We start from the raw sequence: 576,716 nt of genomic DNA on the forward strand, positions 1-576,716 counted from the left end.
CCCACCTCCTTACCTCCCTCCCTAGCAAAGCTCATAGAATCAGATTTTTTTAAGTGTACACAGATGCAGATTCTTATGCCAATCTTCGATAGTATAAAATGTACACAGATATGAGGAATAGCAGGTTTATAGATGACTCAGGTGTATAAAGCTGTTTCTAGTTACACGTTCTTATGAGACAATTCCTCTTCTGGCCCTTCAGAAGTTACATTTCCATCTGCCTTCGCTCTCCATCTCTGTTCCAGTGCTGAGTCAAGCCACTGGTTCAAAGGCTGGTGAGTAATTCTCCCAATAGTGATTAGCATTTCCTTGCAATGAACTCCACCTTTTCTGCGCTTCCCAGAATTCCTCGAGTTTGACAACTTTCCCACCTGCCGGCTTTATGCAGCTTCAGTGTCTATTGGGCACTGCATGCTTTCTGGATCTGTGATGTTTCTAAAAGCATTAGTAGTCTCTAACATTCTCCCCCCATCCTGGAGCACATTTCTTTCAAGTTCTCAATATTCTTCTCCTAACCTAGTCTCATCCTAGGCAAACATTAGCACCGAACACAGATGTAGCAACATTTCAGTTTTGTGTTTCCAAGCTCAGACGAAAATTATTCTTCACAGATAATTTTAGGTGGGGGCAGTATAAGTGCTTTGAGTGACAGGGTGGTGACACAGATGACCACTGGCTTGGGAAGCGAAGATCCTGGGTATAGTTGCCCTTCTCTCATGATACCTAGATAAGTTATTTAATGTTTTGTGCCTCCTCTTCTGTGAAATGAGGCTGTTAGAGTAAACCACTGGATTCCTTTCCAGTGACAGAATTCTGTGACTTGGGATTTAGATGGAAATTTTTACAGTGGACGGGGCATAGGACTAATTTTTGTTTTAATGTTGAAGGATTAATCATTCCCTTGAAATGTCTTCTGTAGCTTATTTCTATTTTCATGAGATGCTATTTGTAGTTGTTTTGCTGCAGTTGGGGAAAGTCCATGGTCAGACAAGTTCAAATAAGCTTTCTTCCCTGAAGGACTTTTCAGAGACTTTAACATGCCCATATGCTTATGAATCTCCAGGAATGAGATCAAATGTTGCCAAAATATGCAAATATATTTGAACAAGTACATCTTTTTTATTCAAACACCAATTACCATCTTATAGATGTAGGGCTCCACAAAAGGCATCTTGGAGAATGGTGCCCAGGGATGGTTTCATGAAGAGAAATGCAATTGTCAAAATTGCAGGAGTTCATAACAGAGGAGAATCCTGTCGATTTCCACTGAATATTTTGTAACAGATTATACTGAGGTTTATTTTGGACTTGTTTCCTTCCAATGTCAACTGGTAACATTTTTTAAATGATATGCTTATTTAGTCCCCAACATGTGGGGGGAGAAGGAGACTTGGTGTCTGTAGTGATCTTAACCCTCTTTGTACTCTAATCCCAGCCCAACTCACACTTGTCCATCCCTCCTTATTCTCCTCACAACATGCAAACTGAGGGACTTCCCTGGTGGTGAAGTGGTTAAGAATCTGCCTGCCAATGCAGGGGACACGGGTTTGAGCCCTGGTCTGGGAAGATCCCACATGCCGCGGAGCAGCTAAGCCCGTGCGCCACAACTACTGAGCCCGTGTGCCACAAATACTGAAGCCCACACGCCTAGACCCCATGCTCCGCAACGAGAAGCCACCACGATGAGAAGCCTGCGCACCGCAACAAAGAGTAGCCCCTGCTCACCACAACTAGAAAAAGCCCACATGCAGCAACAAAGACCCAACGCAGCCAAAAATAAATAAATGTATAAAATAAAAAAATAATAAAATGCAAACTAAGCCTGCATCCTGGAAGAGCTAAAATCTGAGGAATCCAAGCCTCTATGTTTCACTGCCAAGCACTGTTCCAAAAAGTTCACTGATCTTTGAAATCCGCCAGCCCCTAAATCGCTGAAGGGGGTCAAAAGAGTTAAAAGATTCCAGATGAGGCCAGAGCAGCCTCTCTGATTTCTTCCGCCTCTGTTGCTCATTCAGGGTGTGACCTGTACAGGTCACTAAATCTCTGTGTGCTTTCAACTCCCCATTTATAAAAGTTGGCCGATACATATCGATTTCTAGCATGTTTAGAGATATTGAATTAAAGTCACGACAAAGAGCAAATTCCCTACCTGATTTTTGTGTAATTACCCATAGAGGCCATGGGTACAACTCAACAGTCAGAAAGTAGCAATGGGTGAGAAGTTGCAGAAATTGACCAAATCAGGTATTCTTAGCTCTGGAAACCCTGCTACCCAATTAAGTGTGCACATTCACATCGGACAGCACCTAGTTTATAAAGGCAAATATTTAATTAGTGAGACCTAGGACTGGCAATGGACTTCTAGCACATGTAACAAGATACCTTACACTTGAGAAGCAAACCCTGTAAACTTAAACTACTGCAAAATTGTAAAGTTTAACATAAAATTGGAAAATCTGTAAATGGCCGTTTTGTGCAATGTTCTTCACAGACAAGACTGCCATACAATGGAACTGTGTAACTGCTAGCAGCAGGCACTCCAGGAAGATAAAATAAACTAGCTTTATGGACCTGAGGAATTGATTTTTAATGAGATTCTGCTTGGCTGTAATGACATCCTGAGAGAGTGATCCAGTTTCCACGGCCTCTGGTATACAGTTATAAGGTGCAGAGCAGGACTTGCTTAAACAAGATCTGTGCATTTGCCCCTTTAGAATATGAAATGAAATAAAATAAGGATGCTGTTCTAGGACACACCCCAGAAAGTGCATGTGCACGTGTGTGCACGCGTACATGCTACCACACCTTCAGACACTTTTCCTAAAGCATTACCTGCTTGTATATTCTGAATTTTAAAGGACTAAAATTCTTGAGATGACATGCATATATAACTTTTATATTTTATGTTCTCTACCAGAGTATAAGGACCCATAAATTATTAGACAGACTTGACTGATTCTTTCATGCTCCATAACCTGGGCTCCTTGCTGACATTTATGTCTCTCTCTCTCTATGTATGTATAGACGGGGGTATGGGTAAGGTATAGGTAGAGATATGGTTATAAATAGCTGACAATATAGAATGGAGAAGGCAGTGTAACATATTTGTTAAGAGCCTCAGCTTTGAATCCTCCTTCTTCCACTTCCTGGCTGTGTGCCCTTGGGCATGTTAATTTACTTCTCTGAGCCCCAACTTTATCACACCTATTTCACAGGGCTATACTAAAGATTAAATGACACAGAGACACATAATTTACATGAATTTTAGCAATACAATATCAAGTGAAAAAGTAAATGCCAAAAGATTATGTAGAACATATTTTTTTCATAAAATTAAAGCTAAGTAACATTTAAATCTAGATGTGTAAGAATTCACAAGCATTAATAAAATTGTATGCAAAAAGGAAAGAAAGGGAATGGTAAACACAGGGTTCAGGATGATGATTACCTTGAGTGGGGGGAAGGTGGGAGAACGGGAGATAGGATTATATAGCTAGATAATAGGTTACAGTCAAGGTTCTAGTTAGTTCTTGGGTGGAGGGCTTACAAGTACATATTATGAATAAGATTAACCAGCTAACTAAATGAAACTAGCCATGCATGGACTAATGATGAGAATGTGTAATGAACCAAGGAATAGGACTAATCCAATTCTGTGCCCTAGAGGGTCAAAGAAAAAGGGAAGGACAAATAGATAATATACAAGAAAGTGATTAAGCACAGTGCTTGGTACATAGTAAGTACTCAAGAAACTTTCAGGTAGCTGGCTAGGTATTTCTACACGTATCCACATACATTCTCATCCTTAATGAGTTTCACTTCCCCCAGCATCATCAATTTCCCCCAATTTCCTCTATTTTCTGATTTCCTCATTCATTTCTTTTTTCCCTGTTATAGCATCTGTATTTCCAAAATCCTTAACTTTTTAATTTTAAAAAACTTGAGGTATAATTCACACGCAATACCAGGTATAGGTCTTAGGTGTTCAGTTCAATGTGTTGTGTCAATTGTATTCACAAACATAACCATCATTTAAAACAAGATATAGATCTATAGATCTATATATGATAGATCTATAGATCTATAGATCTATCACCTCCAAAAAGTTCCCGTGTGACCCTTTCCAATCAATTACCTGCCTGCCAGCAGCAACCTCTTTTTGATTTCTGACTTCTATCCCTGTAGATTAATTTTGCCTATTCATGGACCTCATATAAATGAATTATACAGCATATACTCTTTCATATCCCCCTTCTTTTGATTAACCTAATGTTTTGAAATTCCCCGTATTGTCGTGTATTCCTTTGTATTGCTGAACAGTATTTTGTTGTATGAATATACTACAATTTGATTATCCTTTCTGGATAATGGACATCTGGGTTGTGTCCAATTTGGAAGTATTATGAGCAGTGCTGCTATGAACATTGCCATATGATTATTTTTGTAGATATTTCTTTTGATTTTTCTTGGGTAATCCTTAGGAGTGGAATTGCTGAGTTGTAGGGTAGATACCTGCTTACTCTTTTGAGAAACTGCCACTTTTTTCCAAACTGATTGAATCATTCCAAATCCTTAAGTTTGTAACATCTAACTTCATTGAAAGCTGATTGAGTGACCATACCGGCAATGACCCATTTGTGTCAGGTCCCTGTCTTTTATCAACTCCAAAAGGGCACCCAGGCAGGGAAAACAAATTTTAAAAAGAGAGAGATGAATGTAAAGAGCAATAGGTGAATTGCGATTTGTCTGATGGTAGAACGTACAAAACAGAACAACAAGAAAGCATTTCCCTGCTGATTCAGACCATGAAACGAATCATTTTTAAGACTACGTGGTACTTGAGCGAAGTGTGAGCCTAAATCATAGTTTCCCCAGCTGGGTGGATGCCCCTTTCTGCTCTTCGCTTCAACAGACAGACTGAATAATCTTTGGTGGGGAGGGCTGGGTGATGGATGGTAGGGACATTCATTGCTTTCCATTGGCTGGTTGAGAAAGAGAAAGGCCTGCCCTAGCCCCAAAGAGCTTACATCTGTTTCTCATACAGTTCAGCCACCCATGCTGCTCCAACCATCCCCTACTGCTGGCCAGGCTACCACTTTATTGAATTTTCCCCCTGCCCTTTTAAAAAGATGAAAGTTCCTAAAAGCTTTTCGTATGCAAGTATGTGTGTATGTATGCATGCATGTGTGTGTTAGTGACAGCAATGGTTTAAGTTAACAAACTAAGTAGCAGCTAGGTTAACCATCAGGGGCGTGTGTGTGTGTGTGTGTGTGTGTGTGTGTGTGTGTGTGTGTGTTTAACCAATTACTCTAAGATTGGGTACCCCCAGTGGTGGAGCTGGCAGAAGCATAACGATTAGAATGTGATGACAACAACTTAAAGATAATTAGTTGACAATGACTTGAGACCTCATTAACCCCTTTAACACCTCATGGTTTATGATTAAAATGAAATACTCGGAGACCGTTTTAAAGACATCTTGTCTTACTACCAGCAGTTGTTTAACTAGAGCTAGAATATTTGATATTTCTTTGATATGGCTTCCATTCTTTTGGAACCACCAACAATGATTATACAATATGGTTATCATTATTCTGTGGCCATCAGTGGATTAAGGATTTATGCTTTTATTCAGAAACCTGTTCTTTTGCTTCTTTCCCCAACACCCTCCTATTCTCATCCAGCCTTTTAAACTAAGTGATGGTGAAACTTTCTTTTTTAAGTCAGCCCCTTTGTTCTTATAAATTACATGGATTGATAAAGTCAACTGTGATTTTTACTGAAATCACTCCAACTGGTAGTTTAATGGCTGGGGAATTCCACCATGAGAATCACAGGTGTGGGTGTGTTTAGACGAACCCGGGATATTTCACAAATCTGCTAGCCTCAGGCTCCAATAAACATAGGACAGTTTTCATTTTTCTTGATGGGTCTTCAATAAATATTTAATAGATGGATTGATGCTGAGATTCCACCATCTTCCAAAAACTTGTTCAGTTTCCTGCTGCCTCTAAAATAGACACCATTTAAACCACTGGAAGCAAAACCTAGTGGTTCTATCATTTGTTACTAAATATTTCTTAGGAAAGAAGTTTCAGTGCTTCTGGGACAATCTGATTATACTACATATTAAACTGCAAATATCACACGACAACTTGAATACGTAAGAAGATTTGAAATAAACTTTATTTGGTTATAAAATGTTAATCGCCTATAAAGCTATATAATCTTAATATCAGTCGTACTATTTAGACACGTAATAAGTTGTACTGTTGAGACATTACAACCATTTATTTGATGTGGAAGTTTCCTATTAATGAGGCCAATACTACTAAATTTGTCCATTTTCAGGACAGTGGTCCTTACCCTCTTTTGGGGTCACAGACCCATTTGGGAATATGGTGAAATCTATGAAACCTCCAATTCGTAAAAAGCCTCTATTCACTTATGCAACAAGTTGATTAATTTCCTGGGATTTATGGATTCCAGATTAATATTCTCTTATCATCAGTAACACAGGGGTGATTTTAATATTCTAGACATGTTGGTGACAATCTATAAAACAAATGAAGGGAAAATGGACCATGTGTGAACAGATCACATTCAAGTTGGAAATCTGATCTGAGAGAACGACCTTACTTAGAAATCCAATCAGAAAAAAAACATGGAACCTTATTATAAAATAAGGGTCAAGTGTACAGTGGATATTTATTGAAAAGATTGATTGACCAGAAGTTCTGGGCCAAGGCTTCTCACAATATAATCTATATGACTCCACCAAAATTAGGAAAGGTGCTTGTTTAAAATGTATATTCCTCGGCCCCATATTTGGCCAACTAAATTGGCATCTCCTGTGATGGGAGGCGGCACCCTAGATCACAGCTGAACAAAATTCCAGGTGATTCTAACACACAGTTAAGATTGTCTCTTACATGCTCATTCTTAATGCTTATCTTATGTCTTTTGCAAAGCACTTTATATTAGTACTGTTAGGCAGTCAATGTGGATGCAGATCTTACATAAACATCCAGAAAACGCCTTTGATAACTCCAATTTGGATAGTGGATGTCATCGGGGAGAGAGCCCTTGGAAGGCAGCTGCAAACAATTGTCACTCCGCTGCACTTACCATCAGAGTCAGGCCACTTTAGATTGGCCCATCACATTGTTTCATTTTTTGGTACTTAGTCATTTGTTACAATAAAAATTAAGTTACAGGGAAGGAACACTCTGACAGGATAATGGACTCCTGCTCAGAAGAAACCAGCCTGCCTCCAATTCATCACGGCATTTATAGTGCATTAGAAGACATTACAGTGACAACATCATTCCTTTGGGGCAGGAAGAAAAACCAGATTGAGTGGAAAAGAGGGAATTTACTTCATGAACTTGGCAAACGTGGAATAAAAATGGAATCCGGGGTGGTTTAAATTGCCATGTTCAGCAAAGGACAAGGGAAAAGCTAACCATCTCTGAAACTAACATTCCAATATGTTAAAAAAAAAAAATTAGCTTAGTTCACCTTGCATCACATGAGCAGTGTATGGGTTAAAATGAAACGGTTGCCTAAGGAATAACAGAGAGGCATGGAGAAAATGGGCAAAGTTAAGGCAATTTAAAATGATTAAAGCCCACAAAATATTTTGCAAATATAAAATCCTGGAGGGAAGCTTAATAATAATATTTGTCCAATGGAGTGAGCCAAAGATATCTATATTGTCTAGGTATTTTAATTGGAGGCCTGAAGTATCATTATAAAATCATAAGAAATCTATGTCTATGTTCTCATAAAAGTAAAAATGGTTGTTTGATGTTAGAAAGCAGTGTTTTGAAAAGTAGGAGCTAAAGGAATAGCACTGGGTAGGCAAGTCTGGCAACTTAGATCTGGGAACTTAATAACTTTATAGTATTTTTACTATTATACCCACACTATGTCAAGCCTGGGAAAAAATGAGAGGGCACCAGGCAACTTGGTATAATGGAAACAGTGTCTTCATTCTGTGATTTTTTTTTTTAAGGTAACATTTTTCTAAACCATGCTTTTTCTTAAAGCAATGTTTTTTCCGTAGATCTTAGATCTTTTTGGGGGGGGGTTGTGAGGGGGGGGGATTCTGGTTTTCTCTTAGTAAAATCTTTAATTCACTTAAGAATCAATTTGAACAAAAGTCTGTGTGGTCTCATTTTCTTTCCCTGTCAATCTGTGTTATTTCCAGGGTGAAAGGTAATTTTGACCATAAACATGGTTCCCATCACACATTTCTAATTTTAACCTATTTGTCTCCGTTTGATTTACATTGGGTCTAGAGCAAATTAACTATTGTGAGCTTTTATTGAAAATTAATTAGGTGGCTAAAGTGCCCATGGCAGACTCTGCCAGTGCATGTTTCTCTCTGGGTCGCCAGCCTTCTCCAGTCAAAACACCTAGCAACTTAAAAAATCCATAAAACGAATGATATAATTAGTTCCAGAGTGGAACTCAATCTCTTTGAAATCAGATGCTTTCTTCTAGTGCTGAAGGGCCATGCTATAGCCAGCATTTTATGGTATCAGGGGATTTTCCTGGGGGTAAAAAGTAGCTCACTGGAGCTGAATCACCTCACATGACTTAACAATAGTAATCCTTGTGGTACCAAATATAGCTGCATCTCTGATCTGACTCCTCAGTCAAAGCAAGGAGAAAGAGGGAAGCTGGGTTTACAATACTGTAAAGATAAAGAATATGCTACCCAGGTTGGAAAAGAGACCCCATGAGTGTGTGCGTGTGTGCATGCGTGTGTGTCTGTGTGTGAAAGAGAGAGATCTTATACTTAAGAAAAGCCAGGATGTAAATGTGATTTATTGTAAATAGTTCCACAACATTAAAATGAGTTTTTATTTTCGATGTATTCTGCTTCAAAGAAGAGCTCTGTGGGCTCATAAAAATGCAGAGAACAAATAAGGGCCTCTAAGTCCAATTTATATGCCGTGCCCACTGCGCACTGAGACACATATAATCTGTAAAGTGTCAGCTTCAAAGTTCCACCGAGATCGGTGTTAACCCTGACCTCTGGCCTCACTGCCTCTGGCTGGGCCTGTGTGCTTTCTTTACCAGCTGTTTTAGATAAATGTGTTCCATTTTTAAGAGATTGTCTCAGTGTTTTTTACATGAATAGTGGTAATATTATTAACTCTCACTGGAGAAACCACCTTTTCTAAGAGGGCTTTACAGAGGAACCAATCATTTCATGCCCCATGCAGAGAGGAGTGGATTAATAAATATGTCATTGTACTGGAAATATTTAAACAACACTGAGAGAAAAGAGCAAGGCACACAACAAAAGGAAAGCATATTAGTAGTGTTTCCTGTCAAAATACACAGAGGAAGCACTTTATTTGGACCATTTTCTCCATAAAGAGACATGGTGGGCCAAAATAAACACAGTGAAGGAATCTGGTTTATCCCACTTTGGAGATTGGAGACCGTCAGCTCAAACAAAGTTATGAGACCAAAACCAGGTTTTCTCTCTTGAGGCTGCTAAGTAAAGCCATTGACAGAGGCAAGCAGATAGACCTAGTGGATCAATACGGCACAGTTAAGCGGTACATACAGTTTCTTACAGGGTTGAGCGGAACAATTCACTAATTAGGATCAATAAGTAGAAAGTTTGGAGCAACGTATGTAAAATTTTCCTGTAGAGGATTTACCTAACTAACCAAGACGATAAACAAAGGTTTCAGTCGGAGTCCGGGGATGTTTTTCCATTTCAACGGAACAAAGTAGATCCCGACAATGTTGACCGAGTGCTTCCTGGACGCAACGTAGTTCTTGATGGAGAGAGTGTTTAAAGACACAGAAAAAGTAGAGTTTCTACTAGACTAAAGAATTGACTTTCCAGGATCAGAACGCCAGTCAGACTTCACAGAGATAACTGTTGTCATCAGGAGGGTTGAGCATAAATGGAGATGATGCTCGTGATGGAACGTGGTGACGTAGGGTGAGCTTCACTGAGGGTGATGATGCGCCCTAAAATCAACTCTGATGAACAACTGGTCAGACCCAGGTTAGCAAACGGGAAAGGGTGCTATGCTGTAGCTGTTGCTGAGGGAGACGGAAGACAGAAGGGATACAAGAGAAAAATGGACCACCTTTTGGTGTGAAGCATTCAGTGTGACCCACCTGAAGAGAGGAAAGTGGAGGCTGGGGGGGGGGGGGGCCCATTTCATTCATTTAATTCATTCTTGGTGAGCTTTTACCAGCTGTCAGTGTCTCTCATCTAGAAAACCTGGCTGCTATCCATTTTGATGAGTCTTGGAACTATGGTTTGCAATGTGCTCAAAATTTAAGACGATGACAGAAAACATTACAAAATCCTGAAATTATCACACCCCCTTTAAAGCCACATGCACTTGAAATAGGATCTCAATTTCTCACCATTAAACTTTATGTACTAGGACAGTTTGGGATTCTTTCATGTGTAGAGACTGACATAATTTAGACTGAATAAGCCACAATTAGTATTTTTTTTAACGTGAAAAAACTCCTTAGAATAGATAAGACTGTTGAAATCCACTAAAGAAATCACTTTGAAAGGGTGGATATGCTCCCTCTAGGATATCGTATCATTAGTAAATTTGGCACTCCCAAATGTGTTACCCAAAAGTATTAAGTCTACACCAGGTAAGAAGGTTGTTTTTGAAATTGATACTGCAGAATTGTCCCTTTAAAGTGGCTGCTTTCATGAACCAGCCAGTATTTATATATTATTATAAAGATAATACCCTTACTTACCTCGCAAGGGTGTTTTGAGAATTAATTAATGTTTGCCAAGTACTTTGAGCTCGTAGATGAAAGGTGGGGTGGAAATGCTAAGAAGTAGTATTATTTTCATCTGTATTTGAACTTGCCTCTTATAAGACAATCTTTTTTTTTTTTAAGATAATGATCTCTCCTTTGGGGAGAAAAGGCAAAAATTGCCTGATTCACAATCAAACCCTCATAAGGAGGACAGGTGTGATTATGAGGATTTGGCCTACAGAAGAGATTGAAGTGGATGGCAAACTTCAAAAGTCTATATTCCCAAATCCCAAGACATCTCCTGGCAATCCAGCAAGTGTCAAGTTCATCCTGTCATCCCTGCCGAGATATGGCCAACTGCGAAGGCCAGGACCAGTTGGGTACTTACGCGGTATATAAATAACAACCCAAAACCTTTCAATTAACCTCTTTCCTGCTGGGTGTTTGTGAGGTCCACAATCCAATTACTGAAGGGAAAGATGCTCCCTTAATCCTACCAAGAGGTTGAAGGACAATGCTGAGAAATTGGTTTTGTTAAACCAGTTGGATAATTGGCTTGAAAGGAATTGATTTTACTCTGTTCTGTGTCTTCAAATCTAACTCTAATCCTGGTCAGTGCGGGAGAGTGGTTGCCAAAGATCTCGACAAGCCCTGTTGAGAGTGTGTTGGACTGGAATGAGGAAGGAACAGTAGAAATCTCAGGATCCTGAAACGTTCTCCCCTTTCCCCTACAGAACATGCCCTTCTCACAGGCAGAGAACGCACCTTTGTTATCAGCATCTCTTCCAACACCTGGCAGGTACAGAACTAGTGAAGGAGGAACAGATGTTGCATGGATGATGGGTCGGGGGAGCCTGTCTACACCAAGAAGACCAGAGTCCATCCTGAAAAGTTTAAAATTCCCTGAAGGCTTCTAACCTTGTCCTTCGGTGGAGATGTTCATAGAGCCATAGAAACTAAAATCAACTCATTTTTATTCTTGCCCCAAATTAAAGGCTTACCGACCATCAATGACTTCCCTCTCAAAAGCTGACATATACAATTGCCAATCTTTCAGTGTGTTGTTTTTTTTAAATCATGATTTTTCTGTATCTTCATCTCTAAGATTAAACATTTTCATCTAAAGCTAATTGGGATTATCCTGGGGTGTTAGCAGACCGTTTTTAGCATCACTCACTGAATCCTCCCAATAACCTCTTGAAGTGGGCACTATAAACAACCCCATTTTACAGAGAAGGAAACTGAGGCTTAGGAAGTTTAGAAAACTTGCCCAAAGTTGCCTAACTGAGTAGTGGCAGAGTCAAAAAAGTGGCAGAGTCACACAATGCCGATGTGATTAGGCATTTTTTTCTTTTTGGCCAAGTCAAGTCATGCAGCTTGAGGGATCTTAGTTCTCCCACCAGGGACTGAACTCGTACCCTCAGCAGTGAAAGCACAGAGTCCTAACCACTGGACCACCAGGGAATTCCCATGATTAGGCATTTTGACATGAGAGGCAGTGAACTGAAACACCAAACTCTGTCTTCTCCATGCCCCTAAAACAGAGTGTGTACAGAGGATATTGCAAAGAAGAGCATAATTAGTGCATCAGGATATACGTCATGTATAAGGAAACCTACTCTCTTTTTATAAAAGCACTCACCCTCCAAATTAAGGATCTAAGGATTCTGAAAACATCCAAATTACATTGTGGCCAAAGGAAAAAGTTTGGCAAAATGCGTCAAGTTTTATTTGAATGTTTCTGACCCTGTTGACCTATCTCAAACATCCCTTTCCCCAGGCAGTTCTGAAAACTCAGTCTTGAAGTCCACCGTATGCTTTCAGGTTTATCAGAATTACTCCTGATCACGAAGTAGATACATTCCTGCCTGTGCACACATTACTTGGAGTCCTGGCAGGCAATTAGATAGAAAAGGAGCAGTTCAGTTATTAAGCTGCTTTTAGAACCAGTGCCGAATAGTCGGAGCACTTAAAAAATCACTTAAAGTAACAACGTGCTGCAGAAGTGGCAAACACTCAACCAAGTCTGTTTCTAGAAACCTAAAAAAGAATAACTCTTTCAGGTTTGTTTTTCAATCCAATAAAGTTTAAAAAGATTATTAAGCAAAACATTTTCTTCTCCTCCTCCAAAAGCACCACTTCAAAATATTTTTCTTCTGTTTTCCCGTGTTAGCCCTGTGCTGTGCTAGTTTGTCCTCATTCATCCAGCAGGGGTCGCTCTTGTCCACCGTACTCTTAAAAGACATCCTTGCTTGTCTGCACTGTTTGTTACCAGGACCTTTATTCCAGGCAGCAGAATGAAGAAATATCAAAGACACCAGGCCTGAGAGATTGAGGAGAAAAGAATCTGTGGTTTTGGAGGTGGGATTGCAATATTGGGGAAATGGATGCTTTAATAATGACTCTGTGTATGAACAGTAGGCTTCAAGTCTGTACTTCGAACTTCTCAAAGAAATAGTTCTTATCACAAAATGATTAGCCTTAGCTCACTCTTGCTGTTAAACCTGAGTATATGCTGTGTCTCTTTTCTGTGTGTCATTATCAGGCTGGTAAAGTAGGGAAAGGGGAGTGGAGCTGTGTGTACTTCCATTCGTCCAGGCCATTCTCAGCCAGATACTTCCTCGGGGTTTAGACTGGCCTCAGTGATCACTCACACCTAATAGAGCAATGACTGTCTAATCCGTAGTGATTATCCAGTCTTGGGTGGAAGTTCGTCTTCAGCTGCAGCAGCTTCCTCCTGCAGGAATTCAGGGCAAGTTCACACAGGCCATTCAGACCAGATCCTGAGTCTGTGGGTGCATGTGAAACGGACGCTGGGGAAGGCGTGGTCTTCCTACCTCCCCACTTCAGGGCCTCCTCCTGAGGCCACATGGGCAGACCAAGCAGGAAACGGCTGGACATGGCTAGGTTCTGATACTGGGGAAGGCACGAGTGGGGTTCTAATACTGAGGAAAGTTGAGGATGGGGCTGCATCAATAAAGACATATCGAAAATAAAGCAGCCCTTGTGATTACACCTCTCAGTAACCAAACCCAGATATTTAAATCAAATGTTTAAAAGACTCCCTTTTACTCTGCTTCCTCTGTATCTTTTTCTTTTTAGTGTGCTAGATGTAAAAGAAATACACCTTAATTTTTAGAGCAGTGTTAGGATCATAGCAAAATTGAGTGGAAAGTGTGGAGAGTTTCCAGATACCCCCTGTCCACACTTGCATGCCTTTCCCCACCATCAACATCCCACAGAAGAGGGTACGTTTATTACAACTGATGAGCCTACACTGATATGTCATCCAGAGTCCGTAGTTCACATTAGGGCTCACTCTTTGTGTTGTACATTCTATGGGTTCTGACAAATGTATAATGTCAGATATCCAACATTGTAGTATCTTACAAAATAGTTTCACTGTCCTAGAAATCTTCTGTGCTCCACTTATTCACCCCTCCTGCCTTAGTATCCCCTGACAATCACTGATCTATTTACTGCCTCCATAGTTTTGCCTTTTCCAGAATGTCATATAGTTGGAATCCTATCGTATATAATCTTTTCAGGCTGGCTTCTTTCACTTAGAAATATGCATTTAAGTTCCCTCTGTGTCTTTTCATGGCTTGAGAGCTCATTCCCTTTTAGCACTCAATAATATTCCACGGTCTGGATGTGCTACAGTTTACTTAACCGTTCACTTACTGAAGGGCTTCTTGATTGCTTCCAAGTTCTGGCAATTATGAATAAACCTGCTATAAACATCTATGTACAGGGTTTTGTGTGGACATAAGTTTTCAACTCATTTGGGTAAATACCAAGTATAGCAATTACTGGATGAAATGATAACCTCAATACCTTTTCCTCATGGTCCTCACAATTGTTGTGTCAACATCCTACCTTCAAAATTACACAACAGGGAAGTAAATGTGATTACCTAGGGAGACATTGGAACTAGCATAAGGTAAGGGACCAGAACTGACCCTGGAAGCACCCCAAAACTTAGAGGTTCAAGAGGATTCCAAGTCGAAAAATAATGCTGGGAAACAGACGAGTAACGTAGGAGGGTCGTCATTTACATGATCTCGATTGCAAAGAGAAGAAACCATTCCAAGAGGAGGGTCCTGGCCAACTATGTTGACTGCTGAGAGCTCAACACGTGGCTGCCGAAGATTTGCTGGATTTGAGGAGTCCAGGATGCGCTGACCTGCTGATGCTTGACTGCGGACTGAGGTTAACAAGTGTGTCTGCACCAGAACACTGCCACTCTTTTCCTTTTCAGAGTACGGGGAGGTGTATTCCACAACAGAAACAGCCCAATCTTCAACTAGGGCCACCTGCCGGCATGTCCAAAAGGCTCTGCTCCCAGTTAGAGCAAGAAATCCCAGATGTCTGCTGTGAGATACATCTGGATCCACCACAGCTGTTCTGCCATGATGACCAAATCACGCTTTGTGACAAGTACTTCAAGTCCCAGGAGCACAAGAATCAGGTTGTATGGAGTACAAAAAGCTGCTGAGAATTCCAGGAAGTTATTCCAGGAGATATTGAACACATTGAAGGAGGAACTTGAAGTAACTAAAAGCATATTGGCTGATGAGCAAGGAAGAATGGTGATGATGCAGGAGGAAGAGCAGAATTTTAAAGTGATGATTGAGTCTGAATATAGGATAAGGTTCCGACTGATGATTGAAGAAAACAAAGTGAACTTCCAGAGCCTGCAAGGTTGCAGATTCAACCTGAACCTGAGAGAAGCCAATCAGAACCAACTGATGGAGTTTGCCACAAAGTCGAAGGAGAAGTTCCAGGAAATACTACAGAGACGGAACTGTTTGGGGAGAGAGAACATGAGTAAACTGAGGGAGAGTGAAGTCAGCTCTCTGAACAGATATGCAGCCTCCAAAAATCACTGCAGAGCTAGAGAAGAAATGTGGGCAATCTGCCTCAGCGTCACTCCAGAATGCAAGGTATTCTTTGGAAAGGAGAGAGTCACTACTGCTTCAGTGTCTAGAGCCCGCCCGAATCACAGACCTGAGTTTATGCCAAATAACAGGAATGAGCAAAATGCTAAACGTGCTGCAAAGCCCTATAACTTTGGACCCTAAAACAGCTCATCCCTGTCTGGTCTTATCTGAGGATCTGAGAAGCGTGAGACTCAGAAATGTGCAGCAGGAGGTAGCCGGTCACCCAGAGAGATGTGACTTGAGTGCCACCATATTGGGTGTGGAGAGCTTCCCCTCAGGGCGGCACCTACTGGGGGGCGGGCGTGGAAAAGGCAACACAGTGGCGGCTGGGCGTACATGGAAGCTCGGCCAGCAGAAGTGCTTCCGGAGATAAGGTCTTATTCAAGGATCCATCATGGGAACTGATTATACTTTCTGGGCCTTTCCCCTTTTAAAAAGGGTTTCCTTGAGAGAGCAAATGCAGAGTTGGAGTTTTCCTGGACTATGAATATGGGCAGATATCCTTCTATGATGTGACAGAGATCCCTCATCTATAGTTTCTCTTATCTCGCCTTCCAAGGAGCTCTCAGGCCTATATTTTCTCTTTGTATCTCAAATGGAGGCATGAATTCCGACTCTCTGAGCATCTGCCTCCCTCATGTTTCTTCTTGTAATGGTACTCTTAGCCCTCAATCTTCTTTGGTGTGAAATCTAAGACCACAAGAGGCAAGAACGTTACAAGCATGACTTTATATAAGTTATTTTACAAAGTAATCCAATAAAAGATTTTTAGCACTCGAAAAAAAAATTGCACAACAGACGCTTTCTCATATTTGGAGTTTGTGTTTGGGTGGACGACTGTTCCCTCTGCTCCCCGATTCTACCATCAACTTCTGGAGAAGGGCCCTGTGTCTGAGCAGCAATTGTCGGTGGAGAAGCAGCTGTGCAGAAGAGGCTGCAGGCGCCACTGATGCCTCTTCAGCTGGAGACAAAAGTGGGGAGACGTGGTTTATCCAGAATTAGACTAAACCGTATATGATGAAATACACCGCTTTGTAATGCTGGGGTTTCCAATTGCCACTGAATTCACTTAGTTTCAACTTCACATTCAAGGGGGCGGGGAAGAAAATATTGTGCTGCAAGGGTGGTGGTGGTGGTGTGTGTAGGGGACCTTTAATGAATAATTTGGTGTCAATTTTGAGTCCCAGCATCGGATACTTGTCAAAAGGAGCTGGAATTTCTGAGGTATGTCCTTGCTCTTTTTGACCCCATGGACTTTCCTTGTTTAGACCCCCAGACGGTGCCAATGGTTTCGGTGTTGGTGAGCCGCTCTGTAGCTTGAGAGCCATGAGCCAACAAACTCCGGGCCTCCACTGCGCCCTCTACAGGTTGCATGACGCCAGCCAATATCTTTGCTTTGTTTACACTGCTGAGGTCTCTCTATCGTTAACATCCTTCTTATGACTGACAGTTTTTTGGTTTGCAGCAAATAGTTTTCCAAAAAATAAACCAACTCCAGATTATTTTGATGGTTGAGATAACATGCTGAATGTAAAAATGGACATTTTCCAGTAACTCCAGTGGGTGATCTCCCGTTGAATGGATGAAGCTGCCGTCTAGATAGGGTCCAACCCACCATTCCAGGAGCCCTAGAGAACACCAGGAAGATAAAGATACCTACAGTATATTGACTTTAGAGGATAAATAATGTTGCCAGAGGCTATAGCTTGTGAGAAGTGAGGTATGTTTGACCCACTTCATTTAGCACTCCCATTTCTTAGAAACAGATCCCAATCTACACGATCTAATCCTGTAGCTACACAATTGTGAAGCGATAGACACTGAGTGATTACATCTCCTCTGAGCAGTTGATTACCTGTATTTTAAAGCCACTTTAGAATTATAGAAAGAATATGACCCATGGGAACATGGAGGTCAGTCTATCAAGCCTGGCGCTTCCAAATGATCTCTACTATTGTCTTCAGGTAACTGTGTCACTTTACTTCTTCTACTAGAGGGTGTTTTAAAGCCTCCCTGAGTCAGATGTTCTATGGTTTATTCTTCTATTCTTTCCAATTATTCCACCAAAACATTCTTTAATCAATCAGCTTTCAAAATTGTTTTTTTCATTTAAATCAATTCTTAAGGGTCTGAGGTATTCATGGAATATAGAGAGAGATCTAGCAACAGTAATTAAATACCTATACAGGTTGTACTCTTATAATGCTTTTTTTTTTTTTTTTTTGCGGTACACGGGCCTCTCACTGTTGTGGCCTCTCCCGTTGCGGAGCACAGGCTCCGGATGCGCAGACTCAGCGGCCATGGCTCGCGGGCCCAGCCATTCCGCGGCATGTGGGATCTTCCCGGACCAGGGCACGAACCCGTGTCCCCTGCATCGGCAGGCGGACTCTCAACCACTGCGCCACCAGGGAAGCCCCTCCTATAATGCTTTTTAAAAAAATCTAATGCCCAGGGAACTTTGCTTTGGAGGAGTGCTTTCTTTCTGGCAAGTCGTCATTTAGTTTAGTTCATCAAATAGTTTCTAATGGCAGCTCTTGCTGGGTGCTGCATTAGGAGGATGAATTCGTGAATAAGACACAGTCTCTGCCCTCATGGTGCTCCCAGTGCCAGTGGCAAGCTGGGACATTTCAGTGTGATGTGGGAGTGCTGTGATGGAGGGTGGTCAGGGTGATAGCATCTTTGCATCTCAGCCTGGAGGTCTTAATCCTGAGACACTTCTCAAAACAACCAGTAGGAGTCAGGCAGGTAGACGATAGGGGCAGAAGACCCAGAAAAGGAGCTCACGCATCTTGGATGACACGAGCAAAAGTACTGACGTGGCTGGTACCTGAAGGGCAAGGAGGAGACTTGAAAAGAGGTGAGGCTGCGGAAGCACCTGGGAGTCCACCATGGGGTTTGCAGTCTACACTGTAGGTAACGTGGAGTCGTGGCAGGATTTTAAGCAGGGTTTTTTTTTGGCCACAACACGTGGCACGCAGGATCTCAGTTCCCTAATCAGGGATCAAACACGCGGCCCCTGCAGTGGAAGGACTGGAAGCGCGGAGTCTTCACCACTGGACCACCAGGGAAGTCCAGGGGATTTTTTTTTTTTAAGATAGAATATTTTGATGATTATGTGGAGGACTGTGGCTTGGAGGGAGCAAGACAGCAGCAGGAAAGTTTTTGAGGAGTCTTGGTAAAATGTGCAGGATGGAGATGAGGGGCATGGCTTCATGACTCCTAAATAAGCTTAATGGGGGAATCCTTTTCAAGGCAGATACGTTGTAGTGCATCCCACACTTGTCCAGCAGATGACAGCGCTTTGGGAGGGTGGAAGACCTAGTGCACCAGGTGTATCCGGTCTCCTCTGGAAGCTCCCTCTCATCCCTGAGCATCCTGAAGATCAGAGGCCACTACTGGGTGTGATTTTGGAAACAGAGACAGCTCCCTCTTTCCCCCCTTCCATATCTGCTCGCTGATGCTGGAAAACCCTTTAGGACAAGGATTAAAAATAAGGTACCCACACGACCGCTAACTTTTCTTTCATACTTATTAGGTTTGGGGTGCTAAAGAATCTGAGCAAGGTAATGGATTGCATAATCTGATGTCAGATCCTGTGCCGGATCTGGATTTCTTTTGCCCCTCCAGATGGGTTACCTGCCCTTGTGTGGCCTATTCTGTGCCCCCAGGAGGCCGGCTGCTGTAGGCAGCCCCACCAGATTCTCTTGCTGAAGCTCCTGCCAGATTCTCATAAGGGCTCCACCACCCCGGCCCCTTGGTTTTGGGGTGGGAGTAGCTCACTGCTGGTAAGAGTCCCTGAGTGCCCCCCCCCAACCTCTCACCGATGCCCTTTACCAGCCTATGCTTGACTAAATAGCAACTTCATTTCATTCTCCTCAGTTAATAACTATTTTGAGAGTTTCCTGCTATTCCCCTGCTGATACAGTTCCTTTCCCATGTTTGCACTTTGGTAGGGATAGGACACTGAGTTCCTGAGCATGAGGGTAACCACGGAAAAAGGAAGAGATCAAGAAAGGATTCTGGGGCCATAGAAGACCTCCTTCATACCTATCATAGGGCCGCCTGGCTGCCCATCTTCTTATGCTGTCTGAGGAAAAGCTGGCTTCACAGATCTAGTTTGAATTTATATTTAAAAAATCCTGAATTGATTTGTAACCTCCAATCTGTAATTCATAACCACTCCATCAACAGGTATTTCTTGTCTAAGCGTGTAACTTAGCAGACTCATCATAGGGAGGGAAACCAGAAACGTACAGATGTCGTCTTAAGTTAGGCGTGTAACAGAGTCTTCAAGGGTTAAGAAACAGCCACACACTGCGAGGCAGGTACGGTAGGTTTACCAGAGATTTTCTTTTGTGCTTCAACGATAAAGTGGTTGGTGGTCTGCTGGCTACAGCCTGTTACACATTCCTTGCTTTTATTAGAATAACCATAAGCCTCGAAGACCCACCCTGATGTCAGTGGCAGGTTTTATAGAACACTCACAAGTTTCTTCTTGTCGTATTCGGGGGTATATAAAGTGTGCAGCATAATAGGTAACAGGTTGGAAGACCAGTTCAGGGCCTGCAAAAGTCCCAATTCCTGATGTGAATATTTAATACCTCCTCATTACAGGAAAAGGTTGACTACCAGATGCCGGTTACCGGGCTCCAAAGCCCACTAAAGCTTTGAGTTCCTCCAGGAGCGAGGGTGGGTTTTGGCAGCTTCCCCTGCCCTTCAAATAACCTGGAGGTCAGGACATGCCCAGCTGATTTAGGAACCCTGGAGAGGAGGATTGGCTGGAAGTATCTCATCTGTTATTCAGCGGCCAAGTGGTGAATTACTTCCAATACCGTGATTTCCTGAGATGATAGAGCACTGTGGTTTAAACCATTATTTTGAATAAACTCAAAAGCATCGCAACACATGTAGACTCCGAGTTGGTGTGTTCACATCACTAAGACAGCGTTTCCGGATGTACATTTTTGGAGGTCCCTGCGATCATCCCCTGAACTCTAACGGCAGTTCATTGGCACGACAGTGACCCAGCCCTGCACTCCTGAGCAGAAAAACACTCTCACAATTTGTCAGGTTCTAGATGCTGTCATTTATCCAGCTGTGTTTTGACCGCAGCGGGTCTGGGAATTGCATCGTTTTGCGTTTCCATGGCACATGGTGGTTTCTTGACAGAATGCTCACGGGCTGCCTCCTGCCTCAACTCCCCAGGGTGGTGGGAAGAAGGGTGCTTTGCTGCCCGGCTTTCACCATCTGCCACTATTGTGCCAAGCCATGCCCCATGGCCTTGGACTGACAGGGGACCCGGGCTGCAGTGTTGAGCTCCTGTCACTGTCCCAGGCTCCCTGTAAAAAGGAAGCTAACGTTTCAATACTGGGTAAAAACACTTTTACCCAATATTTTCATATATAGGGTGAGTCTGTTGAATTGGCCTTAAAAAATCTAAATCCAAGAACTCCTAAACTATACATAACAAATGATTTGAAATACCTTTGTTGTTATTTTTCTTTAAAAAAAAGAAATTCCAGAATGGAAATAACTATTTGTTACTATTCTGCTTAAAACCCTGGCTTTCTATCTCCTCTTAAAATCAGATGCAAAGACCATTAACATGATCTCTGAGGCCATGCTTGTTGCTGCCCTTGCCTTAGCTGAATTTCTTCCTTCCCCCAAGCTGTAACCACTCTGGCCTCCTTTTAGCTTCTTGAACTCACTAAGCCTCAGGGCCTTTGCACACGCTAATCTCTACACCTGGAATATTCTCCTCTTTCTTTCCTACTCCCCTCCCCCCTTCAGATTTCAGTTTTAATATTATTTATTCAGGGAAGCCTTCCCAGACCCTAGCTTAGGTCAAGTCCCTCTTGATTTCAGAGTCCCCTAGACTTCACTATTGGGCCTACTGCCATTGGACGCAATGAATTATTCGTGTAATTACTTATTTAATGTCTTATTCCCTTCTAGACTGTAGACATCAAGAGATAATGGATGCTGTATTCTCAACACCTAGCGGAGTACCTTTCATATAGACAAATGTCTAATTGTTGAATTAATTATTTAAGTGATGCATACTTATTACAAAACAAATTATCGAAAGTGAAGAAAATGTAGAGAAGAAAATTAAAATAACCTATATCTCTACTATTAACATTTCAGTGTATTTCCTTATGTCCTTTTTCTAAAAAAACAAACATATGTGGTACGTGGATAAACATTACCAGCTGAAAGCTGGATCCTATGGACATTTAGAAAAGTCTTAAAATGCACCAGGCTCCTGGTGTTCAAAACTGATGTCAGGGGCGGGGGGAGAGTTTGAGCAGGGATATCACCATTCATGGTCTCTAAGGCTGGGGAGGGATTAAAAAGCAGCTCCTGGGAGCAAGTTCTGGGATCTTCCTACCAGATTTCACTGTCACTTTAGGAATATTTATTTAGGCTCTTTTAGTAAAGTAACAATTTCTTAAATATTTGGAAACATGTCACTTCACTATTTAATTTTTGTTGTTGTTACTCTTCCCATAATTCATATTATAGGGCACATTTTCCAGAATTGTGGTACCAGATTGCCCATTCCCAGCTCTTTTGTAAAAGGGGAAGTGTCTGGAAATAGACTGGGAGCAAAGGGACAATCTCCATTCTCAGAAAACGGCAGGATTTCTTTGTTCCCCCTCTCCTGCCCCCGCCAGCGTTACCGCAGTTTATCGTGTAGAATTCCTTTCTATCGATGGGCTAAGTCCACAGAGCAGGTACTGTTGTTACGCCCAATTTTATAAGTGAGGAGATGTGATGTAAAGAGGTCACAGAACTTGCCCATGGCCACACTGCTAGTCAGCGGCTGGCAGGCTTAAAACCCAAGTCGGCCTGACTCCAAAGCCCAGGCTTGTGCTGCCCCAGGTGGATCCCTCTAGATTCCACCAAGTGGATGAGGAATATGAATGGACTTCACAGAGTCTTGAAAACCCCCGAGCTTGTATATAAATTTTGTGTGTCTGCACAGGTTTTGTATTTTTTTCTGGGGAGAAGTTCTCTATATTGCATCAGATTTGTTTGGAAGAAGAAAAATAAAGATTCATCTGGATTAACAATTACCCTAATATTTGTTGATTGGTTACCAAGTACTGTTCTAAGCACTTTGCATGTATTAAATACTTCAATCCTTGCAATAACTCTGTGTGACTGGCACTAGTATCCCCATTTTATGATCAAAGAAACTGAGACACAGAGAGGTTGTCACTTGCCCAAGGTCACACAGCCGACTGTGGTGCAGGGATCTTATCCAGGCAATTCCCTCGAGTCTACATGCCTATTTAACCACAGTAAACAAATGCCCTCTTTGCAGATCTCTCAATGTCTTGTGCATTTTCCTCCCCTGAACTTGAGATGTATCTCCCTGTTACTGTATACAATTCATGTAGTAGTTTTTCCTTCCTCCCCTTAAAGCTATTAATAAATTGGTGGTAGATCTTACAATAGAGGACATCCTAGAATAAAAATTAGCAACTCTCCTCGGCAGGATTAATCATATTAGTGATTCACACTGCTGTAAGAACTATGCTAAAAGACTGTCATCCCTCTGGTATGAAATTCGGACAAGTTCTTCATGGAGGTGGGGTTCTGAATAAAAAGGGTGTCCCTTTGGTGGAGGCAGGGACAGAGAAGTAACTAGGAGGTAAGAGGGGATCCCACTGGCAATCACTGAGTGTACGGGGGTGGTCAGAGATTACATATATCTACTCTGCGCCTGTGAGTATACACTTCTGTTCTAAATATGGATCGATACACATTTGACTTACATGTATTGATTAAGATGAATGCCATTTAGATGATCTGATACTCTCTCTACACCTTTTGAGATAATGAGGCACAACCTAAATTGAGCCTAAATGGCTTTCAGGGATTGCTGGTATGAGGACTTAAACACACTTCACAGTTCTTCCCTTTACAGACGGAGAAATAGAGGTAAGAGGGTTGGGCTACTTGTTTGGGGGATTCTGGGGGATTTAATATAAAGCTAAGAAGAGAGTTATGACTTTCCTCTCCCTGCTGAGGAATTAGCATTTTCCTGATTGAGTGACATTGAGACCAAAGACTGAAATAACAGAGCCTCAGAGATGAGAATTGAGTCTACCCCAGGGTCCAGATGAGGTGAAAGACAAAACAGGAAGCATATGCGCTTACAGTGGAGTCCTTGGCCAGCGCCACGCAGCCTCCGTGGTTTAAGCTGAGTGGGTGTGGGAGAAAGGCCTGAAAAATGCACGCTAGGCTGGCTTTCGAGAGAGGAAGATCTTGTACCTTTCTTTTCTGAATGTTCAAATTCTGGCAGACTCCAACTTTCAGGCCCATTAAAATTCAGGAAGGGAAAAAGGAAAAAAATTGAACTAGTTTTCAAAGAAGGAAAAAAGGCAACAAACACACCCACTCTTGCAAAAATAAAATCCCACCCCCCCAAAACTGTTAAGAAAATGTTTTTGAGCTTTAAAAAACAGAAGGGGGTTGGAATGTCAATGGGACACAGGCCGTGGAATGACTATTAAACGTGGCATTTCCACCGGCGTCCATGCATGCACGTCTTAACCTTGTTTGATCCTTGGAGAGAAACAGCCCTTTTCCCTCCGCAGAAGAAGGAATAGAACCCATTTCTATCGATGGGCTAGATCCCACTGTGTTAATGTGGTTAGGTGGAGTGTGGGGAACAATTTGCTCTAATTCACTGCCTCAAAATAAGAGCCTCTTGCTCTGGAAGAGCCTCTCCAACCCACCCTCCCATGCAATCAACAGTCCGGGCCAAATCCTTCCTTCAGTCTCAGATTTCGGTTATATAAGCTGCTCTATCAAACAGACTCCGTCCAATTCAGACCAGGGTAAAAGAGCCATTTACACAAACAGCTAGTGGCTTATGTAACCAGAACCCAATACACAAATTATGAGAAACCTGCTTACCCATTCAGGTGCCTCAGGCGAACAATGACAGGCCAACTCCACAGCTCTGGTCTCTGACTACAGCGGAACTTTGTTCCAATGACTGGACGCCTCCTGAGAGGTCAAGTCTTTCCTGCGGTCTCTCTCCAGGTTAAAGAGCTTCGTTGTAGGGTGCGCTTTACTCCCCACACCCCGCCCCTTGCAGATTCTTGTTCTTCATAGAGAACGAATTTAGCATTTTTAATATCAGAGTTAAATGGTGGATTTTACTCCTGGTGGTATGAAATTTCCTGATGACAGGATTTAAAACTTTGAAGAATACAGAAAAATAAAAAAATTAAATCCACCTGTAATTCCACTACCCAGAGCTAGTTACTTTTAACATTTTGTGTATATCCTTCCAGTCTTTTTTCTAGGCATATCATATACATACACACATACATATATGCACATATAATGTACTATATATGTATATACATATTAAAGACATGCATGTAGTAAAGCCATGCATATATATATAAAATATTTAAATGAATGATACATTGTTACTTCACTGGCCATTCTGTTTTGAAATCTGCTTTTTGAAGAAGTCAAGCTGTCACTGTTTGCAGGTGACATGATACTATACACAGAGAATCCTAAAGATGCTACCAGAAAACTACCAGAGCTAATCAAGGAAATCTGCTTTTTTACCCAACAATGACATCATCATCATACATTGATCTCATTTTTATCTTCTTTACCTCCGTTGTCCTTCTAATACCCCTGTGAGGTTGGTATCACTACCCTCATATAGCAGCTCAAGTTCAAGGCCTCTGAAGCCTGTGATGCGAAGCACTGCCTTACGTCTCACTGCTATTAAATACTTCTCTAAGGAAGGTTTTGAGTGGCTCTTTGGCATTCACATTATATTCTATCTAACCCATCCCCTATTTCAGAGTGTTTAGATAATTTCCATTTTGGGGGGCTATTCTAAATAATTCTGTGAGGAACATTCTGTCATATAAATATTTATACTACTATTCCCATAGTATAAAATCCTAGCAATGGAATTTCTGTGTCAAGGATGTACCTTTTTGATAACTTTTTATTATATACTGCCAAAATACTTTCCAGAAAGTTGAAATGAATTTATATTCCCATCAGCTACTGCCCAATACTCTAACTGAAGTCATTTTATAATTTAAAAAAAAATGATTAAAAATGAAAGAAAGTATCTTTCCCAAATTGCCTTCCTTAGGAAAATAAAAATGCATATAGAAAATGTTTGATGACCTGCCTATTCTCTCGTTTACTATTATAACATTTCTAGAAAAAAATCATGAGAAGACTAAAATATAGCTGTGAGCTGCTAGTAGACTGATGTGATGAATTCACCTTCAGCCCCCAAAATATCAACCCTCCGGTTGTTTTTCCCCTTCCTGTTTCCCCCTGCCCTGCAGACCCCAGCTATAGCTTCTGATTGCCAGTCCTCCATGGGCTCACGGGAAGAGGTGGCTATAACGACACAGCAGAAGGGAACTTGCAGAATGGGGAGAAAAAAGGGCTCATGTTCACTGCTGTCAGCAAAAAGCTCCTATAAACAGAGCAACATATTAAGCCCTTCTGTTAATATGCTGTCTAGACTTGAAAAGATTGCTTTTCTCTCTGTCTTCTAAGCTTCAACTTTTGACCTTGTGTCTGTCCTTGTGCCTATGCTGGACTCAAGCAATTCTTGTCTCCTGAAGGTTCAACAGTCAAATTACCGAATTATTGTACTTGTCACCTAAGCTACTGCAGCAACCGGGTGCGGGCATGATCCCTATCAAATGAATGGAAAACTTGACGACACTTGACCCCTGAGGCAGAAAATGCAGGGAGTCCCCCTTCTTCTGGTTTAAGGGTAAAACGATACTCTCCCCAGAAATTGGAGCTGATAATCCCTTTGTTGATTGTGGATGGAATCTTGGAAGGTATTGGAGGGAGGGTTGAGAAGAAGAGTTTATGAGATCCGCACTTGGGGATAGAAACCAGTTCCTAGCAAAATGAATGTGAGTCTTATTTTTGGAACATGTTTGACTCTGGGATGTTTCTTCTTCCCCTCCATGTTCCCAGGGTTCCCAGGGCCCTCATGCTAACAGCTGGTTGCTCAAGTCCCTCTCCAAGATGTAATATTTATTAAGCATTTGCTGTTTGCCAGGCATTCCCATGCACTCCTCTAAAACTGTCCTCACTTAATCCTCACAACCCTAATCTTACAAGGCAGACAATACCTGCTCATGCGCAGGCAGAGCTGTCTCCCGCAGAACCTCGGAGAGCCCATGAGTGGTATCACACCCCCAGGCACCTCGCCCTGTGAACCCTTCCCAGGGGACAGAGGAGGACTTCTGTGCCCCATCACATCTGAATAAGAATCTCTTATTGTTATCATTCCTCTTGTACAAATGGAGAAACTGAAGCAGTAAGAAGTTATGAAACTGGAAGATCATAACAGAAGGGCTGAAGTCAGACTCTTAGAGCCACATGATCAACCAGTGTTCCATGCTGCCAATCAATCTAGACTTTTGTTGTTGTTGTTCTAGATTTTTCTTCTCTGTCATCAAAAAAAAATCTTTTGTCCCCTTAATCTATCTGGGCCTTGCAGAGGGGGCTAAATTAATCCAATAAACACATTTAGTCTGCTAATGGCTAATGATGGACCAAAGCACCACCCACCTCAGTGAATGTATAGTTCACTGTTAAAAGACTAGTGGAGGCAGCCAAGGGTATCTGAGAAAGATTTGTTGGTGGGAGGGGATGATGGTAGGAGGAGGTGCTGGGGTGGAGGCTGATAGAATATTCTTGGGTAGGGGACTTCTCTCATTATCAGTCAACGGCTCACTCAGCATACAGGACAAGACAAGCCCTGGGTATAATATTTAGGCCTTTATCAGGAATGACCAAAAGCTCAGCTGTTTGCCTCACAAGAGAGAACTTCAGAGAACTCAGAAGCATCAGTGACAACCATCGTCTGCCAATCACTGCCAGACGCCATGCTTTGTGGGAACGACGTAATTCCACAGTCTATCCACAACATCCAGTTTTCTGGCACATTTTTGTGATTAAGGAAAGCAAGAGGAGGGTGATGCAATTGCCCCATACAAATCTGTCACCCCAGCCGGGCATAAACCAATTGAAACATCACAAACTCACATCAAGTTGTCACATTCTTTCTATTTAATTGACCCACAACATCCCGCAGATACTTTCCTCTCCTAACTCCCTTTGGGGCCAGGGCAGAGTGTGGAAGAGAAAAGATGACTTGATGAAGGGTGTGGCCAAGAAATAATATAATCTTTGGCTTGAAGATGTATATTTTGGTCCTGGAAAAATGTATTTAAAAGATTTTTAATGAGTCACGAAGGTAGTGCTGACACTTAGAACAATATTTTTCATTCTTTTTAGGATGAATAACTAATACAGTACCTGGCTTAGAGTGGAGGCCAATAAATGCTTGTTAGTTGAAAGAGCTAGTGAGTACTGAGAATCTGACACGGTGTAATTCACCTACAGTCAAGACTGCGCTGGAACAGAGGTGAGCCTTTAGCAGGGTCTTAAAGGGCCTTCCAGGATTTGGTAGATGATTTTCGTTTTGTCAGTCAGTTCTATAAGGCACATTGGTTGATGTAGGTAATTTGCTTCTCATTAAAACACTCCCATTCCTGGGAGCTCCCTAGCAGTCTGGTAGTTAGGACTCAGCGCTTTCACTGCCATGGCCCCGGGTTCAGTCCCTGGTCGGGGAAGTAAGATCCCTCAAGCCTTGCAGCACAACCAAAAAACAATAAGTATAAAAAATAAAAACACCCCATTCCTGTGATTATATTTAGATTTTTCGAGAATATACATTTCCACCAGAGTATGTTGTTTTGCTTTTGCCTTGTTCATTTTTATAAGCTCGCTGAAAAAAGAGGAGTTTCCATGTTACTGCTGCAGTAACAGGGCAGACAATACTTGCTCATGCGCAAGCAGAGCTGTCTCCCCCAGAACCTCGGAGAGCTCATGAGTGCTATCACACCCCCAGGCACCTCGCCCTTTGAACCCTTCCCAAGGGACAGAGGAGGACTTCTGTGCCCCAATGTCTTCGTAGCCCATCACCTCTGACACCAAGAGCTGCCCATCTTTAGTCCGTGCAATCCCGGTTACGAAGTGCTTAGCACGATGCTCTGCTGGGGCCTCATGTTGCCCTCTCCACTTGGCAGGTGGCAATGCTGAGGTCCCGGGAGAATGAACTTCCCAAGCCCACAGTGTGGGAGGCAGTGGTAAAACAGAAATAAGTTCAAAGAGTTTTATTTCCCAACAGGAAGTTCCAGAGCTAGGACGACAAAACACACATGCCATTACAAGCCCGTGTGCATCAAGCCGCCCAAACACTGACTGTCCTGTGAGCCACACATTCTTTTTCAGGACTCAGATCAAACCAAAGTCCAGTGCAAATCCACTGAAATTTAACGCAGAGAGCATTTCCCTAGCGCCAGAGTGCCGTGGGATTCACCTTCGTAAAAGCGGATTTTGATGCCGAGGGGTCGCTATAAAAGCACGATTCGAACGATAGAGTGAAAGCCCGGCAACCTGGTAAGTGTATGAGTTGCCTCTGAGAATGCGTGAGCCTGTCAGGAGGTGAGATCCTGCTGAGAAAGTCTGACTTTGGAGCCTCCACTGGAGGAACAGCCTTAGCACGAGGTTTGGCGTTCCCAGGGGCCCTGCCAATTTACACCAAACACGGACTAAGGAACACTGTATTCCCCACCCCACATTGCAGGCTGCACTTAGGGACTTGCTTCCAAAGAGCTGAGTATGAAAAGGAGGGAGGGGGTGGAAGGTAAATTCCCAATGGAGAAACCTGGCAAACATCACCCCAGCCAGGTGATCAAGGTCAACCTCAACAGTAATGTCATGTTGACAGCATGTACCCGCTGATATGATGTGATGAGAATAGCAGTACAGCTCTGTGGTCTTCCACTCAGCCTAATCATGAGAAAAAAATCAGACAAACTCCAACTGAGGGATATTCTACAAAATACACAACCCAGCACACTCCTCAAAACCGTCAAAGTCATCAAATACAAGAAAAATCTAGGGAAATGCAACTGAAAACCACAATGAGATGTTACCTCACCACTGTTAAAATGGCTATCATCAAGAAGACAAGACACAACAAGGCTGGCGAGGCTATAGTGAAAGGGGACTTGCACACTGTTGGTAGGAATATAAATTAGTCCAACCACCGTGGAAAACGATAGGGAGGTTCCTCAAAAAATTAAAAATAGAGCTACCATATGATCCAGCAATTCCACTTCTGGGTATATACCCAAAAGAGATGAAAACAGGAGATACATACACTCCCATGTTTATCGCAGCATTATTCACAATAGCCAAGATATGGAACCAACTCAAATGCCCATCAATGGATGAATGGATAAGAAAGAGGTAGTACATACACACCATGGAATATTACTCAGCCGTGAGAAAGAAGGAAATCTTGTCATTTGTAACTAAATGGATGAACCTTGAGCACATTACGCTAAGCAAGGTAAGTCAGACAGAAACACAAGTACTGTATGATATCACTTGTATGTGGAACCTAAAAAAGTCAAACCTGTAAACTAACAAACAGTGTAAAATGGTTGTTACCAGGGGAGGTGGGGCACAGGGATAAGATTGATGGTGTTTAATGGTACAAACTCGTAACAAGTACTAAATAAGCCATAGAGATCTAACATGCGGTATATGGAATATAGACAATAATACTGTACTACAAGTATGTAATGTGATAAATATCATTACAATGGCAACCATATTACAATATATAAATACATCACAGCAACACCATGCTCTACACCCTAAGCTTACACAATGTTACATGTCAACTTTACCCAGTAAAAAAATTTAATTAAAAATAGACAAGTAGGGCTTCCCTGGTGGCACAGTGGTTGAGAATCCACCTGCCGATGCAGGGGACACGGGTTCGTGCCCCGGTCCGGGAAGATCCCACATGCCGCGGAGCGGCTGGGCCCATGAGCCATGGCCGCGGAGCCTGCGCGTCCGGAGCCTGTGCTCCGCAACGGGAGAGGCCATAACAGTGAGAGGCCCGCGTACCGCAATAAATAAATAAATAACTAAATAAAATAAACAAGTAAAATCTGTGAACGTGTCATAGCCAAAAGGAGCCAACAAAGACATGATGACGAATGCAGCATCCTGGATGGGATTCTGGACCAGGAAAAGGACATTAGTGAAAAAACTAGTGAAAGATGAATAGTGTGGAGTTTAGTTCATAGTTACATACAATGCTCATTTCTTAGCTGTGACAAATATACCATGGTACTGTAAAATAATACCAATAGAGGAAATTGGGTGAGGAGAATACAAAGCCTTTTTGTATTATCTTTGCAATGTTTCTGTAAATCTAAAGCTATTCTAAAATAAAAGGCTTATTTAAAAAACAGGTGGAGGGCTTCCCTGGTGGCGCAGTGGTTGAGAGTCCGCCTGCCGATGCAGGGGACACGGGTTCATGCCCCGGCCCGGGAAGATCCCACATGCCACCGAGTGGCTGGGCCCGTGAGCCATGGCCGACAAGCCTGTGCGTCCGGAGCCTGTGCTCTGCAACTGGAGAGGCCACAGCAGTGAGAGGCCCGTGTACCGCAAAATAAATAAATAAATAAATAAATAAAATAAAAAACAGGTGGAAAAGTGAAAATAAAGGATATGTAAAAGACTAATACAAGTGGTTACACACAGGGGGTGGGGATGGGTACCAGGGTCAGAGGTGGGAGTGAGACTTCTCAACGCATATATTTTTAATATCATTTTGAGTTATGCACAATGTAAATGTATTACCTGTATTATCTGTTGTTGTTTTTTTTAAAAAAATACACAATCTAAGTCTGTACCACGCTTAAATGTATTGAATGGGAACATCAATGACAAAGGTTAAGCTTATTAGGCAAAATGCTAATTTTTAAAAATAGAGCTAGTGTCCCAAGCGAAGGCCAGACATGTGGGTATAAGGTTGCCACTTGCAAATGCACTCCCCCACAAGGTTTGTGGCTGCCCGTCTGGACTGTGGGATTGTGAGTGTGAAGTATTGAAAAACCAGTTTGGCTCCGAGGGGCCTCCAGAGGGTTGGCTGTTTTGCAAGCCTCTGGCCCTTCCTCTTGGGTGCTGACTTTCTACGACTGAAGCGTGGGGTTGTATATCGTAGACCTGAGTCCTAATAAATAAATTCAGAGGCTGATGCCACTCTGTATAATGGAGTGTGGGAAAAGAGCAATAAAGATCAGGCAACAGAGTCTTCCCAGGAGGCAGGGGAGGAGGGCAGGAATTGGAGAAAAGCTGAAATTGGGCCAAATGGTAGGAGCCAGAGATGAAGTTGTAGGCTGCAGGCAGTGGAAATCGCGCTCAGCTCATCTCAGATGCGGCCTCAAAGGCAAGACACTCTAGACTGTCTGAAAGCTAAAGAAATGGGTTGTAGGAAACACTGTGGCTTCATTTTCAACCCAAACTGAAAGTGAAATCTTTAGCCCTCACCACCCCACTCTTTCTTGTCCCTGTGATGGAGGCCATTTTATGGAGCTCCACGGTGGAAGGTATGTGGAATCTGAAGGTTGAAACAATCTTTTGTTTCTGTGTGGTTTCCCCTCTCTTGTGGGATTCCTTCTCCCTCTCCCTGGATCCTTTCCTGTGTTGAAACTGTTGAAATGGGTGAGACGAACAATTCTCGGATCCTTTCCACTTCTAAAAGCCTATGAAATATCTTTGCTTGAGGGGAATTGGGTTTCAGAGCTTAAGTCCCCTGGGGTGATTCAACAAGATGAAGAGTTGGACTGGTTGGTGCAAAGTTTAAAAAAAAAAAAAAAAGAGAGAGTCAATGGCTCTTTTTTAAAAGTTAAAGAAAAAAAAAAGTGTGTCCTGACAGGCCGAAAATATCTCCTGAGTTTTCCAGGTCTCCTAAATGGGATGGGTGTGAAAATGGCCACTGGGAATAAAATGTAGAAACAGGAATAGATCAATTAGTTGAATCTTTGAGGTTCAAATTTCAGGAACTCATGAGAGCTCTTTGGTCTTGTGAGAAGACAGAATGTATGCAAGAAGCTGAAAGCTTTTTGTTCATGCAGAGTTTATTTTCTCAAACACTGCTTATCCATTGTAAAACTAACAGTCTTTGCTGAAAGATCATCTCCTGAAACATTTTAGGTAGAAGTAGAATATTTTATGCAATCATATCTCCCCATGAGGAAACCCGTCCAAAGCTCAAATGATTCACACACAAAAAGGTTCACAGAGTTTTTCATGTCTGAACTCAAAATTCTCGGGAGACACATTAGCTTGTTTGATAAACTAGAAAGAACAGTGTTTTTGTGCAAGTATTTTAATACAGGAAATATGAGTCTAGTCTGTATCTCTCCAAGTCCGTGCGTATGAGGGAATTTTGAAGTAAAAGGCCGCCTGAGTCCCAAGAACATAGTTAAAAGGGATATACACAAGGATGCTACCGAGGAAAATGCTTCTCTGGTCTGTACCACGCTGAAGAAATAGCAAAAAATGCACATAAGCTAAAAAGGAGAACAGAACTGAAGCAAGACACTGAGCAACTGAGAATCATTGCAAAGACACTTCCTTGTGAAAATCTTTTTCAGTGGTCCTGAATACACTAGTTTCATGATTAAACCCAGCACCACACATCACATTTTGTAGCAAAGAACAGTGCCTATGGGGAGGCTCAGAACCAGTCTGACAACTTTTCTGAGATTAGAAGAGGGGAAAATATCACTTTACAGAATCTGCTTTTCAGAGGCGGCAAGGCAGTCTGTGGAGACAGGGGCCAGGCTAGGCGGTGCTGGGGAGGGAGCCCTGTGTGGGCTGCCTCTACCTCCCCGACCCGGCCCCAGAGAGCTCTTAGCTAAAGAGGATACCACATGGTGAGGCAAATTCTGTAGACCATTTAGATTGTAAATATTCTCCCAGGCGGCCTTTTAACAAAAGTCACTTGGGGAAATAGGCACCTGTAAGGAAACATTCCTTCTCCCCTCTGGTGAATGTTTTTAGAAAATGGCCCTACAAAGTTGCAGCAAGAAGGAAAAGGAAGGCAAGTCTGGAGTGCCTGGCTCGGAGGAAGGACGCCGTCCTCCTGAGGAGCAAGAAGCTGAGGAGCTGCTGCAGAGGCAGCTGTGGTCCCGGCCGTGAGGTTCTCAGTGGGATGTCAGATCCCATCCCAGGAGACAGAACCAATGTAGGAGCAATGCCGGAGGTCAGATCCCAGACCTCAGACAGGTGTCGCCCTAATATGCCTCTGGTCCTCTCACAAAGAAGGTGAAGAGCAAAGCACAGAAGAGGATGGGGGGGGGGGGACCCACATGGGGGAAGTGAGATGTGCTAAACTTTTCCTGAGCAGATGAGAGCAAACAAAGAGAGAGATTAAAAATAGTCATAAAAGCGTGAAAAGCAGAGCTAATCGTGACGGTATCTAACCTCCAAACCCAATTCCAATGATTCTGTCTAAGCTTCTGGCTACTAGTGTCAATTCAAGGGAAAATCCCCACGGAAGTAAACAGCCAAAAAGACAAGTTCCAGGAAGTAAATGTCTCTCGTCCGTCAGGGATCTGGCAGCTGGGTTCCTCTCTTCCTGGTCACTGGCAGGTTTTCCAGCTCCCTCCAAGCCAACTGCCGCCCCCCCAGCATCCCACCTTCCCTTTGCCTTCATCTTATTTCCCTTTATTTCTTTTAAACCCTCACCTTTGTCCTAAATTTGAAGCTCAGGATTCATTTTTTTTAAAAAATGACCTGCCACTACAGCATGTAATTTTTATAAATGTCTGCCCAACACTAACAGCACCAAGTAATAAGATTCAAATCCCCAAAGCAACATTTTTCTGCCAACCCCTCCCTTTCCCCCAGACTTACCAGAGTGTGGGATGTCTGCCAGGGAAATACAATAAAATGTGGGAACAGGAATAAATAAAAATACAAATTTAAAGTCTGTATCTTTGCCTGCTTAATTTTCCTTTTTAATTATTAATCCCTTTCTTTCCCTCTTTGACTCATGCCATCACATTCCTTATTGCTACCTAACTTTGTTTTTGCCTCCTGTGTTGATGATGTTAATATATCTACCATTTCCTTATGAACTTTCTGGGCAAGCAGGTTGCCTGCACCATTGGAATCATTTCCTCTCTTGTGTTTTCTTATTGTATCTTCTGTGTGGAGTTGGTCCTTCTAACCAAGCTCTTCTTTGTCTTTTTTGTTCTGTGCCATGATTCTATCTCTTGGTTTCCTCAGTGTTGGCTCTTGCAAATCTTACCTAATTTTTCACTGTCACAGTGTTTCCTTCTGTTTACTGTTTGTAACCCCACCCTCATTTCCTATTGTATTTCTTGAGAAATCTCTTTAATCCTCAGATGCCCTGGTCTTCCTAACTGGCAGGAGGGATGCTTTGGGGCTTCCTATTCCTTTACCCAATCTAATAAACTTTGAATACTGAGTTTTTTCCCTCCTGTTTTGTCCACTAGCTATATCTCTGTCTGGGGTGATCAAAAGTTTCCCTTTTGGGTGTACACCTCCTAGCAGGACTCTGCCACCTGACAGAGGAAGTGTCCTTAGGCAGGATAATCAGGAGTATTACCACTGCAATAACCATTTTGGGGTGGCATACATGCAAGAAGAAGTTGGGCTTTGCTGTTGGAGTGATTTGGTTTGGGAGAAACGGGGATGTTGGGGTCCCAGGACTATGCCTTTCCAAGGGTTCTCTAGGACCATGGGAGAATGTACCACCATTTACCACAAGCTCAAAAACACGGATGCCCACCCCCCAATGCGATCCTTCTACACTTAGTGAGAAGAGTATACTCCGAGTCCTCCCAGGGAATATAGTCGAGTGGCAGACTCTCGAGTCTCATAATAAATCTATTCTAACGTTGTCTCCTCCCTGAGCCTTCTGACATCTTTCTCAATATTATGATAAAGCAGCTCTGACATCTCTACCTCCTTTCTCATAAGGCATTTTTCTGTGAGCTTCAAACTACAATGACAAATGTAATTTATAATGCAGCTTTGCTACAAAGTTGAAAAATATGACAAAAATGTCTAAATTATTACCATTAGAGGAAATGATAGCAACTCAAATGTTCCTTTCGTATGTTTCTATTTTTTATTTGATGACGGGCAATGGTAATGACTCATCTGAGTAACATCAAATAATACAACTAGTAGGGTAATAAAGCTGTACGATATATAACTGATGCATATAATGACAACATTGTTAAAAATTTATTTTACTGAAGTATAGTTGACTTACAACGTTGTGTTAATTTCTGCTGTATAGCAAAGTGATTCAGTTATACATATATATGCATTCTTTTCCATATTCTTTTCCATTATGGTTAATCACAGGATATTGAATATACTTCTTTGTGCTATAGAGTAGGACCTTGTTGTTTATCCATTCTATATATAATACTTTGCATTGCTAATCCCAAACTTCCAGTCCATCCCTCCCTCACCCCCCCCATCCCCTTGGCAACCACAAGTCTGTTCTCTATGTCTGTGAATCTGTTTCATAGATATGTTCATTTGTGTTGTATTTTAAATTCCACATATAAGTGATATTATATGGTATTTGTCTTTCTCTTTCTGACTTACTTCACTTAGTATGATAATCTCTAGGTCCATTCATGTTGCTGCAAATGGCATTATTTCATGCTTTTTTATGGCTGAGTAATATTCTGTTTTTTATATATATATATATATATATATATTATATATACACCACATCTTCTTTATCCATTCGTCTGTCGATGGACATTTAGGTTGTTTCCATGTCTTGGCTATTGTAAATAGTGCTGCAGTGAACATTGGGGTGCATGTATCTTTTCAAATTATAGTTTTGTCTGGGTATATGCCCAGGACTGGGATTGCTGGATCATATGGCAACTCTATGTTTAGTTTTTTGTGGAACCTCCATGCTGTTTTCCATAATGGCTGCATCAATTTACATTCCCACCAACAGCGTAAGAGGGCTCCCTTTTCTCCACACCCTCTCCAGAATTTGTCATTTGTAGACATTTTAATGATGGCCATTCTGACTGGTGTGAGGTGGTACCTTATTGTAATTTTGGTTTGCATTTTTCTAATAATCAGCGATGTTGAGCATCTTTTCATGTGCCTATTGGCCATCTGTACGTATATAGTGACAACATTTTAAGCATTCAGCTTCTGGTTTATGGGGAGGGGGGGTGCCTATAGGCGGCAATTTCCTTCTTACTCATGAGGCTAACTTTAGCTCCTCACCTGAGTAAGAGTGACGGGAACTAGACTTAAGGAGAAACCATGGACCAATAGAAAAAAAAATGACCTAACGTTTTCAGATGGAGCCTTACAGAAGTTTGAGCCTCACCTTAGTAGGAAGGAGGTAATATCAAGAATACCATGGCTCCTTCACTCCTGGAAATTATTGCAATAACACTATAAGACTATAGCACAATAACACTATGGTTGCCATGCAATGTTTGGGACATTGATACTAAAAAACTATTATTTACCTGAATCAAACTTAACTAGGCATCATGTATTTTTTCTAATAATACACAACCACCACACAGCATACTTCATTCTTATGGGCGTCCAAGGACAGCTATCCATCTACTAATGATAACGTATAACACACCTATGAGAGACTCCAATTCCTTCCCAGCTCCAAAGCCAAAGGAGGTTTATGAAATCCAATTTCGGGTCATTTCCAGACTCAGTTTGGACTGTTTCCTTCAGAGACCCCTGATTAAGTCATATATTACAAGGAAGCCTCCCATTGCCCCTAATTTGAAACAGCTGAGCCAGCTTCTCCTGCCAGCCCAGCCTCATGGTGGAGGGGGGGGGACTGTGCTTGGGAGGAAGAGGGCATTCGGGGGACAGGTTTAATATTATGTGGGGACATGTCTTAATGCTTTTGTGGAAATGCTCTTTATGGAGCATCAGGTTACAAAGCCCCAGTAAGGTGGGGGGTGAGGAGGGATGGGGTGTAGGAGGGCACTGGAGAAATCACTATAACATTGGAGGATCAAAGAATCCAGCCTGTCAAGGGCTATGATATTTTTTCAATGAGGCAACAAGCTCACATTTTCCCCTGAGGGCTGAGAGACAAAAGCCAAGGTTCACCTAAAACTTTTTAAGCCCTTTTTTAAGCTGCCAAACTATGCCTGTGTATGCTTTGCTTCCACTCTTGCTTTTTTCTTCCTCTTGAAATTTGGGGAGGCGGACAGGAGAACATGTTATTTTGCAGCTATATTGATTAACAACCAGTTAGGTGCATTTGGCCATGTTGGAATGTACAAAAATATTCATTTGGTACCCATAAATCTGATGAATGTGTTCATTTACTTACCAAAGCTTATCATTCAAACGCTGAGGGAGGATGTTTTACCTAAATCTACAAGGTGATGGAGGGCTGGCAATGGGTGCGCATGTAGCTCAAGAAGAGAGTATGGGGTTGGAGGATGAGGAGAGAGGGAGGAAGAGGCCAGGAGGATGGGAAGATGACTGTGATGAGTGAGGTAGATGTACTTACTCCCCTCCGTCCACCCTTTAACAAATATTTTAAGTCTTGCTTTTTTTTTGGAGAGAACCTAGATTGTTTTAACTTCCTTTTCCAGTAGATAATGCTTCTATGAACTTGACTGAACCAGAGAAGAGAAATGAAGGAGAATCAAGGTAAGCATGCTATGGACTGAAACATCCCCCCTCAGGGTAGTTCCGCATTCATGTCTATTGGCCATCAACATAGCACCAGCTATGCCAGAGAAATAAACAGAAGATAAAATCAAAACTTCGTATGCCTCCAAGGGAGGCCCTATATTTGCCTTAGCATGAAGCACATTTGCACATTTTGTGTGCAAGTTTCCTACTTAATTCTAGAATAACCTTTCCTGGCCTGGCACCAATTTTTCCCCATGGAGAAACAACCATATTAAATTAATTATGATTTTTTTTAATTACCTTAATTTTTGTAACACAAAGCTACACAAAACAACTGAAAGCTTTCACTTTTGCCATTGAGCCTAGTCAAAACCATCCATGTGACAGCAACCCAAGAACAAGCTCTTCAGCATCCCAACTTCTTTTAAGCCTAGAAAGCAGTGAAGGGCTTTCTATGTAAGGATACAAGCATGAATTATGAGCTTGGAGAAGTTAAGAAGTGGAATTTGCTAGGCTCTCCATCTTTCAGAAGGTCTGTAAATGTCTCCCTCTAACTGTTTATCACTGCTTCTTATTTCTTTGGTAACCCTTGACTTTTCTGATTTTCTTTTTTTATGCCCAGGTTTTTTGCCAGCCTGAAAACAAAAGGTGCCTGCGATCTGGATCACAGAATGTGGAAAGAAATAGCCCAGAAATGCTTTATTGGCCAGAAGAGTATGTGAAATCTGCCAAGAACTTTGCACCACGACCTTGTACGAGGGAGAGTATGTAGTCCCAGAGGCCCGGTGGTTCTCCTGGATGTCCTTAAAATGTGTACCAATACTGAACAGCAGTCTTGACTCTGAGACTGGCACAAAGGTCTCCTATGTCACACAAAATTGAACACAGGTTGAGGAACAGGATACGAATTTAGAAATCTCTCCCAAAGCTTTATTGCTAAATGGAAAGTAGAACATAGCTGAGGCAGAATGGTACATACTGTTTTATTAAAAAATGGCAAGTCCTAAGAGGGAGGCAAACCTCAGGATATGTTCATTTGTGTTGTATTTTAGATTCCACATATAAGTGATATCATATGGTATTTATCTTTCTCTTTCTGACTTACTTCACTTAGTGTAATAATCTCTAGGTCCATCCATGTTGCTACAAAAGGCATTATTTCATTCTTTTTATGGATGAGTAATACTCCATTGTGTGTATATATCTATATATCTATATATCTATATATATCTATATATATCACATCTTCTTTATCCATTCTTCTGTTGATGGACATTTAGGTTGTTTCCATATCTTGGCTATTGGAAATAGTGCTGCTATGAACATAGGGGTGCATGTATCTTTTCGAGTTATAGTTTTGTCTGGGTATATGTCCAGGAGTGGGATTGCTGGATCATATGGCAACTCTATGTTTAGTTTTTTGTGGAACCTCCATACTATTTTCCAGAGTGGCTGCACCAATGTACATTCCCACCAATAGCATAAGAGGGTTGCCTTTTCTCCACACCCTCTCCAACACTGATTATTTGTAGACTTCTTTTTACAATGGCCATTCTGGCCGGTGTGATGTGGTACCTCATCATAGTTTCGATTTGCATTTCTCTAATAATTAGCAATGATGAACATCTTTTCATGTGCCTATTGGCCACCTGAATGTCAGGAAGCACAAATCTTTTCTGGAGTTCTCAGCTGCAACTCAGGTTTCTAAGAATTCTCACAGATAAAGTACCAAGACCATGAACTCATAGCCACATATCACAAAACATAAACAAACTAGGTACTATAAATGACAGTCAGCAAAATTAGAGCTACAAAGACTTCAGGTACTGAAATTATCAAATACAGAATATAAGTATAGGTTTATTATGTTTTAAGAAGTAATAAAAAGACCTAAAACTATAAGCAAGGAACAGGTCACTATAAAAATAGAGTCTCTAGAAGTTAAAAATTCAGTGGATACGTAAACTAGCAGATTAAACAGATAAAAAGAGAACTTGTAATCTGGAAAAGAGATATAAAGTAACTATCTGGAAGTTAGTTCAAGGACACAAAAAGATAGAAAATATGAAAAAGTGGCTAAGACTCATGAATAAATTGAGAAAGTCTACCGTAAGTCTAGTAGGTGTTCCAATTATTTCCAGAATTACTGAAAAATCTCAAACCTAATATTCAGGAAGCCAGTGAATCTCAAGTAAGATAAATAACTAGAAAAACATATCTAGACACATCATAATGAAACAAGGAACAGCAAAGACATAAAGAAAGTTGTAAAAACATCTGGAGAGAAAAGACAGAACAAATATAAAGGAGCAAATAGTGCTCAGTAGTAAAACAAAAGGCAAAAGATAGTGGAGTAATAGTTACAATGTGCAGAAAAAATAAGTCAAATGAAAATTTTATACCCAGAGAAACCATCAAAAACAAGTATAAAAAAAGACACTTTCAGACAAAAAGGAAAGTTTAATACAAAAGAATTCTCCTTCAGAGAGAAGTCTAAAAGATATAAATTTCACTCCAAAAATAAGCCAAGAGGAAAAATAAAGTTAACAGAGGAGACAGGGCAGATAGAAGATACAAAATAAGATGATAGAAATAAATGCAAATACACTGGCAACCAAAATAAATGTAAGAAGAAAATCTAGATATATGCTGTTACAGACATTCGTAAGGACACAAAAATGTTTAAAGTACTTGGATAGGTAACCATCTTTCAGGCATAGAAACCAAAAAAAGTCGGTATGTCTGTTTTACTATCACACCAAATGGATTTTTAAGGAAAAAAAAAAAGACGAAGAAGAACTGCTATGCTAGTGGTAAATAGGGTCATTGCAAAATGATAAAAGATTTGATACATTAAAAATATATTGTAGGGTTTCCCTGGTGGCTCAGTGGTTAAGAATCCGCCTGCCAATGCAGAGGACACGTGTTCGAGCCCTGGCCCGGGAAGATCCCACATGCCGCGGAGCAACTAAGCCCGCGAGCCACAAGTACTGAGCCCCCACGTCACAACTACTGAAGCCCGCACGCCTAGAGCCCGTGCTCCACAACAAGAGAAGCCACTACAATGAGAAGCCCACACACTGCAACGAAGAGTAACCCCCACTCGCCACAACTAGAGAAAGCCCAAGCGCAGCAACGAAGACCCAACACAGCCAAAAATAAATAAATAAAATAAATTAAAAAAAAATATATATATATATATATTGTAATTCTAGGGCTTCCCTGGTGGCGCAGTGGTTGAGAGTCCGCCTGCCGATGCAGGGGACACGGGTTCATGCCCCAGTCCGGGAGGATCCCACATGCTGTGGAGCAGCTGGGCCCGTGGGCCATGGCCGCTGGGCCTGTGTGTTCGGAAGCTGTGCTCCGCAACGGGAGAGGCCACAACGGTGAGAGGCCCGTGTACCGCAAAAAAAAAAAAAAAAAAAAAAAAAAATATATATATATATATATATATATAGTAATTCTAAACTGATATACATTTAATATATAAAACAAATATACTGAGAAGACATAAGTGTAGAAGAGTATAGTATATAAGTTTTCAAGTGACAAGTGTTATAGAAGAATGAGCAAGATACTATGTTAATTCAGAGGAGGAAAGGGCTAATGGTTAATAAAGTTGGGAATTTATGGTAGAACCAGATTATGGAGGGTGCTGAAAGTCAGAGAAATCTGGACTCAGCATGATAGGAAGTTGGTAACCGATCATATTCTTAAGCAGGAAAGTGACATGATGGAAATGGTTTCTTAGGAAGGAGAACAGCAAATCTGGCTTTTGTGTTCAAGATGAACTAGATAGGTCTACACCAGAGTGTAAGCAAAGAGAGGGGTCACAATATTCTGTATTGGGAGGAACAAAGGATGGAAAGGAGGGAAAATCCGAGAGATATTTCATAGACAAAATCAACAGGAAATGTTAGCACTGTGGCGTTTGGTGGGTTATTTGTCTTAGAAAGTGACTGACAGAAATATGCTCCCCAAAGACAACCACGTGAAAAGAAACCAGGATCCTAGCTGATTCCCGGAAGACTCATCTCTGTTAGCCTCAGAAAGTAAAGCCAATGACCCCAATTTTTGTGGGTCAATGTCACTCTCTACCTGGTCCCTGTATAGACGGTTTTAAAACATTGATTGAATGAAGCACCATGGGAAGACTTTGTGGCTCTAGAACTGTTTAAAGACCATTCTAAGTGTATTCACCTTTAATCACATGCAGGTAAGGCATAATCAAGCCAGATCCAGAACTGCAGGTTGCTTATGAGATCGATTTCTGCATATACCTCCTTGAAATGGTTTTTCCAGGCTGAAACTATTAGAACTGGGATATAGGGAGTAGAACAGTTGGCCTTGATAGCTTATGAGCTTACGCATTAGCATAGATTCAAAACAATTTCTGAGGAGACGGTGCCCTGCCCACAGGTGCTCCCTGGGCTCACCTGTAAGCACAGGTAGTACGGCTGCTGACTCACACCTGCATCTTTTTCTTGATTTTTCAGTTTTTACAGAATGACATTAAATCTAATCTCAGAACGAATGTCTACTAAGTCATGTAGGTCTATAGTCAACTAGAAATAGAGAGTTGATTGTAGATCTACAATTGAGATAGAATAGAGAAAAAAAATTCAAGTGCATTGTGAGTTAATGTTTAGCAAGCATTTGATTGCAAGAAACAAGGGCGGTTGCTTGAAGGAGGACATCTATTATTTCTCAAGCAATATTCTATGAGATATTCTAAAATCTACCCCTGATCAAGCAGGGGCAGCTGAGAACTGGTAACCTGGCCCACACATATCCATCCCCCATGGGGGATTTTGCTGAATTCTGTTTTTGATGAGCTGCCATCAGCCTCTATTGAGGATCATTATTTTAAAAACTGTCATGAGATTCATTGTTTTTTTTTTGTTTTTTGTTTTTCTGGGATGTGTAAGGAGGTTACTTATAAAACCACACAGTGGCACCATATCAAAATTCCTGAAGAAATTCCCATCCCATTCTAGTGTCAAAATAGTTGCACTTCTGAAGTTGGTATTTATTTTCTGAACACCAAATAGCATAAATGACCAAGTTTCCCTTCTACATTACAGCCAACCACGTGGCCCACATAGGCGGAATATGTTGATTAAAGTACACATTTTATCCTCAATCCTGGCTTCTTTCTTAGGCTCCTCCCCCATTTTCCTTCTTCTTTTCTTAGATCTTTATGCAATCTTGTTGTATTTTATATATCCTTAGAGCTGGCCTTATAGCCTATGTGGAACAAGTTTGGTATAAATAAGTAAATGAACTAAAATGGTTTGAGATATGTTAGGATTCCCCGAAAGGGTGAAGGCAATGCACCATCTGTGGAATTCTGCCTGAAAGTCACAGCCTTGCTTAGCCTCCTTCCCTTCCTGTTCTGCTGCTCCCACTCAGGAGCACTTCCGTAAGGAGTCACTGGCTGGTGCATCTTTGTCTCAGGATGAGCCCCCCTCATGGAATCTCCCTCACCCTTTACCTTCAAATGATCACTGAGTCCCACTGAGTCTACCTGCTAAATGTCTTTGGAACCTGTCTAGTTCTTCCCATCTCCACCTTCTCCAGTCTAGGCCTGACCATCTCATTTCCGTTGGAGTACTACAGAAGCTTCCTGGATTCCAGCCATATTATATACAAATCCATCCTCCACATGGTAGCCAAGAGAGACCTTCTCAAAATAAAACTCTGATCATGTCATTTCTCTGCTTACAACTCTTCAAGGATGTCCCACTGCCCTTAAGAGAGTCTAAATCTTTAACTGGGCTTATAAGACGCTGCAGTATCAGGACCCCTCTTTCCTCCAGCCTCTTTTCTTCCTCGTCATCCCCACCCGGCCCCCCTCTCTCCAGCCTACTAAACCTCTTTCTATCCCCAGCGTTGGGCATGCGCTGTTCACTGCTTCCAAACACACCTCCTCTCCTCCTCACCCAGCTCTCCTCTCAGCATTTGTTTGCAGAACCACTCACGTAATGGATATTTCTTGAGGCCCTGCCAGGTACCAGGCCTGGAGATTGGCCCTGAGGAGTGCAGCAGTGAACCAGACACTCTGAAGCTCTCAGCACAGAGGCCGCTTTCCCACAGACACACTCTCAGTCCACCCGCTCTCAGCTGGTGACTCACTGGGCTGCTTTGAGCGCCCACAGCACCCGAAAGAACCACCATGTTCTATGCTAACTGTCTGTCTAATGTGTGTGCCTCTAAGTTGTCTCTAAACTGCAAACTCTCAGAGAGCAGGGTCTGTCTTGTTTCCTGCAGTTTCCCCTGAGCATAGCATAATAGCTGGCTTTTAGTAGGTGTTCAGTAAATAACTGAGAAATGAATCAATTACTCCCATTTTTGCATTACAAAGATGATGGCTCACGTGGTCAGTCCTTTTTGCTCCAGTCCTATTTGCCGTAGACTCAGGTGCCAGGAGAAGTAACAGAGCAGCCTCACCTGGGCCCCCTCCTTAAACTGTCACTGCAGACAGTTTGGGTTCAGGAATAACCCAAAATGCCTTTGGCCAGAAGACATTTTTCACTCACCAATTTTCATAACACTGTTTGTTTGAGAGGAAATTTGATCCAGATGTTTTAGGTTCATTTACATTAAACTCATCACCACATGACACTGTAACAGCTTTTGATGGCCATGAAGTCCTTTTTCACAAACGAGGCAGTTGCCTTTTGCCAGCTATAAGTGAGTGCAGGACCCCAGTTCTTTGCACTTGGCTCCAAATTTAGCAAGGATCGGGGGAGTGTGAAGTTTGGCAACTGTATGTTCTCTCCTCCCTGCTGAGGCATGGAAGGGATTTTACAGACTTTGGAATGTAGATTTCCTAATAATTTAGATGAATGTCACAACGTGATGGTTTAATCCACCGAAAGGACAATAAAACAAGATTCCTCCTTGTCTTTGTGATTTCTTCTGACCATTTGAAAAAGAAGGGGGAGAAACAAGAGAGGGGAAGGAAGGAGTTTTAGAAGAGTAAACAATTAAACACACACATGAGCACACACAACATTCTTAACAGACTAATGATTCATTAACAGCACCAGGGAATTCAAATGTGCTAGTCCCTTGGTAGGCCAAAAGCCAAGGCCCCCTCCCTGTGCTTTTCTCCATCCAACCCTCTCCCCCTGACATAAGGGTAAACTTTGGCACAGAAGGACGATTCTTCATTCCATTGTATTAACTCAACACTGCAAAACTAACTCCAAGCGATCTGTACGCATATTATATGCCTCAGAAAATGTTCATACCAGGGTGGTTCTCTGAAACAACTGGGAAAGGTTATCTCAGCACAGTATGTTGCTCCCATCTCTGCTCACAGAGCACGTCTGTCTTTGTTCTTAACATTTTGTAATTTATCCATTTAAAAGGCTATTACCACCAATAGACTGGTGAGATCCAAGGCAGGAGTTGTTTATTCTTTTATACTCAGAACTTAGACAGTGTCTGGCACAGAGCAGTTGCTCATGAAATGTCTGATGAATGAATGAATGAATGTGTATGTCTACATTAACCAGAGCTTTCAGATTATTGTGCCACTACATAGTTACAGAGAGACACTTTGATAGATATAAGGAGATAGACATAGAGAAAGAAGAGGGAATATGGAGAAGAAAGGAAAATCCCCTATTTCTTGAAAATCCTGTGAATGGAATGAGAGAACTTTAAATAACTCAAGCAAGTAGCAGCAAGATATAGCTTTGAGCATGCCTGTACATTACTCTTTCATTTTACTTTTTTGTTTCCATTTTTATAGGCATTTGGGGAGGCAAATCCCTGAAAACGGACACTTCTCAGCCTTCCAGTGATGCTATATTTACAGCTTTTCTGCAGCAGGAAAATCCATGCCTTCAACAATATTGAAAAACACTCCACAAATCCTTCAGTGAGCCAGGACAGTTATGCCCCTGCTTAGATCCAAAGTTAATGACATCTGTTTATAAAGGGGAAAAAGAGATCATAATTTTTTAAATTGTGTTTTTCCATGTGCGATTGGATTTTCTAAGTCAGCCTGAAAGCCACATGCCTGCTAGACCACAACAGTGCTCTAGAGTAGAAGCGGTGAGCCTCTGTCTGAAATCGGGGTGGGGGTGGGGGGGTAGGATGATGTCATTCCCAGTGGTTAAGGACTGAAGGGATTACGAGATTTGGAGTGGGATTTGGAAATATCTCTGGTGCTGTGAATACTGGGGGCTGCTGGCTGTCCCTTCACCTGGGAAGAAACGCCTCGCTCTTGCCCCTCTGTTTACAGAGGCTGTGTTACAATCACTGGCCTCTTGGCTAGCACCGTGGCAGGTTATTTTTTGTCACTTTTTCCACTCCAAGTTTCAAGGGCTTTTTCTGTGGATCTTAATATTTTTCCACTTTTCTTCAAATCTTTTTGACAAGGTTTCAGATCATGAGCAATCATAAGTATAGAGGGATATTAAATGAATGGTACACTTGGCAACTTAGAAGCTACAATGGAGAAGCAATTAAGGAGGAGAGAGTGGGCTGCCGTCATCTGGGGATCACGTCAAGGCTCTAAAGGCTGCACAGCTGTTTTTGGCTGACTTGTGCGAGACTGCAAACTAACAAGACTAATATTTAGATTATTTCATCAAAATGGAACATAGTTATAGAGTATCTACGATGTGTGAAGCATCCTTCTAGATGTTGTGTCGAATTGTAACACTTAACAGAGCTTTCTTGCCACCAAGGCACTTTCAATTGCATAAGATCTATGCAAAAATGTGGTGGTTTTGTGCTGTGTCCACTTAGCCAAGCTGAAATTACCTGTCCCAGAATTTCCTTCCCTGTTTGGTTCTGGGATACGGATGGCCATGTGAGAAATTCATGGATGTAAACGTGCCTCCGGGTTTATGCTCTGCAGGTTACCGTGTGCGTTAGGCCCCGTGGCACTGCACACACTGCCGCTGATCTGCTGGCTCGCCGGGCCCAGTCAGGGGCACCGGCCGGACCCACGGCTCCTCCTAGCTCCTCCTTCAGCTGCTCCAAGTCCTGGGCCATGTGCCAGTGTCACTCCATGGCAAAGGGCACCAGCTTCTCTGGCAGGGCAACCCGGTATCCAGACTGGAATTGTTGAGGGCAAAAGCAGGTCGTCCTTGTGAAGCCCAGTTGTCCAAATGGGTTCCAGTTCACCCTTGCTCTTGACCATGTTCATCCTTCCTTCCCTACTATTGTTGCCCGCTGATATAGATTGACTTCAGTCTCAACACAAGATGCAGAGACAGCAGGCTGGCGCTCATTCCTCCTGTGGCTCCCCAGGCAGCACAGGGTCTAACCTCTTTACTAAACACCTCACTCCACACCACTCCCAGAGTCCTGCTCTGCTGATCCACCCCTGACTGATACAGAATGTAGACATATGAAAGCCTCTTGGTCTGTTTAACGCAATCACTTGGGACTCCTATCCATTTGTTCCAATTATGCTGACTGACTCAGGTGTTAAGGGACTTGGAAAGTCACTTTACTCCCCCTTGACCTCACCTGTAAAACGAGGGCCGTGTCCCATCCTTGCCATATTAGCTCTGTCCTGTGCAAGGCTGAGCTGGAGCCCTAGACGTAGGGAAAGCCCTCATGCAGGGAAGCAGGAGACATGGCACTGGGGTTAGCTACCAGCATCAAGGGAACTGTTCATCTCACAGAGGTGAACTCAGAAGTGGGCTGAGGGAGTTCAGGGCAAAGCAACAATAGTGTCCATGGCAATGGCTCCAGCTCGCACAGGGCTTCTTCTTTCCCTCGCCCTGGACACCCAGAAGTGGTGATGGGGCTTCCCACGGTTGCTCAGCACTCCCCATTGGTTGTCTTTACCCTGCCCACACCTCTGTACAGTGGGAAGCAGCCGCATAGCACAGGGAGATCAGCTCGGTGCTTTGTGACTGCCTGGAGGGGTGGGATAGGGAGGGTGGGAGGGAGGGAGATGCAAGAGGGAAGAGATATGGGAACATATGTGTATGTATAACTGATTCACTTTGTTATAAAGCAGAAACTAACACACCATTGTAAAGCAATTATACCCCAATAAAGATGTTAAAAAAAAAACAAAACAAAACAACAAAAAAAACCTGCGACTGCTTCCGTTTCCTGCCAGAACCCTGACTGACCATAATGGGGCAGAGCCAGGGGGCTCTCAGAAGGCCTTTGGCTCCCTATAAGGAAACCCAGAGGCCCCCCTAACATAATCAAGCCCATCTGTCACTGTTGGCCATGGAAATAGTTTCTCCAAGTGCAGTAGGACCTCAGTGCCTATTGTCTACAATTCACTTTCTTTCTGAGGATCATTTGCTTAAACCTCACTGTTGCCTCAATGTTGGTGATGTTGGTCTTGGGGGTGCTGCTTATCTCAGAAAATTCTGGTCTCAAGGAGAGCTCAGGACTCTTTTTTATACCTATATTAAGCTTAAACCTGAATTAAAATTTCATCAAAATAATACCAAGCACATAACAACAAATAAAATAGTACAGAAGACCATACCCAGTTTCACTCTCTAGAGAAAATTTATTTTAACTTCTGGCTTTTGTTCTTTTGGTGGTAAGCTCCATAATTCTAGATAATATGCTTATACTCCTACTTCTTAATTTATCAATTTTAAACAATACCTATTGACTCTCCAATGTAAAAGATGAAGAATGATCTCATCCCTCCCTTTCCCACCTCCTCGTCCTCTCAATATTTAATATTTATACTCTTATTCCTTTATTTGTTACCTTTGAAATTTTAAACTTTATATAAAGTGCTACATCACCATTTCTTATTTCAGCAACTTAGTTTTGTATCTTAAACATTTTTTATGAAATATGAGTATACAGAATAACATAACACCTATGTTACTTCTTAACTATCTTTTATATAAACATCTGTATATATCCATAAACAATACATAGCATTGCCTCCTATGTTTTAAAATGTACACACATGGTATTATTACTCTGAACATCTTATTTATCATTTGCTTTTTCCACTCAACTTGATGTTTTCAAAATGTATCCATGTTAATACATATAAGTTCTAGTCCTTTCATTTCAGGGGCTACCTCATATTCCTTCTATGAATGTGCCACAGTATTCAGGCTTTGTTGATGGGAAATTATAATAATAGTAATAGTAACAACGCTGAGTGCCTACTATATGCCACATTGTTCTAAGTACTTTCCATTGTTTGACTAATGTGATCCTGTAGCAATCCTCTTCATCTATGAGGAAACTGAGGCACAGAGAAGTCATGCGCCTAAAATTTCACCAGGTAATAAGTGACTATCCAGAGTCCTCGCTCTTAACCACTATGTAGTACTGCTTCTCCATCTATGTTGATTCCTTTGAACCATTACACACTATGCTGCTGTGAGCTTCTTGGTACTCAAAGTGTGAGTGATTCTCTAGAATTATTGGGGTATAGAGTAGGCGCATCTTCAGTTTGCCTAGCTATATTGCCAATGATCATGTTGTTATGTCTTCCTTTTCTCTTTTCTCCTACATTCTACCCTCTGTTGGTTGCAGTTTACCTTTTATATGGCTGATATTGTTGGCATTTATATTCTGTATAACATCTGTTAACTTTTCTCTGCTTTGTCAAAAGGTTGACTCTAAAAGTTAGACACCAGTGAAAAGTATTTACATGTTTATAACCATTTAAGTATTACTCCATGCCTGGGCAAGCAGTGTGCTCGAACTGCAGTTCCTTCCCTGTCGGTCCTATTTGACCAAGGACCACATCACGTAGAATGTTCATAGCATTAAGGACTAATGGAGTCTCTTTTCCTACATTTAGCATTTGCTTTAAATCATGTCATGTTTAGTTGACTGAGGTTCTTATATAGCTTCCTCTGGCCTTTGAGGTTTCTTACTATTTTTTTTTCTTTTCATATGGTTTTCCATTATCATATTCCAAAAATGTCCCAAACTCTCTATCATAACATCTTTTCTACTGAGTGAGTTAGCTTTCCCCTCTTAAGTCCCTCCATTTTGAAGTCTTCTGTCCTCCTATAACAATCTGGACTTGCCTGAGTCTGGGCCTGCTATACTGCTCTCATCCTGGAAACTCATGTCTGTCCCTGTTCTCCTGGGTCAGAGTGGTTAATCTATGGGTGGCATATTTTCTTCCTTCTTAGTTTACTTCCTTATTTTGCCGGAGTACATCCTTAAGTAACTTCCCACAGAAGAGGGCATGAAAGATAGACTTTCTAAGTCCTCACAGTTCTGAAATGTTTTTACCCTCACACTTAATAGCTGGGCTCCATATAAAATTCTGACCAACTGTTAAGCTGTGGGAACCCCCTCGTGTCCAGCTGATATACATTATCTATATTGGAGGTCTTAGCTTTCCCACAGATTGCCAATACAAAATTTTTGGAGCAGAGCTGACAGACTTTCTGCCCTGGATGAGCCTCAGCTCCCTGTGCTTCATGCACTAAGGTGGGGGGCAGGGGGGAATACAGGGACACATCAACAGGGCAGTTGTCTAGTTTCCCGCTCCTGGTCATGACCTTGACCCTTAGCCATACTTGCTGATGCTAAGCACAGAGCCTCTCGGTGATTTTGTCAGGTAGACTGGCCCCAGTCACCTTCGTAACCCTCCAGGGAGGTCTCAACTTTCTCCACCTGTGTCATTCAGCAGTCTTCTCCCAACCACTTTCCATCTTGTGGAAATCTGTTGATTGTTTTCTATCACTGGTGTGCTTCCTGTCTTTTTCCTTTTTTTGGTTTTATACTTTTGTTTCCCCATTTATTAGCATGTGACTTGAGAAGTTATTTAAGCTTTCTGTATCTCAGTTTTCTCATACATAAAATGTGAAAAAGTGGAACCTATCTTACTAAGTTTGTTATGAGGATTAAAAGAGTTACTACGTCTAAGGTACTAGAACAGCATTCAGTACATGCTTAGCTCTGTACTACAAGTCAATTATTATGATTATTACCATTATTATTATTATTTGGTGGGGTCTTGAGACAGGTGGGAGATAGGATCCCAAGATTACTGTTGGCTGAAGTGTTTAGACAACTTACTAAGGACTCTGGTCTGAAATGGAGAAAACCCATGGAACGAGACCCCCTGAGGTTCATAGGTATGGTTTATTCATCTTTAGCTTGGGGTCCCTGGGGGAGTGCTTCTTAAATTTTAATGTGCATCATAATTACCTGGGAACCTTATTAAAATGCAGATTCTGATTTAGTAGGTCAAAAGTGAGCTCCACATCCTGCATTTCCAACAAGCTCCCAAGTGATGCTGAGACTTCGCAGTGTGTGTGTGTTTATGTGTGCACTAGATATCAATATGAAATATATTTTTACTCTAGGTCACAGTAAAAATATTTGAAAAACATTGCCTAGAGAAATATCTTTCAGCCTCGCTTTCAGCTGTCTCCACAAGATACTCTCCCCCCAGTGCCAATGTTGGTCGTCAGGGTTTGATTTTATTCAGGAAGCAGAAGGGGTCCATACTTCTCCTAATCACTCAGCAATAAGAGCTGGTCTCAGATCCAAAGTCCTGTTATTCGAGGTCCATTCCCCGCAGTGCCTGAGATGTTACCTGGCATAATCTACATCTCCCTGCTGGTTTGCCCAGCACTTTTGGGCTTCTGGCTTGACGCCTCTTTCAGACCACCAAAGACCTGACATCCCCCAGTCCTTCCCTGGGATATCTGGTTTCATTCTTTAGCTACTGGTTTAGGGTTTCTCTTCCTTGGAAGACAGGGACAGCTGGGAATGTGGATCTCATCCTGTCTGGGTTTTCCCCTGACAAGTGGCGGTAGTGGCAGGATGTGAGGTGCTTGAAGACCACTCATGATGCTATTATCACAGAGAGCAGAGTCAGTAACGAAAAGAACAGGTGCAGTGGACTGGGTTTCACTTCTTGGGCAAGCGGGAACAGCCAGCAGGGCAAGCATGGGAATCAGGACTATCACAGATTTTAAAAAAATCAATTACAGGGAGGGATGAATAGGTGGAGTATATGGGATTTTTAAGAAAGTGAAACTATTCTGTATGATGTCCTAATGGTGGGTATATGTTATGATACATTTGTCAAAACCCACAGAATGTGCAACATAAGAGTGAACACTAATGTAAACTATGCATTTTAGTTAATAATAATGTATTAATATTGGCTTATCAATTGTAGCAAAAGTACCACACTAATGCAAGATGTTAGTAATAGGGGAAATTGGGGAGGGAGGTGAGGGTAGGTATATGGGAACTCCCTGTACTTTCCACTCAATTTTTCTGTAAACCTAAAACTGCTGTAAAATATAAGGTCTATTAATTTTTTTAAAAGTAAGTAGAGACTAAAACTAAACTCGCTATTGTGATGATTAAAATGGAAAAAACATATGAAAGCACTGAAATATCCACAGTACCAAAAAAACCAGAACAGTCAACAAGCCATGACATACACGAATACATTCTCCCCTCCCCCACTCCTCTCCCCAGCGGTGCCCACTGCCATTGCAGTGGTCTGTATCCTTACAGACCTTTTCATATGCATTTTTATATATAGGTAAGGGAGATAATACTTTTGAAATACCTCCCAATATTGTGCATTCTTTTCAGTAGGTTGCTTTCCCTTCCTGCACCCCATGTACTAATAAGGCCAAGCCATGTGGCTTATTGTCTCCCGGAATCAGGCTAAGACACAGATCAGATCAGAAGAGGAAGTGGAACCTACTATGCCTTCTCACCTGGAAGTAAATGTAAAACAAAAAAGAGGGTAAGAAATTCAGGCAGAAGGGTTCTTGTTTTCTCCCATCTCTGGGCTGTATGTTGGGATAGGTGATGGTTTAAAGGCATTCAGATCTATATAAAGGAACCCCAGACCACTGGGGCAACAGTGCTCAGCACGCCCTACAGGGACTGCATTTCCAGACTTTGGAATTTCACTGCGAGCCACTTATGTATCTACACGATGAGCATTTTCCTGGGATGGAAACCTAGATGGTGACTTACTGAAATGCATTGTATGGGCATGGTTCTTATTATAAAACATAATATGTGCACATGGAAATAATCATTTAAATGGAAAGGTATAAAATAAAAAGTAAAAATCTCATTCCAAGATCCCCACTTTTCACAGGTAACAGTTTTTCATCTGTTTATAGTTTTTTGTTTTCTGTAGTCAGCCACATAACTGGAATAACATGTTTATGCTGTTTCCTGATTTATCAACTTCAAGAAGAATTTATTGAGTACCACTTTTAAAAATAAAAAATTTGGCTCAGTTATATTCAACCTGCTTCCAACTTTTAACTTATTTTTATTTTTACTCCTATTAGCTATTTTTTATAACTTTAAAAATACTGCTTTTTTAATGCGAGGAAATACATGCTCTTTTCCCTTCTCTTTCTCCCTCTTTCCCCTAACTTCCTTCTGTACTATTATGTTCCAAGGTCAATAATGTTTGCATTCTCTTTTATAATCATAATCAAGTCTTACATGCTTTATCTATAGAATAATTCTTTTAAAAATCAAAAGAGCATTTATAATGATTGTGTAAATATCACTTATTCCTGATTGGGATAATATAGCCTAGCCAGAAAAATATGTCATAGAGGTAAAGCATGTGGCTTAGAATAGCTCTGCCACGTAAGAGCTGTGTGACTTAGTATAGTTACTAAACTCCTCTGTGCCTCAATTATTCATCTGAAAAACTTGGAATAATAATACCTACCCCATAGGGTTTGAAAATTAAATGGAATTATCAAAAGCACTTAGCACAGTGCCTGTCACCTAGTAAGAATTTAAATAAAAATTAATTATTATTATTATTTTGGTAGTGTGAATGGACCCATTAGAAAGGTGTGTAGCTCTTATGTTATTAAACCTGTGTCATGCTAAGGAGACTATTCCTAATACCAAGGTTGAATGGATTCTCTCTCTCTTGATACTCCATCCGTTCAAAATCATGCCAGAGTTTAATTTGCTTCATTTTTAGACCATGACTTTTTTTTTAAATCTCCTGACATGTCTAAGTGCCTATTTTCTTATTAAGGAAAGAAACTTATAATAGCCTATATCATACTGTGTGTTGAATGCCCAATTTTGAGAAGAGATTGTACAATTCCCTACAGATGCAGAGAGAGAGAGAGCGAGCCCCTGGTTTCTGGCTTTGCAGTTCTGGTCCCCATGTGACCTGGCTTTTTTCCATTCCTCAGATACCTAAAAGAGTCCCTGTCCTAGCCTAATAATAGCCCCCCTACACACACACACACAAACACACACACACACACACACACACACACAAACGCACACACACACATTCATTAAATAGTAGCACGTAATGGTTCCTTTCCTTGAAGCCCCTCCCACTGTGGAGGGAATTGCAATGAATATATCTAGGCGCTCTTCCAACCCTGACTTTTTTAATATGGTTTTAAGCTCTTCTGGTAGTCTGCTTATCCAGGCTTTCCACTCAGGGTAAAGTTATCCTGTATTCTCTCTCCCTCTCTCCCCTCTGCACCCCTTTTCCCCCTTAATACATTTAAAGGGATACTATATAAAATGCAAATTTTAATACATCAGATCCACAATACAGGAAACAGGAAGGAGCATTTTTGTTTCTTAATAAGAAAAACTAACTGATTATTCTGAATATCTTAGCAAGTATAACATCAAAATTAGGAGGGTGAGGACTTCCCTGGTGGCTCAGTGGTTAAGAATCTGCCTGCCAATGCAGGGGACATGGGTTCAATCCCTGGTCCTGGAAGATCCCACGTGCCGCGGAGCAACTAAACCTGTGTGTCACAACGACTGAGCCTGTGCTCTAGAGCCCACGAGCCACAACAACTGAGCCCACATGCCACAACTACTGAAGCCCGTGTGCCTAGAGTCCATGATCCACAAGAGAAGCCACCGCAATGAGAAGCCCGCACACCACAATGAAGAGTAGCCTCCATTCGCCACAACTAGAGAAGCCCATGCACAGCAAGGAAGGCGCAATGCAGCCAAAAAAATTTTTTTAAATAAATAAATTTATTTAAAAAAAATTAGGAGGGTGGGAGCCAATCCAAAAATCTTGAAATGTCCTAGGAATGAATATCCTTGGGGTGTAGCTTGAAATTTTGCTTAATGCCAGACTTCCCTGAAGACCAAAGAGGAGGGGTACATCATAACAGACCTAAGCTCTCTGTAGGGAACTAGCGCCTGATGTTTCACGACGTTTTCCAACAATGCAAACGGTGTCAGTTCCCCTACACTGACTGTGGTGTTTTAATAAATCAAATTATCAAAGCTTCATAGATGTTAAAAGAAATGAAATGAAAACAAGTGAAGCAAGCATAGTTTGCTACTCTAACATCAAAGAACACAAACCCATAAATCCATAGCATTCACTTTCAAAAGCAGATGATGAAAAATATGGAATGAGTTTCTTAGATTTAATTTTAAAACAGCAAAAGTATGTGAAAGCAGAAGGGAAATGCTGAAAAGCAGAGACCAGAGCAGAGGGCACTTCAGTTTAGAAGTTTTAGCTTCTCCAGGGAGCAAAAGAGCTTAATTCCTTGACGGCTGGACAGCCACAGGCAAAGTTTGCAAGCTCTTTTTTTGTATTGAGTCCAATCATTAAGCTCAAGTGAGTAAATCAGATATCCAGGGGATACATAACACATTATGAAATTTATGCAAGAACTCTGAGTTCCTCAAGGAAAAGAAAGAAAGGTGCTAAATGTCATGAGTGATTTTGCTGGTAAGCAAACCATCCAATATTAAATTGATTTTTAAATCACATAGTCTCCTTTTCCACAAAGTCTCATTATAGTAATAGACACTTGTCACTCTTTTTTTTTTTTTTTTTTTTGGTTAGACACACTTCATTCCCCTTCTGATAACATCCCAGTTTCCTTTCAAAGTTGCTTTTCCCCAACATGTGTAATTTTGATGGGAATAGTGCCTACCCAACCCCCAGCCTTGCAAGCTGACATCGATAGGTGACCACATCCCAGTCTGTCCACGGAGTGAGCAGACAAAGTGTGATGTGGCACATAGCCAATGGAATACTCTCCCCGGCCTGAGAATCCAATGGGAGGGATACAAGGATATTAGTGGCAATTAGAATTTTTTTGTCCCTGCTGATCTGCCCTCTTGGGTTCCCCTTGTGTCCTGCCCATTTTCTAAACCTGGTCTTCCAGCCCTTCATTGATCTGTCCCCAGGAGCCATCCAAAAAATTATTTTTTTTCTTGAGATCATTAGAGGCTATTTCAGTTGCTTGTGACCAAGAAGTTTAATGTATTCATTCATTCAAAGACAAAATTTCTTGAACATCTGCTATGTTTGGCACTAGGAATACAGAGACATGGTTCCTGCCCTTGGACTGATTGAGATTGTTGTGTAAATAGATAATTACAGTGCAATATAGGAAGTGCTATCATAGAGATAAACAAAGATCACAAAGGAAGACGCCAGTAATTCTGCTTAGGGAACACAGCGAATGCTCTACAGTGGAGGAAATCTTGAGTCTGGCTTTGAAGGGCAAGTAGGAGTTTACCTTCGCAAAAAAGATAGGGCAAGCTTTCCAGCAGAGGGAATGGCACACACAAAGGCATAGAGGTATGGAGGAACAAGTCGTCTTTGAGATGATTCCAGAATTAGGCTGGGGCAGAAGCTACATGAGTGAATGAGTTTGGATGAGGTTGAGGCTACATTACGAAGGATCGTGTGCTCAGTGCAATAGGATTGTTGAATAAACAGCCAGTGGACTGGCTGATGCAAAGAAAATCGAAAGCGCTGCCATCAAATACACGAGATCTCAGAAACAGAAGCTGCACAAAAGTAAAACTTAAAATGGAAAAATAGATGCTTCAAATCAGTCATGAATAACTTTGTTTTTCAAGGATTGATTCAGGAAAAATAAAAATATCTGCAGACCATATTTTAAAAACAAAACAATCACTTTAAATTTCCGGGGATCCCAGTTTTGATGATGTACTTTATTGATCAGAAGAAGGTCAAGGAGATAACTGGCAACTCTCACTAGCTGCTAAAATGTCAATACTTGGGAATAGTTGAGAATGACCTATCACTGGGAGACAGTTCTCCACTGGTGCCTCACATTTCTGCAACCTCGCAAGCAGAGACAATGACTGTTCTTTGTTTCAGACTACCTTTCCAAGGATGTGTGTAAGTGGACAGCCTCAGAAGATGGCAGCACTATCCCCTATGGAGCAAAGGCGTTATACTGAGCACCTGTTCAGAGCTCAGCGCTGGGCTGGGCTCTATGAGAGGTAAGAACAAAGAATAAAACATAACCCCGAGAGAGGTGACAAACATGTATGAAACCAGAGTGAATAACATGAAACAATATATAATCAAGTACTATAGACTCTAGCAACAGGTGTCGATGTATATTGTTTAGATGCTTAGTAAGATGTTTTGAATACTGTCAAATTTCAAAGGAGGCAGTTATCAGTGAAGGCTCAATGATGCCAAGAAAGCTTCTCTGGAGGGAAACTTCAGCTGGGCTCTGAAGAACGGGAGGATTTTTATGGGAGGAGACAGAGAAAAACATTTGTTATGAAAGTCAAGAGTGAGATGGTTTAAGGAGCAAGTTGGTGGATGCTGGGTACCTAGGCTGTCTCCTGTCTTTCTCCTCTAGGTGCCTCAATGTCCCCATCTGTGAAATCTGGCTAATAATGTCCCTATTCACTGGGGAAGTCAGAGGGAAGCAATGAACCAGCAGGTGAGAAACCTCTTGAAGTGAGAGCACATAAAAGACAAGATAGGGCTTCCCTGGTGGCACAGTGGTTGAGAGTCCGATGCAGGGGACACGGGTTTGTGTCCCGGTCCGGGAGGATCCCACATGCCGCGGAGCGGCTGGGCCTGTGAGCCGTGGCCGCTGAGTCGGTGCGTCTGGAGCCTATGCTCCGCAACAGGAGAGGTCACAACAGTGAGAGGCCCGCGTACCACAAAAAAAAAAAAAAAAAAAAAAAAAAGGACAAGATAAATAGACTGATTAAATCAACAATTACCTTATTACTGCTGAATCTTCTCTTCAGGCTAAGAGTCCCCTAGTAGCTGTACCCACGTGTCACGTGGCAAGGCATGAGTCCTGTCCGATGTTCTGGGTGACTACAGCACAATTTATGTTCTTCTCACATGTGGTGCTCAAAATTCTCCAGAATAACCTGACAGGCACAGATTGGAGATAGACTTTCACCTTCTTTGGTGTAGATATTGTATTTGTACCAATGCAGCCAAAAATGCCACCAGCTCCATTAACTCTCATAGCCTCGTCACCTAACGTTCCCTTTTAGTTGACAGTGATCTGCTACTGTATTTTTCCATCCTGTACTTCTGGACTCAAAAGCAGGAATTTCAACTCAAGCTTCAATCTGCTGTCTCTAGATGACAGCTGATACAAAATGGCAGTAATAGTTGAGCAGATCAGCAACCTCAAGTGTGGGTCAGATGGTTACCTAAACTAGACATCATCACCCAACTGGGAAGACTCGGCCTTTATCAATCCATGGTCTCCAAGCACAGCTGGGCCTTCAGCAATCACCTTCCTTCTCCAGGCCCTTACTCCTGACTCTCCCATGTTCTCGGATGACTCTGCCTCCTACATCAGGCTGGAATTTCCTCCCAGGACCCCTGCAAGTGTTCATCTCCACTGGCACCAACACTTTTCCCTTCCCTCTGTGATCCAAGGCTTTGCTTTGGCTTTTCATGGTCATCGTTCCAATAGCCCAGGTCCCCTCTTCTGTATCCTTAATAATGCTCTCCTGACTGGTTCTTCAACCTCAGCTCAAAAAAATATCCTTTCTATCTTTTTCGTAAAACCCATCTGCTAAGAACTGAATATGTGTGTCCCCTCAAAATTCATATGTTGAAGTCCTAACCCCTAGCATGGCTGTATTTAGAGATGGGGCCTCGAAGGAAGTCATTAAGGTTAAATGAGGTCCTAAGGGTAGGGCCCTGATCCTAATCTCCCTCTCTCCATAGGACACACTGAGCAAAGGCCATGTGAGGACAGCAAGAAGGCAGCCAACCACAAGCCAGGAAGAGAGCTCTCACCAGAAACAGACCTTGTTGGCAACTTGATCACAGACTTCTAGCCTCCAGAGAAAATAGATTTTTTTGTGGTTTCAGCCACCCAGTCGGCTGTAGTCTGTTATGGCAGCCCGAGCAGACTGAAATGCCATTCCTTGACGTTCCCTCACTCCAGCTATTGTCCAACTGCTCCATTTTGGTCAGAGACAAGTTTCTGGAAATAGCTCCCTAGTTGCCCTGTTTCTACTTTCTCACTTCCCGTTCACTCTCCAACCCATGTCGTGTGGCTTCAGTCTCTACTGCTCTGCTAACTACGCTCTCACAGAGGCTTCCTAGGACCTGTGATGATGAAAGCCAGGATGGGGAATTTTTGTACCATTCAATGCATTTGGTTGTTCCTTCCCTTGTCCATTGTGATGCTCCTGGTCTTTCTTCCACTTTCCAGCCACACCTTTCAGTCGTCTTCCCAGCTACTCTCCCTGCCTCACATTCTTCACTGATGACCTCTGCTTTTCTTCTTCTATATTCGGATACTTGAGTGACCTCAATCCAACTCCAACTATAACCTACAATGTGATGACACTCAAATATTTATTCATGGTCAAATTCTCTCTGCTAAAGCGTCACGTGCCCAATGGCCTAGGCCATTTGAATGTTCCTAAATTACCTTAAACTCAAATGTTTCGAATACTGAACTCACACTTCTTTCCTTCAAACACATTCCTCCTCTAATATTCCTCATCTCAGTGACCATCATCCTCCTAGTCACTGGAGCCTGAAACCTGGGGTCATCCTAGATCTATTCTTCTCATTCAATATTTGCATCTATATGAATGTATGAGTATATTCACATATAAGTATAGAGAAATAACTGAATGTTAGCCTGAATTAACAAGTCACTATATTATACCATTTAACCCTATAAAGTGGACACTGTCCTCCTTGTGCCTCTATTTTACAATTGAAGAAAGAGATTTCTAGAGGTTCAGTAATAAGTCCAGAGTTGAACATCTAGGAAATGGCAGAGCAGATTTGAACCCAGTTATGTCTTACTCCAAAACCCAAACTCTTAACTATACATACTACCTTGTAATAACTATTGTTTCAAATATAGCTATAATTCATTGTCAAATCTTTATCTCCACAGTTACTTCTTGTCCCTTCTTACCTAGATTACTGAAATAGCTTCCTAATTATCCCCCTTCACTCCACTCTGGACCAATCCCAGGCCAACTTCAACATGCCACCATAGGAATCTTTAAAAAAAACTCTGATCATTTCCCTTCTGTACTTGAGACACTCTGTTGCTCTTCATGGCCTGACTCTTTAGCCCACAAGACACCTTGTGTTGTGGCCACTGTCTCTCCTTCTAGCCTCCCCAATGGTTCCAGAGCTATTTGCTGTTCTTCAAATGTGCATAAATTTTTACAACTCCAAATTTTATATATTTGTTCTCCACCTTAGATTTGTGGCAGACACTGCAGTTGACTAATCCAGCAGCCCTTCCCAGCACTCTTCTCCAGGTAACCTCCCTCCCCAGAGGCTTGAAAGCCAGATCCTCCTTTGCCAGCTTCCTTGCACTTCGAAGTAGCCACATGACCCACTTCTGGCCAATGAGATGCAAATGAATGTCTGCCATGGAACTTCTAGGAAAGTGACAGATATGGCTGGTGCTGTCCTTCCTTCTTTTTCCCACCTTCAACAGGGATGCTATTTTTGGATCTGTGGCAGCCATGTTGAAATCAAGAGACCATAAAACATGAGGACGAAAAGCCATCACACCAAGGATGGCAGAGCAGAAGAATAAAGAGCTCAAATGAACAGCTGAAGTCAATGTCAAAGGCCTCTAGACTTCTCATCTAAGCCACTGTTAGTCAGATATTCTGTTACTTGCTGCCAAATAACTCTTAGCTGATACATGGATCTAAAAACTTCTACTCTTTTAAAATTCAATCCAAGGTCAGGTGTCTGTCCTGGGGAATATTCCCTGATTCTGATTGGGGTGTTCATCCTTTGGCTCCTAAAATAACCTATGCATAATTCTATCACAGGACTTATCACACATGATGTAACATTTGTTTGCCTGTCTTTCCTACAAGACTGAGGGGTTAGAAAACAAGTTCACATCTTATTTGACCTTAAATTCCCAGTGACTAGCACATCGCCTGACACGTGGTAGACCTTCAAGACCTGACACATCATAGGTTTTGAGTTATAAAATGCACTTTGAATCCTCCCTTTTGAATAAAAGACATAGCTTCAAATCATAAACTATAAAGACGTCTCATAACTTTTGTAGTGTATCTTTGAAGCTGGGAAACCCAATTTTTTGTGTAAATTTGGGCAGAAAAATGTGCCATAAGTAGAAGAAAAACTCACAGGCAGATCACAGAGCAAGGTTTGAAATAAAAACTCTCAAACAAAAACCAAGAGAATGTGTTGGCAGCAGGTATTTACTTAGAAGAAATACTAAAGGAAGTTATTTAGGCAGAAGGAATATAATCACAGATGGAAACATAGTAATACAGGAAGGAATGTAGAGAAATGGAAAAGGTAAACATGTGGGTGAAACATAATGAAAACTGACTGTTTAAAACAACAAGAATAATGCTTTGTGGGATTAAAAGTATGTAGAATTAAAACACATGACAACAATAACAATAGCCCAAACAGGAAAATTGGCTTAAATGTTGTACGGTTGTTTCATTGTCCAAGAAGTATTAACGGTATTATTAACAGTATTAATTTATAGTACAGTCTAATAAGTCAGGGATGCATGTTTGTCATCTCTGTGGTAACCACAAAAAGAATAATTTTAAAATGTATAATCAAGAAGCTAATAGCAGAAATGGAATAATTTTTAAAATACTACATTAACGTAAGAGAGGGCAGCAGATAAGAATGAAGAAAAAGAGGAAAATAAAAACAGATGGGACAGATAGTAAACAAAGAAAAAGATGGTAGATTTAAACTCAGATTGGCATCCATGGTGGACCTGCTATTCACCAAGCAGGAAAAGCCAGCCTGGGGAACAAATGTGGTTACCTTGGAGCAGGTGTGCAGAGGGAAGCAACGAGAAGATGCCTTGTGCCTTAAGATAAAGATGGAGAGATAGATTATCAGATGAACTTTCTTAACCGATTATATCTCCTGAACGTGAGTTTTTCTGGGAGTGAAAGTCTGCTGTATCCTCACAATAAACTCTCCTTTCTGAGCTAATTTCAGGCAGTTCTGTTCCAACCTTCTGTTGCAAACAAATGACCCCTGACTGAGACAGCAGTCACGGTTAATAGGAGCCGAGAAATATGGTCTCATTAGACTGGCCTCTGGGGAAAGAGAACCAGTGTCTTGATCATGAAGCTTCTATCACAAGAATGCTTTCATATTCCAGGTTTCTATAATGATGATTCTTGTTTTTCTTTTTTTAATATTTTGGAACACCGGACAATCACTCTTTATATTAATCTTAATAGAAAGGCGGTCTTGCTTATATATAAAATCGAATTCTGAAATTTGTAAAGTAAAAATGTTTCCTGCTACGAAAACAAAAGAAAAATAAAGGCCTCTTGGTTGATTTTTCTACCATGACCATCTGGTTTTATAATTAATGTCTTGCCAATGTACTAAAATATTTTGCATGTAAATCTTTTACATTCTTGCTGCATTTTCAATTAAAGTCTCTGAATTAAAACTTTGTACCATGAGTCAGCAGTTAAAGCAAACATGTTTTTTCCATTTATCTTCCTTTGGGAAAACCCAGTCCCAAATGCAGAATGCCTGCCATCCTTCAGTTCTTTTCATCAATCCAGATGTCCATAATTACTTCTGGAGGTTACTACAGTGGTTTGCCCTGCCATCTGACACCATCTTTCCCATGATTGCTGAGTGTGGCTTCCCTTGCCTTTCACTGTTTCCTGTAAATACTCCCATTCTTGGTGAAGAACATAACTGTGGTCTGCAGATCATAAGACCTGGAGACACCTCATGCTCATGGGTGGCTTCATGTGTGAACTGCCCTTTTAGATCTGTGCTGGGGCAAAGAGAGTCTGTTAGATCCCATTTTAGAAGCAGTTGTCCTCCTCACTGAGCTATATTGCAAAAAGCTAACATTCTAAGGAGGAGGGAAGGTAAAGTTCCAAAGGTCATGTACACAAAAGTCATGAGGTCCACACGGGCATTACTTATGATAATACCCTCCAATGTGTGGCCCCAAAGCCATCATGACTCTCATCAACACTTGGTTGGTTTTGGACAAATGACCCACTGACCATCTGCTGTAGATGTGGGTTAGGAAGGATGCTGAGCTTAGTGGTGTCTTGTTGTCTAACTATCTGGGCCAGCTTCTGTAGAAGAAGCCCTTCTGAAAGCCACTTGCCTTGGCCATCTGGTCACTCTGGACATTCCTTTCTGCCCACTCTGGTCCACACACACCCTCTAACCATCTTAGTGATGATAGTGTCATATAGAACTTAGTCAAAAATGTTACTAAAGGCTAGATAGATAGGACCATTTGCCCCTTGTTAAAACTCTATTACAAGTCATACATTATTCTAGGAGCTTTACCGACATTATGTCTAATCCTCACAACAGCTCTGCAGACTGGACGTGTCTAACCCTGTTGAACAGATGAGGAAACCTAGGCTCAGCGCAGTTAGGTTAACTTGCCTCAAACCACATGGCTAGCTATTTTCTCTTACTGACATGGCTTTTCACATAGGAAAATTAATTTGGTCTGGAAATATTCACTTGGGATTTGAATAGAGAAGGGAAAATCCTGAAATGCCAATAGGTAATTAGAAATCACTTCTTTTAAAATAAATTCAAATAATTTGGACTTGTATCATCCACTGCTTAAGATCTTCCTATTTCACACATCAGAATAATATCGAACTATTGGATTTGCCTATTTAGGACTCTGAGCTAATGTGCTATCATTTCAGGCACACACACACGAAATGTTTTAGGAAAAGTTTCTTATTCTCCAAATACTCTGAACATGGATCCCCCTGCCAGTGATCTTGGGATGAGCTGAGCATAAATAAATCTAACCATGTGGATTAAATTTTTCTGGAATACATATGAGCATGTAAACTAAGGGGGAAAGAACTAGGGAAAAAGTTTATTTGATCAAAATTACTCAGGAAAAATATAATTTATATAATCTGCAGTAGTTCAATAAACTCCCAAAGCCATCCAAACCAATAGCCTGTAAACAACCCAGGCCAGGCACATCAGAAAGAGATAGGGCTTCAAAAAATTCAGACTCAATTGCTTGGTATATTTTGTTTCCAGAATTTTCTCTATGGAAACCAAAGAGTTCTTTTAAGTTAAGAAAATAATGCCCATTGGTAAGGCCTGAGGAAAAAAATGAGTAAGCCAGAAAAAGCTAATTCTCTTAACAGACCTAGGCAAGTAAGTATTGAATACAGAAGAAATTATCATAATTACAATAATTAACTCATTCTCTCTTCCTACTTTCATCGAAGCTGCTTGGGGACATTTTTTCATGCTGAAGAGAAGTCAGATTTCCTCACTCTTTTGTGAGTCCTTCGGTAGTTTTTCTGCGGCAGAATTATATCCACCCAAGCTCTGACCACAGGGCACAGACTCAGGCTTCCTATTAAGAATGATCTTTTCTGTTGTTTTGATTTTAGAGATTGGTTAATCGGTGACTCTCTCTCCTTGCTTTGAAAGCTATTGCATTTGTTTCCCTGGTCCTTTGGCTTGAGCTGATTGTTTATAAGTTGTTTTCTCCCTCTAAATTACAGGGTCATTGATTCAATCAATGGACGAATAAATAATTAATAACAGTGCTATGGAAATAAACAAGGTGATGTAAGTAGAGGATAACTGAGGGTGGGGTACGAGTGCTACTTTAGATCAGGTAGTGGTATGGCATCTCTGAGGAGGTGACATTTGAGCTGAAAGAGTCAATCGTCCAGGGAACAGTGAGTGCAGAGCCTTAAGGCAGTAGAGAGTTTAAAACCATCAGAGAATGCAAAGGTCAGAAAGGTGGTCACATAGCTGAAATACAGAGGGAGAGAGAGTGGTGGGGGACAGTCTGCAGAGGGCCAGCACAGGTCTTTGTCTAGAGAATGCAGTTTAGATTTTGTTTTAAGTATAACGGGTAACCATTGAAGCATTTCCAGAAAGGGAGTGATATGATCTGGGATTTCAGAGATGTTTCTTTGTTTTGTATTGCTTTGAATTTCTGTTTTTGAAAGGCCACTTTGGCTGCTGCAGAATGGACTGAAGTGGGGCAAGAGTGAAGGTAGACACGATTATGTAGAAGCTGAAGCAGATGTTCAGGTGGGAGAGAAACCACTGGTCTCTCTTTTCAGGAAATGATATGAGTATTTAAGTTGACCTTGAAGATCTGCTTGATCTAAGATCCCAGAGGCTGGAACCTGTTAACTAAAGTTTTCTTAAAGGATAGAGAGTTGGGGTGGGGGGATTATCAAAGTAGATTTTTTCAGGAAAGCAGCACTTATTATTAAACCTGTCCCTACTGAGTGTATTCTCTGTGGTGAGCACATGATTACGGTTAATATATTTTATCAGCCCAGCAATCTCATACCTTGGACACTATTAACTCCATTTTTCTCGTAAAGAAGTGGAGGCTTAGAAAGGCTAAATGGTATCCAAGGTCACAAAGCCAGTAACCGATGAAGATGAGATTTGAACAAATCCCTGCTCTCTCCATGGAAAGAAAGACAAAGACACAGACAGAGAGAGACAGAGAGAGAAAATGAATAACAAACTCTCAACCGAAAAGGAAGGGAGGAAAGGAGGAGGGAAGAAGCAAGGAGAGGAGAGAAGGGAGGGAGGGAGGAAAATGCGGCCCCCACAGCAGGAAATAAAACCCTCTTTCCAGAGAGGCAACATTTCCAGTGCAGAGCCACCTCTATCAAGGAAGCATCTGGGGGCAGGCTGAGCCGGAAGGGAAAGGCCTCTCCCCTCTCAGGGTTCCTCTCAGGGACCACAATATCTTTTAGGGGACCAGAGCACATTCCCCCCTTTGACTGCCTTTTCCATAAACTGAAGGAATTTTGCAAAAAAAAAAAAACCCCACAAACAACAACAACAAAAAACCCAAAAACAAACAAAAGAACAAAAACGAATTAAGGGCTTCACTGTTACTGTTTTTTAAAGAAACATTGACCTAGTGAGAAATCTCTGCAAGGTCAGAGCCAGAGACAGGCTAGTTGGGGACACCTGCTGGGCTTCCCAAACACAGGCACGCGGCCTCCCCTTCCGAAGGGCCCTCGAGTATTTCTTGGGCCTTTCAGGGGTGCGGGGAAGGCTGGGAGTCGCCGCCCCTCATTTGGGTTGGCTCAGAATAAGCAGATCGTCTTTGAATCACATTCTCCTCGGCTGCTGCTGGTTTTGTTTTGTGTACTGCTGGGGTTTTTTCTGTTCAAAATGCACTAATGCCTGGGAGTGGAGGTGCCCCTGCAGCCCCGTGGCCCCGGAGGATTCCAGACGCGCAGCGGAGACCGGGACTTGGACGCCCCCGCGCCGAGGGTGGCGAGCAGGCCAGGGCTTCCCCGCCAAAGCCAAGGCCGGCGGCCCTGCCTTCTTCCCCTCCCCGCCCTGGACCCGCAGAGAAAGCTGAGCCCTGTACTCCTCTCCTCAGCTGGCAAAGGCAGAGGCTCTTGTTCCTCGGACATGTCCGCTCTGGGTGCCCTTGGGACAAATGCAATGGGGAGTAGAATATATATGATAGATGCCATTCATTTTAATATAGATCGCATACACAGCTGACCCTTGGAAACACGGGTTTGAACTGAGTGGGTGCGGGTCTGCCTCTTTGTGGACTTCTTTTCAGTTAATACCCTCTGCAGTACTACGGGATCCATGGTGGGTTGAACCCGTGGATGCAGAACCGTGGATGTGGAACCGTGGATACGGAGGGTAAAGGTATAGGCCTATTTTCCACTGCACAGAGATGGTTGGGGCCCCTAACCCTGGCTGTTCAAGGATCAACTGTATAATATATTGCATGCTTTATCTCACTTAAACCTCCCAACAACTTAAACTGAAGCTCAAAAGGGTTAAGTAACCTGCTCAGGCTCGCACTGCTAGTAAGTGCGGTGTTGAGATTCAGACTCAGATCTTGACTCCAAAGCCCTGCTCTTAACTTGGATTCATGCACTGATTCAACAACTTTATTAAGCACCTACCGTGTGCCAGGGAAGGACTAAGACCATGGGAGGGCCCAGACTCTGAAACAGTAATGTCCCCCCAGCACACACACACCCCATGTGTAATTTGATTTTTTTTTTTTTAGATTTCAACATTTTTATAAGTCTGCTGAAATTGATGGCATATTTGATTTTTTTTTTTTTTTTTTGCGGTACGCGGGCCTCTCACTGCTGTGGCCTCTCCCATTGTGGAGCACAGGCTCTGGACGATCAGGCTCAGCGGCCATGGCTCACGGGCCCAGCCGCTCCACGGAATGTGGGATCCTCCCAGACCGGGGCACGAACCCGCGTCCCCTGCATCGGCAGGCGGACCCCCAACCACTGCACCACCAGGGAAGCCCGGCATATTTGATTTTTAATTTCAATTTTTCTGATTAAAACGTTCTGAATAAGTTCACTGAAGCTAAACTTCCCTCTCTTGTGTGCGCATGCATTCCGGCACATGCTTGGGTAAGGCAGGCCCGGGTGTGACTGTGAACAAGACAGCCGCAGCAGCCTTCTCTCCCAGGGGCTTGGAACCCGAGCAGAGGCAGGCAGTCCACCTATTACATACAGCATTCGGACAGGGAAGCCGGAGGCCTCACTCCGGGCTGCCTGCCCACCCCCCCGCCCTCAGATCTGGCCTCCTGATACCCCCTGCATTGTCAGACCCCAGAGAAAATGGGGAGGCCAGAGGGCAGGGCTGGCAGAGCAGGGCTCCCTAGGTCATTAGGCTCCCTGGGGTCATTAGGCCCGAGTTGCCCACAGGTGCTATACAGGTGGTCTCAACCCCCAGCCATGACCTAGGAAAAGCCACGGGATCGCTCAGCTGCAGCCAATCCTCCAAACTGCCTGCCTTCTTGAAATAGTCCAGATCTCACTTATTAAACATATTAATCTGAAGTTAACAATTTGTGGTAGTTTCACTAAATGGCTTGAAGAATGTAAGAAAAAAGAATTTGCTCTGATGGGAAGGCTTAACCCTGATGGACTCAGTGGCCTTCGCATCCTGACTTTGAAATAACTGGAAATGGAGGGACTATTCGCAGAAGTGGAGAGTCAGAGGGTAAACCTAACTGGAGTTAAAGAAACACAAACAAAACCCATCCCCTTTTCAGCCCCAACCTACCATGTGACTCTGAGGACATTGCTTACTGCAGTGACAGCATTTTAAACAGCCGCCCAGAGGGGTTTTAAATAGACTTGATGTAATTCAATGATTTATAGAGCAGGGGTTACCAAAATATTCAAGTTCTGAAATGCCCCCAAACCGAGACCATGGCCTCAGCGTTCCCCACTCTGAACCAAATAATTCTCTACTTTGGAGTGTGGTCTGTGTGGCTCTTTCAGAAAACTGTGGCTGCTTTGAATGAGGGGCCAGAAAAAGATAAACAGCCTCTGATGAATAGATACTTGCATTCATTTACACTCAGCTCATCCCAGGATCACTGGCAGGGAGATCCATGCTCAAAGCATGCGAAGAATAAGAAACTTTTCCAAAACATTTGTGTGTGTGTGTGCCTGAAGTGCTGGCCCGCTAGCTCAGAGCCCTAATCGGCAACTCCAATAGTTGGGTATTATTCTTCTATATAAAAACATACTCTGCCTGTCTGCAGCAGCTCGGTCCACAGAAGGCACCGATCTCCAGGAAACAAGCCAGGCAATTTATTCTTTAACTGCATATCAAACCTAAATATTCAAGGAAATTGCAGGGGAATCGTCAAAGAAGGAAATCTGGTTAATGAAATGCCCCCAGACCTCTGTTTTATAAAATATGCCACAATTATGTAAACATTTTACAGCCTTAATCAATATCCCCCTTAAAGGCAATGGTCTAAAAACGCACAAAAGTTTGGAAATGGAGATCTTTTCCAATCTTCCATTACATTCTTTTTATTACCTTGGAGCAACCCTCCTTTTACTAATCCTTATGGCGCTCTCGGCCTCAGAGAGAATAACCTGAACCGAAGGCAGGTTTCAGAGAATTCTGACAGTTTTGTTTATGTCAAAAATAATGAAAGATGACAGGCTATCGCATTTAGACTTGTAACATGATCATTTGCTTTAGGACTCCCTGCTAAGATTAATTTGGAGACAGGGAAGAAGAGGGGGAAAGAGAAGGAGGAGGAAGTGGCGGGGGAGGAGAAGAGCTCTTAAACGCTCTCCCTAAAAGCAGGGAAGAGGGATGGGCCACTGGTAGGTGCTTTTTTTTTTTTTTTTTTTGCGGTATGTGGGCCTCTCACTGTTGTGGCCTCTCCCGTTGCAGAGCACAGGCTCCGGACGCGCAGGCTCAGCGACCATGGCTCATGGGCCCAGCCGCTCCGCAGCATGTGGGATCTTCCCGGACCGGGGCACAAACCCGTGTCCCCTGAATCGGCAGGCGGACTTTCAACCACCGTGCCACCAGGGAAGCCCGGTAGGTGCTTTTTACTTAGCTCAAGGGGCAGGAGAAAACTGAGTGAATCTCTGTATGTGGGCTTTTACCTAATGTCCCTTATGTTCTCAATGTTTATTTTGCAGAAGAGCATTACACTGAGAAACAAGAGAAACCATCAATGATAATGCCTGGGGTATGGAAGAAACTGGTGAGAAAGGCCACCATCCACCTCACCACCACCATCACTACTGTCACCATCACTACTGTCACCATCACCACTATCTCCATCATCACCACCACCACTTCCACCACCAACACCACCCCCCCAGTAAGGAAGCATAATTTCTTTGGGGTAAACTTGTATACCCCAAAATAGTGACTTGCTCTCTTCCTCTCAATCCAAACCAATTAAACTATAGACTTCAACTTTTCTATTTTGCAAGAATTCCTTCTTATCCTCAAACTAAAGCCCTGACATACCAAAGGGAGAATGAAAAAGAGAGCTTCTTTTGTGACATGTGCCCTGGCACTGGGATTGATAGCTGGAAGAAGCCAAGATAATACGGCCAGCAAGGACCTTCTCTGACAGATGGACTTGGGGAAAGTCATACAAGATTTTCTACTAACATACCTGCATGCAGAGACAAGACACTTAAAACCTTTAGCCTCACATAGAAATCAACATGCAAAGACCTCTTTTGAAAGAGATACAAAGGCAGTGGGTCCAAGGATCCAATGAAGCTTTCTTATCAAAGGCTGATTCCCACCAATTGGCTTCCTGAGACACTGGATTGAAAGGTTGTTTTGTTTTTGTTTTTGATTTTTAGGCTCAACAAGAGAAAGGAATACAAACACATCGCATACAGGTAGTACTTAGTTGTTACTGCATGCCCATGGGGGAGTGAGAGGAAAACGGAGACCTTTCTACTACCTATTTACCATCTCCTTCCCTCCCCCCACCCCCTCCCAGACAGCCCATGTGTCTGATAATTCCACATTTATATGTGATCACATCCTGATGTACTACCCTCACGTGCTTAATACCAGGAAATCCATTACTAACACACTGGTAATTGGTTCACATTACCAAACCGTACAAAACCAGAAGTGACTGGAACAGAGGTCTTAAACACCATCAGGATGCACCCTGTCTCTCACCTCTGCTTCTCTCAGCTGGTGTCTGTTTTGCTCTTCCAAACCCACTTTCCCCACGCCACTGGCTGTGAGTACTGAAAGCATTAGAATCACACTCATGGCCTCAGGAGCAGGGGAAAGGCTCTCCCTTTCTCCCCATACCAGCTTTAGTTTGGAAAAAAAAATCCTAGGGGAACGACTCGAACTGCCTTAGCTTGAATCATGGGCATATTTCTGCATCAATCCCTGGGGGCAGAGGTGGGCCACAATAATTGGCCCAGCTCATGGCAGATGCCCATCCCTCAATCCGTGATTGTGGCCAGAGAGGTGAAGTCCTATAAGCAAAAAGATGCTCAAATTTGAGCCCCATGGCTGTGTCAGGAGGAGGTGGAGGGGAGGATAGTTTGGTCCCCCCAAAGAAGAGTAAGTAGAATAGCTGTAGTTACTAGGGCAATCACATATGAGTTACACAGCCACTTCAATTGGAGCCTACTATGGAAGTGATCTGAAAAATCCAGAGTGATATAACTCAGCTGTGCAAATATTATTATTATGAAAAATACTTATTTTGGGCCCTGAAGACCTTGCCAATTCCAGAGACAGTTGTGGCAGAGATGTTGATAAGCTCTACTATAAAAGTACAAAAGGGCTTCCCTGGTGGCGCAGTGGTTGAGAGTCCGCCTGCCGATGCAGGGGACGCGGGTTCATGCCCCGGGGAAGATCCCACATGCCGCGGAGCGGCTGGGCCCGTGAGCCATGGCCGCTGAGCCTGCGTGTCCGGAGCCTGTGCTCCGCAACGGGAGAGACCACAGCAATGAGAGGCACGCGTACCGCAAAAAAAAAAAGTATAAAAGAATCAAATTGTGGGGGAAGGAAGATGTTTATAATACAGATTCCTGGTCCCATCCCCAGAGATTCTGTTATATTTGGTGCCCAGGAATTTATATGTTTAAAGCCCCTTCCCCAGAGTAATTTGGACATATCGGGTTCACAGAGCATACTTTGAGAAACACTGGTCCAGAATCTTATTTGACTCCAAAACCCAAGATGAGCTGCATGGCCAGGTTCTAAGGAGAGTGAAAGTAGGCACAGCAGGAAGGTTCCATCCTTTACCAGCTATCTGAGTCTTCTTCTGCTGTTTCAGTTGCAGGTTGAAAAAACTACCTTCTCTTTCCCAATACTTTAATTCTAAAGTCTCTTCATCAGTCTCAAAACCCCAGGCATCTAGCTCCCAGCTGACCTACTGCCCCTTGTCTTCCTCCTGAGAGTGGATAGGATGGCATTCTATCCAGTATTCCTTCAGGGCTGAAGTCTCATTCACCTTCCCCCTGCCCAGATGCTGAGGTACATCCGGAGAAGGCTCTCAGCTGGGTCCCTTTCCAGGAACTACCCTTAGATTATACCTTGACTAAAGTCACATCCTCTGGCAGCAGCCTGCACCCATTGCCAGGTCAATACAGGGTATAAACAGGGCAACTCTGAAGGGCTATCCTAGCTCCAGAGCTGTCTATGGGATTAGCTGAGACTCAGTGATCACTACAGCCATCATTACAGTTTAATCCTCCATCTGCTTGGGCCTGCTTCTTCCACCCGCCCTCCACCCCACCCACACGTGTTGATCCTGAGCGCCCTCTGCAATAAACTTCCTCCAAGCAATTTCCATCTCAGAGTCTGTTTCCCTGGGACCCTGAACTAGAACCCACTCCAGCCCAAGTACCCCATCCTCCAAAATGCCGCTCACCTTCCTCTTATCAATAGTTACCTGTTCCTGTTTTCAAGTAACAAACTAGTTTAGCCACAAAGATGATGGGTTAATCTAGGAACCTACAGGTAATAAATTTGCAGTTCAGAAAAGCTTTCTGGAGAGACAGAGAGATTGCAGGGATGGACTTGCTGGGAAGAAAATGTGATACAAGGCAGTCAAATCACCTCAAAGTTTAGGTCCTATCCATGTGTGAGCAACCACTCTCCTAGGAGACCACAGGAGGCAGCACAGGCCCAGGAGGGAGTGAGGGAGGGAGGGAGGGAGGGAGGGAGGGAGGGAGGGAGGGAGGGAGTGAGTGAGTGTGTGCGTGAGAGTGTGTGCTTGGCAGGGGGTGGGCGGGTAAAGGCAGGGAGCTTGTCGTTTCCTGGAAAGGACAGGGAGGGAGAGGGCCTCAGGGAACTGAGGACAAGCCAAGAACAAACTAACTCAGCTCTGAGAGGAAATGTGATGTACAGATGAGACATTAGCAAGGATTCTGGAGCCCTGGGGTCTAGTAGTGACTCTGCCAATTCTAGCAGTGTGCAAGGACCTCCATTTCTCTACCTGTGAAATGGGAACAATAATGACTGCCCAATTTCTCTCTCCCAGAATTCTCACGACAGTTAAGTGAGATAATGCACCCAGTCCTCATGGAGCAGCTCCTCTGCCCCTGGCCCTACATGCTCCACACCCCTGAACCCCACAGTCTCTTCCTGTCACTCCCCAAAACCATTGGGAGCAGGGACTCAGTACTTTCCAAAGTGCTTTCTTAATAATAGTCATGCTGTTTATTGAGCACTTACGGGGTACACTTTCTGCCAAAGGCTTCCATGACAGAGCAGGGAGCAAAGGGCCCCAACCCTGGAGAGCGTTTTCTCCATTTTCTAGAGAAGAAATGTGAGAATCAGAAAGTTTATCAACTTTCGCAGAGTCACACATCTAATAGGAGAGGGGGCTAGGGTCTGAGCCAGCTCCATCCGCTACCAAAGCTCTTTACCACCAGGCAAAACTGTCTGAAAAAAAAAGGGATGATCCAGGTGACTGCTCACATTTCCCCTTAACCGTGGCACTTTAGGAGAAAAGTTCTGAGTAGCTAATGGAACTGGGTTTTCTCTAGGTTTGGACAAAGGGTTAAAAATGCGGAATCCTGTCCAAAACACACTAGTAACTTTTCCCTTTTGTTGCATTCCAAACACACATGTACTTCCCGCCTGCTGCAGAGGTTGTAACATCCTTGCAGAGGCTGCGGCTTATGACCTATCATCACCTTCAAGATCAGCCTGGAAAACAAGAAAAATATTATGTGAGAGGTTTTTCTCTCTTAAAGCCAGTCTTAGGGAACCAGCCATTTTCAAAGAAAAAGTAAGATTGTTGAAGGCCAATACACAGTGGGTTTATTTCAGCCCTATGTGATGCAATCATCATCATCATAATAATAATATATTTTTTTAAGTGTTGCTTAAGAAAAGCCTGAGAATTGGGAGTCGGTTGGCTTGGGTTTGAGAGCTGGTATGCAGCAAAACAGCCAGATATAGTTCTTTGGGGGAAAAGAAATCTTAAAAGAAAAGCAAAGATAAAAAAAAAAACAAACCTCCCTAGGTTTGGGAAAGGGCAATAAAGCAAATGAAGGTGTGTGGTACCATGCCAGGAGCAAAAGAATATTTCACTGAAACCACAGCCCCAGTCATATGTTATTACTTATGCTATGGTTGACAATGACTGGCACAGGGCATGAAATAATAATGTCTGGTGGATTTGGCATCGCTCTATGTTAACAGGAAACCGTGTTCTTTTGATTCCGTTGATTGGTTTCCTGCTGAAGGCCATCCATGACAGAGCAGGGAGTATATACAAGACTATTGTCCAATTTCCATTTTTCCCAGTGCCTCTTGCTTCTGGCAGGGGAAACTGGCAGCCTTCATTTGACATGATCAGGCCCCAGCCTTGCAATAATGCATGCGAGACTGGTTGTAAATGTTGCATTTAGCAGATTGGTTAGGAAGGAAGAAATCATTGAAATGCAGAAGCATACACATGTTCAAACAAGTACAGATGAAGCACCATTTGTTCCATGGCAAATGCATAGACTCCATTCATTCCCTGCCGTCAACATCAAGGGGCCATGTCACAATGTAACAGAAGATCTGCCTCCCACAGAGACATGGAAACGTTTCAAAGGGATAGACCACCATGAGGGAGGAGAATGAGAATAGGTGGGGTTTGGCTAAGCCTGGGTCTCCTTCCTCCATGATTTCTAAGCCAGATCATCTGAAAAGTCACTGAAACCTTGGTCGAGCGTAGCATGGTTGGGCCTAAGCCTGAGAAAACCTTTGTTGATTAGTCAGTATCCTACGCCAGGCCACATCCATGTGCATTCTCTGTGTTCTAGTAACATCACGGATAGAATTTTATATTTGTTGGATATCGTGCATATTTTTCATTGATTTGATTTCAGGATGGGATTGGGAGCAATTTTTGTTTTGGCTTTCTGTTATTTTAATAGCATGTCTGTAATAAAATAATTCTCTTTAAAATGATGAAGGAAGAGAATTCATGTTAATAATGGGCTTCAGCTGGACCCTGGTAAGGCAACATGCCAGCTACCAGGACATCTCCATCCCAAGCATCCCTCTCTGCCCCTCATCAACCACCTGGCCACCAGCCGGGATGGGGATGCTCTCCTCTTTAACCAGAGACGTGATGAGCTCTGGAGGCTCATCATGAATGTCTCTTGTAACTCTGTTCACTGACCTGGGCTGTTAGCACATCAAACGCTCCGTCTTCTGTTTCAAGGCACAGTAATAGTAACAGCAACAATAAGAATTTATTTCATTTCCAGGTAAGAACGCGTAGGTCACACAACATATACAGGAGTAAATTACAGGAATTTAGTCAGTCACAGATTCTCCTGGGTGTAGCTTAATTCATACCTTTGGACTGCCCCCCAGCTAAGAGATCCTACTGAGTCCCTGATCTATGAAACCCAAATCCTTTTGGCCAAAGCTGTAAGTACATCTCCACTCCCCCTGAGTACACATGTGCACATCACGCACACATGCGTGTGCACGCACATCCACCCATGCAGAGTTCTAGGTCAAAACCAAACCCGCGGCAGCCATCAGAGCTCTGATCTGGCCACTCCCTTGACTGACCCTGATGGGTGGCCTGGGGACACTAAGGGTGGATAGGGCCAGATGAACAGAAAGAGATGAGACCACGCCAACAGGATGAAGCTTCTTGGGAACGTACAGGAGCAGAAGGGAGACCCGAGCCTGCGCTCTCTTGTCTACTGTGGGGGGTGTGGGGAGTGAGGGCAGAACTTTGAGGGAGTCACCTGGAGGACAGAGATGAAGAAGAGAGTTGCTGGGGAGAGCTAGGTGGGGCTGCACCTCCATTGCCTCTGGACACTAAGAGCCAGTGCTGGAGCGGGTCCCAGTTCTCTTTTTCTTAGTATTACTCACTCCTCCCGCTTAAGCCTCAGTCAGCCTTTAGCTGAAGCCTTCATGCTGCTGCCTCTCTCCTTCCATCTTTCTTTTACGCTCCCCTCCGCGCCCCCTTCGCTCTCTGCTTGTTGTCATATTCTGCTCTCTGCCTTTCATAAAGACTTGGCTGCAAGCTGTGTGTCCGGGATGGAGGGGTGTGAGGCAGTCCCTGGAGGTCAGTTGGGAGGACAGATGCAGAAGGGTGAGTCAGAAGGCAGGGTCCAGGGAGCAGTCAGACGGCCAGGGGTGTGGGGAGGGGGTGGGGGGCGTCAGTGAGCTCTGACCTGGGTTTAGCGAATGCAAGGCACCAGTGAGGCAAAAGTGGCAGCCAGACAGCCGTCCAGTCCTTCCTTCAGATCCTCCCAGCCTCCCTCAGCCGGGGTCACTCAGGTTGCAGGAAGTATCTTAATCCTTCGCTGTCTGGCTTCTTCAAGGTTCTGTGAGTTGCTGGGCTCCTGGCCGCTCACTGCAGCCCCTGCCTTTGGTTTCTTCCCAGTCTTCTCTGGTACCCACCCTCTGCCTAAGCCTGTCTGTTCCATCCATGACTGAGAACCCTTCCCTGGGTCTCCCGATGTTCCATTCTCCGTCCACCCAGCCAGGGGGACTGCCTGCCTCTCCAGAGCCAGTTAGTGGCAAGTCTGGATGGGACCCCGGCTCTCTGGATCCTGGCCCTTCGCTCTCTCCGCTTCTTAGTATCGCCTCCTTTTACCTCCCAAACTGCTGCTTGGTGGCTACGAATGGTCATTTTGTAGGAAATAGCCTCAGAACCATTCATCTCAGTCAGGCAGAAGTGAAGCTAATTTACTGCAAAGTGTCTTCTGTTTGTTTGGTTTGGTTTGGTTTTTCTGCTGGTGGTTTGGAATCCTACTGGACTTGGGACATTGCTTTTCCTACCGGACTTGGGACATTGCTTTTCCTACCGGACTTGGGACATTGTTTTTCCTACCGGACTTGGGACATTGCTTTTCCTACTGGACTTGGGACATTGCTTTTCCTACCGTCTCCAGATATACAATGATTTAACTGAGATTTACATTAAGAAAGCTCGGAACCTCGGATGAGGCTTCGAACACACATACTAAGGAGGACTGAAGATTTCAAGGGGCCCCTTTGAAATCCCAGTCAGCTCCAAACCCCTGCTGGTTCTTCCAGGGATGGGATCCCAGGTATGGGGCTGGGCATCTACAGGAGCCCAGACCCCAGACACACCTTTGAACAGCTGAAGCACAGCGCCCTTGACAGGGCCTTTCATACCCCTTCCCCTCACGCAAAGTGCACACGCTTGCAGCATCCTGGAGGGACATTCTGAATGCATTTCTGTTAATTAGTCAAAAGGGCAGGATTGAAAGATGCTGTTTTATTCGCTTTGTTGTCTTTCTCTTCCACTGAGGTCAACACCGCCAGGCAGACTTTGTGTTGTCTCAGCGCCTAGAACTGAATCTGGAACATCAAAGGCACTCGGCAAGTATTTGTGAAATAAAGGAGCGAATGATGACTCCATCTCCTACATTCTGAATTTCTGTAATCACAATAAGAGACAAAGGCCAGAGTCCATCTGTGCTGCCCCCATCCTTTCATCACCAGAGAGAGACCCCCAATTCTACCGATTCCACTGGGAGATGATTCCTACCTCCTCAACGTCCTTCCTTTCCTGGCTTGTTTTTCTTTCCATTCTTGCATGTCCCCAGCTCTCCTGCTAGTAACACATGTGACCCTGTTTCCTCTGATGTTTCCAAACTACCATCCATGCCATTTTCCCTTCAGTTTGTATCTGGTGAAAAAAAAAAATTTCCTCCCAGAAATGTGACTCAGAGATAATCAACATAAATGTCATGCAAGGCCATGGGGAATTTCTCAGCCATGAGTCACATCCCTTCTGCTGAGAACCTGGGTTTTAGTCAAGGCAGAAAGTTTGAAAACCAAGCCCTGGAGACACCCCCTTCCTCCTCAGCCCCATGCCCATTGGCTGCAGGAATCTCTCCTTGTCACTCCCATTGCTGCCCTTGGACACATCAGGTGAAGCCTCAGGCTCCCTTCCTTTCCCAGCCAGCGTTCATGCCTTCCCAGCAGGAAGGCCAGCTGCTCCGCCTCTCCAGCAGCTGCGGTTGCCACTGCCCACAGAGGACAGGGAGGCATAACCCAGTGCAGGCTCAAGGCCAGGGCACCTCAAATTCCCACTCCAGCTGGAAACAGGACATGAAAGACACAGGTTGGGAAGGAGCCGTGGCCACCAAATTCAAAAGCTGCGTTCATAAATTTAAAAAAAATTTTTTTCCAGCGTTTAGATTGCTCCGCTTTCCTTATTCTTTTTCTTTTTCTCTCAAATTTGTAGAATAGGTCCCAACACATGAATCTGAAACAAGAAGGAAAGGAAGGGAGGAAGGGAGGAAGGAAAGAAGGAAGGGAGGGAGGGAGGAAGGGAAGGGGGAGGAAGGAAGGAAGGAAGGAAAGAAGGAAGGAAGGGAAGGGGGAGGAAGAGGGGAGGGAGGGAGGAAGGGAAGAGGGAGGGAGGAAGGGAAGAGGGAGGGAGGAAGGGAATGGGGAGGGAGGGAGGGAAGAGAGATGGAGGGAGGGAGGAAGGGAGGAAGGAAGGAAGGAAATATAAAAGTCATCAAAACACACAGGAAGGTGACATCCAGGCATATGCTATCTAAATAGAAGGGAACTAAGACTGCACTCACACGTGAAAGGCAGTGACAAGTTGAGAAATTGTTTTCCAGGTCATGGGAAGGTCACTGACAAGCTTCCTGGTCTCCAGTAAGTAGAAAAATGATTGAGGCTTGACTAATATTGCGTAGACAACCTTGAACAGGAGAAGCAGGACAGCATGGGGTGAACTGCACAGGCTGGGAGCCAGGTAGTTCCTGGGTTCAAATTGTAAGAAGCAAATGAAAGAAACCACATGAAAAGAATGATCCTGCCACATTAATAGGTCTTCCACAAGTAACTGGTGGAATGAATGAATGAATGAACAGGTGACTACTCCTCAGGCTTCTGGGGCACCAGGAGGTGCTCATGTAATAGCAGCAGAGGCGGCGGCAGCAGCAGCAGTGATCTCCCCTGAGCTCATTGTTGAAAACCATGGGGATCCCTTTCTGTCACTGAGCTGGGGTTTAACTGAAAGCAGTCAGGACACCAGAGGGCAAGAGGAAAATGAAGCTCAGCTACACCCAGAGCATCTCTTCCCCCGGAGAGCAAGGCTGGTGTGGTGATGTGGTGATGGCCACATCACAATGGTACTGACAGGGACAGCGAAGGGGCACTGTCTTCAGAAAAGGCAATGTCTGAGTGGGTGCAAACCGAGTCAGAACCCCTCCAAAGATCCCAAAGGGGTCTTTGTTCTGCCTAGGGACTTTCTTGTCTAGCACTCATGGGTCGAAAGAGCTATCTCCTTTATCCTGTTTCTGCATCACTGCTCAATACCGGCAGAACCTCCAATTTCAAGAGCAAACCTTAAAATTTAGGGTGCCTTCTATCTGAAGTTGGTTAATTTATAAGTCAAATGTGGCAGAAAGTTTCCCAGAGCTGGGAGAGAATCTGAACATTATCCAGGCTACCCTGCATTAGCCAAGACCCTGCATTACTCGAAAAACCCATCTCAAACTACTTTACGCCAAGAAGAACATTTCCTGGCTCACAAAACCAAACTTCCAGAAGCTTTAGGAACTGGTAGGACCAGGAACTGAAAAAATCGTCAGAACTCATATCTTAACTTCTGGCAGTTCCAGGCTCATATCCAAGCTCTGAGATGTTCCAGCTTCAGTTTCTTCATCTGTATAATTGGAATATTAACTTTCCTGTCTACCTCACATCATTATTATAGTGATCAAGTGAGAAAATACATGAGCAGAGGTACCATATATAGTCTGGGATAACACTTGTTTTGAAAATGCAAATTTATTCCAGTGAGGTTAATATATTATGGGATAATTTGAGCATAATGCAGATTTCTCACAGGCAATTTTTGTCTGTGAGAAAAACTAGGTTAACATAGAAAACGGCACCCAGCTGAACTGAGTCTTGTAGGAATTCACAGGACGCACCCAGGCACACACTTCACACATCTACCCCCTAACTTGAAGCTGTGTTGTCCTACCCACCCTACTCATCCTAACCAAGTGTGTTGTCCTCCAAGGTTGTGTTTTGCTATTCTTTCACAGTTGTGAGCTTTTCTATATTTGAAAAGAAAAAAAAAAAAAAAACTCATTCAACACTTGAAATATATCTGAGAATCCTGGTTCAAAAACACCAAACAGGTCATGAGAAAGGAAAGCACAGTGTATTGAGGAGAAGCTTGAAGTGAGAAAGCATTTTTAAAGAATCAAGAGAACACATGACATTTCCCAAACAACGGCATGAAAGAATCCGCAATGCCGCGACGAGAAAAGAAACATCTATGGATGGAACTCTAAGTGCTGAGAAATCGGTAAGCATAAGGACTGAAGAAATGGAAGAGGTGGAAAGATGAGCACTGTTGAGACTGAAAACCAAAGGGTGAAAAATGGGGCACGACCTTTCTCACAAAGAGAACACACTATTTGTATACAAAGATCTTCATGGAAAATGCCCTATTCTGCAGAGGTGGTACCTTCTAGTACTACGAGGGGCTAGTTGGGTGGTTTCAAACATGGCTACAATTTCCCAACCTTCAGCTGTTGGACTAAGCGCCAAGTGCAGATGAGAAAGCTGTGAAAGACTTTCCAGCAGAGACACAGAAGTTAACTGAAAAAGACCATACATGGATTTAAATTTTCAATTTTGATGAAGACGGTATCTATTATACCATAGTATAAATGCATACTTCAAAGGGCCTATATTTCAAAGATAGACAAACAAGCTCCAGGATTTTAGGCCTGCAAATTTTGATGACCATCCTTCTATCATTTTATGATAACTCGCAAGCTGCAAAGCCCACTTCCACAGACAACTTCAGGTCCTTTTCAATATAAAGTACCATATTTATTGTAGTATTTATATATTTCTCAATCATTTAACATGTATGAGACAGTGCCACCGTTTTTATTAGATTCCTATCTCTTTTCTTTAATGTCACTGACAAAGCTTTCAGGCATTGTACCCTTGGCTCCATTTTCGCTAAGCCCTGCAGTTTTTATTGTGCGATTCTGCATAGTGAGGTGAGTTTTAGGAATGCGTGTGTTGTGGTATAGCAAAACTGACTGTACTGTAATGAAATATATAAATGTTCTGGGATGTTACTATCTGGATCTTTTAATTCCCACTCAACCATTGTTTGGTTACTACAGGCTACAGGTGTGAACCCCTGAGTTAAACTTGTCTCTCCCATCTTGGACCCCAGGACCAGAACCTCCCAAGATCCACTTCATTCCTTGAGGTTCTCGGGGCTGAATCAAAAGTCTGGACAACCTTACACCGTGCAGCTTCTTTTCGAAGGACTCTCCAGAAATACCATTTGTCCTCCGGCAGCATGTTCTTTCATCTCTGACTCCATCAATCTTATTCTTTCTTTCTGAGGCTACCTGCTAGAAGTGTTGTATGTCCGTGTGGTTCCTATTATTTGCTTTCCATTGAACAAGCACCTCTTCACCTTCTCCATTATCAAGCAGTGCTGGCTGAGCCGTCAGGACTGAATAAAAGCTGGCGCCCTTCCTGGGTGATCAAGGGAGCAGCCCTTGAAAGCTAGCATAGTGCTTATGTGACACAGACACGCATTTTCAGAAGGAGCCTGGGTTATGGGCTGGGCATCCTCCAGACTGTCCTTGGCCTGTTCAGAAAGGCTTGGCTCTTCCGCGGGGCTCTGCAAACCTGTCTCTGCAAAAACAACCGAGACCAGCCCTGCAGGAGGTGAGGAGAACGGGATGGAAATCAGACCCATGGCCACCTAGAAAACCACATTTCAACCGCTGCCATTTGTGAAACGCTTTTCCTGGGGAATTTTATTATTCTTTCCTGACTACCTAACACATGTCAGAGTTTGGAGAGTTAAGGAAATCCCCCACTGTGTAAGCTTTATTTTACTTTAAAAAGTGAGTTTCTAGCCCTTCCTGTTTCTAAACTCCAGTAGCTTTGTCTACATAAGAATGCCACTGTGCAGCTCAGCTAAGACAACCCCAGAATGAAAGGTGTAAATTATGTCACTCCAATGAGGCAGAAACTTCAAAACTGTTTTAGTACGAAAGGTGGAGATCAATAGAATCCTTCTGAAATCTGACTTGCTTTAATCCCTTAGTTCAGCTGAGTTGCGTGTGGTTTAGGAGTGGTTTTCAAGGGGATAACATTGAACTTGACTAGCAATTAGGAGACTTGCTTTTGATTCAGAATTCATCTCCTGACCTCTTGACATGTGGATACTTCAGTTCTAACTCGCAGACCACAATAACATAATACCAAACTGTATCTACCGCCAAAGTGAACAAGGTAGCGTTTACAGCCTGAAGGAAGGCTGCGTGGTAGGAAGGGTGTTTGTGCAGAAACATTTGAATTAGAAGTTCATTGCTTTTAAAGCGAGGTCAGACATCTACACTGAAGGTCAGGGATTTGCCTGGGAACATCCCTGCTTGGAAAGAAGGTAGAGTCTGTAGTGCCAGGTTGCGTGGGTTTGATTCTCGGCTCTGCCATCGATGAGTTGCCTGACCTTCAGGAAGTCACTTTCTGTTCTTTATTTCCTTAAGTGTAATACAAGCATCATAGGAACACCTGACTGATAGGTTATTTTTAAAATTCATTGCAGAATTCATGGAAAACCCAGGTACATAGTAAGCACTCAATAAATGTTTGTTATTTTTAACCATCTCCAACTACCCGGTGAACAGTTTAGAATAACATGTAGTTTTGTTCAACCGTAGACACGGGGTTATTTGTTTAAACGGTGTAATTCTCCTAATAATAATACCTTTCTCATAAAGTTATAGTAAAGATGAAAGGAGTTAATACATGTAAGGTACCTGGTACCTAGTGAGCACTCAATAAATATTACGTGTTTAGACCATCTCAAACTGTATGTGACTAGCTCTAGGATAATATTTGAAGAACACTCAAAAATATTTGTTCTGATTTTATAAAAGGTGTAGCCCTCGGTCCTTTCTGCCTATTTGGGTCCAAATCCAGGTTTCAGTTCTGATAACTGGCTTATTTTCAACCCTGAGTTCACGAGGTTGTACTTGCAGCAATCACAGACGAATGTTGGTTGTTTATGTTGAAAGAGGAGAGGGGACACACAGAGCAGAAATCTATAGAAAATACACCAATTCCCCTAAGAATCTGCTGGAGCCCGCTCCTCCCAGCTTTTCAGAGCTAGTTTTGCACATTTCTTCCCAGCTCCTCTGCCAGGGACTCCTTGTTCAGGTTGGGAGCCTAAAATTGGTGAGTTTACACCATGCAAATTGGCCCATGCCACAAAATAGAGATTTATCTTCTGGACAGCCACTCGCGAAACATTTACTAGTCCATGCTGCAGGATGGGGCCAGAGACTTTGTTCCCTCTTGTCTGAATGCTGTTTCCAGGGATCCTGCACAGGCTGGGGGCCATCTGCCTCCTCTGCTGCTGGCTTCCCTGTGGGGGGCCTGTAACCATCTGGCCCTCTGCAGAGCTGTGGTCCGCCTGACGGGCTGCCTGCCTTTTCCCCAGGAGAGGAAGAGGCAGGATGACTCTTCCCCTCTTGCCATTCTGTCCCCTCAGTCACCACGAGACTAACACACAAGCTGCAAGGACACAGGCAAATATCTACCCATGCGTTAATACACTTTTAGAAAGAAATTATAGTACAAGAGGGACAAAGGCTGAAGTTGAAGCCAATTTGGACTTTACGGATTCAGAGCCCATCCCCAGAGAGAAAACTTCATCCCCTCCCCTGGGAAAGCTCTACACCTACTCCTACCCATGGAGAGAGGTCTCACTCTCAGAATACTTGCAGTTTGAAGGAATCTCTCCCCAGTCACCTTCAGCAGAGCGGACACGAATGCTTATTGCCACCTCTAAGCGTGGGGGGCAATGGAGACGTGAAATCATATCTGTAATGTCATGGATGAGGGTGGGTGCGAATCCTTGAACTCAGGTTTACTTTGCAACATTCCCACCGGTGAAAGAGATACAGGACTGCCAATTTGAGACTCATTGACCTCTTAAAGTAAGTACCTCTCCAAAAGACAAATATTAACTTTTCTCAGAAACACTACAATCTAAACCAGTGGTTCTCAACTCTGGTTGTACATTAGAATCACAAAACAAACACTGATGCCTGGGCTTCCCCCAGAGTTGGGTTTGGGTCCAGCCATTGTTATTTTTTAAGACTTACCAGGTGAATCTAATGTGCAGACAGATTTGGAAACAACTGGTCTAAAACCACAGAAAAGAATAACAATTTCTTCACCAGCAGGCTTGGCCTAGGTGCAGTGGGCCTCTATCCTTATGTCAAGGTGCTCTCTTGATAACCAGGGCAAAGATGTGGTCTTGATTAAATTCTTTTAATTCAGCAGTCCCCCTCTGATTGCAGTGGGAGGGAGGGGAAGAGAAAGATTACCAGTCCTACCAACATGCAGTTTACTTAGTCATTAATCTTTCTATTTCTCCTAGTGATTCAGACATGAACTCAAACTTTTTAACTGCAAAAAGGTAGCACAGCTGATCAACTTGAGTTTTGCCTCCTTTTTCCAGTCTTTTCTCCCTTTGAGGCCCTACTCATCACAGTTACAAAGAGAACCAGGAGAAAAGAGTGGAAACCCCCCTGAAGATCTGGTTCATTGACAACTTGAATCATTGCCATGGTTACAGTAACTGTCCTTCTCCAGTATGCACCTGCCCTTGGCTGGACAGATGGAAAGTTTACATAACTACTAACACCCATCTCAGAAAATGAAATATCATTGGCCCAAGGCACCCCAAACAGCATTTCCCCATCCTCATTCCATTGACAAGTGCCTCTGGAAATTTCTGTAGCTGTTCATCCCAGACCAGCAGGAATTTCTCCTCCCAAGACCTGGGCCCAGAATTCATTGAGTTCCTCATTGAGTTCAGTGGGGTCTCCAGAAGCCTCCATTCCCTTCCATGACCAGCACAGCCCAGACGCCCCACAGTGAGGCTCCCCGGAAACAGAGAGTTGAGTAAGGTGGGAGAATGGGGTTTGTCCCCAAAAGCCAGAATTAGAGTGGAGATATTCTAGCGAAATTGCTCGAAGTGGGAAGAGTCAGATAGCCAAACTGGAACAGTCTGGAGAAAGAACAGAATTTGAAGATGGGAACCCTGAGGTCTAGGAGGATCAGTGGAGCTGAAAATGAGAGCTATTTGCTACATTCACGAATGAGGTCCAGCCACAGTGGGTGCCCTAGCAGAGGGCAGTGGGTTCCTTTCAAAAGGAGGCTTGGGAGCCTGCCCAACATAGACTTGGGCTACTCTCAACAGTCAACAGAATCTCTCATTTCTCTGAAAATTGATTTCATTTCCAGCAAAAAAAATATAAAAACTTCCCTATCAGTGAGACAGTTGAGGTACAAATACTGAAAGCAGATTCATATTTGTGGAGACAAACCCAAGTGTTTTGCTTCCCATGTAAAATTTAAACAAAACACCAAAACAAAAACATTTCTGTTTGGAATGCAGTCTGAGTTCCCTGAGTGTTTTGAATCCAGCCCTAAACCTAAAGTATGTTTGGCTAGTTCTTAATTATTAAAATTTAGGGTAAATTTGAGGGAAATTTTATCCGTACATCTCTGATCCATTTGCATTCAACTCACCAAAACAATATTTAAATCCTACTTCAAGAAATCTTTACAGAATCAAAAAACAGGAAGTTCTATTTTACAAGGAGTAAACAAATTTAAACACCAAGCTGTTCTCATTTGGTGGGATTTGCCTAGACCAAAGAGATTAAGTGCATTCTAAACATGGCAAAATACAGCCCTCCTTCCCTACCAGACAGGAGGAAAATTTTAAATATAGGCTTGATTTGCGTACAAAGCTTTGTTCATATCAAACTGGAGCAGAGGCTTGAAAAGCATGAAAAATTTCTGCTCTTTGTGTTGTGGTTTCAATCTCAGTTTCTCATGGGATTCCACGGCGCTGGGCCAGTTTTATCATTTTGCTGGACTCAGGTCTCTTGAGGAAGAGAGAGTCCCAGCATATGTCACTCCCATAAAAATATGCTGAAGTATTTTATTCATTGACTACAGTGCCTAAAACTGCAAAAATTTATTTTGTCGTGAATTGTAATGATCATGCAAACTTCCCTGATGCATTTAAAGAGAGAGTATATAAAATCCCTAAATGGTTTTCGATGATAGCTAACTCATTAACTTTTTTTTTTTCTTTAGTTGTTCAGCTTTTCCACTGGGAAAGGATAAATAAATGCTGGCATTGCAAATACCAGTGAGTTTAAGTTCACTTTTTGATTGACCAGATGACCATAAATTTTTGAATCCTTAGTCTCTTAGAAACTACACGAAATCCAAGCACAAAAACACTAGACTTAAGTTCAAGAGGTAATGAGTAATGACAATATCAGAGGACCAGCCAAAAGGCTGGAAGGAAAGGAAACACAAAGATGAGTATGAAGCAACAGATTCTTTATCGAGGGCAACTTTTTAAAGCTCCAACAATGGGTAGGTTCTATTATAATCAAACCCAATACAGTAGATTGATTTCATTAATTGCTCCAATTCTTTACCTTTGCCTGCATCTACACAATTTGCCATGCAACTTTCCACTTGTCACTCTGATGTGAAGCCCTATCTACACCTAGACCCTTTATTAAAATACCAGCTTTATAGAGTTATAATTTATATATGGTAAAATTCACCCATTTAAAAACGTATAGTCTTATCAGTGTGATTAATATATACAGTTGTATAATCACCACCACAATCAAGATACAGAACATTTCCATCACTCAAAAAGTACTCAGCCCCTGTGCAGTCAATCTCATTTCACCATCTCCAGCCCCAGGCAATGACTAATCTGGTTTCTGTTACTATAGCTTTGCTTCTTCTGGAATTTCATATCTGTCGAATCAGACAGCATGTAGTCTTCCACATCTGGCTTCTTTCACTTAGCATAATGCTTTTGAGATTCACCATGTTGTTGCATGTATCAGTAGTTCATTTCTTTTTGTTCCTAAGGAGTATTCCACTGTAAGGAAATACTGCACCCTGTTTATCCATTCAACAGTTAATCGATATTTGGATTGATTTCGGCTTTCAGCTACCGAAAATGAAGTTTCTATGTACATTCATATACATATCTTTGTGTGGACACGTTTTTATTTTTCTTATGTAAATATCTAAGAGGTGAATTGTGGGGTCATACGATAAGTGCACATTACATTTTATTAAAAACTGACCAATTGTTTTCCAAAGGATTGTACCATTTCACATCTCCCATCGGTAATGGGAGAGAGTTTTTTTGTTTGTTTTTTGTTTTAGAAGATGTTGGGGGTAGGAGTTTAGTAATTTATTTATTTATTTTGCTGTGTTGGGTCTTCATTTCTGTGCGAGGGCTTTCTCTAGTTGTGGCAAGCGGGGGCCACTCTTCATCGCGGTGTGCGGGCCTCTCACTATCGCAGCCTCTCCCGTTGCGAAGCACAGGCTCCAGACGCGCAGGCTCAGTAGTTGTGGCTCACGGGCCTAGTCGCTCCGCGGCATGTGGGATCCTCCCCGACCAGGGCTTGAACCCGTGTCCCCTGCATTAGCAGGCAGACGCCCAACCACTGCGCCACCAGGGAAGCCCTGAGAGAGAGTTTTTCATTTGCTCCACATCCTCACCAACACGTGGTATTATAAGTATTTTTAATTCCAGTCATTCTAGTGCACATGTAGTGACACCTTATTGTTTTTAGTACGCATTTCCCTAAAGATGAATAATGTTGAGCCTTCTTTCATGTTCTTATTTACCATTTGTAAATCTTCTTTGGTGAACTGTCTGTTCAAATCTTTTGTCCATTTGTTTCTCATTTATTACAGAGTTGTAAGAGTTCTTTAAATATCCTCACTACAAATCTCTTAAGATACATTTTACAAATATTTTCTCCCAGTCAGTAACTTGCCTTGTCATTTTCTTGACAGTGTCTTTTGAAGAGCAAAAGTTGATAATTTTGCAGAAGTTCAGTTTACCAATTTTTCTCTTTCAAGATTTTGATTTTTGTATTTTATGTAAGAAATCTTTGCCTAACCCAGTTCAATTTCTTTGTCTGTTTTTTTCTAGAATTTTATACTTTAGCTCTTACGTTTAGGTTTATTATCTACTTAAAATAAATTTTGTATATGATGTGAGATAAGGGTCAACTTTCATTTTATCTCCTTATGGACATCCAGCTGTTTTTTGAAAGGTCTCTCCTTTCTCCATTGAATTACATTGCCACCTTTTTTGAAAAATGATTGACCATGTATGTGTGGGTCTATCTCTAGATTCCTTATTTTGCTCTATAATTCTGTCTATCCTTAGGCCAATACCATACTAAATTATGTAGCTTTATAGTAAATCTTGAAATCAGGTAATATAATTCCTCCACACTTGTTCTTTTTCAAAATAGTTTTGACAATTCTAGGTCCTTCACATTTTGATTAAAAATTTTTAAATAACTGTCAAGTTCTAAAAAAAAATCTGCTGGAATTTTGATTGGGATTATATTGATTCTATATATTAATTTGGGAAGAACTGAAGTTTTAATATTACTGAGTTTTCTGACCAAATACGGTATCTCTCTCCACTAATTTAAATCTTCTTTCATTTCTCTCAACAGTTTTATGTTTCAATGTATGTGTTGCACATATTTTTTAAAATGTATCCCAAAGTATTTCATGTTGTTAGATGCCACTGTAAAAGTCATATTTAAAAATTTCAATTTCCAATTATCTGTGACTAATAAATAAAGACACAATTGATTTTTCTTTAATGAATTTGCAGTGCTTCAACCTTGCTAAACTCGCTTATTATTCTTGTAAATCTTTTGGTAGATTCTTTAGGATTTTTCCATGTAGACAATCATGTTGGCTATAAATAAAGACAGTTTTACTTCCTTTTGTCCAATCTCTATGATTCCCATTCCCCTAGAATCTGCATTACAATGTTGAATACAAGTAGTAAGAATGGTAAGAGAGGACATAAGCTTAGGGAAAAATCATTGTGTTTTACCACTAAGTATAATGTTAACTATAGTTTTTTCACACGTGGCTTTTTATCAGGATAAAGAAATTCCCATCTATTCCTAGTTTGCTGAGATTTTATCGTGAATGAGTGTGAATTTTGTCAAATGCTTTATCTGCATGTATGGAGATGATTATTTAATTTCACTTTTTCATTCTGTTAATATAATGAATTGAGGGGTTTTTTTTAGTATTAAACCAACATTGCATTCTTGAGATAACCACCACTTGATCATGATGTATTATATACTGATGGATTTTATTTGCCCAAATTCTGCTAAATATTTTGGGGGCTACGTTATGAGGGAAGTTGGTCTTTGTTTTCTTTTCTTGTGATGTCTTTGGTTTTGGTATCAGGGTAGAGTTAGCTTCATAAAGCGAGTTAGGAAGTATTCCCAACTGAATTGTAATAGTTACCCCTTAACCCTTAACATCAGGCTCATCAGTGAAGCCCTTGATGCCTGCAGTTTTCTTTGTGAGAAAGATTTTAAGTATAAATTCAAGTTCTTTAACAGGTATAGGACTATTCACATTATATTTTTAAAGAGTTCTGGTGGTTTGTGTCTTTCAAAGAATTTATCTTATCTAAATTGTTGCATTTATTGGCACAAAATTATTTACAATATTCCTCTATGATTTTTTTTGGTTTACTGGGGAATAAATGGCATAGAGGAAAACTTGCGCTTTTTAGGTATACTGTTCTATGAATTTTAACAAACTCATGCAGTGATATAACCACCACTACAATCAAGACATAAAACATTTCCGTCACCCCCAAAAGTTCCCTCACCCTCCTTTAGAGTCAGTTCCATCCCTCCAGGTCCCTTGCAACCAGTGACCTGATATCCATCTACCCATCTATAGATGTGCTTTCTCTATACTGTCATATATCTGAAATCATATAATAAATAGCCTTCTGAATCTGCCTTCTTTCAGCTTAGCATGCTCTGTGTGTATCGGTCGTCCATTCCTTCTCATTGCTGAGTAGTATTCCATTGTATGGATGTACCACATTTGATTATATATTCACCAGTCAAAAGAGATTTGGCTTGTTTCCAGCTTTGGCAATTGTGAATAAAGGTACCATAAACATTTTTGCACAGGTTTTTGTGAAGACATATGCTTTCATTTATCTTGGATGAATATCCAGTTTTTCATGCTTTTTGAAGCTTTCTTATTAAGTGCAAACACATTTAGGATTATTATGCCTTTGAATAATTTACTCCTGACTCACTAAGAAATGTCATTCTTTGTCTCTGGTATTATTTCTTCTGTTGTGGACCAATATACTGAGTTCACAGAATAGTCTGTTAAAAAAAAAAAAAATCCCCAGAGAGTTCTGGACGATCTTTCACTCCAAGGAGTGAATTGAGATCAAGGTTACCCTGTTTATCTCAGACTGACGCTACAAAGCAATGCTTGAATCACCTTCAGGTCAGAGCCTAGCCAAGGAGAAATCCAGTTGGCAAGAAAGCACTGAATTGCCTTGAAATATTTTCAAATATCACAGTCGTGAATCAACTCAAACCAACAGGAAATTAAAATTCATTGAAAACTCCTATGTCAAGACTCACAAACCAGAATGAGTCAAAAATGAGATGATGAAATGTTAGGACTGATTTGTGAGGTTTTGGTTCATGAACTTTTTGGTTACTTCCTGTCTTCCTCTCTCTTCTGTTTTCCTCAGTTGCTTCTAAACTTTTTGCAAATTCAGGTAAATCATGCCTGGCTGTGCCCATGATTTCCACAAACACTGAGGACAGAAAACGGTCCTAATGTCCTTCTGTCATTCCTCCCTCCCTCCTTTATTCTTCTCTTCTCTTGCACCCGCTTTCTTTCCTCCTTGACGTTAAACAATTATTTATCAAGTGCTCACTATACATAAAGTACAGTATGCAGTTGCTCTCAAAATTTTTGATCATGAAGAGGAAACACATTTTTACGTCAAAACCCAGCACCCTCCCCCTCTGTGTGTGTGTGTCTCCCCTTCTCCTTCTCTGTCCCTCACCTGATTTGAGGGTGGTACTGTATCTGCTAACAGAATAGTGGACGTCAATGCCAGGACTTGAGCCTCCCTGACTCCAATCCAGCTGGTGTGGAGCAGAACACACATACCGTTTTAAAAAGCTGCCCAGGTGATTTTAACATGGAGTCAGGGTTGAGAGGCACTCAACTTAAGAGTGCTCAAGGACTTTGTATCTCCTTTCTTGGGAAACTGAGGTTAAACTATTGAAGGAATTGGTCCCAAGTCACCCAGTGAGCCAAGACTAGAGCCCCGATATTCTGTGTGTATCCACACCCCACTTCTACCTGCCTAAAGAGGCTGAATACACGGGCAGCTCAGTGCCCTCTCCCTCGCGTGGCCGGAGAACGCCTGTCTTCTCTTTCGCTATAGTCTTTAGGCACCGTATCTACCATTCATATCTCTGCTCTTACTCGTTCTTCATGTTTATACTAACAGGAGCTCACTAATAGCTGGGAAACAACTTTAAAAAGACCCTGGCTTTTTCAACTAATCGGCATTAATCACTACCTCTGGTTAAACTGGCTGAGACAAAACCCAGAGCCGGGCTTGTTCTTTTTGTAATTGGTGAGACTCCATGAGGAAATGCAGGCAATGTGACGTCCAGGCCTGTTCCCCGTGGGGTAGAACCTGGCCGAGAGCAGAGAGGAGATGAGAACACACACATCTCCCTCTGCTGATGTCCAATGACAGGGCCAGCCTGCTGACAGCTGACGTGTCTGGTTCAGACATTGGAGCTCAGGCTGGGGTTTAGATTCCCTGGAACAATCCACGCATAAGGAAAGGAAAACACAAACGTGATTTTCTTTGACACTTTCCCCCAAGTTCCTTTTCCATTATTATTGTTAGAAATTCCAGAAAGAAACACACCGAATTAAGCATTACATACATTCTTCTCTGGAAGAGAACAGGGTGTGTGGGTTTGGGATTTATGAATAAAGTTCTTGTGTACCAAGTTACTTGGTAACCCAGGGAAAGCCAAAGGAACTCCATGCCTCGCTTCTCTAGCTATAAAATGCGGTCAACACGTTGACTTCAAAGGCCAGGCTACTCACTCTAGCCTTGCTTGAATTGTCCGGATTGGATGTTGGGATGGTCGAAAAAGGAAGAAGAAGCTGAAGTGAGCTGGAATGCCAGGCAGGGTCCCGGCAGGAGGCAGATGGTACACTCACAAGGGGTGATGGAAGAGAGTTTATGAGAGGACAATTGGCAGGTGTGTGGGTCAACAACCTTCAAGGGATGATGAAGCACTCGGGGGCTAGGAGGACAGTGCCTTCCCATCCTCAGGCCTGAAAGGACAAGGAGAGGAAGTGGTGCCCGGGAGTCTGGGGAGGCCTGTCACCGTAGGAGCTGAGGTCTTCAGTGGAGGGATGTAGCCACCTCCAACCCACAGCCCAGCAGGGAGGGATGGGGGAGTACACACCCCAGCCTCACTCTCCCTCACGCCGTGATCTCCCACTGTGCTTCCCTTTGGCTGAACCCAGCAGGAAATGAGGGCAAAGGAGCCCAGCTGATGCAATCCATACAGGCCAGCTTCCCAGGACACAGAGCAGGGTGGACAGGGGGAGAGTGGATCCAAGGGGCAAACGGAGAACATTTAGCAGAGCTGGACAAACAGCCTCCGAGTCCGCCCAAAAAAGAACAAACTCCAAAATACACGTCTACTCTATACATACCTCCTTCAATATTGTATCATGACGCGTGACTGTTAAACAGGACTACGTACGCAGAAGCACATGATCAACCATAAAGACCTACACGTATTATTATCATTATCATGATGGTTCAAAGGGGGCTTAGAAACCCCTTAGTCATTGGATGTCAGGGGCTGAGCAAATACAACAATTTAGCAACTGTTAGATACAGAGGTTGTTATCAGGCTTCATCCAGCCCTGCTCTGCTACATCTGGCCCCCCTCTGTAACACCAAGTGGCCCCGCTGGAAATTCCAACAGCGTAAGCTACAGTCACTCTGCCTGCCCGCTGTTGATTTTCCTCTCTCCTCAACTCCCGCAGGGTGGAATGTCAGCTGAGTGGCAGGGAGCCTGCTCACCAAGGGGTTGGATGATTGCTTTGGAAACCCATCCCTCTACTGGAATTTAATAAAAACCACCCATCAAACGCAGGGTGGGGGTGTTGGCTCTTTAAACGATGCTTTGCTTTAAGGAAAAAAATATTAATCTGTGCCAGTAAAAGAAAGAGGAGAAAGAATCTAGTTATTCAAAGAAGGAAGAAAAAATGTTTTTAATTTAGAACTTTACTAATTTCATTCCCCTGCTCAAAACTCTTTGATGGCTATCATTGCTGAGGGAATAAATTTCAAATGCTTTAGCCTGAGCTCTGCCCTCAGCTTTTTCTACCCAAACACTCATTACTCTCCTTCAATTATGTTTCTTCCATCAAGGTGATTGACTCAGAGAACATTTTCTGGGCCATTCCAGGTGTGTTCCCACACACAGCTTTTCCACGCTTCAGACCAGCGGTTCTCAACCTAGGACAATTTGCCTCTTAGGGGACATTCGGTAATATCTGGAGACCTTTTTGGTTGTCACAAGTGGGGAGGGGAGGGTTCTACTAGTATCAAGTTGGTAGAGTCCAAGGAAATTGCTAAACATCCTACAATGCACAGGACAGCTTCCCACAACAAAGAGTGGTACAGCCCCAGATGTCAGTAGTGCTGAGGTTGGGAAACCATGCTCAGGACCATGTCTGATGTCCTCCCATGCCCCACATCAAAATACTGCCCATTCATCAATGTCTGGACCTGCACTGTCCAACAGCGTAGCCACTTGTCACATGTGGCTACTGAACCCTGGGAATGTGACTAGTCCAAACTCAGATGTATTGTGTCAAATACTCATCAGCTTTCGAAGAACGAAAAAAGGAACGTTAAATGTTTCGTTAATAATTTTCATATTGATTACACGTTGAAATGATAATATTTTTGGATCTTCTGGGTTAAAAAAATATACATTATTAATTTTACCTGTTTAATTTTGCTTTATTGATGTGGCTACTAGAAAATGTTAAATTTATGTGACTGAATATTATTTCTACTAGACCAGGGATTGGCAAACACTTTGTGTAAAGGGCTGGATAGAAATACTTTAGTCTTTGGAGACCACATATGGTCTGCCATGTACTTTCTCCTTCTGCTTGTCCTCCTACAGCTCCTCTTCCTCCTTCTCCAACCTTTCAAAACTATAAAAACCATTCTTAGCTTCGGGGCTGTATAAACAGGGCTTGGCCCTAGATTAGCCTGTGGGCCACAGCTGGTAGACCCGTGGGGATCAATGAGCTACAGAAGCAGTCTTTCCCTCCTTCTCTTTCACAATGAACTTGGACTTCTCCACCTCATTCCTCCTATAATTCTGGTGTCTGCATCTCAGTCTTTTCTAAATCCACGGGTTCCTACAGAGCTGACACCGTCTTTCCCGAACACAGATCCTCCAGAGAGACTGGCAGGATGCCTCACCCCAAACATGGTCGGAAGAGGGAGGCAGCTGAGCTGTGGCCAGTTCCAAAGATCTCCGTGACCTTCCATTTTCCTCTGCTCTACCTGGAGCTAGTGGTAGAACCTAACTCAGAGTGAGTGTGAGGACTGACGGAATGACAGACAAACAGAACCCTCAGAACTTGGCGTGAACACAGCTGTGCTTCTCATTGTTGCTCTTATTTTCATATGAGTAATTACTGTAATTATTAAAAATTAACCATTTATTGAGTTCTAGAGATGAGACAAATGTGAAAATGATTCCCGTTATTCTTCTTGTTGCTACAATTATGTTTTTAAAACCCAATTGTTTGTGAATTGAATTATAAACTCTAGATTTATGGTCTAGTGCTTCTAAAAACCTGATTGTTTTTCCAGGGAGTTACACACACGCATGAAAGTGTGTATGTTGGCAGCTCAGAATTAACAGAGTATTTTTTTAGGTTCTGAATTCCTCTCAAATGGGAACGAAGTGTTCTCCTGACCCTTCCTACACTCCATATTACTGTCGACATCTGCAACTAATTGATGATCTATAAGTCAAAACTGTGACCAATGCAAAAAACCTTTAGCCAAGCCTGCCTGGGTTTGGCTGACCCCTCCTAATGTATTTCAGATTAAGACTAAAACCAGCCACCTTTTAACTGTTCAACTGAGGACTGAACAGTAGCGGTGAATATTTATCAAACATCAAATAAGCACCTGATCAGATAACATGCTTACCAGTGAAAATCTAATTTAGAGCATTTTTAAAATTTCATCTGAATTTTTAAAACCCAGACCTTTTTGAAAGGTACATAGAAATATATTGTCAGCATGCAATTTGATGGATTAAAGTCACCCTTTAAGCCAAAAAATCAAATTATGACCATCTGAATGTCTTTGTAGTAAAGGAATGACACTTTAAGAAGCAACAGGAAGGGGCAACATGGTATTTTTGGTAAAGAATTTGGGCCCTGAAATCAACAGACCCGAGTTTGTGTCCCGGTTCTGGCATTTTCTAGCTGGGTGATGCTGGGCAGGTTACTCAACCTCCCTGAGCCTCTGTCCTCATCTGTGAAAGAGGCACAATAGAAGCTTCCTTAGGGGAATCCTTTTGAGGATTAAACGTGATATATTTAAAGGGAAGTATCTATTTAAATGGCAAACTATGCGTTTCAAACATTAGGAACGAAAAGGCTACAAAATGTACTGTCTGAATAAGTAAGAATATCTTTTTAAAATTTAATTATATAAAGGTAATGGACTTGATAGACTATTTGTGTGTTTACTAACTGGCCTACCCTGTGCTCTTTAGGAGAAGGGTTCAACAAATCTCTCTTCTACTCACATTGGCACCAACTACATAGAGTTGCCCATTTGAGAAGCAGCTTGGTGCAGTCAACAACCACATTCCGACTGAGGGCTCCTACAGGGCTCCTGGCTTCCTTGGCCCAGCATCTTAGTTCTGGGGCCAGTCATCCCAGCTGCCACTCATGGCTACCTGTTGCCAAATTTCAGTTTCATTCTCTCTGGAAAATGATGGCTTATCTCTTTGAGATTTCCCCAGGGCAGAGCCAGCCTTTTCCGTCATACCAGCCTAACACACTCTCCAAATTTGGTAAAAAACTACTCAGCTATTTCCACGAGATGTGGTAAAGTCAAACAAAGAAACAGAAACTTCATTCTAAAATAAAATTTTGTTCATTTTTGATCGATATATTGCAAAAGTGGACTTGAAATGATGGATATTTATGTATTTCTAAAGTATTCATAGCTTGAGAATGATGAGGAAACTTCAGGTTTTTTTCACGGTCGTCTCCTGCATGTCTCAGGCTCCGGGGCAGGCATCTGTCTAACTGTAGACATTGCCTTCCACCTGAGCTGCTACTTCTTAGCATTGGACTTCTAGTCTATGCAACGAGGTGGCCTGACAGCCTGACATCTCTGCAGATGCAGGATCCCCAGAGGCAAGGATGCAGGCACCGTGGCCATATTCTCTTCAAAGCGACGAGCTCCAGGGCCGGAAGGTTGGTGTGCATCAGCCGTCCTCCATCTGTGGGGTTCTGAACTAATTCAGAGTATAGGTAAGTGCACCAACCACAGGTCCACACCCAGGCCTCCAGGCCCCTCTGGCAGCTGCACCACCTCCAACTGAGGCCACCGAGGAGCCCTGAACATGATCCTCTGAGGCCACACTTTGGAGGAAAGTTGTCCTCCTACACCTGAAGTCACTGACGGGCTGGGCCAGCCTCTCTTCCGTGATCAGGGTAGGTTGCGTCCCTGGGGCAGTCGAGTATCACTGGTGACCAGCACCCTCACCCCTCCGCCAGCCCCAGCGCGCCCTGCAGCAGGGGCGGGAAACACAGCTACTGACCAAGTGCCTCCAAGGTGCTTAGGCGAGGGGCTCGCGATTTGCGTATATCATCTCATTTAATCCACAACAACAGAAGCCTTGGAACTAGGCATTTTTCTCCCTATTTAACAGCTGGGGAAGTCGAAGTTCAAGAAGGTTAAACCATTTGCCTTCACTGGTCCTGCAGATCATAAGTGGCTGAGTCCACCCCAAGGTTGACCAGCACATTCATACTCGGACGGCTGCAACAGGCCAGGGCAAGGGGGGAGGGCTCTCAAAATTGTCCCCTGATGGCTGCCAGTGGCAGGGTCCCCGTGACTGGGTCTTTGTTCCAATGTGGAATGCACACACGCACGCACGCACACACACACACACACACACTGTAGGGTGCCAGAGTAAGATGGCTGTGAGGTTCTGCTCTGAGCTTCCTAACTCAGAGCACTGGAGTCCTCGGCTTGGCTTGAACTCCTTCTGAGCTGAGAGCTGGCCAGGCCTCAGAAACACAGGGCCGTCCATCACTCAAGTCTCAGGTTTGCTCCTTGGAGAGCCGGAGTTGACCACAACTGCCTTGGCACCGTTCCACTGCGAGCGAGTCACAAAACTGGCATTTAAGTCCGGAGCGGAAAAAACACCCCAAGCTTGTTCGTTTTTTTCTGACAGGTGCTGGAGCCCATGAAAGGTCAGATTCCAGCTCGCAGTCACATCCTGGCTTAGCCGGCTCCAGGCACACAAAGGCCTGTCTGTCTCACCCAAGCGCGGGGAGTGGGGACCCAGGCCAAGGGCTTAACATGGCTGCCTGATGGCCCTTGCCTGTTGATCCGGCCCTTCACGGGCATGGGCCTAAATGAAGCATTGGGAAGCCCAGCTGCCGAGGACGTGTGAAGCAGGAGAAATGAAGAAGAATGCAGGCTTTTTTCTGATTTGTAATTGCAAGAGATATGAACCCCCCGGCAGCCCATGAATCCATAGCTCGCATCCAGCCCGCTGCGGATCATTTGTAAAAGCCCTGGGACGCTGCTATTTTAAGTTCAAAGCCTTGTGGGGCCACAAAATGGAGTGAGAGCTATCCCTCCAAGCCCAGCAAGGACGTTGGGAAATGAAGGAGTTTGTTCTCTTCCTTGCGGACGCACCAGGGATCGCTTGGCACTGCGCTGTTATTGGAACAGAGGGTGTGTGTTTAAATGCACGTAGCCTCGTGCTTTCAACCAGGAACATTTGTTTTTGCAGCCTTTATGAAAACATCTCCCAACGGACAATGGCTCCAAGGACCCACAGTCCTGGATTTTAAGTTCCTCGTCAGCAGCTGTAGGCCAAGGTTCTTTCACACGTCTAACTTCTTCAAAAGATGGTCACTTTACCAACTCTCCAGGCTTCTCTAGTCACGCGATTCCTTCCCCTCTCCCCCCACAACCTTCCCCATAACTTTACACCAAACTGTGATGCTGACAGGAAGCCAGAAGTCAGAGTGGCTACTGCACACCACCCCTGTAAAGGAACCTGGAAAATCTTGATCTTATAAGAACTTCGTTTGAAAGCTCCTGTCAAATAGCACGTTCGTGGTACCAATAAAATTCTTTTAACCAAGAAAAAAGAGAATAAACCTGCGTATGGAATAAAAACCAGTTGTTTCGGGATAATTTTTCCCTCCTGGTTGAGAGAATCTCATCCTAACAAGAAACCTTCTCAGTAAAATAAGATGAAGGCTAGAAACTGGGGCCTTGCCTCTTGTCCTAACTGTGTCACAGAGTTATTCTGGGGCAAAATGTGTTCATACTCAGAAAGGGGGAGCCCCAGCTTTCCAATGGGGTGAACAGCAAGACACTAACTCCAGATCTCTTCCTTTGTCCAACCCTCCTCCCCACGTGTCCTTAATATCCCCCAAAGCCCTGTCCCTGCCACACTCGGTTAGTAAGCTTCCATCCCATACACTCAACCAACAGTTTGACTCAAAGAACGTCTGCTAGTAGCCTCTGTGAAAAGCTGAGGTGTCCTTGGGGCCTGCCCCACAGCCACTCTGTAACTGAGTCTCCCCATCTCTCATTGGGGAACAGAAATACTTACAACCCTAATAAGCTTATTGATGGTCACACCTACTATGTGCACACACTGTGCTAAGCTCTTTTCTCGCATGGTCATATGATTTCCCCACCACTCTATGAAGTAGGTATGATTCATCCCATTTTGTAGAAAAAGAGCCTGAGGCTCAGAGAGGCCCCCTGATATGGTGGAACCAGCGTACAAACCCACATAAAGCTGACACAAAAGATTGTGCTCTTAGCTACCACGCTGCAATGCCTCTCGTCCTAACTATAGCTCTTAAGAATAAATGATCCCCAGTAATCTTTTCAGAGAATAGTAGAAAATACTTTGGTCAAAATAATTATCAATTACTGGGCTCTCCGTGCATGCTGGGCACGGCTAGGAGCTTTGTGTAAATGTCTTATAACATTCCTGCAGGGTAGCTGACATGTCCCCTGTTTGATATGTCAATGGCTTGATGGACATGAGAGACAGGGCAAAACCCTGAGCTTGATCCTAGAGTAAGAGGGCCTTAGCAATGTAGCTGGACTGCGTACAGTATAAATCTGGCAGCATTCAAACGACTTACGGCTCCGTCGCTGTTATTTATTATTATCAGAAATAATAACTGGCATTTATTGAGACGGAATGCCACATGCTTTAGGGTTCCCTTCCTGGTGGGTTTGTGTTCCCACTTTGGGGATGTCAGCATTCCAAAACTGTGATTCCCCAGACCGCCTGGGGCTCCACACTTACATGTGTGCGTGTGTGGGTGCCTGAATGTTTGCGCACACACCTGCTATGTGTGTCTGTCACACTGCAGGGAGCTTTTCCTCATTTAAACAGCCAATTAAAACCCACTTTGGCACTTAACGCACGTCACTGCTTCTCGGCACTCAGCTGCCTTCCCAGCAGGCCTTTAATTTGATAAAGAGCTTCTAATAATGACTAACAGAGGCCCAGTAAGTTAATTAAACCTTGTCCTTTATTTTGCTTTCAAGGTGTGCCCTCCTTGTAGAAGGCCCAGGGTCTGTGCTTGCAAATGACTTTAGACAATGTTCCATGCTTCAATGAGAAAAGTATGTCTGTCATGTCCTGGCAAGTTACACTTAAAGTCTCAATTTCAGCATCATGTCAGGCTTTCACAGAGGCCAGAAGCAGATGGAAAAAACCTCTGCACCCAGTTGTATGGAAGCCAGAGTTAGCAATGGAAGATGCATTTCCTCTGAGAGTATAATGCTGAAAGATGACCTGGCTGTCATATCAAACTCCATTTATCCCATTTCTTTAAAGTAATCTGAGAGTCCAGATGGGTTGTATAAACAGAAGAGGAGGTTCCTGGGAGTTCGCTAGCTTAATGAAGCCCGTATGTTTGACTCATGTAATAAGTATTTAATCATGCTGATGAAATTCATTTAAACCTCAGCCACACACGCTGTTGCCGAAGCCCTGATAATGACCTACATCACTCGTGCTAGCGGTGCTGGAGCAAGATAGGTGAGACAGAAAGTTGGTGACATTTCACAAGTAAATGGGCTTTGGAGGGTAGTGCAGGGGAGAGATAACGAGCCATGCGAGGCTGACTTGGAGCTCCAGTGCCTCTGAGTCCTTGAAGTTCTGCTCTGCATTCACCCCTGGTGAGGTGCTAAAGGCTGAGTAATAATTCACATGTCCTCTCTGGTAAATTTCTGAGGGGTCAGTGCAGAGAAGATACATCAGTTTGGAAGCTGTCTGCTGCTAGTAACAGAAACCCCAGACCAAAGAGAATCAACAACCTGGAATTTTCTGGAATGTGTAGAACTAGAAGGCCTGCTACACAGTGCTGTCAGACCTAGTTAATTCAGCAGTTTGATCACATCACCAAGGACCTGAGTCCTTTCCCTGTCTCTGGTCTGCAATCCATGATGTCAGCTGTCCTCAGGTCAGCTGCCTTCACAACCACAAGATGCCTGTCAGTACTGCACTGCAGTGGAATATGAATTACTACAGTGGAATAAGAGAAGCCATCTCTTCCTTTATTGGTAAAGAAAACTTTCCTTAAAGTGCCCAGTCCCATCCCAGAATATTTTTTGGCCACAAGCCAATGACTACAGAGGGACAGAATCACCATGATGGACTTTGACCACTGGTCCCTGAGTGGCAATAGGGTAGCTCATACTAGCTTGCGAGAGCTGACAGCACACCCCTCCATTTGGTGACCTCCTGTTGGTGGCCTGAGACTGGCCGTGGTGGGCATATTTACACCACAGGAATTGGCAAACACTACACACAGGGCTTTTTTTCCCCTAAAGAGCCGTCCTGAAGATAAACATCCAGCAAAAAAGATAAACTGCAAAAGGGCGCCCATCCTGAAGGCTGAATGCCAGAACAAAACTGGGGTTCTTTTAGCTACAAAGAGAAATAAGGAGGTGGACTCAGAATAAGGATCAACAATATCTGTGTGAGAAGGGCTCAGCTGCTCACTCATTCTCTTTGGAAAACACAGCACTGGGGGTCTGAGTAAGATTAAAACAACTCATGAATAGGAGACCCTATTTAAAAGAAAGTGACTTTTAAAATATCCTAAAAGAACCTGCCCAGGTAGGAAGCACTTGTTTTGTCAGTTGGCCTCATTTTCCTGCAGAAATTGAAAAGCTTCTCTAGGAAAGCTCTTGGTTTCCTTTTAGCTAAAATGGTTCCCTACACTTTATGTATCTCACAATCACGTAGGAGAATCTGCTACAACTGCAGGTTCCTGGGCGTTCTCCCTGGTAATCTGGTTCAGTGGGTCTGGTGTGGGGGCCAGGAAGCTGCACCTTGAACAGCATTCTCCTCCGCCCCTCAGTGATTCTAATGCAAGTTGTCTGAAAAGCATTTTCACGGAAAAAAAAAAAATCTTCCCCTTGATGATCTAACTCAGAGTTTGGCAAACTGCAGCCCAAAAGCTGAGAAGGGTTTTTATAGTCTTAAATGGTTTATAAAAATCAAAAGAAGGATAATACTGTTTTGTGATGTTAAAATAATGTGAAATTCACATTTCAGTGTCCACAATAAAATTTATTGGAACACAGCACCCATTAGTTTATGTGGTGTCTGTGGCTGCCCTCATGCTATAAAGGCAGCGCTGAGCAGTAATGACAGAGGTGATATGGACAACAAAGCCTAAAATATCTACTATCTGGCCCTTTACAGGTAAAAGTTTGCCAACCCCTGGTCTAATACGTTCCACTCAATGAAGAACCAATGGAATGGGAAAGACTTTATCAATTCCCTAGCAGAAGGGGTCCCAGCTGGTTAAGTATGAGCCACTGGACATGTCAGAGCCTTGCGGCCTCCGAGTCAGCCTGCAGCCCCATTTCCTCTGGCTCAACCACAGCTAACAACGCCAGGTGTCTTTCCCTTTGACTGTTAATAAGCCCTAGATGGTGTGGAAAGCAAGTAACGGTGTCTTTGTTGGTAATATGCTCCACCTCATGCGAAACCAGTAACCATCACGGCATTACCCACGGGGCTTCTCCTCTACACACCATTCATTGTGCTTTCTCCTCTACCCGACCATTGTGGTCGGGTCAGTAGGGAATGGATTCAAACACATACTATGATTGGTCTCTGTTCTCCTGGAGCTTACACTTTAGCTGGGAAGAAAATACAGAGAACCTCCAGGCAGGGCAAAAACAGCAGTGGTTCCATTTCAAGCTATAGGGCTTTTCTCAAGCAAAATCAGACATGTGTTCACCCATTAGCCATCCTAGCTCAGGGCCCTATGAAGTCAGTGCTGTCCATGAGAGAGGGGCTCACAGAGGACAGCTTCCAGGACTGCAGCCCTTGACTAGGGATTTTAGAAAGTTCCATTCCAAGAGTATTTGTTGACAGAGTGTCTCTGATGAGTAGGACACAGAAAGTGAACTCAAGGGAGAAGGGAATTCAGAAGAGGGGGCGGAACAGGGATCAAGGAAGGAGGCACAGCGAAGGCAATATCTGAGAAGATCTTAAAGGGCACGACATAACAGCCTCAGGCAAAGGATGAAGAAGCAAGAAAGCATAGGATGGGTGAAAAGAATGGTGCATCTCCTGGTGGGGTCACACTACGGTGGTGAGGCTGAGAAGGTAGGTCCAGTCGTAGTAGGCCCTGAATGCCAGAGTCAGAAATTGGCACTTAATTCCACAGAAAGGAGGAACAAATATATGAACAAATATATGTATATAACATATACAGAAAGGGGCACAAATCACAGGTGAATTTTTCCAAAAGTGAACACGTCCAGGTAACTGGCACTTCTGTTCCCCAGAACACCCCAACCCGTGGGGAGTCCCCTCACCCTGGTACATAATTAACAATAACAATGATCATTATGACTTACATCATATAGAAAGTTATGATTTGCAAATCATATTTCCATGCATTAAGTCTCCAACATCATGTGATAGGTATTATTATTGTCCTTGTTTTACAAAGACGTAAAGCAATAAGATCGCATGAGTATCATGTAGAAGAATTTGGACTCTACCTACCCTTTGTATCCTCACCCCATTCGTGGTGCAGTCATTAAAATGATGTTGTAGATATTGATTTACTCATAGAGAAATATGGTCAAAATATATTATGGAGTTTAATAGCCTTCCCCAAAGGGGAAGGGGAGGAGGAATAAATTAAGAGTATGGGATTAACAGATACACACTACTATATATAAAATAGATAAACAACAAGGACTTACTGTATGGCACAGGGAACCATATTCAATATCTTGTAATAACCTATAATGGAAAAGAATCAAAAAAAGGAAAAAATATATTTAATACATATATGTATAACCAAATCACTTTGCTGTATGCCTGAAATACTGTAAATCAACTATACTTCAATTGTTTAAAACATAGGCTAAGAAGAACCATATATCACTTATGGGAAAATATCATGGGGCCGTAGAATATTCTAGAGTCAGATCATCTGTGCTCAAACCCCACCTCTGACACTTCCTGGCTATGTGACTGCTACGAACTGAATATTTGTGTCCCAAATATTGTGCCTCAGGTTCAGATGTTGAGGCCCTAATCCTCAGTGCAATACTATTTGGAGGTGAGGACTTTGGCAAGTAATTAGGGTTAGAGGAGGTCATGAGGGTGGGGGCCTCACGAGGAGATTAATGCCCTTACAAAGCAAGAAAGAGACATGAGCTCTCTCCCCGCCTCCCCCTCTCCGTCTCCGTCTCCCTCTCCCTCTCCCTGCCATGTGAGGATATAGTAAGAAGGGAGTCATCTGCAAACTAGGAAGTAGGCTCTCACCAGACACCACATCTACCAGCACCTTAATCTCGGACTTCCCAACCTCCAGAACTGTAAGAAATAAATGTTTATTGCTTAAGCCGTTCAGTGTATGGTGTTTTGTTATAGCAGCTCAAGCAGACTAAGACAATGACCTTGGGCGAGTCATGTAATTTCTGGAAGCCTCACTTTTCCCATCTGCAAAATGAGTATAATAAGAATATGTGCTTCACGTGGCTACCATGAGGACTCAATGAGAAAACCTGTGTGTGGTAGACAGCCCAAAGCTGTCCGTGTCCTTGGGAGTCTACCGTCAAGGCTTCGTCCCAGCCAAGTAAGTCCAGGAGGGGCTGAGAGATGTGTTCTGAGCCCCCCAGGAGCAGAAGAAACCATAGCAGCTGGCGGCTGCCTTAGAATCATCCTGGGTATTGGAGGGGTAGGTGGTATTTCTGCTTTGTCCCAGCCTATAGCCTAGGACATTTCTTTATCTGAACATCCTGGATTTAACTACTGTTTGGAATTTTGACTAACTTACCTAATGCTCCTTAAATATGTGAATTCCCCATAACCCTCGTGGAAGAATGTAGCATAATTTATTCATTAAGCCCATGAGCATTGGAGTCATCTATAGAATTCTTGGCTCTCCCAATAACTGGTTGTGTGATCTTGGATAATTAACTAATTTCTCAGGAAGCTCAGTTTCCTCATCTGCAGAAGTTGGAAGATAAGGCATTCCTGACAGGTCGTTGAGAGGCTTCAATGAGATGACGTACAGTACTTAGCACATTACCTGAGAGAGGGTAAGCACTCCACAGTGGTAGCGTACATTACTAATCACCCACAATATGCCATCATCCTGAGAGCAGGGACTCCTGAATCAAGCACCGTGGGCGCCTTTCCCACACCCCACGAGGCCCCACAGCATCCCAGGGTCTCCAGCCCACACTTTTGCTTTGCTCCGCTGATAAAAGAGGTACAGGCAGGCCACTGGAGGCTACCAGAGACCAGAGGGACGGCAGCCACATGCAGCATCCCGGTGAACTTGGAGAAGCAGCCCTAGCCTCCCTGAGACCTGACACGTCCTGCTGCTGGCTGCCGCATTTGGAGCTGAAACCCAGCTGGCCTGGCTGATGTTAGTTCTCCTGAGCAGAAGTCAGAGGGGCCGCTCTGGGGTGAGAGTGGGAGTCTTGGTGCTGGATTGCCTATCCTTTCTTCCACTAGCCAGTGCATAGCAGAGAGAAAAGGGCCTGACCTCACTGGGTGGTCGCTCTTGCTTTTTGCCTGTGATTTCCTATAGATGCCAGCCTCTACCTGGCAAGTGCCCAAATGCCCCCTGCAGGTTTAAGAGAGTGACGATTCTCTGCTAAGGAACTACGGCTTGCAAAGCTGGTGACACTGCAAGGTACCACCCAACCTCCCTCCCACTCTGTTTTGACTATGCCTCTGCCGCGTTCCAGACCCCAAGAATGCTACTGCCTTGATGTAGCACAAGGGCAATGCAGGGGCACCTGGGAACAACAGAGAGGTGGGTGTCATTTTCCTGTTCCCCCGTTGGCCTCTAGGAGCAAAGGGATGATGTGGGAAAAGCTCAAGACCCATTCACTGCGCAGCACAAACAGAGCGGGTTCAGGGCACCGGCTGCTCGGTGGCAGCGTTGAGAGGGCAGCTTCTATAACTATTGTACTCATGGAAGGAAACCTCGACTCCCTCAGTTTTCACGCCAAGATCTCAAGCTAAGATTTATGGATTCTTATAGATGGAGGGAGAGAAAGAGGGAAAGAAGGAGGAAGAGAAAAACCCGACTTCATAGTCCTGAGCCAGGCCTGCTACAGGTGGGAAGTGGATCCTGGCAACTGACAAAGCCATAGCGAGAGCACGACGGCGGGTGCTGTGGCCCAAGCACCACACAGAGCTGAAAGCACCAGCGAAAGGGATGTGGCCGCCGACCAACAGCCACCAACCCGACAGCAGGTGCAGAGAGGAGATGGGCAAATGCGGCCTCTCTGTCTTTGTCATCACACGCATAGGGCCCACGGTGTGTGAAACCTGTTTGTCCCGGGAGGAGGGGGCAGAAAGAGAAGAAGGAAAAAATGACTGGCCTACTCAGGATCCACACATCACTGGAAGGGAGAGCCTGTGCCTGGGGAAGTTGGAGATTCTGCTTGGCACCGCGCCGACGGTGAGCCTGGAGGTCGTAAATCACCAGGGCTCTGCCGGCAACAGCCCCTCCCCCTGGCCTGGTGCAAAGGTGGTGGTTGTTTGGCTGGCGCTGGGGCAGGTGTCTGCCAGCCTGTGGGATGCAGCCCTTGGGTGTGATGGGGGGAGAGAGCAGAGCGGATTGTTGTCCCTGAGCACTTGGCCCGGTGGCCTGGCAGAGCTGGAATGTCCTTGGCCAGCTCTTTGTAAGCATTCAGAGGTGATCAGGAGATGAGTCTCATGATCGGATGACTTGGGCTTGCTGGAGTATTTTTCCCAGGTTTCGGAATCATCTGAGGTCACTTGAGTGTCCCTGCTGTCCTTGTTGGGTCCGTCAGGTAGCTCCCTGGATTCTAATTGTTCCGCTTGTGCTGAATTTGGTTAACTTTCATGCTGCATTTATTTAGCTTGGATGGGCTTGCCCATGAGGTAGATGTGTCAAAGTAGACTTTTAATAGTTTGCCTCACCCCATGCATCGAGGAGGGGCTGTAGGCAAAAAGGGACAGATTGCCAATAGCAGCTGTGCCCCTCCCTACCCTCCCAGGTGGGCTACATGTGTCCCTGCTCATATACCTGCCATCTGGCAAACACTTAATAATGCTACAAGGCCCAACTCAAATGTCCTGTCTCTGCGAGGCCTTCCATGACATCTCCCCCACCTCACACCACCACGTACTGGAGAACCAGTCCTTTTTTCCTTCAGTTGCTCAATAAAAGATTATTGAGCCCCTACTATGTCCCAGATGCTGTCAATGTAAAAGAAAACAAGATGGATGCAGCCTCGTTATAGCTTACTCTGTTGTGGATTCGAGAGATCATAAAATATACATAAATAAAATGGTCACACCTGGTACGTGCTTTAAAGGAAATAAACAAGAAGCTGAGAGCAAATAACAAGGATTAAAGTGGAGAAGTTACCATAGGCGGGGCAATGGAAGAAGGCCTCTGAGGAAATGATATTCAGTGGAAGCTGGAAAACAAAAAGGGGCCAGCAGGGGGTGCTATGTGCAGAGAAGACCTGCAAGCAAGAGGGACAGAGGTCCCTGCGATTGGAGAACAGGCAGGCTGAGATCACACAGGGCCAGGAGTCATGGGAAGGGGGCAGGCAGTCCATGCTCAGGGTCCTTCGATCATGTTGTATTTCACCCTATTTGGGCAGGTGTTCTCCTTCATTGTTACCACTGGTTTATTTCCCTATCTTCCAAGCTGAGTGTGGGCCCTTCAAGGGCAGTGTTGTGTTTTGCTCATGATTGTGTCTTTGGCACTAGTGCATTCAGCGTGTCACGGATGGATGAGATGGGCAGCTGGGCCCTGACCGCCTGAGTAGATTGCATACCTGTCTGCCCTTTGCCTCCTCTCTCCGCTTCCAAGGGTGAGGAAGAAGCCCCTGTTGGAGGAAATGGATGCACAGCCACGTGGCCAGAGTGAATGACCGGGCCTTCGTCCTGAGATGACCTTGGCACCTGAGACACAAAGTCCACACGCCTGGAACTCCTGCAGGCTCTGAGAGCCTTTCCAGCTGCTGGCAGTGCCAAGGGTTCTCAGCAAGACTGAGCACCTTTTATGGACCCATCCATGCCTTGAATGCATGCTGAACCTCGTGATCAGTTCCTGCCCATTGTTTGGGAATTGTTCTATACGATGTCTGGTAAAAAAAAAAAAAAATTCAAGTAATGTATGCTCATCAGCACACAATTCCATCTGTGGCAGCAAACGGTGATCATAGGGACACTGTTCTATTTCAGTTCAACACACACTTCTACGCCAGGCACAGGGATGCCAAGAGGACAATATAGCCCCCGCCTTCAGAGAGCTTACAGGCTACTTAGAAAAGAAAAAAAAAGACTTGTAAATAAGTAAATGCTAGAAAATATGTTTAATTGCTATGAAGTGGGCATCAGCTCAGTTTACAGATAATGGGATCCATTTTACCTGGGGAGGAAAGGGAGAGTAGGAGGCGTTGGAAACGTTTCCATTTGGGAGAAAGTGAGTACATGTTGACAAGAAAGGGCACTTCAGGTAGAGAGAGCAGTATAAGCAAGGAGGCAGAGGTCAGAAAGGGTATATTGCATTCGCTGCAAAAGAATTTGGCAAGGCTCGAGAGCTGGAGGCTGGGGGAGAGTGGAGGTGGGCAATGCACGGTTGCATGGAGATTTGCGTGCTGGTCTGAAGATTTGCACTTGACCCTGTTGGCACAGGGATCCCCTGAAGGGCTTTAAGTGGGACCGAAGGTGGAGAGGTCATGTTTACCCTGGGGAAAAACTGCTGGGGTGGCAGTGTGGAGACAGGAGGGGAGAAGATAAAGCCAGGAGGCTAGGAAATCAGTCCAGGCACAAGTGAGAGCTGTCACTGGGTTGTAGCCAAGGGCTGAGAGAGAAGGAAGATTCTGGAGGAGTTGGAATCGCTAGAACCGAATGCTGCTTCAGAGCTGGGGAAGGGGTTCCGCTCTCAGGAACCCTGGGGGTGGAGGATGGCGCAGAGGCAGAATGTAGGAGGAGGAGTAGATCTGGTGGTAAATTCATCCTGTTTTGGACAGCCTGAGTTTGACATACTCAGTACCAGACTTAGACTTGAGCAACTGGGGTTGCTCCCACCCTCTGCCCTGCACTTTGGGGACCCCATTCTCACCCTTCCTGGGTCACACCACTTTCCACGAGAAGTCTATGGGACCAAGGGGACGTGCCCACCTAGATCCAGTGACACCGCACCCCTCTAGCTTTGCTCCAGGTAACTGGAAATTCCATGCCCAAATGGCCCCAGCCTGTGGCCTCTTCCCAGGTCTGTCCTCCCAAGGGTGGTCGATGTGCACACTCCTGGCCCTAGGCAGCGGCCAAGAGGCAGTTTTTTGGTGGGGTGTAGAGATGGAGCCTGGACGTGCAGCCTGGGTTGTCTACACACTTGCGTGTGCACAAGGCCTCTCACTGTGTGGGACAGAGGAGGGTTTGGAAGAGAAGGACTCTCCATTTGTCACCCACAGATATCAGACAGACCTGGAGCTAACCTGCGGGGTCATTTTCGTACCGTTCTGAAATCTTCTTTTTTCTGCACCAATTACATTATCTACAGCCCCACCTCTGAGCAAAGAACAGTGAGGAAGGGAAGCTGAGTGCATGCATCTCCTGTGCCTCCAGAAAGGCAAAGACACACCTAGATGCCCCACAAGTAGCATAAAAGACAAAGGGAGGGTCCACTTCTCTTTCCAGCCTGTGGTCCTAACCCAGGCTCCTCTGCAGAGTTTTCCTTTTGTCTCTTTCATGAAAACCAGTAGGTCTCTCCAGTCCCTCTGCTCCAATTACAATGCAGTGCTTTCTCCTCGGGAGCAGCCATCCGGATCATCTTCTGCGTCTGGTCACCTCATCAACTCATCATCTTTTTAATAACTTCATAGGAAAACATAGCCTTTTATATTTGCCTCTTAATTTCTCCCTCCTCCAGCAATTTCTTCTCTCTCTCTTTCTCTCTCTGAAACCTTATTATTGTTACTTTACAGAACACTGGCCTATAGATTGCCCAGAAAACATGCACTGTAAAGTAAACACACATGGCTCTATCTCTGAATCATTCAGAGCTGATCCAGCTGTGCAACTTCACCCTTCCAGCTGTTTACTTGTGCACAGCCCAGCAGCTTCGTGATGTGGGTCCCGGCTTCAAAGCTACTCTATTACTGGTCAGGAGCTCCACGGGCACGGTTCACCTGAGATCACGGGGAAGAACGAGAGCAGCCCGGGCCAATGGCCCAAGCCCAGGCCCCTGGCAAGGCAAGCAGAGCACTGCCGCGGCCTGAGGGAGGGGCAGAGGGTGACTCCAGGCCATAGGGAGCTACCTGACATCCACGTCCCTGGGGTGTTTCATAAGCCCCGACAGCTCCTTACCATTGTTTCAGGGGAAGCGGGGCCCCCTATCACTCTACCACCCCATCCCCTTCCCTGGCAGGAAACTCCCTCCTCCCTTGGAATCTTGTCCCAGATGAACGTGGGGAGATGACTGCACCTATCAAAAAAGGTCAAGACTGGCCTAAAAGAAAACGGGGCATGGTCTGCATTTCACAAGAGCCCTTTGCAGTTCTTTTTAATTAGCTTACATCATGTTCCCCTCAGGTGGGGAGAGCCCAGATCACTCTGTCAACAGCTCTATCTATAGCGGGCCCAGGGCGGGCCCAGCCTTCACCCCAGCCCCTCTGCCGGCACGGAGCTCCTGACCCCGGGGCTCAGCTGTGAGAATCAATCATCTCCTTCCAGAACTCATCATTCAGCAGCTGCAGGGCCTCAGCTATTTTTATCGCCCCAGGAAGCCGGTGGCCAAGGACAGGCTGGGCTACCTTTGCGGGAGATGTTGCTGCAGAAATGAGCTGTGGGTTGTCAGGGCAGCTGAGCCTCTGCCTCAAGGTCAAATCCAAAGTGCCTGACCTGGAACAGAAGAGCACTTGACCTTCCTCCACTCTGCAATAGCGAAGGCTTATGCCGGGGAAGCAGATATCCCAAGGAGGGGACGAGTCCAGGGACACTGTGGAAGGACTTGGGGTGGGAGGGGGAGGAAAACACAGTGGACGCATGTGTGCCTGGGCTTTGCCTACCCAAACAGGGGTGTCAGAAATCATAACATCTCAGGCAGCTGGCCTCCATCACCTGTCCAGTCCTAGCCAACAACCAATACTTACAGGGAGCCTTCTATATGCTGGACTGGGCCTGGCAATTCAGGGTCAGCCCTGGGCTTGTCCAGATCAAACGGAGCATCATGAAACCCAGTCCGCCCATCACCCCGTTCCTTTGCCAGCCTGGGTTTATAACTATCTTCCTGCTTGGTTACCAGAGTAGGAAGGAACCTATACGGTGTAACAGCAGGTGACACGAAGTATTTTATATTTGTAAAGGTTCATCCGATACCCTAAACAAGCTCCTTCAGCACAGTCCTCTGAGGTAAGTTGGTATTTTTAGTCTGTTTAAAAATAGTCTGGAAGGCCAGCGTCTCTGCTGCCTGTGCACATGTGTGCTTTGCTAAGTGGGAAAAGCACAACTTACCAATGTCCTAACAGCAAAGGGTGGGAGAAGTCTCAGATGCCCTGCATCTCTCTCATCTCCAGAAAGGAAAGAAAGGGGTCTGAAAAGGAAAGATGAGCTCTGAGGCTCTGCCTGTTGGCACCCCTGTGACCTTTGGGGAAGGGAAAGCAGAACCCATGAAACCCTCTGCTGGAAGGATGGGTGACGGGGTAGCTGATGCCCTTGATCCCATTCAAGCTCCAATGAGGGAGAAAGAAATGAGTGTTGTGGCTCCAGGCCCAGCTCCCCTCTGAGCTGGGGAGAAGGCTGGTGTGCGCAATGCCTTCCCAGTCTGTTGAGGAATCGCTGAAAGGCGTGGCTGAGGGCAGCATATCCAAGGTGGAACGGGAGATGCCCAGGGAATTTTACCTCTCAGAGCAGGAGGCAGGGCTGAGGACTTGCTTGGATTATATGAGACAGTGGGTGTCCTCGCCTGACTGGGGCAGCAGGTTGAGAGGTTGACGGACTGCCCCAGGGCCCTGGAGTCCAGCCAGGCCAAGAACCCCCTCTGTGCCCCAGGCTTACTGTGGCTGTGAGTGACCAGACTCTTTACTGCCCTGAAATATTCTCTCCCACGGCCAATGCCAAATTAGCAGATCATTTAAAGAATAAGTCACTTGACACTCTCCTTTACAGCTGGGGAGTGTGCAAATGGATCTAACCTTTCTGGAGAACAATTTGCCAACTAGTATAGGACCTTAAAAATATTCACACCCCTTTGAGCTCTTCATTTCTGCTTTCCAAATTTCCGCAAAGCAAAGAATGCCCAACAATAGCGGACTAGTGAAATGAATGCATTTAATGAAGTACTATGTCAGTACATATTTAATGACATGGGAAAGTGCTAAAAATGTAACGGTCAATTTAGAAAGGCAGAATAAAGACTGTATATAGAGTATGAGCTCAAGATTTTTATTATTCTAACATTTGCTGGAAGAAGAAATGTCCCTGTTTAAGAGAATTCATTCACAAACCACTTGTATTAGAAGGGAGACCTTGTGGGTCTGGTGTTGAAAGGTGCAAAACAAGAGGAGGGTTTGGGGGGCTATGGTGGTGAGGGTGGGGAGAAGGGGGCATGGAACCAAAGGAGGAGCACGGAGCCAAAGGTGTGAGTCCCAGACCCCCCAGAGCCAAGTCAGGCATTCCCCACTGCGGGGCTGCCTGCAGGGCACAAAGATGCCTGGTGCTCCATTTGTAGGTGCTACAGTGGCTGCAAGTTAAACCCTAACTCTGCCCCACGTGACATTTTCAGTAAAGTCCATTTCATCAATAAATGCTTTGTGTGAGTGGACATACGGGGTGGAAATCCAGAGAAGGACTTAATAATCATCTAGGTTCATGCAACGCAGAACAACACAATTAAAATGGTTGTAGAAAAAGATGCTTGGAGATGGAGGTGATCCTGAGGATGTGAGACCCCTGGAATTTCCAGAAACAATGGGGAAGATTTTGGACTTCTAGAGAGTATGCAGCAGGGTTGAGCCGCTCCCTGAGGGGCTGGGAAATCCTTGCTGACATCTGACTTGCATGTAAACGTACGTACACATACACGCACGTAGGACTGAAAGAAGCAGGACTAGGATTTCAACAGCGGTTACTCTTGGGTATAGGAAATATGATGGTATTTATTTTCCTTTTTATTTGGCTTAGAATTTTCCAACTCTGGTATAATAAACATACATTTTGTAACCTAAAAAGTAAATACAAAGCACTACCATTCTGTGTGGTGTGTGGAGTGTTTGTGTTTCTCTGTGGGTGCTCTGCTTCTGGGTTGATGAGAAGCCTGGTCGATCCAGACCCAGACCCTGTCACGGATGCCGACTCTTCATGGAACTCGGCACAGCACTTGGGGTTGGGGCCCTGCCCACTACGATCATACCAAAGACCACTGAAGCCCCCAGACTGGAGCTCTGGGACATGCCAGACGTGTTCCAATCTCAGCTGCAGCTCACATCATCAGGTCTGTGAAAGGGAACCTATTTCCCTGCAAATTGAGGCACAATTACCACTGTTGGAAGGATATAATCAACCATGTCTCCTGGTTTCTCTGCCTTCCTTTGATCTCTGTTTATATGCATCGTCTAAAAGCTTGCAAGTAAAATATTCCGCACTGATTTTTGTCTTTGAATCTTTCTTCTCCTTATAATAGAGCAGAAGCCTAAACTGCTGGATTAGTTCTCTCTTCTCTGTTCTTTTACTGAAGGGAAATTCTGCAGATAGTAAATGGAGATGAAAAGACAACCAACCCATATGCTCATTGTACCTCTGGTGGACAAGGCAACTATTTCTGTCTTAGATGGTAATATGTTTATACCATCACACTGAGAACTTTTCTACCATTGTCTATGTGGGGATGTGGAAATGCTTCACTGCCCAACCATTAACTCTCAAACCATTTTGAGGAAAAAGAGAGGAAGCTGGGAAAATTATTTGCAGCGCCCTTTCTCTGGGTGGCGCCCTCAATCTTTTTTGACTCTGGCCAACTTAGGCTTGGCAGAAGCCCTCGCAGCCCATGTCCCTCTGCCTGTTTCCTCTTTTTAGAAGAAAAAAAGCAAAACTCGGTAATGATAAAAAAAATTAGAGGAATAAAAAAGAATTTTTCATTCACTTTATAAAAACATTACAAACTTGAACACATGACTTTATACTAAATTATTTTTATTATATATAATACCTATTTCTCATGCATCCATATTTTATAATAATTTAGTACATAAATATTACACATTGCATTATATTTTATACTGTGAAGCAATGCTTTAGTTCAGAAGCTCAGTAGTGCTTAATGGTTCTTAGTAGGCTTCAAGTCAATAACTTTTGGTAGTCTATAGTAATGAAAGTTTGTAGAAATAGGCACCATTTGTGTGGAAGAAATCAGCATTTTGGATTTCATAATTGCCTCCTGGCCTTTCCACTGGCCTTGGACCATAACGCAAGAGTCATTTTTCCCTGAGAGACAGCAACGTAGGCTTTTTGTGCATAAAAGGGAAATGATGCCTAAGCACAGTGGTGCTCACGTTGGTAGAAAATAAACACTTATTCTAACCACACGTTTTCTCTTCACATCCTCTAAGGCAATGATCTCTTTACAGACCCTCAAGTGCTTTTTCCCAACCAAGGATCTTGGGGTAGTGGAGAGACCTGAGCACTGAAAAGAGAGAGTTATTTTGCCAGCTTCTTCCTCCAAAGCCCAGGGCCCCTCCCCTGCCCACGGGGGGCAGGGGTGTCTTCCAGTTAGGATCTAGAGCACTGAGTCAGAAGAAAGGCACAGAGGAAGGGAGTTTAAAGAAAGACCAAGCCATGTTCACTAAAAGGCCTGAGTAGACAGAAAAAGACGAGATGAATGAAGGCAACAGGTGCAGGCTCAGAGGCTACCTCCCATTGTAACAAAAGCCAACGTCGGGGAACAATCACCCATCGTAATCTTTCAATGATTAAAGCTGACCCCCACAGTCCAGGGACACGTGGAGCACAGCAAATGGACCTGCACGAGTGCTTCCATCTCCGAGGGCCAACTTTTACCTCCTTTCTGTTCTTTTCCTTCTAGAATTCAGTTTGGATGCAGGTTTCTCTAAGACAAAATGAAATCTCTAAGAAAAAGTTTGGGAGGGCTTCCTCAGGCTTGTTAACTGTAAAAGAAACCCCAGTGGAGAGGAACTTCTTTCTTTCATACTTCCGTAAAATTTGGAGGCTAACTGAGAACACCAGATTCTATCATGTGTAGTTTAAGATTCATGGGAGCACTAACCCTCTATTTTTACTGAGGAGGACACTGAGGCTAGAGAGGCTGAGAAACGAGTTTAGGGGTGCACACGTATAAGCGACAGATGCAGGCCTGGCATTCAGCTCTGATTCAAGAGACTGGACTCACTCTTCTGCAGGGTGGATGCCCTGAGCTGGGTCCTCAAGCACAGCTCTTGGATATCCTTGGGGACATGAAAAGGAGGGCAGAAAAGGCAGATGTAGAGGGGCTGGAGGACGCAGCGGGGTTGGGAGGGCCACCATAAGGGAGTGTGTTCAAGCAGCAAGTGAATAGCAGGCACCCTCCGTGGCCCTATCCCCATGCCAAGCGCTGGGGTGGGCACCAAGGAACCAGAAGAGGTGGGCCCTGAGCCTCATTAGCGAGGCCAGAGGTCCTAGGGCAGATAAAGGGCTGACTGAGTAGGGGAATCTGAAGACTCAGCCCTGGTGGAAGATGTGTATCCTGGTGAGGAAACGCATGAGGATGGGGTTAACTCCGGCCACCCTGTGGTCAGTACATTTCACAGAGAACACACTGCCATTCACTTTAACAAACAATTTAGATATCCAGTGACCCTCGCATCAAGGCTGGGCACAGATTTCTTTCCTCGAGTGAAAGAAATGACCCGCATGTTGACTTCAGGGGCTAGTTTTCTTTGTACTACAGAAGTACAAATATCGGAAAATTTTTAAGATAGAAAATTAAGATAAAGAAACAAAACGAACCTCCGGTGCAACTCAACACACAAAGATACAAAGCTTCTCAAGGCAAGGTGTCCTGTGTCTCTATCCCAGGCATCTGATCAGTCCCTGAAACAGCTCAGCTAGGCTACACATACCCCTACCCCACTCCACCTCAGCACACCCATCCCTTGCATATCCCCAGGGTTCTCTTTGCTGCAAACAATGCTGCCTGTTCTCCCTCACGGGGTCCCGACATACATCCTCCAGAGGCCTGTCCTGACTCCTCAGGAAGCGCTCTGGCAGAGAACATGGTATTTCCTAAGTTTGGTATCATTCTGGCTTTTGCTGTCTTCCACTGTAGCTAAATATCTCTCTCTGTGAAATTAAAAGATCTGGTGGATTCTCCCCCCACTTTTTATATTCTACAAGGAATGGGCATCGTCTCTGTGCTCTGGAAAACGCTGGGAACTTGGTCTAGTCTTGCCCACACACAAATGGAAATGCCTAGATGGAACCAAGGCCTACGGAAAGGGTTTGGCCAAGCCCCAAAGAAAATAAGACGACTCGACCCCAAAGAAGCAGACAGTCCTGATTCCGGGCACACGAGGTAAACGTCGAATGGAAATCCAACTGCTGCAGAGAGTGATTGCTCAGATGGAGCAAATGTGCTGTGAAATCAGCCCCTGGAAAATCATCTGGAGTTCATCTCAGTGAAATCCCCAGCCACCCCAGAGGGAGCCTCAGGAGCTCCCCTCATCAGAAGCCCGGAAAGCCTCGGCAGGAGCACGGCCCTGGGGCTCTGACTGTGCCCTTGTTTATTTACAAACCTGCTTTTCTTTCCCACCTCTGTTCAGCCCTCAGCTTTGCCCCCCGGGGAGCCCAGGGCATCCATCATGCCTTTCACAGGGCAGGCGCAGAGACACACATGAAAAAGAGAGACTGTTAACTCCATGGCTGCCTCACCAGCCCAGGCAAAGAGATCCTGGCACGTGCCCCCAAAGGGTTTCTGCCCGTGGTGGGAGGTGGGTAGACCTAAGACCTTCCTCTGGGCCATTGCAACAAAAGTCAGAGGGGAGGAGGCTCAGAAGGGAGTCACTGAGACTGCCCGGAAAAGAGAAGGACCCTTTGGGTTGGGTTTAACCTGTCAAGTGCATACTCTAAAATGTCAGAGAAGTGGCTCTAGTCCCTGGTCCCCGGGGGCCTATTTCATGCTTGCAAAGTAGCCTGATCTCATCTACATTCCCAGAGGCACCAGGAGTCAGCCCCGGGGAGTCTGCATCCCCACCAGCCAGGACGGCTCTCAGTATCCTGCGCAGCACAATTACTGCAAATGCTCCTGCAGGTCAGGTAGAGCTCTGAGGAATTTAGGGATCAGTCGCCTTGTGACGGGCAGGTTTTCGACATCACAAAAAGTAGAGTGAAATAGGGGACTTTCCCGAGGACGGATAGCTCCTGTCTCCAAACCTCACATCTGCCCTGACACCCTCCCAGAGCCTGGAGCCAGCCCCCTCTGGGTCTGTGATCTCACTTGGAAAATTCAGATAGTTGGGCTGAAGCAAAGAAGTTGGAGGGAGGCACAGGAAGGAACGGGAGAATGTTTGTAAGCTGCTTAGCAGATGAAAGTGACAACGTGTCAAATTTTCCAAGCTGGTTTCCAAACATGCTGTTAATGGGTCTTCCAGAAGCCCATCTCCTAACAACCTGAAAGACGTTTGGTTCCCAACTTTCTCTGCCACAACATACAAGACGATGATATTCATACGGATGGATGTCATCCATGACACACCCCCGGACCAACCCACACCTGTGCCCAATTCCCAGCATCTGGCTGTCCTCCACCTCTTCCACCCGCAAAAGCGAATCAGGATAAAAGTGAGTGTGAGGGACATTATTATGGGGTAATCAAGGAGCCACCCCAGTTTAAAAAAAGTTAGTGAACAAATCGTTCACACACTTGGATACTTTACTAGAAGGGACAGATGACAGTTGTCCACGTGTAGCCTCATCTGGACCATGATTGCAGAAGGAGAGCTGGGGCCAGCACTAAGCTTCCTGAGGGCTTGTGTTGCATCCCTGAGCAGGATGGAAGGACTCTCTCAGCATCTAGAATCTGCTTTCTTTGTTCCACATCTTGCGCTTCCAGCATGCTGGTAACTTCCATCCCTTTTCTTTCTGCCTCCAATAGAGAATGCAGCTCAAAGTATGTATTTCAGGGCTGTGAACGGAATCAGCAGCTTGTCACCACCACACCCCACCAGACCCTGTCCTCACACAAGGGCTAGAGGTCCTGGGTGAACTATCACTTGAGAGGCAGCCGCCCACACCCATTGGAGGCCGCGGCTGGCCTATGGGCAGGCCCAGAGTTCTCTCAATGAGTACTTAGATGCAATTGAACCTGAATAGATGTTCCACAGAAAGTCTAAATATGGGTCCCTCCCTCTCCTTGAAACATCCCTCACATCCTGTGAGCAGAAGTCATGGTATCTGTACACCAAGTAAATAGTTACATGCCTCGAGCTTTAACAAGCACTTCTGAAGAGGCTTCCTCCTTTTCGCGGTGTACGTCCCTCATGCCTTCAGTTTGAAAGGAGATACTAAGTGAACAACAGTGACCCAAAGGCTCAGCCTGTCTGATTTGCAGCACCTGTCACTCGCCAACCTTGGGCAAGGGCATCATCACTTTAACCTTGGTTTTATTCTCATTCATCCCACAGACATTCAGTGTCGTGAACACAATGGACACAGCCCTGCCCTCATGCAGCTATTCTTCTTCGGGCAGAGAAAGACAAGAAACAAATACAGAAAGATGGAATGTCAGCTCCAGGACCGTAAGGAGCTTTGTGCGTTTTTATCTCCTCAAGGCCGGGAAGAGTGCTTGGTACGCAACAGGGGCTCAATAAATAGATATGTTGATACCCGTGGAAAAGTGTCAGGGCTGTAAGTGTTATGGCCAGAGTTAAAGCGTCAGGGCTGTGAGTGTTATGGCCAGAGTTAAAGTATGCTGAAACAAAGAGGGCTGGAGGAATCACCTGCAAAGCGGGGCTGCTGTGGAAGGAACCTGATAACTCGCTGTCCTCGCACACAGGACAGCTCATAACAGATCGACACACAACCGTTATGCGGTGTTACTAGTTTGCTAGAGTTGCTGTAGTAAAGTACTACAGACTGGGTGGCTTAAATAGCAGAAGATTTTTATCTCACAGTCTGGAGGCTAGAAGTCCAAGATCACAGTGTCGGCAGGGTTGCTTCTGTCTGAGGCCTATGAGGGAGGATCTGTCCCAGGCCTCTCTGCTTGGCTTGCAGACGGCCGTCTGCTCCCTGAGTCTCTGCCCATCGTCCTCCCTCTACGCATGTCTCTGTGTCCAAATTGCTCCTTCTTATAAGGACACCAGTCATATTGGTCTAGGCCCCACTCAAAAGACTTCGCTTTAACGTGATTACCTTTGTAAAGATCCTATCTCCAAATAAGGTCACACTCTGAAGTGCTGGGGGTTAAGACTCGAACATATGAATTTCGGGGTAGACACAATTCAACCCATAAGTATGTGTTTAATAAATATTAGCTGTTATTAATGATGATAGTAAAATTAATAACAGGAAAAAGTAGAAACAAAATCCAACACGAAACCATTAATAATAAAGTCAAAACTGTTGCCTCATTAGTTCATAATCTTCCAATAACTCCGTGGAGCCCAGAAATGAAGGCCACGTCCCTTGCTCTAGCAGGTAAGGACTTCCATGCTAAGCCTTCATCTTGTTTTCCAGCCTTCGCTCCCGTCTAGGCAAAGTCTCCCAGCCTTCACCCAGTCTCTCCCTGGCACCTCTGCTGGGGCTGTGCTCCCCCTAGAAAGCCCTTTGCTCTCTTCTTTGCTTACCCAACTTCAACTCATCCTCAGAAGTCCAGCTCCAGCCTCTGTTCCTTTGGAGGGTATTTCCTAAGCTGGTTTACCAGTCAGTGTTCTAGCACACTCAAGGGAGCTCTGAAGAATAAAGGAACTATTTTCAGAGGCATGGGGAAGCTGACAGAAACCAAACAGGGACCCAGGGACAAGTGACAGCAGGAAGCCACACCATTCTGCGCCCCACAGGAGCTGCGGCTTTAGAGGAACCAGCCAAACCAGAATCACACTTGACAAGGCAGGGAGGAAGCAGGGGGAATAAATCTCATGCCTCGCTCTCCTTCTGCCCCCCACCCCATCGCCTGTCTGTGGCTCCAGTGGCCCAAGCGGAAGCTGAGGGCCAGGGACAGGCAATGCAGGCTCTAGCGGTCAGCCCCAAAGCACCCAGTAGGAAGAGAATGGCTCTGGGGGTAAGTAGGGGCCAGAAGGAATAATCAGCACACACGCTGGCCCTGTCTATCTTGCCTTCCTCTGAACCCACATGGCATTTTTTATCTGGACCACATATGGGACCTGTAGCCAAGCAGAACCATCCTGGCTGGTGATCTCACTTTCCAAGTGTGTGGTTATCACTATGGCCAGAGGACAAGCCCCAAAGCAGTGAGCCTGTCGGATGCTTCCTCCGTCCCCTCCCTGCTGCCCCTTCCTTGTCCACGCCCCACCCAGAGTGCTGACTACAGAGCTGGGCTTGTAGTACGTGCTTAGTAAATCAGAGCTGAATACAAGCCGGGGTTTTGGAGATGAAGCGTGGGTGGGATCCATACAGATACATATTGAAAAATCACCAGCTCTGGAAGAACAATTGTCAGGCCCATTTCCTGCTGCAGATGGAGCCAGGAGACGCTCGGGGCTTGGCAACCTGACAGCTGAGGAGCAGCCAGGGAATTTAGCAGGAGACAGAGAAAATGAGCCCTGCGGGTCTGGCCCAGCCCCATCCAAAGCACACTCAGGGCAGACTCTCTCTTCCCAGACTCGGGGGCCAAGGTGGGGTGGGAGCCGGCTCTGCTTGCTCAGGTCTGCCGTGAGCCAGAGGAGGGAGTCAGGGAGGAGGCGGCACAGGCTTGGAAGCTGATGGCTCAGCCTGAGGCCGGGCAGGGCTTGAGGGCACAGCGATTGCCACCTGAAGGGAGAGCCTGGATGTGAGAGCTGTGGCCCCTGCCATGCCCCAGCCCCTCACCTAGGCTGGTTTGGGGCCAGGGCTAGAGACTGAATGAGCCAGCAGTGGGCACCTGCCTCAATGGCATAGGCTGTCCATGGTCCAGTCACTGATGTGTGTGACGGACATTGTAGTTGTCACTTCCACACCCTTTCCAGCCCAGAGGACCTTCGTGGTCATTTCATTTCCAAGGACTAAGCATGGACTCAATTCTAGCCAATGAATTTCACAGGGAAGTCTGACGGGAGTCTTGTGGGAAACGGGAGAATGACGAGGGCAGCCTCCCTTATTTTTCTGAACGCTGTGTCTCAATGGGATGCTGTGACTGCTGCTGCCATCTTGCTCCTGTTACGAGGTTAAACCGACACTGAGGCCACAGGACAGAGAGGTGCAAAAAACGTCAGTCTATGATGAGACAGCTGAGTCACTAAAACAAGCAGTCTTCACACCTCACTATTCCAATATCTCCATTATGTGAGGTAATAAAGGTCCTTATTATTTAAGTCAGCTTCAGTGGGGTTTCTGTTACTTGCAGCCAAGAGTGCCCTATTTGTCATAATCTGAGAGATGGTCAGCTGAGCCACGCAGACTATCTCCCTCCAGGCCCTGAGCAGGGCAGGTAGCCCACCGGTGGTTCAAGGGATGTCTTTCATTGCTACACAAACATTTATTTTAATAGTTTTTTTGTTCGTTTCAATATCTACTCATTTAAACATATAAGTAGAATATCAAACCCGTGACACAATTTTAAAAATAAACTTCTTGGGACTTCCTTGGTGGCGCAGTGGTTAAGAATCTGCCTGCCAATGCAGGGGACACGGGCGTGAGCCCTGGTCCGGGAAGATCCCACATGCTGCAGAGCAACTAAGCCCGTGCACCACAACTACTGAGCCTGCACTCTAGAACCCACGAACCACAACTACTGAACCCGCACACCACAACTACGGAAGCCCACGCACCTAGAGCCCGTGCTCCCCAACAAGACAAGCCACCGCAATGAGAAGCCCGCGCACCGCAACGAAGAGTAGCCCCCGCTCGCCGCAACTAGAGAAAGCCTGCGTGCAGCAACGAAGACCCTGCGCAGCCAAAAATAAATAAATAAAATTAATCAATTAATTTAAAAATGTTTTAAATAAATTTCTTTCTGTAAAAATGTGACTTATTTCAAAGGAGAACATTAGGTAAGTAACGGTATGCATATCACAAAGTAAAATACAGGATATGGAATGTGACTCTGCAATGTGGGCAAATCGGATCAGAGGCTACGGAGGAATTGGCCAGTAAGGAGTGAGAGGAGAAGGGGGCAGAATCACCAAAAGTGAGAGGCCTTCAACTCAACAACTATAAGTCCTTTAAATTGCCAAGCCTGGGCCAAGCACTGGGGATGCAGCAAAGAACAAGGCAGTCATTCGCCCTGCTGCCCTGGTGCTTCCAGTGTAGTGAGGAGATGGACGTTGACTAGGAAACTTTACAACACATTATTAATTACAATGCTGGTCAATTCTATAAGGGAGACAAAGGGGTGTTAGGAGCGTGTATGACAGAAAGACCCAACTTCATCTGGAGGGATTGGAAAGTCCAGAGAAAGAAAGTGAGAAAGGGAAAACTCTCTGGAGCTGCCTCCCCACATTGGCCCAGCTCAGCTCAGCATCCTTAAAATGAACTTTTACTCTAGGAAGCTGTTATGGGCTAAACTGTGTCACTTCAAAAATTCATATATTGAAGTCCTAACCTCCAGTACCTCACAATGTGACTGTATATGGAGATAGGGTCTTTAAGAGATAATTAAATTAAAATGAGATCATTAGGGTGGGCTCTAATCCAATATGACTGATGTCCTTATAAGGAGGAGAAATTTGGCACAGAGACATGCACAGAGGGAAGGCAATGTAAAGGAGGACACAGGAGAAGACGGCCATCTACAAGCCAAGAAGAGAGGCCTGGAACAGATCCTTCCCTCATGGCCCTCAGAAGGAAGGAACCCTGCCAAAACCTTGACTGTGGACTTGCGAACTCCGAAGCTGTGAGACAATGCATTTTTGTTGTTTAAGCCACCCAGTCTTTGTTATGGTAGCCCTTGTAAACTAACGCAGAGGCCTAAGTGAGTTTCTGTCCTTTACACGTAAGAGAGCCCAGCTGACCCTGGGAGCAAATAGACTCGAGTCTGGGAAGGGAAGAGGCTGGCCGGGCCTCGGGACGTCACAGGACAGCTGCCTTTGTGCCTGGTGGGCCTCATGGCCCACCTCTGTCACCCCCCACTGCCACATTTGAATCTGCCGCAGACACCCGTCTTCCCTCCTGGACGGGGAGTGAGCTGGTGAGGAGAACACCCACCCCTGCCAGGTTACGGGCTCCCTGATGTTCTAACCTTGGATCAGTCATAACGGTCCTGCAGGGACAATGGGGTTTACTGCCAGGAAGAGAAACCCCAGGAAGCCAGCTTTTCTGTCCTTGGGACAGCGGGGGCAGTGGGGTGGAGTGAGATTCTCCAACCATGACTCATGCAAGGTTTCATGGGGAAGGGAAGTAGAGAGAGTCATAACGATCATACTGAAAAGCAGTTAAGCCCCTTTTCACGGCAGCGTTACACAGAATTAAGAGCTGCACGATTTGATCCTATTTGCGACCACAGCTGCCGTGAACTAACACGCAAGCAAACTGGGCAGCGTGAGCTCGGTGCCCTGACTCAGGCTGGGCACATGTGGTCACAAGGGCCAGTATCCAGGACAGGGAGCCTCTGCCCTTGAGCAGAAAAGGCCCTTGCTCTTCTGTTCCATTGCTATTCCTCGGACCCCTTGAAATCACCTGGGTGTCTGCCCCTTGGGTGGGGACGTTGTTAGAGCTGGACCGTGCCAGTGGGAGAAGGGCAGGGACCTTGGCTGGCCAGGCTTGAGGGTCTCTGCCAATGAGACTCACTGTTGTCCTGGTAAGAAGAGAACCCCCAGGCTGCTGGGAAGGTGGAGAATGTGTAGTCGTGCCTACAGCTGACTGGTTTTTCCTTTCCCAGAGTTTCTGGGCCGGAGGAACACCTCCAGCAGCCGAAAGACTTGGACAGACAGCACTGAGGAAATCCCAGAGAAGTGGGGGGCCCAGCAGGGAGAAAAACAGGCTCTTTCAGAGAGGACAGGAGACTGACAGGTGCTAAGAGGGGGGTTGAGGCTCAGCCAGGGTCTGCGCCACACGTCAAGACTCAGAAGCTGGGCAAGGCTCTCCTCACCAGCAGCCAGGGCCCCGGGGGCTGGGCAGCCCGTACTTTCAGGCCAGCTGGTCGGCAGCAGTGCTTCTGTCTGTCTGCTAGCATTTATTGAGCGCCGAGTGTTTACAAAGTGCAATACTAACGGCAGAGGAGAACTTTGAAAACAGGAGCCGACTATTGTTCGGTGTCCCTGTCTTTGCACCTGCTCCGGATGAGCAGCGGCATCTCATCCTCTCCTCCCCCTCTACCAATGGAGCCAGCAAAAGGCCACGGTGCTCACAAAAAAGGGATTTATGCATCCAACTGCTTTAGCCGTCCCTGAGCTCATTCAAGTCCTATTTGCTTTGTGCTAACCTGGCTTCCAGAGCCATCAAACCAACACTTGCTACGTGCACTGGGTGGGGGACATACAGAGCAGCCCAGGTTGGAGCACATGCCTGCAAGGATCCTTTCAATCTACCCGAAAGACTCATATGCGTGTAAATCACCACTAAGAGCACAGGCGTTGCGGGTGAAGGCCAGGTGAAGGCCGGGTGAGGGCCCTGGACTTTGGAGGGCAAGAAGCAGCTGCTTGTTTGCTCACTTCCTCAAACCACCCTCAAGTGACCCCTGTCCTTGCCCATCTGTGATGCAGAGGAGAAAACATTCCGAAGCCAGCACAATGAAACAGATCATACTCTCCCAGCACTCCCCGACCCCCAACCCCTGTCCCAGGGGTCCAGGAAATGCCAAAGGAGCTTTCTTTCCCACCCTAAAAAATTCTTGATAATAACGACCAGAACTATTTATTGAGGACTTGTTATGTGTCTCGTACTGTACAGTGATTCTTTTCAATCTTCACAGTGATTCTGCTACACAAATGGTACCTCCCCATTTTATAGATGCAAAAATAACAGACGATGAGACGTTGAAGTCTCTGCCAAAGGCCCACAGCTGAAGGCAGGATTTAATACAGGAGAGTCCAACGACAAAGGTTTCCTCCCGTCCTGCCTTGAAATTGCTCAGTGTTTCCGTAATCAGTGATTACAACTAATTCAATTTCAAGAATACTAAATTTGGAGTGCGTCTGAAAGGGAGTTGAGCAGCTATAAATAAATACTCATGCCTATTTCTCTTGAGCAATCTCCAGTAAATTATAAGGAGCACAGTTCTACCTGGAATGCATTTTTCATTCAGGACACAAGGCAGCAGTGGGCGGATCTTTCTCCGGGCTTCACAATGCAAGAGGAGTCAGGCTGTCAGCACTGCTTCCTTGAATCCTGCTGTGCAGTGGTAATTTATTCTAGGAACAACACTGCAGTGTGACCAAAAATAGAAAGGCAGGTTTTGCATATTTCCCTTCTCTAATGCTAGCATTTTGACCCTATCCACAGTGGGCTGGGATGGCTGCTGGATGAATCGAACTTTATTGACACCTGATGTGTCCTACGTTGGCTAGAAATGCCAGGTGCCTCAAAGGTGACAGGTACCTTCAGAGAAGCGCTTACGTCAAAGTCATATTTTAAGCACGTTAACCTCACTTGATGCAGTCAAAGTTTCTAACCTCAATAGACATTTAGGACTAATGTGTTCTTCAAGGCTTGGGCCATGGTCAAGCACGGGTTTTGACTCAAGGTTTTTAAACAGTAAGGATGAATGACTAAGGAGATTTGACATGGCCTTAACCACCAACAGGTCCATTTAGGTCAATTCCTGACCCTGATGGTCTGGGCAGTCGATCCCAAAGACCAAGGCTCAGTTCCTACCATAGTCAGAAGCCGGAGGCAGATAAAGCTGAGCTCTCGAGCGTGGTGAAAGGCAGAGCAAACCATGAGGTACAGTCTGTTCCCACTCAGCCCCTGCAGGCAGCTGACCTCCCATCATTAGGTATTCATCCCTTCTAGTCAACGCAGCACTTCCCAAGTGACCGTCACAGGCCAGCAGCGAAATAAAGCTAGTGCACTTTCCTAAACCAGTTCTATTCCTCGAAAAAGACTGTCCTATAATCTGAACTTCTACCCTTTCCACTATTTGTTGCTGTTAAAATATGCTTTCTTTTAAGAAATATTGGTGATATTCTTGGGTGGGAATTTGTTTTCTTTTTAATGTTCCCACTTAGCAAAATAAAAAGTTAGCACTTTGTTGGGGATTGCCAAAAGTTTTGAAAATGTTAGTGGTCTAGGAACCTCTGCATTAAGACATTATTCTCAGAAAGCTTGTCTTTAGGATGCAGACAGTGCATAGTAAGCCCAGAAGAGGCCTTGAGAATGAGCTTGTGGGTTCCTTTTTCTTGTTCAGTGAACATCAGGCAGAGCTGAGTGGGGAAAAGACTTCAAACTGGGAATGGGGGTCAGGCAAAGGCACATAATGTTTCCTTTATAATTCTGCCAAGGCTCTTCCTAGCTGCCTCTCTACCAAACAAAGAGGGAGAAAGATGAAAATGAATCCCCCAAGGAAAAAGGAGGAGAAGCGAGCAGATTACAGTCTGGAAGGGAAGTTATATTATGGATGACTTACCATCCTTCAAAAAAGACGGGCTATTATCGGGGCATCTCTTATCAGTGTTCTCTATCCAAAGTCCTCAACAAGAGGAAATTGCCTCCAAATGAAGCAAGAATGGGTCTAGTTAGTACTTGTTCCCCCAGCCTGGAAAGCTCTTCCCCCACCTTCTCTCTTTTCAGGCCCCAATTCAACTTCTTCCTGATACCCGTTCCCGCTCCCCCAGGCAGGCCCTATCCTTCCTTTCTCCAGGCTCCCATGGTACTCTGTTCCTACTTCTAGTACCGCATTTCTCATTAGGTAGTTTTAAACAGACCATTACCTTCCGATTACAAAATCATAAAAGTTATAATGCTCAAACTCACAAGTAACAAGAATAATAGCGAATTTAGGCAAAGCTCACTGTGTGCCTGGCCCTCTTCTAAGGAGTTCAGAGATATCAACGCCCTTTATCCTCTCAACAGCCCAATGGCTCAGGAGCCCAAGTGCGGCCCTACTTTCACAGCCAGAACAAAGTCCCATCCATCTTCCTGCCTCTGGCGCCTAACAGTGCTGTTGGTCACAGTCAATGCCTAATAAAAGAACTTTGAGTTTACAAGAAAGACAACAGTTGGATTTGCCTATTTTAACTGTCGCCTAATCTATGGATACGGGGCCGGTCTAGATGATGTTTGGGAGCTTTTCCCAGCTGTTTAATTATGGGAACCTATAATTTTTTTAATTTATTAATTTAATTTTATTTATTTTTGGCTGTGTTGGGTCTTTGTTGCTGCGCACAGGCTTTCTCTAGTTGTGACAAGCGGGGGCTACTCTGTTGCGGTGCGCAGACTTCTCACTGCAGTGGCTTCTCTTGTTGTGGAGCACGGGCTTCAGTAGTTGTGGCTCATGGGCTCAGTAGCTGTGGCTCGTGGGCGCTAGAGCACAGGCTCAGTAGTTGTGGGGCACAGGCTTACTTGCTCCACGGCATGTGGGATCCTCCCGGACCAGGGCGAACCTGTGTCCCCTGCATTGGCAGGTGGATTCCCAACCACTGTGCCACCAGGGAAGCCCCGGAACCTATAATTAATTTGCACACTCTACAGTCATACTGAGTGTAAAAATGTATCAATATACTCATAATTTACCATTTTATTGATCACTCCCTGGCAGCTCTGGGTAAGTATGTAATTCTATCACTACCTTGGATGTTCTAAAGTTAGATGGGTGTATACAAAATTAGTTATACGTGTGTGTGTCCCAAAAGGATTAGCAAATTAGTACAGTGTGCCTGTGTCAACACTTCTATTTTTAAACTAAACTATTTACTTACTTAACTAACTTTTGGCTTTACTGACAGTTGTTAGTACAGCAGACTGGTATTTAATGAAGCAGGAAAAATAATAAACCATGTCGATGTTATTCCTCCAAATAACTGCTTTTAAAAAACATCTCTTTGCTGGGAAGGCAAAGTGAAGCTGGAGAAGGTCCAGAGAAATGCAATAATATGGTCAAGAAAATGGAATGGTTCCTATACAGGCCAAAAAAAAAAAAAAAAAGTACAGGTCTCTTTTTCCTGGAAAGATGAGGGATGAAAGAAAATGTGATTAAAAAGCTATAAAAATTGTGAAAGGAACAAAGAAGATAAACATAGAGAGTTAGCTCCATATCCCAAAATAACAGAATTACGTTTTCTTTTTACCTTGGAGATCAAGGTAAATTTAGGCATGTAAAAGGAAATATTGTCTATGCATTGGGTAGGAGCATAAAAAGAGTCCTACTTTTTACACAGGGACAACTTGGAGCTGATAAGTGGTTTAGAGGTGTATGAATTAAGGAATCTTAACAAATTATTAATAAAGATGTAGGGGGAGAGAGGGATTTCCTAAGCTGATGAAGCTGACACTACAGCCGATAACCATGCCCTCTACCAATCATGCCTCAAACCAGATAATATGCTGAGTGGATCATGAATCAATGCCTAAACATTTGTTTGAACTTATATTTCTATATTTCCTATTGTGTTTGTGTATCAGTTAGATGATGAATTTGATTTTTCACTAGCATGGGTAACTGACCAGTTTCATAGCATCACTATTATATAAAAACCATTATCTTCTAATAAAAGGCCTTATTTTCCCGACAAATGATAGTCCTTCCTAACAGAACTACCAGCAGGACACTAATTAACACATAGGCTGGCTGGCTGGTCTCATGAACATTAGCCCAAGTTCTGCCCTCAGCCATAACACATCTGTCTCTCCTTCCAGCGATTCCAAATCGTGGAATTGCCATGTGTTCCAGATACAACAGCCATGTAAATGATCCTTCTGTTTGCAAACTCGCCTTGGCCTTGGGAAGCTGAGTCCTGGCACCCACACCATGGGGGTGCCCACAGGGACATGTTCTAACACACAAGAGGGGATGATGGAAAAGGGTTGGGACCCCTTCCAGGGTTTTGGTTCGGCATGCCATTGCCACTCCTCTGGCTTCTCCTGACAGAGCCTTCACTTAGCAGATAATCACATTTCACCCTTTAGAACATGTGATTTCTATTAACATTGCAGCGTTGCCTTGCAGGGCGGCCAGCTTTCCTGTGGCTGCTGGATGCGTGTGGTGTGTCCACAGAACAGGGGCAGTGCCAGCCTGTTCAGTTCCAAGTAAAATCTTGGAGATCTTTGCCTTAAATAGTAATTATTTTGGCAAGGTCCTTTATACCTTGCCCTAAATGTTATCCCTCCAAAAGCAGAAAATGACTTTTGTGGGAAGTCTTTCCCATTTTAAAAAGTTTTAGTAAAGGCACAGCAGCGTCAGAAATGGAATATGTATGTTTTTATAGGCCATTATGAAATGAACTTGCAGTAACTAACAATTATTTCACACACCCATTCGCCTTTTCCAGAGACTTTCCAGGATTCAAGATCCCAAACCAAATACAGCCTTGGGTATTCCCAAACTATTTTTTCCAAGTGCTAAAGAGAAATTCCCATGAAGCCTCATTCTTCCAGGATGCAGCACCCTATCCATTCCAAAGAGAAAATACTCTTAAAACTGTTTCTCAATATCAGGGTACCTTATGGATATTAGTCCAAATCCCCTTGGTCATATAAAACATGTCACACAATCGTAGTTTTGGTCAGAGAGGAGTGTTACAAAATAAATATTTCCCCATTAGAGCACACTGGGAAATGTTTGCTGACACCTACACTCAAACCCAGCAGGTTCCCCTGGAAGAGTTTGGCAAAGAACAGGCCACTCCTTAATGAGGTGCTAGAGTTGGTTGAAAATTAAATATTAATTTACAAAAAATTTTTGCATCTTAAAAATCAAAACTGAGGCCTGCCTGGGGGTGTCTGCGCCTTCTGCATTCCTCTGGCTTTTGTTCTGTGAAATGTCCTGGCTCAGCCAAGGATCATCAGCCTCTATTTATTTATTTATTTTAATAGATCTTTATTGGAGTATAATTGCTTCACAATACTGTAGTAGTTTCTGTTGTACAACAAAGTGAATCAGCTATACATATATCCCCATATCCCCTCCCTGTTGAGCCTCCCTCCCACCCTCCCTATCCCACCCCTCTAGGTCATCGCAAACCACCCAGCTGATCTCCCTGAAAGTAGAACTACCATATGACCTAGCAATCCCACTACTGGGCATATACCCTGAGAAAACCACAATTCAACAAAAGACATGTACCACAATGTTTATCGCAGCTCTATTTACAATAGCCAGGACATGGAACCAACCTAAATGTCCATCAACAGACGAATGGATAAAGAAGACGTGGCACATATATACAATGGAATATTACTCAGCCATAAAAAGAAATGAAACTGAGTTATTTGTAGTGAGGGGGATGGACCTAGAGTCTGTCATACAGAGTGAAGTAAGTCAGAAAGAGAAAAACAAAAACCGTATGCTAACATATATATATGGAATCTAAAAAAAAAAAAAAAAAGGACCGATGAACCTAGTTGCAGGGCAGGAATAAAGAGACAGACATAGAGAATGGACTTGAGGACATGGGGGTGGGAGGGAGAAGCTGGGGCAAAGTGAGAGTAGCATTGATATATATACCCTACCGAATGTAAAATAGTTGGCTGGTGGGAAGCAGCAGCATAGCATAAACTTTTATTGAACTGCATCATTCTTTCTCTTTCTAAAGCAGTCTGTGGAAAACATCAAGAAGGTGTGGGGGGTTTTTTCCCCAGAATTTTTTTTTCTCTATTTCCCATACTAGAAAATTCTTTCTGAAACTCTTGATGGTTTGTTTCATTTGATTCCAACAGAGTCATGGTTGTGAGGGCCATGGGAGTACAAAGCAATAGGTGTGACAATTACTGGTTCCTCTTGGAGAACTTTTTCCTCTACCACACATTCTAGAGAGTCCTTGCCACCCAGTCATGCCCAGTTGCTCTAAGGAGTCTTGTCTGCCCTTGCTCTGTCTTCCTCTGGCTGCCAGATTGAAGGGTGACGACCACAGAGGTGGCCATGGGTCTTTCACTGCCCCCAGCCACCAGGGGTTTAGTGTCCTCATTTTCAACTACTCTGGAGCTTTCAATTCCAGATCCAGGAATTTCCCCTCTGACTCCCATGTTCTTAACAGAATCCCTCTCCTTCTTTACACATATTCACACACTCACTCACTCAATTCACACAAAACTTTGTGTAATTATGTGGCCTTAATTTGTAAGTGGAGTGATGGTGACAAATTAGTTATTATACTGGTCCTTCCAAGGCAAAGTACATACAGTTTAATCCCCTAAGGTTCTGGAAATATTTCTCTTACCTCCAACACTGGAATTTCAAGGCACCAGAGCAGATGCGTGGGATTTAGAGGCAGGCTGGCCTTTGAGGATTCTTCTAATCACAATACCTGCTCTGGCTGCTACATTCAGATCTTAGGGATGAGAGTTTCAACATTATCAGGGACCCAAATCAGTCTACGTATTTTAACACCATTTCCATCTGTAAAGAATTGTTTTTTGGGGGAGAGGATGGGAGATGAAGAGCTTGACAAAATGATTCTAAAGTGTATTTAAGATAATAAATACATGAGAATAGCCACGAAAGTTTTTGAAATGAAGAATAAGGAGAGGGTACATGTTTGATTAGATATGAAAACATATGAGTTTAATTCCTACCTAGTAGGTAGAAAGGTGAAAGAAGTGTCTCTCCCATCCTCACAACAACAGAACCATCAATTTTCTTGAATCCTTCAGAAAACTAAGGCTATACAGAATCAAACAGCTTGAAATCTGTGGACAGACAGCCCCTCCAAAAAGAGATGAGGCTAAGCAAGTGTTTACTTGTGTCTGAGTATAGGAAGAAGGGACGTCGGGTGCCATACAAAATTAAAATAAAATAAAAAGAATTCAGCTAAAAATTGTAACAATTCGTGAAAGGAAAAAAGAGGACTACCATGAGAGTACAGCACCCCTGGGAGTTGCAAATACAAGAGGAATTCACACCCACTTGCAGGCTCTTCTCTGGAGACCTCCACCTATTGCTCAAAAAAGGATTGAAATCAGGCAGGAGACCGAAGAAGCCTTCCTCGTGGTGAAGCCTGGGGAAGGGGAGCAACATTGCTGAGGGAAAGGCACAAAGTTACAACAAGACTCTTCTTCCCCCTAAGCCACTGGGCAGTAAACTCTGTTCACTCAGGGCACAAGTGCAGACCCACTGTAGCTGGGGGAAGGGTAAAAGACAGAAAGAAAAAAAACCTCTCTATCCCTGGGGAATGAGCAGGAAACAGTCCTGGGCCCAGGATCCCATAAGAGGTCTCCTATCAGAGGGAGACAGGCAGGACATCCTCTTTTGCACAAGACAGAAGACAGAGTTCAACTTCTAGAGAGACGAGGGACAGCATTTCTGAGAAGCGTCACTTCTGAAACCCAAATGCACAGTGCCTGCCTAAACCTGAGACTGTACTAGTAGAAAAGACACTTTGCACTACCCAGAACCAAGTAACAAGCAACAGCAGTATACCCCACAGGTTGGAAGCAAGAACCTTCTGAGACACAGATACAAAGTACAGGTTGAAATCTACAAGTAAAGAAAGAACACTGAGAAAAACCCTCTGACATGCCAGGCATAACCATAAGTATAAGGTAATGCTAAAGGAATTTGAATCTGGTAGTATAATGAATATAACCATAGCAACAACAAAACCCAAACCCAGCTCAAATTCTGTTATATTCACTCAGCTTAGAAGAAGATGAATGCCCATTTCCAGCACAAATACTATGTACCCCAGTCTTCTCTGTTCTGTACATAATGTCTGACATTCAATCAAAAACTAGGAGAAACACAAAAAAGCAAAGAAAAAAAACAACCACTGTTAAGAGACAAAGCAGGGCTTCCCTGGTGGCACAGTGGTTTAGCGTCCACCTGCCGATGCAGGGGACACGGGCTCGTGCCCCGGTCCGGGAAGATCCCACATGCTGCGGAGCGGCTGGGCCCGTGAGCCATGGCCGCTGAGCCTGCGCGTCCGGAGCCTGTGCTCCACAATGGGAGAGGCCACAGCAGTGAGAGGCCCGCGTACTACAAAAAAAAAAAAAAAAAGAGACAAAGCAATCAAAAGACCCAGACTCAGAGATGATACAGATAGCAGAACTATCAAATAGGGAATTTAAAATAACTATGATTAGTGGATTAAAGGCCTAGTGGAAAAGATGGACAATATGTATGAACAGATCAAGAATTTTATCAGAGAAATGAAAACCATAAGAAAGAATCAAATGGACGGGTTAGAAATAAAAACAATAGTAGCAAAGATGAAGAATGCCTTTGATGAGTTTATCAATAGATTTGACACAGCTGAGGAAAGAATCAGTAAACTTGAAGATAGGTCAATAGAAATAAACTGAAACACAAAGAGAAACAAACAAACAAAACACAGAGAATTCAAGAGCTGTGGGACAGTATCACACACTCTAATTGGAATGCTAGAAGGAGAAAAGAGGATGAGACAGAAGAAATATTTGAAGAGATCGCTGTCAAATTTTTCCAAAAATAATGAAATACATCATGCCACAGACCCAAGAATCTCAGAGAAACCCAGGCAGGATAAATACAAAATAGATGAATAAAAAAGCAGCATACCAAAATACGTTCAGACTGCTGAAATTGAACTATACTTACAAACATCTGAAAAATTCAACAATAAAGAAACAATGTAAAAACAAGACCCACATGATTTCATTGGAAAATTCTATCAAACATTTAAAGAAACATTGCCAATTATACACTATATATTCTAGAAAATAGAAGAGAGGGTAACACATCTTGATTGATTTTATGAGGCCAAGGTTACCCTAATATCAAAATCAGACAAAGATAGTTTAAAAAAACTATCTTTTTTAGATATGCAGAAATCCCTTAAATATTAGAAATATATAAAAAAATAATATGGGTATACACACCAAGTAAATGATAAATGGATAATTAATGTTGCTTATGTTGATATTAAAAAATTGTCAGTTTGGGGGGAAAAGAATATACATCATGAACAATGGGGTTTATCCTGGGAAAGCAAGTTTGGTTCAATTTTTTAAATCAATCAGTGTCTTCCACCATATTAACAGCCTAAAGAAGGAAAAACCACATGATCATAGCAATTGATGCAGAAAAAGCATTTGTCACATGTTAACGTCCATTCACGACAAAAACTCTCAGTGGAATAGGAGAAGGAAATTCCTCAAATTGATTAAGGACATCTACAAAATACCTACAGTTAACATCACTCCTAACGGTGAAAGAAGAATGTTTCCTCCTGATATGCTCTCACCACTCCTATTCAACATCTTACTGGAAGTCCTGGCCAGTGCAATAAGGCAATAAAAAGAAATAAAGAGCATAGAGTTTGCAAATAAAATGAAGCCAAAACTGCAAAATTTGTGGGCATGGGTTGAGCACTTAAAAGCTGTTAGAGTGTCTCACCACCTAACTCTAAGACTCCTGTGCTGGGATAAGTTGGTCATGGAACAGGTTAGGTCAACCTTAGGTCACCCACCTACCCCAAGAAAATTTTCATGCAACAAGGTACACTGTAAGACACCACAAAATCTCCGACCCAGTGGCACATCCCTCTTAGGTATTAATTTGTTTCCATGAGACCCAAGGCTTAGCTAAAGCAATGGGATTCTCGAGTTTCATAGAACTGGGCATGCCCTCTTCCAGCACACCTATTTATTTTATAAAAGTCTAAGAACTGTGGTCCTGGAAGCTGTAGATCTCTACAAAAAATGGCAAAATCTTACAAAGACAACCTAGAATTACAATGACTATCTTGGTATGGTGAATGTTCCAGCCAGGCAAGATCATTCATTTAAGAAGTGCACTTGAGTGAAGGGCCCCCAAATCAAACAAATAGAATGGGATATCTATTTTAACTGGAAATACGCAGAAGTCTCCAAGTCCTCAAGATTCCAAAATAGCTTCATTGAAAGATCATTGCAAAATGTTAATGAAAAATTAAAGGCACAAGAGGTACCTAAAACAAAAGACTATAATACTAATGTGACTCCCCCTAATCCCCTCTATCCTCCTTTACCTGAGGACTCAGTCTACGAATCCTCTATCTGAATTGCCTTTCCACTCTGAAGGGACTACAAGGCCATAAACAGAAGTCTGCCACGTTAGTGACCTAACAGCTGCAACAGCTCCAAGGCCAGAAAACTTAAATACCACCTAGGCCTCCCCCATTGCACCCAACATCAAAACACTGGCCCAGAAATCAGTGTCTCATTTGCAATCAACCAGGGCACTGGAAAAAATTATCCTTGAAGGTTTTGTCAAATCCTTTCATCCAACTTGAATGCCCTCATATCTACCCTGGAAGGAGGGCCCTGCCCTTCCAGGGTTGATGACACTGTGAGGGATTCTCCAATAAACTGCTATCAGTTATTCCCTTAAGCAGCCAATAAGTGTTCTAGAAATTGTATGAAATTCCTAAAAATCTGATATGTCCTGGTGTAATGTTGTTATTGCCTTAACGTGTTGTATGTCACAGAAATAACCAAATTTCCTTGTCAATTCCATTATAATGCACTCTCATCAAATCTTTAACCATGAGAATTAGAGGGTTTTTTTATCATTTACAGACACTTATTGTTTTACTCTGATGCTTTTGCAAAACGGAGATTCAAGAAAAAGATCCTACCAGGTACCCTTAATCCCTGACACCCCTGCCAAATTACAAGGTGTTGAACCTTGGGTGCATATTTCACAACTGAAGAAGGCTCCACCTGACATCTGGTTGTGTGCAAATGCTGGAGACCTCCAGACCCCAAATTGATTCAGAAGAGAAATAGCTGACCTCAAGGTAGACTGCTTCCTCCCAAGACGTCAGATCTACAATGCTTCTTTCTAGTCCACCTTCCTTCTCTATCTTTTTCCCAATTCTTACTCCATGAAGGTCTTTATGATGCTTTTGTCTACCTTTTCTCTTGCTCTGGCCTGGAAAGGTAACGCATAGGTCAGAACATGTCAAAGGAGGGAGTAATCCAACCTCCAAACGACAGCTGGATTTGCCACGATGTCAGTGATGCTGTTGTTCTGCCTGTAACAAACTTCTCCCTAATTTCCAATGCCTGTTTTTCTGGAACAAACACAGCCCTCTTTCTATCATGCCAGGCTCTGTAACCATGGGGACCCATTAACCTGCCTCCGGCTTACAACCTAAACCCAGGAACCCTGCATCCGGGCTCTGTAAGAAGAAAGGGACACAAGGCAAGGCTAACCAGAATAAAACCTCCTGGGCGTCTGCAGACATTTCAATTTTACTGGTCTCCATGGCTGTCACCTTTCCAGCCCCGAGCCACAGCTTCAAATGGGAATTACCAGGAGCAATTTATGAGTCAAAAGTCTCTTCCTTTGGCAGATCCCTACTCCCCTGGCTAGGAGTAATTCCAAATGAAGTTATGATCAGAAACCTCTCCTTAACTCTCAAAGATATCTCAGAATCTGCTGCTAAAGCAAGAGCTGCCCAACAAAAATCTCTACACTCTCTGGCCAAAGTTGTTCTTAATAATAGGACAGCCCTTGATTATCTCTTAGCTGACCAAGGAAGTGTTTGTGCTGCACTTGAACTGACGCTTCTAGGGAAGTTGATGCTCAACTACATAAGATCACTGAACAAGACATTGGCTTAAGAAAGTGACTCCTTCAGCAGGGTCTTTCTTTGACTTATTTGATTCCAATTGGTTTGGGTCTTGGGGACCATAGCTCCAAAGTGTCCTCCAGACACTGGGAATTATCCTACTTGTAATAATCACAGCAGTCTCCGTGGTGCACTGTAGTCTCTCAGAAGCTTTAAATGCATGTTCACAGCTGCTAACCACCAACCAAATGATCTCCTTAGGTACAGAACATCAGAAAAGGAACAAAGAGAATGACCAACTTAAAGACTGTGAACATGACATCATGACCTGTAAATACCACACAGAGATTCATCAAAACTATAAGAATTCCAGAGTAGTTGCTGGGAGGAGCACTAATGCCTTAAAATTGTCATCATAGCTCTCAGACTAAAAGTCTAATCAACAGAATTGTTAAAAACCAGACAACAGGCCCCAAATGGAGTCACACTAAGCCCCATGTCACCAAGCCAACACTTGATTACATTTTGGCCTCTCCCAGAAATGGAATCTTAAACCAGTCAATCAGGAATCACCTGATCAGCGGGCTTCCCTGGCGACGCAGTGGTTGAGAGTCCGCCTGCCGATGCAGGGGACGCGGGTTCATGCCCTGGTCCGGGAAGATCCCACATGCCACGGAGCGGCTGGGCGCGTGAGCCATGGCCGCTGAGCCTGCGCGGCTGGAGCCTGTGCTCCGCGGCGGGAGACGCCACGGCAGTGAGAGGCCCGCGTTACCCCCCCAAAGAAAAGGAATCACCTGATCATCACTAGTCAGGACATCTGCCTGATAGACCCGTGCCATCCTCTAAAGGAAAGTCACCTTCCAGTAGTCAACCAGCTTTCTTGCCTGATACAACTTCCTTGTTCCTGCTCCCTTCTGCCTACAGCTCCTGGGAGCGCCTTTTTATCTACTGGACTGGTTGTTGCCCAATTCATGAATCACTGGATAAAGTCAATAGGACCTTTAAAGTTCACTCGGTTGAATTTTGGATTTTTAACATGTGTACCGTAAGGACCTTACAGCAGGATATTGCCAGCCTCCTCCCACCCAACATGTGTACTCTTATTATACATTTTACATTTTGTACACTCATAATACATTGCTGCTATTTTTTTCTCTTGACAATCATGTATCTTTTAGAGCAATTTAAAATTTTACGTGTATTTTACCTGCTTCGATTCAAATTCCAGCGCGTTTCCATCTTGCATCGCATTCCTCCCACCTGAAGAATTTCAACGTTTCTTGTAGAGCCCATCTGCCAGCAATAAAGTCCGAGTTTTCCTTTTCTGAATTCTTACCCCTTCGTTAGGGTGGAGGGGTTTTGTTTTTGTTTTCTTGTTTCCTTCCCCCAGGCTTGCCAGCGCTCTAAGGGAAACAGTGTTTTGCCCTTTCTCCAGCAGATTAGGCTTTTTTGCTCCAGAAGGGAGACAGCGGAGGGGTTCGGTGGGGCTTCGCGCCCCTCTGCAGGGGCTGTTTTTCCCTCCTCCAGACCTGCACTACTGAGGCAGTCTTTCTCAGGACTTTGGCCAGTCTTTTGGGTGAGTGCCCAATGGGCTCCACGGAGAAAAGTCTTGGAGAAGACGCAAACCCCCGCTATACCTGTAGTCCCCGGCGGCTTCATGCTCCCTCTCTAGCCCACGCTGATTCTCCACCAATTCTTTATAGGCTCCAGGTGAATTCTGTTGGCTGCATCTGCTCCCCGGGTTAGCACGGGCTTGTGTTCCGTGCTTCCCCACAGACCCACATCGATCCTTAGATTTCAGGCGAAGTGATCACCCTGGGACCTCAGCTTTCTGATGGATCCCGAAAAAGTAGTAAACTTGCATTTTGTCTGAAGTTTATAAATAACAGTGGGGGTGACACTCCTAGATCTCTGCGTCTTGAGTTTTTTATTCTCTTTTCACCTGGCTAACCCACAGGACCATGTCATACCTCAGTATGTTTTTCTTACCCACAAGAATGCCTTAGTGAAGCCACAGCTGATGAGAATTGAACGGCCATAATAATACACTAACAAGAAGGTGCTGCTCTCACCCTGGAGTCGGCTCTACTTCGTGGTGAGCCAGAGGTCCAACTGAGGAGGAAGCCTGAGTCCCGTCCCACGCTGGGAAAGGCCAGTAGAGGGTCCAGCTTGCAGAGGAGGCAACAAGGATGAGAGAAGCTACCTGGACCCCTTTGCTTTCCAGGCCCCGACTCAGTATCCAGAGCCTGTCCGTCCCCTCACGGTTGCAATCTGGGAGGCTGGGACCAGACCCATTCTAGCAGCATCCCCGTGTGTGATGTCAGGATCTCCCTCTTGGCAGCTGCGGGGGGCAGCTAAGACCGTTTCAGCTTTTGCAGGTGAAGATAACATGGTCGAGAGCCTCATTCACTAGAAATAGCAAGCAGGGCCCTGGAGGCGCTCTGTTCCTGCGCTACACTGTGTACCTTTCTAGGTGTCTGAGCTGCTCTGGCCTCCAGCTGGTTCATTTGACTTCACTCCCCAACCAAAAGCAGGGGCACGGGGCTTCCGTGGTGGCACAGTGGTTGAGAGTCCGCCTGCCGATGCAGGGGACGTGGGTTCGTGTCCCGGTCCGGGAAGATCCCACGTGCCGCGGAACGGCTGGGCCCGTGAGCCATGGCCGCTGAGCCTGCGCGTCCGGAGCCTGTGCTCCGCCACGGGAGAGGCCACAACAGTGAGAGGCCCGTGTACCGGAAAAAAAAAAAAAAAAAGCAGGGGCAAGGTGAAGAGATGCACACATCCACCTGTTGTACATATGAGGTTTGTATCCATGTGGAATAAAAGTTGATTTCTTTCTTTGTAATGAAGGGCCAGTAGGGAGCTGCTGAGCAAATAGCAGTGCCGCCCCGTAGACTATGCTCAGGGCCGTCTTAGCAGAAATCATCATTCTCTTGCCTTCAAAGATGGCAATGTTTTGCGCACATTCATCAGTGAAAGTGCTTACAGATATATTACAGAAGGGCACTTTGGTTCTTTGTAGGGTTCTCGCAGTTAGTTCACATTTTCACCCAATACTCATCTTTAAATACCCCCAGAGTGGTAGCTTTTGTCATCTCTTGCTTTACACATAGTATAAATGAAGCTCATAGGGAAGGACTAACCCCAAATCATTTTGCCCCGAAGCAGAGGAAATATCTTGGAGTAGCACTAGAGTACCCAGTGGGCTCACATGATGGGGGGAGTGGGGGACACCTTTAAGTGGGAGCTGCCTTCAATGGGGTATCTCCTTGCTTTTGACACTAAGTCTTCCTGTTGGAGTCAAGCTTGTATGTCACTCAGAGTCCCAGAAAGAAACAGATGACATGCTCAAAAGGAAAGTTTAGTAAAGGGACTTGTACAATATAATAAGCAAAGTTTAAGGAAATCACCAAGGGATAGTGAAGTACCCTCAGGGCTAGTGTATTAGTTTGCTAGGGCTGCGGTAACAAAACACCACAGACTGCGTGGCTTAAACAACAGAAGTTTATTTGCTCATGGTTCTGGAGGCTAGAAGGCCAAGATCAAGGTGTTGTAGGTTTGATTTCTTCTGAGGCCTCTCTCCTTGGCTTGCAGGCTATCTTCTCACTATGGCCTCACATGGTCTTTCCTCTGTACGTGTGCATGCCTGGTGTCTCTTTGTGTGTCCAAATTTTCTCTTCTTATAAGGACACCAGTCAGATTGTATTAGGGCCCAGTCCAATGGCCCCATTTTAACTTAATCACCCTTTAAAGAGCCTACCTCCAAATACAGTTACATTCTGAGGTACTGGGGGTTAGGGCTCCAACACATGAATCTGAGGGGACACAAGTTAGCCCATAACAGCTAGTAACAATGGAGGGGGCAGCTATTACCACACTACGACTGAAGAGGCAAGAGGAGGGGGAGGTTACCAGAACCCAGACGTTGGCAAAAATGGCTATGTGGAGAGGGCCCCCTGACAGGAGTTGTGCGTTTGGTAGAGAGGTGCAGCCAATAGTAGCCTAGTAGGGAGGGAGTGGGGGGGAATATAGACCCTGACATCACTGTTCTCTCCTCTCTGAGCTCCCACTGGTGCCTTTCTCTGGCTGAATCCAACGGGAAGCCAGAGGCAAAGGAACCTATTGACACAGTCCCGTGGGGTCAGCCTCCAAAGCTTAGAGCTGCGTGGGAAGGGGTAGAGGAGCAAGTACAAGATACTCAGTATGGCTTGCAAACTGAACACTAAATCCTGTTCTGAAGCCATGATGGCTTATGACAGGGGCATTCAATTGCCTAATTTTTAAATTAATCTGGGTATGTTCAAGAACCCTGAAGAAAACCACTGTCTGTAGGGTCATTCTGAGGAGACATTTCCTAAGAAAACACTCTTCAGAGACATAGTCCCTAGGGTTGAGGTCAGGAGTGTCATCCACATTGCTCAAGTGTCAGCAGAGAAGGGTCAGGTGGGACCTGGGTTTCCACCCTCTCCTCAGAGCCCTTTCCAGTCAGAGTCTAGCTGTGCTCGTGGGTACATGCCATCATGCCTCTAGGCCTTTGTCCACGCTGCCCCCTCTGCCTGGAGTGCCCTTCACTCTCCTTTTCACTGTCTGACCCTTACTCACCCTTCAAGAGCAGGTCTAAAGGACATTCTCTGAACTTCCTATAAGGTAAGGAGACTCTTACTGGAGATGTAATAAGCAGACCAGTTTTCTGTTGGAGGACAGTAACAAGTGATAGGGGTGATTATACAAAGATCTCAACATTTTAATGTTTTACGTAGGAAAGTATCTTAGGTGAGGGTGGAGGAGGGCTGGTATCCCTCCACCCATCTGAGTATATCCCGGGAAGCACTGTGCTAGGAGGTTAGGGGATATGGAAAAGCAGAAGTGATGGTCCCTGCTCGGCAGGCAACAGAGACAACACACACACATGTGAGGCATTAGACCACACTACTGTGCACTCCTCTAGCATTTCCCTGAGGCACAGACTGTCTCTCCCGTGTTAGTGCACTAAGTACTACAGGCAGTGTAACACCACTACATAGAATGTAACCTACTCCAGTGGTTCAGAACCTGGGCTCTGGAATCAGTCTTCCATCCGGACTCTTACCAGCGCTGACACGGGACACATTATTTAATTTTGCTGAAGCTATTTCATCATCTGAACAATGGAAATAGTAGTGCCTTCTGCATAAGATTGATGTGAGGGTGAAATGAGCTAGTAGCACAAATTAAGTACTGAGTAATTGTTAGTTGTCTCATTTTATTGACGAAAGTACTTGGGCATTCGGGTGAGAAATCACTGTGGGCTGGGGGGCCAGGAAAGCCTTCATGGGACATGAATTAAGCCTGGGAAGGTGGGCCTGGAATTTATATGGATGGTGAGCAAAAGGATGGGTAATATAACAACCCCAAGTACTGGCCAAACAAGAGTAATTCCTACTGCCTCTGGGCTCAGGCCTTGTCTAACTTAGTTTAGCTTCTATTCTTCAATCAAGCCTAGCACCTCAGGCAAACACCCCCTCCCCAGCCCCTGCTCAAAACCTCCATGATTTGCTACATGCCCTGTGGCCCTTTTATTCCATCCCAAGGCTCCAGAGTTGCAGCTCTGCAGACCAGCATGATTAGCCACCACTGTTAGCTTCCCATTCAGCATATAAATCTAGTGCCTGGGATTACCTCATGCCAGAAAACCGAAATCCAAGTCAGATGGTTAAGGCATTAATAGCAGTGAGTGTTGTAAAGACTCAACAGTGTGAACCTTCCCAAAATGAACCATCCTGACCTCCCTTGCGCTGACAATGCGTGTGTGACATCATGTGTAAATGAGCCTTAAATTTGAACCAGGTGCCGAGAGCTGTCTGGCGTCTCCTGGCTGCTGTATTAACCACTAACATGCACTGGGGGATTCTGAGGCAGTAAAATGGAGCGAAACCGATGGCAGTGACCAGCGCCGGGCGCAGCAGCTGCGGCAGTGAACATTCAAATCACGCCCACCCTGTTGAGCCCTGGCCCCCGGGCCCTGTAAGGCTGATTTCCGGAGGGCTGGGAAGCCTGGGGAATTTGGCTGGCTTCACTCAGCGACAAGAGCTCCTCCGTGCAAATCAAACTACTCTGACTTGCTTCCCAGACTTGATTCTGAGCTCTTTTTTGATTTGCATCCATGAGGTGGGACTCTGAAGCTCGGTCTGAAGCGGCAGTTGGTGACAGTCAAAGCCGAGGCATGCAGGGACAGGCAGTCGAAGACATATTTTTGGAGGGCGCAACTGCCAAGGAAGAGAGCCAGCCCCAAATCCCTAAGCGCTATGGTTTCTACCAGGCTGGCATCTGGAGATAAAAATATACCTCTGTCCATCGGGCATCACAAATTCCCTCATCTGGGCCTCTCCCCACAGCGGGTCAGATGACAAACAGGCTCTAGAGAACACTAAATAAAATGTGGGGGGATGGAATTAGGTGTGTATGTGGGGCGGGGTGTCCCTACCATTGTTAGTCATAGGTATGAGAGAACAGGTGGAGGGTAACATGAGTCAGGAAGAAATTAAGCCTAGATAAAAAGGAGGTGTTTTTTTTTTTTTGATACGCGGGGCTCTCACTGCTGCAGCCTCTCCCGTTGCGGAGCACAGGCTCCGGACACACAGGCTCAGCGGCCACGGCTCATGGGCCCAGCCGCTCCGCGGCACGCGGGACCCTCCCGGACCGGGGCACGAACCCGCGTCCCCTGCATCGGCAGGCGGACTCTCAACCACTGCGCCACCAGGGAAGCCCAAAAAGGAGGTTTTTTTTTTTAATGCTTACTGTTCATGATGCCCAGTCCCAGGTTATCAACAGCATGGCCGTGTTAATAGCCTATATTCTGATCATCACTAGCAGGCCCACAAGACCGGAGACAGTGAGGATAGGAAGGCGGCACGGGAAGGGATTCTTGGTGGGAACTGTCCTAGAAGCTTTACACATGCTGGTGAAAGGAAGCTGGAGCCAAAGAGAGGTGAAAACCCACAGTCCATGGATTCCATGGGACTTCAGCTCCAAAGAAATCCTTTGTTGTTCAGGGCAAGCTCTTACACCACCAGCGCTCACCAAGGGCATTGCACCTCCTGTGAAGCTGGGTGCGGTGGGGTAGGCAGGGGCGGCAGGTCCTGGGTGGAGGGTGGAAAGGGGCTGGTAGGTGTCGTATCTTTCATAAAGTCTGTTACTGTGTGCTTAGACATAAATATACAAGAATTTGTGTATTTTGTAATTTAAAGAAATTAAATGTAGCACGAAGATGTTGGGGATGGATTTCCTGAATAATGGAGCAAACGGGGTTACAGTCTCAGAAGTCCTTCCAGAGGAGGTGAAGGTTCAGTAAGTTTTTATGTTTCCTTTTTTTAAATAAACCTTTACTGGAGTATAATTGCTTTACAATACCGTGTTAGCTTCTGTTGTACACCAAGGTGAATCAGCCGTATGCATACACATGTCCCCATATCCCCTCCCTCTTGAGCCTCCCTCCCGCCCTCCCTAACCCACCCCTCTAGGTCATCGCAAAGCACCGAGCTGATCCCCCTGTGCTATGCTGCTGCTGCCCACTAGCTATCTATTTCATAGTGTATACATGTTGATGCTACTCTCACTTCACCCCAGCTTCCCGCCTCCCACCTCATGTCCTCAAGTCCATTCTCTATGTCTACATCTTTATTCCTGCCCTGCAACTAGGTACAATTCCCCGCCCCCTCTCCTTTGAGGAAGAGGAGGAGCTTTGGAGAAGAAAAAGAATACAGCATGAATGTCTTGTGCAAAAATGTGGAGGCAGGAACTCATGGGGAGTCCCTTAAGACGCCAGAGGTCTTAACAGGATCTGAGGGCAGGAAGGATTTCCCCAAACTCCATTCCTCAAGCACCCTGGAGCCAAGACTTTGGAACAAATTAAGCACAGGTTTTTTTTGTTTTTGTTTTTTTTGCGGGCCTCTCACTGTTGCGGCCTCTCCCGTTGCGGAGCACAGGCTCCGGACGCGCAGGCTCAGCGGCCATGGCTCACGTGCCCAGCCGCTCCGCGGCATGTGGGATCTCCCCGGACCGGGGCACGAACCCGTGTCCCCTGCATCGGCACGCGGACTCTCAACCACTGTGCCGCCGGGGAAGCCCAAGCACAGGTTTTTAGATGACTAGCCCTTAAAGGCTGAAAGTACTTCTTTTCATAAAGCTTTTGGAAGATGATGTTGACAGTCAATGCAGAGGCAATTAATGTTTTTCTATCACCATTTTGGATCATGCCTTGCTCAAAAACGCCTTCATCCAAGACCCTACCTTTTCTTTGATGGAAAGTCCAAAATCGGCCTAGGTTTTGGCATTCTCTACAACCAGGATCCTACCCTTCAGCTTTATTTCTCAAACTGCCATTACATCTTTGCTCCTGGCAAAATTTTAACCTGTCATTTTCAAAGTATTTTTACCTTTCATTTTCTTGTATGTTTGTTAGTATTTTCTAGTAGGAATGCCTTCTTCCCATTCTCCATTGGTGATCCTGTGATTTTACTCAGCTGTTACTTCCTCCACACAATCTTCCCCACTCACCCAGAGGGCAGTGAGCACCCATTCCTATGAAGTTGTCCAGCAGAGCTTTTCTCGTTCATATTACTCACCAAGCTATGTCACTCTTTCAACAAGCACCCGCTGATGCTCTAGTGTGCACATGGCAGGCACTTTGGCCAAATCCTGTCCTTCAGGATATTACAATCCTGCTAAACTCCAGCAGTGGTTTATCAATTAAAGAACAAATATTATACATACTGAACAATGTCATATAGCTATGCAATAGGCAAAATCTTCCACTCACAAATCAGGTTGCAAATGGAATTCAAGAAATTTCTCTCACCAGAATAAAGTTCTAAATAGCTGGAGTATGGCTCTCTGAGTTACTGAAAGCAAGTTTCTTTTTTGTTTTACTATATACAAGTGACAACATTGTGAAATGTTTAAGTAACTGAACCTGGGAGTGATTAGACATCTTTTGGAGGATTTGACTGAATAGAAAAAAATCTGGGAAAACCCTTTTTACATTGACATTAAAATGCATGAATGCAACTCTATTTAGTCTGCTTAGCTAATAAGTTGAGAACTATTCTGGGTGAGTGAAAACAAAGAATCTATTTGAATGCAAATGAATGACAAATCTTTAGACAGAGACATGAGGCGTCCCCAAGTATTTTGCTTCCCTGTGAAATGTAAATATTATCATGGTATAATCATTACTGATTGACTTTCGACATGACATACAAACCTATGAAGTCTTACAGTAGAAATGCTGTTTTTCCCCTAAATCCTGAAATCTTGGCAAAATTTGTAAGCCAGGAATCAGTTATCCAGATATTTTTCCCCTTCCAAAGTTTAGGATCAGCAATTTTGGAAGAGAAAGCCAAGTAAGTCATTAATTTATTTTTGTAACCAAGATCGCTTTTTATATATATTTCCTTCCGAATATGAGATAACTGAAGTTGGTGAGCATTAGAGGTGCAGAAATCTCTACTGAATTTTTGAATATAGACTTCGGTTATTTAGACCAGTAGTTTTCAAATGTTGATCCATGAGAAAGTTTTCATGGTCCTTGATGAGAAAAATAAGGAATATATGGCAATCTTTTAACAAATCTAGATCTACTGAATTTAAAGGATTGTATTTTATTATAACATGACCTTCTTTTTTATGTTAAAGATGGTGATGAATGGCGGCAAGGTTTTTTTAATGTTCTTGACCGATTTGCAAAATAAAAAGTTGGCAAGCTGATGAATGTCCCCAAGTTTATTTTGAAGTTCTAAGGATTCAGAAGAAATCCAGTTTTAGCAACAATGAATTAGAGTGCTGATGGTCCGAGCTATATTTGGATTTTTAAAAATTGTATTTGTAGAGTCATAGAACACAGAAATGGATTTCTGACTGTTTTTCAAGGGATCCAAGATTTCTCAAAGTCTGACTGACGAATATTAGAACACGGAACTTTCCTTTGCCTAGAATTTCCTCCGAAATACTTCACAACAATGCTTCGGCAACAGACCATGACTCAGAGGACACACAGTGGGCCCAAATGCTGTCTGGCTGGTGTGCAAAACAGACTTAGACTTACATGCAACATTTTAAATGAATCAAAGCAGGCTTCAACACAGTCAGTATTGACTATATATCTACTATGAGCAGAACCTTTTTGTGGGAAAAACTCCAGCAGTTGTTTATACTTAACTATTAGCATGATAGTTAAGCACACAGGTTTTATAGGAAAATTTAAGTGTCACTTAACTTCATAACCTTGCTAAACTTTAATGTCTAACATATTAAATGGGGGAATATAACTGTACCTACCTCAGATCACATGAGGTAACATGCTTGGCATGGTGCCTGGTCCATACATATAAGGGCTTGCTCATCGTTACCATTTTACTTTATGGGACTGACAACCTTCCATTCATTTAACACACCAAACTCTCTCTCAGATTTGAACAGAGAACTGAGTAGAACTAGGGAACTCTAAAAAAATGGTCTTCACTCTTTCCCCACAGGAATGCCCTTCCCTAGGGGCCCTACTTCCTTTGATTCCTACTATCACCATCCAGTTAGAAGTGAAGTTAAGGGGTTCTAATTCCAAACACAGAACACCTTAGGTTTATATAAGGCAAGTGCTGGGAGCCCAGTCTCTGAACCACCAAGCTTGGTTCTAGAGAACCTTGGAGGATGACTCCAGGGGCAAGTGTTAGGAAGTGTAGAGCTGTCACAACCCCTGAGATCCACATCTTTAAAGGTCTGGTCGTTTGTCTTTTAAAAAGAGGCATTTCACTACAAGTACGATGGATGACTAATCGAGAATGAACCTGTAAGTCAATGAAATGACACTTTATTGCCACTGAGATGTCAACTAAAGTTGCCTGCGCTTTGAGAGGCAGGCTAAGTTGGTTCAACCACATTCTCATGAGGACAGTCTCACAGACCTTCTGATGTCCCCAAGGACTCTGGAAGGAAGCAGTGACTTGTATGTTTTCTGCTCATCTCTGGCTCTGAAGTGTACTTTTTTGGAGGTTTCTGGATCACGTGGCTGGCACATGTGCTACTCCTGTTCTGCCCCGTGTGGCTCCAGAGAAGGGTTAACACACACACTAGCCTGCTCACACAAGGCATGTTTGTGTATCACTGACTTTTATTGGTTTCAGGAGATGGAGGCAGGCAAATTAAAACTGAATATTAGATGTTTATGCTCGGAAAATTCTTCTTAGCCGCTTTTCCTCACAGTCTCTAGACTCCCACCACGGGCTCAACACCCACTGCCCTTTTCCCTCTGCTTCTCAACTCCTAAGTCCACATTCTTTTTATGCAGAGTACGTTAGCTATTACTTTCACTTCTCCTCCTGCCAATCCATTCTCCTAGGGGCTCACTTTTTTTCTTTTTTTTTAAATTAAAGTGAAATTCACGTAATATAAAACTAACCATTTTAAAGTATGAAATTCACAGGGCTTTAGTACCCTCACATTGTTGTGAAACTGCACAGGGTCTCACCTTTCATCCTCAAATGACCTAACAAGATATTTTCCTAAACAAAGACATTAAAGATATTTCCCCTACTAAGAGAAATTCTGGTGTCAGCTCCCCACTTCCCTTAAACTTTCTTCTTCCATGGATACAAGTCTTTTGGCATTTGAGGAAAAGATGCCAGATGCCATCAAACAGCCTCTTATCCTTTTGGAGAAAGGGATATAATTGTAAAAAAAAAAAAAAAAGTTGTGAAACATTTAAAATAGACCTGTTCAGAAATTGTGCCATTTGCAGAGACATGGATGGGCTTAGAGACTGTCATATAGAGTGAAGTAAGTCAGAAAGAGAAAAACAAATACTGCATATTAATGCATATATGTGGAATCTAGAAAAATGATACAGATGAACTTATTTGCAAAGCAGAAATAGAGACACAGACGTAGAGAACAAATGTATGGATACCAAGGGGGGGAGGGGAAGGTGGGAGGAATTGGGAGATTGGGTTTGACATATATACACTACTATGTATAAAATAGGTAACTAATGAGAACCTGCTGTATAGCACAGGGAACTCTACTCAGTGCTCTGTGGTGACCTAAATGGGAAGGAAATCCAAAAAAGAGGGGATATATGTATGTGTATAGCTGATTCACTTTGCTGTACAACAAAAACTGACATAACATTGTAAAGCAACTATACTCCAATAAAAATTATTAAAAAATAAAATAAAATAGATTTGTTCATAAAAGGTGATACTTATAAAACTAATTTTCAGCTTTATTTACTACTCAATGGAATACCAGCAACTTACTTGCAAACCATTCAGCAAATATATATATATAATACAAACAAAATGAACAAATGAACAAATGTTAAATCTTAGTGGTTGGTACATGGACATATTATTCCAACTTATACATATGTTTGACATTTTTCATAATAAAAAGTTGGTTGGGTAAAACTCATGGAGTAGAGCTTTTTTGTTTAGATATTTTATAGTATATGGAATAAAACTTTGTTATCTACTAAGTTTTAGGACATGTTTGGTGTCAGCTACAGTCCTTATGCTGAACTATTCAAATTAACCAAACCTGTTAGCAGATCTAAGGACTGGTTGATCTTTCTGAGACAATGATAACAGAGAATCCTGGAAGAGCAACAGCAATGGACAGCACCTCTCCTAAGAATGTCACCTCTCCTAAGAATGTCCTCTCCTAGGAATAGTGCACACGTAAAGTGGACAACTCTCACATGGCATTGATCAGAGCCATAAGAAAACTTCCTCAACACACAATGAAGTAAGATTTAACAAATATTTGCTGAGCAGCAATTAAGTGAACCTATGGTGTTAAATGTTGTATACGTGCTAAAATTTACAGGACGTGGTTCCTGCCATTGGGTTAATTATGACTGGACCAGAGAAAGAAGGTGTTTAAATGTGAAAAGCTAAATAACACCCCAAATTTAAAGAGCAATTACTACATTGTTGGTGGGAATATAAATTAGTAAAACCTTCGATGGAGGGCAATTTAGTAATATCCATCAAAATTAGAAATGGACACACATACCCTTAGACTCAGAATTCCAGTTAAATGCGTAGAAATTTATCCCACAGACATACTCATATATGTGTTAAATTATGTATGTATAAAGATAATAATTGAAGCATTATATAAAACAGCAAAATTAAAAAAAAATTTTAAACCCTAAATATGCATTGATAGGAAACTGGTTAATTAACTTATGGTACATGCATTAACTTATGGTACTCACTTCTGCGTATTTATCCAAAAGAAATGAAAGAGATATTTGCATTACCATATTCACTACAGCATTAACCACAAGAGCCAAGAGGTGGAAACAATTTAAATATCCACTGACAGATGAATGGATAAAAAATCGTGGTACTTACACATGATGGAGTATTATTCAGCCTTTAAAAAGGAAATCTTGCCATATGTTACAACATGGATGAAACTTGAAGATATTATGCTAATTTTAACAAGCCAATCACAAAAGGACAAATATGTTTCCATTGTATGAGGCAGCTAAAGTGGTCAAGCTCACTGAAGCAGAAAGTAAAATGGTGGTTGTTAGGCTGGGAGGGGGGAAAATGGGAGTTTTTGTTCCATGGGCATAGAGTTTTAGTCATGCAAGATACAAAGTTCTAGAGATCTGCAATGTACATACAATTAACCATAGTACTGTATAATTAAAAGTTTGTTAAGAGGGGAGGTTTCCCATTAGGTCTTTTTTAAAACTACAATTTAAATAAATAAATGCATATATATATATATGTTTATATATCTCTACGTGAAAAGAAGTCAAGGTGCAGAGAACTGCAGGTAGTATGCCAACATTTGTGTGTGTGCTTGTATGCATGTGTGTATTCTATATAAACGAATGGTTAAATAGGTTTGGAATATATTTGAAAGGATACAAAAACTTGTAAGAGTGGTTGCTTTCAGGAAGGAAAACTGGAAGCTGGGCAGAAGTAGGAGGGAAGCAATTTTGTAAGTTTTGAATTTGTACCATGTGCATATTACCTATGAAAACAGAAAATATATTACAAGATACTAATGATCTATACCAAAAGAATCATATAAATAATAAGGGGTGGGTTGGGTTGGGTGGAGAATGAAGTATTTAAAAGGTGGGATTTGAGCTGGGTCTTGAAGAACGGAAAGGATCTGGACTGACAGAGGAGAGCAATAAGGACATTCTGGGTATATACGTGGAAGTCAGAGTGGGGAGGACAGTGGAGGTAAAAGTGTGGAAGTAGGGTAATGAAAGGCAAATCAAGTGCCAGACAGCGAAACATTCGGTGTATAGTAGAAGGTAAGTAAGAAAAAGATGAAATACAGTTGAGTAGATGCGGGAGGGGAATGTGGAATTAACGTGTTGGGTAGCAGGGAACAACTATAGGCTCTCGAGCAGGGAAATCATATTGCAAAACCAGAATTCCAAGGAGATAAGTAGACAGCAACAGATGAAATGGACTGGAAGACACACATCTGTTAGCAGGCTGATGTGGCATTTCAGTGGTTGCCCATTACAATCATCTGAGAAGCTTTTTTTTTATTTTTTAAATAGATATTAATGCCCAGGTCCATTTAATTGGTTTGGGGTGGAGCCTGGACATTGTCATTTTTTAACGCTCCCCAAGTGATTCTAAAGAGCTACCTGGGTTGAGAATCACTGCAACAATCCATGCACAAAGAGATGAAGGCTCAGATTCAGGTGCTGGCAGGACGCTGGGGATAGGATGAAAGCAAATCTAGGAGACATTTCAAAGGAAGAACTGATATGGTGACAGACTGGAGATGAGTGAAAAGATATATAGTCTGTTAGATTCCTTTATGTATTCATTCAACACATATTTATTAAGCCAATCCCAAGTGCTAGATACCATTCTAGGGTCTAAGGGTTTGGTGATGAACAAGACAGATGACTCCCAGTTCTTAAGAAACTTGCAGTCTAGTGGACACAGACGACAAACAAATATGCAGGTCTAACAGGGTAAAGGTAAAGCATGACTGTATGTTGGGGGCAGCTTGTTTATATTAGACTGTCAGGGGAAGACCTGTCTGAGCGGGTGATATTTGAGCTGAGGCTTGATGAAGAGGAGCCAGGCTTGCAAAGGTCTTTGAAGAGAATGGTCTAACTAGGGAAAACGCTTAGCACATGGGAACAAGCTTGGTGTGTTCAAGGGACAGACAGGCCTGTGTGCTGGAGAAGAGTGAAAGACAGATACGAGGTGAGGCCAGAGAAATGTGTAGGTACAGATGAAAGAGAACCTCGTAGGCCATGGCACAGAGAGATGGGAAGCCATGGGGGGAAATTAAGCAGGGCAGTGACATGATCTGATTTACATTTTTAAACAACTACTTTGGCTGCACTGTGGAAAGAGATTGCAGGTGGCAGGGATGAAAGCAAAAAAACCAGCTGGGAGGTTCGATTGAAACAGTGGGGCCACTGACAGACATGGGAAAACTGTGGAGGGGGACAGATTTGAACATGTTGAGTTTGAGGTTACTGTGTGGCATCCAAGCAGAAATGTCCAAGAGCAACTAGAAATATGAAGAATAGGTGAGAGTTTAGGTTACACCTACTAACTTGGGAGATTCTTCCAGGGGCTCTGAAGAAAAGCAGGTTGGATTACACTACAGGAATAGAACAACTTCACCGAGACAGATTAATAATGACTTGGAAGAAAGGTTTCTAGTGGTGGGTCGGAGGGCTCTGTAGTTAGTCTTGTGTCACTGAACTTTTTCGTCTGTGAATGAGATGAAGAAATGGTAGGACAATGAAGAATGCCAAAAAGCAGGGAACAATACCTGATGTACTAGAATCAAGATTCAAAAAAGATCTCACCTGCTAGAAGGACGAGCTGAAGCTAACAAGATGATATTTTACAGATATATAGATGGATAACAGGTGTGTGTGTGTGTGTGTGTGTGTGTGTGTACATGAATATTTGTATGTACATGTGTCTGTGTGACCTGGAGCTTTTGTTGACCACATACTTTATAAGCCTAAAGTGTAATGACGTGAAAAAGCTGATGTAAAATCAGAGTATGTTGATAATATTTATTACAAAACTTCAAAGATTATTTTCTGGGACAGAATACATCAGTAGTGAAAACAAACCACATTAATCAGCATTATTTCTAGAACACTATTTTCTGATCAGGCTGCTGACTAGGTGGCGAAAGCAGAGAAGGGAGAAGGGATACGTGGTTTGGACAGTATGTGATCTGAGGAACAATCATGTAATGAAAACTGTAGGTATATTCAATTCAGGGTTTAACAGAGAATTTGAGCTTTTCCCAAACATCATATAATCTAACTTAAAGACACAAAGTATATTTCCCCTGGTTAAGAGAAAACTCAGTCTTCAAACATTGAAGGTCTTCAGAGAATTAAAGTAGCTTGTCCAAAATTAGACAGAAAGCGGTAGAGTTGGGATTTGAACACAAGTAAGTTTGACTCCAATATCTTTAATATACATATGTGTATATGTGTATATATATCTGTGTATATAGAGATACATATAAATGAAATATGTATAATTTTTCCTTTGAGTTAATCAGTTTCACTTATCAAGTCTATCTGAAAAGGTTCAGTCAGAAAAATCCAAGTTGTAGCTAAGCTTTTTTTCAGGCAAGAAGTGTACCTTATTTACCTTCACACCTTTAGGACCAGCAAGAGTGTTTAGCTGTTTGCTCGGTGAATTAGCCAGCCCCCTTGCTGGTGCTGTGTATCAGTGCACTGATCAACACAAGATAAAACACATACACATTCAAACAAGTGGGAAGCATTTCTCTGCATGTCTTTTTTCTTTATAGCATTTCAAATTACAACGCCTTTTAATCCACCTGTCTTTTTTTCCCCTGGCAACTCAATTTCCCTCGCCACCATTTACTTTGTCCCATAGGCAAATAAACCTCTCACTCCTACCTGTCCACCTGGCCATCAGCCAAGATGAGCCTTCCTGCTCCTCGTGCTCATCCTGATTGACAGCCTGGCAAACTAGGACAGTGGATCATGATAGCAAACATGTACATCAGATTGTTTAGAAGGGGTGAGAAACAAAGAATTCTGATTGCAATGAGGAAACCACATCCACAATAACTTATCCTTCATCAAAATTCTCTTTTCCCATTTTTCCTACTTCATTATGGAAAGACTATATATAGGAGGGTTATGGTAAAAAGATGAATAAAGTATGTGTTTAAATTAGAAAAGCTAATTTCTCATTCTCTAGAAGGTTCTGAGAAGTTCTTAGACCAAAAATTACGATACCTAAAATTCAGGCAGAGTAATTTGCAGGAAACAAAGTATGTTTCAAATAGGGTTAATTCTAATACAGCCACCGAGTACTGTCAATATGCCAAGAAGGAAAACAGGTTAAAATTAATGGTTTGAGTCCCTCTGTTTCCAGCATCTATTTCCCATCTCTATATACCATACTGGCAGTGTCACCAGTGGAGACAGCCCCAATGGAAACACTCTCCACACCCAGCTCCCCACAGATTCTCTAGTAACCTGATCCTGCAAATACACAGGGCAGAGGATGCACAAAAGAAAAATCTGTTTACCTTAAAAAGAGATCCTCCACTTTCATTAACATCTCATACAGTGCTCACCATTTTATTTGTGCTCACATAACCTTATTCCTAGGCTCTAAAATGAATCATTTCAGGGTCAAATGGTTATGGCCCTTCCACCAATGGCAGGGAAATTCATATTTCATATACAAATGGTACTGATGCAAAGGATACCCTAAGAAAGAAGTGAATCTTTCCCAACTGATCTCTGCTCACTTCACCCACCACCGCTTACCCCCAAGAAATGGGGAAGAAAAAAATTCTTAAAGGTGGATGCTTTATATGTAGGCGAATATAGAACATGAGATTCTGCAAAGATGAAAATGTTTTTAGCAGCACACGAAGGCCAATGATTAGCTCATAACCCATCTAAAGGCATGTGTAAGGTTTACCTGAAAATGGATGGTTTATTTCTGCTTTTCCATTGGTGAATATACCAGGGTACTAAGCTTAAATTTAAAAGGTGCCGGATAAGCTGGGACAAAGTGAGAGAGTGGCATGGACATATATACACTACCAAATGTAAAATAGATAGCTAGTGGGAAGCAGCCACAAGGCACAGGGAGATCAGCTCGGTGCTTTGTGACCACCTAGAGGGGTGGGATAGGGAGGGTGGGAGGGAGATGCAAGACGGAGGGTATATGGGGATATATGTATACATATAGCTGATTCACTTTGTTATATAGCAGAAACTAACACAATATTGTAAAGCAATTATACTCCAATAAAGATGTTAAAAAAAAAAAGGATAGGTAGATTGAAAAAGCCTAGGTGGTAAAGCAGTTTTAAGAGGCTTAAAAATATCTAATTTATCTTAAAATTTTTTGTAATATCGATTCTAACAGATTCTCTCTTTAAGAAATTATTCCTCATAGAATATAAGTTTTGCACTATAGTCAATAATTTCTGTTCTTACTATAAAACATTCACATATGAGTAGTACAGCTGTACACTTAGTAGGCTTCTCATACATTTTAATATAGCAGCCAATTCAAACTCATTTATTAACATTATTAAAATGATTTTAAATTAAGCATAGGTAACTTTGGTTTAAATAAAGGGCATACATGTTGGTTACATTTTATTTTCAATTATGTAGTAATTCTGGAACTTAGGCACTGTGTCTGTACAATTTGTATTGTCTTATTATAATAGATTTCATCCCACTTGGCATAAAGAGAAAACAGAATTTTCTATAGACTGGAGTAACTCCCTAGAAGCCTGTTTTGGATGCATAGAATATTTGGTTTAGGCAGAAAGAAAATACACACAACATGTTCATTTGAAAATGACTAGTCACACTTGGTATTACTCTAAAGGTAAATATAATCAAGATATAAAGACATTTCTGGACCCGATTATTTTATTAAAATGTATAATCTTTTGTGATGTGTTTCTTCTGGTTCATACTATTATATAATGATTTTAATTAAAAATAAAAATGTTTTTCTTTTATTAAAAAAAAAAAGTGCCATGGTAGGAAGAAACACTAGAGTACAGAAGCAAACAAAGCCAGAGAGGTTGGGCTGACCTGGTAACTTGCTACCCATCAAACGCCAGTTAGGAATTTCCAGAGAGTAGAGAATCTATGCTACTTTCAAGGCTTCAATTCTAAACCTAAATTGTGCTGAATTTCAGAATCTCCTTCTAGATGGAAAAGAAAAAACAACAACAAAGGTTTCCAGACCTCGGGTGTTTAAAGGGCCTTCACACAGTAAATCAACCTACTGCTGTCTTGTTTTCTCCACAGCCAGACTGAAATAATACAGTGTCAGCAGAGGTGTGAATTACCTCCATTCACCTTAATGGAGTGTTAACTTCAAAGGCTTGTTTTAACCATTTAAATGCTAAGCTCATGAGTAACATTCTGTTAAAAAAAAAAGGTACAATTTAAACATTCACCCTCAACATATGAAAGTAATTTATATTCTCAGCACTTCATCTTCTAATTTAGCAAACAAGTCTCCAAGTGTTAGAAAAATATAGATTTTGTGCTTTACTTAGTTTTATTTTAAATAGTTATTACCTAATAAATTATGAACATTAAGCCCACAATAAGAAGGCCTGTATTTCCCAGGAAAAATGCTGAGGAGTACTTGAACAAGGTTTTATTTGAAATCCTGATGAAGGGGGCACTGCTTTTACCAGTCATCTTACTAGCTTCCTCCAAACTCATAGGGAAAGTTATGACTCCAAACAGGCAACTAGATAAGGCAGAATATTAAAGTAAAATAAAAATAAACACCTCTCCAAATAATTTCTTTTGATATTAACTAAGTTTCATGCAGCGTTCAATAGGTTTGCCAAACCTCCCATGATCCCATCCCACGAGCAGGTGACAAATGTATTAATTGATGCCCACCTGTCATCACACTTAACATCTGCCCCAGGAGGCATCCTTGCATCTGTTGCAGATTTAGGGCTATTTTGGTATTAGGAGTTAGATTTATTTTAGCAGCTGAACACCTATTTGTATTTGGATCTGTAATTTCCCATAGAAATGTGGGAAAGCATTAAAAAGAATGCACATGGGGCCAGTTCTCCTGTGAGCGAAGGCTAGAAAACGATTCTAAACATATTAGTTGTGCAAGATGGAAGATGAAGAAATTCCATGTCCTCGTCTGAAAGCAACTTCATTTTACAGGTCTAGATGAAAGGATGGGGAAAAAAAGGGGATAAACATCTAATTTATTAAGAGCGCCTATTTTGGTCTGCACCTAATTTATGCAAGGTCATTTAATCCTCTCAACACAACCCTGTATAATTGGTATTAACTCCATTTAATACCTATGTGAAAGTAGAGGTTTAGAGAGGTTAAGTGGTTTGCCTAAATTCACTGAGATTTTCATCTAAGTCTTTCTAACCCCCAAACCTGGACCTTTTCCATTACACTATGCTGATCTCAAGTTGCCAAAGAGGAAACTTAACTCAGTTGTCAATTTTTCAGCCCATTTCCTAAGGGGGAAGCAAGGGGGCACCAGCAAAAGTGTGCATTTCCATACATGCAAATTGGCACTTTGCATGTAATTCTCTACTTTACATGTGTGCAGGGGTAGGATTACATTTTTACTGATACACCCTGGCTTTGGTAGGCTGCTAACAAGGTGCCCTTTACAAGAATACTCCCTGGGGCAGTAGGGGAGGGAGGCACCTAGCTCCTGGTTTCCAACCAGGAATAAGCCACATCAATGTGAAGACTGGAACGATCTATAACCTCCAAACAAAGTATGACATAAATCATCAATATTTGTCTCTGTTCGCCAAGTAGAAAGTCACATGTTTTAGTGACAAATGAGAAAGCTCAGAGAACTTTCAAATCCACAGCCAGTCATCACAGCTCTATCTCATACTGCACGACAGAGGAAAATCACAGAAGTTTCTTAGGATTTGGAGTCAGGGCAAAATACCAAGTGAAATAATCCAACAGTTTTGTTATTGGTGACTGATGTTGACATTAACCTACGAACTAAAATTCAATTTTGTATATAAACAATATACTGATTTCTTTAAAAATAAAAAATTGTCTCAATATATTTAATAACATTAAAAACTTCTCTGTGAAAGATGTTGTTAAGAGAATGAAAAGGCAACTCACAGACTGGGAGAAAATCTTTGTGAAACACATATCTGATAAAGGACTGGTGTCTAAAATATACAAAGAATGCTTAAAACTCAACAATGTAAAAACAGCCCAATTTTAAAAATCTGAACCTCACCAAAGGAAATATACAGATGGCAAATAAACATGTGAAAAGATGCTCAACATCATATGTCAATAGGGAAATACAAATTAAAACAACAATGAGATACAACTGCACACCCATTAGAATGGTGAAAATCCCAAACACTGACCACACCCGATGTCGGCAAGGATGTGGAACAACAGGAACTCTCACACATTGCTGGCAGGACTGCAAAATGTTACAGCCACTTTGGAAGGCAGTTGGGCAGTTTATTATAAGACTAAATGTTCTACCATACCATGCATCAATTGCTAAAAAATAGTCTTTGGTATTAACCCAAATAAGCTGAAAATTTCTGTCCACACAAAAGTCTGCATACAAATGTTTGTAGCAGCTTTATTCACAAATGCCAAAATTTGGAAGCAAACAAGAGGTCATTCAACAGGTGAATGGAAAAACAAACTGTGGTACATCCATACAATGGAATATTGTCAGTGATTAAAAAAAAAGAGCTATCAAGCTATGAAAAGACACGGAGGAAACTTAAACACACATTGCTAAGTGAAAGAAGCCAGCCCGAAAGGTTAGATACTATATGATTCCACCAAATGACATTTTAGAAAAGGCTCATGGGGAATGCTCATGGTGTTTATGGAGACAGTAAAAAGATCAGTGGTTGCATCAAAAGTGAACCCTACTGTAAACTATGTACTTCAGTTAATAGTAATGTATCAAAGTTGGCTCATCAAGTATAACAACTGTACTTCACTAATGCAAGATGTTAGTAATGTGGGACACTATGGGTGTGCTGGAGTGAGGGAATATATGAGAACTCTCTGTACATTCTGTTCAATTATTTCTGTAAACGTTAAAACTACCCTAAAAAATAAAGTCCGTTAATTAAAAAAAAACCACAAACAAAAGATGCTCAACATATTTAAGAGCATTCTGAGTTTCTTATTTTGATTAAAACTGCTATGTCTACTTTCCCCTACCGACTCCTGTTTTGTTCTGCTTTTCTGTCAATGTTTGCAAAAATGTTAGGCCATATAAAGAGGATCATCCAAGGTGCCTTCCAGAATAATTCCTTTTTGCATTTGGAGGTAAATCATTCAGCAAAAGACGTGGGAAAAGATTTCTTTCACTTATTAATCCAATTAAAAATAATGAGTGCTAAACTAAAATTACCAACCAAAATACCAAAGATGAGCAAAACAAACGCCTGTGGAAATAAGGAAAAAAGATAAAGAACAATTAGCGCATTATTTTAAACCTTCACGTGCTCCAATAATGTACATTATAGTTCAAAATACATTAACTTTCGTGAGGTAGGTAAAATACTTAATTATAAAGTGACAAGTTATTTCTTAAAATAAGATTCTTAAAAGAAACAAACAAAAATCAACCTACCCCCAACTTTTTCCATGAGAGAAAATCCTCTCTGCTCAGTTTAAGATAAAACAGTCCCGGGAACACAAAAATCAAACATGTTGATGTACTGGAACCTTAAAGTGGGGAGGAAAAGAAAATAATATTGCCAGATTCAGATGTGAGACTGGATGACAATTTAATCTATTTTAGAAAATGGAATTTTTGAAATAGAAAACTTACCAACTACACCAAGTACATTCCTAATGTCAGGAACATATATCGCAAGTAAAACAATCATAATATTGAGAGCTATAGTGATCAAAGAATGGCGAATCCATGAGAATGGAAAATTGGAGAAAAACATCATCATTAAAGCTTTCCTTGCCTGTATAACAGAAAAAGATTTAAGCAAAGAGGAGGTAACAAAGCCAAACTACTTGCTTAGGGAAACACATGTATGGTACAGTTACCATGATATTCTTGCCCTCTAAACCATTTAGATTCCAAAAATATGGCATAAACTATTACTGTAAGGTATTTATTGCACAAAAACTGAGAAATATACCTATCTGTGTGAGCTTCATAAAAACTGTTTTGATTTTATTCTTGAAAAAATTTTCACATGCAATTTCTTTCAGTTGTATAATGTTCAAAATTACCAACAATAACACTTTGTGAAGAAATCACAGAGTATCATTTTCATGAAATTCAACAGATAAAAGAAGAAATGGTTTAAAACAGAAAAAGAAGTCATGGCATGATAAAGAAATACCATTTGCTGTTTTATGTTATATTATCTGTTTCACAGCATGTAAATGTGAAAACTAGTTCATGATGCTCTCTACTGCTAAGGCAGGCAACAGGCAGTCCTGTCCCACAAGCATTTACCCAGCCCCCGCTGCACTCCTGGTGCTGCGGTCCCCGCAGGGAGGAGGCCCCAGTCTCAAGGAGCTCCCCGTTCAGGGGCTCAAGTCGTCCACTAGAAGCATCTGTACCCAAAGCCTATGATTCCATTCTCCCAGAAATTCTCAAGAGTCTTACATATGGCAACTAAATGCCGAGTGATGATCTGCTGTGCCCCTTAAACTATAACTCTAGAGCAAATAAAATCCGTGACTAAGATTAGACTAGAACGTCTATGTGAAAATAAATTTCCAATAAACTAGAAGGAGCTTATTTTTGCTGACTTGACTTTTTCCTCTTCACGCACATTCTTTTGAAAACAGAATACAGAATTAAAGGGGGAAAAAAACCCCAAAAAACTTTAGAAGAACTATAGTCTCTAAATTGGAAACAATGCTGTGGGAGAGCGTAAATCTAAACTAAATCTGAAAAAGCACAAATTAGTTTAGCGGTTCACTGTTATTTTTGTGCTTTCATGGGGCCATAGGCAAGTATGAGGTCTTTGATCAATTACTGGACAAATGAATAAGATATACAAGACTAGATGTGATTCAAACATTCTAGTCTGTAAAGAATTAGTGTTGCCATATTAGGGAGCTGCTACACCAGGCAACAAAACCTTTAAGAGTACTTACAGGGAAGTGGATTAGAGGGACTGTCAAAAGCACAGCAAATAGTATGCATAACTTCACAGTCATGACGACAACATCATGTGGCAAGTATTTACTATAACCTTGTAGTAATTCTGACGCCACACTGTCTGCAGATTTAAAAAACAATAATAAGGATCACATTATAAACTACTAAGATGTTAATAACAGTAACATTATTTTCCTTTGCACAAACGGATCTTAACAGATTTTGGATTCCCGGTACCAAATCCATCTCTGGCCTTTTTCCTATCCTATGAAACACAGAGACATTAAGTAAGTATCTTCTGGAAACCTACAGTGTTTTCTTTTAATGAAACTAGAAATTGGCCCAGGCAGAATCTCTAAAATTATGACAATGAATATACATTTAAGAAAATCTCTTTAGAACTTTTCCATAATCTGAAGGTTTTGAACAACACTTTTATAAAGTGCTTTCATGTATACTACTGAATTTGGTCCTTATGATAACAATATAAGATAGGTAGCTAGGCTAAAAATTATTAACTGACTTGCCCAAGATCATACAGTACAAAGGGGCAGAGCTGGCAGAGCTGTACTCCCAAATTGTTTTGATGTTAAAGCCTTTCCTTAATATTGCAATGTTTTCTAGGATCTTATAGTTTCGTGCATGCTACCTGCTTCATCAACATTTCATCTATAGATTCATCTTTCATAAAAGAGAATGCTTCCTTAGCAAGGATAATGGCTTCCTTAGCAAGGGTAATGGCTTCCTTAGCAAGCCAGTGTGGTAGTCAGTGACAGAATCTGAACAAGCTGACCATGCTTTGCTCCCTGGTGTTCGTCTATCCTCACGTCTTCCTCACTCCAAGCCAGAGGAGGGCTATTAAGAGTGAGAGTTCTCAAGAACACTCCATATCACTGCCTTGTAGGGAAAGATGAGTTTGTACTTAAAATAGAATTGTGGGGTTTTTTTTGTTGTTGTTTGTCTTTTTAATTTGAGACCATACAGTTTGGAAAAGTCACTTTGGAGAAAATAAAAAAACAAATCAAATACACCTCTGTTTTCAAATACTTTAAAATTTAAAGGGGAGATAAGATGAAGACACACACATATAATAGAAAGTGTGTAAACACAGACACACTTAAGCGGAAGAAGAAGGTCTAAACAAAGAGCTATGGTGATTCTGAACAGGGAAAGATAACTATGGCTTTGGGATGAACATGAACGAAATCCAAGAAGACTTGAGAAGAGTCATCATGATATAGTGAGCAGCAGGGTAGTAGAGGGGCTTGAATTCTGTGATCAAACAGTCTAAGATTCAAATCCTACTCTTACTAGCAACTTAACTTCTCTGAGTTTTTACATTTGTAAAATGTGGACAATAATATATTGACCTACAGAGTTACTGTGAACATGACATGACTTAATGTATGTGTGCTGACATTCAAAAGATGTGGGGAAGAAATTCTCTCTGGTAGCAATACGCAACCGAGAAAATGAGCAGCCCAATAGCACTTCAGAGGCTGAAAGACTGTGTGGTAGAGAAAAGAGAGTAGTGGGTGATAAGGCTGGAAATGCATTTAAGACCAGTAACAGAGCTCTTCTTAGGGTCTGGACTCAATCTGGTAGGCCACAGAGATGCAATGGCTTCTGAAGAACAGTGCATTATGACCTGAACTAAGCAGGAAGACAAGTTGGAAGAAAAAGAGGCCCAAAACAGGAATAACAGTTAGAAGGCTACTGTCATAACCACTGAGAGGTAATGAGAATTTGAACTAGATTAGTAATAATGGAAATGGGATAGAAACTAATTGTTGAAAGTATCAAAGACATACTTGATATAACGTGGGACTAATGGACCAAATAAGAGATTAAGAAGAGCCAGGAAAGCTGGATTCTAGTCCCAAATATGTGAGATACTTGTGACTCTTTGGAAAAATATAGCAAACTATTTTATTTCCACTTTATGAATCATAAAAATGAGCTATTAACACTGCTTAAGAACTTTGTAGACTTTTAAAATGGTCTGGTTATTATGCAACATTTGGTTATTGGCCTGGTTTATCAGAGGAACACTTTTTATTCCTTACCTTATAAGGCTTTAACATCTGTAATCAGAGCCAATATTATTAATCTAGGTACATACTTATTGGTCCCTTTAATCTGATAAAATTTAGATATTAACTAAGCCTTGAGAGCACTGAATGAAAGGATCCCAAGCAGCTCCAGAAGCCTGAAGAACTAGATTATAAATTCAAATTACCTGTTACATGTCTACTTTCTACTTTCCCAAGACAAAAACCTTTTTTCCTGAGCCAGTCAATTCTGTGTTCCTAGCTGAGCCTTATGCAAGGGATAGAGTACAACACACTTCTCTGCATTCAGACAAATCTCTGCAAATCTCAGGAAGAACCTGATGGTGATCTCTGCAAGTTATATCTTCTATTGAAGTCAGGAGGCTGCCCTGTTTAATACACACTGTCAAACAGGGGATGAAGTTTATAAAGATTATCACAGAGTAACAGAAAGATCACTGGATTAATATTCAGGAGACATGCCACTAATTGTGAGACAGGTCACTTCACCTCTTGGACTTAAGCTACTCACCTATAAAATGAGTTGAAGGCGTTAATTTGTGACAAGCCCTTCTGATAAGGTCTCAAGCTCAATCAGCAATTTCTTTCTGTAAGACTGAGAGCTACTGCTATTCCAATAGAAATATAGTGTAAAAGACTTTCAACCCAAAAAAGAAACACTGTGAATAGCAAATCAATATCTGAATCTTCTTCTGTCTTTGGAGAAGGAACTTTTATATCATTCTTTCTTTCTTTCTTTCCTTCCTTCTATCTATCTATCTATCTATCACCTACTTACCAGCCTACCATGTGATTTTCTTAGATCTGTATTTCTCCATTACATAAAGCGTGGCTATTCTAAAGAATCTGCATCAGTGGAAAAGGGCTAAGTCAGAGACAACAGCTTTACTTGATAACCAGGAAAATGCCTGTGTAGGAAACATTTCACGTACATGATGAAAATATTTAGCCTCTGTGTTAAGGCAAAAATAGATAGATAGATAGATAGATAGATAGATAGATAGATAGATAGATATGCCTGGAGCTTAAGTGAGCAAGGTTTTTCCAAAAGTTCACTTTGCGAAAAACTTGGAATGAAGGGAATCTGGATTCTGTGGCATAATTCCTGAGGAGGCAGCACAGTAATAAAGGCATTGACTCTGGAAAGAGTCAGAATTGGATACAAATCCCAACTCATTATTCATTAGTTGCAGGTACTGGCCAAAGTGCCCAACCTATCTGAGCCTATATCTTGCAGAGTCATCATAAGGACTGAGTTAGGCAATATATATAATAAAACACCTGGCACATACAGAATAAATGTTAGCTCAATAAATGCATTAGCATCCATCCTTCCTCCACATCCCTTTCCATCTAAGTTTTCTTATAATTTAACATAGCTTCTAATATCTCGTGGTAATATTTTTGCAACTACTTTTCAGCTGTCCTGGAAATTGGTAGGCCATTTGAGGTTTCTTCCAGATAGCTCTATTGATCCATAGGGAAGAAAAGGAGGTCCATTTTTTGGACTTTTTCTCAATTTTGGAAGATCCCTAAATATAATAGTATTTGTGCCAGGTGATGATTTCAATTTATAAAAATATACAGCTATTCTACTAAGTTTTTGCTGAATCCCAACAAAGACCCTGCTGTAGTATCTCATTGTTATAGAAAAGCATCACTGTGCTCAACTCTGTACGAAGACAAACGCAACAAGCAAAAATAGAGTTTATGCATTTCAAGAATTTTATTTCCTTAACAATGATTAAAAAAGTTTAACCATCTGCTTTAACTTTCCCTGTAGTGTATCCATGCTCATGTTGGAAGTAGGAAGTAACGCTCTTCCGGATGGTGTGTACAGAGCTCTACCACTCTTATTCAACATAGTACAAAAATGCAAGAGCAGATTTAGATTCATCAGTCACCTTTATTAGTGTTGAAATGACACAGAGTTAGCAAGAAAAGGACTATATAGAGCAATTATAATTTTCTCACACACTGAAAAGTCTAAGATAATACACTGATAATAATATACTGAAAAGTTACCATATTTAAATTAAGTTTCATTAATGACAGTAAGAAGAGAAGTACAGTGCTGAAAAAAGAGCACCTGAAATTATGAAAATTGCAATAATAATGGTAACAGTGATGATAATACACCACTAGCAGTAGCTCTCCTTTGTGGAAGATGGCTGTGTACCAGATACTGTAACAGGCATTTTCCATATAACTTATTTCCTCTTCAATATAACTCTATACAATTATCCCTGTGTTACAGATTAGGAGATGAAGATAGTACAAGGTGAAGTACCCTGGTTCAAGGCCACACAGCTGGTTAGAGCACAGTGGTTTTTTGAATCATATTTGTTGGGTTTCAAAATTCATACTCTTTCCACTGGGCTTAGGAAAGGTAGTTATACAAGTAAATGTCCAAAAACTTGTCAGACCTGAAAAAACTCTGGAGGGTAAGCAAAGCACCATTACAAGCCATCGTGAATGTCTAAAACCTGAAACACATGCACAAGGCCACTGACGGTGAAATTAGAGTCATAACAGCTAAATATCACAAAAGTAACAATAGCCATCTACCTGGAGCGTTGTTATAGGGGCATTCATAAACTGAAAAGTGTATTCAAGGATTTGACAAACTGAGTGCAGTTTGTTATAATGTGTTTGTTTGCAAATTAAACAAGTGCGTTTGCAAATTTAACAAGAGAGCTTACAATTTTTTTTCTTGTTCTAGACTTTTAAGTTTTACTTTTTCTTGAGGTTCTTACCAGAAGAGAAAAACACTCACCAAGCACATAACTTTTCAAAAGTAAATAAAAGAAAATTTTACTTTTATTTTATGAATTTAAAAGAATCCTTTAAAAATTTAGAGAGAAAGTTCATGGCAAAGCACAGAATACACACTGCAGAACTGTGTGAATTAAATCTAAAGGCAGAGGTCTCTGACATAAGGGTACAACTATAGTCCAGGTAAAACCCTTTCCTTTCTCAACTTGTTCGTTTGCAATTAAGATGACTGATTCTCTCAACCTCCCAAACTGCTGAACTAGAGTCTAACATATTGAATTCTCAATTAAAAAAAAATAAAATCATTATTGCACTTTTTTTTTTTCTCGTAGAAAGACTTCAATGTTTCTAAGCCCGAGATTTTACTTGGGTGTTTAAGAAAATTTCCATATAAAGTTATCAATCTTGAATTCGATCCACCTTTTTAAGAGAAGGAAAATCAGTTCGTTAAGGCCCGTAGAGCCACCACAGTGGTGCACTGAATTCTGGCAGCCTGAACAAATTAACTTGCTAATGAAAGGCAGAAACAAAGTCCATATTCAGGTGTGAGATCAACTACAGAACAATTTATTTTGTCATCTATAACGAAATAATATACTTACCATAAAAAGTGAGGTACCCAAAGAGTGCAGATATAAAATAAATGAGAAAACTTAAAGCAATTGCTGTATTGGTTACATTCTGCATCCTTTTCTTAGAAGGTCTAAAAGAAAAAAAATGGTAAAATTAGAATCTGTGATCTGAATTATATCTAAATAGATAAATATCTCCCAAGCTATTCAAAAGGATTCCTTAATCATTCAAGACCTGGTTCTCTAATAACTACACACTACAATTCTTGATTTGAAATTACTGCACAAAGGACTATGCTTCAAAGAAACATTCTCAACTTAGAACTAAGTCTTGGTTGTTTTGTTTTGTTTTAAACTAACACCTACAATCCAGTGGTGGGATGGAAGGATTCATAGAGGAGAATGTTATTCAATCTGAAAGTCCTAGAAGTAAAAAGACATACTAATACATTTTAAATATTCCAGGATTCTGTAGTACCTTTGAAGTTCACAGTATATGGGCAATATTGAGGTGTGGCAGAGAAATGAAAAAGCCATGGTTGGTATGGCATAAGCACTCTGAAAAAAAAATTTTTTAAAGATGAAATTATTAAATGCTACTCTGTTGAAACCACTACTTCATTTGACAATAAAATCAGTTCTCCAAAAAAAAAATCAATTTAGTTAAATTTCTTTCATGTTTCATGAATCACCTGTTTATAAAATAAGAGGTTTTTTTTTGGTTTTTTGTTTTTAACGAGACACACAGTCATGGTCCCCAGTAAATATTTTACTTGATAGCTGTATTGCCCACACTAGTGAAAATATTTCTTGGCTGCTTCCACACCAGGTTGGTTTTACTACAATCATTGCTGCTTCTATATTGTATCAGTAAGATAAAAATAATTAAGGTAAGATAAATAACATTTAGGTAAGATGAAAAATAATAACATTTTAGAAATGATCTTATTGTAATTCTCAGTCTTTCCTAATGCATGTATTAGGAAACTCAAAAACATCTTATTACCCTAAGCAGCAATAATAGTTAATGCTTTTGAACCTGCTTTCACCAACTCAATTCAAGTACCAACTTAAGAGAATACTGAATATATTAATCACATCTTAGCATCTATAACTAGGGTCTCTTTTGATGGGAATGAACATGATTTATTCTAGACCAACAAATTCATAGAAATCCACTGGAATATATGAACAAAAGTTGTTGTTTTTTTAAAATTAGAATAGTTAAGAACCAGAGAAAGTTACAAAGCAAACAACAGTTACCATCTAAATGAAAACACTGTCTTTACAAAATAGATGGTAATGATTTACTTTCTCTTTTCTACTCTAAAAAAATTTCTCCTTAACTAACTTAAGGCTCTTCAGCAAAAGAAGTTCCAGATGACTGTAGATCTATCTTCAGACACAAGGCCTCTTAAAATATCAGAAGAGAGCTGGCAGGAAGGAAAGCTGTAGCATTTCCCAAGGCTAGATTAAGAGAATGAAATTCAATTCACAAATTCTCTTTCATATACTGCTCAGTTTCCTGGCTTGTCAATTACCCTACCTAAATCTTTAAGGCACGTGGAGGCCTTTACCATGTAAAAGACGTGGTAACCTCTCTTGTGGGGCCAGAGAGACATTTCTCATTTAAAAACTGGGGAATAAGGGAGTTCCCTGGTGGCCTAGTGGTTAGGATTCCAGGCTTTCATTGCTGTGGCCCGGGGTTCAATCCCTGATTGGGGAACTGAGATCCCATAAGCTGCAAGGCACGGCCAAAAACAAAACAAAACAACAATGGAAAAGAACTCTGGGGAATAAAAAGGAAATTTTTGCATGGAGGAGTTATCACACTAAAATGCTACACTCATAGAGTTATACATGAGTAGTGGGGATTCTAGTATCTGGGACCTGCATTTTAGCAGAATCACAAAGTGTACATGAAGAAACCTGCAGCAACAAGGAACATATGGCTCTTTCAGAATGGTAAAGTAGAGATCATTCAGATCAGTTTCCTGTCTCCTCTGCTGATGCTCAGGGGCTTTTGCAGGCATTTCAAATATCCTACCTCTCTCAGAGAAGGCAAGGGGGGACTTGGTCCTTCTGCCTCTGCTACAGGCATCATAAGTTTCAACTTTGGAATGTCAGCCAGAAGACATATTGGCAGTGCTCAATTGCTGGTCCAATGATGAGGCTGTTTAGCCACAGACCAAGGTTCTACTCACAGGGGAGGAGTTTTTGACATAATTGGCTACTTAGCTTTACAAGTCCAGAGGGCAACAGGAAGTCTGTATGCACAGAGGACCTTATTGGCCAGACCAGACATTCAGTAAATCTGTTCTTTTAGGCAGTGGCCCATTTAAAAAAGGCTCCATTTAAAGGCGTGCCAAAAAAAAGGTGGCCGTTTCATAATGGGCCACCTTCTGGTAAGCAGCCCTATACTTAGCACTTTCATGAAAATTAGTTAGTTATAGGTAAAAGACCTAAGAGACCCTGTTACACAAACCTCTTAAACTTGAAATGTGAAAAAACTAAAAGTATCTGTTGATAACTTACACACCTCTTTGGAGAAATGAAAGAGCTTTGGTTTACAAGCATCTGTAGCATTTGAAATCTGTTTAAGAGGATTGAGGGGAAAGAGAGAAACCAACAGTCATTAAAAGTTAGAATACATCAAAAAAAACCAAGATGAATTTATTACTACTGGGCTTTCAAATAAAAATATTTCAAAACAAAGTTCCAAAATGCAATATAGCCATTACTTTTTTATTAATTAGGAAAAAAATCATTATTAGTCATATTTTATTTTTCTTTTTAGCTTAAAATAAAAAGGAAGAAACTGAAAAAGAAACCAAACAAAACAATTACCTGGAAGTATTGCTCTACAGAATTTAATGTCAGAGGACAAGGGATGGACCATTTTTTGATTATTATCTGTAAGAATAAGTAGGATCAGATGATTTCTTACCAAATTCATGACAAGAAATTGATTTTAAATAGGTCAGTATCATTTCAATTAATCTAACACCATACCAAATAATATGCTAACTAATAAAAGATTCTTTGTTCATGTCATTTTCCCTAGATAGAATGGGGCCATCATCTGACACGGGCACCTACGGTGTGGAACAGCATGAGGGGCTGCATAGTTGTTTGGTGGAGATCTCCCCCACTGAAGACTGAGAGCTTTCAAAACTCCAATAGTATCAAGGCATTAAAAGAAAATCCAACTCAGAATGGGAACATGATGTTTTTAGTGACAATAGTACAAGAATATGGCCATCTGTGGACCTGGCATCAGTAGCAGACAGAGAAATATTAATAGCAGTTTTGGAAATGGTCACAGGTAGATGCAAAGGGGGAGGCTCAGGGATTTCTGATGCATGAGCACTGGCCCTCCTTGCTTTTTTCAGACTTACATCACTTTTGGTGAATGTGGATGAAGCTGGCAAAGGATAAGAGCACAAAGCTAAGGAACTAGAGCTGGTAAAAATGAATTTTTTAAAAAATTAAAAGAGGGCTTCCCTGGTGGCGCAGTGGTTGAGAGTCCGCCTGCCGATGCAGGGGACACGGGTTCGTGCCCCAGTCCTGGAGGATCCCACATGCCGCGGAGCGGCTGGGCCCGTGAGCCATGGCCGCTGAGCCTGCGCGTTCAGAGCCTGTGCTCCGCAACGGGAGAAGCCACAACAGTGAGAGGCCCGCGTACCGAAAAAAAAAAAAAAAAAAAAAAAAAAAAAATTAAAAGAAATCCAGAGGGCTGCTATTTCCCAGAAACAATCAATGAAAATGTTTCAGGATTTTACTCTTAATCGTGGCCATCCTGTTCCTAGACCTACAGTTGAGTTGGTCAACACTACCACTGTTGTAGTTGTTTCAGGGCACATAATAACTCTGTAAATACTTGCTCTAGGCTGAAACCCAGCATTCAAAAGGGCAAGGGAGAATAAAGGAAGCATCTGTCCTTTGCAGAAGACCTGTAAGTAAATATTATACTATGCCTATTTGGTATTTATCTAGTTTTAGATTTTTAACTAATTCAATCAAAATTTTACATAGTGATAAAACAAACCCAAAGAAAACATATACTTTTAGGATTAAATTAATGAGTCAACTAAAAAATTACTCTTATTTAAAACCCTCACCAAGAGAAAAAAAAAAACTGTAAGGGTAAACTGGGCAAGTTGCTTTGATATTTCTAGGTAAGTTTTCAATACAGAATAAACTAAATGGTCAACTTACCAAAAGGAAAGAAAAAAAAAATCAAAAGCAATAATCTCACCATTTTTTTTTTCTGATATGTTTGCCCAAAAAGGATGAGGATGGGGTGGGGTAGAAGCAAAGTTGTTACTGGTCTCTCTGTTCAGCCCTGCTCCAAATTCAGCATCTCACATTTCCCCCTGACTAACAGTGGAGGTGGCAGCAGCAACAACCATTTACATTGTGTACCAGGTAGTTTGATAAGGTCGGTATGTGAGCTACCTCATTTTATCAGCTGTTATTACAAGACTTGCAAACCCAAATATTTCAAAACAGTGCTCCAAAATGCAAGAAAATGATTATTTTTTCATTAATCAGAAAATATCATTAGAGGCCTGATTTTATATTAACATAAAATTCAGTTACTACAGCTAATTTCTCTGCAGAGACCCATCTCAAGCCCAAGTGACGTCCTATAAAGCAGAAGTATAGAACAGGAATGGAAGATACCTGACAACAAAGGGTAACAGGGAGTCCTTGCTCAAGTTGAAGGCAGAACACAGTAAGAAGATAAACTCAGGGGTCAGAAAGAAAGACAAAGGGAAATAGAAGATTAAGCATTAAAAATACTTGTTCACTTGCACAGGAGGCCCTTCCCTCTTCTCTCTGCTCCAAGTAATTCCCATCTTTCAAGGCTCAGCTCAAGTTTCATTTCCTTCCACATCTTTCTTTAGTCTACCTGTTGGTGATCCTTCTCTCCTCTCAGCTCTTATGTAATCCCTATTATGAAGCAAATAAATCAATACTTAACTGTGTATTGACTACATTGTTCTCTATTTTTTTTCTGATAAATTTATCTTGTTTCCCTGACTAGAATGGCAGATCCTTAAGAGTAGTGTCCTGATTAATCTCCCACAACTCTAATGCCTACCATAGTGCTCAGCAGAAGGAAATCCAAATCTAACCAAAATCGATTCAAATAGTTCTCTATTTTCATTACTGACTTATTAAAATATTACTTCAAATATTAGTATTAGAATACTAACCTGTACTCAAGACAGAACTTTTAGAAAGAACAGAAATTCATTTTTGTTCAAAAATGGACCAAAAAAGGTACCGTCATGCTGAGCCACTGCTAAAATAAAATTTATTTTTAAAATTTTAGGTATTTCAGCAGGGCCAAAAATTTATGTCAAAAACTTTTAAGCAAAATAAGGATCTGGGACAATAGATAAGAGTATAGGTTTTGATTTGCACTGTTTGGAGAGTATAATTTAAGAAAATAATAGTTTTCTGGACAGATTTTTAAAAATGTAATATAAATGCTATACAGATTTATTGATACAAACATACTGAAAAAAATAATCAGTGAAAAAAGGTGCAATGGAAAAAAAATTGGAATCCATCAAAAAAAATTGGGGTTAATATATACATGTTTTCCTTAACCACTGTGTATTTTTAAACCTAATACTTAGAAAGTCTAAAATAAATTCAGGCATACCTCATTTTATTGTGCTTTACTTTATTGCACTTCACAGATACTGTGTTTTTTAATGGATTGAAGGTTTGTGGCAGCCCTGCATTGAGCAAGGTTATGGGCACCATTTTTCCAAGAGCATTTGCTCACTTCGTGTCTCTGTGTCACATTTTGGTAATTCTCAAAATATTTCAAACTTTTTCATTACTACCATATTTGTTATAGTGACTGATGATCTGTGATCCGTGGTCTTTGAGGTAACTATTGTAATTATTTTGGGGTGCCATGAACTATGCCCATATAAGAGGGCGAACTTAATTCATAGATGCTGTGTGTGCTCTGACTGCTCCACTAACAGGCAGTTCTCGTCTCTCTCCCTCTCCTCAGGCCTCCCTATTCCCTGAGACACAACAATATTGAAATTAGGACAATTTATAACCCTACAATGGCCTCTAATGGTTCAAAAGAAAGGAAGAGTTGCAAATCTCTCACTTTAGATCAAAAGCTAGAAATGATTAAGCTCAGTGAGGAAGGCATGTTGAAAATTGAGATAAGCTAAGAGCTAGCCCTCTTATACCAGACTGTTAGCCAAGTTGTGGATGCAAAGGAAAAGTTCCTGAAGGAAATGAAAAGTGCTACTCCAGTGAACACACAAATGATAAAAAAAGGTGAAACAGCCTTACTGCTGATATGGAGAAAGTTTTAATGATCTGGATAGAAAATCAAACCAGCCACAACATTCCCTTAAGCCAAATCCAGAGCAAGGCCCTAACTCTCTTCAATTCTATGAAGACTGAGAGAGGTGAGGAAGCTGCAGAAGAAAAGTCTGAAGCTAGCAGATGTTGGTTCATGAGGTTCAAGGAAAGAAGCCGTCTCCATAACACAGAAGTGCAAGGTGAAGCAGCAAGTGCTCATGTAGAAGCTGCAGCAAGTTATCCAGAAGTTCTAGCAATGATCATTAACGAAGGTGACTACACTAAAGAACAGATTTTCAATACAGACCAAACAGCCTTCTACTGGAAGAAGATGCCATTTAGGACTTTCACAGCGAGAGGAGAAGCCAATGCCTGGTTTCAAAGCTTCAAAGGATAGCCTGACTCTCTTGTTAGGGGCTAATGCAGCTGATGACTTTCAGCTGAATACAATGCTAATTTACCATTCCCCAAATCCTAGGACCCTTAAGAATTATGCTAAATCTACTCTGCCTGTGCTCTATAAATGGAACAACAAAGCCTTGATGACAACACATCTGTTTATTATTTTAAGCCCACTGTTGAGAACTACTGCTCAGAAAAAAAGATTCCCTTCAAAATACTATTGCTTGGGGACTTCCCTGGTGGTCCAGTGGTAAAGAATCCACCTTCCAACGCAGGGGATGCAGGTTTGATCCCTGGTCGGGGAACTAGGTTCCCACATGCCACATGGAGCACCTAAGCCCACGCGCCACAACCACTGAGCTTGCGTGCCTCAACTAGAAAGCCCATGTGCCGCAAACTTCAGAGCCCACGTGCCCTGGAACCTGCTCATTGACAATGCACCTGGTTACCCTAGAGCTCTGATGGAGATGTACAACAAGATTCATGTTGTTTTCATGCCTCCTAACACAACATCCATTCTGCAGCCCATGGACTGAGGGGTAATATTGACTTTCAAGTCTTATTCTTTAAGAAACAATTGCATAAGGCTATAGCTGCTGGAGACGGTGATTCCTCTGACGGAGCTGAACAAAGTAAACTGAAAACCATCTGGAAAGGATTCATCATTCTAGATGCCATTAAATGCATATTTGATTCATGGGAAGAGATCAAAATATCAACATTAACAGAAGTTTGGAAGAAGTTGATTCCAACTCTCATGGATGACTTTGAGGGTTTCAAGACTTCAGTGGAGGAAGTCACTACAGATGTGGTGGAAAGAGCAAGAGAACTAGAATTAGAAGTGGAGCCTGAAGATGTGACTGAATTGCTGCAATCTCATGACAAAACTTGAATGGGTCCAGAGTTGCTTTTTATGGATGAGCAAAGAAAGTGGTTTCTTGAGATGGAATCTACTCCTGGTGAAGATGCTGTGAAGATTGTTGAGATGAATACAAAGGATTTACAATATTACATAAACTTAATTGATGAAGCAGTGGCAGGGTTTGAAAACCTGTTTTGAAAACACAAAAAATTGTTGTGTCTCAGGGAATAGGGAGACCTGAGGAGAGGGAGAGAGACAAGAACTGCCTGTTAGTGGAGCAGTCAGAGCACACACAGCATCTATGAATTAAGTTCGCCCTCTTATATGGGCATAGTTCATGGCACCCCAAAATAATTACAATAGTTACCTCAAAGATCACGGATCACAGATCATCAGTCACTATAACAAATATGGTAGTAATGAAAAAGTTTGAAATATTTTGAGAATTACCAAAATGTGACACAGAGACACGAAGTGAGCAAAATTGAAAACCAATTTTGAAAGAAGTTCTACTGTGGGTAAAGTGCTATCAGGCAGCATTGCATGTTGCAGGAAATCATTCATGAAAGGAAGGGCCAATCGATGCAGCAATCTTCACTGTTGTCTTATTTTAAGAAATTGTCACAGCCTCCCCAACCTTTAGCAACCACGACCCTGATCAGTCAGCAGCCGTCAATATCAAGGTAAGACCTTCCACCAGCAAAAAAGATTACAACTCACTGAAGGCTCAGATGATGATTAGCATTTTTTAGCAATTTTTTTCTTTTACATTATAGGTTATTGCAAGGTATTGAATATAGTTCCCTGTGCCATACAGTAGGTCCTTGTCATTTACCTATTTTATATATAGTATGTATATCTGTTAATCTCAAACTCCTAATTTATCCCTCCCCCTCTTTCCCTTTGGTAATCATAAGTTTGTTTTCTATGTCTGTGAGTCTGTTTCTGTTTTGTAAATAAGTTTATTTGTGTCATTTTTTTTAGATTTCACATGTAACTGATATCATATGATCTTTGTCTTTCTCTGTCTGACTTACTTCACTTAGTATGTTAATCTCTAGGTCTATCCATGTTGCTGCAAATGGCATTATTTCATTCTTTCTATGTCTGAGTAAGCAATAAAGTATTTTTAAATTAAGGTATGTACATTGTTTTCTTAGACATAATGCTATTGTACACTTAATAGTTTACAGTACAGGGTAAACATAACTTTTATATGCACTGGGAAACCAAAAACTTTGTGTCACTCGCTTTTTTACAATACTAGGTTTATTGCAGTGGTCTGGGACCAAACCCGCAATATCTCTGAGGTATGCCTATACGCCAATTAAAAAGAGACTTAAGAAGAAAGTATACAGTGTCTTCACTGTCCCACTGTAGACCAAATTTAAATTGTGCTCCTAGGTAAAATCTGAGCAGACGGTTTGTAAAGCCTAATAAATGCAGAATAAGGGTATTATTTCCATATGACAGCTACAGTAGGAATCTGCATCAAATTAAAGAGTATCTGCCATGACAGAAATGAAAGCTGTGAAAACTACAATAGACATGTTGTATCAATACATTTTACCTGCTTCAAATTATTGGCTATAAAAACCAAATTACTCCTAACTATACAATGCTTGTGTGGTCAATTATCTGTGAGGAAAATATTCAATGTGTGTACACTGATTCTCTTTAATATCCATATGTTAATTTGCAAATATAGGCCACTCTAAACCATGTAGATGCTTCTCAACAATCAAACTGTGATGAAATTATTTGTTGTTTCCCTCTTAATGTGGCACCTAAAAAATGTGTTTATGGATGTTAAGTAAACTTATTGTGGTAATCATCTCGCAATATATGTAAGTCGTCATTATGCTGCACACCTTAAACTTATGCAGCACTGTAAGTTTATATCTTTATAATGTCAATTATATCTCAATAAAATAGAAAAAAATCTTAAAAAAAAAAGTGTACGTTCCGGCTTCCCTGGTGGCGCAGTGGTTAAGAATCTGCCTGCCAACTCAGGGGACATGGGCTTGAGCCCTGGTCCGGGAAGATCCCACATGCCGTGGAGCAACTAAGCCCATGTGCCACAACTACTGAGCCTGTGCTCTAGAGCCTGCAAGACACAACTACTGAGCTCATGCGCTACAACTACTGAAGCCCGTGCTCCTAGAGCCCGTCCCGTGCTTGGCAACAAGAGAAGCCACCACAACGAAGAGTAGCCCCTGCTTGCCGCAACTAGAGAAAGCCTGCACGCAGCAATGAAGACCCAATGCAGCCAAAAAAATAAAATAAATAAATAAGACCAGTAGGATATTAGAAATGAAAAAAAGAATTATTAGCAATAGATTATTTATTTTAAAAAGTGTATGTTCAATTCACTTACTTGCAAGATACAAGTTGGGCAATTTTTGCGGGGGAGGGCAATGATTTTAATGTTGATAAATTCAACAAATGATTACATGTAAGCACTGTTAAGTATTTTTAGTTTTAAGAGCATTCATTAAAGTATATTTCTGTACACTGAAACCAGGGTCACTTTCACTTCATTTAAATAATCTAAAGTTGTTTTATCCTTGTATCTCAGCAGATAGTTTAGCCTAAGTTAAATGCATCCTAAATGTTTTGACAGCTTGGAAATCTGGTTCTGTTATATGGTTTAACTAATGATGTGTTGTCTTGCTCTTTTGGATGGCATTTTTCTTTCATTCATTTCTCAATAACAAAGGAAAATTTAAACAAGCTTATGATTTTAAGAGCTTAATCAAGCCATTTAGGTATGTATCTTGGCAAGTTTAAAATGTTTAATCCTACTTAAGGTTTGACAGACTGACTATGGAATAAACTGCTAAGCAAAAAGAAAAAGAATTTTTTTTCCAAAATTTCACACAAAAATACAGTCTTCGGAATGTTAAAATCTGTTTTAGAAGAATTTAAAAGAAATAAGAAATTCAAATTCTCTTTTATCTTTTTTAAAAGAATTCTCTTATCTTTATATTAAATTATTTAATAAATATTAGAATAAAGTTTACCATCTGAGAGATATTTTTCCTACGTTATAACAAAAATGGGCTAATTTAAAAAAACATTCCACATGTGAAAAAAAAAAATTTCTTTGCAGCAGGCTTTTCATGAGAGCTTAACCACGCTGAATAAACTAGACCAGATAGAATTCAGGCACTCCAATTCTTACTAGATCTCATCAACAGTTAAGCCCCTGAAGCTATGGTTTCATTAATGGAACAAAGTTTCAAAAATTAAGATGACTAGGACCAAATTGATTTTACGGATTAGAACCAGCCTGATTCTCATGCTTGAGTATCCCCCAAAACATACACACACAATATTGTACAGAAATAAATGGATACATACACCTAGCCAAAGAATTATACTCCATCTAAGGTTTTAACAGAATTGGTATGCTCTCCTCTTAGTTAACCAGAAGAGAAGCTGAATTTGAAATGCTATTCTAGCTAAGCCTCTTCAAAATAGATACAATGGAGGAAACAGTTTTGCAGAATAAAAGTGCTTTTAATAACACATTGAAATAAAATGGGATACCTTCCCAACAAAAAACAGAGTTAAGAGAAAAAAGACATTAACACAATGAGTTCAATTTTAGTGAGGAGATAAGCAATACACTATATTTTAAACTTACCACAAGAGCAAAGAACACCATAAAGAAAAATGATAAACTACTTGTGTAGCCAAGAAAGCCTGTAAAATAACAGTAAAATAAAAAGCAATTTATAAGGAAAGTGATCCTAACGTGCAGCTAAAGCTATACATCTTGGGCATGTTTTTTATTACAGTGCTTGGTATCTGGGGCTTAGGGTTGAGAATAACAACATTCCAACTATCTGTCACAGATCATTTATGTAGCTCTGTACAGCAGAATTGGAACTGGCTTACCACTAATGGTACACTGTAAGGAAAGGCTGCTCTTTAATGTTCCGTTGTAAAGGTTTTATTTTAGTGGGGCAGACAAAATACTACTGCAAACCAAGTAATAGGTTAACTAGGCAGGGCTGAAAGCTGAACAACCTAAAAGTCCAAGTTCAAAATTATTCACAACCACCTTCTGCTAAAAATGTGGTACTATAAAATTTAAAAGCCCCTTAATAGTATTTTCTTTCTTTCTTTTTCTTTTCTTCTAAACAAATAATGTCCTCTTCTATAAAGACTTACCTATTTTAGGAAGAAGTGCAAGAGGGAACACAATGGCAACACAGATAATTATTAGCAGTGTTTCTCCATCAAGATACCAAGACCTATTAGGAAAAAAAGTTCTATTTTAGGCACAGGACTTCAGTGTTTGTGTTTACACACACACACACACACACACACACACACACACACACACAAACACACTCATACAGTATAACCATTACAACCACCCATTAGGAAAAGCCTACTTCTTTTTGTTAAAATATGTTCTTGTGGGATCCTATTATTCTTGTTAATGAATTCACATTTAAAAATGTATCAAAACAATGAGATGCCATTTTTCAACTACCAAATTAGCAAATATTTTAAAGTAAGACAATAGACAATGTGAGTGAAGAGTGATGAGATGTACACAAAACTAGTAAAAGTATAAACTGTGTAAATTACCTTTCTGGAAAGCAGTTTGGCAATAGATACTGAGAGACTTAAGATATTTGACACTTAACAAATGACTATTAAAAATAGAAAACAATCATCAATAAGAACATTTTTGTAAAAAGATGTTTACTGAAAACATTTAAAATAATGAAAATTGGAAACAAACATCTAAGACCATGACAATTTTAAAATAAATTATGAGACTATGGGACAATCATAAAAAAATGTTTTATAAGTATAATAATATACTGAATATATCATAAATATATTTAGTATGATAACAAGTTTGAGGGAAAATATAGATTCATTAAAAATGGAAAGGAACTGCAATATATTGATAGCCATTATCCCTGGGTGGTAGAATGATGGGTACTTTTTCTTCTTTATAGTTTTCCATATTTTTCAAATTTTCAGGAAAGGGCATGAACTACCAGGAGAAAACATATGACATTTTTCATATAAAGGCAATAGAATAATGAATGAGAAAAGGTAGATTAAAAGTGTGATAGTGTATTTGATTATTTAAAAAAAATGGATGCACATTTTAAAAAAGTAAGAAAGATATACTTAAAATACCAAAAGTGAATATTTCTATGTAGCAGCATCGAGAAATTTTTATTTTATTTACTGGTTGCATATACATGGTTTTAATTTTTCAATATAAAAATACATGTGTTGAAGTTTTTAAAAATTAGACAATTCCCCCAAGACTTTAATAGTAAAGACTTTGCTTTAGTACATAAAAATTAAACAATTCATGAAAGAAGTACAACTAGTAAATACATATGAAGAAAAACCCAATCTCTGGTGCTAATTAAAGAAATAAATAATAAGGCTATAGAAATTAAATGAGTAAAAATATTAAAAAAATAATATTCAAGGATGTGGAATAATTGGTCCTTCACACATTGCTAGTGATCTTGTCAATTAGCATTATCTTTTGGAAAAACCTTGATAATATGTACAAAGGACAATAAAAATGTGGAAATCTACTCTAAGAGAATAATCTAAAATATAAAGAATTCTATGTGCATGAAGCTGTGACTACAACATTATTATAATATTAGAAAGTTGAGGGACAATCCTATATATCTAACAATAGAAAATGCTTATGTCAAAAACAGCACACTCTTTTTAAAAAAAATTTTATTGGATATATGTACATGTATAACTGATTCATTTTGTGTACACCTGAAACTAACACATTGTAAATCAACTATAATCCAATAAAATTTTTTTAAAAAAAGCACACCCAATGGAATGTTAAGCAGCTTTTGAAAAAAACATTTAGTAAAATAGAAAATACTAATGATAGAAATACAAAATAAATATTATTAACTATGTTTGAAAAAATGCTTTTTGGGAAAAATTCAAAGGAAATAAAATGATAACAGTGATTAGGTAATTGCATAATTTTAATTTGCTTTCTCTTCTAAATTTTCTGCAATGTAGCTGTCATATTTTTACACTGAAACATATGCATATATACTTATGCATATGGTAACATATATGTACAATGGTAACAAAGTAAAATTCATGCTAATATGAGAGCTGGGAGCATCAAAGACAATAGGTATTACTTTTTCAAGTCATTTGGTAGATGCTCTCAGAATTTCCAATTGGGTATAATGTATCCTTTCACTACCAGAGAGCCAAAGTCTCCCAGTGCCTGTTAAATTAAGAAAATGGACAGGACAAATTCCTAGAAATGTACAATATATCAAGACTGAATCAGGAAGAACTAAAAAATACGAACAGACCAATAATGAGTAAGAACACTGAATCAGTAATCAAAAACCCACCAACAAAGAAAAGCCCAGGACCCATGGTTTTATTGGTGAATTCCAGCAAACATTTCAAGAAAAATTAATGCCACTACTTCTCAAACTCTTCCCCAAAACTGGAGTGGAGCAAAAACTCCCAAACTCATTTTATGAGGCCAGCATACCCTACTATCAAAGCCACATAAGGACATTGCAAAAAAAACAAAACTACAGACCAATAATCCTGGTGAATATATTATAAAAATTCTCAACAAAATATTAGCAAACTGAATTCAACAGCACATTAAAAGGATCATACACTATGGTCAAATGAGATTTATCCATGGGATGCAAGGGTGGATCAACATATGAAAATCAATCAACATGATATAGCACATTAATAGAATGAAAGATAAAAATCATATGATCATCTCAATAGCTGCAAAAAAAAGCATGTGACAAAATACAATATCCCTTCATGATAAAAACCTTCAACAAATTTGATATAGAGGGAACAAATCTCAATATAATAAAGGCTATAGGTTGAAGGCTTCTTCTCTAAGATCAGGAACAAGACCGGGGTGCCTACTCTTACCACTCTTATTCAACATAGTTGAATAGTTATTCCACTCTTATTCAACATGGAAGTCCTAGCTAGAGCAATCAGGCAAGAGAAAGAAATAAATGGCATACAAATTGGAAAAGAAGTAAATCTGTCTTTATTTGTGGATATGGTCTTATATATAGAAAATCCTGAAGATTGCAACCAAAAAACTGTTAGAGCTAATCAACAAATTATGTAAAGTTGAAGGATACAAAATCAACATACAGAAATCAGTTGTGTTTTTATAAACTAACAAAGAAATATCTGAAAAAGAAATAAAGAAAACAATCCCATTCACAATAGCATGAAAGCAATAAAACTTATGACTATTTAACAAAGGAAGTGAAAGATTAGTACACTGAAAACTATAAGGCTTAAATGAAAGAAACTGAAGACACAGACAAATGGAAAGATATCCAGTCTGTGTTCATGGATCAGAAGAATCAATAGTGTTAAAATGTCCATACTATCCAAAGCTATCTATAGAGTCAATGCAATCGCTATCAAATTCCAATGACATTATTTCCCAAAATAGAACAATCCTAAAATTTGTATGGAACCACAGAAGACTCCAAATAGCCAAAGCAATCCTGAGAAAGAAAACACAGCTGACTTCAAACTATACTACAAAGCTTTAGTAATCAAAACAATATAGTACTGGCATACAAATAGACACACAGACCAACAGAACAGACTAGAGAGCCTAGGAATACCCCCTCCCCACCCCATATACTGTCAACTAATATTCAACAAAGGATCCAAGAATATTCAGTGGGAAAATTGGATAGCCATATACAGAAAAATGAAACCTATCTTACAGCATTCACAAAAATTAACTTGAAATAGATTAAAGACTTAAATGTAAGACCTGAAACCATAAAACTTATAGAAGAAAACACAAGGAAAAAGCTTCTTGACATTGGTCGTGGCAACAGTTTTTTTTTTAATACGACACCAAAAGCACAAGCAACAAAAGCAAAAATGAAAGGAACTATATCAAAATAAAAAGCTTCTGTACAGCAAAAGAAACAATCAACAAAATGAAAAGGCAATCTACGGAATGGAAGAAAATATTTCCAAATCATATATCTGATAAGAGACTAATATTCAAAATACATAAAGAACTCACACAGTTCAATAGCAAAAAATCAAACAATCCAATTTCAAAATGGGCAGAGGAAATAGACATTTTTTTTCTCCAAAGAAGATATATGAATGGCCAATAGGTATGTGAAAAGATGATCAACATCTCTAATCATCAGGGAAATACAAATCAAAAGCACAATGAAATACCACCTCACACCTGTTAGTATAGGTATCATCAAAAAGACAAGAGAGGGACTTCCCTGGCAGTCCAGTGGTTAAGTCTTCGCCTTCTAACGCAGGGGGTGCAGGTTCGATCCCTGGTCAGGGAGCTAAGATCCCAAATGCCTCGCGGCCAAAAAACCAAAATATAAAACAGAAGCAATATTGTAACAAATTCAATAAAGACTTTAAAAATGATCCACATCAAAAAAAAATCTTAAAAAAAAAGACAAGAGATAACAAGTATTGACAAGGATATGGAGAAAAGGGAAGACTTGTGCACTGTTGGTGGGAATGTGAATTGGTTCAGTCACTATGGAAGACAGTATGTTGGTTCCTCAAAAAATTAAAAACAGAACTACCATATGATTGGTCCAACAATCCCACTTCTGGGCATACATCTAAAGGAAATTAAAACAGGATATCAAGAAGATATCTGTACTCCCATGTTTATTGCAGCATTATTCACAATAGTCAAGATATGGAAACAACCTAAGTGTCTGTCAATGGATGAATCGATAAAGAAGATGTGGTGCACACACGCACACACGATGGAATATTATTCAGTCATGAGAAAGAAAGAAATTTTGCCATTTGTGATAACATCAATAGACCAACGTGAGCATTATGCTAAGTGAGATAAGTCAGACAGAAAAAGACAAATACTGTGTATCACATATTTGTGGAATCTAAAAAAGCTGAACTTGTAGAAACAGAGTAGAATGGTGGTTAGCAGGGGCTGGTGGGTAGGGGGACTGAGGAGATGTTGATCAAATGGTACAGACTTGCAGGTAGAGGATGAATAAGTTCTGGGAATCTAATGCAAAGCAGCAACGTGATTATAGTTAACATAACTATTTTATATACTTGGAAGTTGCTAAGAGACTGGATGTTAAATATTCTCACTACAGAAAAGAAATGATAAGTACATAAGGTAATGGAGGTATTAGCTAACACTACAGTGGCAATCATACCACAGTATATAAGTGTATCAAATCTACATGTTGGACACCTTAAACTTACACAATGTTGTTATATGTAAACATCTCACTTAAAAAAAAGAAAAAAAGTAAAGAAAGAAAAGGTTTTCCTCTACATGGGCTTCAGCCCATGGCTTCTAACACAAACTTTATGATTCACTGTGTCTCTTTTACACCTTGGTGTACGAAGAAGTCCTCTTTAATGTATCTTTAAAAGGTACTATTGGACTTCCCTGGGTGTGCGATTTCGATCCCTGGTCAGGGAACTAAGATTCCGCATGCCATGCAGTGCAGCCAAAAAATAAAAAAAGATACACAATAAAAGGTACTGTTGGGTGCTGACAACTTCCTCTTTAACAGAACAAGAGATGGAGCAACAGCAGAAGCAACACCATGAGCACAGCTCACCCTTCTCCACCCTAACTCATGTCTTTAGGAAATGCATGTGCCAGAAACTAAAACCTACACATAAGTATTTCTAGCTAATGGGCCTGCATTTGCACATGCCCCTCAAGTCCTGGTATGCAGGAGGTTCTAAGAGCGTTCAGAGATTACAAATACAACATGACACTCCTCGGCATATTCATCTTCTAATCACTCTTGAATACATATGAAAATGAGAACTTCAAAATAACCCTCACTGAAGAACACCTGGCAACTAAATTTCTGAAGCTGGCAAAAAGCCCAGGGCTCTATGCCTGAAATCTCCTTCCTTCTGGGACCCAAAAGAGACTCAGACAGTTGCAGTGCAAGGGGAAAAAAAGGCCCAGAGGCACACCAAAGTAGATTCCATCTGTTAATTCTGCTGTCCCTGCTGTCACGAAGGGAGAGCTGGGCAAAGGGAGCACGTTAATCCTCAGGACCAAAGACTCTTTTCTCCTGTATAAGAATCTTAGGAACACTTTGAAATTCTGAACTTTATAACATACACTATTATATACTTTATAACTTTATAATTTGAGATCACAATTCACTCATGTCTGTAGAAGCCACATGATTGCCCAGAGCACTGAACTGGGGGCCAGAAGATAACTTCACCTCCTCCCAGCAGTTAACTCAGAATCACAGAATTATTGAATGTTAGAGCTAGAAGGGACCTCAGAGATCATCTGGTTCAACAACTTCATTCTATGTCTGCAAAATCAGCAAAAGGATGATGATGATCTTAGTAATAGAAGCAATGGAAATACTCTCTATTCTTCAAGAGTCACTCTGAATTTATGGTATTTTTTCAGATACTGCCTCATTTTTCTCAAGATTGTGATTTCTTTACACTCTCTTCATAGGATTAAACTTTTAATTCCTAATATTAAAAATAACTATTGCAAAAAATAATTTCTCTATCCCTGGTTTGGCTACTGGTTAATATTAATCATTTCTTATTTTTATTATATTATCTTTATACAGGCAATTATAAATACAATGCTTTTCTTTACCATTCATCAAAAATAAAGGCATTGGGTTTCCCTGGTGGCGCAGTGCTTAAGAATCCGCCTGCCAATGCAGGGGACACGGGTTCGATCCCTGGTCCAGGAAGATCCCACATGCCGCGGAGCAACTAAGCCCATGCGCCACAACTACTGAGCCTGCGCTCTACAGCCCATGAGCCACAACTACTGAGTCCACGTGCCACAACTACTGAAGCCCATGCACCTAGAGCCTGTGCTCCACAACGAGAAGCCACCACAACGAGAAGCCCGCACACCGCAACGAAGAGTAGTCCCCGCTCGCCACAACTAGAGAAAAGCCGCATGCAGCAATGAAGAACCAACACAGCCAAAAATAAAATAAAATTAAATTAAATAAATAAATTTATTAAAAAAAACAGAAAAACTTTCTCCCCCACTTCCCTCTACCCTATAAAAAAATAAAATAAAAAAATAAAATAAAGGCATTGAGCTGCATGAGCTGCTTGTAAATCTTGGAGATTAATCCTTTGTCAGTTGCTTCATTTGCAAATATTTTCTCCCATTCTGAGGGTTGTCTTTTGGTCTTGCTTATGGTTTCCTTTGCTGTGCAAAAGCTTTTAAGATTCATTAGGTCCCATTTGTTTATTTTTGTTTTTATTTCCATTTCTCTAGGAGGTGGGTCAAAAGGATCTTGCTGTGATTTATGTCACAGAGTGTTCTGCCTATGTTTTCTTCTAAGAGTTTGATAGTGTCTGGCCTTACATTTAGGTCTTTAATCCATTTTGAGTTTATTTTTGTGTATGGTGTTAGAGAGTGTTCTAATTTCATACTTTTACACGTACCTGTCCAGTTTTCCCAGCACCACTTATTGAAGAGGCTGTCTTTTCTCCACTGTATATTCTTGCCTCCTTTATCAAAAATAAGGTGACCATATGTGCATGGGTTTATCTCTGGGATTTCTATCCTGTTCCATTGATCTATATTTCTGTTTTTGTGCCAGTACCATACTGTCTTGATTACTGTAGCTTTGTAGTATAGTCTGAAGTCAGGGAGCCTGATTCCTCCAGCTCCGTTTTTTGTTCTCAAGATTGCTTTGGCTATTTGGGGTCTTTTGTGTTTCCATACAAATTGTGAAATTTTTTGTTCTAGTTCTGTGAAAAATGCCAGTGGTAGTTTGATAGGGATTGCATTGAATCTGTAGATTGCTTTGGGTAGTAGAGTCATTTTCACAATGTTGATTCTTCCAATCCAAGAACATGGTATATCTCTCCATCTATTTGTATCATCTTTAATTTCTTTCATCAGTGTCTTATAATTTTCTGCATACAGGTCTTTTGTCTCCTTAGGTAGGTATATTCCTAGATATTTTATTCTTTTTGTTGCAAAAAAACAAACAATCCAATCCAAAAATGGGCAGAAGACTGAAATAGACATTTCTCCAAAGAAGATATGCAGATTGCCAACAAACACATGAAAGAATGCTCAACATCATTAATAATTAGAGAAAGGCACATCAAAACTACAATGAGATATCATCTCACACCAGTCAGAATGGACATCATCAAAAAATCTAGAAAGAGTAAATGCTGGAGAGGGTGTGGAGAAAAGGGAACACTCTTGCACTGTTGGTGGGAATGTAAATTGATACAGCCACTATGGAGAACAGGATGGAGGTTCCTTAAAAAACTACAAATAGAACTACCATATGACCCAGCAATCCCACTACTGGGCATATACCCTGAGAAAACCATAATTCAAAAAGAGTCATGTACCAAAATCTTCATTGCAGCTCTATTTACAATAGCCCGGAGATGGAAACAACCTAAGTGTCCATCATCGGATGAATGGATAAAGAAGATGTGGCACATATATACAATGGAATATTACTCAGCCATAAAAAGAAACGAAATTGAGATATTTGTAGTGAGGTGGATGGACCTGCAGTCTGTCATACAGAGTGAAGTAAGTCAGAAAGAGAAAAACAAATACTGTATGCTAACACATATATATGGAATCTAAGGAAAAAAAAAAGGTCATGAAGAGCCTAGGGGTAAAACGGGAATAAAGACACAGACCTACTAGAGAATGGACTTGAGGATATGGGGAGGGGGATGGGTAAGCTATGACAAAGTGAGAGAGTGGCATGGACATATATACACTACCAAATGTAAAACAGATAGCCAGTGGGAAGCAGCCACATAGCACAGGGAGATCAGCTCAGTGGTTTGTGATGACATAGAGGGGTGGGATAGGGAGGGTGGGAGGGAGGGAGACGCAAGAGGGAAGAGATATGGGAACATATGTATACGTATAACTGATTCACTGTGTTATAAAGCAGTAACTAACACACCATTGTAAAGCAATTATACTCCAATAAGATGTTAAAAAATAAATAAATAAATAAATAAAGGCAATACAGTAATGCACAGTAAAGTTAGTTTAAATTTCATGTGCATGTCACAGTCAACTGAATTGTGCTTGGCAATGGATATTTTCCAAGGAACAGAAATGATTAAACTTACAAAATAAAACTCCAGCTTGAGAAATACAAGCCAGTACAAAGAAGTTGCAAAAGCACATTTTATAACTCAAGATTTTAGAAGAATATGCTAACCTGAAATTTTTTCCTAAGTGGGGGAAAAAAGAGTTATCTAACAAAACCTCTATTTTCCTACTGTGATCTATTGTAAATATACACTCTCTTCAAGCCAAAAGAATTAGAGTAAAAAGTTTTATACTTCCTGGAAAACTTGTTTGATCTGTGGATTTAATCCTATATGATAAAAATGTTCCAAGTATGAAATATAGAGTATAGATCCTTAGCTGTATTGCAAATGCTTTGGCATGCAGATTTTTTCCCGTATTTTAATGAAAACCAGATTTATTTATAAGTTGCTTTAATTTCATTCTCGAATGGAACAAGAGTATCATATGTTCTGAATTAGGATCTTACTCACATCCCATATCAATTATGTAACTCAAATGCAAGACAACTTAATTGTGTCAATCATATTCCGCTGACAAGATCATTAAATGTTAACAGAGAGCTTCCAACTTTTAACAGCCATAGATTTTTTTGAATATAAGTTATTCTATGAAAATATAGATGCCTCATAAAAAATTGGTATAAGTATTATAGCTTCTGACTTCTAATAATAAGTTTTGAAATTAGGATATTATGAAAATAAAGTTTCTTTTTGATAACATCTTTATAAAGGTTTAGTTTTCACAAAGGCACATCAAATCTCACGGATAACACAGAAAATAAGCACAACAGAAAATTCTTAACTGCAATGCATTGTAATTCAAACCCTAAAAGTATATCAATATCAGATTAATCTCACAGAGGAAATATTGCTCTGTAACTCTACCTAGAAATAAACTGCCCAGATAGTTAAATCAATTACCATAACATTTGTGTCTTAATTATTTTACAGCATTAAGGTTTAAAGACTAATGATTTAACTGCATTCTAACCAATTAATATAATTAGTCACTTACTAATGCTTTTCAAAACTTTGAAATCCAAAATAAGTGAATATACATTACATTTAAAACAAGATGAGGCTGTTAAAAAGATGTGCAATTTTAAAACATCATAACGGAGATGATGCAAACTGGCCACAGTATTTTGAAGTATACAGTTTTAAAAATTCATTTCTGACATGTAAAAATAACATTTTTATCAATTTTCTACTAATATGAATAAAATGGAGTTAATTTTTATTTGTTTCTTTAAACAAATCAGAGAAAAAAACCAATAAAGTAAATGACAACTGATTTAAAATGAAGCTATGGTAAAAGCATCACTTTTAGAAAAAGACGACCTAAGTTTTAACAGTTCTGTCACATACTACCTTAATTATTTCTAAAATTTTATATGTATTTTTGTCCTTGTGATATATGACAATAAAAAAGAAAATAACGAGAAGTCACCAAATTCAGGACCAAGAAAAAGGAGAACACATGTGACAACTAGTAGGATTAACATAGTTTATGCAATACATTCAAATATGACTCTGACCTTCCTGGCAGTCAGAGCAAATAGGGAAAAACTACCTTTATATAGTTATTATTACTGGAATTCCTTCTTTTTTTTTTTTTTTTTTTGAGGTATAACTGACATACGACATTACGGAGTTGCTTAATTCTCCACATTTACACTATGCTATCAGCTTACAAAAGCATGTATATTTATAATATCTTATTTGGTCATCTCAACAACTTTGTTAAGAAGGCAGTACTGGCACCACCATTATGCCAGATGAAGAAACCTCAGGCCCAAAATTAAATTATATGGCCAAAAGAAGTTAAATTAATTTCCTGAGGTTACTGAATATGAAATGGAGAGAATTTACTCTTAGTCTAACATTCTTTATTTCACCTCTTATTGCCTTGAGTTCTTAGCCCTAAATTATAAAAGAAATTTACTGCGTAGAATTAAAAAATTTTTTTTTACACAGCAGGTTCTTGTTATCTATTTTATACATATTAGCGTATATATGTCAATCCCAATCTCCCAATTTATCCCACCACGACCCTGCTCCCTGCCGCTTTCCCCCTTTGGTGTCCATACGTTTGTTCTTTGCACAGAACTTTTTGAGTAACAGAAGTTGCCTTCAATATTTTTACAGCAAATACAAAGGCAAATTTCACATAAGTATGTCATTTAGCAACTGTTGATCAAAATAAGAGCAAAAAACTTAAAAGTAACTAGATAAAACTATAGATAAAATAAAAAACAAGGTAGCTGTATCTGATGTGATAATGAATGTGGAAACCTATACAAAGGCACAATATATTCCAATGATGAAAAATCATTAAGGGCTTCTACTTACCTTTTTTCAATCACATATTCTTGATGGTTCCTATTCAGATTTAAACTATACCATATTTTCCTTATAAATATGTATTTGCAGTTGTCTAAGTAGAATTCTTTCATGGAAGCCAACTTGTAAAATCTAAAACTCAATTTTGAAAACTTGCCCTGCAGTCCAGAACAAGTTCAAATATTGGAGCAAAACAACCAAACATTTAAATCTAAAAGTCTGACGGGTTTTAGTGTTGTGGTTTAGAAACTATATATAATAATTTGATGACAATTCAAAGGATTCATTTAGTCTTTTCAAGTTTATTTTTCTAAAAATTTCATGTTATACGTAGTAAAAGGAAAAGTATAATTAATTTGGGTTTTTTCTGCTATAAAAAAGAGATGAGTCAATAGTCTTTAGAACCCAGTATTGTTTTTTAACATCTTTATTGGAGTATAATTGCTTTACAATGTTGTGTTAGTTTCTGCTGTATAACAAAGTGAATCAGGTATACGTATACCTATATCCCCATATCCCCTCCCTCTTGTGTCTCCCTCCCACCCTCCCTATCCCACCCCTCTAGGTGGTCACAAAGTACTGAGCTGATCTCCCTGTGCTATGCGGCTGCTTCCCACTAGCTATCTATTTTATGTTTCGTAGTGTATATATTTCCATGCCACTCTCTCACTGCATCCCAGCTTACCCTTCCCCCATGTCCTCAAGTCCATTCTCTACATGTGTCTTTATTCCTGTCCTGCCCCTCGGTTCATTAGAACCATTTTTTTTTAGACTCAATATATATGTGTTAGCATATGGCATTTGTTTTTCTCTTTCTGACTTACTTCACTCTGTATGACAGACTCCAGGTCCATCCACCTCACTACAAATAACTCAATTTCGTTTCTTTTTATGGCTGAGTAATATTCCATTGTATATATGTGCCACATCTTCTTTATCCATTCATCTGTCGATGGACACTTAGGTTGCTTCCATGTCCTGGCTATTGTAAATAGAGCTGCAATGAACACTGTGGTACATGTCTCTTTTTGAATTATGGTTTCTCAGGGTATATGCCCAGTAGTGGGATTGCTGGGTCATATGGTAGTTCTATTTTTAGTTTTTTAAGGAACTGTTCCATGCTGTTCTCCATAGTGGCTGTAACAAGTTACATTCCCACCAACAGCGCAAGAGGGTTCCCTTTTCTCCACACCCTCTCCAGCATTTACTGTTTGTAGATTTTTTGACGATGGCCATTCTGACTGATGTGAGATGATACCTCATTGTAGTTTTGATTTGCATTTCTCTAATGATTAGCGATGTTGAGCATCCTTTCATGTGTTTGTTGGCAATCTGTATATCTTCTTTAGAAAAATGTCTCTTTAGGTCTTCTGCCCATTTTGGATTGGGTTGTTTGTTTTTTTGATATTGAGCTGCCCAGTATTTTTAAAATAAGAAAGGAGAAGGGCAGTGTAACATGGTTTAGTATTGTTTATAATATTGTTAAAAAACAGGAAATGAAACAAATTTTTTCTAATAATGCTGTATAACAGGATCTTACACAAGTATGTTGTAACGTTATCACTCTGATTTATCTTTATCACTATGGTTCGCTGAAAAGTGGCAGCAGAATTATCCACTCCCCTCCACTAAGACCTTTACTGTCAGTGCTTTCTGCCTTCCCCCATCCCCCACCCAATCTTTCATGTCCAGAAATTTCTCCTTTACTCTTTTCCAAGAGCTAGCTCATACCTGTCCTGTCCTTTCATGCCCCCATGGAATACAAGAATTACACTGGCACATCAGAGGGTTCACAGTGCAGTGCTCTGCACATAACAGAGCATCACTAGACATCTGCAGTGTTTTCTTCTCTATTATTACTCTGCCTCTGCCTAATTTGTAAGTGTCTTGAGGGCAGGGGCTACATTTATTTTACTTCCCACAAGGGCTTAATATGTATTTATTGAATTAATAAATGAATGGATACAATGTGAAATATTTTTTCTTACCCACTATGGTCTCCAGACAAAAATTCTGAAATAGCAGCAGGAAGCTCTGTTTTAATAATTAAAAGATAAGATGACATAGCTGCAAACAGAATAAAAAGAGTTCCTATTAGAATTCTATAATTTTTAACCATTTAAAGAACAATCTATCCAGAAATATGGATGTCCATTTGGGCTACAACAGCATGTGGAAGATTAATTCATACTGCACTATCCTCAAAGATAGATATATACCAGGAATGGAGATAAAAATGGAGATAAATAACTTTGTAGAGAAGAATAATTGGTAAGCTCATTAGGTATCTTTTGTTTACATTTCAAGTCCAAGGCAAATGATTTAGGTAAAAGAAAGCATCTTGATTATAGGCTACTTATAAATGAAATTTTGCTTGAAGTTTGGCCAAAACTCTTAATGTTATTCCTCTGTCCAAGGCATTAGCAGTTAGTTTAGCAACATTTGATATAGACACAGGAGATAAATAAGTACAGCTAATAATTTTGATTATTTGTTCTTTCTTACTAGAGAGAGACCTCCCCCCAGAAGTCTCACTTCCTCTCTCTCCTTTTCTCTGCCACTGTCCTTCCACACACATTTTGGACACGTTATTATAAAACAATAACAAAGTGCACAGTGAGTTACATTTTAAGTTGTCCTCTAAAACAGATGAGAAAAGATTCAATTGCAACTATTAAGCATATTAAATAGACAAAGCTTATAACTTTTATTCCATTTTATTAACAGGGCTCATCTGTATTATGCAATCAAAACCTGAAGCTAGCATTATTTCTCACATTCTATCAGACAGGATCCAAGAACTTTTATAGCATTTTAATAATGATCTTATTTCTGGTATAGCTATAAAAAAAACCCACATCTTATTAACCTTCCATCATACACTAGGAAATGTTTAATATGGTTACAGAATACAGAACTCATTTATATGTAAATACTTGAGTTTAAACTTAAATGCTTAAGTATATAGAAACCCAGATGATTTAGAGTCAGTTTAACAGAGTAATAATCTCTGTTTCCCCCAGAGATTAAGTATATATTAAAAAAGAGCCAACAAGAATATGTCCATGAAGAATAGAGTGTACTCTGTGTGCATGTTAATTTTATTACTTATTTATATTTCAGGGAACATTTCACTTTCTCCTTGGACCTCCAAAAACTAAGAACACAAATGAATGCCAAGGCTGAATGGCAAAAATGTGGGGGAAAACTGATTAAAAGGCTCAAAGAGTTTAAGAAGAAGAATGTATGCTTCTCAATAAACATATTTAAAAGTAGCTGAACTTCACAATTATTACAGTGCTGTGTGACCACTCGATCCTGGGGGGAAAAAAAGCATATATACTAGTTTGTGTATAAATTTACATGAAGATAGGCAACGCTTACATATACAAACACATACACTCTCTTTTTTTTTTTTGGTAAAACAACATGTACTTATGGCAAAGTAAAATTTAGAACAGTTAAGTAAATAGTCACTTCTCTGCAATGAAAATATACATATTCACATTTTCCAGTTTATGACTATTCCTTTTTTCCCAGCAGAAGTACAGCTGTTGAAATAAAGCCTTTTCCTCAGCAGAAGTACAGTACATTTCTCCAAACTCTCTGTTAGTTATGGGACATTACAATTAATCGTATGTGAAAAGGTATTCTAAGTTGTTCATATTCTCATAAGGAAAAATGCTACCAATTTGGTACAGAACAGAAGGAAGGTTTAGATTAACCTTCACCACTAAAGGATTTGGGGGTCTTTGTTTATAATACTTTATCTATTCCAAAGAATCATACACATATGGTGTGATGATGAAAATCATGAATTGAATATTCTGAAACTGGCCTAGAGCTACTTAAATATATCTTGCAAGGAAAAAAAAAAAGTACTTGAAAACAAGGAATGCAGACTTCCTACACAATGTAATTTATTATCTGCCCATCAGTCTTTCTTGCTTGGATTAATCCAATACCACATGCTTTTCTAAAGTTTCAGACATTCATCTCTTTCAGTAATTTTCTATTATTTCTTTTAGATCTTTAGTTGTAAAAAGCTTCAATGAATATGAGATCATATTTCTTCCTAATATACAATCTGTCATTCTTCCCAGAATTTCTATTAGCCCCTGGCTAATCATTTGATCACTTTTATCCTCTGTTGTAGCCTTAACTCTTTGGTTTTCAAATGGGAGTCCTATTTCATTAGATTCCAGTCTGAAGAATCATGTATATTTCAAGAAATATGAACTCACCAAACATATGTTTCTCTCTCAGAAGAAAAGATCTCAGCATACAAGATATAAATATAATAAAACATGTAAAATACTGCTTCTTAGAGAATGCTGGTGTTTGTTTTAAGAGCTACAAAACCACAGAGCTCATGATGGGGAAAAACTCCACTGATTAAGCAAGTAAAACAAAGAAAGACACTATCCTTTTCACTGTCTAGATTATTTTTTCCTAACCACAAGAAAACTTTCATGCAAGGACTAGCACCTTAACATATTATATGTAGTACAGAGACAAACAAAAATTACTGAATATACATTAAGTTAGGAATACATCTTAGATTTACATAAAAAGAACAGTCAGCTCAATAAAATAAAGGGGAAAAGTTTTAAAGATATAAATTCAATAGGAATGCTCATATATCCATTGTTTTTAACCCAAAGGTTCACTAGCTCCAAAAGCTGCTTGCCAACACCTTTCATCTCATGTCTTCTATTAATAGCATAAGGAAGTGTTTAAGGACTTATCTTAGAGACAGGTCATAAGCAAGAACTTGTAAATGATTTTTGCTGACATCGATACATAGTGTAGACTCCTAATACAAGACACACCATGTTGTCCTTTAAATTAATAGCTGTAACAGGGTCATCCACAAGAGCCATGGTTATAGCTAAGTGGTTCTGGCCTTCATACCACCAAAGCCAGAATTAGGGCTAGAAGACATACCTTGGTGACAGGTATTCAACCATTACAAATCATTTAGTTTCACCATATTAACTAAATAGGTATTCTTTTCTCCTTCATTTTAAACATAACAAATAGAACTCATTTAATAGAAATTTATTTCCCTGGGAGGGAAATAAAAAATCTGTCAACTTAATCGAAACACAGAAGTTGAAAGTATTCTTTAAAAGCCATGTGGAGAAGCAACTGTTCTATTAAGAAATGACTAAAATAGGGTAAAATTTGATTAGGCAATAGCAAGTAGTAAGGTATTAATATTGGTTGATCTAATCATAAAGAGAAACACATGAGTTGGGAGCATGCAGGCTGAGGGGAGAGATGTCAAAAACACAAAAGGGAAAAGTGCTCTGGAGGAGAAGAATTATAAGAACAGCGAACATTTGGGGGCTTAGTATGCCTATTCTAAGTGATTTGCAAGTTATTTCCTCATTTAAAGTTAAGTTTAAATTTATTTCCTCACCACGAACCTGTGAGGTACATATTATTTACTTCACAGGTGAGGAAATGGAAGCACAAAGAGGTAACTTGCCCAAGCTAGTGATGGTGGAAGCAGCCCACCTGGCTTGAGAAATCTGCACTATTAACTGTTATGTTATGAGAAAGTGCAGAGAAGCAAAGTGGCGAAGAAATCCACCACAGGAAAAAGAAATAAGAAAAGTCTATCAAAAGGACCACTCCCCAGCATTGTTCTTTTTTCTTTTCATCACCATTTAAACAACAAATTGCTACCGAATGCTCAGTTTAGCAGTTGGGTTCAAAGAAAATAAAGAATTTCTACAACACAGAACATTAGTTAGAAGCGTTAAAAACACTTATAATGTTCATTTCACTTTGAGATGTGTTTTCATTTCAGTTTGTAGCTGGTTTGGTAAAGTGTTTAGTCAAGATTCCTCAGACAGGCTAAGGAGTTTCATGATAGGACTACTGCATTTACCACTACGATTCTATTGCATCTACAGCTATTACTGTAGTTCGGAAGAGAAAGTGTCCTGTTCTCACATATTTGAGATATTAACACTATACTGAAATTGAAAAAAATTAATACAAAAACCAATTCTTCTTCCCACAAACCCTGTACTCTCATAGGCTACTTTTTAGGACTCCCTTAAAAAAAAAACGACAAAGCTTCAATTGGAGTGTGGACCTAAGAAACCATTAATTTACAAAAATAATTATCCTTTTTGTTAAACACTTAAAAACACGTATGAAGATAAGATTATGTAGATCTATTTTTAAAATAGAATTAGGTTTTCAGCACTTGGAAGAAGTTCAGCAACTTCTTGAAGGATTAGTCAGCCAGCTCTAAACAGATGTACTATGGGAGGAAATAATGTTTGCCTTTCCTTCTAAGAGAGATTCAGTTTTACTTCAAACATGTTTTTAGTCATGGACAGCAACTGGTTTATTCTATTTAATGTGTCTTATTAACCTGGTGTTCCTAATAAATGTCCAAATGCCACTGAAATTATATCTCCATTCAAAATAATACACAACACAATCTCTCTCATTTTTAAAAAAGACTTTAAAAAACTCTGAAAACAAGGTCATTTCCCTAATTTGTGCACAAATGGAAATCAAAAATATATGGAGGAACTTCCCCCCCCATAACCCTTGGAAAATATATATCTTTGTTTTACTATTTATCAAGATCTTAAACTTGAATAAAAACTGACCAGAATATTTACTATTCTGAGAACCTTATAATTAAACTTCAATTAATAATTGTTACTAAGAAATACAATATTTTCAAAACCTCTTTAAAGTGACATGTAACCAGTAAATTTTGTCAAAGGAAGGACTTGTAAGAAATACTCCCCTTCCAAATTTCCTTTATTTCTCCTATTCTAAGACAGTGCTTTCTAGAATTTCTGGACAATACTATTCAGGCCTCAAAAAAGCCGCAGTTTGACTACAGATGAGACGACCAGCAGATGGCGTTGTAACAGCACTCCCAATCCCTGTATCCCAGGAGATGGTACAAACCAGTAATTCTGAAAGACTTCAGTTACCTTACCCCCACCCCCCGCAAAAAATACACGCGTGCACACACACACACACATATTTCAGTAAGAAAGTAAAGCCAAAGGGTTTCTAACTTAATATTAAATCACGATTTTGAAAAATACTGAGAATTTGAAATTTTTACAGCTCTCAACTGAGAATGATCTTATTTATACCTTTCTGCTTATGAGATTTAGAAACTGTGCTACTTGACCACATAAAAGGGCTGCTGAGTTTCTCTTAAAACTTAGATACCCAAACTGAGGCGTTAATCAAGGCTGCTGTAGTAGGTCTGTGGGATCTCTGCCAGGCTGGAAAATCTGGGTCATTCTAGCAATTTCAGGAGGTTTCAGTAAGTCTACTAATGTTTAGGGTTTCCCTTCCAAAATATGTAACAGTGACTCAATCTTTATTCTCCTTTAAAGAACTAAGGAAAGAATATGCTATCCATAGTGGTCCTTCATATTTTAAAAGAGCAAAATAAGAATTTAACGTACTCCCAGGAGCCACTCACCTTGCGTTTTGAGTTGGGCAAGATATGAAACCAGAAATAACATCAATTAACTTCACTTTTATCACATACTCATCAGAGTTAACATGACTTTCAACATGACTAAAGATGATTTGAGGTTTACTGCTTGATTTCTAGGGATACTTTAGCCAACTGAGTGGTCTATCTCAGGAGTTCAAACACTTGTGAAACTACTTACTTTGGTTTTTAGGAAAAGAATTTCATAATGCAACACAATTAGAGGAACTATGTGGAAACTACCTGTACTTATTTGCTATTACAGTTCTTAATCCTTTAACTTGTAGTCCGCTAAATTCAAACTCTCAGCCAGAGTTCTCTTCCCTCTAACAGCATTAAATATTAAAACTCCCAGATGCTTCTTTTCTGACTTTATGTCCAAGCAACAATGACTCTCAGCAAATGCCCCTCCAGTGCCTGAGGCATCGGGCAGCTGGGGCCTCTCTGGCTCTGGCTCTGGCCTATTTTGGGCCCCTAATTCATCAGTGTTGGGAGGCAATCAGGAATTGCTTCTAAGTAGTATTTTACTACGTGGCTCTCCATTTTCTAAAGGTAATGGTTTCCATAACCCTAGAAAAAAAGAGTGCTAAATTTAGTGAGTCACATTTTTTTCTATTATAAAGTTTAGAGATTTTTCAAAGACAGTAGATCTTTCCAATCTATTTGTCAGACCACACTAGTGCCCTGTGACTAATACTTGGTGTGTGATTGTACTGGGGAAAAAAGGTTTTCTGTGAAGTTCTGACAGTCGATTTTTCCCTAAAGAAACCATATGCTCACTTATGCATTTTGTGTGGTCTTCTCTTGCCAGTTGATCTTCCTTTTTTAAAGGAATACCAAACCAGGTCACTGGCTTTTCCTTCTCTCCCTCCTTCTCTTATTCCTTACTTTCTTCCTATAATAAATAAGATTTATTAAACACCTACTAAGTGCTACGTACTTAAGAGCATAAATGAATGAGCAAAATTACTTAGATATATGGAATACAAAGATGCAGGGAATAAACTGAGTCTTACTAAAAGATCCATGTAACAAATATTGATCAAGGACAATTCATGATCATCTTGCTTCTAAAGGCCCCTGTTTCATTTTTCTCATAGATTCATTAGGGGCATAGAATCCCAAGAAAACTGAGAAATGTTTAAATGTTACAAAGAATAAGAGTCAGGAAGCATTAATCTAAGACATGATTATCCAACCTGAAAGCAGATGATATTAAAATACTTTATCTATTTTACATAAATAAGATCTAACTCTCCTCAATATTTTCAACCTTTTAATTTTTATATAATTCTAAACTATAAACCACTCTATGGACTTTCAAGTTTCTTTCTATCATTTATATAGTATATAAAATTGTCTCCTTGAAGCAAAATCTTAGGCTTTTAAACAGAATTTTTTTAATTGTCTCATTCATTCAACAAATATTATTTATTGAGTTCCTCTACCAGAAACTAGGTCAAGTTATGAAAACACATAGTTCCTGTCCCCAATGAGTTTTAAAAATCCTCAACATTTAATCTTTTCATAGCTTTACAAGTATTTACTATATCAGAGCAGAAAGAACAAAGCCTTTAGAAGTAGACAAAGTGAGATTTGAGTCCTGGCTGTATTAAGGGGTAAAGGTAAGCAAGTCATTTATCCCTTCTGAGCACTGATTTCGACCTCTGTAAAACGAGGATAATATCATCTACCCTGAAGGGCTGTTGTAAGTATAATTAAAGTGTCTAGGAGGAGGCTTGACCTAAAGACAATCTATTATATTATTTTTCATTTCTAAACAACCACTGAAAAACTCCAAGCATTTATACTAATAGTGAATATACTATTTTTCAAAAATGCTATCTGAACTATATTATATATGCAGATAGGCATGTAAGAAGTGCAAAAATTTAATCTGATGCTATACACTTCATACCATCTTACAAATATCCAATGTATTTCCAATTAACAAAGGGAAAAGTCAAAATCCATTTTGAAAGAATAACATTAAATAAATCATATGCACAACATATTAAAGATCCTCCCAAATAAGTATGCTGTTTCTTCTCAAGCATACATGGCTTAGCGCTGTTAAGGGCTTCCACGGACCTAGCTTAGATTAATCAAGAAATTACTTCGTAAGCCTGGAGTTCTTAGATTTTAACCTCAGAGGCTCAGTGGCTGCCCTAAAGGGTAGTTCTAAGAACTGAGACTCCCCTTTCTGAAAAAGAACAGCATCCATGAAAGCTTTTAGAGCAATAGTTTCTGACTTGTTAAAGATACCTAAGAAAAGACCAAATCATCTTTTGAACCAAGAATAACCCTCCCACAAAACTTTCCTGTAATAAAAATATTTTAATGCTCTGAAGGAATTAACATGCCTATCAAAGTGCTAAATTAGAAGGTGACTTTTGTGGTAAGAAGGGACCTTAAGCTTCGTGCTTTTCCCATCCTACCCCCAGCAATTTAACAAAGAGGAAACTGAAGCTGAGAGGAATTTTCCCAACACACATGGCTACCTAATGGCAGAGACTGGAGCAGAAAGAATTCAACGTATCTGACTTCCAACCCCGTGTTCTGCTCACAAGAGCAAGCTTCCAATTCTATTATAATAAAGGAATGATTATATGCACATCTTGCTAAGACAAAAGAAAAAAAAGTTCTGAAAATGTTTCAGTTATTATTTAGTGGGCTCTCAATAGATAAACTTTTAACCAATGTGAAGAAAATCATGAGGACATTATTCTAAAAACTGAATAAGCATTACCAGCTTTTCTGAATTTGAGGGACATTAAAAATTTCTGTGCTTGCTTCTAAGTCACTTTTTAAAAAAAGTTTCTGAAACAAAGCAAGCAAGCAAATCAACAAACAGTTGGAAGAACTGATGATTTATCTGCCACCAAATTCAGAATTCTTTCTAGAACATTCTGACAACTGACCAACCAGCTCTGTTTGAATGTCTTCAGGGATACAGAGCTTTATCAAAGGAGTGTAGGCCATCTCCATTATCACACAGCTTAGCATTCCAAATGAAACCAGACCAGCTTCACTGTAGAGTTCTACCCATTAGAACCAGTTCTGCCCTCCAGAACAATACTAAATTAGTCTAGTATCTTTCTATATTTCATGTTCAGCTTTTCAAATATTTAAAGCTAGTGATCAGTCTAGAAGTCCCCTTTTCTTCTTGATAAATATAGCTAGAATATTAAAAAGTACTTGGAAATAGCACATATAAATCATATTCAGCTCCATTAAGCTTAAAAAAAAGGTTTATCCAGTTCCAAGTATTGTGCTAGGTTCTGGGACTACAAAGAGAAATAAGACATAATCCTTGCCTTGGAGGAGCTGACAATATAGTGGGGAAGTAAAAGCATATACAGAGATAACTTCAACCTAATAACAGCAAGTGCTAAAATAGAGTCATGTCCAATAACAGTTGCACACCAGATTAGGGAACAAGGAAGAGATCAGGGTGAAGGATACAGAGAATACAACAGCAGGCATTTTGCCAGTCACAAATTTAGATCCAAAGTCCTGGGTTGAAAACTCTACATAAAATAAACAATAGTTAACCCTAATCCAAACAAAATGTGCTTGATGGTTCTTACTAATCATATAGAGAGGAAAATAAGGGATTGAAAATACCAAAACATACTTTCACATTAGCGACATTACAAGTGCACATTTAAGCAATACATATTTGCTAAAATAAAGTATTCCAAAGTAGATCTTAAACTCAATGATATTATATAGATTCATTAGGTAAGAGACTGGTTACTAACTGCTAATGTGAAGAGCGAAGTGTGTGTTAACAAGGAAATTATTTGGTACGACATCCAAGAAAGTATTCTTCTCCTTCAATAATATATTTTTTTGCCCTGAAAATTCAAAGAATTAAAACATGAATGTTCAGGATTTCCAAAACAATGGCAAATACAATTTATTGTTGGAATGTTAATTTTTTCCTTGACCAAGAAACTCATTAAAGATGGAATTTTGCTGAACAATACTTAAAGTGAAATAGCTCATATCTCGAGTATCAGTTAAACTTTATTAAAGCTGTCATGTTTAAATTATTTTGAACTATCACAGATAAGAAATAAGATTAAAATTTCCTCTGACCATACCTTCTTGAATAAGATCCAAAGTGCATATCAACTTTCTCTGTATTTAACCTTAAAGTAAAAGTATTTATTTAGCACTCCAGTCAATGGTAAAAGAAAATTAAGATATCGTTCAGCATTTGTGACTTCTTTACAACATATACAAACATGATTCCCATAGTATTTTGGATTTAAATGTTTAATACATTTAGTCAATAACTATCAATAATTAAAAGTAATTTTTGTTTCTACATAGTTCTTGATATCAGGATCATATTTTTTTAATTTAATTTAATTTTTTTTGTTACGCGGGCCTCTCACTGTTGTGGCCTCTCCCGTTGCAGAGCACGGGCTCCGGACACGCAAGCTCAGTGGCCATGGCTCACGGGCCCAGCCGCTCCGCGGTATGTGGGATCTTCCCGGACCGGGGCACGAACCCATGTCCCCTGCATCGGCAGGCGGACTCTCAACCACTGCGCCACCAGGGAAGCCCCTCAGGATCATTTTTTAATGGGAACAAGATGCAAGATAAATGTGAGAATACTTTTCATTTGTCTCAAGTTTGTTTATTCTTTTTTTATAAATTTATTTATTTTCTTTATTTTTGGCTGCGTTGGGTCTTCGTTGCTGTGCACGGGCTTTCTCTAGTTGTGGCGAGCGGGGGATACTCTTTGCTGTAGGATGCAGGCTTCTCATTGCGGTGGCTTCTCTTGTTGCGGAGCACAGGCTCTAGGCGCTCGGGCTTCAGTAGTTGTGGCTCGCGGGCTCTAGGCGCTCGGGCTCAGTAGTTGTGGCGCATGGGCTTAGTTGCTCCGCGGCATGTGGGATCTTCCCAGACCAGGGCTTGAACCCGTGTTCTCTGCATTGGCAGGCGGATTCTTAACCACTGCGCCACCAGGGAAGCCCAAGTTTGTTTATTTTTTAAACCACGTGGTCATTTTCAATTTCTTGGTTACAAAAGAAGGTTGCCTTTCCACACCTGACACAGCCATGAAACACCACTCCCTCTAAAGCAGTACATGCCACTGGGGGTGATCAGGACAAAAGTAGAGGAGAAATACTTCAGAATCACCTGGAGAGTTTTTCCAAGCGGTACTTCACCACTATTACAACTACAGAAAGCCCATGCTTTAGAGGTGTGTGGCAGACCTAATAACAAGATTGAAATCAAGGGTTTAGCTGCAACTGAATTTAGAAACTATTGTCCTACAAGTGCTAAAAAGGATTTAAAAAAAAAAAAAAGAGTAATGAGGACAACACACAGGGCTTCTGAGACACCTATGTCTACAGAGGTTCAGGTTCCCAGCTAGACCTGTAGTAAGGCAAGAAGCCAAAGGAGGAAATCATTTCCATCACATTTATGCATAAGCAGTGCACTTTCAATTGCTTACCTCCAATATTCTGAATTATTATGGTGCCTGCTACCACCATCTAAAAAACAACAAATGTATTCAGAAGATGAAAGGAGAAATAATACAAAAGGATCAGTATTTTATTAAAATCTAATAACTATGACTTAAAAACAGATGCAGAAATTGAGTGAAGAGAAACTGAAAAGAATACACTTTGCCAGCCATTTGTAATATATAAAACTAACAATCATCACATAACCTTTCTTTAATAGTTCCATGGTTACTATAAAGAACACTTTCGTAAGTTTTCTTGGCAGTCATTTTTAAATAGTTAAAAGTGTTAAAAAGCTAGTAATCAATGGTTATCAAAGTACCAAAAAACTGAAATTGAATCTATCTGCTCTCATTCTCCCTTTTTTACTGGTTTCATCACTTTGCTTTGTTAGGTAGACTGAGATAGTCTCAGGTGTGTTGTGTCAATGCCGTACTGCACAGAAGGGAATAATATAGTCTGCGGAGTGTATCAGCTTGGCATACACCAAGCCTTGAACATCCCTGTCGCAGGGATTAATAAAGTCTAGAGCAGAAAACTCTATAGAGCCCACATATTCTCACATCTGAAAATTGAAGCAAAATGTTTTAAACTCAATAATATGAAGTAGACTGAGTGCAAGACAACAGGAGGTGGTAAAGAGTGTAATATATTGGAGAAGTCCTCCCGTTTCAAAATGGGGCAGCTGCTGCACAGCTCTGGCCAGTTGCTGACATGTGAGAATGTGAATCCAGTGTAGCTCAATCTTCTGCTTTTTCAAGAAAAGTCAGAAATTGAATTCTTTTAAAATGTCATAACTCTTTGTTGGCAATCAGCTAAAAATAAAAAAGATTTGAGCCAAACAAAATATGCCTGAGGACTATGTTCAGCCTGCAGGCTTGCTAACTTGTGATCTTTGATGACATTCCTGGGAAACTCAGGATAACAATTTATCCATTCTTGGTCATCAGATGTACTCAGGAGAAATGATTAAACATTCTGCTTCCACTTGGGCCTTTCAGTCACTTATATCTTGGTGGATCTGTACCTCCAATGTATGTTTCGAGCTGACTAGCTATCTAAGATCATTACTACATGGACTGGGAAGAGATGACCCTTCCTCTCCTAGAAATTCCATCAGTGACACAGCATTTGCCTATCCTGGGAATAAACTAAGTTACTGAGACCTAAAAGCCTTGGGGTCTGGAAAGCAGGGATAATGATAGAAACACTTGGCAAGGTGTCTTTGAATGTGGTAACTCCACTCTAACATTTTCCAGAAAAATCTCTACATATCAACCCATTTAAAAATTAGTTCCAAAGTGTCACTCACAGTTATTTGTGAAAAGACTTTTTTGAAATTTTTGTATACTATTTTTCATATGCAATTGATACCTATTGTCAATCACACATGAAATTTGGATTTTTCTAAGAATATACTGCAAAAAGCAATAATATCAGCTTAGTGATGACTATCTTCCCATTTTTTGTCTGAATTTAAGCATTTTTGATCTAGAAAGTCAGTATATCTTTCTATCAATCTATCGATCTATCGATATTTCCAGTGCCTAGCACAGTGCATGGCACATGGTATTTGCTCAATAAATATTTGTTTGACAAGTACATAAATCCATTTATAAACAATTAAAAATTTTCCTTAAAAAGTTCAAAGCATTTCAAAAATATTTAATTTTCAGAACAATGTTACCCTATCATGTGTCATATCCATATTCATATAATATCTGGAAAGAAGGAAATAGGAAAGTTTCAACCCAACTGTGGAAGTTGAGAGAAAATATTAAACAAACAAACAACTCCTCATTTAGAGTATTCTCTGTCTGTGTATCTGCCTACTAAGAACTGTGTGCATACATTAAAATGATAATGCAACTATTGTAGAGTTTTAGGAAAAGGGGACTCTCAATAATCCATGTTCTTCTTGTAGAGTCTGCTGCTATCCAAGGAATGCAGGAAACACCAATGTGAAATAACAGTGATGATGCTTAGGCATGTTTACAGATTATATTAAATTAATTGGAGAGTTTTCTTATATAAATAACATCTTCTTCTTCCTTGATTAAACTGGATACAGTTAATTGATCATGATTATACCAAACACCCAGATCTTCGAGAAAGAGAAATTGTTTAGATGATTAACAAAAACCTTTACCCTCAAAAGTAACATAGTCTCCATTTAGTTCAAGTTTCAGGCTATTAAAATAAGCTCCAGGGTTTCCCTGGTGGCGCAGTGGTTGAGAGTTCGCCTGCCGATGCAGGGGACACAGGTTCGTGCCCCGGTCCGGGAAGATCCCACGTGCCAGGCCCGTGAGCCATGGCCGCTGAGCCTGTGCGTCCGGAGCCTGTGCTCCGCAACGGGAGAGGCCACAGCAGTGAGAGGCCCGCGTACCGCCAAAAAAAAAAAAAAGATAAGCTCCAAACCATGAGGTTGCATAGTATGATTTAAATATTCTCTTTGTGCTTTAAAACCAAAGTTAATTTGAATGTAAATACACATTCCCCCCCACCATTACATAGCTATACCTTTTTCCTCCCAGACTCACTTCTAAGAAGCTAGTTCGGCAATCTACAAATACAGCATCGTTTTATATTAAAAACAAAACAAACAAAAAATACAAACAACAGATTTACAAAGAAAAAGTCCTGTTTGGAGCCAACATGTAAATGGATTTTAGAAGTATGACAGCTCTTCAGAAATAAAAAAATATTAAAGCACTAACATAATATTTAACTACTGATTACCTGTGGAAGAAGACAGTATTTCCTCTACCCATTAAATTAGTTTAGTATGCCTATCACAGATGAATGCCCAATAAATACTGTTGTTATTTCTCTTATTCTAAGGAGGAAAAGTAGATTTTGAGTCTGGAGTCCTATGTAATACTGGCCTAAGTAATTGTAGACAAATAGGCCCCTTCCCTTCTCTGGGCCTTAATTTCCTAACCTATAAATGAGGGGACATCTAGATCATCTTTTAGCACTGTTCAGCTCTTAAATGATATGATCTTCTAATTATCAGTTTTTTTAAACATGCTATAAGTTTAATTCTATGCTTCTGTCTTGTCCTGTCTTCACGAGAATTTACTCAGATAATATAATCAAAACTAATAAGAAAAACTTAAAGCAGGCCATCGTTACTGATTTAAAATTATACAAGTCATTGTTCTCCTTCATTAGGGTAAAAAACACTAAAAAAATTTAAGTGTTGAATTAAATTTATCAATGCATTTTTAGGAAGGGCACAGAGATTTCTTCTCTCTCTTCCTGCTCCCATCATTCTCTTTCTTCATTTTAGTTTCCTTTTATTCCCTTAATTTCTTTCTCTTATATATACTTGTCTTTTCTAACTGGAAATGGAAGGAAAAATTCCCTTCAGGATTTTGAACACAGCAAGGAGAAAAAAATAATTACCTTTCCAGGTAATCCAAATGCAAAGAGTCCAAGATCTTCATAAGATGTCACAGCTGTTAAGAGAAATTATAACTGTTATTTTTCCACAAAACTATTTGTGTGCCAAGTCTTACACAGAAGAAAGCTACTCCACTACTACCTGATAGCTATTGGATTGTCACACTAAATTTAAAGCAGAAGTAATGACTTTGGGGGAAACCCGAAAACTTATGATCCATGAAGACAGCGTCCTCTTAGAATAAGTAGAGCTTAGCAATTACCAAGGTTGTCTAACAACTACCCAGGCTGCATAAATTCAAATAGAATAATTACTCAAGAACAACACACTTCTCACTAAACAGTACTTGCAGACTACACTGTCCAAATGTAAGTTTCCATTGGCAACAGTTTCTGAAAACTGCTGTGTAAATAAAACTTGATAAAGTACAAAAGTTGTATCATACTTTCAGAGACATTCACTTTTCCAGGCTACCTAGGATATGATAATGTATTCATGATAGAAACAATACCCTCATCCTGCAATAAGGGTATATATTTTCTTTTTCATCATAAAGAGTATGAAATTACATTTTCATTCCACATGTTCAAGAAGTGTGATCACAGAAAAGATGAAAATTAAATGGCTCATAAAAGAACCAAATGTGTCCTTAGATGATAAAGCTTCATGTTATAACTAGTGATGTCACAGGTAAAAATAAGAGAAGTAAAAACATTTATATAATCCTAAATTTGAAAAGTCCTTAAACTTACAGTGCTTACACTGAAAAAAAAAAAAAGCAGGTTAGCAGACACTAAGGCTTGCTTATAGCAACACACATTTCCTATTGAGTCAAAGATATGTCTCATCATTTCTTAAAGAAAGTTTTTAATATATACTCTCAAGATATACATAGGTTTCTTTACCACTACATTAACAAAAAAACTCCCTTATACTTTCATAAACAAAGTCTACCACGTATGAAAAAATAAGCATTTTGAAAACCACACATGGTCTGTACATGTTATAACTATTACAAATTCAGAACGAAAACAGTGAAATGCTAAAAAAATAAGTTTTACTTAAAACAAAAATTTTTAACATTTTAAACTTTTTTAAACTTTAATTTATTATCAGAGTAGATAGAAGAATTTCAAAACTTTTTGGATGACACAGCTATTTTTTATTTTACTTTTTTATTTTTTTGGCCGCATTGTGTGGCACGCGGGATCTTAGCTCTGCGACCAGGGATCGAACCTGTGCCCCTTGCAGTGGGCACGTGGAGTCTTAACCACTGGACCACCAGGGAAGTCCCAACACGGCTATTTTTTAAAATTATTTACATACTGCTCAACAGTGGGCAAGGACAATTTAATTTTGAATTTGGAACATATAATTTGATTATAAGTAGGAACCTTTATGCTTTAACAATGAAAGACTTCAATAATAATCTTAGAGAGGTAGACTGTAGATATATTTTAGAACATAAAATTAAAAAGCAGAGTTAAAAAACTAAGAACTGGATTTTTTTTCCTCCTATGTGAAATGCTGAAATTCTTTTTTTCAAATACACATGTTCTAAAGTGAATGTCAACACAAAAATTAATAATTATTTCAACCAATAAATCTTTACTAGTTTGTTTTCATATTCCTAAATATAGTTAAGAGATAATGTTATATAGGGGCACAATTTCTTATATTTAACTTCCAAAGCCTTGGTATATATATTAAACCAGAAAATTCTCTAAATGTTAGCTTCTATCTAATTTGACATTAAGAAGGTAATTTTGTTACATACTAGGTGTTTGTGAACCAAGTCTCCAGAAGGTCTCTGATCTGTCACTATGAGGCACGAGATTAAAGGAACAACATTGTTCATTTTCAGCATCCCTCTTTCATATTACAGTTGAAAGTGTTAGTTCTTTTAAAAAAACTTTCCTTCCAAGGACTTAAAGCAAGGAGGCTTTTCAGTGTTACATATGGAAATACACCACATAACTTGCTTTTAAAATGATCTATTTTGGGGACTTCCCTGGTGGTCCAGTGGGTAAGACTACACGCTCCCAATGCAGGGGGCCTGGTTTCGATCCCTGGTCAGGGAACTAGATCCCACATGCATGCCGCAACTAAGATCCCACATGCTGCAACTAAAAGATCCCACATGCCGCAACGAAGATCCCCTGTGCTGCAACTAAAACCCAGCACAGCCAAAATAAATAAATAAATTTTAAAAAACTTTAAAAAAAATTAAATGATCTAGTTTGCATTAGATTCTTAGGGAGCAAGTTATCAAGATAATACTCTTTAAAAAGTTTGACTAGGATTTGTTTTATTTTTAAATAGCAGAAAACAAGTATAGATCGTATACTAGTAAACATAAAAAGCAAATAACTTTCCGATAAGCAAAAATAATATTGAAATATTCCAAAAAGAATTGGTATTTCAATTATCTAAATTTAAATAAATTAAACATTTATTCTTAATTTTTAAATTAGAATATAACATTTATTACTCCAGAAAATATAATCAAACTAACAGCTTAATGAAGATAGTTGTAATTGCAACTTCTGACAATAGTGGCATACATTTTAGCAATCTCACATTTGTTCTCTATTATTTTCTGGTGTTATAAAAATATCTTTAAGTACAGCAAAGTCCCAAATTCAGAGTGAACAAAGTTTAGACTTTTAAATGGAGACTTACACTATGTTCAAATCCTAACTCTACCTTTAAGTCAGCAGGTCTGGCTAGTCATTCAGTTCTGTCACTGTCATCTTACTTCTTTTATGTTGCAAAAATTAGAAGTACTTTTCCAGGTCTGAGACATCATTAGTACGAACAATGGCTTCTGGCTTAACTTTGAGGCTTTGCTTAGATAAAATATGTACACAGTCAGTCAAATGCTTTATCTCCACATATTTACTATTTAATGGTTTTCTGGATCATCTCGACATACGAACCAAAACAACACTAGTGAAATACTTTGAAAATTCTGTTCTACCATTTGGACAATTAAGATGCTGGTAACAGTGTAAATTGGAACTGACTTTGGAATGTAATTTGACCAACGAACCTTGAAAATATTTATAATATTTGACCCCTGGGAGCTTGCATCTTAGGAAATAAGACTAACATCAGAGAAATCATTATATGCAAAGATACTCATTGTGTATTATTTAGATTGAAAAAAAAGACTACCTAAATGCTCAATAATGGTAAAGTGGTTAAGTAAATTATGGTAGGTATATCTAGTAGAATAATATGTAGCCATAAAAAACTATGTTTATAATAACATGAAAAATGTCAATATTAAGTGAAAAACATAGGATTTGATTGAATATGATCTATAAAGCAAAACACTTTCCTATGATCAATGTTTTAATATCTTATTTATAATGTAACAGATGTTTTGAGAGATATCAAAATGAGACGTGAGGATGACCAGTCACATTAATAGCAAATTCTTACAGAAGAGGAATAACATTAATTATGAAAATTATGGATTTAATTCGGCCTTTTACAGGAATTCATACAAGCAGTACTTGGCACAATCCTTAAATAAATAACTGAAAGCAGTCATTAGCAATCTATTTTAGGAAATTATTTTTTGATATTGAAGAAATCAATGCTATGGTTTTGAGGGGATGGAAAGGCTGTAAATCTTAATCAAGTAAATTGGGGAAAAATTTCTTCTTTAATGTACCATCAAGGCACACTTTAGTGCTATTTTGGCTAGACCAGGAGTTTGGCCTCCACAGGAATCGTTTGGAAAGCTGCTTCCCATGAAGTAGTGGAATATTTCCAGCTAGTTACTCCAGTGTTCCGTCTGCTTTGCATTTTTTCCTCAATGAAATAGGACAATTAATAAACTCTGGTTACAGTACAAAGCCCAAGTTTCAGCAGCAGCAATATTATCTTTGGAACTGGATTGAGGGACATGAGTTACTCAAATACAGTTCAACTCTCAGAAAGCAGGCCATTTGGAATGCACCCTTATTTTGAAATTCTTTTCTTTCTCATGTTTTCCTTCATTTTCCTCTTGTCTTTTTTTCTCCGTAAGAGTGTCATGCAAGCCATTCATTTATGGAACGTCTACTATGCAATTGTAACACCACTTCTGGTCTTTCTTAATATGTATGTAAATGTCAGTTTACCAACTAAATGTGGAATGATTTTAGAGCACCTGATGTAGCAAAAGAAAACAGAATGCTAGAGTAGAAGGAACATTCTCCTTTCAATTTCACAGAGGTGAGATACTGCAGGCAGAAAAAAAGTTCTAGGATCCCAACATATTGCTTGGCTCTGCAGTGAACAAGATTTAGTCATTCATATCCTATAAATGCTATTCACTGGTTTTCAACTTTAGACTCAACTTATACATAAAAAATGAATGACTTACATATGATTACAAAACAAAGTAAATATTGTCAACCTTGACAATATGAGGGTACAGCAGAAGGACTATGGGAAATAGAAAGAGAACAGGGGAAAGCAAGGATAGGAGCACTAATACATACAACATAGCAGAGTCAAGACACACCATCTAAAGTCCATGAAACAAAAATAAAACTTTAAATATATTGTTTATACTGAGCCTGCGCTCTAGAGCCCATGAGCCACAACTACTGAGGCCCGTGTGCCTAGAGCCCGTGCTCCGCAACAAGAGAAGCCACAGCAATGAGAAGTCCACGCACCGCAACGAAGTGTAGCCCCCACTCGCCGCAACTAGAGAAAGCCCGCACGCAGCAACGAAGACCCAACACAGCCAAAAATAAATAAATAGATAGATAAATTTTAATAAATAAATGTATTGTTTACAGTTACAAATAATCAGTGAAAGAATTACTGTATACAAACTAATGAAAATTAGAAGGGGAAGGATTAGTACACCTGAGCTAAATCTTCACCTTTCATAATGAGGTGTCAACAGATAAAATTTAAATCAATAAATAACGGTAGAAGAATATTATTTAGACTTAGGAAGGTAACTCCCCAAAAGAATGCAAAACGAAAACTCTAAATGTTGCTAACCCTGTGAAATGGAAATGGAACTAGATGTGGGGAAGAATGAGCGGGGAAGTGCTTCAAGTCCTCCTGCGCCAGTGCACACACACATACGCATGTACATACACGTGTGTGTGACTGTTATTACCTTGATAAAATTAAAAGAGATTAATTTAAAAATATGTTTAACCCTGCAGAGACTCACACCCATCCTTCCCTGCAGCCCAATAACAAAAAGTTCAGTTCTGCTACAGGAAACATTCTGCCATCAAGGCAAACGATACGAAGGGATAATCACTACAAGAGCAGGGTACGCATACAATCTAGCCTAGGGTTTCTCATCCTGCCACTACTGACATTTTTGGCCTGGATAACTGTTTGCAGTGGGGGGCTGGCCCCCCATGCACTGTAGGATGTTTAGCAGCATCCCTGGCCTCTACTCACTAGATGCTAGTAGCACCTCACCCTGCCCTACAATTCTCAGCCATGACAACTAGAAATGTCTTTAGACACTGCCAAATGCCCCTGGGGGAGAAGAATCAAGGCAAGATGAGAACTACTTACTAGCAGAAAGGATGAGACAAGAACACCATTCAATGAAGATGGAGTCACATAAACAGCCCACTTAATTGTGAGAATATTGAACTATGCTCACTAATCACAAGAAAAAGATACAAAATTACAAATAGTTTGGACAGCTATCACTCCAAACAATAAACAAATTGAGATGGGAAATAGGAATAGGAAATAGGAATCTACTGTCTTTCAATCAGTTTCAATCTCGTTCGCTCTCACAGTGACAGCATCTCACAGTGCTGAAGGGGATTCCTTGTGACCTTAGCAATCCATATCCTTCACACAGAGCCCAGACCAAAGCTGGGGAAAAATAAAAGGCTCTCAACTTTATTGAGAAATGGTGTATTGGTGTCCAACATGTCATGTAAATGTTGTACACTCTATTTTATAGACCATACAAGAAAGTTTCAAAGGTACGTTTGACTATATGTAATTTTTGCCTTGTGTGTTAATTTTGGAACTTTTAAAATAGTCCCTCTGTAGCTCTAAGCCATTCATCACCCACATATCCAGCTTTTATTAAGTATCCTCTGTATGTCAAGCACAGTTTGGTAGATGCTGAGAAAACAATGGTTAATGCTTTCAATATACACTAAATTTTCCAGGAATACAATTACCATGTAAATGGATGTTTGGTTTTGTTTGGAAATTTGCCAAAAACTGTTTGCCATTTAGGAAAATCACATCACTAACAGCATTTATTTTGTTTTTGTTTCTCCTTTACTTTGCTACATGGCATTACATTATGTATAAATACTGTATTAGTTTCCTATGGCTGCTGTAACAAAGTATGACAAATTTGGTGACTTAAAACAACAGAAATTCAGGGACCTCCCTGGTGGCACAGTGGTTAAGAATCTGCCTGCTAATGCAGGGGACACGGGTTTGAGCCCTGGTCCAGGAAGATCCCACATGCCGTGGAGCAACTAAGCCCATGCGCCACAAATACTGAGCCTGTGCTCTAGAGCCCGTGAGCCACAACTACTGAGCCCTCGTGCTACAACTACTGAAGCCCACATGCCTAGAGCCCATGCTCTGCAACAAGAGAAGCCACCGCAATGAGAAGCTCACACACTGCAATGAAGAGTAGCCCCCACTTGCTGCAACTAGAGAAATCCCTTGCGCAGCAACGAAGACCCGACGCAGCAAAAATAAATAAATAAGTAAATTTATTTAAAAAAAACAAAAAACAGAAGTTTAGTTTCTCACAGTTCTGGAGGTCAGAAGGCCAAAATCAGTCTCACTGGGTCAGTATCAAGGTATTAGCAAGGCCACAATCCCTCTAGAGGCGCTAGAGAAAATCTGTTCCTTGCCTCTTCCAACTTCCGGTGACAGCTGGCATGACTTGATTTGTGGCCAAATCACTCCTATCTCTGCCTTTGTGGTCATATTACCTTCTCTGCTGTCTGTGCTCTCCCTCTGTGATACATGTGACTGCACTGAGTCCACCAGAATAATCTCCCTTGCGAAGTCCTTTTTTGCCATAAATGATAACGTTCACAGGGATTAGAATTTGGATATGTTTTAGGGGGCCGTTATTTAGCCCACCACAGGTGGGTTATAATACCTATAGGAATTTCATTTTAGATAGTAAAATGAGCATTTAGATTTTTTTTTTTTTAATAAGAGGAGGGTGCTGTGATGGATAGTATTTCAAATCACTGCTCTGAAGGGTTTCAGTAAAAAAAAAACAAACATTGGGGAGAACAAGGGGCCATTTTACTCCTTATTTATTTCCTCATCATTGCTAACAATTAAAATCCTCATAAAAGAATTGCCACCTTACTTTAGGAAGAGGAAGATAAGGGACTATGTTCTCTCTCTCAGTGAGTTCTAGGAAGGACCAGAATTCCCTTTGGAAGCAACAATTGGTGAATCCCAGTATCCACCTTGACCCTTTTTGAACCACTTCAGTGGCGTCTCACTGCCTCAGCAAAAACTCCAAGTTCCTTAGGATCTGACACTTGTCTATCTCCTCAGTTTCACTTTCTTCTTTGTACCTTATGCATAAATAATAGTAAACTATTTTTGGTACCTGAGTAAAATGTTCAGTATGTACCTTTGTATATGCTGGAATATATTCTCTCTTGCCTTGTCTGCTACTCAAATTGCTTTTTAGCTCATTCCTCCAGGAATATTTACTGAACCTCACACTCCCCACCTCCACCCAGACAAGGCAAAACATTCCCTCCTCTGAGCTATCACTATACCTTGCACATATTGAAATTACCACACTGGACTTCCCTGGTGGCGCAGTGGTTGGGAGTCCGCCTGCCAATGCAGGGGACACGGGTTTGAGCCCTGGTCCGGGAGGATCCCACATGCCGCAGAGCAACTGAGCCTGTGCACCACGGCTGCTGATCCTGCGCTCTAGAGCCCATAAGCCACACTACTGAAGCCTGTGTGCCACACTACTGAAGCCTGCACGCCTGGGGCCCGTGCTCCGCAGCAGGAGAGGCCACGGCAGTGAGAGGCCTGCACACTGTAGCGAAGAGTGGCCCCCACTCGCCGCAACTGGAGAGAGCCCGCGTGCAGCAGGTTAGACCCAACGTAGCCAAAAATTTAAAAAAAAAGAAAAAAAAAAAGACTTAAATTACCACACTACATTATGAATTATTTACTTATGTGTTTGTCTCCCCTTCTACATTATGACCTTTTTTAAGGGAAGGAAGTATTATTTACCTCTGTAATCCTAATAGATAATGAGTATAGAATGAATGAATGAACCTCTATCCTGGGCTTCAGTTCTAAGACCTGTCCATCTAGTTTTACTTCAAAGTCCACATATCCAAAACGGAACTTATTTTTATTTTGAACTAACATCTGCTGTGCTCTTATGTCCATTAATGACACTATCATTAATCCAGTGGCCTACACCAGAAATCTGGGAGATATCCTCAGACACCTCCTTCTCCACATTCAGTCTAACTTCCTTACGTTCCTTAACCTGTTTTTTTTCTTTTATTCTCCTGTTAATACCTTGTTTCAATCTCCCACTATTGGATTCTTAGACTTTTTTAATAGCCAGGCTTGACTACTAACCTACCCAGGTACTGTTAGTGCAAATTAGAGCTAGACAGACAAATGAGAAAGGCACTCCCTTCAAGAAGAAGAGAAAGAAAAGAGTTTCCATCCTGAACACAAGCATGAACACATCCTGAAGGCAAGCATGGCCTGGAGAGCTGACTGTGCCTTTGTGAAAAGAACTACTCTAATCTGGAGGTGGCTCTTAGATCTGCTACTTGGTTGTTGTCCTGGGAATTCCCTCTACTTCTCCCCTATGCTAGATTCCCTATTTTTTTGGTACTCTTTAACTTTGGTAAATGGCATCCTGAATTGCTCATTAAGTAAGAGTGCACAGGAGATAATTTTTTGAGTCCTTACATGTATGAAAATGTCATTATTCTTCCTGCATACTTAAATGATAGCTTGGCTGGGTATAGAATTCTATACTGAAATCATTTCCCCCCAAAATTCTGAAGGTATTGCATTATAGTCTTATTTGAAGTACTTCCTGGGAAGTCTTTTGCCATTATAGTTTTTGATTCTTTGTATAAGAATTTTGGTTTGTTTCTCCTCTCTGAAGCTTTTAGTATAGCTTCTTTATAACTGTATTTCTGATTTTTCACAATTATGCACTTTTTTAAAAATTAATTTTTATTGGAGTATAGTTGCTTTACAATGTTGTGCTGGTTTCTACTGTACAGCAAAATGAATCAGCTATACATATACATATATCCCCTCTTTTTTGGATTTCCTTCCCATTTAAGTCACCACAGTACATTAAGTAGAGTTCCCTGTGCTATACAGTGTGTTCTCATTAGTTGTCTACTTTATACATAGTATCAATAGTGTATCTGTGTCAATCCCAATCTTCCAATTCCTCCCACCCGCCCCCTTGGTATCCATACATTTGTTATCTACGTTTGTGCCTCTATTTCTGCTTTGCAAATAAGATCATCTATACCATTTTACAAGGATGCACTTGATACGACTTCTTTTACAATCATTATATTGCTTATCAGGAAAAATTCTTTCAATCTGGAAACTAATTTCTTTCAGTTACAAAAACTTTGCATGTATTTTTTTGTTGATAATTTTCTACCATCTAATTTTTTCTGTCCTCTTTTTGTGGAATTCCTATTATTTGCATGTTGAACCTCCTGGACTGATCCTCTCATTTTCTTATATTTTCTCTTCCATTTTCAAGCTCCTTGTCTTTTCCCCCCACAGGAAATGTCCTTAACTCTTTCAGCCCAGCTACTAAATTAATTTTAAATTTCCTTTTTTACATCTAAGACTCTTGTATTCTCTGACTATTCCCTTGTAATAATTTCTTGTTCTTGGTTCAACAATGAAATATCTTCTTGTAGTTCTCTGAAGCTATTAAATATATTATTTTTTTTAATGTTTTCATCTGGTCTCTGCATTATCTCTGTTTCCTCTTTTCCTCTGAGTTTGTTTCTTTCCTTTTTTTTTTTAAAGACTTCATTTTTAGAGCAGTTTTAGGTTCACAGCAAAATTGAGCAGAAAGTACAGACAGTTCCCACATTCCCTCTAAGCCCACACACGCATAGCCTCGCCCCCATCAACATCCCCCACCAGAGTGGTACAACTGTCACATCAATGAATCTACGCTGACGCATCGTTATCACCATAAGTCCACGTTTAGAGTTCACCCTTGGTGTTGTACACTCTATGGGTTTTGACCAGTATAGTATCATACAGAATAGTTTCACTGCCCTAAAAATCGTCTGTGCTCCACCTCTTCATTCCTCCTTCCACCCTAAACCCTGGCAACTACTGATTTCTCACTGTCTCCATAGTTTTGTCTTTCCAAGAATGTCACATCGTTGGAATCATACAGAATGTAGCGTTTTTAGATTGGCTTCTTTCTCTTAGCAATATGCATTTATAAGGTTCCTCCATGTCTTTTCATGGCTTGATAGCTCATTTCTCTTTAGTGCTGAATTATATTCTATTATCTGGATGGACCACAGTTTATCCATTCATCTACTGAAGGGCACCTTAGTTGCTTCTAAGTTCTGGCAATTACGAATAAAGCTGCTATAAATATCCATGTGCAGGTTTTTGTGTCGACATAAATTTTCAATTCATTTAGGTAAACACCAAGTAGTACAGATGTTGGATCGAGGGGTAGACTCTATACCTTTTCACCATGGTCTTCACAATTGTTTTGTTAACATGTTACTTTCAAAACTACAGAACAGATACTTTCTCACATTTGGAACTTGCGTTTGGAGTAAGAGAAAAAGAGTCCAAAATAACTCTAAGATCTTTGGCCTGAGCAACTAGAAGGAAGATTTATTATTTAATTAGATGAGAAAAGACTGGAAGATGTAGATTGGCAGTGCAAAAATGGAGAGTTTGGTAAATTTGAGATTAATATATTAGATATCCAAGTGGAAGTATCATGGAGGAAGTTGGATATGAGACTGAAATTCAGGGGAAGAGATGCAGGCTAGGGGTATAAATTTTAGGGCCGTAAGGAGCCCAGAAGTGTAAAAGAAAAGAGATCAGAGGAATACTGCTGGGGTATTCCAATGTTTAGAAGATGGGGCGATGAAAAGGATTCAGCAGAAGAAAAGAGAAGGAGTATTCTGTGAAACAGGAAGAAAAGCAGGAGAGTCTGAACAGTGTTTTACAGAGGAAGGTGTGATCAACTGTGTCAAGTGCTGCTGACTAGTCAACTAAGATGAAGACAGAACTGACCACTGGATTTAGCAATGTGTTAGTTGCTGGTATCATAATTTCTGTGGAATAATGGGGAAAGCCTGAATGAAGAGTGTTCAAGAGAGAATAGGAGGAAGGGGAAATTTCTGGTATAGACAACTATTTTGAGGAGTTTCACCATGAAGGCATAGGGCATACTGAACGAATGTGGAGTCATTTTTAAAATGGAAGAAATTATAGAATATTTGTAAACTGATAAGAAGAAAACAGAAAGGAACAAAGATGATGAAAAAGAAGAGAGGGAAGAAAGTGGCTGGAGTAACGTAGGTGACAGCAGATGGGGTCATAGCATAAGTGGAGGGATTGGCCTCAGATAGGAACACAAAGAGTTCATCCAAAGTAACAGAATATATAGCACAGATGAAGATGGGTAGGTAGAAGTGGTAGCAAGAGCTTATAAAGTTCTTTTATGATTGCTTCTAATTTCTCAGTGAAATAGAAAGTGAGAATATCAGCTAAGAATGAAATCAAGGAGAATGTGTTGAAGGTTTGAGAGAAAGAAGAAAAAGTCATCTCCTAGATAGCAGAGTAAGCAAGTGAATGAACTAAAGAAGTTAATATAGGTTAGGTGACAGCATCACAGATCCACTAGACATTGAATTATAGCGATATTAATCTGCATGGTTGTGGCTTCTTCAGGAATATTCAACTGCACAGGTGCCTGTGTGAAGTAGGCAGAGTTACATTTAATCATGGTTGGAGTTTTGCCAGGGGAGTAGCATGATGAAAGGGAGGAGCAAGGGAGTGATTCTAATAATATACCAGGAAACTTCAACTGGATAAAGAGGGGAAATATGGACAAGAGAGTGAAGGAGAGTGCGAAGGTGGTAGATCAATGAACTCAAGTCCTGGCGGAGGTGAAGAACTGCCAGAGTTGGAGTACTTGAGGAAATTAGTTAAAAAAAATTAAAAAGATGGTGGTTTTGGGAGGGTGAGATTCTTGAAAATGAGATTTTGGAGTGGATGCAATTTTGGTAATGACAAGATCAATGGTATGACCATGGAAATAAGTAGCTGAGGCAGGCCAGGAGTATGATCATTAGACGAGAAGAGGTTAAGGAAATGAAAGATTTAGAAGAATTATCTACATGGATATTGAAATCATCCAGAATTATGACAGGGCTAAAACTGAAGAAACTGAAAGGAAAGCAGAAGCTAATATATGCATAAAATGACAAAGTGGCTGAGGAGTCTATAGATGTTAACCATAAAGGGGGAAGTAGGTAGCATAGAGTTATGAGATTCAAAGCTGGGGGTTTAGGGAGAGGTAGGTGGTTGACAAGTGGAAATGAGGTGTGACTAGGACACCTATCCCATCTTTAGACAAGTATGAGGGACATGGAAGAGAAAAGAGTGGCCACTTGAGAGGACTAAAGGGAAAGCAGTGTCCTCAGAGAAGTCTTAGGTTCTCTTAGAGTAAGAAAGTTAAGGAAATGTTCAGAAAAGAGTTGAGGACACAGGGTTTTACTGATGACTGACCATACATTCTAGAGGGCACACTGGAAGGGTTTCAGGAGTTGGGGAGAAGGGGGAGACGAAGTCAGAAAACAGATGACAAACAACAAGGTCCTACTGCATAGCATAGGGAGCTAGATTCAATACCCTGTGATAAACCATAATGGAAAAGAATATATAGATGTATAACTGAATCACTTAGCTGTACAGCAGAAGTTAACACAACACTGTAAATCAACTATACTTCAATAAAATTTAAAAGAAAAGAAAAGAAAAGAAAATGGATGACAGAACCATATGGAGTGAGTCTGGGAAATGAAGGATAACATAGGATTCTTGAAGTGACTGACATACATTGAGATAAGTGGTATAATGTCATTAATCCAAGTGATCTCAAGGCAAATAATGACGACAATGCAATGAGTGGTGGGGATCAAGGACTAGGAAGTAGGGACCTGACCAGATGCAGGCTGAGTTCTAAGACTCTGATTCCCTTCTGCTGACACTGATGTGGAGGCCAGAGGAGGGGAGCTCCTCATTTATTCTCAGAGCACAAAAATTTCCTCAAAGAATCACAACAAGCCAACTGTTTCTGAGACAGCAATATGTACAAGACTTTGCAATCCTTATGGGTTCTGGCCCAATGAGAACTCATAACAATAAAAGCTAGCATTTACCAAGGACCCTACATTTTATATACATTATTATATTTCATTCTCACAACAATCCCAAGAGAAAAGTATTATCACTACCATTTTAGAGTTGTCAAACTAAGGCTAGAGAGATTAAGGTACCTTACATGCTGCCTCAGCTCCCAAGAAAAGTCCAGATAGATCCCAAATCCTACATAAAATCGAAAACAGCAGAATTTTGTGTGAAGAAATCCTTTACTTTCATAAAGATAAAAAATTCTCTTGCACTCCAGGCAAATAAATGAAGAAGTTAATCTGTAAAGACTTATGATAGCCCTTTCTCCAACCAATGAATTCAATCTGAGCATAATACTCCTTTATGACAGTCCGATAAACTGGGGAGAAAATTTAGCTACACATTATTCTCTAGAATGAATATATATATATATATTTTTTTTTTAATATAAAAAATTTGTTAAAGTCTACCTCCACAGAGAATTTTACAATCACTGAAGGAAATTCAATCAACAGAAGGCAGGTGCATCAGTGTATATGAAGAACCATGAAGAAGTTAGCTCATGGACCAAATAAGCTACAAAAATCAAAGAAAAAGAAAAAAGAAAGAGAAACAGAGCTTCTCACTTATATGTCCAAAGTTACAGAAAAGAACAGAGAGTATCAGAATTTCAAAGTTACATATAGATAAACTGAAGGAAAGCAAAAAAATTAGAATTATTTGGAAATCTTCATAAATTGAATATTACTTCCAAATAATTTAAATTAATAAAACAAAACACTTTAGTTAATGAAGACATAATTGCCATGTAGTTGACTAATGTATTAATCTTTTAGTAGAATCCATGATTTGTAGAATCATGGATTAATGTATTCTTTTAGTAGAATCTTTTAGTAGAATCCATGAAAAAGTCTGGAGCTGCCAAAGAGGCAAGAGACTTTTTCTTCCCTCTGTTGTTTCCTGGTGCGCGAGGAGAGGGGATTAAGAGCACTGCTTAAAGGAGCTCCAGAGATGGGGGCGAGCCGCTAAGGCTGCTGCTGCCGCCACCACGAAGCCTGTGTGCAAGCACAGGTCACTATCCACACATCCCCTCCCGGGAGACTGTGCAGCCCGCCACTGCTAGGATCCCGGGATCCAGGGACAACTTCCCCAGGAGAACGCACGGCATGCATAAGGCTTGTGCAACGTCACACCGGCCTCTGCCACTGCAGGCTCGCCTCGCACTCCGTGCCCCTCCCTCCCCCTGGCCTGAGTGAGCCAGAGCCCCAGAAGCAGCTGCTCCTTTAACCCTGTCCTGTCTGAGCAAAGAACAGACGCCCTCAGGCGACCTACAAGAAGAGGCGGGTCCAAATCCAAAGCTGAACTCAGAGAGCTGTGCCAACAAAGAAGAATAAGGGAAATCTCTCCCAGCAGCCTCAGGAGCGGCGGATTAAATCTCCACAATCAACTTGATGTACCCTGCAGCTGTGGAATACCTGCATAGACAACGAATCATCCCAAATTCAGGAGGTGGACTTTGAGAGCAAGATATATTATTTTTTCCCCTTTTCCTCTCTTTGTGAGTGTGTATGTGTATGCTTCTGTGTGAGATTTTGTCTGTATAGCTTTGCTTTCACCATTTGTCCTAGGGTTCTGTCCGTCCGTTTTTGTTTTGTTTTTTCTTTAACTTAAAAAAATTTTATTTCTTAATATTTTTTATTTTAATAACTTTATTTTATTTTATCTTTATTTTATTTTATTTTATCCTCTTTCTTTCTTTCTACTTTTTCTCCCTTTTATTCTGAGCTGTGTGGATGAAAGGCTCTTGGTGCTGCAGCCAGGAGTCAGTGCTGTGCCTCTCACGTGGGAGAGCCAACTTCAGGACACTGGTCCACAAGACACCTCCCAGCTCCATGTAATATCAAACGGTGAAAATCTCCCAGAGATCTCCATCTCAACACAAAGACCCAGCTCCACTCAACGACCAGGAAGCTACAGTACTGGACACCCTATGCCAAACGACTAGCAAGACAGGAACACAATCCCACCCATTAGCAGAGAGGCTGCCTAAAATCATAATAAGGCCACAGACACCCCAAAACACACGACCCAACATGGACCTGCCCACCAGAAAGACAAGATCCAGCCTCATCCACCAGAACACAGGCAATAGTCCCCTCCACCAGGAAGCCTACACAACCCACTGAACAAACTTTAGCCACTGGGGACAGACACCAAAAACAACGGGAACTACAAACCTGCAGCCTGCAAAAAGCAGACTGCAAACACAGTAAGATAACCAAAATGAGAAGACAGAAAAACACACAGCAGATGAAGGAGCAAGATAAAAACCCACCAGACCTAACAAATGAAGAGGAAATAGGCAGTCTACCTGAAAAAGAATTCAGAATAATGATAGTAAAGATGATCCAAAATTTTGGAAATAGAATACAGAAAATGCAAAAAACATTTAACAACGACCTAGAAGAACTAAAGAGGAAACAAGCAACGATGAACAACACAATAAATGAAATTAAAAATACTCTAGAAGGGATCAATAGCAGAATAACTGTGGCAGAAGAATGGATAAGTGACCTGGAAGATAAAATAGTGGAAATAACTACTGCAGAGCAGAATAAAGACAAAAGAATGAAAAGAACTGAGGACAGTCTCAGAGACCTCTGGGACAACATTAAATGCACCAACATTGGACTTATAGGGGTCCCAGAAGAAGAAGAGAAAAGGAAAGGGACTGAGAAAATATTTGAAGAGATTATAGTTGAAAACTTCCCTAATATGGGAAAAGAAATAGTTAATCAAGTCCAGGAAGCCAGAGAGTCCCATACAGGATAAATCCAAGGAGAATCACGAAAGATACATATTAATCAAACTATCAAAAATTAAATACAAAGAAAACATATTAAAAGCAGCAAGAGAAAAACAACAAATAACACACAAGGAAATCCCCATAAGGTTAACAGCTGATCTTTCAGCAGAAACTCTGCAAGCCAGAAGGGAGTGGAAGGACATATTTAAAGTGATGAAGGAGAAAAACCTACAACCAAGATTACTCTACCCAGCAAGGATCTCATTCAGATTTGATGGAGAAATGAAAACCTTTACAGACAAGCAAAAGCTGAGAGAGTTCAGCACCACCAAACCAGCTTTACAACAAATGCTAAAGGAACTTCTCTAGGCAAGAAACACAAGAGAAGGAAAAGACCTACAATAACAAACCCAAAACAATTAAGAAAATGGGAATAGGAACGTACATATCGATAATAACCTTAAATGTAAATGCATTAAATGCTCCCACCAAAAGACACAGACTGGCTGAATGGACACAAAAACAAGACCCATATATATGCTGTCTACAAGTGACCCACTTCAGACCTAGGGACACATACAGACTTTCTTTTGACTTCCATTTTCCATCCTGGAAAAAGATACTCCATGCAAATGGAGTATCCATGCAAATGGAAAAAGATACTCCATGCAAATGGAAATCAAAAGAAAGCTGGAGTAACAATTCTCATCTCAGACAAAATAGACTTTAAAATAAAGACTATTACAAGAGACAAAGAAGGACAGTACATAATGATCAAGGGATCGATCCAAGAAGAAGATATAACAATTGTAAATATTTATGCACCCAACATAGGAGCACCTCAATACATAAGGCAAATACTAACAGCCATAAAAGGGGAAATCGACAGTAACACATTCATAGTAGGGGACTTTAACACCCCACTTTCGCCAATGGACAGATCATCCAAACTGAAAATAAATAAGGAAACACAAGCTTTAAATGATACATTAAACAAGATGGACTTAATTGATATTTATAGGACATCCCATGCAAAAACAACAGAATACACATTTTTCTCAAGTGCTCATGGAACATTCTCCAGGATAGATCATATCTTGGGTCACAAATCAAGCCTTGGTAAATTTAAGAAAATTGAAATTGTATCAAGTATCTTTTCCGACCACAACGCTATGAGACTAGATATCAATTACAGGAAAACATCTGTAAAAAATACAAACACATGGAGGCTAAACAATACACTACTTAATAACGAAGTGATCACTGAAGAAATCAAAGAGGAAATCAAAAAATACCTAGAAACAAATGACAATGGAGACACGACGACCCAAAACCTATGGGATGCAGCAAAAGCAGTTCTAAGAGGGAAGTTTATAGCAATACGATCCTACCTTAAGAAACAGGAAACATCTCAAATAAACAACCTAACCTTGCACCTAAAGCAATTAGAGAAAAAAGAACAAAAAAAACCCAAAGTTAGCAGAAGGAAAGAAATCATAAAGATCAGATCAGAAATAAATGAAAAAGAAATGAAGGAAACGATAGCGAAGATCAATAAAACTAAAAGCTGGTTCTTTGAGAAGATAAAAAAAAAATGATAAACCATTAGCCAGACTCATCAAGAAAAAAAGGGAGAAGACTCAAATCAATAGAATTAGAAATGAAAAAGGAGAAGTAACAACTGACACTGCAGAAATACAAAAGATCATGAGAGATTACTACAAGCAACTCTATGCCAATAAAATGGAAAACTTGGAACAAATGGACAAATTCTTAGAAATGCACAACCTGCCAAGACTTATTCAGGAAGAAATAGAAAATATGAACAGACCAATCACAAGCACTGAAATAGAAACTGTGATTATAAATCTTCCAACAAACAAAAGCCCAGGACCAGATGGCTTCACAGGTGAATTCTATCAAACATTTAGAGAAGAGCTAACACCTATCCTTCTCAAACTCTTTCAAAATATAGCAGAGAGAGGAACACTCCCAAACTCATTCTATGAGGCCACCATCACCCTGATACCAAAACCAGACAAAGATGTTACCAAGAAAGGAAACTACAGGCCAATATCACTGATGAACATAGATGCAAAAATCCTCAACACAACACTAGAAAACAGAATCCAAAAGCACATTAAAAGGATCATACACCATGATCAAGTGGGGTTTATTCCAGGAATGCAAGGATTGTTCAATATATGCAAATCAATCAATGTGATGCACCATATTAACAAACTGAAGGAGAAAAACCACATGATCATCTCAATAGATGCAGAGAAAGCTTTCGACAAAATTCAACACCCATTTATGATAAAAACCCTGCAGAAAGTAGGTATAGAGAGATCTTTTCTCAACATAATAAAGGCCATATATGACAAACCCACAGCCAACATAGTCCTCAATGGTGAAAAACTGAAACCAATTCCACTAAGATCAGGAACAAGACAAGGTTGCCCACTCTCACCACTCTTATTCAACATAGTTTTGGAAGTTGTAGCCACAGCAATCAGAGAAGAAAAGGAAATAAAAGGAATCCAAATCGGAAAAGAAGAAGTAAAGCTGTCACTGTTTGCAGATGACATGATACTATACATAGAGAATCCTAAAGATGCTACCAGAAAACTACTAGAGCTCATCAATGATTTTGGTAAAGTAGCAGGATACAAAATTAATGCACAGAACTCTCTGGCATTCCTATACACAAATGATGAAAAATCTGAAAGTGAAATTAAGAAAACACTCCCATTTACCATTACAACAAAAAGAATAAAATATCTAGGAATAAACCTACCTAAGGAGACAAAAGACCGGTGCACAGAAAATTATAAGACAGTGATGAAAGAAATTAAAGATGATACAAATAGATGGAGAGATATACCATGTTCTTGGATTGGAAGAAGCAACATTGTGAAAATGACTCTACTACCCAAAGCAATCTATGGATTCAATGCAATCCCTATCAAACTACCACTGGCATTTTTCACAGAACTAGAACAAAAAATTTCACAATTTGTATGGAAACACAAAAGACCCCAAATAGCCAAAGCAATTCTAAGAAAGAAAAACGGAGCTGGAGGAATCAGGCTCCCTGACTTCAGACTACACTACAAAGCTCCAGTAATCAAGACAGTATAGTACTGGCACAAAAACAGAAATATAGATCAATGGAACAGTATAGAAAGCCCAGAGATAAACCTGTGCACATATGGTCACCTTATCTTTGATAAAGGAGGCAGGAATATACAGTGGAGAAAGGACAGCCTCTTCAATAAGTGGTGCTGGGAAAACTGGACAGGTACATGTAAAAGTTTGAGATTAGAACACTCCGTAACACCATACACCAAAATAAGCTCAAAATGGATTAAAGACCTAAATGTAATGCTAGAAACTATCAACCTCTTAGAGGAAAACATAGGCAGAACACTCTATGACATAAATCACAGCAAGATCCTTTTTGACCCACCTCCTAGAGAAATGGAAATAAAAACAAAAATAAACAAATGCGACCTAAAGAAACTTAAACTTAAAAGCTTTTGCACAGCAAAGGAAATCATAAACAAGACCAAAAGACAACCCTCAGAATGGGAGAAAATATTTGCAAATGAAGCAACTTACAAAGGATTAATCTCCAAAATTTACAAGCAGCTCATGCAGCTCAGTAACAAAAAAATAAACAATCCAATCCAAAAATGGGCAGAAGACCTAAACAGACATTTCTCCAAAGAAGATATACAGATTGCCAACAAACACATGAAAGAATGGTCAACATCATTAATCATTAGAGAAATGCAAATCAAAACTACAATGAGATATCATCTCACACCTGTCAGAATGGCCATCATCAAAAAATCTAGAAACAATAAACGCTGGAGAGGGTGTGGAGAAAAGGGAACACTCTTGCACTGCTGCTGGGAATGTGAATTGGTACAGCCACTATGGAGAACAGTATGGAGGTTCCTTAAAAAACTACAAATAGAACTACCATATGACCCAGCAATCCCACTACTGGGCATATACCCTGAGAAAACTATAATTCAAAAAGTGTCATGTACCAAAATGTTCATTGCAGCTCTATTTACAATAGCCAGGAGATGGAAGCAACCTAAGTGTCCATCATGGGATGAATGGATAAAGAAGATGTGGCACATACATACAATGGAATATTACTCAGCCATAAAAAGAAACGAAATTGAGTTATTTGTAGTGAGGTGGATGGACCTATAGTCTGTCATACAGAGTGAAGTAAGTCAGAAAGAGAAAGACAAATACCATATGCTAACACATATATATGGAATCTAAGAAAGAAAAAAATGTCATGAAGAACCTAGGGGTAAGATGGGAATAAAGATACAGACCTACTAGAGAATGGACTTGAGGATATGGGGAGGGGGAAGGATAAGCTGTTACAAAGTGAGAGAGTGGCATGGACATATATACACTACCAAACGTAAAAGAGATAACTAGTGGGAAGCAGCTGCATAGCACAGGGAGATCAGCTTGGTGCTTTGTGACCACCTAGAGGGGTGGGATAGGGAGGGTCGGAAGGAGGGAGATGCAAGAGGGAAGAGATATGGGAACATATTTATATGTATAACTGATTCACTTTGTTATAAAGCAGAAACTAACACACCATTGTAAAGCAATTATACTCCAATACAGATGTTAAAAAAAGAAAAAAAAAAAACACCATGACTGATGGACATAGAGTATTTGTTAATGCCAAAAGAAAAGCCTTATGAAAGCAGTTCCGCAATTCATACACTTTTATTTATTGCAACTTAAAAGAACTTATTCAATAAATGACTGAACTGCATAATAAAGTTTCAAATTGAAAATACTCATACACATATAAGGGGGGCAGAGATGGCAGTAGTAGATCTGAGAAGGTGTTCTCGAGGAGATGATCACCCTACGAGAAAGATGACCAGCATGAACACCTGTCTACTGCCCCATAACACAAGGTCTGGATCCTTTAAACACCTTTCAGGTGCTTCCCCTAATCGAACCCAGAAAATTATGTCACATGTTGTAGAGAAAGGCAGGGAAGAATGCTGGTTTCCTCCTCCCATTCTGTCCTTGGATATTCCCCTGTAGGATTGGGTCTACATATCCTGACCTTTTGAAATTTTCCATTTCAACCATCCTACCTAATAATAATGTATGTCCGCTGGAAATTTGAGATTTGAGACAGCCAATCCAATGTACATAGATATAATCACAATGGGCTACTTCATCAAATGAACCAGCATAGCGCTTCCCTGGTGGCACAGTGGTTGAGAGTCCGCCTGCCGATGCAGGGGACACGGGTTCATGCCCCGGTCCGCAAAGATCCCAAATGCCATGGAGCGGTTAGGCCCGTGAGCCATGGCCGCTGAGCCTGCGCGTCCGGAGCCTGTGCTCCGCAACGGGAGAGGCCACAACAGTGAGAGGCCCGCGTACCGCAAAAAAAAAAAAAAAAAAAGAATCAGCATAACATTTTACTCACCTGTCTGAATACACAAACTAAGCAGGAGATGAACTGAGTAAGAAGCCAGGAGAGCGACTATCAGCAGCAAGAAACTAAAATATAAAACAGCACATGGTCAAATCCCCCCAAATTTCTTTTTTATGGTATCTCATTAAAAAATCAATTTTTTTTTCACATTGAAATGCTCACAGGGACTGTCTTTAAGTAGTTGGATTATGGCCATTAAAGAAAGTAAGAAGATACTTTCTATATTTACCAAATTTTATTTAAACGAATATGTACTGCTTTTAAAACAAAACTCAGAAAAAAACCAAAGTTTATTTAAAACGACAGAAGAATTTCCTTCTTTAGCGCTCTTGTCTGCTGACTGCTGGTTTAGCCATTCAGTTATCTTGTAATACATCCCTTTTATAACTATTTTTCCTATTGTTAAGTCTAGAGAGAAGTTTCAGTTGTGAAATCTCATTGTCTTCTGTTTTCTTTCCTCTATCCCTCCCCTTCCAAAGATGTGTACCTCCCTATAATTTTGAATTAACACTGCATTTCCTACTATCTATTAAACACACACTCACCAAACCAAACCAAAAAAATACAGTTAACACACTTCTAATGACACAATTTGAAAAATGTGCAATGTAATAATTGGAGTCCTCTAGCCAGAAGTATGAAAAGAAACAGCATGAATAATCCCCTACTTATTCTCAGGACCGTACTGGCAGGACAAACTTCTAGAGAGCTGTCCCCAGTGGAGTGCTCCCGAAGTTGAAGAAATTCTGTCTTTGTAGTCCACTTAATACTTGTTAATCAGTAGCAAAACTGAGAGATGAAAGTACACTTGTCAACTGATGTCAGAGACCTCACAAAGTAACAGTTTGGCATCACCAAATGGAAACTGTGATATGATTCAGCAAGCACCCATTCAGTGGTATATATCTGCGTTTAAGACGCTGGAGTATAAAATGTGATTTTTCAAAGGGAACTAAGAAATAAGTCCCATGATTATGTCTTGCCTAAGATGTCACACATAGCTTTGAAGTTTTAAAACTATGGAAGTCCATGAATACATGCCATAATAAAAGCAAGTTGGTTTGCTAATCAAGAATTTCAAAATAAAGGCAAAAATGAACCTAAATGAGACTGTGTATTTTATTTTTATTATTTTTTTGAGACTATGTATTTTAAATTTCCTAGAAAAATAGGTCTGCTTCTACTGACAAAACAAACATTCATTCATTCTATTAAGCATGGTGCTAGATGCTAAGGATAAGGTCTAGTCCTAAAGGATTTCGGGGTTTAGTGGGGAAACTCACTTGCAAACAAATCATTATATTATAACAAAAGAATAAATATACAAAGTACTATGGAAGCACAGAAAAGACAGGAATGTCTTCTATCTTGGGCAAACTGGCATACGAGCTGAGTCTCAAAAGATGAGAAGGAATGAGCACAGAATACATGTCTAGCCTCAGAAAGTGAAACAAGACTACTTAAGTAGGAAGAGAGAAGGAGATGGAGAGAAATGAAAGAATCATGTGCTTTATTTACACTCACAAAATCGCTCTTTATAAGTAATCTGCATGGCTGATAAACTGATTTACTTTGGCCAACTTGACACAACAAACAAGCCACTTCTTAAGGTTATAAACAAGTGTGGATCAAGTTTCCATTTTTTAAAATTAGCCACACTTTGGATGAAAAATACAAATTATGTAGCATCCCTCCAAGCTACAGGCTAGCAACAATACAAGACTAAGAGGAAAATGCTAAAACCCCAGAAATAACTAGAAATTGTATAATACCACCTTCTGCTGTCTACCTCTTTGCTTCTCAGTGTACTATAAAAATGAAAAAAAAAATAAGTAAAATAAGAAAAAAACTCACCTAAATCCAAGGATACCAGTATGAGCCATAACATAAGCTAAGCCAAGGATACCACTTCCTATGATGGCATTCATCAAATTAAACACTGAGAAACCAAATGAAACACCTGGGGATCCCTGTCTGTGAAGTTCCTGTAAGCACACAAATTTAATAAAGTGTTTGAATGGTGAAGTTCAAATTTCCTTCAGAAATGACTGACACGTTATGGAGAAAGTCTCTTACAAACCACAGGCATCATGTAACATACTAGCTGCTCAACCAGCACTGGTTTCCTTTCCTTCCCTTCTCACCGCTCACTAGTGCAGCTCCAGGAACCTAGTTTCCTGGGAAAATCATTGCCACCTGCACAGAGACCCGGTAGGCTTCAGGAAGAGCCATGACTAACCAACCTTGTGACTGCAAAAGATGAAGATAGGGTAAGACGGGGTGGGGACAGAGAGCAGGCAGATGGCCTCAAGCTCACGTGATTACTGAATCCCTGAGTCAGCTTGGAGCTGCTGCAGACAACTGTTGCTCCCCAATTAGTAGGACTGCAAAACTAATCTCTATTTATACACTCAATGCATTAAGTCTACCCAACTGGAAGGATGGTCAGGAATGCCATGCAATGACGATATAATAAATAGAAGCAATTCACATTGCTCTGGCGAGGATACACCCCAGAAAACACTCTCCCCTAAAATAGCATTCGGGAACAAAGTCCTAGAAACTGTTATTGCCCTGGGACTTGAGTTAAAGAGCCGAAGTGCCCACTGCACAGGCTTTAGGGCCAGGGAAGTGCTACATACTTATTACCAGGCCACCTCCGCTCCTTCACGGTTCTTTGTATTAAGATGTTTACAGGTCCCCAATGACTAAGCCGAGAAAAGAAAAATCTTGTGACTCTTGCAAAAAGCTCACAAGACTAGTGGAGGAAACGAGAAGCCGACAAAGATACTAACAAACAGCAGTGAGTTACATAACCGCGGGGCTGCTCCTCTGTGGGGTCCCCAGCCTCCACCCGCTGCTGCACCTCTTCCACCTGAGCCTGCACCTTTACTTCAGCTTCTCTTTCCAGGACACCTTAGGCTCCTATCACATTCATGAACTCCGCCAGATCTCCTCGGAATCTCGGCTGCTGCCTTTGGGCCCCAAGCCCTCCCCTCCACTTCTCCCCTCTCCCCTTGCCATCCCCTTTCTTTTCCGGGTTTTATTTGGCAGGCACTTCAGAGAAGTGCCGGGAAGCGTGTGGAGCGAACTTACGTTGCTAAGCAACGGGCTCAACTCTTCCGCCTCCGCCTCTTCGGGCTGCCTGGCAGAGACAAACCAGCCGGGCTCAGCGTCCACGATCCCCCAGGGCGCCTCCATGCTGCTCACTGGCCGACTACCCAGTCCATCTACAAGCTACTACCCCAGCCCTCCCGTCGGGTAGTCGCGCCAAAGGCGGAGCTATGTTCCCAGCCCTTCCGGGTTCCCGTACCTCACCAGGGCCGGGAAGAAAGGAGGAATCGACGTGATCTGATGACGCTCGCCCCTCGGCGGCGAACATTGATGGTGTCATCGAGGGCCCGCCCACCCGCCGGCGACCCATTTCCGAGCTGCAGCAGAGCATGAGGTGAGGGTCTGGTCTTGGAGCCAGCTGCTGGGCGACGCAGAGAAATGAGATGGTGACGTTGGTGAGATGGCGGCCGCCGTGCCCTTGATAGTTCGAAGAGGCTGAGGGTATGGTGGCGGTACGGGTCCGCTCGGGGCTGCTCTCCGCCTCGCGCTCTCTGGGCGCGGAAACGTCACGAGGTCACCCACCATCTGGTGTGGAGCCTAGGTCTGAGTACGGCGGAGTGAGGAGTGTTTCATCTTTTCAAAAGCTTTCCGATAGAGCCTTTAGCCACATTTTACATGCGGAAAGACGAGACTCACAATAAGTAATTTACCCAAGATCACACATCTGGTTAACTTCTAGACCCAGTTTGAACCCTGTGAACTTTGACAGTTGCTTTACAGGGTTCCCGGGCAGGGCCCTTTCTTCTGACAGTTACTTCTTCGGTATTCCAGAAGGCAAAATTAATAACTGATACTGCTACTGGGATGTGCATATAACACTTAGCAAAGTTCTCGTCCTCAAAATACTGAAACCTCTAGTTACAGGCAGGACTTGTGGCAGTAAAACATCGAAGACATTGAGATAGATTAAGAGCGCAGGCGCTGGATTTTAATCCTCGCTCAGCCACTTACCAGCAACGAGACTTCGGGTCAATTTACCTACTTCTGAGCTTTAGTTTACTCGTATACAAGATGAGAATGTGATACCACACACCTCCCAAGATTGACAATGTGCATAAAGCATTTAGTACAACATCTGACCCATTAAGCATCCATAAGAATATCCTTTTAAAAATTGACATTGGTAAAATCGTAAATATAGTGACCATTTCGTTTAGAGGTGATCCTTTAACTTAAACTTCAGCCTTCTAATTCCAAACATATTCTGTAGAAAATTGTGGGTGGGGAGGTTTATTGACTATAGGGAGGGTGATGGATCACTAAGCCCTAGTCCTGGCAGCAGGTGGAGTGAAGGTTCAAATCTTGCAGTCATCCTGTCCTAGAAAAGATAGTATACTTCTCACATACCACTAAAAGTTTTAATTATCAGCATTTAGCAGGCTATTTAAAACAGTAGTGAATTTAAATTTTTATCCTCAAGACCTATTGTGAACATGTTAAGTTAGTTTGTAACTTTATGGTATTTCTTTTAATTAATACTTTTTTTAGGATCTTATGGAGGCCATTTGGATTCTCAAGAAGACTTCTCAAAGTGGAAAGCTGTAGAATAACTGAAGCAGAATCCTTGAGTCCACTAGCTTGGGCATCACTGATACAGAAGCTTAGCAGAACACCTGGTATTTTCTTGTTGGATCAAAGAAAAATATTCTCAACCATGCCTGAAATAGAAACAAATCAGAGAGACTCTGAATTGTTTTCACCCCCCTCTGATGTTCGAGGAATGACAGAACTTGATAGAACAGCTTTTAAAAAGACAATCACCATCCCGGTGCTTAAAGTGAGGAAAGAAATAGTCAATAAATTGATGCGATCTCTTAAAAGGGCAGCACTGCAGCGCCCAGGCATAAAACGTGTGATTGAAGATCCAGAAGATGAAGAAAGTAGACTAATTATGTTGGATCCCTATAAAATGTTTACTGATGATTCCTTTGAGAAGGGAGAACTCAGTATTTTAAAGCAGCTGAATGTCAGTCCACAGATATCTAAACATAACTTGGAACTAACTTATGAAAACTTTAAGTCAGAAGAAATCTTGAAAGCTGTGCTTCCTGAAGGTCAAGATGTGACTTCAGGGTTTAGCAGAGTTGGACATATTGCCCACCTGAACCTTCGAGATCATCAACTGCCTTACAAGCATTTAATTGGTAGGTGTGTCTTAGTAATATTCACATATTAGAAAGCAATTAGCAAGTTCTAATTTTTGTTAAAAAAATTTTTTTTTAATGCCGAATTACAGAATCAGGACATTTTATCATTTTAATTTTAAGCTGGATCTTAAGCTACATATTCTTTCTTTTGAGGGCCATATTGGAATACTCTTCCCAGAGTCATAGCAATCTCTAAATATCAATTCAAGCTTTTGTGTACACAACACGTAAGCGTAAACTTGAATCACTTGCTTTTGTAGAACTCTTTGGCAGTTATTATTTTGGTACACAGGACTTGTTAGTCCTTCAGGACTATGTTGAATGCTAGGTTTCATGAGTGTTTCATAGTCAGAAGGGCAAGACACTGTTTAGTCATGCTTTCATTGATTCAGTTAACTGAGCCTCTTCTGTATGTCAGGCACCATACTTTTTTAGTGTTCCTAGCCTTTTAGAAACACTGCTGTGTATCTCTTACCTCTGTAGCCCAAAGTTGAAGCGTGGGTCTTTTATGCTTTGGGATAAGAAAGAACTAGAAGACTAATCAAAATCGCACTTGTTCTTATATAAATATTTAATGTCCATGCATTCTCCAGATTAATTTTTTTTAATGTAGAGTAATTGTCAGAACTTCTGAGAATGATTTTCAGCTTTAAAATGTAGTGCTCAGTGTTTTGCATGGGTAGGATTTCAGAGCTATGCTATTATGCATTTCCTTTGTTTTTATTGATGAAAGGAGCTGATAATGCATAGTGATAACATAATAAATACTTAAGCAGATCCTTATAATTATGACTAGGTGCAAATGTCAAGTATAGGCTTTCCTATGAGTCATTGCCTATCCTAACTCAACATTCCTTTTAGCACTCTTATTTTATAAACTCTCTTTCATAAAGGGGCACTCATAGATTAAAAATGAAATATTTTCATACAGTGGTAATTCTAAAGCTATTACTATAGACCTTCAGAATATTTTTTTTATTTCATTCATTTCAAACTAACTTCTGTACCTTAAAAATTGAGTTTTGATACCTGAAGCAGAACAAGATAAGAACAACTATTGACAAGAGTTTATTGACATTATCATATTCAAAATCAGGTATTTAACTATCAGAGAGAAATTGGACAAATTCTGGTTGTATTTAAGCATATTTGTATTATGGAGTACTTTATACTAACTTACAGATCAAGTTATCTTTCCTTATACAATGAGATAGTGTACAGATTCTTTTTTTTTTTAATTTAATTTTATTTTTTTATATAGCAGGTTCTTATTAGTCATCCATTTTATACACATCAGTGTATACATGTCAATCCCAATCTCCCAAATGATACCACCACCACCACCACCACCCCCTGCCACTTTCCCCCCTTGGTGTCCATACGTTTGTTCTCTACATCTGTGTCTCACTTTCTGCCCTGCAAAACGGTTCATCTGTACCATTTTTCTAGGTTCCACATATATGCATTAATATACGATATTTGTTTTTCTCTTTCTGACTTACTTCACTATGTATGACAGTCTCTAGGTCCATCGACGTCTCTACAAATGACCCAATTTCGTTCCTTTTCATGACTGAGTAATATTCCATTGTATATATGTACCACACCTTCTTTATCCATTTGTCTGTCGATGGGCATATAGGTTGCTTCCATGACCTGGCTACTGTAAATAGTGCTGCAATGAACATTGGGGTGCATGTGTCTTTTTGAATTGTGGTTTCCTCTGGGTATATGCCCAGTAGTGGGATTGCTGGGTTATGGTAACTCTATTTTCAGTTTTATAAGGAACCTCCATACTGTTCTCCATAGTGGCTGTATCAATTTACATTCCCACCAACAGTGCAAGAGGCTTCCCATTTCTCCACACCCTCTCCAGCATTTGTTGTTTGTAGATTTTATGATGATGCCCATTCTAACTGGTGTGAGGTGATACCTCATTGTACTTTTGATTTGCATTTCTCTAATGGTTAGTGATGTTGAGCAGCTATTCATGTGCTTCTTGGCCATCTGTATGTCTTCTTTGGAGAAATGTCTATTTAGGTCTTCTGCCCATTTTTTGATTGGGTTGTTTGTTTTTTTAATATTGAGCTGCATGAGCTGTTTATATATTTTGGAGATTAATCCTTTGTCCGTTGATTCATTTGCAAATATTTTTTCCCATTCTGAGGGTTGTCTTTTCGTCTCGTTTATGGTTTCCTTTGCTGTGCAAAAGCTTTTAAATTTCATTAGGTCCCATTTGTTTATTTCTGTTTTTATTTCCATTACTCTAGGAGATGGATCAAAAAAGATCTTGCTGTGATTTATGTCAAAGAGTGTTCTTCCTATGTTTTCCTCTAAGAGTTTTATAGTGTCCGGTCTTACATTTAGGTCTCTAATCCATTTTGAGTTTATTTTTGTGTATGGTGTTAGGGAGTGTTCTAATTTCAATCTTCTACATGTAGCTGTCCAGTTTTCCCAGCACCACTTATTGAAGAGACTGTATTTTCTCCATTGTATATCCTTGCCTCCCTTGTCATAGATTAGTCGACCATCGGTGCACAGGTTTATCTCTGGGCTTTCTATCTTGTTCCATTGATCTATATTTCTGTTTTTGTGCCATTACCATATTGTCTTGATTACTGTAGCTTTGTAGTATAGTCTGAAGTCAGGGAGTCTGATTCCTCCAGCTCCTCTTTTTTCCCTCAAGACTGCTTTGGCTATTTGGGGTCTTTTCTGTCTCCATACAAATTTTAAGATTTTTTGTTCTAGTTCTGTAAAAAATGCCATTGGTAATTTGATAGGGATTGCATTGAATCTGTAGATTGCTTTGGGTAGTAGAGTCATTTTCACAATATTGATTCTTCCAACCCAAGAACATGGTATATCTCTCCATCTGTTGATATTATCTTTAATTTCTTTCATCAGTGTCTTATAGTTTTCTACATACAGGTCTTTTGTCTCCCTAGGTAGGTTTATTCCCAAGTATTTTATTATTTTTGTTGCAATGGTAAATGGGAGTGTTTCCTTAATTTCTCTTTCAGATTTTTCATCATTAGTATATAGGAATGTAAGAGATTTCTGTGCATTAATTTTGTATCCTGCAACTTTACCAAATTCATTGATTAGCTCTAGTAATTTTCTGGTGGCATCTTTAGGATTCTCTGTGTATAGTATCATGTCATCTGCCAACAGTGACAGTTTTACTTCTTCTTTTCCAATTTGTATTCCTTTTATTTCTTTTTCTTCTCTGATTGCTGTGGCTAGGACTTCCAAAACTATGTTGAATAATAGTGGTGAGAGTGGACATCCTTGTCTTGTTCCTGATCTCAGAGGAAATGCTTTCAGTTTTTCACCATTGAGAATGATGTTTGCTGTGGGTTTGTCATATATGGCCTTTATTATGTTGAGGTAAGTTCCCTATATGCCCACTTTCTGAAGAGTTTATCATAAATGGGTGTTGAATTTTGTCAAAAGCTTTTCCTGCATCTATTGAGATGATCATATGGTTTTTATTCTTCAATTTGTTAATGTAGTGTATCACACTGATTGATTTGCGTATATTGAAGAATCCTTGCATCCCTGGGATAAATCCCACTTGATTGTGGTGTATGATCCTTTTAATGTGTTGTTGGATTCTGTTTGCTCGTATTTTGTTGAGGATTTTTGCATCTATATTCATCAGTGATGTTGGTCTGTAATTTTCTTTTTTTGTAGTATCTTTGTCTGGTTTTATTATCAGGGTGACGGTGACCTCATAGAATGAGTTTGGGAGTGTTCCTTCCTCTGTCATTTTTTGGAAGAGTTTGAGAAGGATGGGTGTTAGCTGTTCTCTAAATGTTTGATAGAATTCACCTGTGAAGCCATCTGGTCCTGGGCTTTTGTTTGTTGGAAGATTTTTAATCACAGTTTCAATTTCATTACTTGTGATTGGTCTGTTCATATTTTCTATTTCTTCCTGGTTCAGTCTTGGAAAGTTATACCTTTCTAAGAATTTGTCCATTTCTTTGAGGTTGTCCATTTTATTGGCTAGAGTTGCTTGTAGTAGTCTCTTAGGATGCTTTGTATTTCTGCAGTGTCTGTTGTAACTTCTCCTTTTTCATTTCTAATTTTACTGATTTGAGTCCTCTCCCTCTTTTTCTTGATGAGTCTGGCTAATGGTTTATCAATTTTGTTTATCTTCTCAAAGGATCAGCTTTTAGTTTTATTCATCTTTGCTATTGTTTTCTTTGTTTCTATTTCATTTATTTCTGCTCTGATCGTTATGATTTCTTTCCTTCTGCTAACTTTGGGTTTTGTTTGTTCTTTCTCTAGTTCCTTTAGGTGTAAGGTTAGATTGTTTATTTGAGATTTTTCTAATTTCTTGAAGTAGGCTTGTATAGCTATAAAGTTCCCTCTTAGAACTGCTTTTGCTGCATCCCATAGGTTTTGGATCATCGTGTTTTCATTGTCATTTGTCTCTAGTTATTTTTTGATTTCCTCTTTGATTTCTTCAGTGATCTCTTGGTTATTTAGTAACGTATTGTTTAGCCTCCATGTGTTTGTGTTTTTTACGTTTTTTCCCTGTAATTCATTTCTAATCTCATAGCGTTGTGGTCAGCAAAGATACTTGATATGATTTCAATTTTCTTAAATTTACTAAGTCTTCATTTGTGAACCAAGATATGATCTATCCTGGAGAATGTTCCGTGCGCACTTGAGAAGAAAGTGTAATGTGCTGTTTTTGGATGGAATGTCCTATAAATATCAATTAAATCTATGTGGTCTATTGTGTCATTAAAGCTTATGTTTCCTGATTAATTTTCTGTTTGGAAGATCTGTCCATTGGTGTAAGTGAGGTGTTAAAGTCTCCCACTATTATTGTGTTACTGTCGATTTCCTCTTTTATAACTGTTAGCAGTTGCCTTATGTATTGAGGTGCTCCTATGTTGGGTGCATATATATTTATAATTATTATATCTTCTTCTTGGATTGATCCCTTGATCATTATATAGTGTCCTTCCTTGTCTCTTGTAACATTCTTTATTTTAAAGTCTATTATATCTGATATGAGTATTGCTACTACAGCTTTCTTTTGATTTCCATTTGCATGGAATATCTTTTTCCATCCTCTCACTTTCAGTCTGTATGTTTCCCTAGGTCTGACGTGGGTCTCTTTTAGATAGCATATATATGAGCCTTGTTTTTGTATCCATTTAGCAAGCCTGTGTCTTTTGTTTGGAGCATTTAATCCATTCAGCTTTAAGGTAATTATCGATATGTATGTTCCTATGACCATTTTCTTAATTGTTTTGGGTTTTTGTAGGTCCTTTTCTTCTCTTGTGTTTCCCACTTAGAGAAGTTCCTTTAGCATTTGTTGTAGAGCTGGTCTGGTGGTGCTGAATTCTCTTAGCTTTTACTTGTCTGTAAAGCTTTTGATTTCTCCATTGAATCTGAATGAGATTCTTGCCAGGTTGAGTAATCTTGGTTGTAGGTTCTTCCCTTTTGTCACTTTAAGTATATCATGCCACTCCCTTCTGGCTTGTAGAGTTTCTGTTGAGAAATCAGCTGTTAACCTTATGGGAGTTCCCTTGTATGTTATTTGTCATTTTTCCCTTGCTGCTCTCAATAATTTTTGTCTTTAATTTTTGCCAATTTGATTACTGTGTGTCTCGGTGTGTTTCTCCTTGAATTTATCCTGTATGGGACTCTCTGCACTTCCTGGACTTGGGTGGCTATTTCCTTTCCCATGTTAGGGAAGTTTTCAACTGTAATCTCTTCAGATATTTTCTCGGGTCCTTTCTCTCTCTCTTCTCCTTCTGGGACCCCTATAATGCAAATGTTGTTGCGTTTAATGTTGTCCCAGAGGTCTCTTAGGCTGTCTTCATTTCTTTTCATTCTTTTTTCTTTATTCTATTCCGCAGCAGTGAATTCCACCATTCTGTCTTCCAGGTGACTTATCCATTCTTCTGCCTCATTTATTCTGCTATTGATTCCTTCTAGTGTAGTTTTTGTTTCAGTTATTGTATTGTTTATTTCTGTTTGTTCTTTAATTCATCTAGGTCTTTGTTAAACATGTCTTGCTTCTTCTCGATCTTTGCCTCCATTCTTTTTCTGAGGTCCTGGATCATCTTCACTATCATTATTCTGAATTCTTTTTCTGGAAGGTTGTCTATCTCCACTTCATTTAGTTGTTTTTCTGGGATTTTATCTTGTTCCTTCATCTTATACATTGCTCTCTGCCTTTTCATCTTGTCTTTCTTTCTGTGAATGTGGTTTTTGTTCCACAGGCTGCAGGATTGTAGTTCTTGCTTCTGCTGTTTGCTCTCTGGTGGATGAGGCTATCTAAGAGGCTTGTGCAAGTTTCCTGATGGGAGGGACTGGTGGTGGGTAGAGCTGGCTGTTGCTCTGGTGGGCAGAGCTCAGTAAAACTTTAATCCACTTGACTGCTGATGGGTGAGGCTGGTTTCCCTCCCTGTTGGTTGTTTGGCCTGAGGTGACCCAACACTGGAGCCTACCCGGGCTCTTTGGTGGGGCTAATGGCATACTTTGGGAGGGCTCATGCCAAGGAGTACTTCCGAGAACTTCTGCTGCCAGTGTCCTTGTCCCCACTGTGAGCCACAGCCCTCCCCGCTGCCTCTGCAGGAGACCCTCCAACACTAGCTGGTAGGTCTGGTTCAGTCTCCTATGGGGTCACTGCTCCTTCCCCTGGGTCCCGATGCACACACTACTTTGTGTGTGCCCTCCAAGAGTGGAGTCTCTCTTTCCCCCAGTCCTGTCGAAGTCCTGCAATGAAATCCCACTAGCCTTCAAAGTCTGATTCTCTAGGAATTCCTCCTCCTGTTGCCAGACCCCCAGGTGCGGAAGCCTGCCGTGGGGCTCAGAACCTTCACTCCAGTGGTTGGACTTCTGTGGTATAAGTGTTCTCTAGTTTGTGAGTCACCCACCCAGGAGTTATGGGATTTGATTTTATTGTGATTGCACCCCTGCTACCATCTCGTTGTGGCTTCTCCTTTGTCTTTGGATGTGGGGTATCATTTTTGGTGAGGTCTAGTGTCTTTCTGTCAATGATTGTTCAGCAGTTATTTGTGATTCCGGTGTTCTCACAAGAGGGAGTGAGAGCACGTCCTTCTATTCCGCCATCTTGAACCAATCAGTGTATAGATTCTTATAAATTTTTAAAGTGCTGACAAAAATGTAGACTTTGATTATAGGGCTTCAGTATACCATTGCTGGTGTACTTTACCCTTGTAGCTTTTTCTGCTCTGGCAAATGTTTGACATAAAGAACAATTTAAGTAAATGGACATTTTGTTTAGATAAAACTCTAAAGAATCTATGTTTCTTTTATTTGAAAACATTATTTTGCTGGTATGTGTTTCCAAAGTGGAAGTATCTGTTTCAAATACACAATCAAGCAAACATTTGGTTTGAGGCCAATGAGGACAGGCTGGTGTTTTCTGGGACCATTTGTTCCCAAAGTCCTTACATCTTTTCCTTCTGTTTTTTAACCAGTTCCCTATGGTCTACCTGTTTGCTTACTGCTGTATTGATACATTTGAGAAGACTAAGTAAAAGACACGAAAAAATATTAGGTAGAACAAAACTCCTCAAAAAATTTTTTTTATAAATGTACCCACACATTTTTTGTGTGTGTTTGCATTGGGAGCTGTCAGACATTAACTTTAGTAATCTGCTGAATTTTTAGAATTGCATGCCTCTTTACACATACTAGATGCAGGTTTTGTCTATAAACCAAAAGAAAATATAGTTCACATCAATTTCATACTTGCAGTTTTAGCTTTTATTTTGCAACCAAACGGCAATATTTATTATGAATTCTCTGATTTTAGGCCAAGTTATGATTGACAAAAATCCAGGAATCACCTCAGTGGTAAATAAAATTAATAACATTGATAATACCTACCGAAATTTCCAAATGGAAGTGCTATCTGGAGAGGAGAATATGATGACCAAGGTATGGAGTATTTTATTGTCTCCTAATATAGTGTATATCAAGATTAATGTTTGAAATCAGAATAGATAACAAAGATTAAGAATATATAATAAATACCCAGTATTGATGAATATGTGAGAATGTGAGCATTTACATATACTATTGATGGGAGTGCAAATTTGATACAGTCAGGAAGAGTATATGGTAATATATTGCAGTTTTGAATAGATACATCCTTTGACCTAGCATTCCATTTATAGGAAGTTATCTCAAGGATATAATTGGACAAAACTGTAATGATGTACGTACTAGGTTCTGCATCATTTTTTTTTTTCCTTTTTTGGTTGCGCCGCGTGGCATGTGGGATCTTAGTTCCCCGACCAGGGATCAAACCCCCACCCCCTGTAGTGGAAGCACGGAGTGTTAACCACTGGACCGCCAGGGAAGTCCCTGCATCATTTTTATAATAATAAATAAAACAAACAAAGAAATGGAAACAACCTAAATGTCATCAGTAGATAATTGATTACATTTTGGTATAACAATACAATGGAATACTCCATCATTAAAGATTATTTATATTTAGCTCCATACTTAAATTGTCCACTGACACGTTAAGTGACAAAAAATAAGTTGTAGAATAGTATATACAACATAGTTACATTTTAACTATGATAATTTTAAGTATGTAAATATGCATATACACCAGAACATTAACAGTGAGCATATTTTTATTTGGTATAGCTACTGGTGACCTTTGTTATCGTCTGTATACTTTTCTACTGAGCACATATTTCTTTTATAAGAAAAACAAAACAAATCTATTTCAAAGAAAAAATAATTTAAAATATGTAGGAACAGATTCCTGGTATAAACCACTTTCTTATTTTCCACCCCCCAAATCCTCTGGAGTGTTGGATATAATAAACCTTTTTTAGCCCCTTAGATAATTACATGTTAACATTATGTGAAATTTTGTACCCAAGCTAAGAAATAGGTTAAACTCTCTCCATAATTTTAATAACAAAAGCCATTCTTAAAGTGTTAGTCATATCTTTCAAACAGGACTTTATAAAACTCAGGAGAGAACTTATGCAAAATAATTTTAAGATTCTGGGCCAATATTTCTCCAGAATTTAATAGTGTCAGGATATTAAAATACCATTTAGTACACACTTATTTTAGGTCCTGAGCTAAATGCTTTAAATATAACAAATCCTAAGAGACCCACAAGATAATGGTTGTTGTTATTCATATTCTCTTTATGCAGATGAAATAACTAGGAATGACTGAGTGTTTGGAGCAAGCCTTCTGACTCGAGTCCATGCATGGTCTTTCCTTGTATACCAAACCTCCACTGCCTACTACTTGTGTATAATGTGTGAGGTCTGTTATGGCAAGCAAGATTTGAATATGAATCCTTTGGTAATAACAGTGCTTACCTCAGCCGACCTGAAGACCTACTAAACTTTAGGCATACCCTGATTGAACACTGTGCATGTTCTTTTCTTGGTACTGACCCTTAGGGTAACAGATAGTATCATTCTTCTCAGAAAGAACATCTAAAAGTTCTGAGAAACTTCTGTAATTTTATAAATGCCTTGTGATTGATTTCCTAAGTCAACTAAAGCTTGTTCTTAAGGACATGCTTTATACCTAATATTTATACTGTCAAATAAATGTAAAAACTCAGTATAATTTCTTTGCTCCAAACAGAATCACATTTAAGTTTAACTTTAGGAGCTCATGCAACATTTAAGTAGTATGTGTGTATATTGTGAGGTAAAAAGATTCCTAAAGTGAATCTGCTGAAAGTCATGCTTAACTAAGGGAGCGAGATATCAAAGACAGCATGATAAAACCAGAGGGATACTTAGAATCTAATTTTTTAAGCTAGAACTGTGATTCACACTAAAGAGCTTAAAAGGGGAGTAGAAAGGAGATTTCGGAAAAAGCATCCCAAGACATATATAAGCATTCCAAGTTATATACCTAGAAAGACTTTTAGTTGGCAGAATCATAAAGAAACGTTTCCAATACTGGAACCTTAATAATATGGCCAGAGCATCTGATGTGGTCAGGAAGAAAAAAATATGTACAAATTTGGAATTAAGGTCCATGAAGAGAGAATACAGAAGATATCTCTATCATATTTATAGAACTTAAGAACTTTCTGGCCTTGTGATTCTTCATCTATTAAAATAAGGGGCTTAAGATGATGGGTGAGGTCACATTCTACAACTGTAATTTTAGTTTTGTTTTCTATTTTCTATCATGTTTATGATAATCCCCAAAGAAATGCTGCAAAGTCTTAATTTTGTTCAAGACTTTGCTTCACTGTATGTATTTAGTTTATCCATGAAAACTCAGATTTGGGAAAGGAGAAAGTAGGGGAATAATTTGTTCTATACACTGGCTCTATTTATAGACATGAAACCTGCAAAGTCCAAGTAACTGTCTGAAAACACAGCAAAATACCTCCAAATTCAATGACACATGACACATCTATCATGACTCCCCCTGACAAACTGAAAACTAAGGAGGGAAGCTTGCTTGCTGTGTGGAAGTGCTGTCTGCAACTTAGCTACCCACCATGAAGATATGTGTAGTGTGTTGTTTCAAAGTATAGGTTTTTTTTTCTATCAGGTGACAGGAGAGAGTATAATTAAGCCAGTCAATTGGCCTATCTGAAAAATTCCTAGTGTGATTGGAGAACCACTTTATAGCCCTTTAGGATGAGATGGAGAACCACTTGGCTTTGAAGAGAGAACTTTTCTCATGAAAACTTCTAATGCAAGATATTAAGTGGCCTCAAGTATAGCGTAAACACCAGAATTCTAATTAAAATGCCTTTAAATGCACTGCTTTTTTTGCTCTTAATAATACTAAATTTAAATGTGTGTATGTCTGTGAGTGCATCCATCCAATATCAGTGACTACAACTTAAGACTAAGCAGTTTAACCAAAAGCATAATACCTTTTTCAGGTTCGAGAGAACAACTACACTTATGAATTTGATTTTTCAAAAGTCTATTGGAATCCTCGTCTCTCCACAGAACACAGCCGTATCACAGAACTTCTCAAACCTGGGGATGTCCTATTTGATGTTTTTGCTGGGGTTGGGCCCTTTGCCATTCCAGCAGCAAAGAAAAACTGCACTGTATTTGCTAATGATCTCAATCCTGAATCCCATAAATGGTTACTACACAATTGTAAATTAAATAAAGTGGACCAAAAGGTGAAAGTCTTTAACTTGGATGGGAAAGACTTCCTCCAAGGACCAGTCAGAGAAGAATTAATGCAGCAGCTGGGACCACCGTCAAAAGAAAGAAAACACTCTGTGCACATTGTCATGAACTTGCCAGCAAAGGCTATTGAGTTTCTCAGTGCTTTCAAATCACTCTTAGATGGACAGCCATGCGGCAGTGAGCTTTTTCCCATTGTGCACTGTTACAGCTTTTCCAAAGATGCTAATCCTGCTAAGGATGTTCAGCAACGAGCTGGAACTGTGTTAGGCATCTCCTTGGAGGCATGCAGTTCAGTTCACCTAGTAAGAAATGTGGCCCCTAACAAGGAAATGTTATGCATCACTTTTCGGATTCCTGCTGCTATACTTTACAAGAACCAGACCCTAAATGGAGGTGAGCAATTTCTGGGAAATTAAATGTAAGCTGTAATACTTTTCATATAACTTTCTGGGGCTACATATATATTTTATATTATTTTTTAAACTTGGAAATAGGTTAAACTCATTCTAGTTAGGTATTTCAGTTCAAGACCCCTTGCCATTCAATTGTGACTACTTTCTCACAATTTTACAAATTTTAGTATGATTTACTGTTCAGTCTAGTAGAAGTCTACTTCACTAAAATAATAAATCCACAGGAATGTTACTATTTCATGTGTAAGTTAATTAGATTAAAAATCTTTAAAATGCCTGTATTATTTGCTTTTTAAAAGTATTTTCAAATGTTAAGTATCTTACCTAATATAGGTTTTCTGGATTTGTTACAGACAATCATGAAGATCCACCTATTAAACGCCAGAGGACGGATAAAGACTCTTAGGAAGAAAAAACACAAACTGCTTCAATCACTTAATTGGAAATATTTTCTCCAGCTCCCCACTAGACCTTTATGTAGTGAAATATCATTTGTATGATTTCTATATTTTAGCATTCAGTTACTTTAGTATTGAACCCTTATATTTTGCCCTAGCTGTCTTATAAATTGGGGATTATCAAATTTAAGTCTACTAAATACATTTTTATGTTACAATTATAATTTTATCATCAAATGTATCTAATATTTTATTAGATAAATATATTTAAATATTGTCTTTCTCTTGGGAAAATAGTTTTTGAAGGTAGGATAATTGCGTGCTAACTAGGAAAGAACTAATCATTTTACAGTTATCCTTAGTTGAAGAGTGTAGCTAAGTCTTATATAAGTACTCCTACACTATTACTATGAAAGTACTAACAAATGAGATTATTTAGATCAGAGATAGGCAGACTCTGTCCAGCAGGCCAAATCTGGTCCACCACCTGTTGTTGTATGGCAAGTGACCCGAGAATGGTTCTTACATTTTTAAATGGTTGAAAAAGAATCAAAAGAATAATATTTTGTGACATGAGAATTATATGAAATTTGAATTTCAGTGTCCATAAATAAAGTTTTATTAGAACACACCATACTCATTTGTTTACATACTGGCTATGGCTGCCCTCATGGTATAACAGCAGAGTTGAGTAGTTGCAACACGGATGGGATATGATTCTCATCACTTCATACTGCTGCTCAGCACACTACAAATCACAGTGACACAGTTACAACTCAACAACATTTTGAGTGCCATGTGTATTGCCAAGCTATTACATTTTATTTTACTATTATCAGTATGTATCCCTCATTCCAAAATAAGAAAAGTGGCCATTCATGCTGTGCTTTTAAGGCACAGTAGAGTGTGAATTTTTTTGACATTGAATTAGATGACAAAGCATCCATACCTGAGCTAAAGTACAATATACTTTGACATTTCTCAAAGAAGTACTCATCACAGTATTTCCAACTCACAGGCAAGCAACTGTCAGAAAAATTAGGTATTTAAACTGGAAATTCATGGCAGAATTTCTTCACAAAATGAAAGTGAGGCTACAACCAAAGTAAGTCTCCAAGTGACTCTTTTGTTAAGCCAAGCAAGGAAAACCATTTACTGTCAGTGAGTTAATTGTGTTTGAAAGCAGCAGTCTAAGAAATGTGTCTGGAGAAAGCAAACTTGTCTAGGACTGTTGACCTTTTGGCAAGGACAGTTGCTCAGGGTTGAGAACATTGGGAGCACCGTCAGCAGTCAAAAAGGTAGTGAGTCCAAGTAGTTCTTTACTCTTGATGAGCTGATAGACATTACTAATACTGCTCAGTTCTTGTTTATTTGAGGCGTGAATTCTGACTTTGAAGTTACTGAAGAATTAGCCTCTATGAATACTCTGCACGCAACAACTACTGGTGAATACTTTCAAAGAAACTGAGAAAATTAATTCTGTAAAAACCTGAAGTAGAATCTGATGTGTTATAACTGATGATGGCTAAAAAGAAAAGTGTGAGGTAGAAAAAGCTCTAGTTGGAAAAATTTACAAAGCTTATGAAAATGCACCGTGTTTAAAACCTATAGTTATTCACTATATTATTCACCAGCAAGTACATTGCAACAAATATTTGAATCTGTCATGTGTTAGTGAACCAGTAATGTCAATGATAAACTTCATTTGCTTTCATGGACTTTAACCATCCTCGGAGTCCTTGAATTTTGTCAGAAATTGAAGCTGAATTTCTTCAGCTTAACCTAAGTTTTATTTGCTTAGCAATTGTAAGGTATGACTGCAATTTCTGGGGGTCATGGACAAGACTGAAATTTTTCTTAAGAAGAATCAACCTTAAACACTTCTAAAATACTGAGTGTCTTTGGAAATTAGTTTTTGCTAAAGACTTGATAATATTTCTCAAAGATATCAACCTACAGTTACAAGGCAAACATAACTTTAATGTGAAACATACTGCAGTAGTCTGAAATGACTACAACTGTACATTTCTCATGCTATCAAAAATTAAAACAAGAAACAAGATTTTCATTCTCATAAATTAGCAATGGATATATTTTCTGAGTTCAGCATTCTTGGAACCTTGGTGCAAATGCAAAGGAAATTTCCATATTTCAAAATCCATTTAACTACAATTGAACTTCCATCTGATCTTCAATTGGAAGTGATTAATGTGTTATTGTAATGACATGCTAAAAGGCAAATACCAAGGGATTAAGAATCTCATAGTTTTACAAATGCCTTCCAAGTGATGTATATGTTCAGTTAAAATCACATGTTCTAGAATTTGGCAGTATCTGTCTGAAAAGACTTTTTTAAAGATGAAATGTGTAAAATCTCATTACATATAACCATCAACATGTGATCAATTAAAATTCATTTTGATGATAGGAACACTTAGAACCCCAATCAAAGGAAATGTAATTCTCCAAAAAGCCCTACAAAAAATGTACTCAATTGTATTTTGAAGTCTGTTAATTTAAAAAATTGTGCCAATTTATTGTATCTCTTGTATCTACATAATGGCCTCAGTTTTGTCTCTTGGCCCACAAAGCCTAAAATATTTACTCTCTGGTCCTACAGAAAAAGTTTGAGGACCCCTAATCTAAGTCATTAATTACAAACTCAAATGCCTTCAGAAGCTAGGTAATATAAATAGATGATGGCAATAAATGGTAAGAAGTATAGGGAAGTAATGACTTGGAGCTTTTATTCCTTATCGAAAGACACTTAAAATGGTTTTGGAGTTCAACCCAACCTATCCTATGCAAAACCTTGAGGGCTAATTCAGCCAGGGATTGCTAGTTTGGGACTTCTAATTTTCTTCCTCTCCCTCCCCTCCAAGTGTATGTAGGGCAAGGGTCAGCAAACTTTCTGTAAAGGGCCATTTAATATTTTAGGCTTTCTAAGCTATAAGGTCTCTGCTGCCTCTCAACTGCCATAGTAGTCCAAAAGCAGCCATAGACAATACATAAACACATATTCCAAAAAAAAAAAAAAACTATGAACACTGAAATTTTAATTTCATATGCTTTTCACATGTTAAAAAGTATATTATTCTTTTGGCTTTATCCAACCTTAAAAGTATACAGACACCAACCTTAACTCATGGAGCATACAAAAAAAGGAAGCCCCTGGATTTCGCCAGAGGTCTACAGTTTGCCTTCTCCCGATCTAGGTGAAGATAATTAATTTGCAAGTAGGCATAAGAACTTTTTTCCTAGTACTACATTGATACATCCAGGTGCTAGGCTATAAATATTAAGTGTGGGTGCAAATGATGTTCTTATCCATATGTAAAGTGGTAAGATCCATTTAGTCACCCCTTAATTAGAAAAAATATGCAGTATATAATTGTAAAGAAAACAGAATTCCTGGGGCTTCCCTGGTGGCGCAGTGGTTGAGAGTCCGCCTGCCGATGCTGGGGACACGGGTTCGTGCCCCGGTCCGGGAAGATCCCACATGCCGCGGAGTGGCTGGGCCCGTGAGCCATGGCCGCTGAGCCTGTGTGTCTGGAGCCTGTGCTCCGCAACGGGAGAGGCCACAACAGTGAGAGGCCTGCATACCGCCAAAAGAAAACAGAATTCTTTAAATGCTTCTATTAACACACTTTAACCTCTCCTCCTTTTTCCCTCAGAGTGGATAAGTGAACATGTGATTATTTCATTATTTAAATTTGGCTCATCCTGAACTTTTTGATGTGATACCTAGTAACTGAACTCTTGGTTAATCCACTAGAAAATGACAGCTAGAGCACTCATTAGGTAGAATTTTTTAATTTTGTTAACTTTTTGACAAGTTTTCTGCCACGTTAATTAGATTTTGAAATGATTATTCCAAACCACCTGCTGACAGCCTAAAGGTAACTTCTGAGAAGCTTAACTCAAATATTTATTGAAAGAAATTAAGGAATACTAAATAATAATGCATCCTAATTACCAAGTAAATGTATTCAATCCATTAATGTCTGCATAAAAGGGAGTGCAGTTAGCAGTCAAATCATGTTCTACATAATGAATTCCTCAGGACTTCTCTCAAGGATATCAACACCATTATTTAGTTGATGTCACTTCTATCCCATATAAGAACTAGATACTTGATCTGTAAAATTTCCTGGAAGTCTTAAGAAGTTTGACTACTCAGATTTGGTTTTGCACAGCTGTTGTTTATAAGTTTGACAGCTATCTCTAGAACATGGACTCTGCAGTTTAACCACTTGGGTTCAAATCCAAACTCTTCTCCTTTTAAGATGTATTGACCTTTGGTAGGTTGCTGAACCTCTCCATGCCTTAGCATCTCCACCTGTTAAAATGGGGAAATAATATTAGCACTGTTAGAAGGATTAGACAATTCATAAAGCATGAAGCACAGTGCTTGGCATATAGGTTAATGCTCAGTAGTTGTTTCTGTGCTAGTGTTATAAAATATTAAAAGACTTATTAAATTCATGTAGATGAAAAGACTTGTACAGCCTTTTGTCTCAGAGAGGAAATCACTGGGAGGATTGGGGATAATTTCATCAATGTAGAATATTTGTTATTTAGTGAATTGTTGCCATTAGGTTATCTTTCACCATTCCCTTTGATCTAATAGGGTCAGTTAACTTCTAAACCCAGCCTATTGAACAAAGTATGGCCATAGTAAGGGCAAAATAATTACAAACATATCTAGGTGGTGGAATTTAACTGATTTGCCAAATCAGGTGCAGGCAATTTCCACAATAATTAAGGTAGGCTCAAAAAAAAGTTTTGAAAGCCTTTGAAATGTTTTGTTAATAATTAGTTCCTTCCATTTAAATACATCATACAAGGTACTGAGAATAAATAATAGTGTTTCTTTTTTAAAGACTGGATACCTTACTTTGGCAGCTGAGTACAGAAAATCTCTAACCACAAGTCCAACGTTCTCACTATTCTTTGAACAGATTTATGTATTGTACTTAAAATGCTAGTCCTCTATTGGGGAAAACTAATAGATATAAGAAATAGGATGCAGACTAGTAGAGTTATAGAATTAAGACTTGGATAAAAAACTTTTGTTCTAATTTTGGCTTTTACTAACTTGTGTATATGATCTTGGCCTACTCAATTATTCAATGCCTTGGTTTTCTCAATTATCAAAGATAGTTAGAAGTGTTATAAAGATGAAGATGTACTCCTGAAATTAATACCTACTTAGTCAAATAAGATGGAGCTGTTGCATATAGATATTCTACCCTAATATAACCCACAAATCTTGTTTCACATAACTTTCCACTCTAACAACCGTTGTAATGGAGATTTAATAAAAAATCCCTTAATTCCCTTGAGAAACGATGTCCCATACCCAGTTGTCTAGGTAACAGACTCATACAAGGTTGAGATGCTACAAATATATATCCTATCCACATCCAAACTCTTTAAGCAACATTCTGGGTATACTAAAAGCCTTTGAAGTTTCAACAGAAACTGTACCAGAGTGTGCAATTTACTCATAGGGAAATTTCATTTAAAATATATTCATTCCAGTCTCGAAGGTTTCATCATAAAATGAGCTCACATTGAGGTGAAAGGTGCCTTTTAAGTATTAAATTTTGTTAACTTACTTCTTTGAATTTGTCATGAAAGCAGGTTAGTACTCTGGTTTAGCCTAAGCGAGGCTCACAGCTGGGAACTATAACACATTGATCAAGGTTCGTCTCACTTTCCACTGCTCAAAACAGACACTGAGTCCTTAATGTTGAGAGACTGACATTATCACAGGTCAAGTTTTACTTGCCACAACCTGTTGGTAGAAGGAAATATATCCACTTGTCTGGACTAGTATTAAGAAGACATTGGGGAAAAAATGGAACATTTTATGAGAAGAAATAACAGACTTGGATATTAACACTAAGTGTCGTATTCAAAATGGCATTTTTAATGTGTGTTCAAGTAAAACACTGTAATAAGAGAAAAACCACAAAACAGTATAAAGTCTAGCTTTATTTTTTAAAAGATTTTACAAGTCTATCAACCTCAAACATACACAGGTGAATTATTCATAGCTTCCATTGGATGAGTCTTAACAGCTTCAATCCCTCTCAGAAAAATATAAGTAAAAAATAAATTTCTTCACAAATATTTATCCACTGTATTACTCAGCTTAGTTCTGAAATTTGCTCTCTATAAATACTTTAACACAGCTGCTAGTGGTAATACTGTTGCTGTACAGCTGCACATGGCTATAATTTTACAAGTATGCTTTACTTTTGCTAGCTCCCTGGTTCGGCTCCAGGGTCCAAATCTTATAGAGGAGAAATAAAGGTTAACTGGGCTGCCAGAAAAGCCCACTGAATGCATCCTGTAGTGCTCTGTGACAAGCCAGAGAAGAAGTATAGCCTCCAGCAAGGTCCTGTGGAGAGGCAGCTCTGACATGGTTTAAATACCTAAAACAAAACAAAAAGTGTACCATTGATATAGAAAGCACATATAAATTGGTAACACTTTAAAAAGCAATAGTAAAACTGATTCAAATGTTAAAGAAGAATTCTAAGGCTGAAATGTTCAGACTTTATAAATGCATTATTTCCTTTTAAAAGGAAACATACCAACTCTAAATTATAAAGCGAATTACATTAAGATCTAAAAACAGCTCTGAAGGAGGTTTCAGAAATAATACTTGTTTTTAAAATGTTCCCTATTCCCAATTTTCAGAACTAATCTATTTTGCTGGCTCTTGTTCGGGTACCTAACTGCTGCTCTCCTTCCTGGCATACTCTTAATAAATAAATGCACATCATAATACTATTGTATTACTAAAATTTTACATAAATATGTTCTGAAGAAAATACATAAACAAGTGATAAAGGGGAGAGAACAGACTAGTTACTTCAAAATTACTTCAATATTACAAAAATATATTGTCTCCCTCCTTACAGGAAAGGAAACCTTAGAAAATTACATCCAAAACTGAGCCTGGGTTCAAAAGAATGTCCCAATTAGTAAATACAGAAGAGTCTTTTGAGTCAATCTCAAAAGGCTGTAACAGACACTATTATTCTTCAATTACACACATGTTACTTAGCAATTAAAACTTTCTACCTTGATAAAGGTACACAAACAGCCCTAAAAAATGGGATAATCCTGGCCAAAGAGGGACAACTTCTTAGCATGACTACCAGCACTGTCAGAAAACAAGTATGTCCAGCTTTGCTTTAATGCCTAGTTTAAGAAACCACATTGTTTCTTCAGGCCTCAGGAAGTAAAGGAGCTTCATCCACCTCAGAATTACAGGTATAGCAAATGAATAAATCAGGTACCAGAACATTTTAATAACTTGGAAACTTTTCTATTCATTCATTCAGACTTCCTGTGTGTCAAAGTCTTGATGCATGAGCAACTTATTATTTCTAACATAATAACAAGTCTGTTTTTCATTTGTATCCATGTTTAATAAGCTTGTGTGATTAAAAAATATATGGCAATACAAGAGGCCAAATAGAAAAAGTGGTCAAAGTAAGACACAGCATAAGCTCCTGCAATTGGCTATAATTTATTCACGCTGCCACAAATCAAGGTGTTAATTCTTTGCTTCTCTGCCAAGGGTGAAAGGGGAAAGTGAAAGGAGAAAGGAAATGAATATTTATTGAGCAACAATCTCCAAACTTTTTTGATAGTATATTTATAGCAGTAAAAATATTTGAGCGTGCAGCTCTAAAACTTGTATACTTGTTCATAAATTATATATTTATATATTATATACTATTATATAGTATATACACATAATATATTAATATAGTAAGTATATTATAAAATATATATAATATATAATTTGAAACATTTAAGGGATGAAACTAAAATGTTTAAATAAAAGTTCTAATATTTTCTCCCTACACCCCATCTTACATATCCTGGTGGGATGCATCTCACTTTGGAGACTACTGTTATTAAACAGTTGTTGTCAAACTCTTAATAAAACCTTGGGTATCACAGGATTTAAATAGAGATTCACCAAACCTAATACATGGCCATAAAGGTGTCTGCTTATTACCTCCCAGGATAAAATAAAATGTCCACTGTTAAGACTATGATGCATGAGAAATGAGGTAAGTGTTAAATCACCTCAGAAAGTAAAAATTAACCTGGAACAGCATAAAATCAATTTCTCTTCATTGAGAATTCAGTAACTATCACACAAATAAGTGAGTAATATTTTTACAGGTATCTTGAAAATGAAAATGTTCCATTCCTGACACAAGTTTCCAGCTAAGTTTTATCCACACCCCAGATAGCGTTGTATCACCCTTTTCTCTTTCCTCAGACCCTCAAAAGCACAGTCTTAGCTCCAATGGCTCTTTACTCATGGCAAAATTCAAGTACCACAGTAGAATGCATCAACCTTACAAAGCCAACTATCATAAATGAGAACTGGTTTTCATAACTGAATACAAACCACTGTGCAACTAGCTGTTTTAATTCATCACATTTTGGTATAACTTGCTTCTGGGAAAGTTGAGTCATACCATCTCTGGCTTGGCAATTCAAGCATAAACTTGTAGTGTACATACAACTTTTTATATGTTATCCTGAGAAACCTGAAACAGCTGCACTGCTGGCAGGAAAACACAGGACCACCAGTAAAATATCCAAAACAGTTGCATCTTTTAATTTATGACTGTGCACTGTTTCCATAAAGAGTATATAAAACAGTTCAACTTTTTATAGGTAAAATGTAATAAACAGTCATACTTATTGATGTCATAAATGTGTTTTTAAAAGTTTATTTAAAATGATTCATTAGTGTTTGAAAACAGTATTTCTTGAATACAGTCATAATCTAGAGCAATGAGCAAATATTTTAAAATTTGAGTTATTAATGCTAATTTGTAGATTCTCACTGCCAACATCAAGTCCATTAAAATTTCTTTGCATAGCATTGAAAAAAATGCATTTCCCTTCTAGCAATCACTTACATTAAACATATTTGTAAGTATGATTCTTTAAAGACCTGCTTATTTACATTACTGTTTTTGATCTCTAGGGCTGCACAAAACGTTATTATTAAATATTTCAACCTATTTTCACCATGGCAATCTACATTAATTTCAATTTTAAAAAATAAAACAGGTCATTCTTGTTATTCAACTGTGGGCTTTTATTTTCTAAGTATCTTAACGTTCTTAAACCCTTTAATTATTGTGGTATACCAAAGTATTTTGAAGGATCTGCAACACTGAAACCACACAATGAGAATTTAGTGTTTTGCCTACTTTTTCACATTAATCCACATCTGTGTTGATTTAATTCTTTCATGACCATTACAAGTACATCACTGAATAGGATTCCTGGGGTTTCTGGCAGAGGTCAGTATCATTTCATGTACACCTTTATACAACAGAATAAGGAAGAAGTCTTAGCCAAATTTATTTCCAAAAGTCAAGCTCAGTTGGATTTTGGAGCCTGGAGGTAATTGCTCTGACTATTTAGCCAATCCCAGGACAGTATTTCTGTTTTTCATGGGTTTATTTTAAATACCTGTAAATCTTACAAGCAGAAACCAGGAAAGAAAAAAAAGAGGTTTGCTTATTTTGGTACCTATACCTTATTTTTACTGAAAGCAGACTAAACTCAAAGATTTAAAAATCATACCTTTGATTATTTTCTTAAATAAGGCTAAAAAAAAAAGTATGTTTTCAAAAGCATGTCTAAGATAATTCCTGTACAAAGAGCATCTTATGCCCTAATTTATACTACGTCTAAAGGTGCCTTCCTTTGCCATTACCCATCAAAATCTCTTTCAAGCAGACTTTGGAGAAGGAGGAGGAAAAGGAGGGAATGGATCCTGAGAGGGGAGTAAAGGATTAAGCATAAGAAAACCACACTTGAAAGCCTGTTCCTGAACTTTGATTTCCTACACTGTCATTTTCTTCTGTTACATTTAGCAGCTTTTGCTCCCAAAGAAGGTGGTATAATTTACACTTAGCTTCAGAAAGACTTCATTTTCTCAGTTCTTTAACACAAGAGAGTTCCTCTGAAATTACTCTTTTACTATTTCCCTTCCTTTAAAAGCCCTATATTGACCATATGGCTGAAGTTTTGGACTCAGCTCATTTTAGTGCTATGTAACAATTCTTTGAGTTCTCAGCTAGGGGCAGAGGGCAGGGGTTGTCACTCAGAACCAAGAGGCAGCACTCTTCCCCTCCAGTCATAACCTCCTCATGAAAACCCTTGAAATGCTTTTGGCTCCAGAGAATCAAAGAATCTCAGAATTTAAACTGAAATGAAAATGTGAAGTTCATATTAGTTTCCTCCACCTCAAATTACCAGGCCCTATGGAGAGTTTAAAAATTAAAAAAAGTCCAACTTTTTAACTCCACTGAGTTGTAAAGTTGGACTGGTTCAAACTAAGAAAGGGAATGAACTCTAGAGACTAAGACTTTCTTTTTACAAGGTGGCCCATTTTTTAAAGTCTGCATTTAAAGCCATCATGCGTTGAAAAGACCAGTTCCAAGTAGTTCTGCCTCCCAGCCTGCAAAATTCAAATCTAAGTACCATTAAGAGAGATCAGCTAACACATCTCAGCTGTCAAGACCAAGAGCTCTTGTAAGAAATTCAGCCAAAGCTATAAAAGATTTCCCTTAACAACCTGAAGTCTATCTCAAGATTTAAAAACAGTCAGAGCAATGATGTGCTCAGACAATTATCACTAAAATGCAGAAGCATTCTAAAAAACTGAGGTTAGTGCTCAGGTGTCCTAATCCAATCACAATGTCAGAAAAACAGATAAGCTGTCTACATAGAGAAATTGATAACCATATATTCTAACATAAATGAGGAAAGCGCTACAAGTCAGAATTACTGTCCATAATTCTGAGGGCAGTTTGGTCATAAAAATACATGGCTTCATGAACTCCAACCAAAAATATAACGAATTCCACAAACAGTCATGATGCTACTCTTCACTTTATTATCTAGCCAGCAACTTGAATAAACTACTTATTAAAGCTGATTTCAGACTTACACTAACATAATTGGTAATCAAATGACCAATTATTCCAGACATTTAGACCACCTGAACAACAAAGCTCAGATTTGCAAATTAAAAGCCACATTGCTCCAAAGTAAGAGATAATTACAGATTGCTCAGATAAGTCTTTCTGAATTATAACTGAAGCAAACTGTACAATTTATTACTATCAAAGAACACACCAGGAATTTTAGGTCAAGACAGCTATTACTGAAAGTTAATGTAACTACATAGTGAAAGGAATACTTTCTTGATTTGAGTGTGAATTACTGAACACATAGACGACATAGCCCATTCTGGTTTGTCTAATGTAATGTTTTACTATGAATTCCATGCTAGTAACAGATGTATGCCGGAAGTTTCATCACATCTTTATAAAGGAAGAATGAGTAATTTTTCCCCAAGTGTGGGACAGGTAAAATGCAAACATTCATATGTATGCAGCTCATTCATTTCAAAAAATAAAAAAAAAAATTACTCAGTGTCTACTATTTGCCAGGTATTGAAGCAACTCTCAGAATAAAACAGACAGAAAAGACTCCATGCTCTCATGGAACTTGTAATTCAGTAGGGAAAAAAAAAAAAAGATGTTAATAAATATCATGAAAGAGAAAGTCAGGGTTCTATGGCTGTGGATAAAAAGGGAAACCAATGTGAACAAGTTTAGAAAAGGCCTTCCTAAGGAAATGACAGTTAAGCTTAGATCCAAAGGATGAGGAAACAGCGCATACTGAGAATACAGGGAAAAGGTCACTCCAGCTCAGGATGAGGCTAGTGATACAGGCAGAAAGTATCCAAAAGAAGGCCTTATAGGAATGTTAAGAACTGCAAATTTTATTCAAAGGGCAATGGGAAGCAACTAAAAATTTGTCAGGAACCTGGTAATTCAAATAGGCTAGTTTGGCTGCACAGTGGATTAGAGAAGCAGAAGTTGATTATAGAGACTCCATATGAGAATGTTTCTCTATTCCAGGCTTGAGACAATGGTTCCTGGATTAGGGTGGTGGCAGTGGAAATAAAGTACTAGTTCAAGAGATATTTAAGGACCAACGGAATATGGGGGAAGGGGAAGGGAAGGAGGAAGTATTGTCAAGCTCAACTTCCAGCTACCTAGTCAGGTATAACAGAAAAGATGCCCTCACAGAGACAATGGAAAACTGGAGGAGGAGAAGCAAATTGGGGTGGGACAAGAGAAAAGGGAAAGATCATGAATTTAATTTTGGACTTGAGTCTGAAGCGCTTATATAAGAATACATGAGTTGAGATGCAGAATGGTAGCTGGATATATGCACCAAGTGCTAAGAATAAAATTATGGAATGAACGTAATTTGGGAGTTATCAGTATTTAGATGGTATCTGAAACCATAAGAGTAGATGCTTAATATTTAGGGAGAGGAGACAGAATGAGAAGAGAGAAAGGACTAAGGCAGAGACCTAGAGAACTACAACGTATAATCGTATGACAAAAGAAGCTGTGGTGGTTAATTTTATGCATCAACATAAAATTATATTGAATAAGCCACAGGACACCCAGATATCTGGTTTATCATTACTCTGTGTGTGTATCTGAGTGTCTGTGAGGGTGTTTCTGGAAGAGATTAGCATTTGAATTGATGAACTAAGTAAAGCAGATGGCCTTCCCCAGTGTGGGTGGCTATTATCTAATCTGTTGAGAACCTGAGATTAACAAAAAGGTGGAAGAAAGTTTAATTCACTTTGCCTGACTCTTTAAGCTGGAACACTGATCTTCTCTTGTCCTTGGTGCTCCAGACTGGCATCTGGACTTGGACTAGCATCTACACCGTTGGTTCTGTCTCAGGCCTTTGAAATGCACCACTGGTTTTCCCAGCTCTCCAGCTTATAGATAGCAGATCATGGGACTTTTCAGCCTCCATAACTGTGTGAGCCAATACCTTTTAATTTCCTTCCTTCCTTCCTTCCTTGCCTTCCTCCCTCCCTCCCTCCCTCCCTTCCTCCCTTCCCTCCCTTCCTCCCATCCCTCCTTTCCTCCATCTCTCCCCTTCCTTCCCTCCCTTCCTCTATTTCTCCTAATGGTTCTGTTTCTCGGGACAATCCTAACACATAAGTTAAGCTATTTTAGAGTGAAGGGTGTATTCAGGTATGGTAAATGCTGCCGTCCCCTGCCAATATCTCATACACTCTCTTCCCCTGGACTTGCACAGGAGGTAGATGCAAGGGAGGCATGAGCCACTTGGAAAAGAGTTAGAACCTGCTACTTGTGCCTCTCCTGTTCTTGTAATTTTAGGGTGGTAATAATAGCAGACAGGGACAGAAAACCTATTAGATTTCTCCATCGAGGGGCTCCAAGGGGCCTATTCCTAGTATTGGGTGGCCAAAAAGTTCGTTCGGGTTTTCCATAACATGTTATGGAAAAACCTGAATGAACTTTTTGGCCAACCCAATACTTATAGCAGTAGTGTTTCTTACAGCAAAAGAACAAAAGAAACAACCCAAGTGTCCATTGACAGGAGAATGGACAAATTATTATTACTTATACAGTAGAATATTATACAGCAGTAAAAACAAAGGAGCTACAGCTACATGCATGCATGTATTAACATTAGGGAATCTCACAAACAATGCTGAGAAAACCAAAACTACAAACAAGTTACAGAAAATATGCAGAGCATGGTCCATTTATATAAAGTTCTAAACATGCAAGATATATGATCAAACTGTAAAGAAAAGCAAGGAAATGATAATCACCATATTCAGGGTGAGTGAATCTCTGATGTTAGGTGGAACCACAGTAGGGGTAAGAGAAATGCACACAGGTAGTTTCAACAGCATTGGTTATGCTCCACCTCATACGTTAATAAGTAGAATTCAAAATACAGGACTTGAAGGAGTAGAGGAGGGAGAAGCAATGAGAATGGAAACAATTTAGTAACTGTTTTATTATTACTCTTTATAAAGTACATACTATATATTTTCTATGTATGAAATATTTCATTAAAAAAAGAGTAGTGCACAAAATATAGTCACAACCACAGCTGCCATTAATCCAGTCAACAATCTGCTTGGAAACACTGAACCATTCCTAGCTGACCTTGATTTCACCAAATATTACTACTTATAGCTACTTTGATTCCATTTGTAATAATTCATGTTAATTATAATAATTCATCTTAAAGTATAGATAATACTAAAACATGTTACATTCATATTGTTCTTTCTACTGTTTTAGTAGACTCCCTCCTGGTTTCCACGCAAAGTCAATAACTAATTTAAGATGAGAAAAGTTAGTAAAATCAGATTTATCAGCAAAGAACCCTTTGAAGATTACACATCTAAACAGCAGGCCTAAGTACTGATCAGTGGTCAAAAAGCTGATCTACTAAAGCAGCAAAAACAAAGTGATGGATGAAATCAGTTAAGTGGTCAATGAAGCCTCAGCCAAAGCCCTGATAATCTGGAATTTTTTCCTATGATAATGCTGCAAATTTCTATTTCTTTATTAGCATGAAACATACTGAGCTCTCTGGGGCTAGTAATAAGGCTAAGAGCCTAGATGGAGAAACCAAATTCAATTCCTCTCTCCATCCAATGGTAGTTGGGTAAGCACCCTGTTAAGGTTGAAGAAGGAAAATTCTCCCCCTTGGCATGGTCTCCTAGTGACTACAGACTCTAAATTAAATATACACCACCCCAGTCTTCTCCCCTGTACCATTTCCCCCTTTGTCCCTGTACCACATAAATATATAAAGACATATTGGTTTAGTAGAAAGGACAAAGATTTTAGAAACAGATACATTTGGGTTTGAATCCCTCCTTGGACAATTACTAACATTATGATTTAGAAAGTTCTTTTATTTTTCAAACTTCAGTTTTTTTTTCTGTAAAAGGGAGATAATGATACCTCATACTATTTTTTAGAAGATTAAATAAAAAATAAGTAAAAATAAGCATAGTGTCCCTGTCCAAACTACATGTTCTCTCTCTCTCTTTTTTAAACATCTTTATCAGAGTATAATTGCTTTACAATGGTGTGTTAGTTTCTGCTTTAAAACAAAGTGAATCAGGTATACATATACATATATCCCCATATCTCCTCCCTCTTGTGTCTCCCTCCCAATCCCACCCCTCTAGGTGGTCACAAAGCACCAAGCTGATCTCCCTGTACATATTCTCTTTGACACTATTAACACAAGGTATGCTTTCATAAGGAATAGGCTTTTCATAGCCCAAATTTCCAAAGTCATTTACCTTTTACTAATTAGTATGTACTTCTCCTTTCCAACTCTGTGACCTTCATCTACTCCCACATCTATTCCAACAATAATGTTGCCCTCTCTCTTCCCCCTTTCATTATACCCCAATTATGAAGATCCAAGTGAAGGTTTCATTTTTGTTTTTTTTAATTAGACAAATTAGAGTACTGCTTGTTAATCTTTTATCACAGGGTAACAGAGTATCCCAATACCTACATGTTAAAAGTGGGAAAACTTTACACACATACATATACAACATATATAATACATTTATATATTCACAAATATATATGTGCAGATCTATACTTCATAAATCCTATGCACACCTTAGTATATTTTATTTCAAAAGTTAAATTGCGGGCTTCCCTGGTGGTGCAGTGGTTGAGAGTCCGCCTGCCGATGCAGGGGACATGGGTTCATGCCCCGGTCCGGGAAGATCCCACATGCCGCGGAGCAGCTAGGCCCGTGAGCCATGGCCGCTGAGCCTGTGCGTCCGGAGCCTGTGCTCCGTAACGGGAGAGGCCACAACAGTGAGAGGCCCGCGTACGGCAAAAAAAAAGTTAAATTTCTACATTATTTCCACTCTCACTACCTTATCTTCCTCTTATTCTTCATATTCTGTGTTTTAACTCCCACTCCTATGAACTGACCCTTTCTCTGTCCTTGTCCTCCTCAACATCTTCCACTCTCTCTACATCTGGAGACAGCCTCCAGCTGTGAAATGCTCTTAGCCTATGGCTTCCATAAAAATGCCTATAATTTGGACCATACTCCTAACTGCTTTGACACATGATTCCCCAAATTTCTCTTCTTCCACCTGCTTCCTAATTTACTAGTTTTCTTTTCGGCTTACTTCCTCTTCTCCAATTCTTGACTCCATCTCTGAAATGGATTCATTCACCACCACCTTCATTCACTACCTCTGTTCTACTAAACCCTATAACGCTATCCTTTGCCCTTTTACCCTTCTTTCTGTTTGGGTGGCCCTTTGTGCTTGACTGTCTCACTTGCACTATAAATTTAATATTTTCATAACTGAACTCATCTTCCTTTACAAACCTACCCCTCTGTGTCTCTTATTTCTCTTAATAGTTTCAATGTACTCTTAAGGTCATTTTGGAATCCTCTTTCCCCTGCATACCAATGAGAAATCTACATCACAGTATCTCTCTACAAACATCTATTTACCTCTCACATCATCTTCATTGCCAATATTATTACCTTATTTCAGCTCCTTATTACCTCCTTCTGGACTACTGCTAATAGTCTCTTAACTGAGCTCCCTATTTCCAGTATGGTCTCTCCATTCCAACCTATTCATGGTTACCAAATTACTCTTCCTAGGGCAAAGCTCTGCATCGCTCTCACACAAACAGACGTTCATAGGCTCCCTGCTGTGTGTAGAATGAAGTCAAAATTCCTTAGCCTACCACTCAAGGACTACTGCACTTGATTCCAACCTACCTTTCCAAACACATTTCCCATTAATCATCTCCACATACCCTGAACTTAAGTCAAAGTCAACCGTGAGGTTTCCAGTTATTCCCTATGAAAGCCTCATCACTACTCACTCCATACCTTTGTTTAGGCTGTTTCATTATCTTGGAATGACCTCATCATTGCCTGTCTTCCAAAGCCATGGTTCAAATGTCAACCCCTCAATTCTGAACAGAAACATGAGAAGCTTCCCTATGCAACACAGAATTGTTATATATACTGTAACAATAAAATAAAATAAAATAAAATAACTAAGTTTAAAAGCAAGAAAACTCTCAAGTGCCAGAAATTATAGAGGAACGCAAAGTCAGAGCATGAGCGGAGGCCGAAGTTCAGGGAAGTGATTGGTACCAGTGATTCGACACCCATATAGGGACAGAAGACAGGCTGCAGCCCTGTCAGAGGTGGGAAGCTGGAATTAGGCTTGGCTCCCTGCATATAACCTGGAGCTACAAAATGCTGTCCATCCCATTTGTAAAACAACTTGTAGGAAAATTTTGTTCACTGGCGTGGGACAGTCACAAGAAAGTCTAGGGGCATTGGTAGAAAAGAAAACATAAGAAATCATAATACCCAAGCCTACTCCCCCACCAGGAAATTAAGAATAGCAATTGTTCCAGATTCAGTGAAGCCAATAGGACCTTGGCAGAAGCAAACATGAATCTGTACATCAGCATGCCTTCACAATCCAAGGCTCATGGGAAAGCAACTCCCACTAAAAAGGGTTCATAGTTAAAAAAAGAAGAAGAAGAAGAAATGAACCTCACTTATAAAACGAGTCAGAAGACACAAACAACCAATGGCGGGACTAACACTCAGACCCATAGATAAGAGACTCTGAAAGAAACATTAAAAGAAGTATATTTCATGTCAAAAGAGATGAAGAAAGAAATAGATGCCACAAGGCAAGAAAAATACAAAAAGACCAGACATTTTCTTTAAAAAAAATCCAACAGCAATATTTGGAACAAAAACATCAATGGACAGGTTAAGCAGTTGATTATCCACAGACAGCGAGAAAATGAGTCAATTGGAAGACACGTGTGGAAAACACAAAGAATTTAGCAGGGCTTAAACAGATGGAAAATGTGAAAGAAGCACTAAAGGAGATACTGCAGCAAGGTGGAAATTAAATCCCAATGGGAAGAACAGGATACAAGGAGCAAAGATGAGCCAAAAACACTATCACCACCACCACAAAATGGTATCGAAAGAAGGGGAAGTCTAAGGTTAAAACATTCTAAAGCCTTTGTTTTGTTCAAAAGGAAGAAAGATGTTACCTTTAGACCTCTGAAAAATAACATTTGTTAATTCCAGGTGGCAGAATTATATCTCTTTATTAGATTATTCTCTGTACTTCTCTATGTTTAAAATAGTTAACGACATTTTTAGATGCCACTTCCTCTGGATTGCCCAGGTAGAATTATTTCTTCCTCCTCTGACTTTGCATGTACTTTACCTCTCTGGTAAGTATCATGGCTGCTTATAACTGCTATATATTCCCTGTTAGATAAGTTTCTTGATAGCAAGATAAATATCTACTCACTAAACAGCCATTGCTTAAAAAAAAATCCTAATTTTTAAGTAGAGGGTATAGAATTTTTTAAACTAAATCAACTCTTGTTAAGTTAAGGATCTAAAGAATGGCCATGAAAATAGATGTCAAGTAAAAAATACAGGGGTTTCCCTGGTGGCGCAGTGGTTGAGAGTCTGCCTGCCGATGCAGGGGACACAGGTTTGTGCCCCGGTCTGGGAAGATCTCACATGCCGCGGAGCGGCTGGGTCCGTGAGCCATGGCCGCTGAGCCTGCGCGTCCAGAGCCTGTGCTCCGCTACGGGAGAGGCCGCAACAGTGAGAGGCCCGTGTACCACAAAAAAAAAAAAAATATATATATATATATATATATATATATATATATATATACAGGACATGAAACGAGTTATCACCACAAATTATGAACTATGGAGGAAGATGGCAGGGGACTGAATGGAAGACAGGCTGTGTACATCAGTCACTGAGGAAGACAGGAAGATTTCCTGGAAATTAGAAGATGTCTACAATAATGAAAGATGGGCAGAATGTATAAATATGTAGAGTGTAAAATGACATTATTTAAAATAAAAATATTCATATTTTCATAAATAGGTATATTTGAAAATTGTTTTGAGATTTTATCATGCTCTGTCTCATAAGCTGAACTCTCAATGTGTTAACCAATTTTATACTCAAAGATATATGCTATAATGGAGTATAGCTATAAATGCAAAGAAAAACCAGAAATTCAAACAGAAGTAGACACACCCAGAGCTAGATATTTTGTAAGATATTTATTTTTCCATTCAAAGCACCTTCTCAAAAGCTCTATTTCATACACTGGAATCTGAATCATGTCGATAACTTAGATAAATCTCTAAAGCAAACAATAACAAGCAGAGACAAAGTCAAGTGGATAAAATAACTGATGTTTTTCCTTAATTATGGAAAATTCTATTTTCCAGCAAGTAAAAACAGGTTCATAAAATATCTACTCAAGGGACCAGTGACTATAAGCAGTAAAATCCGAAAAAGCTCCAAGAGTTCTGGTTTAATGCATAACAATTTCAAGTTTTTAAGAAGCATTTTTAATACTTAAGCCCACAGAAAACTTGTACTCCCTTCCAAAAGCAAAACCACAGCATCACTTTGGGAAAAAAAAAATCTATGCCCATTATCATAAGTAATGTGTTAATGCAATCAATTTTTACCAAAAATGAAGTTTTTCTGGAATAGAATGCCTTAATAGACTAATCAGTCAGTGGGTTAAATACCATTTGGACCAAAAACTTCATGTGTAAAGAAAATATTTTCCTCTTATTTAAAAAATTATAGCCTTATTTTCAGTATTCTGATTTGTTTCCAGACTACATTTTTTAGCAATGCGTTATGCCTTTGCACATGCTGGTATATTTTAAATAAAAACACATTTTAATCAGTTACATATGACATTTTGAAAATAAGTTTTTAGAGTTTAATTTTACAGAACCTGCTTTAATACACTGTAAAACTTCTTCATAGTTAAACACCTAGATTTCTTATTTCATTACTTTAAAAGATTAAAGAAAGAAAAAAGCCCTATTGTTATCTTGAATTCTACCTTTTGGGAGAAAAATTATTTTTATCTGTCATTCCAAAGTTCATAAAACAAGCCAGATAATATGCTTATCTCTAGGATCATGCTTTGAGGTAGACCTGCCTCAATGAGTCAGCAAAAGTAAAAAAGAAGCAAAATATAGGGATTTCCCTGAAGGTCCAGTGGTTAGGACTCCACGCTTCCACTGCAGGGAGCATGGGTTCTATCCCTGGTCAGGGAACTAAGATCCCACATGTCATGCAGCACTGCTAAAAAAAAAAAAAAAAAAAAAAAGCAAAATACAAACTAAGATTATTCATGATTTTTTGTTCCTAATTGGGCCTCCATTTGTAAAAACTAATGTTTTATGGAACTAAAGATAGGATAATTTTATTTGAAATGATATAAAATAAATACCAAGGGGATCCAACCCCATCCTTTAAAGATACACTTAAAATAAATCCTACATGTGGTTACTGAAAATAAATTCTAAATGTTTTGTAAAATACATGAGAGGAATAGTGGGTAAAGAAAGCATAGACAGTACAGTAAGGGAAGCAACACAGAATCCTAAAACTGGAAGGGAACATTAGAAATCATCTTATCTCACCGCTCATTAATAAATAAAGCTCACCAACCATGCCAAGACACAGCCCTGCCCACCAGCAGGTGGGCACTAGCTGCAGGACTTCCCAGGGCCCTGCAGACATGCACCTGAGGACCTGGCTAGCAAAGCCCTAGTACCCCCAAGGCACCACAGCCAGCTGTGCGAGGACATGGCCACACCCACCAGCAACTGGCAGCCTTCACACAAAGAAGGGCCTGGCAGCCAACCAGGCAGGAGGCAGAAGTGCACCCACAGTGTCTACCAGTGCACCCACAGTAGTCAAGCCCTCCTTAACAGAAGAACCTGCACACCCTGCACATGGGGGAAGCCCTAAAGCATATAGCTCCGGTAACCAGAGAGTAGTGTACTGCTGAGCCTCCCAGGACATCACCTGCAAAAGACCACTCCTCCAAGATCAGGAAACATAACCAACCTACCTAATACATAGAAACAAAAACAGAGAATTAGACAAAATGAGACAACAGAAGAATATGTTCCAAAAGAAGGAACAAGATAAAACCTCAGAAGGGCTTCCCTGGTGGTGCAGTGGTTGAGAGTCTGCCTGCCGATGCAGGGGACACGGGTTTGTGCCCCGGTCCGGGAAGATCCCACGTGCTGCAGAGTGGCTGGGCCTGTGAGCCATGGCTGCTGAGCCTGCGCATCCGGAGCCTGTGCTCCGCAACGGGAGAGGCCACAACAGTGAGAGGCCCGTGTACCGCAAAAAAAACCAAAAAAAAAAAAAAAAAAACACCTCACAAGAACTATGTATGCAGAGTGGAGGAAAGTGATCTACCCAATAAAGAGTTCCAGGTAACGATCATAAAGGTGCTCAATAAACTGAGGAAAAAAATGGATGAAAACAGTGAGAAGTCTAACAAAGAACTAGAAAATATAAAGAAGGATCAAACAGAGCTGAAGAATATAGTAACTAAAATAAAAAAACACACTAGAAGGAATCAACAGCAGATTATATAATAAAAAGGAATGGATCAGTGAACTGGAAGAATGAGTAGTAGAAATCACACATGCAGAACAGAAAAAAGAATAAATAACGGGGACACTTTAAGAGAAAACTAGGACTACATCAAGCATACTAATACTGGCACTATACATAGGAGTCCAAGAAGGAGAAAAGAAAGGAGCAGAGAATTTATTGTAGAAATAATAGCTGAAACTTTCCAACCCTGGGAAAGGAAACAGACATCCAAGTCCAGGAAGCACAGAGAGTCCCAAACAAGTTTAAACCAAAGGGGTCCAAGACACACTGTAATTAAAATGGCAAAAGATAAAGATCAAGAGAGAATATTAAAGCAGCAGCAGAAAAGGAACTATTTACATACAAGGGACCTACCATAAGACTACCAGCTGACGTTTCAGCAAAAACTTATATATATATAAAATATACTTTGCCACTCCCACTCAGAGGGAGTGGCAAAATATATTCTAAGTGATAAAAGGGGAAAAGTCTACAATCAGCAATACTCTAATTGGCAAGGCTATATTCAGATTTTAAGGAAAAATAGAGTTTTACAGACACCAAAAAAGCAAAAGAGCTCAGCGTGTAAACTAGCTTTATAAGAAATGTTAAAGGGATTCTTCTAAGAAGAAAAAACCACAATTAGAAATATAAAAATTACAAAAGGAGCACACTGAGATCAAGATGTTGGAGTAGGAGGACATGGAACTCACCACCCCTCATGAAGAGATCTCCATGTGAAGCAATTCACACTGAAAACTAACTGAAGACTAGCAGAAAGACCCTTGTACAACCAAAGCTGTAAGAAAGATGTACACAGAATCAGGAAGGAAGGGAAGAGAAGCAATCAGGTTGGGACCTGTGCCCCTGCAGGGAGACACAGAGGGCTGAGCCATATATTGAGTGCTTCAGCCCTAGGGTCCAACACTGGAAAGACGAGTCCACTTAGCTGGGTAGAAATATAGTGGGACTAACAGGAGGGCTGTAAGAAACATAGACTCTATGCAGGAAAAGCGTGAATACGTGCTTACTCTTGAAACAAGGCAGAGAAAACAAATTGAAACTGCACTGGACTCTGGTCCATTTCCCACAACCAGCCTGGCATGAGTCCCAACCTGAACCAAGTGCCCGCTCAGGCTCTGCTTGCTTCACAACTCCACATCAGGGCGAGGGCTGCCTCAGCCTGGGGCCAGGGAGGCATCTGAACAGGGTGGGGGTTAGGCCATTACTGGGCTTATAAAAAGGAAGTGAATCAAAAGTGGTTTTGGGCTCTGCCTCCAGCAGGGACTGCCACAGCTGCACCCAGACGCATGCTAAGTGCTGATACCCATACTGAGTGTCCACACTGCCCTACCTACTCTGCAATGTAGCTCCACACTAGGGCAAGGGCTGTAGCAACCAAGGGGAGCGCTCAGTTGTGCGGGACACAAAGGCAGCTTGACCCAGGACAGCAACTGAATGGGGCAAGGGCAGTCATAACTGATGCTTATTGAGGCAGCACATCACAAGCGGTCACAGGCTCTGACTGTGGCCAGGACCACCACAGCCCGCATCCAGACCCACACTGAGCTCCTGTACTGGCCCCTCTTGTTCCAGTACCGCTCACCCTGTGGGGCAAGGGTGCCAGTGCTGGGATGGAGAGAGCACACACTTAGAGGAAATGGAGCCAGCTCAGACCCAATCCTTAGAGCTTCTGCTCCAGCAATTTGGGAACTGACCCTGCCCCCCAACAGGGTGGTGTGAGCAGAGGGGAAGCCCCAACTCACGCTTGGCTCTACTCTAGCCCCTCCATTTCCAGCCCCACCTCCTACCCTAGGGAAAGACATGATTTGTGCTCACGTCAGATCCAGCTCTCCTACCAGAGTCACTGGGTACATACAGACTATATAGGGATGCTTCCATACAAGGACACCCCTTCAACAATACAACAGGTAACTGTTTCACCTAATTTCAGAGACAGAGAAAGTTAAGCAAAATGAGAAAGCAGAGGAATTGTTTTCAATTGAAAGAATAAGAGAAAACCTCTGAAAATTACTAAAAAAAAATCTCATCAGTAAAAGCAAATAAACAGTAAAGGTAGTAGATCAACCATGTATAAAACTAGTAGGAAGGTTAAATGATAAGGTAGTAAAATCACCTATATCCACAATAAGTAGCTAAGGGATATACAAAACAAACAGATGTAAAATATGATGTCAAAAATATTAAAGGCAGGGGAGTAAAAATACTGGGTTGTTAGGATGTGTTGGAACTTAAAAGATCATCAACTTAAAATAATCATTCATATGTATGTGTGTGTGTATGTGTGTGTGTGTGTGTGTGTAACAATACTTATATGAGACAAAATAGACTTTAGTACAAAGACTATAACAAGAGACAAAGAATGACATTACATAGTGATAAAGGTATAGATCCAAGCAGAATATATAACAGTTGTAAATATTAGGTGTTCCAAATATTAGGTGTTCCAAAATAAGAACACCTAAATACATAAAGCAAATATTAACAAACATAAAGGGAGAAATTGATAGTAACACAATAATAGTAGAGGACTTCAACACCCCACTAACATCAATGGACAGGTCATCCAGACAGAAAATTGACAAGGAAACACTGGCATTAAATGACACATTATACAAGAAGGACTTTATATTTATGTAACATTCCATTCAAAAGCAGAATACACATTCTTTTCAAGTGCACATGAAATATTCTCCAGGATAGATCACATGATGGCCATAAAACAAGTCTCACTACACTTAAGAAGACTTAAATTATATAATGCATCTTTCCCAACCACAACAGTATGATACTAGAAATCAACTACAAGAAAAAGACTGCAAAAAGAAAGATGTAGAGGCTAAACAATATGCTAAACAACCAGTGTGTCACTGAAGAAATCAAAGAGAAAAATTTTAAATACCAGACGACAAAAGAAAATGGAAACACAACAATCCAAAATCTACGGAATGCAGCAAAGGCAGTTCTAAGAAGGAAATTTATAGCAATATAAGCCTACCTCAGGAAACAAGAAAAATCTCAAACAATCTAACCTTACAACTAAAGAAACTAGAAAAAGAACAAACAAAATCCAAAGATAGTAGAAGGAAAGAAATAATGAAGATCAGACTGGAGATAAATAAAATAGAGACTAAGAAAGCAATAGAAAAGATCAATGAAACTACGAGCTGGTTCTCTGAAAAGATAAACAAAACTGAAAACACAAAACACCCCAAATAGCCAAAACAATCTTGAGAAAGAAGAACAAAGCTGGACATATCACATTCCCTGATTTTGAACTATACTACAAAGCTACTGTCATCAAAAAAAAAAAAGTATGGTACTGGTACAAAAACAGACACATAAGTAAATGGAACAGAATAGAAAGTCCACAAATGAACCCACACTTATATGGACAATTAATCTATGACAAAGGAGGCAAGAATATACAATGGGGAAAAGACAGCCTCTTCAATAAATAGCATTGGGGAAACTAGACAGCTACATGCAAAATAATCAAACTGGACTACATTCTCACACCATATTCAAAAATAAACTCAAAATAGATTAAAGTCTCAAATGTAAGACCTGAAACCATAAAACTCCTAGAAGAAAACATTTTTTTGGGGGTATGTCTCCTCAGGAAAGGGAAATAAAAGCAAAAATAAACAAATGGGACTACACCAAACTAAAAAGTTTTTGCACAGAGAAGGAAACTACCAACAAAACGAAAAGGCTGTCTACTGAATGGGAGAAGATATTTGTAAGCAATAAATCCAATAAGGGGTTAATATCTAAAATATACAAATAAGTCATATAACTCAACATCAAAAAAACAAACATCCCCATTAAAAAATGGGCAGAGGACTTGAATAGACATTTTTCCAAGGAAGACATACAGATGGGTAACAGCCACACAAAAAGTACTTCAGCATCACTAATTATCAAGGAAATGCAAATCAAAACCACAATGAGATATCACCTCACATCACTCAGAAAGGTTATTATCAAAAAGACAACAAATATCAAGTGTTGGCGAGAACGTGGCAAAAAAGGAACCCTCTTGCAGTGTTGGTGGGAATGTAAATTGGTACAGCCACTATGGAAAACAGTATGGAGGTTCCTCAAAAAATTAAAACTAGAACTATCATATAATCCAGCAATTCCACTCCTGGGTATTTATCCAAGGAAAATAAAAACACTGATTTGAAAAGATATCTGCACCCCTATGTTCACTGCATAGGAACAATATGCAATTGCATATTTACAGGAACCAAGATAATGGAAGCAACCTAAGTGCCTATCAATAGATTAATGGATTAAAAAGATGTGGGGGGTGTGTGTGTGTGGAATCATAAAAAAAAAGAAAGAAATCTTGCCATTTGCGACAATATGAATGGGCCTAGAGGGTAATATGCTAAGTGAAATAAGTCAGGCAGAGAAAGACAAGTACCATATGATTTCACATATACGTAGAATCTAAAAAAACAAAACAAATGAACTAACAAAACAGAACAGAAACAGACAACAGAGTCCTATATACAGAGAACAAACAGGTGGCTGCCAGAGGGGAGAGGGGTGAGGGGATGAGGAAATAGGTGAGGGAGATTAAAAAGTACACATTTCCAGTTAAAAAATAAACAAGTCACGGGTAAGAAATGTTCAATGTAGAGAATATAGTCAATAATAATGTAATATCTTTGCATGGTCATAGATGACAACAAGACTTATTGTGGTGATCATTTTGTAATGTATAGAAATATCAAATCACTATGTTGTACACCAGGAACTAACATAATGTTGTAGGTCAATTACACTTCAATTAAAAAAAAAAGAATCACAGGGCTTCCCTGGTGGCGTAATGGTTAAGAATCCGCCTGCCAATGCAGGGGACACGGGTTCAAGCCCTGGTCCGGGAAGATCCCACATGCCACGGAGCAACTAAGCCCACGTGCCACAACTACTGAGCCTGCGCTCTACAGCCCGCAAGCCACAACTACTGAGCCCCCGCGCCTAGAGCCCATGCTCTGCAACAAAGAGAAGCCACCGCAATGAGAAGCACGTGCACCGCAACAAAGAGGAGCCCCCGCTCACCGCAACTAGAGAAAGCCCACGCACAGCAACAAAGACCAAATACAGCCAAAAATAAATAAATAAATTTATATTAAAAAAAATCACAAAGTTAAGGTAAAAGAAATTAAGGGGCTTCCCTGATGGTGCAGTGGTTGAGAGTTCACCTGCCAATGCAGGGGACACGGGTTCGTGCCCCAGTCCGGGAAGATCCCACATGCCGTGGAGCGGCTAGCCCCGTGAGCCATGGCCGCTGAGCCTGCGCGTCCGGAGCCTGTTTTCCGCAACGGGAGAGGCCACAACAGTAAAAGGCCCGCGTACCGCAAAAAAATTTTAAAAATTTAAAAAAAGAAATTAAAATGACAATGATGCTTTTTATATGTTTGTAGCATTCATTCCACTAAAGTTATTAAAGCTTAAAATTTTGGGATATCCTACATTTGATAACTGTATTAAGAAAATGGACTCCTTATAAAAAAAAAAAAAAACAAGATTGCTGGGTCCCACCCCACCTCCAAATTCCCAGATGATGCTAATCTGGGGAACACACTTAGGAACAACTGAACTAGGGTGATGCCCAGGTTTCTGGTTAGAAACCTAGGTGGACTTAACACTAATGACATTCTTGCTTATCTCTGTATCCTAGTGCCTAAAGGTTGGGTACATAATATCAATTCAATAAATACTTTGTGAACAGATGAATTGGCGGGGGGGAGGGGGACAGGGACAGATACAGCAGGGGACACCCAGATAGCTTAAGAAGTTTTATTTTCTTGGAAAGAATCTATTTATTCAATGAACATATCTTGAACACTTAACTATGTACCAGTATTGTGCTAGTTGATAGAAGACAGTCTCTGTTCCCAAGGAGATCAAAGTCTAGTGTAAAGAAAGATGATTTTTTAAATATAAGAGAACTGGAAGCCTTGAGAAGTCAGGAGAGTGTTTGCAGAAAACATAATGCGTAACTTGATACATAAGGGACAACAATCACTTGCCAGGTAGATAGAGAGGCAGGAGGAATATAAAAGAAAAGAATATACAATGGCTAGATGCCTGAGAGAACATAGTGTATTCTAAGTGTCAAATTTGAAGGGCCTTGTATACTTTGAACTTTTTTTTAATTAGATAATCAGGACACATAAAAAATGTTAGTAGGTGAGTATTGCATTCTGACCTGAATTTTAGAAACCTTTATATGAAAAAGATTGAAGAAAGAAAGAGTGAAAAAGGAAGCAAAGTAAATTATTATGAGCGCCTCTAGGGGCTATGACCCCCAGGACCTTAACTGGCTTAATTATATGTGAGACAGAAGCAAGAAGAACTCTTTACCCAAGTCTCTGGCACAGAAGATTGGCTGGGCTAAGTTTCACCACAACAGAATGCACAATAGTTAGAACAGGTTTCACGAAGATAAGCTCCATTTTGGGACATAAGGAACTGAAGTACATGTCAGACATGCAGGTAGAAAGATAGAAATGTTCAGAATCCAGTTGGAAATCTAAGTTTAAAACAAAATAAATAAGGGCTTAAGAATTAGTACCAATCACTGTACCTTTTTAACTGGTTTTCCCAGAGACCTTGGGTTCTGAGTAAGTTCATTTAAGGGCACAGTGAGGGCAGAATGGGGAGGATGCCCACACTGGACCTGTCACCCCCAATCTAACAGAGCAGTTCTGTTCTCATCTGTATTATATTTTGGGGTCCTAGTAAGAATTTTTTTAACTATTCAGTTTCTTTTAAAGGTTTGAAAACTATTATCATATATAGCTTTAGAGTCAAACATTTGGTGTTATATCTTCTTTACCCGCTTAGTAGTGGACTCAGGAAAGTTAATGTGGCTGTTCAGAGTTGTTATAAATTATCAGGAACAATACACAAAAAAGTACCTAGGATAGAGTCTAGTACATAGTAGGTACTTAACAGTGAATGAGACTAAAGGTCAAGGAAAGACCTTATACAGCAACAACTTTAGCAGAGGAAGAAGAGATGGACAAAAAGGATTTAGAAGAAGTCAGAGAGAAAGAAAACTAAAAGGAAGTAGGTGATAAAGCAAAGGAAAGACACAGTTTGAGGAATATGAGAGTAGTTTAGCAGAGAGGTAAAACAAGATAAGGACTACAAGATAACCCACCAAATTTTATAATTGGGAAGTCATGATGAATTACCAAAATCAGATTCTCTTTGTATGTAAATGTCATATACTGAAACAATATAATTAAAACACTAAAAATACTTACGTGTTCTTGATTCATAAAGAATAAAGTATGTGCTTATAAAGAAATTTTAGAAAGTGCCCCAATGACCTCTCCCCTTCTTGTCCTGTGGTTATGACCAAAGATTTATTCAGGCCCATGTTGTAAAGTGTTTCTTATAAAAAATCCATTTTGTGTCCAAATTTATTCTAAATAAAAATGAGAAATATACATATTATTAGAATTCTGAATGAAGATCCTCTAATTGGTACAGCCACTGTGGAAAACAGTATGGAGGTTCCTCAAAAAATTAAAAATAGAACCACCATATGATTCAGCAATTTTGATCCTGGGTATATATCTGAAGAAACGAAAACACTAATTTGAAAAGATATACGCAGCCCAATATTCATAGCAACATTATTTACAGTAACTAAGATACAGAAGCAACTTAATGTCCATCAACAGATGAATGGATAAAGAAAATGTGGTGTGTGTATATACACACACACAATGGAATATTAGCCATAAAAAAGAATGAAATTTTGACATTTACAACATGGATGGACCTGGAGGGTATTATGCTTAGTGAGATAAGTCAGAAAGAGAAAGACAAATACTATGTTTTCACCCATATGTGGAATCTAAAAAATAAAAAAAAGAATGAATATAACAAAACAGAAGGAGACTCACAGATACAGAGAACAAGTCAGTGGTTACCAAAGGGGAGATGGGGAGGGGGAGGGGCAAGATAGGTGAAGGAAATTAAGAGGTACAAAGTACTAGGTATAAAATAAATAAGTTACAAGGATGTAATGTACAGCACAGGGAATATAGTCAATATTTTATAATAACTTTATATGCAGTATAATCTATAAATATATCAAATCGCTATGTTGTACAGTTGAAACAAATATAATATTACAAGTCAATTATATGTCAAGTAAAAAAAAAAAAAAAAAGATCCTCTATCTTTTTCCTGGGAAACATCTCTAAACATTGTCAAAGTATCTGACTCTTCTCTTACATAATAATAAGTTTTTCAGGATACATTATAGACTCAGAAAATGGATTTTTTTTTTAAAAAATGGAAATGCTGCCTATATCTCAGAAAACATTTCTAAACATAGTAGGAGGCTATAGTTTAGGAAATATCCTTACTCCTAAAGAATGTTACCTTGAAAAAGAAAGTACACTGCTGAGACTTGATGAGTGAAAAGCACTTGAGCCTACAGGATGCTATTAAGTGGTACTTAGTAGCTTTGAAACTCTGATTCTTATCTTCACATTAGCTGCTTAATTGAAATGACTTGAGTTTTCCATTAGGTGACCAAATATTTATTTTATTGGCTTTGGGAAACTGTTATAATCATATTTACAGTAAGAATTTTCTAAACATTTATTTCCTCACAGTGAACAAAGACTTAACACTCCTTAATAGCTATGTTTGCATGAAAATTCCTTGAGTTCTCATTACTTATTTTTCTATGAATAGTTAGGACAATAAAATGGTTCTCAGTACAAGCCAGAAAACCAGAGGTAATTTCTCATAGAAAATTATTAGTTCTAGAAACCAAAACTGAAGTTCCTGGCTTACCAGAATTTAGACAATTTGTAGTTTTGTAATTCTTAGAGGATTTTGCAATTCTTAAGGAATCAGGAGGAAATCAGCTTTTATTCTGGTATAAATTAATATATCCTGCAAACTTAAAAAAATGGTCACATGTTGGCTAATTTGGGCAAACATTTTAGATATTACCTAAACAGGAAACTAAAGCTCTCACATTTAATATTTTTAAAATAGCATAGCATGCTCAAATCAATGTTTCCCATGTAATGGAGTACACTGAAATGTCTGTCAATGTGTTACAAGTGAATATATATGAAACTCAAATATTTAATTAACTATATAGCATAGCTGAGGGAAGTCCTGCAAAAGGATGACAAATCACCTAACATACATTATAAATATTCAGAGGCTGACTATGGTAAAGAATATCTATGAAATAATTCTGTATTTCTACATAAAATAACATTTTATAAAATTATCAAGACCATAAAGTATCAAACATTAAAGTACTGCAGTAATTATATGATAAGGATGTTTTAACATTGCCTAATGATAACAGACAGTACATTAAGTAGAACTTAAAATAAACATAAGGATATATTTTTTCCATAAAGTACATCATACCTTTCACCTGTATACAAGGAATCTTTTAAATAACAAAAAGTAATATACTATAATCAGAGAGCAAAGTTGATTTTATACAAATATGTCTATAGCCCATCTCCTCATTCCTACTGTGTTTTCCTTTAAGAAGATAATATTTTCAAATGGTTGACAGTGTCTTTGAGTCTTGTGTCAGAAAAATGGAAATTTATATAAATATAAAGAAAACAGAAGATTAAGAATGCTAAGACACAGAGTACAGATTTTTAATCAGTCTATGTTTTAATATTCTAGGTAACTGGAAATGTTCATTAAACTCAAATTTGATTACAAAAGATTGAAAAAAGTTTAGTAATGTCCCTAGTTTGCTTCCTTTTCTTTCTTTGCTCAAGGGCATTTTAGTCTGCAGTGATCCAAAAAATATGCATGTTCTGCTGTAACTATAATCTGCTGACAAAATATATGGAACAGAGAACAGATTCACAGAACTCCCAGTTTAACTTACTTCTACTTAATGGTTCTTGATGACTCATATTTCAATTACAAAAAGAAAATAAGCATTGATAAGGTTCCACATCAACAGATTATATAATTAGATTAATTTTACAAAAATACTTTCATGTTCATTTTCTTCTTTGCTCTTCATAATAACCAAGGGGGGAGAAAAGAGGGGAGGAAAGCAGAGTATCTTCAGTTTATAAAGAGCAACTCAAGAATCAGGGAAGTCAAATTTGCCTCAGGTAACAGACACTGTCACCTCTGCCTACCAGGTGAGGATAAGAGAAACATGAACAAAACTATTATTACATAATGGTGGTCAAGGAGACATAAACAAATTATAAAAGTAAATGAGGGGCCAGGATATTGGAAAATGATGGAGGCAGCTCCAAGCTCCCATCCCTCCACAGAAACACTGAAAACAAGTAAAACTGTCAGAACCAACTTTGTCAGAACTCTGGAAAGTAGCTAAAGGTTTACAGCAACCAAGAGACGGCTGAATCAGGAAAACGGTAACTTTCAAATGGTAGGAAAGCTTTGTGGAATTTTTACTTGCCCTTGCCCCACACCTTCCCCAGCTCAGCAGCCCACCTTCCCTGTGTGGGGCCGTGGTCCCGGTTTTCAGAGGAAGAAGGGTAGATATTATAAACAAGTTATTGTGTTTGTCTGTTCTATTCTGTCTAGGGGCCTGACTGGACTGACTGAAGGACTGACACGGGGCACTCATCTTTATCTGGAGGAAAAGATTACAGTTGAGAAATACAATAGACCAACTAAAACCTGGAAGGAAAAGCTAGGGAAAGAAAATACATTTTTTAAAATGATAGGATAGAGCATATGTTAGGTCACAAAACAAGTCTCCATAAATCTTAAAAGACTGAAATCATGCAAAGAAACCTCTCTAACCACAATGTAATGAAGCTAGAAATCAACTGAATTCATGAATATGTGGAAATTAAACAACATACACTAAGAAGCAATGGGTCAAAGAAGATATGAAAAGGGAAATTAGGAAATACTTAGTGATGAGTGAAACAGAACACACAAAATTCATGAGATACAAAGAAGGCAGTGCTTAGAGGGAGATTTATAGCAGTTAATGCTTATATTAAAAAAACCTCAAATCAATAACCTAATGTTACACCTTAAGAAATTAGAAAAAGAAGAATAAACTAAATCCAAAGCTAGTAAAAGGAAAGAAATAATAATGATTAGCATGAACATAAATGAACCAAAGAACAAAAACACAACAGAGTCAACGAAAGCCAAAGTTAGTACTTTGAAAAGATTAGCAAAATTGACAAACCTTTAGCTAGACTGACCAAGAAAAAAGACAAAAGATGCAAATAACTAAAAAATAACTATGAACAACTGTATGCCAACAAATTAGATAACCTAGATATATGGACAATTCCTGGAAACACAAATTATCTAAACTGATTCAATAAAAAATAGAAAATCTCAACAGACCTATAACAAGTAAGAATTGTACCAGTAATCAAAAACTCCCAACAAGTAAAAGTCCAGAACCAGATAGCATCATTGGTGAATTCCACCAAATATTTAAAGGAGAATTAAAACCAATCCTTTCCAAAATCTTCCAAAAATAGAAGAGGGAGAAACACTTTCTAACTCATTCTATAAGGCCAATGTTACCAATATCAAAGCCAAACAATGATATCACAAGGAAATTACTGAGCAGTATCTCTTATCAATATAGATGTAAAAACCTCCAACAAAATATTAGCAAAACAAGTTCAACAGCATATTAAAAGAATTATATACCATGACCAAGTGGGAATTATCCCATGAATACAAGGGTGGTTCATCATAGGAAAATCAATATGATGTAATACAAAGGAAAAAAAAAAGTGACTGTCTCAAATGACACAGAAAAAGCATTTGAGAAACTCCAACACCTTTTCATAATAAAAACACTCAGAGATGGGACTTTCTGGTGGTCCAGTGGGTAAGACTCTGCACTCCCAATGCAGGGAACCCAGGTTCGATACCTGGTCGGGTAACTAGATCCCACATGCATGCCACAACTAAGAGGTCGCATGCCGCAACTAAGAAGCCTGCATGCCACAACTAAAAAAAAAAGATACTGCGTGCTGCAAATAAGATCCAGTGCAGCCTAAATAAATAAATAAATATTAAAACTGTTAAAAAAAAAAACACTCAGAGAACTAGAAATAGAAGGGAATCTTCCTTAACATGATTAAGGGCATTTATGAAAAAACAACAGCTGACATCATACTCAATGGTGAAAGACTGAAAGCTTTTCTGCTAATATCAAGAACAAAGACACGGATGCCTGCCTTCGCCATTGCTGTTGAACACTGTACTGGAAGTTCTAACAAAAGCAATTGGGCAAGGAAACGAAATAAAAGGCATCAAAATTGGAAAAGAGGTAAAACTAACTCTATTCACAGAATACATGATCCTATATTTAGAAAATTCCAAAGAAGTCACAAAAAGGTCACTGGAGGTAACAAATAAATTCAGCAAAGCTGCAGGATACAAGATCAACACACAAAAATCAACTGTATTTCTATACACTAGCAAAAAATGTTCCAAGAAAGAAATTAAGAAAATAATTCCATTTACAATAGCATCAAAAAGCATAAAATACCTGAAAATAAATTTGACCAAGGAGGTGAAAGACTTGTACTTTGAAAACTACAAACATTGCTGAGATAAATTAAAGGCCTAAATACTGTAAATAGAAAAATATTCCATGTTAATGGATTAAAAGATTTAATATTGTTAACACAACAATACTACCCAAAGCAATCTACAAATTCAACTCATTTTTAAAATTACAACAGCATTTTTTGTAGAAATGGAAAAAGTGATCCTCGAATTCATATGGAATTATAAAGAGGCCTCAATCAGCCAAGACAACCTTGAAAAAGAACAAAGTTGGAAGACTGACAGTTCCCAATTTGAAAACTTACTATAAAAGCCAAAGTAATCAAAATAGTGTGGTACTAGCATAAGGATGGAGATATAACTCAATGCAACAGAATTAAGAGTTCAGAAATAAAGCCATACATCTATGACTGACTAATTCACAACAACAGTGACACCACCATTCAATAGGGAAAGAATAATCTCTTCAACAAATGGTGCTGAGACAACTGGATATCCACAAGGAAAAGAATGAAGTTTGACTCACACCATATATAAAAATTAACTCAAAATGGATCAATAAACTAAAAAATATGCACTAAATATATGCACTAAAACCATAAAACTTTTAGAAGAAAAGATAAGGGTAAATCTTCACAATCTTGGACTTGGCAATGGATTCTTATATCAATACCTGACACCAAAAGCATGAGCAACAAAAGAAAAAATAGTAAATTGGACTTCGTCAAAATTTTAAAACTTTGTGCATCAAAGGACATTATCAAAAAAGTGGAAAGATAACATAGAGAATGGGAGAAATATCTGCAAATCATCTATCTGATAAAAGCCTAGTATCCAGAATATAAAGAACTCTTAGAACTCAATAACAAAAAGGCAAAAAACCCAACTAAAAAATAGGCCAAGGATTTGAATAGACATTTCTCCCCCAAAAATATACAAATGGCTGCCAACACAAAAGATGTTCAGATAATTAGTGATTAGAACCCTTGTACACCACTGATGAGAATGAAAAATGGTTCAGCTGCTGTGGAAAACAGTTTGGTAGTTCCTCAAAAAGTTAAATATAGAATTATAAGACCCCACAATTCCAATTCTCAGTATGTACCCAAAAGAACTGAAAAGTACCAAAATAAGTACATGTACAGGCATGCTTAACACAATTCACAATATCCAAAAGGCAGGAACAACCCAATGTCCCTCAATAAATGAATATATATACAAATTGTGGAAGATCCATACAATGGAATATTACTGGCCATAAAAGAAACGATATATACTACAATGTGATGAACCTTGAAAATATTATGCTAAGTGAAAGAAACCAAACACAAAAGGCCACATGCCACATATTGTTTGATTTTATTTATATGAAATAGACTGGAAATTACACATTTTTTAAAAAGTATCACTTCCACTGACATGAAAGAAAAGCTTTAGGTAAAGCTTAAGAGATTCATCATCTCCGAGAGAGACAATGAATGGCAGGACCAAGAAAAGGGGGATGTTACAATTAGTTAAGTCCCATGTGAAAAGCATGAGTTCAGAAAGCCCTACTAATGTAGCAAGAAAGATATGACTACACTGGCTTAGGTTTTGGATCATATAACAGGATTCCAACTAAAAAGAGATGGCATACTCTTCTTAGGATAACCTGAGGAAGGTTTATTTACAAAAGGACTATTTCCAGAAGTGACGAAGTAGAGAAATATAGGGGATAGCTCAATAACCCAGAGTACCAGCAGAGGCATTGCCACTCTAGGCAAGAGAAACAAGTGTGGCTCTAAGAACCCAAAAAAGAGAGAATGGTTTAAGAAAGGACTGTCTTGAAGAGCGGTGACTTTTTGTTGAAGGGCAGAGCCAGCATATGCCAACCCAGTATGGAAATAAATACCTTTGTCTCATTCCCCTCCCACTCTCTAATTTCCTGCTGAGGCTGGCCACTGCCCACCCCCACTACAACCCAGAAACCAAAAGATGCAGGAGCCACTGATATAGTCCACACAAGTCAGTTTCCCAGGGTATAGAGCAGAGTAGAGAAGGGAAAAGAATGGAATTGAAAGAGCTAACAAACATATCCAACAGGAAAAGTATTCCCAAGTCTCATGTCCCCTTCCCAGATATCCAGTCAAGAACCCCAAGCTATTAACTCAGTTCCAGATAGACTAAGACTGTAATTCTGTCTACCTTGGAAAGCGAGTGAGTTTAACCTTACAAGAAGTACACCTGACCTTTGAACAACATGGGTTTGAATGCACAGGTCCGTTTATACATGGATTTTTTTTTCCATGAGTGTATGTTACAGTACTACACCATCTGCAGTTTCTTGAATCCACAGATTAAAAAACTTTGATACAATGGGTTGACTGTAAAGTTACACAAGGATTTTCAACTCCTGGAGGGTCGGCACCCCTAACCCCTGCGTTGTTCAAGAGTCAACTGTAAACTGAAACTACAGTAGTGATACTTTTGTATAAACTGTGATTATATGGATATATACATAGGTTCTGTAACTAATGAGCTGTGTTGTATATAATAATTTCCTTTTTTAAATGTTCAAACCACTTAAGAACACTTGATTTACTTAATTTTTGTCAGATTTATGCCATTTACAATTGTTGGACTTCTAGGTAGATTTTGTTAGATGTGTAAATCAGCTTTCTAGGAGTCTGATGCGCTTTAAAGAATCAGAGTTTTAAATTTGTAGTTAGAATTTTAATTAAACTTCTGAGTTAACTGAACGTTAAGAGAAAATGATTCTTATTTTACATAAAAATTACTGTATTCATAAGTAAAATCTGTAAGTAAAGAGTAACAGCTTAAGAATAGTTAGGTTTACATGTATAGTAATAAATTGTATAGTAATTTACACATAAGTAATTGTGTAAATTTCTTCCAAACCTCAACAAAGGTAATAAATATTCTATTTACAAATGATATAAATTAAAACCACACAGGAAACATGAAAATAAAGGAATTTTTAAAAATCTCACATAAAATGCAACTACTGACAAGAAAGAAAGCTGGTTTAATGCACTGCTAATAATGTATTTATAAATTTAAAACACACCCATTGGGGCTTCCCTGGTGACGCAGTGGTTAAGAATCTGCCTGCCAATGCAGGGAACATGGGTTCAAGCCCTGGGCCAGGAAGATCCCACATGCCGCGTAGCAACTAAACCCGTGCACAACTGCTGAGTCCTCATACCACAACTACTGAGCCTGTGCTCTAGAGCCTGCGAGTCACAACTACTGAAGCCCACGTGCCACAACTACTTAAGCCCACATGCCTAGAGCCCGTGCTCCACAACAAGAGAAGCCACCACAATAAGAATCCTGCGCACCACAACAAAGAGTAGCCCCTGCTCACCGCAACTAGAGAAAGCCCACACGTACCAACAAAGACCCAGTGCAGCCAAAACCAAATAAATGTATTAAAAATAATAAATTAATAAATAAATAAAACATACCCACTATTTATATACTTCCCTGGTGGTCCAGCAGTTAAGACTCCGTGCTCCTAATACAGGGGGCCTGGGTTCAATCCCTGGTCGGGGAACTAGATCCCATGTGCCGCAAGTAAGACCCAGCACAGCCAAATAAATAAATAAATAAATAAACAAGCCATTATGAATAGGAATAGAGAGGGAATCTACACACTAATAAGAGGGGCAATCCTCTAAGAAGATTTAATAAACTTGCATACATCTGAAAAGTAGCCCCAAAGTATATAAAGAAAAAAACCTGTAATATGTGTTTATACAAATTCTCTTACAGTAAGTTAGACTACTTGTAGATAACCAGTCAATGTATAAATTGTGGCTTTTTATGAAAACTCTAAAATAGTGAGGTTTAAAATTTTTTAATTTACTTTTAAAGTAGAAAAAAAGATAGACAACCTCATTTTCTTATACCTCATGATATTACCTAAATATGTTTGAAGTTAAACTTCCCATAAATATTCATGATCAATAAACTACTCCCTTGCCTTCAGCTGCTCTACCTACACCACCCAGATCCCCGACATCTACACAGTACTGTAACAGTAATCTTTCTGTAGGAGTATTTCATCATGTCACTTCTCTGCTTAACATCCTTTAATTAGTTTCCCATCAGCTATATAATAAAATTCCAACTCTTCAGCAGGACACAGCAGCAGGACACAGAAGACCCTTAATCTGGCTTGATTATTTCTCCAATCTCATTTCCTAATGTCTCTCCTCCCTGCCCTACCCCACCCCCGATATTTTCTATTATAACATTAACTAAGAACTTGTAATTCCTGAAACACAATCTTCTGGGTCAGGCTTCTGAGCCTTCACGTATGCTTTTCTTTCTACTAGAATGTCTTTCTCCTCCTAACAGTTTGGCAAATATCTAGTCATTCTTTACACCCTACTTAGGTATCAGTTCTTGCAAAAGTCTTCCCAGATCTACTTTCACTCTCCTTCCAAAACAAACATAATGACTACCTCTTACATGCTGTTTCTGAATTTTATTCCACTTTAACATAATTCTATTTCTGCATTTGTCATATCTTAAAGAGGTTGTAAAATAAGTTTTTGATCTGAAAACCCTTCTATCAGCTCATATTTTCCATTTCTACTCTAATATAATAGTTAAGACTTGCTTTAGCTATGAAACAAATGGACAAGAAAAAAAGGAAAAAAATAAAGGACTCACCAAAACAAATAGTTTTAAGATGAACACAATGAAAACAATCCCAACATGGCATACTTATTAAATAATGTCATAAATAAGAAATAGAAAGGAAAGCGTTATATACTAAGTGACAAAAAAAATGAAGCTGAATACTTCTTACATGAACGATTTATGACACCTTAGTGACTAAACATGTTTTCTAATACATTCTACTTTTTATATTTCTATCTGTTTTACAAATAAACATTTTAAAACATACCCTTTCTGATAAACAGGAACCCTTTTACTAATTAATTTCAAGTGGAATCAAGCTTGATTAGAAGATAACTCTTCATTAAATTCATTATCTTTTTCTAAGCAACTTATTTTTTTATTGAAGTATAGTTGACTTACAATATTCTGTTAATTTCAGGTGTTCACTAAAGTGAGTCAGTTATATATTTTTTTCAGATTATTTTCCATTATAAGTTATTATAAGATATTGAATACTGTTTCCTATGTTATACAGTAAATCCTTGTTGCTTATCTATTTTATGTAGTTTGTATCTGTTAATCCCATACTACTAATTTATCCCTTCCCCCCCTCCTTTTCCCCTTTGGTAACCATAAGTATGGTTTTCTATGTCTGTGACTCTGTTTCTGTTTTGTCTATAGATTCGTTTGTATTTTTTTAATTCCATGTATAAGTGATATCATATAATACCTGCCTTTCCCTGTCTGGCTTACTTCACTTAGTATGACATTCTCTAGGTCCATCCATGTTGCTGAAAATGGCATTTTCATTCTTTTTTTATGGCTGAGTAATATTGTTGTATGTGTGTGTGTGTGTGTGTGTGTGTGTGTGTGTCTGTATCTGTGTGTGTGTGTGTATACACACATCTTAAACCAATCGTCTGTTGATGGGCATTTGGGTTGTTTCCATGTCTTGGCTAATGAAAATAATGCTGCTATGAACACTAGGGTATATGTATCTTTTTCAAATTACTGTTTTCATGTTTTCTGGATATATGCCTAGGAGTGGGACTGCTGGATCGTATGGTAGCTCTATTTTTAGTTTTTTAAGGAACCCCCATATTATTTTCCACAGTGGCTGCAACTTACATTCCCAACGGTGTAGGAGGGTTCCCTTTTCTCCACAACCTCTCCAGCATTTACTATTTGTAGACTTTTTGCTGATAGCCATTCTGACCTGTGTGAGATGACACTTCATTGTATTTTTGACTTGCTCTTCTCTAATGATTAGCCACATTGAGCATCATTTCATGTGCCTATTGGCCATCTGTATGTCTTCTTTGGAGAAATGTCTATTTAGGTCTTCTGCCCATTTTTTGATTGTGTTTTTTTTTTTCTGATATTGAGTTATATGAGCTGTTTGTATATTTTGGAAATCAACCCCTTGTCGGTTGCACCATTTGCAAATTTTTTCTACCATTCCATAAGTTGTCTTTTCGTTTTGTTGACAGTTTTCTTTCCTGTGCAAAATCTTTTAAGTTTGATTAGGTCCCATTTGTTTATTTTTGCTTTTTTAAAAAATAAATTATTTATTTATTATTTTATTTTTGGTTGCATTGTGTCTTTGTTGCTGTACGCGGGCTTTCTCTAGTTGCAGCGAGCAGGGGCTACTCTTCTTTGCAGTGAGCGGGCTTCTCATTGCGGTGGCTTCCCTTTTTGCAGAGCACGGGCTCTAGGCACGTGGGCTTCAGTAGTTTTGGCACGCTGGCTCAGTAGCTGTGGCTCGCGGGCTCTGGAGTGCAGGCTCAGTAGTTGTGGAATGCAGGCTCAGCAGTTGTGGTGCACGGGTTTAGGTGCTCCGTGGCATGTGGGATCTTCCCAGACCAGGGCTCAAACCCGTGTCCCCTGCATTGGCAGGCAGATTCTTAAACACCACACCACCAGGGTAGTCCCTGTTTATTTTTGCTTTTATTTCTTTGCTTTGGGAGACTGATCTAAGAAAATATTGCTACAATTTATATCCAAAAATGTTTTGCCTATGTTCTCTTCTAGGAGTTTTATGGTATCAAGTCTTATATTCAGATCTCTAAACCATTTTAAGCAACTTATTTTTAAAGTATGTCAAAGCTTAAACATAAAAATAAAATCTTTTTGTAATATGCTCTAAGAAAATAGCCTTCAATGTTACTTTTATACATCAGAAGCATAAGGAGCTTTTCATAATCTATATGGCAATAAGATTTTTCATACAGTATAATTAGTAACATAAAATAAATTCTTAAAAATTTCTAAAATTCTTATTTCTGAGAAATCTTTGTCACAGTAAATCCTTCTTTTATATACAAATCACTTCTACACTATAGGACTATATAAACTAAAAGTCTTTGATGAGCAAGGACACCCACCTGGCTGACCATTTGTCATTTTCTTCAGGATAAGAAGCAGCTAACTATCTACCTTCTCAGTACTACAATACAGAAAATATTCTGCCTCCTTCCATAATAAATTTTGCTTCACTCAAATTTCTAGGTCCAAACCACCAGATGTACTGAATCATGAGCTAATCACAGAAATGCCAGAAACAACCTAAGTAAGCATTTTAACACCTTTGCAGGACACTGCAGTCCTAGCTAGAGATCAGCAAGAGCTTATTCTATGTGCATAACCTGTATGGATAACATTTTTCAATTCTATGATACTGCAGCTGCAGTAGTACACGATTAAATCATGCTTAGTTTATAACTAACCCTGGAAAATTCACTGTTTGAAAAGACACAGCTCCACTTGGATTTACCTTTGTTCTACAAGATGTAACAGTTAGGGACTTCCCTGGTGGTCCAGTGGTTAAGACTCTGTGCTTCCAATGCAGGGGGTGCAGGTTCGATCCCTGGTTGGGGCACTAAGATCTCACGTGCTGCATGAGGCCGCCAAGAAAATAAATAAATAAAGGATGTAACAGTCTTTCTTCCCTTTCCCACCCAGCATATATTTGGAAATTTTAAAAGCTACTAAATTAGGCATAGGTGCCCTAGCAACCAGCAACTTGGAAAGTAGAAAGTAACACATTTATCTGTTTTGGATAAATTTTTATCTTGGTAGAAATGCTTTGGAATAAAAAGATAAAATAAATGAAAAACAACTCCTTCCTCCCATCCCCACCCCCTACTGCCCAATGGCTGGACATGTAATTGATCCTTAAGAGAAAATAGGAAAAACAAACAGTTGAGAGATCAGCCAGAAGGTGACATCCTAATTCTGCTGCCTATGAGACATACAGCCTGAAGCAAGTGACTTTGCTGCAGTTTCCCCACCTGTAAAATGGATGTGATAATAACATAAAACAAAATAATATAGTAAACAATAAAACTTGCCCTGCTTATCTCCCAGGACTGTGGTCAAGAATCAAATGAGATGATGTGCTTTGAAATTGCAAAGCACTCTGAAATTATATAATCGTATTAGTGAAGGCATATTTACTCAGTTAATTCACAGTTATTTTTTCCAGTAGCAATTCATACAGTGGCTCACAGATCTATAGGAGCTAAACTTCAAAGGTGAATAACATATTCAACATGCATTAGAAGAATCACATGTGATGATTTACATAGTTCTAATTTAATTTACATAAATTCATGGAAAGTCAAATGACAAAATAAGAATCAGAAGTCAAATGAGAAAATATTTGAAAAGATTATACTTGAAAACTTCACTAACATGGGAAAGGAAATAGTCATGCAAGCCCAGGAAACACGGAGAGTCCCATACAAGATAAACCCTAGGAGAAACACACCAAGACACATATTAATCAAACTAACGACCATTAAATTCGAAGAAAAAATATTAAAAGCAGCAACAGGAAAGCAAAAAATAACATACAAGGGAATCCTCATAAGGTTATCAACTGATTTCTCAGCAGAAACTCTACAGGTCAGAAGGGAGTGGCAGGATATATTTGAAGTGATGAAAGGGAAACACCTACAACCAAGATTACTCTACCCTGCAAGGATCTCATTCAGATTCAGTGGAGAAATCAAAAGCTTTACAGACAAACAAAAGCTAAGAGAATTCAGCACCACCAAACCAGCTCTACAACAAATGCTAAAGGAACTTCTCTAAGTGGGAAACACAAGAGAAGAAAAAGACCCACAAAAACAAACTCAAATCAATTAAGAAAATGGTAACAGGAACATACATATTGATAATCACCTTGAATGTAAATGGATTAAATGCTCCAACCAAAAGACACAGACTGGTTGAATGGATACTAAAACAAGACACTTATATACATTGTATACAAGAAACCCACTTCAGACCTAGGGACACATACAGACTGAAAGGGAGGGGATGGAAAAAGATATTCCATGCAAATGGAAATCACAAGAAAGCTGGAGTAGCAATACTCACATCAGATAAAATGGACTATAAAGACTGTTACAAGAGATAAGGAAGGACACTACATAATGATCAATGGATCAATCCAAGAAAAAAACCTAACAATTATAAATATTTCTGCACACAACATAGGAGCACCTCAATACATAAGGCAAATGCTAACAGCCATAAAAGGAGAAATCGACAGTAACACAAAAATAGTGGGGACTTTTAACACCCCACTTACACCAATAGACAGATCATCCAGACAGAAGATAAATAAACAAACACATGACACAATAGACCAGATAGACTTAATTGATATTTTTAGGACATTCCACCCGAAAGCAGAAGAATACTCCTTCTTCTCAAGTGCACATGGAACGTTCTCCAGAGAAGATCACATCTTGGGTCACAAATGAAGCCTTGGAAAATTTCAGAAAATTGAAATCATATCAAGCATCTTTTCCAGCCACAACGCTATGAGATTAGAAATCAATTACAGGAAAAAAACTGTGAAAAACACAAATACATGGAGGATAAAAGTGCACTGCTAAATAACCAAGAGATCACTGAAGAAATCACAGGAGAAATTAACAAATACCTAGAAACAAATGACAATGAAAACACGACGATACAAAACCTGTAGGACACAGGAAAAGCAGTTCTAAGAGTGAAGTTTATAACAATTCAAGCTCACCTCACAAAATAAGAAAAATCTCAAATAAACAATCTAACCTTACAACTAATGCAACTAGAAAAAGAAGAACAAAGAAAGCCCAAAGGAAATAAATCATAAAGATCAAAGCAGATATAAATAAAATAGAAACGAAGGAAACAATTGCAAAGATCAGTAAAACTAAATTGGTTCTTTGAGAAGATAAACAAAACTGATAAACCTTTAGGCAGCCTCATCAAGAAAAAAAGGGAGAGGATTCAAATCAATAAAATTAGAAATAAAAATGGAGATTACAACTGAAACCACAGAAACATAAAGGATCATAAGAGACTATTACAAGCAACTATATACCAATAAAATGGACAACCTGGAAGAAATGGACAAATTCTTAGAAAGGTACAACTTTCCAATATTGAACCAGGAAGACTTAGAAAATATAAACAGACCAATCACAGGAAACGAAATTGAAACTGTAATTAAAAATCTTCCAATAAACAAAAGTCCAGAACCAGATGGCTTCACAGGCGAACTCTATCAAACATTTAGAGAAGAGTTAACACCTGTTCTTCTTAAACTCTTCCAAAAAATTGCAGAGGGAGGAACACTCCCAAACTCATTCTACGAGGCCATGATCACCCTGATAACAAAACCAAACAAAGATATCACAAAAAATAAAAATTACCTACCAATGTCACTGATGAACATAGATGCAAAAATCCTCAACAAAATACTAGCAAACAGAATCCAACAACACGTTAAAAAGATCATACACCAGGATCAAGTGGGATTTATCCCAGGGATGCAAGGATTCTTCAATATATGTGAAACAATCAATGTGATACACTGTATTAACAAATTAAAGAATAAAAATCATATGATCATCTCAATAGATACAGAAAAACCTTCTGATAAAATTCAACACCCATTTACGAAAAACCTCTCCAGAAAGTGTGCACAGAGGGAACATACCTCAACATAAAAAAAGCCATCTACAACAAACCCACAGCTAACATCATTCTCAATGATGAAACACTGAAAGCATTTCCTCTAAGATCAGGAAAAGACAAGGATGTCCACTCTCGCCACTATTATTCAACATAGTATTGGAAGTTCTAACTACGGCAATCAGAGAAGAAAAAGAAAAAAGAGGAATACAAATTGGAAAAGAAGAAGTAAAACTGTCACTGTTTGCTGATGATATGTCACTATACATAGAAAATCCTAAAGATGCCACCAGAACACTACTAGAACTAATCAATGAATTTGGTAAGGTTGCAGGATACAAAATTAATGTACAAAAATCTGCTGCATTCCTGTACACTAACAACAAAAGTTCAGAAAGAGAAATTAAGGAAGCAATCCCATTTACCATAGCAATGAAAAGAATAAAATACCGAGGAATAAACCTACCTAAGGAGGCAAAAGACCTGTACTCAGAAAATTATGAAACACTGATGAAAGAAATCAAAGATGACATAAACAGATGGAGAGCTATACCATGCTCCTGGATTAGAAGAATCAATATTGTGAAAATGACTATACTACCCAAAGCAATATACAGGTTCAATGCAATCCCTATCAAATTACCAATGGCATTTTTCACAGAACTAGAACAAGAAATTTTACAATTTGTATGGAAACACAAAAGACCCCAAATAGCCAAAGCAATCTTGAGAAAGAAAAACAGGGATGGAGAACTCAAGCTCCCTTGATTAAGACTATACTACAAAGCTACAGTAATCAAGACAATATGGTACTGGCACAAAAAGAGAAACAGAGATCAATGGAACAGAATAGAAAGCCCAGAGGTAAACCCATGCACCTATGGTCAACTAATCTATACCAAAGGAGGTAAGAATATACAATGGAGAAAAGACAATCTCTTCAATAAGTGGTGCTGGGAAAACTGGACAGCTACATGTAAAAGAATGAAATTAGAACACTCCCTAACACCATACACAAAAATAAACTCAAAATGGATTAAAGACCTAAATGGAAGACCGGACACTATAAAACTCTTACAGGAAAACACAGGAAGAACACTCTTCGACATAAATCACAGCAAGACCTTTTTTGACCCACCTCCTAGAGTAATGGAAATAAAAACAAAAATAAATGGGACCTAATGAAACTTAAAAGCTTTTGCACAGCAAAGGAAACCATAAACAAGTCAAAAAGACGACCCTCAGAATGGGAGAAAATAATTGCAAACGAATCAACGGACAAAGGATTAATCTCCAAAATATACAAGCAGCTCATGCAGCTCAATATTAAAAAAAACACACAACCCAATAAAAAAAATGGGTGGAAAACCTAAATAGACATTTCTGCAAAGAAGACATACAGATGGCCAAGAGCACATGAAAAGCTGCTCAACATCACTAATCATTAGAGAAATGCAAATCAGAACTACAATGAGGTATCACCTCACACCAGTTAGAATGGGCATCATAAGAAAATCTACAAACAACAATTTCTGGAGAGGGAGTGGAGAAAGGGAACCCTCTTGCACTGTTGGTGGGAATGTAAACTGATACAGCACTATGGAGAACAGTATGGAGGATCCTTAAAAAACAAAAAATAGAATTACCATATGACTCTGCAATCCCACTACTGGGCATATACTGGGCATATACCCAGAGAAAACCATAATTCAAAAAAACACGTGCAATCCCAATGTTCATTGAAGCACTATTTACAACAGTCAGATCATGGAAGCAACCTAAATGTCCATCAACAGATGAATGGATAAAGAAGATGTGGTACATATATACAGTGGAATACAATTCAGCCACTAAAAGGAACAAAATTGGGTCATTTGTAGAGACGTGGATGGACCTAGAGACTGTCACACAGAGTGAAGTAAGTCAGAAACAGAAAAACAAATATCATCTATTAAGGCATGTATCTGGAATCTAGAAAAATGGTACAGATGAACCGGTTTGCAAGGCAGAAAGAAAGACACAGATGTAGAGAACAGTGTATGGACACCAACGGGGGAAAGCTGGGGGTGGGAGGTGGGATGAATTGGGAGATTGGAATTGACATATATACACTAATATGTATAAAATAGATAACTAATAAGAACCTGCTGTATAAAAAATAAATTTAATTTTAAAAAAAGAACCTGCTGTATAGCACAGGGAACTCTACTTCACTTTGCTGTACAGTAGAAACTAACACAACATTGTAAAACAACTATACCCCAATTAAAAAACAAAAACAAAAACAAAAACTGGAAAACAAAGATTAAAAGCCAAAAAAAAAAAAACCTCCCTAACACCATACACAAAAATAAACTCAAAATGGATTAAAGACCTAAATGGAAGGCCAGACACTGTAAAACTCTTAGAGGAAAACTTAGGCAGAACACTCTATGACATAAATCACAGCAAGATCCTTTTTGACCCACCCCTTAGAGTAATGGAAACAATAATAAACAAATGAGACCTAATGAAACTTAAAAGCTTTTGCACAGCAAAGGAAACCATAAACAAGACAGAAAGACAACCCTCAGAATGGGAGAAAATATTTGCAAATGAAGCAATTGACAAAGATTAATCTCCAAAATATATAAGCAACTCATTCAGCTCAATAACAAAAAAACCAAACAACCCAGTCCAAAAATGGGCAGAAGGGACTTCCCTGCTGGTGCAGTGGTTAAGAAGCTGCCTGCCAATGCAGGGGACATGGGTTCGAGCCCTGGTCCAGGAGGATGCCACATGCCACAGAGCAACTAAGCCCGTGCACCACAACTACTGAGCCTGTGCTCTAGAGCCTGCAAGCCACAGCTATGGAGCCCGAGTGCCACAACTACTGAAGCCTGCGCATCTAAAGCCCATGCTCCAAAACAAAGAGAAGCCACCACAATGAGAAGCTGCACACCGCAACAAAGAGTAGATCCCACTTGCCACAACTAGAGAAAGCCCACACACAGCAACGAAGACCCAATGCAGCCAAAAATATAAATAAATAAATAAATAAATAAATAAATAAATAAATTTTATTTTAAAAAAAATGGGCAGAAGACCTAGATAGACATTTCTCCAAAGAAGAAATACAGATAGCCAACAAATACATGAAAAGATCCTCAACATCACTAATCATTAGAGAAATACAAATCAAAACCACAATGAGGTATCACCTCACATTGGTCAGAATGGCCATCAGCAAAAAATGTACAAACAACAAATTCTGGAGAGGGTGTGGAGAAAAGGGAACCCTCTTGAACTGTTGGTGGGAATGTAAATTGATACAGCCACTATGGAGAACAGTATGGAGGTTCTTTAAAAAATGAAAAATAGAAGTATCACATGACCCAACAATGCCACTACTGGGCATATACCCTGAGAAAACCATAATTCAAAAAGACACATGCACCACAATGTTCACTGCAGGACTACTTAAAATAGTCAGGACATGGAAGCAACCTAAATGTCTATCAACGTTTGAATGGATAAAGAAGATGTGGCACATATATACAATGGAATATTACTCAGCCATAAAAAGGAATGAAATTGAGTTATTTATAGTGAGATGGATGGACCTAGAGTCTGTCATACAGAGTGAAGTAAGTCAGAAAAAGAAAAACAAATACCAAAAGAAAAACAAATACCGTATGCTAACACATATATATGGAATCTTAAAAAGCAGTACTGATGAACCTAGTGACAGGGCATGAATAAAGATGAAGACGTAGAGAACGGACTTGAGGACACAGTGGGGGAAGGGAAGCCAGGATGAAGTTAGAGAGTGGCATTATATATACACTACCAAATGTAAAGTGGATGGCTAGTGGGAAGCTGTTGCATAGCACAGGGAGATCAGTTGGATGTTTTGTGAAGACCTAGAGGGATGTGATAGGGAGGGTGGGAGGGAAGCTCAAGAGGGAGGGGCTATGGGGATATATGTCTACATATAGCTGATTCACTTTGTTGTACAGGAGAAACTAACACAACATTGTAAAGCAATTATACTCTAATAAAGATGTGAAAAAGAAAGAAAAAAAAAGACGACTTAATGATAATCATTTCAATTACAGAAACCACTCCATTTATGAGTCTGTTCCCCTAAAAGTGTTTTTATCAGCTTAAAAACTTTTTAGGGGCATCTGGAAAGAGGATTTGAACAACCACTCCCTACCTAGTCAGTTGTATCACCTTGTCCATTCATCAATACAATTTCCTAAATTTCCTAAATTATAGGGGAAAGGGAACTTAAGAGAAATATTTTCAGATGAGACATAAAGCAGCTGTACAACTGAAGAAATTTCTAATTTGTTAAATTCACTATTATTATCTAAACATCACATAAAATAATCACAACAAGAACTACATATTATAAAAAACTAGAGATAAAACAAAGTTTCTATATAAATGAAGCTAACTAGAATGCTATAAAATTATCAGTACTTAACAAAGGCACTTCCTGGAAACTTTTAAAGAAGTAATTCAAATATTAACACTAGGTGGCAGAAGGTTATATTATGTTCTTAATACACAGTTTAAATTTTTCAATAGAAACAATAAATTACAAGCCTGAAGCTTACAGTCAAAAATTTTTGAAAAATTGAGCTTCTCAGACAATCTATTTTAATTTTAACCTTTTTAAGATTTTATAACGTTGAAAAGCCTCATAAGAAAGAATAGAGAAGAACTGAATTTAATGGGCATCCTTTTAGATATCTCATGGTAAGTCTACCTAGTCAATGAATTCAGATAAATAACTAAGAAGGCTTGATGGTAGACTTCCTCCTTTAAAGTGACTTTGAAATCTAATACTGCATCCTACACAGTTTGAAAAAAGCAGCAGCTGTAAGGGCCAAAAATCTATGAATATAGAATATATTGCTTTCTCATTTCTCCTCCTATGCTGCTTTGTACTCTTATCCCTGGCATTTCTTCATCATTTGACATTTTCTCTTTTCATCCTTTGCTATTTTGATATCTATTTCTGACCACCTACTTCATCTGTTGGATTTTAAAAAAAACAACAAACATAAATTTAAATAGTAATCAAAATAAACAGAGTTGCAAACAACATAAAAATAGCATCTTTTTTTGGTTGTTTGTTTTGTTTATGTTCTGCTGCTTCTCCTCCATGCTACAGCACATGTACAGAGAAGGAAGTTGTGAATTATCAAAGAGGTGGTGATGGGGACTTACTTCCCTGGTGGTCTAGCAGTTAAGACTCTGTGCTCCCAAGGGGGCCCGGGTTCAATCCCTGGTCAGGGAACTAGATTCCACATGCTGCAACTAAAGACCCCACATGCCACAACGAAAAGATCCCGCGTGCAGCAACTAAGACTGGGCACAGCCAAATAAATAAATATTTTTTTTAAAAAAAAGAGGTGGTGATAATATGACTGAATTAAACAAATTTACATATTCTTCCTAGATTCCTTCCTGAAACTAATCAAAAAATGAAAATGGCTATCAAACTGTATGTAAATTAACTTTCCAGATTAGCAAGTAAAGCAGATTACAGCATGCCCATTTTAATTTAATTAACTTTTTTTGTGGAAATAATACCATTTTCTTGACCTTTCAAACTTGTTTTTAAAATTCTTTTTTATCCTTATCAAAGAATTTTAAATTATTCTTCATATCTTTTTGTTCCTACCTTTAGATACAAGTCTAATTCATTACATTATATGACTTCAATATATCATAATCCTTTGGGGCCTCCATTTCTTTGTCTCTAAAAATAAGGATGTTGCTGGAGATGATATCTAATGTCATTTTTTCTTACAATTCTATGATTCATTCCTGCACTGTACTTGCTAAATGTTCTACTAAGCAGTATGAAATAAATACAAAGATGTCTTACCTCCAAATTATAAAACAGTGCTAATCAAAAATGAAAGGAATTCATAAGAGTGTGAATATTCCAATGACAACTGAAGAAAGTTCAAATTCTTCAACCTGATACAATCTAATTCCAACCTTTTTCCACCTTACCTTCCACTATTCCTTCTTTTTAAATTGAAGTAGAGTTGATTTACAATGTTGTGTTAGTTTCAGATGTACAGCAAAGTGAATCAGTTATACATATATATATATATATATCTCCACTCTTTTTTTTCTTTAGATTCTTTTTCCCATATAGGCCATTACAGAGTACTGAGTAGAGTTCCCTGTGCTACACAGTAGGTTCTTATTAGTTATCTATTTTATATATAGTAGTATGTATATGTCATTCCCAATTTATGCCTCCCTCCCTTATCCCCTGATAACCATAAGTTTGTTTTCTACATCTGTGCCTCTACTTCTGTTTTGTAAATAAGTTCATTTGTACCTTTTAGATTCCACATATAAGCAATATCATATGATAATATTTTTCTTTCAGTGTCTGACTTACTTCACTCAGTATGTTCACTGCAGCACTACTTAAAATAGCCAAGACATGGAAGCAACCTAAATGTCCATCAACAGAGGAATGGATAAAGAAGATGTGGTACATACCATATATACAATAGAATATTACTCAGCCATTAAAAAGAACAAAATAATGCCATTTCCACTATTCCCTTTTCTACAACTGATTCTGCATCCAAGCTTCAATACTATTAGCCATATATGCTCTACTGCTTTGCCCTAATTCCTCATCTGCTCATGTTCCATAATAGGAAAGTTGTTCTTCACTTTTACAAGACAAAATCCTACCTATCCCCAGCTGCAGTTCCTGAAAAACTTCTAAGCTTACCTGGATCTCTTTTAGAGAGTAGAAAGAATATACAGTTTGGATTCAGACAGTTCTAGGTTTAAGTACTATTTTCAAATATCATTTGGAAAGTTATTTAGCCTCTTTAAGCCCTGTCTCATCTATAAAATGGTGATAATTTACCTATACATCATAGGGTTGTTGTGAAATTGAAACCGAGTGGGGCCCTGTGGGGTGCCTGAGCAAGGAGGCCCTTTTGTCCCCTGTTTCTTGTAGGCAAGACTGCAGCTTCCATGACCTTCCCTGATTTCCAAAGGATGGATTCGAACAGTTGCTCACCAAGGGAGAAGCAGCCAAGAAACCACCTGAGGTAAGATTAAAGGGACCAAAGAAGCTCATCAAGATTAGGAGACTAACCACCTGAGACAAGATTAAGGGAGTCCAAGCCCTGTTCACATCCTAATCTTGTCAGAGACCCCACCCTTGAACCAATTATAAAACCCTTCATCAAATCCTCTGGGGCTGAGAGACAGTTTTTCAAGGCAGAAGCCCAGTGTGGCTCCCTTTGCCTGGCAATGCGGTAAAGCTATTCTTTTCTACTTCACCCAAAACTCTGTCTCCACAATTTGATTCGGCACCAGTGCACAGAGAGGTCAAGCTTTCAGTAACAAAATGAATTAATACAATAAAAATACTTAATCTAGTGTCTGGCAAACAGCAGACATTTTCCGTACATAGTCCATGTTGGGAATTAGGACTGTATATGCTCAAAATTAATTCCCCTTCTTCATTACCTCCTCTGAACCCCAACATTGCTCTGTATCTACTCTCTTACAGTTCTCCTCATTTCCTACTTTGTCTAATAGTTACTTATTTATACGAGTAGTCTATAAACTCTGAGAGCAGAAGCCATGTCTAACATATCTTAGAATTTTTCACGTCAAACACATCATGTACCCATAATGCACTCACAATATTTGTTAAATGAATTAAAAATACTGGAAAATAAAAGATACTACTTCATGATTAAAAGGGATAACAGCAATGCATCTGAAAGTTAATATAGAATACTTCCATCTCCTTCAACTAATGGAAAGTGAATATCAATAAGAACTGGAATGCCAACTTTTCATCAATGCAAAATTTATATGTACATTCTTGTACTTTACATAAATTATTGCCATATCAATTACAATATTTTTTAAAAGTAACTGCCTAGAAAGTGGCCACTATCTACATAACACAAATAATCCTTCCTTTTCAGGAAAATAATTGTTACTAGATTAAAAAGGAAGAAGAAGAAGAAAGAAGGAAGGAAAAAGAAAACCAACATTTTACCTGCATGATTTCTGAGGTTCCTTTAATACTCAATTCAATTTTCTGCAATATACAAGATGAACTGTAAGACTTTAATAAACATCCAAGTGACAAGCCAGAAAGAGTACACAACTTGGTTTTTCCAAATGAGTACTATACATTCTCATTATATCATAATCTAAGATTGGCACATATATTTTTTGCTGGTATCAATGAGTAGATGATTAAAGCATTTACCAGACACTTTTCCCTTTATACAAGATGACTGTCTAATTGCATTGGGTGTGGCAGCAGCACTTGGAGGTGGTGATAGAGTAAGAGAAATCACCATTTACTAAGGCCTTATTATGTGCCCAGTATTGTTTTAAGCCCCTTAACACTTTATCTCATTTGTTCCACACAACAGCCTTACAAAATAGGTATTGTATTTTTCATTTTAAATGTGAGGAAACTAAGACTTAGAGAGGTTAAGCCATTTGTGAAATGTTATACAACTAATATGTGATAAAGTAAGGTTTAGAACCTACTAAGTACGGCAACTTTACTGCCTCCCTTAAATCTGTGTCTTAATTTTCTTACCATCTAACATACAAAAAAGAAAAAAAAAACAACTAATAAACAAATACAAATATACTAAAGTAGAGAAAATTCTACTTTAACCAGAATTCCTTTTGGGGAAAGCACCATCTGTATTTATTGGTACTCTTTAATTGTTTGGAAGAAAACTCTTGATAAACTAGGGAAGGTGAAATCCCTGACCCCTGCTAAGAGCTTGTAAATGTGGGAGAAATTGCCCTCCATGAGGTAATGGAAGAAATTTCTTTCTGTTACATAAAAAGGAAAGAAAAGGGAAGAAAGAAGAAGTTGAACACAACAGAGTGACACAAGATTACAGTTACAGGTAGATGGAATATAATCCCTCCTTTTGTAGCCCTTAAATCTTCAAGAAAATGTAAGTTCCATATCCAAGGTGCCACTGGGTGGGATAGAGCCTCTTAAATGAATACCACAGCACAGAACTAGAGGGAGGAGATAAGCAAGGGAAAGCAACAAACTGATGGAGAGGGCTTCAGGCTGTTAATAGCTATTGAGTAGTTGAGATCCATGTTTTAGATGCGATTATGCTCTTTATTTAAATAGCAAAGGAAGAGCATATCATTTTCTCCTTTGAGAACCAAAACTGTCATTAAATAAGTAAGTGGGGAATTAGTCAATCATGCCCCCCTCCCCTTTTCTTCTTCCTTAAATTCTTACCTGTGATTTTCCCAAGGTTTTAAGAGAAAAAAGATGAAATCATTGGGACAAAACTTCTTACCTGCTACTTTGTTTCAAAACATTAGAAAACCATAGTAGTTTTCCTCAAAGATAAACTAAATCTTCATTTCAACAATTAGAAGACAAACGCTTACATTAACTAAATGCCAAAACTATAAAGAAGAATGGCAGTACAACCATTTATCATTGAGTTGATACCCATAATTGCTCAAATTGGGGGGAGGATAAAAAGGAAAGAAAGAAAAGCTAGGAAAACTCAATAGACCTAAAAACAGTATACTACAAATAGATTCTAAGGAACTAGACTTTCCATATTGTACATTCATCTTCTACCAGTCAGTATTCTAGGGCCTAACATATATTATCTCATTTTGTACTCAAGCATAAGATAGGAGCTACCTATCTTATTATCTCTATTTTATAAGGGAGGAAACAAAGACACTCAATGATTAAGTAGCTTGCCTAGGGTTATAAACCAAGCAAGGACACAGATATAAACCCAGGCAATATAACTCCAAAAACCCTTCTCACAACTTCTATACTATGCTGCATTTTATTAGCATTTACAAAGTGATTTATATGTCTTCAAAGATTTAAGATCACTATTATATTTATCATTTTCTGAAAATATATTATAACAGTTATGAAATTATGGTACAAAGTCACTAATATTTAGCTATTCAGACATATGGCTTTAAAAATGATAAATGCTAGAGCACAGGATAGGAAATAGTTAAACAACAGCTGTATAGTATGCTTAACTGCCTTGGGAATTAATGTCAATAGTGCAGACTAAGATTTTTAAGTAAGTGACATTAAATATGGGTGTTATATATACATATAATAGTTAAACTCTTAAAAGTAATGATCTAAAGGGTAAACTAAAGTTTATCTGACATTTAACGAATGAAAGTAAATAGCTGAAATACTTGCACACTCCACCTGTGATATTTCCTTGAACCATAGTAATAATTACTTAACCATATCTCTAAGGGGAGGGGAAAAAATCTCCCATTTTTCTAAACTTGGTAGCTTCTTAAAAATGAAATGGAATTACATTTCATTTTTAAGTGGAATTACAGTTAAATGGAATTACAGTTCTGGGATGCAAGCCAATTTATGATGAACACCTATGGCATAATTTAAGGTTGATGTAGTTTTACAAGGAAAAAGATGAACTAAATATTATACTCTTAAAAGGTGTTTTTAACCAAAAAAAACCCCACCTATCTTAAGAAATATTAATGAATAGGAAACTAATTTGCCAGTTTAATTTTAGACTGCACTTAACCTAAAAAGAAAAATAGTAAGATTTTAATAAAACTTGTTTGAGAGGAATCATTTCCTCAAAGTTAAGTAATAATAAATTCCTGATGTCATTGGGTGGCAAAGTATTCATAATAAAAGAAAGTACCTGCACACTTTTGGTAAGAAAACCTCATATTTCCCATGTGCAACTGGAACCAATATCATGCCAATTTGAAAGTATCTGTCTTTTATAAAGCTACAAAGCAGGATGCAGAAATGAAATATGTAGTTGAGTCCATAAAAAAAAAAAAAACTCCCTATCATTATTCTCTATTTCGTATTCTCTAACAAATAAGCTATGGAAAATAAAATAAAAAGTGAATGGAAATTAATCTACTGATCATCAGGAAAGTAATATTAACATAATGATACTACTGAGAGGTTCCACTTGTTTTTAAAAAGTGAAGCTGTGATTTTTAAACACTAAAGCAAGCTTATACAGGTAGAAATACATCAAATGATTGAAAGATATTATTCCACATATAAACATGATGGGGACTGGGCCTAGTCACTCAGTGAAGATAATACTGTTCTCCACAAATTACAAAACAGAAGCAGAAAGGTAGAGGGCTAGTGGGGAATGTCAACCTTATTAAAATATTTTGTGCCACTGACTGTATATGTTATAAAAATGACACATTTGGATCCCAGATTACCAATAAGCATAACCAAATAGAATGATAAACCCAAAGGCAGTCTTTGAAAGAGCCCTTGCCCTCCTCAGATTGATCACTGGCTGCAGAATAATGGACAAGATACAGAAAAAAAGCCAAAAATAAGATTAAAAAAATAAAAAAGACTTTACCTTTCCAGACAGGAAGGCCAAGGGACTTATACAAAGCAAAACTAAAGACATATACTACAAGGGGGAAAAAAGCTTGATAATTAAATATAAAATGGATGAAAACTAATAACCTTATAATATGAAGTTTGGACTAAAGAAAAATTAGTAAAACTAAGAAGTTTGAACATGCTAGAAAAGGCAAATATTTAAGTACACACTATGCTGTGGACAAATAGCATGCTTAATTCCCAAAATCACTGAATGAAAAACTTAAATAGCTGACTGTGTATCTCAGGGAGTAGTACATTAATTACTTCACCACTACTTTAAAAAACTGACTTTGGGAGTGTTTAAAATCTTTTACCATGACAACTAAGCAATTCTTCTCAGACTCTAACAGCAACTCCACAGCTCTAATATATTTTTAATTATATATATGTAATAGCTGTATATTTGTATATAAATATATTTTATATATATTGGGACTTTAAAGTAGGCAATAGTATTCACCACACTAAATCATGAATATTAAGGGTTTCAGCGTAGTAAATGAACAATTTAAGTCCAAGATAGATAGATACATAGATATATATCTCTACAGACAGACTTTTTATATTATTTTTATTTATTTATTTTTCACATCAAAGAAGACATACAAATGGCCAATAAACACATGAAAAGATGCTCAACATCACTAATCATCAGAGAAATGCAAATAAAACCACAATGAGGTATCACCTCACACAGGTCAGAATGGCCATCATCAAAAAATCTACAAACAATACATGCTGGAGAGGGTGTGGAGAAAAGGGAACCCTCCTGCACTGTTGGTGGGAATGTAAATTGATACAGCCACTATGGAGAACAGTATGGAGGTTCCTTAAAAAGCTAAAAACAGATTTTTTAAATAAAGAACACTAAGGCAAAAGTTGGAGAAATATCATGAATACAAAATTTTAAGGTACACTCAGTGCTGCAATAGGCTTTGTTATGACAGAAGTTTTTACAATCTACCTACTTTGGTCCAGCCCAGCAGCTGTGGCAAGTGGTGGTGGTGAATCAGAAGGAAGTGGCAGCTGCACATACTCTCCGGCAGCACAATAAATGCAGTCTCTGTCCCCCATTGACTTCTCTCTCAGGGCCTCCCTCGACACAGAAAGCAAAAAGAGTGAGCAATGAGAAAGAAAGCCTGAAGCAGCTGCCTTGATCATTCAGATGCTGGTTGTAGCTCTCACACACAGACTTGTGTCTGAGTATCACATTCCATAGGCCATGCAAAGCTCTGAAGGAGGCCCTCTCTCTATGGAAGTAACCAAAGAGTCATCTAGACACTTGAGCCAAAAACCTTGTCATTTTCCTAGACTATTCCTTATTCTCCACATGAAATCAGTTGCGAAGTCCTACCAGTTCTATCCCTTAAATCTCTTGAATTCCTTCTCTTAACTCCATCCTCGCTGTTCAGACCTCTATTTTGGGCTCTCTATTTTTTTATTTTAATCTACTCAAAATCGATACATCCTCTACACTGCTGCCTTCAGAAGTGTTTTTTTAAAATATAAATCTTAATATGTCGCCTATTAGATGTTCTTCAACAACTCCCTATTACTGAAATTATATGGTCTAGAGCCCAGCTACAGAGAAAACAGTGGTTTTTCAACCTTGCTGTAAGACACATAGAAATAAAAAGGGGAAACCGTGTATCATTCAAAATACTTAATATGGCAAATAAGACTCTTCGTGATCTGGATCCCAACTAGTCTCTTGTCAATCTCTGTTACAAACTGTGCTCTAGTCAGACTGAACTACTTGTATTTCTATCAAAGATACAATGCTCTTTCAACTCTCCTTCTCTAACAGAATGGTCTTGCATGCTACTTAGCAGACTTCAATTTATCCTTTAAATTCTACCATCTCTCTGAAGACTTTTTTGCCCTTCTCCCATATAATGGTATGCTTGCTTATCTGACAATCTCCCTCTCTGGAGGTCAGCTCCTGAGAGAGGAACCATAGATGACTGGTGTTCATAATTTTAGCAACCAGCACAATTACACTTAATACACCTCAGAAGGAAGAAGAATCTTGGCACTTGGCACTGTCATGACTCTCCTGACTATACCTTTTAAATTCCCTTCAGTTTAAAAACTCATTCAGAAACATCTGTGCCCTCAAGGCACTGTGAGATAAGGTAGGGTCGAATGCAGTGAGGTAGAGAAACAAAAGCGAGTAACAGGTATTCTCAGACTTAGAAGAACTTACAATTTAGAGTGGAAAACAGACTCAAAAAGATAAAGAGGGAAAATAAATCTTTAGTAATAAGAATTTTGAAGGAGGACGTCTTCTTTAGCAAATAACCTGGGATTAACTGATGACAGTATTTGTAACACAGCCAAAACTAAACACTGCCTCAATTATCTCTAATTTTTGACCTGGAAAAGTAATTAAGGGAGCCAGTTTTGCTTTACCAAGGCATGCTATATTTTTCTGACCTCTGAATGAAAACATTTTGGGTTTGAAGACTGAAACAAAATTTAGACCTTTTGCTGTTAGAAGGTTAGGTGTTTGTTTGGGGTTGAAAGAGTTTCCTGTCAAAATGTTTCCTAGCTTAGGAATCAGGGACCCTCTTGGATCCTAAACATAATAAATATTTATTTCAAGATTTAATTATAAATTGACAGGAAAGATGTGAAAGGTTTCCTTATAGTGTTCACATTTAAAATTAAACATACCTCTAACTTAACACACACCTCTACACTCACTATTACTACTCCAGATAGGCTCAAAAGCTAAAAATGTACTTCAGGAAAAGATATATTCTCAGGTCAAGGAAAAGTTCAGGACTCAATAATCACACAGCTTTGCTTATAGTAAGAATTACTGAGGATGACAGGCAAAACATGTGGCTTTAATGGAATTCAACAGGGAAAGGATATTCTTTTCAACAAATGATACTGGGACAATTGGGTATCTATGTCCAAAAAGATGAACCTGGACGCATATCAAACACCATACACAAAAATTAACCCAACATAGATCCGAGGTCTAAATGTAAAAGGTAAAACTATAAAACTTTCAGAGAAACATAGGAGGAAATCTTCATGGCTTTCAGTTAGGCAAAGGTGTCTTAGATATGATACCAAAAGAATAATCCACAAAAGAAAAAAACCGGTAAACTCAACTTTATCAAAATTCAATATGTTTATGCTACAAAAGAAAATGAAAATATAAACCATACTATGGTCGAAAATATTGACTAGTTAAATATCTACAAAAGAACTGGTTGGGAATTCCCTGGCAGTCTAGTGGTTAGGACTCATCGCTTTCACTGCAAAGGGTGCAGGTTTGATCCCTGGTTGGGGAACTAAGATCCAGCAAGCCGTGCAGCACGGCCAAAAATTTTAAAAAAATAAAAATAAAAAAGAACTGGTATCCAGAATATATAAGGAACTCATAACTTAATAAGATAAATGACCAATTTTTTTAAATAGGCAAAATATGTGAATATTTCAACAAAGAAGGTACTTGAATGGTTAATAAGGATATAAAAAGATGCTCAACATCATTATTTATTAGGGAAATGCAAATTAAATCCACAATGGGATACCGTTTTCACCCACTAGAAAGGTTACAATCAAAATGACAGGTAATACTATCTCTGGACCATGCACACACCTGGGTAAAAGGGCAATAGTTTCTCCAAAATTTATTCTATTTTGGGGATTGGAAATGCTCTGCATCTTTTTAAAAGCTAAACAGAAGCCCACCCACTTCCTCCTAACTCCTACCCCTACCCTCCACACACATTAAAAAAAACTTTTTTGAGACAGATACTACTACTGTATAGCTCAGGAAACTCTACTCAGTATTCTGACCTATAGGTAATGACCTATATGGGGATAGAATCTAAAAAAGAGTGGATATATGTTTATGTATAACTGATTCACTTTGCTGGACACAACATTATAAATCAACTATACTCCAATAAAAATAAATAAAGACAGATATTAATAAATGATGCCAAGGATAAAAAAAAATGGGAACCCTCATGTCACTGAAAATGCTAAATGGTATAGCCTCTTTGTAAATCAGTTCCTATACCTATTCCTAGACATACAGCCCAAAGAAATGAAAACATATATCCACACAAGGACTTACATGTGAATGTTTGTTTCAGAGCAGCATTATTCACAATGCCCAAAATGCGAAAACAATCTAAAAATCATCAACTAATGTATGGATAAGATAGATAATAGTTAGATAAAATATAGTATATCCATACAATGGAATATTATTTAGAAACAAAAAGAAATGAAAATATGCTACAATACTGATATATGCTACAATACGAACCTCAAAAACACGGAAGAAGCCAGACACAAAAGACCACATATTGTATGATTACACTTATATGAAACGTCTAGATAGGCAAATCTACAGAGACAAAAAGGAGATAAAAACTGTTGCCCAGGTCTGGGGAAGGAAAATGGGAATTAAATGTAAACTGGAATGACAGATCTTTTGGAGGTGACGGAAATGTTCTAAAGCTGGATTGTGGTCAGGCTCAGTACAAAATAAAAATGTTCAAAAAGCAAGATTTTTTCCCCCTTTCTTCTAGATCTGTCATGATACTTTTTATTTGCTATTTAACACTGTGCTTCCTTAGTCATGAGGATACTCGCTGGGTGAGTATAGACCTTCACGGGCATGCAAGGGCACATATATCCAATCCTGACCTTCCCTGGGTCCACAACCCTGCTGGAGTTGGTGGTGACAGCAGTAACTGAGCAGGGGCAGGGAATACATGACTGAAAACTTGTTGCAGAGAGACAGGTCTATGTGGCTCCAAGCCCCTAAAGTATGCCCTGCTGTCCCATCAGACTTTACTTACCAAACACAAATTCAAATATAAAATAATTAAGAATATCAAGATGCAGGGCACAGGGCCCTGTGAGACTGCACTGGTCATAGACACATGAAGCAGGAATCAATATGGTGATGACTGCACAACTTGGTGAATTTAGCAAAATTCACTGAATCATACACTGAAAATGGGTCAACTCGATGGTATATGAAATTATACCTTGATAAAGTGTTGTGGGTTTTTTAATGGCTTTAAGTCTTTGGTGGCAGCATGTTAAAATTTACCAAATGAGTAAAGCATCACAGACAGTGCATGTGTCTGTACTTTATGTCTAGGCCTAAGTGAGTGTCCCAGCCTGAGGGTCTTTCCCAGGGCCAGATAAACAAAGGATAAAGGAACTGTATCTCAAAAAGCCCCACATCAGGTCAGAAGATATGGTTCTCCTTTTGAATGTGTAAGTGGACAACTCTTTGTAGATAAAATAAGGGTGATTCCTGAAGTAATGAGTTCAACTCACAACTGGATAAGACCTTTTAAATGCTAGGAGTTTCTAACCAGAGAGTATGGCCAAATGCACAGTACTGTGACCACAGTCAAGACTGAATTTCCATCAAAAGATCTCCTCTTACACTGAGCAATTCCTAGTGCTAAACTGTTTCCAACTGAGCCTACTGTGACTCAATGAACCAGAGGCCTATATCTCTATGCTGGCTTGTTTGTGATAAGCATTCTTGAAAGACCTCACATTCTGCCAAAATGCATACTTAAAAATTATAGTTAAATACAGAAAGAAAGAGGGGAAAAAAGACTTTCAAATTTGTTGTTTTCAAAAAAAATGTTTTTTCTATTCTAGCTTCTTGGCATTACATAATTTTAGAATCAATTTGTCAATTTCTACAAAAAGAGACTGTTAGGATTTTTAATGGTTTAGTGTGTTCATATAGAAAAATAGGGGAGAATTGACATTTTAAAATATTGACCATTCAGATTGAAGTACATGATTACCTTTATGAAGATCCTTATTTTCTATACTTCCAGGAACAAGATATTTGTAAAAGCTATTTTAGCATCCTTGCCCACCAAGTCTTGTATGTTTCTATTGATTTGGGGGTTACTTCCCCCTGCTAATGTGTGTTATATTTCTGATTGTTCGCCAGGATAATAATTATCTTTGGTTACCAGAAAAAAAATTATGCATAAAATAGCATTGAGGCAATCCTCACAAAACCTATACAAACTTCATAATCAGAGCACTAACAAAAACATTAACAATCCTCCCAAAAGTATTAGCATAGTTTATTTTAAAAGGTTATTACATTGCAAATAAATAGATTATACAGTAAATATAAATTTTATGATAAAGGAAGAAAAAAGTAAATGTAATTTGATGGGAAGGAGTTGTAAAGAAGGAGTAAGGTTGCCAAGTTATGAAAACAAGGGCAGAATGCACAAAAATTAGGAAGAATTCCAAAAACAGCACTTCCGAGAGAGAGTGCAAGGCAAAACTAAGCCAAAAGGAAGAACATGGCGAGAATGGACATCCTGTATGGTACTCTATTCATTCTCCTGTGGCTTACTGCATTAAGCTGTGTTGATGTATCTGTATATCTGAGTTCAGCTGCTATTACCCAGTTATGTAACACATTTACCTGCTGGGAAAAATCATGTGCCAACCAAATGACTTTCACATTATAGAGATATCATTCCCCTATTTACCAGTCAAATGTGAACTAATTCATGTTACAGATACATGTTCTAGAAACAGACAATGTAACAGGACAGAACATATTTGATTTACTTCCTGCTTCAATTTGTGTCCAAGTTGTCAACTCTTTCCCTCACCCTTTCTCTGGCTTGCTTTACCCAAGATTCCCAATGCTGGACACCTATAAGTATTCATATTTGTGGAACTCTCCTTCAGATTATTTTTCTCTGTATGGGTTTATTATTTTATCTTGAGAATCAGGAAGGCACAGGGGTGGGTGTTTATCAGGATGGTTTTAAAATACAACACAGAAACTAAATACATATTCCTATTTCTTAAATTTAAAAGGCAATACTTCATTATTTTCTCAAATCAAAAACAATGTCTCAATTTAATTTTTCTTACTATAGCTCTAGATAAAAATACTTCCCCACATTAATCTATACCACAGTTTTGCTATATTCAAGGCAAGCAGTACAATTTTTTTTTAAAGGCACTGAATTTGAATAGCTCTTTAATACTGGCACAAACTTAGTAATATAAATTTTTGTGCAAATTGTAACTATGTGTATGTGACATACCAATAAAATAACATGGCAAATATCGCCCCTAATTTTTTTAAAGCTATTATTACTCTCTAGAAATGTTACAAAGATTGAAATATGTGTTTTAATTTAGAAAAATCTATTGGTCAAACAAGTTTTCATCATTAAAAAGATGCAAACTATTGAATCAATGAAAAGTAAACACAGTTTCCTTAAGTAAGCTTTCTGTTTTACTTTTTAAATTTCTTCTGTTTCTTTTAAAGTGGTGATTGTTATATTTACAGTGTTCAAGTCCCAGATATCAAAAGTCATTTAGCCTCAAATGAGCCTTAGAATCACGTCTATCCTTCAATCCAGGGATTTTGCTAATGAAATAATTGGAAGATAGCACCAAAATTTAGCAACAATCTATTTATAAAAACAACAAATGAAAAATGACCTAAATGCTTATTAGAGAATTGGTTAAATAAATTATGATATGGAAAACATTAAATGATACTATAGATAAATATGAAAAGACAGTCAAAATAAAGTTAAAAGAGGTAACAAAATAATACGGCATAAGTGTTTTTATAAAATATGTATTATACATGAAAATAGGAAGAGCTCTAGAAGGTTATTTACCAAGGCTAAACCAGAGTTCTCAAAGTGTGATCCCCAATCAACAGCATCAGCATCACTTAGGAATTTATTAGAAATGAAAATTCTAGGGTTGTACTCCATTCCTACTGAACCGGAAACCTTGGAGGTAGGGCCCAACAATCTGTGTTTTAATAAACCCTCCAAGTGATTCTGATGTGTGCCAAAATTTAAGAACCATTACTCTAGATTCTTTATTGGGATCAAGATCCCTTTGAGACTCTGATGAAAATTATGAACTTTCTCCCAGGAAACTACCCATTTGGACAAATGCTCAATTTTACATATATTTCAAAGACAAACATAGGGCAGAGGGTACCTGCAGCAGTAATATACTATTCCCAAATGGGATATATCTATTGAGCCCTAGGACTCTTTACCTACAATAAATAATGCATACTTATTGCACGTAAGTTGCCAAAATTAAATTGAGAAAAATGAAAGAACCAGAAAACTGTAAACCAATCCCTCAAGTCTGGCACACCAGTATTTCTTCTGGTTTGTCTTCACTTACTCAGATTCCAATGCTGACACAAAATCTCCTGGGTTTAACTTTCCAAACTTCTGAACTTTATTGAGTTCATAGGCTGAACTTGTGGCCTTTGCAATGGAGAATTCTCACATGATCGCTATTCCATTTAACTATCAATCTGTACTTCATGGCCTTAAGAAAAAAAACTTTTTGGATAAGTTTATTTTTAATTTTTAAAAATTTTTGAACAATGTGAATGTTTTAGAAACATGGAGCATAGAACTCATATGTCCTATAATTTAAGCAGATCCCTTAGCTTATAGTAAGAACAAATATCAAACTACAAAGACTTCAAGTTATAGTTTCATAAGAAAACAAAGGCTAAAAATTAAAAGATTTAATTAGCCAATCGGTAATCATCCCCTAATTTTATTTTTCCAAATCAACTGCAGGTTTCTGTGGTAACATATGCATCTCATATGATAATGAATTTTAGCCATATATAAACATAAATGTCATTCTAAGAAAAATATTTCAACTCTTTTAAAAATGCTATGTGTACACCTGCTATTCTCCTATCAATTCTAGCAGGAAACAATTTTTCCTCTACATCATGAGCAATAGAAAAGTACTTATTAAAACATTAATCACAGTCCATTATATTCTGACTCACTGCCAAAAGTTCCCATTACATCACTGAAAATATCTATTAACCAAAACCTGCTTCTGACAAGTTACAGGAGTGTAGCATTCAGAATTTAGTAATGTAATAGTCAGTTTAAAAAGAACAGTTACACAATTGATTTTGCAATGGCAGCAAAAATAATTTTTTCTGACATTTATTATGAAAAGGTTGATTTAATTGGTGTTTCTACTGTAAAATTATTTTAAAATTATTTCGAATTTCACCTAGCATTATTAAACACATTTACTATGAAATTCTTAAATACAGACGACTGTTTAAAGAATTTCAAAGTGTGCTGAATACACCACTGTATGTAAAACTATACTGTCTTGTGTAAATATAGGCCTTGTTTAGAGCCATGTCTCACAGGAAATTGTAGCAAATGAAAACCATCCCCGTTTTTCCACTCCCACTCTTTAGGATTTATGTCTTTACATTTAAAACCAGTTATACAGAGAAACAAAAAAACATGGCAACAATACTTTCAAACCAGAATAATGACTACTATGGGCATTCTTATAATGTTAAAATAATTGAATATTATTAGAAGCAAAGCTTAGATATATTTTGATTCTGTACCGGCAGAACCAACTATCTAGTCTTCACTTGCTGGACATTTTTTCGAAGAGTGGTGACACTAGATTCTTCCAAAGCAGGAGAAAGGTGGTTGACATTTAGGAATAAAGTACTAAGAAAAAAGCATAGCGAATATCGGTAATTATTTCCTGAGAATAGAGACCATTTACAGCTTATTGTGATTTTGAATATTGACAAAAAATAACTACATAGTAGAAACAGGCAATTTTTTCTTCTATTTACTGTGTTTTCAAAGTTTTCCTATAATGAACATATCATCTTTATAATGGGGAAAACTCAAAGAATTTATTTTAATAGAAGGCCTCAAGACAGCCACATGTGACAACTGGGGGAGAAAAATCTTACTTGTCTTAATGCATTATACTGTATGTATTTTTTTTTTCAAATTTAGATGTTTATAATCTCTATTTCTAAAAATAGGAGTGAATGACAATTTCTAGTAGCTTGTATAAAATCTAATGTTTCTTAAGCATGATGCTTAATTTAGTTGGAAAATTCATGGTAGAGGGATTTAGAGAAATTAAAAACATGAATTATATCTTAGCTAATAAGGGGACAGAAAAAGAAAACAGACCTAGGTTACAATCATAGAACATTATAACTTTAAATTAGCAGGGTTCTTTAACCTAAGAGCCAACTTGTTTTACATTTGAAAGGTTAAGAGAGTCACCAAGCTACACATGTCTAATAATTTCCTAACAACTCAATCTCCAGATTACTTTTCCTTCTTTTTTTTTTTAACTTTAGTCTCTTCAAATGGAAATACAATTTCTACATAACCAAAGAAAATAAAGTTACCTCTACTTGAAAGTGGTTTTTAAGAGAATATGACTCTTTCAGGACACACCTCAAAATAGTTACCTGAATTCTAGCATGTGATCCTGAGTTCTTGCCAAGGAAATGAAGAATTAATGAGTGATTGTACACTCTACAGTACCGTCAATTAAAGGGCCAGTCAACATACAATTACAAGAGAGGGCTTCCCTGGTGGCACAGTGGTTCAGAATCCACCTACCAATGCAGGGGACACGGATTCAAGCCCTGGACCAGGAAGATTTCACATGCCACAGAGCAACTAGGCCCGTGCGTCACAACTACTGAAGCCCGTGTACCACAGCTACTGAAGCCCGCCCGCCTAGAGCCCACGCTTGGCAACAAGAGAAGCCACTGCAACGAGAAGCCCGTGCACTGCAACAAAGAGTAGCCCCCACTCGCCACAACTAAAGAAAGACCTCGCGCAGAAACGAAGACCCAACGCAGCCAAAAATAAATAAATTTATAAAAAATAAATAAATAAAAGAGAGGCTTTTGCTGGTGTTTTTACAGACTCTCAGTTCATACATATTATCCCCAATGTGAATATAAATCTTGAGGTGATTAATTTTTGTTCTATGTCTTATTACTAAAATTATTATTTACAAAACTCAAAACTGCTTCTAAAAACACTTAACAATACCCATTAAGTCTTCTTTAGAACAACTACAAGCAAAAGATAAATGACAAGGGAATTAATTCCCTGGCGGTCCAGTGGTTAGAACTCTGTGCTCTCACTGCCAAGGGCCCGGCTTCAATCCCTGGTCGAGGAACTAAGATCCCGCAAGCCACGCAGCACAACCCCCCCCAAAAAAACAGATACATGACAAATCACTACTAGTATACTCATCTTACTTCTTCCTCATCTATTTAAGCCTTTAACAAGCACTCCTTGATTACTACTTCTGTTAGTAGTAATCAATACACTAGTCAATACAACATTGACTAGTGAGTGATTCTCAATGGTATGATGTATATGTTACATATTTTTATATTTGTCTATAAATTTGGACAGAAAACAAACTACAAGGGTATGACTATTCTTAATAGGCCTTTAAAAATCATTACACTTAATAAAAAATAGAGATTATAGAAAGATAAACAGTACTTAAAAACTTAATTTTGAAAAAAATTAAATTCATATAGAACATGCAAGACAATTAAATGACCCAGACTACATAATTTGACATTGTTTTTATATTAAAGTACTTTGGACAAAAATGCAATTTGATCATCATAATGAAAAAACAAACAAAATCAATCAACAAAGTTAAGGCTGAACTTAAACTTCAAAATGAGTTTAAGTTCAATATTTACAGAGTTCACTACATATCAGCAATATTCCCAGTAACAAATGTTAACTCCAATGGTAGCATTTGTCACTCAGATAGCTAATGTTTATATAGCACTTATCATGTGTCAGATATTATTCCAAGGGTTTATCATTAACTCACTTAATCCTCACAACTCTATGAAATAGGCACATCTTGAAAATGAGGAAATCAAGACACACAGAGATTAGTAAAGTGTCCAGGGAATTAAAATTAGTCAATGAAAAGCCCAGTATTCAAACCCAGGCAGTCTAGTTCCAGAGTATGTTCTCTTCTTACACTAAAAGGTTAATTTGATAATAAAGCTTAAATACTTTGGTTTTATTGCATCTTATGTTTGATAAATTAAGAGAGGAATAGGTGACATTATTCCTACTGGTAATTTATCATCTTGATTCTATTCATTAATCACACTGATTTTTCATCAGGTGGGGGCAGTATGTAATTTCAACTACTACATGGCATTCCTTTTGTCTATGTTAACTAGCCCCCAGTGCTGACCAATCAAAATGAGACTCATTCAACAAGTGTCCACCTCCATTAATTCTTCCTTTGCCCCTAAATCTAGATGTGACCTCTCCCTCTCCCTTGGTACATAAAACCTTCTTCACTACTAAACAACAATAACAGTTAATATTTATTGAATGTTTCCTAAGTATTAAAAGCTTAAATATCAATACTATAAACTAAGTTATATAATCAAAACAATCCTGAGAGATAGATTCTATTACCATCAGCCTTTTACAAATAAGAAAAGTAAGGTTGAGAGAGGTCAAGTTCTCATAGCTAAGGAACAGAGCTTGGGTTTGAAGCCAGGTATGTTTAACACTAAAATCTATGTTGCTTAAGCCAGGCACAGTGACACTACGGCAGTATATATCTTTTTTTTTTTTTTTTTTTTTTGCGGTATGCGGGCCTCTCACTGTTGTGGCCTCTCCCGTTGCGGAGCACAGGCTCCGGACGCGCAGGCTCAGCAGCCATGGCTCATGGGCCCAGCCGCTCTGCGGCATGTGGGATCTTTCCGGAATGGGGCACGAACCCGTGTCCCCTGCAACGGCAGGCAGACTCTCAACCACTGCGCCACCAGGGAAGCCCGGCCATATATATCTTACATTGCTTTGTATCCTATTTATTTACATATGATGCCCAAAATGATGGCTTATATACTTTTAATTCCTAAAAATAAATTTGGCTTAATGAGCATCTGATGAATAAACGGATGATAAACAGATGATTACTACTGTACAAAAGCTACATATCTAATGAAAAAAATATGTAACAGATTAGCAATTCTCAAACTTTTTGGCCTTAAGACCTCTTTACACTCTTAAAAATTACTGAGGACACCCAAAGAGATTTCGTTTAGATGGGTTATATTTACCTGTATTTTCCATATTAAAAATTAAAACTAAGAAATTGGAAAATATTTATTCATTTAAAAATAATAATTAAAGCCCATTACATGTTAACGTAACATACCATGTTGACACTAGTCAAAAGGAAGATAGAATGACTATTTTAGTATCAAACTAATTAGATTTCATAGCAAAGAATATTATCAGGAATAAAGAGGAACACTTCATAATGATAAAGAGGTCAATAAATTAACAGGTTATAACAACAACTCTAAATGTTTAGTTCCTAATAAAACATCATTTGCAGAAGACATGATTATTTACATTTTAAAAAATCCAATGGACTACAAAAAAACTACTAGAACTAATAAATGAGTTTTGCAAGGTTGCAGGCTACAGAATCAATATACAAATATGTCCTCATTCCAGAAATAAGCAATCATAAATTGAAAAAAATTTTAAATACCATTTACAATAACAAAGTATAAAATACTTAGGAATAAATCTGACAAAATATATCCAAGATCTGTACACCAAAACTGTACATTATTGAGAGAAATTAAAGACCAAAATAAATGGAAAAATAAACCTTGCTCGTGAATCAAAAGACTCTATTTTTAAGACAGAGACAATTCACTCCAAAGTCATCTATTGATTTAGTACAATCCCAATCAAAATTTTGGCAGATCTTATGAGTAATGATACCCATGTAGCACAAGGACACTTACAGCACAGATATTGGTTTCTAATACTATTCTCCAATAAAAGAAACCAGGGCTTCTTAGAAAAATGGCTGCTTCTAGAACTGGGTCAAGAAATACATATACCATGAGCCTGGAGCATCTTGCAATGCTGAAAGTAAAGACGTACTTTAAAAAAGATGCAATGGGGCTTCCCTGGTGGCGCAGTGGTTGAGAGTCCGCCTGCCGATGCAAGGGGACACGGGTTCGTGCCGTGGTCCGGGAAGATCCCACATGCTGCGGAGCGGCCGGAGCCTGTGCTCCGCAACGGGAGAGGCCACAACAGTGAGAGGCCCGCGTACCGCAAAAAAAAAAAAAAAAAAAAAAAAGATGCAATGATGGGAAAAAGGCAAATAGGCACCAGAGCCAACTAAAAACATCTCAAATGGCCAAAACTGGATTATAACCCAAAGTGTAAAATAAATATTCATGAGTCCTTAGTGATAGGAAAAAAAATGATTGAATAAGTAAATAGATGGGGCAGAAGAGAAAAATCTCCAGTGCAGAAGAATTCCAAATAATTTATGTAGACACTACATCCTCAAGGAAAGTGAGCATAAATCCCCACTCCTTAAGTGTAGTCTGTGCATAGGGACTTTCTTCCGAAGAGTGTAATAAAGATAGGGGGAATAAGAGTACTTTACAGTGGAGAAATCTGACAAACAATACCTTAGCCAGGTGATCAAGGTTAACATCAACAGTGATAAGACATGTTGATAGCATATACCCTTGAAATGAAGTGATGAAAATGGTACCTTATCTCTGTGGTCTTCCTCAAAAGAATATAAAACCCCAGTCTGATCATGAGAAAAACACTGGACAAATTTCAATAGAAGGATATTCTACAAAATATATGGCCACCACTCAAAACTGTCAAGGTCATCAAAATCAAGGAAAGTCTGGGAAATTGTCACAGCCAAGAGGAGCCTAAGGAGACATGCCTACTTAATGTAATGTGGTACCCTGGATGAGATCCCAGAATATAGACGGGACATTAGATAAAAACTAAGGAAACTGGAATGAAGATGGACTTTAGTTAATTAAAACATATCAGTATCAGTTCATTAATTATAACAAATATATTATACTAATGTTAGGTGGTAGGTAACAGTAGGAGAAATCACGTGGGGGTATATATAAACTCTCTATACTATCTTTGCAATTTTTCTATAAATCCAAAGATGTTCTAAAATTAATTTTTTTTTAATTCCAGCAGGAGTTTTTACAGAAATGGACAAATTGATCCTAAAACTTACATGGAAATGCAAAGAACCTAGAACAGCCAAACAGCTTTCTAAAAAAAAAGAATAAATCAGAGGGCTGATATTCAGACTTTTTTATAAAGCTATGGTAATCAAGACAATATAGTTTTGGTATCAAGATCAACAAACAAATTATTGAAAGAGAAAAGAGGTGAGAAAGAGATCCACACATATATGGACAACTAATTTTTGACAAAGGTGAAAAGGCAACTTACTGGAGAAATAATAGCCTTTCAACATATAGTGTGGAAACAACTCAATATGCATATGCTAAAAAAAAAACCACTACTTCAAATCATACCTCTTACAATATACAGAAATGAACTATAAATCACAGGCCTAAGTGATGCTAACCCCCAAAATATAAAATTTCTAGAAGAAAACACAGAAGAAATTATTTTGACCTTGAATTAGGCAAAAATTTCCTAGATATAACACCAAAAGCATGATCCATAAAAAGACAAAAACTCTAATTCGAAAAGATACATGCACCCCAATGTTCACAGCAGCACTATTCACAATAGCCAAGACATGGAAGCAACCTAAATGGCCATCAACAGAGGGATGGATAAAGAAGATGTGGTATATATGCAATGGAATATTACCCATCTACTAAAATAAAAATGAAATATTGCCATTTGCAGCAACATGGATGGACCTAGAGATTATCACACTAAGTGAAGTAAGTCAGACAGAGAAAGACAAATACTCTATGATATCACTTATACAAAGAATCTAAAAACTAATACAAATGAACTTATTTACAAAACAGAAACAGACTCACAGACATAGAGAGCAAACCTATGGTTACCAAAGGAAAAAGGGGAAAGGGAGGGACAAATTAGAGATATGGGATTAACATATACACACCACTATATACAAAATAGATAAACAACAAGGATTTACTGTACAGCACAAGGAACTATATTCAATATCTTGTAATAACCTATAATGAAAAAGAATCTGAAAATATTTATATATATAAAGTGAATCACCTTGCTGTACACCTGAAACTAACACAATAATGTAAATCAACTATAGTTCAATTTTTTTAATTAATTTTTAAAAAGCATGATCCATAAAAGAAAAAATATATAAATTGGACTTATCAAAATTAAAACATCTACCCTCCTAAAGACACTGTAAAGAGATGGAAAGACAAACCACAGACTGAGAGAATATATTTGCAAACTACATATCTGATAAACAGAATATATAAAAACTGGATATCAAAATATACAAAAAGCTCTCAAAACCCAACAAGAAAACAGACCTAATAAAGAAATGGGCAAAAGATTTCGACAGACACTTCACAAAGAAGATATATGGATGGCAAGTAAACACATGAAAAGATTCTCGGGATTTCCCTGGTGGTGCAGTGGTTAAGAATCCGCCTGCCCATGCAGGGGACACGAGTTCAATCCCTGGTCCGGGAAGATCCCACATGCCACAGAGCAACTAAGCCCAAGTGCCACAACTACCGAGCCTGCGCTCTAGAGCCCGCGAGCAACAACTACTGAGCCTGCGTACCACAACTACTGAAGCCCGCATGCCTAGAGCCCATGCTCCACAACGAGAGAAGCCACCGCAATGAGAAACCCGTGCACTGCAATGAAGAGTAGCCCCCGCTCGCCGCCAACTAGAGAAAGCCCGTGCGCAGCAACAAAGACCTGCCACAGACAAAAATAAATAAATAAATTTATTTTAAAAAAAAAAAAGATTCTCAGCATCACTAATCATTAGGGGGAAATGAAAATTAAAACAATGATATCCTACTACACATCTACTAGAATGACTAAAATTTTAAAGACTGATGATACCAGTTACTGGTGAGGATGAAAGGCAACTCGAACTCTTACACACTGGTGGTAGAAATGTAAAATGGTATAAGCTTTTCGGAAGACAATTTGTCCGTTTCCTCAAAACTTATGCATACATCTACATATGATACAACCATTCCACTCCTAGGTATTTACCCAAGAATAAAAGGTTGTGCATGAATCTTCATATCAGCTTTGTTTTATTAGCCCAAAACCAGAAAAAAAAAAACTGGAAACAACTCAAATATCCAACAAGAAAATAAATGGAAAGGAAATTGTGGGATATACATACAATGGAAAAGTACTCAGCAATAAAAAGGAATGAACCATTGATACACACTACAACAAAGATGAATCTCAAAACAATTATTCTGTGTGAAAGAAGCCAGACAAAAAAAGAACACATCTTGTTCGATTCAATTTATATAAAACTCTGAAAAATGCAAAATGATCTACAGTTACATAAAGCACATGAGTGGTTCCTTGGTTGGGAGATGACAAGTGTGAAGGTGAAACTACAAAGAGACACTAGCAAACTTTTGGATATGAAGGATATGTTCATTATCTTGATTATGGAAAGGATTTCATAACTACATACATATGTCAAAGCTCATCAAACCATGCATTTTAAATACATACTGTTTACTGCATGTCAATTATACCTCAGTAATGCTGCTTAAAAATAGAATAAATAAATTCTAAATTGCCATAATAAAATGCCATACAGATCCATTAGACAATCTTAGTGACCTTATTTTTACTAAAGCTTGAAACATACTACTGTTTTAGCATCCTAGAAATTATTTCAATTATTCCCCATAATGATAAAAAAAAAGCTAAAGTAATAAGAAACAAAAGGATGATGGAATCACCTGAAGAATGATGCAATAGTTAAATAAATAACAACTACTATATCAACCTTCAGTTTTCTTACTGCAGTGCCCAAATTACTCATCTTTTTTTGTATCATCTCTTAAGAGGATATGACAATATCCTAGATGAATTTTCTCAAACTCAAAAAATCAGTGAGTTACTGGTATATTCTTAAATATACAATTTAATGATTTTTAGTAAATTTACAAAGCAACCATCAAAACAATCCAATTTTAGGACATTTTCATCAACCCAAAACAGATCCCTGATTCCCAATTACAGTCACTCAAGTGTATATTTTTAAGGACTAAAAGGAAATATTACCTTCTCATCCAGTCAGTCATCAGAGAATGGATTTCATTCCACAATAATATGGGACAAGAACTTTGACTATCCATTTTGCTAAAAGAATGTGTGTTAATTTTTTCTTACTTTTTATGATGTTTGTGTACCATCACTTTTACACAACTTGCTACAGTTAAGTAAATAAATACTATAGGCGGGTACATATACAAAGGTATTGTGAAGAAAGGAGATGATGTAGAAATGATTAATTAACTGGATTGGTCATTCTAATTGGTGTTTATAAATCTAAAAATGAGAACCTTTTATAATTATAGGGTAAAAGAGATAGTGGTCCTCTCTTCAATCAAATTACAAGGCATCAAAGTTTTCAAAAGTATTTAATTTTGACAAAGCAAATGCAAAAAAATAAGATAATAAGCTTGGACTTATTACTGATGCATTTGCTTTTTGTTTTTTTTGTTTTTTTTTTTTTGCAGTACACAGGCCTCTCACTGTTGTGGCCTCTCCCGTTGCGGAGCACAGGCTCCGGACGTGCAGGCTCAGTGGCTATGGCTCACGGGCCTAGCCGCTCCGCGGCATGTGGGATCTTCCCAGACCGGGGCACGAACCTGTGTCCCCTGCATCGGCAGGCGGACTCTCAATCACTGCACCACCAGGGAAGCCCCTGCATTTGCATTTTGATGATACAAATGCAAGCAGAACCAGTGATAAGGTAGAACCCTACTAAAGATGTATTTGAAATCTGAACTCAGTATTTACAAGATAGATACGTTCCATGTTCATGCACGACCATTGATCAGTGGTTAGCTGCACTCAAAGGATGTCATCAATTTTGGGTATATATATCTTCTAAACCAAGAACATATGGAATAAAAATTTGATTGTGCTATGTCTAAATCTCTACTAAATTTTCTAATAAAATTTTTTTCCACTATTCATTTATTCTTATATCTGCAAAATTATTCATAAAATAACTTAAAATTACAAAAAAACTTAAAAGGCTCCATTAGACCTGGATGATAAAAGGGGATGACTATTTTTCCTGATTAAAAAAAGGGTTAGAAACAAATGAAATTCCACAAAGCATTATGCTAGAAGAAAATCAGAGGCCATGCCCACCTATGCCCATACATAATTTCCCTTAGCCTCAAAAGTACTGTTTCCTAGATTTTAGAAATTATTTGAGTAGTGACTTCTACTACTATGTACTTTGTGTTTAAAGCAACATTTCTCAAACTTTTCTTACCATAATTAGTAAATATTCTTTACATGAAAAACCACTACAAATGTGTATACATATGCACATATAACTGAACAATACTTACATTTCTTTTTGTTTCACAAAACAATACTTACATTTACTGTGTACAGTGCCCTTGTCTAGTTTATTTTGTTTTACTCCATTTTGTAAGATATTGGACAAAATCCACAATCTGAAAACACTAATAATATAGCCTTTCAATATATCATTTTTAAACTTTAAGTTGAGAGTTAAGATGGTACTGGATAAATTATCTGTAACAAGTAAATAAAACCCACCAAGACCAGTAGGCAAGCTCAACAAACAGATGAAGTAGTAGAGCCACCATGAGGTTACACACATTAACTTCAAGCAAATGAAAGGATAAAGGAAACAACTAACTCAGAAAGAACGGCAGCTTCATGGGAAAGTTACCACAGAGTTCCAAGAAATACCCTCCTGCTGCTGACTTTTTCTGGGAAACCAGAGCTGTCCAAATGTCTTACAACTGGAACGACTACTGTCTCACTAGCAAGTTCAAGCTATTGAATCTTTCTTCCTCTTCTTCTCTGGGATGACGAGGTGAAAACAGTAGAATGAAGTAAACATTACTGTTTCTGCTTCCCTTACTTTCAATTCTTTCTAAATTAAGTTTGAGGTAAAACTCAAAGCAAGAGACCTAAAGGTTGAATGAATTTTCTCTAAATCTAAAAACAGTTAATCACTCCTTGGAAGAATATTTTTACAAGATTTAGAAAGTGGCAATCCCTCAAATCCTGATGTTACTCATCATAAACTATCAAAGCAGATACACTGCATGCTTATAACACAAGGCAAACGAGAGGACAGGAGAGACTAAGCTAGTAACAAAAATATGAAGTGCCATCTACACTGGGTAAGGAGGTTAAAAGAAAGCAGAAGGTGACGAATGGTGGGATTCTATTTTGTTTTCATATTCATTAGGCCCAGAAAGGGTAAGATAATTTGGGGGCTTGATGGGATAGATAAGATGCTGACTTAAATGAAAATATAAAATTTTTGAAGACCCCCACCCAAAAAGGGCAAAGCAATCATAATCAGAAATCTAAAGAAACATAATCATTGTACAATCATGACCCAACTGAAAATAATATTTACGTATTTACCATGGAAATAGTGAATACTGATTTAATTTTAAAACTGTGATATAACTGTATTGGGAAATAATAGGAGAAGTGAAATAAGAATAGAGAAGGAGTTTTAGAGGGCTAAATCTTCATCTCTCAATTAGGATGTCAAGAGGCAGGTCTAAAACTGGAAATCAAGAAACTACAGTATAACTGTATGATTTAGAAATATACAGATAAATAGGACAACAAAAATTAAGATGTAGAAGCTGGGCAGAGTCAAAACTGGTCATCTGATCCACATTTTACCATCTTATTGAGAATTTTCCTTTCAGAAACATTGATCCCTTCAAATATTTTTCATAAACTAAAAAATGATTAACTATCCCTTCTGAACATAAGTAGGACATATTTAGTCAAAAAAGTTACTGGTACTATCTTGGAACCAGAGGGGAGTGACTATTAGAAATTGGAGTAAGCACCAAAGAAGAAGAGTGAGAAATGGTGAAAGAAACTGAATCCTGGTCAGATCACTGGAGCCCTGCATCAAGTCTCACTTGAAGCTATTCCTTCCCTTTCCCTATTGGCCAATAAAGTTCACTTATTATTTAAGGCAAAAAAAAAAAGATTAACCAACCATGTTCATTCTGCTTTCCCAAAGCATAGCCAGTTGTTTTCCAGACCCAACAATCACAATTCTTTTAACCAAAGGAGGATCTAATTCCTGACCCATGCTTATTTCTATTGCTCTTATTTTTTTCAAATCTAAGTCTGTACATTCTTCTGAAATCAGTATGACCAAATATGATGGAGAATTTATTTTTATGACTAAATTGACAAGACTTGGTATTACAGAAACATGACACAGGATCCCATCCTCAGGGCCAACTCTTATCAGGCAACTGTACACCTAGCATATTGGACAGCCAGAGCAGATCATTTCTCATCATACCTGCTCCTTTATACAACAAAATTATTTTCTGTAATAATCATGAAATGAAAAATAATAATGCAGAAAAGATAAAAATTTTTTCTTCTATTGGATTTTGTACACATTATGCCACTAAAAATTTTTAAATAAAAATAAAATTCACACAACAAAAGAGGAAAAAGTAACAGACAAAAATACCCATTCATTGGGCTTCCCTGGTGGCGCAGTGGTTGAGAGTCCGCCTGCCGATGCAGGGGACCCGGGTTACTGCCCCAGTCTGGGAAGATCCCACATGCCGCGGAGCGGCTAGGCCCGTGAGCCATGGCCGCTGAGCCTGCACGTCCGGAGCCTGTGCTCCGCAACGGGAGAGGCCGCAACAGTGAGAGGCCTGCGTACCGCAAAAAAAAAAAAAAAAAAAAAAAACCCATTAATTATACTAATTTAATTTTTGAAAACAGGAAAATATTTGTAAGTACATAAAAGATTGTCACATCATAGTTTCTGTTTTGAGTTTTACTTATGCAAATTTGTCAGTGAATTCATTAAAGTTGATCTTCCTCGTATATTCATGTTCAATAGGGAATAAAGCCAGATATTTCCATTTATCTTTGCTCATAATAAATTGAAGAATACTTTTTGTTAATTTTGAGTTTTTTTCTTTAAGCAACAGGTATCCAAATAGCTAGAAAATATCTTAATGATAATAAGTTTGATAGTCTTTTAAAATAGCCATTTCACAATAAATTCCAGAAATTGCAATAATGTTCATGTCTTTGCTTCTTTAGGACTTTTTTCTAGCAACTTTCAGGTGTCCCATAGTCGAAAAGCTTTAAACAAAAATAAATACCCCAAGAACTTAAGTTCTATTTCTTCATCTCTACAATCACTAGACTATCAGTTAACTCCAAATCTACCACTTAAACTCAGAAATATTTAATACCATGGGGGAACTGGAAAGAGAAATTTTGCCAGAAAGGAGTCAGAAGGATTCTAAAATCTGACAAACTTACTCTTGAGTGAGGCTAAATGTAGGTGGGTTCGTTAGCAGTGGCGGGGGGTGGTGATGTTCTGGGGCTGACTATAAAACTGGGAGTTCTCTGATTACACCTCTGTATACAACACAATATTATTCAGGAACAAAGAATAAAGATGTGCTCATTGGAAGCTTACTTATATACTATGAAATCAAAAGTAATAACAGCAATTGTTTAGAACTTGGACGAAAAGAAGATGTTTTCAGGAAGGAGTATTTGAAAACCAACATTGTTTAGAACTGCTAGTACGTGCTGATTAAAAAAAAAACAAACAAACCAGACTGACTTTTTATTGGTTTTATTATTTTTTTTAAATTCTCTACAGATAATGCAACCCTTATTGCCTGCATCTGGCTGGGATGGACCACTCCTACCACCCCACCCTTGCTACACCTCTGCTATCAGGGCACCAACTCAAAACTTACATAAGCTCCAACCCAAAAGCTTGTGAGTCACAATGCCCAACTCAGTCCTATTTTCCTCATGGGGGAAAAAAATGGAGGCTGAAAACTTGGCTCATACTTAGAGCAGAATAATTTTTTTAAGTTACAGGATTTTAAAAATATACAAATTTTAAAATGCACACATGAACTCAAAATTAGGTAAACAAAAGCTTTTCAACCAACTGCCCCTTGAAACAGTGAAATGGGCTTATTTCTATAGGATTTACCAATGACCTTTTTTTAAAATTAATTTTTATTGGAGTATAGTTGTTTTACAATGTTGTGTTAGTTTCTGCTGTACAGCAAAGTGAATCAGCTATATGTATACATATATCCCCACTTTTTTGGATTTCCTTCCCATTTAGGTCACCAAAGAGAACTGAGTAGAGTTCCCTGTGCTATACAACAGGTTCTCATTAGTTGTCTATTTTATATATAGTAGTGTATATATGTCAATCCCAATCTCCCAATTCATCTCACCCCCTCTTCCCCCTCCCACGGTATCCATATGTCCATTCTCTACGTCTGTGTCTCTATTTCTTAGAGTAGAATAACTTTGTTTTCATTTTTTTGAGAATAAAATAAGCAAAGTTGATATATAAACTCATTGCCTTTAAACATACTATCTGAAATTAAAACAATCTAAAAGTGTAATAAAAATAAAGCTCATTCAGGGGCTTCCCTGGTGGCGCAGTGGTTGAGAGTCCGCCTGCCGATGCAGGGGACGTGGGTTCGTGCCCCGGTCCGGGAAGATCCCACATGCCGCGGAGCAGCTGGGCCCGTGAGCCATGGCAGCTGAGCCTGCGCGTCCGGAGCCTGTGCTCCGCAACGGGAGAGGCCACAACAGTGAGAGGCCCGCGTACAGCAAAAAAAATAAAATAAAATAAAATAAAGAAAAAATAAAGCTCATTCAGATTTTGAAAGCTCTGTAAATGGAATGGCCTTGGCCATAAGGTACCGCAGAGAAAAAGTATCCTAAGAGACTAAAAATCTAGTCTTAGCTTTGCACTACCCAGAGATGTGACTCTGAGTACAGAAGCATTTCCTTCTTTGGCCTCTACAGTAGTGAACTCATGACAGCTCACTCTCCCATAAAAGAGAAGAGCTGCTAAGGATTTTTCCCAGTTCTTGCAGCCTCTTTAGAAACATATATTTTTTTTAATATTTGATAAATAACTGAACTTAAAGCAACTCACACAACTGTCTTGCCCCAGAGAACGCTTCCCCCTAGTCTCCCTTATCACATTTAAATGGCAATTTTGTACCTCAGATATAACCCTGGGAGCAACTTTTTAGTAACCCTGCACACGACATCCAATCCATCAAATATTCTCTATTTTATGCTATAAAAATTATATTCATATTTTGACCACTTTCTCAGCAACTACACTGTTACCATCTTAGTATAAGCCACTACCATCTTAACTAAGACAGTTGCAAGTTTTCTTGTTTTCTCTCCACCATCCATTCTCCTATAACAGACCTTTCTAAATGTAAGTCACATGACACACCTTTGTTCAAAATTCTATGACATCTTCTTCACAGTAAAATCCCAAGTCTTGACCATCATCTAAAAAAAAAACCTTACATGGTCTAACTGGGCCCAGCCTGCCTTCTTATATAAAAACCTGCTACCACTCTGATCTCATCTCCTGCTATTCCCCAATTCACGCTACTCCAGGCACTGGACTCCTTTCTCATCCTCATACACATGCCCATCTCAGGGCCACTGTACTTAAGAGTTCCTCTGCCTATCCCCATTATATCACATGATTAGCTTCTCTGCTTAATTCATGTCTGTTCAAATATCATCCTACAAAAGATTCCACCCCAACCTATGTAAAAATAGCGCTCTACACCAATCACTACATATCCCTTTATCCTGTGGTATTTGTCTTTTGAAGACAAATAACCGCAGGATAAAGTATTTTGATACTGCCATCTAACAAATTCATCAGTGTATTTATATTGTTCATTTCACCCCAATATAATGTAAGCTTCATGACAGTGGGTGCTTTCTCTGTTTTGCTCACTGTTGTTTTTTTAGTACCTAGAAGAGTAACTGACACACAGGAGGTGCTTCATAATCGAATGAGTGCTAATCAAATGAATAACAAAAGTAAAAAAAAACCTGCTGAATAATCAATTATTTTCTCAATTAACATGAGCTAAATACTATGAGGTTTCGTTTCCCAACAGAAACAATTACATATAGATATACAGAGTCAATTGAATTTTATAGCGATTTGGGAGGAACTGAGCAAATTCCAATAATAAACGGAACTTCCTTTTTTAGGGTCCTGCAGAAATCTGAATTAAAACTATATTTCATTGTCATAATTTATAGTTATAATTTTATTACTAAACTAAATAATTTAGTTTATTTAGTGCTGATTTTCTGAGATTAATTTTGGAGTATACATATTTTTTAATTAATACTATGATTGAATACTTTTAAAGTCCTTACTACAAACGACTATTCTGGAATCAACTGCATAATTACATTTCCTCAGTGACCCTGTAATCTCGTGAGCATTTACTCTAGACTAAACAGCCTCATTCAGCTGCCCTGTGTCTGACGGTCGATGAAAGAAGCTTGTTTGACAACTGCTTCAAGCAGAAACATATTTTTTTCCATGACTGTAAAAAAAGATTTAAAACTTACCAGACTAGTGCCAGACTAGAAGATTAAGCAAAAGATTCATGATAGATGTGAGTTGATTTCTTTCTAATTCAAATGCCAGCAAAAACAGATACTAAAGACATTTTGCTGTCATAGCTATAAAAAAAGTTAATTTAGTAATACTTTCATAATTACAACAAAGTATATATCATATATTATATACACATACATATTGCAATTTTTGTGAGTTTTGTACTTCTCCGTATTCTTTGATTTTCTGGTGTCCAAGAATTTTTCCAAAACTAATGTATAAACTTAAGTGTACAGGATTCAAAACAAACATAAAACAAAACAAACACCTTTTCTCCATTCTTAGACAATCCATGTATAATAAGTCAATAGGTAAAGACTTTGACCAAAAAATAGAAATTCTACAACATGATTTTAAAAAAATACTTCAACATAAAAGAAAAATCACTTAATCAACCAACATGATACTTAATGATGAAACACTTGAAGGATTCAACAACAACAAAAAACTGAGACACAAGAAACTGCAATTATCAAAACTGTATAACACCAAGTTAAGAAGTTCTAGCCAAATGCAATAAAATATGAAACTGAAATCAGAGACAGAGCATTTAAAAGTAAAAAATTGTTTTTTCAGGTGACTGGCTTCCAGATAAAACCCCAGATAGTCACCTTAAAAAACAAAATTATCAGTAAAACAGCTATATACAAAATGAAAATATATTTAACCAAGAACCAGTAAGAAAGCATAATGAAAACAATTTTATAACAGCATCATAAGTAAGATGTAACAAAAATTAATTTCCAAGAAATGTGTCAGATATATGAAAACTTAATAAATTTTAAAAGTCCACTCTTTCCGTATCAGTTTATAAGTTTAAAGCAATTCCAAATAAAATACCCAAAAAAGGGGTGTTTGGTTGTATCTAGTGGGTAATAGGGATGGCCGTGCCTTAGTTGTTAAGGTGTTTTGGTTCGCTTTGTTTGATTACTTGTTTCATAATATTCTATAATGAAAATTTTCAAACGTACAGAAAACTTGAAAGAACTGTAGGGTGCTTTGTTGCTTTGGCCAACAAAGTTTACTTGGAAGAACATATGTATAAAAATGCTAAGAACACTTTGAAAAAGATAAGTAGCAAAGGAAGACTTGCCCCACTCTGGTAGGCAGAATTCTGGGATGGCCCCCAAGATTCCCACCCCCTTGTGTGCAGCCCTGCATGATTTTGTCCCCATGGATATGATGGATTTCAATCCTTACATTATATCACAAGACGGATTTTGCAAACGTAATTTAGATCTCGAATTGGTTGATTATAAGTTAATAAAAAGGGAAATTATCTAAGTGGGCCAAACTTAAACAAGTAGGACCCCTTAAAAAAGGAAGAGATTTTCTCCTGTTAGCACTGAAGAAGATGGAAGCCACTGTGAGTTCTACACTGGCAAGAAACCTAATTCTACCAATAATATGAATGAGCTTGAAAGACAGCCCCCCAGACCTCGCTTACATGGACCCACAGCACCTGCTGACACTTTGATCACAGCCACATGCAATCTGCATATACGATCCAAGTAACCCATGCCCAGACTCATAATCCACAGACACTGATAATAAATGAGATAAAATGGATGTTGTTTTAAGCCACTTAAATCTGTGGTAATTTGATACACAGCAATAGAAAATAAATATACAACTTAATACTAAAACATATCATGAATTTAAATGAATAATAATGTGATATGGTTAAAAAATGGAAACAAAGATTATTGGAAAAGAAAGGTCAGTGGACCAAAGCCCTAGTATGTTAATCTAAAACATGAATGGAAAAAAGAAGGACTACTGAATAAATTATTCTGGGCCAACTGATTTACTAGTTGAAAAAAACAGAGTAAAGATTCTTTTATAGCTCCTTACAAATAAATAAATTCCAGATGGATTAAGTGATTACATGTAAATATCAAAGCTACCTAAAAATTAGAATATAAATAAATATATATAAAGTTTTGTGTTGGTTTAGGACTTCTTAAGTAGAAGAGCAATGGAAAATTCGCTGGACGTCATTAATAAATTTTACTGCTCAAAGATTAAACCTACTTCACATAAAGCACACACACACACACTGGAATGTTACTCAACCATAAAAAAGAATGAAATCCTGCCATTTGCAACAACGTGGATGAACCTAGAGAGTATTATGCTTAGTGAAATAAGTCAGACAGAGAAAGACAAAAGCTGTTATTAACAGAGCTTTGGAATCTAAAAAATAAAACAAATGAATGTACATAACAAAACAGAAACAGACTCACAGATATAGAAAACAAACTAGTGGTTACGAATAGGGAGAGGGAAGAGGGAGGGGCAAGATAGGGGTATGGGATTAAGAGATGCAAGCTACTGTGTATAAAATAGAAAAGGAACAAGGATATACTGTACAGCAAAGGGAAACATAGCCATTATTTTGTAATAACCTTAAAGGGAATATAGTCTATAAAAATACTGAATCACTATGCTGTAACCTGAAACTAATATAATATTGTAAATCAACTACATTTCAATTAAAACAAAAATAGGCACAAAGTCAATCATGGCCATAAAAAGTCAAAAAAGAAAAACATAAGATATCAAACGTTAATAGTCTTACTATATGGCTGACATATAAATAAGGAAAAATGCTACTCCAATAGAAAGGGAATAAGGGGCATAAACAGACAATTCATGCATAGGGAGGAAAAGAGGGAAAGAAATTACTGAGGGGACTGTGCCACTATTATAAAGGTGCCTCCTAAGGAAATGGAACAGCACATGCAATGGCACAAAAATTTGTGAGACACCATGAGGTTCTTAAGAAACACCAAGTATGAGAGGACCAGGACATATGGCTACAAAGGTAGATAGGGGACAGATTATGCAGATAATGATGAGCCACTGAAGAATATTAATAATAGAGAGACATGCCCAGATTGATATATTAGAAAGTTTTCTCTGGCAAAAATGAGGAAGACTTAAGGAGGGAGACTAAGAGAGTGTTATAACAAAAAATTTTTTAGAATATGTTTCATACCTCATCTCAAATTCTTGACATATAAAGTTCCAATTTATCAATTTTTAAGAGCAAAAGAATGATCACAAAAAGTATCTCCAGGGTTGGTATAAACCTTCCAGACTTCAGAAAATACTACAAAGCTACAGTAATCAAAACAGCATGGTATTGGCACAAAACCAGACATATAGATCAATGGAACAGAATAGAGGGCCCAGAAATAAGCCCACACACCTATGGCCAATTAATCTGCAACAAAAATGTCAAGAATATACAATGGAGAAAAGACAGTCTCTTAAGTGAGTGGTGTTGGGAAACCTAGACAGCTAAATGTAAATCAATGAGATTATAACACTCCCTCAAACTATATACAAAAATAAACTCAAAATGGTTTAAAGACCTAAATGTAAGACATGACACCATAAAAATCCTAGAAGAGAACATAGACAAAACATTATTGACACAAATCATAGCACTATTTTCTTAGATCAGTCTCCCAAAGCAAAAGAAATAAGCAAAAATAAACAAATGGGATGTAATCAAACTTAAAAGCTTTTGCACAGTAAAGGAAACCATAAACAAAACAAAAGACAACCTACAGAATGGGAGAAAATATTTGCAAATGATGCAACTAACAAGGGGTTAATATCCAAAATATACAAACAGCTCACACAACTCATTATCAAAAAAACAAACAACCTAATCAAAAAATAGACAGAAGACCTAAAGAGACATTTCTCCAAAGACATATGGATGGCCAACAGTCACATGAAAAGATGCTCAACATTGCTAATTATTAGAGAAATGCAAATCAAAACCACAATGAGGTATCACCTCACACAGGCCAGAATGACTATCATCAGAAAAGTCTACAAATAATAAATGCTGGAGAGGGTGTGAAGAAAAGGGAACCCTCCTACACTGTTGGTTAGAATGTAAGTTGGTGCAGCCACCATGGAAAATAATATGGACGTTCCTTAAAAACCTAAAAATAGAGCTACCATATGATCCAGCAATCCCACTCCTAAGGATCTATCCACACACACAATGGAATATTACTCAGCCATAAAAAAGAATGAAATATTGCCATTTGCAGCAACATGGACGGACCTAGAGAATATCATGCTAAGGTGAAATAAGTCAGACAAAGACAAATATTATATGACATTACTTATATATGGAATCTAAAAAATAATACAAATGAATCCATAGACAAAACAGAAACAGACTCACAGACATAGGAAACATACTTATGGTTACCAAAGGGGAAAGAGGGGGGGAAGGATAAATTAGGAATATGGGATTAACAGGCACAAACTACTATACATAAAATGGATAAGCAACAAGGATTTACTCTACAGCACAGGGAATTATATTTGATATCTTATAATAACCTATAACGGAAAATAATCTGAAAAAAACTTATATATAACTGAATCACTTTGCTGTACACCTAAAACTAATGGAATGAAGGAAGGGAGGGAGGGAAAGAATCTCCAGGGTTACTGTGAAGGTGGATCTTCTATTTTAGGGGAACTATATCTTATCCTATTCCCTCAAGAATGAACATTTTAATTGTTTTGCCAATAACAGTAATGGATTCGTAACAGGTCAGTTACTTCTGTTCAGCAATTTGATTTTTATCAGTGTAGTCTACAGCCACACAAGAAAACAAAATTGATAGGTACTGATGAAGATCAAATAAGAAACCTTCTAATTATCATCAGGTTCTACTATTATTACAACCACAATTTTTTTCACAAGTGATTTCATAATAATAGCTAAATAATCTTATCAACTGGTTAGGAAGGACTCTAGATAGTAAACTATCACAGTTTAAGTCTGTTTTTTAAAGCTCTCATAGTTGATAGCACAGGACTTACATCAGTTATGTTAACAGAAGAGACAGAAATGAATGTGTGCACTTGGCTGCGACACTCTACCACAAAGAAACATACAAAAATGTTCTACAGAAATGAAGATTAAAATTTTATTCTACAGAAATCTGGTAGCAAATGGTTTCATTTAAATTCACAAATAAGTAAAAGTGAAAAATATACATCTTAAAGATTATAGCTTATAACAGTTGTTCCTTATTTCTGGAATAGGTTCATGAATGAAAAGTTCATATTAAATAAATCACATATTTTTAAAACAGTAGTGATATTTGACTAAATAATTTGAAATTGATGAATAAAATTGATAATCCTTGTAATTTATATTAGTTAAGGGAAATACTTTGGGTGGGAAGTAGTAAAATATTAACTAGAAAGCCAGTTGGTTATTAAAAAGACACTCTCACAGTGCCAATCAATGAGACTTTACTAAACTAACCACTAAAGCTGCAGTCTGGGGAATTTCAATTAGCAGTTAAGTTTTCCCAATGCTTGCTCCCACTGGCACAGAGTTAATAAAACATGTTTACGTATTTCCTTGAGCAAACCAGAAAAGTACTGCCAGTGCAATTCGAACTATAATTATATATTCATAATACCCTCCTGAATGAGAAATTCTCATTTATTCTTCATCTACTTCTAAAGTTTAACTAACTTTAGAAAAGATTCCAGTAAAAATCACCTAAAATCTCATGGCAATGTACTTCTGATTTTGTCCTTTATCTAAGTTATCCATGAGGACAAAAAAGTAGTTCTTTGGAGACACAATGCCTCCTAAGACCTTATGCCACATACTCCCAAAAATATATAATTAAAATTATTTTGAAAGTGCCTGCATTCATAGTTTTGCACCAACTAAAGTGAAGCTACAAAGTGTAGTATTAACTTCTTCATTTCATACAGATTTCAAAGCAAATATAAGAAAATGGAAATAAGGTAATGTATTCCCTATTTGCCTCTAGAGAAACTGAACTTGTTTCCTCTGTAGGATAAAATAACACAAAATGGAAAATTTGTTGTAACAGGAAAAGAAAAGAGAGAGGAGTAGAAGCTAGAGTTTTATGGGAAGGAGGAGAGCCCATTGTAAAAAGATTAACTGGGGCTTATTAGATGTAATCTTCTAACAAAAATATGGACAACCCTTAGAACAGATGTGTAACTACTATACCTTAAGTCAACTAAAGTTTATATTCCTGTACCTTAAGAGTAGCACCTTTGTAGATACCAAATTATTCTTTGAAAAGTCACTTCACAGAGTAACTTCTTCAGTTTCTTTCTATATGTTTCTGAAAATTAGATTATGTAAAAATACATTTTTAAATCTAAAATAATTTCTAAAAAGGAAGAAAGCAATATAGCTTCAAATAATAATTCCAGAAAAGAAAATGAACTAGCAAAGTAAGAAATCTATTTAGGATTTATTTTGGCAAATGTTTAAGTATGAAGTCATAACATGTCACCAAAGAGACCACCTGAGCTAATTCATCCTGGCTCCCAAAAAGAAACTGTCTGTGTAGAATTCAATCCCTTACAGAACTTCCCTTATGGCACAGTGGTTAAGACTCTGCACTCCCAATGCAGGGGGCCCAGGTTCAATCCCTGGTCAGGGAACTGGATCCCACATGCACGCCGCAACTAGGAGTTCACATGCCACAGCTGGGGAGCCCACCTACCGCAACTAAGACCCAGGCAACAAAATAAACAAATAAATAAAATATTATTTGAAAAAAAGAATTCAATCCCTTTCTTAAGATACAAGGCTGATGAGAAGGAAGGTGTGAGACACATTCTATTTTGGTAGATACTTCTACATCAAGAAGAAGTCAATGTTTCTTTAGCAATTCTGATATCACTATGGATGACCTAGAAATTCTTCCCCTACTTAGCCACAGAAGCTAAAAGAAACTTATAATCAAGGTCCATTGCTTGAAATACATACAAACTCATAATCAGAACAATTTGTCTTCTTAAATGTTGTGGATACAGAATATATTGTACAGTCTTTGTTGAGAGAGACAAAAGTATACTTCTAGAATTCTGGAACTAACTATATTTTAAATAGTCAATAATTAATGAAAGCCCCCCAACCACTAAAACTAAACAAAATAAAACCATGATCCAGCATCCTTTATTTAGGATCAAATAAGATTTTAGATATGAAAAACTTGGGAAAAGTACAAACACTATAGTTATACCTTATGTAAATTGTGCTTACCCTACATTTTTTTTTAATAAATCTACTTACTTATTTACTTATTTATTCATTTTTGGCTGCATTGGGTCTTCATTGCTGTGTGTGGGCCTTCTCTAGTTGCGGCGAGCAGGGGCTACTCTTCGTTGCAGTGCGCAGGCTTCTCATTGCAGTGGCTTCTCGTTGCGGAGCACGGGCTCTAGGTGCACGGGCTTCAGGAGTTGTGGCTCGCGGTCTCAGTAGCTGTGGCACACAGGCTCAGTAGTTGTGGCTTGCGGGCTCTAGAGCACAGCCTCAGTAGCTGTGGCACACAGACTTAGTTATTCCGCGGCATGTGGGATCTTCCGGACCAGGGCTCAAACCCATGTCTCCTGCACTGGCAGGTGGATTCTTAACCACTGTGCCACCAGGGAAGCCCTACCCTACATTTTAAAATTCAAACCACAATAGTAAAGACAGAAGTAAAACAAAAAGGGCTCCAAACAATCAAAAGTGTTGCCAAAGCTTATTCAATTTTAAAATTTTACTCAAAACAAGAAAAAAAGAAAACAGTCAATCAAGCTACTCTATTTTACAGAGACTTCTAACAGAGTTAGCTAAATATTAACATACAAATATACAGCAGCACCACCACCACAGCAGATTAAAAGAGGAAGATGAGGAGGATATTCCATTGAGTAGACCAAGTAAAAATCAGCAAAAATTGAATATGCACGAGGAAATGAACTATTAAAAAAACAGCCAAGACTCAGCTGCTGGGGTAGGACAAAGGTTGGGTGCCACTAGAGGAGGAGTAAAAAACCTACTGCCACCCTCCCCAACCCTGTACTGACACAGAATAAAGCCTTCAATCACTGAGGAAAGGCAGGAAACCCACTCTTACCTAAACTAACATAATGATGCGAAGCAGAGGTTGAAAGAAGGGCAGGAAACTGTCTTATACCCAAGACTTCCCATCCCCACCATCACAAGGCAGAGCTCACCTGTGGGGTTGGGAGAGGATAGCAAACTCAACTGCATCCTGAAATAGGAGACAGAAGTTGTTTGCCTCTGGGGAAGAGAAAGGTACACTGAGAAAGCACCACTCTGAAGCTCTGGCACACAGACCTCCTGAAACAAAAATCAGAACAGGACAACTAAGAAACCCCCTTGCTCCTACCACAAGACTCATTCCAAGTAAAAAGCAAGAGGAGCCTATCGCTGAGGAGGGACACTGAGAGAGAGAACCCCTTTCTGGCTCAAGCTTGCAGAGTCTGCTGAAAGCTGAGGGTGGAGCAAGAAGACTAAGAAAAACCCTCCAGCACTCCAGGCCTCATACTAGGTACAAAGTGGCAACAGGTCCTGGCTGGAAGAATCTGAAGCCTGTGATAGAGCAACAACAACCAAACTGAGATCAAACTACAGACTTGATACTCAACTCCTTACACTAATGGCCTAACAGAAAAAGGGACATAAATATTGCTGGCCATAAATATTATTTATCTCAGTCTCTACTGTTCTGTTGTACAATATTCAAAGAAAATTACAATAAACACAAGAAAGCAGGAAAAACAAATCTACTATTAAGGTATAAAATAGTCAATAGAATCAGACCCAGAGATGTTAGAACAATCAAAGAGGCACCTGAAAATAACATGATTACTAAGCTGAAGGATCTAGTGGAAAAAGTGGATAATATGTGAAAATTGACAGGGAATTTCAACAAAAAGATGGAAATTACAAAAAGGAGTGAAATGGAAATGCTAGAAATGACAACTGCAATATCAGAAAGAGTTCCTTTGATGAGCTTATCAGCAAAAGGGACATAGAAGAACAATAAGTGAACTGTAAGGAAAGGACAAGAAGAATCATCCAAACTTATGAAACACAAAACTCAAGATTGAAAAACACAAAATACAGCATCGAAGAACTGTAAAACAACATCAGAAGGTCTTACCTATGTGAAATCAGAGTCTCAGAATGAAAACATAGAGAAAATGGGGCAGAAGAAATCTGTGAAGAGATACTGGCTGAGTTATTTACAAAATAAAAACAAATTATAGTCCCAAGATTTCAGAGAAACTTTTAAAGCTCAGAGAAACTATATCTTCATATATAATGTCACGTTATTATAGAAAATATATAGTAAAATCTTGCTTTTTTAATCCAATCTGGCAATTTCTGCCTATTATTTGGAGTATTTAGACCTGTTCTGTCAAACATGGTAGCCACTAACCATATGTGGTTATTTAAATTAAACTGAATAAAATTTAATATACAATTCTTCAGTTACACTAGCCATATTCAAATGCTCAGGAGAAGCATGCAACTGGTGGCTACTATACTGAACAGCACAGACATAGAATTCCCATTTCAGAAAGCTTTATTGGATAGTGCTTGTTTAGAACAATGTAATTACTGATATAGTTAACATTAAATCTACCACCATGCTATTTCTTTCCTAATTATACCATTTCTTCATTTTTTGCCTCCCTTTCCCTGCCCTCCTATTCACTAATGGAGTATTTTTAAGGATCTCATTATTTACTCTGTTACTTGCTTACTGTCTGTCCCTCTTTGTTTTACATTTTTAGTTGTTGCTCTAGGATTTATACTAAATATCTCCAAATACTATTATACCTCTTCATGCATAGTGTAGGAACAGTACAACAGCCAAGTTTTTCCCTCTTCCTATCCTTTGTACTAACAGTTGTACAGTTTATTTTTGTGTTCTTATTATTCATGGCCATTTCCATAACCTTTCAAATGTAATTTTTTAAACAAATTTATTTATTTTATTTCTTTATTTTTGGCTGTGTTGGGTCTTCGTTGCTGTGCGTGGGCTTTCTCTAGTTGTGGCAAGTGGGGGCTACTCTTCATTGCAGTGCACGGGCTTTCACTGCAGTGGCTTCTCTTGCTGTGGAGCAGCATGGGCTCTGGGTGCATGGGCTTCAGTAGTTGTGGCTCGCAGGCTCTAGAGCACAAACTCAGTAGTTGTGGTGCACAGACTTAGTTGCTCCATGGGATCTTCCCGGATCAGGGCTCGAACCTGTGTCCCCTGCATTGGCAGGTGGATTCTTAACCACTGTGCCACCAGGGAAGCCCTCAAATGTAATTTTAATGACAAAATTATTAGAAAAACCAACTGTAACAGAGGAGTACTTTCAACACTCTGTCCTCACTAATATTAAAAGTAGATTGCAAGAAAATTTATTTGAAAGATACAGAATTCTGGCCCCTGCTAACCCAGTAAGAAATAAGAAATCAATGTCTATATCACTTATACCTTTTTACATAAAACCCAATATTGTCTGTCTTTTCAAGCTTCAATTTTAACATCCAGGCCAATTATTTGATATATTTGTTATCTAAAACTCAAAAGGGGTTTTAGGTTTTTTTTTCACTTCCCCACGGCTTCATGCTTGGAGGCTCCAGGACTTTTAAGAGAATACAAAACTAAAGAAAATCTTAAGATCTACCAAAGAGCAGATAAGTGAATTATCTATAATTTTCACAGTATTTTGAACCTGGAGTCTCCACATTCATATGTAAAATACTACACTTTATGTTCAAGATTGCAGTTTGGGTTTTGAAGATGCCTGTAGCGTTTATTATCTGTTTCACCTACCTTATTTTTTCTATTGGGGCCTTTTTTTAAATTACTTTTTTATTACTTGGTTTCACTGTATCCATTACTTTCTTTTCACATTGTATTTTTTTTTAGTCTTTTTAAAAAAATTTTTAAATTTTATTTAATTTATTTTTTTATACAGCAGGTTCTTCTTAGTCATCAATTTTATACACGTCAATCCCAATCACCCAATTCAGCACACCATCATCCCACCCCACTGTGGCTTTCCCCCTTGTTGTGCATACGTATGTTTTCTACATCTGTGTCTCAACTTCTGCCCTGCAGACCAGTTCATCTGTACCATTTTTCTAGATTCCACATACATGTGTTAATATACGATATTTGTTTTTCTCTTTCTGACTTACTTCACTCCGTATGACAGTCTCTAGATCCATCAACGGCTCAACAAATGACTCAATTTCGGTCCTTTTATGGCTGAGTCATATTCCATAGTATATATGTAACACAACTTCTTTATCCATTCGTCTGTCGATGTTGCCTCCATGACCTAGCTATTGTAAATAGTGCTGCAATGAATATTGGGGTGCATGTGTCTTCTTGAATTATGGTTTTCTCTGGATATATGCCCAGTAGTGGGATTGCTGGATCATGAGGTAATTCTATTTTTAGTTTTTTAAGGAACCTCCATACTGTTCTCCATAGTGGAGAACAATTTACATTCACACCAACAGTGCAAGAGGGTTCCCTTTCTCCACACCCTCTCCAGCATTTGTTGTTTGTAGATTTTCTGATGATGCCCATTCTAACTGGTGTGAGGTGATACCTCATTGTAGTTTTGATTTGCATTTCTCTAACAATTAGTGATGTTGAGCAGCTATTCATGTGCTTCTTGGCCATCTGTATGTCTTCTTTGGAAAAATGTTTATTTAGGTCTTCTGCCCATTTTTGGATTGGGTTGTTTCTTTCTTTAATATTGAGCTACATGAGCTGTTTATATATTTTGGAGATTAATCCTTTCTCTGTTGATTCATTTGCAAATATTTTCTCCCATTCTGAGGGTTGTCTTTTCGTCTTGTTTATGGTTTCCTTTGCTGTGCAAAAGCTTTGAAGTTTCATTAGGTCCCATTTGTTTATTTTTGTTTTTATTTCCATTAGTCTAGGAGATGGATCAAAAAAGATCTTGCTGTGATTTATGTCAAAGAGTGCTCTTCCTATGTTTTCCTCTAAGAGTTTTATAGTGTCCGGTCATATATTTAGATCTCGAATCCATTTTGAGTTCATTTTTGTGTATGGTGTTAGGGAGTGTTCTAATTTCATTCTTTTACATGGAGCTGTCCAGTTTTCCCAGCACCACTTACTGAAGAGACTGTCTTTTCTCCATTGTATATCCTTGCCTCCTTTGTCATAGATTAGTTGATCATAGATGCGTGGGTTGATCTCTGGGCTTTCTAACTTGTTCCATTGATCTATATTTCTGTTTTTGTGCCAGTACCATATTGTCTTGATTACTGTAGCTTTGTAGTATAGTCTGAAGTCAGGGAGTCTCATTCCTCCAGCTCCATTTTTTTCCCTCAACACTGCTTTAGCTATTCGGGGTCTTTTGTGTCTCCATACGAATGTTAAGATTTTTTTGTTCTAGTTCCATTAAAAAATGCCATGCGTAATTTGATAGGGATTGCATTGAATCTGTAGATTGCTTTGGGTAGTATAGTCATTTTCACAATATTGATTCTTCCAATCCAAGAACATGGTATATCTCTCCATCTGTTGGTATCATCTTTAATTTCTTTCAGCAGTGTCTTATAGTTTTCTGCATACAGGTCTTTTGTCTCCCTAGGTAGGTTTATTCCTAGGTATTCTATTATTTTTGTTGCAATGGTAAATGGGAGTGTTCCCTTAATTTCTCTTTCAGATTTTTCATTATTAGTGTAGAGGAATGCAAGAGATTTCTGTGCATTAATTTTGTATCCTGCAACTTTACCAAATTCATTGATTAGCTCTAGTAGTTTTCTGGTGGCATCTTTAGGATTCCCTATGCATAGTGTCATGTCATCTGCAAACAGTGACAGTTTTACTTCTTTTCCAATTTGTATTCCTTTAATTTCTTTTTCCTCTCTGATTGCTGTGGCTAGGACTTCCAAAATTATGTTGAATAACAGTGAAGAGAGTGGACATCCTTGTCTTGTTCCTGATCTTAGAGGAAATGCTTTCAGTTTTTCACCATTGAGAATGATGTTTGCTGTGGGCTTGTCGTATATGGCCTTTATTATGTTGAGGTAGGTTCCCTATACGCCCACTTTCTGAAGAGTTTTTATCATAAAGCGGTGTTGAATTTTGTCAAAAGCTTTTTCTGCATCTATTGAGATGATTATATGGTTTTTATTCTTCAATTTGTTAATATGGCGTATCACATTGATTGATTTGCGTATATTGAAGAATCTTTGCATCCCTGGGATAAATCCCACTTGATCATGGTATATGATCCTTTTAATGTGTTGTAGGATTCTGTTTGCTAGTATTTTGTTGAGGATTGTTGCATCTATATTCATAAGTGACACTGGTTTGTAATTTTCTTTTTTTGTAGTATCTTTGTCTGGTTTTGGTATCATGGTGACGGTGGCCTCATAGAATGACTTTGGGAGTATTCCTTCCTCGGCAATTTTTGGAAGAGTTTGAGAGGACAGGTGTTAGCTCTTCTCTAAATGTTTGATAGAATTCACCTTTGAAGCCATCTGGTCCTGGACTTCTGTTTGTTGGAAAATTTTTCATCAGTTTCAATTTCATTACTTGTGATTGGTCTGTTCATATTTTCTATTTCTTCCTGGCTCAGTCTTGGAAGGTTATTCCTTTCTAAGAATTTGTCCATTTCTTCCAGGTTGTCCATTTTGTTGGCATAGAGTTGCTTGTAATAGTCTCTTAGGATGCTTTGTATTTCTGCGGTGTCTGTTGTAACTTCTCCTTTTTCATTTCTAATTTTATTGAATTGAGTCCTCTCCCTCTTTTTCTTGATGAGTCTGGCTAATGGTTTATCAATTTTGTTTATCTTCTCAAAGAACAAGCTTTTAGTTTTATTGATCATTGGTATTGTTTGTTTCTATTTCATTTACTTCTGCTCTGATCTTTATGATTTCTTTCCTTCTGCTAACTTTGGGTTTTGTTTTTTTTCTTTCTCTAGTTCCTTTAGGTATAAGGTTAGATTGTTTCAGATTTTTCTTGTTTCTTGAGGTAGGCTTGTATAGCTATAAGCTTCCCTCTTAGAATTGCTTTTGCTGCATCCCATAGGTTTTGGATCGTCATGTTTTTATTGTCATTTGTCTCTAGGTATTTTTTGAATTCCTCTTTGATTTCTTCAGTGATCAGTTGGTTATTTAGTAATGTATTGTTCAGCCTCCATGTGTTTGTGTTTTTTACATTTTTTCCTGTAATTCATTTCTAATCTCATAGCGTTGTGGTCAGAAAAGATGCTTGATATGATTTCAATTTCCTCAAATTTACTGAGGCTTGATTTGTGACCCAAGATGTGATCTCTCCTGGAGAATGTTCTGTGTGCATTTGAGAAGAAACTGTAATCTGCTGGTTTTCGATGGTTTTCGATAAATATCAATTAAATCTATATGGTTTATTGTGTCATTTAAAGTTTCTGTTTCCTTATTTATTTTTATTTTGGATGATCTGTCCATTGGTGTAAGTGAGGTGTTAAAGTCTCTCACTATTATTGTGTTACTGTCGATTTCCTCTTTTATAGCTGTTAGCAGTTGCCTTATGTATTGAGGTGCTCCTATGTTGGGTGCATATATATTTATAATTGTTATATCTTCTTCTTGGGTTGATCCCTTGATCATTATGTAGTGTCCTTCCTTGTCTTTTGTAACATTCTTTATTTTAAAGTCTATTATATCTGATATGAGTATTGCTACTACAGCTTTCTTTTGATTTCCATTTGCATGGAATATCTTTTTCCATCCTTTCACTTTCAGTCTGTATGTGTCCCTAGGTCTGAAGTGGGTCTCTTGTAGACAGCATATATATATATGGGTCTTGTTTTTCTATCCATTCAGCAAGGCTGTGTCTTTTGGCTGGAGCATTTAATCCATTCACGTTTAAGGTAATTATCGATATGTATGTTCCTATGACCATTTTCTTAATTGTTTTGGGTTTGTTTTTGTAGGTCCTTTTTTTCTCTTGTGTTTCCCACTTAGGGAAGTTCCTTTAGAATTTGTTGTAGAGTTGGTTTGGTGGTGCTGAATTCTCTTAGCTTTTGCTTGTCTGTAAAGCTTTTGATTTCTCCATCGAATCTGAATGAGATCCTTGCCGGGTTGAGTAATCTTGGTTGTAGGTTCTTCCCTTTCATCACTTTAAGTATATCATGTCACTGCCTTCTGGCTTGTGGAGTTTCTGCTGAGAAATCAGCTGTTAACCTTATGGGAGTTCCCTTGTATGTTATTTGTCATTTTTCCCTTGCTGCTTTCAATAATTTTTCTTTGTCTTTAATTTTTGCCAATTTGATTACTATGTGTCTCGGCGTGTTTCTCCTTGGATTTATCCTGTATGGGACTCGCTGCACTTCCTGGACTTGGGTGGCTATTTCCTTTCCCATGTTAGGGAAGTTTTCGACTATAATCTCTTCAAATATTTTCTCGGGTCCTTTCTCTCTCTCTTCTCCTTCTGGGACCCCTATAATGTGAATGTTGGTGCGTTTAATGTTGTCCCGGAGGTCTCTTAGGCTGTCTTCATTTCTTTTCATTCTTTTTTCTCTATTCTGTTCCGCAGCAGTGAATTCCACCATTCTGTCTTCCAGGTGACTTATCCATTCTTCTGCCTCAGTTATTCTGCTTTGATTCATTCTAGTGTAGTTTTCATTTCAGTTATTGTATTGTTCATCTCTGTTTGTTTGTTCTTTAATTACTCTAGGTCTTTGTTAAACATTTCTTGCATCTTCTTGATCTTTGCCTCCATTCTTTTTCCGAGGTCCTTGATCATCTTCACTATCATTATTCTGACTTCTTTTTCTGGAAGGTTGCCTATCCCCACTTCATTTAGTTGTTTCTGGGGTTTTATCTTGTTCCTTCATCTGGTACATAGCCCTCTGCCTTTTCATCTTGTCTATCTTTCTGTGAATGTGGTTTTTGTTCCACAGGCTGCAGGATTGTAGTTCTTCTTGCTTCTGCTGTCTGCCCTCTGGTGGATGAGGCTATCTAATAGGCTTGTGTAAGTTTCCTGATCCACATTATACTCTTTGTGCTATTTTATTTTGTTAAGAAACAACTGTTTCTAGATTATCTTTTCATTCAGTAGTTTAGATTGAGACACCAGATCACGATATGATTTACTCCATCCAACAAAGTTTATATCTATACTTTCCATAAGTACACAAATACCCATTTGTTCCCCTAAGACAGAATGTGATCATCTCCATCACTCACAAAAGCCATAATCCCAAGTTCATTTCCAAAATGGATGCATATATTACAGGTTTTGAGCCACTGGGCCAGCTCTACATCATACCCTCTGACAAAATATATTTTGTAGCTCATTTCTCATAAATATAATTTCACTATACAGAACAGACATTGAGTAAATCTACTCTTTTTCATGGCAAGGAGTTCAACTCTATTTTCACTGGCTTACTGCTGACTAAATTAAGCCCCTATTTCTAAAAAAAATACACAGTGAGCCGAAAATGAACAGCTACTTCAGTATGGCTGGCTGCCAATGATATCCTTAAAAGGGAACTAATACAATCCAGTCTCAATCTCAAAAGATCTAATAGGACCATAGGAAAAATAACAGATTAACTTAGTATTAAGCACCATTCATTTCTTACAAAAGAGTAAAGTTCTGTAAACTCAAAATCTAAGAATGCTAAAGTATCAGTTAAAAATGGCAACAACCAAGTCCTAAACATCAGTTCCTCAATAAGAAGTTCTTCTGAACACTTACCCAAGTCTTCCTAGCATCTCAAGCTCAGGAACTTGTGGCCCACAAGTCTCTATTTGCAGTGGTTGATATTCATATAGAGCTTCTTCAAGCTTCTGAATGGGTGGTAATGTAATATGTTGACCCTGTTAGAAAAATGAATGAAAATAATACTTTTCAATATTATTTTCATATTAATACTTATTTACAGTCATTTTAAAGATGAGCTAAATTCCTCACATTAAAAATATTACCCATTATTCATTACATTACTGAAACCTGTATTATATAATTAACACATAGTCAGTGACACATGATTTAAAGGAAGAAAACTAAATCCATCATTAAATTAAAATTTAGCCTTAAAGGATATAGCTGTTAAATGTCAATGGTAGAATTCAGGAAACATATAAGCATAGTCTATTCTCACATTTTTCTATTTTTATTATACAACTGTGACAGTTTTGGTAACCTGTGTTTTGTTGAAAGCTTTAGTTAAGGAAGGACACTAATGAAATTATTCTCTGCAAAGTTTTGCCACATAAATATCTATTCTCTTAAGTCTTTACAATGGAATTAAACTTACTTAACAAATATGTGTATCTGATGTCTACTTACACACACACACACACACACACACACAAAATGAGGAATATTATGCTAAAAATTAAGTTGAATGGAATATCCATGTATTTTTCTGAAAAGAACTACTGGATAAATAAAATAAAAAGATCATACTTGATGAAAAATATACAAAATAAAATACCACTCAGCCACATAGCACCATTACACTGAGATTTATATATTTATTGTAATCTGAGCACATAATTCTAATTTTGAAAAATCCGTATTTTTTTATATAGTCCATGTTTTCTGATTCTAACTCTAATTCTGTTATTTTTCTTGGTATAGTTCTCACCAGCTTCTCTATGTCCTAACTTTTTAATAAAAACTAGTTCTTACAGTTATTAATTCCAATGTTTTCTGGTTTATAATTTATTCCTCTTGTTACCTCCCTTAGTTTCCATTACTTAAATTACTAAGTTGGATACATAAAACATTTGTTCTCTTCTATTTAAAGAAAAAAAAAGGTAAAAACCATGAATTAAAAGTGATACAGTGCAACTGAGGTGGTGAGGAACGACCACTGAGGATGTTTGCATATGACTCACGGTTCTTCTCTTCAACAAGTTTAATACCATGTAGCATTATCCTAGCTAGTTTACCATCATATTAATAGCTTCTCTGACACTGTGACCTCAAAACTCCTTCAGCAAACTCGGGCAAAGGACTTGAACAGACATTTCTCCAGAGATGTACAAATGGCCAACAAGCACCAAAAAAGATGTTTAACATCACTAGGCATTAGGGAAATGCAAACCAAAACCATGAGGATATAAAATTGCCCCTCAGTATCCCTGAGGGGTCTGGTTCCAAGTTGCCCCAGGGATACCAAAATCATGTATGCATAAGTCCTTTATATAAAATGGCATACTAGCACAGTCAGACCTCCCTATCCCCAGATTCCTCATGCCTGGGTTCTGCATCCATGAACTCAACCAAACCCAGACTGAATTTCATGGCTGCTTGAAGCCATGGATGTGGAACCCACAAATACAGAGGGCCCAACTGTAGCACTTAACACCCACAGCTATTTAGGATGCCTATTATCCAAAACAAAAATACACATAAAATAACAAGTGTTGGCAAGGATGTGGAGAAATTGGAACTCATGTCCATTGCTGATGGGAATGTAAAATGGTGCAGCTACTATGGAAAACAGACAGCAATTCCTCAAAAGATTAAAAGATTAAATATAAAATTACCATATAAGCCAACAACTCCACTTCTGGGTATACACCCAAAAGTAGTGAAAGGAGGAACTTGAACAGATATTTGTACACCCCTACTCATAGCAGCATTACTCACAATAGCCAAAAGGTAAAAGTAACCTTGTGTCCATCGATGGATAGTGAATAGGGTATTCACACAATGGACTATTATTCAGTCTTAAAAAAGGAAAGAAATCTGATACATGCTAAAACATGGATGAATCTTGGAGACATTATGCTAAGTGAATGAAATAAGCCAGTCACAAAAGGATAAATATTGTATGATTCCAATTATATGAGGTTCTTAGAGTAGTCGAATTCATAAAGACAGAAAGCAGAATGATGACTGCCAGAGGGTGTGGGGAGGCAGGGAATGAGGCATTACCATTTAAATGAGTACAGAGTTTTAATTGGAGAAGATAAAAAAAATCCTGGAGATGGATGGTGGTGATGGATGTACACTGTGAACATACTTCAAAATAGTTAAAATGGTAACATTTATGTAATACATATTTTACCACAATTTTTTAAAATGGGTTTCAGGACTTCCCTGGTGGCACAGTGGTTAGGAATCTGCCTGCCAGTGCAGGGGACACGGGTTCGAGCCCTGGTCTGGGAAGATCCCACATGCCACAGAACAACTAAGCCCGTGCACCACAACTACTGAACCTGTGCTCTAGAGCCTGCGAGCCACAACTACTGAGCCCACACACCACAACTAGATGAAGCCCACCCGCCTAGAGCCCATGCTCCGCAACAAGAGAAGCCTCCACAATGAGAAGCCCACGCACCTCAACAAAGAGTAGCCCCCACTTGCCACAACTAGCGAAAGCCCGTGTGCAGCAAAGACCCAACGCAGCCAAAAATAAAATAAATAAAAATTTTTTGAAATAATAAAAATTCTTGGTGAAAATGAAAAATGTGTCTTTAAAAAAATTTTTAAAATTAAAATGGTTTTAGATATTCTGATTTGCTCATTTACCTGGCTGAAATAATACATATCAAAAACGAAATAAAGTGAGATATATGGAAAACTCCATTAACATTATTTTAACCCTTAACCTCCATATGTTTCAGAGCCTTTCTAAATAAACTTGAAACTGTCAAGCTAAATCTTGTACTACCTCTCAGTAATCCAATTTCTGAACAATGAATCTGAATACAGAGTATTACACAGGTTAAGAAGGGGCCTGCCTAAGCAGGACATTCTGAGTGGCATTTTGACATCCCTGTTTCAAAGTGTCTTCTTCATAAGTTACTAAGTACTATATTCTCCTGTCACATTATACAAAAAGTCCAGTATTACTGTCACATTTTTAGGTTAAAAAAAAAAAGAAGATAAAGGAAACTGTAAGAATTTTAAAAGGACACCTATTATATTATAGTTATCCCATAACACAGTAATGCAGATTACTTTGATTACTCCATTTTCACATTACAAATTGGAAAGCAAGACCCAGGAAAGATGATAAAAAATGGACAATTCCAAGAGCTGGAATATTTTCCAAGGAAGATAATATTCAAAAAAAAGACAGGCTCTCTTAAGTCATTAATGTGGGAATGAACACATTAAAAGTAATCATTCCCTAAATAGCAACAATGATGCCCAAGTTAAAAGTTATGATGTCAGGCTCCCCTGGTGGCGCAGTGGTTGAGAGTCCGCCTGCCGATGCAGGGTACACGGGTTCGTGCCCCGGTCCAGGAAGATCCCACATGCCTCTGAGCAGCCAGGCCCATGAGCCATGGCCGTTGAGCCTGTGCGTCCGGAGCCTGAGCTCCGCAACGGGAGAGGCCACAACAGTGAGAGGCCCACATACAGCAAAAAAAAAAAAGTCATGATGTCATATAATCCAAAGTATTGTCTGCAAGTTTGTGGGTACATAAAAGATCATACAATAATAATAGCTAACATTATTTACTCAGGCACTGGTCTAAAGGCATTTAATGCATTATTTCTTTAGTATTCACAATAGTTTTATGAGATAAATACTATCATCCCTACTTTACAAATGAGGAACAGGGGCTTAGATATGTGACTTAGCAAGGTCACACTGTAGGTAATGGCGGATTGAGGATTAAAAGCCAAGGGTGTCAGATTCTAAAGCCTGTGTTCTTTTCCCCTAACTTCCTTATTTTATGGATAAAGAAACTAAGACCCCTAAAATATAAATTTCTCCTAAGGTCACATAGTTAGAGTCTTATCTCCTAATTCCTGTCCAGTGTGGGCTCTACCATACCACACTGCCTATCAATATCCTATTTTTAGACAATATAATCACAGTTGCTCAATTTAAAAGTCTGATATTAATAAGTAAGTCCTAGATTTCTATACAAATTCTAATAATTTAGATATGGTCAAAATGCCATAGGTTCAAAAAGACAAATTTTTTTATTATAGCATTTAGAGAGAAATAAACATTACTCAGTGGTAATTCTATTTATCATGAGAATGAGAAAATAAAGTTCATAAATGATACACAACCTAGTCTTCTAATATCCAATCTTTTCCCCCCAAAACTGGTGTGAGATAGATGCCAAGTTTCTCAAATCTAAAGCTGAGGAAGAACTTACAGTACAAATCACTGACATAATTAAGATTAAAAAAAAAAAATCACCAAGAGACCAGCTATCTCAACAAGAAGTCCTATGAGGAAAATGTTAGGGGTTTTTAAGTGACTGGAGGCAAAACGGTGTTTAAAAGTTTCTGGATGCAAAATGAAAACGAAAGTGATATTTCTACACAAAACAGTAAGTGTGATATTATTCTAAATTATCAGGAAAAGAAGGATTCAGATTAAAGAAGTCACACTGTATGATGCAATAGTGATATTCAACACCTGAACTAAATTTGACTTGGCACCAAATGATATAGTATAGATTGAAGAGGGCTATAGAAAAATCAAGAGAGGAAAAATCAATGAAAGGTGGAAAACTGAAACAGTGCAACTTGTGCAAGACCTCAGAGGGCAGACAAAGTCTACAAAAGCAAGGCAATAAAGAAGACAACAATATCACTAGAGCAGTATGTGTGTCTTGAGACTATATGAAATAACAGGGGCAGAGAATGGATATATGGGGAAGTGGGGGCCGAAAGAGACTGAATCAGCATGGCACAGCTTACATTACAGCCAGAAAATATTCCAAGACTAATTTGAACTCATATGGTAAAAAATCAGACCATTCAAAACAATGTCGAAACAAACCTCCATCAAATTACCAAATAAAGGATAAAATGAAAGAATGATGCCCAATATGACAAGAGAGTGTGGAGAAAGATGTTCTCATACACTGCTGATAGGAGAGCAAATAATGGAATTGCTTTCTTTATGAAAAACAATTTAGTAAACATTTAAAGTACTCATATAGCTTAACCCAATAATTCTACTTGTAAGAATTTATAAGAAAAAACAGAAATATACTAATCAAATCTTTATTCAAAAGACTGACCATCACAGTTTATAACTGAAAAACCAAAAGGAACATAAATGTTCAGCAATATTGGGAAAATTAAGTAAACATGAGTTCGACTGTAACAGAATGTATGCCATTTAAAATTATGTTCAAAGAGAAATTAATAAACTAGTAAGTATATAATAAGGATGATCTAAACTATTTTTTAAATCTGCATAAGAAAAAAGCTATAATAAAAGCACCAAAATGTTAACTGTAGTAATCTCTAGGTGATGAGGTTATGATTTATATTTTTATCTTTATGCAGTATTTTCTAATTGGCCAAAATGGGTATAATTTTTATAACCATAAAAAAGATAATAAAAATATACTAGGGACCATACTGAACAACACCATAGGGGAAAAATTAAAAACCATACTATATGACAACTGGCTTGGTCTCTTCAATAAGTCAGCGGCAAGAGAAAGAAAAGCAAGAAATGTAGCATGAGATATGAGCTGTTCTAGATTTTAAAAGAATTAAGAGGTTTAATAAATATAACAAGAGTCATTAGCTCAGTAACAATTTAGGAAAGGAGAAAACAGTCATGAGACATTTGGGGGACAACTGATGAAATCTGAATGTGGACTGGGTATAAGATTACATTAGAGAATTTTTATTAATTTTGTTTTGTGTGATTATGGCATTATGGCTACATATAAGAATGTCCTACATCAGGGCAGGTCAGAGGGAGATGCAGGTTAAAGAATTTAAAGGTAAAATTTCACAGTAACTGCAATTTACTTGAAAATGGTTCAGAAAAAGATACATATATATGAAGCAAATAAAAGATTACTGAATCTAGACATTAGGCATATGAATATTCATTGTATGATTTTTCTACTTTGCTCTTTTTGAAATTTTTCATTACAAATAGTTTAAAAATATATCATGGAATCTTTGTTAGTCTGAAAAGAAATTAGCTAAGCATTTATAGCCGAGAAAATACAATAGTGCTAAAGAAAGAAGAGCCTAGAATCAAGTAGGTCAGGTTTGTAGCTATTTTAATTAGGTTTGAAGATTTGAGTAGTGACTGAGAGGAAGAGGAAAAAAAAAAGATTATAATTAAAACTGCAAGACTTGGTAGCAATCTGGAATAGCTGAGTTGAATACTAAAATGTGAAAACCAGACAGAGCTGAAGACTAACAGAAACAGGGTAATTGGGAAAGAGAAAGATTGAGGAGAGAAGATTTTTTTAAAAAAAGATAGAACACAGACTGGGAGAAAATACTTGCAAATTACATGCCTTATACAGAATCTGTATCCAGAATATATACAAAGGACTCTTATAGCTGAATAATTCTTTAAAAAAAACAAAAACTGTAATTTAAAAATGGGCAAAGATTTTAATAGACATTTCACCAAAGAAGATACACATAGGACTAATAAGCACATGAAATGATGCTCAACACCATTAACCTTTAGAAAAATGCAAATTAAAACTACAATGAAGTACTACTTCACACTCACTACAACGGCCATAATCAAAGTGTCACTGAGGATGCAGAGAGAAATTACAACCCTTAAACGTTGCTGGTGGGAGTGTACAAGGGTGCGACCACTTTGAAATTAGTTTGGCAGTTTTTCTTAAATTTACAAATAAATTTACTATATGACTTAGTAATTCCACTCAAAGGTATCTACCCAAAAGAAATGAAAACACACGACCAAAAACTTTTTTAAGAACAGCAGCATTACTCATGGTAGCCAAACAATAGAAACAATCTAAATGTCCATCAACTGGTGAATGGATAAGCAAAATGAAGTATATTCATACAATATGCATATGAATTCATTCAGTTAATATTTATATGCTGAATACTATTTAGCAACAAAAAGGAATAAAATATTGATACATGCTACAACATATTAACTTCAACAATCTTATGCTAAAAAAAAGAAGCTAGGCAAAAGACTACATATTGTTTGATTCCATTTATAAGTAATGTCCAGAAAAGGTAAAACTACAGACAGAAAGTACATTAATAATCACTAGGGGCTAGAAGTGTGAATGCAAAGTGACTACACAGAGGTACAAAAATCACCAAATCATACATTTAAAATGAGTAATTTTTTATAGTAAGTAAACTATACCTCAATAAAGCTGTTTACAAAATAAAGAGTTTAAGATGGTGGTTCAAATCAAATCAACATTGCTGACTATATATGAAATATCCAAGTAGAAATATTCAGTAAAAGCAGCTAAAAATATATAATAAACCCAAGAGAAACTTTGCTATTATCATCAACAAAATGATGGGCAAAGTCACAAGAAAAAATAAAATTTGAGGGAGACAAATGTATAAGGAGTGAGATCCTAGTAATGAGTCCTGAATAACACCCACATTAAGTAATTCAACTACATTTTGCTGACTTTCAAAACCATAACACAAAACTGGCGCCCTTTCAATTTCTGTTGTAGTTGCCATATAAATAATAAATAAATGAGGCGTTGAGGGTAAAAATGTAGCAAGAAGAGCCACAGCAAATTATGCAACCTTAGATAATATCTACACTCAGGTGGAAAATTGCAGGCAAACTCTACATTCAATAGTATAATTAATGTTTTACTCTCCTAGAATGTAACAAAATGGAGCCCCTGTTTCTCTTCTAAGGTATACCTTAGAGCCCTAAGTTATATTTCAATAATTTGCTTGTCAAAAATATAAGCATTTGTGGAAAGAGTTTCCAAAATTCAGCTCATTTCCATATAGAAAAACATAAAAACATTTGAAGAACAATGCAAATGCTGACAAAGGTAATTATACATGGCTGTAATTTTTTTTTAATTTATTTATTTTTGGCTGTGTTGGGTCTTCGTTGCTGTGTGCGGGCTTTCTCTAGTTGCAGCGAGCAGGGCTACTCTTTGTTGAGGTGCACAGGCTTCTCATTCCGGTGGCTTCTCTTGTTGCGGAGCACAGGCTCTAGGCGTACAGGCTTCAGTAGCTGTGGCACGTGGGTTCAGTAGTTGTGGCTTGTCGGCTCTAGAGCACAGGCTCAGTAGTTGTGGTGCATGGGCTTAGTTGCTCTGTGGCATGTGGGATCTTCTTGGACCAGGGCTTGAACCCGTGTCCCCTGCATTGGCAGGCAGATTCTTAACCACTGCACCACCAGGGAAGCCCATGGCTGTAATTTTAAGTAATAATTTGAAATATATCTTTAACTTGTCTTACTCAGCAAGCTTCAAGTCTACTATAAAAAGTTTACAATTTACTGCGATTTATCTGTTAGATAATCTATAGTACACCACAAGTATTATCGTTATTCGTGTCCCTCAAGTAAAGGAAAAGCACAAACTATCTTTTGTGCTAACTCTAAAATGCAGGATTTAATTCCAAATTAAAAATTATATGATCTAGGTTTCTGGAAGCCATTTGATAAGAGATAAAGTTAACTCTGAAAACAACTCTTACTTTAACAGCAACAAAAAAGTTAATTAGTAATCATTAATATACAGGTTGTTGAAATAAGCAATAATGAAAATACCCTTCCAAATCAATCAGTATATGATTTTGATAAGTACCACAGAACAGGTTGTAATTCATAAAGTACTAGCAATTCAGAGTGATGCGTTAAATGATTCTGAAAATCCTTTAACAAAATTTTAAGATTCAGAACTCTCTTAATTTTTATATTTGCTAATAAACTCTGTAAGCTTGGTAAACTCTGTGTATAAATATCTGTTAACATCTGTCTCCCCCATTAGACTGCAAGGCCCTGTTGTTCACTGCCATGCCTCACAGCACAGTACCTGACACCAAAGAGCTGCTCGGTATTTTGTAGAATGAACGAATAATACAAAGGGGCATGTGAACAGTCATCTGGTGTAGTAGTATAAACATTAGAAAAACAGTAAGATGGAGAGTCAGGTTTCCAAATTCTATAAATTTTACAATGCTCTTACTACATGTAAACAATTGGAATTTTGTAATCACATGTACTACGAGAGTACATAAGGAATACAGCTCCAAATTCTCCACATTTTAATACTGTTTCTTATTCATTAGAGAAAGTCAGTAGATGTTTTTTTTCCCTAGCCTGGAAATGTGCTTTCTAGCCACTTAAGAACTTCAACAAAATTTCAGACAACAAAACATTGTGGTTATTCTGCTGTAATCAACAACCATTCAAAAGACAAATATTGAACACTAACTATAGCCAAAAACTAAAAAGTACAGCAGTGAACAAAACAGATACAAGCCCCTGCCACCAACAAGCTTATATTCTAGTAGATCACTTTTCAATGAGATTGTTCCTTTTACTTTTATTTTGGTGAATCATCTAAATGCAAAATAAAAACAAACAAACAACAAAACAATGATAGTGGTGACTGTTTTTAAAAAACTGGATCCTCTCACATGTTAAAATTATCAAATGCTATAGAAAGTATCACATTGCTAAAGGAAATTAGAAACCAGAATATTTCACTGGTCTCAGAGCATTAAACCAGTACAATTCTACTGATTATTTCCAGGGAAAACATCTACAGGAGACCTTTCAGAAAATCAATTAATGATTTTTGAAATACTGTTTCTATGTCAGTAAATGTCCTAGTAATTTAAATATGTGTGTGCACATATGTACATGTGTTTTCTATTTGTGCACATGTATGCATCTGTATGTGGATGTGGACATATTTTTTAAATTGTATTTGTGTGCGTACTCACACAGTTTTTTAATGGAATGAGAATACTTAAAAAATACACATGAAAAAACTAAATAAATAAAATTTTAAAAAATAAATAAATAATAAATTTTTAAAAAATACACATGGCACTGCCGTCAAGCTACTGATTCTGGGTAATTTCTTTTGGTAATTCGGTTGTTTTCAATTTATTTTAGGAGCAAGCAGAGCAATTTTTATACTATGCTGCTCTGGTCATTCTAGGGTGACATCAGCCTGTCATCACTGCAACAGCTGCATGGTGACAACTTCCTGGTAGCACATAATTTCATGGTAAGTACAATTCATTTTCCCCCATAGAAATGGCTTTCTCTAATTTCTTTCAAAATTTACAGTAAACAGCGTAAGACAAATGAGGGACAAGACCCTGCATGGTAAGAAGTAACTATATACTTATGCTAACACTGCCTCTAAACTAAAATGAACTGAGGTGATTTTATTTCTCTAAACTTCATATTCATCAACAACAGTGAGGGAGTAGGGGCAAACTGAAGGGTTGGACTAGATGTTCGTCCAGGTCCAATCTGCTACAATTTCATGACCATAGTGGAAATAAACCACTACCTGATAATGTATGATGAAAATAAAAATAATTTTCCCCAAATTTAATGTAAAATAACTTGATTCTATATATACTAAAGAAACAGCCAGTGGAAAAAACAATCACTAATTCCCAGATACCCAAGTCTCTACTAGAATCATCAGACTCCATTCCCTTTCTGAATGCGTGTTTTGGAATGAGCAGAATATAACTTTAAAAAAAAATGATTATGGGTTGGTTTTTTTAAGCATTCTAACATTGACTTATTCCCACAAATCAGCCTTTATGAGCACTCCTGTTTTTTGAAATACTATGCCTAATAGTTAGACCACCTATTTTTCCCCCAATTTTTCCTTCTCAAAAAAAAAAAAAAAAAAAAAACAGACTTTTCCAGAATATGAAAGAGGATTCATCTTGAATACACTAGGAACAGCACCATATTTTTCTGGCTCTTTACTGACGATCAGTTCCATTTGAATATGTAAGATGCTTTGAAACATCAAAGAAGAATTTCTTTATCTAGCCGGGCTTAAACTTCTTGTTCATTAGAAATCAAATAGTCCTAAAAAAGTTATATCTTCACTTGGCCAAGCCAAGTCTCTGAAACTGTTTCTATATCAAATTGGCCCTGAAGACATCATCAAAATCTGTTCACTACAGGGGAATTACTTTAAGCCTTTGTTAACTAAATTCATTTGTAATCTCCCCACCACACACACCATTAGTGTTCAAATTACCACACAGAAAAATGTTCTTTAATAATGCATCAACTCTATTTTAGAACTCATATTGTCACACCAATCTAAACTATTCCTTGAGAAAGAATTTCAAAAATAAAATGTAACATATACAGAAATGTTAAATGTAGGGGAAAATTAGGAAATAATATCTTTAGAAAAAGATTAATATCATTAAAGTATGTTGAATACAATAACCACCAAATCCTGCACATTTTTAAATTTAATTAATTAATTTATTTTTTTGGCCATGCTGTGTGGCTTGCAGGATCTTAGTTCTCCAACCAGGGACTGAACCCGGGCCCCGGCAGTGAAAGCGCCGAGTCCTAACCATTGGACTACCAGGGAATTCCCTGCACGTTTTTTTTTTAAAAAGCATTTCTATGAATTCCTTTGTATTGATGTAGAACTACTATGGTTTATGTAGAAACTAAATGCAACAATATATTTGTGGACACGTGTAATTAGTTTTCAGAAAGCCCAGGGTTCCAAACTATAGGTGAACATGAAATATAAAAGGAATAACATTTTCTCCCTCTGATGTAATGTGTTTTGACTATAATTATGTATACAAACTTCTTTCCTCCATGATACAAAAATAAAGACAGAAAAGGAACTAAGCTAGTCATCGCTGCCTTAAATAGTTCTATACCTAACACATCCAAGAGACATCCAAATGTTATCTAGAAGGATCCTAAGTGATGTGAGTGATTTAAGTTCAACACAGCTATAACAATGAAGTCACACCCTGCACAGGAGTTACACTCGGTTCTAAAGTCAGAGTAAGGCAAAAACTGGTCAAAATAATCCCTCAAAAATCCTTTAAATAGCCCATAAAGTATACCGTACATTGTTCTGCACATATTATAATCTCTTTGTATAAATCCAACTCAGCTAGTTTTTCCTCCAGCATTAGAAGAGATTACTGTTTGTTCTGTGGAAAACCAGATAAAGTACTTGTCTTGCTTTTAGCAACTTTGTTGTTTCAAAAACATTTTTTACTGGGGGAAGAGAGGAATTCTTTGCTATTTTTCTCCCTCGTTTGGTGTTTTCAGCTTTAGTTGAATTCAAATAAGTTAAATGTACATATGATATGACTCTGCTGAACATGACAGGTATTTGAATGTTCATTCAATTGAATTCATGGACAAAAATGACATCTGAGATGGGCTATGAAGGCTGAATGGGGCTGAAATGGAGGGAAAGGAAGAGTATTTCTAGTGAAAAGAATTTTAATACCAAGAACAGCTTCAGTGCAGTAGTGAAAATAGGAGCCAGAATATAAATGATAGAAGAAAGAATGGGAGTTGAGAAGTAGAAACACTGAATAAACTTGATTATTATTTTCATCAAATTCTAAGATAAAATAAAAATAGGGAGATATGGCATTAGCTTAAAGAAAAAGTAGGATCCAAGGAAAAGATTCTGTTTATCTTGTATGGTTTTGTTGTCCTAGGTTTTATTTTTCCTTGAGCACTGATAAATGAGGCAGTGTTGAAAAGTATTATTTTTACATTCTTTCTCTGATGCTTGTCTTGCTACTGAACTACCATTTGTGGCCAAGAGGACAGAGCGTCCAGCAAATCATAACTGTTTCTATAAAAAGATCAGAAAAGAAAAACATCAAGGAGACTATCTGGTGAGACAAAATCTACCTCGTTAAAAGAGTCTGCACTAATTTTAAGAAAAACAGCATTTACCAGCAATTTTACAAACTTTTTAAGCATATAGCATTTTAGCTCATTTACTTTTAGTAACTGCAAAAAGTTTCCAAAAAAGAATTCTCACCTTGGCACTTTAAGTAAACTTTTAGTTAACCATCAATAACAACAACTTACACATAAGTCTAAATTTTTGAATATGATAAAATATGAAAATTGCTTTATATAAAGTTTTCTACAAATACTACTATTATGATATAAGCAAAACAAAAAATATCACATAAGATTAGTAGTATTTTGAAGCAGAAATATTTTTCAGTGAAAAGGTAGCAGAAAGCTTCTTTACACCATAATAGAGACTGAATAATTCAAGAAATCATATTTTATTTAGATATAAACCCTCTGTGCCTAGTACAGTGCTTGGTACATATTAGGAATGTTTGTTTCATGAATGAGCATATGTTTTATAATGATCCACAGTATCCCACTCACTCCAATCCTCTAATCCAAACCATCCCCCCAAAAAACTACATAACAAATATGATTCAATTTGAGGTCATTTAACTACAGATGAGTAGTTATTGTGCTATTCCCACTGTAGAAAATAAACAGCTAAGCCAAACTATACTGACTTTATCCTTCTGTCCTAAAAGGAAACAACAAATACTAGGAATACCTTAACCATCCTAATCTGTCTTCCCCAAACACATATCACCACTACCACCTTCACAAAACCACCATGTAATTAGATCTAGACTCTAAATGTAGAATAGGATAGAATATTTAGGATTCTTTGATTCCCTTACAATTTTGCATAAATTGTCTTTTACTAAAGTCACGCTGATATAGAATGTTATTACTTAACAGTGGGATTCCACACAAAGGACACAGAAATATTTACTGAACATCTACTTTATGCCATGTACTATGTTAGTCCCTATCCATATAGTTGAGGTAAGTATTATTTTGTTTATGTTACAGGAAAAGAAACTAATGTTCTCCAAGGCCAAGTAACCTACCCAGGTTTTAAGCCCTATACTGCCAGAATTCACCAAGCACTATCTTATTACAGGACTATGGTATTAAAATTGATTTATCTGAACATTTAGTGGATGTTAGGCACTAGTGAAGGGATGATAGAAAGGATACACCACCAGAACTGATTCTACTTTGAAGCATTCAGCAATATATATTTATATTTATTAAATGTAAATTAGGAAATGCTCATTTGTTTTAAAAATGTTAGTATATAAGTGCTTTTTAAATGACAGTTACCCTAGTCCATTAAAACATACAACTCAATTTCTTTTTAGAAAATATTCACATTCAACTTTACCATAGTACATTTAGATTGATGCAAATTTCACCCGTACTGAGATATGTGCTTCATTCTTCTTAGAAACTCTCTTAGAAGTTCAGTCTTCTTTTTATAACAAGCAAAAATATTATCTTCCTCAAAAAAATGTACAAAATTGTGGCTTGTCTATGAATCTGTGAAAATTGAATATATTTTGAAATACGAACCAGAAAGACCACTTCAGCTAGAAAGAATTCCTAGCAATGTAGAGATAAGCTACCTTCCTAGAAAGTTGACTTAATAACCAAATCTTTAAATCACATTTTACTACACTTGAACAGATCATTTTTCATAATTGACAGACATGTTTTATGTTTATGATATGAATTACAAAAGCAATGCAGAAAAAATCATTATCTTGGTAAATTTTTCATCTGAGAACATTATGTGTTCACCGAGGATAAAACTGGTTCCACAAATACAGGAGTACACAGACTATCACATAATTTGTTTTCTTTTTTAAAAATTAAAAAAACTAACTTTATTTTATAACCTTCATAAATAAATACATAAATATACACATAAATAAATAAATGAGAGGTACATTTAGTAAAACAGTGCCCTAGAAGACAAAGAAAGCAATTAGTATGGGAGACTTTAATGAACACAGCTTTAAAGCCCTTCTGGAAATTACTGGCTGAATAAAAGCACTAACATTCTACCAGTTGCTGAGACAGGTGCTACTGACAGTCAGCTGCATTTGCTGAAGCATATTCTAAAGATTACTAATTAATCTCTATACTGAAACCAATGGCTGCCTGCCATTTTGATCACCATTTAAAAAAAAAAAAAAGCAAAAGAAATAGTCGCTCTATGACCAAACACAACTCTAGGTAAAACACAACTCTAAGTAAGCTCTGCATCTACTTAATTACTTAGTTACATTATTTTCTGGTGTTCTTTATTCTAAACCCAAGACTTCTACAGGTTGGACTCATGGGTCTTATAGTCTCTCCACTTGCTATTTCTGAGTTATTTCTACTTACCACAAAGAATATGAAAGCATTTGTGAGATACTTGGGAAGAAGAGTCTTTCTTTGTTGTTAATTTTGAACCTTTCGATCCTAAGTTCAGGAGAATATGACTCATGGAGGCATTCTCCTTTACACCCAATCTGCCTTTTCATTAGAACTTACCCACACTCCCCTTTCCCAGCTCCCAACACACACACACACACACACACACACACACACACACACACACACACACACACACCCCTGAATACTCTGTTCTACCACCATAATATCCTACCTTCATCTTATGAACTCTGTTCAAAGCACTGCTCAGAATTTAGCAAACATTAAAATAGTTAATGTTTCCAAGTCTGGGCAATTATTATAAAAGTGATTCTGCAGTTCTTTTAAAATATGCTGGGACAAGGTGCCAAAGAAATTGTTTTAAATCCATTTGAAAACATATAAACATATACAGATAAAGTGAAAAACGTATGTGAGGGTTCTTCTTGTGATTTTCCATCCTTTTAATGTTTCAAGTTAACATTGATCCTTGAGTCTTAAGTAACACTATCTGTTCTACATGTTTTTAAAGTTGCTTTCATTCAACTGTACATGCCTGTGACCTCCACAATGACCTCTACAAAAGCAGTTGTGCACTTTACTGTGGTGCAAATCCTCACAGACAAGTTGAACCTGTTCTTTTTGGCACTGAGCCCTTGCGCTGAACACACAGCTGAGATTTATTATAAAAGGGGAACTAAGGGGCATTATTGCACAACATTTATCCTTCACATACAGCCAAGTATAATCTTTTACGACCTTTGAGAGCTCTTAAATAAATAGATCTTCCCTTAATTGCATAAGGAGTTTCTTATTTGTCACCAATCATATGGCATATTGAGATTCATTTTACATTAGGAAAAAGCTAGCACACAAAACATACGTACTAAAAGTTGTTAAAGTTAGTCTCTTAATATTTATTCAAAACTAATAATACTTTGAATACTCAGACCTAAGGATAATTACCTAACTTGCTGTTTTTAGCAAGGTCAATGCTGCAAAGTAATAAACACCTGCCTTCAAGGAGCTATACTTTAAGAAAACAGGTTTAAAAAAATCTTCCTACAGCACTCCTATGGGTCTTTTAAAAACATTTCAGAGAAAATATTAACCTTTACTTTTACACTGTTTTGTGTTTTCTTTTTAATTTCAAAGTTCAATTTTAATTAGCTTTCCCATAGCATTTTAAAAACAGTTCCCATTTCTAAAGAATTTTGAACTGAGCTGATAAACATGACTGCAACTAGTATACTTCCTCACTTCAAGAACAGATTGATACCCTGGGGGAAAGAGGAATTTCATGAGTTCTAAGAAGTATCTCTTATAACAGGAATTACCACACCATTTACATTAATTCTTCAGGATTTGCTAATTGATCTATCATCAAGACTTGCCTGTTGAAAACAAAGAAACTACTATAACCTCAAAAGTATTCTATCTTGAAAGTCAGGTTCAAACTAGCTTATCAGCTAACTGCTCAACATAAAGGAAACTAAAATATGTTGATTCAGGTGAATATTTCCTTGCTCTAAATTCTTCTAATTTATTTTATTACTATTAAGTGTACAAACAATTGGGAAAAAACGCCTGTAGACTTATGGGGGCGGGGGGACAGGGTGTATTGTTTTATGGACACAGAATTTCAGTTTTACAAGATGAAAAAAATTATGGCGATTGATTGTAGTGGTGGTAGCACAACAATATGAATATATTTAATACTACTGAAATGTACACTTAAAAACAGTTAACATGGTAAATCTTATGTATGTGTGTCTTACCAGAATAAATTTTTTTAATTTAAAAGATAAAATCATAATTTTTTTAAAGATTGATGAATGAATTGATTTTTTAAATGGTGAAAAAAATCTAATGTTACATTTTTAGCAATCAGGGGTTCATAGTGAACAAAACAGACATGTTCACAGATGATACCAAATACATTCTGTAATGACAAAATACCTGAAGAGTTAAATAAGAAATTTCTTTCATTAAAATTAAACATTTTAAGCAACACATTTATATTGTTCCATACCTAAGAAAAGATGTTTTAAACAATTTGTCTCTCTAATACTCTCTCCCTTTGTCTAGGGAATACAAGTAGAAGTTCATGAGTTTGGACATTTTTTAAATTCATCACTAAAAAGAACACATTTTTCTTTATGTTGTCTTTCAGGAAAAAAACTGTATTAAATTTTAAGTGATTTTGCAAGCATTACATCTTTAAATAGATATAATTAGCATGCTAGAAAATCACCAGTTTTATTCATAATATTTATACTACTTGAGGAAACAAAAATTGATGAGAATAACTATAAAACATGAATCAAATATGTTAAAAATGTCTCAAGACTTGATCTTACACTATGTTCTAACACTATGTCAACACTGGTGGTATTTTTTAAATACCTAAGCCCTCTAATTCATTTTGAAATGCATGCGCTTCAAGATTTCCATAATTTCCAAAACCACTCTTGATGAATCATAACTATAATTAAAAATAACATCCAAAGAACCCATAGTTGCAATGTCAAGCAGTTTAACCCAGGTTAACCTCCAAATAACTTAAAGCAGCTGTAAGAACAATACCAGTCTCCATTTATTTTGGTTCTTCACACTATAACAGCTTTCCCATCTATGTCTCTCTTCTTTCCATCAAGAATGCAAGCAAATACTCTATCTGCCTATAACTTCTGACTCTTTTAAATTCCCCATGTTATGTGTCTTCACAGAATAACACAGTGTTTAAAACACAGTCTTTGGAGTCCAAAAAGTCAAATCCCAGCTCTACCTTGAGTATCTTTTTTTAACAAGCCTTAGTTTCACCTGTAAAATTATATTAATGAATCAAATAAAATATATTTAAAGGACACAGAAGAGTGTACTGTCTACAAAATGCTACTACATCATCACCTTCATCAGGAGCAGAAAGAAGAGGAATATTCTGCACCACCTCCGCAGACCATCTCTTAGTCACTACCACCAGATAAAATCACCACAGGCAATTATCAACATAGGAACTGGTAACCTTTCAAAAGTCTGCCTGTAAGAGCTCAAAACATCTTCCTGCAGAAACAAAGTTTTGAAAGAGGGCACAATCCTAGGCTAACAATATATAAAACATTAATTATCTTAAATTGAATGTAGAACCCTGGAAGCAATACAGGAGAGAAAACAAAGAAGAGTTTACTTTCTGTTTCCTGGGTGCAACCCTGGCCTTAGGCAAAAACTTCAAATTTCTGAAATTTTAGCTTCTCCCATTTTGCCTTTTGCATTCCTATCCAGCAGACCTAGTGTCTTTCCCAGGCATTTTATGTCCCCACAACGCTGTAACACTAAGTTCCTAATTGGAAACATTCCACTCAAACCTACTGACTCTTAATGTGCTCCCTGATCTTAAGTTACCAACCTGCACCTCACCACAATCAAAACTTCCTGCTATCACTAAGGTGTTAGAAGGAAAGAAATTGCATTGCATGATTTTACATACTGGACATCTGGTTTTTATTACATTATTATTGTTTTTAAAAAGAACATTTGTAAAACATTTTTTTCTGGAACAAAATACAAAGCAGTAGTTGCCTTTTAAATATATGGGCTAAGAAATATTCACTGATATCTCAGGCAAATTTTTCATCTTCATATTTACCTATATAAAAAACAGATTCTCAAAAAGCATTAACATTTATCAAAATGACAATTAGAGTAACATCAGGAATTCCACAATGAGAACTGGTAAGGGTACAGAAGCCCTTACCAGTACCCCGCTGGTACCCCGCTCAGGGTACCCCGCTCAGGGTAAAATCTGAGCGACCATAAATAATGAAATTCAAAGAATCTCAGAAGTATGCAAGATATTAAACATCATCTCAAGTCTTACTGGCCACTGGATTTTGAATCTCTTCTTCAAAAAACCAAAACCAAAGCACCAAAACAGTCTATAGAGATATGTCTCAGTACCCAAATAAATGTATAAAAGTATACACCTAACTGAATGAAGAAGAGATGAAACCTGTATGACACAACAAAATTTTATATCTCTATTTATGTGCACAAATCACAATATCTGTCTTACAGAAGTTTAACTACAACTTTTCTTCTCTTCATTTTCTTTATCCCATAAGACTTTCTAGGAAACATTATTTTTTTTTTTTTGGTCACACCGTGCAGCATTCGAGATCTTAGTTCCCCCAGGGATCAAACCCACACCCCCTGCAGTGGAAGCACAGCGTCTTAACCACTGGACCACCAGGGAAGTCCTGGAAACATGATTCTTACTGAAGAGAGATATGCTCTTGCTTGAGAACAATGCACTGAATCAATCACCATGGTAATACACATACAAATTCATAAATATTTAGGAAGCTTCCTTAATTACAGTATTTTAATCAATAAAGCACCAGCTAATTTCTTAACTATGAGTTCATCTAAGGCTTTGACTTACTCTACATTCTTGGTTTCTGTTTCTAATAATTCCAAGTGATGGCCAGACTAATGTTTGTTTTTCCATATATTTACCACACAACATCTGCTCAATAGAAATTCCCATAAATGTGAAACCAATAAAGAATGGAGTTACTTTTACAGCTTTTATTATCTGCAAAATGAAATTATACTTTAAGTCATTCTTTAATGACTTAAGTCATTAATACTTTTTAACGAACTATATCATTATTTCCTATTAGCCTATTTATAACTTAGAATAAATTCTTCTTCCTTTGTGTTTAGACTGCTTAAAATTTTAGGAAATTCTACATCCAGTTCTAACACTTACATTTAGAGTTAGTCACTTAAATCACTCTCTTCCTTTTACTTCTTTGTTTTCAGCTTCTTTACTTTTTGAAAAAATTATCTACTATGTTACCTATAAAGGAACTAATAAGTTAAATCTGGAAATAAGTTTGCTTTGTAATTTACGGTATCTAAGAAAATCATTCAAAGGATCTGCTTTGAGCCTACTTTAATTTCATTTTATTCTCACAAATACCACATTACAAAATATATTCCAATCAATAAGGCTTATATTATTCCAAATGAATAAGGTTATTTACCCATGTCCCATAAGCATTAACTCACAGAGCCAGAATTTGAACCTACTCAGTCTGATATTAAAGCCCTTTTCTATCCCTAACCACAGTGATATCCTGCCTATAAAAGTCTCTCGCTTGTGCCATTAAACAGAATGTCAGGAGGCTACCATTACCTTTCATTACTTCTCATTCTCAACCCAAATGCTACTATTGGAAAAGCACAAGTTGCTACTATATAGAACACAAGGAAAATAGCTTGATAATCTTTGATAAAACACAGTGGAACTTTGCTAGAACTAGTGACAGCTATGAAAAACTATGCAAAATTATTTACCATTTCAAGGATAAGAGGTCTTGTACCAGAAATGGTTGATTACATTTATGGATCTAATTTCTAAAACTAAAATCATTACTACAGAAATAAAAAGACTATTTTACAGAGCCATATCATTATCAATAATCCTCTTCATATACACAAGGGCAATGTAAGAGTTCCTACCAATGACAGTATGGTTGGTTCAAGGTCTAACATTATTTCCTGTATCATATACTTTTTCCTTCTTTCATTTCCATCTTTACCTGTCTCTCTCCTACTTCACATGTTTAACTCAAGAGATACTCTGGTATAATGGAAAAAGAAATGATCTTAAGGATCTGAAGGCTTATACTCTCACTCTGATTTCCATTGTCCTTCTGGGCTTACAGGACATATCAGTAACAAAGGGCGGGTAGGTAGGATTAATAATATTGATACAGAATATTTACATGTAAGTACATTCAATGGTATAAAATACTCTTCAACTAAAAGATCTTATTAATATGATTACAGATACAGAAATCTAGCACCACAGGCATTTCAAACAACTCAATATACTGATTTTAGATGTATTCTAAAAAGCCCATTTACACTAAATAACATTTATTTTTATAGCAGAATATAATCAACAAGACTACAATATTCAGGAAGTTTTGAATGAATGTTTGTCAATTATTTGAATTAGCACTCTTCAATTTAAATGTATGATCCTCCAAATGTATTCCCAAAATACAACTTGAAAAAAGGCACTGTTATTTATCTTATGAAAAAGTAAGCCCTAAATAAATTTCCAGCAAAATAATCCAAAATGGTGTTTACATTACATGAGTGATTTGCTGTTTCTCAAAAACAGAAATGTAGGAAGTCAATAATTCTCAAACTTGCAAAGTGTTTCCATGTGCTTAACAAGAAAACCATCCAAAACAAACAAAGCTTAAGAAACTTTTTATTATTTTTATTTCCCTGCCATCTGTTTTAGTCCTTTTTTTTCCTCTTGGTTCCACTCACCTTCTTTCTTTCTGTTGCCTGCTCCTAGTAACACTTCTAAAAGAATAAGGCAGCAAAATTAGCACATTGGGGACTTTAGCCCCAGGTGTCACTTGACAATGACACAGTCCAGAGCTAAATATTTATGGACATAAACTCCTAAATAAGTTAATACACACCTCAATGCAAATACTAAATATACTATGGTATCTTTCACCTAGTCTTCAAGATTATCACTCAATATCCACCAAAGGGAAAATATATTAAGATCATATGTTTCTTAAGAAAAGTTAATACCTTTTATTACTATAAGCCTTATTTTTATACATGTGTTTTTATCTAACAAATATATAGAAAATAGGTATATATGTGTGCATGTACATAAAATCTGATGAGGCAGGAGAAAAATATGAAAGCACATGAAATAAAACAAAAAACTAAAACACTATTACCATTTCTCACTAGCAAAGATGCTTAAGTAGCCCCTCCTCAAACAGGTATTATTGAATTACACGGCTATGAAAATGTGAGGAAAAAGGCAAACAAATAAAGAAATAAGTTTAGGTTATAAGTATTTTTAAAACACTGTGAAAATCTGTGTAATTTTCTTTTAAAACATACCTCTTTATACTAAATCCCAAAAAAGGTGACAAACTCAGGGAAGCTAAAGCCCTATTGGGCTCTAAAACTACAGAAAGACAAAGACAAAGAGAAATCTTGAAAGTAGTAAAAGAAAAATGACTATTCACATATCAGGGAATCCCAATAAGATTAACAACTGACTTCTCATCAGAAACCACAGAAGTCAGAATGTGGTGGGATGACATATTAAAAATGCTGAAAGAAAAATACTATCAACTAAGAATTATTTGTCCAACTAAACTATGCAACAAACCAAAGGCAAAATAAAGACATTCCAAGATAAACAAAGACTGAGCAATCTGTTGCAAGCAGACATGAATCACAAAAAATAATAATAGTACTAGTCTTTCAGGCTAAAAGGAAATAACAGCAGGCAGTAACTCAAATTCTCACAAAGAAATAAAGAACACTAAAAAGGTAATTTCATGGGTAAATATAAAAGATGCAATGAAAATGTTTCTTCCTCTTTTCTTCTCTTAACTGGTTTTTAAAATAACTGCAAAGAATGGTAAAACTGTATGATTTGGCTTTTAACATATAATAGAATATATATGACATTAATAGCACATAAGAGGAAAAAGAAATGGAGTTAATCTGGATCAAAGATTACTGGTATTGAATTAGTATTAACATGAAGTAGTTTGTAATAAGCTAAGATGCATACTGTAACCTTAAAAAGTAACTCAAAAAATATGCATAGTAAAAAAATTTTTAATGTCTAACATAAAACAAAGCAAGAAAAAAGAGAGGAAAGAAAGGGACCATGTGACATATAGAATACAAATATCAAAATGGCCAAATCATATCTGTAATTACATTAACTGTAAATGGGTAAACACACCAATCAAAGAGCAAAGACTGTCAGACTGGAAAAACAAAATCTAACTATACACTGTCTATAAAAGACACATGTTAGAATCAAAGACATAGACTGAAAACAAAAGTGTGCAACAAGATAAACTATGAAAACAATAACCATGAGAGAGCCACAAAATAGTCTTAAAGACAAAAATGGTTACATAACTGAAGACAGAACTAGACAATTTGAAAATAGTTACAGATTTCAATACTCCACTCTCAATAACTGACAAACTAGAAAAAAAACCAGTGACGATACAGAATATTTAAACAACATTATTAATCAATCAAAATGATGTAACATCTAATACTGTTCCCAACAACAGTAAAATACACATTAGTTTCAAATATTTTCCCCAATAGAGAATATATTGGGTCATAAAATAAGAATCAATAAGTTTAATAGGGTTGACCTCATATAACATATTTCTCTGACCACAAAAGACTTAAATTGGAAATAAACAAGAGAAGAAAATTTGGGAAATCCACAAATATTTGAAAATTAAACAACAGATTTCTAAATAACCTATGGTCAAAGAAGAAATAACAAGGGAAATGAGAAAATATTTTCAACCATATAAAAATGAAAACAAAAATTATTAGTGCAGATAAAGCAGTGCAGAGAAAAATTTATGGCTTTAAATACCCATTCTAGAAAGAAAGATCTCAAACAAATAATCTAAGTTTCTATCTTAAGAAACTGGGGAAAAAAGAACAAAGTAAACCCAAAATAAGAAGAAAGGCTATAATAAATATTAGAATGAAAATCAATAAAACAGAAATTAGAAAACAACAGAAAAAGAAATCCATAAAGCCAAGGATGATTTTGAAAAGATCAACAAAACTGCCACACTGTTAGCTTGACTGACCAAGAGTAAAAAAGAAAAGATACAAACTACCAAAATAGGAAATGAAAGAAGGGACATCTCACCTAACCCTACAGAAATTCAACTTAGATGAAATTGATCAATTCCAAGGAAAATTCAAATTACTAAAGGAAGGGAGGTAGTGAGAGAGGAAGTGAGAGGAAGAGAGAGAGGAAGGAAACACAAAAGAAAATGGCAAAAAAAAAAAAGAAAAGAAAATGAAAAGGTCTAAATAGACCTACATCAAGTAAAGAAATTTAAAGGTACTTGGAAATATTCCCATTTAAGAAAAGCCAAAGCCAGATGGTTTCACTGGTGAAATCTATGTTTCACTGGTGAAATCTATCAAACTTTTAAAGAAGAAATAATATCAATTCTTCACAAACTCTTCCAGAAAACAAAAAAGAACGAAATATTTTCCAACTCATTCTATGAGGTCAATATTCCCCTGACACTAAAGCCAGACAAAGTCATGCTATGGCACTGATGAAGCATTAAAAACATTATGTTAAGGAAGCTAGACTCAGGACTTCCCTGGTGGCGCAGTGGTTAAGAATTCGTCTGCCAGTGCAGGGGAAACGGGTTCAAGCCCTGGTCCGGGAAGATCCCACATGCCATGGAGCAACTAAGTCCGTGCGCCACAACTACCGAGGCTGCACTCTGGAGCCCACGAGCCACAACTACTGAGCCCGAGTGCCACAACTACTGAAGCCAACATGCCTAGAGCCCGTGCTCTGCAACAAGAGAAGCCACCCAATGAGAAGCCCACGAACCGTAACAAAGAGAAGCCCCCGCTCGCCACAACTAGAGAAGAGCCTGCACGCAGCAACAAAGACCCAAGGCAGCCAAAAATAAAAATTATTTTTTTTTAAAAAAAAAGGAAGCTAGACTCAAAAGACTACATACTGAAAACTTCCACATATAGGAAATGCACCAAAAAAAAGAGGCAACTTTACAGGGACAGAAAGCAGAGAAGTGGTTGCTAGGGTCTGAGAGTGGGAGTAGGAACTAACTGAAAACTGTCACAGGAATATTTCTGGGGTGATGAAATACAGTAAGTCCCCTACATATGAACCTTCAAGTTGCAAACTTTCAAAGATGCGAACATGCATTCCACCAACGTCAGGCATGAGTGAAACTGTAGTCTGCCCTCCACCTCCTTCAGCTCTACCATCTCCCACCTTCTCTCCTTCCTCCAGTCAGTAACTCTTCTTGCCTGTTCACTTGATGCCAGCCCTGTATGCCAGATGTTGTACTCTACAACTGTACTTTTCAAGGTAATGTACTATAAGATTAAAAATGTTTTCTTTCTTTTTTGTGTGTATTTGTTTTTTATGTATTATTTGTGTGAGAAGTATTATAAACCTATTACAGTACAGTACTATGTAGCTGATTGTGTTGGTTGGGTACCAAGGCTAGGTCTGTTGGACTTACGAACAAATTAGACTTATGAACATGCTCTCGGAATGGAACTCATTCATATGTAGGGAACTTACTGTATTCTAAAACTGTATTATAGTTGCACATACCTGTAATACCATTAAAAATCATTAAATTATACACTTAATACAGGTTAATTTTATTATATGAAATTATACTTCAATAATCCTGTTTAAGAAAAAAACTGACTCATTGAATAAATCAACAACCTCTAGCTAGAGTGATCAAGATAAAAGAGAAAACTGGGAATTTTTAAAGAAATATTACTCTAACACTTACAGGCATTAAGAGTTTTGAGGGAATATCACAAACAACTTTATGTCAACAAATATGATAACCTGGATGAAATGCTCATATTTCTTGAAAAATACAACTTTAAAAAAATGAACATCTAATAGCTTATATCTATTTTTGAACTTTAGTTGACCAAAAACCTACATGCAAACAGAATTAGAGTACCAGATGGTTTCACTAGTGAAACTCTATAAACATTTTGGGAAGAAATAACACCAATTTCTTACAAACTCTTTCAAATACAGGGTAGATCCCACTTCCAAATGTGACCAAATACTCTGACAAAACCATTCCAGGTATTACCGGTAAAAATGTTAACCGTATTACCCTATACCACAGACAAAGACATCTAAAGGCAAAGAAAACTGTGAACCAATATTCCTTATAAATACAGACATAAAAAATTCTTAATAAAAATATTAGCAAATTGGGCTTCCCTGGTGGCACAGTGGTTGGGGGTCTGCCTGCTGATGCAGGGGGCGCAGGTATATGCCCCGGTCCGGGAGGATCCCGCGTGCCACAGAGCAGCTGGGCCCGTGTGCCGTGGCCGCTGGGCCTGTGCGTCCGGAGCCTGTGCTCCACAGCGGGAGAGGCCACAGCAGTGAGAGGCCCGCGTACCGCAAAAAAAAAAAAAAAAATTAGCAAATTAAATACACATATATCATGACCAGGTAGAATCACGTAGGGTTTATCACAGTAATGTAAAGTTAATTTAACATTTGAAAATTTAACATACCACATTAACAAAGTAATGAAGAGAAACCATTATTCAACAGATGCAGTAAAAAAGCATCTAACAAAATTCAACAGCCACTCATGAAGTTTTTAAAATTTCAGTACACTACAAATAAGAGGAACTTTGCTCAGTCTAATTGAAGACATCCATGAAAATTCTATAGCTAATATGATATACAACGTTGAAAGGCTAAATGAATTTCCCTTTAGGTAGGGAAACATGGCAAGAAAAAGAAAAAAAACAAAGGAAGAAGTAAAACTGTCTCTACATGCAGATGACATGATTATCTAAAAAAAAAAAAATGTAAAAGCAACTATGAAAAATACAAAGTAAAATAAGCCAGTGCACAACATACAAGACCACTATAAAAAGTATATAGTAGGGGCTTCCCTGGTGGCACAGTGGTTGAGAGTCCACCTGCTGATGCAGGGGAAACGGGTTCGTGCCCCGGTCCACGAAGATCCCATATGCCGCGGAGTGGCTGGGCCTGTGAGCCATGACTACTGAGCCTGCGCGTTTGGAGCCTGTGATCCGCAATGGGAGAGGCCACAACAGTGAGAGGCCCGCGTACCGCAAAAAACAAACAAAAAAAAAGTATATAGTAGGAGTAAGCAACAGTAAAATGAAATTTAAATAACTATTTCCTTTAAAAAGTATCCAAAGGCTTCCCTGGTGGCGCAGTGGTTGAGAGTCTGCCTGCCGATGCAGGGGACACGGGTTCATGCCCCGGTCCGGGAAGATCCCACATGCCGTGGAGCAGCTGGGCCCGTGAGCCATGGCTGCTGAGCCTGGGCGTCCGGAGCCTGTGCTCCACAACGGGAGAGGCCACATAAAATGCTTAGGGACAAATTTGATAATACATTCAAGACCAACTACTAAAAAGCACAAAACATTGCTGAGGTAAGTTAAAGAGGCCCTGAATAAAAGAAGTATACCATGTTCATGGATTAGAAGACTGAACATTGTTAAGAAAGATCTCAATTCTCCAGAAATTCATCTATAGATCCAACAGAACCCATATTATCTCATGAAACCTTTTTGTAAAAATTAACGAATTCTAAAATTTTGAAGAATATGCAGGAGGCAATCTTGAAAAAGGACAAAACTGGAAGACATACACTACCTGACAAAGTCTTTTCAACAAATAGAATTAGAACAACTGGATGTCCATGTGCAAAAAAATGGACCTCTACATGTAATTTACATCATACATAAAAATTAATCCAAGGTGGATCAGGAATCTATCTGTAAAAGCAAAAACTATAAATAGCTTTTAAATAGGAGAATATTTTTGTGACCTTAGGGAATTTAAAGATTATTTACACATACAGGAATCAAAAGGGGAATAACCTTAAAAGAAAAAAATAAATCCATAAATGAGATTTCATCAAACTTTAAAACGTTGGCTCATCGAAACATACCATTAAGAAAATGAAAAAGTAGGGAATTCCCTGGGGGTCCAGTGGTTTGGACTCAATGCTTTCACTGCCAAGTGTTCAATCCCTGGTCAGGGAACTAAGATTCCACAACCCGCATGGTCAAAAAGATAAAAATAAAAGGAAATGAAAAAGTGAGCTAAAGACTGGGAGAAATTATTTGTAAAACAGATTATCTGACAAAAGACTTGTATGCAACATATTAGTTCTCAAGGAAATACAAACTAAAATCGCAATGAAATACCATTAAACACCCATCAAAATATCTAAACTTTAAAATGCTGACAGTATTAAATGATGACAAAATGTAAAGCAATCAAAAGTCTCATATTACTGATGGGAGTACAAAAGTGTACAACCACTATAGAAAAAATGATTGGTATTTTCTTCTAAATTAATAAATACCTACACTATAAATAAGCAATTTCACTCATATATTGAACTAAGAATTTAAAACATGTTTTCATATAGATCAATGGAAGAGGATAGAAGCCCGGAAATAAACCCATGAACCTATGGTCAATTACTCTACAACAAAGGACGCAAGAATATACAATGGAGAAAAGACAGTCTCTTCAATAAATGGTGCTAGGAAAACTAAACAGCTTACATGTAAAAGAATGAAATCAGAACATTCTCTAACACCATACACAAAAATAAACTCAAAACGGATTAAAGACTTAAATGTAAGACCAGATACTATAAAACTCCTAGCATAAAACATAGGCAGAACACTCTTTGACATAAATCACAGTACCCATCTCCTAGAGTAATGAAAATAAAAACAAAAATAAACAAATGAAACTGAACTAAACTTGAAAGCTTTCGCACAGCAAAGGAAACCAGAAACAAAACAAAAAGGCAACCCACAGAATGGGGGAAAAAATTGCCAATGAAGCAACCAACAAGGAATTAATTTCCAAAACACACAAACAGCTCATGCAGCTATATGTCAAAAGAACGAACAACCCAATCCAAAAATGGGCAGAAGACCTAAATAGACATTTCTCCAAAAAAGACATACAGATGGCCAAAGAGCACATGAAAAGATGCTCAACATCACTAATTATTAGAGAAATGCAAATCAAAACTACAATGAGGTATCATCTCACACCACTCAGAATGGCCATCATCAAAAAACAACAAATGCTGGCGGGACTTCCCTGGTGGTGCAGTGGTTAAGAATCTGCCTGCCAATGCAAGGGACAAAGGTTTGATCCCTGGTCTGGGAAGATCCCACATGCCGAAAGCAACTACGCCCGCGAGCAACAACTACTGAGCCCACGTGCCACAACTACTGAAGCCCATGCAGCTAGAGCCCATGCTCCGCAACAAGCCACCGCAATGAGAAGCCCATGCACCGCATCAAAGAGTAGCCCCTGCTCACCACAACTAGAGAAAGCCTGTGCACAGCAATGAAGACCCAACGCAGCCAAAAATAAAAATAAATAAATTTTTAAAAAATAAATAAAATAAAATAAATGCTGGAGAGGGTGTGGAGAAAAAGAAACCCTCCTACACTGTTGGTGGGAATGTAAATTGGTACAACCATCACAGAGAACAATATGGAGCTTCCTTAAAAAACTAAAACTAGAACTACCACATGATCCAGCAATCCCACTTCTGGGCATATATCCAGAGAAAAATATAATTCTAAAAGATACCTGCACACCAGTGTTCACTGCAGTACTATTTACAATAACCAAGACATGGAAGCACCCTAAATGTCCATCAATAGAGGAATGGAAAAAGATTTGGTACATGTATACAATGGAATATTACTCAGCCATAAAAAAGAATAAAATAATGCCATTTGCAGCAACATTGATGGACCTAGAGATTGTCATCCTAAGTGAAGTAAGCCAGACAGAGAAAGACAAATATCATATGATATCACTTATACGTGGAATCTAAAAATACACGATACAAACGAACTTATTTACAAAACAGAAACAGACTCACAGACTTCAAAAACAACTTATGGTTACCCAAGGGGAAAGGTGGGGGGGTGATAAATTAGAAGGTTGGGATTAACATATACACACTACTATATATAAAATAGATAATCAACAAGGACCTACTGTATAGCACAGGGAACTCTACTCAATGCTCTATAATAACCTATATGGGAAAAGAATCTGAAAAAGAATGCATGTATATATATGTATAACTGAATCACTTTGCTGTACACCTGAAACTAACACAGCATTGTAAATAAACTATACTCCAATATGAAATTAAATTAAATTGAAAAAAGAAAACGTGTTCACAAAATAATTTATACAAGAAAGTTCATAGCAGCTTAATTTATAGTCAAAAACTACAAACAGCTCAGGTAGTTGTCAACAACAGAATCACTAAACTGGTATATTCAAACAAATAGAATACTATATAGCAATAAAAGCTAATTCGGGATACGCAAAACAATAGGAATGAATCTCAAAATATTTTTTTAAATCTTTATTGGGGTATAATTGCTTTACAATGGTGTGTTAGTTTCTGCTTTATAACAAAGTGAATCAGTTATACATATACATATGTTCCCATATCTCTTCCCTCTTGCGTCTCCCTCCCTCCCACCCTCCCTATCCCACCCCTCCAGGTGGTCACAAAGCACCGAGCAGATATCCCTGTGCCATGCGGCTGCTTCCCACTAGCTATCTACCTTACGTTTGGTAGTGTATATATGTCCATGCCTCTCTCTCGCCCTGTCACAGCTCACCCTTCCCCCTCCCCATTTCCTCAAGTCCGTTCTCCAGTAGGTCTGTGTCTTTATTCCTGTCTTACCCCTAAGTTCTTCATGACATTTTTTTTTCTTAAATTCCATATATATGTGTTAGCATACGGTATTTGTCTTTCTCTTTCTGACTTACTTCACTCTGTATGACAGACTCTAGGTCTATCCACCTCATTACAAATAGCTCAATTTCGTTTCTTTTTATGGCTGAGTAATTGAATCTCAAAATATTACGCTGCTACTTCTGCATATGACCATTTTACTATAACAAGGACTCTGGACGGACCATTCCCATCTTAAGCAACTAAAAAAATGAAAAAAACATAAGAATCAATGGTTTTCAGAAATTAGAAACTGAGTATCAGTCAGTACAGGACTGTGATCCCCAAGGGAAGAAAAGGAAATGAAGCGATACCTATATTTCCCTGGTGTACTACATGGAGGTCATTTCCAGGCCATGATATGTGCAAGGGAACTCAAACAAAGCCGGGGAGTCAGGGAGACTGAGATCAGACTTCAGGGCTGTCAAGGTGGCTATAATTTACAGGTTAGATTACCAGAAAAGAAAATGCTGCACAGAGAGAAAACTCTAAAGCAGGGGTCACAAACATTTTCTGTAAAGGGCAGAAAAATTTTTTAGGCTTTGCAGGCTATACACAGGCTACTTAACTCTGCCATTAAAACACGAAAGCAGACGAAGACAATACATAAATGAATGAGTATGGCTATGTTCCAATAAAACTTTAGTTACAGTAGCAGGTGGTAGGTGGGACTTGGTCTGTGAGCTGTAAATTTGCCCACCTCTGCTCTAGAGATCTGCAGAGTGACGTCCTTAACTTTTGCCTGTGTTCATCTGGACATGGGGGTGAATTACTCAAACCCAAGGAAATAACCTGGAAAGTAATAGGTCAAAAAATCCCCAAAACTCACACAGGACCAGAATAGTTTATATTCTCAATAAACAAGGTAAAGAGGCCTCTCAATACAACGGACATGACAGATAGAGTCCTCAAAATGGTAACACCTTGAAAGAAGAGCTAAATTAGCCTAACATTAAAGGCAGCTCTGCTAGACCCTACAAATGCTTAAAAGAAATCCATGCAAGGATCTAACAGATTATAGGTAACTGCAACCCCAAAGTCTGAAAATATTTAATGAAATATCATAAATTACCAGGTATTCAAAAACAAGGCAGAAATATATGACCCACGCCAGGAGGGAAAAAATATTGTCAATAGAAGCAGAGAAATGACGGATGATGAAATTATCAGAAACAGACATTAAAACTCAGTTCTTAAGAACAGAGTATACTAAGGCTTAAAGAGGTTACAAGATTTGCCCAAGGCCATACACCGAATACGTATGCAGTAGAGGAGCCACAATTCAAGCCCCTTATAACAATATAAGAACAACCCTTTTTAAATAATTCTAAAATAATAAAATTCAAATTTATAATTTTCAACATGAGTGGCTATTCATTTTATAAAAATATTTCTTCAGGTCACATTAAAGTACTCACCATAGGAGTATCTTAAGTTATAAGATCCTCCATTTTCTTTAAAATATGACTGTATTAAACAAACTTCTATTTATTTATGTGTAACTCTTCAGAGATATCCATGGTAAAAATTAGAATAGATCACAATTTTATTGAAATAACACAAAATACCTGGAGAATTTAAATGCTAAAAGAAAGTAATCACCGGGTACCTAGTTAATTATAAGACATAATCATTTACCTATGAGTTTCATAAATGCATAATAAGAACTGATAAGACAGTTTTTAATGGTAATTTGGCTCATATTTCAAAACACATTTATAGACAAAAATATTAACACTACCACTACTTGGGACTTCCCTGGTGGCACAGTGGTTAAGAATCTACCAGCCAATGTAGGGGACACAGGTTCAAGCCCTGGTCCGGAAAGATCCTACAAGCAGTGGAGCACCCAAGACCTTGCGCCACATCTACTGAGCCTGCACTCTATAACCCGCAAGCCACAACTACTGAGCCCGAGTGCCACAACTACTGAAGCCCATGTACCTAGAGCCCAAGCTCCACAATAACAGAGGCCACCGCAATGAGAAGCCTGCGCATCACAACAAAGAGGAGCCCCCGCTCACCACAACTATACACAGTCCAGGCGCAGCAATGAAGACACTCGCAGCAAAAAAAGTTAATTTTTAAAAAATACTTAAAAAAGAAAACCTCTACTACTACTTGCATTTTCACATTACTTTTTTTAACATCGTTATTGCAGTATAATTGCTTTACAATGTTGTGTGGTTTCTGCTGTATAAAAAAGTGAATCAGCTATATGTATACATAAACCCGCATAACTCCTCCCTCCTGCGTCTCCCTCCCACCCTCCGTATCCCACCCCTCTGGGTGGTCACAAAGAACCAAGCTGATCTCCCTGTGCTATGCAGCTGCTTCCCACTAGCTATCTATTTTACATTTGGTAGTATACATATGTCCATGCCACTCTCCCAGCTTACCCTTCCCACTCCCCGTGTCCTCAACTCCATTATCTCCGATTGAGTCTTTACTCCTGTCCTGCCCCTAGGTTCTTCAGAGCCACTTTTTTTTTTTAGATTCCATACATATGTGTTAGCATACGATATTTGTTTTTCTCTTTCTGACTTACTTCACTCTGTATGACAGTCTCTAGGTCCATCCACCTCACTACAAATGACTCAATTTCGTTTCTTTTTATGGCTGAGTAATATTCTATTGTCTATATGTGCCACATCTTCTTTACCCATTCATCTGTCGATGGGCACTTAGGTTACTTCCATGTCCTGGCTACTGTAAATAGAGCTGCAATGAACACTGTGGTACATGACTGTTTTTGAATTATGGTTTTCTCAGGGTATATGCCCAGTAGTGGGATTGCTGGGTCATATGGTAGTTCTATTTTTAGTTTTTTAATGAACCTCCATACTGACTCTGGCTGTATCAATTTACATTCCCACCAACAGTGCAAAAGGGTTCCCTTTTACCCACACCCTCTCCAGCATTTGTTTGTAGAATTTTTGACGATGGCCATTCTGACCAGTATGAGGTGATACCTCATTGTAGTTTTAATTTGCATTTCTCTAATGATTAGTGACATTGAGCATCCTTTCATGTGTTTGTTGGCAATCTGTATATCTTCTCTGGAGAAATGTCTATCTAGGTGTTCTGTCCATTTTTGGATTGGGTTCTTTATTTGATATTGAGTTGTATGAGCTGCTTGTATATTTTGGAGATTAATCCTTTGTCAATTGCTTAGTTTGCAGATATTTTCTCCCATTCTGAGGATTGTATTTTTGTCTTGTTTATGGTTTCCTTTGCTGTGCAAAAGATTTTAAGCTTAATTAGGTCCCATTTGTTTTTTTAATTTCCATTTCTCTAGGAGGTGGGTCAAAAACGACTGGCCTGTGATTTATGTCATAGAGTGTACTACCTATGTTTTCCTCTAAGAGTTTTAAGGTGCCTGGCCTTACATTTAGGTCCTTAATCTATTTTGTATTTATTTTTTGTGTATGGTGTTAGGGAGTGTCCTAATTTCATTCTTTTACATGTAGCTGCCCAGTTTTCCCAGCACCACTTATTGAAGAGGCTGTCTTTTCTCCACTGTATATTCTTGCCTGCTTTATCAAAGATAAGGTGACCATATGTGCATGGATTTATCTCTGGGCTTTCTATCCTGTTCCACTGATCTATATGTCTGTTTTTGTGCCAGTACCATACTGTCTTGATTACTGTAGCTTCGTAGTAGAGTCTGAAGTCTGGCAGCCTGATTCCACCAGCTCCATTTTCCTTTCTCAGGATTGTTTTGGCTATTCGGGATCTTTTGTGTTTCCATACAAATTGTGAAATTTTTTGACCTAGTTCTGTGAAAAATGCCATTGGTAGTTTGATAGGGATTGCATTGAATCTGTAGATTTCTTTGGATAGTATAATCATTTCCACAATGTTGATTCTTCCAATCCAAGACATGGTATATCTCGCCATCTGTTTGTATCACCTTTAATTTCTTTCATCGGTGTCTTATAGTTTTCTGCATACAGGTCTTTTGTCTCCTTAGATATGTTTATTCTTGGTCTTTTATTCTTTTTGGTTCAATAGTAAATGGGACTGCTTCCTTAATGTCTCTTTCAGATTTTTCATCATTAGTGTATAGAAATGCAAGAGATTTCTGTGCATTAATTTTGTATCCTGTTACTTTACCAAATTCAGTGATTAGCTCTAGTAGTTTTCTGGTAGAATCTTTAGAATTCTCTATGTATAGTATCATGTCACCTGCAAACAGTGACAGCTTTACTTCTTCTTTTCCAACTTGGATTCCTTTTATTTCTTTTCCTTCTCTGATTGCCGTGGCTAAAACTTCCAAAACTATGTTGAATAACAGTGGTGAGAGTGGGCAACCTTGTCTTGTTCCTGATGTTAGAGGAAATGGTTTCAGTTTTTCACCATTGAGAATGATGTTGGCTGTGGGTTTGTCATATATGGCCTTTATAATGTTGAGGTAAGTTCCCTCTATGCCTACTTTCTGGAGAGTTTTTATCATAAATGGGTGTTGAATTTTGTTAAAAGCTTTTTCTGCATCTATTGAGAGGATCATATGGTTTTTATCCTTCAATTTGTTAATATGGTGTATCACATTGATTGATTTGCATATACTGAAGAATCCTTGCATTCCTGGGATAAACCCCACTTGTTCATGGTGTATGATCCTTTTAATGTGCTGCTGGATTCTGTTTGCTAGTATTTTGTTGAGGATTTTTGCATCCATGTTCATCAGTGATACTGGCCTGCAGTTTTCTTTTCTTGTGACATCTTTGTCTGGATTTAGTATCAGGGTGATGGTGGCCTTGTAGAATGAGTTTGGATCCTCCCTCTCCTATATTTTGGAAGAGTCTGAGAAGGACAGGTGTTAGCTCTTCTCTAAATGTTCAACAGAATTCACCTGAAGCCATCTGGTCTTGGGCTTTTGTTTGTTTTAAGATCTTTAATCACATTTTCAATTTCAGTGCTTATGATTGGTGTGGTTATATTTTCTATTTCTTCCTGGTTCAGTCTCAGAAGGTTGTGCTTTTCTAAGAATATGTGCATTTCTTCCACGTTGTCCACTTTATTGGCATATAGTTGCTTGTAGCAATCTCTCATGATCCTTTGTATTTCTTGACTGTCAGTTGTTACTTCTCCTTTTTCATTTCCAATCTATTGATTTGAGTCTTCTCCCTTTTTTTGTTGATGAGTCTGGCTAATGGTTTATTAATTTTGTTTATCTTCTCAAAGAACCACCTTTTATTCTATTGATTGATCTTTGCTATTGTTTCCTTCATTTATTTTTCATTTATTTCTGATCTGATCTTTATGATTTCTTTCCTTCTGCTATCTTTGAGGGATTTTTGTTCTTCTTTCTCTAACTGCTTTAGGTGTAACGTTAGGTTGTTTACTTGAGATGTTTCTTGTTTCTTGAGGTAGGATTTTATTGCTATAACCTTCCCTCTTAGAACTGCTTTTGAGGCATCCCATAGGTTTTGGGTCATCGTGTTTTCATTGCCATTTGTTTATAGGTATTTTTTGATTTCCTCTTTGATTTCTTCAGTGATGACAGTAGTGTACTGTTTAGTCTCCACGTGTTTGTATTTTTTACAGATTTTTTCCTGTCACTGATATCTAGTCTCATAGCGTTGTGGTCAGAAAAGATACTTGATATGATTTCAATTTTCTTAAATTTACCAAGGCTTCATTTGTGACCCAAGATATCATCTATCCTGGAGAATGTTCCATAAGCACTTGAGAAGAAAATGTAATCTGCTGTTTTTGGATGGAATGTCCTATAAATATAAATTAAGTCCATCTTGTCCAATGTATCATTTAAAGCTTGTGTTTCCTTATTTATTTTCATTTTGAATGATCTGTCCATTGGTGAAAGTGGGGTGTTAAAGTCCCCTGCTATGAATGTGTTACTCTTGATTTCCCCTTTTATGGCAGTTAGCATTTACCTTATCTATTGAGGTGGTCCTACGTTGGGTGCATAAATATTTACAATTGTTATATCTTCTTCTTGGATTGATCCCTTGATCATTATGTAGTGTCCTTCTTTGTCTCTTCTAATAGTCTGTATTTTAAAGTCTATTTTGTCTGATATGAGAATTGCTACTCCAGCTTTCTTTTGGAAACCACTGGCATGGAGTATCTTTTTCCATTCCCTCACTTTCAGTCTGTATGTGTCCCTCGGTCTGAAGTGGGTCTCTTGTAGACAGCCTTATACGGGTCTTGTTTTTATATCCATTCAGCCAGTCTATGTCTTTTGGTTAGAATATTTAATCCACTTACATTTAAGGTAGTGATTGATATGTATGTTCCTATTACCATTTTCTTAATTGTTTTGGGTTTGTTATTGTAGGTCTTTTCCTTCTGTTGTGTTTCTTGCCTAGAGAAGTTCCTTTAGCATTGTTGTAAAGCTGGTTTGGTGGTGCTGAATTTCCTTAGCTTTTGCTTGTCAGTAAAGGTTTTAATTTCTCTGTTGAATCTGAATGACATCCTTGCTGGGTAGAGTAATCTTGGTTGTAGGTTTTTCCCTTTCATTACTTTAAATATGTCCTGCCACTCCCTTCTGGTTTTCAGAGTTTCTGCTGAAAGATCAGCTGTTAACCTTATGGGGATTCCCTCATACGTTAATTGTTGCTTTTCCCTTGCTGCTTCTAATATTTTTTCTTTGTATTTAATATTTGATAGTTTGATTAATATGTATCTTGGCGTGTTTCTCCTTGGATTTATCCTGTATGGGACTCTCTGTGCTTCCTGGACTTAATTGACTACTTCCTTACCCATGTTAAGGAAGTTTTCAATTATAATCTCTTCAAATATTTTCTCTGTCCCTTTTTTTCTCTCTTCTTCTGGGAGCCCTATAATTTGAATGTTGGTGCATTTAATGTTGTCCCAGAGGTCTCTGAGATTGTCCTCGATTCTTTTCATTCTTTTTTCTTTATTCTGCTCTGCGATAGTTTTCCACTATTTTATCTTCCAGGTCACTTATCCGTTCATCTGCCTCCATTATTCTGCTATTGATTCCTTCTAGAGAATTTTTAATGTCATTTATTGTGTTCTTCATCATTGTTTGTTTGCTCTTTAGTTCTTTAGGTCCTTGCTAAATGTTTCTTGTACTTTCTCCATTCTATTTCCAAGATTTCTGGATCATCTTTACTATCATTACTCTGAATTCTTTTTCAGGTAGACTGCCTATTTCCTCTTCATTTGTTTGGTGTGGTGGGTTTTTACCTTGCTCCTTCATCTGCTGTGTATTTCTCTGTTTTCTCATTTTGCTTAACTTACTGTGTTTGGGGTCTCCGTTTCGCAGGCTGCAAGTTCGTAGTTCCCGTTGTTTTTGGTGTCTGCTCCCTATGGGTAAGGTTCATTCAGTGGGTTGTTTAGGCTTCCTGGTGGAGAGGACTGGTGCCTGTGTTCTGGTGGATGAGGTTGGATCTTGTCTTTCTGGTGGGCAGGACCACGTCCGGTGGTGTGTTTTGGGGTGTCTGTGAATTTTTTATGATTTTAGACACCCTCTCTGCTAATGGGTGGGGTTGTGTTGCTATCTTGCTAGTTGCCTGGCATAGGGTGTCCAGCACTATAGCTTGCTGGTTGCTGAGTGGAGCTGGGTCTTACCATTGAGATGGAGATCTCTGGGAGAGCTTTCACTGTTTGATATTAGGTGGAGCCAGGAGGTGTCTGGTGGACCAGTATCCTGAACTCACCTCTCCCACTTTAGAGGCTCAGGTCTGACACCTGGCCAGAGCACTAAGACTCTGTCAGCCATACGGCTCAGAAGAAAAGGGCAGAGAAAAACAAAAAAAAATGAAAGAAAGAAAATTAAATTATAATAAAGTTATTTAAAAAAATTTTTAATTATTAAAAATAAGAAAAAATAAAGAAAGAAGAGAGCAACCAAACCAAGAAACAAATCCACCAATGATTACAAGCACTAAAAACTATACTTTAAAAAAAAAACAAAGCACAGACAGAACCCTAGGATAAATGGTAAAAGCAAAGCTATACAGACAAAATCACACAAAGAAGCATACACATACATGCTCACAAAAAAGAGAAAAAAAAATGTGTGTGTGTGTGTGTGTGTATGTGTGTATATATATATATATATACACACACACACACACACATATTAAAAAAAAGGCAGAGCCACCAAATCAATAAACAAATCTACCAATGATAATAAGCTCTAAATACTAAACTAAGATAAACATAAAACCAGAAACAAATTAGATGCAGAAAGCAAACCCCAAGTCTACAGTTGCTCCGAAAGTCCATCGCCTCAATTTTGGGATGATTTGTTGTCTATTCAGGTATTCTTCAGATACACGTTACATCAGGTTGATTGTGGAGATTTAATCCGCTGCTCCTGAGGCTGCTGGGAGAGATTTCCCTTTCTCTTCTTTGTTCGCACAGCTCCTGGGGTTCAGCTTTGGATTTGGCCCCATCTCTGCGTGTAAGTCACCTGAGGGCGTCTGTTCCCGCCCAGACAGGATGGGGTTAAAGTAGCAGCTGTTTAGAGGGCTCTGGCTCACTTAGGCCGGGGGGAGGAAGGGGTATGGAATGCCAGGCAAACCTGAAACAGCAGAGGCCAACATGACGTTGCACCAGCCTGAGGCGTGCCGTGTGTTCTCCCGGGGAAGTTGTCCCTGGATCACGGGACCCTAGCAGTGGTGGGCTTCACAGGCTCCTGGGAGGGGAGGTGTGGATAGTGACCTGTGCTTCTACACAGGCTTCTTTGTGGCCGCAGCAGCAGCCTTAGTGTTTCACGCCGATCTTGGTGTCCACACTGATAGTGGCAGCTCAAGCTCATCTCTGGAGCTTGTTTAGGCAGTGCTCTGGATCCCCTCTCCTTGCATACCCTGAAACAATGGTCGCTTGTCTCTTAGGCAGTTCCAGACTTTTTCCAGACTCCTTCCCACTTTTTCCCCAGACTCCCTCCCAGCTAGCTGTGGAGCACTAGCCCCCTTCAGGCTGTGTTCACGTAGCCAACCCCAGTTCTCTCCCTGGGATCTGACCTCTGAAGCCCGAGCCTCAGTTCCCAGACCCCACCCGCCCTGGCGGATGAGCAGACAAGCCCCTCAGGCTGGTGAGCGCTGGTCGGCACGAATCTTCTGTGCAGGAATCTCTCCGCTTTGCCCTCTGCACCTCTGTTGTTGTGCTCTCCTCCGTGGCTCCGAAGCTTCCCCCTCTGCTCACCACCCCCCGTCTCCACCAGTGAAGGGGTTTCCTAATGTGTGGAAACTTTTCCTCCTTCACAGCTCCCTCCCAGAGGTGCAGGTCCTATCCCTATTCTTTTGTCTCTGTTTTTTCTCTTTTCTTTTGCCCTACCCAGGTACATAGGTAGTTTCTTGCCTTTTGGGAAGTCTGAGGTCTTCTGCCAGCATTCAGTAGGTGTTCTGTAGGAGTTGCTCCACATGTAGATGTATTTTTGATGAATTTGTGGGGAGGAAGGTGATATCCACGTCTCACTCCTACGCCATCTTTTTTTTTTTTTTTTTTTGCGGTACACGGGCCTCTCACTGCTATGGCCTCTCCCGCTGCGGAGCACAGGCTCCGGACGTGCAGGCTCAGTGGCCATGGCTCACGGGCCCAGCCACTCCACGGCATGTGGGATCCTCCTGGACCGGGGCACGAACCCGCATCCCCAGCATCGGCAGGTGGATCCCCAACCACTGCACCAGCGGGGAAGCGCCACTCCTCCGCCATCTTGAAGATCCTCCCCCCCATTACTTCTCTGGTTTCTACAATTTGATTTGCTACCAAAGTGCAACATTATATATTAAGAATAGATTTAATTGCTCAGTACAGTTTTTACTTTCTTATTTCACACACAGTTGGATATCAATTTTCTATAAACAAATGTGAACAAAGAGTTTAATCTTCAAATGAGTTCAGAATAATAAGCAATGTTTGATGAAAATAGCTAAATCCTATTTGTTGTAATCAGAAAAGCCAATTTATGTCACAGATGAGCTCCCTTCTGGCTTACCCATGGATAATATAAAAAAAAGTTTTTTAAACATCAAGCGTAAAATACTCAAACAGCTTTTGCCTTTGGCAACGAATGACAGGCTCCCCTTTACTGCTCTCCAGCAATCAACAACAAAGGACCAAAAGCTATACTTAACAATTCTTAGCTTATCTTTGTAACTCAGTTTCTTTCCAGTTTGCATGCCAAAGCGTAGTGAAGTATAGAACACCATCACAACTGAAGAAGCACCAGATTCCCAGCCTTAGATTCTGGTTTCTAATTTTACAACATGATCAAGGTGTCTTTCTGTGCTTCCAAAAGACTAAGACTTAGTACTTAAATCTGTAGATATGATGTATGGATACTTAATGATACAAGCTAGTAACAAATGGGGATGAAAAACTGCTACTTTGAGGTCTATTCACTGGATCAACTAGGAATGATGTAATAATGGTAACCACATCTATTCTTTAGGGGAAAATTTAATTAGAATTATTTATAAAATAAAAAGAAACAGAGGTCCTAAAATTATATTGTTGGAATCTGAACCAATTAGATTAAAATAACTAACAAATGACTGAGAAAACAAGCTGCAATCCCTACTTTAGGAGTGCAAAAAGCTATTACCCCAGAGAGGACAAAATATATACAAAATAACGTTTCACCTATTCATACATAAAACAGTGATTAAGTGGAACTCTCTTAGATATTCAAGTCACAAATTATATATAAATAATTCTTCTAATATGTACTGTACCCCTAGCACTTCCCCACTCACTGAGAGTTTAATTCCTAGGGAATATAATTCAAAAAATTCAGCCAATCTGTGAACATTCCTAACCAAAATATATTCACTGTCTCAACTCTACATATCTCAATACATAATAATTAAATCCTCATTTCATACTAATTATTTTACGCCAATTTTTAACCCTTCATATTTCTCTAGGTTTACTAAATAAATAAATCCTGTCTTCTCAGTCACACAGCAAAGGATCTACTTCCAAAAAGCTTAATTAAATTTATGTCTCCCTTGGACGCTCTCCAAGTTCAGCATATCTAACTTCATTTGTTGTGTCTGACTTTTCTTTAAGTACAGCAGAACAAGAAAAGGTCATTGCGGTGGCTCCTGTCCCTTAGATTACCCTCTATACAATCAGTCCACTATTAGAAGCAATAGTTGAAATCCTAGCTACCCTCAGATTAGAAGGACACCTAACATAGAATTTATCTTTTGTTTTTGAGTATTCTCATTAACTAAATAAGGTATAGTAGAAAGAGAGTGAGTTTCAGTGCCATCTTTTACATGTAATCTATCCTCTGAGACTCAGTTTTCAGATCTGAAAAAAATAGGAATACCATCTATTTCATGGAGATATAACAACAGAAAACGACACCTTTTATTAAAAGAAACTATCACAGGTCACAAAGTCTTAAGCAGTGTTGGCATCCTTGCCAACATCTGTTCAATGTAATTAAACCCTGGGATACAGGTGTTCAATAAATGTTACTTTTCATCCTGCATTTTAGGGATGATTTTTCCAAACAGTATAGAGACTCAACTTCATAAACATTTAGATTTTCATCTACATTATGTGTTAGTCTCCACATTCAGGAATATGGAATAAATTCAGTAATTCCACATAAAAACTGTGTCTAAATTTTCACCTTGCCCTTGAACCAAATGCTGAATTTTGCTAAAATAACAAACAATAAGTATTCCATCACACACTTAGGTTATATGAATGTCAACATGCATTAAAGTAATTGGATCACCTCCCTCCCACCACACACAAAAAAAGAAAAAAAAATTCCAGGTGGATAATAGAAAGTTAAACAATAAAGAGTTCAAAAGACACCCTTAAGAGAGTGAAGAAAACAAGACATAAAGTGACAAAAGTTATTTACTATACATATGACTAATAAAAGGCTTAGATCCACAACATATAAAGAACTTCTACATATGAGCAAGAGTCTTGAACAGGTATTTCACAAAATAGGACAACCAATGCTCAATCTCATTAGTGATCAGTGAAATAAAGTGCAGATTAAAATCACAAAACAGTACTAAATACCCGTCAGAATGGTTAAAGTGGAAAAGACAGAAAAGCACAAGTGTTGGTAGAAGTACAATTGGTGAAAACCAATTTGGAAAATGTTTTGGCAGTATCTCCTAAAATGAACATACATAATCACTATGACCTAGTAACTCTACTCTTAGGTAAACACTCATGAAACAATGTCTGTGCATGTGACCAGGAAACATATATTAAAATGTTAGTATAATGTATAATACCAAAACTCAAAAAAATCCAAACATCTATCAACAGTAGAATGGATAAATAGTAGTATATTCCTCTAATGGAACATTATCCACAAATGAAAATAAAAAAAACCTACAGCTATATATAAAAACATAGATGAATCTTACAAATATAAGTTGGACAAGCAAAACATTAATCAGGTTAAGGCATACATGCTTAGATGTTAAAGCTATTTAAAAGAGCAAGAAAGGGAATGCCATAAAATACAGAAGAGTGACTGTTTCTAGGAAAAGGAATGGGGTGCTAGCCAGATGTGAGAAGTCATGAGGAGGACTTCTAAAGTACTGTGAATACTTTTTTCTTTTATCTGTGTGATGGTTACACAGATGTTCACTTTGTGATGATTCACTAAGCTATGTGGTTTGGTTCTGTGCACCTTTGTGTATATGCAATACATTTTGCCAAATGAAAGGTTATAAAAAAGAGAGGAAGGGAAGAAGAAAGAAAATAAATAACAAGTCACAACACTATCTGGAAAGATATCTAATATATTAAGTTAAATACTAAAGTCAAATGAAATGATGACAAATAAGCACACAAAAAGATGCTCAACATCATTAGTTATCAGGGAAATGCAAATGAAAACCATAATGAGATAACCACTACACATCTGTTTAGAATGCCTAAAATACTAAAATTCTTAATACTGAGGATGCAGACCAACTGGAATACTCACCAATGTCGGTAGGAATGCAAACTGGTACAGGCACTTTGAAAAATAGTGAATGAAAATTTTTTACAAAGCTAAACATACCCCTACCGTATATAAATCACCAATCTCATTCTTAGTAGTACTTACCCAAGAGAAATGAAAACGTATGTACACACACAATTGTAAGCAAATGTTTATAGCAGCCTTATTCATAATCAAAAAAAAGGAGACAACTCACATGTCCTTCGACTGATGAACGGATAAAGAAACTGGTATATCCACACAATGGTATTATTACTTAACAAAAGGAACAACTATTGATACATGCAGCAACATGGATGATCTCAAATGCATGTTGCTAACTTAACAAAGCTAGACCTAAAAGGCTACACACTGTATGATTCCATTTACATGACAGTCTGGAATATGTATTACCTAACTATACAACATAATGAGATTATAATGTAATTCACTTAGATATTTAACTATAATAACAACAAAAAGCATTACTTGTAAAATTACATTTGCACTTGGTTTAGCATTTTATATACATATTTTAATCCTCCGAATAATCATGTAAAGCTAAATCATCGCAACTTTACCAATGAAAAAACAAATTCAAAAAGTAACATTTTACCCACGGATACACATCTAGTGAGTGGTAAAGCTGGGGTTTAGTCCCATTGTATCTGGGTCTTTCCAAGCCCATTTTCTTTCCTCTACATCATACTGCCTCTTAGTTCAAAAGCACTGGTAATTGCTTAATGGATAGTGTTTTCTTTTGAATTATTTAAAGATGTGTTCATACTTCCTACATTTGCAAGTTTAAAATAAATCATGAAGGGAACACTCCTGCACTGCTGGTGGGAATGTGAATTGGTACAGCCACTATGGAGAACAGTATAGAGGTTCCTTAAAAAACTACAAATAGAACTACCATATGACCCACCAATCCCACTACTGGGCATATACCCTGAGAAATCCATAATTCAAAAAGAGTCAGGTACCAAAATGTTCACTGCAGCTCTATTTACAATAGCCCGGAGATGGAAACAACCTAAGTGCCCATCATCGGATGAATGGATAAAGAAGATGTGGCACATATATACAATGGAATATTACTCAGCCATAAAAAGAAACGAAATTGAGCTATTTGTAATGAGGTGGACAGACCTAGAGTCTGTCATACAGAGTGAAGTAAGTCAGAAAGAGAAAGACAAATACCGTATGCTAACACATATATATGGAATTTAAGAAAAAAAATGTCATGAAGAACCTAGGGGTAAGACAGGAATAAAGACACAGACCTACTGGAGAACGGACTTGAGGATATGGGGAGGGAGAAGGGTGAGCTGTGACAAAGAGAGAGAGAGGCATGGACATATATACACTACCAAACTACCAAACGTAAGGTAGATAGCTAGTGGTAAGCAGCCGCATAGCACAGGGATATCAGCTCAGTGCTGACCACCTGGAGGGGTGGGATAGGGAGGGTGGGAGGGAGGGAGACACAAGAGGGAAGACATATGGGAACATATGTATATGTATAACTGATTCACTTTGTTATAAAGCAGAAACTAACACACCATTGTAAAGGAATTATACCCCAATAAAGATGTTAAATAAATAAATAAATAAATAAATCATGAATATTTCCTATTATTAAGGTACCCACATACCCACAATCATACAATACAAAGTTAAAATATACAACTTCTGCCCTCAAGATGTTTATAATCTAAGAGTTAGCACACATATGACAAAGTAGGCAATTTTAAACCTCAAAAATAATAGCCAAGTAGTAGAAACATGGGTAGCGTGAGTACCTTATAATAACAAAATAATTCTAATTGCTTCTTCCCATCCCTTGTATCATCACTATCATTCATTTCACTTATATAAGGATATGTGTGTGAAGTATACATATATACATACACATAAGCAAACACAGTCAAATACAGTGTCATTATTATTTTAAACTGTTATCTGTTAGATCAATTAACAAGAAAAATAAAAGTTTTTATTTTATCTTCATTCATTTCTTCTCCAATGCTTTTCCTTAGATATCTGAGTTTCTGACCTGTATCATTTTCTTTGTCTCTAAAGCACTTCTTTTAACATTTCTTGCAAAAATGGTCTCCTGGCAAAAAATGCCCTCAGTTTTTGTCTGATAATTTTTATTTCTCCTTTACTTTTAAAGGATAATTTTGCACAGTACATTATTCTAGGTTGGTGGCTTTTTTCTCTCAACACCTTAAATAGTTCACTCCGCTCTCTTCTTGCTTGCATGGTTTCTAGGGAGAAGCCAGATAATAATTCTTATCTTTACTCCTCTATAAGTGAGGATTTTTCCCCCTCTGGCTTCTTCAGGATTTTTTTATCTTCGATTTTCTGTTATTTGAAAATAATATGCCTAGGTATAAGAATCTTTTTGGCATTTATCCTACTTGGTGTTCTCTGAACTCCCTGGACCTTTGGTTTGATGTCTGATGTTGATTTTGGGAAATTCACAGTCATTACTGTTTCAAATACTTCTTCTGTTCCTTTCTTTCTTCTCTGGTATTGCCATTATGCTTACGTTACACCTTTTGTAGTCACCCCACAGTCCTTGGATATTCTGTTCTGGTTTTTTTTTTTGGTTTTTTTTGGTTTTTTTTTTTTGCGGTACGTGGGCCTCTCACTGTTGTGGCCTCTCCCGTTGCAGAGCACAGGCTCCGGATGCACAGGCTCAGTGGCCATGGCTCATGGGCCCAGCCGCTCCGCGGCATGTGGGATTTTCCCAGACCGGGGCACGAACCCGTTTTCCCCTGCATCAGCAGGCGGACTCTCAACCACTGCGCCACCAGGGAAGCCCTGTTGTTTTTTTTATTCCGGGCTTTTTCTCTTTGGTTTTCAGTTTCCAAGAATTCTACTGATACATCCTCTTGCTCAAGACTCTTTCCTCATGCATGTCCAATCTACTAATAAGGCCATCAAAAGCACTCTTCAATTCTGTTACAGTGTGTTTTTTTTCTCTAGCATTTCTTTTTGGTTCTTTCTTGGAACTTCCATCTCTCTACTTACATCGTCCATCTGTTCTTGCATGTGGTCTACTTTATCTATTAGCACTCTTAGCATATTAATCACAGTTGTTTTAAATTCCAAGTATGATAATTCCAACACCCCTGCCATATCTAATCCTGATTCTCATGCTTGCTCTGTCTCTTTCAATTGTGTTTTCTGCCTTTTAGTATATCTTATAATTTTTTTTTTGACAGCCAGGCATGATACACTTTTTAAAATGACCTTCTATAAACAGGTCTTTAGTAATATGGTGGTAAGGTGCGGGGGGGGGGAGGATGGCTGAACAATGTATAGTCTTATGATAAGATCTCAGTCTTTTAGAAAGCCTGTGCTTCTGGACTGTGAACTTCACACACACACTTCTCAATCCATCTCCCTCCCCTCAGGTGGAACAGGATGGCTAGAGTGAGCTGAAGTTGTGTATTTCCCTTCACCCACATCAGTTAGCCTCTGATAAAACTCCAGCAGGTTAGGCTCTGGTGAAATAGTTTATCCTAAGGGCAAGCCTTGTTAGGAGGAACAGAATGCTCTGGCATATTTCAAAGTCATTCCTTTTCCCCCTCCTCTATCAAAAGCATGAGGGGATTTTTCTGATATTTACTGAGAAAATCTGGTAGAGACACAACAGGTAAGACTCACAAAAATGTGGGGCCTCTGATGACCGGTTTCCCCTGGAGTTTTTAACTCTCAGAGTTGCCCACACTGAACCTCCAGCAATTTGTCAACCAATTCAGGTTTCCCTACACCAGCACTGGCTTCCAACAAGGTTGCTGCTCTAGTGAACTGTGATTCACTGTAGTCTCTGCTGGTCTCTCCAATTTTAAGGGCAGTGGTTTGCTTTGTGACCTCTCTACTAAAAAAGTCGTTGATTTTTCAGTGTGTTCAGGTTTCTACTTGTTGTTAGGATGGAGTGGCAACTTCCAAGCTTCTTACATGCCATAACCAGAAAGCAGAAGTTTGCATTTTCTTTTAAGAAATGTTTTTCTACACCACAAGCTTAAAAACTTATGTAGAATAATAAAACACATACAAACTCAATATCATATAGAACAAAACTGTGTTACATACTTTGTAAATTATTTATTTATTATTTTTCACTTTCCTCTTACAATGCACATATTTATATTTCTAGACATGTAGCCTAGATCAGACACTGTTCTTAAATATTTGAACCTCCCCGTTTATCTATAAAAATCAATATAAAATTATAAACTATAATCCTTGAAATATATCTTCCAAACAAGTGATTAAAATACAGCTTACCATTTTGATGCCTGTGGAAAATGTCACTGGTTTTGTAGGTTTAGGTTTCTCAAGTTGCATTTCCAGTTGGGTAGATCTATCTTTATGCTGAGCCAAAAGTAGAGCAACGGGGAGATCAGAACTCTCCTGCAAGAAAAGTTAAAATGTGAAAGTTAAAAGTTAAAAGTTAAAAATAAAAGCAATGAGTCTTTTATTTTAAATTATGCCTTTCCATAAACATTTGATGTCAACCTAGGTATTCACTTTATGGAGAACACTTTACAAAAAACTTTAACAATCCATAATAAGAAAAGGCTGCTTTAGACTCATAAATCAAAATAACCTACAAAAAAGGATTTTTATAAAATCCACATTAAAGACAATATAATAGGGTCTTATTTCATCTAGCAAAACCAACCATATTTATTAAAATAAAAAAATTAGAAGCTAATCACAAAAATAGTACAAAGTACTATAACTTAGATCAGATGTTTATCTAAGTACTATAACTTAGATCAGATGTTTATCTAAGACACATTTCTTTTTTACCAGTGAATTCAGACCAGTCTGAAATTGTTTCCCATTAGATTTCACCTGAGGCCGTTTGGAAATGATCCTTGCTCTGTTTTGCACAATGGAATGATTGTTAAGTACAATCAAAAGACATTTATCAATATTTCTCCTTTATTGACTTATTTTTATAAATAATTTCTCTTTATAAATTTTTTAATTAACAAAATAACAGTAAACACTTTTAATATCTTATATTGATACTAAATCAGGGCCACTATTTACACAAATCTGTACACACACATATTAATAACACAAATTACTAACTCTTATATGTAGACTGTCATTTATTCTGTTTAACATGAAGTCTTCTCACATGTTTAAAGTGATGCAGAGCTAAGATCTAAACTAAATGTATCCAGACATTTTCCTTTCTGAGCTGTCAGTTAAATAAGAACACAGAAACACATGCAAAAGGAAACCAGGAAGGAAGGAGATCATATACAAACATATGCAAAGACACATACTACTTTCTATATCTGTAAACAAAAATGAAGGTACAAACACATTTCAGTCTCCTATACCAAGGTGACCTACGAAAACAGTCTTCAAATGGCCCACAGAGTTTTAAAATAGTAACTACCCAGAATTTAATCCTGAAAAAACTATATTGTTACACATTTCATAGTATAAAAGTAAAGACATAGCAGAATCTAATTTTCTTTCCAAAACCAACAACTTAATATTTTGGGGCACAAATATGGCTAATTAATATATTTCAAGGACTTGTTTAAAAGTTATAGTACAGAAGAAATTCAAGTAACAAGCCATTTATTTCCATAGCATCATCCTAGAATAAATCTGTATCTCAAAACTTTGTAACAGAAGCGCTATGCAAGAGCAAATGTTACAAAGATTAAAACTTTTAAAAGTAAATGGAAAAACACAAATTTTATTTATAAAATAGAACTTTATTAAGGATCAAAATTCTTAAGACATGGCTTTAGCAATACTGAAGGAGGATGAATAAAATACACTATGACAACATACTTGACTACCTTTCATATTCTACAACAAAGCGTTAGTAATGCATTAATAATAGTATTTCTGTGAATTCCTGCAGCTATTCCTATTTCCATTAGGAATTTTATAATAAAATGTAAATTTAAAGAATATTTTAAATGGGCGGTGGCCCAAAATATCTTTTAAAATCTCTAACTACCTTTTCATATGTAAAAACTAACAGAAGAAAAATAAATTTCCTTGGCTAAAATGCTAAATCATTGCTTCCTAATTAATACTCTAAGTGAATTCAAATTCCATACCTGGTACTTACCCTAAAAAGTAAAAGTTCTCATGTAAAAGTAAGACAATGTGTGCACTTCAAAAAAGTTGCTAATCAATACTTTGCCTGTTTTAATCCTGGTTTCACCTTCACATAAAAGAACCAGAATATCAAAATGTCTTGATAAAACAGTTGAAATTTAATAAAAATAAACATTCTAGAAAGCTAAAACTAATTTTGATACTAAGGCAATACAATTTACTTTAAATCTGCTGTACTCCACTTTAGCAATCAAAACTTTGGAGACTGAAAATCTTTGTAAATGTTAAACTAGAAGGACTTCCCCGGTGACACAGTGGTTAAGAGTCCGCCTGCCAGTGCAGCGGACGAAGGTACAGGCCCTGGTCTGGGAGGATCCCACATGCCACGGAGCAGCTGGGCCCATGCACCACAACTGCTAAGCCTGTGCTCTGGAGCCCGCCCGATGCAGCTGCTGGGCCCGTGTGCCACAACTACTGAAGTTGTGGTCCGCAGCAAGAGAGGCCACCACAGTGAGAAGCCCGCGCACCACAGCAAGGAGTGGCCCTCGCTCTCTGTAACTAGAGAGGAAGCCCGCGAACAGCAACAAAGACCCAACGCAGCCAAAAATAAATTAAAAAAAAAAAGCTAAACTAGAAATAAGCAGGAGTTCTAACAACAACAAAAAAAAAATCTACAGAGTAAAATAAACTATGGGAAACATACATGCTCTCAGAAACACAAAAAATGCAGATTCAGCCTTTCAAGTTATTTCATTCTTCTTAGCTTTCCATTTTTACCCTGAAAGGTTCCCTAAGCTACATTGATTGCCTGAAGGTACACTGCTTAATATTTAAAGAAATTTTAATTAAGACTACCTGTAATACTCATTAAAAGCTTTATAATGACCATTTTTAAATGATTATTTTAACTGACTTAAAGCAAGCCATCTGGTAAACAATATTCTAATAAAAATCAGCTACTGCTTTTGACAATATTAGCCCTTAACAAAATTTAAGACATAGCTGAAGAGAATTTTCAAACAAGAATATAAAAAGATTTAATAAGCCAGGACCTGTTTAAAAATCTTTTTCCAAACTTTAAAAAAAAAAAAAAAACCCTGAATTTACAGTTAGGATTAAATAAATGGACATTTTAGGCAACATTATAGTAAATGCTAAGCCATAAACATTAAGACCATAACATTAAAATCCTGTCACATCATACAGTATAGTGTAATGCCAATGCTTTTATAAAAGGTTAAAAAGTAACTTGTAGCACAAGGACCAGAAACAGCAGAAAAAAAATGCTAATAAGTTGTGCTTATACTAGTTGCCTAAATTAGATCCAGAGAATCATTCTAAGATTTAAGCTTCTAGATATATTTATAGATGCCAATTCAATCTTTCTTAATAAAATCTAACACATGAACATACATAGAAAAAAATACAATGTATTCTTTTACTTAATAAGGATTCAGGAGGATAAAAAGAAATTTAATGAATTCTTTCAGTTAGTCAATAAGGATGAAATATATGTTAGCATTTTAACAAAAAAATTTTAATAAATATTAAAAAATTAAAGTAACAATATTTAAATATAAATTTAAATATGAAAATGAGAAATTCAAATTGAATTGGTATTTAAACCAATCTGTTGTAATTAATTGTTCTAATGAATACAGTAAATTGTTAAGGATTATTTAACCACTGTGTTACATGATCTAAACAGTAAAGAAAGTATGCACAGTAATGACTTGCAGGTGAAGAAAACAGGAAGGGGGAGCAGTTCTTAACAAAAGCCAATATTAACTCCAGATTATACACAACGTACAACATTGGCAGTTGCAGCTCAATTGCCAAGAACAGCTCAATGAGGCAGCAAAACTTCATGCTAAAAGACTAAAGACAAAAAGAATATGCAAAAATAATTGCTATGCAAAACCAGCTTATCTCAAAATCAAAACTAAAAATGCTTTATACTAAATGGAACATTTTTAAAAAGTTAAAGTGTATTTTCGTCTTATATCTAAGTTCTGTGTTTGGAATTAACTCAATTAATTGTATAGCGGAAAGCATTACCAAAGAAAACTCTGCATAAAATGATGAGAGAAACAACCTTTCAAAAAAATAATTGTAACATGAATCTTTACTAATTCCTTCTTTAAAGTTTTTAATTTCTCACAAGCTACATGTCTATGAAAAAAATGTAAAACATGACATGCATCATTTCAACTGTTAAAGCCACAACTGCCACTTAATAGTTTCAAAAAAAATTAATGGAAGTTAGGGATTTCCCTGGTGGCACAGGGGATAAGACTCCATGATCCCAATGCAGGGGGCCCAGGTTCAATCCCTGGTCATGGAACTAGATCCCACGTGCATGCCACAACTAAGAGTTCTCATGCCACAACTAAGGAGCCCTGGGGACACAAGTAAGGAGCCCACCTGCCGCAACTAAGACCTGATGCAACCAAATATAAAAATAAATAAATATTAAAAAGAAAAATCAATGGAAGTTACTAAGGAAAAAAAACATATTCTATTTTATACACTGCTGTCCTAATTTTTTTTTCCTTTCTTGGCGCAACGGCACACGGTGCAGCCTGCAGTATCTCATTTCCCAACCAGGGACTGAACCCAGGCCATGGCACTGAAAGCGCCAAATCCTAACCACTAGACCACCAGGGAACTCCCTGTCCTCATTTTTAGAACCAAATTTACATTTCATTCATACAAAGTAGATAGGGTTTATGATAAGCATTTTCTGTCTGAGCCTCACTAAGGCCTTTACCCTTACTTTTCCTTTACTTTCTCACCTACTTCTAATTTAAATTATCTTGCTTTCTCTTTTTATTCCTGGTTATATGGCTTAAATGCTTTTAGGGCAAAAGCACAGTAGAAAAATATACACATACACTTTTACCTGATCATAGAATAACAAACAGCATAGCAACTAGTAGACTGAGGAGTTAAGTGTGTTAACACCACATGGAAACTAATTATGGGTCCAGAAAGGGGAAAGGAAGAATGTAAAAAGACTTTACTGGAAAGGACGATTTTCTAATTGTGATTTCATCAATATCACAATGGTTTATAAGCATCAAATAATATTCTCCAATCTATGAAACACTTCATAAGCCTTGGTTATAATTACTGCTATTATCTAACAATGTTGTCTACTTAGGGAGCTAATAACTAGAAAACACCAATAACTTGCAAGACATTGCCATTTCTTTCAAATGTACTTTTTTCATGCAAAAATATGAAACATAGTTCTCACAGAGTAACCAGAGTCACTAAAACTTCAGCATGAAGCCAAAACACTTGAAAATGAGCTAGTTATTAGAAAACCAGTATTAATCAGGAGAAAAATGCTCTGAAAACAATATGTTTTTGTCAGTAAGCTCAGAAACACATCAACAACCTACTAATAGTAAACTGGCTTATGTTAGTTATAATATTACTCTCTTACCTGAAAATAAAATGGATATTGACAAACGTTTTTTTTTTAAATAAAGGAACAGAAGGTGAATAAACCAGCACAAACTATAGAAATGCTATTTAAATACCATTACCCAGAATAATAAATAGGAAAGATAAACCCTGAAGACAAATGATTTTTTATCACAATTAACATTAATACCTACCAGTTCATCTAAAAAAGCCTGCTTATTCTTCCTTTTTAGAATCTGCTGCAGTTGTTCTTCTTTTTGTATAAATAGTCTTCTTTGTTCATTTTCCTGTCGTTCTACCTCTAAAGCTTCTTCCAATTCCTCCTGTTCCCGAGTCTAAAACAGAAACATTGATATATGGCATGGAATAAATTTAGTAACCAAAATCAACCCTATACCATACTCTTTACCTCCTTTCTTAGAAGCATAAAATGCACTAGTAACTAATTGTTTAATAGTGCAGCAATTCCACTTCAAAAGAACTAGAATTCATTTTATTTCATGTGGACATGTTACTATTAAAGAGAATGACATCTAGCACTAAATGAACACCTAAACAAAGTACACTGAGCCCAGCTGCAGAATTGTAGAAACTGCTTAATAATGTCTTTATTTTAGGAGATTTAACAAGAAAAACACAATAAAACAAAAAACCCAACAACAAATAGATAATCTCCATATAGAACTATTGATTGAAACACTCCATATAAAAGACTGGTTTATTTAATAGAAACAATTTTCAGAATATATAAGATAATGAAAAGTTATCATAGGAGTTAGCTTCTTTTTCCCAAGTTAAAATAAGTCTTTCTGATGCTTGAGTTCCAAATAGCATTCATTTAAGGTAAGTTATGAAAAGCTGAAGTCATTTTCTAACACAAGCATATAAATTTCAAGGGTCCTCTTTGTGGACTGAAAAATTCAAAATCCAGAGCTAATATGTAGAGAGAATGAACTACAGGCCTACTCATTTCCCTTTTATGAAGTTCCTCAGAAATATTAAATACTTCCAGGTTCTGAAATTTATTCCAACTCTAACTTGTACTTAAAAGCAATATTATACCTAGCCTCTGCTCTTTAAGTCTTCTGAATGAGAAATATAGTAAAATCTGAATGGCTTTAGTTTAAATCCTTGACTGTTGCTATTGAAAATGTAATACCTTTTTTTTTTTTCTAATTCAACAAGACATTGAGAATTTATGGCACCCCAAGACAAATACAGAATAGAGGGAGAGAGTATAATACATTTGGGGATCACTAACATAATATATGAATTAACAGAGACCTCAGAGAAAAGTACATTTTTATGTAAAATAATAATTAAAACACTCTATTAGATTTTTTTCACTTCACAAATTAAACTCCCCAAAGAAACAAGATTCCCAATTAAAAAGTGTTTCACTTATAATTCAAACTCAGTATATGCAAAATTAAGTTTAGCATTTGGTTTCCCAAAGCTGATCACCCTCCTGTATTCCTGATTTCTGCTAAGCGCACACCTACATCTCAGGCAACTCAAGTTGAAACCTCAAAGTCATCTCTGTTTACCCCCTCTCCCACAACCCCATTCCTCTTAAATTAAATCAGTTGCTAAGTCCTATTAGCATCTCTCCCTGTAATTTTACAAACCTCTATTACTGAGGTTACTATTCTAACTCAGGCACCCAGTGGAGAAGAGAATTCAAACTTGATTTAAAAGGATTACTAGGAATAAATATAAAAAGTTAGGGGGTGAGATATGAGGGCTAGAAAAGTGAATTACTGGACTATAGGTCCATAAGCAGAAAAGGATGAGTCTCATGATGAAACAGTGACATATAAGTAATAAGTACGACAAGTGACAGAGAGGTATACACAGAGTACAGCTGGGACAGAATTGATAGAGTGGTAAATTCTCCTTGCAATGATGGAGGACAGGTAGAGTTAGAAAAGATTTCGTATACAGTGTTATGGGTTGAATGTGTGCCCCCAATATATATATTGAAGTTTTAACCCCTGGTACCCATAAATGTGACCTTATTTGGAAATAGGGTCTTTGCAGATGTAATCAAGTTAAGATAGGTCATACTGGAAATTTTGCCACAGACACATGGGGAGAAGGCCATGTGAAGACAGAGGCAGAAATCAGAGTGGTGCCAAAGGTACTAGAAAAGGCAAAGAAAGATGCTTCCCTAGAGCTTTCAGAGAGACCATGACCCTGATGACACCTTGATTTCAGACTTCTAGCCTACAGAAGCCTGTTCTTGAAGAGAACAAATTCCTGTTGTTATAAATCACCCAGTTTTGGTAATTTGTTTTAACAGTCCTAGGTAACTAATATATGGAGGTTGAGCAGACTTCAAACGGTAGGTATTTACCCCCACTGGAGAGTGGAAGAGCCATTTAGGCAGAGAAAACAAAGGTGCAAAGACATGAATAAAGCTGGAATGCTTGGTATGGCCAAGTCATGAAGTATGGGAGTTGGGGAAAGCTCTAGATAAAGCTGGAGAGGCAAGCAGACGGCAGATCATGGAAAGTCGACCATACCATACTAAGGGATGCATTTATGCCATACTAAGGCAACTGGGAAGACATTAGAGTTTGGAAAGAGGACTAGAAGCAGTGAAGAATACATATCAATGGGGTTCAAGACTGAAGACAGGAAGACTAGCTAGAAGAATATTTCAATAACTCAAGTAAGAAATAATGAGGACCCTAAGTAAGGTAACAATAATATAATTAGAGGAGGAACCAGGTTTGAAAGGTCATAAGGAAAGACTATCAACAATATATGAAGACTGACCAGATATGGCTAGAACACTTAGATAAAGAATGTAATAGGAGAAATAGGTGGGAGAGTGAAGATTAAAAAGTTCGATTATGGGGGCTTCCCTGGTGGCGCAGTGATTGAGAGTCCGCCTGCTGATGCAGGGGACACGGGTTCGTGCCCCGGTCCGGGAAGATCCCACATGCTGCGGAGCAGCTGGGCCCGTGAGCCATGGCCGCTGAGCCTGCGTGTCCGGAGCCTATGCTCCGCAAAGGGAGAGCCACAACAGTGAGAGGCCTGCGTACCGCAAAAAAAAAAAAAAAAAAAAGGAAAAGAAAAAAAATATGTTCAATTATGATGAACGTAGATGCAAAAATCCTCAACAAAATATTAGCAAACCAAATTCAACAATACATTAAAAGGATTATATAACATAATCATGTGGAATTTATCCCAGGAGTGCAAGGATGGTTAAACATCCACAAATCATCAATGTGATACACCACATTTACAAATTGAAAAATAAAAAGCATATGGTCATCTCAATAGATGCAAAAAGGTCTTCTGATAAAATTCAACATTGATTTATGATAAAAACTCTAAACAAGTGAGCACAGAGAACATAATTCAACATAATGAAGGCCAAATATGACAAGCCCACGACTAATATCATACTCAACAGTGAAAAGCTGAAAGCATTTCCTCTGAGATCAGGAACAAGACAAGGATGCCCACTCTTGCCACTTTTATTTATAACATAGTACCACAAGTCCTAGCCACAGCAATCAGACAAAAAAAGAAATAAAAGGAATTCAGATTGGAAAGGAAGAAGAAAAACTGTCACTGTTTACGGATGGCATGATACTGTATATAGAAAATCCTAAAGATGCCAACAAAATACCTATTAGAACTCATCAATGAATTCAGTAAACTTGCAGGATACAAAATTAGTATATAGAAATCTGTTGCATTTCTATACACTAACAACAAACTATCAGAAAGATAAATTAATCTCATTTACATCTGTATCAAAACAAATAAAATACCTAGGAATTCATCTAACTAAGGAGGTAAAAGACCTGTACAGAGAACACTATAATACACTGACAAAAGAAACTGAAGACAAGACAAACAAATGGAAAGATATACTGTGCTCATGGCTTGGAAGAATTAATATTGTTAAAATGGCCATACTACCCCAAGGCAATCTACAGATTCAATGCAATCCCTATCAAAATACCAATGGCATTTTTCACAGAACTAGAACAAATAATTCTTTTTGTGTATGGCAACACAAAAGACCCCAAGTAGCCAAAACAATCATGAGAAAGAAGAACAAAGCTGGAGGTATCACACTCCCTGATTTCAAACTATAATACCAAGCCACAATCTTCAAAAAAATATGGTACTGGTACAAAAACAGAGATCAATGGAACAGAATAGAGAGCCCAGAAATAAACCCACACTTATATGGGAAATTAATCTATGACAAAGGAGGCAAGAATATATAATGAGGAATGGTTTTGCAAAAACTGGACAGCTACATGCAAAAGAATTAAACTGGACTACTTTCTCATACCATATACAAAAATAAACTCCAAAGGGACTGAAGACTTAAATGTAAGTCCTGACACCATAAAACTCTTAGAAGAAAACACCGGTAGTATGGTCTTTAACGTCAGTCTTAGCAAACTATAAATCTGATAAGGGGTTAATATCCAAAATATACAAAGAATTCATAGAGCTCAACATCAAAAAACAAACAACCTGGGACTTCCCCAGTGGTGCAGTGGTTAAGAATCCGCCTGCCAGTGCAGGGGACACAAGTTCAATCCCTGGTCCAGGAAGATCCCACATGCCACAGAGCAACTAAGCCCGTACGCCATAACTACGGAGCTGTGCTTTAGAGCCTGCGAGCGACCACTACTGAGCCCACGTGCTGCAACTACTGAAGCCCACGTGCCTAGATCCCGTGCTCCGCAACAAGAGAAGCCACTGCTATGAGAAGCTCGCGCACCGTTATGAAGTAGCCCCCCCTCGCCGCAACTAGAGAAAGTCCGCGCAGCAACAAAGACACAATGCAGCCCAAGAAAACAATAATAAATAAATAATCTTTTAAAAACAAACAAACAATCTGATTAAAAAATGGGCAAAGAACCTGAATAGACTTTTTTCCAGAGAAGACATACAGATGGCCAAAAGGCACAGGAAAAGATGCTCAACATCACTAATCATCAGGGAAATGCAAATCGAAACCACAATGAGATATCACCTCACACCTGTCAGAATGGCTACAATCAAAAAGAAAACAAATAACAAATGCTGTCAAGGATGTGGAGAAAAGGGGACCCTAGCGCACTCTTGGTGGGAATGTAAATTGGTGCAGACACTATGGAAAACAATAAGCTTCCTCAAAAAATTAGAAACAGAACTACCATACAATCCAGCAAATCTGGGTACTTATCCAAAGAAAATAAAAACACTAATTTGAAAAGATATATGCATCCCAATGTTCATTTATGCATTATTTACAATAGCCAAGATAATGGAAGCACCTTAAGTACCCATCAATAATAGAAGCATGGATAAAAAAAGATGTGAGATATAGATATATATAGATATAGATATATATACATATATACAATCAAATATTACTCAGCCATAAAAAAAGAATGAAATCTTGCCATTTGGATTAACCTAGATGGTATTATGCTAAGTTAAATAAGTCAGACAGAGAAAGACAAATACTGTATGATTTCACTTACTTTGGAATCTAAAAAACAAAACCAGTGAACAAAAACAGCAAAACAGAGTCACAGATACAGAGAACAAACAGGTGGTTGCCAGAGGGGAGGGGGGATGAGGAATGAGAGAAATAGGTGAGGAAGATCAAGAGGTACAAAATTCCAGTTACAAAATAAATAAGTCACAGGTATGAAATACACAGTGTGGGAGAATACAGTCAACAGGAATGCAGTATCTTTGTATCATGATGGTAACCATACAATCAAAATGGTAACTTGACTTATCATGGTGACCATTTTGAAATGTATAGAAATATCGAATCACTATGTTGTGCACCAGGAACTAAAACAATGTTGTAGGTCAATTATACTACAAAAACGAACGAACAAATCACTGAAAAAGAGATCAGATTTGTGATTACCAGAAGCAGGGGCTAGGCGGAGGAGGAATTGGATAAAGGTAGTCAAAAGGTACCAACTTCCAGTTATAAGATTAGCTAGGGATGCAATGTACAACATGATAAATATAATAGACACTGCTGCATATATGAAAGTTCTTATGAGAGTAAATCCTAAGAGTTCTCACCATAAGGAAAAGATTTTTTTCTTTTATTTTGTATCTATATGATGATGGATATTTACTAAACTTATTGTGATAATTATTTCCTGAGATATATATGTCAAATCATTATGCTGTATACCTTAAACTTACATAGTGTCATATGTCAATTATGTACAGCTCAATAAAACTGGAAGGAAAAGAAAATTCAGTTCTGGAATGCTGAATCACAAATGCCTTTAATGCATCCAGAAAAAATGTCGATTAACCAATTACAGATATATGGACGTATCACATATAATTCTTGGAGCTCAGGAGGAAAACAACGGGCTGCAGAAACACTTGAGAGTAATCAGTGTAAAGGATTAACTCTTAAAGAGAAGCACCGAGAGGAATCCAAGTGTTTAAGAAACAGAAAGGAAAGAGAAGCCTCTTAGAAGGATGAAAGAGGAAGGTGAGAGCAGCAGGATGAAGAGAATGGAGTGGCCCCACAGAATCAAGGAAGAGCTTCACCATCAAGGGAGAAGCCTGCATCAAATACTGCCCTGCCTACAGACCAAATGACATTCAGACCAACAAAGAGTCTATTGGCTTTGTCAATGAGAAACTGGTAGCCTCAATTTTCTCACTGTATTTAAGTATTTTGAAAATAGAAAGCCTCAATAAATATTGGTTGGCTAGCTAGCTGATTGAATAACTGGGAAAATAGCTGTCATTAAAAATCAAACATTGGGGGCACAAAGAAGGTATTGGACTGGGAGAAGGGAAGCAGGCTGAAAGACTAGAAGGTCTCTGTTTTCTCCCCATTAATGGCACCACCTTACCCAATCAACCTTTACCTCCCACTTCTAATCCATCATTAGGACTTCCTATTTCAAACTCAAAACATTTCTCGAATTCATCCCTACCTCTCCATTCCTTGTTTAAGTCACCTCTGAACTCGCCTACAAGACTGCAATAACCTCCCATTGGCCTCCTAAACTCCAGGTTTGATCCTCTCAAATTCAACCTCCACAAAAGCAATAAATCTATTCTAATAAGGACAATACTTTATTATCACTTTGCTTAATACCGTTCAATGACAATCATTAACAGCTAGGTTTCTATAACATTACTCTAAGGAATCCTGGGAATTCCCTAATAAGATGTCTAAGGTACACTACAGAAGAGACTGAGCAGATGGGAATTCAAGGCTATTCGTCCTCCCGCTGTTGATTCAACAAACGTATTCAGAGTAAGGTTTCATTTGAAGAAAAGGTTCACCTGCTAAAACATACAAACAACTGGTCAATATAAGCCCAAATTACTTTTCACAATACATAAGGCCTTATGTTACCTAGGCTCTTTCTACTTCAGTTTCAACTCTCTATTGAACTTGGCAATATAGAACTACTTACAATTCTCAGCGCTCTCTGTGATTATCCATGCCGTCTTGCCTTTGCTCATGATTTCTTTCTGCCTGGAATGTCTTTGTGCAGCTTCCCAACCCACCCCTTTCCCGTCTTCTACAACTTGGTAACTTCTACTTGTTCTTCAAAGCTCCATTCAGGCATTATCTCACCTGGAATGCCTTTCCCAATCTTCCTAGAACAGATTAGGTATCCCTCTTCTGTATTCCCGTAATAGCAAGCACACAGAACTCTCCATGTGCCTAAGTCATTGTACTGAAATTACCTGGTCCCTACAGAACCAGGGTTCTTATTCATCTTTGTATACTATGTGTTTAGCAGACGTTCAACAAATGCTTATTGAACTAAAGTTTTTTTTGCTAAATTGATAGACATTCTATGCAGCAATATCTGCTGCTCATGAGAATCCAGAAAACGGAAGATAAAAATTAAGCTAATCTTCACTAAAAGTCTATTTCAAGATTAGTTCACCTTTATTCAGTTTCTCCATGTTCACAATTGATGCTAGGTGCCAGCTCCATGAGACAAATAAGATCTCGTTAGCAGACAACTCAGTAATAGTTTCTCTATGTCAGAAATGGGTCATTTCATTGTGCCTAATCATGCAAGAGATTGCTTTTTTTTTCCTTTTTGACACAATTCTGATAGTTTTGGAACAGTAAGACTTCAACTTTCACAAAGACATTAAAGGCAAGTTGCTACCTCAGGTTTACAAAAAGACATCAGTCATATAGTCCACACTCCTTGGGCCACTTGAGAACTGTCTCTACCCAATGACACCATAGTTACTGATGTTATGTAATTATGTTATGTTAATTTGCACCATCTTAAAAAATGGTCCTATGTCTGTATTTATGCCAAAAACAAATAGTGATAGTAAGTATCACTAATAGATAAAATGCTCAGCACAGAATGACCAATTAATAAATGATAATGAATTACTGACCAAAATCCTTTGTTATAAGATCCAGGTGCTAAACGTTAATATGAAGAATAAATGCAGTCACTGTAACATGCATTACATAAAATACAAGTTGATCCTTGTACAACACAGGGGGTTAGGGGCACTGACCCTTTGCACAATTGAAAATCTGTGTATAATTTATAGTCTGCCCTCCTTATCAGTGGTTCCCTCTGTATCTGCAGTTCTGCATCCAAGGATTCAACCAACTTCTCATCGTGTGGTACTGTAGCATTTACTATTGAAAATAATCCAGGTGTTAAGCGGACCCGCGCAGTTCAAACTTGTGTTGTTCAAGGGTCAACTGTATTCAATAACCTATCATTATAAAGTTTTCAGATAATTAGAAATTCCTACTTTAAAATAATATAACCAGTCTAAAATTAGATTATTCTTTCAACACTCAATATTATTTGCTACTTTAAAATGATAAATGAAAACAGCACTCACTTGAAAAGAACCTCATTAATTTAAACAGACCTAATGCAACAAGTTACCTGGGCATACCTATTTTGCATGTATCTTCTGATGTACCCAGAGAAGGCTACTGGGCAAAGAGAGTAATTTTTATGGCACACTGATGCTTTCAGAAATGAGACACCTTTCTAAGGAAGCCAGGCTGGATATGAATGGAATAGAACGTCAATTCCTTGAGAGTTTTATTGCAGGAAAGAAGTGCCTAAATGAAACACTTAAAGACTATAAAAAGGAAGTCCTTCTAAGTACAAGACGAAAATACAAGCTATGTAATCCAAATATATCTATATCATTTTTACCAATGATTACAAATTCCTGATACAGTACCTCAAAAACAATTACCTCTGCTTTCCCCCAAAACTAGAAAGCCAAGTTGTACCGAAGAAATGATAGCTAAATTGTGTAAGTTAATTAAATCTTTGCATGTCTATAATTATTTTTCCTTTATAGGATATATTTTAACAATGCCATCAAAACTGTCTTTGCTATAGTAATGTGTGCTTCGTACCTATATGCCTATATACATAGATTAGTATTTCTGGCATTAATTTCAGCTAAAGTCTTTGTAAATATAACTAGTTTTAGAGAAAGATAGCTTTTTAAAGGATCATGTGGAAGCATTCATCTCTAATACAAAAGAAGAAGAAAATACTTAGCAACCAACCAGCTTTAACTTATTTTTCTGAATGACATCTTTGTTTTCCTTTTGGTATATCTCCATTTTCTTTTTGGTGTTGTCCAAATCCACATTGTTGGTCAAGTTGAAAACTGCATCAGAAAAGAAACACTGACATGAAATACAGTTTTAACATAAATCTTGAGAAGATAATAAAAACCAAATATTCATCACAGTGATTTCTTAATTCATCAGGTTGACAGTCTTTATAGCTTAAGAAACTAGCTCTAGTTCAGCAACTATGTTTTCTGAACCAAATATAAGGAGAGACTGTCAGACTATCACACAGACTGTCTAAAGATCTGAATCACCTCAAAAAACCTAAGATACGTGCTTGCCATAATCACACTGGATTTGATTTTTATAGTGCCCATTTTAACTGTAAAAGTATAAAAAAGATTGCTTAAGTTTTTAAATAAAAAGAGTAAGTCTGGGACCTACTATACTGGTCAGAATCAATACTGAAAAGAATCTATGTGCCAGAAACAGAAAAATTATCCAAAGGAATAAAAAAATATTATCAAACTAGAACAGGTTTTATTCTGATCCTCAACATGGCTAGACACAAGCTTGAATCATTTACCATATAGTCTAGATCTGGGAAACTATGAAATACATGAGTCAAAAATTAACAAGGAAGGTAAAGGAAAATCTGGCACCAAAACTTAAGACTGAAATAATTTAGTAAGAGAAGCCACTGAGATATGTTCAGATAGGTGATAAACTTTCAGTGACTTAGAACGATCTTTTTATAATTCCAACTCAAAATAATTTTAATTATAAATGCCTTACTCCCTTCTAAGTTTACATATGTAAATAAAAAGGTTATTATAATACTCTGAGCCAAAAAAACTATTTTAGTATATATAAATTCATATTTTGAAGTACTGCCCCACTGCCCTACCCCTTTCAGTGTTTGTATCAGCCCGTCTAAAGAAGGATCATCATCGTTGTCTCTCCTGTTCCATAATTCAATCCAGACTTCCCTTGGATTCCTCATAATGTTTGTGCATCCATTATTAGCCCTTCTATCCCTTCTCCAATTACTTACCACTGCTTCCTCCAGCTTGACCTATAAACAGGTTTGATCTACCCTAAATAACTCTGCTTTACTCCATGTTTCTACAGATTCCTTCCCCATCTCACTCCTTCATTTAACTAATAACCATCTCAAATAGTTCCTAGATTTTTGCATTAGGTCTGTAAGAGCTGAAAAGTAATATTGGAAGCCCAACAGAGGGTTATCTGTTTTGTTGAGTAAGGCCATTAAACATACTCAAAAGACCAATCTGATCCATAATTTAATTTTTATCTCTTCAAAGGACCAACTTATTTCAGAACATCAATTTATCATAATCGTTGAAAATCCAGGCTTATTTAAGTACGTAGAAAAAAAAGCAGCAATTCTCAATTCTATTACATGCAATTTTAAAACTCTGGGAGAAGTGAGAGTAAATGAGAAACAACAGCCCTCTAGCTATTGCTCCAGCTTTTTTATCACAAAGTAGAAAAGAAAATAATAATGGTGGTAAACCAGGGAATCTGTCTAGGATGCAACATAGGGCATTCCCTATAAATCACACTTTGGCCCCAACACAAAATAGTCAGAGAAAGAAGTTCCAAACTAGCAACAGCCCTCAGAAAGACAACTGTGATCCACTCTGATTCCACTGTCCTTGCCAACCACTCACAGTTTACTCCTTGCATTTAACAGCCATCCACTGAGCCACCAAATCCAAAAATCTTTCACAACCTCTACCACCCTCAACATCTATGCCCACTTAACAATTTTGATCACTTTTTTTTCCTCAGCACGTCCTTCCTGTGACTAATTTGTTAATATTTTCTCCTGATCTCCTTCCTACTACTACAACTACCCATTCTTGTTTCCATCTCTGCCTCATCTTGCTCTCTAGGTACACTGCATGATTCTGACTTTTGCCCTCTTTCCTCCCTCTATGTTCCTTGGGTAATCTCATAACTTGCCACAGTTTCAAGCAAAGAAATGCCAGGAAAAGCTGATATCATCTCAAAGTACAATTTAGAAAACCCAGCACAAAAACATGTCCAAATTTACTCCTCCTTGTAAATTCTTTACCTGTTAATATTATGACTATCATGCTAAGACACCAGGATTTAACATCTCATTCATGTGACCCACTGTCCTTTGCACTCCATAAGCACCAGCTGCAAAATACTACAGATTCTACCACCAAAATCTCTTTAAAACTGTCCTTATTTTCAATGTACCTGCCAGTACTCCAAGCCAGGATCTTACCTCTCCCTGGATAATTTAATCTCTGACTTAACTTCCTGTCTCCAGAATCTTTGCATCTTTCCCTATTCCCTAACCCCATCCATAGTATACAATGCTGCCAGACTAATATTTCTGAAGCACACCTCAAATCACCTTCCACCTCTACCATCCTATAGTCCTCTCTCATCCCGTCTGCCTTCCCCCATTTACTAGGAAAAAACAAAATCAAACACTTTTAGAATCCAGAGCCCTTCCTAATTTGGCTATAACTACTTTTATCTCCCCTCAATAAAGACCTATCTTGAAACTAGACAGGTGTGCATTTCCCAAATGTTCCCCACATTTCCTGGTCCAGTTCCTTTGATCATACCATTGCCCAGAATGCCTGATCCCCCTTTCTTATTTTTGAAAATATACCCAATCTTCAAATGTCTACCCAAATACTATCTTTTCCATGAAGTTCTCCCCGGTTCCCCTAACTAGAAATAACTTCCTTCTCTTATAAATTTGGAAAATTTATTCACAGCTCATATAAAAATTTCTTTCTACTTTACATGATATGTATACACATACACAGCATTCTTTACTTTGCACTTCATCATATTTTCTATAATCTCTGTATCATCACTTCTCCATTCACAATGCCTTGAAAAAAAATCCAGTCTTAACTCTTACATTACTTTTCCCTCTCTGCTTTGAGAGTTTTGCAGACTCCTCAGAGCCTCTTCAAGAACCAAGGGAAAGAGAGATTGAGCAATCCAACCAAAGTACTTTTCCTTCATTTGTCTGCTTGAGGTGATCTCCTTCTCAAAACTCTGCTTGATGTAAAACAACTATACCCCAATTAAAAAAAAAAAAAACCTCTATAGCGCGTGTATGTGGGCACGCGCATGTGTATCTATGAAACATCTCAAAGATCTATAAAACACGTATGATAGGCACTACATCTAGCATCTGATCTAATTATATCACTTAATCCTCCTGATAATCTTATGAGATATGTGAGGTACTACTGTCATTTACACTTTACAGGTAAGGTTTAAAGATATTAAATAACTACGTCCAAGGTATAGTAAATGTTAGAACCAGGATTTTAACCTAGGCTGATTCCAAAGCCTGAAATTTTTTTTTAATTTCTATTGGAGTATAGTTGATTCACAGTGTTGTGTTCCAAAGCGTGAACTTTTGTCTACAATGCTAGTTTTATTGCTTCTCTCTATGCCTGAAGACCACTGCTAGCCCAGTTCAGTTATTTCTCTGCATCTGTACAGGCCACACTTTCCTATTTCCATACCTGTGAGCAAACTGCTCCCACAGGGCCCATCTTAGTACCAGCCTCAACCCAGAACAACTGTGAATATCTGTATCTGGCTACGCTTCTATATCCAGCTTAATCAGCAGCTCTTCCTCATAACTCACTTTGCAGGTGCAAATCCTCTCCATCCTCCATCCCTGAATGCTATAACTCACTTTGCAGTTAGAAATCCCCTACACCTCTCCACCCCTGAATGCTCACAACAGATTACGTAATATCATTCTGGTGGTATTTATCCACTTTCTACCCTGTATAATTATTTTCAATGTACCTATCTATTTGACCTAATAGAGTGGTCCTTGAGGGCAGATTCTAGGATTGATTCTGCTTTATCACTCCCAGCATTTAAATAAAAAACTTTCACTATACACCCATTAGAATGGGCAAAAACCAACACATGATGACACCAAATACTGGCAAGGATGTGAGCAACAAGAACTCTCATACACTGCAGTGGGAATGCAAAATGGCCCAGCACTTTGGAAAACAGTCTGACAGTTTCTTACAAAACGAAAGAAATGTATGTCTTATCATACAATCCAGCAACTGCCCTCCTCGGTATTTATCGAAAGGAGTTAAAAACCATGTCCACACAAAAGCCTGCATACGAATGTTTACAGCAGCTTTATTCATAGTTGCCAAAACATGGAAGCAATCAAGACGTCCTTCAGTAGTTTGAAAAGATAAATAAACTATAATATATCCAGACAATGGGATATTATTCAGCACCAAATAATAACAGTAATAATAATAAGCTATAAAACCATGAAAAGACATGGAGGAACCTTAAATGCATATTACTATGAGAAAGAAAACAATTTGATAAGGCTACATACTGTACGATTCCAACTATATGACACTCTGGAAAAGGCAAAAATATGGAGACAGTAAAAAGATCAGTGGTTGCCAGGGATTCGGGGGAAGGAGGGACAAACAGGCAGAACACAGAGGAATTTCTGGGTAGCAAAACTGTTCTGTACAATACTATAATGGTGGATACATGCCATTATACAGTTATCCAAACCCATAAAATGTACAACACCAAGAGTAAACCCTAATGTAAACCATGGACTTAGGAGATAACGATATGTCAGTGTAGGTTCATTGACTGTAACAAATTTACCACTCTAGTGGGGTATGTTGATAGTGAGGGAGGTCTGTGCATGTGTGGCACAAGGGGTATACAGGAACTCTCTGTATATTCCCTTTAATTTTGCTGTGAATCTAAAACTGCTCTAAAAAATAAAGTCTATTTAAAAAACAACAGGAACTTCTCATCTGGTAAGAGCTCAAGAAATGCTTGTTGATTACAAAAGGGAAAAAAATAAATAAACCAATGCTGGGAGTGAGGGAATGGACGAAATAGGTAAAGCTGATTAAGAGGTACAAACTGCCTGCTTAAAGTAAGTCATAAGTCATAGGGATGTAATGTACATAGGGAATATAGTCAATAATACTGTAACTACTTTCTATAGTGATGGATGAGAACCAGTCTTATTGCAGTGATCATTTCATAATGCATAAAATTAGCAAATCACTATGTTGTATACCTGAAACTAAGACAATATTGCATGTTAATTATAACTCAATAAGAAACTAAAATAAAAAATAAATCAGGGCTTCCCTAGTGGCGCAGTGGTTGAGAGTCCGTCTGCCGATGCAGGGGACACGGGTTCGTGTCCCGGTCCGGGAAGATCCCACATGCCACGGAGCGGCTGGGCCCGTGAGCCATGGCCGCTGAGCCTGTGCGTCCGGAGCCTGTGCTCCTCAACGGGAGAGGACACAACAGTGAGAGGCCCGCATACCGCGCAAAAAAAAAAAAGCAAAATTAAATCAATGCTAATATTTATAATTATCTTTATAAATACAGATTTAATTTAAATGAGCTTTATAATTACAGAACTGAATTATACAGAATGGCAAAGTAAGCAGGTGCAAAACTACAGGAAAAAATCTTTGTTTCTTATGGTATGAATCTACTGACAAGTAAAGGTAATCAAGTTGATATCCTATGTTGAACTCTACTAGAATGTTTACAGCAGTTTAAGAAAAAAAATTACAATTTATCAGCAAGCTAGACAATGTACTAATTTAAACTTCCCATTAAATAGAACCTAGAAACAGTAAAGTTAAAATCTAAGTGAAAACTGTTTATAGACAATTTCTTTCTTTTTGCTTATTAAAAAATTTATGATGAATTCTAATGAAACTAAAGTAACTAATTTGTTTATTTCATGCTTTAATTGAAAAAGCAAAGGTAAAAGCAATATAATAGATACAAATTGTAATCATAATACAAATCTCTTCCTTTAAAAAAAAGAAAAAAAACATAAAAGTGGATTACAATTTTGAAACATTTTCAGAAGAAGCAAGTCTCATTCATGCCACAATGAATTAGGTTGGTATAATAGCCTTGAAGAAAAAGGAACAATTTTCTGTAACAATCATTTGGCCCTTTATCTATCTGGTTACTAGTTTAGCTCAGAGGTTGATCTGCCTTTAGTCAAGTATTAAAAGCCAACAAAAAACCTATTGTATTTTCTGAAAGATTTAATGTTATTTGAGTACAATTTTAAAGTCTTTTTGACATCCAGAATTTATAATTAAAGCCCTTAGGACTTTCTCACCCTTTTAAAATAAGCATACCCTGAACCAAAAGAATGTTTATTATGAAACTAAGGACAAACCTTTGAGATAATCCCTGAGGCCAAAAGGAACAAGAATTTTTATGTTTAGATTGTCATAACCACAGAAAAGAGCCTATTATTAATGCTATAAGAAAGTTCACCTTCATGTGTGCCCCCTCTACTGTAATTTTTATGCCATTATTTGAAATTCTAATACTTTAAAATTTTTATATTCAAAGGATTCATAATGAAATTTATATAACAAAATGACCAATCCCCAATTTATAAATCCTCAAACACTGAGTCCCTAGCCACCCTACCAACTCTATTCCTTTCACTCTAACCATCTTCAGTATCACCATCTTACCTTCCCTCCTTCCTTCCAAACTTCTTTAAGATCCTTCAAAATATAGCTCCAACCTACTTTTTTCTCTCATCTCCCACTATTCTACCAATCTGCATCCCATGTTCTAGACTCAGACTACTAACTATTCTCTGAGACTACTAAGCACTTTCATGGGCTCTGAGAGAGGAAAACCCATGTTCAAAATCTGGCTCCATTATTTACTAGCAATGTGATCTTCAGCACAATACTTAAACTCTCTGTGCCCCCTCTCCATATGCAAAACAGGGATTAAAATGCCTATCTCAAGAGTTGTGAAAATTATACTTTTGATTAACACAGAGATAGCCAATACAGATACCACAAACATCCAACTAATCACCTTTGAAAGCATGAATAAGACACAAAGTACACAGGTACTGAAACAAGATTTTAAAAGGAAGTTTTAAAAAAAAGAAAGTTTTATTTATACCATAACAATCAGAACAATGACACATAACTAAGTGGTGCAGTCACACCCTAACAAAATTTAAGAGGGCTAAAACTGGTCTTACCCTCATTTCCATACTCTCTACCCAACAAAACAATGGAAAATAATGCCAGTTCTCCCACTTTTATTTTCTAGATTAACACCAGCAACTGCTCAAGGTCAGAATACTGCAATTCATCCTTGCCTGCTCTTTCTAACCTCACTTCCTACACGAAATTAGTCACTCGAATATTTTAGTTCTAAAACATCCCTTTTACCTACCTCCCTCAGTTTCTACCTACTCTAAGCACTCATTATTTCTCACCCAAATTGCTGCTACAGCCCCCAAAAAATGGTTTCCCAGCCTCGAGTATCTCCTGTCAATATTCCACATCACTACCACAGTATGTGGCTGGCCATAGAATAAAATCTTACCCTTACAGTCTAGCTTACAAAGCCCTCATTAACCCAGGTCCAATCTGTTTTTCAAACCTCATTGCTAGTCATTCCCCATGTCTACCTACCTATAACAGATTACTTGCTACATTACCCAACATGCTCAACACCTTTATATCTCTGTGACTTTGTCTTTTGCTACAAATGTTCTTCCATCCTCTTTCTACCTGGTAAACCACTATTCATCTTTTAAGATCGAACTCAAATGTGTTCAAACTTTACCTCTATTTCCTAATGCTGAATTAACTGTTTTGCTATCTATATTCCTGAAACACTTTATAAATAAATGCCTACACTGCTTTCACATTAAATTATAATTACATAATTATCTCCCCCTTTAGAGTATGAACTTACTGAACACAAAGATCATATATCCTCAGCAAGTAAATAGTTCACATAGAACAATTACTATTTGCTGAATTGAGCTAAAGTTCAGAAAATAAACTATAAGTCCATGAAGCGAGGTCCCAAACTTCATCAATATTTTCAAATGCAGCAGAACTGCTCTTTGTCCAACATGATCAGGATCAGTAGTTGATTACTTAGAAAAGTCTGTTAAAGAAGGGAAACATACATACACTCTTCTTAAACACTTTATTTTAACTTAAAGCATATGCAGTAAGTGTATAGTCATTCTCTAATGTAATAACACACAGTCAAGATACAGTTTTTAATGGGAATTGTGCTTCCTTCTTGTATAAACCATACCTGTCATTTATACTGCTCAGTTTCCATATTTTTAAAATGGATCAAGGACCTGAGAACTAGAATCCTTCTAGAGGTTTATAATTTTTCCCAATCTTATAAACTACTTAATTAAATTAATTACAATAACAAGTACAACTGACATAAGAAGGTTTGGTTACCAGTACAACCAACTCGATATATAACTGAACTGGTGAGAGAAGTACAGAGGTATAGAAATCTTCTAATGGACAAGATTCATCATGCATTCATTATGCTTCGATCATCAGTCAGTACATGTTACAGAAGGACTGAGAAATATCAGTTACTCCAATGAGTCAATTAAGCGGAGTTTTGTTAAGAGAGCACCAACATAATGCAACTAAAGATAGTCCTTCGTGAATATATCAATACATAATAGCAGAATCACTTTCAGATTAAATGCTCTGAGCCAGCTTTCTTATCTGGTAAAGAAAAAATGGCATATTGTAAGCCCTAATATCTGGACTTGCTCTTACCTGTCAATCCTAGCTCCCACTTCTGGACACGATTTTACCTATGGGCCCTCAGGTTGTTCATAACTTCAAACTTCATAGCAAAAAACATGTATTTCTTAAAATCATGGCTCAACTAAAACCTTGTTCCAGAATCAAGATCCCATCTTCCCCACCTTCTTGGTCCATCAGTTTCTTTTAATTATCCTACCTGCCTGCTTGGACTTGAGACCATGTATTCAACTTGCTCTGTGACATCTATAATCTCCTTTCCCTTTATTGCCTGACCAGACTTTTGAATAGCAACACGGCCTTCAGAATAAATGTAAGCTAAGTGTCTTCCTGCTTGGTGTCCAACTGCCTGTTCTAAACCAAATATCTAAGTATAGTCAGATTTCTACATAGCTGCACACTTGCCCATTCTTGCAGATTTGTTTTCAGTTTATCGTCTCAGTCTACATCCTAACTTTTCTACTTTGTCTTAGCACTCCCAATTCTACCATCTTTTCAGCTAAAGTTCATAGCCATTCATGGTTGCTAAGACTACATACAAAGTACAATGAATACAATTAGAATAAAAAAGCAATGGCTCCAAGGCACTAAAAGATCCCAGAAAAAGCCTAACTTATGTCTGTACATGCTACTTGCTATGATATAATAAATGAACTTAGATATTTTAGAAAAGTTTCAGTAACAGGTGAAACAAAAGATTTTCTGGGTTTTTCTTAGTTAATAAAGAAATTAAAGGAACTAGAATACTCCATTCCTCAGGAATTTGAATTTTCTAAATATTTACCATATATAAATATTTTAAAGAATGATAAATTTTATTATAATCATATTTTAAACACAAAATAATGTGAGTATAGCTTGGTTATCAGGTTTGAGAGAAGAATAAAAAGATAACTGTTTAATTCTCTTAATCTTGTTCTAATTTTCATAGTCTCTAATTTTTGTATTATTTCCAAACCTATGGTGAGTAATATTATGGCAAGTTTTTAAAAAACAACATTAATTATTTTAATTGATGTATAACAAATTCAGACTTTTTAACATCTGTGACATCTTATTAAAAAAACAGAAACAATACTTTCTTTTGATGAACGCTTCTTTTTGACTAATCACAATAGAAAGAATAAGCACTAAGATTATTCTAACTTCAGATTCTAGAATAACATTGAATAATAGAATGCCACTTCAACAGTCAACTGCTTCCAAGTATTTTCAAATTACTGCATGCACAGAAGCATAAATGATGATAAACAACTTATGGCTTTAGTCACCATGGAAACCCTATTTCTTAAAAAACTGAATATTTTTTTCTTGTTTACTCTAATACATCATCAATGTATAGATGATATATACACATACAGCCTTGCTTCCCAGCTATAAAGTAGTAGTACCTCTATTAGTCATATTTTTCCTAAGACAAAATGTTTATTACTTAAGTATGTCCTTTAAGTGCAATGCAAAATAATTAGGTAAACATCAGCTACCACAACAAAACCTGTCAGAGACTTTTATATGAGATGTTCTCCTAGGCATCTAAAAGATAAAAGCACACAGGCTGGCACACCAAAAGTATAAGCATTAAAAACATACCAATTTCTTCCACTTCTTCCAGGAAATCATTATATTCTCTTAGACTAGGAAAGTCTTCTTCCCTTTTATTGTATCTTTAAGAGAAGAAAAAAATGAACATATTCCATATCATTTGCTTTCAATAGTAACTAACTGGTTTGTTTGTTCTTACTAATTCATACATGATACGTAAAAAAGGACTGCTTACAGCGTAAAACAGTTTTCTTGACACCAGGTTTGTAACTACAGCAAGAATGTTGTTCTTAAATTCTTATGACTACAGAGAAGGAGCAGAATCAGGAGAGAATGGTACAACATGTAAAATCCTAAGACTTAAGGGAAAAATAAAGAAATTAGGACACTGAAGAAATGGGAAATGAGCTTAAACAAGGTCTATCATTGGAATTATGATATTGTTTACTTTTAATAAATAGAGTCACTAATTTCCAGAAAGCTAAAATTAATTAAAAAGACACCTTCCTGGGATTTCCCTGGTGGCACAGTGGTTAAGAATCCACCTGTCAATTCAGGGGACACGGGTTCAATCCCTGCTCCAGGAAGATCCCACATGCCGCGGAGCAACTGAGCCCGTGCACCACAACTACTGAGCCACGTGCCCATGCTACGCAACAAGGGAAGCCACTGCAATGAGAAGCCCGTGCACCACAAAGAAGAGTAATCCCCACTCGCCGCAACTAGAGAAAGCCCGAGTGCAGCAACAAAGACCCAACACAGCCAAAAATAAATAAATTTTAAAAAATAAAATAAACAAATAAAATGTTTCTCTAAAAAACAAATAAATAAAAAGACACCTGCCTGTTTTTCATGACAGTTACAGTCTAAAGGATGCTAGATCAAGAAAATCTATAAATATTACAAGTGTGCCTGTGAAGAATTAGGAAACGAGAGGGCTTAATGAAAAAGATAAGAATCTAAGAGACTATCTCCCATAAGCAATCCAAAAACTAAAAGAGTAGCTTGGGGTATTGATAAAGTAACACTTTATCTAGTAAAGTACCTAGAAAGATGCCGCTAAAACATTGGTGACCAATGTTGAAATGTAGACTACCTAGATAGATAGATATTAATTCTTTAAACCTAAAAAACAATAAAACTAACATACCATTGTAAAGCAATTATACTCCAATAAAGATGTTTAAAAAGAAAGAACAAAAAAATAAATAAATAAAAAACAATAAAGTGGCTTATAACATAAAATGAAAATCCAAAATGAAATCCAAAACTATTAACAAAGAGTAAAAAATTAAATTGTAAGTGAAAAAGAATATTAGAAATATTTATGTACTCACATACACACAGAGAGATCTATCAAAATAAATTGTAGCTAATGCTGATTTTTCTCTAATAGCTTTCAATCTCAACTTAAATGTTACCTCCTCAGGCCTTACCTTACATCACTGACTCACAACAACATTCAGTCCCTAACTTCATAGCATTTTTCTCAATGTATAATCACATATTTGTTTTGTTTGCCTGTTTTACTGTCTATGTCTATGCTATCCAAGCTACTGTACTGTAAGCCTTTCGAGGGCCTAATATGTATAACACTGTTCGAACAGAATAGGTACTCAGTATATATTTACTAATTAAATTAAAGAATGAATAAAGCAAATAAATTGTGAAGCCATCAATTTGGAGGATTTACTCTTCTCTGGGAGTTCCCCGATGGCCTAGTAGTTAGGATTCTGGGCTTTCACTGCCATGGTCCAGGTTCCATCCCTGGTAGGGAACTGAGATCCTGCAAGCTGCATGGAGTGGCCAAAACATTTTTTTTAATTTTTTAATAAAAAAGATTTACATTTCTCTAACAAAGATTAGATAATTAGGGACTTCCCTGGTGGTCCAGTGGTAAAGAATCCACCTTCCAATGCAGGGGACAGTAGTTCGATCCCTGGTAGGGGAACTAAGATCCCACATGCAGTGGGACAACTAAGCCCGCAAGCCACAACTACTGAGCTCGCACGGTCATCTAGAGAGAGCCCGCGTTCCGCAAACTACAGAGCCCACGCGCTCAGGAGCCTGCATGCCACAATTAGAGAAGAGAAAACCCAGACGCCACAACTAGAGAGAAGCCCGCACGCCACAACGAAGAGCCTGCAGGACGCAACAAAAGATCCCACATGCCTCAACTAAGACCTGACGCAGACAAATAAAAAAAGATTAGATAATTAATATTACTGAGTTCTCTAAGACCTTAATAATTTTTTTAACATTGAACAATTACATAAATGAATTTATACTTATTCACTTGTCAAACTGTCCACATTTCTACAAGTAAATAATTATATCAATTACAGAAATAATTGTTAAAGTCCTCTTTGTGAACTGAATCATTCAAACATTAACACTTACATCTTTAGCACTTTTTTCCGAATCTCAACTTCCTTGTCAACAGTAGGATCTTCAAAGAGTTGTACCCTGAAGTTGCTCTTTCTAAGTGGAGTGCCACACTCAGGACAGTTTCCAGCTCCTCTCACAAAGAGTAAGTCCACGCAACTTTCACACCTGTAAGGAGGAAAATATAACTTTTAAGCTAGTATTCAAATCGGCAACAACTCTGTATATAGTTTGCCTTTGTTTTGGTGTTTCTTTGTTTGGGGGGGCTGCAGAGGGGCAGGAAAATTAATCATTGCTGCTTAAACTCTTATTAAAAACCTTTGGGAAAAAAGTTCATTTTCATTTGGAGCCTACTTCAGACATAGGTGTCCCAAGGGTTACCAGTTTAGTTTTACAAATTAAACAAATATACAAGTTTTTAAAAATTGATTTGGGATCTGGGAGGACTCAGATAGCAGGACAGGGGGAAGTCAAAGAGGCACATAAAAGAGCAGTCTAGGGTCAACTCCACTCTCAGTCCAGTATCACCCTTAGACCTGGCAGGGGCCTGCACTTTAGAGAACACTGCATATCATAATCACTAAAACAAAAACTTTTTTTCCCCTTTCAGCCTTTGTAAGGAAGTTTTTTAAAGTTCCGTTAGCAATTGAGTAAGTGGCAGTTACTCAAAAGGGAGAGGCGCTAGCTGAAGGAGGCCCCAGGCCAGAGGATAAAGAACTGAGAGTGACCTAGTATATGTGGAGAAAGGAGAAAATTACCACAGCTTCTGCCCTGAGAAATCCTAGAAAGAATGGCTACTTATAAAATCTTTAACCAGTTAAACCTGGCTGTCCTAAATTCACCAAAGTGATTGCCCAGGCAAGCCAAGTTTCCCAAATACCTCCATCCCTTCTTTCCTCCCTTCTTGGGTAGTACAATTTGGGGAAGAACTTAGAACTTCCTGGAAGTCTTGAGTTGGGAAAGAAAGAAGCTGGCAAAGTTAACGAGATTCCTGCAAATTAAGATTCCTGCGAATTGACAGGGTCAGTTCATATACTGTTTTAGATGGGTCCAGGCACCACCCAATCATCCCTGCCCCGCCCTGCCCTAGCAGATCCATGCTAGTAATCAGACTAGCAAGTGGAAAGGCTGACCAGAAGAAAGGAGCTGCTTTAGCCTGTGGGTCTTAAAGATTCAGGTTCCTGGGAACTCAGGAAGCAGCGTTGGAACTAAGGCTGCACTAAAGATGTAGCTTGATTCATACTTTCAAACATTTAAACATTTTGGTATGTAGTCCTCCAATTGTAATATTGCCCCCAACTCCATAGGTTAGGGCCATACCAACCCTATCACTCCTTTCTTAGCACTATATGAAATTATTTATTTCTTTATGTGTTGATTTTCTGTAACCTCCACTAGAATGGAGGGCAGGAATTTAGCCTATTATTATTCTAAACACATCACAACACACACACAAAAAAAAGGACAAATTCTAATAAATAAGGGAAAAGTTGATTTCTTCCAAATATGTAGTTGATTTATGGAATAAGCTAAATGAGAAGAATGATACAGCTAAATAAGAATAGTTAAGGTTAGTTATCAGTAAAATACTAACATTGACCTTTGCATATTTCTATCTTAAAGTAGAGGGGAAAAAAAATCCATCAAAAAATAGAGGCAAAAAATCCCTAAGAGGGAGAACAGAGATCATAGTTGTCATTATTCAAGATCAACAAAACCCCAGAAAATTCACTTGGGATTGGGAAGATTGGGAGTGGTACATTTTGCCTAATCTTTGTGGTTGGAGGAAATTAAATCCAACTAGAGAAGTTGAAAATAAGGACACTTTAGAACTACACTGACTAAAGATATTTATAGGCAAGGAGCCATCTGAAATACTCAAAACCATTGAGCCAATACATAGAATATTCTATATTTCAAGGTCTTGGAGTCAATAATTCAGTTAACAAGGTAATATAGAACACTTTAGTATTTCTAAAAGTCATATTGTAATCTCAGACATATAATTTGTTACCACCATCAGTTCTACATCTCCACTTTTTAAAAATCTACCTTAAATCATAAGGATTTCAACAGTATTAAGGTTTTTTTAAAATAATTTATTTTCCCATACTTTTCCCTTTCTGATTTTAATTGCTAAAAGAACAAATAATTCTTTTTTTAAAGCTCAAATATAGAAGTATATAGAGAAAAAACTCAAAGTTCTACTTCATTCTGTTCTACATCTCACTTCCCACATGTACCATACAACTGTTAAGTTCCATGTTTACGTGGCCAGATCTTTTTCTACATACTTACAATATATGTATTTACAGATTATATACATGAAAACTAGTCATACAAAAAAAGAACAGAAGAAAAAGTTCCTTATTGCTAGTTCACTTCATCTGGCAGCAGAGCAACCAAAAGAGCAGTATGTGGGCAATCTTTTGCCTCCAAGAGTGCTAGGAACTTTTTCAAACAAAATCTTATATTCTGCAGAACATAGGAAAATTTGCTGAAAAAGCCCAAATCCTCAGTTATTACCCATCCCCAAAGATATTTTTATGGTTTTCTTTTGTTTTTAAAAACCAGAATGGTGCCTGCCCTCTTTTCTCTCTGAACAACTTATTTTTAGATTTTATTTTCTTCTGTCAAGGATATTTAACTGCTTATATTCCTCTGTCAAGATTTTTAATCAGCTTGTTTCTTCTTTTTCCAGAGCTAAGAAGTCAATTAAAAATCCTGACAAAGACTAGATACAAAAAAACCTACAGCTAACATCATACTTAATGGTGAGAAACTGGAAATTTTCCAACTAAAATCAGGTACAAAGCAAGACTGTCTCCTACTCTCACTGTCTCCTACTGTCACTACTCCTTCTCAACATGATACTGGAAGTCTTTGCTAATGCAGTAAGACAAGAAAAGGAAATAAAAGATATACAGATTGGAAAGGAAGACACAGAGCTCTCTTTGTTTACAGATGACATGATTGTCTATGTTAAACATCCAAAAGAATCAACCAAAAAACTTCTAGAACTAATAAGTGATTATAGCAAAGTTGCAGGATACAATATACAAAAAGTCTGCTTTCCTATGTACCAATAATGAACAAGTGCAATTTGAAATTAAAAACACAATACCATTTATGTTAGCTCCCAAAAATTTGAACGTTTAAGTATAAATCTAACAAAATATGTACAAGATATTGTACAAAATATGTACAATATAAGAAAAACTACAAAACTCCTATGAACAAAATTAAAAAAGAATTAAATAAATGGAAAGATATTCATGGACAGAAAGAGTTCATGGAAAGGAAGACTCAATATTTTGAGTTGTCAGTTTTTACCATCTTGATCTATAGATTCAATGCAATTCCAATCAAATTGCCAGGAAGTTAGTGTATGGACATCAACGAACTGATTCTAAAGTTTATATAAAAAGGCAAAAGACCAGAATAGGTACCATAATGTTGAAGGAGAAGAACAAAGTTGGAAAACTGATGCTACCTGACTTCAAGATTTACTACAAAACTACAATAATCAAAACACTGTGGTATTGGTAAAAGAATAGATGAATAGACCAATGGAACAAAATAGTCTAGAAATAGACCCACATAAATATACTCAGCTGATCTTTGTCAAAAGAGCAAAAGCAACACATGAAGCAAAAACAGTCTCTTCAACAAACTGGACATCCACATGGAAAAAAATGAATCTACACATGAACCTTACACCCTTAAAAAATTAACTCCAAACTTAACTCACAGGCCTAAATGTAAAATGCAAAACTATAAAACTCCTTGAGTATAACGTAGGATAAAAACTGTATGACTCGGGGCTTCCCTGGTGGTGCAGTGGTTAAGAATCTGCCTGCCAATGCAGGGGACATGGGTTCGAGCCTTGGTCCAGGAAGATCCCACATGCCGTGGAGCAACTAAGCCTGTGGGCCACAACTACTGAAGCCCGCGTCCCTAGAGCCCCGTGCTCTGCAACAAGAGAAGCCACCGCAATGAGAGGCCTGCGCACTGCCTGAAGAGTAACCCCCGCAACTAGAGAAAACCCACACACAGCGACGAAGACCCAACGCAGCCAAAAATAAATTAAATAAATAAATTAAAACAAAAACAAAACTGTATGACTTTGGGTATGGTGATGACTTTATAGATACAACACCAAAGGCATGATCCATGAAAGATATCACTGATAAGCTGGATTTTTTTTTTAATTAAAAATTTCGGCTCTGCTAAAGATGACGTCAAGAGAAAAAAAACACCTGATAAAGGACTGTTATCTAAAATATACGGGGGAGAAAACTTCTTAAAAAAATGGGCCAAAGACCTTAACAGACAACTCACCAAAGAAGACACAGGTACACCTCATTTTATTGAGCTCTGCTTTATTTCACTTTGCAGATATTGTGGTTTTTACTAACTGAAGGTTTGTGGCAACTGCATTGTCAGATGATAGTTAACATTTTCTAGTAATAGAGTATTTTTTAATTAAGGTATGTACTTTTTTTTAGACATAATGCTACTGCACACTTAATAGACTACAGTGCAGTGTAAACATAACTTTTATATGCATACTGGGAAACCAAAAAATTATTGACTCATTTTATTGCAATATTCACTTTATTGCAGTGGTCTGGCACTGAACCCACAATATCTCCAAGGTATGCCTGTATACAGATAGCAAATAAGCACATGAAAAGATGTTCCACATAACACGGCATCAGGGAAATGCAAGTTAAAACAATGAGGTATACACTACACTCCTATTAAAATGGCCAAAATGCAATATACTGACAACACCAAATGCTTACAAAGATGTGGAGCAACAGGAACTCTCATACATTGCTGGGGGGAATGCAAAATGGTACAGTCACTTTGGAAGACAGTTTGATGTTTCTTTATGAAACACAGCATGCTCTTACCATACAATCCAGCAATTATGCTCCTTGGTATTTAACCAAAGAAGTTGAAAACTACATCCACACAAATACCTCCACAAATGTTTACAGAATCTTTGTTCATAATTGCGAAAACTTGGACACAACCAAGATGTCCTTCAATAGATAAATGGATACATAAACTGTGGTATATCCAGACAACAGAATATTATTCAGCACTAAAAACAAACGAACTATGAAGCCATGAAAAGACATGAAAGAAGCTTAAATGCATATTACTAAGTGAAAGAAAACAATCTGAAAAGCCTACATAGTATAAGATTCCAACTATATGACATCTTAGAAAAGGCAAAATTATGGCAACAATATACCTGATCTTAGTCAAAAGGCCAAGAAGGGATTACGGAGATGATAAAAAGATCAGGGGTTGGTGGTGGATGGAGGGAGGAATAGGCAGAGCACAGAGGAATTTTAGAGCAGTGAAAATACTCTGTATGATATTATAATGATGGATATGTCATTATACTTTTGTCCAAACCCATAGAATGTACAACATCAAAAGTGAATCCTAAAGTAAACTATGGACTTTGGGTAATAATGATGTGTCAATACACATTCATCCTTGGTATTAAGAAAAAAAAAAAAGGACAACTCTGGTGAACGATGTTGATAATGGGTAAATGAGAAACCGCTGTACCTTCCTCTCAATGTTGTTGTAAATCTAAACCTGCTCTAAAAAAAATAAGTCTATAAAAAATAAAAATGTTGTCACTTTTTTTTAAAGCGAAGTATATTAATGTTTGCTCAATGTTTATTAACATTTTCAATTCGTCATTTTAAATATCCAATAAACACTAAGGAAAATCAATTAATAAAATAATAGACAAGCTTGAGACTTGTTCCCCAGATTGTTTTAAAACCTAAGTGTTGGGCTTCCCTGGTGGCGCAGTGGTTGAGAGTCTGCCTGCCGATGCAGGGGACACGGGTTCGTGCCCCGGTCCGGGAAGATCCCACATGCCGCGGAGCGGCTGGGCCCGTGAGCCATGGATGCTGAGCCTGCGCGTCCGGAGCCTGTGCTCTGCAACGGGAGAGGCCACAACAGTGGGAGGCGCACGTAACGGTTAAAAAAAAAAAAAAAACACCTAAGTGTTCAACTGCCTTACCCATAAAAGCAATAATAATCCCTAAATTAACTCTCTTCCAGAAATGTTACTCCAATGAGAGGACATATGTGAAACCACTGTGAAAAACTACCTACATGTCCTAAGATCATGCCATGGAAGTTTTTATTCTAGAATGCATTTCCTTAAATGATAAATCCTGCATTTACCACGTCAAAGGTAGTTTTCTTACCAAAGACAACTCTTTAACTCTAGAATACACTTTTTTTAAAATTAATTTTTATTGGAGTATAGTTTCTTTACAATGTTGTGTTAGCTTCTGCTGTATAGCAAAGTGAATCAGCTACACATATACATATATCCCCTCTTTTTTGGATTTCCTTCCCATTTAGGTCACCACAGAGCACTGAGTAGAGTTCCCTGTGCTATACAGTAGGTTCTCATTAGTCATCTATTTTATACATAGTAGTGTATATATATCAATCCCAATCTCCCAATTCATCCCATCCCCCTTCCCCCTCCCCCGTATCCATACATCCATTCTCTATGTCTATAGAATACACTTCTTTAAAAAGATAAAACTACCACTGACCACATAAAAATTACCTACTGAAGTGATTTACTAAAGATATGATGATATAATTAAACCCCACGTTGGTAATCATAAGACCTAGGTTGCCATCCCAGCTTTGTCTCTTACAATATGAGGAACTATGAGGAAGTCAAATTCTAATTTATATCTAAGGTTTCTTCCCACTTGGATAATTCTAGATACCTTGGGGTGTTACACAAGTTGTTAATTTTTTTTCCAAATAAGAATATATTTTCTCTCAATATAACTGATGTTTATCAGTTTAAATTTTCCATATCACCTATACTTACAAACTTTATATATGGTACAGACTTACCCTTAAGGCTTTAATTCAATCAAGAATATTATAACCACAGGAATTCCCCAGGGGTCCAGTGGTTAGGACTCAGCGCTTTCACTGCCAAGGGCCCAGGTTCAATTCCTGGTTGGGGAGCTAAGATCCTACAAGCCGCGTGGCATGACCAAAGGAAAAAAAAAGAATATTATACCCTATGATATTATATTTAGGGATGTGATATAGAATGCTCTATGACAGATGGGATTAGCAATACAAAGTATAAGAAGGCACAGACCCCCAGGATCTCTTCAAAAGTTTCTATAATATGGTAATTTTGCCCAGAAAAAATATACCATTTTCAGCATTTGAAAAAATTGGGACAATACTTTTAGAAGCACATACATTTAAACATATATACACACAAGCACATACATGTATGCACAAAAATATATACAGGTATGCAGAGGAAGAAAGGGTCCTTTAGAAGAAAAAAAAAATTTTGCTAAGAATTTTGTTTCTCAATCTTACTATGCTGATAATATATTCTTTTGAATTTGTACCAACATAATGCTATTTTAACAAATTATGAGTATGATACTACTTTGAATGCATATAACTGTTCTTCTAAAAAGCTTAAAAATCTATACAAAGACCATGATTAAAAAATAAAGGCTGAGTTAGATATTATTTTCCCCTTTCCACAGGCAGTTAAACGAAATGACCTGTCAAAGGTCATAGTTTAAGTGCGGGCTAGAAATCTATGTCACCTAATTTCTGGGCATTTCTGGGCATCTTTCTACCAATTGAATGTTCCAGATCTGGCCAAACCCAAAAGCTTCAGATCCAGGAAATCTCACAGCATTATCTGTGATGCTAGAGTATCCAAACCATCATATAACTACTTGGTATGAGAAGGTTTAGATCCATTTGGCAGTGAATTATAAAGTTTGTGTTACCCTATGGCAAGACGAAGGGTCCATAAAACAAAGGGACAAGGTTGTGTCTGCTAAGTGTCAAAACAGTAGTAGATTCACTCCTGAGCAGCTGAGAGGGAACAGAGCACCATTAAGGGCACAAATTCTGGAGCCATTTTGCCTCCTTCTCTTCAGTCATTTGTTAGGCCTGCAACCCTAGACGAATTATTAACCATCACTGTGCCTCAACTTCCTTGTGAAAAAGAAAAATAGTATCTTCCAGGGGTTGAGGTGTAGGGAAGTAGAGATCTGCCTCACAGAGTTGATGAGATTTGTATCAGCTAATTTCAGTTAAAATGTTTAGAAATATACCAGGCATACAGTATGCTCTCAATAACCATCAGCTATTACAACTAGTACTTAATGCAAAGAAGAACTAATAAGGACCAGAGTTCAAAGGAGGCAGTATCAAGGATCAGCTGGAGACGGACTCAGAAAACAGGCTGAACAGCATTGGGCCTTGAAGAATTTGATGGCTTTGAAGTACAAAAGAAGGATGACATTCCAGGCAGAAATCACAGCAAGAACAATGGTGTAAATACTCACAATTTATACATGGAACAATAAACAGAACACTTTGGGGAAAAAAAATTAATGTAAGGATGTAAAGCAGTCCTTCTCACCCTTTCCTATCAAAGTACTCTTAAATGGCAGAGAAAAATGTACCACCTGTAAGACTGGGGACATAGTCTCAAAAAAAAGGTCAACATAAGGTCAACATTTCTCCCAAGGTCAACATTTCTTCAAATTATGATGTTTTATCTTAAAAATTCATAAAAACTCAATTTGACTCCACAATACAATCCTATTTATTGTCATTGAAAGATGTCTTCAAATAATTCCCAGTTATTCAATTACTCAAAAATTTTTTCATATTCTCTAGGTAAAACTGACATTCCAAAAATATACCTATATATTTATGTACCACCAACATACCAAGCACACTTCAAGGACCAAATATACTTCAGTTAAAGAAGCATAGAGGGGAATTCCCTCGCGGTCCAGTGGTTAGGACTCCAAGCTTTCACTGCCGAGGGACTGGGTGTAATCCCTGGTCAGGGAAATAAGATCCCACAAGCCACACAGCACACCCTCCCCCTCCCAAAAAAAGCAGCATAGAGGATAACAAAAATAATAACAATACATCCATCCATGGGAATCTTACAAAGGAAAGAAGTAGCAAATTAATGTGGAAAGGAATGACTACTCAATAAATGGTTAGGACACCACTGGCTTTCTAGATGAAGGGGAAAAAAAACTAGATCCTTGTTTCTCACACTATCAACAAAAAGAAATTCCATATGAATAAATGATCTAAACATAAAAGAAAAAACTTTAAACTGAAGAGATTATAGGAGAAATTATGACATCAGGGCAGGGATTTCTTAAAGGTGACTAAAACACTTTAAACCATGTAAAGAAGATTGATACATTTAATTTCATCAAAATTAAAAGCTTTTATGGGAGGCTGGGGGACACAATACTGGTTACAGACTCACTACAGACTAGGAAATTACTTTTTCATTATACATAAAAAATAATATTCAGACTATATAAAAAGGTTCTACAAATCAGTAACAAACACAGTGCTATAGAAAAATGAGTGGATTATGTGAACAAGCAAATTGCACCATGCAAATTCACTTGCTTCTTAGAGTTAAGTTCACCCTAGATGGGAACAGCTTCTTAGGGATTCTACTTATTTAGTTTCCATGGGAAACCTTCAAAAGAAAGGGACAAACTACAGCCCCAATACTGCCATTGATTTCCTGGCCATAACTGATCCTCATCATCCTGCTCTAGTTTCCCCTCACCCTCTACTAGCACTTCTGCTGGTCTAGGCAGCTTGCCTGCTTACCATTCTCTTTTTAGGTTGTACTTTTTAGGCTACTGTACTTATATATTTACTACAGTAGGCTTGGGAGCACCAAGAGATGTCCTAGTGGATCCCTTAAGTGTCATATTCTTCCCTGACCTCATTGGGATGGTGATCAGAGTCAATTACTCTTGCCAAGATGATGACTCCTTTTTTCCTTTCTTCTTTTGGCACAAGGACCCCAAAGTTACCAGACATTAGGCATGGACTAAAGTTTAATGGAGCTCTTACCCTGTCCCCCGTGGGGCACTTTCAGCTCCAGAAACAAGGATCTCTAAGTCCACAGAGCCTAAAGTTACATGGATGGAAAGCACAAATTCCCCAAGTAATGACTGGGTGTATCATTAAGTGAACCCACTCCCACTTCCATCTCTTGGTTCTAGGATTGATGTATTTTACCTGTTAGGGATGCCCAAAATAATGGTCATATCCATATGAATATTTAGGGTACAGAGAGCATCTTGGAGGATTGGTGTCCACCCTTTTAGAGTATCACCTCCAATCCAGCACCTTAGTTGCATTTATGAGCTCATTAAAACTGCTCTACCAATCCAGAGGAGTAAGAGTGGAGCAGTTAGTGTCAGGACCAGTGAATTCATGAACTTAGGCTCACAGTCACATATCTTTTCCTACAGAGTGGGACTCTTGGTAAGAGAAAATGTTGCTCAAGATACCATATTGGTAAAATAAACACTGTGTTAAGTCTTCAGACAGTAGTGCTGGCTACAGCCCTATGAGCAGGAAAAGCACACCTATACTCCGAATGTATGTTAACCCCAGACTAGATGAACTGCTGTCCCTCCCAGGATGGGGGAAGGTACAGTTTTAGAGGTTGGCGCTTGATCTTCCCCACTATGATAGCCTTTACCCCACTGGTCACGGAACCAATCTGAGAGTTCTGCCAAACACCATGTATGTCCATTCCAATTATACATTTGGGAACCAAGGAAATGACTACCAGGTGAGAATACAGACCCACTGTGAGCTAAATCTGAGCCCAAACGCTATTTATTATTAGGTGATAATAATAAATCTGATTCTCATACACCCTCATTCTAATAAGAGGAATGTAGTATCACTTTGGGTCCCCAGATTTCAACTGTCAATTCACACCATGGTCAATAATCCCTCACAGGTTTGCAGCCAAAACTGAATCACTGAAGGTGTCTGGGCAGAACGAGCATGAAGCATTAACTGGGCTAAACAGTGACTCAGGATCTTATATAAAGAATCCAAACCCAATATCACCAGGTTAGGCCCAGCAAAGATCTTGAGGCCTGCCCAGTATTCCTTGGGCTGTTGCCAATAGAATGAATTCTCAGACTTCTCTGGTCTTGTACGGAACCCAGACCATTAAGCTCAGCAGACTAGGCACAACCATCTAACCATTTGTATGGATGTTACACTTATTAAGTCTACATTGTTTCTCATCCTAATCTTTCCACTAGAATATACTTCTATAAATAACTGGGCTGAATAGTGACTCAGGATCTTATAACAAATCAAAACAAACCACTGAAGGTGTCTGGGCAGAACAAGCATGAAGCAGTAACATTTAACTCAGCAGTCCCCAACCTTTTTGGCACCAGGGACCAGCTTAGTGGAAGACAATTTTTCCACGGACGGGGGGTGGGGGGCAGGCGGGTTAGTTCAGGCAGTAATGCAAGCGATGGCGAGCAGCAGATGAAGCTTCGCTGGCTCCCCAGGTGCTCACCTCCTGCTGTGCGGCCCGGTTCCTAACAGGCCTCAGACTGGTACTAGTCCATGGCCCAGGGGTTGGGGACCTCTGATTTAACTGATATCAAGACCGACTGACTTCACACCAAAAATACATGCTAAATGACACCCACTTTTTGCCACCTCCACTGCTACAAGCCACTGTCACTTATTGTCTGAAGAACTGCTACAGCTTGCCAACTGCTCTCCTTGCTTCCACTGTTGCCCCCAACGCACACCCACCACCTTCCCCCAAATTTATTCTCTATAGGATAATCTCTTTAAATTAGAAATTAGCTCATTTCACCCCCTTGTTCATAACCCAATAGTGTCTCATGTTAAAGAGCGTAAAATAAAAATGTGTTACCAGAGCCTTGAAGACCCTACATGGTCTGACCCCAACCTAATTCTCCAGCTTCATGCCCTACCAATTTACCCCTGTCTTCTTTCAGTCCTTCCAACATGCAAAATCATTCAAGTTTCAGGGCCGGAAACTCTCTTCTCCCCAATTTTCCTATGGCTGACTCTTCTCAGCATTCAAGGCTCACACCAAATGTCATTTGTTCACAAAGACTCTTACTGAAAAACTGTCCCTCTTATCCAAGGCTAAGTCCTTCATTTGTGCCATAATATAACCAAAATTCTTATTAGAAATTGACCTCTCCATCTTTTAAAAGATCTTATCCATCAGATGATGTCTCTTCTTTAGAGATGCCTTCTTACCACATCTGTAAGACGTCTAAAAGTTGAAGTACCCAGAGTTATATCCTGAGCACTCTTCTCCCTCCATAGATGATCACATCTAGTACAATGGCTTTAACTGTGACCCTCGGAACTAGATTTCAGGTGTTCTCCTAAGAATCACCCACTTCAATGATACAGACAACAGATTAGCAGCAGTTTTGCTACAATTCCTGCTCTTTCCTGACTTCCTGAAATGCAGCATTTGCCCTTCCCTTACTGCTCCAGTCCTTTTAACAGGTTTGTAAGTCTGTAAATTGCCCACATTAATTTCCTAATGGCTTAAAATAACTAGGGTGGGTTTTTCTTTTCCTGACTGAACTCCAACGGACACACATCCTGCTCTTTGTAGCCCACTTATCAAAATCAATAATTTTACATTTGTTAATTGTGTTTAATATCTGTCTCTCCTACTAGATTATTCAACAAGAACAGGGATCACATTTGTTATGCTCATTACCATATCCCAAGCCCTGTGTTTCAGGACAAATACCAGTTGAATGAATGTAACACCTTGGTACAATAAAGTTCCACTCACTACATCAAACGTAACAGCTCCAACTCTCAAAGTTCCTCTACTGTCTACCACAATTTAATCTCATTAAAAACAATACCTCTTGAACTTTGCCTTCTTCTCTTCATCTGCTTATTCAACCAGCTCAGAGCCTTGGAATTACTCTTCATTTCAACCTAGCAGCCTAGCACTCCACATTCTGCACTAGAATACAACCAAGAACTCTCAAGCTGACTTTTTACTTTCAGATTGTCTCATTTGTTATTAACATGAAATGAGATTATCTCTGTGATGAAATCAATAATGCAATCTGATTTTCTGATCTACATATCTAGTTTTGATCTTAAATTATCTAATTATCATTAAATAATTAGATAATTAGATAAGTTATAAAACATACAATCAAAAGTAATATTAGACCCCTTAAAAATGTGTTAATTCATCTAAAGTGTTCAACAAGGGAAAATAAAACCATTCAGCATAAATGAAAGAAAGTATAAAATTGCTCTCCATTTTTCTTTTGTTTTACAGAAAATTCCTATTTATTCAGAAAACAAAAATACTCTTAAGGAAAATCTACATACCATAAAAATGGCATTTATTTTGTTGCCAAATCCAAATTCATTCAATAAATATGTGCCTACTATGTGACAGGTACTGTTGGATACACTGGGGATGCCTCAGTGAGCAAAACAAAGATCACCGCCCTCATGGAGCCTATCAAAGAGGCTGGAAAAAGATCATACAAGACAGAAGAGACACTATGTATAAGGACCCTGGATTTTACTGTGTGTGAAATGGGAAGGTACTGCAGGGCTTAGAGCAGAGAAGTAACATAAATTATTTATTTGAAAGTATCACCCTGGCTGCTGTGTGGAAATAGACAAGAGGGGCATGAACAAAAGCAGCTAAACTAGGTCATGGGCTAGTATCATAATCCAAACAAGAGATGAAGGTACTCAAACCAAGGTGACAGCAGTAAAAATGGAGCAAAAAGTGGTCACATTCTCACCTTAAACACGTATTAACAGAGGAGGAACCAGAAACTACCGAGAAGCATGAAAAGATGAACGATTGGGGAAATACATTGTATAATCAAAGTAAAATACCATTTCACATCTAAAAATTTTTATAAATTTTAAAATTTGACAATATCAAATGTTGGCAAAGATATACAAAACTAGATTTTCACACTGCCTATAGGAGTGTAGACTAGACATCCTCTTTGGAGAACAATTTGGCATTTCTTAGTAAAATTAAACATGCACATGCCTTACTACCTAATAATTCTATCCTAGGTATATATCCTGGAGAAAACCTAAACCATGTGAATCAGGAGACATGTACAAGAATGTTACGGAAATATTTCCTACAGCAAAACAAAATTTGGAAACAAATTTGGAAACAACACATATGTCCATTAATGGGAGAATGGATAAATAAAATACTATAAAATCATGCAGTGGAATACTATACAGCAGTGGAAATAAACAAATTACAACTATATGCATCAACATGGATGAATCTCAAAACTGTAACTCAAAAACACAATGTTGGCTTCCCTGGTGGCGCAGTGGTTGAGCGTCCGCCTGCCAATGCAGGGGACACAGGTTCGTGCCCCAGTCCGGGAAGATCCCACATGCCGCAGAGTGGCTGGGCCCGTGAGCCATGGCCACTGAGCCTGTGCATCTGGAGCCTGTGCTCCGCAACGGGAGAGGCCACAACAGTGAGAGACCAGCGTACCGCAAAAAAAAAAAAAACACAATGTTAGGGACTTCCCTGGCGGCACAGTGGTTACGAATCCACCTGCCAGTGCAGGGGACACAGGTTCGAGCCCTGGTCTGGGAAGATCCCACGTGCCACGGAGCAACTAAGCCCATGCACCACAACTACTGAGCCTGCGCTCCAGAGCCCGCAAACCACAACTACTGAGCCTACATGCCACAACTACTGAAGCCCACACACCTAGAGCCCATGCTCTGCAACAAGAGAAGCCACTGCAATGAGAAGCCCGCGCACCGCAATGAAGAGCGGCCCCGGCTCGCCGCAACTAGAGAAAGCCCACGTGCAGCAACGAAGACCCAACGCAGCCAAAAAATAAATAAATTTATAAAAAAACACAATGCTAAATGAACAAAGTTGAAAAAGAACTTTGTTCACATATATATAAACACATATATAAATTGGAACCCCCATACACTGCTGGTGGGGATGTAAAATGGTACAGCAAAGATGAAAAACAGCATGGCAGCTCCCCACCAAAAAATTAAAAATTACCATATGATCCAGAAATCCCACTTCTGGGTATATATCCAAAAGAACTGAAATCAGAATCTCAAAGAGATATCTGTATTCCCATGTTTGTTCCAGCATTATTCACAATAGGCAAAATATGGAGACAACCTAAATGTCCGTCAGTGGTTGAATGGATAAACAAAAAGTGTTATACACATACAGTGGAATTCAGACTTTAAAAAGGAAGAAAATTGTGCAACAAAATGGGTGAACCTTGAATACATTATGCTAAGTGAAATAAGCCAGTCACGAATGGACAAATACTGTATGAACCCATTTTCATGAAGTAACTAAGTTCTGTTTCTCAAAATTCAGAGAAACAGAAAATAGGAAGGTGATTGTCAAGGACTGGGGAGCAGGCGAAGTGGAGATGAATGTTAATGGGTATAGCATTTCAGTGCGGTAAGCTGAAAAAGTTCTAGAGCTCTCTTATACAACATTGTAAATATACTTAACACTACTGAGCTATACACTTTAAAAGGTTAACATGGTAAATTTAATGTTATTTTTTAACACAAAAAATATTTAGAAAAAGAACATATACATAATACATACACTTACATAAAATTCAAAACTAAATTAGAGCAGCAATATGTGGTAAATCTATAAAGAAAAGGAAAAAAAAGAATGATTAACACAAAAATTCAGAGTAGCAGTCATGTCTATGAGAGACAGAGGAAATATGATAGAAAAAGGATAGAGGCTTCAAATTTATTGGTAATATCCTGCTTCTTCATCTAGGTAGTAAGTATTTGATACAAACACGTTTGGTTTATTATTATTATTTATTAAGCTATTAGTGTTCTATACATACTTTTTGTATGAAAAAAAGATTTAAAAATGTAAACGCAACACTATTTCCTCAGAAACTAGGATAACTCTTTGAAAATGCACATGGCCTTGTCATCACCCCCTCTCTGATAATAGAGGAGAAACACAAAAAGGGTTTGTAAGAAGTGAATTATAGCATGGTGATTTACAAGCAGAGGTTTGTCATCAATTAGACCTAGTTCAATCCAGGCTAAGCCATTTACTAGTTTTTTTACCTTAGGTAAGTTACTTAAAGTTTGTAAGCCTCAATTCTCACATCCACAAAAAGAGGATGTTAATAGCACCTAACCAATTAGAGTTATTATAAAGATTAATTGAGATAATGAATAAAGAGCATTCAGTACTATGCCTAGGACACCATAAGCATTTCTGTAGGAGTAACAGTACTTTTTAAAACCTTCCTAGGTTATTCTAATCCTCCTCTTGCCCTACCTCGGTCTGAAAGATTTTGTCATTATCCTCGAAGAAAGGTTAGAGAAATCCTTTTCAGAGATATAACTCTCAAAAATCCATTAGAATTTCTCCTTGTGTTTCGGTGTGCCTTATCACTTACAAAGACCAAAAAAAAAATGTTAAAGGTCAACCAAGACTTTTAAAAGTCAACCAAGAAGAAAGTTATTAAACATGCAACTCTTCAAAATTACAGATATCATTAAGGACAACCATTCTACTATTTTTAAGCACATATATTCTGGAGCTGTTTGTAAATGGATAATATAATAATACTATATACTCAACCTCAAGCAGAAATAAAGTGAACCATAATTCAAAAACTAAATTGTTCTTGTCTCCAAGATCATCAGAAAACCCAGAAGGTCTGACAGATAATTACCACTTGGATTTTTTTTTTCTTTTTGGGGGCTTCCCACAACCATCCTCTGTTTTATATATCTTAAGTCCCTTAGAATAGGTTTCAAAACTGGGCTCATTTCTCCCAAAAGTAAAGGTATCCAGGAAAGAACCTAGAGGGAAGAAATGTAGTAAAAAGAAATACTGGACCGACTAAGGCTGCAGTAAGCTGGCCAGACAGAGCAAGGTGTGCTAGATGCCAGGCTTGTGAGGGAGTATTTGCATGTACCAGAAACTCACAAGACCATAAGTCACAAATCCACAAAGTACAAGGGTTTCTTGTACATATTACCATTGAAATGTTCCTCCACTCACCTTCCAAAATGTAGTTTAGGTTTATATTGCATTTCCAATCCAAAAGTGCATTGTTAACACCTCACGAAGCATATGGAAACCATTTCCATGATCTGTTCCTATATTAAAAATGTTTACTATAAGAGAAACAGATCTCTGAACCTAAACCTTAACAACTTATTAAAACAGAAACTCTCAAACTCGATTTATCTACAAACATTCATTTTTATTATTGAACTCCTAAGTCCCCACACTTTCTCCATACTATCTGAAAACATTTCCTATTTCTTAAAGAACATTTATTCTCTCAGTTTTTATTGTTTCAAATTTCAACTGTAACATATTTGGAGTTCTAACAAGTATATACCCAATGCATTTTGTTTTTAATAATTAAATTATTAAACTGTATTAATAAACCTCCCCAAAATGAAATCTAAATAGTACTTATATAATGAATGGTACTAACTATCCAGTGATTTATTATTTGTCCTATATCTGAAAGTTTCTTGAAAAGATTGTGAAAAACAAGATAGGTACCCAAAAAATGGGGGAGGGTGTACTTTGTACTATTTCACAGATGCAATCCTTTTATATTAACTACATCATCATCTTAAGATATCACCAAAAACAAATATTGGGGAAAAAAGAGGTTCCTTAAAAAATAATCATTTTCAGGTTATACTTCTACTTTTGTATGTAGATTTAAAATATTTTTTTCTAAGACTACAGGTTTTAAATTGTATAGAGGCAGAAAAGAATTCTACACTTTAAAGTTAGATTGAACCTCTGCTAAAATCACATAGTACAAATAAAGTTCAAATTTTTTACCACAACACAGTATATCATAGGTTGAATAGAGGATAAGATTTTTCTATTTAGTACTCGATTTAACTGTAAATAGAAGCCATCAGAAATGAACTACTCTGGTTATGCTTCAGTTTTCCAATGATCATCTTAATTTTAAGAATGCTCTATTTTTTTAGTCTTTTAAACATTTTTTGTCTATTGTTTAGCTCTCTTACTTCTCCAGCACTGGACATAATAGCAGCCTGTTTAATTATATTCCAAACTCTGGCCACAACCTTCTGAACTACTAGCTCTCAATCTCATTACCTACACTGCCCCGCTGAATCTCATCCAGACCTCCTACCCCTTTGATACTTCCTTCCTCTTCTAATTACAGTTTACCCCTAGTTACACTACCTTTCATAATTGGCCCAGACCCCAAGACCCCCCATTTCAGCTATTACCACTGGGTAATTTATTTGCCTGCTGATTTACTGACACGTTCCCTATCTTTTCCAGAAAGAAATTCACTGACTCTTCAAAATTCCATTCTTCACCTAATCATCAAAATCCCAAAAGTGAGAATTATCTTAGACAATGCCTTCTTACCCTCAGAGCCAACAGAATCACCAAATACTTTCAATTTATCTCTTAAATCTATCTCAAATCTTCCTTATTTTCTTCAGTTCAACTCTAATGTCTTAGTGAATGTCTTCACACTCCTTAATTCAATATAAAACAAGAAGCTAAGAGTATGGGTTCTAAAATCAAATAGCCCATTAACTTGTAACTGTTTGTGATAAGCTTTATCTATTTATTAGACTTACAGGTAGTAAACAGTACAAAGTCAAATGACAATTAGGTTCACTATCTGATAAACAGATAAGAGAGGATGCCTTAGCAATCTAAGTCACTGTTTTTTGGGGGGGTTTTGTTTGTTTCTTTTTAACTTGTTTATTTTTGGCTGTGTTGAGTCTTCATTGCTGCACCCAGGCTTTCTCTCTAGTTCCGGTGAGCCGGGGCTACTCTTCGTTGCGGTGCGCGGGTTTCTCATTGCGGTGGCTTCTCTTGTGGAGCATCGGCTCTAGGCGTGCAAGCTTCAGTAGTTGTGGCATGCGGGCTTAGTAATTGTGGCTCACAGGCTCTAGAACGCAAGCTCAGTAGTTGTGGCACACGGGCTTAGTTGCTCCGCGGCATGTGGGATCTTCCCGGACCAGGGCTTGAACCCATGTCCCCTGCCTTGGCAGGCGGATTCTTAACTACTACGCCACCCGGTAAGTCTCTCAGTCACTGTTACTGCAGACATAAATATACAGACGTAAACAAGGAAAAAGGGAGAATGTACTGAACATGAGCAGATCCTCAAGAAAGACAGCTTCGACAGTATTGTATGATTCATGTGTATAAATGTATAAACCTGATGTTTATTTTCTATTTTTGAACTTTATACTACTGCAATAAATACCATGTACACATAAACTTTTCATTTTACATATATGCAGTAGTTTACATACATACAGTATTTTAACAGATATATCATACCATTAACAACTCTTTCATAACACTATAAAGAGAGAATAATTGTCAGGTTTAATGGCATTAACAAGTGAACATTAAAAGACAGTACTGTGGGGACTTCCCTGGTGGTCCAGTGGTTAAGACTCCTCACTCCCAATCCTGCATGCCGCAACTAAAAATATCCCACATTCTGCAACGAAGATCCCGCGCAGCCAAATAAATAAATAAATATTAAAATAAAATAAACACATTTCTGGCAAAAAATCTGAAAATGTATATAACAAAATAAAAGATAGTACTGTGTATAGCTAGCAAAACCAATCATTTCCCATTCTGGGCAATGAGTCAAGAATCTCAAACTGTCACCAGCACCTGCATTAAATGTAAACCCAGATGGTAAACAACTGTCACCGAAAGGTAAATCCATGTGACTGTATCTCCAGAGCTTAAGCAAAACTATTTTACATGAAGCAAAACAGCTTATTAAACAACCATATCCAAAGCAGTTCTTTGTTTTGACAATAAGTAATTTAATCATTTTTTTCCATCACTGGGGATCTAAAAGGTATGTTAAAATGTTATATTCTGCCAGGCAGATTAATATGGATGTATTAAACTATTCTTATACTAACACTGTTTCCTGGTCATTGTAATTCTAAATTACAGATAATGACAGGCTTAGAAAAATGATTCTTCTCAATTACTACTCACCATAAATTCTGAGTTTTCATTGCTTGATAACTTAAACTAAGTAGGAGAGTAGATGATACAACACATTCATAAACTGAATTTAACCAAGTAAAAGCTGAAATCAGACATTAAGGTCTGTAACCTTACTAAATCACAGTGGAGGCAAGCATACAAAATGCTTAATAGTCAAGGAAGATTAGACAAATCACTCAACCACTTTGTACCCTAGTTTATTCATCTATAAAATAAGAACATGGGCTAGATGCTCTCCAAGATCTCTTCCAACACAAAGAGTTTATGATTCTAAGAAATTAACATATATGCACATGCTAGAAAATAATAAGTCATTCCTCTTTAATTAGTCATTTAAAATGATACAGGCCAACAGATGAATGGATAAAGAAGATGTGGCACATATATACAATGGAATATTACTCAGCCATAAAAAGAAACGAAGTAAGTCAGAAAGAGAAAAATAAATACCGTATGCTAACACATATATATGGAATCTAAAAACAAAAAAATGGTTATGAAGAACCTAGGGGCAGGACAGGAATAAAGACGCAGACGTAGACAATGGACTTGAGGACACGGGGAGGGGGAAGGGAAAGCTGGGACAAAGTGAGAGAGTGGCATGGACTTATATATACTACCAAATGTAAAACAGATAGCTAGTGGGAAGCAGCCTCATAGCACAGGGAGATCAGCTCGGTGCTTTGTGACCACCTACAGGGGTGGGATAGGGAGGGTGGGAGGGAGACGCAAGAGGGAGGGGATATGGGGATATATGTATATGTATAGCTGATTCACTTTGTTATAAAGCAGAAACTAACACACCATTGTAAAGCAATTATACTCCAATAAAGATGTTTAAAGAAATTAAAAAATAAAATGATACAGGCTGTAGCTATTGCAGTCACTAAAAACTGAAGTACTAACCAGCAACGCAGCAATGGCCATTTCATCATAAATCAATTTAAAGATGAATAATAAAAATACTTGTTCCAAAAAAAAAAAAAATACTTGTTCCCATTTGAAACCCAGTAAGAAATTTTCATTAGCACCAATGAGAACTGATTAAATCAACTCATTAGATCTTTTTTTAACTTCATTAACTTACTTTTTTTTTAATTTTAAGTGTTTAATTGAGCGAAAATCGATTCAAACAGGGCAGCACCAAACTGGTATTGGCTAAGAGCACTCCACCAAAAGGAGCTCAGGAGAGACTTATATAGAGAAAGTAAGGAAGCAAAGCAAGGAAATTATTGACTGGCTATAGTTTAAAGCCTAGCTGGTATTTGTGATGGGTTGTCCTTAGGTTTCAATTTCTTCACCTTGAGGCATTTACAAGCTTAGGTTTTGATTTGCTTAGTAGGCCACCGAAGCATTAGAGCTACTTCAGCCTATTGGCTTCCTTGTTCACTAACTTAAACTGAGGAAGAGGCCAATCTGAATTTGCAAAGTTTCATCACTCAACAGCTTTAAAAGAAAAATCTATCCTCTCTCATCCATTAAAATCAAGAAACTGTACTAGATGAGGTTTTTTTGGCTTCAGTAAGTCTATATATGAGAATAATCTATCTCTGTACAGCAAGTAATAAACCGAACTGCAAACTGGGCTAGAAGAAGGACTTCCCTGGCGGTCCAGTGGTTAAGACTCTGAGTTTCCAATGCAAGGGGCACGGGTTCGATCCCTGGTCAGGGAACTATGATCCCACATGCTGCGCAGCACAGCCAAAATAATTAAAAAAAAAAAAAAAAAAAAAAACTGGGCTAGAAGAAACATGTTTTGTACTCTTTTTTAAATTTTTCTTATGTACAATACCACAGCTCAATAAAAATTTCTAGCCAAGTGTGGTAGTCTCAATTTATTTCTTGGTGAAGCATACATAAAACGCATAGAAAAACCACTTAAAGAATACCATATCAAAGAACTATTTTACCACAGAAATGTCTTAAAATTCTTTCCAACATTTGCTCTCTTGATAATCTATTTAAAATCAACAACGATCCATTATAAGGCATTGAAATAAAGAACTAAAAGTTTTCTCATGAAGATGAGACTTGCCCAGAAAGCATAGTAATTACATCAAAGAACTCTTTAAGGTTTTTCCTCCTAAGAATTAAGCATGAGATTTCTAACAAAGAGATTATGGTCTCCTAGTTGATAATGCTACAAACTTCAAGTCACTAACTCAAACTGAAATAGTAATTTGCTATGTGATAAGAGAGCAGATGATTTATGTAACAGGAAGAGGAGGGGAAAATGAAGAAAAATAGAATTAGAAATAGGAAAAAAAAAATGAGTATCTGATTTGAAAAAAAAGAACAACAAAATGCTGTAACATATAAAGTACCAGAATTAGAATTTATCAACTCACAGATCTAGATAGTTTGATCTAACAACTAGCCAGGATATTAATTTATACATATTAAAAATTGTGAACCCACAAAAAAAGGTTAAATAACACATTTAAACTAAACTACTATGTACAAAACAAGAAAGGAAAATCAATCCATAAAACCTTTAATTAGAGTTACATTAGATAACCAAAGAAATCTAATAACCAGGGCAAAAGATATTATCATTCTGTAACTATGAATATGCATGGCACACAGTAGTACTCAATATTTGTTGAATGAAAGAAGCAACAAGACTTTAAAAGGAAAATATAACCTGAAAAAGAAATGTACTCCAAAAAGGAAATATAAACTAAATAAACAAAGTTTCATTTCAACTGTTTACTAAACACTGACATAAAATAAACTCTTCAGAGCTATGATAGTTTAAGCTCCTACCTTAGTGCTAACAATTGAAAAATAAATAACTTGCAAATCTGGAAAAAAATCCCAAACTTTAAAGGAGCAAGTACTTACTTTTCCTTCAATTATTAAGGGCTCTCAGGTAGATTATAGTTTTCACTCGGAAATCTGTTCAAAGAGTTCTTACATTAAGATTACTCTGAATGTTACCTTAGTTAAGACCCAAAATGTATTTTAGTATTGTACTTTAAGGGCCAAGTGAATATCAAATGACTGTTAACTCCAGATGACGATGTGAACTTCATTATTCCTAGAATCTGGGACATGGATAACCTCTGTAAATGGGAATCCTTCCTGCCCTACTGTAACCCAGTTTACAGGCAAGAAAAAGAACTGTAAGTCAATATACTTTGCTTTCATGTTCTAAATTAAATAATCATGACACACAATCCACGCCAAAAAAAAAAAAAAAAGAAAGAAAGAAAAGAAAAAGGGAAACTACATATCTTACATATATTTTTCAAAGGAGTCACAGTTCAAAAGCATCTAGCAAGAAAAAGCACAAAGGGCAAAAGAGTTGAGGAAATTCATTTTCTTGCACTCAAAATGCAAAAATCTCTGGTTTTCTTTGTGCTCTTTGGAGAATTTGCTAAAGCTGCTGTAGAATGAGAGTACCTAGACTGCCATCATGAAAATCAACAATGCACCTGGTAGGAACACAAAAGACTGACTCACCTGTATGGAATCCATTATCTTTGAAAAAAGCCCAAGTCTGGTACTAGAGGGCCAATATACTTTCCACAGGACAAGAGAATGATTTTTCTTCGTCCTGCTTTCCAGCTGTCTAAAGAATAGATCTTACACTAATTGTAATATGAGTCTTTTACAGAAATAAGAGGTGGATAAAGTGCTTACAAACAATAGCTATTTCATACAATTGTATTTGTAAATGTTCGTTCAGACTTTTATTACTCAGAAAGTTAAATGATTTTAAACCATGACTTCAACCTGTGTATTTGCTCAAAACATAAACATCAATTTAAAAAATGCCTTATATCAGTATTCTTAAAATCATATTGGAGACTTGCTACTAAATACAAACATGAAACGCAATAGGTATAACTGTGATCACAATGGATTAAAACCAATACAGCCTTTACGAATGCCTCAGTGTTGCAAAAGTGTATGGGGAAACAGGCACTTTTATACACTATTGCAGGGTACTAACTAGTGTGCTTTATTAAAAAAAAAAAAATTTTTAAGAGTCATCAAAAGTTCATATTTTTAAATTTTCATCAACAGGAGAAACATCTATACCAATATAAATATTAAGTGCTAAAAAGGTGAAGTAATTGTATTAGTTATCTGTTACTGCATAACAAAATACCCTCAAACTTAGCAGCTTAAAACAATAAACATTTATTATTTCATATAGTTTCTGAGTGCCAGGAATTCAGTAGTAGTTTATTTACCAAGATGTTAGCCAGTCATCTGAAGACATGACTAGGGAGAATCCACTTTCAAGATGGCTCACTCACATGGCAGTTGTTAGGAAGCCTCAGTTTCTCACTACATGGGTCTTTCCATATGGCTGCTTACAACACAGAAACTGTCTTTCCCCAGAGCAAGTGGTCCAATGGAAAGCCACAGTCTTTTTATGAGCTAGCCTAGGAAGTGACAAACCATCACTTCTGCCATACTCTGTTGGTCACACAAGCAACTCTGATACAATATGGGAAGAAATTACACAAGGGCATGAATACCAGGAGGCAAGGATCACTGGGAACACTCTTGGATCTGGGCTATAACAGTGATAAACATACAGATATATGGGTGATGTGGTTTTATATATGTCCACAAATTCTTCGACATTTCTCTCATCAAAAGGTGAAGCTTAATTACCCCTCCCGCTGAATGTAGCCTGCACTTAAGGCTCTAACAAATAGAATGTGGCAGAAATGGAAGTGCCAGACATCCAAAGCTAGTTCATAAGACACTATGGCATCTGCCTCTCTCTCTTGAATTATTCACTCTAGGGAAAAAAAGTTATGTGTTGTGATAACACTAAAGCACTCTTAGAAGGGACTTCCCTGGTGGTCCAGGGGCAAAGACTCCATGCTCCCAATGCAGGGGGCCTGGGTTTGATCCACGGTCAGGGAACTGGATCCCGCATGCCGCAACTAAAGATCCCACATGCTGCAACTAAAAAAAGATCCCTCATGCCATAACAAAGATCCTGCAGGCAATGAAGGTCCCGTGTACCACAGCTAAGGCCAGGCACAGCCAAATAAATACATGTTAAAAAAAGAGAAAGAAAGAAACTCTTAGGAAAGGTCCATGTAGCAAATAACTGAGGCCAACAAACAGTAAAGAACTGAGGACTCCTCACAAAAGTCACAGGAGTGAGCTTAGAAGCAGATACTCCAGCCCCAGTCAAGCCTTCAGATAGCTCAAGTAAGTAAGTTTGCAAGCTGATCCTTCCCCTGTAGAGTCTGGAGATGACTACAACACCAGCCTATACCTTGATTGCAGCCCTGTGAGAGACCTTGAGCCAGAACCTCCCAGTTAAGCCACTAATGCATTCCCTTCTCACAGAAACCATGAGATAATGTTTGTGCTTTTTAGTTACTAAATTTTGAAATAATTTATTACAAAGAAATAGGTAGCTAATACACAGCACAAGTGGTTTTGTGAGGTTAGAGTAATTCTAATACTAAACCTAACACAGTCATTTAAAAAAAAATTACAGGATATCTAAGCAAAGATCCTTAACAAAGTGTTGGCAAACTAAATCCAACACTATACGAAAATAATAATAAATCATGACATGTTAGGATTAAGGCCAGCAACACATGTTGATTTAACATTCAAAGCTCAATCAATATAATTCACCATATTACCAGAATAAAGGAGAAAAACCATATGGTTATATCAAGAGATTAAGGAAAAGTGTTGACAGTATTCAAAACCAATTTATGATGTAAAAAGGAAAGGAAAAAACTCTCAGCAAACTAGGAATAGTAAGGAACTTCCTCAAACTGGCAGAAGGCATCATATTTAATGATGAAAGACTGAATTTTATCCTCCCAAGACCAAAAACAAGGCAAGAATCCCAATTTTCCCCACTTCTATTCAGCATTACTGTAGAGGTTCCAGCATTGCATTAAGGTTAAATAAGTGAATAAATAAATAAAGATTGGAATGAAAGAATTAAAACAGCCCTATTTAAAAATGATATGATTGGGAATTCTGGTGGTCCAGTGGTTAGGGCCCTGCTCTTTCACTGCCCAGGGTGCAGGTTCAATCCCTGGTCAAGGAACTAAGATTCCACAAGCTGTGTGACCAAAAATAAATTAGTTTAAGAAATTTTTTAAAAATAAAGATATAATTGCGGGTTTTTTGTTTTTTTGTTTTTTGCGGTACGCCAGCCTCTCATTGTTGTGGCCTCTCCCGTTGCGGAGCACAGGCTCCGGACGCGCAGGCTCAGTGGCCATGGCTCACAGGCCCAGCCGCTCCGCGGCATGTGGGATCCTCCCAGACCGGGGCACGAACCCGTGTCCCCTACATCGGCAGACGGACTCTCAACCACTGCGCCACCAGGGAAGCCCCAAAGATACCATTGTTTACATAGAAAATCCCAGGGAATCTACAAACCTACTACTAGAATAACTGAATTTAGCAAGATTGAAGGATATGAAGTTAATATACAAAAATCAATTGTATTCTTACATACTAGTAGCAAACAATTGGAAAGTGAAAACAATTTTAAAACATATATATAGTACAACCAAAAAACATAAATTAGCTAGAAATAAATATAACAAAATTTGTCCAAGACTTCTACACTGAAAACTACAAAACACTGCTGAGCATAATTAAATATTTAAATAATAAAAAGATATACCATGTTCATTGATTGGAATACTCAATATGGTCAAGATGGCAATTCTCCCCAAATTTAAAGCAATCCCAATCAATATTCCAGCAGGCATTTTTACAAAAGTTGACAATGATTCTGAGAGTTATATAGAAATGCAAAGGACCTAGAATAACAAAAGCAATTAAAAAAAAAAAAGGTGGAGGACCACAAATCTATAGTAATTAAAACAGTTTGGATGTAACGGCAAAGATACATATAAATCAATGGAAGAAAATAGAGGGTTCAGAAATAGACACATATTTATTTAGTCAATTGATTTTTAACAAAAATGCTAAGGCAACACAATGAAAAAATAAAAGCATTTCAACAAATGGTGCCAGATCAACTACATATCTTTCTACGGGGGAAAAAACCACTCTTACCTCACACCATACACAAAAAGTAACTCGAAATGGATCACAGATCTAAATGTAAAATCTAAACCTATAAAACTTAAGTTAAATATATACCTACCATACAACCTAGCCATGCCACTCCTAGGTATTTATCCAAGAGAAACAAAAACATGTTTACACAAAGACTTTACATGAAAGTTTATAGAAGCTCTTTTGTAATACTAACAACTGGAAACGAGCCAAGTGTCCATTAACTGGTGAATGGAAAAGCAAATTAGTATAGCTATACTAATTTATATATATAATTATATAATTTACATAAGGAAAAGGAATGAATCATTGCTATACCCAACATCGTGGATGAATCTCAAAATAATTGAGTGAAAGAAGTGAGGCAAAAAAAAAAGAATACAGACTATATGATTCTGGGTAAAATTATAGCAAAAGCAAACTACTCTATGGTAAGAAAAAGTGAATCATTTGTTGCCTTAGGATGGGAGTAGAGAAAAAAATTGATTACAAATGGTATAAGAAAATTTGGGGAGTGATAGAAATATTTCTTATCCTAATTGTAGTGATGGCTTCATGGGGCATAAACATGCCCAAACTGATTAAATTATACAATTCATGTGCAGTTTAGTGAATGTCAATTCTGTCTTGATAAAGTTGAAAAAAGCAAAACCAAAAGAAAAAAAATTGGTAATATCCACCAAAATTTTAAATGCACACTCTGCTGTTAGAAGTTTATCCTACAGATACACTCACAAAGATAAGGATATGTACTGAAAAATTATAATTTTAAACATCTGGAAACAACCAAAACTTCCATTAATATATGACATGTTAAATAAATTAATGTACTTCAAAACAAGGAATATTCTGCAACCATAAAAAGGAATGACATTATGTATATGTATAGCTGATTCACTTTGTTATAAAGCAGAAACTAACACACCATTGTAAAGCAATTATACTCCAATAAAGATGTTTAAAAAAAAAAGGGGGGGGGGCTTCCCTGGTGGCACAGTGGTTGGGAGTCCGCCTGCCGATGCAGGGGACAGGGGTTCGTGCCCCAGTCCGGGAAGATCCCACATGCCGCGGAGCGGCTGGGCCCGTGAACCATGGCCGCTAAGCCTGCGCAATCCGGAGCCTGTGCTCCGCAACGGTAGAGGCCACAACAGTGAGAGGCCCGCGTACTGAAAAAAAGAAAAAAAAGGAATGACGTACATCTATATGCTCAAACATAAGAAACTATCCAAGATATACTGATGAATGAATGAAGTTGCAGAGAAATTCATACAGCAAATCCATTTGTGTTTAATTTTTAAAGTAAAAAATGCATATGCATAGAAGTTGCTAGCTGTGATTATACCTAATAGTTAACAAGTACCCTTATCACAATTAAAATTCTGTTATTGCAAATATTTTATAGTTTTCCACAAAGAAACACTACATAATATTGACACCACCACTCCTAATAGTAGTAATAGTAAGTGCCCAATAAATATTAGCTGCTATATGCTAAGCATAACATGCCAAGCACTTTGTACAAATTGTATTGAATCTTCACAACAAACTTGTAAAGTAGGTAGTATTATTTTTATCACCATTTTAGAGAGTTAGGAATGCGGGAGTCAAAAAAAGCTTTGCTGAAGGTCACACAACTATTAAGTGGAAGCATGAGGATTTAACTCAAGTTTCTTTGATTCCAAAGTTGATACCTTTAACCACTGCTCCAAAAGTCTCTCTGCAAGCATAATCTAGAAACCAAAAACCCATAAATGAATACAGCAACTGGGAACACAGTGTTAATAAAGAGAATACAATCGAAAAGCACAGGTTTAATTTCTGGTTCTAACTTTTGGTAGGAAATAAACCCTTCATATTCACATATGTATATAATTGTCCTCTGTGAGGTATTTTATTAATCAATCCACTCTGGCCATATGTTTTCATCTCTAATTTCTTACATTCTATCTTCTACATATGATATATAAATATATAAATGTTATAATATATAAATGTTAGTTTCTATTCTAATTCTAAATAATATAAACCCAAAATTCATAAAGAGGAGACAAAAATATATTTCCCAAGGAGGAATTACAAGCACTGAACTTAAACTAGCCATGGAAATTTATTATTTTTGACACCATTCTATAAATTGTATGTTTTTGCATTTAGTTGTAGCACATTACATAGATTGCTTTTTGCAATTAACCTCCAAAAGGAATTAAATATTAACGAAATCTTCCAGATACAATTATGAGAAATAAGACATCCATGATCTGAATAATGCAGAAAGAAACACCGATTACAACATACCACATTTTATACCTTAGAAATATATTTAAACTACCTAAGAGTAAGAATTTTTATCTTTAGAAGTCTGCTTATCAATCTCAGCTCTCTAAAGAAACTCACTCTCTTTGCTATCAATTCACTGAGCATAGAGCAAATATGAATAAGAAATTTCTACCTACTAACACTGTATTTTATTAAATGTTAAGTTGTCAATTGCATATTCATTCGGCGATATTAGCATTTTTAGAAAATAAAATGTAGCTCAGCAAACTACTGTTCCATAAAAACTGCACATTATAAAGTGATTTCTATAGAACTGCTCATTTGTGTATGTGGACACACACAACCAGAAGGTAAAAATTAAAATAAACACTCTATAAAATTATTATGTACAAATTTTTGTCAAAACTGTTTTTAATATTATCTTTTCAATAAAACTAACAAAATAGATACCTTAAAATAAAAGTATTTTAAAATAAAACAAAAAATGTAAATATCAAAAGTTATAATCCTAATGCCAAAGAATATAGAAATACACCCTAAAATGGTTCTCATATTACGCTCTAACAGATCTCAAAAATAACATCTGCCAAGTCATGCTTCTACAATCTTATTACTTTTTTTTTTTTACATCTTTATTGGAGTATAATTGCTTTACAATGGTGTGTTAGTTTCTGCTGTATAACAAAGTGAATCAGCTATATGTATACATATATCCCCATATCCCCTCCCTCTTGCACCTTCCTCCCACCCTCCCCATCCCACCCCCCTAGATGGTCACAAAGCACCAAGCTGATCTCCCTGTGCTATGCAGCTGCTTCTCACTAGCTATCTATTTTACATTTGGTAGTGTATATATGTCAACGCTACTCTTTCACTTCGTCCCAGCTTCCCCTCCCCCACCCCGTGTCCTCAAGTCTGTTCTCTACGTCTGTGTCTTTATTCCTGTCCTATTACTTTTTTGTTTGTTTGTTTTAATTTTTGGCTGCGCTGGGTCTTCGCTGCTGCGCGCGGGCTTTCTCCAATTGTGGTGAGCAGGGGCTACTCTTCGTTGCGGTGCACGGGCTTCTCATTGCATGGCTTCTCTTGTTGGGGAGCATGGGCTCTAAGCAAAGGGGCTTCAGTAGTTGTGGCTCGCAGGCTCTAGAGCGCAGGCTCAGTAGCTGTGGCACAGGGGCTTAGTTGCCGCGGCATGCGGGATCTTCCCAGACCAGGGATGGAACCCATGTCCCCCACATTGGCAGGCGGATTCTTAACCACTGCACCACCAGGGAAGTCCCTGTCCTATTACTTTTTAAAGGTTTTCCCCCCATATTTTCTACTCCAACTCCACAGATCAGTAGCAAGAAATAAGATCAAATAAAAGAACATGTTTTGGTAACATTATCTGAAACAGAAGATAGGTTAGTTATAGCCAGAAAATAAACATTGTAGAATTATTTATGAAGAAATTATACTTAACATTGGTAGATTTCAAGACTTTTATATTTTAAAGGAATGAATTGTTTGTAAGTAAATCAGTTACTGCTAGAAGCAGTTTGCTTCAGTTACCTGAAATTAGAATAGCAGGCTCATTAAATATATATAAATCAGTGATGCAGAGGCACTGCACCATATTGATGGAGCCCTCATTAATTTTCAATGATACAGCCACTATCATATTTGTGTTCTAAAAAAAACCGAGTGAGGTTTACAATCATTTTTCTTCATCTCAGAAATCTGGCTTTTACATATTCTAACTTAGTAAATGAGAAGAAACCTAATACTCCAAAACATTTCTAATGAAGTCCATTAAATTTTACATTTTCTTGCCTTTTTGTAGGGAATAAATATATTTATTTATACATGTGTATAATATATATATTTATACAATGTCAAAAGTGAAATATGTAAAGTAAAAATACTATAAAATAAATTATCCTTATGAGGTGGTTGATACAGTCTTTCTAGACACTTGCATATAACACAAAACAAAGTCTAAATTTTGGATTTTTCAGAAATATTGTGAGATGCTCTGTTCTCCAAAAAAACTAAATGATCACAGAAAAAAAAGGAAATAAAATTTGCTTCTGATAAAAAAAAAAGTTATCCTCCAAATCATATCCTGGCATAAATAATACATTTAGGTTTCCTAATTTGCATATTATATCTCAAAAACCAAATACAATGACATTGTTTATATATTATCAAAGAAAAAGATAAATTAAAATTAAAAACTGGCAGAAAAATCATTATTGAATGTTTAAAGTATTTTTTAATCTCAAGCTAGCATCCTGGAAACTAAAATACAAAGAGAAAATTGTTCTAAACATACCAAATTGATTTTTGATAATACTGTAGTATTTTCATTTTTCACATAAAATGGGTTTGAGTTACAATCTGGTTGCATTACATTAATAAGAACTGTACTTGGCAAATGTGATCAAAATTTAATTGAACAATTATAACTGGAATTTACACAGAAAAAAGAAAATGGAGCTGGCCAGGTGAGCAATGCAACCATATAACCTTTCTTAGGCTTTAGCTTCCCCATCTGTTAAAAAAGGGAGGACAGGTGGAGAATAGAACTAAAAAGATGACTGCAAAGCTCCTTCCAAATTTACATTAATCGAGTCTGCCAACTTCCTATCAATCCTTTTGATGAAACAAATAGCACTTTGTAGCATGTACTTTTGTAAGGGCTTCCATCCCCAGCCTGAAAGCTAAAACAGACATGACTTTCACTTTCCTAAAGGAGCTAATATTTAGATATTTCCTCTTCAGTGACTGTTCCACAAAAACATTTATGCATTTGGAGCCACCTTAACATTTTGATCCCTTGATGCTAATATTGCAAAATTTCCCAAGTTTAGGATATTCTCACCAAAATTGTTTGCTTCCCCAAAGGCCCTTTTCCTACATCAGCAGAATGGTTACAATAAGGGTTCAGGATTTCAGGTTTCTGTTACTTCAGTAGCATTTTTTTAAAAAATAGTTTAACATGGTAGTTCTCTTATTAGTTTTTTAAGGAAACTGCATACTGTTATCCATAGTGGCTGTATCAATTTACATTCCTATCAACAATGAAAGAGGGTTCCCTTTTCTCCACACTGTCTGCAGCATTTACTGTTTGTAGATTTTGTGATGATGGCCATTCTGACTGGTGTGAAGTGATATCTCATTGTAGTTTTGATTTGCATTTCTCTAATTATTAGCGATGTTGAGCATCTTTTCATATGTTCGTTGGCCATCTGTATGTCCTCTTTGGAGAAATGTCTATTTAGGTCTTCTGCCCGATTTTGGATTGGGTTGTTTTTTTGATACTGAGCTGCATGAGCAGTTTGTATATTTTGGAGATTAATCCTTTGTCAGTTGTTTCATTTGCAAATATTTTCTCCCATTCTGAGGATTGTCTTTTAGTCTTGTTTATGGTTTCCTTTGCTGTGCAAAAGCTTTTAAGTTTCATTAAGTCCCATTTGTTTATTTTTGTTTTATTTCCATTATTCTAGGAGGTGGGTCAAAAAAGATTGTGCTGTGATTTATGTCAAAGAGTGTTCTTCCTATGTTTTCCTCTAAGAATTTTATAGTGTCCAGTCTTACATTTAGGTCTTTAAGCGATTTTGAGTTTATTTTTGTGTATGGTTGTTAGGCAGTGTTCTAATTTCATTCATTTACATATAGCTGTCCAGTTTTCCCAGCACCACTTATTGAAGAGGCTGTCTTTGCTCCATTGTATATTGTGGCCTCCTTTGTCATAGACTAGTGACCATAGGTGCGTGGGTTTATCTCTGAGCTTTCTATCCTGTTCCATTGATCTATATTTCTGTTTTTGTGCCAGTACCATACTGTCTTGATTACCGTAGCTTTGTAGTATAGTCTGAAGTCAGGGAGGCTGGTCCCTCTGGCTCCATTTTTCTTTCTCAAAATTTCTATGTCTATTTGGGGTCTTTTGTGTTTCCATACCAATTGTAAAATTTTTTGTTCTAGTTCTGTGAAAACTACCACGTGACCCAGCAATCCCACTACTGGGCAGATATACCCAGAGAAAACCATAATTCAAAGACACATGCACCCCAATGTTCATTGCAGCACTATTTACAATAGCCAGGACATGGAAACAACCTAAATGTCCATCAAAAGAGGAATGGATAAAGAAGATACAGTACATATATACAATGGAATATTACTCAGCCATAAAAAGGAATGAAATTGGGTCATTTGTAGAGATGTGGATGGACCCAGAGAATGTCATATAGAGTGAAGAAAGTCAGAAAAACAAATACTGTACATTAATGCATATATGTGGAATCTGAAAAAACTGGTATAGATGATCTTATTTACAAGGCAGAAATAGAGACACAGACGTAGAGAACAAACATATGGATACCAAGGGGGAAGGGAAGCAGATGGGATGAATTGGGAGATTGGAATTGACATATATACACTATTGATACTATGTACAAAATAGATAACTATTGAGAACCTACTGTATAGCACAGGGAACTCTACCAATGCTCTATGGAGACCTAAATGGGAAGGAAATCCAAAAAAGAGGGGATATATGTATATATATATAGCTAATTCACTTTGCTGTACAGTAGAAACTAATGCAACACTGTAAAGCAACCATACTCCAATAAAAAAATTTTTTAAAAATAGTTTAACAAATAGCATAAAACCCACTTTCACATCTTAATTACAAAGAATATTTTTATAACTCTAAACTTCCCTTTTCCTCCTTATAAAGAACCAAGAAAAACTAATTTCCATTTAATGACTCAAAAGAAGACGTAAAATACTATAAAATTACTGGGGGCAGTAACCATGTCTCCCACACTCACTGTTGTATACTCAGCACAGTGTTCTCCAAAATTGCTTGAGCGTAAGACTCTCTTAGATAGCCAGTATAAAATACAAGTTCCCTCCACCTGGTAAGGCCCAGAAATTTGTATTTTAAATAGGCACCCAAGGTGATTCTTAGGATGAGGCAAGTTTAGGAATCAGTGGCCTGGAAAATGTATTGAGTATATGAGAAAGAATGCAAACTTATATTTATTAGTAAACCAACAACTAATAAACTACAGTTGAGTCTTACTTTTTAAACTTTGAAAATAAGCTTAATACATATGAAACGTGAAGAAAACCGTTAAGATATCTAGGTTAAATTTTCATTCAATTATTCTCATTCTATTTACTATCTCAGGGACTAATTGCTAAGTAAACAAGAAGTAAATTGCCAAAAATATTCCTGAAACTTAACCCAAAAATTGTTATTTTTCTGCATTTAGAATACTGAAAGCAACTCTTTACAGTTGACTACAAAGTAAATACTCTTAAATTTACCTAAATTTTTAAACTTACTTGAACTGTGCCTCATCTAATACTCACAGCAATGCTGTGAGGTATATGCTACTGGTAAACCTACTATACCCATGAGAAAACAAAGGCTTAAAGAAAATAGTTTTCCCTAAATCACACAGCTAAGAATAAGTGGAAAACCTAGGATTCAAACTGAGGCAAACTATCATTACACATACGTTAGACATAATATTTTATGCCCACAGCAGAAAAAAAGGCAATGAGGAAATATATTAATTCTGTCTCTGTTTATACTTTTACCCCTACAGAAACTAAGTGCCAATGTTTCAAGTTCTTGCAAAATAAAATAATTTGTGTTTTAACAATTAAGTTTGAACATCGAATAAACAGCTTCATATTTATTACCTGCTTGAATCTTATAATACAAATTTGACAATATAACTTCAAAGGAGAGGTGGATATAGATACAAGGGAAAGAGCTCTCAAAGGGCATCCATCCATGAGGGACCTCCTTTTGGTCCATTGGTAAAGAATCTGCCTTCCAATGCAGGGGACACGGGTTCGATCCCTGGTCAGGGAGCTAAGATCCCACATGCCGCAGGGCAACTAAGCCCGCACATCATGACTACAGAGCCCACACGCCCTGGAGCCCTGTGCACCACAACTACAGAGCCCATGCACTCTGGAGCCCATGCGCCAAAACTAGAGAGAGAAAACCTTCATGCCACAACTAGAGAGAAGCCCGCGCACCACAACAAAAAGATCCCGCTTGCCGCAACGAAGATCCTGCGTGCCACAACAAAGAGCCGATGCAGCCAAAAAAAAATGAAAAAGGGTGTCCATCCATGAAACGAAAATTCACCTGCAGGCAAAACCTAACAAAAGGTTTCATCCAAGACAGAAAATGTATGTGTATACGCATGTGTGTGTATATATATGCATATATACATATATGTAGTAAACTAGTCAGCAGATAAAATGAATCTTAAAAAAAGATTCCCAGTATAAAAAAAAAGAATTAGAGAGGAAGAGCCATATGGGGTTAGGGCTATATTTTCACATACAAAGAGAAACATTACAGATAATATTAATTACTAAATATTTAGTAACCATGGTTTTAAAGAACTAAGACAGTAAGTTACACTCAATAAGAGAAGGAACTGAAATGCAAACACTGCATCTTCAAGACTCAAATGCACTAATAGTCATTTTTAGTCAAACCAAAAAAATACATATTATAGCCATAAAATAACCAATCCATAGTGATATATTCATATTCTGTAAATAAACTGACCAGCACTCTCTCCCATAATGGAAAAGGAAAATCACCACTAATAAAAATAACTAAAATTTTTAATATTTTAAGAAGCAGTTTTACTAATGGTATAAGGTCAAAAAAAAAAGACTAAAGCTAATGACTACAATGATTTTCTAATTAACTGTTAACTAAATTACCCAAATTTTAAGAGACTGAAGGGGCTAAATATTATCTGTTCTAAGCAAATTAACAAATCAAAGTTAAACAGCTGGCCTAAAACTTGCCAGTCTGTGGCAGAACTAGAACATAGATTTTCTAACTTGTGAGTCAGGGTTCTGTCTATTACCCAATGGATTTGTATAATTAAAATACATGGGAGGGCCTCCCTGGTGGCGCCGTGGTTGGGAGTCCACCTGCCGATGCAGGGTACACGGGTTCGTGCCCCGGTCCGGGAAGATCCCACATGCCGCGGAGCGGCTGGGCCCGTGAGCCATGGCCGCTGAGCCTGCGCATCCGGAGCCTGTGCTCCGCAACGAGAGAAGCCACAACAGTGAGAGGCCCGCCTACCGCAAAAAAAAAAAAAAAAATACATGGGACATGAACTCTTATACATATAGTGAAAGCAAAAACCACCTCCTTCAGGAGAATGGTCTTGAGATATTCATTGTAACTACAATCCACAAATATGAGATATTAATTCTCCAGAGCTGTTCCACAGCATTATATTCTAATCAACTTCAAAACATCCCATTAAAGAAGACAAAGAAGGAGAGGGAGGGGGAGAGGGAGAGGGAGAGGGTAAAGAAAAGAATATTTAGGAGAGTTTTAGGGAAGAGGCTGAGGTAGTAAAAAAAAAAAAATCAGAAACTACAAAAGGAAAGAAATGTTAAAGGGGCATAGCAATTACCAATTTTGAGGTAAAGAAAATAAACATGTACACACAGAACAGAGGCTACAGGAAGTAAATGCCTCAACAATAGTAAGGCCAGCTTTTCCTAACAAACATGATGGAGTAACTGATGTCAGACTAGCATTCTCACCATGAGCTACCATAAAACAAACAAAATGCATGAGACAATCATTTACAGGTATTAGATAATGGGCAACAGAGAGACTATAATCCCTTAGAAATGGTAAACTAACAAGGTGACCCCTACAGTTGCCTCTTCTTTCTACCTGGGAAAAATTTCCATGACCACGGCCCGACAAGTAAGAATTTAAGAAGGGCACAGTGGTTCTGCTAAGCTGTACAGGCAGAGATCAGACTTCAGTGCTGTTGATATGGTTGAAATCTGCAACGCAGAGGGTCCAGAAGTCTGTAAGAACCACGCCCCACTGTAAGTCCTTGGCCACAGAACAGACTGCACATATACAGGGCAAAACCAATCAAGGATTAAAAGATAATGGCTGGGAGAGGAAGACAGTATAGTTAAGGAGTGCTGGGTAAACTTTGGAGTTCCCACCCAGCCAAAGTAGAGAAACCACATTAACACCTTATTAACACCTCAAACATCCAACTGAGATATGAAAAAGGCCTCAACTAAGAGTGAGGACCACATCATATAATAAGACTTATTCTAGACTCACCCTAACAAAGCCTAATCAAGCCCCAACAAGTTTTGCAAGGAATTGAAAGTTTGGAGGTTGAGTTGCAGTAAAGTAAGGAAACACAATGGGCTCTCCTCAGATCCATCCTAGCAAAGATTAAAACCAAGCCTACAAAGTTCAAGGTAATCAGCCAGTAACTGAAGTATCTACAAGAATTTTTAAAAACACCACTCTACACAGAAAGATAAAATTTGCAATTTCTAGTACCATCTACACGATCAGTATACAATTGAAAAAAGTACTGAATGTAAAAAAAATAAAAGAAAGAAAAATGTGACTCATAGGGAAAAAAAAAAAGAGTAGTCAATAGAAACCAACCCTGGGACTTCCCTGGTGGTCTAGTGGTTGAGACTCTTCACTTCCAATGCAGGGGGCCTAGGTTTGATCCCTGGTCGGGAAACTAGATGCCACATGCTGCAACTAAGAACCTGCATGCCGCAACTAAAGATCCTGTATGCCACAACTAAAGATCCTGCGTGCCTCAACGAAGATCCTGCATGCCGCAACTAAGACCCAGCAGAGCTGAATAAATAAATAAACATTTAAAAAATAAGTGAAATCAACTCTGAGACAGCCAAGATGTTGGATCTAACAGACTGAAACTTTAAAATCAACTATTTTAAATGTTTTTAAAGATTTAACACAAAATATGTCCAAAGAATTACATTCAAAGAAGTAAAGGAAAATATGGTCTTAATTAGTGTGCAGATAGGAAATCTAGTAAGAGAAATGAAAACTATAGAAAAGAACAAGATGAAAACCCTAGAACAAAAGTACAATAACAAATGAAAAATCTACCACATGGGCTTAACAGAAGATTGGACATGGCAGATGGGAGTCAGTGAATTTGAATACAGACCAGTAAAAAATATCTAATCTGAAGAACAGACAGGAAAAAAAGATCAAAGAAAAATGAATAATACCCCAGCAACTTATAGAACAATAGCAAAGAGTCTAACACACATGTACTTGGAGTTCCAAAATAAGAAGAGAGTGAAAATAGTGCAGAAAGAATCACTGAAATTTTCCAAATAGGATGAAAAACACTGACTTAACAGTTCCAAGCTCAGCAAACCTCAACTAGGATGAATACAAAGGAAAGCACACCTAGACTTATAGTCAAACTGCTAGAAACCAAAGATAAAATCTTGAAAGCAGCCCCAAAAGATTTTTATGATAAAGGGGTCCAAGGATATAAGTAACAGCTAACTTCTCATCACAAACAATGGAGATCAGGAAACAATGGAATGGGGAGTTCCTTGGTGGCCTAGTGGTTAGGATTCTGCGCTTTCACTGCCATGGCCCAGGTTCAATCCCTGGTCAGAACTGAGATCCCGCAAGCTGTGCAGTGTGGCCAAAAAAAAAAAAAAGAAAACAATGGAATGATATATTTCAAGTGGTAAAATGACAATCCATAATTTCATATTCAGCAGAAATATCCTTCAAACAGTACAGTGAAATGAAAACATTCACATAAACAAAATCTGGGAGAATTCTTAACCAACAGACCTGTACTACAAGAAATACTAAAAAATGCTCTTCCGGCAGAAAAAAAATCAATGCAACTATAAAATCAGATCCAAAAGAAGGAAGAAAGATACTAAAGATGGTAAATAAGTAGGTGAATACAAAAGACTACATGGCTTCCCTGGTGGCACAATGATTAAGAACCCACCTACCAATGCAGGGGACACGGGTTCAATCCCTGGTCCAGGAAGATCCCACATGCCATGGAGCAACTAAGCCCGTGCACCACAACTACTGGGCCTGCACTCTAGAACCTGTGAGACGCAACTACTAAGCCCACAAGCCACAACTACTGAAGCCCATGAGCCTAGAGCCTGTGCTCTGCAGCAAGAGAAGCCACCGCAATGAGAAGCCCATGTATCGCAACGAAGACCCAACACAGCCAAAAATTGAAAAATAATAATAATTTTTTAAAAAGACTACAGCACACTAGGATGGCTATAATCAAAAAGATAAATAATAACAAGTGTTGGCAAAAGATGTAGAGAAGCTGGAACCCTTATCCACTGCTGGTGGAAATGTAAAATTCTGCAGTCACTTTGGAAAAGTCTTACAATTCCTCAAATGGATAAATATAGAGTCATCATATGATCCAACAGTTATACTCTTAAGTACACACCTGAAACAAAATCATTTGTCACACAAAACTTGTACATGAATGTTCATGGCAGTATTATTCATTATAGCCAAAAACTGGAAACAACCCAAATGTCCATCAACTAATGAACAGACAAATAAAAAGTGGTATATCCAAACAATGGGATAGTATCCAATAACAAAAAGAAAGAAGCTCTGAAAAATGCTACAACATGGATGAAACTTGTACTAAGTAAAAGCCAATCACAGAGGACCATATATTATATGATTCCATTTATATGAAATGTCCAGAACAGGCAATCTATATGGACAGAAAGTCAATTAGTGGTTACCTAGGGCTGGGAGACAGTAGGACTGGAGGACAGGGCTAAGTAGTAAGGGGTTTCTTTGTGGAGTAACAAAAACATTCTAGAATTAATTGTGGTGACAGATGCATGTCTCTGAGAATATACCAAAAGCCACTGATTCTACACTCAAAATGAGTGAATTTTATGGTATGTGAATTCTATCTCAATAAAGTTGTTTATTAAAAAGACTATTTTTTATTCTCTACATCTCCTTAAAGACAACTGGCTGTTTAAAGCAAAAATAACAATATTAAATCATATATAGAAGTTAAAGATAAGACATCATCAGCATACAGGATGAGAGGGGTAAGTAAATGGTATTATATTATTCACACTTGTGAGGTATTGAAATGTAAGGAATTTGTGAGGACGTGAAAAATGAGAAGTGTCAGATATTGACTCTTAATAGACTTTGATAAAGATGCACATTGTTGGGCTTCCCTGGTGGCACAGTGGTTGAGAGTCCGCCTGCCGACGCAAGGGACACGGGTTCGTGCCCCGGCCCAGGAGGATCCCACATGCCGCTGAGCGGCTGGGCCCGTGAGCCATGGCCGCTGAGCCTGAGCGTCCAGAGCCTGTGCTCCACAACGGGAGAGGCCACAACAGTGAGAGGCCCACGTACCGCAAAAAAAAAAAAAAAAAAAAAAAAATGGGCTTCCCTGGTGGCGCAGTGGTTGAGAGTCCGCCTGCCGATGCAGGGGACACGGGTTCGTTCCCCGGTCCGGGAAAATCCCACATGCCGCAGAGCGGCTGGGCCCGTGAGCCGTGGCCGCTGGGCCTGCGCGTCCAGAGCCTGTGCTCCGCGGCGGGAGAGGCCACAGCAGTGAGACGTCCGCGTACCGCAAAAAAAAAAAAAAGATGCATATTGTTATACTTAGATAAATCACTAAAAGAAAATTTAAAAAATAAAATAACAATAAAGAGCTAATAGGCCAATACTTTAAGTTATCCAATTAATCCAAAATAAGGCAAAAAAAGGACAAATGGAAAACAAATAGACTTAAACCCAATGATAGCAAAAATTACATTAAATATAAAGGGACTAACACACCAATTAAAAGGCAGCAATGTTGGACCATATAAAAGAGCAAAACCAACTATGTACTGTCTACAAGATATAAGACACACATTGGTTGAAAGCAAAAGGACAGAGAAAGGTATACTATCAAACAGGAAGCATTAAGAGAATGATGTAATATCAGACAAAAACTTCAGGACATATTACAAAAGACCAAAAGGAGCATTTCATAATGACAAAAGGATAAATTCATCAAGAAGTCACAGCAATTCTGAATATCTATGTACCTAATAAGAGAGTTTCAAAATACATGAAGCATGACAGAACTAAAAGGAGAAACTGACAAATCCACAATCCAGTTGGAGTAATTGATAAAATGAGTAGATAAGATAAATTAGTATGGATGCAGAAGATCTGAGTAACACTATCAACCAAGTTGACCTAATTGACATACACTATACCCAACAGCTACAGAATACACATTTTTTTTCAAATTTACACTGATTGCTCACCAAGACAGACCATATGCTGGACCATAAATAAGTTTTCAGAAAATTTTAAAAGACTGAAATTTAGCGAAGTGCATTCTCTTACTTCAACAATATTAAATTAGAAATTAACAACAATATATCTGTAAAGTCCCCTTTTTCTAATTCTTCTATCCAGAATGAGTGCCTTTTTCTAATTTTTCTGTCCATTGTTTCCTAGTTCACAAAAAGGTATTGTATAAGCATATTAAACAAATGAATTAATACCACTTATGAATTATTCTTTCCAACAATAAATAAATTGAACTTTAATCTGATAAACTTCTAAAATTACTAGTAATTTATAGAAAATACAAAGGAACATATTAATACCACAGAGATGCAATCAGAAAAATTCAGACTGGTAACTCTTTAGAACTACTCAGAAACATCAGTAAATGAGAGAGAGAGAGACAGAGGGACAGAGAAAAGAAGATTAAAAAGAGAGAAAGACAAACCTTAAGTACGGCAAAATATTGATTTTTACATATATCAAGATGTGTTTTGTTTATTCTACTTTGTGTCTTATGTGTGTTTAAAATGAAAAAAGGAGATTTAATAAAACCAAATATAGGTAAAGTTTCCAGAGACAAGTGTTGCCAAGGATGGTTGGGATAAAACTTAAATTATTAAAGACTTTAGTTTTAAATTTTTGTCAATCTGAAAAATATTATCCAACTATGTTGGGTAATAGAAAAAGAAAAAATAAAGTTTCTGTATTCCAAAGAAAAAATAAAGTTTTCCCAGCTTCCTTAAAAAAAAAAAAAAGACTTCAGTTAAATGAAAATTAGATTTAATTGGCTCCATCTAATTCAATATGCCTTCAGAATTCTATGAAAGAATACTATGAAAGGCCCATTTCTTAAAATAGGTGGCCCTGATAAACAAAGAAAAAATATTATCCTTTTCTGTAATTAAGACAAAGTTCATCATTGAATTGGTAAAAAAAAGCAAAAATAGAATCCAATCTTCTTTGGATGTTCATGCAATCAATTCATTTGGGTGTTTGCTGGACAGATTTGATACATAAGAGAACACACTTCCTCAATAGCTAGCAGTTAAGGGAGAAAAGTATTTTCATAATGTTTCACCTCTTTTCTCCTTTCTGCTCCTGTATTTTCTCTCATAAATAGTATTCCTAAATAATCTTTCCATAATCCTACACTTCCTATCTTTCGTGAAGCACTATTCCTACTCACTTTATCACTTGCTTCCTAAAATGCCTTTACTACTTGAGGACACACAAAATAAAGTGAGTAAAATCATGTGGCCCTGTAATCCTTGTCTCATGGTATTCACACTCTTGTGTATAAACACCCTCCCACCTTGTAACAGGATTGTTCAGTGCTAACAAATAAAATACAGCAGAAGCAATGATAACGTGACTTTTCTGATTAGATGATGAGAGGCTCTGCAGCTTCTGGTTCTCTCTCATCACTAATTCTGGGAAAAGCCACGTCATGAGCAGTCCTATGGAGGGTCCACAGGGAGGAACTGAAGCTACCAAGAACCACATGAGTGACCTTGGAAACAGATGCTCCAGTCCCAGGCAACAGCTTGAGCGAACCTCATGAAAGACACTGAGCCAGAATCACTCAGCTGAACCACTCTCATACTCCTGACCCTCAGAAACTATGTAAGATAATAAATATTTATTGTTTTAAGGTACTAAGTTTTGGGGTAATTCATTACACAGCAATAGGTAACTAATGCAAATAGCAATGCTAAACAACAATACCTGCTCCTTTCAGACTAACAACTGTATTATAAAAATGCCCAAGTTCAATGCCATGAAATACATTCTGTACAAATTCAACATACTATCAAATCAAAAGTATTTCACATCAAAATCCATAATGTTTTATTACCTATCAGAAGAGCAAGATTTAAAAAATAATAATGCCCAATATCAGCAAAGATGTTTGGCAACAAAAATTACCATAAATAGTTGTTGGGAGCACAATCAATACAATCTTTTTTGATAACAACTGAGCAATGTTCATCAAAATTTACAAGTCACATACAATTCTACTACTAGGCATTTACATTTACCCCCGTTTGCCTGTTTATCTTACAATATACTTGCATAAGTGCTCAGAGAGAGAGAGAGAGAGAGAAGCTCCAGTGAAAAACTGGAAATCTAAAGATTCATCAAAAAACTTTTGGTTAAATCAGTTATAGTATAACTGAACAGTGGACTATCAACCAACTGTTAAAGAGGAAGACATGTACATACCAATTTAGAAAAGATACCCAAGATATACATTATGAAAAAAGTAAGGATATATATAATCCCACTTCCATGAGAGAACATAACGAGTTCATATTAAGAAAATCATCACAAAAGGGTCATTATAATTAAAATTATATTTTCACATTTTATAGTCTCTTAAATTTATTTAAAGATAACCATTGTTGTGCAAGTCTTTCATAGCAGGCCAAACAGATCCTGTTTAAATTTTATTTCTGCTTAACATCCATACCATGCACAAATAATATGATAGCCAATGTATACTGAACAAATACTATGTGAAAGAAACTTTGTTAAGCACCTCCAAATATGATGTTTACATATATTGTTTAATCCTCAAACACTGTAATATATATGGTGCTATTATCTCTATTGTACAGGTAAGAAAAATGAGGCAAAAGGAGTTAGGAATTTGCCCAAAGCCACAGAGCCTGTAAGAGTACAAAGAATTCAAAATCAGAAGTTTGTTCTCTTAGCCAATAACATATAATCTTTTATTCAGTTTGTTCATATTTCAAGTCAAAAAAGGGCTGTAAAACGTGGTCTTTATCTAACAGGTTAGCAAATAAACCAAAATCAATGCAATACGAGAATGACTTAGACAATTCTTAACTCTTATGAAAAAACAGAAAAGACTAGGGATATGACAAAAGCAATTTCTAATTAAAAATAAATATTTTATAACTGTCTAATAAAAACGCAATTTATTTTACTAAAATCACATAATCTTCCCTGACTGGCTAATTACTACTAGGTAGAAATTTCTTCCAGTAAATTACATTTAGTTAGCATCCTTCCAAAAAAGCAAATTCCCTTTCCTTGAGCACCAACTGTAACAAATCTGATACAGGAAAATGAAGAGAAGCTGAGCAAAATCTCTCTAAAAACCTAATAGTCTTTACACAGCGTTTGTCTCGTTTCCCTTTTTCAATCTACTTGATTATTTTCACCTTATTTCTAAATCTTAACCCATTCAATCACAGCTCTACTGTATTTCCTTTGCTGGATGAAGCAAAGGGAAATAAAGATTAATTAGAAAAAGGGACCAATCCAGTAAGTTACTAAATCCCATTATAATCATTATAACTACAATTAACCATGCAATTTATGCTTACCCAAAGGTCTTGTCCACCACATTGTAGATTATCCATCATTTTTTATCTCTAAGAAACCTCAAAGAAACTACAGGAATGTATGTTCACCTTACATCCCAAAGTGCTTTATATAAACCACCCCTACTGAACCACATTTGACCATAAAAACGTGGCAAGAAACACTCTGACCAGTTCCTGCACTTAACTCTTCAAAATATTCAACCTCCCTTCTTCCCCTATCCCCCCAAAATTGGCGTTCTAGAGTCAGACAGCCTGTGTTCCAATTCTAGCAGGGCCCACCAAATAAGAGACGTGGAGCAGTCTCTGTTTCCTTCCCTGTAAAATGGAAATGATACTAGTACCTACTTCGTGGGACTGTTGTGAGAATGAAATAAGATAACTCATGGTAAAGAGCTTACAACAGTGCCTGGCATGTAATGTGCACTCAATAAATGCCAGCCATTACTGTTATCTCCAAAATTAACTGCCTAAAATCTAAATTTTCTCTTTTAGAGATGAGAATCTAACCAAACTCCATCAGGACAGTGGGCATATCGTCGGGGTTTCAAATTAACTAACGCAATAAATAGCAGCAGTATATAAACACAGTAATTTTATTTTCATAGCACTTTCGCTCTTTTTAATAAAAACATTTTGCGTGAACTTAAACACTCCTAACCCCACGCTTTTAACCAGCGAAATGTCTGGAACCCTGTTGACAACACAGCCTGGAAATACAGTCGAGGTTTGCATCACCTAAGAAGGGTGAAACCTAACAAACTGCTGGTTACCACATCAGGGAACCTGCAGTCCAAACCAGGCCTGAGCGGCTCAGGGCTAGCGGCTAGCCTGTTTACAGAAACAACGTTCCCTTTTCCCATTTTCCTCCCCAGGGTCGAAACTAACGACGCCCTTTTCTCCCCTGAGCCGAGGTCAAGCATCTCCCGGCTCTTTCGAGAGCTCCCACCCTGTGCGTCTTACCCCCATAAATCCCACTCTCCCCCGACTCACAGAGTGTGTCCGCACACATTCACCATCAGCTTCAACGAAGGGTTCCGGTATTTGGTGGTCTTACACCGGGGACAGCCCTGATCGTCCATGGCGCCTTCTTTCCTGTGGACTCTCCTGGATGCCTGCTTCAGTCGCAGCCACAGCCACCTCCAAGCCCCCTCAGACCCGAGGCCAAGCGGATTCCTACCAACAGGCACTTGGCTGGGACGGTCCTTTGCAAATGAGCACCGGCCGGGGGGCGAGGCATGTCAGCACAAAGGTTCCGGCAGCAAGTTTTCCGGTCCTGCAGCTAGGGCTCGGTGTCAGCTTCCGCAGGCCAGCGCAAAGGCTTAGATTTCGGGGAGGGCTCTTAAAAAGGCAAATTGTACATAAAGCCTCATCTCTATGCACCTAGCTGTATTTTTCAAGGAACTGTGTCACAATTAGGAACAGAGATTCCATCTTGTTTTGTCTGGAGACATTCCCATTGTATCAAAGATTTATGCCTGGTGTACATATTCAATAATTCGCACCAGTATTTTCTTTTGAACAACTTGATAGCCTGTGTTTTATACTTCTCCTTTACACTTGCACAGTCGTGCAATCACAGAAAATAATATGCATTCGCAGATATGAAGTTTGGAACAGTTATTTAGAATGAAAGTCTCTGCACCGACCCTAAATATTACAGATTCTCACTAAATGTCAAAATAGTTCTATAAATAATATCTGGCAACTGTAGAGAACCTCTTACCTCAAGATGGTCAGGCATGCTTAACAGTTTCGGCTGGCTCTAATATCTCTTACCACCCTCCCAATCAAGACAATATTGGTTTCCCCAAATACTGGGGTGATTACACAGGAATCTATGCTTTATTTCAGCAATTCTACACTCTGAGAGCCTGAATCTCTTTGGAAATTGTAAGTCACATTCACTAAATTTATCCAGGCTGCAAAGTGACGTCCATAAACAGCTCTATTAGATAATAAATTCCTCCCACTATAAGGGACACATCTTATCCATCCCCTGAAGGAGGATTTGTTTATACTTGTTGAATAAGTAGAGTAAATGAAGAATGAATGAATGAACATCAAAGAGTAGCGTAATGTGAAAATTTTTTTATGCTGAGCACTATATTGTAATCTGACCCAAACTCCATTAGAAGTGGGCATATAAAGCTTTTCAAATTAACCCATAAAATGAGTATCAGCTGTATACACTCATAGTAATTTTAATTTTTCACAGCAGTTTTTCTCTTTTCAATGAAAACATAAAGAGGAACATTACAACTCTCACTTTTTTTTAAACAGTGAACCCAACAGGTAACCCATGTGGCAATACAGTTGGGATTTCCATGGATTACGGAGGGAGAACCTGACAAACAGCTGGATACCACATAGGAGAACCAACAGACCAAGGCAGGCCACAGCAGTACAGGGCTTTATATTAGTATACAGACATCAGGGATTCACCTAACAAATAAATCATGTCATTTGCTGGATCATAATATTGTTCACTAACAGAAGCTAAACAAATGTAAATTTACTAAAATAGGCAATATCCAACACTGTGCTGACCTGGAGACATTATCCTGCTATTTATTGAAAGAGACCACATCCAAACCAATTATAAGCTCAAAGTGAAGCTCTCTAAGAATAAAGGCAATTTTTTGTATCTTTATATTTTAACAGAACAGGAAACTTCTGGTGAAAGAGTGAACATGATCAGTGAGCAAATAAAATTTTTAGCCAAAACTACATTGAGAACCCATCCATTAAGTTGGCATTATTGTTTGTCACCACCAGCACACTTTTAATTGTATCTTTGAACAGGATACCTCAACCAGTTTGTGCAGTGAATTGCTGTTCCTTTCTCCCAAACCTTGAGATTAAGGCAAAGAAAGCACTGAAGATTATGGAAGGAAACATTGCTACCAACTGTATCCTTTTCCCAGGTTGGAAATTACTGTCAGAGAAGCATGGTAGCAACAGCTGACTTGGAACTCTATCAGATAAGCATTACTCATGGAGCTAGAGGCAACAGAAAGTAGTGCTTATAGATTTGGCCCCAGCACTAAGAGAGCTGGATTCAAGTGCTGGCTTCCTCACTTACTAGCTGCATGATCAAGGGCCTCAGGTTTCCCAAATATAAGATGGGGATAACACCAGCACAACTAGCACAGAGGACTGAGGATACAACTAGCGCAGAGTAAGAGCTCAGTAACTGTTAGCCATTATTAAGAGGAGTATAGGTTTTATTAGCAGTAGTATCGACAAGAGGCATGCAATGTACTAGGAAGAGCCTGTCCTTCTTTTAAAACAAACAGACCTGTTTTTGAGCCAAACTTCTTATCCTCCTTTACCTCAGTTTCCTTCCTCCATATAATACATTTCACAGAGTGTTGTAATGATTAAATTACATGACGTGCATATACAAAGGCCCTACTACAATGCCTCGCATACAACAGAAACTCTGAAAAGTATACCATTACCACTGGTGGAGTTCAATAATACAAAATGGTCAGAAAGCTTTGAGGAGGAAAGCACTGACAGCACCAGACTTCTGACTCAAATGGAAACTCAGCCCTTGTAAAAACCACCCAACTATCAAAGTTTCCCACATTTCTAAAGATAGCTGCATCCCAACGGTGGACCAGTGGAGCCCATTATTTCTCTTCCCAGATCTGCTCATCCTCTAGCGTTCCTAAGAGTAGATTCTACCTCCCTGGGACAATGTTTCTCAAACGCAGCCCTTCCTTTCCAGCCCCAAGGCCATGGACCCAGGTTGGGCCTTCCCCATATGTTAAAGGCTTTTATTGTTTTGTCCCTTGATGATGGATAGCATCCCTCCTCCCTTCTTATGGAAAACAGCTCCTACTCCCCCACAGGCCTGTGTGGGTTGACATACAACCCTTACTGGACCAATCAGAGATCTTCCCTAGAATTTATCAAATTGGCAGCAAGGAAAATGTAGCAGAGCCTCTTGAAGCTAGAATATGTGAGCTGGGAACTAATGGAAGCCATGCTTCCAACCTCCTGGGGAAAGCCCCTCTGAAAGACTAAAACTACTTTGATGAGACAGGCAGAGGCAAGTGAAAAGGGACAATGAATGGGCCTTTAAGTCTGACCAGCTGCATTCTGCTCTTCCCATTGTTTGGTGTCATGATCCAAAAAATTCATCTTTTTGCCTAGGCCAGTTCAAGTGGGGTTTCTGGCTCCTGGGGAAATTAATATCACCTCAAAGAGGCAAAAATGCTGCTACACCTGGGAGAAGACTAGAACCTGGCACTTAGTCTCTGCCAGGATCTTTTCCCTCCACTATCACCCATGTGACTTACTAGGTCACCCTCCCTCTCACCTACTGTTCATCAGCGTCCTCAACAGGCAGATAGCTTAGTCACTGAGAACTCCCAAGCATTACCTCCAAGACTCCCTCTACCAGTCTTAATTCTTTTCTTCATGCAAGTTTGGAAAATCCTAGAAAAGGACTCTGACTGTTTTGGTTTGGGGCCAGTGCCCATCCCTGGACCAGTCAACTATATGGTCATGATATTATGTACAACACAGCCACTATACACAGACCACTGTGTCCACCACACCACAGCAAAATGAGCATTTCATTTGAAGTCCCTCATAATTTGTCCCCAACATGCCTTTTCAGCTAATCTCCCATCACACACCTACATAAAACCCACACTCCAGACACACTGAATTACTCAATATATTCAGAAATAAACCACACACCTTCATGGTTCCATGCTTTGTTCCCTCTGCCTCTAATGAACTCTATCCTTGAACTCTCAAAATTCTTGTCCTTAAAGACCCAGCTAAAAATCCACCCCCCATTGCCTTCCACCTCTCAAAATTAGTCTCTTTATCCTCACCACTCATATACCCTGTATTGTATTTACTTACAAATATGTCTTACTTCCCCCACCAGATTTTAAGCTCCTCAGGGTCAGAGACCCCAATATATTCATCTTTCTATCCTTCAGTATGTAATGCAATACCATGTACTTAATCAGGACTCAATAAATATTTGGCAAATGAATGATCCTTCAGAAATGCTGATTACGTATCATCAACCATTGGTCACTAAATAACAGTGGAACACCTCCTCTACCTGGGAAACTACTTTAGAACCTAACTTCCTTAATATTACCACTACATAAGCTTTCTGTGGTAGAAATAACTGACCAAGATACAGATATATAGCCTTCCCACTATCTTCCAGACAGCCAAAGTCAGCCTTTAAAAAGGAAATCTCCATTCTTGATGGCCACACTATTAAATATATTCAAGCAAAGTGCAACATTTTGTGCTGAACAAGATTTTCTTCACTACACTAAAATGGCAAAAGATTTCTATATTGCTCATCATTACCTTCCGGCAGGAAGGAAAAGATACAGAAACAAGCAGCTTAGTTTTCACTCTTACACAATCCCAACCTCAACTCTGTTTTCCCAAGTCAAAACACAGCTTTAGACTACATATCAGCACAGCAGACTCAATGTTCACAGCATGGCAGATATAGGAAATAGAAGCAAGTATTCATCAATTTTACAAGTCATTTGGCAAAACAAGTACTCTGAGATTAACTCCACACACCCTCAAGTCTGGTGTTCTATTCTAATGTAGCTGACCATGTTTGAGTCAAGGGCTTCCAATCTACTTTGAAATGCTGCCAGAATGAGCTCTGAGGCTCAGCCAGCTAAAGGAATCCAGAGCCTGGTGTTGGATTTCACTTCTGGTCCTATAGGAATCTCCTCCTGGAGCTACAGAATACCAGTGTAGCCACAGGCTACAGATATCATAAAAGGCCACTGCTGCTTCTATATAATCTGTTGAACTTGGTACTCTGGAGTCAAATATACAGAAGACATGCAGAAACCCAATACATGGTTTTCCAAGTCAATGCACTATATTTGATTGATAATAAACCTGAAGAAGACTCCTATGACCTGAACTTGGAAAGCCCTATAATATAGCCAAATGGATTTTCATTAGGTATATATAATTGAAAAGTTTCCTACTTTGCACTATCAGGAGGAAGATAAGAAACATTTAACAAAGATTAATTATGTGCCAGGTGCTTTTTGGCACATCTTATCTCATTTAATCCTCACAACAATCCTGTCCACTTTTTATAGTCAAGTAGCTAATAAATGGCAGAGCTAGGATTAAACCTACATCTAGCTAGCTGATCCCCAAATCCACATCCTTTCCACTAAGCCACACTACCTCCTGTCTACTTTGCTCTGATAAACAAACTTTAAAAATTCAAGGAACTAAATGGAACGTGGTATCCTGGATTGGATAGAGAAACAGAAAACAGATATTAGCGAAAAAACTGGTGAGTCCAAAAAGAGGTCTGGAGTTTAGTTAATAGTATTGCGCCAATGTTAATTTGTTTGGACAAAGTATCATTATAATATAAGGTGTTAACATTATGGGAAATTAGGTAAAGAGTAGGTGGGAACTCTGTACTCTTTTTAAGACTGTACTGTAAGTCAAAATTATTCTAAAATAAAAAGCATATTTTTTAAAAGTCAAGGAAGTTATGAATCTCAGATATCGTCCAGAAGTCCAATACCCAACTGGATATTTCCAATGGGGCAGAAACGTGTGGTCTTTTCCATAATTATAAATTTTGAATCTACCAGAGATGTCAGTGCTGGCTGGCTTCATTAGTGTAGTACAAAAGCAAGTTAACTCCAAACTCACATGACACCTTGGTCGTTGACCAGCAATAAAAATGCAGCCTGTCCTCAAAAAAGGAAAACCACATCAAGCTGATCACGATAGCAGGTGACCTAAACAGCTGCTTTATAATATGCTGAAGTAAGCATTTATGGGTAATTGGGGAGCAGAAACAACACAAAGCCACCCAGAAGTAAAGGTTAGGATGATGTCATTAAAATGTTGGATTTTTGAGAAAGAGTACCGGCAGGTAGACCCAACTGACCCACAGTCATCAGAGAAGCAGAGATGGGTTCATCTTTTTTTGAGTGAAGACCTCATGCAAACCATGAAGGAAAGAGACACAGCTGCAGAAAGCAGCAGACTCCACCCCTACGGGCACTTCACCTCAAACCAAAGGGCAGTCTCCCATCTGTTTATGCTGTGGAAATGGCTGCTGATCCCGCAATGACCTCCTCCAAGACACCTGCACACAGAGGAGGTTTCTACCAGGAATATCATCTCCAAAACACTGTCCATACACTTATATTAAAAATGTTCATATAGAGGCTTAAATCTCCATGCTGTTATTATAATCTAAAAGTTAGATCTCTTCTACCCTACCGACCCAGGATAAACATATGGTAAAACATTCTATACGTTCAGTTGTAACACGTTCAACTCAGTTGGGTTGCCAGCCCGCCAAGTGACTTAAGGTTAAACACATTTTTTTTGAAGGCTTCTTGTTTTTGTGTTCTCAGTGGGCTATTTATACCGTTTTCAAGCATTCCCCCCGCCTTTGGAATTTTAATTTACTGTGAGTGCTTCCCCCTTAGAGCATTCCCTAGTGCCATTTTATTCTTGACCCTTTTGAATAAAAATCCTTAATGAAGACATCTGAAAGGGGAGTGAAGGGCAGTAGAGAGACACCAGGGAAGCTTCTGAATTGTCCTCTGAAATTTTGTCATCTAGATGCTGAGGGTGGTCTCTTTGTTAAGAGTTTCGCATCCGGACCTTAAGGCCACATAATTAATGTTCCCACTGGAATCGTAGGGACTCTCTTTGAAAGAGTCTGTTGTCCAGTTTTCAGGCCACATTAGGCATGTTCCCGCCCAGGAGCAGGGCCTGAAAAGAATGTCGGTGTTTCCCTTCAGGTATAGGTGCCTGGGGGTCAGGGGAAGAGGGAACGGCAAGGGGTGGAGTGGGAGGCGGGTGATCGACAGGGATAGAAACGGTGTCTCCTCCTCCCTCTGAATGTGAAATAGCCAATGAGGTGGCGCGGCCGGGCCGGCCGGGCCGCCAGTGCCATATAGTATGCAGCAACCGGAGGAGTCACGTTGGGGGAACGGCAGAAAGCAGCTATCCTTTTACACTACTTTGCTCTAGCAGCTATCTTAATGGTGACTGCGTGGCCGGGGGGAAACCTGATCGGCCAGATCCAGCCGAAACCGGGAGGGAGGGAGTGGGCTTTCCGGAGGGGGGGAGGGGGGAGGGACACGAAGAAGGAGGAGTAAGAGAGGGGAAAAGAAAGAGGAAAAGAGTGCGAGGGAGTGAGGGAGGGAGGAAAATAAACAACAAAAAAATGTCCTCTTCCTCCCCCACCGGGCAGATTGCAAGTGCGGCGGACATCAAGCAGGAGAATGGGATGGAAAGCGCCTCGGAAGGGCAGGAGGCGCCCCGAGAAGTGGCGGGGGGCGCGGCGGCGGGGCTGAGCCCCCCGGCTCCAGCCCCTTTCCCCCTGGAGCCGGGGGACGCCGCGGCCACCGCCGCCAGGGTGAGCGGAGAGGAAGGGGCAGTGGCTGCAGCGGCGGCGGCCGGAGCGGCGGCGGATCAGGTACAACTCCACTCGGAACTTCTGGGCAGGCACCACCACGCCGCGGCCGCCGCCGCCGCCGCCGCCGCCGCGCAGACCCCACTGGCCTTCTCGCCCGACCATGTCGCCTGCGTGTGCGAGGCGCTGCAGCAGGGGGGCAACCTGGACCGCCTGGCCCGGTTCCTGTGGTCCCTGCCCCAGAGCGACCTGCTACGTGGCAACGAGAGCCTGCTGAAGGCGCGGGCGCTGGTGGCCTTCCACCAGGGCATCTACCCTGAGCTCTACAGCATCCTCGAGAGCCACAGCTTCGAGTCGGCCAACCACCCGCTGCTGCAGCAGCTCTGGTACAAGGCGCGCTACACCGAGGCCGAGCGAGCCCGCGGCCGGCCGCTGGGCGCCGTGGACAAGTACCGGCTGCGCAGGAAATTTCCCCTGCCCCGCACCATCTGGGACGGCGAGGAGACGGTGTATTGTTTCAAGGAGAAGTCGCGCAACGCGCTCAAGGAGCTCTACAAGCAGAATCGCTACCCTTCGCCCGCCGAGAAGCGGCACCTGGCCAAGATCACCGGCCTCTCCCTCACCCAGGTCAGCAACTGGTTCAAGAACCGCCGGCAGCGCGATCGGAACCCCTCTGAGACCCAGTCCAAAAGGTGAGCGCCAACTTTCCTCCTCCTCCCCCTTCCTCTCCCCAACCCCCTTCCCAGCTTTCTTTTCCTCCAAGTGCTTGCAAACATGGCGCTTACCTTCCCCACCAGCCTGGTCCGGCTGCCCACCTCTCCCCGCCCCCCACCTCTCTCCCCGGCTGGGGGAGGGGGGGGTGGCGGCGGCGAGGGGCGGGGGAACCTTGCTCCTTACCCTCCCCCCACCTCCCCCCAGAAGTTTCTGGTCGCCCGCCTAGGTCTCAGTCCCCGCCCCCACCTCGGCTGGTCACTGCTGCCCGGTTTCCCACCCCCATCCCTCTGGCTTTGAAGTTGCCACTCTCTCCCCGGTTCTGGCCGGGCGAAGGATCGTGTGTAGACGCCGGAAAGGCAGTTCTCGCTGCCGCCCGATGCCCACGGAGGTTGCCAGCGCCCGCCGGGGTCTGCACCTCCATGGGGTCACGCCGGCCCGGCGCGCGCACGCGCTCCCGGACCCCCAGGGTTCGGCTGCCCCAGGCAGGCGCTGGAGGTGGCCGTGGCCGCTCCGGAGGGAGAAGAAAGTTGGTGGGGTCTGGAAGCGCAGAAGGGGGTCTGGGGACGTCGAGGTTTTATATGACAGAGTTAATCATTCACCCTGCCCGCTGTGGTTCCCTTCGCGGCCGCGGCAACTGTGGGGTGTTGGTGCGGCTCGGCTCTGCGGTGTTTTGAAACCTGATTCCGAACTCCTTCGGATCGAATTTCAGCGCCGCCGGGGTGGTGGGGCTAGAGGGCGGCTTCCCCGGCCCCCGAACCCTGCGGGGCTCCCTCTCGGTGTGGTGATTGGGGCTGGGGGCAGGCTGGCACCAGGCGGACAGCAGGGAAGGACTGGGGGCGCTATCCACTCCGCACCTCTTTGAGCGCCCACCCTGGCGGGTTTGAACTTTTTGACTGCCAGGTATTTTTTCCCAACCGGTAGAAAATACCGGGTTTTCCTCCTCTTTTGTACGTCCTCCTGAGTCAGACACCTGGTCTGTGTGTATTGTTGGACAAAGTAAAGAGAAGGTCGCCGAAAGGGATGGTGTCGCCAGCCCCGCGGGGAAAGGAGAGAAAGAATCCAAAAGCAGCTCGAAGGTTCTGCTCAGGGGAGGAATCTGGGAGCCGGGGAGCCCGGCCCGGCGGGGAGAAGGTGATCACCCGACGCGTTCCAGAGCCCGCCGCGGGCCGCTCCTGCCCGTTTCTCGCCCAAGGCAGGAGGGAGGCTCCGTGCCCGAACCCGGCCTCGCGGTAACCAAAACAAAACGCGCACTGCGACCTGTGTGCACCCCTCCGCGGACTTGCGGGGGCGACCCAGAGGAGGCGCCTTGGTAACTCCACGCCACCTGTCCCCGTGCCTACTTGAGGCAGCGGATCCTGTCGGCGACGGAATCCGATGGGCAGGGGGTAGGGGGGTGGGGAGCGGGCGCGGCGCGCCGGCCAGCTGCCCTGGAGCCTCCACTCCCTGGCCGGGCGCGTTCCCCGCGTCTCCTCAGCCACACTCAGCCTGCTTCGCCCCACCAACACACACACCCGCTCCCAGCCCAGTTGCCTGGTTGAGGCCCCTTTCCGGATCTACCTCCCACCCGCATCCCCGGTGAGTCACCCTCGCAGACGGCGACGGCGGCTCAGCCTCAGCTCGTAAATCAAAGCGCCTTCTGCGCTCCTGGCCCCGCAGTCCGGGGTAATCCCCTCCCCTCGGCATGAAAGCGAACCGACCTCGGGGCACTGCAGAGATGTCGAATCTTCTGCCGGGCCAAGTCCCGCCGCGCTCCAAACTGCCTCTGTCCTACCATCCTTTCTCCCCCGGCCCAGCCTCCGACCAAATGGGAAACACCCACCACTACCCCTCCCCAGATTTGGTATTTACCCCCAAATCGGAGAACTGAGGAACACAGTCTTGTTTGGAACAGAACAGAAGGACTGAGGGTGCTGGGGAAGGGGTCTGAAAGGTACAAGGCCACTGAGTGACCCACACCCTTTCCCTCCCACCTCACCAGGGCACTGGATGGTGTTTGTTAAATAGGCCCCTATGGCTTTCTTTGGATTCAAAGGCGACTGCACATAACAGTTCTTGGGTTGAAAGTGCCTTTCCTACAACAAGACAGCCACTTTGTTGAATGAGACAGTTGTCAGTCTGGTGGAGTAGAAGTTTGGGAGCAGGTGAGAAAATGATCTCTTGTTAACTAACTGGCAGACAAAACTGAGTACTTCCCACCTCCTGCTCCTTTGACAGTTTCATTTACCTCCAAAATCACACTAATCTGAATTGGTTTGAGGGGAAGGGAAAGAGTTCCTAAACAGAAATGACTGACCACCCCTTTAATGAGTTTTTTTTTCTGTGGTATAGGTAGCAGCATATTTAACAGTAATAAATAACTTCAGTGCTATAAAAACATATAGACAATTCTGTAAATCCTATTAGCTGAATTTATATCTTTTAGACCTCTGGACTTTCTCTGAACTTATTATTAGTAAAGGTTATTGAGACATGAGATTTCCTCTTCTCAGATGCCCTGGTCAGAATCTGCTGAAAGGCCTCAGAGCTAAAACAAGACTAGAAGACTTAACTGCTGTGCTTTCCTTAAACACTACCTTTAATGGGATTAGAGGCTGGTTTTCCAAACAGTTGGCACTATATAGATTGCCATTCCCATGACTTTCTGAATGTCTTGATTTCCTCCTCTGTACAGTGAGTCGGATGGCAATCCTAGCACTGAAGATGAATCCAGCAAGGGTCATGAAGATTTGTCTCCTCATCCACTCTCCAGTTCATCCGATGGTGTCACCAACCTCAGCCTTTCCAGTCACATGGAGCCAGTATATATGCAACAAATTGGAAATGCTAAAATATCATTAAGCTCTTCTGGAGTTTTGTTGAATGGAAGTTTGGTACCTGCCAGTACTTCACCTGTCTTCCTTAATGGTAATTCTTTCATTCAGGGACCCAATGGAGTTATCCTTAATGGATTAAGTGTGGGAAATACACAGACAGTGTCACTGAACCCACCAAAAATGGCATCAAACATTGTGAGCAATGGTATATCCATGACTGACATACTGGGGTCTACCTCCCAGGATGTGAAGGAATTCAAAGTTCTCCAGAGTTCTTCAACTAACTCAGCAGCCACCACCTCCTATAGCCCCAGTGCTCCTGTGTCATTCCCAGGGCTGATACCCAGCACTGAGGTGAAAAGAGAAGGTATTCAAACAGTGGCTTCCCAGGATGGAGGTTCTGTAGTGACTTTTACCACACCAGTGCAAATTAACCAGTATGGCATCGTCCAGATCCCCAATTCCGGAGCAAGCAGTCAGTTCCTTAATGGGAGCATTGGATTCTCTCCACTGCAGCTGCCTCCTGTTTCAGTGGCAGCTTCACAAGGTAAAAGTCTGGTTTGGTACCGTAATGCACCAGTGAATGTTTTAGCCAGCTGCTGTAAATGACGCGTTTGGTGAGAGCTATAGATTGCTGTTACTGTTCAGGTACCTTACTGGCTGCCACAGCTGCAGAATAGCCTTGATTTGTTCCTCTTTCTTCACAACATCCATGTAATATCCAGCTTGCTTGGTTCCCTGGCATCATGGGGGTGGATTTTTATTTTCCCAACAACTGAATGGAAAAATACAGTTCGTAGTGTGTCCTGCCAGTTCTACAATTATAGAAATATGCTAAGTCAATCGGTGCTTACAAAATAACCCACTGCTTGACATTTTAAGATTAAAAATTAATAATATTGCTAGAACACAAAATAAGTCAAGCAGTTGGTAAGAATGTGTAGACTTCACCTAAGCATTTTTTATTTGACCAAAAGGAGTTTTAGAAGAGCGAGCTAAAGAGACTGGATCATTTGCGTTTGATTCATGTTCCTCCTATAAGTAAGACTAACAGACCTAAAGGGAGAACAGAGGAGTATGTGATTGTCTGTTGCTATGCATGTATACTTGCCCCCTAAATGTGTGGGTTTATTTATGGAGGTAACTGTAAGCCTTATTTTATATGTTGGTGGCTTTACTCAGGCATCTGCTAAAGGAAGCACTGATCTGAAATTTGGGAAACCTGAGGCTGATATGCCAGTTCTTCAATGACTTTAAGCAAATCTGGATGGCTCTGTGTCATTGTTTCTCTGTAGAAACAGGAATGGTTAGAATGGCAGTGGAGGTTGCAGAGCTGCTAAAATTCAGGAGTGGGAGATGTTAGTGCATATTTGCCTTCCTGGAAGCAAATCTGAAAGTCCAAATTTTTACCCAAACAAAATAAGTGACTGTTTGCCTTAAAGATCAGCTTCCTGTAAAATGGTTTTATCCAAAAAAAACACCTCAATTTATACACAACTCTTGTTTCCACAACTATGGTCTACTTCAGTTTGTTTGAGGCATTAATGGAAGAATTGTTGTGCAGTAAATTCCATTCTGTTCATTTGTTTCTCTTTAGGTAAAATGGTAGTATAGTAACACACGACAGTCCTGCAGCATGCTATTTATTTCTTCATTGTTCCAGGCTATGGAAAGGATTAAGCTTAGTCACTATCCAACACAGGGCAAAAATAGGAAAACCACAGGGAGAGCCAAAGTGCTTAGTTTACAATACTTTAATGTGGATCTAACCCTTTTTCTCTCTTTAGGAAATTTCCAAGTAGTAGGTAACATTTTAAAGACAACAAATTTGAGCAAAAAGCATGGTATGTACATTGGGGGAGAAGAAAAGCAGGAGTACTTCTCACACATAAACTAAAAAAGTGCTACCATAGAAAATTATTACAAACTAATAGCTAATTCTTAAAATGGGACATTTAATATGAATAAGAACAGCATTTTCAGTTAAAGTAGCTAAGATCAAATGACAGAGCTGTCAATCCTTAGACTTGTCTGGGTGAGTTGAAGACATAAGTTTAACCAGATGGCCCAGGAAACAACGTTCCCTTAGAGTAACTGTGTATTGCAGTTCTCAGTAAAGCATTTGGGGATTCAGCCTTTCTCAAAACAGATACCAAGCCTTTCTTAAAAATGGCTAGACAAGGTAGATTATCTTTCTATAGACGAAATTTATATAGAAAAGCAGAATCTCTATTTCTTTTGCTCACTTTATAATCTGAGTAAATAAAGGGTTTTTTTAAGCATCATTATAAAATTATACTTTGTACCTATATCATTTCTCAACTGGGTTTTTTTTAACTGATTTTGAAATGATTGTTCAATTTATAATTCAATTGCAGCTATACTTAAATATCAAGTTTTAGATCACATCTGCTTTTCCCCCTTCATCTATGTATTTTATAATATCTACACACTTAGAAATATTATTTTATTTATATTCCGTAGCAGTTTGGGAAAATGTCGCACCTATTATGTTATATATAGCCCTATCAAAAAATAATGAATCATTTTGTTCACAAATACACTGGCAAACAATTTCACAAACGCATACACACAACAAAGTAACCATCTATTTCAGATGTCTTTTGCTACAGTTTAGTAGTCAACAAGAATTTTAAAGCCTTTTTAGTTCGTTTGACCTGGAACAAAGATTTACGTTAGAGAAGAGCTCAAACATGTAGAAATGTTTTTCTTAAGTTCAAATAAAGTGTTTTCATTTTTTGTTTGTTTAAAGCCATTCCTTTGCATTTAAGGTGCTTAAAAATGTTGGGGGGCTTCCCTGGTAGCGCAGTGGTTGAGAGTCCGCCTGCCGATGCAGGGGACACGGGTTCGTTCCCCAGTCCGGGAAGATCCCACGTGCCGCGGAGCGGCTGGGCCCGTGAGCCATGGCCGCTGAGCCTGCACGTCCGGAGCCTGTGCTCCAAAATGGGAGAGGCCACAGCAGTGAGAGGCCAGCGTACCGCAAAAAAAAAAAAAAAGAATGTTTGGAAGACATATAAACAGCCCTGTGACATACATTTATCAATAGAGGTGGCAGCGTAATCACAGTTATTCTATTAATTCAAGGAGGGAAATGTTTTAGGTGAATTACCTTTAACATTAGGCTGTTTTCTCAAAATAATGAAGAGTTTACTGAACATCTAATCCAAGATCAGGGTAAACATCCTGCTTGAATTATTCTGTCATAAAACTCCCCCATGTCCACCTTTCCTTTAATGGCAAGATAATTGCCATTATTTCACTGTGCCTAGGAAAAGACTCAGAAAGAAAAGGGTTTTATTTGATGGTGTGAGTTGGGGGGGGGGGTCTAATTTGTCTGCATTTTCTGAGTTAGCTGATTTGAACAACTCAGCTTTCTACTTATATTTCTTTTACTACTTCTGGTCTCTGTAGAACATTATAATGAGAGTCTCAAAAGATACAAACCTTTTACAGAAGCATTAGCTCTAGCTCTTTATGTTAATCTGTGTTTTAAAAAGCACATTTCATTATTATCATTAATTCTTCCTGTAACTACAACACTGAAAATTCAGAACTAGCACAACAAAAGGAAAAAAAAAAAAACTATTGAATGTTTTGTTGACTTGACTTTATGGTTAGTTTGGTGAAACTTTGCAACTTGTCTGTACAGGTTTATATGGTTAACTGTAAGCCCCAGGGTAACTCATTTATGTGGTATTTTCTGCATTTCCGTTTATATTTTGTGTCAGTTACTGAGCTTGCCCTGAACAAAGGCATTCTCTTTCACATTTTTGTTTTCTAGTTCTAACTGGCAGAGCGAGCAATAACTATCAACTAATTGAGAGATATCAAGTCTCAGTAATACTGAACCAGAAACTTCACTGAAATTAGAACTTGGAAACAACATTTTTTTTTTTCACATTTGATTTCTAAGCCAGTAGTTCTTGCTCCCGCTTCATCACCAGAATTACTCAAGGAGTTAAAAATACACCTGTTCTGGGATTTACTGAGTCAGATAGATAGATTCTCAGGAGTGGAGTCTTGAAATCTGTAGTTTTAAGTGCCCAAGGTGATTCTACGGAACCTGAGAAAAATCATGTGTGTAAAAAATAACTTTTTTCTTTCCTTATCAGCCCCATCAATGATAATCTGTACTTCATTTTTTTTTTTTTTTAGGTAATATTTCAGTAAATTCAAGCACTTCAGATGGGAGCACATTTACAAGTGAGTCCGCCACAGTCCAGCAAGGAAAGGTTTTCTTGAGCTCTCTTGCTCCCAGTGCAGTGGTATACACTGTTCCTAATTCAGGCCAGACTATAGGATCTGTTAAACAGGAGGGTGTGGAGAGGAGCCTGGTGTTTTCTCAGTTGATGCCTGTCAATCAGAATGCACAAGTAAATGCAAACCTGTCTTCTGAAAGTATCTCGGGAAGTGGCCTCCACCCACTGTCCTCCTCCTTAGTTAATGTATCCCCAACTCACAATTTTTCCCTGACTCCCCCTACCATACTAAACCCCACTGAGCTAAACCCTGACATTGCTGATAGCCAGCCAATGTCTGCACCTGTGGCAAGCAAATCTACTGTGACATCTGTCAGCAACACTAACTATGCAACTCTTCAGAACTGCTCCCTTATTACTGGTCAAGATCTATTATCAGTACCCATGACCCAGGCTGCCCTTGGGGAAATAGTTCCCACAGCTGAAGCCCAGGTGAGTCACCCCTCCCCTACAGTACACCAGGATTTTGTCAGAGAACATCATCTGGTTATGCAATCAGTAGCTAACATAAAAGAGAATTTCTTAACAAATTCTGAGAGCAAAGCAACAAGCAACTTAATGATGCTGGACTCCAAATCCAAGTATGTCCTAGAGGGCATGGTTGAGACTGTCTGTGAAGACCTGGAAACAGACAAAAAAGAGCTTGCCAAGCTCCAGACTGTCCAATTGGATGAAGAGATGCAAGACTTGTAAACTTAATTTCTTTTTTTTTTTTTCTGGCATCAGCAGGCAAATCTTTTCATGAAGACCTGAGGACATAAAGGATTTTCCCATTTGAAGGGAAACATTAGTTTTGCAAGTAAATGCATTCAAGAGACTTTGGATTGATCTGAATGAAGATCACAGTTAAATATGCAGGAGTAGAACTGCATTACTGCAGCCTTTTTGTTCACATGTGTTCTCTTTTAGATAGATGGAGACAGAGGAACAAGATGAAATATATCAAGAAGGCAAAGTGTATCATTTGGTTGACTTAACATAATTCTAAGATCAAATGGAACTTGATAAATAGTTTTCTAAATTAAAAATGTATACACTTAAGGTAGAAATTAAATATCACTACAGAGCGTTAGAAACAAAACAATTCTTTTTGTTTACTTTTACTCCACGGGCATTGGTAAGGTTAAGAAGCATAAAAGGTACTCTACACTATTCTAAGGGTATATTTTTGAATATGTGCATTTCTGTTTTTCAGCATTTTTGTGAAAGTCTTGGCTTGTCTCTATACGTTTCCAAATGTGATTGGTAATAGTTCACTGTGGCTGAGAAAGTTTGCAACTCCACTAAAAACTCTGAAACAAACTTCAGTATGAGTGTAAATATATTAGTCCTATAAGCAAGAATTTGGGTAATTACAGTGAATTTTATTTATGCTGTATATGTTTCTCTTATACTTCAGACACTATGAACTGAAAAGAAAAATGTTTTCGTACTGTTTAATTTATTTTTATTGTTTGAACAGGAAGTGAACAGTTATTTCCAACAAAGTTTTACTTTTTGTAGGATTTTAAAAGTAATGATTTTTATCAGGAGTCTATTAAGGTCAATATTAATAACACTGAAACAAGAAATCTAACTCCCAGTATTGGAATTTTGGTACTTTTTTTCACATCCTTGTTCTTTATTTAGCAACTCTCTGATTCATTTAAATATATTTTCTACAGAATTCTATGTGCCTTTTTACCTTGTGGCCTTTTTATTATTCTTACTAAGGTACAGAAGTTTCAACAGAAGCACTGATGACTCCTTTCTACTATCCAACAGGGTTAATTTCACAGAATTGCTCTAAATCTGAAGAACTTAAGTTTCACTTATATTATTAGAGTTAATGTTTATGATGCAAGTGGTTGAACAATTAATTATTGTTGATACTTTTCATTACAAAGAAGTAACAGTTATAGACCACCATGTAAAACCAATTCTGGAGGCTATGAAAACAACCATTTTAAAGGAAAGAAAGAATATGTAACTTCTATTGAGCTGAATTATGTCCTGTTGAAACTTAGTTCTAAATGTTTTAACTCAGTTGTTACATTATGACATATGACTGTTGTTTGCACTATATTATCACCTCTTCTTTAAAAGTAAATCTTTCGGGGTTTCTGTAAGAAGCTTGTTTGATAATGTTGTGAGCTGTGGTTACAGTTTTTATCAGGACTCTGAACAGAAGATGTAATAATACAAATACATTTATGTAGTGAGTAAAGTCTCTGGCCTCTGAAAAGCAAGAAAAGTGAGAAAATGATCTCTTCAGAGATGACAGAAAGTTGTTGAACATGAAGATGTCACCACATATTGCTTTCTTTAAGATTGGAACAAAGGGTCCACTGTAAATGTCTACATGCCCATCAGCCTAGCATGTTGAATAAGGGCCATAGAGGATTTAACTTTTGTTGTTATTGCAAATGGAACTTGCAGGCATAGGTGAAGAGCCCTTTGAAGAATTCCTCCCCCATCATTTTTTTTCTCCCTCATTTTGATAAAGAACTTAGGTCCCATTTTTTTATGGAATTAGCGAATGTTCCTAAACTGCTGAAATTACGTGTTTTTTTGTTTTGTTTTGTTTTACAACATCAGGTCTTTTAGAGTTCCTTCCACTCCACCACTACTTATACAGCTTGTTTGTTTCTTTGGGTGTGTGCTGATCATGTTACTGAGATTAATTACATGGGTCTATAGTGCAGTTTACATGAAAATGATGTTTTCCACTTGATTGCTGCAAATATCAAGAGTTTGTTAATTATTTTAAAATACCCATCCAATAAGAAAGATGGGAAGGTTTAAAAAGTTATATATGTTATATATACATATATATAACAGGAAAAGTTTTGTGTCTTCCAAAAATATAAGACTCTTTTATTCACAGTTCTTCCTCTTTTCTTCCTTAAGAAAGAGAAAGATAGCACAAAACTTAAGACTTACCTAGGAAACCTATTCATACTCCAACATGATGTAATTATACCCCTACAGTTACTCCAGGTAGCTATACAATATACCAGGTAAGAATCAATGCACATTATAAAGAACTTGTTCTTTTCTATTCTTTCAGTAAAATAAGGGCCAGTTGTTATGTAGCCCATATATATGGGAATGAAATAAGATAAACCCCATGATCTCCTTGCACAGAATTGCAAATGTTTTTTTGCAGTACCAAGGGCCAGACTCAGAACCCTTGTCAGAATTTCCCTCTTACGTAAACCAATGCTTGAAGATGCTGCAAATGACCCTCTAATGATCCCCAAAGAGGAATCAGAATAGGGATAAATAACTCCCTGCAAACCCCAACCCCTGCTGCTGGCTGTGTGAGCCTATCTATGCACTCTATCAGTCAGAATTGATATATAGCTCTTAGTTACATCCAGTAAAGGACAGCCTGTTGTTTAAAGAGAAGGTGCATTTGTTCCTCAGTCAAGCAAGAGCACCTGTGTTGTACTGCTTTATAGCTCATGTATATTCATAGTAAAGAAAAGACTGAATTATACACGTTTCAGTGCCTTTCTTGTGTTACGAAAGGCAGGTAGATGTTATAGCCATAGATAAAATTCATAGTTGAATTGCACACTGACCTTAAATCTCCCTGTATATGCCCTTGCGTCTTGCATGTTAAAAGCTGGATAATTGGGTAGATATTGCAGCCTGCCCTACTACATGTTAGACAAGTGTGCATTAGTACATAACCAGAAGTTCTTCATTCTTTAAAATGTTTTTGACAGATCATCTCATCATAAAAATATAAATAATTCAGGAAAACTGTGGGGAAAAGAATTACATTTTATAGAAGATGTTTCAAAGTCTTCTTAGAGCTTAGATAATAGAGTCTAACAGTTATTTTGTATCTAACTGATACATTTTATGTTAATTTCTTATTACCACCACACATTTTATTACTCAAAATTGTATAGCATGTGACTCTTTTGGCTTTCAGGGTTCTCAAAAATTTTTTATTCTTTTGTTGCATGTACTGTATGTTTAGAGGCAACCAGTTATATACTCAATATGGTTTTACTGTGCCTTACACAAAGAGAAAATCTATACAGAATGTATATCATGGGGTGGGGTAACAGAGTCTATACTGCACTGTTAGGTGATGGCACACAGAGCATGTCCCAGAACATTTCTGTGCTTAATTACCCAACCAAAGAGATCTAGAGTGTGTATGTTGTACTGTAATAGGGGTTTATGCCTGGACAATTAAGTGTTTTATTTGTTTTCTGAAATGATGTGAACTTATTTTTCTAAACACTATGCTAAATAAACTTTATATTTATACATACCTTATGTTGAAAAAGTTATTTATCCCTGGGAAAGCAGAGAAGAAAAACAAAAATCCACAAACATTTCATAGGCTTGCAAATATAAGAGTCATTTTGGGAAAACAATCTGTCGGTCTTTATACAAAATTACCCAACTCACTTAATTGTACTGCATACTCAGAGCTAAATGATTAGATTTCATCCTCCTTAAAGGAAAGAAATGTGTTATTCATTTAGGTGTCCCCAAATCTGAATCTGATACCATTTTCAATGGAATTAAATTGAAAGGTCCAAGGACCTTTCCATTCCCAACCTTACTGAAAGAGCTCAGTATCACCCCATCTTTAAGGCACTCCCATTATCCAAAGTCTGGTTATACCACAGCTGGGTCCACAAGTGGTTTGGCTTAAAACTATGGACAGAACAGCATTACTGAGTGTGTAGAAGAGTCAGCCTTAGCACAGTTTGGTCCTCATGTTAAAATTACATGACATCTGATTTTGCATGCCTCCCACACTGAAATGAAGAGGAAACTAGATTTAAAAAATAGACTGGGACCACCTGTACAACTCTATTACAAAACTAAAGTCATCAAATTAATTTCAGGTATTATGTGTAGTGTTTTTTATAATCTTGTCATTCAGTTCATTTATTTACAAATTTTCTATGTAGTTAAACCAGTTAAAGTGAATAGTGTCTCAGTAAGTGGGTACTGTATAGGGTCAGAAATTATGGAGTGATTATATTTTATAATATCTTAACCAAACATTTTTAAAATTTTTATTTATATTGGAGTATAGTTGATTAACTATGTTAGTTTCAGGTGTACAGTAAAGTGATTCAGTTATACATATATATATTCTTTTTCAAAGTTTTTAGCTGCATTGGGTCTTCGTTGCTGCACACGGGCTCTCTCTAGTTGCAGCAAGCGGAGGCTACTCTTCACTGCGGTGCGCGGGCTTCTCACTGCGGTGGCTTCTCTTCTATAGAGCCGCACGGGCTCTAGGCATGCAGGCTTCAGTAGTTGTGGCATGCAGCCTCAGTAGTTGTGGCTCACAGGCGCTAGAGCACAGGCTCAGTAGTTGTGGCACATGGGCTTAGTTGCTCCGCGGCATGTGGGATCTTCCCGGACCAGAGCTCAAACCCATGTCCCCTGCATTGGCAGGCGGATTCTTAACCACTGCACCACCAGGGAAGCCCTTAATGAAACATTTTTAAAACATTTGACAAGGTTACTGATCTACTTCAAACATTTATTTTAGCGACAAAATTTTTTAATTTTATTTTATCGTAGTATAGTTGATTAAAATGTTGTGTTACTTCAAACATTTTTGTAGCTCCTTGGAAACTAGCAAATTAAAACCCCTCAATGGGATTCAAGACCTTTAACTATATGATTCCATCCCACCTTGCCAGTTCGCCTTAAAAATAATAAATGTGGAAATTTACCTTTGTACCTCACCATTTCCAATACAGTAGATAGTAAATAAAATACATTCAGATAATGGTCAATGCTATAAAGACAATAACAGGGTGATGGAATTGAGAATGGGGAATGGGTAGAGGTGGGGATTAGATTGGTCAAGGAAGGTCTCTGAAGAAGTGACATTTCAGAAGAGAGATTTGAACGGTTCAAGGGAGCCAGCCTGCAAGACCTAGAAAAGAGCATTCCAGCCATAGGGAACAGCAAATACAAAGGCCCTGAGGGAGGAGCACAGCGGCTGGATCACAGTGTTATACACTCTAGGGGTCACGTGAAAGGAGATCCAGTCAGAGAGACAGGCAGGGACCAGATCACAGGTAGGGCTTTACTGGTCTGTGATGCACTTCCCTAATGAATATCTTCAGAATATCCTAGTCACCTATGACTCTATATATGAAAATTTAAACTATTATCTTCACTGTAAACCTGTTCTCCACTGTGTGTTCCTCATTCATCCATTGGCCAAATATAAAATCTGGGATTCACTCTGGTGTCTTCTGTCCCTTTCTTCCCACCTCCTCCACCAGATCACTACATCTATCCATGTCTGCTCATTTACTGTCTCTTGAATTAGTTCTTACCCCTCCTTTTCTAGGGTTACTGCTATAGTTTACGTAATTACCGTTTCTCGACTGAATTATTGCAGCCTCTGCCTGCTTGGTATCCAGTGTCTGGTCCTCATTCCAGGCTACATTACAACTATATTCAGATAGGAATTTCAGAATTCAAGACTTATCCCAGCCTCACATTCTAGTTTGAAATCTTCAATGGCTCTCCATTGCTTATGAAATACCATTTAAACTCCTTAACATACAAAGCCTCCAAGACCCAGGCCTTACCTCTCTGTCTGGTCACGTCTCCAGCCACATGAATCTGTTCCTTACAGGCACCAGGTTCTTTCTTACCTACCAGATCTCCCAGACTCACTAGGAAGTGAGTCTGCTCCAGGAAGCTCTGTCTCACCCTCATAAACAGAATAGTACATGGCTGATTCTGTGATCAGACAGGAATTTATATCTTCCTTTCATGTGGCACTTATCACATCACTGTAATTATGTGTTTGCCTCAACACTTTCATCTGTGTTTCTCCTTTAGTGTAGCAGAGCACAGTAAGCACTTAAAAATTATTTGTTGAATGAATAGTGACCCGAACAGTCATCCATCCCTTTAAATCATTTCACTTGCTTGGATTAGGGAACTTTATGGCTCAACTGGTTAAACTATTATCCCTATTTAGAGAACAAAAATAAATCACTGCATTTTGGGGTAGGGTCTGAGAGTGGTTCTGTGAATCTCCTAGCATTGGTAGATGGTCTTCATGGTGATTATTTTCCTTACTGCTCCAAGGTTTTTTCCACTTACTTCCAAACAGAGGCTGGGTTCCAGATGATACAAAGTTTGACAGACAATTGGGGGCATTAGCAAAAATGTACTCACTAAGATTTTTTAGATCAATGTTTCAAAATAGCGGTATTTATACTTATATAGAGATATGCTCTCTAAAAATATTCTCTCTATGGATATATTCCTATTATTGTATTTAAACTGAGCAGATGTCTAAAGAGTCTATAAGGAATAGTTAATGGAATGTAGAGTTTAGGCATCAGGAAATCTGGATTCTAGTTAGCCTTTAGATTTGGGAAATATCAACTCACCTCTCTTTTCTTCCATTGAAATGGGTGTGTTGGATATCATTATATTTGAGATCCATGTAGTTATAAGAAGAGAAAAAGGGTTAATAAAATGCACTCCCTCCCAGGCCACCCCACAGGTTAAGACAATCGAATCAATTGCAGAGTGAAAGTACACTGTGACCTGCCAAGGGCTATAAAAGTAAGATAAAATAACTGATATTGAGTCAACAACCTGTGACACCCTAGGACTATTTAGAGGTGTAGAGCTAGGTGAGGCAGGGCTGCTTTTGTACTTTTCCACCTTCTTCACCTGTATCTACTTTGCTCCCTAATGGGTCTGCCCTTCCCTCAGGTATTGTCCTACCTTCCCAAGCTCCTTAAGTGATAATCCTGGTGTGGGTAGTTAATAGTTTAAGGTATGAAGAGCCCAACCCTCCACCCCTTGGGAATTTGTATTTTAAGGAAGCCTTTTAAGGATGCAAAAGAACAAAGCTATCATCATGGATGATAAGTTGCAGATCAATAAAACTGAGCAAGGTGTTCCCTATTTCTAAGCACAACAGACAAGTGTGTGTTTGTGTGTGTGTATGTGTGCATGTGTGTGGGTTTGGGGACTAGGGAGAGAAGGATGGATGAGTGGAGGAAAAGCAAATGTCACCCTTTCCTTTCTTAATGTGCTCCACTTCCCTACTGGGTATCAAGGACCAGACAGTGGAATCTGAGCTGTTGGATCCTCTGAAAACAGTTAAGTGTAGTTTCCCCACACACATCTTATCCAGAGCCTGGATAATTACCTTCAAGAGGATTCCTGTGTTGAAAAGTCATTAGCTATAATGAAACCATAAAAATTAGCCGTAGAAAAACAAGGGTTGTTTTGGGTTTTTTGTTTTGTTTTCTTTGCTTTTTAAGGTGTGAGCTACTTAGGAGATGTGCCAAAGAGAAACACAAAATATATGTTTGGTTAAAATTAGGGAATGTAATACAAGTTTGTATTCATTTTTATTTATTTAATAAGTATATTCTTACTGTGTTCTTTAACATGTGGATGACATTGAATATCCTAGTATAAACAATATTCATTCCTTGGCAAATTTATTGTATTAGCACTTAATGGGAATGAGGATGGATTAAATTCTGTCCCTGCATGAATACTCATCAGGGATCTTAAAAGGGATCAAGAGAGTTTTCCCTGGTGGCGCAGTGGTTGAGAGTCCACCTGCCGATGCAGGGGACACGAGTTCGTGCCCCAGTCCGGGAAGATCCCACATGCCGCAGAGCGGCTGGGCCCGTGAGCCATGGCCACTGAGCCTGCGTGTCCGGAGCCTGTGCTCCGCAACGGGAGAGGCCACAACAGTGAGAGGCCCGCGTACCGCCAAAAAAAAAAAAAAAAAAAAGTGATCAAGAGACTGGCACAACATTGTAAATCAACTATACTTCAATAAAATATATATATATATTTTAAAAGTGACCAAGTATCCTATCACAATCATCCCAGGTAGATTTTCCAAAATATCTCCAATGAACACACACTAGTTCTAAGAATACATACAATCTCACCTAATAAGAGCCCCTTACTTCTAGTCTCATTATACAGTCATACTCTGATATCTTAACACATATCTGTCTTCCCAAGGATGAGTACAGATTTTTGAATCAGGTAGCAAACTGGTAGTGTTATAACACTGAGCTCACAGCATGAGTCACGCTATATTAAAACAGAATTTGTGTTTTTTCAAGGAGGAATAAATTAGGCTAAAATTTGCCTTTAGTTATTTTATTTTACTTTTATTATTTTAAAGTTGTATTCATGTACTGCTGTGCAATATTATACATATTATTAAAATTCACAAAATCAAAATTGTACAAGTATATAAAGGTGAATAAGTTCTTATTATTGTTTACATTTCCCAAGGAATCTTCTTGGACACCATTTGGAGGAAATATACCCCACTTTGGAGATGAGTGCTGCAAGCTAGTGTTTCCTAATTTTAATGTGCATATGTAAATAGCTTGAAGATCCTGATTAAGTGCGGATTCTGATTCGGTAGGTCTGGGGTGAGGCTTGAGACTCTGTCTAACAAGCTCCCAGGTGATGCTGATACTACTGGCCTGGGGACCACACTTTAAATAGTGAGGATTCACGCAGTAGCTTCTCTATTACTGACCTAAATCTCAATGCAAATTGAAGTTTTAACTGGTCAGTGCAGTGTAGATGGTGCAGAGAGACTGAAGATCATCAGCCAGTAGTTATTTTAAATGGTGCATGTTAACAATGTACATTAAATACATGAACCAGATTGGGTCCATATGTAAAGCATCTAAGGTGGAAAACTATTTATTAAACACTTTAAACCCCTTAAATGCATTCTCAAATACAGTAGCCATTGAAATGTTAAATACAAAGTAATCCTCTCTTTTAACACAGCAGATCTCCATGGAGCCTACAAGAAAATTTTTTTCTGTTATTACATGGCCTATAAATAAAACTACCTTTTAATTTTTTTTCTGTAATTCCAAATTTTTCATTAGTTCACACTGACAGACCACTTTTCAGTCTTTCTCAGTCAGATTTCTCCGTGAAAACTGTTAGATGTGTCTGTAAACCAAGATAATTTTTATAAAGAAAAGAAAACAGTTAAGTGTAATCTTTGATAAAATATCCTGAATCTGATCATATCACTTTCTATGCCTGATGATCATATACCTCATATGCATATCTCTCAGGGGTCTGGGTCATAGATTTCATGTGTTCCGCATTCATTTTCTCTGATGTAAATTTTAAAATATGGCAACATTCAGTGGAGTTTTGAGCTCCCCAGTGCCAATTTGATGAAGCCCAAGTCTTAAAAATGCCAATGCACTTGTACATAAACGTAAAACCAGGTCTGTGATCTGGGCCCAAGCTCCTGCACCAGAGGAACAAACTTCTGATAAAGAACCACTTCCAAACTCTAGAAACACCAGATCTGAAAAGCTCTCAAAGCTTGGCTTTGTTGAATCGGTTTACTTAATTTAAGCCAAACCCCAGCATCCATGTGGCAAGTGCCCGGTTCATCACTTGGGATTCAAAGATGAACAGGCCAGTCTGTAGCATCTAAGAACTAAGTTAAGTGGATTGATATGGACCTACAAACTATTCATGCTAAAGTACTACAAAAGGGGTATGTACAACATGTCCCTAGGAGTTGTACAAGGCCCCACAGGCAAGATGGTATTGTATTTCAAAAAATGAAGAGTGGGCTTCCCTAGTGGCGCAGTGGTTGGGAGTCCGCCTGCCGATGCAGGGGACGCGGGTTCGTGCCCCGGTCCGGGAGGATCCCGCGTGCCGCGGAGCGGCTGGGCCCGTGGACTGTGGCCGCTGGGCCTGCGCTTCCCGAGCCTGTGCGCCTCAGCGGGAGGGGCCGCGGCTGTGAGAGGCCCGCGTACCGCAAAAAAAAAAAAAAAAGATGAGTAGGAGCACTCTGGAAGGGCAGAGAGAAAGGATGTTCTCAGTGGATGATATAGCATTTATAATAAGGATTTTAAACTCTATAGACAATGATTAATCATGAAATGCATTATCATTTTTAAATTTCACTAATATACAAATGGTAGCCATTTGTATATCATCTTTGGAGAAAGGTCTATTTAAGTCCCTTGCCCCTTTTAAAATTTGGTTATTTGATCTTTTGTTGTTGAGTTGTAGGAATTCTTTATATATTCTGGATATTAACCTCTTTTAAGATATATGATTTGCAAATATTTTCTTCCATTCCAAGGCTGTCTTTTCATTCCATTGATTATGTCCTTTGACGAACAGAAGTTTTTAAGTTTGATGTAGTCCCATTTGTCTATTTTTGCTCTTGTGGACTGTGCTTTTAGCATCATATCCAAGAAATCATTGCCACATCCAGTGTCATGAGACTTTCTCTTATATTTTCTTCTAGTTCTATAAGTTTGGGGTCTTACATTTAGGTCTTTAATCCATTGAATTAATTTTTGTATGTTGCATAAGATAAAGGTCCAACTTCATTTTTTGCATGTGGATATCCAGGTTTTCCAGCACCATTTGTTGAAGAGACTGTTCTTTTCGCATTGAGCAAAGTTTACCCTTTTAACCACTATCTATAGACAGGCATACCTTGTTTTATTGCTCTTTGCTTTACTGAGCTTCACAGACACTGCATTTTTTTTACAAACTGAAGGTTTGTGGCAACCCTGCATCGCCAAATGATGGTTAGCATTTTTTAGCAATAAAGTATTTTTTAATTAAACCATGTACATTTTTTTAGACATAATGCTATTGCACACTTAATAGACTACAGTATAGTGTAAACATAACTTTTATACGCACTGGAAAACCAAAAACTTCGTGTGACTCATGTTATTGCAATATTCGCTTTATTGCAGCAGTCTGGAACTGAACTCACAATATTTCTACAGTAAGTATATATATATATATATGTACATATATATATGTGATTTATTATAAGGAGTTGGCTCACTCGATTATGAAGGCTCACAAGTCCCAAGATTGTCAGGGTGTCTCAGCAAGCTAGAGAGCCAGGGAACTCAATGGCTTAGTTCCACTCCAAGTCCAAAGGCCTGAGAACCAGAAGAGTTGATGGTATAGTTTTAGTCTGAAGTCCAGCAGGTTTGGGACCCAGGAAGAGCCAGTGTTTCAGTTTGAGACCAGAAGCAAGTAATTAAAAATAAATAAATAAATAAATAAATAAAATTCCAGTTCAAAGGCAATCAGGGAAGAAGAATTTTCTCTTATTCAGGGTAAGGTCAGCCTTTTTGTTCTTAATGTTCAACCAACTATCTGAGCATCCCTTAGCCCAGTCAAGTTAACATCTAAAATTAACCATCACATACTGCCACTTACTAATTGATTGGCCCTGGGCAGATTACTTTATCTTCCTGTGCATCAAGGTCCTCATCTGTAAACTGGGAATAATTATAGTACCTACCTTACAGACTTTCTGCAAGGATTATACAAAAGCATGCATGCAATACGCTTAGCAAAACACATAATAATTGTTATTTATTACTGTTAACTTTTAAGTTACTACATATGATTCCACTGTTTGGACAGATTACAATTTATTCAACTGATTCTCTACTATTGAATTTCAATTGTTTCCAGTGTTATTTCTTTGTTCCTAGTATTTTTTATTATTGAGAAATGCCTTCAAGAATATCTGTGTAGGTATATCTTTGGGCATACCCATAATTATTTCATTAAGATTAATCTTTATAAGTGAAATCACTCAGTTAAGCAGATAACCAAAGATTTCAATACATATATAACCACAACCTTTTCCACTTGACTCTGCACCTTGTTCTTGAGGTGATTATATTTCTCTGCTTCACTGATATTAAGCTTGGCTGTGTGATCTGCTTTGGCCAATGGAATGTGAGCAGATATAATATCCAACCAAAGATTTAAATGTACCTGTATGGATTGACTTGCTGCCTTAGAGATTCCACCCCTTATACTTTTTTCTTTTCTTTTTCTTTTTTTCTTTTTGGCTGTGTTGGGTCTTCATTGCTGCGTGCAGGCTTTCTCTAGTTGCGGCGAACCAGGGATACTCTTCGTTGAGGGGCGCAGGCTTCTCATCGCAGTGGCATCTCTTGTTGCGGAGCACGGGCTCTAGGAGGGTGGGCCTCAATAGTTGCAGCACATGGGCTCAGTAGTTGCGGTACACGGGCCCTAGAGGGCAGGCTCAGTAGTTGTGGCTCACTGGTTTATTTGCTCCACGGCATGTGGGACCTTCCCGGACCAAGGATCAAATCCATGTCCCCTGCATTGGCAGGTGGATTCTTAACCACTGTGCCACCAGGGAGTCTTCCACCGTCTTATACTTTTGCCGTGAGAACAACATTCCCTGGGTACCTGTTGATTGCAGAATGGAGGACATGTGGATCAGATCTGAACTCAATTCACAGCCCAAATCACAGTCACTCTAGCTGACCCCAAGATCTGGGGGTGAGAAAAATAGTTGTCATGTAAGTCACTAAGATATTATGGTTATTTGTTATGCACATTATTGCAGCAATAACTGACTAACGTACAGTGAGATGAGATCATCAGATTTACTGGCCATACTTCAGTGATCTAAGCTGCCTAGAGTAGTCCCAGAGTACTAAGTCTATTATCATCCTTCCTCCAGACCCCTCCCCCAACAAATCACTGAATCTACATATAAGCTCACTCCTCTTTTTAGGGTTACTGCCAAAATCAAAAGCTTCCAAAATCTATTAGAGAAAATGTTCATGACCAGGAGATGTGTAAATTTCTTAGCCTCTCATTGAGAATCCTTAAAAAAGGTTCTTGGAGTCTAAAGTCTTAACTAGCTTTCCCCAAGATATGTTCCAAAGAACATTAGTCCTTTAAAATGCTAACAAAATCCACAAAAATGGATTCAATTTTGGCCGCTTAAGTGATCACTTAAGTTATAGAAATGCTTTTTCTTTGGAAATGTATTTTTTGAATATGTATTTTATGACATTCTTGAATGTTCCTGATGCACACCAGCATATGAAATTATCTGAGAAAGCTTGCAGTAAAGAAACGTGCTAAAACTCTGCATGTCCCAATTTTAACTTACACTAGCCCTTTTTTTCTAGCAATATCTCAATATTTCTTATTAACTGAGAAGCTAGTATTCTACAGAATCTATTTTGTGAGACCTTAACTCAGAAGGTGGACTCTCTAATGAGGAAATTTCAGACTTTACAGAGGCCAACTAGAAGAGATATTTTAGGTCTCTGTAGTACCTATTATACCATGTCACATTATGTACATATATCAATTAGTAAATGAGCCAATCTGCTGTTTCAGAGGCCACATATTACAGTGACTTCAATAAGATAGAAGTTTGTTTCTTTCACGTAAGAGTCCAGAGATGAGTAGTCTAGGTTGACAAGGTAGTTCTGCCTCACCGGGTCATCTAAAATCCCGTGACCCTCAACATTGGTTTCCAATCCCTGTCATTTCCCAGCCTGAAGGAAGAAAGAAATCTAGAGGAGGAGATTCCACCTTAAGAAACAATCAAGATATTGCTTATGTCACTTCTTACTTATCATTGGCCCAATCCTAGTCACATGTCCAATGCCTAGCTCCCAGGGAAATATACCTCTAGCTAAGTGGCCCTATGTCCTACTAAAAGGTCAGATAATTCTATTCCTAAAAGGAAGAAGAGGACAATAGACACTGGGGGTCAATTAATGGTATCTGTCACTGTATTTAGCTTACTTTCTTGAAACCTCTGGACTCTCCCTTCTAGGTAACAGAATGGAAGTTGTCATATAAATGAGTCAGGAAATGCCGTTTTCCCACTACAGATCTATAGATGCCACTTCCATCAGAATAATAAACATCATCTTTAAGTTACCATTATCTCCTATCTCCTTAAAACATCTGAGGCAATGCACAATTCCTAGTTTAAAATACAACTTGAAACTGCTCATTTTTTAATGTTCAGACTCACAAGTAATCAAAGAAATGTAAGCACCTTGAGGGCAAGGAGAATATCTTACCACTGTTGTCAGAACAATATGCCACACTATAGGTGTCTGGAAAATATATGTTGCATGAATGAATAAAATAAGATGCCAGCTTGAAAAGTGGAATGGGATACTATTATCTCCTTTTAAATTAGTGAAGGTTTAAAGTAATGATGGTGCTTAATGCTGGTGAAGATGCAACAAGGCAGATAGTTTGACATATTACACATGGAAGTATAAATTAGTACAACCTTTCCAGAGGGCAATTCATCAAATTACAAGAACAAAAAGAAACAAATTTTTGTTGATCACATGGGCAAAGATATAAAAATTTGTTAATATGTTATCTTGGTGAAAGTATCAGGAAGCATACTCTTTCATATATTACTGGTGGGAGCCTATTAGTAGTAACCACTGTGGAGACATTTTGGGAATGCCTAGCACAATTAAAATGCACATACTCTGACTTAGTACCTTCTCCTCTAGAGGTCTGTCTTACTGATATATTTGCACAGTTGTGATGTTCGTTTATATAAGGGTACTTAATACAGACTTATTTGTAGTGGCAAAAGACTGGAAAAAGCCTAAATGTCCTTCATTGGGAGGGAGAAATTAAATGCCAAGCAGCTATTTAAAAATACATTGTTAAAATTGTTAAAGTCAAAGTACACAAGAGTATTTCTACCACCATGATTTGATAGGCTTTTTAAAAAGTGGCTGTGGAAGGTACACCCATTTTCATAGCAGCATTATTTATAATAACCAAAAAATGGAGGAAACTAATAAGAACCTGCTGTATAAAAAAATAAAATAAAATTCAAAAAAAAACTGGAGGGCAAAACCCAAGTGTTCACGTTTATATATATATATATATATATATATATATATATATATATATATATATAGCGCGAGAGAGAGACAGAAAGAATCTGAGGAAGAAAAAACATGATTGAAGGTCAGAGATGGAAGGCTAACTTGTTAAGGTTTATATTTAACTCTTTTTATCATATGTCACTTTTTCAACAGAAGTAAAAATCTTTGGGGAGTTCCCTGGTGGTCTAATGGTTAGGATTCCTGGCTTTCACTGCTGTGGCCTGGGTTCAGTCACTGGTTGGGGAACTGAGATCCCACTAGCCACACAGTGCAACCAAAAACAAAGAAGTAAAACACTTAAATAGTCACTATTCATATTCTTTGACTCTGTAATTCTCTTTCTATCCCAATGAAGTAATTTGAAATACAAACAAAAATTTATGCCCACCATGCATCAAAAACTTGGAAATAACCTAAACATCCAATATTACGGGAACAGTAGTGAAAACTATAATTTGTAATTAACATTTTCAATAATACTGGAAAATGATATAATGAAAAACAAACAAACATAAAGCTCGGGACTCCCCTGGTGGCGCTGTTGTTAAGAATCCGCCTGCCAATGCAGGCGTCACGGGTTCGAGCCCTGGTCCAGGAAGATCCCACATGCCACGGAGCAACTAAGCCCATGCGCCACAACTACCGAGCCCTGGGAGCCATAACTACTGAGCCCGCGTGCCACAACTACTGAAGCCCGTGCGCCTAGAGCCCGTGCTCCGCAACAAGAGAAGCCACCGCAATGGGAAGCCTGTGCACTGCAAGGAAGAGTAGCCCCTGCTCGCCGCAGCTAGAGAAAGCTGGTGCGCAGCAACGAAGAACCAACGCAGAACCAACGCAGCCATAAATAAATAAATAAATAAATAAATAAATAAATGAAATACTAAAAAATAAAGCATAGTAAAAAGATCACAAGTACCTATGACAGAATGTTATCAGTTGTTGCCCCTGGGGAGTAGCACTACAGATGCATATTATTCTGTTTCTTTATACTTTTTGTTTGATACAAGTCAGAGCTCTTCTGACTGTTAGTGACAGAAACTGAAATCAAACTACCTTAATTAAAGGGATATTTGTTGGCTTACTGAACCAGTTACTAGGACTGACTGGAACCAGGGACTCTTTCCAAATCTCCTTCCCCCTCCTCTCTGCACATTGGGATCAGTGTCTTCTATGGTAGATCTGCCTTCTCCACAGCCACAGGACTCTGTTGCCAGAAGCTCCTGGATTCACATTTTCTAGTTTTTCCACTACAGAGGCAAAGAATGTCCCCTCATTCTTTGGGGGGTGTGGCAGATCCAGCTAAAATAATCCCAACAAAAAATTTTCATTGGCCCACTTTAGATCACATATCCAATCAGAGTGGCCAGGGTGGTGATAGGGAGGGAGGGGAGGGTAGTGCATAGGAAGGCAGGTTTATGGAAGAAGACAGTATCAATCAGGAGGTAACAGGATCTGTTCTCCTTGAGTTTGGGACAAGTCAGTGCAGCCTGCATTCCCCATGCTGTAGCAGAATTTTTTTTTTTTTTTAAAAGACAGCAGCACCCACTATGGCCAGATGGTTAGTGTGATAAGGAGTGTGCAATGTACCAAGAAAAGAAAAGAGCTGCTAGGCCATCAAAATAACAACTGTCCATCGTACTGTATTTTCAATGAACATGTTTATTTGGATAGTCAGGAAGAAAAATTTTAAGTGAGAAAAGAACACCATTTCCTTCTTGCCCTGGGGTTTAGTGGTGCCTCTGGAATACTTCCTTATTTACCTTCTGGTCACTTGAAAAAACAGTTATATTCACCTTCTGATTAAACCTTGAAATCAAACTTGCTCCCCCTTAAATGGCCTGGTGAAATAGTTTTCTGAAACCCTGAACCTGGTTGGTTGTTTTTTCCCCCCAAGTCACCTTCCAGGCAACAGAAACACAGCTAACATCTGAGTTCTATCCTATAATCTGAATTTTGGGTTGACGTTCAGTTCCAAAGGTCCTGGTTTCTGCATCTCTCTCCCACTCCTGAACTGGCCAAGTCTGAGTTTATTGACCTTCACAGCACAATACAAAATACACTTGTTTGCTTTGGCCTGTTCTGGTGGGCAAGGAGTCCTGTCTGACTTTGCCTTCCACTGTTTGGTTTGCTAATTATATTGTGTATTTTAGTCACTTTCTGTACACATCACTAGACACCTTTCTTAATGACTCATTATTTCAATGTTTTGGAAAATATATATATAATGTGCTCTGCTTTTTTATGACTTAATTCATTTCTTTTTGTAAAGTTATGAGACTAGGCACTAACCCTTAATTGGAATATACTTGTTACAAATTTATTTCTAAGTCTAGCAGAAGCAACTACTATTATACTAGATATAGGATAAAAGTTACACAGAATTGTAGAAAGTTGATGAAATTCATCCATTCTTTTTTATTTTTAATTGCGGTAAAATACACAGAATATGAAATTTACTGTTGTAACCATTTTTACAGTAAAGTACATTCACATTGTTGTGCAACCAATCTCCAGAATTATTTTCATCTTGCAAAACTGAAACCCTATACCGATTAAACAAAAACTTCCCATTCCTCCCAGCTTTTAGCTCCTGGCAACCACCCTTTTATTTTCTGACTTATGAATTTGACTACTCTAGGTACTTCATATAAATGGAATCATAGAACATTTGTCCTTTTGTGACTAGCTTATTTCACTTAGAAAAATAGCCTCAAGTTTCATCCATATTGTAACATGTGTCAGAACTTCATTTTTTAAGGCTAAATAATATTCCATTTATGTATATACCACATTTTATTTATCCATTCATACGTCAATGAACACTTGGGTTTTATCTTCCATTTTTTGGTTATTATAAATAATGCTGCTACGAAAATGGGTGTACAAATATTTCTCTGAGACTCTGCTTTTAATTCTTTTGGGTATATACCCAGAAGTGGAATGCTGGTCATATGGTAATTCTATTTTTAATTTTTTGAGGAACTGTTATACTGTTTCTCAGAGTGGCTGCACCATTTCACATTCCTACCAACAGTGCACAAGAGTTCCAGTTTCTCCACATCCTTGCCAATACTTGCTATTTTTTGGTTTTTGGTAGTGGCCATCATAACAGATGTGAGATGAAAATCTCATCTATTCTCAGTCTCTCATTTTGTGCATGAGGAACTGAAACCCAGTCATTTTAAATATATTGTCCAAGGTAGTGCAAATCATATGAGGGAGTAAAGTGCAGTGGTTAAAATATTGGACTCTGGATCTAGATTCCCATTTTTTAATCTTGGCTCTGCAACTGACTGACTGCATAATCTTGGGCACATTACTTAACTTCTTTGTGTTAGTTTCCTTGTTTGTAAAATGAGTATAATTTAAGGGTACCTATTTCATAGAGTTGTTGTTGTAAGGACTAAATGAGATAACACACATAAAGTGCAGCTTGAAGACGGCCACGGTTTTTTGGACATTCCTCCTATGAGAGGATGGGATATAATTCCCCTCCCCTTGAACCCACACTGGCCATAGGCCCTCAGTTGTCATTAATAAAACGCAACTGAAGTAATACTGCTTGGCTTCCAAGTCTGAGTCAGAAGAAGACTTTCAACTTCTGCCTTGGTCTCCAGGAACACTCTCTCTGTGGGAAGCCATCTGCCTTATAAGAAGTATGACTGTCCTGCTAGAAAAACCATATGAAACTACATGAAGAGAGAGAGGGGTTTGTTCCACTGAGCTCAGATTTCCTGCCATCCTCACAAGGTGCCAGGCATCTGAATGAGCCTGTTTGGCACCCTCTAGACCAAACCAGCTGTCAGCTGAACAAAAAACGAGTGACCTCAGTCAATACCACACTGAGCAAAAGAATTGCCAGCCAAGTTTTACCCAAATGCTATTTTTACATAATTAATTTGGGCATTAAATCACACAGCAGTTGAACACTGGAACAAATGCCTGGTATACAATAAGTGTCACTAGAATGTAAGCTCTCTAAGGGCAGGTATTTTTGCCTTCATTGCTATTTCCCCAGGACTTAGAGCAATGACTGGCATAGAATAGGTGTTCAATAAAGATTTGCTCAATGAATGGATGAAATCTAAACTCTTGCTTTTATTAGTGGTAGGTAGTAATCAGAACCAGTCTGCTGATCAGAGCTCTCTGCATCACTCCATGCTGACCTAAAAGCTGCTGACCATTTAGTTTATTTCTCCTGAGATTTTTAGGTCTTTATGATACAATTCTTGGTGTATTCTCAAAAAGTTAATGGTAAAGTATACTTTAATTAGTAAAGGTTGGAGAACATCAAAAGAGACTGCATGGTGTTTCTTATACTAATACTACAATACCAGGCACTTAAAACTTGTAGCTCATTAAATCCTAACAACCCTGCAAAATTTATATCATTTTCTCCCATTCTACACATTAAGACACTAGGGTTCAAAGAGTTTAGGTACTTTGTCCAACCAGAGATGAGAAGCGAAAGCTTCAGGATTTGAACCTAGATCTGCTTCCTCCTTGAAGAGCATTTTTCAGTCTAGAAAACTATTCATAAAGATCATCAGCACACAACAGTGAGTAAAGAGGGTCTTTTGCTTTAAAAGTCAAGAACAGGGCTTCACTGATGGCGCAGTGGTTGAGAGTCCGCCTGCCGATGCAGGGGACACGGGTTCGGGCCCCGGTGCGGGAAGATCCCACGTGCCGCGGAGCGGCTGGGCTCGTGAGCCATGGCTGCTGAGCCTGCGCGTCCGGAGCCTGTGCTCCGCAACGGGGGAGGCCACAGCAGTGAGAGGCCCGCGTACCGCAAAAAAAAAAAAAAAAAAAAGAATTAAAAGTCCAGAATAGCCCATTCAAGTCCCAGCTGCTGGCCAACTATGAGGCCTTCTTCAACTCATATCATTTATCTCATTTTCCTCAACCAGAAAATGGGAAGAGTTATCCCTGTCCTGCCTACCTTACAGTGATTTGGGTGATTCTTATAACCCAAACACTTCTGCAAACATGCTTCTGCAGAAGGATCTTCCCATGGCAACAAAGATAGAAAAAGATGGGCAGAACTTTTTGAGATCCTAAATAGACAAATATTTTTGACAAAATAGTGGCAATTAGTGATTCCAAAGTTGAAATAATCTTCAGCAAAGCAAATTGAGTTCAAAAGAAATATATGTTAAGACAATTAAGATATTTTGAGGTAAAGGATATATTCATCTAAAGTGAAATTTTTACTCAAAATATAATTGGCAATATATTCAAAACCTGAATATCAGAAGTTGAATATCAGATTTGAGAATATTGGAGTGTGTGTTAAAATGTTGATGCTTGTAACTCTAGTAGCTTGTGGTACAAATAACTAATCTAGTTTTTTTTTTTAATATATTCTTTCTTTATTTTTGGCTGCGTTGGGTCTTTGTTGTCGCACGCAGGCTTTCTCTAGTTGCTGAGAGCAGAGGTTACTCTTCTTTGCAGTGTGTGGGCTTCTCACTGCGGTGGCTTCTCTTGTTGTGGAGCACGGGCTCTAGGCACGTGGGCTTCAGTAGTTGTGGCTTGCGGGCTCTAGAATGCAGGCTCACTAGTTGTGGCGCACTGGCCCAGTCGCTCCGCAGCATGTGGGATCTTCCCAGACCAGGGCTGGAACCCGTGTCCCCTGCATTGGCAGGCAGATTCTTAACCACTGCGCCACCAGGGAAGCCCACTAATGTAGTTTTTAAATTGTTGAAACAATGGACTTTCTGCAAATTTCCTCATTTCACCCCCACCTTCCCTCTCTAGCATCCAACTCTGAAAACCAAGGGCTCCTTGGTCTGAGCAGCCTTTGTCAAGCCACAAAATATCCTGTTATACATTTTCTCTAGGGCCTGTGGGGCCTACTTGACATACATTTGCATAACTATGTTCAGCTTCTCAAGTGATACTTAAAAACAAAAAAGAACAAGGAGAATCTGCACCAAGGGGTCTTGTTGTTTTTAAACAGCGACTGTTTAAATGTGATTTATTTGGCTGAAGTTCTGTCTAACCAGAACCTCACCACCAACATGCAGTCAGGTGTACATATGGGTGCACACACACACACACACACACACACACATATGCACACACAACCACACACGCTGAGCTAGGTTTAGTCTCCCAGACTCAGATCCTTAAATGTTTCTATGACCTATGATTGTATACACTCTGATAGCTCGCAACTCTAAATTCGGAGACTCTAAAAAAGATTTGAACATGTTAAAAATGTTGTAAATTTGACTATTACAATTGTAGAACCCAATTCAACAAACCAAATTTAGGGTTATAGGAGTATCAAATTTACCAAGAGAGTTTCTGTGATTTAAACTGATATAAGAGCAAGTAATTTGTAAACTCCACTATTTTTCTGAATTTACATCTTTTCAACTTTTCACCCTTTAAAACTCCATCAACACTCCATTTGTTTAGAATATCTAGAATCGCAATTGCTAAAACATAGCATACAGGTTATGGGTCCTGGATCTGTAGTCAGCAGATCTGGAATTCAACCTAACCTGTGACTTAGTGGAGGCAGATCCTCCTTGAGTCACTTAGTACCTGTGTCATAAGATTTTTGTGAAAATTAAATGAGAAAAATAACAGTGTCAAGCATCCTGCAAGTGCTTGAAAACATCAGCCATTTTACTATCATCAAAAAGTCTACAAATAAATTCTGCAGAGGGTATAGAGAAAAGGGAACCCTCCTATACTGTTAGTGGAAATGTAAATTGGTGCAGCCACTGTGGAAAACAGTATGCAGGTTTCTTAAAAACTAAAAATAGGGGCTTCCCTGGTGGTGCAGTGGTTAAGAGTCTGCCTGCCGATGCAGGGGACACGGGTTCGGGCCCCGGTCCGGGAAGATCCCACATGCAGCAGGGCGGCTGGGCCCGTGAGCCATAGCTGCTGAGCCTGTGTGTCCAGAGCCTGTGCTCCGCAACGGGAGAGGCCACAACAGTGAGAGGCCCGCGTACTGCAAAAAAAAAAAACTAAAAATAGAACCACCATATGATCCACCAATCCCACTCCTGAGCATACATCCAGAGAAAACTAATTGAAAAAGACACATTCACCCCAATGTTCATAGCAGCACTGTTTACAATAACCAAGACACAGAAACAACCCAAGTGCCAATCAACAGACAACTGGTTTAAGAAGATGTGGTGTATATATATACAGTGGAATATTACTCAGCCATAAAAGAATGAAATATTGCCACTTGTGGCAACATGGATGGATCTAGAGAATATCATACTAAGTGAAGTAAGTCAGAGAGAGAAAGACAAATATCACATGATATCACTTATATGTGGAATCTAAAAAGTAATACAAGTGAATTTACGAAACAGAAACAGACTCACAGGCATAGAAAACAAACTTATGGCTACCAAGGGGATAGGAAGTGAGGGAGGGATAAATTAGGAGTATGGAATTAACAGAGACAAACTACTATACATAAAATAGATAAGCAACAAGGATTTACCATATAGCATACGGAATTATGTTCAATATTTTGTAGTAACCTATAATGGAAAATAATCTGAAAAAATATATATAACTGAATCACTTTGCTGTACACCTGAAACTAACACAATATTGTAAATCAACTATACTCCAATTTAAAAAAAACTATTACTATAAAAAAACTCATCGGCCATTTGTAATTAGCATAATCTTTTGCCAAATTTAATGCTAAGATACTTTAGTTTCACAAACTACCCTTATCACTTAATGCTCCCACCAGTGCCATTGCCTTCATTCCTAAGGCCATAGCAAGTTATTTACATTGTCCTTTACAACAGTAAGTATTTTTCACCTCTCTTAGACATGATTGATGTAAAATGCAGAAAGCAAAAAATAATTCAATTGGAAAGACTGAGTCTCTTGTTAGTGTCAGGATATTTAAACATTTAGCTCAAGTATTGATTCTTTTTGCATTTAAATCAATTCTAGATGTTAACAATAGCTAATCTAATTGCTAGTGACCCTATAATTAACATAAGAACACAAATCATGGGCATCAAGTACGTATTAAAGTCAAATAACAGATAATTTTTTCCTCTTAATTCTTTGAGGGTATTGATTAAACCCAATGTAATTTCTCTTTTCAAATGGAATTCCAGCTCTTATTTGAGAATGAAGAAGTAACAACATCCCCTGTAAAGGGCTATCAGACCTCCTTCCATGTCAATGGAAAGGAGGAAACGAAAATTAAACATCTCAGCCAAAGCGCAGATGGGAAACTGGGTAAGCTGGTCAACCTCTATCTTGATTACTACATTTGTTAGGGCTAAATGCTTGATCTGTGTTTGAGAATGGCAGTTACTCTGCTAAAAAGAAAGGAAATGAATGGTCCCATCAACACTGTGATGTAGTTGAGATTTATCTGCATCAAATCTAACTCTGTTTGAGATAAGCTGAAAATCTTGATCTGTTTAAAAGGTTCCAATTTGGCAGAACTTTCTTCCCTGTCAGCACCGAAAAAAGTCTTTGAAATGCATAGAAACTCTACAAATGAAAGGAGGAGTACGAATGGAGTGAATACGGTCCCAAACATTTTGTAATATTCCACAAGTCTTTTCCACGGCCGCATTTTTCTCCCATGATTACTCTATGCTCATTTTAAGGGAAAGATATTTAGTGAATCAGAAACAGGAAGTTGGTCTCTACTGGAGCCTATAGCATCTTTGCTATGATGTTAATGATTTGCAGAGCCTCTTCCTCTCCACTCCCAACTGATGTGAACTGGGCCAAGGTTAAGTTGATGGAACTACTTAAGCATTCCCTCTAGCTTTTCCCACAAAGATCAGCACAAGGATCAGCAATGGTGTTGTTTATATTACATTGATTTACTATATCATGCTGCCCCTCACTCCTAACCTCTATGATTCATTCACAGTATTTCACCAAATGCACTCATAAAGTGGGGTTAATCACACTTGCCTATTATAGTGGACAGCTATTGCTCTTGTCTTAATCTTCAGATAAAAGCATTTGAATCTCCTCTGAGGAATACAACTTCCCTACTCAATCCACGGTGTTACAAATACAGATGTTCTCATCCCCAACTCCAAAGATGGGCACATACATCAGGACTGATGGAACCAGAGCCCGGACTCCTGCTGTCCTTGGTCTTTGGTGCCCTGCCCCATCCTTCTATGCAGCAATGGATTTTGCTCCCAGGCCAAGTTGGAAACATCATCTCTGAAGAAATTTAGTCAGTGTATGTGGTGTATTCATGCAATAGTAATTCAGAGTAGAGGTTGGCATACAAGAGAGGACCAAATTTGCATTGGCATTTAGAGAGAAGCCCAGACTGACTACCTGCCCCCAGCACCCTGAAGTAAATCCTATCATCCACATTCCTATTGACAAACACAAAATCTAGCTCTAAGTTTGGAGCTGAACAAAGGAAACCTCACCAAAGCCACCTATATCAATTGGACTTATCCTTGATTCACAAGTAAATGAGTAAAAGACCATGTGTTGGTAGGAAATTCTGTACCTCAAGTTTATTTGGAGAACAACCAAAATAAATATCAAAATAACTGACCTAGACAGTGGAAATATAAATAATTCATAAAACATAAGAAGCTACAAGGAATTCTCATTAATGTCCAAAAAGAGAAGATAATGTATTCATTTAAACCAAAAGAGACTACTATGAAAAAAGAGCAGGTGGAAAACAATGAAGAATTCATGGAGATTAAAAATACAATCACCAGGGCTTCCCTGGTGGCGCAGTGGTTGAGAGTCCGCCTGCCGATGCAGGGGACACGGGTTCGTGCCCTGGTCCGGGAAGATCCCACGTGCCGCGGAGCGGCTGGGCCCGTGAGCCATGGCCACTGAGCCTGCGCGTCCGGAGCCTGTGCTCCACAACGGGAGAGGCCACAACAGTGAGAGGCCCCCGTACCGCAAAAAAAAAAAAAATACAATCACCAAAATAAAAAAATAACTCTAAGGAATGCAAGAAAAAACTTAAGAAAATCTCCTGGAATATAGAGGAAAAAGACCAGAGACAGAAAACATGAAGGGAAAAATGTCAAGAGGAGTAGAGCAACTAAAAGAACCAATCAATACCTGTCCAACAGGAGTTCCAGGAATACAGACAGAGAAAAAAAAATTTAAATAATAGAAGAACATACCCCAGAGTTGATATAAGATATAAAAATTCAGACTGAAAGGGCTTATTAAGTATAGAACAGGATGAGTTTGTAAAAGAAAAAAAGATTCATTCTAAAATTTCAGAACAGGTATAAAGAGAACACACCAAAAGCTTTGGGGTGGGGGGGCGGGTTAGGGGAAACAGGTTACTACAAACAAGTAACAATTTCAGGGATTCCATTGACACATGGGATGCAAGAAAGCAATGGGGTAGAGCAGAGCAGACCAGCTGTGGGAGATGCTTGACATTCCAGCCACAGAAGTGGCCACTGGTGGAGTAGAGCAGACCAGGGACCACTTACACCTGAGACGGATGATAGACCAGCACATACCAGAGGTAGAAGTCCAAGTAAAATGTTGAAGGAACAGCCTCATTGAGCAACCAAGAGTGTCAGTCGTACCCAGTGCAATCTAGCAGCTGTAAATATCTGTAGTGGATTTCCAGGTGAAACCAAGACAGGTATTCTTAGCTGAGACACCAAGAGGTGGTTAAAGCAGTATTGGAACATCAAGATAGCTTATTCCAAGTGAAAAATCAGACAATGTAATAAAGATATTATCCAAGAAAAAAAAATAGAAAAGCAAGCAAGAAAGCAATGAAGTAATGATTTCAAACAACTAGGAAAATATATATATATTTTTTTTTTCTTTATTTTTTGCGGTACGCGGGTCTTTCACTGCTGTGGCCTCTCCCGTTGCGGAGCACAGGCTCCGGACGCGCAGGCTCAGCGGCCATGGCTCACGGGCCCAGCTGCTCCGCGGCATGTGGGATCTTCCCAGACCGGGGCACGAACCCGTGTCCCCTGCATCGGCAGGCGGACTCTCAACCACTGCGCCACCAGGGAAGCCCAGGAAAAAATATTTTGAGCATAAAATTCTATACGCAGGCACACTATCAACCAAGTGTGAAAGTGAAATGAAGACATTTCATACATGCAAAGACTTAGAACGGTTCTTATGTATCTCTTCTGAAAAAAGTTGAAAAGTACCAAAATACACTTTAGCAACTCCAAAGAGGAATCCCATGACAAAGGATGACACAGGATCTAAGAAACAGCAGAAGAAACCCACAAAGGCCATAAAAGAAATAATGGGGATAGATTTGTACAATGTGACAATAAAATAATCTATTTAAAAGTAAGCATTCTGACCTTCCCTGGTGGCGCAGTGGTTAAGAATCTGCCTGCTAATGCAGGGGACACGGGTTCGAGCCTTCGTCTGGGGAGATCCCACATGCTGCAGAGCAACTAAGCCTGTGAGCCACAACTACTGAGCCTGTGCTCTAGAGCCCGTGAGCCACAACTACTGAGCCCACGTGCCACAACTACTGAAGCCCATGCACCTAGAGCCCGTGCTCCGCAACAAGAGAAGCCACCATGATGAGAAGCTCACGCACTGCAACGAAGAGTAGCCCCTGCTTGCCCCAAGTAGAGAAAGCCCACACACAGCAACAAAGACCCAGCGCAACCAAAAATAAAATAAATAAATTTATTAAAAAAAAATTAAATAAAAAAAAAAAGTAACCATTCCAAAAACAGTATAAATAAAAACTGGGATAATTATGAAGCATTTTCTCTTTCAGCAAGAGAAAAGGAAGAACAATTACAGACTCTGTGAAAATTGTGGTCCATAGATGCAATAAGCTAAGACAAGGCATTCATTTGAGAAATGGATAAACTGTAAGAAAAGAATATCCATTTCAATTTGTTACAGGAAATTCTCAGAGTAGCACAGGTTTAGGAACATAAAATTACAACCCCTTCTCTATGGATTCAATCATCCTACCCATATCTGTAACAAACAAAGTTACATAATCATAATACTATAAATGCTATTATTTGGACTTGAATTTCATAATGAACTTATAAAGGAAGTATGGAAAATTCAATTATAGTTACAAAAAATGTAAGTGTTGTTAAAAACTAACTATGCAAAATGAATTACAAAGTTGAAAAGATTTCTGGTTTCTGGTCAGTAATATAAGGTGTTTGAAAATCATCACTCCATCCTAACAACAAAAAAAAAGCTGAACAAACTGAAAATCAACAGCTCTTCTTAGATCCATCAGAGAATTGAGGTCACAAGGCAAACTGCTGCCCTCAAAACTGGAGAGACAGACAGGCAGATAGAATCATAATTTACTGGAGGAGAAACCTACATGGAAACCAGACTACATTCTTTAATCCAGGACATCAGGACCAGTTTTCAACAAAAAGTTACAAGGCAAACTAAAAGGCAAACTAAAAGGCAAACAACACAGTTTGAAGAGATGGAGCAAGCATCAGAATCAAATTCAGATATGTCAGGGATGTTGGAATTATCAGACCAAGTATTTAAAACAGCTATGATTAATATGCTAAGACCCCTGGGCTTCCCTGGTGGCGCAGTGGTTGAGAGTCCGCCTGCCGATGCAGGGGACACGGGTTCGTGCCCCAGTCCGGGAGGATCCCACATGCCGCAGAGCGGCTGGGCCTGTGAGCCATGGCCGCTGGGCCTGTGCGTCTGGAGCCTGTGCTCTGCAACGCGAGAGGCCACACAGTGAGAGGCCCACGTACCGCAAAAAAAAAAAAAAAAAAAAAGAATAGATGGGCAAGAAGAAAGATGGAAATTCTAAAAAGGAATCGAAAAGAAATCTAGAGATCAAAAACAGAAATGAAGAATGTGATAGCTTCTGATAGACTTTGGTGGGCTCGTTAGTAGGCTGGACATGGCTGAGGAAGAAGCATGAGGAGATATGTCAATAAAAACTTCCAAAACTGTAAAGCAAAGAGAAAAAATGGAACAGAATATTCAAGTTCCATGGGACAACTAAAGAAGGCATAACATAGGTATTCCTTTTGGGAATGTCAGAAAGACAATTTCCTCAAATTAATATTAGACACCAAATATTAGACACACATCCAGAAAGCTCAAAGAACAATAAGCAGGGTAAATGTCCCCCAAATTACACACTGGCATATGATATTCAAACTGTAAAAAATCAAAGATTAAAAAATTTTGAATGAGGCCAGAGAGGGGAAAATATCTCACCTATAGAGGAACAAAGATAAGAACTAACATCTGACTTCTCAAAAATTGTGCAAGTAAGCAGAGAGTGGAGGGACTTCCCTGGTGGCGCAGTGGTTAAGAATCTGCCTGCCAATGCAGGGTACACAGGTTCGATCCCTGGTCCAGGAATATTCCACATGCCATGGGGTAACTAAGTCTGTGTGCCACAACTACTGAGCCTGCGCTCTAGAGCCCACGAGCACAACTGCTGAGCCTGCGTGCCACAACTACTGAAGCCCACGTGAGTAGAGCTCATGCTCTGCAACAAAAGAAGCCACCACAATGAGAAGTCCGCGCACCGCAAGGAAGAGCAGCTCCCGCTCACCGCAACTAGAGAAAGCCCATGCGCAGCAACTAAGACCCAACGCAGCCAAAAATAAATTAATTTAAAAAAAAAAGAAGAGAGTAGAGTGAAATATTTAAAGTGTTGAAGAGAAAGAAACATTAACCTAGAATTCTGCATCCTGAGAAATTATCATTCAAAAGTGAAGGAGAAATAAAGACTTTCTCAGACAAACAAAAACTGAGAGAATTTGTTGCCAATAGACCTGCCTCGTCAGAAATGTTAAAGGAAGTTCTTCAGGGAGAAGGAAAATAATATAGGTCGGAAACTCAGATTTACATAAAGAAAAGAACATTAGAGGAAGAATAAGCAAAGGTAAAATAAAACTTTTTTGCTAAATCTTAGTTGATCTAACAGATAAAACTTTGTTCAAAATAATAAAAGCAACAATGTATTCTATGATTTTAGCAAAATGAAAAGAAACTGGGAGGCAGAGACAGAAGGAAGTTAAGAGAAGTGTAGGGACACTAATTTCCTCATCTTACCTAGGAGAGAATCAGATCGTTGATGGATCAAGAAAAAAGAGGTTTAAGTATATTTTTGTAAGCTAAATAGTAACTTATAAAATAATCAAAATTGCATGGGGCTTCCCTGGTGGTGCAGTGGTTGAGAGTCCGCCTGCCGACGCAGGGGACGCGGGTTCGTGCCCCGGTCTGGGAAGATCCCACATGCCGCGGAGCGGCTAGGCCCGTGAGCCATGGCCGCTGAGCCTGCACATCCAGAGCCTGTGCTCCGCAACGGGAGAGGCCACAACAGTGAGAGGTCCGCGTAAAGCAAAAAAAAAAAAAAAAAAAAAAATTGCATGAAAGGGTAGGGAACTGAGGAGTGTTAAGTGGGCTAAATTCCATATCTTTTATGGAAAGCAGTCAAGAGTATACCCGACAGTTGATAAACCAAATAATAGAGACATAGAATACTATTTAGAGTTCTAGATATGTCCATAAGGAGGACCAAAACCAGAAATGGTCCAAAGTGGTTAACTCCAAGGCATGGACTCACAGTTGTGAGCTGGAGAGTAGAAAGCAGAGACTTTTTCTTGTCAATTTATACACTTCTAAATTGGAGGTTGAATTTTTATTTGCATGATCATGTCTGTTATTTAAATATTAACAAAAAGTAGAATTCTACATAGGAAACCTATAGGATAAAATTTCAGAGGAAAATCCATGGCAATAATTATATTATTATTTTGCAAGAAAGACTAAAAATAGGTGGTCAAGATTTCAACTCAAGAAACCAGAAAAAGAAAAACAAATAAGCCCAAAGAAAGTAGAAAGAATTAATAAAGATGAAAGTGAAAACTAGTAAGGGAATAACAATAGAAATGATAAAAGCAATAGCTGTTTTTTTAAGACATTAGAAATATCAAGAGAGATATTTGTAACTTTAATCAAAGACAAGATTTTTCATTTCAATGGTGAAAGAAAAGTGCATTCCTTTCCTTCTGAATATGTGAGCCTTTACACATACTTAAGAGTACAAGTAAAACAAAAGTAAGGTTTAATGCTCTATAGGTCATCCGGGCATTTAGGGCCATGCTACCATGATAGATGATAGGTAGATAGATAGATGCGTAGATAGATAGCAACAACACTGCTTTATTTCAGCATTAATTTTGACCTAAATTAAAACTGCTGCCTTATAATCAAGTTTATTCAGTCAACAGTCTTTTAAGTTCAACAGGCTTCTACTAATTTAGAAGACAGTGAGATTACTTTAAAAATATCTTATTATAAAGCACATTGATTTAAAGGCCCAGATTCCAAAAGGAAATTGTCCTAATATAGATTTAATAACATATAAATATAATAAATAAAAATTAATATTCTATGTAAAATAAACATTGCTAGGAAAACATAAATTGCTAAAATTGATTTTAAAAGAAATAGCCTGAATAGAGTAGTAACGATTTAAAAACTGTTGTCAAAGGCCCAGACAACTTCAGACACAAGTTCTTCCAAATTTGCAAGGAAAGGAAAGGCAAACTAAAAAAAGAGAGAGAGAGAGATTGAGAAATGAAAGCTTCCAAATTTAGCATCATCTTGATACCAGAACCTGGCAAGGGAGGCATTGAAAAAGAAAATCAGACCATGGTTCTTAACCTGGAGTCTCTAGACACTGGGATATTGATGATGGAACTTTAAGAGGATCCCCAAATTCTTGAAATATTATGGATGATTGGGAGTATATGATATACATATTATATATATATATACATATATATTATTCCGAAGAGAGAGTACAAGGCTTCCATCAGATTTTCAAACATGTATATGACCTACAAAAAGAACCACGACAATAGAGCAATTTCATCAATGAGAATAAATATGTTATAAATAAAATATCAGTGAAATGAAACCAGCAATGTATTTAAAAACTATTATATGACCTAGGAGGTTTTACACAAGGATTTGAGATAGTCACCACAAAGAAATCTACTTATGTTAATAGTGATAATCTCTGGGTAGCAGGAATATAAAATTTTATTTTTGCTTTTTCTATATTTTCTGATTTTACTATAGTGAATGTGCATTACTTGTATAATAATAAAAGGTTACAAATAAATCTGGTAGCACATTTTAAAAACTATTATTGAGAACATTTTAAAAAAGCCATATATATATGTATATATGATGTTCTCTATTAATAAAGGAGAAAATCCACAAGTACATGTTTATGGAGAGCAAAAAGGTATTTAATAAATTTTAACAGACATACCTAAGAATTATAGAAACCAGAAATAGAATACTTGCTTAATGAAATAAAACACAGTACTAAACATCATATTTTTCTTAAAAAATGAATTATTAAAGGCACTCTGATTAATATTAGGAAGAAGACAAGGATGCTTCTATTGCTGATTTAGCCAAAATTATTACGGAGTTTCAAGCTAAGCTAATAAATACAGGACAGAAGAGACATACTAGCTTGAACCATAAAAAACTGTCAATTTGTAGGACAAAATGGTGAAATAGCAATTTCATATGGTTCAACATAAGACAAATTTGAAAGGAAGAGACATTTATCATTATTTGCAGATGATTTGAGGTCAGCCTAGAAAATCCATGGGAATAATAAAAAATAGTTACAAACAACTATGAGAGTTCTATAAAGAGACCAGTTAAAAGATAACAGCTTTCCTAGATTCCTAGTAGTAGTCAGATAGAAGATTTAAAATTTTTAAATATAAAATATACATAAATATTTTAAATATAAAATCAATATTTTAATAAATAATATTATAAACTTAAAATTTTTTAATGTAAAAACATATAGAATCTATAATAGCAATAAAAACTATGTAATGCCTCAGAATAAATTTAACAAGAATTTTGCAAGATTTATGCTAATAAACTCTAAAATTTACCTGAAGGTCTTTGCATTAGTTTCCTGTGGCTGCTGTAGTACGCCGCCACTAACTGGCCAGTTTGGTTCCTTTATAGAGTCTCTGCGGGAGATACTGTCCCATCCCTCTCTCCTAGCTTCTGGTCATTGCTGGCACTTCTTATCACCCCTTGGCCTGAAGATGCATCATTTCGATCTCTAGTTCTAACTTCACATAGTCTTCTAGATCTTCACAAAATCCTCTATCTGTGTGTCCTTTCTGTCTCTTGTAAGGACTCTCATTTGATTTAGGACCACCCTAATTCAATATGATCTCATCTCAATACTTACCTTAATTACATCTGCAAAAATCCTATTTCCAAATAAGGTACATTTTGGGGTTCTGAATAGACGTGAATTTTGGGAGGACACTATTCAACCCATTACAGGCTTAACATGACCTGAAGAAATATACTATGTTCCTGAATAGGAGGACTTAACATTTTAAATATCTCATTTTGTAATTAAAAAAAAATACTAAGAGAGCAACAAAAATTAAATGGAGATAAAATACAATACAATACAATACAATATTAATTACTATAAAAGGAGACTGGAAGGAGGAATAAAGACAAGATGAAACCAATAGAAAACAAATAGAAAGATGACAAATTTAATCCCAATTATATCAACAAACTCACTAAAAATAAGTAGATGTCAAACAGTTTTTAGAAAAGAATAAATTATATTATGTTCATTAAGCACACTTTAAACATAAAGACACAGATAACTTGAAAGTATAATAATGGAAAAAAGATATAGCATGGAAACACCAATCAAAAGAAAGCTGGGGGCTTCCCTCGTGGCGCAGTGGTTGAGAGTCCGCCTGCCGATGCAGGGGACACGGGTTCGTGCCCTGGTCCGGGATCTCACATGCCGCAGAGCGGCTGGGCCCGTGAGCCATGGCCGCTGAGCCTGCGCGTCCGGAGCCTGTGCTCCGCAACGGGAGAGGCCACAACAGTGAGAGGCCCGCGTACAGAAAAAAAAAAAGAAAAAAAGAAAGAAAGAAATCAACACAGAAATATAAGTAGGAAATCCCAGAATGTATTAAAATTAAGAAACATACTTCTAAATGACCTGTGGGCCAAAGAGGAAATCACAAAGGAAATTCGAAAATATTTGAACTGAAGAAAAATGAAAATAAAACATATCAAAATTTGTGGGGTGCAGCTAAAGCAGTGCCTAGAACGAAATCAATGGCTTCTAATGAATACATTAGAAAAGAGGAATAGTTCAAAATCAATACTCTAAGCTTTCATTTTATGAATACAGAAAATGAAAAGCAACTTAAAAACAAATAGAGCAGAAGGAAGGAAATAATAAAGAATGTACTGCAATCAGTGAAATAAAAAATATATATACAATAAAGAAATCATCACAGATGAAAATCTGTTCTTTAAATAGAGTAATAAAATCTATAATCTCCTGGAAAAAATAATCAATAGAAGAGAGAGAAGACACAAATGACCAATATCAGGAGTTTCAAAATATGATGTCACTACACATTCTACTGATATTAAGAGAACATGATGACAACTTTTTGCCAATAAACTTGACAACATAGACAAATTCTTGGAAAAAATACAATTTACCAAAACTGATATAAAAATATAAAAATCCTAACACTCTGACATATGTTAAAGAAATGGAATTCATGGATAAAATTCCATAAAGATCATCCAGGCCCACGTGACTTTCAAGGTAAATTTTTCCAAATATTTAAGGAGAAATAATAATCTCTCTCAAACCCTTTCAGGGATTAGAGAAAAGAGGAACAATTAACTACTTGTTTTATGAGGCTAACATAAATCTGATGCCAAAACCAAAATCCTTTCTGCATGTGGAGTAAAAAATTCTAAATAAAACATTAGTAAATTTAATAGAGATGTAAAAAAAAAAAATTCATAATGACCAAGTATGGTTCATCCCAGGAATGCAAGGTTCATTTAACATTCTAAAATAATCAATATAATTCTTCACATTGACAGAAAAAAAGAAAAAAACATATAATTATCTCAATAAATACAGAAAATGGATTTGATTAAAAAGAAGAAGACCCACTCAGGAAAAAGATGCTCAGCATATTAAAATAGAATGGAATTTTATTAATATAACAAAAACTATCTACAAATAAACCCCAAACCAAAACATCACAGCTTACATATCCGATGGTGCAATATTGAGTACTTTCCCTCTGAGGTACAAATGCAATTCCGTGAAAGAAAGCATGGCTTTTCAACATATGAGGCTAGAACTGTTGTATATCCATATGGGAAGAAAACCTCAAACTTGGCTCCTACCTTATACCACATATAAAAATTAATTAAAGATAGCTCATAAGTATAAATGTCTAATTAAAATATCAAATTTCTAGAAGAAAACATAGAACATCTTCATCACCTTGGATAGACAAAGATTTCTTAAATAGGTTACAAAAGACAGTAACCATAAAAGAATAAAAACATAATTGGACTTAATTGAAATTAAGAACTTCTGTTCAGTATGAGAACTTTAGTATGAGAATGAAGAGGCAGGTCACATACTAGGATAATATTTTCATTATCTATATGTCTGTCTGTCTATCTATCTGACAAAAGGGTTATATCCAGAAGGTATAAAGAACTCATACAAATAAGACAAAAAAGCACAAACAATTTAAAGAATGGGCAAAAGGCTTGAACAAGTATCACACAAAAGAGATTATCCAATAGCCAATAAGTATATGAGAAGATGGTCAATGTAATTATTCATGAGAGGGATGCAAATTAAAACCACAAGATACTATTATACATCCACCAGAAAGTCTAAAATTTGAAAGACTAAAAAAACCAAGTATTGGGAAAGATATGGAGCAGTTGGGACTCTCCTACAATTGCTGGTGGGAGTTTAACTTTAAAACACAATTAAGCAGTATCTTTTAAAGCTAAATTTACTTCTAGTCCCTGACTCAGCAATTGTACTTCAGGTATACGACCAAGAGAAATGAGAATATATGCCCAATAAAGGACACATGTAGGAATGTTCATAGCAGCTTTCTTCATTATAGTCAAAAACTAGAAACAACTTAAAGGTCCATCAACAGGAGGATGGATTACTAATCTATTGTGTATTCATATAATGGAATACAAAACAATAATTTGAAAAATGGACTACTAGCCCACACAACAACATGGATGAATCCCACAGATATGTTGAGCAAAGGAAGATATCATAAAATTGTTTGATTTCATTTATATTAAATTCAAGAACAGGTCAAATGAGTTGATTTTGATAGAAGTCAGAAGAGTGGTTACCCCTGGGGTGGGCGGGTGAAGTGGCAAGAGGCAACTTTCTGAGGTGATGGAAATGTTTTATATCTTGATCTGGATGATAGTTAATCAGATGTATACAAATGTAAAAAGTTATTGGGCTGTAATTTGTACACTTTCCTATTTCATTTTATCTTTTCCAGACATAATTTAAAAGATGCTAAACTTTAATAATTATAAAATGAAGGGCTTCCCTGGTGGCACAGTGGTTAAGAATCTGTCTGCCAATGCAGGGGACACAGGTTTGAGCCCTGGTCCAGGAAGATCCCACATGCTGCAGAGCAACTAACCCTGTGCACCACAACTACTGAGCCTGCGCTCTAGAGCCTGCGAGCCACAACTACTGAAGCCCATGTATGTGCCTAGAGCCCATGCTCCGTAGCAAGAGAAGCCACCGCCAAGAGAAGCCTGCGCACCGCAACGAAGAGTAACCCCTGCTCGCTGCAACTACAGAAAGCTCACATGCAGCAACGAAGACCCAACGCAGCCAAAAATAAATAAATAATAAATAAATAAATAAATAAATTTATTAAAAATAAAATAAAATAACAGTAAAAAAAATAAAATGAAAAAATTTTAATTAGCCACACTTTTGCAATCAGATTGGCAAAGACTGAAGAGTATAGATAGACACTTGGGGAAAGTTAGCCTATTGTATACTGTCAAGGGGAGGGTAAAATGGTACACATTTGAAGGACAATTTGGCAATATACATGAAAATTTTAATATATATACCCTTTGACTCAGCAATTTCACTTTTGCAGTATACCCTAATGAAATATTCACACAAGTACTCAAAGATATGTGTAAAGATTCACAGAATCATTACTTATAAAAGAAAAAAGTTGGAAAAAAGATATGTCCATCAATAAGGGAATAGTTAAATAAGTTTTTAAAAATCCATGAAAAAAAAAATCCACGAAATATCTTATAGCTATGAAAAACTTGAGGTACAACTATATGTTTTGACCTAATAGAAATGAGACTATGAACTGGGTAAACAAAGATGGGAAAGCCCAGGCTCCTAGCCTCCATTCTACCACATATCCAGTCACTTCTACATTCTTTATCTCAGTTTATTTATAAAATGGAGTTAATATTGCTGCTTCTTATCTATCTTACAAGTAAGGGGCAAACAAAAGAAGCCCTTTGAAAAGTAGAAAGCATTGTAGAAATGCAAAGTATTATTCCTGAAAAACATTCTTTTATTAACCAAAACTTTGTTTTTCTTAAATCACTACTCAGTCCAGATTTCTTTTCTCTATCATATATTTAAACCAGTGTTTCAAAATGTGGGCAGCAGACAAATCTCCATCAAAATGGATGTGGAGAAGTTATTAAAAATACTGAGTCCAGTCCCAAACCTACCAAAATTTTGGAACCCCTGATTTAATGGAAATAGGGATTAAGTCAACAGTTGCCCTTTCATTGAGAAGAGTCTGGGCTGAATCCCATTAATGGTAGCAGGCCATCAGGTCTGGCTTTGATCTGTCCTGCCTTATGGTTTGCCCTCACTGCAGGAGTCAAATGGGCTGGTAAAATAGTACAAATGGTGCCCCCATTTACTCAACCCCAATAGAAGCCAAAGGACATTCAATGAAAAGAACAATGTGATTGCCACTTTGCAGACAAACATGAACCCAGCTTAGCTTTAAGGACTGTAGCTGTTGGAAAACACCATCTCCTGGGCAGCTGCTTTGGCTACTGTCCCCAATTAACTTAGCAGAGTCTCAAAAATAGAAGGCAGCCTCTGTTCTGTTATATAATAAACAGTTCTTTATTTGAAATGACAATATTTACTTTTCCTATAGTGAACTCCAGCAGCCTACTAGGCAGTGGGCAAACAGTAGAAATGCCTAAAATGGAAACTTGAGAAAGCAGTTTAGCTAGTATAGTTTACTCTAACTTTCTACTTTACCAACAAGTAATTGGAAGATCCTCTCCATGTTTCTCCCATATGGATCATGGATTCCATGTGACTTTGTTACCACCATGCATATCTTTCTTGTTTTGTTGAGTCTTGAAACATGCAAAACAGATGTGATGTAGTGAGTTCTCCAATACTCATGTGTTTAAGCAGAGGTGAGGGTTGTCCATCAAGAATGTTTTTGGAGGGATTCTACTTAGTGTGGCAGGTTTATCCAGTGACTTCTTGGCCTTTCCCAACAGCAAAGAGTCTGGTGACTATGTTTCCAAAGGGAGAAAATAATAAACTGTGATTATTAACCATCTTGGGTATTTAATCTCCCTCTCATAAGCAAGAAGCTGTGATTTATGTGATTGTGTTCTTTATTGTAAAAACCCTTTGTATACCTTTGTAAGCAACAAATGACCATTATTTGCAGTGTAGACAACACTTTTAACTTCCTCTTAGATTTTATTTTCCATTCCTTTTATTATATTGTGGCAATGCTCCAGAACATCTCCATTTCTTGCAAATCTTTGGGGAGAGGGGCTCAATTGGGTTACACTATTCTAAAGGGGTCATGCACATTGAGAAATGTTTAAAAAACCTTTTGGTTTCTAAGGTGGTACTCAGGAGGCAATACTGTTCTTTGGCCAATGAGATTTGTTTAATTTTTGTGGCTGGTGCTTGGATTGTCTTCAGAGATTTTTCTTTCTTGTCTCATTCTCCTTGTCTGATGTCACTTCCCTGCTAATGCATTCAGCAGAAGCAATCACTGGAAGAGGACAAACTATTTCCTATTTCTTATCTAGTCATTAGTTAGAAACATTTTAATTCCTACAAAATCCTTCAGAAACCCAAAGATCCCACCCCACAAGTAAAAAACCTAATCTAAAAATTCTCTTTCCAAATCATACAAAGTAGAGACTTCCCTGGTGGTCCAGTGGTTAAGACTCCGTGCTCCCAATGCAGGGGGCCTGAGTTCGATCCCTGGTCAGGGAACTAGATCCCACATGCCACAACTAAGAGCCTGCATGCCACAACTAAAAGGTCCTGCATGCCGCAACTAAAGATTCCACATGCCGCAACTAAAACCCAGTGCAGCCAAATAAATAAATATTTTTTTAAAAATCATACAGAATAAATTTCTGGTTAGGTCAAAATTTGGAGTTTAAATTTTATTCCTGCTGATAGGACATCCCTTTTTTATGTTCCTACACAGAGTGATTGTTTACTCTCAAAGGAGAGCCCACTAACCAGTTGCATTAAAATTACTTGAGGTGCGTGTTAAAATGCAGATTCCAGGATCCCACTTGAAACTTAGGGAATCAAAAATTCTGGGGGGTTGGGCCACGGTATTTTTACAAGTGCCTCACGTCATTTGCATGCCCACCAAACTTTGTGATAACACTGCCCTTAAGACAAGCCAAATCCTTAATTTTCTGGAATTTCTAGTATTTCTTCTCCTAACTAAGCCAAAGAAAGAATTGTAAGCATTGAAAATACAGGCCAAATCTTGTCATAGAATATGTATTCTATTGTAACCCTGTTTATGAACACTTAATAGCTTCTCTGTGGAACAGTTAAGCTGTAGTAATTACCTCACAGTTCTGTAATCTGTATGTCTCCTCCCACATGACATTTGCACCAAGACCATGGCTTATTTCTAGACAGGATGGAAGAACTACCAGACCTGTGTGGACTGTGCCACTTCACGTTACATTTTCTTTTTCTTAGTGATTTAAAGACATTTATGAAATTTCTCACAAATCTTGAACCTGAATTATAGAATCTAACTTAAGGAGGATAAAATTTTACAAGGACTCACTAAATCAGAATCATTTGAATCTGATCTCTTTATGGAAAATTGCTTTTTAGATAAATTGGAAAGGATCTGGGATTCAAAGTTCTTTTTTAAATTGAAGTGTAGTTGATTTACAATATTATATTAGTTTCAGGTATAAAATATAGTGATTCAATATTTTTATAAATTATACTCCATTCAAAGTTATTACAAAATAATGACTATATTTCTCTGTGCTGTATAATATATCGTTATTGCTTATTTATTTTATTGGGAGTCATAGTTCTTATCCCCAAACTGCCTCTGAATTATAATTCCGTGTGCAAATTGTACAACCTCTCTGCCATATTTTTGTAATAGGAATAACCTCTCTTTGCAATAAGAATAATACTGAGAAGTTAAGAAAGTTCTGAGAAGATGAATGAGATCAGGCTTGTAAAATGTTAAAGGTTTCTGAGTGAAGGATCCTATAAAAAGTGTAAATTATTAGTATTCCTTTTATGGGCCTTTAATGAGTTATTGACCTGTCAATGATGAATCTGCCTCTTGAAATATTTCACTTTTTGTTTTTTAGGCTTACTGGAGTAACACAATCTGCCCTTAAATTTTCCTGGAGTATTTTTGGGAGCTTTAAAATTTAGTCAAAAACAAAAAAAGCAACAATACCTCTCTCCCAAACACATATGCACTCCCTGAGACTACAGTGTGCATCTTTATCTTGACTTACTAATGACTAGATCGATTGAACTTAAACAATTTGGGTCCTCAAAGCCTCAAATGCTTTGGGTTAGCTAAAGTATCACAAGGTCTACTAGCTTATTAGCAGTAAACGCTAATGTAGGAAAGTGATTAGAAATAAATTATTTACTTGATGTCACTCTTGGTTGTGAAATTATTCTACCCACCTATAGTTTCAGTTGTTATCATGCAAACTGCTCTTTTAAATTTTTGCTCATCCAAAATTAAGGATTTTTGAAAAATCTAACTAGAGACAAAGCAAAAGCAACACATATCTGCATATCACAATCATTAAATTCCTTAGTAACGAGGAACGCCTAGTTGGCTCAAGAGGGTATTTGAAGATTGTTTCAGCGTTTTCAATTTGCAAAGTAGGAGAAGGAATTTTAAAAGATCATTGAGGGGCTTCCCTGGTGGCGCAGTGGTTGAGAGTCCGCCTGCCAATGCAGGGGACACGGGTTCGTGCCCCGGTCGGGGAAGATCCCACATGCCGCGTAGCAGCTGGGCCCGTGAGCCATGGCCGCAGAGCCTGCACGTCCAGAGCCTGTGCTCCGCAGCGGGAGAGGCCACAACAGTGAGAGGCCCGCGTACCACAAAAAAAAAAAAAAAAAAAAAAAGATCATTGAGTCTACTGGTTGAAGCTGATCACACTTTGTTGTCTTATTTAATAAAGTTTATCTTATAAGTACAAAATATGTCACTTTTATGTAGAAGAAAAAAGCTGAAAAAAAAAAACACCACCAAAATCTGGGATGTATAAACAGATAAAATGGGTTGGCAGACATAAAGAAAAGTGAGGGACTTCCCTGGTGGTAGAGTGGTTAAGAATCCGCCTGCCAATGCAGGGGACCTGGGTTTGATCCCTGGTCTGGGAAGATCCCATATGCCGTGGAGCAACTGGGCCCGTGCGCCACAACTACTGAGCCTGCACTCTACAGCCTGCAAGCCACAACTACTGAGCCCGTGTGCCACAACTACTGAAGCCTATGCGCCTAGAGCCCGTGCTCTGCAAAGAGAAGACACTGCAATGAGAAGCACGCACACCACAACTAGAGAAAGCCTGCGCACAGCAATGAAGACCCAATGCAGCCAAAAATAAATAAATAAAAATTTTTTTTAAAAAGTGAGGAATACATGAAATGGTGTGCTGAGGCTGCTCTTCTTGGATAGTAGATCCAGAAGGTAAAAAAGTTTCTGGAACTGAATAAATGACAAATTACTATTGAGAAGTTCCTTGCAGAGTGACGTGAAAGAAAAATATTTATATCCATATTGACAGTGACAAAGAGATCTGGGGATAGTTCAGTGGCTTGGGTTTGACTGACATCACTTCTTGAACAAATTTGAGGTTTAAACATTCACAAATGTTCCTAATATTTTTTGAACAAGGAAGTGAGATATTAGCACTTTCTTTTTCAGTGAGATATCTACCATTATAGCATCTGTCAGCCTTAACTTTAAACCTTATAGAAGAATCAGCATATCCTGATTTGAGAGTTTCCCCCACATGGTAAAAATAAAATGTGAAATTTCAGTAAATGGCATGAAAAATTTTCGTAGTACCAGCAAGTTTTCAGAAACTAGAGCTTTTACATAATATGGAAGTTTTAATGTTTTGAAGGTTCAGTAAATTATGTAGTATACAAAAGTGAAGTCTAAATTACCCACTCAGAAGGGTAACCCTAGAGCCCACATGTCTGGATCCATGTATGCAGATGGACAGATACACTTCATTTCTCCTGGGAAGTTGAGTTCTAAAAAGCTATCACTCAGAACAGACGGTTTTATGATTGCATGAAAAGAAAAGGAAAGATGACAAAGTTGCTGTAAAAATGAAAGGCCTTTTGGTGTATTAACAGCTGAAAACATTACAGCTTAAATGAAGATGTGAAAAAAACTCAGCTTAAAACTGCAAATTAAAAAAAAAAAACTTATGCAGGCTTGAAGCATATGGACACCCACCCAGTTTGCAAAGAGGGCAATGGGAGGCCCAGACTTTAGCTTATTAAAGATGACCTTTCCCCTCTCTAAAATTTCAAAGCTGACGTTTCAAGTGCTGAGCAGACTGTGTGCCATATGTAACATGACCTCAGCCCCACTCTGCCCGAGCACTGATGGCATCACTAATGAGAGGTGAAAGGTCCTTTTCTTGCAGCTTTTTCAGAAACCCACCAACTCTTGCCTGTGAAGTAAGGCTCCTCCCTCCCCTCACCCCTTGATTTCAGGAGAACTGCATTTAATACACAGCCTCAAAACACTTTTATTACCGGTCGATTTCCTTATAGCCACAGCCAAATGGCAGGACGTACAATCACATGCAGAAGAAAATATTTATTTTGACTCACAAGGCAAAGGGATTAAGAGAACATTGTATTAACCTTGCCTTTCATCTATGTTTTAAAGGGAAATTCTCCAGAGGCGTCAATTGAAGTTCATTTTTTTTTTTATAAAGAGTATCAAAGACTTTTAGGAGACCAGGTGTGTGTTTATCTGAGGGGAAGAGAGAAAGGGAAGAAACTATATTGGGGGGAAAGGTAGATTTCACAAAGCTGCCTCAGAGACTGAAAAAGACGTACTTACAGGAATCTGTTACAGGCATTCCTACCAGCCAGCTCTCTGCTCCCCCCACCCCCGCCTTTTTCCCCCTTGCTGCTTCGAAACAAAATAGCTTCTTTCCAAGCAGGTTGTTATATTCATGGCATGGTCAATTTCCGTTTGCCAAGAAAATATTTAGGCTGATCAAAGAAATTAGAAAATCGGATGAATAGAAACAGACGTTCCCACAAGAGAAGCGTTTCTCAATGTGAAGAGAGGCAGGCGGATTGCAGCCCACCCAGTTACTCCTAGGAAATAGCTCTCTTGCTAAAGGCAGAACTACAGGGACACCTGGATTCTACTGGAAGGCCTATGGAAGAGTCATGACTCCCCAGGAAATTCACATGGGGACTGGAACTTGGGACTCTCCGGCGGATGATCGGTTCTAGTATCTATGAGCAAACCTGGAGGGCCTTTAATTACGTTCATTAATACAGAGGGACCTTTCAAAACATGAGATCCTTTTGTTTTGCTTTGACTTGTTTATAATGAGCATGGAGAGACAAGAGCACATTGTCCTTTGCAAATGATAGAGGAGTTTCTCCTGAATTAATATAAATTCAGTTTTTAGATTTGTGGGTTTGGGTGGGGAACGGTTGATAGCAATTGTCCTCGGGACCCTTTGGTCTCCGAGTGTGCAACCGGGCCAGTCGATAACAGTAAATAAGACGGTCTTCTACCTCTTCCTTGTTCCTGGGCAAGGCGCAGCCAAACCAGGTGAGGCCACTTGCTGCGGCGCTTCGATGGGAAGGATTGGTTGCCGTTGCGGTTTCCTTCCGCAGGACTCTGGAAAACGAAAAGTGGGCTCCGCTCGGACAAAGGAGATCCAGATTCTCCCCTATCCCTTGCTCGCCTTGGGCACATTGGGGCAGCGCAATCGCCAGTGAAGCGTCGCAGACCTTACTCCGACGCCTCCAGTTTTCCAAAGGAGAAAGCGAGGGAGGGATGGCTCTGAAGGAAGGCAACTGTGGGGGGCCCTTTAGGGCCAAAGAAGACTCCCTTCCTGCGAGTTCCGCTTGGGGCAACGCGGCGCTACTAAGGCCGCAGCTGGAGGAGCTGTTGCCAGGCTGTGGGCTGAGAATCCGCTATGCCATCCTTGCCCCTCCCCGCCGCGCGTCCCTCACCCCCGGGGCTCGGCTGGGCAGATTTTCTTTTCCTTTCTTTTCTTTCTTTTTTTGTTTTGTTTCTGTTCCTACCGGCCAGGCATCCTTTGCCAGGAAGACAGCGCCCTCTCTCTCCTCCCACCGTGCCCGCCGCCGGCCTGCACCCCCTCCCAGCTTCGCTGACCTCCCCTCGCCTCCTTCTCGCCCCCGCCCTCCTCGCCCCTGTCCCCTCCTTCCTTACGCCCCTACGCCTCTCGGCCCCCAGAACAACCCAGGAGAACAACCCGAGAGAATGGCGGGCTCCGAAGCCGCCTCAAGTCTGGGCCACTGGGCCGGCTCGGCCCGAGCGCCCAACCTCTGGCTGTAGAACTGGGCGGAGCCGTCCCCGGCGCAGACGCGGCACCCGAGAGCTCGAGCGCGGCCCCGGGGAGGGGTTCCTGGCGCGGGTGGCGGGGCGTGGGTTCGGCCGGCTCTCGCAGGCTGGGTACAGCGGGCCGGCGGGCGGGGCCCCGAGTACGCTGTGCGGCGAGCTCTCCCCCGCGCCGGCGCACACCTGGCAGAGCAGCTTACCGGGGACCCCAGAATGCTCCAGCGAGACGTTGACGCGGGCCTGCAAGCAGGGTGACGGGTGGGGGTGGCGGGTGAACTTGAGTAGAGGTAAGGAAAACTCCTACAGCCTTGCTCCAAGCCCTAAAAGCGCCCCTCGCGGCCCGCCGGCTGCCTGGAAGCCTCACCCTGCCGGCTTTCAGCAGGGCTGCGCCATGTACAGCAACGATGTTGGAAATGGTTGCAAAATCCAAGCCCAGACGGGTGGGCGAGACGCGCGGAGGGGCATGCGTGAGTGGGCACCCTCCACCCCTTATTTAATTCTCCACAGCTCAGAGGACTGCTGCTTCAGACAAATGCCGCGTGGCCCATTCGAGAGCAGAGGCAGTCAAGCTTATGTCCGCGAAAACCTGGATTCTTTAGAACCCAAACAATGTTCTTGTATGGGAATGCAAAAACATTTTCCATGGCGTGGATTTGCACCGACATAGAGGCCTGAAATGCTCCCCTTCCCCTCCTAACCGTTCCCGGCGCTCGGGAGCCACAGGGGGAGTTCGCCTCAAGCTCACCCGGCTGCAGAGCGCAGGCGGCTCCCAGAAATGCACTAATTGAGTCACAAACCACCGGCTGCCCCTAACAAAGCGAACCGTCTCGGCAGCTCAGCGCCCAATTTGTCCGCAGCACTTTCTTCCGCAATTCAGAAGCATTATCTTGTTTTTAAAAGTATCGCGGCAGAAACGTGGCAATTATCCTGGGCTCAGGTTACGCTAAATGGCTTTAGGCTGAGAAATGGAAGAATATAAATGCTGCGAAGGTGGTGATCGGTTTTCTGCCGGGCCTGTATGAGGGTAGGGAGGCGAGCGAGAGGATTTCGGCCAGGGAGAGGGAGGTACGGCGCAAGTTCCCACTCTTGGTTCTCTTTCCCAATGGCACCAACCAGAAAGAAGTGTTGGGCCTTTATCCCTAGAGGTTAAGGATTCAGAGCGATGATCTCCTTCAGAGATCTGGAGAGAAGGGGTCATATCCCGACAAGACAGGGCCAAGCTTCTGGCCTCGGCTTTGGGTCAGGAACAGGTTGGGAGCTTCAGGCATTGCTGGGATAAGGAAGGGAAGAGAGGTCAAGGGTCAGAGGGAGAGATGAGGAAGAATCCAGTTTCGGGACAACTACACTAAAATTGGAGAGGGAGAATGGCACTGGGAGAAAACAGCCATGAGGAAAGAGGAGCCGGCCCTGATGACTGGGGAGAGGCGTTCGCAACTGAGCGAGGGGCAGGCCTGGCCCGGGAGCCCGGGCGGACGCTGTAGGGTGGGAACCCTGGAGAACTGGAGAGGCCCAGAGACCACGAGGCGTCTCCGCATCAAGGGAAAAAACAAACAAACAAAACAAACAAACACAGAAAACCTCTAAGAATCTTCATCTCGGTCCACCAGGGTGAGTTTGGGCCTGGAAAATGGGGAGAAAAGAAAAGAGGGAGTAGCAAAAGGCGTTGGGGTGCCAGCTCCCGGCGGGCAGAAGCCTTGCTCGCCGCAGCCGCTCAGCCTGTAGTGGTAGCCACGCTGTGCGCGTGTCTCTTTCCCCTTCTGCTCAAACCAGCCCCCACATCTTGAAATAATCAGCAGCCGAGAAGGGACTCGTCCCCCTGGCATCTCAGGTTAAAGAAGGAGGTCCAGGAAAATGTGGTAGAGCCATTACAAGAAACCCGAGCCGCAGTCATCAGGGACTCCAATTGCCATCGCATTAGGATTGATTAGAGACCAGCAGTACCGTAATGACCCGGAAAGAGGGGCAGCCGGGGATTATTAATATCAGAATGTGGCGGAGAGGGGAGGTGGGTGAAGGGAAGGAGGGAAGAGCAAAGTGAGGAGGGAGAAGTTTTAAGTTACTAGGATTTATATATAAGTTCCGGCTTACCTGAGGAAACCAGATAGTCAGTGAATCACGCAAACAATAAATCTAATTCCATCTAAAATTTCACGAAGCCTGATTATTTGGGGGGGGGGGGAGGAAATCAATGTGAAAATCAGGCCAACATCTAGTTTTTATAAATACGTGTTTTTATAAACTTATTTTAAGAATCTAAGTGAAGAGATGGGGAGAAATGCTGGATGTTCACTTTCCTTACCAATGGGTCCCTACAAAAAGACTTAGGGAGGGCATTTTTGAGTCATTTTGGGTCTTCTCTCAAGGGCTATGGGGCAATGGAGTGGACATTTTCGCAGAGTCTGCAGAGGAATAATAAACCAAATTTTAATTGAAACAGTGATAACTGGGTAGTGATTTTTGTTTTTTATTTTGTTTGCGACAGGAACGATCAGGATCCCTAAGAGATGTAGAGAAGAGAGTGGTTTGTCTCCTTCCTCGGACTATGAGCCAAAACAAATCAGCCCCTGATGGTCTGGGCTGAAACGCAGCTCACTGGATAATTAACTCCATCTTTGCAGTCCACCCTAACTGTTTATTTAGTGTCACCCTGCATTACCATCACTAGCACTTTCCTCTGAACAGGAGGAGCTGCAGGCTTTCACCTCCCAAAAGGAAATTCTTCTTAGCTTAGACAGATGCAGTATACAGGATGTACATTAGCTGACAAAAAAGTTGATTGGAAATTCAGTGGAAGATAAGAACTCTTGCCCTGAGGTAATATTAATAAAGCAAAAGAGGCAAGAGTGTCTTAGGTTCTTAAGAGCAGATTCTTACAACATTCTCCTTCACTTTCCAGAAAGGTGCTTGGCATCTATCTAATGTTGAGTGGTGTCTTCTGACTCAAATCTGGCGGTTGGCAAGTCTCTGGGCCTGAGCCTTCGCAGAGCGCAGCTTAAATCTGCCCTCTTCCCCCCAGGTGGCCAACCCACCTTCCTCAGTCCTCCATGGGTGCCCCCACCTTTTTAACCACACCACCACTCAGTGTGGCGGGTCCCCACCAGCTGAGCTAGACGCCCCTGCTCGGACTTCAGAGTCTACTCGCCCTTTGCTGCCTGGGTGCCCGATATCAGCACAGCACGCTCTGTAAGACCTCACAGCTCCTGGTCCTGGGGAAGCAGGCGCAGGCGCCAATAGTCGTGAGGAAGGGAGAGGAACGAGAGAGAGAAGGAAAAAAGAAAAAGAGAATAGAGGGATCCAGATAGAGAGGAGAGGGTGTGGCGTGAGAGAGAGAGAGAGAGAGAGAGAGAGAGAAACGCGGAGAAGAATGAGAATGAGGCAGCGAGGGAACGAAAGGGACAGAGGGTGAGATGGAGATAAGAGAGAATAAAAGAGAGAATGAAGGAATCAGAGGTTCACACACACAGAATGAATGAGCTTCCTCTTTCAGACTGAAAAGAGAGGATGAGGTAGAAAGAGACACGGAGAGAGACCAGACCTGGGGACACACACAGAGGGAGAGGATAACCTCTCCAAACACACACACTCCAGCACTGTCCCCATCCAATCTGAGTTCCCTCGCGGCGGTGTGTCTCAGCCTTTCTCTCTCCTCTCTCTTCCTTCCCCGACCCCGGAACAATGTGGAGACTGTATTTTCAGGAGCCGCGCGGGGCGGCACGGTTTTTAGCAGCAAGCTGGGCTCGCAGCCCGCTCTGTTTGTCCAGGTGTGGGCAGGGGGCGGCAGCCTCCCGGCGTCTTGGGCTGCCGCTGCGTTTTCGCACCAAGGAAGCGGGAGGCTCTGCTCGCATGTTTCCCGCTTCCAGGAGAAAACTCCCTCCCTACCTCCATACATAAATATATTAGGGGAACAGACAAATCTTCATTGTTCAGAAATAAGCCAAGGAGGCCGGCCGGCTCCCCTTGGCCCGGCCAAGCGAGGCTGGAAGGAAGGGAGGGAGAGAGAGGCGGGGGCCGCGCGGATCCGGTGTCACGTTGCAGATTCCCACTAAAGATAACGAAACGTGATCTATTTTTCAGAACAGCAAGTGGATGGGAAAGAACCTTGACAACACAAAACTCATTTACTAATGGACTGGTTTTGGGTTTCTCTCCTTTGGGTCCGCACATCGCCCTGCCTGAGCCCTCGGCCTATTCAGAGCTCGTGGGGAGCAGCGTCCCCCAGGAGGCAGGTGGGCGGCTGCTCGGGTGCCGCGCCGCCATCGGAGCCCGGGATCCCGAGGGTTGAGGGCACCTGGAGTTTCCGACCAAGTAGAGGAAAAAGATGGACGTTGTCACTTCAGCCAGGATTTGGGGAGTCTTCTCACTGCCCCAGAGAGACGACGCTAATTTATTGAAGAGACACCTCCCGAAGCCCTTCCCTTCCAAATATCTTTAGGTAGAGTAGAATCCCCGCTGTCGTTCTTAATGGCAAAGGAATTCCGAGAAAGCCGGCCGGGAGCCTCAAAGCATCTCGCTCCAAGCCAGAAGGGAAACAAGTGGGTCCCAGCCAGAGCTTTTTGAACCAAGGCCTTATGTCAACCCGACCGAGAAACCCCAGCACCAACTGGTGCCTCTGCATTGACCTTTCCATAGACCAATTGTGCGCACCCGGCCGTTACCTGTACGGAGGGAGGCACAGGAGAGCAGAAGCCTGGTGTTGGGAGCTCCTTTCCAGCCGCGTTACCCTCGGGAGCCGCGAAGCGGCGAGGGCAGCAGCTAGAGTTGCTCGTTGCCTTTAAATCTCCGCTGCATCTCTGTTTTCTTGTGATTTGCATTGACAGCAAAAGGTTTTAAGTTACTAGAACAACTCAAACCTTTCTGTGTGCGATTTAAAATGGATCATTTGGTTTATGTGGTTTGTAAATTCATGTCATTTTACCTCTTTTAGTGGTTTTCAGTGAAAGGTTCCATTTTGGGAAACCTTATATATCTGAGCCAATAATTAACATTTATAACGATTGGTTCCCCTAACCGAGGGATTGAAATAGCAGGTAGGCTCGTTGGTACAAAGCGAAAGGCACTTTTCCTTTCTAGTCACGCGATCTACTGGATTGAACGCTAGGAGAAAGGCTGGCGGGCCCGGGCACGGCCTCCAAAGACGAGCACCACATCACATCAACCCCGGTGCCCGCAATCGCGGCATCCACACGGTCGTCTTCCCAGTTGTCGCCAACGTCTAGTGCGTCTTGACTCCTTTTGAAGAGAGATGAAAAGAAGTGGGCAGGGAGGTCTGGAGGAAGCCGGAAAAAAGGTGGTCATATTGGTGTCTAATTGTCATCTCTCTGCTCCCTGTAAATCAATACCTGCCCTTATTTGTCCAAGCTGTGCCTCATTTCCTTATACAAAATTGTTAATTATGAAGTACACCCCATACTCAATTTACCGTTTGTCTTTTAAGAGACTTGGTTGTACTTACAGACTCCCGCCCCCCCCCCACATTCCTCTAACACACACACACATTGTAATTCTGCGCACTCGCTCCAGACTTTAGGCATTAACTGATTTTTTAGAGCCGAGTTTAAGCCTCCGTTCCAGTCCTCACACAGCTGCCATGTCAATAAGGACTGTTCCAAGCAGAGACGTTCCTTCTGGCAGGACACTGCAGCTCCTCAAGACTTCATCTGAAACATCATGAGCACTAAAATAAGACCGCCAGGGAAAATTACCAGACACATGGGCTTGGGCTCAGCTTTGCCAGTTTTCCAGTTTAGAAAGTAAGTCATTGGGCACACAGTGTGGTAGGGGCTCTTTTGAAATAATATGCACCCATTAAATGCACTTAAAAATAATCCCAACATATTGAAATATCAGCATCTATTTCCAAGGTCTGATACTGCAGTGTTTCAAAGATGCAAAAAGCATTGTTTGGGAGTTCAGCGGAGAAGCAGCTTCATGTCTACTCGGAGCCTCCTGAGAGACAGCTAGGGAGTGGAAACCCTTCATGAGTTTAAGATGTACATTGCAGGGTGCATTGGAATGGGTGCATTATTTTAAAACCATATAAATAATACAAGGGGAAAGAGACACCGTGCTTCTCCTTCTTCCACTCCCACTTATGTCTCAATATGTAAATGTTTCTGCGATGCTGGGCTCTTGCTGATGGAATCAAAACATATTTAAAGAAGACGAGCAAGTTTAAAGAACCTAGAGTTTGCTCCTTGCATTCACCAAGAGGAGACATTTAAATCAAAAGCATTTTTGAAGTGTACTTAAAATTCTGTTTTGAAGTTATCTAATCAGAGATAAGTATAGTCATAAAGTCACTCTCCTTCCACCGTTTGGCTCCCCTTATCTCCATGCATTGTTCTTATCTCCTGCCAGTCTCAGCTCTGACAATAGATTATCTTTGTTTAGAGACGCTAATTGTTTTCAAAATCTTTTTAATAATTGCTTTGGAACAAGGTGTGCAAATGAGGCTTAAGATAATTACAGCTTCATTTGTTTGTGTAGTTTTAATAAGCATTCTCCACACATACACAAAATAAGAGATGATAGGACTGAAACTGCAAGACATCTCTCATTCCCTGGCAGTAAAATAGGCCAGCATTGCAATCTACACACACACACACACACACACACACACACACACACACACACACACCTCTTTATTTAATCTTCTTGGAGCCGCTGTCGTTCTCGCTTTGAGGGCAGTGTCCCTCTCAGAACAGGGCAAGGATTATGTTACAACCAGAGGGCTATTGGAGCCGGACACAGTTTTATTTAATTTACACCCCATCCAGCGCCTTTCGCGCGAGGTTCCCAAAGCATTTTTGCTAATAGCAAGTAAATCTTCTCGGCATTCCTCGGTAGCAGAGGTGGCCTTGGAAAATGCAACCACGCTAATGGGGAAACCGAGTCCAGAAGCCTGCCCACTTAAACCATAGAACATTAAGATACCAAATCATAAATGAACCTTCGGCATCTCTATCTGCTCAGCAACTATGCTCTACACAACTCTTTGCGTGGTCCTAAATAGTCGCGGCCTTTTGAGAATGAGGGAAGCGCTATACAGCCGGGAGTATCTGTGACTTTTGGAGGGAGGTGGGGGCAGGAGGGAAGAGAGGAGGAAATTAGGCTTGGCTCCTGGAGCTGAAGCCAGCCGGGAGAGAAGCCATTCTTCCAGCGGTTGCAGCCCGGAGCACTGGTCTGCTCTTGTATTATTTATCGCGTTCCATAAGCTATTCATCAATCCATTACTTATTCATTCCAACATTAAGGTAATTAAATATGAGCTCACCGGGAAAGGGCAAGTCTGCAAGGGACAGAGACAGGGTATGGAGGGAGAGGAGGCGAATCAGAAGGTCTGGAGTCATTGATTTGTGCAGAGATGTGCGCGGCTGCCCTTAGGTGACACTGCAGAGGGGGCTCACTTTTCAAGGTCCTGACGCGCTCACCCACTCCCACCACCCCCGTCCCCGGGAAGCACCGCTCCCTCCCCCCACCCCCCCCTCGCTTCCCACCGCTCGCGGTCCCCCTCCTCCCACCACTCCCTATCCCTCGCTGCACAGCCTCGCCCTCCCCGCTCGGGGCGGCGCGGCCTCGCGGCCCGGCCTGGCGGCGCGCGGGCTGGCCAGCCCCGGATAGGCGCCGCCCGCAGCCAATCAGCGCGCCGGGGACGCTGCGCGCTTTAAGGCAGCTGCGGGGAGAACAGAAACCAAGTTCCCCGGCAACAAGCAGCATCCACCCGGCGGGAGGCCGGAGCCAGCGAGGCCCGAAAAGCTGCGGAGTGAGCCGGACGCTCCTTGTCCAGCGCGAGTCCTACTCCTCCTCCACTAACTCGGCCGCCCGTCCCCAAGTCTCGACTCGCTTTTTAGCCTTCGCAAAGCCTAGGGAGGGGTTTAGGAGCAGCCGCGCCCCCCTCTCTGCGGCTGCCTCCTCCTGCTTTTTCGGCTTTGCTCCCTGCCGCGTGCGCCAGGGCAGTGCGCCCCGGCAGGCCCCAGCCATGTCGATGCTGCCATCGTTCGGCTTCACGCAGGAGCAAGTGGCGTGCGTATGCGAGGTTTTGCAGCAAGGCGGGAACCTGGAGCGCCTGGGCAGGTTCCTGTGGTCGCTGCCCGCCTGCGACCACCTGCACAAGAACGAAAGCGTGCTCAAGGCCAAGGCCGTGGTCGCCTTCCACCGCGGCAACTTCCGCGAGCTCTACAAGATCCTGGAGAGCCACCAGTTCTCGCCTCACAACCACCCCAAGCTGCAACAACTGTGGCTGAAGGCGCACTACGTGGAGGCCGAGAAGTTGCGCGGCCGGCCCTTGGGCGCGGTGGGCAAATATCGGGTGCGCCGAAAATTCCCGTTGCCGCGCACCATCTGGGACGGCGAAGAGACCAGCTACTGCTTCAAGGAGAAGTCGCGGGGCGTGCTGCGGGAGTGGTACGCGCATAACCCCTACCCCTCGCCGCGTGAGAAGCGGGAGCTGGCCGAGGCCACCGGCCTCACAACCACCCAAGTCAGCAACTGGTTTAAGAACCGGAGGCAAAGAGACCGGGCCGCCGAGGCCAAGGAAAGGTACGCGGAGTGATTCCCGCTGATCGGGCGACCCCGGGAAGCCTTCCTGTCCCCGCCGCCCCTTCCCGCCCCCGCAGGCACCAGCCACCGTGTCCACCCAGCCGGCCGGAGCCCTCCGCCGGGCGGCGCCCAGGCTTCCGCGGCACTGCGGCGAAAGTTCGTGAACTCTGAGATCGCTTGCTAGGGGTGGGGCGGGGGGTGCTCATCTGATTTGAGCGTCCGCGCGTGGGTTTCCTTGGATGTGTGTTGGAAAATGTTGGCGCTAGGTTTGTTTTTCATGCCTCCTTGGCTGGCTGGGGCGAGGAGTGGCGGGTGGAGAGTGAGTTTCTAGATCAGCTTAGAAGGGCAGTGTTGATTGGTATCGCGAGGAGAGGGGTTCGGTGGGGCCTGAGGGTCTCGAACCTCTCTTCTCTTGCTCCCGGTGAGGGTGGAGCTGGCCTGAAACTTCTCAGCCACCACTCCCGCCCCGTCCTTCAATCGCTCTGTCCTGGTAGTCTTCTGGGTGAGAGGTCGCTTAATTCCGCACTAGCTGTACAAAGGGAGGAGTCTTTCAAAAGAAATCCACAGAAAAGAGAGCTTTGGGAGAGTTGGCGCTGCATTTACTCCCTGGCGCCCCGAGCCCAGAAAAGATTGCTCCTCGTCGGCTCCCTCGAGCCTGGCTGGGAGCCGAGGCTGGTCAGTCTCGCTGTCCGCGCCGCCCCCCCCGCCCCCCTCCCCGGGTGAGGAAGGGGTTTCCAGTCGCAGACTTCTCTCGCCCCAGAGCTCAGAAAGCAATATTTTTTTAACCTGTCTGTGCCCCCGCCCTCCTCACGCCAACACACCCGGCCACCTGGCCCGGCTCCACTCGTTTGCTGTAGAGTTTCCGACCGAGATTCGGAAGAGCGTGTGGGAGGCGGCGGCGGCGGCTGCGGCGGTGGGGAGAGCGCTTCGGGGAGCCGGGCAGTTTGGGGGAAACCTAAGCTCCCGAGTCGGCTAGGTTTCTTTTGTTCGCTTCGGAGCCTGGGGGCCGAAGATGTCGCCGCCTTGTTCCCCTCTGGGTGGAAAAGCAAGAGTCTGGATAGCTGAAATGGGCTCTCTGGGAGAGACTGCGAAAGATGGGGAGAGAGTTGGGGAGACAGGCGGGCCCCGCGGTGGGGAGGACGGCCGAGCCCTCTGAAGGCAGAAGCGCCAAGGGCTACAAGACCCTGCTGTTCACCAGCACCGAGCGCCCAGACTGAGACCCCGGTTCTTCGCACAGGCTCCGGCTGTGCGGGGTCGCGAAGTTCCCCTGTGGGGAATGGGTGCGCTGGTGTGGATGCCCGCAGGGAGTCTGAGAGAGGGCCGTGAGGGACTGCGGGCTGAGCGAGTAACACGGAGACAGGAACAGTACAGTTCCAGGTAGACGTTAGTTTCAAAAAGGCCGTCCTTTAAGCCAGGCCCGAGGGCCCACTCCCTGATGAAATCGGAGAGACTGGCTGCGCTCCCTGTGTTTACTCAGGTCACTGGGCCGCTCTGGACACCACTTCCCATGACCTGTCCTGTGTCTCTGAGACCACAACCTCCGGGCAGGGGCAGGGAAACTCGACGGTTAATCGTTTCCTCAGATGGGAACAGGACAATTGACTTGATTCACCACCAAACATCTGTTCAGTGGGTGCTGTTCGTCCCCCGATCATTTTCTTCATCACCAACAATCATTTGTTGGAAGATTTTCAAATTTCATTACTTCTAAATGTGGTACTTGTTGATAGGTATTTAAAAATAACTGCTTGAACAAAAATTTAAAAATAATTTTTATGTTTCAAATAAGCCCTGCTGATCTGGCTTTCTAAAATCTGGAAGAGGAAGGGACCTGGCTCCCCAGGAGCTCTGTCCGTAGCTCCCCATTTCTCAAGTCTCTTCTGCCTCTTCATTTCCCCTAGGACCCTTGGGGATGGGTGAGAGGGCAGAGCTTCTCCATTTGGGTCAATGACTGATTGCACAATGGCCCTTTCCTCCTTCCAGCTCCCCTCCCTCCATCTCACACTTTTTTTTAACTTACTTTTTTTTTTTTTTTAACCATATGGTGTTGTCCTCTATTTCTTAGGGAGAACACTGAAAACAATAACTCCTCCTCCAACAAGCAGAATCAACTCTCTCCTCTGGAAGGGGGCAAGCCGCTCATGTCCAGCTCAGAAGAAGAATTCTCACCTCCCCAAAGTCCAGACCAGAACTCGGTCCTTCTGCTGCAGGGCAATATGAGCCACGCCAGGAGCTCAAACTATTCTCTCCCAGGTTTAACCGCCTCTCAGCCCACCCACGGCCTGCAAGCCCACCAGCATCAGCTCCAGGACTCTCTGCTGGGCCCCCTCACCTCCAGTCTGGTGGACTTGGGGTCCTAAGGGGGAGGGATTGGGGCCTCGAAGCAGCGACTAGGGACACTTGTAAATAGAAATCAGGAACATTTTTGCAGCTTGTTTCTGGGGTTCTTTGCGCATAAAGGAATGGTGGACTTTCACAAATATCTTTTTAAAAATTCAAACGCAACAGCGATCTCAAGCTCAGTGCCCTCTTCTCTCCAACTCTTTCCACTTTTGCATTATTTCCCCTCCCAGTGTGGAGATCAGGGAAACGAAAAAAAAAAACAACCCAAACAAACAAAAATATCCAGTCACCCAGTCTTGGTTCTCGGCAACCCGTGTTCCAGCTTCAGTAGCCTTTCTTTTTTCTTTTTCTTTTTTCAATGAATGGAAATTACAAAATCAACTGGATTTTAATTACTTCATTTTAATTTATTTATGGAAAAATGTTTTGAGAAGAGGAAAAGGAAATGAAAACGAGGGAGAGACAGAGAGAGAGGAGATCAAAATAGTGAAAAGATCCTCCAGCCTGGGAGGAACTGGTTGCATTCTTAAGGTGAATAGGAAAAATACGATCTTATAACTTTTTTTTGATGGGGAAAATTAAGTTTACATTTTCATATTTAGTGTTAAACAATTTTATGTAGATTAAAATGAAAGAACAGTATTAGGGGAAAAAACAAGTGCCTAAATGTCTTAATGCTCTCTATGTGAGGCAGTTAGAAATAGAAGTGACCATTAGTAATACAAATACTTCTGTCAAATTTAGTGGGGGTTTTTGGTTGTTGTTTGTTTTCTTGGGTTTTTTTTATGGCAAACTTTAAAAATGTACCAGTGTGAAAAAACACTTTCCTGAATGCCATTACTTCTCATGCCCTTGAAGCTTTCTTATCTGTAGCCTACTCCTGTTAAGGGTTTCTCCTGTTCCTAGTTTCTAGCTTGCAAAAATAGGTAACAAATCTAGCAACCTGGTATTTGTTACTAAAACAGCATGTGTTTTCAGGTTTCTTTTCTATTGTACCTAAACCAGTCTAAATTAAAACTTAGTAGAACACCAGGAGTACTGATTCTGTTTCTGAAAGGTGAGTTGTGTATTGCTGTCATTGGGCCCCCCCCCCATTTTTTTTAAACGAATAGTTTTCTTGCTTTCTTACTTAATGGTGGTTATGAATTGCAGGGTACTTTGAAGGCCATCCCCTGAACCAAGAGTGGTGACTGAGTTAATTATATGACAGAAAAAGAGTGAATTTAGCTTTGGGGTATTTATTTATTTTTTTATTATTTAGAGATGCAGTTTTGTTTACCACTAGCTCTTCTCCACATCATTCGTATGTTAGCTCTTTTGTATTATTAACAAATTTATGACAAGACTGTGAAAGTAAAATAATTTATCTGCTTGGGGGGGAAAAAAAAGGGAACTTGTACAAGGATAGCAACATTGTGAATTACTCTGTGCAAATAGAAAGCAGACCAACAGGACAGGAGTTCTTTGCGGTGCTGCCTGATAGTGTCCAGAAAAATCCCAGTAATCATGTAGGCTCCAAATTATTTTTGCCTGGGGCAAAAATGATGTATCTTTGTATTTAGCTTTTAAAATTAGTGAAACAAATGGCATTATTTATTAAAATTCTACTCAGGATAACAGGATTGGCTTGCTTGTGCTTTGTAAAATATTACTCCCCAGAGGAAGTCTATTTTCTGACATGACAGTTTCATAATTTTGATTTTTCTCCATCTGTGTCACCATTAATATATTCATTTCTTTCTTACTCTTTCCTATCTTTCCTGTCCTGATCTAGAAGTGGGGGTGGGAGATGGGGAGATTAAGGCCTTCTTATTATGAGTTTTTTTTTTTTTAAATGCTAAATGGCTGTGACTGAGTTCCAGGGAGAAAGGGTCACTGTACTTAACTGTAGTCACTTTTACTTATAAAGTCATTTTTCCCCTCAGTGATGGACAGATGTTCACACAGCCGCTCAGAGACCATCCTTTGGATTGGGAGCTCAGGGTCCCAATCTCCCTTGTTAGTGTTTTGGATCATTAAGTTGGTGTTTATTTAAGTCACTAGGGTGTTTATTCTCCACGTCTTGGGCCACGGAGAAATGCCACCCTCTGCAGGAGGGGCTCTCACAGGGGATCTCCTCGCATTCTTCACATTCACTCCCCAAAACAAACACCCTGCACAAAGATAGCTTTCAATGACCCTGACAGGCTTCAAAGGACACCGCGGAAATCTCCCTGAAAAATAGGAAGGGCCAATTACTTTAATTTCTTACATGCCCTCTCTTCCTACCCAGATGACTACCCCCCAGTCTTCCAGCTCTGTTTAGTATAATTTTAGACTCGTGGAAGTTCTGTCTCCCTGGGCACCCCGGCCCACTTCCTGCTCCCTTGGTTGGTGAATCTTGGAAATGTCTGCAAATCTGGCAAGGAGCAGAGTGGGCCGGTCCTGTAAAAGCCCCTGTGATTACTGCTTGTAAACTCGTTAAAAGGACAATTTTCTGTCACAGTCATAAACTCTTTGTAAAATCCCTGGCATTCGATCCAGAGTGCGCAAATTCCAGATGTGTTTAATAAGAAATTGCACAATGTGCCTCCCTCACCATCCTCCTCTCAGTCTGGCTAAACCAGGGACAAGCAGGAGGAAGCGAGAAAGCTGAATATTGCTTTGAGTTTTCTTGGCAATCATTTTAGAGCAATCATTAGGGGGAACTAACCATATTTTTTTTTCCTCGAGGAAATCTTCAAGGACCTGCTGTTAAGGGACCTCTAATTTACCTTCTCGGCTTCACAGTTTAACTGAATCAAAAGCCACTTTTCGATTTCTCCTTTACAGATTTCATAAGGAGAGCCCAAAGTAATGAACGACGGCTTATAAATAGTTTTTAGGATGAAACCTTACAGAATTTTATCAAGTAAGATGAGAACAATAACATATTAGGGCGATTTTTAAATTTTTTACGTTTTAGATCTGAACACAGGATTGTTCGGGTCCCCACTGCCTGCTTGCCTTGACCTCTTGGCTGAGAACGAAGCTTCCTTAAATGCTCGGGAGGCCAAGGGGCTTGGCCGACGGTTCCTGAATTTGGCTTAGCAGGTAGGGACTCAAGAGTCCCCAAAGCACCACGAGCTGCGGGCAGGGAGAAGGAGGCCGCTGAGGCCGGGCACCGCCGGTCTTGAACTATTCTCCAGGCAGGACAGGTTGGGCTTGACCCCGAGATGAAGCGGAAGCTTCCAGGAAGTGGCAGTAGCATTGGTGCTTGTGGGCGAACTCTGAGTTTGCTGAGCTGTGACCCTTGTCACGCCGCTCTCTCCCGCACCCTGAGGGCGAGTCGGGCACCTGGCACTGAACCCGCACGGAACGGCTGTTCCTCTGCTCCGCCGCAGCCTCCGCGCCTGCAGCGGCGGCTGCGGCTGGAGGGGGCTTCACTCCTACCGCCTCCCCCGCCTGGAGGTCTTTGGTCAAGTCTCCAAGCAGAACTCCAGGTTAGGGAGCCAGAGGCTTCCGTTCCGCGCGTCTCCGGCTGCAGAAAACTGGAGGAGCTTCTCCTGCCACCTGCAGACTCCCGTGGCTGCTCCTGCCACTCTGCCCTCCTAAGGCGCGGGAAATCGGGGCGCCGCTGCTCTCCGCCCCCGGACCCGGGTGGAGCCGCTTCACCGTTTCACGGAGAATCGCGCGCGTCCCAGGAGCCGCATCACTGCGCAGCTCCAGGCGCGGGCCTGGTGGCCCGGCCTGCGGAACCCCTGAGGCTAGCCTCTATCCAGACCGTGGAGGAGGCAAAGGCCTGAGCTTCGGGGGACAACGCAGCTGCCGTGGCCTTGGGCACCCAGGAGCCACCTCCCAAGCTCAAGTCGCGTCTCGCTCTTTGAATTAAGGAGCTAAGTTCCGGGCGAGGCACGTGAGCCACGCGGGAAGAGCTACCGCTGGGTTGGACCAGGCCCAGTGGCGGAGGGATGAAGCGGTCTTGGCCACTCGCGGCTCCCGGGCCAGGCGGCAGGTGGGAGCGCTCCCTTGTTCTCAGACTTGAGGGCAGCCGGCTCAGGCCCAAGAGCCTGGTCGGGAGGCGGCCTAGGCCCGGCCGCCCTTGCTACTTCAGGTATGGCCCGTTTCCTTTGCTTCCTGCGGCCTGGGTCTTGGCCCTCGGACCTGGGCTCATCAGCCGCGCGCTCGGCGGAGGGGTGCCAGCCACAGAGGGCACCCCTTCCCTGGCTTGTCGTTAGAACTTCAACGGCGGCCGAGGAGAGCGGCCCGGGTTTCTAGAGTCTCGGGCAGGACCGGGCGGCAGCTCGGCTTCCTTCGCTGGGCCTGGTCCGGCGTTTCCCCTTAGCCCGTGGCCCTGGGGCGAGCAGCGGCCTCCTCCCGACGCACCTCCCGGGTCCCCAGCAGGGAGGCCCCGGCCGAGGCCCGCAGCGCGCTTCGGGCTGGGCTGTCGCGGCGCACACTTTGCCCTTCTTTGGTGGGGCAGGTGGTGTTGACAGAACAGGTGGGTCAGGGTTAAGGTGAGGAGAGTGGCTGGTGGCCCACGTGCTCTCTCTACGTTATTTCTTCTTTTTTTCTGAGCTCTTCCCAGGAGTAGGAGAGTAAAAACACTCCCAGACTACCTCCTCCAAACACCCGAAGCCAGCGGAGCTAGTGTCTGTGCCCACTTAGCCCCCAGGGGCAATTCGCACCGAGGGTACCCGAGGGCTCAGTTCCTTAGCCCGCAGGTATGCTCCGTGACCTTAGGTGGGGACTTGTGAGCCCCCTCAAGTGACCCCCGCCTTCGTTTCTTCCCTAGTTTGATTGAATCCAATAGCTCCACCTGGCAGATTCTCTAAAGATATGGGTAAGCCAGCCAGGACCGAGAAGTCAAAATCATGGGCGAGTTGTTGGCTTGTCCTCTGCCCAGAAACAGTGCTGCCCTGGAAAGGCTGCATTTTCTTTAGTGTTTTAATCTGAGTATACACACACAACTTAGTTCCAGCTGATGAAATTGGAAACCTGTTCTCCCACTGAGGATGGCAATCACTGTTTTAGGCGCTGTGGTCCTTTCAGACAGCGAGGAACAACACTGCAGTAGCATTTAAAAACAAAGAGAAAGAGATTGCTTGAGGCGCGTGTATGCCTGTCTCCCATCTGAGTTTCAGCTTCTATCCTTTTAACTTGTTAATGGACAGCTGAGACCCCACTTCTCAGCAGGAAGAGCACAGACACCTTAAGGTTTGCTCTCCTGTATTGCTTTGCTACCTGGGAGTCTCCCCCACTCCTTCTTTTGCAAAAGTGCCCACTAATTGTTTTCCTTTGCCATAACGTTGAAGTGTTCTTAAAATCACATTCTTCTCCCCCCACCCCCTCGAACAGGAAAATGCAGAAAGAAAAACTAACTAAAACTAAAACCCCAATCCTGTCTTATCTTTGAAAGAGAAAAGAGTTAACTTAAGTTGTAACACACACTTAAGTGTACCTGAAGTGGCTACCCAATTGTAATTAAAATACAATTAGGTGATATTGGCTGTTTTCTCTTCTGTGCCATTAGTGGTTATCATTAAAAAGACAGATAAGTAGAAAGATAGATTCTGGCCCTTTACTTACTATAATAAGGAGGCATGGAAATTGTATACCAACTCCCTCCATCTGGTCCCCTGTCCTTTCCATCCTCCCTAACTTAGAAGATAAATCTTTTATGGGACTGACATAGGCAGATCCAAATAGAAGCATTAATGGATTAACACAAAGCAAATTTAATTTGCTATATAATTTATTTTAGAATAGGATTTAAAATTGATTACAACTTTTAAAATGCCATGGCTTATTTATAATAGATACATAATTTATTGCTGGGGTGGTGGTTCAGGACCTGAGCTGATATGCACGTGGCATCTTGAAGGAAAACACGGTCCTAGACTACGTATTTTTTTATCTTAAGATTCTTAAAAAGAAACAACAACAACAACTTTAAAATGTTTTTTAACATTTCATAGAGCTGGTCGGTTTGCATCCCTGATACAAAATCTGCAGCTTCCAACCAGCAAGCCTGTAAAACCTACTTTCTAGATGTCTTTTACTTTATATTAAGTATTTTTACAAACTCAACTACATTCCTTGCCCCCTCCTTCCCCTTAAGGCATGGCTTTAGCTGCTTTGCAGCACTTCAGTTCTAAACTGAGCTGCTAGTTATCCAAATGATCTAAATGCCAGGGAAAGGCAATGGGACTGTGAAAAAAAAACCCAAAAAACAAACCAAATAAAATCCACATAGCTGTGACATCTTTAGTTGGCTCTCAAACAGATATTATATTTAAACTATAAGCATCAGTATGCAGTAATGTTCCCCTTAACTTTTGCAGCTTTTTGTGTGTGTGGTGGTGGTGGCGACTGGTGTGGTTGGCGGAGGGGAGCAGCAACTTACAGAGCTTGTACAGAAAATGCACATTTTGAGGGTGAGGTGGCATAGTCTGCAGTACCTTGCAAAAGGAAATTTTACCTAAAAGTCAAGGAGGTAGTTATAAAGAAGCAGCATTAGTTCTGTATTTAGGATGTCATGAATATGAAAGTAAGTAACAAGCTTAAAAAAAATTAAGCTAGATAGGTCAGCGTGCCTTTGTATCTATGAAGTGAGAAGAACGTTTAAACAATTGAAGCCTTGTCTGTCTTCAGATATGTGTAGTGAATATTTTCTATGTGTTGCTGATGCTATATAAACATAACATGCTTCTTCCTAAAGTCAAATTCTTTATTTTAATTGAAGAATAATATTGCTCAGGGCTCTACCTTTGAGTACAAACAGCTAATCTAAGAAAATCAGTTCTGGGAATCTGGAACCAATGGCTGTTTTCAAAATAAACAGACAAAATCTTCATAAAGAAGGCCAGGAGGATTATTTTTACACACAGTATATCTCCTGATTTCTCACCAAGAAAAAAACAAAAAAACAAAACAAAAAAAACACCCTTTTATGGAAAAACTAAAAGGCAAAATGACAATGCAGTCCCCTTACCATATTTCTGTTCTTTAAAAATCATTCTGATTTAAGACTCCTAACCTGTCCTGGTTAAATTTTCCAACATTAATATATCTTAGAAGGAAATCTGTATGCACTTTCTCTTTCCCTCTATTAAAAAAGAAATTTTCTAGGGCGGGACAGATGTAGGGAAAAGAAAAGTAGAACAAAGTAAAAAATAAAGGTGTAATTTAAAACTTGTATTTATAATATTTAATGAGTAGCAGGTAAACAGTATCCTCACAACAAAGAACACCAATATGCTAACCTTTGTGCTTTTGTTCAACTGAGGCAACTAAGGAAATGAATGAGGGAAAATTTGAAATCATTCGGATTTTCCAATACAGAGCCCAATATGGATGCTCAACAAAGTTGACTTAGGGAAGAATCTGGGGGAGGGGAAACACCCATTTACAGAAATTTCTTACAGATTTATGTTAGGGTAGATATTTTCCTTTTATTAGGATCAAGCCCAACTGCATTGACACCCAGGCAGAAAGGAGATGTCCAAATCTACCTGAGTTTGGAGATCACACTTGGGGCTCCTTTCAGTAGATAGAACCAGGTGATCTGAAGTTGCCCCATTCTCCCCTAGTTCCCGAGGTTCCAAGTCCCACTAAGATGGGAACCCCACAAAATAAGAAACTGCAAAGTGGAGCAGATATAAAGATGTTCTCTCCAAATGTCATTTGGTGTGAATGTGTGTGGTGGGCTTTCTGAAAATGTATTTTTAGTTCCCCTGGGGAACAAGAAAGAGTTAATTTGTTTTCTGACAGGTTTCACACTGTGGGCAGGTCTGCCAAAAAGGAGAGGAAACAGAGAACAGCCCTATGATTAATTCTATCTGTTTTTCCCATGAGCGATCACCTGCTCCAGGGGTCATGAATAGCAGGTAGCTCTCCCTCTCCAGGGCTCTGAGAGCTTCGTTTGTTTGGTGACAGCTGAATGACAAGGCCTGAAACCCGAACCCATCGCCCGGCCTGATGGGGGGATAAAAACCCTGGATGTTCCCTCAAACATTTCAGGAAATGAAAGTTGTAACGCGATCCCTCCAGCGCCCACATCTCCCCCAGCAAACACAAAAGCTCAAAGGAGCCTTCTCGGATTGAATTCGGCCTGGAGTTGATGGAGGGAAAGCGGAGCCCGACGCGGGGCGGGGGGAGGAGAAGGGAGCGGATCGGGGCCACGGCCGGCGGGCCTTCTGAGCCAGGGAAGGAGTGCAGAACCGGGAGAGAGCTGGGCGAGAGAGGCCCGGGCGCCCCTCGGGGCCGGCTTCCACGCCGCGTCCCAAGCGCCCTGCGCCTCCAGACCGCGTGGGCCGCTGCCGCCCCCACCGTTTCATCTGTCTTTAGGGTCAACCCGGATTGAGAAGGAAAACCTGCGGCCTCAAGCCCTCAGACCCCTGCGGGTAGCGCGGCCTCTGCACCGGGGCCTAGAGCGCCCCCGCGGGCCGCAAGCGGGGGCCCGGACCCCACCTTTGAGCCCACGCAGGCCTGGTGGAGGCTCTGGGCGGAGGTAAACCTTCCACCCCGATTCCGGAGGGTGCAGGGGGAGCTGCTGGAACCCTGAGGCCGGGCGGGCCGCCGCGCGGGCCTCACTCACTCCGCGCCCTCGCGCTCGGCCGCCCCCATCAGTCAGCAGAATCCATCTGCCTCCGGCCTCGCCCGCACCGGTAGTGGAAGCTCCCAGCCAGCGGCCGGGAGGTGGCGTGGAGGCGGGCGGGGGTGGTGGGAGCAAGGGGAGCTGAGAAGTTGACGTTCCGACCCCCACGCGGCCGACCGTCCTTGGGTCGTACTCTCCTGTCAATCACCGCGCCCGGTCCCTTCGCAGCCTCTAGGGTTGGTAGGAGGAAGTAAAGCCGAGGCGCCTCGAGGCGAGTTTTTCTCCTTAACCCTGACAGTTGTGACTGCTTTGTTCTCTAACAGAATTTCCTTTTTTCCGTCTTCTTGAATTCAGAAACCTTTCTCAGACAGCATTATCAGTCCCCACTTCCCTAGGGGACTAGGGAAGTGATTGTCTTTTTTCTTCTTAAACGTAGAAGCACGTTACTGACTGGGAAGCAGAATAATGCATTGTCACAGATCCATCACTTGCACACACTTGCAACTTGTGTGACTTTGGGCAAGTTACCTAACTTCGCCGAGGCTCATCAGGGAAAATAGGAACCATGATACACTGAAGGGGTACCATGAAGCTTAAATGAGCTGAAGTATTCAACGTAAAGTGCTTGGCGGAAAAGACAATGAATAGTAGCTATAATTATAACATGCTTGAAGACTCCTTAGACTTTCAGAAAGCTGCTTAGGAAAATTCCCATCATGCTAGAGTTTCCAATGAGGGCAGATTATGACCATTTCCTCCTTTTGTCTGAAACACTGAAAGAATCACAAATTATTTTAATAGAGACCTAAGGTCTGGCTAGCCTTTGGGAGTAGCCAAAGCTGAATCTTATTTCTTGAAGCTCTGAGTCTAGAATCTAGAAGTTTAACTTCAGAATTTAATTCTGGAATGATATTTAAATTTACAATGCTTGGAATTTGTCATCTCTATTGTTCTTCATGATTCAAACACTTGTGTAGATGCCATCATATATGGTAGAGTTCCATTGATGAAAAATAAAACCCACTTAAATATGCCTGAAAATGACAAATTACTTAGAAGGGAACTAAAGCATTCATCTGAGTAGAGAATTTAAGGCCTCACCTAAACATGTCAACATAAGTGTAGAATAAGAAAGTACTTTGAAGATTTAATGCCTTGCTGATGTTAACACAGTGCTGGATATAATAGCACCTGATAAATATTATTTGAGTAAATGAATGGGCTGCTGAAATGACAGAGAGTCTTTATATAGAACACAATTCCCAGAGTTGGAATTTTGCAGGACCCTCTTGGGTACGTTTCTTCTCTTGTGACACTCTAATGATCACCGGGGATGAATAGTTCATTTTGACATGCTGCACATCCTTCTGTGATTTCAAGGACTTTCTCATTCAGGTACTATTGAAAGCTAAGTGCATAGCTGAAATTTGCATGGGTCAATGAGGAGGGGCGGAGAGGGAGAGACAGAGGAAGAATATGAGAGAGAGAGTTATGAGAGAGAGAGAGAGAATATGAGAGAGAACCTCTGGGATTATGTTGAGACTTTTTCCCCCTAGACTGACTCAGTGGTAGAACCAGAGACCCAGAACTACTGATGGGAGGAGCAGCCCCAGCAAAGGTAAATATAAAACCCAGAGAGTAGGTGGAGCATGCATGTGGTAGTGCCTTTAAGGATGGATCCTCATGCACTGCAATCCCTTCACAATGATTTCGTTGTCATTACTGAAAGAAGCATTTTTGTATTCAGTTCTTTAACTCTGTATTTTTCTCCAGCATCTTCATTTTCTTCGAAAGTATCCTAATCAACTAAAAACTGTACATATTTAAGTTTTTAGTTTGGGGAAGTTGATCAATTTGTAGTTAATCACCACCATACATGCTCAGGATGAGTTCACCACTTTTTCTGTCAAAAAACGTTGTATTACACTCACTAATTCCTTGAGGTAGAGATAGAGGGCACAGATGCATGTTGAGAAAATTTTCAAAAAGCTCTGTTATATACATATACTCTGTCTTACGCCTGCAGGATTGTGTAGTCCCACACAAGTATTTATTTTTGGAAAATACACGATATAATATTTTATCTGCAAAGTAGAGATCTGAATGTAAGCAGTACACATACAGAAATGGAGAGAAAAAGTGGGAGTTGAAGCCCATCACTTTTAGGAATGTATCCTATAATCAGAGAAGTATTTGTTAGGAACTATGACTATATTGCTGCTAAATCATTTGCATGTTGTGAAATGATTTGCAGAGTGTCAGGACCAGGAGTTCTCAGAATTATGCTTTCTGTCACTGCTTTTAACATGACCAAAATAAATATGTAGTGTTTTTCTTTCTAAATTGTTCCAGCATCCACATGTTTAGAAACACAAAAATATGTCCATGTGCTCACTCAAACAATAAAAAGAAATAAGAAAGAGCATTTTATACTGAGGAATAAGTTAGTTCAAATTAGATTAAACTTTGCAGAGGGTGCTTCAAGGAGGTTTGGGTAGATTCCAACCTTTAACATATCATTCAAGAAATGAAAGGCCTCAGGGCATTCTAAAAGGCATGTCCGCTTTAAATCAGCTTTAGTTCATTTCAAATAAAAAAGTATATGACTGACCTTGGAGGCTGGATAAAGAGTGGAGTCTTATTTCTACTCTGTAGATGTATCACAGTGAAATAAAATAAATGTGGAAATCCAGGCCCCCTCAGTGTTAGAATTTCTCTAAAGGATTTATATGTAAGTGGTGAGGCAGTAGTTCCTGTTCAATCACTTAATCTCCGCGAAACTGAAAGACTTATTTGTCAATATGCTGAGAAGTATAGTAACTTTCTTTCCACTGGAAATTAGTTATAGATAAAATGAATTAGCCCTCATGGAGTGCTTAGAAGATAACATACTAGATGTTTTCAGTATATTTCGTGATGCATGACATTTTATGATTTTAATTATAGGTCGATTTCAGAGAGCTAATTGGTCTTCAACAATTGAAAGTATTTTTTCCCTTTTAAAAAAATTTTATTTATTTATTTTTGGCTGCGTTGGGTCTTCATTTCTGCGTGCAGGCTTTCTCTAGTTGTGGCGAGCGGGGGCTACACTTCGTTACGGTGTGCGGGCTTCTCATTGCAGTGGCTTCTCTTGTTGTGGAGCGCGAGCTCTAGGCGCATGGGCTTCAGTAACTGTGGCACGTGGGCTCAGTAGTTGTGGCTCGCGGGCTCTAGAGCGCAGGCTCAGTAGTTGTGGCACATGGGCTTAGCTGCTCCGCGGCATGTGGGATCTTCCTGGGCCAGGGCTCGAACCCATGTCTCCTGCATTGGTAGGCGAATTCTTAACCACTGCGCCGCCAGGGAAGTCCCTTTTCCCTTTTGATTAAGGCAAAACAATGGAAAAATAAGCCAATTTCTTACAAAATTTAAAGATTTCAACATTAGTTAGCTGAGCTAAACAGGGAATGAAGTGAAGTACAAGGTTTATTTTTTGAAGTTCAAGTTTTTAGCATTATATGGTGGCAAATGTACTGTAAAAAGATGCACATGACAAATGCTGTCATTTGTCACACACCATCCCTCCCCCTTTTTAAATGTAGATCACATATGACTTTGGGATAATGAAGACTTGAATTTGAATAACTATCTGAAATAGATGGATAAAATATAGTAAAATAGAAGTACCAAATTTTGTGAAGATATGAAGAAAACTCACAAACAAGACTCAAGATCGATTCTAATCCTTCATTAAGTACACTTCTTATGAACAGCACAAATGATTAAGAAAGACCTATTTTCTTTGCTGGTGCTCTCAGCCACACCTCCCTTGAGAAGTGTACGAAAGGCAGAATGGTAATGAGGGTTAGGAGCGTCAAATACTGCTAGCCAGTGGGTGCACTGTGGATTGTATTACCTGCAGGAGTGGAGGCAAAAATACCCATAAAATAGCCTTTCAGATTCAGTTTGTCTCAAGTTACATTGTGAAATGCAGTGGTTTGGTATAGTTGTATACCTGTTGGCTCTCAAGAATTAAACAGAGTTGGGGAGGGCTGACCCTTGCGCAGAAGGACATGCAGGTGGTACCAGAGGTATTGGGGTTTGTGGTTTCCTATGGGAAATTCTTTTGGTGATTTCATCCCCTCCTGGGTAGAGTGGGTAAGAGGCAGAAGGTCCAGAACCTGATCTACAGCTCCTTCTTGGTTCACAGGCCAGTCTATATTGTGAAGACTAGTTTCATACAAACTATTATTTGTAATTCCGGCATTGGCTCTGTTTGACTGAGGACACTAATTAGTTAAAAACTGAAATTATATCTTTCATCCATTAAGAAAAGAGAGTTCTAACATACCATATTTCTTAGCTGAGAAATAAAACCTTAAGTCCTGATCACATAATTCACGTTAATATTCTTCAGTTCTCTTGGAAGTGATATCAACAATCCTGGTATCCTGGCTGAAATTCAGGTTTAGGACCTCCCCTATGCTTGTTTATGTTCCAGCCATAACTAGAAGTGGTATTTATGTATTCTTCACTTCCTGATCTAGACTTTAGTGTGGTATTTTTTTGTGAGTAGTTGTTAAGCTGATGACCAAGGAAGATTTTCTGTTTAGACATATTTTAATTGATTTAACCTCTTAAGGCTGAACAAAAATTATAATATCTATAAATACTTATTATGGGGAAAATTTCTAAATTTTTGATAAATTATTGAGACTATGACACTAATGACTATATGTATACAGTATCTATTTGGGCTACCAGATTAGTACATTTTTTTAGTAAGAAAAATATCATTTATTGGGTTTTATAGAAATCAGTGGATTATTAGGATGAATGAAGTACCACCTCAGACAGAGTGCATTCATGGCTCAGCTCATGTCAAAAAAGGTCTTATGTTGGATCAGCTATTTAGAGACAATAAACAAGACCAGCAGTAAATTTCTAATGTCTCTGTTTGTTCGTAACGTATGGGAATATTTATTTTCTCAACAATTTGACTTACCTAGTTGTTTTCTTAAAACCTGTATCCTTCTTTTCCTTATGTCTTCCTCTTTCACACATTCTCATAACCATTCCAGGTAGATTCGATGCAGTTGCCTTTACAAATGGAAGTAAACACTATCTTTATCGAATGATTGATTCATTCATCAAAAGTGGGTAATTAATTAAGACTAGTGGGAGGAGATATTAGAGTTGGTAATGAAGATGGATTAAGAGGGATAAGGGAAAATATTTTTCTCTTTTCCTCATAACGTTGTGCTTCAAATTAGCCAAAGATTTGAAAGAGGAAAAATGTAATACTAGAAGGGATTAGATGATTGAGTGAACTTTTCTGTGCTTGTGCTGCCTTGTCGAGCCAATTGCTTTGCGTGTAGGAAGCAGACATGTCAACACAGTGATCTCTGCTAAAATTCTAGCCCCTTTGCTTTCACCAGAAATGAATCCAAATATTTAGATATGCTCTCAAGTGTTACAGTTAAATTACACATTTTGCCTAGAGTGAAAAAGTGAAATTGTGGCCATGTATGTACAAGCGATGATAATAAAAGTAAGGCTTACATAATTCCAAAGGACACATGCACCCCAGTGTTCATTGCAGCACTATTTACGATAGCCAGGACATGGAAGCAACCTAAATGTCCATCCACAGAGGAATGGATAAAGAAGATGTGGCACATACATACAATGGAATGTTACTCAGCCATAAGAGGGAACGAAATTGTGCCATTTGCAGAGATGTGGATGGACCTAGAGACTGTCGTACAGAGTGAAGTAAGCCAGAAAAAGAAAAACAAATATTGTATATTAACGCATATATGTGGAATCTAGGAAAATGGTACAGGCGAACCTACTTGCAAAGCAGAAATAGAGACACGGACTTAGAGAACAAACATATGGACACCAAGGGGGGAAGGTGGGGGGGGATGAATTGGGAGATTGGGATTGACATATATACACTACTATGTATAAAATAGATAACTAATGAGAACCTGCTGTATAGCACAGGGAACTCTACTCAATGCTCTGTGGTGACCTAAATGGGAAGGAAGTCCAAAAAGGAGGGGATATGTATATATGTATGACTGATTCACTTTGCTGTACAGCAGAAACTGACACAACACTGTAAAGCAACTATACTCCAAAAAAAAAAAGTAAGGTTTAAAACAATAAGTATCTTATGAAATTTTAAACTCATTACTGTCTTTGTTGATGATGGATGCATGGGAAAGGGGTGGTAGAATGTACCTTTAGCTCTCATAGGAACGTTTTTCTACCTTGAGAATTTGGCAATAGTTAGAAAACCCCCATGGAGAAAGGCCTCTCCCCTCCTGGTGGTATGATTTAAAGTGGCTGTCTCAGAAAGAATCTGCCCATGGCCACTAGCTAATTCATAGACTTGAGGTCACATTTATTTGAAAGAGTTGACCAGTTAAATATAAAGAAAACTCTCCTTTCTAACAATGAGCAGAGAATTATGGTTAAAAATGTTATTCATGAGCAATCCACAAAATGGTTCTTGGGTCAAAGGTAGCATTAACAGTGGGGATTTGGCTACAGACTCTAGATGCAGCCCCGTGTGGGATAGCCTTATCTCCCTGCCCTATCTCTCCCGGTAAGACTGTGCTAGTGGAAACTGCAAACTGTTCAGGTAGCTAAACGACTGCCCTCGAGACAGATTGTCCCTGAGAAATGGGAAGCATAATCACACAGAAAAGCATCATGGTAACATCACATATGTTATAATGAAAGTACAGATTGGTTTCATTGAGTTGCATATCATATATATTATCACTCATGTTTGGGGAGGATAAATATTTTTACTGTAAAAATTTAAAAAAGGATCTTTGTCTTTAGAATATGACTCCAGACCTTAGCTAGGCATGGTTTTCATTAAAAAACCCCAAACAAAAATGCTGCCAGAGCACCCCAGGAAGGTGTTAACCATAGTAAATATTCATAAGGTAATGAGAGAAAGATTTTTATCTGACTAGATTTGGTGAACTTATTGGTGTTTAACGGTATATTAAACCAGGAAAAACAAATCTAATATAAACAGTGCTATCTTTTTGGAACAATTGTAGTTGTTTTGGTTAACAAGTATAAGCATGGGTATGAGCTTTTGTTACACCTTTGAAACCAGATTCTTCCAAGTGCCTAAGGTTGTGCCTACACGAACCTAGCACCATGATTGTATAAAAAAACGACTACCTCAAACCCAGTGAAACTGACCATTTGGCAACTCAGAAGCCATAATACCTATTGGACTGAATGCTCCAATCTTCTAAATAGTTGGTAAATTTAAATTAGGCAGGCAGTTTCATCACCCTCTTCCCCTACCCCTTAGTAAACTATAGGTCTTTTAAGGTACAATAATGCTTTTAGGCTGCCAGGGTTCCATTTCTATATTTTTATATTTAAAATTTTCTTTCTATATTTTAAATCAGAACCACATTTTCATCAGAGATCTGCCAAGGAGTATGCCAGCAGCCTGAAAACCTTACTGTGTCCAACATGCTGGCAAAGTCAATTTATTGAGAGTGTAACTTGTACACAATAAATAATTTCCTTTATTGCAATTGTCTAATCTATTGTTTGCCATCTTGTTAAGAGTTCAGTGTGGCTAGGAAAAATATTTGAGGTTCTAGATTATTCATGAGAACAGGCTGTTACTTACTGAATAATTGTTGTTTTCAGGGCTCTTGGCAGAAGTATTTAAAGGTTTATTGTCACCTTTGATGTCCACTCCAAACATCTTAATATTTATCTTTTAAAAAAGAATTTCTGGCATTGTTTCTAGAAATAGTAGTTATGCTGTCAATAAACCCCTTCTAGTCTTATTTAGCTTGAGTTCAGCACATTAATTCAACATCAAAGGGCCTAGGGCTGGGGCTGAAATCCCAATAATATCTCATGAATTCTCAAATCGTCCACCCCTCAGATGGGATCAGCAGGCAATGATTTGGGGACCTTGTTTTGGTCAACTTTAGAAGATGGCATTATAATTCCTTTTTGTTTCTTCTTCCCCTCAACAAGAAAACCTTGACCCCAGTGGTTTATGAACAATCTAGAAATTTTCTCTGCTGAGTATTCAATACTTGTCTCTGGAGTGCTCTCAGATAGTCAGATGTTGTCCTGATTTTAGAGGCTGACTGTTCTTTGTTTAAGGTTCAGGTAAGAAATTTATAAGACGACCCCATCTACATGCAGGACCTGAGGAGAGTCTCATCAGGCTATATTTTCCCAAAGTCTTATTCTTGTTCTGCTCCTGTTTTCTACTGAATCTAATTTCCTGTTGTGTTCTTTCTTTTCTCCTTCATGATGCTGTCTAAGTTTTAGAGCATGAATAGTATATGAGGGAAGATAAATAGAGGAAGAAGATGGTTATCTATCATATGAGAGGGTGTGTTTTATTTATCTTGGTATGACCAGAGCCCAGCTTAGTGCCAGGCACCTAGAGGGTGCTTAGTAGGTGCTTTTTGAATGGACGAAAGAACGATATTCAGGAACATTAGGGACAGTGAGTTATAGGAACATTTCTTCTTTTATTGAGTATAGCACAAGAGGGAATATATAGGCTATGCTCAGGGAAATTGAGGTGAGACTGTAGGGAAAACCACGTGACTCTAAGGCATTTGGGACCTAAGGACTTTTTACCTGGAAAATTTGGAAGTCCCTGTATTGGGAGAAATTAAAGAATGGGAGATGGTTATTTTTGGAAAATGGTCTTGCTTAGAAAGTCAAAGGTCTTAATGAACGTTTCTCTATTGGTGTCTCACAGGTGTGGTCTGTAGACCACCCGCATCGAAATCCACTGGTGTGCTTACTTGCATCTTAAATAAATACCACAAGTGATTCTCCCACAAACTAAAATTTGAGAATAATTGTTGCAATTAATATTTCCACTATATAGCCCAGGCCATCATCGTCTCTTACATGGATTCCTGCAATAGCCCACACGTTCTCCCCACTGCTTACTCCCTCTCTCCAGTGTGTTCTCCAAAGAGCAACAGCCAGAATGAGCTTTGGATCATGTCACTTCTCGGCTTTGAGTCCTTCAACAACTTCCCATTATACTTAGAATTAAGTCTAAACTTCTTACTGTAGCCTAGAAGGCCCTGTGTGATCTTTTTTTTGCTAATCTTATCTCATTTCACGCTCCCCTTCAGTCACCATACTGAATTAGTTAGAGCAGGTAGAGTGATGAGCACTGTATAAATGTTAGCAGTCACAAAACAAACAGAAAACCAACCTGCCCTTGTTATTGGAACCCTAAAAACATGCCCACCGATGTGGCTTTTGAAGGTGTAGCCCATACAGATGCCGAGGGAAGCGAGACTTGGGTCAGCTGCCTCTTCCTCAGCAGCCTGAAGCTCAGCTCAGTTCCAACCCTCGGGTACCACAGCATCGCTAAACACCGGCCAGCTGCACACGAACTGCTGGGGTGAACAAACAGGACAGGGGAAACCAGGCTGTCCCACAGGAAACTATTTATAGCCAAGTGTTCCTTCACCTCCAATGTACCATCTAACAGTTTGGTTGGCTCAGCTTTGGGGAAACAGTGTCCTTGTCAAAACACTCGTCAAAAATATCCCAAATCTGTAGAGATAATTGAGGAGGAGACCCAGTAAGGATGGATGGAAACTTCTTCTGCCAGGCTTCAGTCCTATGAGCCTATGAACCATACTTCAGTCCTATGAGCTTTTAGTGTCTCAAACAAGCCAAGTCATTCCCTCTTCAAAGACTTTACAGATACTATTTCCTCTGACCATTAAGATTGCCCCTCTTCTGCCTAATCCTTCCTGTTGCTTGAGTGTTACCTTCTCAGAGAGGCCTTGTCTCTAAGGCCTAAGTATGGCAGCACAGAGTTAAGGTGTGTATGGCTGCAAATATCAGAAGACCACAACCCAAACTGGCTAAAACAGGAGGGCAGGCTCCAGGCACAGTCTCCAGGAGCCTGCTTACACCGTGCCTTCCGGCCAGATCGTCTTCTGTGTGCTGATGTCATCCCTACTTCTGTGTGATGATCATCCCTAGGTTGGTTGCAAGGTGGTTGCAGCAGTGCCAGACATCTCATCTCGTCAAAGCTGCGTCCAGAGGGACAAGAGGAACTTTCTCTTCCTGGAGCTCTCAGGAGGGAGGGAGCTTTTTTTAGAAGCCCCTTTCCCCCAAAGTTTTTTCTTTTCTTTTTCTTTCTTTTGTTTTTTTTGGCTGCGCCACACAGCATACAAAATCTTACTTCCCCGACCAGGGATTGAACCCGTGCCCCCTGCAGTGGGAGCAGAGAGCCTTAACCCCTGGACCTCCAGGGAAGTCTCCAAAAGATTTTTCTTTGTCTCATTGGCCAGAATTGGGTCATAAGCTAATTTATAAACCAGTCAATGGTTGGGGGGAGTAGGGTTTATTGTGATCAGCCTTGAACAGCGATTCCTATTCTATTTTGTACCAAGTACACCTTGAATACTCGGAAAACTGTGTGTCTAGATTGTTTATAAACGGCTGGGGTCAAGGTGTTCAAGAAATGATAGCTTAAAACACAGACATATACAGAAGTCTTGGGAACACAAAACCCAAAATAATATCATTTAAATCAATTCATTTTATCTTGATAAATTAGGAATGGGGTTTCTGTGCACTATATTAATATACTGCTGCAAAACAATTTCACATATGAATTCCAAGGCAGTTAGAAAAATGTCAAATGAGTGAAACTAATTGCTGGATGGACTAGAACTTATCAAGAAATATTCAAAATCATGCCAAACTTATGAAAGTTACTAGTCAGAGAACTTGTTCCCTAATGCCATAGTTCAGCACCACCATTCACTGTGATTAATGTGCCTGGACTGTAGCTCACTCTAAGTCATGTTGCTGATGCTGGGTAAGTCAGGATCAGGACTTAGCTCCGCATTCTATAATATGCTCACCTTGGCTCAGTGCTGGGTGGTTCTTACTTGCACCAGGCATGGTTCTTCATTAAATTCTAGTTCCTTACCCACCTCCCTTGAAAAGGATGTAATTTTATGACCATTAAGATATCATATTTTGGGGACTTCCCTGGTGGTCCAGTGGTTAAGACTGTGTTTCCAATGCAGGGGGCACAGGTTTGATCCCTGGTCAGGAAACTAAGATCCCACATGCTGTGCGGCCAAAATAAAAAGATATCATGTTTTGGTCAAAAAGATAAAAGGTCTTCTCGACACACAAGATGGGTGGGGGGAGGAGAGGCATTTGCTCTGCCCATGTGTGTGATTGTGTCTGGAAGGAGAAACTTAAAGAGATGGCTGTTTTCTGATGACCGTTCTCGTATGTTCTCTCCATGAATAAGAGTACCTTCTATTTTTCTGGAAGTGCTCTTTTATTCTCAGAACTACCCTGGGTTAGTTGTTTGGAGGCATTGTCTCCTAGAGGCCAAGCACCCAAGTTTTGGAGTCAGGCAGACCTGAATTCAAATTTTTGACTCTGCCATTTTCTGTCTGTGTGACCCTGAGCAAATAACTTAATAATAATAGTAAGTTGTAAGAGTAGTCGTATCAGTAGTAGTAGTAGAGCAGCAGCAGCTGTAGCAGTAGTAGTAAAAGTAGTTACATGCTTAGGTCTTACTAGGCTAAATGCTTTGTGTTGACTCTAATTTTCACAACCCTAAGAAATAGTTTATACTTTTATTCTCACTTTACAAATGAGGAGGTGAGGCTAAAATAGGTTATGTAACTTGCCCCTAAGCTTCATTTTCCTTTCCTACAAAGTGGAGATAATTGTGCTACCTGCCTCATGGAGTTGTTGTAAAGATTAAATTACTGTGTGTTGCAGGTTTTTCAGCGCATGACATATAATAAATGCTCAGTAAGTGGCAGTGTTAGCTAGTGTTAGTATACCTGATCTTATACAGCCAATGAAACCTTATTGTACTTCTATTCACTTTGCTAAGATAATAGAGTAATTGATTTCGCTTGTTCAGGAAGAGATGATATGGATTAATAATAATTAGTACGTGTGACTCGAGGGTCGATAAATTCTAAGCATAGTCTATGATCATGATGATTCCATCCCTTTTGCAAAACAATTTCTGGGCCTTTATGTACATGATTTGGCAACTGAAGCCACTGTTGTCATATTAAGAGAATCTTTAGCAAGGAATGTCTTTTTTAAAAAAATTATTTTTAGCTGTGTTGGGTCTTCATTGCTGCGTGTGGGCTTTCTCTAGTTGCGTCGAGCAGGGGGCTACTCTTTGTTGCAGTGCGCATGCTTTTCATCTTGGTGGCTTCTCTTGTTGCCAAGCATGGGCTCTAGGTGCGCGGGCTTCAGTAGTTGTGACACGCGGGCTCAGCAATTGTGGCTCGCGGGCTTTAGAGCGCAGGCTCAGTAGTTGTGGTGCACAGGCTTAGTTGCTCTGTGGCATGTGGTATCTTCCTGGACCAGGGCTCAAACCCGTGTCCCCTGCATTGGCAAGCAGATTCTTAACCACTGCGCCACCAGGGAAGCCCAGGAATGTCTTTTTGTCTTTTATTTTTCTCGTCTCAACTCACTCTTATTCAAAATGGCTTTGGCTCGATTTTTTTTTTGCAGTACGCGGGCCTCTCACTGTTGTGGCCTCTCCCGTTGCAGAGCACAGGCTCCGGACGCGCAGGCTCAGCGGCCATGGCTCACGGGCCCAGCCGCTACGCGGCATGTGGGATCTTCCCCGACTGGGGCACGAACCCGTGTCCCCTGCATCGGCAGGTGGACTCTCAACCACTGCGCCACCAGGGAAGCCCTGGCTCGATTTTTAATATTCAAAGTGATATGTGGCTCCTTAATCCTATTCCAAATATTGGCAAATCAGGAAAGGGTCATTAGAGATGTCTTAGGCCAAATTATTATAGACTGGGTGGTTTAAACAACAAGCAATTATTTCTCACAGTTCTGGAAGTTGGAAGTTGGAGAACAGGGTGCCAACATGCTTGGGTTCTTGGTGAGTGCTCCTTCCTGGTTTAAAGAGGGCTGTCTTCTTGCTATGTCCTTGCACGGCACAAAGAGCAGAGTTAGCTTTCTGGCCTCTTCTTATAAGGGCCCTAACCCAATTCATAAGAGCTCTACTCTCATGATCTAATTCCCCCCAAAGCCCTCACCACCAAATATTGTCACATTGGGGGATTAGATTTCAACATATAAATATTGGGGGACACAAACACTCAGCCCATAACATCTACGAAGCTGTATTTTCAGTATGGAATTTCTCTATTCTTGGATTACTTTATTAAAAATTTACATAAATCGACTGGCTACTATGTCCAATGTCAAAACTTCATTTAAGAAGACACTAGGAATGAGATTTACCGTCTTTTACTAAGAAGGCATCTGTCTACTATTTACTGAGCTGTAAGAACAAGTTTTTTGTGTGTGAACGAAGATTTCCCTGGCCAACAGGGAAGCTCCCGGTAGCCTTGGATGTGAGTGCCACCTGCTGGATGTTGTGCACAAACGTTTTCCTGTAGTTCAGCCCACGAATAGGGGAGTTATTTGCAGTTCTTTATGGGAAAGTGCCCAAGTAACACCCCTTTGATTTTAGGTGACAAGGACAGCTGTAATGTCTAATGAGTAATGTGATCTTTGGCTAAGTGTGCAGATTTATAAGAAAAACATTCAGGAAACGAACTCAATTCAAAAATATTCCACTGAGCTATTGTTTGTAAGCTTGCCAGTGCCAAGAATATAGTAAATAGTTCTCTGTTTATATTATGAGCTCATGAGTTTTATATGTTGGTGACATAGGCAGTTGGTGGGTGGCTTTTACCTTAAGGAGCCTGTACCTATATCTTGCAGCAGAGTAGGAAATTAGGAACCTGTTGGCTGTGATCATGTGTTGGCTTCAATGCCAAATATGTAATCTCATCCTAGAATTTTGGTTTTGGAGCCATAGCCCCTATTTGGGGTTTAGTAGAGAAGCATCCCTTTGCATTGATTTACGCTAATGGGCTCTGTGAAATAACTTCACCTGTGACTTATGGGGCAGTTCTGTAGGTTGGATCTCACAGGAGCTTTGGGACAACCTGTAATTTCCATTGAGGGCAAGAAGGTGGAAATGACTCTTTAGGGGAAATAAATACATATATTCATTCTATTAAGAGCTTCATGACATTTCTGTCAGATGGGTCGTTTGGAAGGACATGAAAATACGCATAGCATTGTTTGTGTACTAGCTACTTGGGAGAGGTGGCGGGATGGGGGCCCTAGGAAAGGGACAATCATTGTAACCTTTTCCTTGGGTCATTTTTAAAAATCACTTTTTGCAGAAATTTTAAAGTTCTAGGAGTTGGTCTCCAGGTTATCACTGACCCAGGATTGTCTGTAGTATATTCTTGACATCATGAGACCAGTTTTCTGCTTTCAGGATTTTGCAGAAACCGGTGACATGTATTTCTCCTGCCCTGGTTCTTTTTTCCTATCACTGGAAAACATCATGCATAATTCACAAAGGAGTCTGTTGGGCTAAAGCAAAAATTCTCTTTCTTTGTTTCAAAGTTGGTTAATGGGTTTTTGTGGCTAAATTTCTAAATCTACAAAATAGGATTCAGATTTGGAAAGGGCTCAAGGCAGATAGAGCTTTCTGTTTTATTTCTGGTTATGTTCATTTCAGGACCCTGATAACACAGGGATGTTGCAGTTCACTATTTTATGGGGAAATGATGGATGGTTGATTAGATTTCTCCAAAGATTTCTAGTTGACAATAATCTATACTATGGATGTTAACTAGACTTACTGTGGTGATCATTATGCAATGTATACAAATATAGAATCATTAGTTGTACAACCAAAGCTAATATAATGTTATATGCCAATTATACTTCAATAAAAAAGAACCTATATTGTATGAGATCACATGACATTTGGCACTCTTGTCTGTACCTACATCAATGCCAGGAAGGAATACGGAATGGAGATGTTAGTTCTTACACCTGCAGTGGCACAATCAGATCATGAGACTGAGGTATTCTGTCCTAGCTAATGACTGCACGTTCAGATTGTTGGCTTCTCTCTACATGTGTGTCCTGATTTGACCTAGATTTGCGGGCTGGAAAACATGGAGCTACTCTTCACTGGGGGAAAATCCCCACTTATTATTTGCCCCTTGGATCTCTCAGGGTGCTATGCTGGTTCTACGTTTCTTGCACTTCTAGTCTGGGGCAACATTTGTCAGTTCTTGGGTTTCCTTCCTCCAGCTCCTCTACCCCATAGTATGCAACTCCCAGCAGTTTTTTTTTTTTTTTTTTTTTTTGCTGTATGCGGGCCTCTCACTGTGTGGCCTCTCCCGTTGCGGAGCACAGGCTCCGGACGCGCAGGCTCAGCGGCCATGGCTCACGGGACCAGCCGCTCCACATGAGACCGGGGCACGAACCCGTGTCCCCTGCATCAGCAGGCGGACTCTCAACCACTGCGCCACCAGGGAAGCCCTCCCAGCAGTTTTTTTAAACTGAGACTTTCAAATTATTTGAGTTGCTGTTATAGTTGGTTTAACAGTAGTGTCATATAGATTTGGGCTATATTCATAGAATGGCCTTGATTTTACACTGAATGGATTTTTAGTTCTATTCTCTGATTTTTCATCATTGGAGTCTCATAAAATGTTGCTATGCAAAAATTTGGTCCTGAGCCTATGTGGAACATAAGAGATATTACAGAGTTACATAGTCATATGCTATAGAAGCCATCAGGTTTTGCAAAAAGAGTTTGAAACAAGACAGGAATGGAAGTCCAAATCGCAGTGGGTTTCATCACAAAGTTTTGTGGTAAAACCAAGATGAAGCCACAAGCTTCACTGTTGGGCAGACCAGCATTGGAAGAACGATCGATTTAAGGTTAGCCAAGGTCAGGCGGAAGCTTGGCTTTTTCTATTCACATGTTCGAACCCCAGACCTACTGAGTTTTGTATGGTTTGAGGTTTCGAAACAGAAAGCATTTTTGGGCCTAGTCCAAAGCCAAGGCCTGAGGACTAAGGGTAAGGGAAGGTTGTTCTGTCTTGGTTTGTTAGCAATGCTAAGGTGAGGGATTTTTGTCTTTGATTACTAGCCGAGCCTTATTTACTTAAACTTTGGACGTTTACAAAACCAAAGCATGTCTTTTCTCCCTGTCTGTCTACCGAATAGGAAGATCAGGATTCTTCTCAGAGTCTCCAGACATTTCTATAGACCACAGAAAGATTTATGTCTTGAAAAATTTCATGACTGTGCTTACCAGCACAATATTTAGTTTGGCTCAATATTTAGGTAATTTCTTTGGCTCAATATTTAGTTAATGCAATATTTAGTTAATTCTCTAGGAGTAAAGGTATCAAGGTTGCCTAGTCTGAAAGAATTGGACCTAGCTAAATAGTCTGAAAAAACATCATGTTGTACTTTCAGAATAAAAATTTGAAGAAAACAGAAGAAACAGTCAAGTGCAGAGCCTAAAACCAGTCCCTCAGTGGAGTGTGGGAAACGTGACACATGAAAGACTCGCTCCCTTGGCAATTTGTGGGCAGCCCAAGTTCTGATCGGGGCATCATCATTGGGTGGTATGAGGCTGGGAGTCTCTCTAGTTGTGCCAGGATCAAATCTTGTACAAGGTGGCAAAATCAATCAAGTCAATTAGATATGTTTTCAGCTGCAAATTATAGAAAACCATTCTCCAAGGTTTCAATTTTATAGGGTGTTAATTGTTTTTCTCAACAGAAATTCTAAGCCTGGCAAGGTGGCTCACCAATGCTAGGTGAGCCAGTCTAGGTTCCTACCTAGAACTTTTCCTTCTTCCCGCTCCACTGTCATCCTTATTATGGTCACCTTAGGATCTCCAGGTGGCTGTCATCGTTCCAGAACTCATGTCTGCTTTCCAGACAGGAAGAAGGAAGAAGGAGCTAAAGGGCAAAGGGCAAAAGTTTAACAGCAAAATGGTGAAAAGCCCCATTTTATGAGGGAAACAAGAGCTTATCCAGAAGACTCACCCAGCAGATTTTCACATATGTTGACTGGGTCATCCAGTTAGCAATAGCCACCTCAACTAGCTCAAAACAAGTGGTCAACAATGAGAGGATATGCTGGAACCACACAAAAAAGCAGATGTGAAGTACTCAAGCTAGGGCGGGTCTCACCTACAAATCAGACCCACAGAATAATGGCCAGTAGAGAGACTTACAGCAACACTGTAGAGGACTCTCAAAGAGCACGTTCTCTGTGAAAGTTCATGGAGAAGTCCAGGGGAGTGGGAGTTAGATGATCACAGAGTGATTGTAAATTACAATAATTGGACATTAGTGATTAAACCATAGTGTTATGAGCTATTGCTGACCATTAGAGTTCTCAGAATGAGAAAACCAGCTAAGCCCCACATCTTTCAGGGTCTTCAGGAAGAATCCCTTCCCTCCCTTCCTTCCTTCCTTCCTTCCTTCCTCCCTCTCTTTCTTTCCACTTCTCTTCTTTCCTTCTATTCATCCTTTTAAGTTTTTAATCATGAAAAATCTCAGCATACAGAAAAAGAGAAGGAATAACTAATACCCACATACCTTCCATTAAGTTTCAGTAAGTTATTCACCTATCTTACCTTGTCTTTCTTTCGTATATATAAAATTGTACACACATACATATATGAATATATATGGATATGTATATGTGTATACATGTGTGTATATACATGTGTATACATATACACACATATCTATCTATCTATCTAACTCTAAGCTATTTAAGTAGGCTGCAGACTCTTTACCCCTAAATACTTGAGCATACATTTCTTAGGGAGACATTTCTGTCTGAATGTGTAATTGCAGCACATATCTGTGGTAGAAAAACTGAGGAGAAGAAAATTTTATTTATTTAAGTACAATTGACATACAACATTATATTAGTTTCAGGTGTACAACATAATTATTTGACATTTGTATACATTGGGAAATGATCACCATGGTAAGTCTAGTTACCATCTGTCAACGTCAGAGTTAGCAAATATTTTTTCTTGTGATGAGAACTTTTAAGATTTACTTTCTTAGCACCTTTGAAATTTGCAATACAGTATTATTGACTGTAGTCCCCATGCTGTACATTATATTACATTCCCATGACATTTATTTTATTTATCTTTAAAAATGATTTATTTATTATGGCTGCACTGTGCAACTTGTGGGATCTTAGTTCCCCGACCAGGGATTGAACCTGGGACCCACGGCAGTGAAAGCGTGGAGTCCTAACCACTGGACTGCCAGGGAATTCCCACTGATGACATTTATTTTATAACTGGAAGTTTGTACCTCTTGATCCCCTTCACGCATTTTGCCCCCCCACCCAAACCCTCACCCCTCTGCCGACCACCAATCTGTTCTTTGTATCTGTGAGTTTTGTTTTGTTTGTTCATTTGTTTTGTTTTTTAGATTCCATATATAAGTGAAATCATATGGTATTTGTCTTTCTCTGTCTGACTTATTTCACTTAGTGTAATACCCTTGAGATCTATCCATATTTTTGCAAATGGCAATATTTCATTCTTCTTTATGACTGAGTAGAATTCCATTGTATAGATACACCACATCTTCTTTATCCATTCATCTGTCGATGGACACTTAGGTTGTTTCCATATCTTGGCTGTTGTGAATAATGTTGTAATGAATAAGAAATGTTGAAAAGAAAGTGAGTTGAGGAATCCATGAAGCAAGTATGAACAGAACAGAGTGTCTGCATAGCTTCATTTTTTTTTTTTTTCCGGTACGCGGGCCTCTCACTGTTGTGGCCTCTTTCTGACTGTATCCTTACTTTAAGGAAGAGAAGAGAGTCAGGATGTGAAACATTTTCAAGTTCTTCTGCTACCCTTTTCTATTTTTTTTTTAAAGTTATAAAAAATTTTTAAGTTAGAGAAAAATTGTTAACATAGATATTCATTTATGTGCAACCTAAAACTAAAAATGGAAATTTAGGAGTAACTTTGCATTTTCAAAAGAGAACAAAACAAATCTTAATATTCAAGTGCATATGTATTGAAGGGAAAGACAGAAAGGTGTAAGTTAAAGATTCCAGAGAAGGTTTATTTGGGGGATTAAACAATGTGGAAAAATTGGAGAAAGAGAAACGTTAGTTTGATTTGTGGAGACTTCGTCCTCAGGATGAAGTTGCATGAAAAGAGTAAAACGAAGCAAGATCAGTTGGTCCCAGCCACTCTTTTACGCCTACCTTGAGGAAGGAACTGCCATTTTTTTCTCTGCAGTTGGTATCAAAGTTCCTGAAGTATTGTCAGCAAAGAAGCCCAGTCCTCACTATTGGCTAGGGCTGATGGCCAGTCCCAGACAGCCCCGGAGAGGATGGGTGCTCTGTGCCACGTGACCCTTTCCAGGGGCAGAGCTGTTCCTTTCACCTCCACAAGAAGAACCGTGAGCCCATCAAGAGCTGTGAGGGAGCCAATTTGTGGTGCCCAGATTCCAGCCAAAGCCAGCTCCTTTCAGGTGACTGGTGGTGGTGAGAAAACAACAACAGTGGGGGTAGATTGAGAATCAAGGGTGAAAAGTGAGATTAGTGGCTCAGTCAGCCTGAGGTAGGGCTGGATTACAGCGTCAGTGCCCAGGATGCCAACAGTTTTTTCTATCCCTCCTCATGTTTCTGGACAACTTGATCCTGGAAGTTACCCACTACTCCTTGATAATCAAGGCAGAGAGACCCAGCACTGTGAATTTGGACGTATATCCCTTTCTAAACCACTTTGAAAGATTAGGGTTTTAGGCTGCTTAAAGGGCAAACAAAATTGTTCTGTTTTCTTCCTTCCTGAAGATTCCTTTGCCATACTCTTATTTTTCCCTGGGTACCTGCTGTGTCTGCTTTTGCTACTGTTTGTCTCATCAAACCTCCCCTCCCACAGGCGATGTGTTTATTAGGCTGCACTGCTATAGGGTTGAAAGAGGTTTCCTCACGGGCACTGACTCCCTCTGGTATCTCTTTGGGGCCAATATATTGTTTTTTTTTTGTCTTTCTATTTCTCCTGACTCTCTTCCTTTTAATCAGGTAAAATGAACCTCAGGGCTCTATCGATGGGAGAGGGATTTCAAAAGCAATATTCAGAGGGTTTGCTTGCCCAAAAAGTTAGCCAGCGAGCACCCTGCTCTTGTACAAGGCCATACGTTCTCTAAGTCCATTAACAGACGTTGTTGCCTGAGGGTTTTTTATTCCTTCCTCTTCAGACTTTGAAGGATGTCTAAAGTGTTTATTATTAGCCTAAACTGAGAGCAAGTGAATGTCCTTATCATTCAAAAACAAATACACCTGTCTGGCAGCAGGAGCTCTGCCTGGCTTTATGAACCAGGAAAACCAACACTGTATTCAGAGCTCAGCCAGTGAATCTGAGCGGCCTGTAAAGTCACGTTGGAGAAGGGGTTCTTTGTGGAAAGATCCAAACTTACACAGGCTCAAGAACTCCCACTGGAAGACCAGACTTTGCACAGTTGCTGCATCCTATTTATGTGCCTTATACTACTGAATACAGAATATAAGAACTCCGAGGGATGAGAACATACTGAAAAATTAGTAGGGAAGAAACCTATGGCATAAAGGGAAACCAATATCCTGTGACTGCTGTCAGGTTAGCACTTCTTTTTGATATCTCCTGAGTGCCCCAGACCTTCATTACTTTCCTTTTTGCTGAAAGAGGAGCTAGTTAGTTCCAAAACTTAGTCATGCTATTGTCTTGAATTCCTTTCTTCTAGAATTGAAGATGATATTTAAGAGTAACTTTACTTTTTTAAAAAAATTAATTTATTTTTTGGCTGGGTTTGGTCTTTGTTGCTGCTCTCAGGCTTTCTCTAGTTGCCTCGAGTGGGGGCTCCTCATTGCGGTGGCTTCTCTTGTTGTGGAGCACAGGCTCTAGGTGCACGGGCTTCAGTAGTTGCAGCATGCAGGCTCAGTAGTTGTGGCACATGGGCTTAGTTGCTCCGAGGCATGAGGAATCTCCCCGGACCAGGGCTTGAACCCGTGTCCCCTGCATTGGCAGGTGGATTCTTAACCACTATGCCACCAGGGAAGTCCCAAGGGTAACTTTACTTTACAAAAAGAGAAAGGTGTCTTGATACTGCCCCAGTTCACAAGGTCATTACACCCAGTATTCATTAGTTATTTGAGTAATCTTTGAGTGCCTGTGAATTGTAAGGCACTGTGCTGTTATGGACAAAATAAAGGTACAGTATGTAGTCCCTGCTTTCTAAAAGTTTATGTTCTAATGGGGATATAAGGTATATACCATTCAGGCCCCCAACAGACACCAGATCCACACATCCATTGCTCCCACTCTTTCATCATCAGTTTCAAGGATGTTTTCATATTGGAGGCAGTTGCCCCTGATTCTTTCCCACTGTAATTTTAGGCCGTCTCAGATTGGTCCCAGGGGAATATTTTTTTTTGATAGCTTTAGAGTCACCTGAGCAGGTGGGGTAGTGTTGTCTCCTTTTACCTTAGCTGCTTGGATGTAGTTAGATGGTTTATCCATGTGGGAGAGATTCCTAAGTCAAGAGTAGGAGTCTGCGTGAGGTGAGAAGGATAACATTTTTGATGGAACAAAAGCATTCAGGATCCATTTCAAGAAATGATCCCAAATTAAGGCATAACTGAGCATATTGTTATTAGTATTAATGAACGCAGTCAACCAAATTTAGAAGTCACGTTTGCCATATTTTCAAACCCAGGATAGCCTACAAGAGAGTGTAAGTTTTGAAATTAGCAAATTAGCAGGACTGCGTTCAAATTCTGCTCCACCATTTTCCATCTGTACAGCCTTAGACAAATAATTTGTTCAGCTTCTAAGCCTCTATTTCCACCTCTGCAAAATGGAGATGAGCAGTATTCACTTTTCAGAGTGCTGTGAAGGTTAAGTGAAACAAAGTGTGTAAAAGCTTTTAGCTCATTTGCCCCAAATGCTAATTCTGTCCCTATCTTTCCCTCTACTTTTCTTTGAAGGATTATGCCTGTATTTTATTTCAGTCCATCTCCTCCACCACCACCACCCCGCCCCCGCCCCTTGGCTTTTCTCATTGTTTTTGTTCTTATTTTTCCTGGCTGATCTTTTCTCTTTGGTTTCCTCCTCTCTCCCCTCTGTGGATGTTTGTTTTGATGGTGCTTATTTTTCCATCATGAACTTTCCTTGAGTTCCTTTCTAATTTGCCTTTTTGCAGGCATCTTTTGTTTTACCTGGGGCTCTAGCCCTTTGCACATTGATGTCAACACTGACTGCTGATTTTGGACAACTGGGGAAAGGAGGGTGGAAGCTGTGTCAAGACAGCTCTTAATAGGGCCTAGAGAAAGGATACTGGGGGGTTAAAGTGGTTTGTTGCTTGGGTATACATATTTTGCAGACGTCCATCTCAGTTCCTGGCCAGAAGTCTGACACTCTTCCCACAGGTCCTCAGGGGTTTTTGAGTCCGCCCTGATTTCACTTTGCAGTGGGCTCAGCTTTCCCCACCCCAACTTCCTGCTGTCTTACTTTCTCTGAAACATGTTTTACCTATTATGCTCTTCTCTAACATCTTACTTATGTGGAACACCCACTTGGAAGGGGAGTTTTTTTTTTAAAGAGGGGGAGGTCATTATTGATAATGGCATTAAGAATAATTGTTGCATATCAAGCACAGATGCTCACACAAGGCCAAAAACAAGACAGTGGGAACTCATGACTTTATTCATTGGGCACGGATTCCTAACAGAGTACAGAGAGCCCAAAAGATAGAAACAGACTAAGGGAGTGATGGGTGGTGACAGGAAGGAGAAGCTAGGGAATATTCCTTGCATTTTAATTTCCAAGAACATTTGTTCATCACCTACTCTGGCCCAAGTAGTGTGCTAGGCTCTGGGTATCATTTGATGAAAATTATACAGAGGAGTTCTGTTTTTCATAACCTTTGATGGTCCCACTTGTGTTTTAAAGAGTTACAATCTTCCTGCATCACATATCTAGCATTTTAAATATGGACCTAGTTTTCTATCTTGGAATACATCTTGGAAAGGAAATTGGGGCTCAAGGGGCAACAATAGATATTTTGGTGCTTATGAGCAGTTGTTGGTGGCACATCACAATTACCTATTACATGTCCCTAGATATATTTTTTATGCATACTTTAAGCAAATGTAGAGAGAATAACAGAATGAATGTTTATCACCCATCACTCAGCTTCAACAGTTAACAACATTTTATCAATCTTGTTACATCTCCCATATCCTCCACTATTTTCCTGAAATGTCATCTTGCAAATTGCAGATATCATGTCATTTTACCTTTGTTTCAGTCTGCATCTCAAGTAGGCAATGACTTTTTTTTTACATAACCACCATGCCATTATCACATGTAACAAAATCAATAATAATTATATAATTTTATCTAATACTTATTCCACATGCAAATTTCTCCAGTTATCTCAAAGATGCCTTTTTATGTAGTTGGTTTGTGTGGCTAGAGGTCAAAGCAAAGCCTGCAAATTTCTGTTGGTCATTCTGCCTTTTAAAGCTCTTATTCTATAATAATAGCATCCCCCCCATTCTTCCCCTATACCCCTGATTTTTGTAGAAATTTGGTATGGTGGACGCTGTGATGCATTGCCCAGATCCCTTCTTCATGACAAGAGCACTCATTCATGTAGCTGCCAGGAGTGTGGGCAGTTGATGGTCCACAGCAGGTGTCTAAGACTGGCTTAAGGTAAAAGGTCTTGGCCCTCTTGCTTCAATTTGGGACAACTCTGAAAGACCATCTTAATTCCAGAGCTCCCTATAGGACTGGCTGGGACCTCAGTTGTGACTACGTCACAAATCAATTTCTTCCTCTGCCCAATCTTGTTCCCTCACTCCCTTTGTGGTGTGTTCCTGAGGCTACTCCCCAGTAAAATTCCTGAAATCAAATCTCCACGTCAGAGTCTATTTCCTAGGAAACCTGACCTAGACAGTTGATACCAGGATGCCTCTAACAAGCAGAATCTAAAATGGGATTTCAGAGCTGGATTACCTGCCTCACAGCTTGTGATACAAATACCATCACTGGTGGTGAATGGAATACTGATAACATTGGTACGGTGTAGAGGTACAATTTTTGAAACTTTCTCTCATGGTGAACTGGGATGGGATACCATGGAAGAGAAAACACTGCTGAGGACAGTATTACAAGCATTCAGTGGGTTTGGGAAATGTGGGAAGCATAAAGACTGGTAACTTGGATGGCTGTTGCTGGGGACTATTGATGAGTTGGGAAAAAAGACAATGAAAATCTGAGGGTGATTCATCATCAGAGGGATTCCTTGACAGCATATAAAGGGAGTCTTATCTCTTGCAGCTACAGGGCAGAGGAAGCTGATGATCAGGCCCTGGACTTAATTATAAGGGTAACATAGCTCTAGAGAAGATTGAATTTTCGGTCCTGCAAGTGTGCTACCCGAAGGTCAGGCCCTGATTGGGAAGAAGTAGAACCTGAGACTGAGCGTAGGGACATCCGGATCAATGCACTTGGGAATGTTAAATTACCAGATTCTTCTGAACCCTGGGCCTTGCAGAAATGGTCAACTCCTGTTTTTTATTTATTTATTTTAATTTTAATTTTTTTAAACATCTTTATTGGTGTATAATTGCTTCACAATGCTGTGTTAGTTTCTGCTTTATAACAAAGTGAATCAGCTATACATATACACATATCCCCATATCTCCTCCCTCTTGCTACTCCCACCTTCCCTATCCCACCCCTCTAGGTGGTCACAAAGCACCGAGCTGATCTCCCTGTGCTATGTGGCTGCTTCCCACTAGCTATCTATTTTACATTTGGTAGTATATATAAGTCCATGCCACTCTCTCACTTTATCCCAGCTTACCCTTCCCCCTCCCCGTGTCCTCAAGTCCATTGTCTACATCTACGTCTTTATTCCTGTCCTGCCCCTAGGTTCTTCAGAACCATTTTTTTTTTTTTAGATTCCATATTTATGTGTTAGCATATGGTATTTGTTTTTCTCTTTCTGACTTACTTCACTCTGTATGACAGACTCCAGGTCCATCCACCTCGCTACAAATAACTCAATTTCGTTTCTTTTTATGGCTGAGTAATATTCCATTGTATATATGTGCCACATCTTCTTTAACCATTCATCTGTCAGTGGACATTAAGGTTGTTTCCACGTCCTGGCTATTGTAAATAGAGCTGCAATGAACATTGTGCTACATGACTGTTTTTGAATTATGGTTTTCTCAGGCTATATGCCCAGTAGTGGGATTGCTGGGTCATATGGTAGTTCTATTTGTAGTTTTTTAAAGAACCTCCATACTGTTCTCCATAGTGGCTGTATCAATTTACATTCCCACCAACAGTGCAAGTGGGTTCCCTTTTCTCCACACCCTCTCCAGCATTTATTGTTTGTAGATTTTTTGATGATGGCCGTTCTAACCTGTGTGAGGTGATACCTCATTGTAGTTTTGATTTGCATTTCTCTAATGGTTAGTGATGTTGAGCATTCTTTCATGTGTTTGTTGGCAATCTGTATATCTTCTTTGGAGAAATGGCTGTTTAGGTCTTCTGCCCATTTTTGGATTGGGTTGTTTGTTTTTTTTTTTGATATTGAGCTACATGAGCTGATTGTAAGTTTTGGAGATTAATCCTTTGTCAGTTGCTTCATTTGCAAATATTTTCTCTCATTCTGAGGGTTGTCTTTTTGTCTTGTTTATGGTTTCCTTTGCTGTGCAAAAGCTTTGAAGTTTCATTAGGTCCCATTTGTTTATTTTTGTTTTTATTTCCATTTCTCTAGGAGGTGGGTCAAAAGGGATCTTGCTGTGATTTATGTCATAGAGTGTTCTGCCTATGTTTTCCTCTAAGAGTTTGATAGTTTCTGGCCTTACATTTAGGTCTCTAATCCATTTTGAGTTTATTTTTGTGTATGGTCTTAGGGAGTGTTCTAATTTCATTCTTTTACATGTAGCTGTCCAGTTTTCCCAGCACCACTTATTAAAGAGGCTATCTTTTCTCCATTGTATATTCTGGCCTCCTTTGTCATAGATTAGGTGACCATAGGTGCATGGGTTTATCTCTGGGCTTTCTATCCTGTTCCATTGATCTATATGTCTGTTTTTGTGCCAGTACCATACTGTCTTGATTACTGTAGCTTTGTAGTGTAGTCTGAAGTCCAGGAGCCTGATTCCTCCAGCTCCACTTTTCTTTCTCAAGATTGCTTTGGCTATTCAGGGTCTTTTGTGTTACCATACAAATTGTGAAATTTTTTGTTCTAGTTCTGGAAAAATGCCATTGGTAATTTGATAAGGATTGCATTGAATCTGTAGTTTGCTTTGGGTAGTATAGTCATTTTCACAATGTTGATTCTTCCAATCCAAGAACATGGTATATCTCTCCATCTATTTGTATCATCTTTAATTTCTTTCATCACTGTCTTATAATTTTCTGTGCACCGGTCTTTTGTCTCCTTATGTAGGTTTATTCCTAGGAATTTTATTCTTTTTGTTGCAATGGTAAATGAGAGTGTTTCCTTAATTTCTCTTTCAGATTTTTCATCATTAGTGTATAGGAATGCCAGCGATTTCTGTGCATTAATTTTGTATCCTGCTACTTTACCAAATTCATTGATTAGCTCTACTAGTTTTCTGGTAGTATCTTTAAGATTCTCAATGTATAGTATCATGTCATCTGCAAACAGTGACAGCTTTACTTCTTTTCTGACTTGGATTCCTCTTATTCCTTTTTCTTCTCTGATTGCTGTGGCTAAAACTTCCAAAACTATGTTGAATAAGAGTGGTGAGAGTGGACAACCTTGTGTTGTTGCTGATCTTAGTGGAAATGGTTTCAGTTTTTCACCATTGAGAATGATGTTGTCTGTGGGTTTGTCATAGATGGCCTTTATTATGTTGAGGTAAGTTCCTCTATGCCTACTTTCTGGAGGGTTTTTTATCACAAATGCGTGTTGAATTTTGTTGAAAGTTTTTTCTGCATCTATTGAGATGATCATATGGTTTTTATCCTTCAGTTTGTTAATATGGTGTATCACATTGATTGATTGGCATATATTGAAGAATGCTTGCATTCCTGGGATAAACCTCACTTGATCATGGTTTATGATCCTTTTAATGTGCTGTTGGATTCAGTTCGCTAGTATTTTGTTGAGGATTTTTTCATCTATGTTCATCAGTGATATTGGCCTGTAGTTTTCTTTCTTTGTGACGTCTTTGTCTGCTTTTGGTATCATGGTGATGGTGGCCTTGTAGAATGAGTTTGGGAGTGTTCCTCCCTCTGCTATATTTTGGAAGAGTTTGAGAAGGATACACGTTAGCTCTTCTCTAAATGTTTGATAGAATTCGCCTGTGAAGCCATCTGGTCCTGGGCTTTTGTTTGTTGGAAGATTTTTCATCACAGTCTCAATTTCAGTGCTTGTGATTGGTCTGTTTATATTTTCTGTTTCTTCCTGGTTCAGTCTCAGAAGGTTGTGCTTTTCTAAGAATTTGTCCATTTCTTCCAGGTTGTCCATTTTATAGGCATAGAGTTGCTTGTAGTAATCTCTCATGATCCTTTGTATTTCTGGACTGTCAGTTGTTACTTCTCCTTTTTCATTTCTAATTCTATTGATTTGAGTCTTTTCCCTTTTTTTCTTGATGAGTCTGTCTAATGGTCTATCAATTTTGTTTATCTTCTCAAAGAACCAGCTTTTAGTTTTATTGATCTTTGCTATTGTTTCCTTCATTTCTTTTTCATTTATTTCTGATCTGATCTTTATGATTTCTTTCCTTCTGCTAGCTTTGGGGTGTTGTTGTTCTTCTTTCTCTAATTGCTTTAGGTGTAAGGTTAGGTTGTTTATTTGAGGTGTTTCTTGTTTCTTGAGGTAGGATTGTATTGCTATAAACTTCCCTCTTAGTACTGCTTTTGCTGCATTCCATAGGTTTTGGGTCATCGTGTTTTCATTGTCATTTGTTTCTAGGTATTTTTTGACTTCCTCTTGGTTTTCTTCAGTGATGTCTTGGTTGTTAAGTAGTGTATTGTTTAGCCTCCATGTGTTTGTATATTTTACAGACTTTTTCCTGTAATTGATATCTAATCTTATAGTGTTGTGGTCGGAAATTGATACGATTTCAATTGATACGATTTCAATTTTCTTAAATTTACCAAGGCATGATTTGTGACCCAAGATATTATCTATCCTGGAGAATGTTCCATAAGCACTTGAGAAGAAAGTGTATTCTGTTGTTTTTGGATGGAATGTCCTATAAATATCAATTAAGTCTATTTTGTTTAATGTGTCATTTAAATAAGGAAAGCTTGTGTTTCATTATTTATTTTCATTTTGGATGATCTGTCCTTTGGTGAAAGTGGGGTGTTAAAGTCCCCTACTATGATTGTGTTACTGTTGATTTCCCCTTTTATGGCTGTTAGCATTTGCCTTATGTATTGAGGTGCTCCTATGTTGGGTGCATAAAGCCTTGAATATTTATGTGGGAGAAGTTAGGGCTCTAGTGATTGCTGACAACAGACTTGACCTCTTGAGAAAGCGGAAGAGTAACTGACCAGACAGAAAGAAAGTGGATAGTTTTCCTGTTCAAGGCCTTGAATACTCTTACTTTAACTCTGTGAAAATGAGTTTTTGTTTGGCCTGACAGTGAATTAGAAGTGTGAGTTTATACTGGATATAGACAACCATTTCATCACAAAATACGCCTTTGTTTTCCTGCCCTTTAAGTTATCAAGGAATAATTATAGGCATGGTCTCGCTCTCACTTTTTATTGAAAAAATTTTTTTTTTCAATTTTTAGTGAACTTTTTATTTTGAGGTAATTGTAGATTCACATACAATTATAAGAGATAATACTGAGAGAGCCCATATACCCTCGACTCAGTTTCCTTCAGTTGTAGCATCTTGCAAGAGTATGGTACCAGGATATTGACAGTGATGTTATCAAGGTACAGAACATTTCCATCACCAAAAGGATTTCTTATGTTGCCCTTTTATAATCACATCCCCTTCCCTTCAGCACTCCCCTCTCTGGCAACTCCTGGCAACTACTCATCTGTTCTCTATTTCTATAATTTTTTCATTTCAAGAATGTTATATAAGTGGAAACATGCAGTGTGTACACTTTTCAGATTGTCATTTTTTCACTTGGCGTAATTCTGTGGAGAGTCATCCAGGTTGTTGTGTGTATCCTAGTTTGTTCTTTTTAAATTGCTGAGTCATATTCCATGGTATGTATGTATCAGAGTTTGTTTAACTGTTCACCTTTGAAGGGCATCTACATTGTTTCTGCTTTTTGGCTATTATGAATAAAGCTGCTATAAACTTGTGTAAGATTTTTGTTTGAGCATAAGTGTTTATTTCTCTGAGATAAATGTTCATGCGTTATATGGTAGTTGGATGTTTAGTTTTAAAAATACACTGCCAAGCTGTTTTCCAGTGTGACTGTACCATTTTACATTTCCATCAGCAATGTATGAATGATCCAGTGTCTCCATATTCTTGCCCACACTTGAGGTTGTCACTCTCTCTTCCTTCCTTCCTCCCACTCCCTCCCTTCCTTTCTTCCTCCCTTCCTTTCTTTCCTTCCTTCCTTCCCTCCTTCCTTCCTTTCTCCCTCCCTTCTTTCCTTCCCTTTCTTACCTTCTTCCTTTCCTTCTTTCTCCTTCCTTCCTTCCATCCTCCTTCCTTCTTTCCTTCCCTTCCTTCCTTTCTTCTTCCTTTCCTCCTTCCTTCCTTCCTTCCTCCCTTCCTCCCTTCCTTCCTTCCCTCCTTTCTTTCTTTCTTTCTTCCAGTTTCATTGAGATATAATTAACAAATAAAAATTGTATATATTTAAGGTGTACACTGTGATGTATAGTGTGTATCGTGAAATTATTACCCCAACCAAGTTGAGTGACACATTCACCACCTCACATAGTTACCATTTGTGTGTGTGTGTGTGGTGAGAACACTTAAGATTTACTCTTTTAGCAAATTTCAAGTATACAATACAGTATTATTAACTATAGTCACCATACCATACATTAGATTCCTAGAAATTATTCATCTTATAGCTGGAAATTTGTACCCTTTGACCAACATCTCCCCATTTCCCCCACTCCCCCAGCACTTGGTAACAACCTTTCTACTCTCTGGTTCTATGAGATTGACTTCTTTAAATTCCACATGTAAGTGAATTCATACAGTATTTGTCTTTCTTATTTTACTTAACATGGTTCTATGAGATTGACTTCTTTAAATTCCACATGTAAGTGAATTCATACAGTATTTGTCTTTCTTATTTTACTTAACATAATGTCCTCCAGGTTCACCCACGTTGACACAAATGGTAGGATTTCCTTATTTTTTATGACAATATTCCATTGTGTATATGTACGTGTGTGTGTGTGTATGTGTGTGTACAGTCTTCTTTATCCATTCATCTGTTGGTGGATCCTTAGGTTGTTTTCCATATCTTGGCTGTTGTGAATGATACTGTAATGAACATGGGGGTACAGATATCTCTTTGAGGTACTGACTTCATTTCCTTTGGATATATACCCAGAAGTGGAATACTGGATCATATGGTTGTTCTATATCCTCAATCTATTGAGGAAAATTCATACAGTTTTCCATAGTGGGTGCATCAATTTACATTTCCATTAACAGTATACAAGGGTTCCCTTTTCTCCACATCCTCTCCAACACATGTTATCTTTTGATAGTAGCCATTCTACCAATAGTGAGGCGATATCTCATTGTGGTTTTGATTTATACTTCCCTGATGATTAGTGATGTTGAGCACCATTTCATGTACCTTTTATTTAAATTTAATGGTACTTTGTTAAGTTGATAAATTATTTTCGTATGTCAAAGGAAAGGAAAGAGGAAAAGTCTAGGGTCATCCTTCTAGGATCACCCTTCCCTTGCGTGGTACTGTATAGCCAGCATCTGAAGACAATGCTTCCATCTTTATTAGTCCATCAAAAGAATGACTGCAAGGATGGGATTCATAGTTAAGCAAGAAGGGAAACACAAGCCAGGGTATCATATTTTTGGTAGGGTTTGAGTGTAGTAACCACCAGTCAACTCAGTGGGCTACAGCTTACTTCATTTACACACAGAGCTGGACAAAAGGCTCATGTTGAAAAGCATTAAGAAAGTTTGGTCACCTGAAAAGAAAGAAAGAAATTATTTGACAAGGCTGTCTGATCTCTCTCACACAATGTGTTACCGTTAATGTCTTACAGTTCTTTTGATTGCCAGTAACAGAAAATAATAGGAAATAACTTAGCCAAAAAGGAAAGGAAAGGAACAGGGATAGATTATGAAATCCAAGGAGAAGGTGATCATTAAATAAAGCTTCAGGAAAGGAAATAAATAGAAGTTAGAAAGCTGTCAGAGAGTGGCATGGACATATATACACTACCAAATGTAAAATAGTTAGCTAGTGGCAAGCAGCCACATAGCACAGGGAGATCAGCTCGGTGCTTTGTGACCACCTAGAGGGGTGGGATAGGGAAGGTGGGAGGGAGATGCAAAAGGGAGGAGATATGGGGATACGTGTATATGTATAGCTGATTCACTTTGTTATACAGCAGAAACTAACACATCATTGTAAAGCAATTATACTCCAATAAAGATGTTAAAAAAAAAAAAAAGGAAAGAAAGCTGTCAGAGCCCAGGCCACTATTCCCTCTTGCAGTGTCTCAAGAGAGAGGTCATGATTGGCTATCTTGCGTCAGGTATCTATTTCCAATTCAGTCAGCCATGGTCAAGGGGACAAGGCCATTTAGTACAATATGGGGGAGGGGCAGTCCTCACTGAAGGGGATTTGAGTTATGGCATAGGTAGATACTGCAGAAGTCAGTCAACATCTAATAAGTATGAGGAGTAGATGAAGGATGTGTGTATGGATGTGTGTGCTTACATGCGTACATGCAAATATATAAATACATGTATTTATATGCATATATATTTACATGTAAAATTCATTAAACAGTGAACACTAATCTTATAAAGAATCTGTAGATCAATCATTGAAATGATAATATGTGAAAGCTTCATGAAAGCAGAGACCTTGCTGTCATGTTTCCTTCTTTATGCCCAGAACCTGGAGGTGTACCTGGCTTATAGTGCATATTTGGTCAATATTTGTTGAATTTATGAATTTTCATAAATAAAAATAAAATGATAATAAGCATTATTAAAAGTGGGATAATGAGCACTGTGAACCTCCCAATAAAAAGCAATTTAAAGTACATAGCACTACCTATAAAATATTCTGGCCAAAAAGTTGAACCTGAGTCTAATCAAGGTTTTAGAACTAACATCCAGTTTACAGGAAATAGAGGAAGAGATGGGCAAGTTAAAATGCTACCTCAAGGAATCAAACAGATGAATCCAGAATTTTGTACATTCTACAGGACAGTTGACCTGGTTTCTTCAACAAGTAAATGACATGAGGTGGGGGAAGGAGAGGATTAAGAGATATAACAACTAAATGTAATTTGTGGACCTTGTTTGGATAGTGATTCAAACACAACAACTATACAAAGATATTTTTGAAACAATCATGGAAATTTGATCATAGACTAGGTGTTAGGTGATACCAAAGAATTATTAATTTTGTTAAATATGATGATGGCGTAAAGGTTACATAAGAAAGTGTCCATACTTTCTAGGAATGCATATTGAAACATGTGGGAGTAAAATGATATGTTCTCCTAAATTTCATTTAAAATGCTTCAGCAAAGAAAAACAAAGAAAAAGGAATAGATGGTATAATCGCAAAATGATTCTTGAATGTGAGTGATTTGGGTGTGGGGGCTCACTGTCTAGTCTCTGTTTTTGTGTGTGTCTAAAATTTTTCATTAAAAAAGGAATAGAGAATAGAGCGTATTTTCAGCTTTTCCTAAAAATACTGAGTCTTAGGGATGTTTAAAATTCATCATTATAATGTTCTAATTTACATGGAAAAACAGCTCTTGTGGGCCAAGATGAAATGGTGGAAAGTGTACTGCCTTAGAAGTCAGATAAACGTGGTTTGTATCCTAGCTGCTCTCCATAGTCCGGAGGAGGGAGGGAACATGGCTGGAGCAAAAACAGCAAGAGCAGAGGTATGGTTGTTTTCTAACATCTGTGTGTGTGTGTGTGTGTGTGTGTGTGTGTGTGGAGGGGGGGAGGGTTGTACTTCAGGCAGGCTGTGTCAAGTCTGGAGCAAGCACATACTTTTTCTGTTTGTCTTTTGGTCTTTTTTCCCCATTATTTTATCAGTCATAATGACTGCCTTGTCAACAAATTATCTAAAAGAAAATTGTTGGAAAGTCATCACTTGCAGAGATTATGCCCTGGAGGTATGTCTGCTACCTTTGCTCTCTCCCTAGCAAGAGTGAGTGTGGTGTGAATTGAAGCTGGTGAGGTGGGTAGGGACCAGATCATGCAGGGCATTG

At 39.2% G+C, this 576,716-nt stretch overlaps 5 protein-coding genes and 2 pseudogenes across 14 annotated transcripts; 5 read left to right on the top strand and 2 right to left on the bottom strand.

The window, feature by feature from the left end:
- Window positions 1-15,097: 15,097 nt before the first annotated feature.
- LOC307182311 (putative E3 ubiquitin-protein ligase TRIML2) lies at window positions 15,098-16,403 on the top strand (annotated as a pseudogene). The gene has a single exon. The product of its transcript is annotated as a putative E3 ubiquitin-protein ligase TRIML2 (transcript).
- Window positions 16,404-155,938: 139,535 nt separating this feature from the next.
- Window positions 155,939-231,264, bottom strand: SLC38A6 (solute carrier family 38 member 6). Of its 2 annotated transcripts, XM_079914277.1 has the most exons (16): window positions 230,817-231,264; window positions 229,575-229,705; window positions 227,712-227,785; window positions 206,001-206,053; window positions 202,580-202,619; window positions 191,597-191,675; window positions 178,302-178,384; window positions 177,772-177,830; window positions 169,358-169,423; window positions 169,050-169,103; window positions 166,989-167,068; window positions 166,541-166,641; window positions 161,088-161,212; window positions 159,790-159,934; window positions 159,589-159,683; window positions 155,939-159,400 (listed from the first exon to the last, which is right to left on the bottom strand). In XM_079914277.1, exons 1-16 carry the CDS (start codon window positions 230,919-230,921, stop codon window positions 159,320-159,322), a joined length of 1,371 nt encoding a protein of 456 aa, XP_079770403.1. In that variant the 5' UTR covers window positions 230,922-231,264; the 3' UTR covers window positions 155,939-159,319. The 2 variants fall into 2 exon arrangements, with proteins under 2 accessions (XP_079770403.1, XP_079770404.1); XM_079914278.1 differs by lacking the exon at window positions 169,358-169,423.
- An 80-nt stretch (window positions 231,265-231,344) lies between these two features.
- On the top strand, window positions 231,345-249,690 carry TRMT5 (tRNA methyltransferase 5). Of its 2 annotated transcripts, XM_079914276.1 has the most exons (5): window positions 231,345-231,375; window positions 232,323-232,978; window positions 240,789-240,913; window positions 243,879-244,533; window positions 244,907-249,690. In XM_079914276.1, exons 2-5 carry the CDS (start codon window positions 232,489-232,491, stop codon window positions 244,957-244,959), a joined length of 1,323 nt encoding a protein of 440 aa, XP_079770402.1. In that variant the 5' UTR covers window positions 231,345-231,375; window positions 232,323-232,488; the 3' UTR covers window positions 244,960-249,690. The 2 variants fall into 2 exon arrangements, with proteins under 2 accessions (XP_079770402.1, XP_079770401.1); XM_079914275.1 differs by lacking the exon at window positions 231,345-231,375 and having other exon boundaries at window positions 232,099-232,978.
- A 1,288-nt stretch (window positions 249,691-250,978) lies between these two features.
- On the bottom strand, window positions 250,979-464,407 carry MNAT1 (MNAT1 component of CDK activating kinase). 2 transcript variants are annotated; one of them, XR_013827259.1, is made up of 9 exons: window positions 464,206-464,407; window positions 418,374-418,526; window positions 416,022-416,095; window positions 405,763-405,866; window positions 396,398-396,538; window positions 390,957-391,082; window positions 343,040-343,161; window positions 282,454-282,542; window positions 251,318-251,394 (listed from the first exon to the last, which is right to left on the bottom strand). XR_013827259.1 is itself a non-coding variant. In XM_079914279.1 (8 exons), the coding sequence occupies exons 1-8, from the start codon at window positions 464,292-464,294 to the stop codon at window positions 251,274-251,276; spliced, it is 930 nt and encodes a 309-aa protein (XP_079770405.1). In that variant the 5' UTR covers window positions 464,295-464,407; the 3' UTR covers window positions 250,979-251,273. The 2 variants fall into 2 exon arrangements, 1 of the variants encoding a protein (XP_079770405.1); XM_079914279.1 differs by lacking the exon at window positions 282,454-282,542 and having other exon boundaries at window positions 250,979-251,394.
- A 6,746-nt stretch (window positions 464,408-471,153) lies between these two features.
- On the top strand, window positions 471,154-483,640 carry SIX4 (SIX homeobox 4). Of its 5 annotated transcripts, none has more exons than XM_079909134.1 (4): window positions 471,154-471,263; window positions 471,473-472,326; window positions 475,020-475,708; window positions 479,338-481,282. In XM_079909134.1, the coding sequence occupies exons 1-4, from the start codon at window positions 471,261-471,263 to the stop codon at window positions 480,132-480,134; spliced, it is 2,343 nt and encodes a 780-aa protein (XP_079765260.1). In that variant the 5' UTR covers window positions 471,154-471,260; the 3' UTR covers window positions 480,135-481,282. The 5 variants fall into 5 exon arrangements, 4 of the variants coding, with proteins under 4 accessions (XP_079765260.1, XP_079765261.1, XP_079765262.1 ...); XM_079909135.1 differs by lacking the exon at window positions 471,154-471,263 and having other exon boundaries at window positions 471,422-472,326; window positions 479,338-479,385; window positions 481,155-483,640; XM_079909136.1 differs by lacking the exon at window positions 471,154-471,263 and having other exon boundaries at window positions 471,422-472,326; window positions 475,020-475,252; window positions 479,338-479,385; window positions 481,155-483,640.
- Window positions 483,641-505,501: 21,861 nt separating this feature from the next.
- On the top strand, window positions 505,502-506,065 carry LOC307182254 (SNRPN upstream reading frame protein-like; annotated as a pseudogene). Its single transcript has one exon. The product of its transcript is annotated as an SNRPN upstream reading frame protein-like (transcript).
- A 25,565-nt stretch (window positions 506,066-531,630) lies between these two features.
- On the top strand, window positions 531,631-536,534 carry SIX1 (SIX homeobox 1). The gene is made up of 2 exons (XM_079914931.1): window positions 531,631-532,464; window positions 534,530-536,534. Exons 1-2 carry the CDS (start codon window positions 531,905-531,907, stop codon window positions 534,822-534,824), a joined length of 855 nt encoding a protein of 284 aa, XP_079771057.1. The 5' UTR covers window positions 531,631-531,904; the 3' UTR covers window positions 534,825-536,534.
- The last annotated feature ends 40,182 nt before the right edge of the window (window positions 536,535-576,716 follow it).

Source organism: Stenella coeruleoalba (assembly GCF_951394435.1).
Source record: "Stenella coeruleoalba genome assembly, chromosome: 2".
NCBI lineage: Eukaryota > Metazoa > Chordata > Mammalia > Artiodactyla > Delphinidae > Stenella > Stenella coeruleoalba.

Excerpts from the sequence above, each read along its gene's own strand:
- SLC38A6 (XM_079914277.1), bottom strand. The coding sequence starts at position 230,921 with ATGGAGGCGCCCTGGGGGATCGTGGACGCTGAGCCCGGCTGGTTTGTC. Across the intron at positions 202,620-206,000 it reads CATTTGGATTACCTGGAAAG|ATGGTGGTAGCAGGCACCAT; the intron begins GTAATTATTTTT and ends GTTGTTTTTTAG. Across the intron at positions 191,676-202,579 it reads AATAATTCAGAATATTGGAG|CTATGTCATCTTATCTTTTA; the intron begins GTAAGCAATTGA and ends TTCTGTTTGCAG.
- MNAT1 (XM_079914279.1), bottom strand. The coding sequence starts at position 464,294 with ATGGACGATCAGGGCTGTCCCCGGTGTAAGACCACCAAATACCGGAAC. Across the intron at positions 396,539-405,762 it reads AGAAAAATAAGTTAAAGCTG|ACTCGGGAACAGGAGGAATT; the intron begins GTTGGTTGCTAA and ends TTTCTGTTTTAG. Across the intron at positions 343,162-390,956 it reads TTTCCACAGGCATCAAAATG|GGTCAACATATTACATTACC; the intron begins GTAAGCTGTATT and ends TTTTTCTAACAG.
- SIX1 (XM_079914931.1), top strand. The coding sequence starts at position 531,905 with ATGTCGATGCTGCCATCGTTCGGCTTCACGCAGGAGCAAGTGGCGTGC. Across the intron at positions 532,465-534,529 it reads GCCGCCGAGGCCAAGGAAAG|GGAGAACACTGAAAACAATA; the intron begins GTACGCGGAGTG and ends TCTATTTCTTAG.
- TRMT5 (XM_079914275.1), top strand. The coding sequence starts at position 232,291 with ATGGTATTTCTTTTAATTAATACTTTTTTTAGGATCTTATGGAGGCCA. Across the intron at positions 232,979-240,788 it reads GCCTTACAAGCATTTAATTG|GCCAAGTTATGATTGACAAA; the intron begins GTAGGTGTGTCT and ends CTCTGATTTTAG. Across the intron at positions 244,534-244,906 it reads GAACCAGACCCTAAATGGAG|ACAATCATGAAGATCCACCT; the intron begins GTGAGCAATTTC and ends GATTTGTTACAG.
- SIX4 (XM_079909133.1), top strand. The coding sequence starts at position 471,446 with ATGTCCTCTTCCTCCCCCACCGGGCAGATTGCAAGTGCGGCGGACATC. Across the intron at positions 472,327-475,019 it reads TCTGAGACCCAGTCCAAAAG|TGAGTCGGATGGCAATCCTA; the intron begins GTGAGCGCCAAC and ends TCCTCTGTACAG. Across the intron at positions 475,709-479,337 it reads TTCAGTGGCAGCTTCACAAG|GTAATATTTCAGTAAATTCA; the intron begins GTAAAAGTCTGG and ends TTTTTTTTTTAG.